This window comes from Macrotis lagotis, chromosome 8 (assembly GCF_037893015.1).
Source record: "Macrotis lagotis isolate mMagLag1 chromosome 8, bilby.v1.9.chrom.fasta, whole genome shotgun sequence".
In the NCBI taxonomy this organism is placed as follows: Eukaryota; Metazoa; Chordata; class Mammalia; order Peramelemorphia; family Peramelidae; genus Macrotis; species Macrotis lagotis.
The window spans coordinates 52130322-52685061 of NC_133665.1; the positions used below are offsets into that span (position 1 = coordinate 52130322).

Genomic DNA, 554740 nt, shown 5'->3' on the forward strand with positions numbered 1-554740 from the left:
GATCTTCAAATACAGGACTCAGGTGAAGCATAGAGATTGGAGGAGAAGGGGAAAATATGAGGGACTTAATGATGATGAACTGCATATATTCCTGTATAGAAAAATGACACTGATAATACTCATATGCACCTTCTCAATTAACAGAGCAGGTAGAAGGAGCTTTTATAGATGAACCACAGGAGAAAGCTGAATTTAAAGATAAAATATGGTGTAAAAATGGAGTCAATAGAAAAAAGGGAAATGTAATGGGAGAAAGAAAAAGGAGAGGGGTGATAGGCCAAGATATTTCATGTAATAAGATTTTTCTTTATTACAATGAGCTATTGCAATGATATGGAAGGGGAGAAGGCAAGGGGAAATGAGGGAATCTTCACTCTCATCAGAGGTGGCTAGGAGAGGAAGTAGCATATATACTCAATGGGGTATAAACATCTAGAGTAAGAAGGATGGGGGGGACAGGGGGAAGGGGTGGGGATGTGGATGATGGAGGAGAGGATGGACCATGGTGGGAGAGTGGTCAGATATAACACATTTTCCTTTTTACTTCTTGAAAGGGGCTGGGATTGGATGGCCTGTCCAGGACCATAGGGCCAGGTGGATGCTGGGCCTAAGAGGTGGTGGGGAGGCTCAGGGCTTCTTGGCCCCAGGACCAGGGATCTGTCTGCTGCACCACTTAGCTACCCTACAGCAGAGTCAGAGTGAAAGGAGAGAGAAAATATAGTAAATGGTAGTGGAGAAATACGAATGGAGGGAGTTGCGATCCGCTTTGGCAATGGAAAAATATGGAAGTAACTTTTGTGATGGACTTATCATAAAGAATGTGATTCACCTGGGACAGAGTTGGTGGTGTTGGAACACAGACTGAAGCACATTTTTTATTATTATTGTTTTTTTGGGGGGGTGCAGGGCAAATGGGGCTGGGTGGCCTGCCTGGGGCCGCATAGCAGGGTGATCGTTGGGTGTCTGAGGCTGGATTTGGACCCAGGTACTCCTGGCTCAAGGGCCAGTGCTCTGTCCACCACCTGGCCGCCCCTACTATTATTACTATTTTATTTTATTTTGTGTCTTCTTTTTTCTTTTTTTTGTTTTTCGCAGGGCAGTGGGGTTGGGGTGACTTGCATGTCACACAGCTGGGTGATTGTTGGGTATATGGAGCCGGATATGGGCTTGGGTGCTCCTGGCTCCAGGGCTGGTGCTTCATCCACCAAGCCACCTGGCATACTTACAATTATTACTATTATTTTTTAATTTTAATTTTAATTTTTTTCTCTCCCCTTTACTTTATCGCTCAAGCGAGTCTATATTTCTTGGGGGAGGGGTATTTTGTTTACTCTTAAACAAGAATATTTTATTGATGATTAAAAAAATTATTTGTACAAAATGAGAATAAATATCAAATAAAAAAATACAACTTCCTTTAAAAAAGGAACCCATTAATGCATAAAAAAGGAATGTTTTGCACACCTCTTTTTTCTAAACTCTATTTTTTATTTATGGCTAGGTTCAGACTTTTAGAGTGAGTCACTTTGGGCTGCATTTTATCTTTGTTCTTCAGAATATACTATTCTTTTTTTTTTTAATTGAATCTATTTCTCCTGACCATTTAGAGAATTTATTTTTCAGTGGAACAATTAAATTTAACCACTTTCTGTTTTGAAATTTGTGGCCTATTATTTTGCTTTGTTTTTTCTGAAGGTGATCCATGGATTCTTTCAATTTTTACTTTCTATGTTCAAAACTTTTGGGCACTTTTCTTGCTTACATTATAATGTTAAGATTTTTTTTAAATCTATCATGATCTTCTGGAAGAATTATATCATAAATTATCTCTATCCTGTCTTTGACATCAGTATGTTCTGCGTATGTGGATATCATGCTTTCTTTTAATTTTAGTGGTTTTTGTTTCTCTTCTTACAGGTTATCCTTCTGTTTATTATATTTCCAAACAGTTATTCTCTCTTTTGTTTCTTTGATTAAACTTGCCATCATGGATTCAAAAAAAAATTAAACTCCATCCCTGTAATTTTCATTGCATGTGGAGGAGGGGGCAAGATGGAGTGAATGAAGACATGTGAACTGGCAAGGCCAGGCTTGTAGTTCTATAATTTGCTCTTATTGGATTTATTTTATGGTGGTTATTTCTTTTGAAAGTTTGAAAACTATATTAATAATCAAAATCTTAAGACAATTTTTTGGTTTAGTTTTGATCCAGCTAGGAGAAAGGCCGGCACTTTTAAGCTGGGATTCAAATCTTTTTTATTTCTTTATCTCTATACACCAAAACCACTCTTCCTCTCCATTCCAGTCTCTCTGGTCAAATAAAAAAAGACAGCTTGAAAGCAATTAGGATTAATCCTTTATGGCAAATGACCCACTTTGACACTAATTAAAACAATAAGGAAGCAGTTTTAAACATTAAAGAACAGGGTTTAAGCATTCATTCTTTCAGAAGGAAATGGAGAAGGAAGGGAAAAAATTCACCACTGAAGAATTATTCCCCCTGATCTGATCTCAGTTGTGCTGATGGCCTTAATATATGATTTCATTGGAGTTCTTATCATCTATCTCCTCTACATACAATCATTAACTTTTTAGGCTACTACTCATTCAAAACTCGCTGCCTACTCTCTAAGCACCAATCCCACAAAGATCCTGGAGTCTCTTCCAGAATAAGATCAAAATATGTGTCTCCTTGAAACTCTATATCCCAATGAAAGCTTCTCCCTGACTAGGAGATTTGTCTCAAAGCCTACTACACTTCTAGTTTGTATCTTTTTAAAAGAATCTTGAAAACTTAAAAAAAAAAGAATGTCTATTTTTCCCTTTTTTTAAAGATTTTTTTTGCATGGGAAAATACACACATATATGTTATTGTTTATATTTTACTCTTTAAAACATTTGATATTTTCATAGCAATGATACTGGAGTGGTTTGTTATTTTCTGTTCTAGTTCATTTATGGTTGAGGAAACTGAGGCAAACAGAGTTAAGTGACTTGCCCAAGGTCATTCAGTCATTATGAAGTCAGAATGAACTTAGGTTTGATGAGTCTTCCTGACTTTAGGTCCAGTACTCTATCCACTATGCCATCTAACTGCCCACATGTATATGTATGTGCATTTGTGTATGTATATGTGAGTTTATACACACACACACACATATATAAATATATATTATATACACACACACATATAGGAGGATTTGAACCTTAATATTTATGAAAATTGGTAGATTAGCTGTTTTTTTTTGGCAAAGGCAATTGAGGTTAAGTGACTTGCCCAAGGTTACACAGCTAGGTAATTATTAAGTGTCTGCATTTGAAGAGACTGCATTTGAATTCAGGTCCTCCTGACTCCAGGGCCAATGCTCCATCCACTGTGCCACCTAGTTGCCCCTAGATAAGTTTTAATAGCTCTTTTTCCAATGTAATGTTTCCTTATTCAACCTATACCTTTCCTAATTAGAGATCCTTACTATTTCAAAACATTATTTCCCGAGAAAGGAAAACTAATAAAATAAAATTACTTTAGTCTTTGACTAAGAGTAAATGTTTTAAAATCCCTTTTTATGTCCTAATCAACTAATAGGGACAAGAGCCTTCAGTTTTGCAAATAAATATTTTAAAACAGAAATATTTTTAAAGTTATAGCTCATGACCATAAAGGCCAACCCTTTCTAATATTATTCTTCAAGTCATAATCACATAAACAATTACATAAAAAACATGATCTTAATCTAGCCTACGTTTCAAGGAGTGGTAGGTTATACAAGATCAGTGTTACTAAAGTTGATGGCTCATAGAGGCAGCCAAAGTTTTCTCTCTAGCAGAAAGGGAAATCATGATCTATCCTCCCCTCAGGGACATTGCTGAAAAGAAAATACTTTTGCCATGGAGAGAGGACTAATGAACATAGGGAGTGAAGAGATGAACCAGAGATTTCTATGGATATAACATGAGAGAGAGAGAGATAGAGACAGAGACTGAGAGACAGAGACAGAAACAGAAATAGAGAAACAAAAGACAAAGAGAGGGTAGAGAGACAGAGATGGAGAAAAGGGGGAAAGACAGAGGGGGAGGAGGGAGTGAGAAAGAGGGGAGAGAGACAGAGACAGAGAGAGACAGAGACAGAGAGAGACAGAGATGGGAAAAAGGGGGGAGTGGGGGGTTAAGGAAGGTGGGGAGAGGGAAAGAGAGGGAGTAGGGAGGAGAGGAAGGGAGGGGAGGAGAGAAACAGGCTAATCTTGAATCCCAACTACCTTGAAACTAAAAAAATCTCTTTATACATTCAAGAATATGGCTAATGCCAATTTCATTTCTTTATTTATTTATATTTGAATTAAATGTTTATTGTTGCATTCTTAGTCTTTGAGTAAAATTTGGGCTGGAGTTACTTTCAGAATTTCCAATTATGCTTTTTTCCCCCTGGAGAAAACCTAGTCATTTCTTGGGGAAAACTTAGGTGAGTTAATTTCAGAAATTCCCAATTTTTAGACATGGAGTGATCAATAAGCAAAGTTAGATATGGATGACCAAGGCAAATGAAGTTTTCTTGGAGTTCCAAGCAGAGCTTAGAGAAGAGTTAACATGGATAAGGGACAGACCTGTGATTTCATTGGCAGAAGGAACTTCATTTACCAAGGCACCTCAGAGATTTCTCTGAAACTAGAGAATAGTTTTAAAGTACTAAGGGATAAAATGACTTGCCCAGGATCACACAGCCAGGATGTGTCAGAGGTGGTCTTCCTGTCTTTTAAGAGAACTCTACCCTGCTACTTCATGGGATCAAGGTAGCTAGGTGGTACAATGGATAGATTGCCTGGTGGGAAGTCAGGAAGATGCATCTTCCCGAGTTCAAATCCAGCCCCAGATGCTTACCAATTGTGTACTGGTGACCAACTTGGTTACCTCATTTTCCTCATCTTTAAAATTCAATTGGAGAAGGAAATGGCAGACTACATCAATATCTTTGCCAAGAAAAGCCAAAAGGGATCATGAAAAGTCAGACATGACTGAAAAACCACTAATGAACAACAAAAAAATACCTGTACAGATCTTAAAAGAAAGTCTAAAGTTGATTCATTACATCTCTTTTTTATTTATTTTTTATTCTCATTTTGTACAAATTTTTTTTACATTAATAAAATATACTTGTTTACAAGTAAACAAATTACCCCTCCCCCCATGAATATAGATAGACTTGCTTGGGTGAAAAAAGTAAAGGGGAGAGAAAAAAAATTAAAATTAAAAAAAATAATAGTAATAATTGTAGGTATGGCCAGGTGGCACAATGGACGAAGCACCAGCCCTGGAGCTATGAGCATCCGAGTCCATATGCAGCCTCATAAACCCAATAATCACCCAGCCATGTGACATGCAAGCTACCCGATCCCCACTGCCCTGCAAAAAGCAAAAAGAAGAAAAACAAAACAAAACCAAAAAAAGACCCAAAATAAAATAAAATAGTAATAATAGAAGGGGTGACTGGGTGGCAGACAGAGCATTGGCCCTTGAGCCAGGAGCACCTGGGTTCGAATCTGGCCCCAGACACCCAAAGATCACCTTGCTATGTGGCCCTAGGCAAGCCACCCAACCCCACTTGCCCTGCACCCTCCCCCAAATAATAATAACAAAAGATGTGCTTCAGTCTTTGTTCCAACACCATCAACTCTGTCGTGAGTGGATCACATTCTTTATGATAAGTCCATCACAAAAGTTACTTCCATATTTTTCCAAAGTTGCCATTGTTGATCACAACTCCCTCCTTTCTTATTTCTCCACTACCATGTACTATATTTTCTCTCTCCTTTCACTCTGACTCTGCTGTAGGCTTGCTGAGTGGCGCAGCAGACAGATCCCTGGTCCTGGGGCCAAGAAGCTCTGAGCCCCCATACCACCCCTTAGGCCCAGAATCCACCTGGCCCTATGGTCCTGGGCAGGCCATCCAATCCCAGCCCCTTGCAAGAAGTAAAAAAGAAAATGTGTTATATCTGACCACTGTCCCCACATGGTCCATTCTCTTCTCCTTTATTCACATCCCCTCCCCTTCCCCCTGCTCCCCTCTCCTTCTTAATCCAGTTATCTATACCCCATTAAATATATTTGCTGTTTCCTCTCCTAGCCATCTCTGATGAAAGCAAAGGTTCCCTCATTCCCCCTTGCCTCCCCCCTTCCATATCATTGCAATAGCTCATTGTAATAAAAAAAAATCTTATTATGTGAAATATCTTGGACTATTCCCTCTCTCCTTTTTCTTTCTCCCATTCCATTTCCCTTTTTTTCCTATTGACTCCATTTTTACACCATATTTTATCTTCAAATTCAGCTTTCTCCTGTGCTTCAACTATAAAAGGTCCCTCTACCTGCTCTATTAACTGAGATGGTTCATATAAATATTATCATTATCATTTTTCTATACATGCAGTTCATCCTCATTAAGTCCCTCATATTTCCCCCCTCTCCTCCAATCTCCATGCTTCACCTGAGTCCTGTATCTGAAGATCAAACCTTCTGTTCAGCTCTGGCCATTCCAAAAGGAACCTTTGAAATTCCCCTGGTTCATTGAAAGTACATCTTTTTCCCTGGAAGAGGACATTCAGCCTTGCTGGGTAGTACATTCTTGGCTGCATTCTAAGCTCTTTTGCCTTCCGGTATATTGTATTCCAAGCCCTAAGAGCTTCCAATGTAGTTGCTGCTAAATCCTGTGTGATCCTGACTGCAGCTCCATGATATTTGAACTGTGTCCTTCTGGCTGCTTGTAATATTTTCTCTTTGACTTGGGAGTTCTGGAACTTGGCTATAATATTCCTAGGGGTTGGTTTTTTGGGATCTCTTTCTCAGGGGGATCAGTGGATTCTCTCCATTTCTATTTTGCCCTCTGCTTCTAGAATATCAGGGCAATTTTCCTGTAGTAATTCTTTGAAAATGATGTCAAGGCTCTTTTCCTGATCATGACTTTCAGGTATTCCAATAATTTTCAAATTATCTTTCCTAAGTCTGTTTTCCATATCAGTTGTTTTTTCAATGAGATATTTCACATTTTCTTCTAATTTTTCATTTTTTTGGTTTTGAACTATTGATTCCTGATTTCTGGTAAATTCATCAATCTCCCTGAATTCTATTCTTTGTCTGAAGGATTTGTTTTCCTCAAAGAGCATTCTTATCTCTTTTTCCATCTGGCCAATTTTGCTTTTTAAAGCATTCTTCTCCTCAATAACTTTTTGAACTGTTTTATCCATTTGACCTAAGCTGGTTTTTAGCATGCTAATTTCTTCAGCATTTTTTTGGATTTCCTTGACTAAGCTGCTGACTTCATTTTCATGTTTTTCCTGCATCTCTCTCCTTTCTTTTCCCAGTTTTTCTTCCAACTCCTTCATTTGATTTTCAAAGTCTTTTTTGAGCTCTATCATAGCCTGAGCCCAATTTCTGTTTTTTTTGGAGTCTTTAGATGCAGGAGCTTGTGCTTCCTCATCTTCAGACTGAGTATTTTGATCCTTCTTGGGCTCATTTGCAAAATATTTCTCAATGGTCTTCCTCTTGTTTCTTTGCTTGTTCATTTTCCCAGCCTAAGCCTGTTTTTTAGGGTGCTTCCTGAGCTTTTGGGACACTCCCACAAGGGTCTCAGTGTGTGAGGTTCTCTCCTCCCTCCTGGTCTGTGAATGACCATAAGCACCCCCCCTCTACCACAGGGCCGAGGTGGGGGGGCCCTGTTGTTCTATGGGGGGGCCTAGACTGCAATTAGAATCTGAATGTGGTCAGAGTCCCAGAGTCCTGTTCCAGGGGCAGAGGACAGAGCTCTGCAGTCTCTCTTCACTCCCCTCCCTCAGCTCAATGGGCTCATGCCCTGGGGGCTCCTGCTTACCGGCTCCACCTGCTTCTGTTTCTGGCTCTGGGCTGCAGAAAGACCAAGCTGCTCCCTGTGTGCCCTGAGGGATGGGCTCCACGTGCTTGCTCTGGCAGAGGTCCCCTGCTGTTACCCCACTTTGTGCTGGTGCTCCCCAGGGTGCAGCTCAGGAGACTCCCCCGCTGCTGTGAGCCACGCTCCCAGAGCCCTGGGGGCTGCCTCCAGGAGGCTGAAGTTCTTTGGCTCTGGCAGGCCACCCCTCTGGCGGGCCACCCCTCTGACCCCGGGGAGCAGAGCCTTTCTGCTCTTTTCCAGGTTACCTTGAGTAGGAGAACTGCCTCACTGGGTCCCTTTGCGGGTTCTGTCTCTCGAAAGTTTAGTTAGTGTCCTTAGTTTATGAGTTTTTATCAGAGAGCTCTTAAGACTTGATCCCTTCATGTTGCCATCTTGGCTCCGCCCCCCCATTCCATCTCTTAATGTAGATGTGTTTCTATTTGTGGTGATTTTTGTGTGTGCGTCCTTGTTCTACTAAATGAATAAACATTTCCTCATGAAAAAAAAAAGAAAAGCAGGGGTGTTAATTTTATTTTTTTAATTTTTTATTTTTTAAAAAATTTTATTTATTTTGAATTTTACAGTTGTTTCCCCTACTTCCCTCCCCCACCCCCCACAGAAGGCAATTTGCCAGTCTTTACATTGTTTCCATGGTATACAATGATCCAAATTGAGTGTGATGAGAGAGAAATCATATCCTTAAGGAAGAAACTAAAGTAAAAGAACCCCATGTTGCTGTTAGGGTGTACAATGTTTTTCTGGTTCTGCTCACCTCACTCAGCATCAATTCGTGCAAATTCCTCCAGGAGGGGTGTTAATTTTAAACTTAATTGTCTTTTTATCCTTGACTTAGCACCTTTTCTAATGAGGGCATCTCTGTAACTTACAGTCATTTGTTAAGTTCTTACATGAAACTTCCAGAACCTCCCAGTACTTAGAGATCTTTAAGATTCTTAACAGTTAATTAGATAAGAGTTTGACTCAACCTGTGCTTCCCTTTTTTTTTGAATTACAAAGATTTTATTTATTTATTTTGAGTTTTATGATTTTTTCCCCTAATCTTACTTCCCTCCTCCCACCCCTCACAGAAGGTGATTCTCTAGTCTTTACATTGTTTCCATGGTATACATTGATCCAAATTGACTGTGATGAGAGAGAGAAATTATATCCTTAAGGAAGAAACATAAGATAACAAGATCAAACAATAAGATATCAGGGGTTTTTTTTTCTAAATTTAAGGTAATAGTCCTTGGTTTTTGTTCAAACTCCACAATTTTTTTTCTGGATACAGATGGTATTCTCCATCACAGACAGTCCCAAATTGTCCCTGACTGTTGCACTGAATGAGCAAGTCCATCAAGTTGATCATAGCCCCCATGTTGCTGTTAGGGTGTACAGTGTTTTTCTGGTTCTGCTTATCTCACTCAGCATCAGTTCATGCAAATCCCTCCAGGCTTCCCTAAATTCCCACCCCTCCTGGTTTCTAATAGAACAATAGTGTTCCATGACATACATATACCACAGTTTGCTAAGCCATTCCCCAACTGAAGGACATTTACTTGATTTCCAATTCTTTGCCATCACAGACAGGGCTGCTATGAATATTTTTATACAAGTGATATTTTTACCCTTTTTCATGATCTCTTTAGGATATAGCACCAGTAGAGGTATTGCTGGATCAAAGGGTATGCACATTTTTGTTGGCCTTTGGGCATAGTTCCAGACTGCTCTCCAGAAAGACTGGATGAGTTCACAGCTCCACTATAAATGTATTAGTGTCCCAGATTTCCCACAACCCTTCCAGCAATGATCATTGTCCTTTCTGATCATTGGCCAATCTGAGAGTTGTGAGGGGGTACCTCAAAGAAGCTTTAATTTGCATTTCTCTAATGAGTAATTATTTGGAGCAATTTTTCATATGGTTATGGATTGCTTTGATCTCCTCATCTGTAAATTGCCTTTGCATATCCTTTGACCATTTGTCAATTGGGGAATGCTTTTTTTTAAAAATGTGACTCAGTTCTCTGTATATTTTAGAAATGAGTTTTTTATCAGAAACACTAGTTGTAAAGATTGTTTTCCAGTTTACTACATTTCTTTTGATCTTGGTTGCAGTGGTTTTGTCTCTGCAAAAGCTTTTTAATTTAACGTAATTGAAATTATCTAGTTTGCTTTTAGTGATGTTCTCTATCTCTTCCTTAGTCATAAACTGCTTCCCTTTCCATAGATCTGACATGTAAACTACTCCTTGATCTTCTAGTTTGCTTATAATTTTGTTTTTTATGTCTAAATCCTGTATCCATTTTAATATTATCTTGGTATAGGGTTTGAGGTGTTGGTGTAATCTAAGTTTCTTCCATACTAAATTCCAATTTTCCCAGTAGTTTTTATCAAAGAGAGAGTTTTTTATCCCAATAGCTGGATTTTTGGGTTTGTCAAACAGCACATTACTATAATCATTTCCTGCTATATTGCACCTAATCTATTCCACTGTTCCACCACTCTATTTCTTAGCCAATACCAGATAGTTTTGATGACTGATGCTTTATAATATAATTTTAGTTCAGGTAGGGCTAAGCTACCTTCTTTTGCACTTTTTTTTTCATTGAATCCCTGGAAATTCTTGACTTTTTATTTCTTCATATGAATTTACTTACAACTTTTTCTAACTCATTAAAGTGATTTCTTTGAAATTTTGATTGGTAGGGCACTAAACAGGTAGTTTAGTTTTGGTATAATTATTATTTATATTATTATATTAGCTTGACCTATTTTAATCTGATTTTATTTGTTTGAGAAGTGTTTTGTAGTTGTTTTCAAAAAGTTTCTGAGTCTGCCTTGGCAAATAGACTCCCAGGTATTTTATGTTGTCTGAGGTTACTTTGAATGGGATTTCCCTTTCTAGCTCTTCCTGCTGTATCTTGCTAGTCACATATAGAAAAAGTTGAGGATGTATGAGGGTTTATATCTTGCAACTTTGCTAAAGTTGCTAATTGTTTCCAATAGCTTTTTGGATGATTTCTTGGAATTCTCTAGGTATACCACCATGTCATCTTCAAAGAATGAGAGTTTGTTTCTTCCTTCCCAATTCTACTTCCTTCAATTTCTTTTTCTTCTCTTATTGCCAAAGCTAACATTTCTAATAAGATATTGAACAGTAGTGATAATGGGCATCCTTTTTTCACCCCTGATCTTATTGGGAATGTCTCTAGCCTCTCCCCATTGAATATAATGCTTGTTGATGGATTCAGATAGATGTTGCTTATTATTCTATGGAATAGTCCATTTATTCCTACACTATCTAGTGTTTTTAATAGGAATGGGTGTTTTATTTTATCAAAAAGCTTTTTCAGCATCTATTGATATAATCATATAATTTATGATAGGTTTGTTGTTGATATAATTAATTATACTAAAAGTTTTCCTAATATTGAACCAACCCTGCATTCCTGGGATAAATCCTACTTGGTCATAATGTATTAGCCTAGTGATAATTTGTAATTGTTTTGCTAAGATTTTATTTGAGATTTTTGCAGCTATATTCATCAGGGAGATAGGTCTATAATTTTCTTTCTCTGTTTTAACTCTTCCCAGTTTAGGAATCAGCACCATATTGGTGTCACAGAAAGAGTTAGGCAGAGTTCCCTCTTCCCCTATTTTTCCAAAAAGTTTATAGAGATTTTGGAATGAATTGTTCCTTAAATGTTTGGTAAAATTCACTTGTGATTCCATCAGGCCCTGGAGATTTTAATCTGTGCTTCACTTAACAATGTGTTAAGTACCCTGGATGGGGAAGTGGAGGGGAGGTAAAGTGTGAAAGAAAATAGGCTTCTGGGGAGGGGCACAAATAGTTCAAGAAATGATAAGGCTTTGGATGATACTTTGGCTCCTGAGGAAGATTGTGTCTACTTGAAAGATACTTGAAAAGGCGGTAAGGTAAAAAAATGATTATAATTATAAATTAATGCAATTTAAGTCAATACTTCTTATCAATCAAGTAAACAATCTATGATGATATCTTAATAACAATAGGAGCTTATCAAGCAATCAAATAATCAAACTGTATTTGATGATATCTGATTAATAATATTGTAGCAATAACACCAAGGGAAGAGGCACAAAGATTTATGATTTTAGAAGGAAAGGAGGGAGAATGTGAATGCTGAGCAAATTCTATTCAATAGATTTAGCCGAGTGAGGGAATGAGATACATTCCCACTTGGGTTTAAAAATCTAAATCTACAGGGAATGGGGGGACTGGGAAAGGGAAAGATAAGGGAAGAAGGGACTGATAAAAGGGAAGGTATCAGTGAAAATAAACTGAAAGTTAAATTTTTTAAAAGAAAAGTCAAAGGAGAAAGGTTGTGAAATTTTGGTGTGGAGGTATAAGAGAAAAGGAAAGAGATAACTATAAACGGTGAAATTTAGCACAGAGGGAAATACGGAATTAATAATCTTAACTGTATATGTGAATGGGATGAACTGTCCCATAAAATGGAAGCAGATAACAGAATGGATTAAAAACTGGAATCCTACAATATGTTGTTTACAAGAAACACATTTGAAGTAGACAGATACACACAGGGTAAAGAGAAAAGGTTGGAGCAAAATATGTTATGCCTCACCTGAAGTAAAAAAATCTGGGGCAGCGATCCCAATCTCAAACAAAGTAAAAGCAAAAATCAATCTCATTAAAAGGCACCATTGGTAATGAAGCTATATCATTACTAAATACATATGCACCTAGTGGTATAGCATCCAGATTCCTAGAGGAAAAGCTGAGCAAATTACAAGGAGACAGAGACAGCAAAACTTTAACAATGGGAGACCTCAATCTCCCTCTCTCTCAACTAGATGAATCTAACAAGAAAATAAACAAGAAGGAAGTTAAGGAAGTGAATGAAATCTTAGAAAATTTAGAGATGACCTCTGGAGAAAACTTAGAAAATTTAGAGATGACCTCTGGAGAAAACTTAATGGGGATAGAAAAGAATATACCTTTCCCTCAGGAGTACATGGCATTTTCACCAAAACTGACCATGTTCTAGGGCACAAAAACCTTATAATCAAATGCAGAAAGGCAAAAATAATAAATACACACTTCTCAGACTGTGATGCAATAAAAATTACATGTAATAAAGGATCAGGGAAAGATAAACCAAGAACTAATTGGAAATTAAATAACTTTATCTTAAATAATGGGTGGATCAAACAGCAAATAATAGAAATAATCAATAATTATATTCAAGAAAATGATAATAATGAGACATCATACCCAAATTTATGGGATACAGCCAAGGCAGTTTTGAGGGGGAACTTTATATCTCTAAATGTCTATGAGAATAAAATAGAGAAAGAGAAGATCAATGAATCGGGTATGGAACTAAAAAAGGCTAGAAAAAGAACAAATTAAACATTGGCAATTAAATACCAAATTAGAAATTCTGAAAATCAAGGGAGAGATTAATGAAATGGAAAGCAAGAAAACCATTAATCTCACAAATAAAACTAAGAGTTGGTTTTATGAAAAAAACCAATAAGATAGACAAACTTCTGGTTAATCTGATTAAAAAAAAAGAAAGAAGGTAACCAAATTACCAGTATCAAAAATGAAAAGGGTGATCTAACCACCAATGAGGAGGAAATTAAAGAGATTATTCACAGCAACTTTGCTGAACTGTATGCCAATAAATTGGATAACTTGAGTGAAATGGATGAATATTTACAAAAATACAAACTGCCCAGATTAACTAACAGAAGAAGAAATAAATTATTTAAATAATCCCATTTCAGAAAAAGAAATTGAAGAAAAATCAATAAACTCCCTTAGAAAAAGTCTCCAGGACCAGATGGAACCATTTCTAAACATTTAAGGAACAATTAATTCCTATTCTACATAAACTATTTGAAAAAATAGGAGAGGAAGAAGTTTTGCCAAACTCCTTTTATGACACCAACATGGTGCTGAAACTTAAACCAGGGAGAAACAAAACAGACAAAAAAAATTATAGACCAATTCCATAATGAATATTGATCCAAAAATCTTAAATAAAATTTTATCAATGAGACTACAGCAAGTTATTACCAGGATAATACACCGTGAAGGCAGTCAGAGAGGATTCAACATTAGGAAAACACTCAACATAATTAAACATATCAACAGCAAAACCAATAGAAATCACATGATTATCTCAACAGATTCTGAAAAAGCCTTTGATAAAATACAACATGCATTCCTATTAAAAATGACTAGAAAGTTTAGGATTAAATGGAATTTTCCTTAAAATAAAAAATAATATCTATCAAAAACCATCAACAAATATATTTTATGGGAATAAACTTGGATCATTTCCAGTAAAAGCAGGGGTGAAACAAGGATGCCCATTATTGCCATTACAATTCAATTTAGTGTTAGAAATGCTAGCAGTAGCAATAAGAAAAGAAAAAAGAAATTGAAGGATTCAGAATTGGCAATAAGGAAGCAAAACTTTAATTCTTTGCAGATGATAGAACTGTTTTATCCATTTGACCTAAGCTGGTTTTTAGCATGCTATTTTCTTCAACATTTTTTTGGATTTCCTTGACTAAGTTGCTGACTTCATTTTCATGTTTTTTCCTGCATCTCTCTCATTTCTTTTCCCAATTTTTCTTCTAACTCCCTCATTTGATTTTCAAAGTCTCTTTTGAGCTCTGTCATAGCCTGAGCCCAATTTCTGTTTTTTCTTGGAGTCTTTAGATGCAGGAGTTTGTGCTTCCTCATCTTCAGACTGAGTGTTTTGATCCTTTTTGGACTCACAGGCAAAATATTTCTCAATGGTGTTCCTGTTTTTTTATTGCTTGCTCATCTTCCCAGCCTTAGCCTGTTTTGGGGATGCTTCCTGAGCTTTTGTGACACTCCCACAAGGATCTCAGTGTGTGAGGCTCTATCCTCCCTCCTGGTCTGTGAATGACCATATGCACCCCCCCACCCCCCTCCATGGGGCTGAGGTGGGGGGGGGGGACCCTGCCGTTCTATCAGGGGCCTAGACTGCGATCAGGATCTGAATGTGGTCAGAACCCCAGATTCCTGTTCCAGGGGCAGAGCTCAACAGTCTCTCTCTCTCTTCACTCCCCTCCTTAGATTCAATGGGCTCATGCCCTGGGAGCTCCTGCTTACAGGCTCTGCCTCTGTTCCTGGATCTGGACTGCTTTGGCCACACTGCTCACTGTGTTCCCTGATGTCTGGGCTTCATGTGCTCACTCTGGCAGAGGTCCTCCCCCCCACCCCCACTGTTCCCCCATTTTGTGCCTGGTGCTCCCCAGGGTGTAGCTCAGGAACCTCCTCTGCTGCTGTGATTTTTGGCTCCCAGCGCCCTGGGGCTGCCTCCGGGAGGCTGAAGTTCTTTCCCTCTGGTGGGCCACCCCTCTGGCGGGCCGCCCCTCCAAACCCAGCTAGCAGAGCATTTCTTCTCTTTTCCAGGTTACCTTGATTAGGAGAACTGCCTCATTGGGTACCTCTGTGGGTTCTGTCTCTTGAAAGTTTAGTTAAAGTTCTTAGTTTCTAAGTTTTATGAGAGAGTGCCTAAGAGAGGATCCTCTCGTCACCATCTTGGCTCCCCCTGCCCCATTACACTATTTCTTAACCAGTACCAGGCAGTTTTGATGATTGATGCTTTGTAGTATAGTTTTAGATCTAGTAGAGCTCAGCCACCTTCCTTTATACATTCTTTTCATCAGTTCCCTTGCTATTCTTGATCTTTTGTTCCTCCAGATGAAGTTTGTTATTATATTTTTGAGCTTCATAAAATAGTTATTTGATTGGTATGGCACTGAATAAGTAATTTAATTTGGGTAGAATTGTCATTTCTATTAAATTAGCTTGACATAACCATGAGCATTTAACATTTTCCAATTATTTAGATTTGACTTTCTTTGGGTGAGGAGTGCTTTATAATTGTGTTCATGCAGTTTCTGGGTTTGTCTTGGGAGGTAGATTCCCAAGTATTTAATGTTGTCTACAGTTATTTTAAATGGAATTTCTCTTTCTGTCTCTTCCTCTTGGGCTTTCTTGTTCATATGTAGAAATGCTGATGATTTATGTGTTTATTTTATATCCTGCTACTTTGCTGAATTTGTTAATTGTTTCAAGGAGTTTTTTAAATGACTTCTTTGGGTTCTCCTGACTCCAGGGCCGGTGCTTTATCCACTACGGCTCCTAGCTGCCCCAAACTCAAGTTTTTTTTTAAGAAAGATTTTATTTTCAATTTTACAATTTTTGCCCTAATCCTGCTTCCCTCCCTCCACTCCTCATAGAAAGCAATCTGTTAGTCTTTACATTGTTTCCTTGGTGTACATTGATCTAAGTTGAATGTGATGAGACAGAAATTGTATCCATAAGGAAGAACAATAAAGTATAAGAGATAGCAAAATTATATAATAAGATAACAATTTTTTATAATTAAAGTTAATAGTCTTTGTTCTTGAGTCAAACTCCACAATTCTTTCTCTGAATACAGATGGTATTCTCCATTGCAGATACCCCAAAATTGTGACTGATTGTTGCACTGATGGAATGAGCAAATCCATTGAGGTTAATCATCACCCCCATGTTGCTATTAGGGTGTAGTCTTCTTCTGGTTCTGCTCATCTTGTTCAGTATCAGTTCAGGCAAATCCTTCCCTGAATTCCCATCCCTCCTGGTTTCCAATAGCACAATAGTGTTCCATCACATATATACACCACAGTTTGCTAAGCCTTTGTCCAATAGAAGGACATTCACATAATTTCCAATTCTTTGCCACCACAAACAGGGCTGCTATGAATATTTCTGTACAAGTGATGTTTTTACCCTTTTTCATAATCTCTTCAGGGTATAGACCCAGCAGTGGTATTGCTGCATCAAAGGGTATGAGGTGAAATGTAGGTCTAGGCCTAGTTTTTGCCATACTATTTTCTAGTTTTTCCAACAATTTTTGTCAAATAGTGAGTTCTTATCCCAGAAGCTAATGTCTTCAAATTTGTCAAACAGATTACTGTAGTCATTTACTATTGCTTATTTTGAACTTATCCTCATCCACTGATCGATTACTGCTGCTTTATAGTATGGTTTTAGATCTGATAGAGCTAGGCCACTTTCTCTTACATTTTTTTTCATCAGTTCCCTTGCTGTTCTTGACCATTTGTTGCTCTAGATGAATTTTGTTACTATTTTTTCTGGCTTGGTAAAATAGTTATTTGGGAGTTTGATTGGCATGGCACTGAATAAGTAATTTAATTTGTGTAGAATTGTAATTTTTATTATATTAGCTCCACCTAACCAAGAGCAAGTGACATTTTTCTAGTTATTTAGAGCTGACTTTATTAGGGTAAGAAGTGCTTTATAATTGTATTCATACAGTTTCTGGGTTTCTCTTGGTAAGTAGATTCCAAGGTATTTAATGTTGTCTATAGTGACTTTAAATGGAATTTCTCTTTCTATTTCTTGCTCTTGGGCTTTGTTGTTCATATATAGTAAATGCTGATGATTAGATGATTAGAGCAGCAATAGCAGATTCTAATGAAGAATCTTCAGCCACTAGAAGATGGCAGAGGCCTCAACCTTCCTCATCTCAACAGGAGGCCTGGAGCCCAGAATCCATTCCACTCCTTCTGGAGGGATGGGCCTCCCTAGACATCCAGGTGCTGAGGGAAGCCAGGAAGAGATTCTGAATCATCTATCGAGTTATAGCCATCTGTCAACACAGGACAGGTGTGCAGTGAAACTGGATAGAGTGTGGGGAAATGATGCTGTCCTTGGAAAAGTTGTACTGGTCTATCCAGTACAATGAGAAAAGGCAGGCTGAGCCCATCCTCTGTCTATTTCATGAGGGCTTAGAAAATGTCCTGCTCTTCACACATGGGAGTTATGAAGACATGGAGCATGAAGCCCCTAAATTTGATCTCTCCTGTCTATCTAGCTTCAGGAACATGCTGTTGGAACCTTTTACCAGCTTGGACTCCTCCTTGGCAAGGTTATGTTCTACCTGTGTTGATTCCTTGGAATGGAATAACCCCCAAGAGCCACTTTAGGCAACCCCATGGACCCCTAACCCTTTTATATATGTCCCAAGGCAAATGACTAATGAGAACATCCTCCACAGTACACCACAACTGATCCCATGTACCCCAAGGCCTCTTGTCAGTATATCAAATTGCTTCCCCCCAAGGAATTTAATCAGCCAGTTAATTAAAGAGCCATAGTAACTTGGAAAAGGGATAGTCTGAATTCTGGAAAACCATGGCCAATCCCCAGAGAACCCTGCGGGGGGGACAGGGGGACGGGACTTGTCACCTTTAAGGGAGCAGGGACTTCTGAACCACTGCAGGGAGGATTTCTGAAAACTCTTGTAATATTAAGATTCACTGAACTTCTGATATGTATGGTACAACATATCCATTGGAACATATGTGTAGAGCTTATATAAATAACTTTTTTCTTTGTGTTTATATATTATAGTTGCTTCATTGTGGCATAGAGCACAAATTTTCTAAAAATGTTTATTTTTCCATGTTTAAATAATTAGTGATAGTATCTGACTACCCTGCTACCCTACAGCAGAGTCAGAGTGAAAGGAGAGAGAAAATATAGCACATGGTAGTAGAGAAATACAAAAGGAGGGAGTTGCAATCAGCAATGGCAATGGTGGAAAAATATGGAAGTAATTTTTGTGATGGACTCATAATAAAGAATGTGATCCACCCACAACAGAGTTCATGGTGTTGGAACACAGACTGAAGCACTTTTTTTATTATTATTATTTTTGGGTGGCGGTGCAGGGCAAATGGGGCTGGGTGGCCTGCCTGGGGCTGCATAGTAGGGTGATCGTTGGTTGTCTGAGGCCGGATTTGGACCTGGGTGCTCCTGGCTCATGGGTCAGTGCTCTGTTTGCCACCCAGCCACCCCTAGTGTTATTACTATTTTATTTTATTTTGGGTCTTTTTTTTTCTTTGGTTTATGCAGGGCAGTGGGGTTGAGGTGGCTTGTGTGTCACACATCTGGGTGATTGTTGGGTGTACAGGGCTGGATATGGGCTTAGGCGCTCCTGGCTCCAGGGCTGGTACTCCATCCACTGCGCCACCTGGCCATACCTACAATTATTACTATTATTTTTTTATTTTAATTTTAATTTTTTTCTCTTTCCTTTATCGCTCATGTGAGTCTATATTTTGGGGGAGGGCCTATTTTGTTTACTCTTAAACAAGAATATTTTATTAATGTATAAAAAAATTGTACAAAATGAGAATAAATATTAAATAAAAAAAGAAATAGAGTAATGGATCAATGGATTAGGATAGGTTCAAAAGAAACTGCAGTAAATGACCCCCAGCAATCTACTATTTGACAAACCCAAAGACATCAGCCTCATGGATAAGAACTCACTGTTTGACCAAAATTGTTGGGAAAACTGGGAAATAGTATGGCAAAAACTAGGCCCACACTCTATAGCAAAATAAGTCAAAAATGGGTACAGAATTTAGACATAAAGAGAAATATCATAGATAAATTAATAAACCAAAAAATACTCTATCTGATCTATGGAAAAGGGATAAATTTATGACCAAAAAAGAATTAGAGTAGATTCTGCAAAATGAATGATTTTGACTATATTAAATTAAAAAGGGTTTGCACTAATAAAATGAAGGCTGCCAAAATTAGAAGGAAAGTAGAAAGCTGAGAAACAATGTTCACAGCTAGGGGGTTCCGTTAAAGGTCTCATTTCTGAAATATTTAGAGAATTGCATCAAATTTATAAGATCACAAGTCATTCACCAATTGATAAATAGTCAAAGAATATGAACAGTTTTCAAATGAAGAAATTAAAGCTATATATAAGAAAAAATACTCCAAATCATTGTTGATTATAGAAATGCAAATTAAAACAACAATGAGGTATCATCTCACACTTATTAGATTGGCTAAGATGAAAAAAAGGGAAAAATGATCAATGTTGGAGAGGTTGTGGGAGGATTGGGACATTGATGCATTGCTGGTGGAGTTGTGAATTGATCTAACCTTTCTGGAAAGCAATATGGAACTTTGCCCAAAGAGTAAAAAAAAAGTGTCCATATGCTTTGATTCCAATTCCAATTCTAGGTCTAGATCCAGAAGAAATTATAAAAAATGAGAAAATTCATGCATATTCCAAAATATTCATAGCAGCTCTTTTTGTAGTGGCAAAGAATTAGAAATTGAGGAGATGCCCATCAATTGGGGAATGATTAAACAAGTTATGGCACATGAATACTATGGAATACTATTGTTCTATAAGAAACCATAAAGGGTCAGACTGTAGAGAAGCATGGAATGACTTATGGAATCTGATGCTGAATGAAGGGAGTAGAACCAACAGAACAGTGCACACATCAACAACATTGTGAGATGAACAACTTTAATGTAAGCAGCTCCTCTAGGCAGTCCAGAGAGCTAGGACAACTGTATTAGACTGGTTATGGACTACATTATCCCCAACCAGAGGAAGAAAAAACAAAACAAAACACAGAAAACAAAACAACCCTTCTGAATCTGATGAACACTTTATAAAAATTATCTCTTATTTATCTCTTTCCCTTAATCCTAATTCCTCATGCCAAAAATTACTAATTTGTAAACATGTTTAACAAAATATGTATGTAAAATGCTAACCTGAGTGTTCCCTGTTGAGGGGAGGGGGGGTGGGAAGGGAGGGCGGAGGGAAATTTTTTACTTAGAAATATGCATGTCCATATGGATGAACATAGATAAATTTAAAGAAAAAATATAGCATATCTATATCTATATACTGGTTTGCTTGCTGTCTCCTCTATTAAGTGTGAACTCCATGAGGGTAGACACTGGATTTTTTGTTACCTTATGTATTCTTTTGTCTCTTTTTTGTATTGCCAGCACTTAGTATATATAGTAAGACTTTAGTTAGTATTTATTGACTGACATTTATGAGAGATGTTATGAAGGCAAAATCATAGGCTATGGCAATCTGTGGCAACAGGTTGGATATGAGGAGTGAACACAGTGTGATGAGTCAAGGAAGACACCTAGGTTTTGACCCAAGTGACCTGGAGGATGGGAGTACTCTTGATAGCAATAGAGAAGTTAGAGAGGGGAAGGGTTTGGGGGAATAATATAATGTTGTATTGTATCTATTGATTTTAAGATGTTTATAGGAGTTGGACATGCTAAAACTGAAGATTCAGAGACGTTAGAAGTGCATAAGTAGAGAAATGATAATTTAATCCATGGGCACTGATGATGAGATCACCAAATACAATAGTAAAGAAGAAAAGAGGGCCCAGGACAGAACTTGGAGGACACCCATGGTTATAAGCTCAGTCTGTAGGAAGATTAAGCAAGAATGCCTGAAAAGGTGCAATGAGATAAGTAGGAGAACCAGGAGAGAAGAGAGTATCAAGGCTGCGGAGATAATAATAGCTAGCATTTTTTATTTATTTGTCTTCCCGCTAGGTGGTGCCATATTGCATGGAGTGCCTGGCCAAGAGGCTGGAAGAGTTGAGTTCAAATCCAATTTCACTTTGTAGTTCTGTGATTCTTTGTCAATCATTTAACCCCTGTCTGCCTCAATTTCCTAAATTGTAAAATGAAGGATAATAGCACCTACCTCACAGGGTTATGGTGAGGGTCAAATGAAATAGCAAATATAAAACAATTGGCACCGTGTTAATTAGCCTAGTTATTTTAATATTTGTTTCCTTCCTTTTCTCTTTGATCTTCACATCAACCCTACAATGTAGTTATTATTTCCCCATTTTACAGATGTTGAAAAGGAGGTGCATAAAGATTAAACTATATGCCTCAGGTCTTACTTGAAGGATTCTACTCAGGTCCAAATATGGCACTCTAGTTCCTGTGTCACTTAGGTGCCTCTGACAGCAGTCTAAAAAAGAGGAAGATTGAGGAAGGTCCCTGAGTTTGGTAAGTAAGAGACTGTTGGTAGCAGTTTAGACTGAATAATGAGTTAAGAAGCCAGACTGCAGAGAGTTGAGGGAGTGAGGTTATTGGTAGCCCAGGGTCAATTAACTGGTGATCAATAAATGTTTTTTAAGCTCTTACTAGGTTCCAGGATTTGTGCCAGATGCTGAGGATGCAAAGAAAAAGTATAATTTCCCTCAAGGGGCTTACATTTTAAGAAAGAGATAAAACATGTTAAACACAAATGTATATGTATAATATGCACTAGTCTGACTAGACTCCCCACTGCTGAGGGGAGGGTGGAAGAAAATTATATAAACTTATAAATATGCAAATGGATGAATGTTGAATAACTTTCATAACATGTAATTGGAAAAATAAATTATCAATTAAAAAAAAGAAAAGAAATGAGCTAGATGCCTTAAGAAAAACCTAGAAACCTGGAAAAAATAGCAATTCATAGTAATATAATGATCCAAAACAATTCTGAAAGACTTATGATGAAAAACTATCTGTGTCAGAGAAAGAACTGATGGAATCTGAGTACAGAATGAATCAGCATTTTAAAATTTATTTTTCTTACTTTTTTTGCAAAATGGTTAATATGAAAATTTTTTTCATGACATGAACCAAAAAAAGAGAATCATTATTTGGATAGACCTCTTCAAGAGAATAGCCTTCTACAAAAGGCAGTATTTGAGCTGAATCTTGAGGTTAAACCAAAGGCTCCCTATTAGCTTCAGGATCTAATATAGAATCTTCTGGTTGACATTTAAAGTCCTTCCAAATCTGGCCCCCATTCTGCCTTTCCAGACTTCTTACCCCTTGAACTCCATGAATTCTGGGATCCAAAGACATTGTCCTCCTTGCTGCTTCTCCCAGAAGATCAACCAACTCTTCACTCTTGTGGGTCCACTGTGCTTGAAATGATCCCCCTCTTATCTCTCTCACCATGTTTCACTGGCTTCCTTCAAGTCTCCACTATTATCAGAATCTCTTCTTTTTTTTTTGGAAAGATTTTATTTATTTTGCATTTTACAATTTTCCCCCCAATCTTGCTTCCCTCCACCCCCCCCCCAGAAGGCATTCTGTTAGTCTTTACATTGTTTCCATGGTATGCATTGCTCCAAGTTGAATGTGATGAGGGAGAAATCATATTTTTTAAATTAAAAGTAATAGTCTTTGGGCTTTGTTCAAATGCCACAATTCTTTCTCTGGATACAGATGGTATTCTCCATTGCAGATACCCCAAAATTGTGCCTGATTGTTGTACTGATGGAATGAGCAAGTCCATTAGGGTTGACCATCACCCCTGTATTACTGTTAGGGTACACAATGTTCTTCTGGTTCTGCTCATCTCACTCAGCATCAGTTCATCCCTCCAGGTTTCCCTGAATTCCCATCCCTCCTGGTTTCCAATAGAACAACAGTGTTCCATCATATACACATACCACAGTTTGCAATGCCATTCCCCAATTGAAGGACATATACTTGATTTCCAATTCTTTGCCCCCACAAACAGAGTTGCTATGAATATTTTTGTACAAATGATATTTTTACCCTTTTTCATGATCTCTTCAGGGTATAGCCCCAGTAGTGGTATTGCTGGATCAAAGGGTATGCACATTTTTGTTGCCTTTTGGACATAATTCCAAATTGCTCTCCATCCAGAAGGGTTCAGATTCTCTTCTAAAAGTCTTTCATAGACTTCCTCAATCTCAGGGCTTTCCTTCAAGATTAACTCCAATTTATCCTGCCTCTGTTTATAATTTGCATATTGTCTCCCCTAATACACTATGAGCTCCTTATCAGCTAGAATTGCTTTTGCCATTCTTTTGTATCTCCAGTTTTTACTCAGTTCACTAACTGGAATAAAAAATACTTAATTTATTTTAATAAGTTAAGAAAAGTAAGCTAGAATTATATAGCATTTTTCAAATATGTTATTACATTTACATGCAAATATATTTGTAAAAATGTAAAGTCTGTTACATGTAAAAATTTTTTACTTTTTTCAAAATTTTGAGTTCCAAATTCTTTCCTTTCCTCATTCCCCTCCACCTTATTGAGAAAGCAAGCAATTTGATATGGGTTATAGATGTGCTGTGATATAAAACATATTTTCATACTATTCATGTTGTAAAAGAAGATAAAAACTCCAAGAAAAAATAAAGAAAAATTTTAAAATCTTTGCTTCAGTCTTCATTCAGACTCCATCAGTTCTTCCTCTGGAAATGGATAGCATTTCTCATCAGGAGTCCTTTGGAACTGTATTAGGTCATTGTCTGCAGAGAATAACCAAATCATTCACAGTTAATAGTAAAGCGTTTCTTTAACTCTGGACAATGTTCTCCTGGTTCTTCTGACTTGACTTTGTATCAGTATGTCTTTTCAGGTTTTTCTGAAAACATCCCGTTTGTCATTTCTTAAAGCATAATAGTATTCCATCACAATCATATACCTCAACATGTTCAGTCATGATCTAATTGATGGGTATCTCTTCACTTTCTAATTCATTCACATAGTATTTTTTTTAAAAATAAATTTATTTATTTCCTACTGCATGCAAAGAAAGCTTTCAGCTTTCACTTTTTTGGTAGGGTTTCAAGTTCCACAATTTTCTCCTTCCCTCCCTCCCTTCTCTCCCCCACTGCCCTTGACATTGAGTAATCTAATATAGATTATATATCACACTTTATTTGTTGACTTTACTTGACACAGCTAGTAGGAATCTCAGGAAAGATTTGAACTGAAATTATTCCTTCCTATCTCCCAAGTCAATCTCTAGCCATTAAACAAGCTGCAAATGTTCTTTAAACATCAGATTTGGATTCATCATATCACTTTCGTGTTTTCTCATTAATTCAATTTGCTCACCTTCAGTCTCTTCCCTTTGGTATAAAAGGAAGGAAGAAGCATCCTCCATTGCTGTTGCTAGCCTTTATAAGTTGAATTCTTATTCACCACTAGGGGAAAGACCTAACTCCAGTAATTAGGCATCTTCTATCTCTTCTTTGTGTACAAGCTCTTTTTTCCTCACCTACAACATTCTCAGTTTCCTTTAGCCTTAAAAAAACCTCTCCCTTTTTCCTCCCATCTTTCCCCAGAGCCTATCTTCCAATCAGTCTCCAATTCTTCACTTCCAAATTCCTAGAAAAGATAGGCCACACACTTAGCTTTCCCTTCCTCAGCACCTACTCCCTCCTCAACCCCTTATAGTCTGACTTCTATCCTTCCTATTCTTCTAGAACAATTCCCTCCAAGGATACTAATAATCTCCTTATTCCCAAGCCAGTAGCCTTTTCCCACCTCATCCTTCTTGATTTTAACATATTTGATACAGTGGACCATATCCTTTTATATTTTCTTCCCTCAATTAACTTTGTTGACATTGGTCATTTGTGCCTCTTTACCTATCTGACTCTTTCTCTGTCTATTTTTCTTTCTTTTTTTTTACAAGGCAAATGGGGTTAAGTGGTTTGCCCAAGGCCACATAACTAGGTAATTATTAAGTGTGTCTCAGGTTGGATTTGAACTCAGGTACTCCTGACTCCAGGGCTGGTGCTCTATCCACTATGCCACCTAGCCAGCCTCCTCTGTCCTTTTTGCTACCTTTTCATTTTTATCTTGCCCTTTAAATATAGAATTTTAAGTGATCTATCCTAAATCCTCTGCTAATCTGTCTCTACTCTTTTGATAATTTTATCTACTAGTGTGCCAAGTTTTAACAGCCTGTTGAATACCTCCACTAGAATGTCTGCTAGCACTTCAAACTTAAAATGTCTAAAACTGAACTTATTATCTTTATCCCAAATCCTCCTAATGCTCATAATAGCAACACCACCAATTTCTAATATTGGTTTCATAACCCTGGAATCATCTTTAGTTTTTCCTTATTTCTCACCCCAAATACACCCCTTATTTCTCCCCCCACATAATCAAGTGAAAATTTCTAACAGCATTATCAACAGTGATATTAGGTGAATCATTTCATTTATCTAGGCTTTAGCTTTACCACCTATAAAATGGGAATAATAATGCTTTCTACCTCATAGAATTTACTAGTATGAAGCACTATATAAGCCAGAACATACTAAATAAATGTTATTACTATTTGTTTTAGTAATGGCCTGTCATTTCTATCTTCAATTCTATTCTCATTTAAACTATTTAAAAACCTCATCACTAGTCTCCCTGCCCTCCAAATACAATAGAACCTCAGTTTATGAATTTAAATCATTCTGAGATTCTGTTCCTCATTTGATTTGCTCATATTGCAAAGCAAATTTTCCCATAGAAATAATATAAAGTTGAATGTTCAGTACCACATTCCCAAAATTATTCAAATAAAATAATTATTTATAATTTTAAGTTTGTTTTTGTCCCTAATACACCTGAAATCCAAAATATGGTTAGTACATAATATAAACCAAAAATAAAATAAATTATGTAACCTGCACTTTACCTTTGAGAAGAGTCGTGAGGGAGATGAGAGGAAGGAGGAGGAAGGGTTATTGCTTGGAAAGAAAATCTCCTTCCATGATAACATCAGGGATTTCAACATCAGGAGTGTTCTCTCTTATGCTACTTTCATTAAAAGCATGACTAACACCACTGCCTTCACTTATTTTTCATGTTTTAAGAATCACTTTCATGTTTTGACTCAGTGATTTTTTTCTTCACATTCTCCTCTGACTAGAAATCTATCTAATACTTGATTTTGACATTTTTTCAGAATGTCATAGAAATGTGACATTGCATTATCTTTAAAAATATTCATAACTCATATTGCTACAGCCTTATTTGAGTGTTTTTCTACAAAATTTTGCACTTTTCCCACATGGATAAACCTTCCTTAATCTTACTTGATGTAAAGAATTCCTCCTATCTCTCAACCTCATCCTAAAATGAGATATCCTCTGCAGCCTCTCCCGGTCACTCCTCATACAGATCCATTAGTTCATCTATCATCAGCTCCTGGCTATATTCCTCCACCATTTCTTACTACTGTACACTTTTACACTAAGTCCTACCATACTTACACAAAGGCATGTGAATATATTTGTAATGATACAGTTAAGAGGAAGATGCTGCCTTCACGAAGAGTCAATGCCAAATGAGGCCAATTAGGCTCAGTGGATAGAGCACTGGCCTTGGAGTCAGGAGGATGGGAGTTCAAATCTGGCTTCAGACACTTGCCACTTATTAGCTGTGTGACCTTGACCAAGTCACTTAACCCTGATTGCCTTGAATCCAGGGCCATCTCCAGTCCTCTTGATTCATATCTGGCCATTGGACTCAGTTGGCTCTGGAGGAGAAATGAGGTTGGTGAATTAGCACAGCCTCCCCCCCAGCCCCCCACTCAAATTCAATTCATGTGCTTGTCATGGTGTCACCTCCCTGATGTCATGACCTTCTTCAAAAATGAAGGACAAACAACAACATAGTGACCTGAGATTCCTTTGTTTGACATATGAAAGCAAAAAAATACCTTGCCTCTTTAAGCATCATCCCTTTGTTAGCTGTTCAAGTCCAAACATGATGTTTGTACTGCAAATTTTTTTTCACCCTACAAGACAAATTTTGTGAAAAATTTTTTCTCATCCAGTGAAGCATATATAAACCAGATTACTTGTAAACTGAGGTTTTACTGTAGTTCATATTGCTCTCTATTATACATTCAAAATTATAGACAAACTAGACTATCTGTTATTTCCCTCACTCTGTTTATTCCTTCTCCAGTACATTCTTCACACAACTTGCCAAAATAGTCTTCCTAAATTAGCATAAGTCTGTCCATGTAATTTCCTTGCTCAAGAATCCTTATTGGGGGCAGCTAGGTGGCATAGTGGATAGAGCTTTGGCCCTGGAGTCGGGAGGACCTGCGTTCAAATCCTGCTTCAGATACTTAATAATTACCTTGCTATGTGACCTTGGTGAAATCACTTAACCCTATTGCCTTGCCAAAAGAAACTTACTTGCCTAATTGGGTAACCTTGGTTAAGTCACTTAACCCCATTGCCTTAAATAAAAGCTAATGAGAATCCTTAGTGTCTCCCTATTAAGATATAATACAAACTGAGCTTACTATTTAAAGTACTGCTTCTGAAATACCTTTCAAGACTTAGAAGTTTTGGTCAGCATATTCTATTTGCTTATTCCTTCCAATATTATGCTTTGTATATTCTTAGACACCATTTTCTTAATCAAATAATTATTTCCTGAATCAATTTCTCTCTTCTGTGTCCTTTGCCTTCAATAGACAATAACAAATCAAACAACCTGTACCCCCTATGGTCTGTGTTCTTCAATGTCTTGCTCAGAACTTGATAATCTTTGTCAATATCATTACTGATGCTATCATTTATACCCATAAATGTATCTCCCCAAATGAGTAGTAGCCATTCATTTTAAAAAGTCTTATAAAGTTATGTTTTCTGTCTTATAGGCAGTTTCTGATACATATAGAGTAGAACTCAGGAGAAAGAACAGAGTTGTATATACAAATTTGGGAGTCATTTGCAAAGAAATCACAATTGAACTCAAAGGATCATTGCAATCACTAATATAAACCACAATTAGCTCTAAATTACTTCACATGTTAAATATAAAAAGTTCTATTGCAGGCAAACTAAAATATGAAAGGAAGTACCTTTCATAATCAAACAAGGATTAAAGCAATTTAAAAATGACAAAATTAGTTAATCTCAATTATGTAAAATCAAAAAGCTTTTGTACTACCAGACTGAATCCAACTATCAACTAAGAAGATTCCTTACCTCAAACATCTCTGATTAAAAAAATGATATCTAATATTTATAGGGAACTGATATAAATACAAGATGAAGAATGATTTTTCTTTCTTTCTTTTCTTGCAAGGCAATGGGGTTAAGTGACTTGCCCAAGATCACACAGCTAGGTAATTATTAAGTGTCTGAAGTAAAATTTGAACTCAGGTCCTCCTGACTCCTGGGTCCTCTGTCCACTGTGCCACCTAGCTGCCCCAACTATTTTTCATTAGATTAATGGGCAAAGGACAAGAAAAGTTTTCAAAATAAGAAATGGAAACTATCCAAAACATGAAAAGACATCTAAATCACCAAAGCAAAGAGAAGTATAAGGTTTTACCTAAGACTTCAAAGAAGTAGAGGTGATAAAAGATTGCTGAAGAGACAATTGGAATTTAGGGATACTAATGTACTGTTGTTGAAGCCACACAGATCATTGGTTCATCCATTATAGAAATCGATTTGCAATTATGTGAGAAACATTGCTAAACTCTTCTTATGGTTGGAGCTAATCACCCCATTGCTGGTCAAATATCCCAAAAAGGCTCTAGATGAATAGATATGTAAATTGACATTTATCTATAGATAGATACATAGATTTATCTATAAATAGATAAATGGATAAGTGTGAACCGTAAAAATTTAGGGTTAAAATAAAATGAAAGAAAATAAAGGTTAGTCAGGTAGTTTTATTCTCTAGGATTTACCGAGAAACCTATAGTTGAAGGCCATCTAGTCAAGGTGACCAGAACAATGAGAGAGAGAGAGAGAGAGAGAGAGAGAGAGAGAGAGAGGAGTATTTAAGAACAAGAGATCATTAGAGCTTCTGGTGAATAGAGAATCAGATTACACATTTGCTCACATATGTCATCTTACATTGCATAGAGAAGATGGCTTTCTATTTCAAACTTGATTTAACAAATACCAGAAACCAGGGCGGCTAGGTGGCATAGTGGATAAAGCACCAGCCTTGGAGTCAGGGGTACCTGGGTTCAAATCCAGTCTCAGACATTTAATAATTACCTAGTTGTGTGGCCTTGGGCAAGGCACTTAACCCTATTTGCCTTGAAAAAAAAAAAAGAAATACCAGGAACCTATGTGATTCTCATAAAGATAACTAACCAGGTCTCCTAATTTCAAATAATCTGCCTTCCTGTGATTGTTAGAACAATTAACAATAAAAAAGATAAAAATTCCAAACATATAATCCTTAGTTATAGATTGAGAATATAGACTTTGACCAGTAACATAGGCTATAAAAATTAACTCTGATGATAGATCAAAATCCTCATAGTCACTGTTTCTCTCCTTGAAGTAGCAAACAACTAGTGTCTAAGACTGAATTTGAACTCAGATCTTCCTGAATCCAGGTCCAGTGCTCTGTCCATTGTGACATCTAACTGTCCCACAATCATAATGAAACCAATGGCAAAAGACATCTAGACTTTGTCAATCCTTTATAATATTGCTATGAATTGTGTGGCCAGTATAGGTCTGAGGGACATGGGAAATATTTAATAGTCTCACAGAATGTATTTATATTTGGGGAGAAGTTAATTATTCTAATGGGCTTTGCATTTTTTATCTGTTCCTGAAGGCCTATTAGAATATGTATCATATTCATGCTATATGTTGGGTGAAATAAAAAACTTTCACATTTGATACCCATATTGTACATTGAATACCTTTGTTGGAGAGGACCCTATTACCCACATTTTGGGGAAACCTCGGCACAAGCTATGCTTAATTAAGCTTTGTTTAAAGACTTGGAATTTTATCAGGGGTGGTGCATAGTTTAATAAACCAAAGAAATGATTGTTTTTAGGGTTAGTTATACTGTGATTTCCACAATTCATTTCAAAGTATGGTCTGGGTTTCTATGACCTTTCTTTTCATGTGTTTATTACTACTGTGGAATTTTGTTACTGGAAACACCATCCTTCCTCTAGAGAATGAAAATGAAATGATAGCACTGCTTATTGTAGAGTATTTACATGCATATACATATTTATATGTAGCTACATTCATAACAAAGGTCTTTTTCATTCTGTTACAATTTTTTTGTATTGGAAATTTATTTCTCCCTCCCCTGAAAAATCTAAGTTAGCATTCTTATATAGCTTTCCAAGAGAAAAAAACTCTAAGTATCTATATAAGTGGACCTTTAATTCTTACTTGAGAAGACTGAACAATCCTTCTGCACTTTTCTGTACTCTCTGGGAAGACACATAAATGTATTATCCTATAAATATATATAGTTTTTTAAAAATACATTTTTTAAACAAGCCATTCCCCAATTGACAAATGGTCAAAGGATATGCAAAGGCAATTCACAGATGAGAAAATCCAAGTGATTCATAGTCATATGAAAAATTGCTCTAAATTGCTACTTATTAGAGAAATGCAAATCAAAGCATTTCTGAGGTACCACCTCATACCTGTCAGACTGGCCAATATGACCAGAAAGGACAATGATCAATGTTGGAAGAGATGTGGGAAATATGGGACTCTAATGCATTGTTGGTGGAGCTGTGAACTCATCCAACCTTTTTGGAGAGCAATTTGGAATTACGCCCAAAGGGCAACAAAAATGTGCATACCCTTTGATACAGCAATACCACTACTGGGTCTATACCCTGAAGAGATTATGAAAAAAAAGGGTAAAAACATCACTTGTACAGAAATATTCATAGCAGCCCTGTTTGTGGTGGCAAAGAATTGGAAATTATGTGAATGTCCTTCTATTGGACAAAGGCTTAGCAAACTGTGGCATATATATGTGATGGAACACTATTGTGCTATTAGAAACGAGGAGAGATGGGAATTCAGGGAAGCATGGAAGGATTTGCATGAATTGATGCTGAGCGAGATGAGTAGAACCAGAACACTGTACACCCTAACAGCAACATGGGGGTGATGATCAACCTTGATGGACTTGCTCATTCCATCAGTGCAACAATCAGGCACAATTTTGGACCATCTGTGGTGAAGAATGCCATTTGTATCCAGAGAAAGAATTGTGGAGTTTGAACAAATACCAAAGACTATTAACTTCAATTTAGAAAAAAACAAATCATTATTTTATTATGTAATTTTGCTATCCCTTTTACTTATGTTTCTTCATCAAGGATATGATTTCTCTCTCATCACATTCAACTTAGATCAATGTATACCATGGAAACAATGTAAAGACTAACTGACTGCCTTCTGTAGGGAGTGGGGGGAGGGAAGCAAGAATAGGGGAAAATTTGTAAAACTCAAAATAAAATCTTTAAAAAAATACATTTTTTCCTATCTTGTATTTTTACATTACCAAACATTTACCACCCCAATGTATGCCCCCCTAAACCCCTCTCAAAAAGCAGTACTTTATAATAATTTTTAAGAGAGGAAGAAAAAAATCCTTGGTTTGGTATACTTCACTTGGTACATGTTAAAGGTCTTCTCATGCTTTTCTGTAATTATGATATATGAGTTCTTATATTATTTCTTTTTATCATAGTTGTTTGCTACTATAAAAAGTGCTGCTATAAGTATTTTGATGTATGTGGAACCTTGTTTTTATCATTGACCTTCTTGAGCTTACTGTATATGCCTAGCAGTGGAATCTTTATGTCAAAAGGTGTGAGCATTTTAGTGACTTTCCTCACATTATTAAATTGATTTCCAGAAAAAGTTAAATCAATTTACAACTCCTCCAAAAATATGTACTCATCTTTCTATAACTCTTCCAACATTGACTATTCCCATCTTTGGTTTTCTTTACCAGTTTATTATGTATAAAGTAAAACCTCAAAGTTGTTTTGATTCACATTTCTCTTATCATTAGTAACTTATTATTTTAGTTGGTTGTTAATAGTTTGTAATTTTTTCTTTTGAGACCTATTTTCATGATTTTTGATCATTTCTCTATTATAGAATAGCATTTACTATACTAGCATTCTATACACTGGAGAAACACTAGAACCTTTTCCTATTTGACACAGTTCAATAAATGCTAGCAATCAGTATCAGTTAAACAAGAATCAAAAGAAATAATTGATGCAGGGAAATGATGTAGAGAATTGTAAATGTGGCAGAATCAAAATCTGTTGATTGGGTGGAGGTTCCCACTCTTGTGATCCTTGCACACAGTTGCTTGTATCTAGTCTCCCCTTGACTCTTTTATTTTCCTCTTGACTTAACCTTGGCCTAGACACTGGCAGACAGGAAATGATGTGTTAAAAGTGGACATCAAGTACCTTGAGACATGAAGGACCAATATGTAGATTGCCATTGGAGGTTACCTGGCTCCAAGGTGAAAGATCATACTCCAAGCACCACCTACATCCCCCTATAATGGAAGGATATTTAACAGTGCTGCTCACTCTGGTCTCTTGCTTCTACTTCCCATCCAGAAAGACGGGCCTTCCTCTGGCTATTTTCTTTTTTGCTATCTAATTTAATATTTATTTATTCTCATTTTGTACAAATAATGTTTTTTATACATTAATAAAATATTCTTCTTTAAGTGTAAACAAAATACCCCTTCTCCCAAAAAAATACAGACTTGATTGAGTGATAAAGTAAAGGGGAGAGAAAAAAATTAAAATTAAAATAAAATAATAGTAATAATTGTAGGTATGGCCAGGTGGCTATTCTTTAAACCATGTGGAGCTCTATGGTGGAGCCTCACCATGTGGCCTGGTTAATCCAAGCCTCATGGCTGCCTGTTCTTCTCTCTCTCTCTCTCTCTCTCTCTCTCTCTCTCTCTCTGTCTCTGTCTCTCTGTCTGTGTCTCTGTCTCTCTCTCCCTTTCCAAACCTCAGCTGAGCCTGCCAGCTGACCTGCCAAACCCAGATAGCTTTTCTTTAAACTCTTAACTTTTCTATCACTTTCTTGTTGTAACTTCTTTTAATAAATTTTTATTTTATCTCCACCCTTGCTTTCCTGAGTCTGAGTAACGATTCTTCACAGACAGAACCACTCAAGTAGCCAGCAACTACATAATGATTGGTAAAGAGGAAACAAAATTACTGCTGTTTGCAGATGACGTTTTCCTTAGAAAATCCCAGGAACTCAGCAATGAAATTTACTAGACAGTAGTTGCAGTCCGGTGACAGTGTGAGCCCCCAAAAGTTCACACCCCAAAAGTGTGAACATTTTAGTAACTGTCTTCACGTTATTGAATTGCTTTCCAGAATTAGACCAATTTGCAAGTTTATCAATAATGTATTAGAGGTATAAGTCTGCCTTTCAGTTTGCCCAGCAGTTTTTAATCAAATAAGGAGCTCTTTCTTAACTAAGTTATGCTTTATGTATATATGCCTGTGGCAATGTTGGGGAAAATTACAGGCAGGTATGGAAATACATGGTGAGCATTTTGAGAATTCAAATTTTATTCTCTTTCCCTGAAACTGGGCCTCTAAGCCTTTTTATTTTTTTTTTATTTACTATGGCAATGTGCTTAAGATTCACCCAATTATTTAGTGTCTGAAGCTGGATTTGAATTCAAGTCCTCCTGACTCTAGGGCCGGTGCTCCCTCCTCTGCTTCACCTAACTATCCTCTGAGATTTTTTAAGGAAGCCGCCAGGGTCAGTCCTGTTCCAATCAAGCACAATGGGATCTGAACCAACTCAGGTGGAGGACATACCTATCTGCAGCACCATCAAAAGGTCAGCCTCAAATTTATCCAATAATCTCAAGGATAGAGAGGCCAGGTTAATTCTAAGATCTCCTGGAAAGCCTCTTGACCAGGAAAAATTTAAATTAGAATGGCATTCAGACTTTAGACCCTCCTCTTGAGTTTAATCTTAGAAAACCTATAAAAGGCCTTTCTTATTTTTGCCTCTCCTCCCTGACTTTCCATCTTGTACAGCAGATATTAAATAATAATTCATTTGTTGTGCCCTTTGAAATGACTAAATGCAATAAATCATCTAAGTGACTTACTCATGGTCTAATAGCTAGCAAGTATCAGAGCAGAGATTCAAATCCAAGTATGCTGACTCTAAGCAGAATAACGTTTTTATTACACTATACTGCCTCCCAGTCTGAAGTTTGGAAAACAGCCTTTGTCCTTAGGATGGAGTTGAGTTTCTGTAGAACTCTCTCCACCACCCCCCCTTCTCCCACATCTCTTTCTGCTTTCTTTCTCTTTCTCTTTCTGTCTCTTATCTGTCTGTCACACACACACACACACACACACACACACACACACACACACACACACACACACACAAAAACACAAGCCCACTAGAAGACTACAAGAGTGGTAAGAAAAATCCTTTTCTAGTCTGTTAAGGAACATTTTATAATTTAATTTATTCAAGTACATGGTGTTTTGTTAGATCAATCACCAGATATTTTGTGCAATGGATTTTATTATTATGTAGAAATACAATTTATTTTTGAAGGTTTACTTCATAATCTACATTTTGCTGAGGCTATCCAATTTCTCAATTAGTATCTTTGCTAATTTTCTAGAATTTTCTAAGTTAACTAACATGTCCTCAAAAAATAGGGTTAATGGGGTGGCTAGGTGGCACAGTGGATAAAGCACCAGCCCTGTAGTCAGGAGTACCTGAGTTCAAATCTGACCTCAGACACTTAATAATTACCTAGCTGTGTGGCCTTGGGCAAGCCACTTAACCCCACTGCCTAGCAAAAAAAGAAAATAGGGTTAGTTTTATCTCTTTTTTTATTCATCTTTATACCCCCTAAATTTCTTTCTCATTACTATTGCTAGCATTTCTAAAATTCTGTCAAATAATAGTGGGGAGAGAAGAATCCTCGCTTTATTTCTGTATTTACAGGGAAAGCTCTTAGTGTACCTAATTATATATAATTTTTGATTTTAGGTAGGTAAAAAGTAGAAAAAGTCCCTCTATGCATTCACTTTGGAGGGGTTTATATTTTTTGCTATTGCTTTTAACATAAATGGATGTTTTAACCAGATTGACTAAAGGTTTATCAGTTTTATTGGTTTTTTCAGAAAATAAGTTTTTCATTTTATTTATCAGTTCCTTAAGGTTTTTTTCCTGTGATAAGATTGTGAGTCCAAACAATATTAAAAATGAATACACATGCATACATTTATATGTAAATGTATTCATGTATATATTCACAAAAGAGCAAAGTCATTCCAAATAGATAAGGGTAAAAGGATATAAACAGGTAGTACTAAAAAAAACATGACAATGCTGCTAGATCCTGGTTAGTATGAACAATGAATTCCCTGAAATAGCTTCCTATTAGCACAATTCTAAGTAAGTTATGGTAATTAATTCAAACCTAATAGAACTATGCAGTGCAAATTAAAATAATGCAAGTATTATTCACATTTGGATCTAGTAGTGAATCATTAATAATAAAAGAAATACAAATCAAAACAGCTCTAAAGTTTTACCTCACATCCTGCAAATTGGCAAAGAGGTCAGAATATGGAAACTAAAAATTTTTGAAAGGATTGTGAGGACATATGCACACTGCTGCATTGTTTGTGGAACTATGAATCTGTCCAATCATTTTGGAAAACAATTTATAATTACGCAAATAAAGTGACTATAATTACTATAATACCCCAAGGAGGCCATTGATAATATAGCCCCCATATTTAAAACAGTACTTTTTGTGAGATAAATGCCCAGTAACTGGGAAATGGCTGAACAAACTGGGGTTTTGAACATGATGAATATAATGAAATATAGTATTATTGTTCTATAAGAAATAATGAATATGATAATAATAATCTTTGTCCTTCATTCTCAAAGAAGACCATGACATCAGGGAGGTGACAAGCACATGAATTGGATTTGAATGAGAGGGTGCTGTGCTAAGACACGGGCCTCACTTTCTTCTCCAGAGCCATCAGGGTCCAGTGGTCAGATATGGATCAGGACGACTGGAGATGACCCTGGATGCAAGACAATCAGGGTTTAAGTAACTTCCCCAAGGTTACATAGCTAATCAGTGTCAGAGGCTGGATTCCAACTCCCCTTCCTCCTGATTCCAGGGCCAGTGCACTATCCACTACAACATTTAGCTGTCCATCCAGGGCCATCCCCAGTCATCCTGATCCATATCTGGCCACTGGACCCAGATGACTCTGGAGGAGAAAGTGAAGCTGTGACTTAGCACAGCCCCCCCTCACTCAAATCCAATTCACGTGCTTGTCAAGGCATTACCGCCCTGATATTGTGGTCTTCTTCAAAAATGAAGGACAAACATTATGATCATCACAGAGAAGCATAGAAAGATATTAATGGAAGTAAGCAGAACCAAGGAAATAACATACAAAATGGCTACAACAATGTAAATGTAAAGAACATCCAGAAAAAAATCAAGTGAATGCTGCAAAGTGGGAGGTACAGTAGTGTATATAGTGATTTCAAAATAATATCAATAAAATTTATTCCACACTTCTGTGGTGGGATCAAGATAACAGTGTGAAGATACCATGCTTTCAGAGCTTTTCCCTACATAAATGAAGACTGTACACAGACATTAAAGCTACAATTCCTATCAAAAAAAAATTGAAACTAGTTTTCTTTTTCTAAAAGTTTAATCTATTTAACGCAATGGGGTTAAGAGCAACTTGCCCAAGGTCACACAGCTAAGCAAATATTAAGTGTCTGAGTCAAATTTGAATTCAGGTCCTCCAAAATATCAGGGAGGTAATGCCATGACAAGCACGTGAATTGGATTTGAGTGAGGGGGGCTGTGCTAAGTCACCAGCTTCACTTTCTCCTCCAGAGTCATCTGGGTCCAGTGACCAGGGCTGTAACAAAACTGGTTTTCAATTGTAGACATCATGGAGGATCTTCTGTGAAGGTCTGTCTCTCTTGGTGGGGTGCAAAGGGACAAGGGAGGAGAGGAGAGGGAGGGAAGAAGTGGCGGGGAGGGGGGGGGAAGGGAGGAAAGGAAATACAGTTCCCTTAGCTGGAAGAGTGGGAAAAGCCAGCCTGAGGCTTTTAGCCACAGTGCAGTCCAAGTCCCAGCAGGTAGACCATAGCATGGGTCCAGGAAGTTAAATAGTAAGTCTGAACTCTGGGAATACTGGGGTAAAAGACAGGATTGGGGGGCAGTTAGGTGGCACAGTGAGGCCCTGGAGTCAGGAGGACCTGAGTTCAAATTCAGCTTCAGATACTTTCTAATTACCTAGCTGTGTGACTTTATGCAAGTCACTTAACCCTATTGCCTTGCAAACACACACACACACACACACACACACACAGACAGGATTGGGTTGGGAACAAATCACTGCATAGGCAGAGCCTATGGACATAAAGGGGGAAACACAAAAGTCAAGACTATATTCCCTATACTCCAGAAGCAGAGCTCAACAAGCAAAATAAGCAAAAAAACTGAAAGACCATAGAAAGCTACTATACAAATACAGATGATAAAAATGGTATCTCAGAAGAAGAAAGCAGTAACAAATTTCCTTCATGGGAAGTCTCAAGGAAGACTGGATTAAAATTCAAAACTTCAAAGATGAGCTAAAAAAAAGAATTTTAAAACCAAAGAAGAGAAGAAAAAGAAAAATAGAAAAAAGAAATGAGAGCCATGCAGAAAAATTATTTAAAAATTGACCAAAGAAACCAACTCCTTTAAAAGTAAAAATAAAGGGGCTGCTAGGTGCGCAGCTGATAGAGTGCAACTGGCCCTGGAGTCAGGAGGACCTGAGCTCAAATCCAGCCTCAGACACTTAATAATTACCTAGCTGTGTGACCTTGGACAAGTCACTTAACCCCACTTCCTTGCAAAAAAAAGCCCCAAAAGTAAAAATAACCAACTGGAAAAAGAATGTAATGCTTCAAAAAATAAAATCGAAAAATAAAATAAAATAAAATTGATCAACTGGAAAAGGAATGAAACTCATCTAAAACTCAAATCAACCAACTGGAAAGGGAATGAAACTCAGCAAACAGTAAAATTAACCAAATGGAAAAGAAAACACAAAAAACTGAAGAAAATAAAACCCTAAAAAAATTACAATTGGACAAATAGAAACAAATGAGTCTAGGAGAAATTAAGATTCCATGAAACAAAACCAAAAGGCTGAAAAAAATGAAGAAAATGTAAAGTAATTTTAGGAAAAAGAAATGACTAGGAAAACAGATCCAAAAGAAATAATTTACAAATTATTGGTGTACCCAGAAATCCTAGATAAAAAAAAAGTGCCTGGAAAATAGCTTTCAGAAAATTATCAGAGAAAACTGACCCAATATACTAGATCAAGAAGACAAAATAGTCCTTGAAAGAATAAACAGAACACCTCCAGAAAGAGACCTAGGATAAAAACTTCAAGAACTATCATAGTCAAATTCCAGAATTTTATTTAAAGGAAAAAATACTGTGAGTAGCCAAAAAGAAGCAATTTAAATACAAAGAAAACACAATCTCAGAATTAAACAGGACTTATCTATTTCAACATTAAAGGATCAGAGCCTGGAGTATGGTATTTTGAAGGGCAAAAGACCTTGGATTACTACCAAGAATTTACTAACCTGTAAAATTCATCATATTCTGTCAGGGGAAAAAGATGGATGCTCAATGAAATAGAGGACTTCCAAAATTTCCTGATAAAAAGACCAGAACTGAATAGAGAATTCGATCTTCAAATACAAGACTCAAGACATGCACAAAAAGATAAATGGAAAGGGGGAAAACAAAGATTGTACAAGTTTTAATATTCTTGACTAACACTTGTAACTCTTGAGAGTTGTATTTCTCTTAGGGAGGAATAGTTCAATATTAGGAAAACACTCAACATAATTGAACATATCAATAACAAAACCAACAGAAATCATACAATTATCTCAAGAGATACTGAAAAAGCTTTTGACAAAATATGACACCCATTCCTATTAAAAATACTAGAGAGTATAGGAATAAATGAAATTTTCCTTAAAATAATGAGCTGTATCTATCTAAAAGCATCAACAAACATTATATGTAATGGGGATAAATAATAATATCCTTGTGAAACAAGGATGCCTTTGTCATCATTACTATTCAATATAGTATTAGAAATGTTAGCTTTAGCAATAAGAAAAGAAAAAGAAATTGAAGGAATTAGAATTGGCAATGAGAACTTTCACGCTTTGTAGATGATATGATGGTATACTTAGAGAATTGGAGAAAATCATCTTAAAAAACTACTTGAAACAATTAACAAATTCAGCAAAGTAGCAGGATATAAAATAAACCCATATCATCAGCATTTCCATATATTGTTTTTAAACAATTGGCAAAATGTCAATCACTCATAGGTCGAACTAATATAATGAAAATGGCAATTCTCAAATCAAATTATTTATTTAGTGCCAGGCTACCAAATAACTATTTTACTGAGCTAGAAAAATAACAAATTCATCTGGAGGCACAAAAGGTCAAGAATAGCAAAGGAAATGATGAAAAAAATGTAAGGGCAGATGGCCTTGCTCTACCAGTTTTAAAATTATACTTCTAAGTGGCAATCATCAAAAATATCTGGTACTCATTAAGAAGTAATGGAACAGTGGATTAGGAAAGGTACAAAAGAAATAGTAGTAAATGACTATAGTAATCTATTGTTTAACAATCCCAATCTATTGTTTGACTTATCCCCTTCTGGGATAAGAACTCACTATTTGACAAAAATTGTTGGGAAAACTGGAAAATAGTATGGCAATAACTAGATATACAACCACATCTCCCACCCTATACCAAAATGAGGTTAAAATGGCTACACGGACAAATTAACAGATCAAGAAATACTCTTTCTGGGGCGGCTAGGTGGCATAGTGGATAAAGCACCGGCCTTGGAGTCAGGAGTACCTGGGTTCAAATCTGGTCTCAGACACTTAATAATTACCTAGCTGTGTGGCCCTGGGCAAGCCACTTAACCCCATTTACCTTGCAAAAACCTAAAAAAAAATACTTTTTCTGATCTATGGAAAGGGGAGAAATTTATGACCAAACAAGAAATGAGTACATTTGCAAAATGGATGATTTTGATTATATTAAATTAAAAAAGTTTTTGCACTAATAAAATCAATACTACCAAGACTATAAGGAAAACAGAAAGCTGGGAAAAAATTTTCACAGCTAGGGGGGTTCTGTTAAAGGACTCATTTCTAAAATATAGAGAGAATTGCATCAAATTTATAAGGCTATAAATTATCACCAATTGATAAAAGGTCAAAGGATATGAATAGGCAGTTTTCAAATGAAGAAATTAAGGCTATATAAAATCATATGAAAAAATGCTCCAAATCATTGTTTATTAGAGAAATGCAAATTAAAACAACTATGAGGTACTACCTCATAAATGTGATTGACTAAGATGACATAAAAGGAAAATGATCTATGCTGGAGAAGTTGTGGAAGGATTAGGACATTAATGCATTGTTGGTGGAGTTGTGAACTAATCCAACCATTCTGGAGCGTAATATGGAACTATGCCCAAAGAGCAATAAAACTGATCATTATGCTTTGACCCAACAATACCAATACTAGGCCTATATTCAGAAGAAATCATAAAAAATGGGAAAATATTCCAAAATATTTATAGCAGCTCTTTTTTGTAATGGCAAATAATTGGAAATTGAGGGGATGACCATCAATTGAGGAATAGATGAACAAGTTATGCTATATGAATGTTATGGAATACTATTTTTCTATAAGAAACCATGAATGGTAGGACTCTAGAGGAGGAGCATGGAAAGAATTACAGGATCTAATGTTGAGCAAAGGGAGAAGAACCAAGAGAACACTGTATACATTAACAACAACGATGATCAACTTTTATGGATGTAGCTCTCCTCACCAGTTCAGAGAGCTTAGATGAATCTGGGAGAACTATTGTGGACAACACTATCCATATCCAGATGAAGAAAAAACAAAACAAAACAAAAAACCCTACAGAATTTGAATGAACACTGTTCAATTTTTAAAAATTTCCCTTACGTTTTTCCTTCGTATCCCATGGTTTTCTTTCTTTTCCCTTAGTCCTAATTCCCCATGCAGAAAATGACTAATATGTAAACATGTTAAACACAAATGTACTTGTACAATGTTCAGTAGATTTCTACTAAGGGGAAGGGTTGGGAAGGGAAAGTGGAAGAAAGTTGTGTAACTTGTAAATATGGATGTGGACGAATGTTAAAAAATTTTTATAACATGTAATTAGAAAAATAAAATATCAATTAAAAAATAAAACTTATTGGGGGGGGGCAGCTAGGTAGTGCAGTGGATAGAGCACTGACCCTGGAGACAGGATGAACTGAGTTCAAATCTACCTCAGACAATAATTATTTAGCTGTGTGAACTTGGGCAAGTCACTTAACCCCACTTAAATAAATAAAATTTTAAAAAGAAAACTTATTTTAAAAAGAAAAAAGAAGGAATAAAGTTTCAGAAGCACTTTCAGCTTTCAAACTATTTTATAAAGAAATACCATATTTTCCCATATATATGATACCTTTTTTTGAAAAATTTGGAGTCTAAAAACTAGGAACATCTTATACAGTTATTGTAGATTATTTTACTTGCATTTCTCACTTTTTTGCACTTGTCTTTGTGCTCATTGTTTCACATTTGTTACTGGTATATAAGGTGTCGTTTTACCATATTCTGCCCAGAAATGGCTCAGAAAAGATTTTCCTACAGTGCTGAATTCAAGTTCAAAATGATCCAGTTTGCAAAAGTGAATGGAAATTGTGCTGCTGAAGGTCAGTTTGGTCCTCCTCCAAATGAGAAAACAATCTAAGATTGGCTATGGGAAGAAGAAACCCTATTGAAAACTCCATGACAGAAGGTCATTTAGATTTAGGGAGGGAATTGAAGAAATGGATTGAAGAGCAAAGGGAAACTAGAATTCCTGTATCCACAAAGATAGGTCAGCATGAGGCAAGAATTGTTGATGAAAAAGAAGTTACTGATTTTGAAGGAGGGCACAATGGGTGTTTCAGATTCATGAAGTGGAATGGACTAAGTGGGTGTACCCACATCAGACTTGCCCAGGAAGTGCTTGTGGTCAGTCAGAGACCAGAGCACAGGCAGGAGAGCAGTCAGAATCTCTCCTGAGAGACTCATCAAATACAAATGAGGTCAAGGTAATGGATGGGAGTTTTCATAGTGATGAGAAGTTGTATGAATTTTATGATGATTAAAACTTGAGTTCAGTAACTTTATATATTTTTTTCAAATTTCAGGTCCCAAAATTAAGGTTCATTTTATACATGGAAACATTTTGTACACGGGGAAATATGGTAATCTTTGAACTACTTAGTACTAATTTAAAAATGGGAAAGTAGATCAATAAAACCCTAGACAAGGAAGAATCAGAAATATATTTGATAAAAACCCAACAGAAATGTCTTAGAAAAATTTTATTTGACAAAAATTGCTGGGAAAACTGAAGATTAATTAATGTAGGTTAAATGATTCTTTGTCGTTGACCCTAAAAATCAATCTCTTTTTGGGGAAACAAATATAACTTCACGGATAAATGCCCATCTGGTCCCAACCTCCACCACAGCATTTGGGATTATAAAAATAATCCTCCACATCTCATTTGTAACTAACCTCAAATAGATTGAGAAACATATCTAATAAACTCAAAGCATAGATCTAGAAGCAGAAGTAATAGATAGTATCTTGGTGCCCCTACCAACTACCACCCTGGACATCTAAGAAAGAGCATCCCAAACGACTCAAAGATGGAACTTTTGTTGTACAAGAAGGGAAAACTGGGAAGAAATTTTAAAGAAAGATGATACCTCCTCACCCCCACCTCTGGATTTGAAGGAATGGATCATCTCAAAAGAACATTCTCCAACTCAAAGTTTTAAGAACAAATGCTAAAAATTGTTTTTACAGGGGGCAGCACCAGTCCTGGAGTCAGGAGGATCTGAGTTCAAATCTAGCCTCAGACATTTAATTGCCTAGCTATGTGACCTTGGAAAAGTCACTTAACCCCATTGCCTTAATTTTTTTAAAAATTGTTTTTACATGTAACAGGGGAAAATAAAATTCTAAATAAATTTAAGAAAAACCACAACAAACCATTCTCCAATAAATGACCTAGGGACATGAAGTTTTATATATGAGGTTCCTCCCTTTCTCTATCCAAATGCAAACATTGAGTTACTATATAATCTCTCATTTGGTAAAGTCTGTTGCTGTTAAGGTATAAAAGCCCATATAAAACAATATTCCAGTAAGTGTGATTTACTTACCCAGTACCCAGGGTTGAACCTGGTCTTGAGGGTGGGGGCCCCTTCACACATCACAGAAGGAATGCTGGCCACAACCCTATCACCTTTGGGCAGAATTGGTTTTGCAGAAGAGAAATTGACCAAAATAAACCTTTGGCGCAGTTGGAAGTTGAGGAACAAGTTTAGTTATATGGGTATTCTGGAGAATCTTTTCTTGGTTTAGATATTTCTGGATAGTGAAGTAGGAGGCAGTAGAATTGCCAAACGATTTATTTCTTATCTTCTTTTTTTTCTTTTTGCAAGGCAATGGGGTTAAGTGACTTGCCCAAAGTCACAGTTAAGTAATTGTTAAGTTTCTGAGGCTAGATTTGAACTCAAGTCATCCTGACTCCAGGGCTGGTGCTCTATTCACTGTGCCACCTAGCTGCCCCCAAATGATTTATTTCTTCACCTTTCTTTCCTAAAACCCAAAGGTTTTGAATTGTTGTTCTTGATATCTTTGGCATAAGAGTGATTTAATTCTGAGTAAAAAAGTATAACTAAAACATAGTATATTCTTTTACAATCTAGTATGCCTTCTATCAATACAATGCACTTCATCTGCCAGTCCATCATAAGGGTGTATGTTTGAGAGCTAGACATGTTACAAAAAAGCAGAACATAATTCTTAGGTAAATTATCTTGGTGTTTATGTGTAGGATAGATTAGAATGGGAAGAAAAAAGCTAGTTTTAGAGGACTACTTCACTAATCTTAGAGTAGGTAGGTAAGTAGCACAGCTGATAGAGTACTAGGTAAGGAGTTGGAAAGATCATGTTCCTGAGTGCATTTGTGACTCTGGGTTAAGTCTCTAAACTGTCTGCCTCAGTTCCTTCATCTGTAAAATGAGCTGTAAAGTATCTATGCCAAGAAAACCCCAAATGGAATCTGACAAAAAGTCAGATATGAGAATAAAGAACATAGGATTAGATGAAAATGTTTTGGAGAACAACCTCAACAATAATTTTCAAATTTCTCCTTGTTTTAGCTTTAGATAGCTTCCAAATCAAGGGAGATTTTTTTTAAAAAATGACCTTGTTTTTCCATTTGTGAAGCACCAGAACAGAATTATAATCAAGAGAGCAGGGTTAGAGGAGACTTCAGAGGTCATCTAGTTCAAATCCTTGACAGTGGAATAGTGAATAGGACTAGGTCTGGAAGGAAGACCCACCGAATTTGGAATTAAACAGGTGCTCTGCCCGTCTAATCGAGGGCTATTTTACAAAATAAATGAGAATCAATGAATGAAAGGACATTGCAATTTACAAAAATTTCGCATTCCCCCCAGAGAAGGGGCAGGGAGAGCTCCAGAATCCAGGTGCCGGAGAGACTGCAGCCCGCGGACACCAACGTGGGGGCTGCAGCAGTCTCCCTCTCCTGGGCCAAGACCGCGAACTGCTCCGGAGGGATACTTTGTATCCCGATACTCTCTGAGCTGGACCTGGGACCTGGGATCATCACTTCGCGGCATCCCCCCTTCTTGGGCAGCGTAGGCCAGGTGGATCCGGAGCGGGAGTGACGAGGCCGGTGACAGCGGGGGCTCCCCACGACCCCCGGCTTCGTGGGTTTGCCGCCGTCGCGGGCGCGCTTCCCGGCCGGGCGTCCTCCCCGGCCCCTCCCGCGGCCCCGCCGTGGCTTCCACCTGTCCGAGCCCGGGACGGCAGAGAGGGCGTGGGGGCCCGCCCCTGATTGGGCCAGGGCCGAGCCACGCCCACAGCAGCGCCCCGAGAGCGAGGTCCGAAGGGGCGCGGGCTGCGCGGCGGAGCCGTTGCTAAGCGGCGCGGGGGGGGGCCGGGCGCGCGTGGGGCCCTTCTTTTTTTGCTGAAGGGCGGGGCCCGGGGCGGAAGTGACGCGTCCGGGCGGGGCCGGGGCGGGGCCTGCACCGGCTCGGGGCTGGTCGGCGCTGGGTGGCGGACTGGAGCTGGCTGAGTACAGGTGAGCCGGCGACCCCCTCTGGTCCCTCCCCGCCCCCGCCCGGGCTCTCCTTTCCCCCTCCAGCCCTCTCCCGGCTGGCCCGCGGCCCCGCTCGTCCCCCGCGCCCCTGAAGCTCCGCTCTCAGCGTTGGGGTCCCCGCGCCCCCAATGCGCCTCCGGTCCCCCCAGACCGGCTCTTTAACTTTCCGGCTCCTCCTCACCTCCCCAATTTTGGGGGGCGGGGGAGAGGGAATGGGGTGGCGAAGGAGAAAGTGAGGGTGGCGGGCTCCCCACTCCCTGCGCCCCCCTCCGCCTGCACCCTTCCAGGGCGGACCCGACCCCTTAGCCTCCCTGAACTCCGCAAGGGACTTGCCCTCATACTTTCCTGGGGCTGGGGGTCATTGTTTTTTTTTAAGTATTTCCCTGCCTTTTGCATTCTAGGTTCGTTAGAGTTCTCTGTATCTTTGCCCACTTGTGTTCTTTCCCTAAATTGGAGATAACTTCCGTAGGAAATGTTTATTCTCCTAGCCCAGCGGATTAATGGCTATTATTATAACTATTTGGCTAACGCAAAACTAGATCAACTGGTTTATATGGCATTGATTATAAGATTGATTTTAAGGTTTTGCTATTTTGGGGATTTTTGATCATGTGCCCTTTCCGAGCGTTACCTTCCCCATGGAACTGTAAGTATTTTGCTAATTTTTTAAGGCTTTTTTTATACGAGATATTTATGGGGGTTTTTAATTAAAGATTTTATTTATTTTGAGTTTCACACTTTTTCCTCCCCCCTACAGAAAGCAATTTGTCAGTCTTTACATTGTTTCCATGCTGTACATTGATCCAAATTGAATGTGATGATAGAGAAAAATCATGAGATATTTATGTTAAAAGTTTAAAAAAACTTGTAGTGAATTAAATATCTATCAACTCATCTTCTGAGAATATAGTAGAATTGGAAGTTAAAAGTATTTTGCTGATTTTGAGATGCTTATAGAGAGCAGTTTCTTCATTCTCTACTAGAATACATAAGTTTTTTAAGAATCTTCTCTTCACCTCCATGCCCTTTTCCTAATCATCAAGACAGTAATGGAGAACTTTGATTTAAAACAAGTAGGTGAAGAAGGAATTGTAGGAAAAATATGTCCTTGGGGGCGATGATCAACCTTGATGGACTGGAGCATTCCAAAAGTGCTACAATCAGGGACAATTTGGGGCTGTCTGCAATGGAGAATACCATCTGTATCCAGAGAAACAAATGTGGAGCTTGAACGAACTTTATTTTCTTCCATAAGGATATGATTTCTCTCTCATCACACATTCAATTTGGATCAATGTATACCACGGAAACAATATAAAGACTGGCAAATGGACTTCTGTGGGGAGAGGGAAGTAAGATTGGGGGAAAATTGTAAAACTCAAAATAAATAAAATCTTAAAAAATAATAATGTCCTAAAAATTGGAATAGAAGGTTTAATCCAAGCTGCTTTCTAAGTAAAGCAAGTAAACTTATTCTATGTAAAAGGGTCTCCCCTGAAACATCTTTCTTTACTACTTCCTATAGACATCTGTGACTTTTCTTTTGGGGGGTTGGGTTTTTTTGTGTGACTTTTTAATTTTACTTTAATTTTTATTTATTATTATTATTTAAATTTAATTTTAAGAAAAGGGATGAAAGTGTATACCATGTAAAAATAGTTTCAGATAGTTAAAATGGTGACTCAAAAATAAGTGATATAAGATCTTTACATATATTAAGATAACAGCACATTAAACTGAGATTATTCTATGTAATAGTCTATCATATTATTTAAGGCTTTAAACCATAAGCCTGAAATGGAGGGGAAACCCTCAGAAGTTGAAAGATGGATTTGCTCTTAATCCCTGTAGTAAAAACAATTGAAGAAGAGAAGCAATTTATTTTAAGGTGTAAAGAAAACTGAACTGAGATTCAGGAAACATGTCACAGAATTAACATAATGTATATAATCTAAAGACTTGAAGGAAAATATTAATATCATTCTTTGCATTTTAGGTACAAGTCTAGGCGTAAACTTTTAAAAATTATTTTAACATTAAATTCAAGCACTTGAACTTTAGAGAATAATGTCCAAGTTGACAAATTCGCACATTCAGACATCTCTTTCCCAAGAAAATTTGAAATTTTGAAAATCTCCAACAAGGAAGCAAACTCATGATAAAACATGAATTTGGAATCAACATTCCAGAACAAGTTACTTAAGCTTCAATTGCTACTCCCTCCTTCCCCTTACACTTGCTGTCCTCCAGGATAAAGAGAACTTCCTTGTGATCAATCTCTTAATCCTTTATGAGTTGTGAAAAGGGTATTTCCCTTAAATGGGCCTTTATACCCTATTGGGGACAAAGAAAGCCACAATCTTAATTAGACTAGAGCTACCTTTTTTTCAAAGAAAGATTTTATTTATTTTGAGTTTTACAATTTTTCCCCTAATCTTATTCCACCCCCACTCCCCACAGAAGGTAATTTGCCAGTCTTTACATTGTTTCCATGGTATACATTGGTCCAAATTGAATGTGGTGAGAGAGAAATCATATCCTTGATGAAGAAACATAAAGTAAAAGAGATAGCAAGATCAGACAATAAGATATCAGTTTTTTTTTTCTAAATTAAAGGTAATAGACTAGAGCTACTTTTTATCCTAAATTTATTTTCTTCCATAATCCAATTCCTGGAACCTTGAAGCCTCTACCTAGTCTAGAGTCTAGAAAAGATTTTAGACAAAAGAAAATATACTTTAATAGTATTTTCAGTTGAACTAAAGAAGAAGGTTTTTTAATTTGTTTTCATTATGTCTGACTATTAATGTCCCAACCTACCTGTTTTGTTGGGGGTTTTTTTTGCTATTTCATAGTTTGGTTTTGTTAAGTTATCATTATGGTGATCAGTTTAATAAACATAGGCAGAAGGTTGGGTTGAAGAGAGAAAAAGTGATTTAGGGTGTTGGTAATGGGGAAGGAAATTTGTCAGGAATAAAAAGGAGGAAAAACTTATTTTTCCTGTTTTTTGTCACATTAACTATTCACAAGACTCATAAGCTTTCCTGAATTAATACACCTCTGACATTTATTAGCTATGGCACCACTTAATGAGTCTTCGACTCAGTTTACTCATTTGTAAAATGGAATAATAGCACCTACTTCCCAGGGTTGTTTTGAAAATCAAATGAGATCATAATTGTAAAGCGCTTAGCATACTGTGTGTTGTTATCATTACTTTTAATATTAACAGCTCTTTTGCCGGTTAAAGCACCTCATAACATCCTTGTGGGGAAAAAGCAGAACAAGGAAGGAACTGAAGAGACAAGTTCATCCAGTATAGGGGTCCGAGGGCCAGAGCTGGAGACAGAAGGTAGAACTTAAACTCCCTTGGGCAAGACCTTTTCCATTTTTTTGTATTTGGACTCCCAGTGCCCAGCCCAGTGTCTTAGACTGAGGAGATGGTTAATAAATATTCGTTGAATTGAATTTACTTATTGAAATGATCATCGTAAGCAGATCAAAGAGTGGAATGGCTAGATTAAGACATTTGTACAGAAGACAATCAGCTTTAGAACCTGCTATTTTATGAGATTATTCTGTGTGTCATATTATTTAGGGCTTTAACTATAAGCCTGAAATGGAGGGGAAACCATCAGACAGTTAACCTGTACATCTCCCTTGCCTTAGGACTGGCTCCATAAAATTCTTTCAGAAAGGTATGTATTCTCAAACAGTTTCTTTGTTCTGTTCCTGTCGTTTTTTGTTCTCGAAAGTCATAGTCTTTACTCCCATTTCTCACTGTTTCACCCTGCTGGAAGTAATTGTGTGCCTTTTCTTAGAAGAGTAATCCAACTAACAGTGACATTTGGCAGGGTAAGACTTAGTAGCTGATTGAAATCTAATATCCAAGATGATGTCAAGACCTTACTTAAGCCCTACTTAGATAATTAATAATTACTTTTAAAGTCAGCCTATTTGGAGCCATAACTGCTAGGTGACCTTTTTATCCATTAACAAAGTGCTTTTGCTAACTAGGAAACAAGATATTATTGTTAATCTGTAACCATAGGATTTCCCTGAAGACTTTCTCCATTAAAAAGACCATTGCACTTCCTCCAAACAGCTGTCACCTGTTTTTTATTTCTGTATTGGCACTTCTTTTCTTCTTTGCGTAAGTGAGGCTTGATTTGAAAAGACACTTGATGTTTCTTTTGAGAGAAAGTGAAAAAATGGGTAGATGCTTTGCTCACTGGCAGGTTCCATGTAGAAAGAGTGCTAGCGGGGGCAGCTAGGTGACGTAGTAGAAAAGCACCGGCCTTGGAGTCAGGAGTACCTGGGTTCAAATCTGGTCTCAGACACTTAATAATTATCTAGCTGTGTGGCCTTGGGCAAGCCACTTAACCCCATTTGCCTTGCAAAAACCTAAAAAAAAAAAAGAAAGAGTGCTAGCCTTCAAGTCAAAGGGCCACAACTCTGAATACTACACCATCTTGTGACCTTGAGCAAGTCACTAAACTCCCCTGGGTCTGTTTCCTCGTCTGTAAAATGAGAGTTGAACTGCAAGAATGGTCCCTGAGGGTCCTTACATGTCTAGAATTGCTGACCCTATGAAAGGGGTGACAGCCCCATAAATAGCAAGTCATCAAACTTATTAAAAAAAAAAAGCTAAAAAATGCAAAGAAATGAGAAGCAAAGGATTTTAGACTTGGGTTTGGGAACTTCTTACATTGGTTTCCTACCTCAAATATTTACTTAGGTGATTTAGAAAGTCAGTCAGTCCCTTGGAGATTTGGTTTCTATATCTGCAAACTTTATGAGACAAGTAGTACTTTCTTAATACTGTTACTGTGAGAATCAAAAGAGATAATATAAAGTGTTTTTTGAACCTCTTAAAACAAACTCCTTAGAAGAGCTAATATACTCTCTGGATTTTCATAATATTGCTCTATCTCTCTTGGATCTCCTATAATGGATCCTCATTCATGTTAAAACCCCCAAGGTTCTGTCCTGGATTTTTTTTCTCTCTAGATTCTTTCATTTGGTGACCTTATTAGTTCCCATGGACTTAATTAGCAACTCTGTGCAAATAACTCCTAGATTTATTTATCAAATTATAGTCTCCTAAATTCCAATCACAAATGAGCCTATTGGACAATGCCAACTAAATGTCCCAGAGTATCTCACAATTTACATATCCAAAGCATACCTCATCTTTCTTTTCAAACCTATCTTTTTTTCTGAACTTATTTCTGACAAATGTATCATTATCCCTCTAGTCACCAAGGTTTAGGATCTGTTTATTTTTGACTTCTCATTCTCTCCCAATATATACATCCAAATATCAAATTTTTGCTAATTTGACTTTGCCTTCAGAAACATCACATCTTTCTCCTTTTCTCCTTACATGGCTGCCATCCCTAGTTATATTTTATTTCAATAGCCTTCTACTTGACCCTATCCCCACCTTCAAGATACCTTAGTTTCAGTTATTTTATGTGACCTTTTCTATTATCACTTGACTCAAGTTCCTGTTGCCTGCCTTCTTCCTTCTTCTCCTTTCGCCCCCTTGTATTTAGTATAGCTTATATGTGTACATGTTGTCTTCCCTAAAAAATGTAAGATACTTGAGGGCAGGGACTATTTCATCTTTGTATTCCCAGAATCTATCACAGTGTTGCTTAATCATAGCAGTTGCTTAATAAATGACAGCTGTTGTTTATTTTAAGAGGACATCTTTAGGGCTCAATCATCTCATCACAGATCTTTTTTCTTTCTTTTTATTTTTTAACTCAGGCTGTTGTTTTTAATTTAAGAGAGGAAAAATATGAATAGTAATAACGGACTTTTGTAATAAGCCAGAACATAGCTTTAGTTCATTTTAGGAAATTCAGGGGCATCTAGGTGGTGCAGTGAGTAGAGCACTGGCCATGGAGTCAGGAGGACCTGAGTTCAAATCCAACCTTAGACACTTAATAATTAGCTAGCTGTGTGACCTTGGGCTAGTCACTTATCCCCATTGCCTTGCAAAAAAATTTAAAAAATAAATTCATTATTTCTCTTCCCTCTGTATTCATACTCCTCACCTAGCAAAGAAAAGGGGACAGAACTCAATGAATTTCAACTTGATTGGTTTATTGATGGCTGAAAAACAACTAAAAATTGGCATAAAGTGTACTGTTGTCATGAAACTGTCTTTAAAGAATGCTTTAACAAATTTATAATTAAGGAATTATTTTAGAATGATTTGACAGAACAAGTCTATAAATATAATTTTATCTAAATTGTTTTTAGAACAGTTTTACAGTTTTTAAAACCAGAAATGGCTATACTCCTTTTTTTAAAAAATCTTAATACTTGATGCCCTGGTAAAGGAGCTATCTTAAGAGTTATTTCAACCAACTTTGAGTGAACTCTCATTATGAAAACCATAATTCCCATCATTAAGAGACCTCAGTATGATCCTAAAGATAAAGTATTTCTTTATATTGGGAGTCTTCCATAATTGGTCTTTCTGTAGCTTTCCAGCCTTATTGCTTACACTAGACAAACTGGAGGTTTTCATTGTTCTATTCATGAATCCCTAGATTTCTGCCAAATCTTGAGGATTTGGACTAGATGAGCTAAAAGATTCCTTCTCAATATGAACTTTTCTTCTGTGATTGCTTTTAATCCCTAACAGTCATGCCTAAGAATATTATAAAGTTCTGAATCTGGAATCAAAGAATTTGAGTTAAAATTCTCACCCTGCCTCAGTTCACCCTGTAAAACTGATAAAAGAAATCTAGTAGTCATTTGAATAGCAATGATGATTAAATCCATGGGAGCTAATGACTTTACCAAGTGAATCTAAAGAAAGAAGATCTAGGACAGAGACTTTGGGTACACCTACAATTAGATGGTGTACTATGGATGATGATCAATCAAAGAAAAACTAAGAGCAGTAGTATGAAAACCCAGAGAGGAGAAGTTATTCCAGTGGATTCACAAATCCTTTATCTTATCCCATCAGCTCCCCACAACAACCTTATGAGGAATACACCAAGTCTCAGGATAAGTGACCTTTTGTGACCTTGAACAAATCATTCTAACATTCTGTATCTGTAAAATGAAAGGATTGCTTTAGAGAATCTCATTATTAGATATTCTCTAAGTATTTTTCCAACCCTAAATCTGATTCTGTGAAAGTGTCAACTCCTCTGACTGTATCCCATGCTTAGCAGTCACTCTCTTCACTTCAGTTTTTTAGGATTCCTTGTTTCCTCTTATGTTCTAGTTCAGTTCAAGTGCCACCTTCTTAACAGGAAACCTTTCCTAATCCTCTCTCCAGCTTCTAGAACCCTTCTCTTAACCCCTAAACTTTCATATATTATATATGTGTCAGTTTTTTAAATGGCTGTTATTTGCCAGAACTGTGCTAAATGCAAAGAAAATAGAGAAAAGCTAATCAAACATAGGTCCTGCCTACAAGGAGCTTACATTCTAATGATGGAGACTATACGCAGAATAAATGGAAGGTAAGTTTACTAATGCCTGGGGAACCAGGAAAGGCTTGTTATAGAAGGTGACTTTTGAACTGTCTTGAAAGGAAACCTAGATGTTTACATATTTTTTCTCCTCTAGAATGTTAGATCCATGAGGACAGGAAGTATTTCATTTTGGTTTTCTATTTCCAGCAACCAATGTTTCTTGGCACATAATGGTACACGCAAACTTGATTGACTTGTATGGGTATTTCTATCCCCTACTCTACTGTAAGGTCCTTGAGAGCAGGGACTATGTCATTTCTTTTTCATCTCTGTATTTTCCTAGCCCACAATAGAATGTTATGCACAAAGTAAACAGTATTTCTTTCATTAGATGGACTTTGGCTTACATTTAGCTTCTCTTTGCTTTTTAGCTATTCATAAACTTAATTTCTTTCCATTCTTTTCTTTTCCCACTCCCATCTTCCCAAATTCCTTTAAATATGTATAGTAGCCCTCCAACTTTTCTTTTTATTCTTAGTATTTTGGTAATCATTATTAATTATGCAATTAATTATAAACCAAAAGCAATTACAAGTTTTATCTCTCAATTTCACTCTGCTGTACATATTTGCCTGCCATAAAAAGAAAAGAAAAGGGAGTATTTAGAGTAAAAAAACAGGCTAAATGGGTTCTGAATCCATGTCATGTCCTATGTGGCATTATTGGGTTTTGCAGGTTGGTTACCTTGTAATGTCCTTTGAAATGTTAATCTTCTCTGAGGACTGCTAAAATATTAATAGAGTTTCTTGTTAGAAGTAGAAATTGAATTTAGTATGGGAGTAGTAGTTCCTGGGAGTAGGGAGAATAAAAAGAAAACATCAAATTTTTAAATAACTAAGAATAACTGAAAGTTGTTATTACCTTTTTAGAGGGGAAAAATTCCCCAAATATTTGTGTCTTCATAGCTGCATATCAACTATAAGCATAGCATTGTACTGGGGTCCTGGGAAGATACAAAGTTAAACCAGAAATAAAATACAATTCTTCCACTCAAGAGCTTTAATGTTAGGGGGGGCGCAGAAATGCCTGGGGAAATCAATCAGCCCTTTTTAGGCATTTGCTTTTATGTGTCTGGCATTGTGTTTGGTGATGGAGATAGACAAAAATGAAACAGTTTGGTTTTTTCTCTAGAGAATGTTAAAAAGTTAAACTTATCAACTTACTGGTTTTAAAAATGAAGAACCAGTGCATGTGACCACTGAGGCAGTGTTATACCATTTTTTAGCTTTTTTGGGCTACATACAGATTTCAGTACCCATTAATGAACAGAATGCACCCCACCAAAAGCATAACAACAAATAGTAGCCCCCACTCCGCCCTTGAAGGGGTTCCAGGGCCACTGCGGCCTGCAGGTTGCTCCACTTTAGGAATAAGGACTACAACTTATGCTTTTCTTGAGAGAACTCCCATCAGGAAGCTACTCCTGCCAGTGTAAGCAGCCTACACCTTCTTTGCCCTCTGGGTAGTTAGAGTGTGGATCGGTAAGTGAACAAAACAAGTAATCTGTGTCTGAGATAGTACTTGAGGCCAGGCCAGCACCCTTATTCATTTTAAAGCATTACTTATAAAATTAAATTTCTGTATCAGTGAAGGCGACTGTGAGAGCAAAGGGAAAAAAGGGAGATGTTGATCACATGGGAAGGGAGGCAAAAGAAGAAAGGCTAGAAATCTAACACATTGTTAGGAGGGGGAAGTGTCTACATGATCTGAAGTTTTAGTAAATTTTTTTATCCTTTTTGGGTTACAAACAAGTATACACCCAAATTTTCCTTTAAATAAGTTTAACCACCATTGAGTTTAACTGCTATTTTGCAGCTCTTCAGGTGTGCTTTATCCTTAGTTCCATGTAGTGCCCTAAATGGAATGACTGTAGTAAGCCATTTATAAAGGATAGTCTCTGCTTTGCTCAAGAATCACTAACTTGTCTAGGATACTTTCTCAGGCCTGATCAAAGTTGAAATCTCCCTGTTAGGTAGAGCTATTAGTATTCCTGTCCAAATAAGAAATGATTTGAGGAAAGAGCCAAAATCCAAAGGATTCTTTGTAAAGTGTAAAGGTATTTCAGGCAAAAAAATGTTTTAAGAATGACAGTTGTGGGAGGTGACAGTGACCATTCAAAAAATTTGGATAAAGTAATTCTATAAAAAGAGATGGCTTATATCCCCAGAGTGCCCTGGAGTTGGGGGGCATGGTGGCATGTCACTTTGAAGGGAACTAGGATTTATGAACCACTGCAGGGAAGAATTATGACCCCTTTGAAAGAAAAAGTGTTTAGGGGCAGCTAGGTGGTACAGTGGATAAAGCACCAGCCCTGGATTCAGGAGTACCTGGGTTCAAATCCGGTCTCAGACACTTAATAATTACCTAGCTGTGTGGCCTTGGGCAATCCACTTTAACCATGTTTGCCTTGCAAAAACCTAAAACAAAAAACAAAAAAAAACTAGGTAGAACATGTAAAATTCCATCTGATAAGATTTTTCCCTTAGTACATGTTTCTTTAATAAATTTAATAAAAACCTTCATTTGAATTTTTTTCCCCAAAAATTAGAACTTCATTGGGAATATTCGGAAAATGTTAAGCTTGTATAGTACAGAGAACTAGAAACCATGTTTTGTAACTGGTTGATCTTGATTGACTTGATATTTACCAAAATTAATGACCGTTATAGCTTCATTTTTTTAAAAAAATATTTTTTTCCGCAATTACATGCAAAAACATGCTACAGCATTCACTTTTAAGCCTTGAGTTCCAAATTCTCTCCCTTCCACTCCCCCTCATTGAGAATGGTTATTTGATATAGGTCAAAAATGTGTAGTCCTGAAAAATTTTGCCACACTAGTTATGTAGTAAAAATAAACCATCACCCCCAAAACAGCAACCTCAAGAAAAATAACATTTTTAAGAAGTTTTTTTTAACAAAATAAAGTAGATATAAAAATGACTAAAAGCACCCTACTGTCTGTCACCTGTAGATAGACTTGGAAAGAAATAATGTTAGGGATCTATTTACACTAAAAACAGTAAGTGAACCATCGAGAGTTCATGATAAATATAAGAGAAAATATCCAAATAATTAGATAATAAAACTCTGAATTTAGAGCTGATGTATTGAGCACCATAGTTTGATCATAGCAGGCTCTTAATATTTATGCCTCCTATAACAATATAGGTAAATGGTCAATTCCTCATCACTAGAAGAGTTTAAATATAGTGTATTTCCCCCATATATACGATGCTTTTAGAAAAAAAAATGTATTACATAAAGTTATTGAACTCAAGTTTTTTTTAAGAAAGATTTTATTTATTTTGAATTTTACAATTTTTGCCCCAATCCTGCTTCCCTCCCTCCACTCCTCACGGAAAGCAACCTGTTAGTCTTTACATTGTTTCCTTGGTGTACATTGATCTAAGTTGAATGTGATGAGAGAGAAATCATATCCATAAGTAAGAAAAATAAAGTATAAGAGATAGCAAAATTACATAAAAAGATAACAATTTTTTAAAATTAAAGGTAATAGTGTTTGGTCTTTAATCAAACTCTACAATTCTTTCTCTGGATACAGATGCTATTCTCCATCTCAGATACCCCAAAATTGTGCCTGATTGTTGCACTGATGGAATGAGCAAGTCCATTGAGGTTAATCATCACCGCCATGTTGCTGTTAGGGTGTACAGTGTTCTTCTGGTTCTACTCATCTCGTTCAGTATCAGTTCATGCAAATCCTTTCCTGAATTCCCATCCCTCCTGGTTACCAATAGCACAATAGTGTTCCATCACATACATATGCCACAGTTTATTAAGCCATTTCTCCAACTGATGGACATTGACTTAATTTCCAATTCTTTGCCATCACAAACAGGGCCACTATGAATATTTTTGTACAAGTGATGTTTTTATCCTTTTTCATAATCTCTTCAGGGTATAGTCCCAGCAGTGGTATTGCTGGATCAAAGGGTATGTGTTGAAATGTAGGTCTATGCCTAGTTTTTGCCATACTATTTTCTAGTTTTTCCAACAATTTTGTCAAATAGTGAGTTTTTATCCCAGAAGCTAATGTCTTCAGATTTGTCAAACACATGACTGTAGTTCATTTACTACTGTTTATTTTGAACTTATCCTCATCCACTGATCGATTACTGCGGCTTTATACTATGGTTTTAGATCTGATAGAGTTAGGCCACTTTCTTTTACATTTTTTTCATCAGTTTCCTTGCTGTTCTTGACCATTTGTTGCTCTAGATAAATTTTGTTACTATTTTTTCTGGCTTGGTAAAATAGTTATTTGGGAGTTTAAATGGCATAGCACTGAATAAGTAATTTAATTTGTGTAGAATTGTAATTTTTATTATATTAGTTCCACCTAACGAAGAGCAAGTGACATTTTTCTAGTTATTTAGAGCTGACTTTATTAGGGTGAGAAGTGCTTTATAATTGTATTCATACAGTTTCTGGATTTGTCTTGGTAAGTAGATTCCCAGGTATTTAATGTTGTCTATAGTGACTTTAAATGGAATTTCTCTTGCTCTTGGGCTTTGTTGTTCATATATAGCAAATGCTGATGATTAGAGCAGCAATAGTAGATTCTAATGAATAATCTTCAGCCACTAGAAGATGGCAGAGGCCTCAATCTTCCTCATCCCAACAGGAGGCCTGGAGCCCAGAATCCATTCCACTCCTACTGGAGGGATGGGCCTCCCTAGACATCCAGGTGCTGAGGGAAGCCAGGAAGAGATTCTGAATCATCTACCGAGTTATAGCCATCTGTCTACACAGGACAGGTATGCAGTGAAACTGGATAGAGTGTGGGGAAATGATGCTGTCCTTGGAAAACTTGTACTGGTCTATCCAGCACAATGAGAAAAGGCAGGCTGAGCCCATCCTCTGTCTATTTCATGAGGGCTTAGAAAATGTCCTGCTCTTCACACATGGGAGGTATGAAGACATGGAGCATGAAGCCCCTAAATTTGATCCCTCCAGTCTATCTAGCTTCAGGGACATGCTGTTGGAACCTTTTACCAGCTTGGACTCCTCCTTGGCAAGGTTACGTTCTACCTGTGTTGATTCCTTGGAATGGAATAACGCCCAAGAGCCACTTCAGGCAATCCCATGGACCCCTAACCCTTTTATATATGTCCCAAGGCAAATGACTAATAAGAACATCCTCCACAGTACACCACAAGTGATCCCATGTACTGCAAGGCCTCTTGTCAGTTTATCAAATTGCCTCCCCCCCCCCAGGAATTTAATCAGCCAGTTAATTAAAGAGCTATAGTAACTTGGAAAAGGGATAATCTGAATTCTGGAAAACCATGGCCAATCCCCAGAGAACCCTGGGGGGGTGGGACTTGTCACCTTAAGGGAGCAGGGACTTCTCAACCACTGCAGGGAGGATTTCTGAAAGCTCTTGTAATATTAAGATTCACTGAACTTCTGACATTTATGGTACAAAATATCCATTAGAACATATGTGTAGAGCTTATATAAATAACTTTTTTCTTTGTTTATATGTTACAGTTGTTCAATTGTGGCATAGAAAGCACAAATTTTCTAAAAATGTTTATTTTTCCATGTTTAAATAATTAGTGATAGTATCTGACTTTTTCAGAGACACAGATTTAGAAGTATTCTCTCTTAAGAAGATAAAGAAGGGGGTGGAGCCAAGATGAGGACAAGAGAGGATCCTCTCTTAGGTACTTTCTCCTAAAACTTACAAAATAAGGACTCTAACTACATTTTTGAGAGACAGAACACAGAGAGGGACCCAGTGAGGCAGTTCTCCTACTTAAGGTAGCCTGGAAAAGATCAGAAAGGCTCTGCTCCCCGGGATCGGAGCAGCAGCCCGCCAGAGGGGTGGCCCACCAGAGCGAAAGAACTTCAGCCTCCTGGAGGCAGCCCCAGGGCACTGGGAGCCACAGGTCACAGCAGCAGGGGAGTCTCCTGACTTATGCCCCAGGGAGCACCAGGCACAACTTGGAGGAACAGCGGGGGACCTCTGCCAGAGAGAGCACGTGAAGCCCAGCCCTCAGGGCACACAGCAAGCAGCCCAGATCCAGAAACAGGAAGCAGAATCTGGTAAGCAGGAGCCCCCAGGGCATGAACATGCTGAGCCTAGAGAGGGAGCAGAGAGAGACTGCTGATCTCTGTCCTCTGTCCCTGGAACAGGACTCTGGGGTTCTGACCACATTCAGATCCTGATCGCAGTCTAGCCCCCCCCCCCATAGAACAGCAGGGCCCCCCCCCCCACCTCAGCCCCATGGCAGAGTGGGGCGTTTATGGTCATCCACAGACCAGTAGGGAAGATAGAGCCTCACACACTGAGATCCTTGTGGGAGTGTCCCAAAAGCTCAGGAAGCACCCCAAAACCAGGCTCAGCCTGGGAAAATGAGTAAGCAGAGAAAAAAGAGGAACACCATTGAGAAATATTTTGCCTGTGAGCCCAAGAATGATCAAAACACTCAGTCTGAAGATGAGGAAGCACAAACTCCTACATCTAAAGACTCCAAGGAAAAAAGAGAAATTGGGCTCAGGCTATGACAGAGCTCAAAAAAGACTGAAAATCAAATGTGGGTGTGGCTAGGTGGCATAGTACAGTAGTACTTAAATCACCATAGTACATAAAGCACAGGCCCTGGAGTTAGGAGTACCTGGGTTCAAATCCTGTCTTAGACACTTAATAATTACCTAGCTGTGTGGCCTTGGGCAAGCCACTTAACCCCGTTTGCCTTGCAAAAGAAAAGAAAGAAAGAAAAAAGAAAATCAAATGAGGGAGTTAGAAGAAAAACTGGGAAAAGAAATGAAAGAGATGCAGGAAAAACATGAAAATGAAGTCAGCAGCTTAGTCAAGGAAATCCAAAAAAAATGCTGAAGAAAATAGCATGCTAAAAACCAGCTTAGGTGAAATGGATAAAACAATTCAAAAAGTTTTTGAGGAGAATTCTTTAAAAAGCAGAATTGGCCACATGGAAAAAGAGATAAGAAAGCTCTCTGAGAAAAACAAATCCTTCAGACAAAGAATAGAACTCAGGGAAATTGCTGAATTTAAAAGAAATCAGGACTCAATACTTCAAAACCAAAAGAATGAAAAATTAGAAGAAAATGTGAAACATCTCATTGAAAAAAACAACTGATATGGAAAACAAATTTAGGAAAGATAATTTAAAAATTATTGGAATACCTGAAAGTCATGATCAGGAAAAGAGCCTTGACATCATTTTCAAAGAATTACTACAGGAAAATTGCCCTGATATTCTAGAAGCAGAGGGCAAAATAGAAATGGAGAGAATCCACTGATCCCCCTGAGAAAGAGATCCCAAAAAACCAACCCCTAGGAATATTATAGCCAAGTTCCGGAACTCCCAAGTCAGAGAAAATATTACAAGCAGCCAGAAGGTCACAGTTCAAATATCGTGGAGCTGCAGTCAGGATCACACAGGACTTAGCAGCAACTACATTGGAAGCTTGTAGGGCTTGAAATATAATATACCAGAAGGCAAAAGAGTTTGAAATACAACCGAGAATCAGCTACCCAGCAAGGCTGAATGTCCTCTTCCAGGGAAAAAGATGGACTTTCAATGAACCAGGGGAATTTCATATGTTCCTATTGGAATGGCCAGAGCTGAACAGAAGGTTTAATCTTCAAATACAGGACTCAGGTGAAGCATAGAGATTGGAGGAGAAGGGGAAAATATGAGGGACTTAATAATGATGAACTACATGTATTCCTGTATAGAAAAATGACACTGATAATACTCATATGAACCTTCTCAGTTAATAGAGGAGGTAGAAGGAGCTTTTATATTTGAAGCACAGGAGAAAGCTGAATTTGAAGATAAAATATGGTATAAAAATGGAGTCAATAAAAACAAGGGAAATGTAATGGGAGAAAGAAAGAGAAGAGGGGGGGAATAGGCCAATTATATATAATAAGATTTTTCTTTATTACAATGAGCTATTGCAATGATATGGAAGGGGGGAAGACAAGGGGGAATGAGGGAATCTTCTCTCTCATCAGAGGTGGTTAGGAGAGGAAACAACATATATACTCAATGGGGTATAGGCATCTGGAGTAATAAAGAGGGGGACAGGGGGAAGGGTGGGGTGTGAGTGATGGAGGAGAGGATGGACCATGGGGGAAGAGTGGTCAGATATAACGCATTTTCTTTTTTACTTCTTGCAAGGGGCTGGGATTGGATGGCCTGTCCAGGACCGTAGGGGCAGGTGGATGCTGTGCCTAAGGGGTGGTAGGGGGCCTTGGGGCCTCTTGGCCCCAGGACCAGGGATCTGTCTGCTGTGCCACTCAGCTACCCTACAGCAGAGTCAGAGTGAAAGGAGAGAGAAAATATAGTACATGGTAGTGGAGAAATATGAAAGGAGGGAGTTGTGATCAGCAGTGGCAATGGTGGAAAAATATGGAAGTAACTTTTGCGATTGACTTACCATAAAGAATGTGATCAGAATGCAACAGAGTTTGAGGTGTTGGAACAAAGACTGAGCTATGTGTTTTATTATTATTATTTGGGGGGGGTGCAGGGCAAATGGGGCTGGGTGGCCTACCTGGGGCCACATAGCAGGGTGATTGTTGGGTGTCCGAGGCCAGATTTGGACCCGCGTGCTCCTGGCTCAAGGGCCAATGCTCTGTCAGCCACCCAGCCACCCCTACTATTATTTTTATTTTATTTTATTTTGGGTCTTTCTTTTTCTTTTTTTTTTTGGTTTTTTGCAGGGTAGTGGGGTTGGGGTGGCTTGCATGTCACGCACCTGGCTGATTGTTGGGTGTATGGGACCAGATGTGGGCTGGGATGCTCCTGGCTCCAGGGCTGGTGCTTGGTCCATTGCACCACCTGGCCATACCTACAATTATTACTATTATTTTTTTAATTTTAATTTTTTTCTCTTCCCTTTATTGCTCTAGCAAGTCTATATTTTTTGGTGGGAGGGGGTATTTTGTTTACTCTTAAACAAGAATATTTTATTAATGTATTAAAAAATTATTTGTACAAAATGAGAATAAATATTAAAAAAAAGGTAAAGAAGCCACACAAAAGTGTACTGAATGGATGTTTGTGAGGAAATTACATTTTTTATTTAGTTAAGTATTTCTAAATTATACATAATTGAGAGTATAATTAGTGATATTATCTGATAGTATCCAATACATTTTTTAACATTAATTTTTTTTTAAATTTTGAGTTCCAAATTTCCTTCTTCTGCTCCTCCCCCACCCCTTGAGAATGCCAGTAATATACATATAAAGTCATATAAAATATATTTCCATATTAGCCGTGTTACAAAAGAAAATACACAAAAAAGTTTAAAAACAAGGATACTTTAGCTTGCACTCAGAGGTCATTGGTTCTTTCTCTGGAGGTGCAATAGCACTTTTCATTGTAGGTCCTTTGGAATTATCCTGTATCATTGCCTTGATAAGATAACTATGTCACAGTTGATCATCCTTATAGTATTGCTATTATTGAGTACAGTGTTCTGGTTCTGTTTACTTTTTATCAGTTCATATAAGTTTTTCCAGACTTTTCTGAAATCATCTTATGCCATTTCTTATAACACAAGAGCAGTTCGTTATTGTTCAATTACTATGTGACTTATTCATATACTATATCAACTTGTTCTCCAATTGATGGGGATCCCCTCAATTTCCAATTCTTTGCCCCACAAAAAAAAACTGCTATAAATATTTTTGTACATGTAGGTCATTTCCCATTTTCTTTCATCTCTTTGGGATAGAAAACTAATAGTCTGAACCACTTTTTGAACTGATAAGCTATGTTATCGATAATAATACCCTAGAAGAGTATATATTTTTGGTCAGGCATAATATCATCATTTGTTGAATGCCTGTAATACTTTGTGTTTTCCAGAGTATAAATGTTGGCGCAGTGCTCAGTATATAACCTAGATAAAACAAAGAGGAAAAAATGGAGGTGATGACATAAGACAGTGATACCTTGAGTTGATCAGTGTTACCTTCATTTATTAAACCGGATTCTTTTTCTTTCTACTCTTTGCATTCCCTCCCTTTATTTTCCAGAGAGATGACTTTGCAAGAAAAAGAAATTGGTAAACAGATCATTTCTCCTTAATGGGAATAGAATCCATTAATTTTAAGTTCCCTAACCTAAGAGAATGTTACCATTATCTTGTTCAAATGGAACCCCGGGTAATCATTTTTTGGAAAAGTAGGGGAAAATTTGGAGTTATGCTAAAAAATTGACTAAAAATGACTCAGAGATTCCTTTGCTACATTTATACTCCAAGAAGATCAAAGACATTCTCTCTCTCTCTCTCTCTCTCTCTCTCTCTCTCTCTCTCTCTCTCTCTCTCTCACACACACACACACACACACACACACACACACACACACACACACACAAAAACACAAACTATCTATACCAGTATTTTTGGTAACAACTTTGCTAGGTTGAGGAATGGTTAAACAAATTTTGGTAGGTGAATACAATGGAATAGTACTGTACCATAAGAAACTATTAATTGACAAATATGGGAAAACTATTGCTTAAAGCTAGGAGGGACCTCAGAGACCTGGTCCACCCGAGGATCAAGGAAATCAGTCAAGTATAATAACTAACATTTATATAGTATTCTAAAGTTTGCAAAATACATATATTATCTCCTTGGGGTATTAGCTACAGAAAAGAAGGAAATGTGTCAGGTTTGGTCAAGAATCAGCAAGCTTTTTTCTTCTGATTTTGTTCCTTGAACATGAAGATGCTTTTGCTTTGATTTTTACCATTCAACTTAATCTTTATTGATAATTAGTAATCTTATAAATACAGATATCAAGAGATTCCTTATGAAAAATCAAACTAAACTTTAAGGAGGAATTTCTGATGGATATTTTTAAAATAGCACAACCAATATAATTTGATAATTCTTTGTAAACATTTGAAATGAAAAGCCTTAAAGTATTATGTATTAATTTGTGAAGAGTGCCTTGTATGTTCAGCCTTAAAAGTTTTCATGTCAGCGTGACCTCATCAGGTAAAATCAAATCTTTATTGAAAATTAACTTTTGATATTTTCTACAAATATTTTCACGTAGCTTTATAAGTGATGCCACTGTGGAATACCTACATCTCTCCAAAAATGACAAAAGGGAAGTGACTACCATAGGTGGTTTCAAAAACCAACTATTTTTGAAATAGTGAAGGCCACATATCAAGTGGCTTTTAGCTATTATTTCAATTGATTTTCAAGTTATATAGGGCATGATACCTTCTTTGCTGAGTATCTGAAAAACTGATTTCTAACTGAGCAACTTTGGATTATCTCCTCCTCTATTCCCAGTACCTTGAAAATCTCTCTCATGCTTATTATTTGTAGGTTTTGTGACTGTATGGGTCAGACCTCTGCAATCTCTTCAACCTTCTCAATTCAGTAAACTAGAAATCCCCCTCATAACTGTGTATAGTAAGAACTTTTTTTATATAAATAGTTGTTGATGATTGTTCATTTATAACCTATATCAGATTATTTGATATCATGGGTAGGGGGAAAGGCAGGGTGGGAGGTAGAAAAATGTGAAACTCAAAAGCTTACAAAAAGATGAATGTTGAAAACTATTTGCAAGTAATTGGAAAAAATAAAATAACATCCAATAAATGAATGAATGGTTCTTAAATTAATGGCAGCTTTTGACTGAGTGCTAAACAGGACCTTTGTGTGTTATACAATTAGTCAAGTATTTATTAAGTACCTACTATTTTATAAGTTACATATCTAGTTTTATTTGTTATTGGGGTTTTTTAGGACATCTTTGGACACAACTTCACTAGTAGTCTATTTCTGTTTAATGTTCCATTAGTGTCTATATGGTATGCTCATAGTATTCTCCATTTGTTTATCAAATGTCTTATCAAATGTTTCTGAGACTGAAATTTTCCTATTTAAGGCTTTTAGTAACTTATCAAACAGTGATTTATTTTTTAAAAGCATTGGTTTTGGGGGAGCGGCTAGGTGGCACAGTGGATAAAGCACCGGTCCTGGAGTCAGGAGTACCTGGGTTCAAATCTGGTCTCAGACACTTACCTAGCTGTGTGGCCTTGGGCAAGCCATTTAACCCCACTGCCTAGCAAAAAAAAAAAAAAAAAAAAAAAACCTAAAAAAAACCCACTGGTTTTTCTTTTGGCAGTTAATCTCCAGTTCTTTCATCATTAGGTTAATATTATTCAGATGAAACACTTTTACATCATTATCTTTTTAATATTTTTATTACTTAATTTCACTCACATAGTTAAGGTAAAAACCTTCAACCTTTATTCTTTATTGCTTCACTCAGAGTAGGTCATTTGATTTTTACCAGTGAATCTTCAGACTGGTTGTCAGTTTAGGCAATTTTTTTTCTTTTTAGTTTTTGCAAGGCAATAGGGTTAAGTGGCTTGCCCAAGGGCACACAGCTAGGTAATTATTAAGTGCCTGAGGTCAGATTTGAACTCAAGTTACTCCTGACTCCAGGGCCGGTGCTCTATCCACTGTGCCACCTAGCTGCCCCCAACTTAGGCAGTCTTTAAGGAAAAGTCAAGCATTCTTCATTTGTATTGGTGTTGGATATGGAAACATGGATGATACTTAGGGGCTTAATCATCTTTCTTCTGCAGAGAACATAAAGCTTTGGAGAGTCAACACTTATGGAATAAGTGACCAACTTAATCACTCCTGTTTTCTGTTAGTCAGTTGTTTTAATCTAATCAAACTGGGACAAAAGACTTGGATTTCCTAGTAATGTCTGAAATTAAAAAAAAAACCAACTTTTTTTTGGTAAGGCAATAGGGTTAAGTGATTTGACCAAGGTCACATAGCAAGATAGTTATTAAGTGTCTGAATCAGGATTTGAACTCAGGTCCTCCTAACTCCAGGGCCAGTGTTCTGTCCACTGTGCCACCAAGCTGCCCTTCTTATAAAATTTCCTACAGAATTTCTGCAGCCCTCATTGTCCTTATTAATTCTTTAATCCATGGTGGTGTTTACCAGTTTTCAGCAGTGTGGCATATGTGGGAAGGAGAGTGCCAGAGGGCCAATCACAGCTTCTGGTAATGGTAGCTTCAGTATCACGTGACCTGGATTTCCATTTCCTTGCTCTAAAATTAGAGATTTGGATTAGTGATCTGCAGGGTCTCCCTAATATCATCTGTTCCAATCCTAATATATGACTAGCTTTAGATTCTTTATGATTTCTCTTAGAAAACTATTAAGTTCCTTAAGGTTAAGGGAGGTGGGGTCGGCTAGGTGGCGTAGTGGATAGAGCACCGGCCCTGGAGTCAGGAGTACCTGGGTTCAAATCCCGTCTCAGACACTTAATAATTACCTAGCTGTGTGGCTTTGGGCAAGCCACTTAAACCCATTTGCCTTGCAAAAAACCTTAAAAAAAAAAGGTTAAGGGAGGTGTCTTATGCATCTTTGGCAAATTTTTATTTTCCACTTAATACTGAGCATACAGACTATACAGAGGATACCTAATACTAAATTAGAAATTCTTTGGGCCTATTTTTATAGTATAGAGTGTGCTGGGGTTGAACTCGGGAGTGACTGAATTTGAACATTGAGACACTAGTTATGAGATCTCTCAGGACCTCAGGCTCCTCATCTATAAAATGTTGGAATTTGACTTAGGGCCCCCTGGCTCTCTTCTAGTGCTAAATCCATGATCCTTTGAACCTGGATGATCCTTTAATATAAAAGTGAATTGTGGTTAAAAAAAATATGAATGCAGATGATTTCACTGCTTTAACTCTATATATTATGACTAGGACTGAACACAGACAGAATTGTGACTAAGGTAGAGCTATTTTAGAACCTATTCTTTTCAAATCCCTTATCCACTTCTCCCAAAAGGCAACAAAAATGTGCATACCCTTTGATCCAGCAGTACCACTACTAGGTCTATACCCTGAAGAGATGATGAAAAAAGGTAAAAATATCACTTGTACAAAAATATTCATAGCAGCCCTATTTGTGGTGGCAAAGAATTGAAAATCAAGTAAATGTCCTTCAATTGGGGAATGGCTTAGCAAACTGTGGTATATGTATGTGATGGAACACTATTGTTCTATTAGAAACCAGGAGGGATGGGAATTCAGGGAAGCCTGGAAGGATTTGCATGAACTGATGCTGAGCAAGATGAGCAGAACCAGAAAAACACTATATACCCTAACAGCAACATGGGGGTGATGATCAACCTTGATTGACTCACTCATTCCTTCATGGCAACAATCAGTGACAATTTTGCAGCATCTGCAGTGGAGAAAACCATCTGTATCCAGAGAAACAATTGTGGAGTTTGAACAAAAACCAAAGACTATTACTTTTAATTTAGGGAAAAAACCTTGTCTTATTATGTAATTCTGCTATCTCTTATACTTTGTTTCTTCCTTAAGGATATGATTTCTCTCTTATCACATTCAACTTAGATCATTGTATATCATGGAAACAATGTAAAGACTAAGACTGTCTTTTTGGGGAGGAAAGGAAGATTAGGGGAAAAATTGTAAAACTCAAAATAAATAAAATCTTTAAAAAAATTCCTTATCCTCAAGTTGTTTAGTTGTTTCTGACTCTTCATGATCCCTTTGGGGATTTTCTTGGCAAAGATACTGGAGTGGTTTGCAATTTCCTTCATTTGACAGGTAAGGAAACTGAGGAAAACAGGCTTAAGTGACTTCCTCAGGGTCATACAGCTAGTAAGTGATTATCTGAGGCCACATTTGAGCTCAGGTCTTCCTGACTTTTTTTATTTTTTTAATTTTTTTTAAATTTTTAATTAAGGCAATAGGGTTAAGTGACTTCCCCAAGGTCACACAGCTAGGCAATTATTAAGTGTCTGAGGTCAAATCTAACCTCAGGTCCTCCTGACTCCAGGGTAGGTGCTCTATCCACTGTGCCACCTAGCTGCCCCTCCTCCTGACTTCTAACCCTGTACCTACTACTCCTAACTACCCCTCCTCAAGTCCCTAATACTATTAAGATGCCCTGGTCTTCTGTCAGTGAGAAAATATGGTAAGTTCACTCATTGGGCCCTTGATGTAGCCTTGCTCAACTGAGTCTTGACACTTGACATTAAATCTTTCTCTAGACAACCAGCTAAATGGTCTTGAACAAGTTACTTAACCTCTTAGAATTTGTCTCATTTGAAAAATAGGAATAGTGATACTTGCACTATAGACTTCACAAAGTGGTTTGTGTCAAATGTGGTAAACAAAGTGATAAATAAAAATGAGTGGTTGTGTGATCTTGGACAAGTCATTCAACTTCTTGAGGCTCCATTTTCTTCATTTATAAAAGGAGGGGACTGGACCAGTTAGTTGATCTCTGTAGTGGGTGGTTTTCACTGTTGAATATGATGTTGTTTTAATACCTTTCTCTAGAATATTTATAAAAAGCATGAATTGTGCAGAAAGACCAATGCTTTTTTCAAAAAAAAATCAATACTAAGGAGGCAATTTTAAATAGCGATAGTAGGGCAGCTAGATAGAGCACCAACCCTGAAGTCAGAAGGACCTGAGGTTAGATTTGACCTCAGACACTTAATAATTACCTAGTTGTGTGACCTTGGGCAAGTCACTTAACCCCATTGCCTTGCAAAAACCAATAAATAAATAAGATGGATATTTTTGGCTTAGGTGTTTATGTATATTAGCAGCAAAATTGACTTTTGACTTTATATTCTATCTGTGTCTCAGTCAAATATGATTCTGTGAGCATAGACTTTGCCCAGCTTGAGGGTAATTTATAGTAGTTTGCAGTTTGTATACTAGGCTAGAGTTCAGAAGTGTGACCTGTGGGTGAATGTGCATAAATTCTCAGGAAGCATCAATTCCAAATTATTAACAATTCGGATAGAGGCTTGTACACATGCTTCTTCTCTTCAGTGCATAGAAAATAGCTGCAGAACGGTTCATTTATACCTTACAGTGCTGGTTACAAGCGAATCAAACATAACCTTGCCATGGACTGGTGGGAGAAAAAGGACTGGAAAAAGTGTCCAAAGAATTTGCTGTAAACTATTTTTAGAAAACCTAACCTGATACTTCAACGTAGATAGACACTTGATGGGAATTCTACTGTATAAGTAGTTCTCTGAAAGGTATTAACAAATGGTTATTCAGGTCTTACTGGCTCTGTGTGCAGAGCATATAAAACTAGATACTTGGATAGCAACACTATTCAAATAAAAATGCAAATATCCTGCCTCTTTGAACTTGCATTATAGCATAACAGAATGTGAGAAGAGAAGGGGATCTAAGAGATTGAATCAAAAAAAAAGGAAAGAGACTCAAAGCTGGATTTGCTAAAAATCTGACCTAGATTTGATCTACATCAGTTAAGATATGTTAAGTAGTCTTGTTTATAAATGTATTGGGTAAAATTTTATTAATTTATTATATAAATTTTTTTATCTTTGTTAAGTAATTGAGTTTGCTTTAAGGAGAATTGTGTACTTTTGAGCTAATTGTCTTGATTTTGACCAGCATTCCAGAATTTTAGATAGAACAAACATATAGTATAAAGGAAAGAGGCATTCATCTTCTGCTTGGTCTACCTTCATCTAGCTAACTATATCCTAAATGTCTTTTTTCCCTTTAGTATTCTTCAGGTAAGTCTCCTACTAAGGTTCTTCTATTACAGAAAATATTGAGGAACTTTGTAAAGAGGTGTGCTTTTTCTGGGTGAAATTTAGGAATTTGGCATTTTAAATATGACTTGAACTTCTTGAATTTGAAGTGACTTTGCTATGTTAAGAGCCAAGGATCACAGTTCTTAATAATCACAAATAAGACCATGTGTATAAAACAGCCTACGAGCTTTAAAGTTCCATGTAAATGTCAGTTATCTAAATTCTTGTTTTTTTTTTTGGTAAATATTTATACAAAATATTTTTCTATATTTTTTTCTTTTAATTCTGTAGGCTTTAATTTTCATTATACCTAAGAACTAAAGAACTCAAAATCATTTAAAATCTGTGTTCAGATTCCATCTTCATATCTGTTTGTGTGACCCTGGGCAAGTCACCTATCAGTGTTTAAGACCTATGATGTCAAACTTAAAGGGATCTCTGTAGGCCTCATATTGCCTTAGAAAACTATAAATCAACATTGTCTTTTTTGCACTGTATTTTTATTTATCTTGTTAAACGTTTCCCCACTACGTTTTAATCTGATTGGGGTTGCAGCCAGGGAGTTTGGGAGGGGGGGCACAAGCTTGACCCTTCTGCTCTAGATAGTTTCCTGATCCAGTACAGTAAAGAGTCTTCTTGGGGCAGCTAGGTGGTACAGTGGATAGAGCACTGGCCCTGGAGTCAGGAGTACCTGAGTTCAAATTCAGCTTCAGACACTTAATAACTACCTAGCTGTGTGGCCTTGGGCAAGCCACTCAACCCCATTTGCCTTGCAAAAACCTAAAAAAAAAAAAAAAAAAAAGAGTCTTCTCCCCTGAGTTCCCTGTAGCAGTGGAATCACAAGTCCAATTCCTGTCCCTGTAATTAAATCCTTTTTTGGGGGGGTCTTTTTCCATTTGTTTAACAAAAATGTTCCACTTGGTAAGGATAAGATCCTGCCTTCCAAACTGACTTTGATCTTTAAATCATTTCACTTCTCAGAGTCTTAACCTACTCATCTGTAAAATGAACATTAAAAACCCCCTATCATATCTACCTCACAGATTACTGTGAGACTCAACTGAAGCATTCAAATGCCACTTGTTATTTTTTTATTTTTATTTTGGCAGGGCAATAGGGTTAAGTGACTTGCCCAAGGTCACACAGCTAGATAATTATTAAGTGTCTGAGGCAGGATTTGAACTCGGATCTCCCTGATTCCAGGGTCAGTGGTCTATCCACTGTGCCACCTCGCTGCCCTATTACCTGTTATTGATTGGAGAGTATTTACAGCTTTAGAACTTTCTTCAATGGTTTTATCAGAAAAGATATACTTTTAAAAATCTTTCATTTGTTAACCTGAACTTAGTAAAAAGAAAACCAGTCTAAACAAAGTACTCTGTAAAATTAGTATATCTGTTGTCATTGAGTCATTTTCAATCATGCCTGACTCTTCACATCCCCATTTCCAGTTTTCTTGGAAGAGATACCAGAGTGATTTGCCATTTCCTTCTCCAGCTCATTTTATAGATGAGGAACTTGAGGCAAACAGGGTTAAGTGACTTGCCCAGGATCACAGTTATTAAGTGTGTGATTTGAACTCAGGAAGTGGTCCTCCTGACTTTAGGCCTGTGCTCTAGCTGCCACTGCATCATCTAGCTACTCTAATAAAATTGTAGATTTTAAAAAATCTAATCTTCCCCTTTACCAAAGACAAAAACCTCATTTTGGAGATTATCCTACTCCCCTCATCTAGCTTTTCTCCTTTCCTTTTCCCTACCCTTCCTCACTGGTTCACTCTTCTGAAACATTTAGTAATTTCACCAACATAATTCTTTGAGTCTTCACATTATTGGCAGCTGTGATTTGACTTGATTTTAGAATTATAATTTTTTTGGCTAGCAAGGTCTCTCAGGTTTTATTATTGTGCATAATTTGCAGATTTTTTCAAAAAATCTTTTGAAATGCCTGCTTTTGATAGAAAATCAGCATACTTTGCCTAGGTATTGAGTTAATGGGTTCATGTGTTTAATTTTGTATATCTTGTATTTCAATTTCTCTTATTCCTTGAAGTCCACTGTGATTCTAAGTGAGTAATTTCTGACTTTACTCTGGAAGTCTATATTGTGTCTCTGTGTTTGGAATTTATAATGACTCTTAAGAGTATAAAATCTTGGCTTTTTCCTTGTCTGAGTCCTTTGGATACTCCCTCTTTTTATATCCTAACTTGTTTCTTCTAATTCTGTAAAATTTTCTTTGAAAATTTTCAGAAATAGTGGTTCAGACTATTTTGTTTTTCTAAATTTTCTGAGATTGTGACATTTTGACTTTTTCTATCTTACCAGTTAGGACCAATTAGTTGATGAATGCGTGTTTAGGTAATTTGCATTTTGGGGGGAGTCTATAATCCCTATAATTGGTGGTCTTTACTTTTACTTGTTTTCTGCAGTAATCACCTTTATTATTGATTGATTCTGTTCTTGCAGTTTTTACATTACATTTCTGTATTGGTTCTTTTCCATATTTCCTCCCAATTTTTAAAAAGCATCCATTAATGTTAGCTTTTTTTTTTTACTTCAAGCTTTTGTTGGATTTTACTGGTATTAAAATGGCACATTCAGTAAACATCTCATGGCCTTGTTTCTTTTTTCATCTGCATTACTTCTGGTATTTTATTTAATTCTGTTTCTTTTTTGTTATTGTTTTTTAAAAAACAAATGGAGTTAAATGACTTGCTCAAGGTCACACAGTTAATATCAAGTGGCTGAGGTCACATTTGAATTCCGGTCTGAATCCAGGACCAGTGTTCTATCCACTACACCACCTAGCTGCCCCTAATTCTGTTTCTTGATAGTATTATTTAATTGTATCTTTACTCTTCTTTTACTTTTAAGTTCCTGTCTTATTTTTATTTTCCTTTGAGCTTTTTTTTCCCTTTGATATTTTCCTTTGATGTTTTTTGAGGTTATAAAGAAGGAGCATGATTCTCTTCAAACCTTTCTACTATGTAACATCTGAACTGACCAGCTTCCTAACTCTTGGGATTACAGGTCCAAGGCAGAGAGAAGATCTCCAACCCTATAATTTTATAGACAAGAAAATTAAAACCCTAGAGAGTTTCCCAAGGTCATGAATAGGTAGGTATTCATTTCAGAAGTGAAATTTGAGCCTAAATTTTCTAACTCTATATAAACAGTGTTAAAAACAGCACGGAGGCCAATTGGACTATTTTACAGAATGCAAGAAAGAGATAATGTTGTTACTAAGGTTGGAAAGAGCTGGAAGGAGCCAGAATGTGAAGAACTTTAGAAGTTAAATATAGCTGGCTTATCTTTGATATTACAGATGCCATAGCAAACTTTGAAATTTATTGAGTAGAGAAGTGAAGGTGTCAGATTTGTATTGTAGGAAAATCATTTTTACATCTAGTTAAGAGACTACTGCAGAAATGGGGAAGAACAAGTATGCCACAAAAGCAATGAAAAGACATTTCCACTTGCATAGAGAGGATGTTGCATATTTCATGTCTCAGACTTTTTCAGAGTTTTGATCAGTTAGACTGATTTTCTTCCCTCTTTTTCTTTAAAATACTATTTGTTATATGGGATGACTCTCTGGGAGGGGAAGAGAGATAATATAAAAAGTAATAAATACATCATAAAACTTGGGGTTTTTTTTTGTTTTTGTTTTGGTTTTTTTAGGTTTTTTAGGTTTTTGCAAGGCAAATGGGGTTAAGTGGCTTGCCCAAGACCACACAGCTAGGTAATGATTAAGTGTCTTGAGACCGAATTTGAACCCAGGTACTCCTGACTCCAGGGCTGGTGCTTCATCCACTACACCACCTAACCGCCCCCACTGCGCCACCTATCTGCCCCAAAACTTGTTTTTTTAAAAAAAGCAAAATGAAAAAATCTGTTGTACTCAATAAATAGTCTAGGTTAAAGGTGATAAGGGGCTACAGTGTTATGGCTGTGAAAACAGATTAATGTAAGATATTTTGATGTCTAGGAAAGGGGTTATGAGAGTGGTAAAGATTTGAGATACATAGGGGTCTTGTTCTTCCACTGCTGTAATTTTAATTATGAATTCCATTTATAAACTTAAAATTAATTTGACATCAAACTCTGTTTACACTCTGGTAAGGTCTTTTAATGTCAAGTTAAAAGTTTTTATATAGCTGTAATTAGTAGGTGTATCTACTATTGTGTTTTGAGTTTTTTCTCCAAACATAATATCAGAGAGTTATTTTTATGTATAGATATAGTCCACAAATTTCATTACTAGCCCTGCAATATTCCATCATCTTAAGATAATTTATAATTTTTTAAAAAAGATACTGTGCAGCAATCAGGGACAGTTTTGGGCTGTCTGCAATGGAGAATACCATCTGTATCCAGAGAAAGAATTGTGAAGTTTGAACAAAGACCAAAGACTATTAACTTCAATTTAGAAAAAAAAAATTATGTAATTTTGCTATCTCTTATATTTTATTTTTCTTCCTTAATGTTATAATTTCTTTCTCATCACATTCATCTTAGATCAATGTATACCATGGAAACAATGCAAAGACTAACAGACTGCCTTCTGTGGGGGGGGGGGGGGGTAAGGGAAGCAAGAATAGGGGAAAAATTGCAAAATTCAAAATAAATAAAATCTGTCTTAAAAAAAAGGAAAAAATACCAACAAAGAAAAAAAATACTGTCACCTTTCCATACTACCCAGAAGAGGGTCCCATACAACATTGTTCATGGTTTCCAGTCGTAACTTTAAAGGGAAACTTTTACAATGTCCAGAGCCCTAGATGTTTTGCAAATGAAGGAGGAGGATGTCCTCAAATTCCTTGCTGCAGGGGACCCATTTGTGTGACACCAATTTGGACATACAGATGGAACAGTATATCTATAAAAGGAAAAGTGACGGTATCTATATCATTAATTTGAAGAGAACTTGGGAAAAGCTTCTGCTGGCAGCTTATGCCATTTTGCCATTGAAAATCCAGCTGATGTTAGTGTCATCTCATCCAGGAACACTGGCCAGAGAGCTGTTCTGAAATTTGCTGCTGCCACTGGCACTACACCTATTGCTGGACGCTTCACCCTGGGCACCTTCACTAACCAGATCCAGGCAGCTTTCAGGGAGCCTCGCCTCTTAGTGGTCACTGATCCTCGTGCAGATCATCAGCTTTTGACTGAAGCATCATATGTTAACCTTCCAACCATTGCACTGTGAAACACAGACTCCCCACTTCGCTCTGTGGACATTGCCATTCCATGTAACAACAAGGGAGCTCACTCAGTGGGTCTGATGCTGGCCCGAGAAGTCCTGCAGATGCGTGGTACCATCTCCCATGAGCACCCATGGGAGGTCATGCCCGATCTTTACTTCTACAGAGATCCAGAGGATATCGAAAAGGAAGAGCAGGCCACAGCTGAGAAGGCAGTGACAAAGGAGGAATTTCAGGGTGAATGGACTGCACCTGCCCCAGAATTCACTGCTGCTCAGCCAGAGGTGGCTGATTGGTGTGAGGGCATCCAGGTGCCATCTGTGCCCATTCAGCAGTTCCCTACTGAAGATTGGAGTGCTCAGCCGGCTACTGAGGACTGGTCTGCACCTCCTACTGCTCAGGCCACTGAATGGGTAGGAACTACCACAGAGTGGTCCTAAGTTTTATCCAGATGCTCTACTAGTGTTGGAAAATGTTGATGGAAAATAAACATTGGTTTCTTAACAACAACAACAACAACAACAACAAAAAAGATAGTGTGGTTTGCTTTTGCTATTAAGTTAATATAGACATTTTGAGTTTTTTGCAATTTGTAATACTATAAATAGCAGTGAATTTTTGTTGTTCAGCTTCAGTTGTGTCCAAATATTCATGACCCAATTTGGAGTTTTCTTGGCAAAGATACTAGAATGGTTTGTCATTTCTTTCTCCAATTGATTTTACAGATAAGGAACTGAGGCATACAGGGCTAAGTGACATGCCCTGGGGATCACACAGCTAGTAAGTATCTGAGACCAGATTTGATCTTAGGAAAATGAGTCTTCCTGACCTTAGACCTGGAATTCTATCCAGTGTGCTAAAGCTAACTTGTTTGACTTCATAATAAAAATCCACAGCTATAGCTAATATAACCAAATAGAGCCTATTCAATTTGTCATGCTTTGAAGGGCAGAAATTTTGTCCCATTTCTTAATAATGTCTCTTGCCTTAAATTTGAATAAACTGATCTTTTTAAAACTTTTCATTCTGTTGCTTGTGACAGTAGGATAACAATAATACATATTTATTTCTTCCTTAAATGATTTTTTAAAAATGCTTTCTTCTCAGCAATCTTGTAGGGTAGACTGTATAGCCAAACATTATCACTTTACAGATGAGGAAATTGAGGCTTAGCATGCTATGACTTCTCCACAGTCATGTGATTGGTTAGAAGAGAAACCAGTACTTAATCCCAGATGTTTTAATTACAAAACCAGAGCTCTAGTCATTTCCCTAAAGAAGCAGTTTCCCATATATACTATATATCTTACTGATCTGAAATAATCTTAAACATTCTCTATGAGGGGCAGCTAGGTGGGTCAGTAGATAGAGCACTGGCCCTAGAGTCAGGAGGACCTGAGTTCAAATGTGGCCTCAGACACTTAATAATTTCCTAGTTTTGTGACCTTAGGCAAGTCATAGCCTTACAGGAAAAAAAAAATTCTTTGGGGACACATGCACATTGATGGAGGTAGGAGGTAGTCTCAATAATCTATCAGATGGGAGCAGCTAGGAGGTACAGTGGATAGAACACCAACCCTGGAGTCAGGAGGATCTGAGTTCAAGCCCAGTCTCAGACATTTAATTGCCTAGCTGTGACCTTGGGTAAGTCACTTAACCCTAATGCCTTAAATAATTTAAAAAAATCTATCAAATGTCTTTATTCCTCTTTTCAGAATAGAACTAGATTGTTTATAAGAGGCAGACTTAGCTAACTTTCTAGCTGTTTCCTCATTAGCATTTAAAAGTTCTTCATTCCTGAACTGAAATCAGGCTACAAAATTGGACATAAGAGGTGACATTTGTGATTTTCTTCAATGGTGTTTTAAAGACCAAATCATTTAATCTATTACTAGCTGATGTATATATATGAGGCAAAGCAGTGGGGTTAAGTGACTTGCCCAAGGTCATATAACTAAGTATTTTTTTTAAATCTCTTTGGGATACAGTGTATGCACAGTTTGATAGCCCATTGAGGATAGTTCCAAATTGCTCTCCAGAATGGTTGGATCAGTTCACAACTTACCAAAAGTGCATCATTGTCCCAATTCCCCTACATCCTCTCCAACATTTGACATTTCCCTTTTCTGTCATTTTAGTCTATCTAATGACTATGGGTTGGTATCTCAGAGTTGTTTTAATTTACATTTCTCCAATCAATAGGGATTTAGAAGTAGCAGATATAATTTAAGACAAGATGTTAGACATAAAAAACAATACTATAAGCAAATTAGAAGATCAAGGACTAGTCTACCTGTCAGATGTATGGAAAGGGGAACAGTTTATGACTAAGGAAAAGTTGGAGAACATCACCAAAAACCAATTAGATGATTTCGATTACATTAAATTAAAAAGCTTTTGCACAGATAAAACCAATGTAACCAAGATCAAAAGAAATGTAGTAAATTGGGAAACAATCTTTACAACTAATGATTCTGACAAAGGACTCATTTCTAAAATATACAGAGAACTGAGTCATATTTTTAAAACAAAGTGCCATTCCCCAATTGACAAATGGCCAAAGGATATGCAAAGGCAATTTACAGATGAGATCAAAGTAACCCATAGCCATATGAAAAAATGCTCTAAATCATTAATTATTAGAGAAATGCACATTAAAGCTTCCCTGAGGTACCACCTCACACCTCTCAGATTGGCCAGTATGACCAGGAAGGATAATGATCATTGTTGGAAGGGATGTGGGAAATCTGGGACACTATTACACTGTTGGTGGAGCTGTGAACTCATCCAACCCTTCTGGAGAGCTATTTGGTACTATGCCCAAAGGGCAACAAAAATGTGCATACCCTTTGACCCAGCAATACCACTACTGGGTCTATACCCTGAAGAGATGAGGAAAAAGGGTAAAAACATTACTTGTACAAAAATATTTATAGCAATCCTGTTTGTGGTGGCAAAGAATTGGAAATCCAGTAAATGTCCTTCAATTGTGGAATGGCTTAGCAAACTGTGGTATATGTATGTCATGGAACACTATTGTTCTATTAGAAACCAGGAGGGACAGGATTTCAGGGAAACCTGGAGGGATTTGCATGAACTGATGCTGAGTGAGATGAGCAGAACCAGAAAAACACTGTACACCCTAACAGCAACATGGGAGTGATGTTCAACCTTGAAGGACTTGCTCATTCCATCAGTGCAACAATCGGGAACAATATTGGGCTGTCTGCAAAGGAGAGTACCATCTGTATCCAGATAAAGAGCTGTGGAGTTTAAACAAAGTACAAGGACTATTCCCTTTAATTTAGAAAAAAAAAACAGATAGCTTATTGTCTGATCTTGTTACCTTTTAGACTTCTCTTTAAGGATATGATTTCTCTTTCATCACACCCAATTTGGATCAAGGTACAACATGGAAACAAAGTAAAGACTGACAGAGTGCATTCTGTGGAGGGGGAAGCAAGATTGGGGGGAAAAATGTAAAACTCAAATAATATCTTTAATAAAAAATAAATTTAAATTTAAAAAAAGACTAGATGTTATAGTTAAAGTATTTTTTTAGTGTTCTGACAAGATTTATGATGTGGCATCTTTTATGAAATGTCACCCTGAAAATAAGATTATACTTATCTTTGCAGTCTTCTCATGTATTCTTCACTCCAAGTGAGCTGGTGTCCTTGCTATTCTTTATAACCAACTCTCCATTTCCTCATCTTTGCACTGGCAGCTGTCCCTCCAACCAGGCATGTACTTCTTCCTCATGGCTGACTTTTTTCATTTAAAACTTAACTCAAGTACCATCTTCTGCAAGAAGCCTTTCCTGGTTCTTCCAGCTGCTGGTGTCTTTCCCTTTGAGGTTACTTTATATGTATCTCTCAGATATAGATAGATAGATAGATAGATAGATAGATAGATAGATAGATAGATAGATATGTGCAAATGTTTTCTCTTTTAGATTATAAACCTCTTGAGGACAAGGAACCATTTGTATCTTGACCTGATATAGAAGAACTTTTGGAAACACTTAATTGCAGGGTTCAAAATGAGTATTTTCAGATCAGCACAAGTTGGTGGGTCAGTATTATTTGCTTCTCTCCCTTAGTCCCCAGATAGTCATCAGTCCTCAATTTGTTCTCTGAATGTAGAGAGTCTTTCGTTCTTATTTTTCTATTTCTGTCTCCCTCTAATGGATGCATCTGGACTACATTATTCAGATTACCTCAGGACTATTGGAAAGATTCCCCATAAGCAAGGCCAAGGGCGAAAGGATATTTGCATACCTGCTACATCTTCCTTCTCCATTGGCTTCCATGTTCTCTCCCTGGTTCAGCACCTGTCTGACCTCTATTTAGTTTCATTTGTCATTGCTTCATCTTCCTGCTGACCACCAGATGTGAGAATCCCCTGAAGTTTTGTATTGTTCTACAGGAATTCTCTTGATCTTATCCACTTCTGTCTCTTTAGTAAAAATCTATATATCCAACTCATGTCCTCCCTTGAATGCCATATGACCCTTGGCACCTTAAATTCAACATATCTAAACTGAAATTCGCCACGATTTCCAAAACCTACCCCTTTCTTACCCTCTCTATTTCTGATGGCACCAGTCTTCATAATCATTTTAGAGCCATAGGATCCTAGTTAGAGCAGGAAGAGATCCTCGATCTATTGCAACCCACTCATTATAGATGAGGAGAAAGTATCTTAGAGCTACACTGACTGTGTGATACAAGGAAATAAAGATGGAAACTCTGGAATTCGAATTCAAGTTTTAGGATTCCAAATAAAACTCTCTTTCCTTTGTGTACCACAATGCCTCTTAATCGTTTTCCTTCACCATCAAAATTTAGTAAGCTATCAAGTCCTTTACAAATTCTCTCTTGCTGGTATAAGTGTCTTCCTGACCTGTCAGATTATCAGAATTCAGGTCTGATCTTCTAAGCCAGTGTAATAATCTCCTATCTGGTCACTCTATCTCCAGTCTCTCCCCTCTCTAATTTTTTTTTTTAGGTTTTTGCAAGGCAAATGAGGTTAAGTGGCTTGCCCAAGGCCACACAGCTAGGTAATTATTAAGTGTCTGAGACCAGATTTGAACCCAGGTACTCCTGACTCCAGGCCCGGTGCTTTATCCACTATGCCACCTAGCTGCCCTTCCATGCTTTATATTTCTTGCACACAAATATAGATGCCAATAATTGTTCAGTTAAATTGAATTGTTCATTTGCTACAGGAAGGGTATGTCTGGACATTCCTTAAGGATAACACATAAAATGTGCATTTCTCTACATTTTGAAAAAACTTTCCCTCTTCCAAAAATTTTCTTTTTTTCCCAATTTAGATATTCCCCAAGTGCTTTTTGAAAGCACTGTAGTTAACAAGGCCTCTGTATCTGTCTGATTTTCTTCTCATTCATTTCATTCACTTCCGTGTAGTCAGAAGTATTTCATAGAATCTTAGAGTTGGAAGGGACTTCAAAGGCCCCTTTGATCAAGTTGTATTTAATAGGAATCAACTCCACAATCTACTTGCTGTATAATCATGTGGCCATTAGCTTGAAGATCTCTAGGGCAGGGAAACACTCTCTCTCATAGCAGAACGTTCTACTTGTGGATTGCACTAATTGTCAAATTTTAACTTACATGTATCAAACCTATATTTGCCTCCTTGCATCTTCCTTCCACTGTTTCTAGTTCTGGTTCACTAAGGCCTATCAAGATATTTTTTTAATCCTATCTGTTCTTCCGTGTCAACTGAAAATTTTATAAGCATGCCATCTCTTCCTCTATTCAAAAAAACTGATAAAAATGTCAAAGAGCACAGGGCCAACTCCCCAAGAAAAGATACTTTGGACATTCCACTGAAGACCTCCTTTTAAGTTGATATCGTGGGGATTAGGACAGCAAGTGGTTAATTATGGGAATTGAGGGAACCACATTGACTCCATCTTGTAATTCAAATCTGGAGCCAGCTTAGTTTCTGTTCAGTTGTGGGGTCCAGTTCAATTTCTGTCTTGAGAAAAAGCTTTATTGCATTGTTTGAACCTAGTTCTGGGGTTGCTGGAAAATTGAACCACCCCTACCAGCTGTATAATCAAGGACCCTAGGTTATGCTTTCCAGAAAGACAGATCCAAAGATTGATGCGAATTTTCTCACAATTGTACATCTCAAGCAACCCACATTTTTTATTTGAAAACTGGTCCTGTGCTGATCAGTCAGTTATTGTTTCCATAATCATTTGATTGTTTGCATACACTGGGTGCTTAATTCAAGGAATTGTACATATTTAGTCTACTTCCAACTTTAAAAGCCCCTAATATTTCCTCCAGTTAGTATTGTTTTCTTTTAACTAATTTGCAATGTTTGATCAGTTATTCTTAATGTATAAAAAGTCTATCTCCCCCAGTATTATAAGTCCAGGCCTAAGCTGAAGAGGTGTGGTTCTGATTTATTAAGCAATTAGCATGCATTGCTTAATCCATTGAAATTCTCAGAAGAACTTTTATTTTCCTCAATCATTTCATCTTTCATCTGCTGCATCATCAAAGATTAAGTACTATACTTGGGTCTGGCCATTGAAAAAGTTCCATCTCTACCTAATTGTACGTAATATTGTCTAGTTCACATTATTTCCCCCTTTTCTGTGCAAATAGGATGAAAAATTTCTCAAATGTTTTATCAAAATATAAACTACATTTATAGTGTAGTCCTTTGATCTAGGGGAATCTGTTTAAAGGGAATTTAGTAATATTGTCACAAAAAAGAAATAGTATTAATCTAGGATGGTCTGTTCTTGATGAAACTGCTGGCTTATGATTACTTCCTATTTCAGATATTCACTAACCATCACCCTCCCTTTTGTAACATGCTGCAGAATTTTGCCAATAATCAAATTCAGTTTCTCTGGCCTATAGTTAGGAAATTCCTCTCTTTTTCTCCCTAGAATTCTGTAGCTCATATTTTAGCAGAAGAGAATATATGATTCACTTCAACAAGTATTCAGTAGGTAAGAGGTATAGGGCAGTCAAAGATGAAAATGAAAAGTTGCCTCCATCTAGGAGTTTACATTCTAATTAGTATTGGAGCTTGATCTGTGAAAGGGGAGGAGGTAAGGATTCCAAAATAGAGAGGTAGAAGAGAAGTATTGGATGTATTGAGAATGGTCAGTAAGCCAGTTTAACTCAAAATACTTTAAGCTATTAGTCTTGATTCCAATTCTCTTTGGATCTGCTTCACCAAAAGACTTACCTGGTTCCATCATACTAATATGTCTCTGCCTCTTCTACTCTATTTCCTGTTCCATAAACTAACATATTTCTATGAAAACTTGATACCAGAGAATAAAGGAGAAATGACAAACTTGTTTTTATTCTTGATTTCTCACTTTATACATATAATACAGAATTCCCAGTTAATCCTCTAAAAAAGTGCAATCTTGGGAAACTATTAGGCAAAACAGTATATGGGAGTAATTGTTGCTGATAGAACTTTTCTCTTTAATGGTTTACCATTTCTTAATGTATACACATTCCCTTCGGCTTTAATAGCTTGGTGCCAATATAATCCATTTTTATAGACTATAAATTCAGAAGTGGAGGAAACTTTAGATGCCACCCTACCTCCTCATTTTCAGGAAACCGAGGCACTTAGAGGTTGTGATGTTGCTCAGGGTCATCCAACTATTAAGTGTCTGGGATGGAATTTGAGCACAGATCTTTCTTGATTCCCCAAGTCTAGAGCTCTATCTGCTACCCTCTACCTCTTTAATCCTCAGTTTTTTGCTATGTAAAAGTGTCTTAATTTTTTTAGCTGTTGACATTGTGTGTATTCTTTTGGATATGCTTTTTTCCATATCATTGCAAACAAATGTTTTTATCATTTAAGTTCATAATAGTCTTTATAATATATTACATTATATTTAGATTCCACATTTTAGCCATTTCTCTATCTTTGGGCACTAACACTTTATTTCCAACTTTTTTGCTTATGTATATGCTATACATACATACATATATATATATTTATATTTTTTTCTTCTTTTAAATAGCCTTTCATTGATGTTGTTTGTCTTTATATCATAGTAATTTCTAGGGAGGAAGAAGTCCCTTCCTTGTGACAAAGAAAAATAATTCAGCAAAAATATTCATTATGGTGACCTTATCTGACTATGTATGTAACATTATACCCTAGTATTATTCTCCCTTCTCCTTTTATCCCCCAGCACTTCATTGTAAGAAGGGAAGTATATTGCATTTTCTATTCTGAGATCTTGCTATGAATGTTTTGTATGGATGAGGCTTTTAATTTATTTCAATGATCTTCTTAGGATGTAAACCTAGGGGCGGCTAGGTGGCGCAGTGGATAAAGCACCGGCCCTGGAGTCAGGAGTACCTGGGCTCAAATCCAGTCTCAGCCACTTAATAATGACGGAGCTGTGTGGCCTTGGGCAAGCCACTTAACCCCATTTGCCTTGCAAAAAAACCTAAAAAAACAAACAAACAAAAAAATATATATATATGTATGTATTTATGTATGTATAAAGGATGTAAACCTAGTAACTGGATCACTAGATCAAAGTTACAACTTTGTAATTTTTTTTTACATATTGCTAAATTGCTTTTCAGAATAATTCATAGCTCCCACCATCACTGAATCATCATGAAAGACCAAACCTTACTTTTTACTGCTTGGATTCGTTATATTCAAGGAGACACACTACCTGGTCATTTTTCCAACATGGTCATTTTTCCAAAATTTGACTTGTTTTAAATTGGTGAATCTAATTATTAAAGAATTTCTTCCTAGGTTTTTTGTCAGTAATGGTAATCTAGTAGGTAGAGCATTGTGCTTTGAATGAAACACCCATGTTGAAGGAGTTGTGATTGCCATTTACTAGTATGATCTTAAAAAATAGCTTCACTGAGTTTGGTTTCCTTCTCTATAAAAGTAGGGTATTTGCAGTCTACTCCCCTTGTCCTAAAAATCACAACATAAGAGATTATCTTAAGTTTTGGGGCACCTAATAGAGAAAAGAGAGATACTCACTAAATGTAGTTAGCTGTATCTTCTTTTCACTCAGTTGTAGAAATATGACACAAGAAAGGGAAATGAGGAACATTTAGTGAAGCCAATTTTTTACTTAACATTAAGAAAAACTTTCAAATAGTCATCCAAAAGTTTTAGAATAAACTGCCTCATCAATTTTGGGGTCCTGTTAATTAGAAACTAGACAAAATCTGGGTGGAAGTTTGTCAGGGGATTTCTGTCTGGGCACAATTTGGACTGTGAATTACCTTTCAATTTTTGAAGTCCTCTGAAATAAGATAATGTATATATAAAATGCTTTATAACTCTTTAAGTTGTTTTTGTTGTTCCTTAGTCATTACAGTTGTGTTAAACTTTTTGTGACCTGATTTGAGGTTTTCTTGACAGAGATAATGGAGGAGTTTGCCATTTCTTCCCCAGATCATTTTACAGATCAGGAAACTGATACAAACAGGGTTAAGTGATTTGCCCAAGTTAAATTGCTAATAAGTGTCTGAGGCCAAATTTGAATTCAGATCTTCCTGACTCCTGGTCCTGTGCTCTTGCCACCTCACTAGTCTTACACTGTAAAGGTCTTATCTAAATGTGAACCACTAGTGTGTCTCTTCCTTTGACTCCTTTGTACACTCCCATTCCCTGCATCTTAAGTTTGAAAATTTCTGGTTCTCTCAAGCATCAGATGAACTTTATTTCATTTCCTTTCCTATACTCTTAATTTTGGGTAGATGGACCTAGGGGTTTTTGGATAATCCCTTCCCTCACATTCCCTTTCTTCTACGCAAGGGGTGATTTCATAATGATAACAGAGGGGTTTGTTTTAAAAGCATCTGATTCAGCTCCAGTCTTTGCATCATTTGAGATCAAAATTAAAACCTTCTAGATGGAGTCTTTTAGGAATAATGCCCTTTCAACTCATATCTTTAAGCTCCGGGATCTAAGAAAGGGGCTTTGTCCCTAAGTAGGCCCAAATCTTAGTAACTCAAAAGGTTGTATGTATGCTAAACCCTTTGCTGGTTGATAATACAGCTAATTCTGATTTATTAATGGTGATGACTAGGAGTGGAACTGTGGGATGCCCACATGATGGACAAAGAATTAGAAGCTGAGATCCACCCTTTGAAGCAGGATGATGCAGCACCTCAGGAATTGTCAGAAACCCAAACGGAAAAGGATGGATCCTTTAAGAAAGCACCTCATCATTCCTGGTGTATTCAGTGCCGCACAATCATCTTTTTCTTTTTGTTATTTACCTGTCTCTTTGTGGTATTCATCATCTCATTCATCATCCCATGTGTAGAGCAACCTGTATCACAAAAAATGTGGAATATAAATTATGATGCTGCAGGTAAGTTAGCTGTATGTATATTCATTTGTGCCTTCCACTGAACTTTACTATGAAAAGACAAAATGCCCTTATATTATGTATAGGTTGGTGGAATTATTCTTTTTTCTGTGTAGGAATGTCTCAGAACATGAGTACTGAGCTGTTTCTATTTCTTCCTTGTAGTTGCAAGAAGCTGTAAAAAAAAAATAACCTTTTGCAAGGAAAAAATGAGAAATAATCAGCTGCCCCTCCCCTCCATTTACTGAACTTCTTTCCTTTTTGTAAATAGCCAGGTGTTAAAATGGATACAGTTGACCTCTTTTACTTACTAACAAATGGCCTAGTAGACATGAAGTGCCTGCCTTAAAAAACATGAATGATTGGAGGAAAGCAAGAATGGGGGAAAAATTGTAAAACTCAAAATAAATAAAATCTTTCTTTAAAAAAAAAAACCCATGAATGATTTATAGTAAATTTTGTTTTACAGGGGTGGCTAGGTGGCACAGTGGATAGAGCACGGGCCCTGGAGTTAGGAGTACCTGAGTTCAAATCTGACCTCAGACACTTAATTACCTAGCTTTGTGGTCTTGGGCAAATCACTTAACCCCATTTGCCTTGTAAAAACCTAAAAAAAAAATTGTTTTATATGTTATTTGACCAAAATACCTCCAATAAGCCCTTAAATCTGCAAAATATCAGATTTATTATTATTTATTATCAAATAAATGAAACTGTCCTCCTTCATCTGAAACTGGAAGCTTCCAACTTTCTTATATTGACTATTGAATACAGTGACTGAGTCAGCCTTTTCCAGGACATTCCAGTTGTTTTATAATGCTCAGGAAAACAGGAACATGTGATACTATTTGAGTGGATATGAATTTGAATAATTTTGAGAATGCTTCTTTGTGCTCAGTCTTGAGAAGGCCCCTTGATAATGCATATGAAGAGCATTGTAAGCTATTATATGCTGTATAAATGTGAATTGTTTTCCTGAATTCTAGAAGATCATCATTCATGGTCAGAAATGGAGCCAAGCAATGTCAGAAATAAACTACTGGAGTTTGGGGGTTAGGTACTTCACCACTAGAACTGGCTTTGTTGACCTCTAAAAATCATTCCATTGTCTTCTGTTAAAGAGAAGGGAAAGGAAGTAGTTTACTGTTTTTTTCCCTAAGGGTTAGGTAACATGTCCTCTACTCATCTAGGGGAAGTGCTAAATATGGATCAGAAAAGTTATGGAACTGGTTAATTATTCCATCTTTACTCATCTGTCCTCCTTCATTCAATTAGCACAGAGATTTTCCTCCTTATCCTTTGTTCCATGTTCCAAAGTGACAGGAAATGAAATAAATAGAAAGAGGACATGGCAGAAAGAAGAAAAGTCTTTGCTGTAGTAATGAGATATTCCTTATTTACCAAAAGTTCTTTATGTTTCTATTCAAACTGTTCTTGCCTTGACTAATTACTACATGTGTCTAAAGCCATATCTACAGTTGGAAGTTGAATACAGACAGAAAAGACCCATATAGATTGAAACAAAGTCTATCATCTGGGGAATGAATTATGATATATGAATTACTAGAATATTATTATAATAACTGATGAAAAGGAGCTTAAGTGGATTCCCCTGTTTCCAACTATAAAATAGAGAGGGAATGAAGCCAGTGGTCACTGAAGTCCTTGCCAGACCTCTGCTTCCCTAAGGGTGGCTTGTGATTCTTATTTGTTACTCTTTTTCAGTAACCTATGACTTCATGCCGATTAGAGATATAAACAACAACACAATTCAAGATATTACTTTTCTTTATAAAGACTACAACAGCAGCAGTTTGAGTGTATCCTGTGCAGAAAAAGGTAATTTTGCTTGTTGGTAGGAAGAAGAAAGAAAACTTACAATGACTTCTCACACTATTCTAAATCATCAAAAACAAAACTTTCTTTCCTTTTTCTGGCAAAAATATATATTAGTAAAGAGAGTAAGTCTTTGACATCAAGTATATAGGTCAGCTAAATTTGTAGGTACTGGTTTTAGAACAATGTTTCACCTGATGAGTTGAAGATACATAAACCTGTAAACTGAGACATACATATTATGTTCATTTGACATTTAAATGTCTAAGGTGTGTAGATCAGTGGTATCAAATTCAGAAAGAGTGCTGTACTACTTACTGACTTAAAAAATCACAAATTAACATTTATCTGTGTTGTATAATATTTTTATTTATAAAAATGTATCTGTGGGTATAATTTTTATTTGTTAATACTACCCAGTTATATGTTAATCTAGTTGGGAGTTTCACAGGTCATGAGTTATATACCTCTAGTGTATTTCAGTATACTCAGTACTGTGACTGGGGACATAAGAATAATTGAGAGATTTTCTGACCTCAAGAATTCTTTTTTTTTTCTTTTTTTTTAGGTTTTTGCAAGGCAATGAGGTTAAGTGGCTTGCCCAAGACCACACAGCTAGGTAATCATTAAGTGTCTGAGGCCAGATTTGAACTCAGGTACTCCTGACTCCAGGGCTGGTGCTCTATTCACTGCACCACCTAGCTACCCCTGACCTCAAGAATTCTTAACCTGGGATCTATAGACTTTAAAAAATATTTTGATGATTTTATATTTCAATATAATTGGTTTCTTTTCTTATGCATTTTACTTTGTATTTTCAAAAGCATTCCAAGAAGGGGGACCAGGGGCTTTATCTGGCTGTCAAAGGGGTCCATGCCACACAAAAAAAGTTAAGAACTCCACAGAGGGGCAGCTAAGTGGCACAGTGGATAGAGCACTGGACCTGGATTCAGGAGTCCCTCAGTTCAAATGTGGCTTCAAACACTTAATAATTACCTAGCTGTGTGACCTTGGGCAAGTCACTTTAACCCCATTGCCTTGCAAAAAACAAACAAAAAAAAAGAACTCCACAGGTCAGTTTTAGATGGGAATTAAAATTTAGACTGGAATGATCCTTAGGAAATCTTATTTTAGAGGACTGGGTGAAGGATATCACATTGAAGAACTATACCTTTAGTAGAAAAATCATAAAAATGTGAGAAATTATATTGTTGGAGCAATTTTATATAAAGTAGCCTGAAGCAAAGGATATATGGGAGATCAAGAAAAATGCAATCATGTTCAAAATCCTAGACCCATGTAAGTATAATGGGATTTTAATTTGAGCATGATTTATGATAGAGAAGCATTGAATGTTTTTCAGTAAAAGAGAGACAATTTAAAAATAAAATTTTGAAATGGTAGTATGACTTGGAGAAGGAAGACTGGACGTATTTATGATAGCTCACGTTGGAAGCAGCAAAGCTCTGAACCAGAGTGGTGAACATAAGAATGGAAATGATGAGGCAGGTGAAAGACAGAAAGGAAAGGTGAAATCTACTCAGAGATAGGACTGGGGTTGCACTCATGATTTCATTGTTATAGGAAGTAGAACATGAGTCATTCTTACTCAGAGGCCAGTGTTCTATCACTTGACCATGCTGCCTCTATAGAATCTGATGGACCTAGTGAAGATCTGTGCCAAGGAAAACGAAAAGCAAGATGCCTGGGATTTCTACCCTCACACATAGCTGTATGACCCTGGGGAAGTCGCTTCAATTCTATTTGTCTCAGTATCATCATCTATAAAAAATGAGAAGAATGCTAGCACCTACCTTCCAGGGTTGTTGTAAGCATCTAATGAGATAACAATTGTAAAAGCACTTTTTTTCTTTCATTCTTTTTCTTTTATTTGAATCTTCTTGTACAGAATGACTGATATGAAAATGTTTCACATGATTGCACATGTATAGCTTATTTCTGATTGCTTGCCATCTTAGGGAGTGGGGAAGAAAGGCTAGAATTTGGAACTCAAAACTTTAAACTTAAATTTTAAAAAAAGATATTTAAACGTAAAAAGATATTGTTTTACCATGTAACTGAAGGGAATTTTACCATTTATATGTGTGTGTGCATTTCATCATATATTTGTAAAGCACAGTCCAGGCCTGACACAAAATAAGCCCTTATATACATCATAGCTACTATTCTTATTGTTAGCCTAGGTGACTTCCATCATCAGAAATAGGTAAGTGTGAAGAAAATGAAGATGTCAGAACCTCAAAATCATAACAGCTAAGTGGAGATACATATGGTTGGAAATTTGTGACAAGTGTTCAAGAAAGAATATAGGTCCAGAACTACAGGTTTGGTGGTAATTTGCCTGGCAGTGGTCGTAGAAGTCATGTGTCACATAGACAAAAGGAATTTGAATCCTGGCTTGGGTATATATCTTCAAAGTGACTTGTGCTGGTCATGTAATGTCTTTGAACCTCGATTCCTCCTATAAAATTAGAGAACCAAAATAGATTCATTCCTAAAGCTCTTTCTAATTCTATATCCTCTACATGAAACCATCAAGGGTCAGAGTTCAGAGAGCGAAAAGGTCAGAATTTTGGGAAATGTTGCCAATGAATGAAGGCTTAAGAGGGGGGGAAATGAGTTTAATGTGGCAACAGTTTAAATCCTGAGCTAAAGACTCTATTTGAAAAAGGAAAATCAGAAGTAGTTGGGGGAGGGGGGTAGAGTGAGGGATGAAGAGGTGATTACAGTGTTCCTTCTAACAAATAGACCAAGTAACAAACAGCATGGATGTAAACAGTGACTTTGGATTTCCTCTCCCAGGCTTTTCCGCCCCATGTACCTTTCTTGTTGCTGTGTCAAGCTCGGATGGCAGCCTGCTCTGGGAAAGACCTGTTGCTCAGGATGTTGCCTACATGGAGTGCCCTGACCCCCAGGGGAAGGAGTCACCCTTAAGCTGCTTCATTGTGGAGAAAGATAATTCTTTGCTTTCAGTGGATTCTTCCATAGGTAGGAGAAACAGGTGGAAGCATATTTATATTTTCTCCTAAATTTTCATGTTTTTTTAGGGAAGGAGGGAGATGGCATAAGAAGATTACATACAGTAAAGTCAAAATCTGATAGTTCAATTAAAAGTTTATTAAGGGGCACAGTGGATAGAGCACCGGCCCTGGAATCAGGAGTACTTGAGTTCAAATCTGGCCTCAGACTCTTAATAATTACCTAGCCCAGTGGCCTTGGGCAAACTACTTAACCCCATTGCCTTGAAAAATCTAAAACAAACAAACAAAAAGTTTATTAAGCTTCTACTATTATTGGGCATCTTTATAGACATGAGAAGAAATAAAAAGATACCATTTTTATCTTCTGGGGGTTTTTAATAATGTAGATTTTTTAATTAAATCTCTAAAAAGGAATCAGCATTCTCTTAAAAGAATTTTGCTACAACTTCATTTATTCAACTTAATTTAAAATGTGTGCCAAGAGTACATTTTCCCCTAAAATCTAAACCCAGTTGCAAAGGAGTTATGGTGCTCCTTGGGTAGGTTGCTCTTGGTTTGTGAAGTCCCAGCTGAAATCCCAGCTTCTTCGAGAAGCCCTTTCTCAAACCTTCCATGCCACACACCCCCACCTTAGTCCTGGGAGGCCTTCCCTCTGTATCTAGCCTTTTTGTAAATAGTAGTTTCCTGTGTTATTTCCCCCAAATGACTGGTAAGGCCTTGAGGGCAAGAACTGTCTTTTGCTTTCCTTCATATCCTCAGCACCAGTACCTGGCTCAGAATAGATGCATTAAGAAATGATTGCCTGGGGTGGCTAGGTGGCACAGTGGATAGAGTACCGGCCCTGGAGTCAGGAGTACCTGAGTTCAAATCCTAGCTGTGTGGCCTTGAGCAAGACACTTAGCCCCATTGCCTTGTAAAAACCTAAAAAAATAAAATAAAAGTAAAAAGAAATGGTTGCCTAGCTATTGTGAGTTTCAGATGAGAATTAATGTCTCTGAAAACCCTTTTGAAAAGTATTAAGTATTTTATAAATATAATAAGGTATCATTTGTTACTGAAATTAGAATCAGTCCTGAAATAAAGTTCAATTTCCCTGAGCATTTTCTAAGTGTCTGCTATAAGTCCAGGCACTTGAAATCTTAGAGACTCTTAGAATATTGATTTTTGAAGTAAAGGTTGATTTTTAAAACTATTGCTTACCTTTAATACATTTTTTTTTTTCTCTCAAGGGGAAATACTGTGGAACAAGACTTGGGTCTTTGGACATAAGGCCACAATACTGAGTCCCTTTCTGAGTATACCTGATGTGACTGGCGATGAGGTTAAAAATTTGTTTCTCTTCACCCAAATGGGAAACGAGGTACAAACTTTTCCTTCATACTTTGTGATAGAAGAGAAGGAATCTTTTTCCAAGCAATGAGATACATTTTCTCTGTTGGAAAGCATTATTCCCCAGTCCTGTCTTGATTGATTTCCTTACCAGATCTCATTTTTCTTACTATTTTAAAAGTCAACTAAATCCTGTGGCACCCACAGGCCTACAACTCTAGAAGAAGTTTTATGTTACAATAATAATATAGCTGTCATTTATATAGTGCTTGGTATGTGCCAGACACTCTGTGCTAAGCGCTTTACAAATATTTCTATAGTTTCTATGACCCTTAGTCAAAATCAACTGGAAATTCCTGGTTTCTTTTTATTCCTCCTCATACACCCTCCTTTATTTTCTCCTATGTGTTTTTCTTCCAGTTTCTTTTGTTTTCCTTTAGTTACAGATTCCTGAGTTAAGGCTCAGTGCCTTACTCATGCACAGCAGGGGGAGGGGGAGATTGTTGAACTCTTTCAAATTTTTCTAAGTAACTGCCTCTGAAATGTGTTCCTTCCTTTGCCAAAGCATTTACACAGCTATCAAGATGGCCAATTTCAAGGATTTTGGTTTTTTTGAATAATTCCATTTCTATTTCATACCTTTGAAAGATATTTTTATAAGGTGGAACTTTTAAATAAGAAAGGTTTTCCAAATGTGATTTTTTTTTCTGCAGTGCTAAATGCTGAGGTTGAATTTGAATTCAGGTCTTTCTGACTCCAGACCCAACACTCTATCCACTGCTTCACCTAGCTTTTCAGTGGCGCTTGAATGATTTAAATATCCTGATTTCCTTTGGGGGGGTGGGGTTCTTTTGTTTTCCAGATTACAACTTACATCTTTTCAAGCAGTACTGGTGACCAAGTTGGTTCCCTGAGCAATATAAACCTAGAAGGAAAAGTTGGTTACATAATGCATATCACAAACACCGGAGCCTACTACATTATTTTTCATTCTGGTATATTTTATCCATATATACATATATATAATTGTTTTTTGCTTTATGCTGGTCCTTTCTCTTAAAATTTTTTGTTTTAATTAACAAGCATTTATGTTCTCTCCTTTTCTCCCTCACTGAGCAAAAAAAAGAAGAAATCTCTGATAGGAAATATACATAGTTGAACAAAACATCAGCTATGTTAAAATGAATGTTTTATTCAGCAAATTAAGTTTAACACCTCTTGGTCAGGAGCATAGTAGGATGTTTCATCCTGAATCCTCTGGTTGGTGGTTGCATTCATCAGTTTCCTTCTTCTCCTTTATAAAGAAGAAGATGGTAATGGAAAAAGCATGTTCTCAGCACCAGAGGTCTATGCTTTTGCATCCCAGTCCCCTCTTCTCTTTCCCCTTTTCAGAGTTCAGTCACAGGTTTTTTCCTCTTTCCTTTTAAAACCATCTCTTCTGCTTTTGGAAATCCACTTCATTGTGTTAAAGTTTGTTTGTTTAGTTAAAGTTTATTGGAAATCCACTTAATTAAATTAAAGATTGTTTAGAGCTAATCCCTCCCTTAATCTGTTCTCCTTCCCTCCCTCTCCCTTCTTCCTTTCCTTTCTGTTCCATGTTGATCTCTATTTCTGCAGCCATTTCTACAGAATTCATTATGTGTATTCTCTTCCCTCTTCTGACCAATTTAGATGAAAATGAGGCTTGAGTGTCACTGGCTTCCCTCACCCTTTCCTCCTCATTTGTAGTCTTTTACTTGTACACTTAAACTGTACCACTTAATTTTCCTCACCCTTCTCCCATTTTCTTCTCATTAAGTGTATTCCTTTTCCTTTTAAGATCTTCAAACCATTAAAAAAAACCATTCCCAGGCACCCTTCTTGTTAAACTTTCTCAGTAATCCCTGATGACAATAAGGTTCTAAGGAAAACCATTTTTCTCTTCTCTTATTAGAATGTAATCAGTTCAACTTGCTTAGTCCTTCATTGTCTCTTCATGTTTGCTTTTTTATGCTTCTCTTGACTCTTGAATGTGTTTCAATGTTTCTACAGTTTTGAGCTTTTCATCAGGAAATTTCATTAATGATCTAAATTTTCCTCTATAGGATTATACTCAGTTTTGTTGAGTAAATTATTCTTAGTTATAAGCATAGATTCTTTGTTTTCTAGAATATGCTAATTTCTACTACTTCATGCAGTCACTGACTGCTAAATATATATGATCCTGACTGTTGATTCCTTGGTGCACTACTTGGATTCTTTCTTTCTGGTTGTTTCCAATATTTTTTCTTTGACCAGGAAATTCTAGATTTTAACAGTGAGGTTCCTGAGAGTTTTCATTTTTGTGTTTTTCTGAGGAAATTAATATTAATTTTCTCTGGTTCTAAGAGATTTTCTTCTGTGATTTTTTTGAAATATAATATCTAGTCTTTTTTTGGTCATAGCTTTTCAGCAGTCTAATGATTCTTAAATTTTCTCTCCTTTTTCTGTTTTCCAGGTAAGTTTTTGATATGAGAATACCTTATGCTTCCATGTTTCAGTCTTTTGGCTTTGTTTTAATATTTCTTGCTGCTTTATGGAATCATTTACTTCTTTTTGCTCCATTTCTAATTTTCAAGAAGTTTTTTGCTTTGGATAAGGGTTTTGAGTAAGGTACTAAGAATCTACCAATTCTTTCTTCCATAACTTTTATTCCTTTTCCAGTTTTTTCTTGCTATCACTTTTATTTATTTTCCAGTTGTTTTCTCTAATATATACTCATTTTATTTATAACATTTTTATTAGGTCTTTTTCAAACTCTTGTTTCATCTCTTCTAGTTGAACTTGTAGTCAAACTATGTTTTCCTTTTAGGCTTGCTTATAGATGTTTTGGTGTCACTCTCTTCTGGATTTGTGTCTTGAGTGTCCCTATGACCATGATAGTTCTTTTTGGTGAGATTCCTTGTTTGTTTGTTTATATTCCAATCTGACTTTGGACTTTGCCTTAAGCTAGGTTCTTTTTGTTTCTGAAGGAAGTGGATCCTGTTTTCTGTCCATTTGGTCCTACAGCTTCTTAAATTAAATGAGAATTATGTTATTCCAGCATTTCAGGAATAGCTTAGTCAGGGGAACATTTAACCTGAGTGCCCCTAAAATGGTCTGATCCTAGAGTAAAGTCTGAATACTCAGCTTCTTTGGTTAAGTTCTGCAAGTACTTTTCATTCACTTGGGTATGACCCTTTAACTGGCCTTTTCTTGGTTGGAGTCCCCTGCTGGACTTCGACATTAGCCATCTGAAAAACTCTTTCAGGTTCAGACAGACCTGTAAACTCCCCTTTGGTTTGGGTCATTATCCTCATTATGTCACTGCAGGCTTTAGACTGGACTGAGGGTTGGATCTAAGACCCTGAGCTCCTACTTGCTTTCTCCATACACAGCCTAGGTCCTGCAGCTCCTTATCCTAGAATGACACCTGTGGGTATGGGTTCTCTCCTCAATCTGCCCTAGATCCTAGTTCCGGTTCTTCTTGCCCTAATGCATAGTCCTATGCAGACCTTCCTCTAGGATCTAGACTATAAGGTTCCTCAACCATTCCTGTCTGCTCCACATCCCAAAGTCTGCAGATTTCTCTGCCTGTTTCCTGATAACAACTTGGGCTGGAAGAATGACTCAAATTATTTTTGTTTTTAAGTTTTTTTCCCCTGGATTTCCCATTCAGTAGTTGTGGGAGAGAGCTCAGCTGTACTGCTTCTTCCTACTTTCCATTTTTGCTGGTCTGGTCATTTCTCAAAAAAAGAATTGCAAATTATGTAAAAATTGTTTACATATTCTTGGAGAATAATAATAATAATAGTTCCTATTAATAAAAAAAACTTTTCTTACAATAGCCCATCAAAATGGGTTACTGTCCCCATTTTATGGAGGAAGAAATTAACTTGAAGCAAAAATGAATTGCTCATAATCACACAGTAAGTATAAAAGCCCTAACTCCACCCCAAGCCCTCTGACTCCTAAGTCCAGAGTACTTTTCACTATGCTGTGTTGCCTGGAACAGATGTGCTTCCCACCCCAGAGACTCTTAAGATTTAGTACTTGAGCTTTGGTGGAAAGTTGGCATTAGCTTAGCCCCAGATACAGTGAGCCACTACTTACACCCAAACTTTTGATTCACTTTTGTCTTGTGCAGCATCTTCCCTCTATGGATACTCTCTGAAGGAACTTTATGAGAAAATAACTGGAAGAAAAAATGTATTTGAGGAAGATCCTCACTGGAAGGAAATGATTGACAGTGTTACCCACAGACTGCCTCCTTCTCTCAGGTTTATTTTGTACACAATCCTATTTTCTTTTACTTCTATAGTATGATTGATATTCCTCTGTAGGAACTCCCTGCTGAAGAAAGTAATTGTCTCATTCAAATTTTTTTGTTTTGGGTTTTTTTTTTGTCAAGGCAATGGGGGAGGGGGAGTGTTATTGACTTGCCCAAGGTCACATAGCTAAGTAACTAGGCTCAGCACAAAAGGCACATCAGGAAGAAAATAAAGAATGAGAAGTAACATAGTGTGGATGGGAAGGATGGAGCCCAAGAGTTGGAGTTGGTGGAAAGAGCCTCCAAAACCAGCATTCAGAGCTTGTATACAGAGTAAATACCATATAATAATGGAGTCATGTGATTAGATCCTAGAACAGGTCTGGCATGTAGTAGGTTCTTAATAAATGCTTGTTATTGAAAATAGTAGTTGAAGGGGCAGCTAGGTGGTGAAGTGGATAGAGCACTGGCCCTGGAGTCAGGAGGACCTGAGTTCAAATCTGCCCTCAGACACTAAATAATTACCTAGCTGTTTGGCCTTGAGCAACTTAAACCCACTGTCTTGCAAAAAAACTTTAAAAAAAAAAAAAGAAAAGAAAATAGTAGTAGAAGAGGGAAAGAGTTTTTTTTTTGGTTTTTTTTTTAGGTTTTTGCAAGGCAAATGGAGTTAAGTGGCTTGCCCAAGGCCACACAGCTAGGTAATTAATTATTAAGTGTCTGAGACTGGATTTGAACCCAGGTACTCCTGACTCCAAGGCCCGGTGCTTTATCCACTGCACCACCTAGCTGCCCCCCCCCCCAATTCAGTTTTGTTGGTATTGGAAACATTATGATTTAGTTATAGAACTAATATATTATTCCTCCCAAGAAACCTTCCTCTGTTGTCTTGTCTCTCCTACTTTTTTACTTAGTTCGGGAGCCATTCGCTACCTAATGAATGTACCTGGGAACACAGGAAATGACATCCTCCTTGTGAAATCAGATGCCTGTGAGCTACTAAATGGGCAAGAGTTTATTTCAAAGTGGACCCTCAGCGCATCCGAAGTCATGAGGTATTCTTTGTTGGCTTCTGAAGCAAGGGACTGGTGTTCTATCTAGGAGATTGTTAAAAAAAAAAACCACCAACAGAAGCCCCTTTTTATTTTGGGGCAGGAGGCAAGACCCAAGTTCAGAAGTAGCCTCAGGTGCTTACTGGTTGGTCAGCCCTGGGCAGCCGCCTCTGTTTCCTCAGGTGTCAATTGGGGATGATGATGATGCCTTAGAGGGAGGAAGCTGGTTTTTTCTTTCTTAGAGGGGGCAACTCAAATTATGAAGGGGAGGGAACATTATATAGGAACAGCATCATCTTTTGTTTGTTCAGCACTTCTATTTACAACCATGTTTAGGTAGATTATCCAAACAGTCCTGTTGTAAGACTGTCTTTGTTAAACAAGAGGTCACAGGTCCCTCAACTAGGAAGTGTCAGACCTGGGATTGGAACCTGGAGCTTCTAAACCACCACTCTTTCAATTAGACTATGCTGCTCACAGTGTGGAAGAAGGAACACCATCCATTCAACCTGCTGCTGCCACCTAAAGGCCTGTCTCATCTTGTGCTGCCTTTTTCGGCTCCTCTTAACTGAGGGAAAAGATTCAGCTGTTACAGGGATACTGTTTGTTTAGGACTGAAGAGTTTTATATTTTCTCCCAAACAACTGCCTCTTCAGGGAAAGTTCTGACATTCATTGAATTTGTTATCAATTGTCATCCAGCTACAGGTGCAGTCCAGCCATGAGAATTGGCTGCTATGCTTGTTTCTGGAATGCTAGTTACTCTAGTGACTTTCTTTAAGAATCCCTACTCTAGGGGTGGCTAGGTGGCATAATGGATAAAGCACCGGGCCCTGGAGTCAGGAGTACCTGGATTCAAATCCGGTCTCAGACACTTAATAATTACCTAGCTGTGTGGCATTGGGCAAGCCACTTAACCCTGTTTGCCTTGCAAAAACCTAAAAAAATAAAATAAAAATAAAACAAAGAATCCCTACTCTTATTGCCCCCCCTCTTATCTTTCCAGAAAACCAGTCCTTGGCTACTACAAACCAGATGCACTTACTGTAGTCCTTGAAAATGGAAGTGGTGTCCAAAGAAAGGTATGATTGTCCTTTGCTCAGTCCTATCTTTCTCCAAAGCTTGAGACAGATAAATCTGGGCAGCCAGAATATGCTGAGACCCAGTACATTCCCTGGAAAAGGAAGGAGAGCCTGGGATAAGAAGGGCCTGGGTGATATAGGGAGGTGACTGCCAGGTAGAAAGATTGTGACTCAAGGTTAGGAATCCTGACTGACCAGATTTATGGTGCTTGCCTCCTGTGATGAGCATAAAGATGGGCAGAGAGAAAGCCACTTCTGTTAGAGGTATTTTCCTGTGGCTGCTGGTGCTGCCAAGTCAGCATTGGCACAGCCACAAAGGGCAGGTGTTGTAGGGGATCTTCTGTCTTTCATGCTACCAAATGACAGAAATGTCCTTGGACAGCAGTGCCATATAGTCTCTCATTAACAAATGTAAGTAATAAAAGTATTTATTTGCAAGATGTATCCATTTTAATGAGGGAAATAAAAATAAGTGCATGCTTGCTAACTTGCTAACTTACCTAGGGTAAGTCATTTAATCCTGTTTGCCTCAAGTTTCCTCATCTGTAAAATAAGCTAGAGAAGGAAATGGCAAACCATGCCAGTGAAGTTAGACATGACTGAAAATAGCTAAACAACAATAGAAATGGAAGTGTAGTAATCTATGAACTAGAACTGTGTTCTTCTTGGTATTGGATGTCCTCTACTATTGCAGTTGGTAGGACTTCACTGGCTTAGAGAGGTGCCCAAAGAAGTGAGAGATTAAGCAGTTTTCCCAGGATCACCCAACTGTCATGTATCAAAGGTGGGCCTTGGCTCAAATCAACTCCAAAGTATATTCCTGGCTTTATAGTTGGTACTTTATCCATTACAGCACACTGCCTCTCTCTCTCTCTCTCTCTCTCTCTCCCCCAATATGTATATGTGATTATTTATGGAATAAATACTAAGTCATTAAACACAAGGTTGTTTGGAAGGGAGGTCACTCACTAGAAGCTTGAGAGAATTTGGGAAAGGCTTCATTTAGTTTTTCAGATCCATCATGAAGGAAGAAGATCATGATTCTCTGAGGTGATGGTGGGCATGGAGTGAGCCAGAGCAAAATTTAGTGAAATAGGAGAGATCTATGGCACAGGAGGAACCAAGAGAAGGGATATTCTGGCTGTATCCCAGAGTATCAGAGGGGGAATGATGTCCAATGGGCTTAAACTAGATAGTGAAAGGCCTTTCAAACTAAACAGAGAACTTTGGGTCTGCTTCCAGAAGCAGTAGGAAGTCCCTGGAATTGACTTGGGTTATATGTCATCTTGGTAGCAGCATATAAAATAGCCTGGGGTAGAGACTTGGATTGGGAAGACCAGCTCAGAAACTGTTATAATCATTTAGGTAAGAGACATTCAAAGAAGGTGGTGTTGTGTAACTAGAAGGGAGGGGTGGTGTGGAGATAATAAGACTAGACAACTGATTAGCTATTGTTGAATGCCTGAGAGTGAGGAGGCATGGGTAACTTAACACCAAGATTATAAAGGTGGAATTGTGGTCCCTACCAGAGAAATGGGGAAGGAGGTGGGATTTTAGCTGAAACTTCCGGAAAGACAGGAGATGGAGAAAAGGAAGGAAAATATTTCAGGGATGGGAGACATCTGTTGACATGCCCAGAGTGGGAGAAGAGTTACAGCAAAGTAACTGGTGTCATTAATCACAGAGTAAGTGTGTGGGGGGTGGGGGTGGGGGTGGGGGGTGGAAGAAGACTGGAAAGTAGAAAGGAACAGGTATATGAAGGGCTTTAAAAGCCAAAAATTTTATATTTGATCCTGGAGGAAATAGGGAGCCACTACAGTTTTTTGATTGGCAAAGTGACTAATAATAAATTGCATTTATATTGTACTTTAAGATTTATAAAAGCAAGGGGCAGCTAGGTAGTGCAATGGATAGAGCACCAGCCCTGGAGTAAGGAGGAACTGAGTTCAAATCCTGCTTCAAGACACTTAATAATTGTCTAGATGTGTGATCTTGGGCAAGTCACTTAACCTCATTACTTTAAATAAATAATTTTTTAAATGGAGATAATAATAAAAGCACCAAATTCCCAGGGCTGTTGAATAAAATGGAAATAATAATAGCACTTCCAAGAGTTCTCATCATCTTTATCCAAACCTTTTATCTTCTTCCACAAGACTCTATATTTAGTAGGCACTTAATAAGCAGAAGGAAATGCAGTCTCTACCATGTAGGAGTTCATTATTATAAGCAGCTCCATATGGGCAGTCAGACCAGGTCAAGAAAATCCCCAAGTGGAAGTCAGCTGGCAACTCCATGTCCAATCTTACGAGTGGCCTCCCACTTTCTGGTGTAAGCCTCTTTCCCCAATATGTCTCCCTTTTCCCTCAGATCTTGATTGTGGATGTCACTTCAGGAGCTGTCCTTTGGAACCACACTCTGACTGCATTCGAAGGGACTCCTAAATCTGTCACCATTCGGACAGCAGACCAACATTCTGCCTTCTTCTTCTGGGGCAGTAGTAACCAGACGGTATGAGAAGAGATCATGCTAAGCCTAGGTTTCATAGTTAGGGGACTTGGGTTCAAGTCCCAACTCTACCGCTTTCCTCTTCTGCAAAATCAAAGGGTGGTTGATCTCCAATTTATCCAATCTCCAAAATATCCAATTTCTTCAGGGAGGGGGCAGGGTGGTGGGCCACAGGAGGGTGCCCAGGAGTCCTGGGTGTACTGGCCCCAAGCCCATTAACTACCCATGCTTTTTGCTTTTTGTTCTCCGTAAGGAAACTGTTGACTCCCAGAAAAACCTGTATATGTTCCACCCCACTTTTCCTGATATCCTTTTGGAACTTACCAACATCACCAAAAACATTGTGGCCTTTAATGGTAAGTGGAAACCCTTATTGGAAGGACCTGGATAGTTTTAATTGGTGGCAGCCTGGAATTGGAGGGCTTTCCAGGGTGAAAAATAGGTTTCTTGGTGCAGGGTTGGTGGGAGGGCTAGTATTCTAGGGACCCCAGAGAGACCCCTTTACCCCTGTGTCTCCCCCACCATAGTGTTGTTGGAGCAGAACCAGCATGCCTCTTATGTGCTACTGACTGGGCCCACAAGTGAAGACACACCTGGCCTGATGTCTTTATCAAAGCAAAAGGTGAAAGAGAACATCCTAAATGCTCGGGTGGTTTGGCTGGGACAGGCAAGGCCTGAGAGTGACCAAACCATTAAGAACTGGTTTTATGAGCTGAGATACAAGAGGGAAGATTGAACTCCTCAGCAGTCAGACAGTATCTGTTTTTTTTTCCCCATCAATTTTTCTTCCTTCTCACTGAGGAACCAACTAAAAAAGATTTAAAAATCCAAGAAAACTCTACTTTTCACTTGTTCTCCAAACTACTATATCATGTGGATAGGCCAAAAGTACAGTTTCCTCTTGGGAAGAAATTTTTCTCCAGGTGCCTTACTCCAAGACTCAAAAGTTTAGGTGACATTTTATAAGGAATGATTAGGAAAGGTAACTCCGGGGAAGCTGAACTCATTACACATTTGATAGCATTTAATCCTACTTTCTTGGTGTGTCTTCACCCCTTTGGTGGGATGGCGCTTGGGGGTGATTCCCCGCCCCCCCTCTGCCTTGTGATTCTAAGGCTTAGTACAAGGAATCTGAGTTCTACAAACAGGTTCTTCCTCTGCCCTCTCTCCTGTTCACAATCATGGTCAACGTTTCTATTTCCAAGGAGCAGCTCCATCTAGCCAAGCTAGCAGGAGCCCCCCACCCCACCCCCCACAAGGGTCCTGAGAAAGGAAAGAGAAGGTAAACCATGGGGTGACTGAGATGCTGATGTCTTCAAGAAATTTTGAAGCAGATGATAATCTGAGATCCCAGCATGTCCTTCATCCAGTTTTACCAAACTTGCTGATCCTTGTCAGCATCTCTTTAAGATCCCTACATCCCGCTCCAGTAAGTGGGTCTCCACAGAGACCCCACTGATCTGCCTACCCCTTCCGCTGGCAGCTGTTTAGACTCTTCTCATCTCCAGGGTGGCACTGGACTCTGGGGATGTCCTGGTGGCTGCTGCTTTGGCTTCTCTGCCTCAGAACCTCATCTTGCCCCCAAATCCTAATTCAGGAAACTTTCCTTAGCTTGGTCAGTCAAGATTTTGATTACAGGAGTGATTGGGTCCTTGGGGGACTGGGCTTCGGAGACTCCCTAGCTATTATAGTTTGGGAGAGCTTCCTGGTGAGCAGGAAGTGATGAGTCGCCCCCCCACCCCAATACCGTACATCTCTGCCCACCCTTGAGCTTGCAAATGATGTTGAGGAAAAGATCTTTGACTTCTGACACTCCCCTTTCCCGGAGGGAGGTGGCTCTGCATTGGTGTGAGGCCAGATGTCACAAAATTTGGTGGTTGTAATGCTCTGTACATTGGTTACTTGTTGCCATAAACTCCAAAACATCCTAAGCAGAGATAACATACACTCGGGAAAATTCTTTACACCAGCATCAATGGGAAACAATGGGTTCTTGGATGTTTTACTTATGGAATCAAAATCAGCTCCTGCTAAAGTCAGACACATGCAGTCAAACCCTCCCTGCTGCACTACTGATGGTCTGTCTGCCCAGCCCCTCTCCGCCCCTTGGCCATCCTTCTGCTGGGAGACTTGGGGAGAGAGCTTCTCCCTCATGCTCAGTGGCTCATAGAGGGAAGGACTAGCTTTGGGGCCTTGTTGATCTAAAGCCCCTCTTGGGGCAGGGTGGCTTAGGACCTGCCTTTGATCACACAGTTTGACTTATAACATCATCATCATCATCATCATAATAAATGATTTGAATTCTATAGTCTCTACTGGTCTTTTTTTTTTAAGGTTTTTGCAAGGCAAATGGAGTTAAGTGGCTTGCCCAAGGCCACAGAGCTAGGTAATTATTAAGTGTCTGAGGCTGGATTTGCACTCAGGTACTCCTGACTCTAGGGCCTGTGCTCTATCCACTGTGTCACTTAGCCCTCCCTCTTTTTTTTTTTAAAGAAAGATTTTATTTATTTTGGGTTTTACAATTTTCCTCCCATTCTTGCTTCCCTCCCCCACCCCCCCACAGAGAGCATTCTGTTATCCACTGGTCTTTTTCAGTAAATGTTTCTGCGTCATATGTAAATGCCACCAGTATGTGGCATGGGCTGCAAGGGCAATGGGGTCCACTAGGCGAGGCCTCCCTGGTGTGTTTTGCAGTGGGACAGATGTAAAAGATACACTCAGTTCCCAGAGGGCAGGACAGTCAGTGGATCTGAAATCTTAACAGGATCTGTGGGGGCTTCTACTTCATGTTTTAGCCCTTGAAAATGAATGAAAGTAAATCCAATTTACAGTCCCCTGTGTGGAGAGGCCCAGCACTTGTCAGTCCTGTCTTATCAGCCCCCCAAATCTTCCACTTAAGAGTTGATGAGCTTTGTTAAGCCAGCACAGTTCTGCCCCCCTGCTCTGGCCTGTCCAGAAGGATCTCACCGTACTCCCTTAGAATAATGAAGAGGGAGTGTGAAGGCACAGGCTCAAAATCCTGTGTGGGAGAAGTGTCACACCATAGAAGTGAACCCCTTAGAACAAAGATGTTGGAATGAATCAAGAGACGAGTCAGGCAAGCTAAGAGACTGAGGGGAAGTTGGGACCCTCCCTCCCCACTTGGCCTCAGACACTCCCCAGTGAAATGGAGATAAGAGGTAATCTTGCTCAGAAAAACAGGAAGAGGCTGTGCCTGCAAAACTTTTTCAAAATAATGCCAAAGGACAGACATGGGAAAAATAGGGTCTAAATTTTGATTACTAGTCCATAATTCTTTAAACTATTAATGGGAATTCTGAGCTTGATTAGTTTTGATTTGCACAAATTAAACTTATGGTAAGTATCTTGCAATGTCTTGAGTTACATTGGGTAAGGAAAATGTAGACCTATAGAGTACCTATTAATCTCAGCCATAGAATTTGCAAGAGATGCTTTTAATAAAAGCCCCAAATATCCACAAGCATCAGTTTTAGCAGAAATCTCATATTGCTCCTCTGCTTCAAAAACCTTCAATGATTTGCCATTAAAGATCTCCAGCATATCTTTCTTGCTCTAACACAGTTCTTTTACATATTCAGACCCACTCTCAGCCTCCCCTCACCCGTTGCTGTCCAGGCCTCAAGCCTGGATGAGTTTTGAGAAGTTACCTCCTGAAAATATTCTCAGGTCCATGTTCCTCATACTTGCTTCCATTCTCAAACTATTATAATCCTTTGCAAGGTCCAACTTGGTTACTGTGATGCTCCCATCTAAAGATGATCTCCCTTAAGTATCTCAGACCACTGATCTATTGTACCCCTAACATCATCTATCAAAGTATAGTTTATTGGTGTGCAACTCTTATTCCCACCTAGAAGATGGAAACCTCTCTGAATCCCAGAGTTCGTGACATTTCCAAGACTTTTTTTATTACCTGTATCTCCTGCAAAATTATTTGTGTTCAGCAGTGAAATTAATCCACCTTCTATAGTTTATTCACCCAAAGAAGCAAGAATTCCTGAAGGGAATTCCTCAGGAGTGTTCTAGCCCCATCACCCATCTCAGGCACTAGGAATTCCCCTGTTACTGCCTGAAGTCTGGTATCAGTAGGTATTAAAGGACCTTGTGCAGTTGTCCAGCTGGTTCTGGCTGTGTTGCTGAAAACACTGCTTTGTACCCTCTAGCCAAGGATAAAGAGGCCCATCTGGGTTCCTGACCTCCCAGCTGTCCTCCTTCACCTGCCATATCTGTGAATACTTTTTTCCTTCTCAGGAGTTACTTTGGCCTCCCTACTGAGCTCTATGTCCTTTACATCCACTAATATGTCCAGTACTAGAAGCACAGCCTTAAGCCTTGCCATTCTGCTTTTTCCTTGAGGTGGATTTGGCTCTTCCTATCACTATGGATAAGGACTTGGAGCAGCAGAGTCCATCTATACAACTGAGGAATGGACCAAAGTCAGACTGGCTCAAAGTGCCGGGGATATATATATATAGGGGTGTGTGTGTGTATTTATGAGACTAAGGCTTCCCACAGAGGCTTCCCTCAGCTATGAACTGCTAAGTTTTACTCCTGTTAGTCAACTGATATGGTTGATGATCACTAGGAGCCCACGGAAAAATGTGTAGATTATACTAGCTAACATTGCTATATAGTGCTTACTGTGTGGAATCACAACAATCCTGGGAGGTCCGTTACTATTATTTGCATTTTGCAGATGAAAATACTGAGAAAAACAGGTTAAGTGACTTTCCCAGGGTCACACAGTATCTGAGATCTGATTTAAACTCAGGTCTTCCGGATCTTAAGCCCAATTCTGACCCCACCCACCTACCCAAATGAGGCATTACTATTAATGAAAGTAAGCAGTGCCAAGGAGAATGAGATATAGTAAGAAAGGCTCAGTACTAATCTTATTTTCAGCCAAGATGGAGGGGAATAGTAGGGATGGCTGTTGGATTGCAATCACTTTAGGAAACTCCAGATAAGACAACCTACAGCACCTTCACCAAAACTTATGGCTTATGTAAGAGCACTGATACTTTCAAGTTTTTGCATAGCGTCAACTAGATTTTCCTGATTCAATGTTTGATTTATTAAGCCTTGCTATTATCATAGATAGGGAGAATTTAGGTAATGGGTGATGTTGGGCCACCAAGGTTAACACAGGCTGGTTACATTCTCTGAATGTCAGCCTTCTCATCTGGAAAACAGGGACAATAAAGCCTTGAGGTTGTTTGAGATTCATTTTTCTGTGCTGATGCTTTTTAAACATCTGTGTAAATATGAGTTATGTGAATCTCTTATAGAATAGTTGTCCTGTGTGGCTTCAATCAAATACTATCCATGCTCAAAGGGCAAGCTGGTCTCCCTTCTAGAAGAATAGATCATGAATGAAGTTATCAAGAAAAATGAAATATTCCTTTTTTTTAAAAAAAGCAACAAGCTCCAAAATTATAAGGACAGAGAAAATCCTGATCCATATCATAAATTTGGCAAGTAGAAGAAGGAGATAAAAAAGAGGAAGTGAAAAAGAAGAGTGAAGTTAGCAGCAGCAAGCAATTATCTTAGGAATCTTGAGATGGCTTTTACCAAACCAATGAATGACAGGATAGTTGATAATGGCTACCATTGGTACTAGAGAAATCTGCTTTTTTCTAAGGCCACTTTTGTCTAAAACATATAGTACCTCTCCAAAGTTGTCAGACCCAAGGACTGTGCAACCCATTTCTTTTGATTTACATGGGTACAAACAATACCAACAGAATTCATTGCTAAGAGCTACTGAGTCATGACCCAGAAAGTGAAGACTTGAGGGATACATATGTCATTTTTCATGGATCTGCAAATAGAAGTCAGAAATCCTTCAGTAGAAAAAGGTATGTTTAGAAAGTGAGCAGCTGGCAACCCAAATGGATTTGAAATTTCTGGGTTACAACATAGGCATGATAGACTCTTGCCAGGGATGGAATTGTCCTAATTAGACTAGTAAAAACATATTACCTGGAGTCTTGCAAATCTGATCAACAGAGATTGGGACTATGGACACTGAGAAAGGTTAAGTAAATTACTCAGAATAACACAGCTAGAATACCAAGAGACTCGAACCTAGGTCTTGCTCTTTCTATGGCCTGCTTTATCCACTACACCAATGATGTCCAATAGAAACAGGACCCATGGGCTTGATGTTGACTTAGGAAAACACATAATTGATGTTACCAGTGTTCTGTTGTATTTTTAGTTTGTTAAACATTTCCCATTACATTTTAATATGGCATGGAAGAGTGTTGAGCTTTAGGTCTCTGTTTCTGATACTGTGTTCAATTTCATGCTGCCTCTCTCCAAAGAGACTTAAAGAAAAAAAGAAGGTGAAAACTCCCCAATTACCAATAACAGCAAGAGATACCAACAATTTACTAGAGGCAAAATCCAAAAAAAGGAATATAGCAATAAAAATTCACGGGTTCAGATACCTGTGCTGTTGTACTCCAGATACTTTTTGGGCAAAGTTAGTGATTGTTTAGTGGTAGCTATAAAAGGAAGCAAAATCTGAGCATAAGTCATTACTGAAATTTGGTGGGATAAGACTCATATCTGCCTTTGGAAAGATACAAGATGAACAGGGAGGGTAAAAGGAGAAAGCAGAGGGTGGGATTGGGAGCAGGACTATAAATTATGACATTCTATTTGTGAAAATCTAAGAATTTGAGAGGGAGTAGGACTATGCATTATGACATCCTATTTTTTAAAATCCAGGAATTTGAAGAAGAAAACATGGTGGAGAACATTCACATAAAGCTCAATGAAACGGGAATAGAATTGATATTGTCATTACATTTCTTCTGAACAGAAAGGAAATGAGAAATTTCAGAAACCTTACAAGCCTGGCAGAGAGCATGGTACAATAGTGACAGAGGACTCCAGTTATATAGACGTGCTGGTGTGCTCCCTGCCAAAAAGCAGAGTAGCCAACACTATCTTGGTTTTTTTCCAAAAAAGCTAATGAGATAGCTAACATGTTGGATGATAATATCAGTATCCAAAAAGGTTCTGACATCTTAGATTATTGAGCCAAATCTAATTGGGTAAAATTTAGTATGGATAGATGTAAATTCTCATTTTTGGATGCAGAAAACTAACTTTATAAGTGCAAAATAGAGATGGTGTGGCTATACAGAAGTCCATCCCAAAAAGATCTAGGGGTTCTAGAGGACTGAGTTCAAAAAGTCAAGAATAGGATATGGCAACCAAAAGATGTAATCCTGATCCTAGGCTATACTGAGAGAAGGATAGTATTGAGTATGAAGAAAGTTATAATAATATAATATACACTATCCTGGTCAGATTACAATTTCAGTATCAAGTTCAATTCTGAATGCCACATTTTAGGGAGTACAGTGATAAATATCCAATATCCAAAAGAAGGCAGTTTTGATGATTGTTGTTCAGCTGTTTTTCAGTCATGTCTCACTCTATGTGACCCCCCGTTTGAAGTTTTTTTTTTTTTTTACAAAGATACTGGAGTGGTTTGCCATTTCCTTCTCTAGTTTATTTTACAGATGAGGAAACTTTGACAAACAGGGTTAAGTGTCTTGTACAGAGTCACATAGCCATTAACTGGCTGAGATCGGGAAGATGAGTCTTTTTGACTCCAAGACCAGCACTGTATCCCCTGCACCCCCTAGCTGCCCCACTCTGATGGTAAAGGGTCCCAAAATCATGGCATGCATGGACAAATTGAAAGAAATAGAAATATTTACCTTGGAGAAGGGGTTTGATGATAATTGTTTTCAAGTAATTGGAAGTGTCTCCTAAAGATTAGAGATATCCAAGAAACAAAGATCTCTTCCTTCTCTAACAAAATTCAACCAACAGGTGGATAACTAGTTGGACAGGTAGAGCAGAATCTTGTTCACATATGGGCTAAACAAGATGACTTGTAAATTCTCTCCCAAAATTCAAGATTCTATTTGGAGTTGTTTTCCTTTGGAGCAAACTGGAAATCAGTGGCTTCAATCTTTTCTGATATTGGGAAGGCAGGAAGTTTTGCCCTATTTTTCCCCTCCCAACAAGTTCAGGGTTCTTGCCCCACCCTGAAGGGTCTAGATCTATTCTTCTTGCCACCTTTTGGAAATATGAGAGCCTGCCACGCGAAGGAAGAGGAGCTGTTGAAATGTGCTCACATGTAATATGAAGGGTACCTGAAGACCTTCAGGTGAATAATAACTGCTCCTTGATAAGTTGATGCTAAAGAACCTGAAAAATAACCACTCACCTACAGAGACAGGAAGGTTCTAGTGGAGACTGTGAAAAAGCCAGTTTCAAAAGTCATCAAGTCAGGGTTGACTGAACAGGGGATTGAATGATTCAATTTTAGAGAAACCTGAGGGAGCACTTCATCCAAGCTCTTGTATCATCTAAGTAACTTGTACAGAAAGGAAATTGAGGCCCAGCGTGACTTACCCAATGGTAGACTGCAAGATAGCAACAAAACTAAGACCACAACCCTGTTCCCTTATTCCTAAGTCCCTTACTCTTTCCACCACTCTATGATTCCCTCTCCCAAAGACTGGGGTGGGTGAGATCTTGACCTGAGAACTGATTTAGGATAAGGGCTAAGGAGTTGGTGGGGAATAGTTATAACCTCTGCTTGAAGGACACTGGAGATGACAGAGACAAGGAAGGAGAAAAGGGGAGCCCTCACAACCATCTCAGTTCACGAAATGCTTTTTTCTCTGTCCCCTTCCCCAACCCAGGCACCATCAACCCCTTCTCTCTCCAATGACAGCCCCCAGGTTGTCAGAGGAGTGGGAGAAGCAGCAACAGAGAAGGGAGGATTTCCTTGCCTAGCCTTCCCTTTCCCCGGATGAACTTCCAGAAGCCAGGGTCTTGCCCCTGTCCTCTCCCTTGGGCTCCTGTTCTCCTGAGGGCAAGAGGAGGGCCGGGCTAGGGCTGGAGTGACGCTGCTTCCTCATGAATGGGAACACTCTAGAGAGAAAGAGAGAGGAAGGAAAGATGAAGCAGAGGCCTAACACAGGGTATAGATTATCTAAAGCCTTTAGCTCTGCTTCTTCCTCTTTCTTGTTATTTGCTATTTCTCTTCCCTAAATGGGATAGAGCAGAGGGAGAAAGGAAGTGGCAATTTGTACATATTGATTCCTGTTAACTTCTGTTAAAAAAACATATGGAGGATGGGTGGAGAGATGGAAGCTCTTGGCTCTTCTCCAGTTTTGTTCACATTCTCTCAATAAAAAGACCTTTGTCCCAAGATGACCCATTCCATGGAATGGGATAGGATGAGGTTGACTTTCAGGGTAATTCCCAATTCCAGCTCTCTCGTGTGTAACCAGAGTGGTTACTTCTGGTACAAGGCTAAGGGAAAGACTGCATCATCCCTTGTGTCCCCCCACTCCAAACCTGAATTTCAGGTGAAGCTCACCGTTTCTTAGTCTCGGGTGGAATCACAGCCTCTGCCAGGAGTGTCTTATACATTTCAGACTTTAAGAACCTGGGATAGGAATCCTGAAAGACAGACAGGAGGACCACCTTATTTTAAGCATTACTTAAACAATTTTGAAATTTGTTTTCATTTATTTCCCAGGACCACAAAAATTGCCGAAGAGAAGGAACTTATTAAAGTAGTTCAGTATGTAATTACAGATTGAGAGATCTAATCTAATCCCTTCATTTTTACAGATTAGGAAACTGAGACACAGAGAAATTTAGTTTACCCAAAATTACTGGAAGGATGTAGCAGAAAGATTTTACCCTAGGCCCTCTGACTCCAAACTCAGCTACCTTTTCAGTGAGTATTTAGCCCCTTATTTAAAGATAGATGCCTCCAGAAAACATCCTAGGTCATAGCTTCCTCTTCAGTTTGATAATCCCTGTTATTCACCCCCTCACAAGGCTCTAAGGACAAACTGTGAGGAAAGTCCATTAATGACCCCATTATTCTGCGCTTACCATGTTCTTATAATTATGTATAGGACAAGTGTCAGATCTAACTTACCTCAGAAGGGAAGCTAGGTGGTGCAGCGGGGTAAGAGTATCAGGCCTGGAGTCACAAAGACCTGAGTTCAAATTTGACTCAGACACTTACTAGCTGTATTAACCTTGGCAAGTTATTTAACCCAGTTTCCCTCAGTTTCCTTATCTATGAAATGAGCTGAAGAAGAAAGTGGTCAAACCACTCTAATATCTCTGCCAAGAAAACCCCAAATGGGGTGAGGAAGAGTCAGACATGATTGAAATGACTGAAGAGCAATGCAACAACAATCATTTCAGATAGGCATCAGGCGATGGCTACTCCTTATAACTGATCTTGGTTTGTTTTCAATTTGGGTTTTGCTTTCTATTTGACATTTGTGTTTTCGCTTAGTAAGTAGTCTTCAGCTCAAAACCTTCTTAGAAGCCAGTGGGGAATAAAACATGAGTGAACAAATGAGTGAATGTATATGTTCCAAGGCCCAGGCATTTAGGTCTCTACCAGTGGGCTACTTGATCTATGGAGAATAACAAGGGTGGGGATCCCCAGAGAATTCCTTTTGTATTAAGACAGATGCATGGCCTTCTAGCTTCAGACCCAACCCTCTTTCAATATCCTAACAGAGTGTTGATGCTTAAAGAAATGCACCCTTTTGTTTTCCCAACTCCACTGAACCCATTGCCTGGCACCTTTTTCATAAGCATGTAGATATGCATCTGGGCATCATCCATGACGTAGCGATGGGGTCTGCGGATCCCTTCAAGGGTCTTCTCCATAGTCTTGCTGTCAATATTGACCCAGCGTGTGGCCCCAGGGGCAAGAAACTGTCTGAACCCCAACAGGTGAAAGGAGAAAGATGGAAAAATCAGCGGAAGGTCTTGCAACCTGTGCCCTGACTTTAAGATACTGTTGCCCATCAAAACACTAGAAAGAAGCTAAAATATTGGCTTTGGTCTTCTTCCACTCTCCTGAGCAGATCTTAGAATCTATTATGTAGCTCATTTTGGTTCTCACCTGGTAGTTAATCTAATTCTCCCATAGTTTTAGGTGAGATACTACCAGAACATTGATACTTTTCAAAAGATAGAGAGGTATACACCCTATGCCCATTGATTTTGCTAGCTAGGAACCTGATATCCCCACAACCCCTCATTCAGCAAGCTCAGCTGGACTATCCACCTCAGAGTATCCAGTGGCCCCTGTCTGGCTAATTCTACTCCCCTTCATCAGAGTGAAAATTGGGTGTACTCAAAAGGAAGCATAAAGTAGTTTAGTCTCAATTAGAGAGTGGAGTGGGAGCAACTTGGGGCTCAAGTGCTCCCTCAGATGTAATGTCAAAATCTCTCATCTACCCTCACTTCAGTAATACATAGATAGCAGAAGAATGGACTAAATGACCTGTGAAGAAAACTTCTGACAAAAGATTCTCTGCCCAGACACCACTGACCCTTTCTAGTCTCTGCTCTACCCACCAGGAGTGAAGGAACCCAAGAGAAGCCAGGACCTAGAGTTGGGATCTGGGGACAGAGGGAAGAGGTGAGGCTCACTGGTAGACAAAGTCGACACTCTCAGCAATCTTGGACTGTTCCCCATATCGCAAATCCTCACATGCTTCCCAGAAGCTTAGGTTCTCAGCTGGGTGAGAGGGAAGAAGTAGTGACCAGAGATGAGAGGAAAGAAGAAATGCCAGGAGAGAAGCTCCTAAAGCCCCTAGCATAGTGAGCTGGGGGTCCCCTGCCATCGTCCTGAATATCTTTTAATTCCCACCCTACCCCCATCGACATCCTTGCTCACAATGTTCTTGGGAAGAGTCAAGGCTCTGGGAACTAGGAAAGCTGGAGAATTGGGAAAGAAAAGGCTGAGCCTGGAGCTGAAGGACTGTACTATCATCATGTCAGGCATGCTAGCATCTAGGTGACTTGGTAAAGTAAATGAACTTGGAGTCAGAAAGAACCGAGTTCAAATCCTACCTCAAATTCATAACCTGTCTCTATCTTGGTCCCCTAGGCATGCTAACTGTTATCAAACAGCATTCTCCTAGGTCCCTTAATAGGAGCACAGCCAGGGGTGGAACTGGTGTATCTGTCTTACCACTGAACTCTTTCTTGAGGAATTCCATGAACTGTATATGGCCCAGAGGATCCCCCAGGAGCTCTCTGAAGTTAAAGCCCCAACGCTCAACCCGAAGTTTAGTAGGTGTTGTCACCCTAGGCAATAAATGTATATGTGGTTGGGGTGTATGTCCCCCATCCCAAGGAGGAAAAAACATATCAAGTATCTCTCCATAACTCATGCTCTCAGAATTAGAGAAACTTATTCAGAGCTTATTAGGGCAGTTATCATTCAATTCTCCTTAATATATAGCTCTTTGTACTTGCCTAGTCCCAGCCCTGCATACTTGCCTCCCTAAATGGGAGGAACTCAGTTAATCCTGGAGTCAAACTCCCATAATCTCCACCAAGAATCAGCAGTATGTGTGGGATGGTTATCCTCCTGGAAGCTAGGATCACCCAGGTCTCTTCACCTACCCAGAGCAGATGAGAATACTCACGTGGGTGCATTCATTGACCAGTAGTCAGTATCATCAGTGATCCAAGGGTTACTGGGCAGGCAGCCAGACATGATGGGGTCATGAGGCATGTACTGGTCATTGAACTTGAGGTATCTGGAAGGAGAGAGCCCACCCAGAATATGAATGTAGAGCTGGAAGTAAACTTGGAGGTCAATTGGTTCAAACCTCTCCTCCTACAGAGGAGAAAACTGAAGCTCAAACCAGATAAATTAATGCCCAAGCTCACAAAGGTATGAAGTGGTGGTGCCAGAGAGTGAAGATGATTTCGGGGAACCATCACCACTCAAGACAGCATTGGAGCAAAGAGAGGGTTGCGAGAAGTAAGCCCAAAAGATCCCAGCTGGTGGTTAAGGGAGCCAGGGGAGGGTAGGTAGGGACAAAGAAAGCATCTGGAAGAGATGTGAGATTTACCACTTCCACCCTCCCACCTGTCGCACTTACGCTTCCAGGCAGATAGAAGACTTCACCCTGGTCCTTCCCATAGCCTTCTTACAGTACTCAATCTAGGCAGAGGCACAAGATAAAAGGGCTGAGGGAGGGATCAGCTCTAGCCAGCTTCGAGGCCCTCAGACTAATCAACCAGGGACAATCAAGCCTTTCTTGCCTTTAATCTTTGTCCAAATTTATCCAATTAACAATTTTTAGTGTCCTCATAGTCCAGAGGTAACAGAGTCCACCATTTCCCTACCATCCTATCTCTCCCAGCAATCCTTAATCTAAAAGATTCCAGGGCCCCACAATGTGTTCCCCTCCATAGAACCCAAGGACAGTCTAAGGGCTTACCTCTCGCTTATAAAAATCCATATTTTTAGTCTGGAAAAAATTAAGACAAGTAAGGTGAGGGAAAGGCAGAGCAGTCTTGTGAATGAGAGGGCCATGAGAGACCCAAAAAGGGAATAACTTCTTATCCCTTTCCACCCACCCACAATCTGAGTCAAGGGAAAGGATGTAGGTATAATCAGTGAACAAATTACCAATGTGTTGCAGTGGATAGAGGGATAGGTAGGCTTGGACTCAGGAAGACCTGGATTCAAATCCAGCTTTAGACTAGCTTCAAAACCTTGAGTAAATAACTGTACCTCTATCTTCCTCATTTGCAAAATGTGGATAAGAATAGCTCCCATATCATCAGGTAGTCATGAGATTAAAATAAATGCTAGCTATTTTTACCTCACAGTGCCCTTTGGATAGAACTTCTCCCCACAAATGCTGATAAAGGCAAGCTTACAGTCTCTTCCCCAGTCCCAAACCCTGGCTCGACTGCTCGCACATCCCAGTGTCACAAGATGACCAGGAGAGAGTGTGGCTAGTACAGTGGTGTCTACCCCCTGAGGCCACATCTGAGGTCCTAACCTTAGCTGGATTTCAGGTAGATATAGAAATGCCTATAATTTCAGAACTTTAGAGAACTCTGTTGTTGTTGCGGTTGTTCAGTCATTTCTGTCATTCTGACTCTTCATGACCCATTTGGGGTTTTCTTGGCAGAGATACTGGAGAGATTTGCTACACCCTTCTTCAGTTCATTTTACAGATGAGGAAACTGAGTCAAGTGACTTGCCCAGGATCTCAGTTAGTAAGTGCCTGAGGTCACATTTGAATTCAGGTCTTCCTGACTCCCATGATGCTATGGCATCATCTAGCTGCCCACAGAGAACCTTAAAGGACCTCTAGTCCAAATCCCTTATTTATAGACAAGGAACTTGCCCAGGGTAACCTAGAAGGTTGAAAACCAGGCTTGGATTAGACCTACTTAGTTCCATCCACAGGGCTGGGATCTGAGTCATATCAAGGATGTCGAATGCTAACAGGAATCTTTGGCCACATCTCAACTTTCCCATCCTGGTGAAGTTCTGGGGGCCCTTGCATGGTCCAGTACTTGGCTATAGCTGAAGACTCTAGTTATGGATGTATTTCTAGTCTCAGGGCTCAACAGTAACCATACCAAGCCCCCAACTCAGTGCAAAAGAATGCACTGGACTTGACTGGAAGGGGAGAGGCTTTTGGAACTCTCTTTTTAAGGCTCTAGAATCCAAGCATGGGGGAGGGGGAAAAGAGAGAAGTTTCTACTTTCCAGGCTCGTGCCAATAAAATCACAGGTCTGGTTCAAAATATAAAAAAAAAAAAATAGACAAGGAGTTCAGCCTAGTCCTAGTCTGTCTGAAGCATTACCAGCCACAAGACAATCTCCTGTTGTCTAACCTCTCCCTAAACCTCCTGTTCCCATATGGGGCTTCAGAGCTCCTGGCCAGTGGGGTGTACAGCACTACCTCTCAAATCAGGGGACCCGCATTCTGTTTCTTACATGTACTAGTTGTGTGACCTTGGCCAAATCACTTGACCTGTGTCTCAGCATCCCCAACTATAAATGAAGGGTTTGGGCTCAATGACGTTTCAAGTTTCTTCCAGCTCTAAAGTGTACAATATTAGGGATCTTTGTACTTGAAAATGTTTTTCATTCCCTCAATCATTCTTCACATTGTGGCTTCAGTCAGTTCCTCCTTTGTGTTTGGTCAGGGAGGGAGTTGCAGGAGGGATGAAAACTAGAGACTCTCTAGGTCTTGATCCAAAACCAGAACTGGTACCCCATTAAAGAGGGAAGAAGGAAAATGGGAAGCAGAGGGGGGAAAGATGCATAAATCTTGCTAGAGTTGTCTTTTCTCACAATTTCTTTATTAGGCAGAGGGTAGGGGTTATTATTTCCTACAATTGGGGGGAGGGGGTGGAAGCCAGGGGAAAAAAGGGTCACTCACCATCTGTACCCTGGTGGTATAGCAATTACCCCTCTCAGGTCCCTGCTCCATCACATTCAGGGCTCCTGGCTGACAAAGAAATGGGGGTGAAGGGAAATGGAGGAATCAACTCTCAACTACCACATCACCCAAACCTTCTGTTCCCAGTCGGGCTTCATAGTTCCTAGCCACTGAGGTAGTGGAATGAACGTTGCCACTGAAGTCAGAAGACCCATAAACTATTTCTGATATGATGCTATCTGTGTGGCCTTGATCAAGTCACTTGACTTTGAGATCTCAGTTTCCCCAATTGTAAAATAAAGGAGTTGGATTAAGTTCCTTTTAACTCTCTATAATACTTTTGCCTGAAAATGCTCATCATTGTTATCACCTTAATCATCCTTCACATTATGACTCAGGCACAATGGAGCCAAGTGAGCAAGAGTTTAGGTTCTACTGCCTACTCTCCTTAGGATAGGATCTCTCTCCATAGCCCCCTACCTCCTGGTGGAGGGTGGGAATGAAGGCAACTTCAAGCCAAGAAATCCTGTCCTCACTTCACAAAGAGGGAAAGAGAGATAAGTTCCTAACTGACCTGGTTTGGAATGGGGAAGGGTGGGCAGAGCCAACAGCTTAAAACCTAAAGGTTCCCTAGGGTCCTAGATCCCCCAGATCTTACCAGGGTGACTCCCAGAGACTGTGGTTACTTTCAGGTACAGTAGAGGGAGACAGAGAGTAGAACTGACCCCCAGGCCAGTATGAGGAATGAAGTAAATGATGACCCTAAGTCCATCCATCTAACTCTCCACATTTTCCCTCCTTGCCAGCCCCCTGCCCCTACTCAATTGGATTCAGAAACATTTGTCTTCTTTTCCTTTTCACCTAAATCTCCTTCCCCACTGGTCATTTCCAATGACCAATTCCCACCGTCTGCCAGGCCTTTCTCCTTTCCTTTTGTCCCCTCTAGTACAGATCTATTATTGTAAAGGGAAGAGATTCTGCAGTCCAGGGTGGTCAAATGATTGTTCAGTATCAAAAAGCTCCCTGGTCTGAGGGGGCCTTAGGGAGGGTCTCTCACCGGGGGCCGATTCACAAGCCAGTAAGTCTGCTCCTGATACTCAATGACAATCCTGTCCCCTTTCCGGCGTTGCTTGGCAGCTCTAAAGGGAAGGAAAGATGCTCTGTCAGAGATCAGGCCAGGGAGGAGGGGAGATGCTGGGGCAGACAGAGATCAGGGCGGGGATGAGCTGATCTCAGGGGAGATCAGAAATCCAATCCCTGCTCTCAGAGAAGATGAAGCAGAGTGGGGATAGTAGGGTGGAACCCAGGAGCTTTTGGATTAGCCCACACTCTCCCCTAACATGTGGAAAGCCTGCGGACCAACATCTGGCCATCCCCATTTTCTCTTATCTCCTTTCCTAGCTGAGTGGCTTAACTCTGTATCCCTCCAGAGAGCAATCCCTCTCCAACTCCCAGCCCCCTTCCCCCCCGCCAGGCAGAGCTAGGAGATAAGCTAGGAGGGGAGGAGAGAAAGCAAGGCATGGGAGCATTTGACACAGACCCTGGCCCAGACCAAATTCAGGGGCCATGGCCAATGTGGCCATAACCTAAGACAAAGGGCAGGCTTTGTATAAGGGGAAGAAAGGCAGAGAGATGCTTACCTCAATTGCTCCCGAGCCTGCATCACCACAAAGTCCCATGTGTGATTGATCTTCTTATGCAGCTGGTTATAGTAATCCTGTAAGAGAGAGAGGAAGAGAGGGGCACCAGTCAGGGGATCCATTATACAAGCCTGCCCTGGCCCATTCACATCCCTTTTATGAGAGAGGCAGAAGATGAAGGCAATTCTGAGTGGCCCTAACCAAAGGGAAGGAGCTGGGTGGTCTGTGTGCCACCTGAGTTGAAAATATAAGGCAGCTCATATACCCCATAGTATCCTCATCAATAGGAAGGTAGATTTGAATATATTGGATAAGGGCAGTGGAGCTGGGGTTGAGGCCACCCTACCTTTTCATGATCAATCAGGTCCCCTTGTTTCCGGATATTCTTCTTGGCCAAATAGATAGCTAGAAAGGCAAACTTGGTGTACACAAACACCCTTTCCAACACACACACACACACACACACACACACACACACATGCATTTGTACCATAGACAGAGGCTAAACAGGTGGCTAAACAGTAGCATCCTCCTAGAAAGTCCCACCCTGTTCCTGGAGTTCTGACCATATGGTCATTTTGCCTATTAGGGACTTTCCAAGGGTTTAGGAAGAATTAAGGGAAAAGAGCCAAGATAAATGGGATAGGAGCCCTTGGGTGAATAGATGTGGTACCTTGGGCAAGTCCTTCACCCACTCAGAGTCTTGATTCCCTTAACTATAGAAAGAGGAAAATGAATTGCAAGACCTCCCAGGCCCCTTGGAGATCTGACGTTTCTGTGAGTCCGATAGTCTCTGGATATCCCCCTCCACCACTATCAAATCATTCCAAATCTGTTAGCCCTGCCTCTGGCCCTGACCCACTTACCATAATCCAGTTCAGCAGCTGGCCACTTAGTGCTCATCCAGAAGTAGGGTGTCTGGGGGGAGGGGGAGAGCAGGACATCAGGGCTGGAAATAGCAGAATGGGCTCCCCCATCCCCTCTCCCCTTCCAGGAGGAATCCAGTCCTCACTCCAAACTCATTATCAACAAGTCGATAAGCTCTATTTTGTAAGCTAAGGACTGGGCCCCCAAAGAAAATCAAAAGTCACCATCCCTGCCCTCGGAGAGTTTATATTCTGGATGTGAAGACAATATGCAAATAACCTTGTGCCTCCGAGTTATTTACAGGATCCCTTGGAAGCAATTTCCCAGCACTGAAGGACAACAGGAAAAACCCTTTCAAAGGAGGCAAGAACTGATTCGTGCAGTTGTACAGATTGGTTCAGAGCAGGCTGCTGTTGGACAGATAGGATTAGTGAAAAATGCAATCTTGGGCAAAAGCCAGATGTTCTTTCAGAAGAATGAAGAAGCAGAGGGATGCTGTTTCCTGAGGCCATCATCCCTATTTCTTCATGAACAAGCATGAAAGGTCTATCCCACTCACCTGGATTCTTAATTGTGGCATTTGAGACCCTCTATCACCCAAGTCAAGGTCCCTAACTACCCTCAATCCTCTCTGTTCTCTGAATTGGATTTTCTGATTCTACCTGTCTTTGCTTATGTTCTTTTCCTCAAGTAAAAATGACAAAGGGAAGAACTCTAGTTTCAGAATGAGAAACCCTAAACTCTGGCCATTAATCCTAAACTCTGCCATTAATTCATTGTGTAATCTTGGACAAATTACTTTTTTTATAGTTTTTTTTAGTTTAGTTTTTTTTTTTTGCAAGGCAATGGGGTTAAGTGGCTTGTCCAAGGCCACACAGCTAGGTAATTATTAAGTGTCTGAGGCTGGATTTGAACTCAGGGACTCCTAACTCCAGGGCCAGTGCTCTATCCACTGTGCCACCTAGCTGCCCCCCCAATTACTTTTCCTCTCTGGGTCTCAGTTTCCTTATCTGTCTAATGGGAACAAAAATGTCTGCCCAGCTGGCTCCACAGAATTGTTGTAGTGATCAAACAATATTGTGCTTTGTAAACTATAAAGCCCTATTTTTTTAAAATTTAATTTATTCAGTGTATTTCCTGATTGAAACTGTGGGGTTTTTTTAGGTTGGTTTTTTTTGCCAGGCAATGGGGTTAAGTGACTTGCCCAAGGCCACACAGGTAATTATTAAATGTCTGAGGCCAATTTGAACTCAGGTACTCCTGACTCCAGGGCCAATGCTCTATCCACTGTGCTACCTAGCCACCCCTATAAAGTCCTATTGAGGGGCTGTTATTTGAATCCAGAAGAGATCATAGAAGTCCATCAGTCCACTTCTAGGAATGCAGCACCAGAAAGGGAGAGAGCTAGCCCAAAGTCACCCACTGCAGAAGGATTGGGAATGAGTGCTGAATCTGAAGTTTGAAGTTCTAGGTTGGAATCTCTCAGTTCTGCCCTTTATTTCCCTAAGAAGGCATTTCAATTTAGCTAAGTCTCAGTCTTCCCATCTCTAAAATGAACCATTTTTAACTAGAAGATCCCCAAGGGACCCTTCCAATTCTGAATCCCTATGACCCAACTCTCAGTCTCGGCCTACTTCATCATTTCCTTTAAGGGAGGTCTCCTTTAGGGTGGCACAAAGCTGATTATGGCACTAAAACAATCCAGTTCCTTATCTCTTTCCCAAACTCACATACCCTGACTACCACTCCCTTCCCCAGAGGAAGAGGGCAGGATATACCTCAGGTGCCCACCCTCCTCACTGTGTGCCTTCTCAAACAACCTTAGGGGGACTCCGTCTCTAGGTACAATGAACTTGATTGAAAATGGTCTCCCCAATCAGAATTAAAGATGCCTCAGCTGTTCTCCCTGGCTAAGTAAGACCCCTGCCCCTCACCCCAACACAGGTGCTGAAAGGTATGGGAATAGGGAAGAAGAGGATGTAGTAGTAGTAATAATAATAATAATAATAATAATAATAATATTAATAGGGTCATAGGGGCACACAATTATAGTTGGAGGGAATTTCATTTAACAAATAGGGAAAATGAGGCCCAGAAAAAGTGAACTATCTTCTTCAAGAAGAAAAGCTGGGATTTGAACCCAGAATTGCAGATTCCAATTCCTTCTCACTTCTCCCTGGCATGCTAAGGTACACCAAAGCTCTTTGCTTCATAACAATCCTCTAACAATATTAACCCCATCATACAAAGAAAGAAACTGAGATTCAAAGAGTTTTCGTGAACTGCCCATGGTCATACATTATTAGGATAGGAGTCGTAGCACCAAGACCTGAACTCCAGGCTTCCACAGCAAGTAGAGTGCTGGCCCATCACCACCTCATTCCCTCTCATTTGTCATTTTGATGAAGCAAAAATAATATGTGAAAAATGCAAATCAGATCTTTTGATTTAAGTAAAGAACTGGGAGAAGAGCCAGCTACAATCCAGGAGGCCTGAAGTGGGGAGAGAAGAACTGAACTATACCTATCTATAGTGTTAGCCCCAGTTCCCTACCACACTAATCCTAGAGAGCCCTTCCTAACTCAGGAACCTGAGCCTTTGCCAGGTTGGCTGGTTGATCAGAAGGTACTCCCCCTTGAGATTTGAACATCTCTCCATTTCCAGCACCTCCACCATTATCACCCTCTCCAGAACCACCATCACCATAAAAACCATCATCACCATCACCAGAGCACTCAAAATTCAGCTGTGTGACCTTGGGAAAGTTTCTCACCTTCTCTGGTCTAGATTTCCCTTAATTATAGAAAAATGAGGTCAGCCTCACCTGGAACCTGTAAGGGGAATCATCTGCTCGGAGTACGAGGCATCGAGGGTCCTTCAGGGGATAGATGTAGCCATGTTTCACAATGAGGTTCCCCAGGTGTAGAGACTCTGCAGAGAGAGATTTGAGCTGAGATCACTTCTGGAAAATAATTATCTAGTTCTGGGGACTGCCTTTTTTTTTTAAATGTTGATTCTTTTGATTTTTACATAATCTTCACTTCCAAATTTGTCCCTCTCTTCAATTTTTTTAATGCTTTATTTTATTTTTAATTTATGGAATAAAACAAGTATTTCCATAACAGTCTGATGAAAAGAGATTTATAATGTACAATTTGCTATTCATATAAACTTCTTTTTTTCCTTTTCCCCATCCTCCATCCCCACCCTAGAGATGACCAACATTAGACATAAATATATCTATCGCTATCTAGATATACATATATATGTAAAGTTCTATAACACTTTTTAGCAGTTGTTTCTCAACCCTCCAGTCTAACAATGTAGTTTTAATTTTAATCCACACCTAAAGTTTCCCCATTTCTAAAGTAAACCATAATACAGGGTGTCCCAAAAGTTTTAGTTGACTTTAAACCTTAATAGCTCCCTGCCCTGATTAAAACATAGCTCTAGTCAAAAACAAAGTGTATGTAGTAGGCACTATGACTTACAGAGACAATAATATCATGTGGCATTTATATAGGACATTAAAGGTTTGCAAAACATTTGACCCATTATCTAATCATAAAAATTTGTTGTCATTCATTCGATTCTTTGTGAGCCCATTTGGGTTTCCTTGGCAAAGCTATTGGAGAGCTTTGTCATTTCCTTCTCCAGCTCATTTTACAGATGAAGAAACAGAGAAAAACAGGGATAAATGACTTGCCCACATAACTCGTGTCAGAATAATATATAATAAAAACTATGATATTATAATATATATTATCTATATTATATATAGTGACATGCCCATAGTCATACATTGTGAGAATGGGAGTGCCCCAAGCTTCCAATAGCAAGGAGAGCGCTGCTGACATTTATACAGATTATACTATTACAGATGCTGCTAAACACTTTCCATTTATTTTCTTATTTAATCCTCACCACAATGGGTGAGATAGCTGCTATTAATACCTCCATTTTATAGATGAGGAAACTGAGGTTGTGAGAGATTAGATAATGAGCCTAGAATATTATATCTAGGAGGAGACCAAGTCAGGATTTGAACTCAGGTCTTTCTGACACCTTTCTGACTCCAAGACCCCACTATCGACTTAACTAGCTAACTGTCTAATTTCTGTCCTTAAGGAGCTAACATTATTTTGAGGGGAAACATACACATCAAAGCAATAAAAATACATACAGGTTTCACATTATTGCATACGTGAAACCTATATCAGATTGCTTGCTGTCTTGGGGAGGGGAGAGAAAGGAAAATTTGAGATTCAAAAATCTTTCTAAAAAATAAATGTTGAATATTGACTTTACATGGAATTGGAAAATTAGAATTAGAATGTTAAAAAACACATAGAAAGTGTGGGGAGGCATTAGATACCAGGGCAAATCAGGAAAGGTCTTATGTAGGTGCCAGAGTGAGCTGAGATTAGAAGAAAGAAGGGATTCTAAAAGAGATTTTCTCATCTTTCAGATGAAGCATTTGGTGTATTCCTGAATCCCATGATCCTGTAAGCCCTGAGTGAGGAGAAAGAGAAGGGGGGGAAATGTAGAGGAAGAGGAAATGGAGAGGGAGAGGGAGGAGGACAAGAGGAGAGGAAGAGAGAAGGAAGGAAAAAGGGAAAAGAAGGGAAGAGGGAGAGGAGGACTGAGGAAAAGGGGAAAGAGGGGCAGAAGAGCAGGAGGAGAGGGGAGGGGAAAGGGGAGAAGGACAAAAGGAGGAGGAGGAGGGAAGGGAAGGAAAATAAAGGGGAGAAGGAGGAAGAGAAGAGGAGGAAGAAGAACAAGAAGGGATGAGGGAGAGGAGAAAGTAGAGAGAAGGAGTGAGAGGAGGGAAAAGGGGAGCAGGAGAGGAGGAGGAGGAGAGAAAGAAAGAGGAGAAGGAAGGGGGAAGAGGGATAAGGAGGAAAGGGAAGAAGAGAAGGAGGAGGGAAGGGGAGAAGGGGGAAAATGGTAAGAGAGGAAGCAGAAGAGGAAAAAGGGAGGGAAGAGGCAAGAGGGAGAGGAGGAGTGGAGGGGAAAGAGGAGCAGGGGAGGAGGGGGAATGAAAGGGAGAAGGAGGAGGAAGAGAGGAGAGAGTAACAAGGGAGAGAAGAGGGAGGAAGAGAAGGGAAGAAGGAGAAGAGGAGGAGGAGGAAGGTAGTCAGTGTATGAGCCAGACCAGGGTGATCAAAAACTTCTAGGGAACCAGGGAGAGATTGAGTGTGAGCCCAAGACAGCCTCCAGCAGCTGTTGCCCAGACCCCAAGTTATTCTTAGTTCTTGCTTCTGCCCAAGTGCCCTCCTGCTTATTCTGGGGGTATTTGCTGTCCGTCTGTTTTCTTGGCAGTGGGTATAAAGCAAATGAATTTAATCCTGGTCCCCAGTGAGGATAAGGTAAAAGCCTGGCTCTCCTGGCCATTAAAGACTGCTGGAGGGAGGGGAATCAAGCCTCCAGCACAAGGGGCAGGATCAGGAACCTGAGCTCTACAGGAAAATGGCCCCTTTGCCCTCATGGAGGTTCCATTCCCTATCCTTTCTCTTCAACCCCTTCAGGGAGGTCCCATCTCCTTACTAACCATGAGCTCCCACCCCCATCCTTTTTTTTATTTTAGTCAATGGGATTAAGTGACTTGCCCAGGGTCACACAGCTATTATGTATCTGAGAGACTGGATTTGAACTCAGGTCCTCCTAATCCAGGGACAGTGCTTTGTCCACTGCTCCACCTCTTAACAGAATCTCAGACTTCATAAGGCATCTACCTCACCCTACTTAATTAACCAGAGGTCATCCAGTTTTGCTTAAATACCTCAGGTGTTGGGGAGCTCAGTATCTTTGCAATTAGCTCAGTGTACTTAGAAATTATACTTCCTTATAAGGAAATGAATTAGTAAACAATAATCATCTCAAAGACTGGACTGAGTCCTCAGACTCCTCAGGAGGAAAGAAAGGGAAGGGTGGAAGAAAGACCAACGTGGGAGTGGGAGACTGCAGTTGGGAACCTGCTGGGGTTTCTGCTCTATGAGAACTTGGAGGACAGGGGCAATGTTTAGTCAGCCCTTCCGGCCTGAGAAGCAGGAAACAGTCCCTCCCAACTTTGATACCCTCTTACCTTCCTCTGAGATAGAGAATTTCTGGATGAGCCACTCCACAATGTCACTGCCTTTTGAGAGACAGAAAGAGAAGAAAATGAGACACAGAGACAACAACCTAGGAGGGAGGACACTGATCTCAACTCCCTTTCTGCCTCCCCTCCCCGTCTTTCTCCTTTCCAAGAGTGAAAATTTGGCAGAGCTGATAAGACTGGTGAATAGGCAAGGGGAGGGGCAGAAGCAGGGGAAGGGATGTCCTGGGCAAAGACGATGCCAGAGCAGGAAGCTCCTTCCCCCAGACCAGAAGGTAGGGTCACTCTTCCAGCTCTTTCCCACCCCTGCCCAAGATCACAGTCAGATATTGGGAGACTCTCCTCATTTCTAGGGTCCCAAGGGAGGAACACTTCCTGCCTTCCTCTGTTAGCTGGGCCAAAAAACTAGGGGCTCCAAACACAAAAATGGAGATGAGATGGGGGGAAGCACTGCTCTGCAGAAAGAAGGTGGAGCCTTGGACCCCAAGCTCTTCTGGCTCATTCCCTATCCCCACCCTGATGCATAATTGATAACCAAGTGCATTAATGGGAGAGAAGCTTTGGGGGAAGGGTAGAGCAGCTCTCCTTTCAGAACTCGGGGCTGGTGGGTGAGGCCTCATGTCCTAGCCTTATACATATTTCGGGGGCTTCACCGAGCTTGGGGATCCCCAAATCCGGGTCAACTTCAGTATGCAACAGATCTACCTTTGCAGTCTCTCCCAGAAACCCTTGCAAAGTAATTCTCCTCCTCCCCTCACCTCTTCCCCGGGCACCCTAGAGGCTTTCTCCTCTCCAATCTCCTAAGGACTGCTGGACTCACCTGTCATGGCGTGGGGAATGACTGTGATGAGCAGGCGCTGATTTCGCATCTTCACCCCCATGTCTGGATCCTGCATGCCCACAATCACCCGCTCCATCTGCAGGATACAAGGATGAGAGGCCTCCTCAGAAGGCTACAATGAGTCTGGACCCCGTTGGGGTCATCACTTTGTTGGTTTGGGGAAGGACTTAGGTCAAATCTGCCTGCCTTCAGTCTCTGGCCCCTCACCCTTGCACCCTCTTCCAATCTCAGTGACCCCTCACTTGCACTTCAGGGACCCAGTGTTCTCTCAGTTTTTCCATGATCAAAGTCTGCTCCCAGGAGTATTTGTCTATTAACTAGGGATCAAGTCAAATGAATGAATCTTGAAGGGTGGAATTTCAGGTACCAGGTCCTAGGAAGGAGAGGTTTCTTTAGGATTTCAGTCTCTGAAATCACCCTAGACCCCCCTCTCAAGCAGCTGCATCTTTTGCTTCATATAAAATGGCTCCTCCTCTCTAGGGGACACCCCTGCTGTTCTCCTGGGGGGTTGGAAAGGAGGAGGGAGGGCCTAGGACTGGGCAGGAAGCCAGGGGTAGAGGAAACACCAACCTCCTTTTTTTAACATTTTGTTCCTGGGGCTGAGAACTCTTGGGAGGGCTCCTGTTTCTCCTTCCCTCCCCACTGCCCCCCCAAGAGTGAGAGCAGGGCCCCCCTCCCCCAGCCTTCCCTCCTGGGGACCAGGGCAGCAGTCTAGTCTAGAACCAAGCAGGCTGCTTTTATTTTTAGCATTTGACTCAATGTCTTCCCAGCTCAGAGTTTGGCTCTTTCCAGGGCCAAGGGAAGGATGGCGCCTCTCGGCCCATGGCTCTGCTATCGAGCTGTTTATTCCTTCCCAGAGATCCACAGACAGGCCTCCCTGAAAAGCCAATGGAATGAGAGTTCTGGGGACAGAAAGGCTCTGGGAAAGTGTCCTGAGCCGACTTTGAGGAAGCCCAGACCAGCCTGTTAGCTGAGACGAAAGTTCTGGGAATTCTGAGGGGATCAGGGAGATAGAAAGGGGAACAGAGAAACTTGGAGAGCTAGGCCATGAAGCCTCAGATGTTTAAGGCGTTGTGTAGGAAAAATAGCCAATTAAAAATGGGGTTTGGGGACTTTCTACTGACTGAGCCTTGATTTCATCACAGGCAAAAAGTAGGGGTCAGACTAATGGTATCTAAGATCTTTTTGTTATCTATCAGCTAACATTTCCTGCCCTAAGAACTCCTCTAGCTCTGATATTCTATGTTCTAAGGACCCTTTCACCTGACATTCTGTGTATGTTCCAAAGGCCCCCTCAGACCCCTTCACCTTTGACATTCTATGTTCTAAGGACCCCTCCAGCTCTGACATTCTATGTTCTAAGGATCCTCCCACCTGACATTCTATGTTCTGTGTTCTAAGGACCCTTTCACCTCTAACCTTCTGTGTTCTATATTCTAAGGACCCTTCCACCTCTGACATTCTGGGTTTTTTTTTAATTTTTTTTGCAAGGCAATGGGGTTAAGTGGCTTGCCCAAGGCCACACAGCTAGGTAATCATTAAGTGTCTGAGGTCACATTTGAACTCAGGTCCTCCTGACTCCAGGGCCAGCGCTCTATCCACTGCTCCACCCAGCTGCCCCTGACATCCTATATTCTAAAAATCCTTCCACTGGAGGAAGCTAGGTGGGGCAGTGGATAGAGCACTGGCCCTGGAGGGGAGGAGACCTGAGTTCAAATCCGACCTCAGGCACTTAATGATTACCTAGCTGTGTGGCCTTGGGCAAGCCACTTAACCCCATTGCCTAGCAAAAAAACCAAACCAAAACAAAACAAAAACAACCCTTCCACTTCTGATAGTATAAGTTCTATGATGCCTTCTAGTTCTTTGCTCTAAGGTTGCTTCCAGCTTTGACATTCCATAGTTTATATTTTGAAGTTGTTTTCCATGCTCACACTGTGTTTGATGAAAACTAACCCAATCTAGTCAAGGTATATAAAGGCATAAGAATAGTTCCAGGATCTGGAAAGAGTTCAGCAGGGACCATTTGCTTCTGGAGAGGAAACAGGGACCAAGTGGGGCCTTTGTCAAGGATGTCGGGGACTACAGCAGCCTCAGGTCAGAGCCCCTAATCTAACCACAGTCAGGACTGAGGGGGATAACAGTGCCACTCCCAGAAAGGTGCGGCAGCAACCACCCTATTCATACACACACACCTCAACCAGTTCAAGAGGAAACCAGAGCCAAGAGGCTATCAAAGAAAGAAGGGGCACGCAGGAACAGGGGAGAAGGGGTCTGAATCTGGAGGTAAGAGGTAGGGAGCGCAGCAAAGACTCTTCTGCTCCCCCCATGAGGAGGCAACTTAAGACCACTCAGGACCAATCAGTCAGTTGCCACTAGAAGAATCTTGCTGATCTTGTGACCAGAAAGCTTAGTGTCTCCAAGCTGTGACTCTTTACTTAGGCAGAAAGGACAGCAAGGCAAGGTATCCCCAAGACCCTCTTAGGGAAAAGATTTTTCCCAGGTTCCTCTCACATCACAAGGCCACTGCTAAGCTGCCCCTCTTCTGGGTTCTCCAGGATCACAGAGAACCCACCCCTTTCCAGATTCATTGCAAGTCATTGCTAAGGTGTTTAAAGGTCCGGGGATACTCCCCATCAAGTGTCCTTCCAAGTTATAGTGTCCCTGCTAGGCTGTCTTGAGGGACAGAATCCCTTCTCCCCTATCCCTCTCCAAGTTCTTCCAAGTCACAGGACCCTCCCTGGGTTCCTTCCCCAGGACAAAGGACAAACCCATGATCTCTTCTTCCCAACAAAGAAAGTGTGGCTGCCCCCCCTGCCCCCGCCCTCTCTTGAAACCCCTTCTTCTATCAGTTGGCTAAGGAATCAGTAGACAAGAGAGAAGAGCTCATTCCACCCCCCCATACCAGGGGAGGATCCTGGGATCACCAGGCACTGGGGGACTGAACGTAGGCTCCCTATCCCCCTTACCTTGCTCAGGCATGGCATTTGGACTTTGTAGCTACCCCCCTGGTGGAGGGTGTTGATGGTCATGGCCCCTGCAGGGCCAGGCAGGGCTGGGCCGGGCAGATCGGGTGGAGAGGCAGGAGGAGGAGGAAGAAGAGAAGGAGGAGAGGCGGAGAGAAAGAAGCCTACCCAAGCTACTGCAAGCTCTGGGATGCTGAGCACTAAGCTGGAAGCCCCGGGGGGCATCCCGCCCACTGCCCCACCCGCCCACTGGCCTCTTCGGTTTTGCTGCCACCTGCTGGACTTTTGAGGATGGGTCAATTGGGGTGGTTAGAGAGAGGGGATCTGGTTTGCCATGGTGATTCAGTCATTTCCAGTCAAGTCCAACTCTTCATAACCTCATTTGGGGTTTTCTTGGCAAAGACTCTAGAAGGGTTTGCCTTTCCTCCTCCGGCTTATTTTGCAGATGACAAAACTGGGACAAACAGGGTTAAGTGACTTGTCCACGATCATGCAGCTAGTTAGTGTCTGAAGTTTGATTTGAACTCAGGTCTTCCTAACTCTAGGCTTAGGCTCTAACTATTGTCCCACTTAGCTGCCTGGACACAGTTTAAGGAAGATTAATTATCCCTCCCCACCTCCTCTAGGGTCTGAGGATAAAGAATTGAAGAGGTCAGCACAACCTGTCCCACGACTTCCTAAAATAATCCATTCCATGGAAGACTTTCTGTTCTTCTGGCTATTGTAATTCACATTTTATGGATGAAAAAAATCAAGACCCAGAAAAGATAACTGCCACTTAGTGAATCAGTGACAAATTGGAAACTGAAACCCAGGATCCCACAAGGGAGGACTATTCAATGTTCTTTTCCCATTCTGTCACACAGGGGCAACTAAGTGGTACAGTGGATAGAGCACCAGACCTGGAGTCAGGAGGACCAGAATTTAAATTAGATCTCAGACACTTAATAATTACCTAACTATGTGACCTTGGGCAAGTCACTTAACCCCATTGCTTGCAAAAACAAAAACCATTCCACTCCATTGTGTCACACAGATCTAATAGCAAGGGCAAAAGGACTCCATAGGATCTAGGTTCGAGTTCTGATTTTTTTATGCACCCCCTCTCAACTTCTGTTGAGAAGAAATGAGAATACATTCAGAGAGAAGCAACAGTGTATAGAAGCGGGGGAAAGGAAAGAACTGAAGGTCAGGTCTGCCTGTGATACTTCCTGGCTGCATGACCTGGGAAAGTCATTCAATCTTTCTTTGGTGTCAGGCAACTAACTCTCAAAGACCACAGAAATCCAAGGAGGTGCCCACTGACATTGAGAGAGGGAGTTTCCTCACCAGGTAATCCCTTGATCAGTGAAAACACAGTTCTATCCTAAACAAATGAAGAAACAGACAGAATGACAAACAGACAGATAGAGAAACAGATGAGAGAGAGAGAGAGAGAGAGAGAGAGAGAGAGAGAGACAAAAGATAGACAAAGATAGGTAAACAGACAGAGCTAGATGGACAGACATATAGACAGGTAGGTAGACAGAGATAGAGACAGATAGCCAGATAGATAGATAGATAGATAGATGAGACAGCTAGAGATAAAAATAACTAGATAGAATTAAATGGACAGACAGAGGTAGAGGTAGACAGACAGATATAGAGATAGGTAGACAGATAAAGACACGTAGACAGAAAAGACAGAGATAAGAAGATATAGAAGGACAGACAAGTAGATAGATAGTTAAATAAGGGAATAAATGCTGGCACTATTGACCTTACAAGATTGTTGTGACAAAAGTACTTGGCCAATCTTAGAGGACTATAAGAAGCTTGAATTAATGTTGTGAGAATCCTTACACTTACATCATCAAAGACCAAACATGGAAGATTCAAACCTTTATTGAATTATCTACTGTGGGCCCAGCCCAGCACTGGCACTGTATTCAAGGTGGGAAGATAGGCAAAGACCAAGTTTCCCCCTCAAATAGGATGCAATCTCCCTTGGGGTATGGGTGAGGGAAATGGAATAGACTCAATCCTGGGAAACAAGAAGAGACCTCTATTGAATAGCGGGTAACTGAGGATGGGGGCAGGCATAAAGAAGGGAACTTCTGGGAGGATACATAAGCTTTTCTAATTCCAGACACTTCTTTCCCCAAAATAAACCCAGGGAGCCTAGACTCAGAATGTCCCACACCTCAAAGCAAAGCCCAGCTCCAGGGGACAAATCATTTTATTTACTCACCTTGGGAATATTCTATTCCTCTAATAGGATTTAAGCTCTTTGAGATGAGGATTATTTCACTTTGGTCTCTGTATCTCCAGTATCTCATGCAGAGCCAGGTATACTGTAAGTCCTTAATCAATGTTTGTTGATTGATTGCCTAAAGGAGCAGAACACAGGAACTCCTATGCCCCATAGAGCCAGAGAGTATGATTTTGTTGCCCTCTTAGTCCACCTCCAGTGCCACTGAGAATTCTCACTCTAACATCTTGCCTTTTCCTTCCATAACAGCCTGCTTCTGGTTTTCTGGGAATTATGGACATCAGACCTTAAATTTAGAAAAGAGGGCTATTTCTACCTGATCTAAAATTATATTATAAAGCATCAGTCATCAAAACTATTTGGTATTGGCTAAGAAATAGAGTGGTGGACCAGTGGAATAGACTAGGTACAAAAACAGGAAACAATTATAGTAATCTGCTGTTTGATAAACCCAAAGAGTACAGCTACTGGGATAAAAACTCTCTCTTTGATAAAAACTGCTGGGATAATTGGAAGTTAGTATGGAAGAAACTTAGATTAGACCAACACCTCACACCCTTTACCAAGATAAGATCCAAATGGTTACAGGACATAGACATAAAAAACAATACTATAAGCAAATTAGAATATCAAGGACTAGTTTACCTGTCAGATCTATGGAAAGGAGCAGTTTATGACTAAGGAAGAGTTGGAGAACATCACTAAAAACCAACTAGATGATTTCAATTACATTAAATTAAAAAGCTTTTGCACAGATAAAACCAATGTAACCAAGATCAAAAGAAATGTAGTAAATTGGGAAACAGTCTTTACAACTAATGATTCTGACAAAGGACTCATTTCTAAAATACAAAGAGAACTGAGTCATATTTTTAAAACAAAAAGCCATTCCCCAATTGACAAATGGCCAAAGGATATGCAAAGGCAATTTACAGATGAGGAGATCAAAGCAATCCATAGCCATATGAAAAATTCCTCTAAATCATTCATTATTAGAGAAATGCAAATTAAAGCTTCTCTGAGGTACCACCTCACACCTCTCAGACTGGCCAATATGACCAGAAAGGATAATGATCATTGTTGGAAGGGTTGTGGGAAATCTGGGACACTATTACACTGTTGGTGGAGCTGTGAACTCATCCAACCTTTCTGGAGAGAAATTTGGAACTATACCCAAAGGGCAACAAAAATGAGCATACCCTTTGACACAGCAACACCACTACTGGGTCTATACCCTGAAGAGATCATGAAAAAGGGTAAAAACATCACTTGTACAAAAATATTTATAGCAGCCCTGTTTGTGGTGGCAAAGAATTGGAAATCAAGTAAATGTCCTTCAATTGGGGAATGGCTTAGCAAACTGTGGTATATGTATGTGATGGAACACTATTGTTCTATTAGAAACCAGGAGGGACAGGATTTCAGGGAAGCCTGGAGGGATTTGCATGAACTGATGCTGAGTGAGATGAACAGAACCAGAAAAACACTGTACACCCTAACAGCAACATGGGGGTGATGTTCAACCTTGATGGACTCACTCATTCCATCAGTGCAACAATCGGGAACAATTTTTGGGCTGTCTGCAGAGGAGAGTGCCATCTGTATCCAGATAAAGAGCCATGGAGTTTGAACAAAGTTCAAGGATAATTCCTTTTTATTTAGAAAAAAAAACAGATATCTTATTGTCTGAACTTGTTATCTCTTAGACTTTTTTTTTTTTTGCAAAGCAATGGGGTTAAGTGGCTTGCCCAAGGCCACACAGCTAGGTAATTATTAATTATTAAATGTCTGAGGCCAGATTTGAACTCAGGTACTCCTGACTCCAGGGCTGGTGCTTTATCCACTGTGCCACCTAGCCACCCTATCTGTTAGACCTTTTTGTCTCTTCCTTAAGGATATGATTTCTCTCTCATCACATTCAATTTGGATCAATGTACAACATGGAAACAAAGTAAAGACTGACAGATTGCTTTCAGTGGGGGTGGGGAGGAGGGAAGTAAGATTGGGAGGGGAATTGTAAAACTCAAATAATATCTTTTTTTTTTAGGTTTTTGCAAGGCAAATGGGGTTAAAGTGACTTGCCCAAGGCCACACAGCTAGGTAATTATTAAGTGTCTGAGACTGGATTTGAACCCAGGTACTCCTGACTCCAAGGCTGGTGCTTTATCCACTACACCACCTAGCCACCCCCTCAAATAATATGTTTAATAAAAATAAATAAATAAAACAATTAAAAACACTGATTAAAATGGAAAACTGAGTTCCAGACTCCTTCCCAACTTTCCCAAGGTTATACAAGAAGCCCTCTAAAGATTCATTGCTCTTAAATGATCTACTGTCAGTAACACAGTTGAGATTTCTGTTTAATTATGACTGGGGTCAGTTGACTTCTGAGATCAATCAGTCAGTAGATAAGTTTTTATTAGACACCTACTATATTCTGGTCATGTATTAAGTGCTGGAAATACAAAGAAAATCTAAAGTTATTCTCTGAAAAAAAAAAGAGGACTATTTGAGGTAGACTAATGCAACTTCATGTTATTCATGAGGAAACATGAAGAGAAGCGACCTTCCCAAGGTCACACAGACTTAAGTATCAGATCCTGGATTGAAACCTATGTTCTTGACTTCAAATCCAAAGTCTTGCCACTAATAATAATAATAACTAGAATGTATAAAGCATGTCTTCTTAATGTCATCTCCTTTGGTCCTCCCAAACTTGGGAGGGAGATGCTATTATTAGCCTCATTTTATAATTGAGGAATTTGAGGCAAACAAAAGTTAAATGATGTAGGTAGTAAGTTTTGAGCTTGGATTTGAACTCAGGGCTTCCCGACTCCATTGTGCCACCTAGCTTCCCTATATGTACATTATACAGTCTCTAGCTATGTCTCTTGTACCACTTCACCATAAGATTGTTGTTTGGGACCAACATAGGACAATTCTCAGGGTTTTCAGTGCTTATAGGGGAGATCAGAATGGGAAGAAGCAAAAAGAGTATTGTCCATTCATATATCAATCCATTCATTCAATAATCCCTTTGGAGTATAGATGATAGAAGGGAGTTTAGAAATCTGCTAGACCAACATGCTGATTTTACAGAGACATCCCTAGAGGTGAAGTGATCTGCTTATGATCACAGAGAGTAAGCAATAAGAGGTAGGATCTGAACCCAGATCCTCTAAGTCCAAAATCACTACATGAGTGCCAATGTTTTTACACCCATTTTACAGATGAAGAATCTAAGTTTTGGAAAGCTGATGATTTGCCCATGAGCATACTAGCTGGAGCTAGTACTCAAATTCATTCATTTTGACTCCAGACCCAGTATTCTTTTCATTGTACCACAATATCATTTCTGCCTAGTCAGGGGATCAAAGAATGCTTCAAGGAAGAAGGGGGCATCTGAGATAGATTCAAATAGGTTAGGATTTCTTCAGACAGGAATAGGGAAGCAGGGACTAGAAACAAAGAGTTCTTTGGAGGGTTTTATGGATGATGTTTTCTAGTTTGGCTGAAATATTAAAGAGGTAGTAAGAAAGAAGACTGGGAAAATAAGGAGTCATCAGAGTTCAGAAAGCCTTGAATGCCAGGATAAGGAATTTGTAATCTACCCTGTAGATGAAAGGGATTTTGAATATAGCAGTGACATGATCAGAAAAATATACTGGCTTTCCCCAATTTATCAATGGTCAAATAATAATTTGACAGGCAGGCAGTTTTCAGATGAAGAAATTAAAGTTATCTACAGATATATGAAAAAAATACTCTAAGTGACTATTAATGTAAATCAAAACAACTCTGAGGTACTATCTCATATCTATCAGACTGGTTAGTATGACAGAAAAGGGAAATGATAAATGTTAGAGGAGATGTGAGAAAACTGGGATACTAATGTACTATTGGTGGAATTGTGAACTGATCCAAACATTCTGGAGAGCAATTTGGAATTATGTCCAAAGGGCAATGAAACTGAGCATATTCTTTGACCCATCACTACTAGGTCTGTATCCCAAAGAGATCACAAAAAAGAAGAAAAGACTCACATGTACAAGAATATTCATAGCAGCTCTTTTTGTTTTTTTCAACAGTTGAACAAATTGTGGCATATGGAAATAATGGAATATTATTACCCTATAAGAAATAATGAGCAAGCAGATTTAAGAAAAACCTGGAACAACTTACATAAACTGATGCTAAGTGAAGTAAGCAGAGCCTGGAGAACATTTGTACACCCTAACAAAAAACATTGTGCTATGATCAACTATGATGGAGTTAGCTTTTCTCAGCAATACAGCAAAGACAATTCTAAAAGACCTGTGATGGAAAATGCCATCCACACTCAGACAAAGAATTCAATGCAGATAAATTCAAACTATCTTTACCCTTTTAATAAGTTTTTTTGTTTTTCCCTTCTCATAGTTTTTCTCTTTTTTTCTGATACTTCTTTTACAACCTGATCAATATGGAAATATTATAAGTTATATCAGGGTAGGGTGCGGGAAGAGCAGAAATTGAATGAATGTTGAAAATTATATCTTCACATAATTATATAAGTAAGTAAATTTTAAAAAGAAAAGAAAATGTACTGGAATATTACACAGGCAGCAAATATGTGCAAGATGAATTGGATGGAGTATGAGGCAGGAGAGAAAGGGAATGGCACAGGACAAACAAATTACCACCAAGGTGGTTTCCTTGGACTATGACTTTGGGGGTGTAGGCTGGAAGTAGGACTAGTGATCTGGGTTGGGGGGAGCAGGGGATGGGGTATAGCTGCAATTCCTAGGGTTCTTTGACTTACCTGCCTGTCAGAGGTAACTGCTCAGTGGGTGGTAATGGTGTCAGAATATTGGGGAGAGGAGAATGCAGTTGGATACACCATGGGGGGAATGTTCTAGAGAATGGGGTGCCTCCCAGTTCCAGTTCATTTGCTGGTCAGATTCTCAGAATTGATGCTATCTTCCTTCCTACTCCCTCAAAACTTGCAGAGACCTTGAGGAGTTTGGCTCCCACTCTAAGAGGAATATTCTAAACACTTCCTAGCCTGGAAAAGGGGGGGGCAGGGATCTGTCAATGGTCCCCTTAGAGATCTGGATTAGAGGGTTCATCCATTATTAGGCCTCCTCTTTCCTTTTATCCACCCCCCTCCCTACTAGGGATGCCATGCCTGCTACAATTCAGCAAGCAGACCAAGGTTGCCCTCTTGTGACAGTTGAAGAAACAGCATGAGTGTCCCCAATCTATTTTCAGAAAATTCTAAATTTCTAGTCCCCGCCTCCAAACAGGAAGAGACTTCTGGGGAACATCAATCAGTGCATGCACATCAACTCTGTGTCCCCTGATGAAGCTCTAGATGTGGGCTTGACTCCAGGTTTGAATAGATTCATGGGTGGACTATAGGAATTACATAGGGAGACCTCCCAGTTGGAAATTTCCCAGAGGTCAGTCAGATAGGGCTTTGCAGAAGGTGTATCTTGAACTAGGGACAAAGACTGATTCAATAGATGAATAAGAGCTCAGTCAAGAAGGTAGGGGTTCAATAAAAGGGATGGATTTTTCTTGGTGACATGAACAAAGGAAGGGAAGTCCCTGGAAATGAAAGTTCAATGAGGGGATGGGGGCTTGGTGAGAACAGATTCTCTATGAGGAAAAGGCATGGAAGTTCAGTGATTATGACAGGTGCTTGCATTCTTCACAAGAGAATACAAGCTTCATAAAGAGTCAAGGATTTAGAGATGGAAATAATATAGCATCTGCAGGGAATGAGAGTTGGTGCAGTGGAAAATGCCTGCATCTTGGAGTCATAAAGACTTCTTCCTGAGTTCAGACTTAGACACTTAATAGCTGGGTGATCCTGGGCAAGTCACTTAACTCTATATGCCTCAGTTTCCTCATTTGTAAAGTGAGCTGGAGAAGGAAATGACAAACTACTCCAGCATCTTTGCCAAAAAAAAAAAAACCCAAATGGGGTCAAGAGGAATGGGTTGCTGAAACGCTTCAACAAGGGACTGTAACTGAATGAGGACTGAATGACTGGGGGGGGGGGGCAGGGGAGATCATTTAACTGTTTACCTGTAAAGTCAGCTGGAGAAGGAAGTGGCAAACTGCTCCAGCATCTTTGCCAAGAAAACCCCCAAATGGGGTCAAGAAGAGTCGTCTGAGGGGTGGCTAGGTGGCACACTGGATAGAGCACCAGCCTTGGAGTCTGGAGTCAAGAGGACCTGAGTTCAAATTCGACCTCAGACACTTAATAATTACCTAGCTGTGTGGCCTTGGGCAAGTCACTTTGCCTTGCAAAAACCTTAAAAAAAGAAAGAGTGGCCTGGGACAGAAACCATTCAATGAGGATTTCAGTTGGTTAAGGAAAAGGGACCATAACTGAATGAGGACTGAATGACTGGGTGGCAAGGAAAGTCACTTAACCCTGTTTACCTCAGTTTCCTGGTCTGTAAATAAAGTGAGCTGGAAAAGGAAGTGGCAAGCTACTCCAGCATCTTCGCCAAGAAAACCCCCAAATGGGATCAAGAAAAGTCGACTGAGATAGAAACGCCTCACTAAGTATTTTGGAAGCTAATGGAAAGGACAGGCTGAATGACTGGGTGGTGGGGAGGCAGGGGGATCAGTCAAATTTAGGGGCTTAGTGAAGGGGATGAGGGTTCAGTCAGGAGGGCTGGGGGCACCGTGTTAAGGAAGGAGGCTCAATGAGGGGCTAGGCCCTTAGCTGGGGTCAATAGAGGCTTGGTGAAGGAGACAGAGGGGCTCAAGCGAAGGGAACTGGGGTTTGGTGGAAGGGTGAAGAATCCGAGGCCAGCCCTGGATAGCCCAGGCCGGGACTGGAGGCTTATTGGCTGGAGAAGGAGAAACTCCCTGCTTCCTGGCCCGTGGGTTCCGCCCGCCCCTGGGTCCCGCGCAGCCCCGGGGCCACCGCCCTACACTGCGAGACTGGGGCCACGGCGGCTGCGGACCGGGGCAGAGCGGACCCTGCGGTGAGGACCCCGAGGGCGGGGGACAGGAGGGGGGCCCCGGGAGAGGGAGCCGGAGCCGGCCCAACTGAGCGGGCAACTTTGGACTCCTCCAGTGGGAGGGCCAGCCAGCCCGGGTGCGAGAGAGCCTGCCAGACGGTGTGAGGGATGCTTGGAGTGGGGATCCTTGGGGAGCACGGCTGGGACTGGGGGGAGATCGGGGGGCCGAGGCTCTCTGGGCCGGGGCCGGGTGACTTTTTGTCCCTCTAGGCGATAGAGTGGTGGGGACTGGCGGCAGGAGACGGGGTGCAACACAGTGGCTGTGTGTGTGTGTGTGTGTGTGTGTGTGTGTGTGTGTGTGTGTGTGTGTGTGTGTGTGTGTCTGGCTGGCGGCCCTCGCGCGCATGGGACGGTGTGTGAGCAAGCTGCCTTTCCCTAGATGGGGGGATGCAGCCACAGAGCCCCCTTTGTACTGACTTGAAGTAGAAGAGAAGGGAGGAGGGAAACTGGCTGGAAGGTCAACGTCTGCTTTCTGGGGGAGGACTTTGTCCAGATTCCTCCTGGGGAGGGGTGTAGGTGGAGCCACCGGAATTGACCTACTTTTCCCCAATTCTCCATCTCATAGGAGTAGGAGGGGTGAGACAACTCTGCCCCCCCCAACCACTTCTACACTCACACACACCCAATTCCTGTACCTTTTCCAAGTCATTCAGAAGAAGCAGCCTGACCTGCTCCCCCCTCCTCCCAAAGTATTCCTGAGACTGGAGGTACTCTGGTCTTGGACACGTGGGGGGAGCTCGTGTTTTGTTTTTCTGTATCGACCTCCCCTTCTCCCCCTGGGACCCCCTATCTTCCCTTTATCTCTTGGCACCTGTCCTCCTTCCCCACCCCAGCCCATTGAATTTGAGAGATCATTGGCCCTTTCCCAGTGAACCTCCTCCTCAGTTTCCTCCCCAGCTTTCTCTTTTCTCTTCCTGCTTGCTAGCTGTGTGGGACATTTGGCAAGTAACTTCATCTCTCTCAGCCTCAGCTTCCTTATCTGTAAAATGAGGCTAATAAAACTTTTAGCCTGTCACTGGCTTATTGGGTGGATGAAGCAACCGACAAATAGTCAATTATTAAAGAAATGTCAGTTAATATTATGCCTAGACCTCTCTCCCACCCTACATCTCTTCTGTCTGGTTTATTCAGGCCGCCAATTCTGGCAGTCAGATTCTTACTTCCCCATCTCTACAACTCCTCCTCCTTTCTCCTGCCTTGCCTCTTTCAGGAAACTTGGGGCACTTTAGATTTGGAGAAGAAAAATGAGCCCAAAGGACTCCAGATAGGGAATGGTCTAAGTAGGTTTGCTGAAGACTAGACCACTGGAGGCCAGAAGAGTCAGAAATAAATCATCCTTCCCCCTCCCACCCCTAGGAATCCCTGGACTCAACCCTCTCCTAATCCAGGCCCAGCCCTAGGTTCCATGCAGGAATGGGGCTAGGCTAAAGAGGACCCCTGGGCCTTCTTAGACCCTGCTTTGCCTGACTTGGAAGCCTAGAATGTTAGGGGTGAAAGAGGCAATGGGCAGGAAGGAAGGGGCCTAGACTGGAAGTCAGAGACCTAAGTCTTGGACCCTTCTCTGCTGGCCTTTAGCTATTCTTTCCAGATTGATGTCTTGATTCTTATGAGAGATAGTGCCTCAAAATTCTTCCCCTCCCCATCTCCAATCTCATGACTTCACTGGAACTCTGTCTCCTGGGAAGCTGTTGTTCCCATTTGTCCAAGAGGCATAGTAGCATTCATTCAATTGTCTGGACTGGGCAGGGGGAGGTGGGGAGGGAGGCTTACTGGAACAAGGGGGTGAATTCTGATTCTTTGGGGTGCCTAGAGTATTCCTCCTTTTTCAGTCATAAGCTCATACTTCAAATCTGGAAGCTCATTTAAACCTCCCTCATTTTACAAGGGAGGAAATAGAGAGGAGAGGAGAGGAGAGGGAGAGAGAGAGAGAGAGAGAGAGACTGAGATTGATTGACTTGCCTATGATCATATGTTGAGTTAACTGAAGAAGTCTTCTGCCTTCTAGTTCTGTGCTTTAGTCAACACATCAAATAGCCTTAATCTAAAGTCCTTGCTTTGCTCATGTAGGAAAACCTGCTTACCTACTTAGAGCAGGCAAGTGGTCCTGGGAACATCTATCAGCTTTTCTTCTCAGTTAAGTCATGACTGAGATGCCCTTTGAGTACTCCGTTGCTGGAGATAAAAAAAGAACATAAGATGCTAAGAACTAGAAGTGATCTTAGGATATAGAACATAGAACCAAGAGGGGAAACAATATACTTCTTTCCTACAATTACTGTCGCTGAACCTTGCCTATAGTTTTCTGCTGGTCCATACCAGGTAACCATTCCTGGGTGCTATGGTATCCCTTGCTCTTCTAATTTCCATAAGTATAGGGACCAGCACCCCTCTCTCCTTCCTAGAATAATCCCATGAACCCCTCCCTCCCTCCCCCCATGGTTGAATTGTCCTCTATATGGGCAATATCCCAACCATTAACTCTTCCTAGTGATGACTCTGTATAGAACAAAGAATGTTAGAATTCCAAGGAACCTTAGAATACAGAATGCAAATTATAAGGATTACAAAAGTCATGTCAGAGCCAGGAGGACCATCCAATCCTACTCCCTCTGCTTTCCCCACATGAAGAGACTGAAAGCCACAGTGGTGACAGTATCCATCACTGGAACTGCAAACTAAAGGAGTAGGGGGAGAAGATAAGCAAAATGAGCAGTTTTTAAATACCTACTGTGTGTCTGACACTTTACAAATATTATCTTATTTGCTCTTTATAATAATCCTGAGAAGTAGTTGCAGTTATTATCCATTTTACAGTTAAGTAAACAGAGGTCAACAGAGAGTAAATTACTTGCCCAGGGTCACACAACTAGTAAGTATCTGAGGCTAGATTCGAACTAAGATCTTCCTCTCTCTAGGCTCTATCAATTAGACCAGTTAATTAAAAAATTTAAAAAATAGGAAAGATATAGATGAAATTACACATTTATGCCTGTGTATCTGTGCATGTCTGAGCAGATCTATACATCTTGCACTTGTGCATCCATTTGCTTGCAGGTGCTCCAAGGTCCCTCCAAATGGGGATGAAGTACACAGGCATGTGGTTCCTTCTTACTGTAGATATCTGAACATATCTGCCAGAGGCAATTCTAAAGACTAAACGTATTCTAATATGTTATAGTAGAAAAGTACACCCCAGGACTCAGACACCTTCCATTCAAATCCCTGAGGTTTTTGGTTTACCACTACATCTATGACCTTGGGCCAGTTATTTAACCTCTCTGAACTCAGTTTCTTCATCCATGAGTGGGGATAAAAACATTTGTCTTTCCCATCTCCTAGGACTTTATACTACCAAATTCACAGCAGGTGGGTTGTTCTCATATTATTAGAATCAGTTGAAATGGGTAAACAATGGTGGGTCTTTCTTTTTCATATTAACCCCAGGCTCCCCTCCTCCCCAGGCTGGGTTCCATCATTCATGAATAGTGTTGGGTTATAATTAGATCTGCCTGAGTTTATCTGATGTGCAGAGACTAAATTTATTCAGGTACAATTAAAGCTTCTTTAGCATGTCCCAATGTGTGCAGTATTTATAGGCATTCTGTGACACCAGAAAGGACTCAGGTGGCCAGCTCACCTTCATGATGCAGCCTTTAGGTCTCCAAAAGCTTCATGGCAGTTTCTGAGTGATACGGAGCCTATAGTTATTGTACTGCCTTCTCTTGATCTTCTCTGTTTGGGATCCATTTCTGGAGGAAAACCAGATTTGGGGCCTGATTTCTTGTGAACAGTTCTCTCTGGTGAAAAACTGAGAAATTGTAAATTGAAATACTTCTTTCCTATTATCTTGTGGATTATCCATCCACCCTAAAGTGAGGTGGTGACTTAGCACAGTTGTCCCCCCATTCCCCCAGGAAGCATAGTAACTCAGACACAGCTCTCTGGGCGCACTCCTCTTAGTAGCTGATTACTGGAACCACTGGAATTACCCACCCGCAAGAGCATGAAAGAAACTAGACTGAATCCTGAGGAAAATCAGGCATCAGATCTTAAAGATGCTGAATGCACCCTCTCCCTCTTAGTTGTATTTGTCTAGAGACTAGTGGCTTCTTTTTAGGCCTAAATTAAGATTTTTTTTTCTCCTCAACATTTTCTTCCTCCTTCTCTTCCCACTCTTCCTCTACTCAATTTACCTCTTTCACCTTGCCTCATCCCATATCCCACCCCCATGAACACCCATCCTGAGTTGCTGATCTGGTTGGTTCAAGGTTGGGGACTGGGAGGGGCCTGGAGGGATCTCACTGTCTTCCTAGTCTCTGGCTTTCAGTCCAGGTCTCAGGTCACTGGCTAGAAGTATGAGACACCTCCCTCCCCCACCACTTCCAAGTCTGGTCCCTCCTCACACATTCCAAAGCTTCTGAGTCATTGGGAGGGGCCGTGTCATACAGGAAACGAGGACCTAAAGACTCTCCTGGGCTTGGATTCCCTTGTTGCTACCCCAGGGCCCTGTTCCCTGCCCTGAGCTCCCTGCCCCCACACCCCAAGCCTCAAGGCCTCCAGTTCAAGTTCTTATATTTAGTTCTGTTTTTTCCTCACCCCACACTGTGGGACATAGCTAGTGTCAATATTATCACTCCTGTTTTACAGATGAGAAAATTGAGGTTTAGAGGTGAAGCTCCTTGCCTAAATTCATAGTTATTCAGTACTGGAGCCAGAACTGGAACTCAGGTCTGCAACCTCTAAGGCCAATGATCTTTGGAAACTGCCTCTCTATAGTAAGGAAAGGAAGAGAGACTCCAGTCTGTGCCAGTGATAAAAGGGATGGGGATGGGGGAAAGGGGAGTAAGAGTAGATCTGTATGGGAGTTGCCCTGTGAAAGAGGCTATAAAACTGGGTATCTCAGACCCAGAGCCTGAAGCTACCCTTGCCCTGACTCCAAGGATGCGCTCTGGAGACTATGTCTCCCCTCAACCCTTATGGACAGTCTTAAGTAGGGTATGCCTAGGGGCTTTGACATGGGTTTCTGGAATTTAGGAGGGGCTGCCAACCCATGCTGAAAGAAAAACAGCACAGCATCTTGTGAGCAGGAATAATCAGTTAAAATAGAAATCGACTCGTTGGCACCCAGGGTGAGAACCTCTCTCATTCTTATTCCATCTCTTTTTCCTGAGTCTCAGGGTCAAGCTGGTGTCCCCCACTATGAAGTGGTCTGCTTTCTGAGCATGGTTTCTTGCCATGGGTGAAAAAAATCCTAGTAATAACTTTGCATTTGCCAAATCATTGTCTATTATAGTCTAGGCATTGTAGTTAGCACTAGAGATGCAAAGAAAGGCAAAAGACAGTCCCTACCCTCAGGGAGTGCTCAAGCTAGGAGCGGGATAAAGTGGAGGCAATCTCAGAGGGAAGGCACCAAGATTAAAGAGAAAGAAAAAAAGGCTTCTTGCAGAGGGTAGAATTTAAATTGAGACATTGAAGGAAGCCAACAGGCAGAGATGAAATGAAAGGAGCACCAATGAAAATTCCTAGTGCCTGGTGACTGAGTGTCCAGAAAGCCAATGTTATAAGATAACCCTCCATAATGTGTAAGAAGACTGGAGAAAGGGTAGGGAGGAAGCTATGAAGAATTTTAAAAGCCAACAGTGGATATTCTATTTGTGGGTTTTTTTTGGCTTTTGCAAGGCAATGGGGTTAAGTGACTTGCCCAAGGTCACACAACTAGGTAATTATTAAATCTCTGAGGTTAGATTTGAACTCAGGTCCTTCTGACTCTAGGGCTGGTACTCTATCCACTGCACCACTTAGCTGCCCCTGGATATTTTATTTTAAATAGAAAGGTATTAGGTAATGGGCAGATAATAGGGAGAAGGTAATAGAGAGAAAGAAGTGTGTAAGGACCAGGGACCCTTTCTAACTCCTACTGTAGATCTGGGATCTTATGTCAGGCCTGAAAAGGAATAAACAGTAGGCGAACTGACCAATGAGGAAGTTGTTTAACCAGATATCTATTATAGGATAGGCCAGAGGTACTAAGGATCTGAAGTAGGGAAGTAGTGAAGATGAGGTAGTGGAAACTAGAGATTTGGGGAAGATACAATAGGACTTTGGCTGATATAGAGAGCAAGTCTTGGATGACTAGGAGGTTGGATGGTGCCATCAAGAAGGGTAGGGAAAAGTGAGAAAGAAGGGAAGGCTTGAGGGGAAAAGAATAATGACTTTGGCATTGCTGAGTTTAAAAGGCCACTGTCCAGCAGTACATAATTCAGTCTGAGATGTGGTTCTGTATTTCAGGAATGGAATCATTTAGGCTGGAAATAGAGATCTGAGAAAAAGCTGCATAGCGGTTCTTAGCTTTGGGTGCCCTCAGAGGACCCTTCAGGAGATGGAATTTGTTTTTATGATCTTTTGAATGGGCGTATTGACACTGGATGAAATCTTTGTCCCTCTCTATCTCAGATGTGAGGAGATTAGGCATGTGAAGGATTCTGATTTCATTGGATGTTACAACTAGAAAGGACAACCTCTCTCCCCACCCAATTTTTATTGATGTGGAAATTGAAGCCTTGAAAAAGGGAGTTATTTGACACAAGTCACACTGGTGGGGCTGGGACTGGATCTCAGATGTGTTGATGCCACGGCTAATACTCTTTTATGTCATTCTACATTCCCCTCAGACTGGAAGCCTTCCCTTCTCCTTCCTCCCCAGGGATGAGGTTTTGGAACCCGGGAGTTAATTCATAGCTGACTCTTTTAGGGAGCCTTGAATCTAAGGCATGATCCCAAACCCATTGGAGGGAGGGGCAGGAATGAGAACCGGGAGGGAAGAGTGATAGAGCTAAGGTTAGAAGGGGAAGAGAAATGGGAGAGAACAAAGAAAGGAATGAAAAGGGTGGGGCAGAGGGGAGAGGAGCCTGCTGAGACCGAGGTTAGGGAAAGTAGTCTGTTAGAGAGGAAAAGAAGGAGGTGGGGAAACACCAGAGGGATATGGAGAGGAGGGGAAAGCAGGAGGCAGGGAGGGCTGCAGAGAAGAGAAAGCAGGTGTTTAGCAAATAGGTGCTGATTTGCATTGTTGAAGGAGAGAAAAAGAAGGATCAAAAAGGCAAGAACAAGATAACTATGGGAATTTAGAGAAGAAAGAGGCGCTAGGAGATACAGTGCAAGCTCCTTAAGGATAGGAACTGTTCCATTTTTGTTACTGTATTCCCAGAACCTCTCACAGTGTCTGGCACTTAGTAGGTGCTTCCTACTAAAGCGTTGTACTTGAAGTCAGAAAGCCCTGGATTGATTTGTTATGCCCTTAAAAGTCACTTAACTTCAGCGTGCCTCAGTTTCCTCATCTGTAAAAGGGCAATAATAATACCTGCTTCACAGGTCATTATGTAAAGACTTTTCAAACCTTAAACTGTCATGTAAAAGTTAGAGATTATTTTTCTCCTTTAGTCTTAAAGTGAGAAAGAGGAAAGCATGACTTCCTGAATTAGGCTGTCTGGAACCCCATCCCTGGAGATCTCACCCCGACTTTTTAAAGGTTTCTGGGCTTGGACAGCCAAGGCTGGAGGGGACCCGACTCCCCAAGCAAAGAAGGAGGCGGGGAACCTCTCAGAAAAGCCCAGCCTTTCAGTGTGTCCTCCCCTCAGACAATGGGTTCAGGCCCCTGAGACAGTGGGGGGGGGGGCGGGGGGAAGGGGGAGTGGGACCCAGGTGTGGGGCCCCAGCTGCGGAGGCCGTCTCCAAGGAGGCCCTGGGGAAGGGCGCAGACGTCCAGGAGGCTGCGGGAGCCTCGCACCTGTGTCCCCCAGCCCTCCCAGGGGCCAGGGCCCCGTGGCTCTTTACCTTCCCCTCCAGTTCTCGCCGCCCCCACCTACGTACCCCCAGCTCCGGGTCTTTATTTCTGCACGGCAGGCCCCTCCATGCACCGACACCCCCCGCACAGACAGACACCCAGACAGCGGGGCGGCCAGCCAGGAGCCGGGGACACACCCAGGGCGCCTCGCGGCGGCCCCGGGGTCCTAAGGAGCCACTGTGACACAGATTCCCCGGGGGTCCCCGGCTGCGCCCCGCCCCGAGTGTGCGCGCGCGTGTCTGTGCCTGTGCGAGTGTGTGTGTGTGAGTGTGCGTGGCTGCGCCAGGCCCGCTGTGGTTGGTATGCGGGGGGCGCTGCGATGAGCTCACTGCAGTCTGGCCCGTAGCGAGGGCCGGGGCTGGGCCGGGGCGGGGGAGGCGGGGAGCGGCGGCGGCGGCGGCGGCGGCGGCCCGAGCTCAGAGCCCGCAGCGCGGCGCAGCCTCAGCCTCGGGCTCGGCGCCGGCCGGCCGCGCGGACCCGGGCTCGGGCCGTGGGCCTCCGCCGCTGCTGCCGCTGCCGCTGCCCGGGAGGAGCCGGCGGAGAGGGAGCGGCGGGGGGCCGGGGCCGGCGGGCCGGGGCCGGCACCATGCTGGCCTGGGACGTGTGCGAGCTGGGGGCCCAAGTGCTGGAACTCCTGTGGCTGACGCTGTGCGCCAGAGGTGAGCGCCCGGGGCCCGGCCCGGGGGTCCTGGCAGAGCCGCCCCCGCCGGGCTGGGGGGGGCGCGGGGAGACTCCCAGGGCCGGGCACTCGGAAGGGGGGAGACCCCGGGAGGCGCCCAAGAGCGCAGAGAGGGGGCACCCATGCTGGAGGCATAGAGAAGGGTCCACACCGGGGGACACCCATGCCGGGGACATGGAGAAGGGTCCACACCGGGGGGCACCCATGCCGGGGACATGGGAAGGGGTTCACATTAAGAGGCACCCGTGGTGGGCACATGGAAGGAAGGTTCACATGGGGAGGTACCCATGCCAGGGACATGGAAAGAGGGTTCACACTGGGAGGCACCCATGCCGGGGGACTTGGGGTGGGAACGCTGGGATACTCTATCCATGCCAGGGCACTTGGAAGGTGGTATTTCGACAGATGCCGTGGCTAGGGTGAGGAACACTGGGGGACACCTGTGCTGGGGAACACTGAAGAGGAGAATCTGGGGAGGGGAACTAGGGAGATATCAAAGGAAGATTCTAGGAAGGTGAGGTGGCAACAGAGTCTAGTGCCTGTCCAGCCCCTCCCCATGGTAACTTTGGAGAGGTGCCCACCGGAATCAGCAGCAGCCCGACCTCCAGTATCTTCCAGGTACCTGGATGGTCTTCCTGGGGCGGAGGCTGTTGTGTAAAACTGGATTGGGGTGAGGTGGGGATTGCCTTGTGGCAATGGATGGGAGTGTGGAGAGAAGAGTGCAGAGGGTCCCATCTTTTCCATCCCTCTTGAAATACCCATGGGGGAGCTGGGAGCAGCAGGTGAGGCTTTCACCAGCCCCTCCAGCTTGGGAGATATCTGCATTCATTCCCTTGGGTGCAAGAGGGAGCAGGGAACTGCTTGAGAGAATCCCTCCTCCCCGAGCCTTCTGGCTCCAGACAAGCAAGGCTATCTACAGATGGGGGGGGGGGTTTGGAAAGGAAGTGTGGGGGAGAAGACAAGAGTGGGGCCTGGTTAGGATAGAAGGGCTTGAGGGAAAGGGCAAAGCAGGGGGGGAGATTTGTGGAGGAACAAGGTGATGGTGACAGGAAAGGAAATTCCTTCAAAAGAGAGGAGGATCTGTTTAGGGAAGGGGACATTCTATTTCCATATCGGTAGTTCCTTATTTTTGTGTAAAAAAGGGATTTCTATTGGGGTTGGGTCTGCTTCCAGAAACTGGCTCTCCTGTATTAGAGAGGGAGAAGGAAGGCTGTTAGTATTTCTGTATGTAGAAGGAAAACAGAAGGATTGGCAAGCTGTTATAATCTCCTTCCTAGGGACCCACCCAGAGACCACCATCCATAGTCTCTAAGAGCAGAGCAAAGACAGAGTTGTCTCCCTAGGACTCCATGGTCAGTGGGGATGGAACTGGGGAATGAGAGAGAGAGAATGGATTAAACCAGCCTGGAGATAACTCAACCAAGATCCTTGAGCATTGGAGGAACAGGACTGAAAAGAACCTGGGTCTTTAGGTCACTATGAGAAGGGGCCACAGAGCACCATGAGAATTCCATTCAGCACAGTAACCTCATTTTATGTTAAGCACTGGGGAGACCAAAATAAACATATTCCTGGCTTTCAAGGAGTTTGGGGGAGGGGGGATTGTAGTATGTATATAAAGTTATATATGAAGTAATTTTAGGAGGGAAAGAATAATTTAGTTGCTCAGGGATCCAGAAAGCCTTATATAGGAAGTGATACTTGGAGTGAGTCTTGAAGGAGGTCAGTTAGGAGGGGAAAAATTCCAGACCAAGGCTTCCAGGCTAGCTGTGCAAAGACTGAGCATGGAGTAAAACATAGGGGAAACAGATTTTGAAAGGGTGGTGTGAAGTCAGTCTGGAAAGGAAAGTAGGAAAGTCAAAGTTGAAAATATATACCTTATCCTAGAGGTAATGGGGAGCCACTGAAGATTCTAGGGTAGGGGAGTGACATGGTTGTAATGACATGGTTTGTAGTAATATCAATTTGACAACCTTTTGGAAGATGAAAGAGGTGGAAGCAGGAAGATCATTTTGGAGACTTTTGAAATGGTTTAGACATGAGTTAATGATGATCTGAACTAGGTTAGAGCCTCTTAGGACAAAGTCTGGTAGAAAGAAGGAAACAGATTCAGGAGATGTTGTGGAGGTGGAATTAACAAGTCTTGGCAACAACTAGATATGAGGGTAGGGGAAAAGTTAAATCCAGGCTAACTCTAAGGTTATGAACCTTCGTGGCAGGAAAAATGTCGAAGGTGGCCCTCACAGAAATAGAGAAATTTGGAAGAGTTTAAGGGGGGAAGATAATAAATGAAGGGGTTTCCCCCCCCTCATTTAATATGAGTTCAATTGTTAACATAATTAGTTGGAAATACCAAGGGAATATCTAGGTGGAGATGCCCAGCCGAAAGTTGGTGATTTGGGACTGGAGCTCAGGAGAGAGATTAAGGCTTGGCTGTAAATAGAGATTTGGGAGTCATCTACAAAGAGGCCATAATTGAACTCCTGGGAGCTGATGACTTCAAGAGACAGAGACAGACAAGGGCAGATAGAGAAGGGAGGGAGACAAGCAGACAGATAGGTAGAAGTGGGGGGGGGGAAAGAGGGAAATGGAGAGAGAGAAAAAGAGAGAGAAGAGAGTGACAGAGAGGAAGAAAAGAATGGAGGGAGGGGGAAAGACAAAGAAGGAGACATAAACAGACAAGACACAGAGAGGACCCAGGACAGAACAGTTTCTTCTGTGCTTTGCCCCAGAACTCTAGGAAGTGAGTTCACACTCCCAAAAGCACAGTGGGAAAGAATTCAATTCAATTTAAGTCATTTATTAAGTCACTGCTAGGTGAAAGGTACTGGAGACACAAACATAATCCAAGTGTCTGCCCTCAAAGAGGTTATATTACCCCAAGGAGAAGTGAGAGTTGGTGTGAGGGTGAGCTTCTGTAATGGTGAAATGATGGATGAAAAGGAAAGATAACTAAACTATTTGGGGAGGGAGAGAGAGAGAGAGAGAGAGAGAGAGAGAGAGAGAGAGAGAGAGAGAGAGAGAGAGAGAGAGAGAGAGAGAGAGAGAGAGAGAGAGCATTAACTGGGAAGAGGAGAGAAAAATCTACAGCTTCTGAGAGGCAGAAGGAAAGAGGTGAGGTACCAGGAATAGGACATCTGGAGTGCCTGTATCAGGCCTGAGGTGAGAGGCTTGCCCTAGGATGATGTGGGAAAATAGTCCAATTGTGATTGTGAAAAGATTGATTGGGAGTGAGGGGGGAAGAGTTTACACTATGAAATGTTTCCTCCCCAAATAGAGAAATCTGGAATAATGGACAGGACAGGAGGGTGCAGATGAGAATCTGGCTGCCCAAACTCCAAGGCTTCAGAATCACCTGGTCTGAATATCCACCTTAGGTTCTGGGAGAGATAGGGGAGATAGACTCCCATTTCAGTTCTCCTAGAGTATATAGAATGAGCCCCAAGCCTACTGATCAACAAGCATTTTTTACGAACCTATTGTATGTCTAGTAATAATTTAAGGTCCAAAGATACAAGATCAAAAAGGTCATTATATACAAGATACTTTTGAACTGGGGGTGTGTGTGGGGAGGTTATGGCCACCAGCAGTTAACTCTGTGGATCAAAAAAAGTTTCATGTGGAAGGTGATTCCTTAGCTTTTCTGGGGGATGTATTGTTCACAAAATTGAAATAGTTTGCAGGCACATTATTGGATCCATACCCTTTGTATCTGACCATGTCACTCTTCAGTTAAAGAAGTTTCTGTGGTACCTAGTTTTCTATGGTATAAAATAATATTTTATATTTGTATACAGCCCCTCTCACCTCAGGTCTGATACAGGCACTCCTCACCTCATTCCTGAACTAAGTAGCAGCCTTGTGGTTGGTCTGTTCAAGTCTCCCCCCCCCACACACTCCCCCTCATCTTCCATTCAGCTGACAAACAAATCTCCCTTAAATCAGGTCTGATCATGTCACTTCATTTCAGTAAATTCCAGTGACTTCCTCACACCTCTAGAATCAAATATAAAAACCTTTGGAGTTCAAAGTCTTGTATAACTTGGCCCTTCTTACCTTTCCATCTTACATCTTACTCCCCACTGTGTACTCTGATCCAGTGAAACTGGCCACCTTGTGTTATTCCCAGACCCTTTTCACTGTCTGCCATGCCTTTTATGTTCTTTCTCTTCATCTCTGTGTCCTGGCTTCCCTGGCTCCCCTCCTTCTCATCTTCTGCCTGAAACCTGCCCCAGTCCCTCTGAATTCTAGTATCTTCTTTCTGTGAATTATTTCCAGTTTTCCTGCTTAAAACTTATTTGTTTAAAACTTAGCTGTTGGTAGCTAGTTGGTACAGTGGGTAGAGCATTGACCCTGATGTCAGGAGGATCTGAGTTCAAATCCAACCTCAGAACCTTACTAACTGCATGACCTTGGGCAAGTCACTTAACACTGCTTGCCTCACATCCAGGGCCATCCCCAGTAGTATTGATTCATAACTGGCCACAGGACCCAGATGGCTCTGGAAGATAAACTGAAGCTAGTGACTTTACACAGTACCGCCCTCACTCAAATACAATTCATGTGCTTGCATAGCATCACCTCCCTGATGTCAAAGTCTTCTTTGAGAAGGGAGGAGAATGAAGAAACATCATCATCAGCATCAGCTCTTTGCAGGTTGTCCTCCCCCATTAAACTCTAAGATCCTTGGGGACTGGAACTATCTTTTGCCTTTCTTTTTACATATTTTAAACATTTTATATGTTTACTTAAAACAATGTCTGGTACATAGTAGATACCTCATAAATGCTGCTGACTCTATGAATTTAAAGTTTTTCATAATCTGGTTCCAAACTCTCTTTGCAAACATTTCACATCATTCCCCTACAATCCAGTCAAACTGGTCTATTAACAGCAGCCCCTGGATGACACTCACCTTTCATCTCCATGCCTCCTCATTCACCTTCCTCTTCTTGCCTATAGGAATTCCTACCTATTTTTTTTTTAGATTTTTTTTTCCACCAAGGCAGTGGGGTTAAGTGGCTTGCCAAAGGCCACACAACTAGGTAATTATTAAGTGTTTGAGGCATGATTTGAACTCAGGTACTCCTGACTGAAAGGCCTGTGCTCTATCCACTGCGCGACCTAGCCACCCCCCACTGTGCCACCTAGCTGCCCCATATTTTCAAGAATTTTCCAATCCTTCCCATTCCCTCAGTCCTACTAATGATGCTTCTCTGATACTTTGTATTTATTTGAATTGTGTGTGTGTGTGTGTGTGTGTGTGTGTGTGTGTGTGTGTGTGTGTGTGTGTATATATATATAGTTTGTATTTATTTGATATACTGTGTATTTATTTGATACTTTGTATTTATTTAAATTATGTATATATAGCTTTCCCCAATAGAATTTAAGCTTCTTAAAAGCAGATACTGTTTTTGGTTTTTCCTTTGATTCTGTTCTCATAATTCTTGGTGTATAGTTAAAAAATTTAATAAAGTTTCTGAAGTTAAATGGGAGAAATTGATAAAACACTATAATAGTGGAGAGAATCATCTCTCTTCCCCTCCCCTTAGAAACTTCTCCCTAAAATGCTGCTGTGGTTGGGTCTGGTGCTGACTAGCCCCAAGAAGAGGGGAACAGGCTTCCCCTCAACAATTTCTTCCTTCTAAAACATATCTCATTGGAATCTGGGAAGCCCCTTAATGCCATATCCCAGAAAGTAGCATTTTATGAAAAGAGGCTGGAATTGAGGCTTGGGTTTTCTCTGGATCTATATCTAAGCTCAATTTCCCCAATTTTTGAGGTCACGTATTAAGAGTCATACTGTGATTTTGCAGCAGTCAGAACTGGAACTGAGGTCTCTTGACTCCCAGTCTTTCTACCATACTTCTTCCTTTTAAAAGGAGGCTGAGAAAAACATATCAGATTACAGATCTACAGCTAGAGGAGAAGCCATCGGGCCTAATCGCCTTACTTATAAAAATTTCTATGTATTTTTTGAAGTCATGAAATGTTCTAACCATTTTGGAACTAAACTCAAGGGGCTATGAAATCATGCATACCTGTTGACCTGGCAGTATCACCACTAGGTCTGTATCCCAAAGAGGTTGAAGAAAAAGAATAAGGACCTAAATGTACAAAACTATTTATAGTAGCTCTTTTTGTAGTGGCTAAGAATTGACAATTAGGGGGTTGCCCATTAGGTGGGAAATGGATGAACCAGTTATAGTATGTGATAGGGATGAAATAGTATTGTACTATAAGACGTGATGAGCAAGATGCTTTCAGAAAAACCTGAAAAGACTTATATGAACTGATATAAAGTGAAATAAGTATAACCTTATTGATTGTGTATAGTAACAGTGATATTGTAAGATGAAAAACTGTGAATGATTTAGTTATTCTCAGCAATGTAACGATCCAAGATAATTCTGAGGGACTTAGAAAATGCTATTCGGTTCTAGAGAAAGAAATGAGAAAAGTCTGAATTTAGATTGAAGCATACATTTACTTATTTATTTTTCTTGAGTTGTTTTTTTTTTTGGCAGCTTTCTTTCACAACATGACTAAAATGGAAATTTTTATTTATTTAATATGGAAATTTTTATAAAAACTATATACATATATAGTATTCAATTAAAGATTTATTTTCTCTCTCATTGGACTATGGATCACATCAACACACTGCTTACTAAGGGTCACTATTCCCTGGATGTTTGGGAAAAAAAAATAATGAACCCTTCTAGCTGATATCCATAGTCAAGCAAAACAAATTTTTGCATTGTCTGTAACCCAAAATGTACATCTCATTCTGTATCTTGAGTGTCTGTCAGGAGGTTCATAGTATTTTTCCTCACTGTGGGTAGTCATTTCACTGATCAGAATTCTTTAAGTCTTTCAAAGTTGTTTACAATATTTTTATTACATACATTGTTCTCTTGCGTCTGCTCACTCTATTTTGTATCAATTCATATCAATTCATATAGGTCTCCCCAGGCTTTTCTGAAATCATCCCCTTCATCCTTTCTTACAGCACAATAGTATTGTTATATTCATATCCCATAATTTGTTCAATCATCCTCCAATTAATAGGCACCCTTTTATGTTCCACTTCTTTGTCACTACAAAAGAAAAAGGTTGCTGATTTTGTTTTTGTACATTTTCCTCTTTCTTTGCACTCTTTGGAGGGGCAGAAGCCTGGTAGTGGCATTATTGGGTCAGAGGATATGCAGAATTTAATGACTTTTTGGGCATTGTTCCAAATTGATTTCTGTCATTGACTGGACCAGATCACAGTTCCACTAACAGTGCATTGATGCAATCACCTTATTTTAGGGATGAGGAACATTAAGTCTAAGGAGGTTGCAGGACTTAGACAAGGTCACTCAGAGAGTAATTGTCAGTGATGTAATATGAACCTATGTCTTTTTTTTTAGGTGTTTTTTTTTTGCAAGGCAATGGGGTTAAGTGGCTTGTCCAAGGCCACACAGCTAGGTAATTATTAAGTGTCTGAGGCTGGATTTGAATTCAGGTATTCCTGACTCCAGGGCTGTTGCTCTATCCTGTGCCACTTAGCTGCTTAAATCTATGTCTTTTAACTTTAGAACCAGTTCTCTTATTGTGCTATCCTGCTTTCCTGGGGGTGTCTTGTGTACTGAAGAAGAGTTAAGGGGCCTTTTGTCCAAGGAGCCCTACCTCCATTTCTGAGGCTCAAGAATCTGGCCCAGATGCCATGCTAGGCTGAGGCTAGGAGTTATTGGGGAAAGAATATATGGAATTGAGGCTGAAGAAAAGGTGACTGGAGAGTCCCCACCATTAGGAATACTTCCTCCCAAACCAGCAAAATAATCACTTGCTCTTTTTTCAGGATTGAGGTTAAGGCTTGTATATTATCTCATTTGATCCTCATCCCAGTGAAGTAGGGGCTGTTACATCCCCCTTTTGCAAGCAAGTCAACAAGTATTTTTTAAACTCCTAGATAATTTGGAGTTAATCTCAGAGGAGACTGAAGTTGACTGAGGCTAAGTGGTTTATCTAGGATTACACAATTAGTATCTGAGGCAGCATTTGACTTTGCAAGTACAGCATTCTATTCACCCAGCTCACTAATGAATCTTTTTCTTAATTTAACAGCTCTCTGGATTGCCTAGTCCTTGCCCTTATTGTATTTATCATAATCCCATGATCATTGTCTTCCCATTCCTGGTCCAACGGAAATGGCAGTGGTTTTTGAGTCAAAGGGTCTGGGTTCAAATCCAAGTTCTGACAATTATAATGGCATATCTGACATTTAACCTCCTTCAGACTCTGTTTCTTCATCTGTAAAGTGACCATTGGGTTAGATGATCTCTGAACTTCCTTCCAGGATTAGATTTTTGAATTTCTGAAAGACATTTTGATGGATGATATCATGGGAGACTAGATCTTGATAGTCTCCCCTCCCTCCACTAGATCAGCGGCATCTCTGGGATGGTGAGGATGATTCTCTTGGAGGATCTGCAGTATGACCAGCCCAGGGCTCCAGGGATTCAGGGCAAATAGAAGCTTGGTAAATAAATACTGGCTGAATGAATGGGTAGAGTCACATATAAGATGGAATGTCACAACTCAGATGTGCTTTAGAACAAAGAATAATGGAGCCAGTCCTCAATCCCTTCTCTGCAAATTATCATGCATGACCAGGCATGTGGTATATGTTTGTTATCCCAGCTCCCAGGAAGGATCTCTTGAGTTCAGGAGTTCTGAGCTCGAGATGTCTATACTGATCTTTAGAGCATACTAAGTCCATTAATATGATGCAGCTCCTAGGAAGAGGAGTGGCACACTGGGTTGCCCAAGGAGAGTTGAACTAATCCCGGTCACAAATGGAGCAAGTCACCATTCTTGCACCAGTAACAGGATTGAAGTCATATCCCTGCATGATGAGGAGACCCAGACTTAAAAGTGTGGGGTGTGTGTGTGTGTGCGCGCGCGTGCCTATACTTTCTACATGTATCTACCACCACCCCCAGGAAAATTAAGCTCCTTGAAGGCAGGCATTGTTTTTCCTTTTGTCTTCATGGTTTTTTACCTAGCACGGGGATCTATCTGTACATAGATGACAAGTAAAAAATATTTGTTAGATTGGATTACATTGGACCTTTAAAGGAAGAATGTTAGAACTGGGAGAGACCTTTGATATGATTTTATCCAATCTCCTCATTTATTTAGTTAAGCATCCTGAGACTCATAGGAAAATGAGTTAACTAAATCACCCAGCCAGGCCTCCTGACTTCCTAGCCCAGGCTCTTTCCATACAGCAGTGTCCCTGAGTCACAGTTCATTTGAGAAAAGAACTTGTTGTTCAGTTGTTTTCAGTGTGTCTGACTCTTCATGACCCCATTTGGGCTTTTCTTGGCAAAGATACTGGAGTGGCTTTCCATTTCCTTCTCCAGCTCATTTTATAGATGAGGAACTTGAGGAAAACAAGTTTAAGTGACTCACCCAGGATCATACAGCCAGCAAGTGTTTGAGGTTAAATTTGAATTCAGGGAGATGAGTCTTCCAGACTCTAAGACCAGTACTCTATCCCCTGCACCCCCTAGTTGCTCAGGAGAACTTTCCAGAAGAATTAAAAAGAATTATAATATATATTATACTAAAAATTAAAAAGAATTAAACTCTCTTTATAGGAGTTTAGAGAAAAAGAGACTTTCTGAAAGAGATAAAGGGTGGAGGGAAGGAGAATGGGGGGGCAAAAAAATTCAGGGAATGTTAAGGTGGCATCAGGACAGAGAGGAGGATGACTGTAAGAGTACAGTGGAACATCCGATTGGGTTCCTCTCTCCCCTTGCCCTTTCTCTCCACCACCCTTGGTTCAGGTCCTCATTAACTCTTTTTTTTTTCTTTTTACAAGGCAGTGGGGTTAAGTGACTTTCCCAAGGTCACACAGCTAGATAATTATTAAATGGCCGGGGTCAAATTTGAACTCAGGTCCTCCTGACTTGGAGGCCCATGCTCTATCCACTGCGCCACCTAGTTGTTCCTCCTCATTAACTCTTACTGGGATTCAGTTTAGTATCACCTTCTACAAGACAACTTTCTGTCCTAGTCCCTGCCTCCCAGATGTTAGTGTGTCTTTCTCCAGATTATCTTGTATTATTTTGTGTGCATGCATATGTGAATATATGCACACACAGAGATATATTCATGTTTGCACATATATACAGGCAATGCATAGAGTGTTAGACATTGGAGACAGAAAGTTCTGAGTTCAAATGCTGCCTCAGATATTTACTTATCTCTGACACAGAACAAGTCACTTAACCTCTCAACCTCAATTTCCTCCTCCTCTGTAGCACTTATCTTACAGGATTTTAAGGATCAAAGGAGATAACATGTAAAGCATTTTGCAACCTTTGAATGCTAGCTATTATCATATACCTACATATGTGGACTAGTATGAATATAAATTCCTTTAGTACAAAACTGTTTCAGTTTTGGTTTTGTGTTCTCTACAGACATACACTCCTATTATAGCACCTGGTATACAGCAGGTGCTTAATAAATGTTTGTGGTTGATTGGTTAGTTAGGAGAGGCTGAGGTTGCAGAAATCCTTGAATGCCATGATCTGATGGTCTAGTAGCCATCCCAGGGTCTCCTCTCCTCTCTACCTGATAATCTTTTCCCTCTCAAATAGATTTCATGGCGGACAAGGAAGGCATCCGGGCTGTCCATGAAGAAGACCTGGATGAGGTCGACTTGGACTACAAAGCCCCAGAGAAGAAGACTCTGCAGGAGATCCAACAGCTGGACCAAGACGATGAGAGTCTAACCAAGTACAAGCAGGCCCTGTTGGGGCCCATTCCTGAGGCTGTGGGTAGGAGGCTGGAGCTGGGGTGGGCACACTAGCTTGAGGGACCAGAGGATTAGGCGCACTAGGGCTGGGGTGGGCACACTAACCTGAGGGAAGAGAGGGTTAGTGGCACTGGAGCTGGGGCAGGCACACTAATCTGAGGGAGCAGTGGCTCAGGGGCACCAGACATGGGAGGGCAGAGGATGAGAACCAAGAGGTCAAGAACACAAGATGTCATACTGACAAACTATACAATAGACTGAGAGTGAGAAAAACACACTTCTTGGTCTCTTCATTCCTCTCCCCTTCCTCCTTCTCTGACAGTACTCAGTTTATAAAGAAGGACTTTTCCTAGACCCATCTCTGCTCCCCCATTCTTCAACACACATATAGAACCCTAAGATTAGAGGTCAGAAGGACCTTGAATATCAGACTTAATACTTTCATTTTATAAACAAGGAAACAGAAGCACAGAGAATGATTTTTTTTTTTGTGGAAGTAGAGTCAAATTCAAATTCTTCTGACTCCTAAACCAGCGTTTCATTTACTACATAAACAAATACCTAAAAGAAATAGACACCTGGTCCTGTAATGCATTAGTGGGTGGCCAAGTCCAGGTCAGAAATGATTCAAGTCAGAGTCAGAAATAATGATACTGGATATTGGAATCTGGTGGCTCCTTGACTCATCTGGTGGTAGGGAAAGTAGGGGAGGGGGTGTGAGGTATTATTTAGTCTAGAGAAGAGGTGGCTTATGGGGAGGAGTTAGAGGAAGCTAGGGGCCACAGGGTTGGGCCTGGAATCAGGAAGACCTGAGTCCAAATCCAGCTTCAGACACTAATAGCTGGGTGACTTCCAGCAAATTACTTAACTTCTAGTCTATCTTAATTTCCTCCACTGTAAAATGGTGGTGATAATAATACCTACCTTGTTGTGAGGTTGTTTTGAGGATCAAAGATTTATAAATATTCAACCTTAAAGCACTTTATAAATGCTAGATTTTGTTATTAATTCATATAGAAGAGAGATCAGGTTTGTTCTACTTAGCTCTGGAAGACAGAACTGGGGGCAGTGGGTAGAAACTACAGAAAGGCAAGATTTCAACTCTATATGAGGAAAACAACTTCCAACTATTAAAATTATTCAAAAATGGAATAAGGTACCTGGCAAAGAAATGAGCTCCCCATCAGTAGAGGGCTTCAAGCAAAGGCTGAATGGTCACTTGGTGGGGTTGATGTTGAGGGGATTCCTACTCAAGTCCAGAGTGTCTCTGGGTCTCAGTGTTCACATTCAGTGACCTCTTACAGCTTCTTTCCTGGCCTCCTGAGCTCCATCCTGGCTCCCTGAACCACCTCTCCTGTGGAGGGCTCTGCTCCCCCATCCAAATCCATATATAATTCCTTATGAAGGGCCTGTCTTCCTGGGGAAGAGGGAACTTTATTTTTTTATTTTTATTTTTTTTAATTTTAGAAAGGTTTTATTTTGAGTTTTACAATTTTCCCCCAATCTTGCTTTCCTCCCTATCCCCCACAGAAGGCAGTCTGTTAGTCGTTACATTGTTTCCATAGTATATATTGATCTAAGTTGAATGTGATGAGAGAGAAATCATATCCTTAAGGAAGAAACATATAGTATGTGATATAGCAGAATTACATAATAAGATAACATATTTTTTTTTAATTTAAAGGTAATAGGGGCAGCTAGGTGGTACAGTATATAGAACACCAGCCCTGGAGTCAGGAGGACCTGAGTTCAAATTCGTACTCAGACACTTCATAATTACCTGGTTGTGTGACTTTCGGCAAGTCACTTAACCCCATTGCTTTGCAAAAAAAAAAAAAAAATTAAAGGTAATAGTCTTTGGTCTTTGTACAAACTCCACAATTCTTTCTCAGGATACAGATGGTATTCTCCTTTGCAGATATCCCAAAATTGTCTCTGATTGTTGCCCTGTTGGTATGAGAAAGTCCATTAATGTTGATCATCGCTCCCATGTTGCTGTTAGGATGTACAGTGTTTTTCTGGTTCTGCTCATCTCACTCAGCATCAATTCATGCAAATCCTTCCAGGCTTCCCTGAATTCCCATCCCTCCTGGTTTCTAATAGAATAATAGTGTTCCATGACATATACCACAGTTTGTTAAGCCATTCCCCACTTGATGGACATTCCCTCAGTTTCCATTTCTTTGCCACCACAAAGGAAGAGGGAACTTTAGAAAGGAAGAATGGTACAGAATGATAGGACTCAGGGAAGGAGAAGAAGCTATCTCTCTAAGGGTCTGGGGTCTGGATGTGGCCAAAAAGACAAAGAGAAGAGCCCCCCCCCCTCTGGAGAAGCATTAGATTGTGAGCTTCAAGAGGGTAGTGACTGTTTTCTGCTTTTTTATATTCTCAGAGCTTAGTACAGAGCCTAGCTCCAATTAGGCACTTAATGTTTGTTGACTGACTAACTGGCAGGATATAACAGAGGTCCAGGATGAATTCAGTCCACTAGACCAGCAAGCATTGGTTGAACCATCCAGGGTGTACTATCCTTAGTCCTCCCTGACTTGTGTGGATTTCTTGGGCTCTGGAACCAGTCCAGATTCCTTGCGCATAGTAGGGCTTATGAAATATTTGTTGTGCTGAATTGACCTTTGTGCTCAGAACCAGGACTTTCACTTGCTAAACTTCCCTGACCACTGACCTATAATCCTAGACCGGTTCCCTTTCCTCCTGAACCTCTTAAGTTGGTTGTAACCATTACTATTCAAACCTTAATGACCTAAGGAACTCCCCTGCAATTGGATCATCATTTTTAGTTGTCTGTTTCTAGTATCCCCTTTTCCCTTCTTGTTTCAGGACATTTTTCTGACCTTCCAGACATTTTATTAGGCTTCCTTTTTTAGGTTTCAGGTTAGAAGCATTGTAGTATAGTGAATAAAGGACTAGCCTTGGAGTCAGGAAGGCATGGATTCAGATCCTAACTCTGATAGATATAGATATAGATATAGATATAACTATGAGTGAGTAACCTAATCCCTAATCACCTAAAGGGACTTACTGCCCCTTATTATTACCTTAAAAATCAAAATAAAAAATCACCTAAAGTAGCAGAAGAGAGAATCTATTTGGGTCCAGGATTAAGAACTGAGTTTAAATGAAGCCTGGGAAATGGACTAGGTATATGACCCTGGATAAGTTACTTAATTGCTATATGTCTCAGTCTCCTCAATTGTTAAATGAAGTTTAAAAAAGCACCTCCCTCTAAGGATTGTGGGAACGATCAATTGAGATATTTGTAGGATGCCTGGAATTTGATAAATATTTGTTTTCCATACTTCTCAAGACTTTAGGAAATTGTCTAAGACCAAAGTTCTTAAATTAGGGTCCATGGATCCCCCTGAGGGAGTGGTAGATAGATTTCAGGAGAGCCACAAATATATTTTTTTTCTTTAAAGTGAGCACTTTTATTTGAACTGGTCTTAAAGTCAGTGTACAGGTAAAGCTCCACCCCTCCCCCAAGTACTGGCACCAATCTTATCTTCATTCACATCTATGTTGGGGGCAGGGAGGGATTTTAGGGGGCCATCCATGATGGTTGACAATTAAAAAAAAAAGTAACAAGTATTAAGGTGGAAGATACAAAAAGTTTTTTTTTAAGGATCACATTAATTTACATGAAAAGCAATACTAGTACCTTCCCCCTGAATTTTCTTTTAATGGCTTTGTTTTTTGCTACTCTTCGGAATTGTCTTTTTTTTAAATTTATTTTTATTAAAGATATTTGAGTTTTACAATTTTCCCCCAATCTTGCTTCCCTCCCCCCCACCCCCCACAGAAAGCACTCTGTCAGTCTTTACTTTGTTTCCATGTTGTACCTTGCTTCAAATTGGGTGTGATGAGAGAGAAATCATATCCTTAAAGAGAAGAGAAGTCTAAGAGGTAACAAGATCAGACAATAAGATATCTGGTTTTTTTCCTAAATTAAAGGGAATAGTCCTTGCACTTTGTTCAAACTCCACAGCTCCTTATCTGGATACAGATGACACTCTCCTTTACAGAGAGCCCCAAATTGTTTCTGATTGTTGCACTGATGGAATGAGCAAGTCCAAGGTTGAACATCACTCCCATGTTGCTGTTAAGGTGTACAGTGTTTTTCTGGTTCTGCTCATCTCAGTATCAGTTCATGCAAATCCCTTCAGGTTTCCCTGAAATCCCGTCCCTCCTGGTTTCTAATAGAACACTAGTGTTCCAGAGCCACAAATTTAGATGAGAAAAAAAGTATATCTTTATTTCAATAGAATTGATTTTCTTTGTAATTCTATTTATTTTATTTCATACATTTAAAATTATGATTCTGAGAAAGGGTCTCTAAGCTTCACCAGATTTCCAAGGGGGTTCAGGTTATTTAAAAAAAAAGGTGAAGGGGTGGCTAGGTGGCGTAGTGAATAGAGCACCGGCCCTGGAGTCAGAAGTACCTGAGTTCAAATCCCGGCTTAGACACTTAATAATTACCTAGCTGTGTGGCCTTGGGCAAGCCACTTAATCCCACTGTCTTGCAAAAAAAAGAAAAAAGAAAATAAATCTAAAAAAAAAAAACCGTGAAGAATCCCTCTTCTAAAACTGTTAAGTTGTAGCTCCTCCTCACTTTAGTGGAAACAGTTCATATTTTAAATGCTACTTGTAAAAAGGGGATCCCCAAACCATACATAAGGATCCTCTCTGCACTTGATTTAGAAGACCACATATTAACATTATCCATGTTTTATTTTTTTAACTATTTCCCAATTACATTTTAATATAGTCAAGGACTTGTATTGCTGCCATGTGAGAGGGCTTGACCTCTTGTCTAGTCCAAAAAAATTTACAAAGAAAAGAAAGTATATAAATTCTGAAATGATACATCTAAGGAATACAAATTCTGGTAAAATATAAGCTCCTTAAAGGTAGAAATTGGTTCATTTTTATCTTCTTTCCTCCCCTCATCACATTTAATACCTTTTTTTTCCTTTTGGTTCTTGCAAGGCAGTGGAGTTAAGTGACTTGCCCAAGGTCATACAGTTAGGTAATCTTTAAGTATCTGAGGTCACATTTGAACTCAGGTCCTCCTGACTCCTCCTGACTCCAGGGCTGGTGCTCTTTCCACCTAGCTGCACCTAGTTGACATTGAATAAATACTTGTTGATTTGAATTTAAATGAGTTGAAAGAAGGTAGGAATAGAAGGACATGTAAATAGCAGAAATCTCCCTTGTGCCTAACTTCCCTTTATATTATATCTGGCTTAATTTTTCTAGGCCCAGCTATGATGATCTGGGGTTTGACCCATCTAGTTGCCTCATGGTCCCCAGTGAGAACAGTAACCTCCCTTGAAAAGCCAGTTTTGGAATTCACCTACTTACGCTTTACTGCATCTAAACAATTGGTCCATTTTTTCATTCCCAGAATCCTCTTGATGACATAGCTGGGGGTGGTACTCTGCCCTTTGTATTATGATACCATCCCTTTGCTAATTAGGTAGCTAGCTCCCTTCTGCCATCCAGGGAAAATTAAAAGCATAGTTTGTTCAGGCAGGATTTTTCCTCACCTTAAAAATAAAATTCAAGCCATTTGATTCACCCTTCTCCCTCAAGTTCACAACAGACATCTCCTTCCTTTTGTATTGGAGGCAGTAGGAGACAACCCATGTCTTTCACGGAGCTCCTATTATGGGGGACCAGAGACTCATAGAGAAAGATAATCAGAGTACAGAACAGTGGGGGCTGAGGGGGATCCAGAGGCAGGAGAGTGAGTGGTTTTGGAAAACCAAGGAAGGTTTCCTGGAACAGGGGACCTCAATTGGTCCTGAAGGTTGTGAACAACCAGAGGAGGAGGAGGAGGGGATAAGGATATTTTGGATTAAAGTAACAGTTTAGGAGTAGCAAAGACTAGTGACAGGAAGGGGTCATTAAGGGACCTCTAAAAACCTAAAGGTTTTTCTTTTCTGTTCCTCTGAACCTCTGTTCCCAACCACCCTGCTCTTTATGTATCCCAGATCCCAGCCTCCCCAATGTGCAGGTGACACGGCTGACGCTGGTGTGTGAACAGGCCCCTGGACCCATCACCATGGACCTGACAGGTGATCTTTTTCTCCCACTTTGTCTTGGGTGTTAGAAGGAAGAGAGAGAGAGAGGAGGAAAAGAGACCCATGTCTTGCCTTCTAGGAAGCTTCCAGTGTGTCTAAGAAATAGAGATCCACAGAGGACCCCATTCCCTCTTATCCCACCTATAGCTCCTGGCCAGTGAGGGCTTCTCACCCCAATCTTGTCACTATGAAAACCCCCATCATGTCACCTAAGGCCCAGGAAATGGTGGCTTGCCTCCCAGACCTATTTCTTTCGCCTACACAGGGGACCTGGAATCTCTCAAGAACCAGGTGTTTGTGCTGAAGGAAGGCGTGGATTACAAAGTGAAGATTTCCTTTAAGGCAAGACCCAACTCAGATTCCCGTCCCACCCCTAGATATCATTCGCAATGGGTGTTTCTCCTAGAATACAATATTCCAGAAGTGATCGAATGATTAATCCTTTTCTGAGTCTTTTCCCCTAAAGCCCAATCTTGTGGGGATCCTTGGTTAGCGTGGGGAATACCCAGATATCCACCCCCTTCCATTTCAGATTCCCTAAGTGGCTTGGGCTGGACTCGTGTTTGTTGTCCTCGTGGGAAATTTTAACCCTAGTTCATTTCCAGCTGCACATTCATGGGGTAAAGGCCCCTTTTCTTTGACTTGGACCACACTCTCACTTGCTGCAGGTCAACAAGGAGATTGTCTGTGGCTTGAAGTATCTGCATCACACCTACCGCAAAGGGATACGAGGTGAGATCAGCCACAGGCACTAGAATAGGGGCTGGGGGTCTCAGGATTCTGGCATCCATTACCACTATCCTTATTTTCCTTAGAATTTGCTAGGGGGGCAGAGGGGGAAAGGGGGACAGTATGGTCCCTGACCTCAGGATCCCACCAGTCCAAGGAGAGAGCCCCTATCCTTGGGGAGCACTTGTACTTAATGGGGAGGATGGTTCCTGCCTTCTGGGAGCCCTGAGACTGAGAGGGGCAGGCAGACAGTCTCCATGGAGAGCTTCTGACTTTATCTTACCCACAGTTGACAAGGCCATGTACATGGTGGGGAGTTATGGGCCAAGGACAGAGGAGTATGAGTTTCTAACGCCCATGGAGGAAGCCCCCAAGGGTCTACTCGTTCGAGGCACCTACCACATCAAGTCCTTCTTCACGGATGATGACAAAACAGACCATCTGTCCTGGGAGTGGGACCTCAACATAAAGAAAGACTGGAAGGACTGACCCCCACCCCCACCTGCCCTCTAACCCCTCTCCCACCTGCACCTGCCTCAGCCTCCACTGGGGGCTAAGGTCACCCTTGGGCCAGGCTGACAGGGACCTTGCTAAGGGCACTGAGAGCCCATAATTGGAGCACTAGGTGTGGGTCCCCTTTCCTTTATCCCTCCCATTTTTGGGGCCTTCTGGCCCCCAGCAACACTCAAAGCCCAAGAATGGGCTGCCTCCAACTTCCTCCCGTCCAGCTCCCACAGATGCCTAATCCCTTCCTTCTCCGATGTCTCCCTCCTGGGGACCTAGCACAATCCCCCTCCCCCAATAGGGATTCCAAAGCACCTAACCTGATCCCCTTCCTCCATTACATAACTCTCCTAGCCATCCAAGCTCAGTAGGAAGGGGCAGTTCCACAACTCTTTCCCTCAAACCCCATCAAAAGACCCTTTTGTGTCTGCACCAGGTTATACAAACCCTGTCTCCTGTCATCCCCTTACCCTGGTCCTCCCCACTTAGGGGCCAACAGCCATATTCCTGGAGGAGACTTCCAGGGACAGATGGGAATAGAGTGGGGTGGAACGGGTGGGGAGCAGTCAAAGCCTTCAACCACCCGTCCCCACCTGCCGGGGGCTTGTGTCTGTAACCAAAGCTCATCAGAATTGCCTTGTGTCCCTTGCCCCTCACCTCTCCCCAGTCATATTTCTGTGGTGGTCCCAGCTTTGCTGGGGCAGGGCCGCCTGAGAAGGAGGGGCTGTGTTCCTGCCTGTCTCCATCCCCCAGGCTGTGGGCTTCCCATCCTTTCCCCCAGTTCCCTGCTACCTGTGTTCTCAACTGTTCCCATTAAACTTCAGTGATTTCTGTCTCTTGGCTCAGGTGTATCTGTTGAAGAGCTCCCACCCTCAGCCCCTCCCTGGACTCTGGGCCATCAGTACTTAGCTCCCTAGCTGGAAAAGACCTTAGAGGTTGTCCGGTTGCTTCTTTGTATGAGGGTGGGGGCTGGGCCCCAAAGACCCTGGATGGGTCCTAGAAGAAGGAGGGAGAGTCACTCCCCCTTGAGGTAAGTCATCCTGCCTCTTTGTTAAAGGCAGAGGCTATTTAGAGCCTCTCAGACAAGGTGTGACCAGACTTCTTAGCTGCCCCCTGCCCAGTCCCACAGTCCCAGAGCCTGGCCCCAGCCCCAACCAGTTTTCCTATGGCTGTACCTTATCTTTCTGGTCTGCACCTGCTACTGAGGCCCAGGAACTGCCACGTGGCAGCAGGTCCTTGGGCTCCCCACCTGTTATCTGCCCCCACCCCCTTCTCAGGGCACAGACACCAGCCGTTTGCTCCTAACAATGAGACTTCACTCACTCTTTCTGCTCTTTCTGCTTACTGTATGGGCCTGGGCCCTGGATGGGGAGGAGGGGGGGGAAGAGGAAGCCAAGGCTCCTGAAGAAGCCACCCCAGGACCCCCCTCTGATGAACTTCTGGAGGAGGACAACATCTTGGTCCTCACCCAACACAACTTTGACCGGGCTCTGCGAGAACACCGCTATCTGCTGGTGGAGTTCTGTGAGTGCAGGGAATGGGGGATGCAGGGCTGCCCCCAGGAGACCCCCACTCCCACCCCCTTCTCTCCAACACACTCTAAAATGGGGGGAATGAGAAGTGGAGGTTCAGGAAGAGAGGGCGGATCCAAGGAGTCTTTGGGCAGGCCTTGAGCAAGGTGGGGCTTTAGGCAGCATGGCAGGGTGGTGGTGGGGTCTCATGCAGTGCCGGGGGTTGAGAAGAATTGATCCAGAGAGACTTTCTACTCTGGTATGGTTTGCCCCAGACCTTTGTCTGTCTGACAGCATTATGCTGGAAGTTTTAAGCTCTAAATTCAAGTCCTCACCCTGCCCCTGAATTCCTGAGGAACCTTGTATTGAATTCCCCCTGCATCCTTCCATCTTCTGGGCTTCTCTCCTCTGGAATATGATATCCAAGGTGTCATCTAGCTCAGATATCCATTCTAGGGTTCTTTGACCTCTCTGACCCTATCCAGTTCTTGCCCTGTCTGGTTCCTGCTCTGGGGAATAGCTGGAAGCCGAGGAAGAGGCCAGAGTCCCTGGGCCAGCATCCCTGGGCCAGCTGGACCTTTTCACATTGCAGAGTTAACCATTGAAATGCTGGAAGGCAGCACCATCTTTTCCCTCCTAGTCCACACCCAACACCAAAGGACAGCCCTCCACCTCCCCAACCCAATGAGTTTTGTCGAGGGTAGGAGAGGAAAGGCCAGCCTGCTCTGTCTCAAGGCTCAAGTCAAAGGGCTCTCTGGCTATGTCCTTTGCATCCCATGTAGATCAGGTTGAGAGAACTAGAAACCAAGAACAAAGTTAATGGGGAAGCATTGAATCGGTATTTAGCAAAGATATATGAACTCCTGGAGGCTCATATAGATGGAGTCCCTGACATACAAATACACAGACAAATGAGCAAGGACACACAGCACAAGCTAAATGTACACATAGACACCTCAGCAGGATTCAATAACACTGAGCTGACTGGACACTGATCTTGGGCCTTAGTTGTCCAAGACCAAGAAACACAGTGTCCTAGCTCCTGGTGAATCATCAAGAAATGCTTTCCCACAAATGGGGCTGGTATGGGAGAGGGAGCCCAGGGGACATTCCCAGAGCAAAAGGAATACTCTCCAGGAAGCTTTTGGGGATCTATTAGGTACTGGAAGAGAAGGAAGGTGAAGGTCCATCCCCCTCCCCTAATTTGCCTCCCTTCCTCACACCCTTCAGTTTGTGGAAGAGATGGCCAAGGATCTTCAAAAGGATCCGGGTTCAAGACCTGGAACAGCTTCTGAGTTGCCTGTGTTATCTCATACAAGGGACTCCTCTATTATTGGGCTTGTTTTCTCATCTGTATAACGCCTGCATTGGACCATAGTTTCACTGACATTCCTTTTGACTCTATTTCCTACTATCTGATGAGTCAGATTACAATGAGACATTTCAGTCAAATTGACAAAGGATGATGGCCCGCCCCTGAGAATGACAGGAGACCCAGGCAGGCTCCCAAGAAAGGCTTGTTGGCCATAAATGGACAATTCAGGAGCTGACCTGCCCAGCAGCGTTTGGTGGCTGGGTAGAATAACCGTTTAAAGACAAAGGAGTCAGTGAATGTTCTGAGTGGGACAAAATAAAAATAGGGGTGAAGGAAGGCTGGGGAGTGGGAAGTTGGGTCCTACTCACTGAGCTCTCACTCCTACCCAGATGCCCCTTGGTGTGGGCACTGCAGGGCTCTGGCCCCTGAGTATGCCAAGGCAGCATCCCTGTTGAAGAATGAATCCTCAGAGCTGAAGCTGGCCAAGGTGGACGGCCCTGCAGAAAAGGAGCTGGTGGAAGAGTTTGGGGTGACTGGGTACCCTGACCTCAAGTTCTTCCGAGACGGGAACAGATCCCAGCCTGTGCTGTTTACAGGTGGGGAAGGGGCCTGGGGTGGCAGGGTACAACCTTTGGGGGGGGTACAAGAGAAGTTTCTCAAATGGGAATGTCAATAGGGAAGAGTGAACAATTTAAGATCCAGATAACATGGGAAAATAAGAGGAACCCCCGAGAGAGAGAGAGCCAGAGGGGGTCTATCCCTGACATCATCACAAAGTTATTGTATGGCCTTGGACCAATCACTCTCTCCTTTTCCTACCTATGTGATGAGGGAATTGGACTAAAATCTCAGAGGGGGCCTCTGAACTTGCTTACAAAAATGTTTTAATAACAGCATTTCACTATAATTCTGTTCCTTTATAATCTCATGTATTTTATTTTATATATTTAAAATAGTATTTTGAAGAGGGAGCCATGGGCTTAACAGATTGATCTAAGGGGCTGTAACACAAAAATGGTTTAAAATCCATGAACTAGATGACCTCTCTGAGCCCTTTTGAAGGTGCTATCATTCTCCTGCACTTTTTAAAAAAGAGATTATTTTTTATTTATTTAAGGCAATGGGGTTAAGTGATTTGCCCAAGGTCACACAGCTAAGCAATTATTAAATGTCTGAGGTCACATTTGAACTCAGGTCCTCCAGATTTCCAGGGCTGGTGCTCTTTCCATTGTACCACCTATCTGCCTCTAAGGTGCTATCATTCTGGGATTTGTCCCAAACCATCGCTTCAAAAAAGTCCATATGGAAGCCTGAAAAACCAGAAGTCCTGACTCATTCTGACCCTGTTGATTCTTGCCTGGTAACCTTGAACCATTCCCAGAAGCAAGACCCAGGTGGCAGTGGGGGAGGAGGGGGAAGGGAGGGAACTCAAGGTTATTTCTCATTCAGCTATCCCTGCTTTAATTCAAGTGTTGAGGGCAAGCTGGAACCCTGACCCTAAAGGGAGAAGGTAGGATTTGATCAAGTCTTTTTGGAAGGAGGTCTCTGGTGGAGTGCCCCTGGAATCTCTCTTTGGACTTATTTAAATTAATTAAATTAAATATTTGGATCTATTTATTTTTTAACCAATGGTGTTAATTAAGGCACAGATGATAAAAACAAAAGACATCGATAAAATATACACACAAAAATAAAGCTGTATATGACATAATTAAATTTTCAGAAAACATAAAGCTGAGACATAAAGCAAGGTAGCCCTTTGTTAGACTAAAATATTGGTTCAAATCTAAAAAGATGAAGTCTAATAGGGATAAATGCTTGGGTTCCAAAAAACCCAACTTCATGAGAATAAGGTGAGGGAGAAGGGAAATTTGGATGGATAACAGTTTATCTGAAAAATTTCCGGGATTTTGGTGGACTGCAAGCTCTGAGACAACAGCTGAATGTAGACTGAGTTTTGGAACAACATCCAACCCTAAAGGGGTGATGTACTGCTGTCCTCTGCCTGGGCAGACCACATCTGGGGAATTTTAGTCTTGGGAATATTTCAGGAAGGACATGGGAAACCTGGAGGGAGAGTTGAGGAAGGTGATCAGGTTGAGGAAGTAAGGGCCTTGAGATTATGCCATATGAGAATCAGCTGAAGAAAAATGGAATGTTTAGTCTGGAGAAGAAAAGACTACTTGCAAGGAATGGGGAGAAATGATAAGATAAATGTCTTAAGTATTTAGAGGAAGCCTATGTGGAAGTCTGCAGGACAGAAGTAGGAGAAATTGAGTGGAAATTATAAAAAAAAAATTATACTGTTTGTTGGGAAAACTTTCCTAAGAATTAGAGATATCCAAAATGGAAAGTCTATTTGGGGAGGTGATGTATTCCCGTCATTTGAGGTATTCAAACAAAATTTGGAGGATGACTTACCAGTTATATTGTACAGGATCTTCAAACTCAGGAATGGGTTGAATTACATAGCCATAAGGTGTCTTCTAAGAGTTGGTAATTTGGGGGTACATTGCAGGCCCCCGCGAGGCTGAGGGCATCGTTCGTTGGTTAAAGCGACGTTTAGGTCCCAGTGCCACTCGTCTAGAGACTGAGGCTGAAGCTGCACAATTCATTGATTCCCAGGACATTGTTGTCATTGGGTTCTTCAAGGTGAGCTTGGAGATTGAGTATGAGTCTCATGATAACATTCTTCTCCATCCCTGGGACTTGATTTTCTGATCTGTAAAATGAAGGGATTCCAACCAAATGATTTCCAAGGGCCCTACCAATTCTGACATTTATAATGTATGGTTCCTTCCAGTTCTGACATTCTAAAGTCTATGAACTACACAAGAACTGAGGTGAATGGGAGGTATCAGGGAGAGGGCTGGGTTGCCTCTGGATTCACATCTAAGCATGAACACAGGACCTCCAGGATGAAGATGTAGCTGAGTTTTTGGCCATTGCAGAGGATGCTATTGATCTGACCTTTGGCCTCACTGACCAACTAGAGCTCTTTCAGAAATATGACCTGAGCAAGGACACAGTGGTTATCTTCAAGAAGGTAAATAAGGAAGAAGAGAGGATGGGTTTGGGAGTGGTCTTGAAATGTCAGTGGGAGGTAGAGGTTGAATCTCACCCTCTGGTTCTGGTCTTTGACTCTTCCCTTTCTGACCCTGACCTGACTGCTCCAGTTTGATGAGGGGCGTGCAGATTTTCCAGTGGATGAGGAACTAGGAGTGGACCAAGCAGATCTCTCCCGTTTCATTGCCATACATAGCATGCACCTGGTCACAGAATTCAACAGCCAGGTAATGCTCCAGGTCCTGTTCCCAAATCCTCTTCTCAAAAGAACTGGGGGGGAGGGGGCAGAAGTGATTTTTGTTGACACAATCCCTCACACCCAATTTATTTGGATAAAAAAGGGGTATATTCATCTCTCCATCTATCCTTTCTTTTGTTTATAACACTTACTCATTCAACAAGCATATATTATGTGCCTTGGTTTAGACTGGGAATTTGTATTACAAAGACAAAACCAAAATAATCCCTGATCACAAGGAGTTTAAATTATACTGAGGGTTGGGTAGGGGGGTGGAAGGTCAAAACCAGAATGTACATAAATAAATAAACTTTGTGTGGGAGACGGTTAAGGAGATAGACTTGAAGGATTTATTGAAGGGTAAGCTGTGGGTGAGGTAGATGAGGAGAGATACAGGGAGAGGAAACAGAGAGAGAAACAGAAGATGGCATCAGGGCGGGGTGTGGGCGGGAACCCTTGGCCCTCAATCCTTCTTTCCTCTCCTAAAGACATCCTCCAAGATCTTTGGGGCCAGGATCCTCAACCACCTTCTACTCTTCATCAACCAGACGCTTGCCCAACACAAGGAGCTTCTGACAGGTTTCCAGGAGGCGGCCCCTCCTTTCAGGGGAGAAGTATGTAGGGGAGAAAGGGATGAGGGAGAATGGGGCTGACAGGACTGGCCAGTTCTCAGTGAATGCTGGTCTGGCTTGGTCTGTCCTCCAGGTCTTATTTGTGGTAGTGGATGTGGCTGGAGAGAATGACCACGTGCTGCAATACTTCGGCATGAACGCCACAGATGCTCCAACTCTGCGTTTTATCAATGTTGAGACCACTAAGAAATATGTGCCCAACATTGGGGAGGAGATTACTGCTGCCTCTGTTACCACCTTCTGCCAAGACATCCTTAGTGGCAAAATCAAGGTTAGCCCCCCAGGAATCTCACAAAGTCAGGTTTTTTCATTGTCCCTCCTAGGATTTCTGAGAAAGCTATGTAGGAGAAGGACCCTGAGGACCCTGTTGAAAGTCTCTGGTTAGTTGAGTTCCTGTTTCAGAACTGGGAATGTCCCAGGTCCCAGATTCCCATTCCCTGTGACTGTTTCTGTCCTCCAGAGGGTAGAGAGAGGACCAGTCCAGGTACATTTTCTGTCCCCCGGTACACAGAGGCAGTTGCTTTTTTGTCCCTTCCCAACAGCCCCATCTCCGGAGTCAAGAGATTCCAGCAGATTGGGATCAGAAACCCGTCAAAGTTCTTGTAGGGAAGAACTTCGAACAAGTGGCCTTTGATGAGTCGAAGAACGTGTTTGTGAAGTTCTGTGAGTATCCCTGAGGGAAGAGTAAGCCAGCAACTCCATTCTCTAGCCTTTGAGGCTCCCCTAGGACACCTCAAGAGTGTGACTGCTCTCTGGGGCTCTGGGTGCTGCTGCTAGGGTCCTCCAGTGGGGACATCAGTCTTGTGGGGGGGTGGGGATAATGTCTCTTTTCTTGGTTCTCTTCCTGTCTCAGATGCCCCATGGTGTACACACTGTAAGGAGATGGCCCAGACCTGGGAGGACCTCGCAGAGAAATACAAGGACCGCGAGGATATCATCATTGCTGAGCTTGACTCCACAGCCAATGAGCTGGAGGCCTTTGCTATCCGGGGCTTCCCGACCCTTAAATATTTCCCAGCTGGGCCAGACCGTAAGGTGAGGCTCCGGGAGGCTTGGAGCCTGCATCCTGCTGATTCCTCTTTTGGGTTGATTAAACTGAGGGATGACTCTCGATCGACTTAGGTCTCCTCAGACCTCCAACTCATTCTCCTCTTTGACAGGTGATCGAATATAAAAGTGCCAGGGACTTAGAAACCTTCTCAAAATTCTTAGACAATGGTGGTGTCCTGCCGGAGCCAGAGGAACCTGAAGTCCCCCTCCCGGTGGGTGTTCCTTCCCAATATCCCCTTTCCTTTCCTCCTTTTTTCCTTTTCCCAAGATACCTGGGGTCTGCTTCTCTTGGGGTCAGGGGAAAGAACTTTAGTCAATGACCTTAATCAAGTCATTTCCTCTATGAATAATAAGAAGGTTGAACTAGATGATCTTTAAGGTTCTTAGACATTCTATATTGTGGAGGTGGGGTGTCACAGAAAAGGGGTAAAACCTTTAGCAACAGGACCTTGGAGACTGTGCCCTAATGAAAAGAACAATGATTCTGGGTCAGAATGTTTGGGTATAAATCCCAATTCTGCAATTTACTACCTATGTGACTTTGGGTAAATCTTTTCCCTTTTTTGGCCCTCAATTTCCTTATCTATAGGATGGGGAAGGGGAGTAGGAATGAATCAGATGATCTCTAATGACCCTTCTAGTCTCATCTAAATTCCCATATTCTGCAAGGAGCCTTTAATCTCAGCCTTCCCTCCAAGATTGCCTCCTATATATACCATATGATTCTTTATTTTTATGCTATTTATGTTCTTTATCTTGTTCTTTATAGTGATTTTATCTACCTTATGTATTTATATCATATTTATTTTATATTCTTTATATATTCTATATTTATCTTGTATATCATTCTATATATTTACCTTAAAAATAATTCTATATACATATCTATCTTATTTTATATTCTATTCTTTATGTAAATTCTATAACTCATTTATATATCTTCATTTTATTCTATATTCTATTTTTATATTTTATATCCACCTTATATAGATTACATTATATATAGATTATATGCATCTTTATTTTATTCTCTATTATAGTCTTGTTATATTATTCTTTCTATATAGTCCATTTACTTTATATATTATTATATATTTATACCATATATATCTTATTTGTACATAGCTGATTGAATGATGTTTCATTCATTAGACTGTGAGCTCCTTGAGAGCAGGGGCTGGGTTTTTGGTTTTGTTAGTTTTTGTTGTTTAATTCTCAAAGTTTAGCACTGATTTTATATACTAGGTGATATTAAAGTAATAAATGCTAGTTGACTGACTGATACTTTTTTCTTCCCAGGAGGTTGGAACCAATGACAGTAAACAGCACAAAGATGAATTATAGTTGGTCCCTTCCCTCTCCTCAGTCATTCATCCCAGAGGTCCAGAAGAATTTGGAATTTTTAAGTTAAATCACCTTGGCCTTTGACTTCATTTTGCTCTTCACTTTCCTTACTCTAAGGCACCTAATATCTCTTCATTCATCCTACTCCCTTCCCCACTTTTTGGCATTTTGGGTAGGATTCTTGTGGGAGGAGCAGGCAGAGGTGTGAGTATTGGGGGAGGTGTCTGACCTGGTTGGAGGACAGATATCACCAAGATAAATTTGAAGCCATAGCCATAATAAAGGTTTTTGGGCCCAAAATTGTCCCTGATATCTGGAGTGTGATGGGGAGAGGGGGAAGGGGAGTGGTTTATCCATGAAGGTTGGTTGGAGTGCTACCTGGACACTGTGAACCAGTTCTCTCAGACGTATTTTTTTCTGTTTTTGATCCCTCTGCCAAGGGACAGACCTTCACCCATGGAAGCTGGAGGCCTGGAGAGAGAATTTAGATATTAGCTCCATTTCTGATCTACACAGACACTATCTTTAGTTGGGAGAATTTTGTGCAGTTGAGTTCTATCAGAACTATAAAGAATCTTTTCCCATGAGACAGAGAGAGGACATTCCTATTGGTTTATTCTTGGGAAGTGATGTGTGTAAAAGATGGAGCCTTGGACCTCAGGCATCCCTGAACTGTAACAACTTTGTGGGAACTAGATCCTCCATTTTGAATTAATATGAGGGCTTTCAGCTTCATGGATTTAACTTCTAAAATAACTTCAGATCCTTTCCCTTTGTAATCAGATTCCCTAGTCTGGCATTTACTTCTCATCTCCACACTTTAAATATTTCCTAGGCCTTTACAAAGGAAAAGAGAATATCCCAATCAGTAAAGCTCTAAGGAAATTAAGGCTGTACTTAATTCCTAAGTTATTTCTGAGCTAATGGGCCCAGGAGCAAGACTGGTCATTTCTGATTCCCTCTAGGACAGAATTCTGCTTAAATGTTCAGTCCCAGATCACCCTTGCTCTTATATATTCATACACAAATATGACTATCAAGAAGTTTTGGGAGAGGAAACAAGATGGTGTAGGGAACAGCAAAAGCTTTATGTTGAGGTGGTATTTGAACAGAATTTTGAAGGAAACTAAGAATTATAAGGGGTGGAGGTGAGGAAGTAGAGCTTTTGAGGGAAAGAAGACAGCTAATACAAAGGCATGCAGATAGAAAATGGTATGGAACTAGAAAGCAAGATGTTCTAGCCAGAGGATTATTTAAATGCCATAGAAGGAAAACCTTATAAAATTAGAAATGTCAGACTTTTGGTGCACAACTAAATACAATACTTCAAAGATTTTAGTGTAGGTAATCTTGTGTCTATCCTTAGTAAGGTAACCTAGCTAGGTAGGTAATTTCCATCTCTGTCTCTGATAATAACTTTGAACAAGTCACTTTCCCTTATGATCAGGAATTCTATAACTCATATCCTAAAGCATAGGATTGCAAACAACTCTGCCTTCCCAACTGATATCCTCATAGAACTTTGTCATATATTGATGACTCCCTCTGACTGTAATCCCTTTGTGTCAAAAAGGATGACTGTGGTCAAAAAAATAATCACCAACCCTGTAATGAGTTTTTCCAAAATTGTTATTAAACCTTTGTCCTCAAAGAAGACCATGACATCAGAGTGGTCATACCATGACATGCAATTAAATTGGTTTTAAGTGAGATGTTGCTATGCAAAGTCATGTCATACTTTTTCTTCTGGAGACACCAGGGTCCAAGGCCAGATATGGATGAAGACCACTGGAGGTGTGGCCCTTGTTGCTTTGGGAGACCATGGCCTTTTTTGAGCTAAGGTCTTTAACATGTCTCATTTGGCAATTAAGGTTAGATGTGAAAGATGAAGCAAGTAGACAAAGTATGACCACTTTTACCTAGTTAAAAAAAAATTAAACTGGATGGGCAAGATCCTCAGGGTTTCCCAGTGATCAAGGCAATTAAGAAAGAAATGAAGCAAAGAAGAGCCTCTTTTTGCATAGTAAAAAAAAAAAATCAATTATGGTTTCTGACCAGAACAGAAACAATTGAGGCAAGTGAAAATGGAAAATATCAATCTGGGACTCCAAATTTAACTAGGCTGGTAGGAACACAGTTTACAGCTAAGCCTGTGCTTAACAGCTTTTCCATAGAGGTAGTCAGTTTATATTTATTTCATCAGCATTGCCTTTCAAGAACCTAAGATTATTTCCACCTTGTTATCAGGAGTTTCCTCCCTTGGACTAAAGTGAGAGTGAGTAAAGAAATCAAAATTATCCCCAACACTGCAAAAAAATCACAACTGTTCAGGTCTCTGAAAGTTTTATTAGGACAGGATGGTGGATTTCTGTCTATATTGGAGGGAAGCAGGAGCATTAGCTGAAGTTCTGATGGATCATTTATACCATTTTCTTCCTTTTGTTATACAGGTTAGGAGACTTGATAAGTCTCTTCCTCTGAAATCATCTATTTCTTGTAGAAGACATTCTAGCTTTTGTGGCTGTTTCATGAGTTAGGTAGGGGCAAATCTGTTTGGTATCCCCATACTCAACTCTTCCTTTCAATAAAAAACTTTGAAGACCTAGGGCTCCAATTCTTTTGACTAATACTTCTATGACAAATACATTCTATCTCCATTTGTGTGGTGATATTTGATGGTATTTGGAGACAGTTATGATGATATGAAGTAGCCAGGTTAGGCCTGGTGATGGTGGGATAGGATGGCTGTGAATGGAGGGCTCAGGGGTGAGGAGCAGCATGTTGGATCTTCTACCAGCAGTCTGGTTACTGTTTCTATTTTCAAAAGCATTCAAGTTTTTAAGAGGTTGTTGTAGTCTCTGGCATCTGTGAAAGGCTGTGCTGGAAAATACCAAGCTATGTCTGAATCAGGTAGGGTTTCTTCACCTGATGTCCTTAGGCCAGTTGTCATAGCTAGGATTGTGAGCCAGTCTAACAAGAAGGGTGTGGAATGCTTGGGAGAACTCTAAAATAAACAAACAAAACCTGGAGTGTCTGGAAGCAGGGGGAGAGACAAGATAACCTTATTAGAGAAAATAAACCTCTCCTGCCCCTTGTGCTATTGTGCTATTTCAGCCTCTTTCTTTAGGTTCCATCCAAACCAGAGAGTAGCAGACACCTGTGTTTTTTAGAATTTTATTTAATTTCATTATTATCCAAGTACCTTTTAAAAGATAATTGTACAAGTCAGAGCATGAAAAATGGTCTGGGGCAGCTAAGCTGGCCTTAGAAAATGTACATATTTACAATGAGACCCTTTAGAAACAGGGAAAAGAAAAAGAGCAATGATTGGGCCACAAGAAAATATCTCACTGGACAGAGGGTACAAATTAGAACTTTAAAAAGATTGAAGAGTCATATGCAGTTAGTTCCCTGGATGAAGAAGACAAGTTCTCATTTGCTAGGGTTCACACAGTGGCAGGCAAATGACAAGACTGCGTTTCAAGGCACTCGGTGACATATACAGTAATAGAGGCCCCTGCCCTCCTTCCCGAGGCTTTGCTGTGCCCACGGGTGGGGGTCCCAGTTAGTGAGATGTGGGCATGAGTGGGGCCATGCTGAAGGGAGAGCAGCAGGGGAGCCACAGGTGAGGAGGGGCCCAGTCACTCTGGACGTTGCTGGAGAGGGGGCTGGTCCCTTGCCTTTCCAGTGGGCCCAGGCTAAGTGACCCACTGACATCCTGTTCTGATCTGAGATGGAAGTTCAGGGACCAAGAGTTTCCTCAGACAGATCAGGGAGGGACAGTGAGAAAACCACAGCGGACTTCCTATGTAGTTAGCAGCAGTGAGGGCAAGTTCCCCTCTGAGGTCAGGCCTTAAGTTACAGAGAGGGGGGTGGGAGTGGTGGAGAGAGAGGCCTGATCTCTCTTAGTGCCGAGATCAATTCAGTGAGGCTCTGGGCAGTGGTATCCAACTCAAATACAACCAGGGGCCGCTAATCTGTACACGGGATCCCTGGGGGCTACCTACTGACTTAGTTGTAAAATGTAATCTTTATCTACATTTTATTGTATTTTAATTTATTTTGCTGAATATTTTTCAATGATATCTTAATCTGGTTCAGGTTGCACCGAGGGGGGCCGGGGGCGGGGTCATGTTTTGGACCACATGTTCTAAACTTCTGCTATTGGGAATGCTGTTTGACAGCAAGTCAGCCTTCAAAGTATCCCACTCTATCTCTAATCTCTTTGATCTGGCCAAGATTCCTCTGGGGGGGGGGTGTCAAATTATGTCAGAGAGAATTATTAAATAGTAAATGATGGATGGCTTGTTCCTCCAGGAGGAGGCAAGGCTTCCTTGGCTAGACTCCCAAGAAGACTATGTGTAGGTAGAGGGTCTCAAAGGATATTGACTGCTCTGGGAGCTGAATTCAAGGTGGAATTTTTTTTCCTCTTCAGCATATGCACTGACGGCTTTCAAAGGCTGACCCTCCCCCTGCCTAGAAGCATACACAAAGATAATGTGAGAGACTGATAAAAGAGATGAGTCGGGGTTTGCGGATGGGACAGATCTAGCGGCTGTACACATTTGGCGATTTCCAAAGTACCTCTATGTCTGACATTTACATAAGAGCACTGTGACACTGGAAAGATCTTCCTTTATTACAATATATCAAAAATAGGAGCTTTAGTAAACAAGGTCATATACTTTCTAGTACAACTGTACAGCACGACATTACACCAAATAGTTTGCATGTAGGCAAGTTCTCAAAGGGGAATCCTCAGCCCTTGTGGACAGTGTCGCCTGGGGAGGGTCCACAGGAGGTTACAACCCTATGGGGCCTGTATGATGCCCTTTGGGGTAGAGAGCTGAGCGGGATGCTGCCAAACCTGGCACTGCTCTCTGCTTCTCAACTCCTTGGTAGTAGTGCCCAACCTGGAAGAGTGTAGGAGATACGAAGTCTAGGGGATTAATCAACTTTCTCCACCTTCCCAATGATCTTCTCTTCAAAAATGGGCAAGGTGGCTTCATCTTCTCGAACTTCCTCAAATACTACCCCACAGTCAAATTCATCACTCACTTTCTTGAAGTAATATCTGCAAAACAGAAGGAAACTGGGTGAGGGAGAGTTGACAAGAAGGGGAACTGAATAACACTAGAAGTCACAATTAGACCTTTATTTTGATTTCCCTGATCAATGACACTTTCCTTATATTATCTCAACTGAAGTAAGTGCTGAGGTTCAGCACTTAAGTGATCTATCAATATTACAAAGCTAGGAAGTTTTTGAGGTAGTACACAAAGCCATCTCTTCCTAGATTTCAAGTCAAGGGCTCTATCCTCTATAATCATAATGCCTCCTAAGCAATGTAGAATCTCTGTATCAATTGATTCTTCCCTAGAGTTAATATGTACCCCAAAGAATGTGGGATACAACTAGTGAGGGAGAGATCAGTAAGGAAACAGGGTGGAACCACCAGTATGTACAGTCATTTAAATCTATACCCACATAATGACTGAAGGGACCCATGCCCAACTCTAAGCCTCTTCAATCCTATCCCATAAAGTCTCTGCTCCAGTTTTTTCAATGTCTTTAGAACCCAAGCTTCTCTTTGATTCCTGTCTCTTTTCAACCCTCTCCTCATTACCTGAAATATTTTCCCATTTCCTTTATGTTAATCTACATCTATTATTTCCTTGGCTCAAAATTCATCTGTTCTAAGAAGCCCCTTCTAAACCTATCACCCTCACTCTAAATTCTCCTCTGCCTCATTACCCCTGCAATAGATATTGCCTCTCATCTCATGGCCTTGTGACAATTATCAGGTATCTCAGGTTAGAGCCCCTGTACCCAGGAGATGCTCAATAACTGTCTTCTGAATGAAGATGTAGACAAGGGATGTTTTGAGGGCAACTGAGGGTCCTAAGATCCCTAATGTCAATAATAAACACTCATGTGGATCCTGATTGGGCTTTAATTCCCAGCTCCTTTCTTCATATCAATGTCTATGTCAGTTTTTAATGGTTCAACTCAATTACAGAAGTACTTAAATGAGCACTTGTTATATGCTAACTGGGCACTGTTTTATGAGTTTCCTTCCTAGTAGGAGGTTGAGAACTGGATGTGAAAACCACTCCTCCCTCCAACTTTGCTGATACAAACCCCCTTATTGTAGGCATAGAAAGCCCCTGATCCTGGCTGATTGCCCATGGAGGACAACTTAGCCAGGAAGGCTAGGCTGTACTGTACAGACATGACTGGCAAGACAGCAAACTTTTCCTCTATTTTAGTATAATTCCTAAGATGAACCACTTTGGTAACAATGAATCACTGGTTGTAACCTTTCCTGGGAGACCCTCCAGAGCTGGTTCCCGCCCTGTGGGCTGGTTGCATGTTGAAGCCCATGGGCTGGAAATAACTTGAGCATGTTTATAAATGGGAAAACAACACTGCTCTGCTTACCCTCCACCGTAAGTCCCCAAACAATACTTGTAGACTTAGACTCCAGGCTATGGCCAAGAGAGAGACTATAAGTGGGGAAATAGTGTTTCTATGTGTGTGTGTGTGTGTGTGGGGGGGAGTTGGGGTAAGGGGGAAATGGTGTAGAAAGGAAAGCACTGGATGGGTCTCTTGTAGAGCTGTTGATTTTCCCCAAAGGTCACACCCTTAAAATGAGCTCACAGGGGAAGATTTTCCTGGACCTTTTATTAACATGTTTCCATGATAAAATTGCTCAAGAAGCTGGGATGAGGCAAGGGAAGTGTTTCCAGTAGAAGTCCTGTAAGAATTCTTTTTTTAAAAAAATGTTTATTTATTTAAGGCAATGGGGTTAAGAGTGACTTGCCCAAGGCCACACAGCTAGGTAATTATTAAGTGTCTGAGTCTATATTTGAACTCTGGTTTTCCTGACTCCAGGGCCAGTGCTCTATCATTGAGCTGCACCCCCCCCACCCCCACCCCCACCCTGTGAGAGTTCTAAATGGAAATACCTGGAATAGGATTTCTGGGTGGGCCAAGGGGTTAGAATTGCCTATTCTGAAAGCAGGTCATTAGTGACCCTTCACCTCCAAGAAGACACACACTCAGCTTCTGTGCTAAGTTAAGTTGCTACACTTGAAGCTCTGCTGCCATTGCCTTGGGCCTCAAGGTTCATGGCTCATCCCAGCCCTGAGAATCATGTCATAATCATTTGAAAAGCACTGAGGGACTTCAATGAGGAGGAGCAAACCACAGACTGTCCTTTCTTAGCACTGTGGCATACTTGTTTTCCCAGAAGCACCACAAGGGGAAAAGGGAACCTCCTGTCAGAGTACTGTAGACTATCTGTTTCCCTTCTCCTTTGACCCATGTTTCCACTATTTCTGAGCTGTGCTGGGCATAATAGGGAGGAAGGTTATGTTGTTTATCAACTGGAAAGGAGGGATGTGCTTCCATAAGTTTCACATTCAAAGACTGGAAAAAATGTTGTGTGAATACAGTCTGGCTTTGTGGGAAAGGGAATGAAAAATGACTGAGTATTAGGGTGCAGGAATCACTGACTCCAACACTCTAATTTGAGTGAATTTAAAAGGTCAAGAGAGGCTAAGGTGATTTGTCCAAAGTCACAGGCCTGGCCAGTAGAGTAAACCAGAAGCTGAATCCAGGCTCCTGCCTCTTTCCTAATACCACTTCGAGAAGAAACAACCAAACCTTTCTTGGTTGTAGTGTGAATGTTTATCTAGTAAAGTCTTGCACTTTAAGAAGGCATTCTTCTCATAGTTCATTTCTGTTCCCCAAATACAATGAAAAGTTTAAAGTGGAAGGGACTTGATGCCAGTAGAAAAAAAATGCATAGGATTTCTAAGGAATGAAGTATAGATAACTGATTAAGTAAAAGAAAAAAACCTACTTTCATCATTATGTTTTTCTACAAAAAAAAAAAAGTGGAAGTAACTATGCCTGAAGGTGACCCACTTGATCTAGAACCTCTCAAGGGCAAACCATGGACAACTGGAAAGTAACTGGGCTATTTCTTTAAAAATTTACATTGAAAATACAGATCTTCAAAGCTTACTATCTGATTGGTTGGACCTCTTTTCCCCAAAGTATAAGGGGGAAGAGAAGCTGAAAGAAACCACAATCATTTAGTGGTTAAGTGTTTCTGGCTACTTCACCATCCATGAGATAACCTGAAAAGAACAGAGAAGGAAATCTAGACATGTTGGACAAACTTGGTATGCTGGTAGTCCAACAGTTATAAACACATTTTGGAAGCAGGGAAAAACCACTTCCCTCAAATTTTTAGACAAGAAAGTTATGAGAACAAGGGGCAGAGAAATCACAATGAAGAACCCTGTTCCTGTGGGTGATTCTCTAGGTCCCTGGGTTATATATTTCCTAAGTGAGGGATGACCAGAAAGGGATATTTCTGCTCTTACCTGTAGTTGCCTTTCTTGGTCAGGAGCTCTTTGAATTGACCCAGGGTGACCACACGCCCCTTGACCAAGGTCCTGTAAGGGATTGGCTCTCCACAGAAGTAGTAAGCTACTACAATGGTATCGCAAGGGGGGGCACTGCTATTCCCCAGTTTCTTCTGTAGTTTTGCCCTGGGATTCAAAAGTGAAACAAGAGTTGGTTACTTTTTTGTAGAAGGGTGACAGTAAAGCATTTTCTAACATGGTTCCACAAAAGGTTTGTATCCAGTGGAACAGGTATATACCTGTGCACAGGCTCCCATTTGGGCACACCCTGGTGCTTTATTCTGAACCTCACTGCCAACCTTCCATCCCCCTTTTCCAGACAATGTTGAAAGCTGACTTACAGTGGAGCTCAACATGGCCAGCATCTTCTCCTGCTCTGAGCTCTCAATCTGCTTGCCCTCCTCTATTCACCAAATAATCTCCAGTCCTAAGGTCTCAGTTCATCTCAGAGGTATTGTCTCTTAAATGACCCAAAGACAAATGCTAATACCAAGATGTGTAAAAGCAGAAATTTTGTATTCTACCCCCCCATCTCCTTTCTCCTTAGTCACCTTCACCTGAATTTGTGTAGTTCACAAGTTGGGGGTATGTACTGCCTGAGACTGGCCTTGATTTAGAAAGACCTTCATTCTAATTTTACCTCAAGATTATTTACTATTTGGGCAAGATGATGACTACTCCTCAGCCTCAGAAGCCCTCTCTTAGAAGAGTGGTTGTGATACTACAATACGGTTGTGATACTACAATACGTTAAGTGCTATGGAAATGCTGGCCATCATTGCTGCCAGGCTCCCAGTGCCCTTGAGAGACCTTGGAAAACTCTTTAAACAAGGCTGCTTAAGAACTAGGAGGGCATGCCCTGTGACTATAGTTACTTGGTCTTTTTATCAGCTGAATGTTATGACTAAGCTAGGGTTTCTTTCTTTCTTTCTTTCTTTCTTTTATTTTTGGCTTTTGTAAGGCAATGGGGTTAACGTGATTGCCCAAGGACTGATGCTCTTCCACTGTGTCACCTAGCTGCCCCCAAGTTTGTTGTGCATATCTGTACTCAGTTTTACAGCTTACATGCTACAAAATCAAATTTTAAAACTCTTTTTTGGAGGTGGGGTGGGAGGGTAGCAAGAAGTGGTCAATTATATTGTTCAAAGTTATAGGTAAATTAAATTACTTATCTTAACTGAATCTACTTTTGGGACACACCCTATCAGGGTTCTAACCTATTATAAAGTAAAAGTAGCAGGTTGCACTGATTTTAAATGTTCAATAAATTAACTCTTTTCCTCTCCCCTCCCTGCAAATAGGACAAAGTAGCAAAAACAAAAATGGCATAGGGCATAGGTGGCGTAGTGGATAAAGCACCGGCCCTGGAATCAGGAGTACCTGGGTTCAAATCTGGTCTCAGACACTTAATAATTACCTAGCTGTGTGGCCTTGAGCAAGCCACTTAACCCCATTTGCCTTGCAAAAAACTAAAAAAAAAAAGGCATAAAAAAAGCATCAAGGCAATGCTGTGCCTGGGTCTGGTGGGGATCAGACAGGTTTTCAGGGAGTCAAATGAACAAGGCACCATCTGAGGCCCAGTGTCACTAACTCCTTTAAGCTGCTCTGACATGACATCCACCTTGAGTTATACAGCCCTGAGCTTCAAATGAAAACCTCTGGTCTTTTACAAGACCCACAGACTTCTCCAGAAGCCACAACAGCTCACTATATGTGGGAAACTGTGAGTGAGGCCAAGCACACCAGCAGCAATGTCAGTTAGTCTACCGTACCACAACTCATGGGCAGAATACAGAGGCTTTGATACAAGATGCTCCCATACCCCAGGGACCTGATACCTAGGAGCAAGGAGTTCATGTTATCATAAAGTTCCTTCTAGGGAAACTTTAACCTAATATACAGAAAAGAGGGGTCCCATTCAGAGGCTCAGTGTCTCCATCCCACTCAATATATGAACTGCAGAATCTTAAAGATTTGGAAAGATCCCCTGTGAAGTTCTCTACTTTAATTTCCAAGTCCTTATGTACCTCTCTGCCTTTTCACAGAGCTTCAGGTGGGATTATGATCAGCAAGTGGAAGCAGTGTCCTTGCTGCCAACATAGGAGGCTTGTCTGGTCAGATCATTGTCTCTTTTCTCTAATCTACCTTCCTGGACATGGGACTCCTTTGTTGCTAAGGCTCCACAAAATGGAAGAGAATTCAATTTATTCATCAGCTGGGGTATGGACTACTTTTGGTCAGTGCCTTCTGGTAATAGCAGGAAAGGGGAACAGAAAACAATTCCTCAGTCATTTTTTCCATAAGTTTTTTTCAGTCTCTGGTTGACCAGTTTTTAGACCTAACAACTGAAAAGCTGGCAAAGGGCTTTTAAGATGACAGTGTCCAAGGTCTGCAGCTTTAGCACCAATTCATTCTTTACCCCCCCCCACACACACACACAATTTATGGGCAACACACTGGTTCTGATATTTATTTGATTAACAGAGTACTTTAATACATATATTTTGTTTATAACCATATTCTGATTCTTTTGTATCACCTACTTCATAAAGATTTTGGTCAGAAGGTGTAGAGGGTTAATTTCTGATTTTTAGGTTCTTGAAAAAGTAGTCCTTTAAATACATTTTTTCTATAGTTATCATTTCATGTAAAAATATCAACACATCACATTATGTAAGAATAAACATACAGAGTCACAGTTAAACAGACTGATACTACATTCATCAGAGATAATTTAAATTTGTAATTTTCATTAACTTTAAGAGTTTTTCAAGAGACCTGTCTTTTTTGATTAGGTTATACATGAGCCACTGCTGGAAAAGCAAATGCCAAAGTTCAGCTGGGATGCTTCAAAAGTAGGAGGGGGGGCGACAAAAAGGGTACAGATGTTGAGTTGCTATAAAACACAGATAGTTCCAAGGTCCTTTTAGAAAAATGTGGCAAAAGCCTTCCAATCTTTAATTGTTCATAAACTCAAAATATATGTATGCGCTACCTCTCTACAACCTGAATGCTTTCCTTAGCTTTACCAGATCATGGGCAGAAGATTGGATGCTGTCTGCTCTGGCTCTATTAGCAACTTCTAAGGCTCATCTATTTCAGGGGCATGCTGGTCTGTAGTATGAGGGAATCCCTCACTGTGGGGTGAGATACAGAAGGAAATAAAGAGTTAGCGATTTTTGTGATCCATAACAGCAGATCTCTGGGACCCTGGTTCCTAGATGTATAGAGAACACATGAAGCATAGTGGCACCTACTCAGACTCGGAGAGGTCCATGTCGGAGACAGCTGGTACCACATTCAGCATTGGCATACAAGCTGGCCTGACAGAAGAGCGACCCCGCTGGATAACCTCTTGCACATACCTAAAGAATAATCTTTATATATTAGATGTGGCAAGTTTACCCCCATTTCTATGATCCCACATCAGTATAAAGCTAACCTTTCAAGGAATAAAACCTTAAAATCCTTTGTCTACTTTGCCCCATTATCTACAAGCTTCTTAGAAGATAGTAAAATGTAGAAAATACCATGTACTCTTATAACCCAAGATAAATTAATCAAGCTTCCCAAAGCCTAACAGATCACTTTAGACAATGGCTTGTATATAAAAAGATGGGAGTTTGTCAGTTTATCCATAATGGCACTATTTTGCCTCTGCACTATAAGCTATGAATAATTCTAAAGTCAAACTACTCTTTAGCACCAAGAGACTAAACATTCCTGTTTTTCTCTATGTAATATGGTTACTGGTAAATTGTCCTTTCATCAGTTCTTCAGATGACAGATACTTTTAAAAAATCTGAAAAGATTTAGAAAGAAGCCTTTGAGAATACATTTCCACATATTACACTTAACAACAACAACAACACCTTTCTTTGGGAAAGCTCAAATAGCAAAATTCTCATTAAGCAATTTATATTAATCTGCTTTTCTTCCCAGATTAGTTATATATGATACCCTTTTCCCATATTAATAAAATGTGTATTATTTCTGGGTATAATTCTGTACAACTCGCGTAACACATTTTCATTAATGATAAATGACATATGCTCCCTGCTAATGAGGAAGCCAAAAACTTCAAGAATGGTAAAAATGGATCACTGTAAACAATAACTCCATATTTCAGAACCAATATGTACAAAAAATATTTATAGCAACCTCTTTTGTGGTGGCAAAGAACTGGAAATTGAAGGGATGCCTATTAATTGGGAAATGAATGAACAAATTATGGTATTTAAATGTAATAGATTAACTGCTATGCTCTAAGAAATGAAGGAATGAATGTTTCAGAAAAACCTGGGAGGATTTGTATGAACCAATACAAAGTGAATGAAGTAAGAAGAACCAGGAGAACAATTTATACAATAATCAACTTTAAAAGACTAAAGTAACTGATCAACACAATGACTAACCACAATGCCGACAGACTCAAGATGAAACGTTTTTATCCACTTCCAGAAAGAGAACTAATGGACTCAAATAGTATAGATCGAAGCATTTTCTTTTCTCTCCCTTTTTGGGGTGGTGGGTGGGAGTGGGGGGAGAAGAGGAACATGGCTAACGTGGAAATTTGTTTTGCATGACCACTCATATTTGGAATGAGTTTTGTTTTTCTTGTCTTCTTAATGGGTTGGAGAGGGAGATATTTCCAAATGGAAGATATAATAAAACTGAATTTTAAAAAATTCAAAATCTCTCCCCTTCCCAATTCTTCATCCCATGGATCTTTCATTACAAGATCAGCAATTGCTTATAAAACCAAACTGGACCAACAAAATTACTCCCAGAACAAAAAACTTAAGCCAATAGCTTTTCTTCCTAAAGAGTTATCTCTAAAAGCTTAACTTGTTCTGGGAAACCTGACAGCAAGGAAGCAGGATGCAAAGGGGCATGGAGAAAATGACTTTAATATTTATTTTATCAATTTCTGTCACCACTTGATGCAGAATAACTGGTCCCAGACTGCCCAAACAACTCTAAAAAATACACTCTACCTTTGAGGAGATTCCAAATCAAAATGCAGATAAGACACTAAAATTTTGGGGAGGTAAAAATCCTCAAACAATTGCAGTAATAGCTAAATATGGGAAGAATACAAGAAAACAGGGACTTATTGACACAGACATCTCTTGGCAAAGATAATAAACTAGTTCCTTAATATCAACATTGACTTTCCAGGTACAAACTGGTCTTCCAACTTGAATAACTTGCGAACTGGTCTTCCAAGAGGGAATATAGATAGATGCTATTTATTATTATTATTATTATTTTTTTTTTTTTTTAGGTTTTTGCAAGGCAAATGGGATTGATTAAGTGGCTTGCCCAAGGCCACACAGCTAGGTAATTATTAAATGTCTGAGACTGGATTTGAACCCAGGTACTCCTGACTCCGCAAAGTCGGTGCTTTATCCACTACACCACCTAGCTGCCCCTGGGAATATAGATGGAGAAATCCATCTAGATGCCTACTTCTGATAAGATGGGAAAGGTTAGTTAGAAGAGAAAAAACTTGATGACCTTTTCAGGTCATGGGATTTGAGAATTAGCTGAAAGAACAGCTAGTCTTTGGGCTTCTAAATAATTGTCATTTTTATGTCTTGTTTGGGGTGTTTTTTGGTTTTGTTTTTTTGTAAGGCAATGGGGTTAAGTGACTTGCCCAAAGTCACATGGCTAGGTAATTATTAAGTATTGAGGCTACATCTTAACTCAAGTCCTCCTGACTCCAGGGTCAGTCCTCTATTCACTGCGCCACCTAATTCAGAACATACTTACCACTTTACATGTATATAATAAAATATTTTATTAGGTAGGACAACAGTTTTACTATTTATACAAAAGGCAAATTATAATTTTAGCTGTCATTACTTTTCTTCTGTGTGTATATATATATATATATATATATATATATATATATATATATATATGTGAATGTGGTCAGTAGTTTCTAGTTATAAAGAGTTAAGAACATGAGGACAATTGGAAAATAAAGAAGAGTGGTTTGCTTTTGTCTAAGATTTCAGCAAAGTTGAAGATAGGCAAACTCTGCTTTAGGTGGACAAAGTATTTTAGCTGTTTCAAGAGAGGAAACGATTCTACCACAATTTTCAATTGCCTGATCCTTAAAAATTCTTGTTGCCATTATGCTGTCATATATTTTTTTTTAGATTTTTTTTTGTGGGGGGCAAAGCAATGGGGTTAAGTGGCTTGCTCAAGGCCACACAGCTAGGTAATTATTAAGTGTCTGAGGTCGGATTTGAACCCAGGTACTCCTGACTCCAGAGCCAGTGCTCTATTCACTGCGCCACCTAGCTGCCCCCAATTTTTTTTTTTTAGTTTTTCTTTTTTCTTTTCCCAAGGCAAACGGGGTTAAGTGGCTTGCCCAAGGCCACACAGCTAGGTAATTATTAAGTGTCTGAGACTGGATTTGAACCCAGGTACTCCTGACTCCAGGGCAGGTGCTTTATCCACTACACCACCTAGCTGCCCCCTGTCATATATTTTTGTATTCAATATTGTGCATGTCTATGCATCTGAACAACTTCAGGGATATTAACTAATCAGTGATTCTATTTCTTCATGAATGCTTTAAAAAAAAACAGTTGTATAGTTTTATCTATCAAGTTATAAGATGGTCAACCTAAAGAAGATTCATTTGAATAGAATCAGTTTTATAAAGTGGAAGGCACCTTAAAAGATCATTTTATCCAAGTCCTTTATTTGTCAGGTGAAGGAACTGAGACTCTGAGAAGGCCAAGTGATTTTCATCACGCATTCAATTTAAACTGCTGCAGTCTAATGCTATCATAAGAATCCTCAACACATTTTATAGTACTCACAGTCTGTGGAAGAACTGTCAGTGAGAAAACTAAGTCTCCTTAGATAACAACACTTCATGCACCTCATCCTGGGATCAAGTTGTCCTTGTAGGTAAAAGTCAAAGGTGCTAAGCTCCCATTTTATCAAAATTAAAGAGAATGTGTAGCTTGAGGGAAAAGTTCCTTTGCTAGGGAAAATAATCATAGGTTCCCAAAGTATTCTTCTTCCATCTTTTATCTTCTTAATTTATTATCTTAGGTCCTCAGTGGACATGTGTAATACAAGGGGGAGAGATTCAATGACAACCAAGTTTCCTATTATGACAGAGATGCTGATAAGATGACTCTGCAAGGCTTTATCGACTGGTTCTTTGCATACCCCTTGAGCCCTAGAATGAAAGATATAGCCAGAAGCAGGTAAAATTCTTATGACTGTACTTTATGTGGTTATATTAAACCAGTGTGCACTGGTTTACAGTTATGAGGGTTTAAAGAAATCTATTAATCAGAAAAACTGAATTTGCAGGCCTTCAGCATGATAGGATCATGTGAACATCATTCATATTGAATCTACTGGTTTAGTCACATGTACATATATGGTAGTGAGGTTACTTTTTTTAAAAAACAAAAAGCAAAATAAGATGTAATATTTTATATTAACATTACAATAAAGATGCAACTTAAAATGCAATTTAGTTAGTAAGTGGAATTACTGAACTATACAATTTTAGTATTCTCATAACACAGAAGCATAATCCTGCAATACTATTTAAATTTTCCTGGAATTCTTGCATACTAATTTATGAAAATTATGAGTTAGATGTCTATAAGGTAGAGAAGTCTGATGTTAGAGATTTTGCAGATTATTTTTACACCTATGACATACACAGGGTTGAACAGATTTTGAGTTTTAAGTTTATTTTCTTAAAGTCGTTGTAAATGTAGCCTTTTAAAACTCTCACTGAAAAGTCTTCATTTTGATACTTAAGCCTACATGAAAAACTTACTTTGCCTGAAACTACTTTTTTATAGTATTCTGAATCATAATGAGAAAGCACATTTTCTCTCATGCTAAAAGACAAAAAGATAGGTCTTTCAAAACCTTTTTTAAAACTGACCAATGCCACTTTTAGTGATCTAGAACACTGATTAGGCACTGCATGGATAAATGTATTTAATTTCCTTTCAGGATGACCCAGGATCATCAGCACTCTGCAGTTTAATTAAGCACCTTCAATTTCTGATGCCCCTTTATCAGAGAACTCAGGGATATGGGCTTACTGTGTTATCTGTTTCTTCTAATCGAAGAGGCTGGTCTAACTACACATAGAAGTGGTCCAGCCTCTTACCTTAATCTGTAGAGGTACCAATAAATATAGTTTAATTAAAATGGGCTGTCATGATCAAAAGGCTCTCTCTCTGTTGTGAATCTCAGCAAAATGTTTTTAAAGAATTCACCAAGATAAAGTGGATGCTGCTTAATGTAATTAGCTTGGGTAAGGAGAAACTGAAATACAAGCAGATGGCATCACCTGGAAGTAAAAATCAAAGGTCTCTATACTTATGTCACTTTCCTTGAATAGGTTATTTCAAAACACATAGCTCACCAAATTCACTTACTTTGGAATTCCAGGAAGCTGAGATATCATAATAATCAATGCTTACCTCATTGTTCTTATAACATTAATTTTCTCTGAAATGCCAATCAATTGAAACCAGCCCCTACCTCTGCTTGGTAGGTAGTTTTCCAGCTCTTTTCTCTTCTTCTTCCAGGCGCCTTCGGGCTTCCTCCAGCTGAGTCAGGGGATTTGGGGCTGGGTTAGGTGGCATTGTGGGGTCTTGGATGAAAAGGTGAGAAGGTTGGACAACATTCCGGAGCTGAGCGCTCACCCAAGGATGGACAGCACCAGGACGCTCAATGGAAAAGGGTCTGGAACTATCATGGCCCAGCTGCTTCTTAGTCCCTGAAGACCTGTTATAAAATAAAATGAAGGTAAGACTCAGTGAACACAGAACTTTTTTCTCCCCTTCAATATTTTTTTATTCTCAACTACATGTGAAAACAATTTTAACATTCTTTTTTCAAATTCTAAGTTCCAAATTTTCCTCCTCTCTTTCCCCCCTCCCATTGAGAAGATAAATATGAATCTTTGAGGAAGCAAACAAATTCAGTCATCAGCTGAATGGAGCCATGACTCTCTTCTCTCCCAACTCTGTGTAGCAACAATAGTTCAGATTTTCATAGCTTAGGGAGACATATATAAGCAGGTCCTTAAGTTTATATCATACCCCCAAAACCAACAGGCCACATTGTATATACAAGTTTGTCCAAAATAATTTATTTAGCTTCTTTATTTTCAGTTACCTATTTTAAACTCATCCTAGATACAGAAGCATTATAACTTAAAAAAAAATCAAAATTTGTTCACCAAGTAATCTTACAAAGCTAATTACTAGTAAAAGATGCATAGCACAATAATTTTGTTCTATGTGACGGCACTATAAAGTGGGTCAACTTTGACTCCTGGTGACTTGGTTTGGCTATTTCTTCTATGTCTAATTCAATTTTTAAATCCCCAAAATGCATCTGTGCAGAATCTGTTGCCAATTTTCTGAAGTTAATGCAAAGAATATTCTTGGGTGAAAAACTATATGATAATTTTGTACAAAATTTCAGAAAAACTATCAGCATACTTTTTCATAAAATTCAGAAAGAAAAGGAGGAAGGAGAGAAAGGAGGGAATTGTTAAAGGTCCTACTATGATCCAGGCACTATATTTTCCATTTCACAAAGATCTTGTCTGATCCTCAAATCAACTGTCAGTGCTAATTATTATCTCCATTTTACAGCTGAGGAAATTGAGTTAGGTAGAGGCAATGGGAATCTACAGTCATACAACTAGCAGGAGCCTGAAGTTGAATTTGAACCCAGGTCTTCCTGATCTAATTGGGAGAGAAGTGGTAACATTTCCTGAAGTAAAGTAAACAATACAAATTTGAGAACCCTAAATTTTATTTGACCGGCTTCAAAAAAGGTTGCTTTAATGCAAAGCTTGTCTGACAGATATTTACAATTGCCAGTTGACAGATCTGTAAAAGAAAGTCATGATATACTGTGTACAACAGAGAATCATGTAGATTGCACTCTCTATAATAAAATTAGCTTCTTAAACTACCCTACAAATGTCTTTTTTTGAACACTTCTCCTGAATAACTGATATTTTAATACTTTTACACTGGACCCTGTAGATAAGCTCAGACAACGGTCAGTAATTCTAGTTCTTTAAACACAGTGCAAAGATCATTTACATTTGAGAGATTAAGAAACTGAAGCTCAAAGAGAAAACATGACTGACCTAAGATCTTTTAGGCCTGACCTCTGATTCCTAGTCTCCAAGGCCCAGGATGTGTTCCTGCCTGGCTCAAGGTAACAATAGTTAAGAAAGAAAAATTACACTATTGTCATTGCTGTTGTTTGTAATGTCCCATCAGGAGGAAACTATGAGCTTTTTATGGCTTCGTGCTTTAACCCTACTTGCAAATCACTTAAGAAAATTACCATGTCATGCTGAGTCCTCCCTTGTGCTGCAGTTGGGTTTTAGAAAAACAACATGCACTTTTTACTTCCTTGGGCAGAGGGACATATGTACACACCATACAGTAATTCATTACAATAAGAAAAGCAAAGTGACCAAAAGGGGACTATAGGGAGGCAATGTTGTCCAAATGGGAATCTTGTTGAACCCCTGATGTGGTCTCTGGTCTATAAGCATTTCATTCAAAAGACAGTATGAATAAAAAAGAGTAATTCTGTTCTGAGGTTTCCTATGGACATTGCTCTTATCTTAAGGAATAAACCAATCCTAATCCAACTTATAGGATGTTTCTTTCTAGTTTCTGACACATCTAAAAAGTACTAAACCTTTAAAAAAAAGTCTCTGCTGACCCTTTCCTATGAAAGGGAGACCAAAGACAAAAAATATTCTTAGTTGCCTGTTCCATCTGAGAAAAGCATAAAAAGTTGCTGCTTTGGTTTAAGGTTCTGAAGAGTAGTTGCTTAGTCTGCCCTTTGCCTTTATCTTTTGTCTGGAGTGGGCAAAGCTAAGAAAACTCTAGGTAATCTATAACTTCATTCCTCCAGAGAATATGGCAGAGAGGAAAGAGCTGGCAAGGCAGAATATTAATCTATGAGTAAGGCTCAGAATCAGCACCAAGGTTCGATTTGTGGAGGTAGAAGAGAAGGTGGAGGGAAAAGTAAGTACATAGATTTGGGAACCACCTAAGTTATAAGGAGTTAGCTTCAGAATATTTGTCTTTTTATTAAGTGTGAATGTTTATGTAATATATATTAAGTGTGAATGTTTATAGTACTTTTTTTTTAAGGTTTTTGCAAGGCAAATGGGGTTAAGTGGCTTGCCCAAGGCCACACAGCTAGGTAATTATTAAGTGTCTGAGACCGGATTTGAACCCAGGTACTCCTGACTCCAAGGCCGGTGCTCTTTATCCACTACGCCACCTAGCTGCCCCATGTTTACAGTATTTTTAAAAAACTTATACATATTTATCATATTCTAATCAGTATTTAATTTACAGTTATATTGTCTTATTTCACTTTATTCAGACTAAATTCCTTGAGGTGAGGAACAATGTTATTTTCCCCCTTTTTTAAATTTCTCCTAATTCCTAGAATAGTGCCTTGTGCATGAAACTTAATGTTTACTGAATTAATTCCTTACCTAACAATATGACTAAGCTAAATGGATTCCAAGGGATTCTAAGAGAAACATATACATATTAGGAATTTCTGGAGTTTAACTGCCTGGCAATAATATATAAAATAACCTCTTCAAGATTAATACTCTTGTTTGAATGCTTTTTAATAATACTATGTGAAGTTGGGCATTCTAGCTTTGTAACAGGACAAGAGAAAGGGACATCATGATGAAGCAGGAAAGGGGAGCTCAGCAGAAGAAGGATTAATAGAAAGAAGAATTAGATTTGGTCCAAATTGGGAGGGTGGGGAGGATTTAGAAAGGATTTCTTCTAAACATGACCTAGAGAAAGTGGAAGAAAGAAATGACTGCACAGTGAAAAAGACTTGAGCAGTAGAAACCCTAACACATGTGCCAAAGACAGCAGAAGGTCAATTTTCTTTGGCATGGGGGCTGATTCAGTTTTGACATTGCTAATGTGACTCATGAGAATTCTTGGTCAGAGAATGATACTACTTGTCACACCTTAGATTTTGAGTCAACACTAGTATTCATCTCAGCTCTTCTCCTGACAATAAATCTGATACTCTCCCACTCTCCTCCCTGTAACCAGAATATATTCAACATATCACTAGCATTCTTTAACTTTCCCATAGCCCCTAATAAATTAGAACCATTCCTTTTTCCACTAAGAGGAAAGGCTCAGCACTCTTCTGGGAAAATAGAAAACTGACTTCTTGTTCCAATGTGTTCGGATTTTCATGAACCCATGGACCATAATGTCCCTGAGGTATTCTTGTCACAGATACTAGATTGGTTGACCGTTTTCTTCTCCAGGGAACTAAAGCAAAAAGAGGTTAAGTGACTTTCCCAAGATCACAAATCTGGTAAGTGTTTGAAGTAAGATCTGAATTCAGGTCTTCCTCACTCCAGTATTCAGAGCTCTATCCACTGAGCCACCTAGTTGTCTCTAGATAATTGACTTAGGTTATAGCCTTTCATGGAGAAGATCATTTTAACCTGGATCTTGGAATGGAGTTAGAGATAGCAATAAAGAATTGTGCACTTCCAAAAATTGGGAATAATTATTAGCTGGACAACCTCTGAGGCTGTGTAGGAAGGAAATGTAAAAATAAACTGTATTGCCACAAGTTGGACCAAATAACCAAATTGTGTATGTGTAATATATCTACTCATACACATTTTACTGGGAGATTTCAACACACTCTATAACAGCATGATGATTTACTACAGGAGAGGATTAAGAGAACTGAAGGGAACTAGGTTACAGCTACTGTCAAAAGAATGTTAAAATTAGGAGGGACTTTAAAGTTCATTCTACCTAAGATGTATATTTTATAGACCAAAAAAAATGAAGCCCAGAGGTTAAACAGTGAGTTTCAAGGTTATGCAAATTAAAGGGAACATTCCCAAATCCTTTGAGTAGTGGCGGTGGAAATGACTAGATGCTATAATAGGGTATCTAGGGTGTTTCTGTCAGTCTGATTCACTTTTGTCTTTTAAGTGACAATCAGGCGGTAAACTCCTAAAATACTTAGATCATTCTCAGATGAAGTCATTACCACCCCCAGAAATAAATATGTGAGAGCAGTACCAAAGTGCTTGCTAGAAAATATAAATTACCTAACAGGTCTTTTCCATCATTAATGTTTTATATTCTTTCCAGGTTTGCTGTTCTATGAGTTTTTCTGATATGGAGACAAAGAGAAAATCTGAACTGAGGACACAATATTATGTGAATATTACCTTAAAGGTAAGATACCTACCATCATTCTGGTAGGTATTTGGCAGATATTTATATTTATTTGAGGCTAATTACCACTGTGCTCTTAAAAAAAGTGTTCAGTACAGCTTATTTTCCACTATACTACCTTAAAAATCCTTAACTTAGGTCAATGGCAATCACAAAGATGAGGTTTAATAGGTGGCAGCATGATGCAGTAGAAAGAGTCCTAGGTGATGGAATAGACTTGGGTCTTAACTTTGGCTGGTACCCTTACTAAGCCTGGTTAAGTCAATTGTAACTTTTAGAGATCTAGAATTATAGAGGAAAGAATTTTGCAAACTGTAACTAAAAGAGGAGAGTCAGTGAGGCCCAGCATCCTGAAGTCAGCAGGAGCAGGGTTCAAGTTTCTTAAATTCTCACTCCCTAGACAAATAAGAACTGTTAAGTAGCAGAAAAGGTAGCAAATTCATAGTTTTCTCATCTAGGAGTTACAAATGAATCACAAGATTAGTCCCTATTCCTAAATAAAGCATTACTGAAATGTGAAGATATTACTACATAGGATGCTAAAGAACAAGAATACCCTTCATAATGAAGCTGTCTTACCATCTACATTAGAGCCTTAAACTGAGTCACATAAGTTTTTGTTAATTGTGGCAATTACGTCAAACAGAAGGCCTGAACTGATACAAGGTATTTGAATGACTATGGCAACAGAGTGATCCTATTTTCAAAGAGATAGTATTTACTGGTAAACTAACTTCAATACTTTCTTCTAGATCCCATCTGCAATTTTATTTGTCTGAATACTTCTTCCACTGATATTGGTCATAACTTCTCCATAACTACATCACACATTGTGATCAAATTGGAAAGCAATCAAAAAGCATGTCTGGAGAAAGGAAGGAACCAGAAGTGCAGTACCTCCTTCTCTATAGCAGATCATCTCCACTTTACTACAATGCCTTTTTGTAAATGTCCCCCCTCTGTGGTTTATTTCTACCACAAAGGCTAAATTACTTTTGTTCCAGTTAAACAAATATTCTTAGACTCTCTACCCGTAGTTCCTTACCCATGATTTGTTTTTTTATGCCTGCTAATTTCCTTTTCTCCTTCTATTATCCACTGCATGATTTTCTGGTTCTTCTCTACATCTTCTGGAGAGCCAGGCATTTCATAGTTGGAACCAGCACTTTTCCCTGAATCAGCCTTCTTTGAATTTCTTTTTGAGAGCATACCGGTTTTACCACTGAAAGAACAAGACTTTAAAAGTTAGTTTTTCCTTCACAAAAACATACAACTTGGAAAGTCCAGAAAATAGGATACCAGAATAGTAACAATTCTTCATGTGAAGATGTCTATGGTTAGGGTAGCCACTGCTTCCTGAGACTGACTATTCCATTTCTTTACAATTTCTATTTTTAAAAGGTTTTCCTAATGTGCCAAAATCTAATGCTGTAATGACCTCTCCTGCTCTTGGTTTTGTTCTCTCAGGTAAGGTAAAACAAATCCGATTCTTCTTTCATGTGACTAGGGACATGGTTTCTTCAACTAAAATGTAGCCAGTGGCTTTCTACCATAATCTCTACATGACCTCTTACTTGGTAATGCTCAGTAAACATTTACACAGAAAACAGAAGGCAAGAAAAATGTTTCTCTGATAAATGGAAAAACAACAGCAACAACAACATAGCAAAAAACCCTGTTTTCTTGCCTTTTTTTTTAAAGTTAAATTGGGATGTTTTTGCTACCCTGACTTCCAACTTTTGCATGATTGATTAGAGGGATCATGTAATCTTGTTGTTTGTTTGCTTCATTATCCTCAGAGAAAAAAAAAAGGTAGGGGGAAATCAACTCCTCAAAAGGATAACCTAAAGAAAGGTTTAGAAATAGCTTCATTATACTGTGGTTGAAGATGACTGTTAAACTAGGTTTGATAATGGTACCCTCCTGGAGACAGTAAGAAAGACAAACTTCTATCTTTATTCCAACTGATCTTGCTTTACTCTTAGGCTAGGGTATTTTTAACCAGGGGTCAGTGAATTAAAAAAAATTTTTTTTAACAATTTATATTTCAATAATTGTTGTTGCTTTTGTAATTTGTGAATTTTTATTTTATGTTTTAAAAAATTTCTGAAAAGTGGTCCAAAGACTTCAGACTGCTAACATGAAACAAAAAGTTTATGAACTCCGTGTGTCAGGAAAGCAATGATATGCTACTTGGGAAAGCTTCATGGCCAATCACACCCACCCTTCTTCAATGGAACTGTGGTCTTTCAAGATATGTAAAAGAAATACAGGAACCCAACTATCAGTTTTTACGAGACGTGAAAGCTACAATGTGCTTTAATGTCCAACTATAAATATCATCATGATTTTTTATAAATATAAGCAGTGAAGGTTAAGTGACCTATGAAGAAATAACCAGTTCTCTAGATAATGAAGAGTTGGGTCCTCATTGATTTTCTGGCTTTAGATTTCATTTTTACATGTTTGAGCAATTTTCCAATTTCTGTTCCATTCTGTATGCCTCTGAACTTTTTTACTCCATCCTCCCCACTTAAAGGCTGAACTCATACTGAGACAGGAAGAGGGAACATAGATGTTTAATGTGAAGGCCATTCTGGCAATAATTTTTCAGTTACAGTTGGAGAGGGAGATAAACTCTAAGAGTACTGTGAAATTTTTCTTAGAAGGAATTTAGGTTCTTTAGTTTTACAGTTGGATCCACTTCCCCTGGGTACTGTGAACTCAGTGGTTCTCAGCAGAGATTCTTTCATTCTTTTTTTTCTTAAAATAATTATTCAGAAAAATATTCAAGATTCATTCCCTTTGTTAGAGTGATTGTTCGTTGTAGGTTAAATATTCTTAAAATGCAAGTTTCAATTTAGAAATACTTTCAAAATCCACAGATGACAATTTCATATAATGTGACTCATTCTTCTATAACGAAGACAAGTTTTATACCTCTTTTAAATTCTTTCTTCCTGATTTTCCCTAAAGCAGGCACAGTTACAGAGATGAAGGACAACAATAAATATAATTAACACAAGGAGGGTTCTAGTTTCAAACCTGCCAACTCAAGCCAAGAACTCAGTTTTTCATTGTCCAATCATTTTCTAGGACACTTACCTATAGCCCATTCCATCCATTGGATTTGAAGCTAGCCCCATGCTTTCACTGTAGTTTCGAGATTTGGTTGCATAGTTGTGTGACTCTGCATTCCAAGCAAAGCTGTTCTGAACTCTCTGAGTGGCTTCAGCCTCAATCTGCTCTTTTGGTTTCATCACACTGTGGTGATGAATATGGTGGTAGACATGTTTATGATGGTATAAATTAGCTGCATCTAGTTTCATTCCTGATTTTGTACTATGTTTGCCATGCCCAGGAGGTCCTGTACCCAGTGTCCCTGGAATCTTAGCTGCATGACCATTGTCTGGGGAGCGTGGCTTTGGGGAATGGTGGCCAGGTCCTGGAGACTGGCAGCCCGGTGTTTTCATGACCCTCTGTACATGTTCATCAAGGATGCTCTCAGGATTTTCCTCGTGGACATCTCGGATCCCAGTGCAGCCCATTTCTGCATAACGGGGAGAGAAATGGTGCAAGGTCTGCGCAGAAGGCAGCTTGTGACTAACTACTGAAGGACCAGAAGAGACATTTGCATCCTCTCCTTCTTCTTCCTATTAGGAAGAAGAAAATAGTGCAACTTATGCAATTCATTTTCAGTTGAGGTTTCTTTCATTAGAACATCAAATCAAATGAAAAATAGGAAGGGAAGTGCTTGCTTAACAGATTGCTTAATTTCTCTTGAAGGTATTCCTACAAAAACCAGAAAAAGTTTCCATCATGTTTTCTGAAATGTTAATGCTGGGGCTGCCTGCTGTAGTTGTTACAGCATGAGGAGAGAAGAGCAAACATTTCAAAGATAGTGCCTCACTACCAAGAAAATTAGCATTTGCTCAAGGTGCAAAGTTAATCATCTTTGGATATGTCTCTCCTCTATTAACTGACTGTTTAGTATCTGAGGAAGTTCAGATTGACCAACGAGTCCTAAGAGTGTTGGAGGACACATATGCCCAGGGACCAGGGTTCTGGGACTACTAAGAATATCAAGGAAAAGGAAGAAGGAAGGAAAGATATATATATGCAACTTTAATGCTAACAAAGTAAATTGTGCAGGCCTCAGATTGTCTAAATCATATTGGCAAAGGTATCTGTATTTTTAAAAAAATAGCTACTTATAATTTCCCTAATATTACTTTGTAAGAAGTATTTTTCATAAATTACTGTATTTCAACAAAAATGATGACAATTATTCAGGACGTCCCACAAGTCTTAGTGAAATTTTAAGCAATTCAATAATCTGATCATAAATTCTGAGCTGCAAGATACTTATGAGATTATCAAGGGCAGCTGGGTGGCACAATGAATAGAGTACTGATCTGGGAGTTAGGAGGTCAAGAGTTCAAATCCCATCTCAGGAACTTGACCCTTCCTAGTTGTATGACCTGGGGCATCCAGGGCCATCTCCAGTTGTCCTGATTCATATCTGGCCATTGGACCCAGATGGCTCTGGAGGAGAAAGTAAGGCCGATGACTTAGTACAGCATCCCCTCACTCAAATCCAATTCATGTGCTTGTCATGGCATCACCTCCCTGACATAGTGGTCTTCTTTGAGAACAAAAGACAAAATCATCATCATGAGATTATCAAGGTCAATCACTTCATTCAAACTATTCAAACTTAAAACTCCACTAAGATTTCTGGGATAAACAGTATAGTACAAAGCTCTAAATTCTTTAAATAAAAGTAGATTCTCATACAGTGTGGGCAGAAAGCACATCTATTTTATATTCTATACTTTCACAGAGTCTGGTAGTTTAGTAATCACGGATTAAATATTTAATGTGTTAATGGATATACAAAGGAAAATAAGACAAATTCAGCACAGGAAGTGAAATAGAAAAAAGATAGTTTAAAAAAAGAAAAAAGAGTTTCAACACATAATAGAACATAACTACATAAGAGAAGTAACAAAGTACTATGAGTGGGGGTGACAGTAGAATCAAAGAAGGTCTTTATTAAAGGAAGCTATCATTTAAAATAGGATTTTTAAGGCTAGACAAAATATTTCAGATAGTGTGGTGTGAGGAGAGTAATAATAACTTTCATTTATATAGCATTTAAATATATTATTCATTTTAGCTATATAACAACCCTATGAGAAGGCACACTTAAGGTATTATTATCCACATTTTACAAACAAGAAAACTGAGGCTCAGAGAGGTTAAGTGTCCTACCTATAGTCACACAGCTAGTAGGTATTAGAAAGATGACTTGAATCCAGATCTTTATCCCTCCAAGTTCGGAACTCTACCCACAATGGCACATTGATGTTCAAAGAAAAATCTACCTAACATATTGTAGAGGAATCAATATGAACAAAGACATGAAATTCTGTGGGGTGGGAAACTGAAGGAATATAGTAAGAACTATTTATTCCTGTGAATAGGCATATATAATATTTAAGAAGGGACTAGGAAGGAAGGGGAGAATAAAACACCATCTAGTGGTCATAGTGAAAGGGAGCACCATATAATTAAAAAAAAACTGAATGAATCTGTGGTTCTGACAAGGTATAGCAATCATATTTCTGCTTCCCCAAATTTCTTTTCTCTCCTATTTTTTCAATTTTGTAAATATTTATACTTATGTGCCAAACCTGATAATACTAAGTAAACATAATACTACAAATGTACAAAGATCTATGTTTCTTTTGCTCATAAATTCAGAGTTGAGAGATATCTGAGTTAGTCAAGTATTATGTATAAGATGAATTCAAACCTAGTTTGACTCCAAGGCCAAGACTATATCATATCACCTGTCTCTTATTATCATGGCTACTCCACCTACCAATATAGATGGTAACTCCTACATATCCTTCTTGTATGATGGAAATGAGAATTTCATTTCATTTTAATCTTTTTTTTTATTTTTTGCAAGGCAATGGGGTTAAGTGGCTTGCCCAAGGCCATATGGCCAGGTAATTATTAAGTGTCTGAGGCCAGATTTGAACTCAGGTACTCCTGACTCCAATGCCAGTGCTCTATCCATTACACCACCTAGCCGCTCCATTTTAATCTTGCATGTGAAACTTGGACTAAGTCAGATTTACCCAAGAGTTCAGCAGATGGTTTTCAAAAATAGTAATTAGGGTTAACAAAATAATTATTTTGTGGCTAACTGGGGTTGAGATTCTGATCAGTTCTTGAACAACAAGAGTTTATGACTGAAAACATTATTGTAGGGGCTACTTGAGTCTAAGTGTATCCAACCCACAGCCTCATGCAGTCCTCCAAGCCCATTTATGTGGCCTGTTGTCACATAGATACACTAGCTTATTAACCCTTAACACAACTCCACTTTTTGTTTTTCTTAATAAAAAATATGCATTTAGGAATTAGGATCTTTAATTTAATTTTTTAAAAGTTTTTGCAAGGCAATGGGGTTAAGTGGCTTGCCCAAGGCCAAACAATTATTAAGTTATTAATTATTAAGTGTCTGAGGCCACATTTGAACTCAGGGCCAATGTTCTATCCACTGCACCACAGGATCTTTAATTTTAAAAGTCATATGACTCATCGCAATTGCAACAGACAACTTTATAGTATGCAGCATTGCTATTTTTTCACAGGATTTTGAAAACAAATTTCAAGATTTTAGAAAGCACCAGTTGTATTTCAGTATATTTGCTACTTCATTCTCAATTCACATCAACACGTTACTTGAAAACTTGCAAACAGAATGGAGTTGCTATCAGATATGCAACCTAAAGAAAAATTTATTAAAGTGTCTTTATTGAACTTTTTTTTTTAGGTTTTTGCAAGGCAAATGGGGTTAAGTGGCTTGCCCAAGGCCACACGGCTAGGTAATTAAGTGTCTGAGACTGGATTTGAACCCAGGTACTCCTGACTCCAGGGCCAGTGCTTTATCTACTGCGCCACCTAGCTGCCCCTATTGAACTTTTCTAAATTGTAGTATCTGTCTAAAGAAAAGTATCTGGCACTTCACAAATATGTCCTGTTTATGACATCTATTTTAGGGAGTATGTATATATGTGAGCAACTTTTTTCCTATATGAATCAAACAAAAAAGTAAAGATATCAGGCAGCTAAGTGGCGCAGTGGATAACGCACTGGCCCTGGAGTCAGGAGTACCTGGGTTCAAATCCAGTCTCAGACACTTAATAATTACCTAGCCGTGTGGCCTTGGGCAAGCCACTTAACCCCATTTGCCTTGCAAAAAAACTAAAAAAAAAGTAAAGATATCATATGAGTATCTTGAAAATATTCTTCACATTGTTACAATCTCTATCAAACCAGATACAGATACACTGGTACTGAAAAGGCAGGCTCAGTGTTCTCATTAAAAATGAGGGGTGGCTTATGTTTTGTTTAAAAAAATGTTTTATTATTATACTCTTAATTTTTACTATATCACCTTATTATATTTTATTATTGTTATTATACCAGTTGGTAATATGGTAACATTGTAGTCATAAATAAATATTAACTTCTATATGGAACCCTTGACAAGTTTTTGTTTGGTGATGCAGCTCAGAAGAGCTAAGAGGCTGAACTCCCATGGGCTTTGGAGCAATTGGAGCAATCTACTTGGGGCTTTAGGATGCAGTAAATTATGGAGGGACTATGCACTTTTAGTTAAGACCCTTTCCTGATCACTAAAAGCAATTCAAAAGAGTAACAAAGTGGCTCATAAGGATAAATTATGCAACTTTGTAGTCCTGTAAGTGGATATTCAAACACACAGAATCTTTAGATTGAGTCCTTTTTAGTCAATTTTCTTATTAAAAATTTTATTTGAGTTTTTGAGTTTTACATTTTTTCCCCCAATCTTACTTCCCTCCCCCCACACCCCCACGGAATGCAATCTATCAGTCTTTACTTTGTTTCCATGTTGTACATTGATCCAAACTGAGTGTGATGAGAGAGAAATCATATCCTTAAGGAAGAGACAAAAAGTCTTAGAGATAACAAGATCAGACAATAAGATATGTTTTTTTTTTTCTAAATCAAAGGGAATAGGGGCAGCTAGGTGGCGCAGTGGATAGAGCACTAGCCTTGGAGTCAGGAGTACCTGAGTTCAAATCCGGCCTCAGACACTTAATAGTTACCTAGCCGTGTGGCCTTGGGCAAGTCACTTAACCATTGCCTTGAAAAATCTAAAAAAAAAATAAATAGAAGGGAATAGTCCTTGAACTTTTTTCAAACTCCACGGCTCTTTATCTGGATACTGATGATATTCTCCATCACAGATAGCCCAGAACTGTCCCTGAATGTTGCACTGATGGAATAAGCAAGTCCATCAAGGTTGATCATTGCCCCCATGTTGCTGTTAGGGTGTGCAATGTTTTTCTGGTTCTACTCATGTCATTCAGCATCAGTTCATGCAAATCCCCCCAGGCTTCCCTGAATTCCCGTCCCTCCTGGTTTCTAATACAATAGTGCTCCATGACATACATATACCACAGTTTGTTAAGCCATTCCCCAACTGAAGGACATTTCCTTGATTTTCAATTCTTTGCCACCACAAACAGGGCTGCTATGAATATTTTTGTACAAGTGAGGTTTTTACCCTTTTTCTATCATCTCTCATCAGGGTATAGACGCAGTAGTGGTATTGCTGGGTCAAAGGGTATGCTCATTTTTGTTGCCCTTTGGGTGTATTTCCAAATTTCTCTCCAGAAAGGTTGGATGAGTTCACAGCTCCACCAACAGTGTAGTAGTCTCCCAGATTTCCCACAACCCTTCCAACAATGATCATTATCCTTTCTGGTCATATTGGCCAGTCTGAGAGGCATGAAGTGGTACCTTAGAGAAGCTTTAATTTGCATTTCTCTAATAATTAATGATTTAGAGGAATTTTTCATATAGCTATGGATTGCCAATTTTCTTTCATGACAGTTTTTCTTCATGGTTCATCACAAAAATTTTGACTCACAGAATTTAAAAGATTTGAGAAGGTTCCTTTATTTTTCCAGACAACTCTATTTGATGCATGTAGCTCAGGAGCTGGGAACATTCAGTTGGTAGACTGTATAAGGCATGTGAAACCATTTGGTCTAGTGCTGCCAAGGCAACCTGCAGGCAAGACTTGAAATTCAATAAATCTAGCTTTTTAGAGATGAATTAAATATTTGACCAATTATAACAGGATAAATTTTAAGTTTTGACCCTTGGCAGGAAAAAAACCCTCATGCCCAATCTAGTCCTTTGCTAAAGCACAGAAGAGGCTATTATATCTCTGAATATTATTTGCTTCTTTTGCAAAGAATTTTCAAGAAAACCTTTATCATCACAGTGCTACAATCAGACATGGTAGTGTTCATTTTTATATTAAGTTTTGAGGAGCGGCTAGGTGGCGCAGTCAGGAGTCATCCCTGGAGTCAGGAGTACCTGAGTTCAAATCCAGCCTCAGACACTTAATAATTACCTAGCTGTGTGGTCTTGGCCAAGCCACTTAACCCCATTATCTTGACAAAAAAAAAAAAACCAAACAAAAACAAAACTAAAGTTTTGAGGAAGATTACTGAATTGAAAAATTCATGAGAGAATTTTAATTTGGAAAATAAATCAAGCTTCTACTGTGTCAAAAACAAATTTTTGGGCTCCACAATTAAGCTCCTGTATTTTCTTTCTGAAAGAGAAAAATATGCTCAATCATTTATCAAACGAAAAATGTACTAAAATTGGAGACAGAACCTCTCACAGAGACTTGAACACTGACCACTAGGTGGGGCATAATTATCACATTATTAAAGTTCTTATTTTGAGAATACAGAATTTTGGATTTTATTTTTTAGAATTGTTCATTCAACAAGCATGTTAAATATGAGCAAAGTGTTCTGAGCACTATGAGAGATTTTTAAAAAAGATTAAAGTTTTTAATCTTCTTTAGTTTCATATTACATATACATATAAATATATGAATGATATTGGTTCTTGTCCTTTGTCATTGAAGACCAAAATGATATCACTATGTTTGAGACAAATGGCAGTATGTACAACTGTGGCTGATCAGACCAGTAACAGCTCAGAATGCTCTACCACAGGGTGGGTACAAATGGTCCATGTGAACACCTGGGGTGCTTACTCTAAACTTACGTATATCGTGTTTCCTTTGAACTGCTTCAATTCTGCCCTTCTTATAGAGTGTAGCACCCTCACTGATGAGGGCACGCTATGCTGGGTGGTCCTGTGACAGTGTCTCCCAAGCTGTACAGTCAATTCCAAAATTCTTGAGAGAGACCTTCAGGGTGTCTCAGTATCACTTCTTCTGACCCTCTTGTGAAGGTTTGCCCTTTGTGAGTTCTCCAGATAAACAAGTGTTCATCTGGCATACTAACGTGTCCATCCCATCTTCTTTGCACTCTATGGTAATGCTGGAATGCTCACCAGTTTAACTCGAGAAAGGACTTCAGTGCCTGGTATCTTCTCCTACCAGGTGATCTCCAGAATATTTCTAAGACAATTTAAATGGAAGTTATTCACTTCCCTGATGACGCTGGTACTGTCCAGGTTTCACAGGCATATAGAAATGAGGTCAGCACAACAGCTCTGTAGACCTTCAGTTTGGTAGTCAGTCTAACAATTTTTTTTAGGTTGTTTTTTTTTTTTGCTAGGCAATGGGGTTAAGTGGCTTGCCCAAGGCCACACAGCTAGGTAATTATTAAGTGTCTGAGGCTGGATTTGAACTCAGGTACTCCTGACTCCAGGGCTGGTTCTCTATCCACTGCACCACCTAGCTGCCCCTAATACCTACTTTCTTTCAGAGCATCCCAAATACTAAGCTAGCTCTGGAAATGCGAGTCAATGTGTACCTCCTTGGAAAGGATACTGCCAAGGTAAGTGAGTTTATCCATATTATTCAAAACTTCTCCATTTGCTGTAATCAATGGTTCCATATATGAATGGTGTGGTGCTGGCTGGTAGAACACCTGTGTTTTCTTGGGGAGTAGGATGCGCTCAAGGAAGGCTAGTACCTTTGGGAGGAGGGTTGCTTTCCACCTTTGATGTCCACCTGAGCCACCTAACTCTCACTAGTAGTTTCAAGGAGCTGTAATAAGCACAGCAGCCACACCCTGGTAAATCATTTTGGCAGGCGGGCTAAACCCTTCCAAACATGTGAAGTCTTCTACTGGTGGAATGGGCTGATGAGAACACTTCGTTCCATTGGCCATGAAGCCAGCTGAAGAAGATGCTGCTGTGGAGTGCTTAGAGCTTGGTTGGATATCAAAGATGCCAAGGTCATCCAATGCATCTAGAGTCTTGACTCTGTCCTGCCATGCTGGATCAAGATGATTTTGGAAGAGTGAGGCTTATGACTTCATGCAACTCTACCTCACTTAAATTCAATTTACATATATGAAACATTTATAATATATATTATATATAATTCCTCAAAAATTGTTGAGAAATCATGAAAAAATACAGTCCTTTTTTTGTACATAATTGGTGTTATATCTTGACTTGGTTTTTTACTATTCATTTAATTATCATTATAACTTATACCAGAATCATGAAATAAAAGGTATTCTGTCATATAATATCTTAGCTTAGAACTAAGATATAGAATAGACTGTCTATTTCATTTATCATATGTGAAAACTTCTGTCCTTTTATACAAGCCACATTTAACAATATTTAGAATAAACTCCTGGTTCAAAAAAAATGCTGCTACCATTCTAATTTTGAAAAAAAAAATATAGGTAGTAAGAAGTGGTGACAGTTTTGTGAAAAAAAAAGAAAGAAAATAAGGTATGAAGCATTTATAAAATAAATGAAAGAGAAAGAAATTTTGGGAGAAAAGGACAGGTTTGAAAGCAGTATTTTGAGACAATTATATACCTATTTATGTAAACTACAATTCTATTAACTGTCTAAATTTCATTATATTTTTAACCCAAATAGGTTGGGTTTTTTTTGATATTAATATAATACTTGCAGTAAACAGACTATCTCTGATAAACACTGGTGATATGAAAGAACAGAAAGCACATTTATGACTCCAAAAACTTTGTAATTTAAACGTAAAAGAAAAACACTCTAGAGAATATAAGCAAGTTAAAGAGTAATGAAACTAATCAGAACTGCTTCTTGGAAGAAGTCAGTGACTGTATCAGGAATAAGGGACAATGGTTAGCTACTTCAAGCCATATGGGGAGCAGTGCCAGCAAGGTTCTAAATCCAGATAGTTATAAAGCTAAAGAAGGGATTCATGCTTAAGATAAGAACTGTAAATAGCCCTTAGGGTCCTTTCTGCATCTAGGATTCTATGGGGGAAAAGGAAGAAAATTAGGTGTAGTAAAGGGATCTTTCTTTTGGATTTTACAGAGAAAAATGACCAAATATTTAAGTGGCAAATTTTGTCATAAAATGTCTAAACAGAATGATGGATGGTTGACTTCTGAATGGTAACAAGATGAAACCTGAAAATCATGAAAGGGAAAACAGGGAAACCATGTACCCAAGAAAAAATAAAGGAAATTCTGAGCTGAAAGGGGTAAAATAACTCCAAAAATTGATAACAAATAGAAGAGGTTTTCTGTTATAATGAACAACCTTTAGCATCTCATTATCTCAACCTTAAGTATGAATGTGGATTTCCCTTATATTAAGGGAAAATCATTTGACAATTAATCTAAATCATATGATATGCTCACCTGTGCAAGTTTGGTATCTGAAACAGAGGCAAGAATGAAAAGGGAAATCCTTTAGAAAAACGAGTCAAAATAGTTAACTGATTGATACAAAGCTGAGTTACTGAAAAGGCTCAAAATCACAGAGCAGATGGTAAGACATCAAGGTAGGCATAGTGCAAAAAGTGCTGGAATTGCAGTAAGGAAAACTGAGTTCAAAACCTGTATGTGATTCAGTTTTCTCATCTTTAAAATAGGGATAATAAGTATATAAATGAAGCAGAACCAAGAGGTGGAACAGAGTCAGCAACCCAGCTGACCTCTTCAAACATGCCTCTACAAATATAGTAAAATAACTATTCCAACTGAATTCTGGAGTGGCAGACAAGAAAATTTAGGAGATTAGAAGGAGAGGTCACACAGTGTTGGCTTTGGAGGTGGCACTAGCCACAATAGCAGCTTCAGGAGCCTCTTGGCCATGATAAGGGGATCAGACAATTGGTTGGAAAGACTCCACAGAAGAACTAATGCTTGACTGGCCCTGGGTGTAGAACCAGGTGCTCTCTGGCAACTCTATTGTTCATGCACAGTTCTAGAGTAGAGAGGAGTACTTCTGGCTGCAAGAGAGTAGGGGACTGGGGCAGCTAGGTGGTGCAGAGGATAGAATACCTGCCTTGAAGTCAGGAGTACCTGGGTTCAAATCTTAATAATTTAATAATTACCTAGCTGTGTGGCCTTGGGCAAGCCACTTAACCCCATTTGCCTTGCCAAAAAAAAAAGAGAGAGAGAGAGTAGGGGACTTTCCTGGGTAAAGACCAAAGTACATACCACACCTCTCCTTGGATCATACCTTCCCAGAAAGGTTGAAAACTTACAGAATCCCAAAATTAACTGTGAAAACAGTAGAGTGAAAAAGCCTAGTTTGCCCCCCATCCCCCACCTGAGTAAGAAGAATCCAACTTTAACATATAGTTCAATGTAAAGAAACAGATCGAAAAAATGAGCAAACAGGAAAGAGCCTGACCACAAAAAAGTTACTATAGAGACAGGGAAGATTAAGTCAAAATCTAAAGAAAACCTCAACATGAAAACAACTTGGAAGAAAAGCCTTAAAAAATGCAAATTAGACACTAGAGTTCAACAAGAATTCTTATAAGAACTAAAGAAATTGAAAAAAGATAAATAAATCAAATGAAAGTAGAAGAAAAGAAACAGGAAAAGAAATGAGAGCTATGCAAGAAAATTAGAAAAATTAAAATTATGAGAAAGAAAATTAATGAATTGGGAAAAAGCAGTATCAAAAACAGTGAAGAAAATCACACCCTAAAAAAACAGAATTGCCCAAATAGCAAAAGAAATCTAAAATTCAAATGAATAATTCCCTAAAAATTAAAACTGGGCAAGTGGAAGCTAATGATGCTAAGAAACAGCAAGAAACAAAGTCAAAGAATGAAAAAATAGAAGCAATGTGAAATATCTCATTGGAAAATAACTGACTTGGAACTAGACTGAGGAAAAATAATTTAACAATTATTGAACAACCTGAAAACCACCATCAATTAGACAGCCTAGACATCTTTCAAGAAATTTATAAAGGAAAACTGCCTTGATATTTTATCTTAGAACCAGAAGGTAAAATAGAAATCAGAGGAATCCAACTTCCTGACAGAGATCCCAAAATGAAAACTACTAGGAATATTATAGAAAAATTATAGAGCTCCTCTCCCAATCAAGGCGAAAATACGGTAAGCAGACAGTCAGGAACACACAAGATTTTGTGACTTCTATATTAAGGAAACACAAAAAAAAGGCAAATATGAAAGAGAAATCTTAAGAGTCTTCTTAATAAGGTAAAACTTCTTATGTTTCTATATGGTAAGATAATATATTTAAATTCCTAAGAATTTTGTCATAATTAAGGCAGTTATAAGGAATTTTGCCAAATTTCTTCTATGACACAAATATAATTTTGACCTGTAAACCAGAGAGAGTAAAGAGAATGAAAACCATAGATCAATTTTCCCTAATGAAAATTTTAAGTAAAATCCAGCAAGGAGATTACAGCAATATATGACAAAGATCATATGCTATGATCAGGTGGAATTTGTACTAGGAATGTAGGACTGGTTCAATATTAGCAAAACACTAAGCATAATTGACCATATCAGTAACAAAAACACTAAAAATCATAGTCATACTGACAGATACAGAAAAAGCTTTTTGACAAAATACAATTTCCATTCCTATTAAAAAATACTAAAAAGCACTGGAATAAATGAGCCTTTTTTAAAATGATAACTAGGATGGGTCTATACCCTGAAGAGATCATGAAAAAGGGTAAAAACATCACTTGTACAAAAATATTCAAAGCAGCCCTGTTAGTGGTAGCAAAGAATTGGAAATCGAGTGAATATCCATCAATTGGGGAAATGGCTGAACAAAGTGTGGTATATATATGTTATGGAACACTATTATTCTATGAGAAACCAGGAGGGATGGGATTTCAGAGAAGCCTGGAAAGACTTGCATGAACTGATGTTGGGCAAGATGAACAGAACCAGAAGAACACTGTATACCCTAACAACAACATGGGGTGATGATCAACCTTGATGGACTTGCTCATTACATCAATGCATCATCAGGGACCATTTTAGAGCACCTGCAATGGAGAATACAATCTGTACTCAGAGAAAGAACTGTGGAGTTTAAAAAAAGACCAAAGTCTATTACCTTCAATTTTTTAAAAAGTCTTTATGTACTATATAACTCTATCTCTAATATTTTATTTTCTCCTCAAGGATATATTTTTTTCTCCCAACACATTCAATTTCAATCAATGTATAGCATGGAAACAATGTAAAGATTATCAGATTGCCTTCTGTGGAGGATGGGGAGAAGGAAAGGGAGGGTGGGGGAAAAATTGTAAAATTCAAAACCTTACAGAAAATTATAGGTATAAATTACTATTGTATATAATTGGAAAACAAATCAAATATTAATGAAAAAAGAAAAAATAGAAACTCATTTCCTGAATTAATACCAAGTTGAAGCTTTTGACATTCAAATTTCTTTTTTATTTGGTTTTCTCAAATGTCATTTCCAGATTTGACATAAAATTATGAGGTCAAAATGAATTTTTTGTAATACATTCTGAATTTTCATTTATAGTTCAGATTTGACATTCTTTGTTCAAAAAACCACTACTGAAAGAAAAATCTTAATTGTGAACTCAATTTCTGAAATATAATTTTAAGTTCTTATTTAAAAAATGATAAGTAGGAGCTATCTAAAACCAAAAGAAAGATGATTTGTAAGGGCCTTCCCAATAAGGTCAACAAGGATCCATTATCACCACCATTTACTCAAATCTGTACCAGAAATGATAGCTAAAGCAACAAAACAGGCAAATGATGATGGAAGAAATAAAAACAGGCAATAAGGGGAAAGATACCACTTTTTGCAAATATACATGGTAAACCATAGATAACTAACTAAAATACTAGCTTAAACAATTAACAACTTTATTGAAGTTGTAGGATATAAAATAACACACATAAATTATCAATATTTCTATATATTACTAACAAAACATAGAAGGAAGAAATAGAAAGAGAAATTTCATAACTGCAAACAATATAAAATACTTGAGCATCTAAACCATGACAAACCCAGGAATTATCTGAACACAATTACAAAACACTTTTCACACAAATAGACATCTAAAAACTAGAGAAATATTAATTGCTAGTGGGAGGGCTGAGTTAACATAATAAAAACAACAATTAGATCTAAATTAATTTATTTAGTGCCTTACCAAACAGACCATTGAAGAATTATTTTACAGCTCTTGAAAAAGTAACAAAATGTATTTGGAAGTACAGAAGAACAAGAATATCAAGGAAATCACTGAAAATAATGTGAAGGAAAGTGGCCTAGCAGCACAAAGCAAAGCAACAATCATCAAAATTCTTGGCTGAGAAACAGAGTGGTGGATCAGTGGAATAGATTAGGTGCCCAAAATACAGGAGTAAATGACTATAGTCATCTAATACTTGCTGAAACCAAAGATCCAAACTTTTGGTATAAAAACTCATTATATGACAAAAATTGCTGGGAAAACTAAAAAAGCAGTTTGGCAGAAACTAGGCATAGAACAACATTCACTTTATATACCACATTAAGATTGAAATAGGTGGGCAGCTAGGTGGCATAGTGGATAAAGCACCAGCCCTGGAGTCAGGAGTACCTGGGTTCAAATCTGGTCTCAGACACTTAATAATTACCTAGCTGTGTGGCCTTGGCCAAGCCACTTAACCCCATTTGCCTTGCAAAAAAAAAAAAAACCCTAAAAAAAAGATCGAAATAGGTAAAAAACAAGAGATAAAGTGTGAAATCATAAGCAAATTAGGGGAGCATGAACAATTTTACCTGTCAGATTTATGGATAAGTGAAGAGTTCTTGACTAAAAAAGAAGTAGAGGATCATAATGAATAATTTTGATTACAGTGAATTAAAAAGGATTTGCACAAACAAAACTAATGTGGCCAAAGAAAGTAGGAAACTGAGGGGGAAAAAAAATCAAAGCAAAATTTTTTTTTTGATAAAGGTCTTATTTCTCAATTATATAGGGAACGGAATCAAATGTATAGAAATTAAAACCATTCCCCAAATGATAAATGGTCAAAATATATGAACAAGTAACTTTCAGAAGAAGAAATTATACACACACACACACACACACACACACACGGAAAAATCATATAAATCACTACAGATCAGAGAAATGTGAGTGATTTAAAACAACTCTGAGGTACCATCTCATACCTATAAGATTGGGTACCCTGATAGAAAAAGGAAAATATTAAATGCTGGAGGGAATGTGGTAAAATAGGGACATTAAAGCACTATTGGCGTAGCTATGAGCTGACCCAACCATTCTGGAAAACAATTTGGAACTAAGTGCAAAGGGTTATAAAACTGCATACTCACTGATGCAATTCTACTACCAAGTCTGTATCACAAAGAGATCAAAGGAAAAGGAACTAGGCAGACAAAAATAGCAGCTCTTTTTGTGGTGGCAAAAAATTGGAAATTGAGGGTATGCCCACTAGTTGGGGAATGGCTAATGAAGTCATGGCTATAAGAAGTGAAGGGAGTGGTTTCAGAAAAATCTAGAAACTTATATGAACTGATCCAAAGTGAAGTGAGCAGAACCAGAATACTATACACAGTAATAGCAATTCTATAATGACCAACTGTGAAAGACTTAAGTTATCCTGATCAATATAATAATTGTATTACTGTTCACACCTCCAGAGAGAGAACTGATGAATTGAGTAAACTGAAGAAAACATTTTTCAATTTGTTTTTCTGGGCAACATGGTTAATTTGGAAATGTTTTGTATTAACTTTATAGTTAATGTTATGGCTGGAGGAAGGGAGAGAACTGGAAAAAGGAGATATGATAAAAGATGTTGGGTGAAATAATTCAGAGTAAGAATTAAAAAAAAATTACTATTATGCTATGGGGGGGGGGGGGCTACAAAAGATAGTATTTTCTATCTAGAACCAAAAAGCTGAATCTGATGTCCAGTAAGAAAAGGCAACGGCAACAGCAAATAATTATTGTTTCTCTTCTTCACATTCTTATAATAGTTAACATTTATATAGCACCTTATATCTTACAAAGTACTTTACTTATTATCTCATTTGATTCTCACAACATCTCTGAGAAGTAAGTGCTATTTTTATTCTCATTTTACAGAGGAGGACTCTGAGGCACAGAGGTCACACAGGGTCACACAGGATTTGAACTCAGTTCTTTCTGACTCTTAACTCTATACACTGTGCCACTCAGCTGCCCATAGATCATGATTTCTTACCCTGAGGTGGGAGTGAACTGTGAACTTATGTTTTTATTTTTAATATTTTGAATTCTAAATATTTCATTTTATGCATTTAATGCATTTTATGCATTTAAAAACATTATTTGGACTTCTCTATAGGCTTCACCAGACTATCAAAGGGTTCCAAGACAAAAACAAAGTTAAGATCCTCTGATATATAGGATTCAAGTTCACAAATTTTTTTTACTCACAACCACCATGAAGAGTAGATAGTGAAGAATAAGGAAACTTAGGCATAGAGAATTTATAATACCACTGGACCAATTCCCAAACTTGACCATGTTTTCTGAGATAATGGACTAAATTGGTTGGCTCAGAGCATGATCTGGGACAGAATCATTAAGAATCAGAATAACATATTTAGTTATATTGAGCTAATTTAAGCATTAGGACTTTGTATCTATGACATGTTTATCTTTAGCACTCCAGACAACTGAAAACTGTCTACACCTGAACCAAATGCCTGAGCTTATGTTGTGCTTAGAAATCACAATGCAGGAGTTCACGCAGGGATTTCTGGTGGTAGATGATCATTAGCAGAACAGAAAAGTTTTACAACTTGTCGGTTGGTTAATGTAGTAGCACATTCATTGAGATATGCCAGCCTACTCACTGCTCGGACACGTTTTAGACGCTCCTCTAACTTTTCTTCTGCTTCCCGCGTCCGCTGGACAGCCTCCAAGCGATTGATAAGCTCTGCTGCAAACTTTTGTGGTTCAACACGGATTTCCTTTGGCATTCGGTAAGTGCGCTGGAAAGTTAAAAAGATAAAACTTTAAAATAAGCTATCCTATTTATTGATTGACCATCCCTCCATTTCACACGCTCTCCTCCTTTCACTTATTAAATGTTTTTTTCTCCTCATTTATAAAGTTAATCAAGTTAAGCAAGATGGTCTCAGAAGCCCTTTCCACCTCAGAGTGATGTAACTCCTAGCTTCTCTTCATAAAGTCCCTCTTTGATTTCTGTCATAAATAGTAAATTGCGCTGGTTATAGAAACCAAATGGATTGCTTAGAAAAGATATCTGGTGGTTTGAAGGAGAAGCAACAATAGGAATATTAATGTCACATTAGAACAACAGTGGATGGAGTATAAATTAACTGCTGTTGCATTATTCACTGGAGCAGAGACCGGCCAGCTGCACAAGACCTGTGAAATCATTTGGTCTAGTGCTGCAAGACAACCACAGATGGGACTCAAAATTCAATAAATCTAGAAGCTTTTTAAGGGCAAATTAAATCCATATTTGACCAAAAATAGCAGGTAAATGAAGTAATAAAAATTCAAATCTCCAGCCTTGCTCTATCAAATAAGGCATCCTGGGACATTAGCATGTAAACATGACATATAAATGAATGAATCTTATGATTACAATTGGCAAACAAAGCAAAAGAAAGATTCTGAACTAAAACTTCACATGGAATATGAAACACAATGGAGTATGAGAGAGATACAGGAAAAGCAAGATGTCTTGGTTTTAGGTCAAAGATAGTAAAGTTTTTGTTCCTAATTCTTGTTTTCAGCAATTTTGCAAAGGACTCTTGCCTTATTGCTTGGCTAGTGGTATAAGTCAGGCTGAAGACGCTTATAACAAGTATTTCTTTGAAAAAAAAAAAAACCAAACAGAGGCAGCTAGGTGGCGCAGTGGATAGAGCACTGGCCCTGGAGTCAGGAGTACCTGAGTTCAAATCTGACCTCAGACACTTAATAATTACCCTGCTGTGTGGCCTTGGGCAAGCCACTTAACCCCATTGCTTTGCAAAAAAAAAAAGAAGCAAATAAAAAAAAAAACAGACCAGACTAGAAGGGACCTTAGAGGTCCCTTTCACCTTTATAATTTTCATGACAAAAAGGGAGTAATTTGCTTCTGAATCAAGTAAAATGTTTTCTGGTAATTTGGCCTAGGATATTAGTCATTGCTCAGTTTATTGTATTCCTGTCTCTTTCAGAGACACAGTTTGTATTGCCTCCAGAGAAAATTCCTTTAAGTTGCTTACCAGTATTTCTCAAGGAAAAAGCAAAAGGATCTGATCCAAGGCAGTAAAAGAATATTTTGTAACCAGAAGAAACTTGCAGAGATGGCAATTCTCCTATGGGAGTGTTTCTAGATCTTCCACTCTGTTACTTGTCTTGAAGTTCCTTTCACTGTTTTTGAGTCAAACAATTTTGATTCTAAATTTCTCATGACATCTTACAGGGAAAATCTAATACAGCCTGAGTCCAGTGAGGATTATGCATCCTACTTTTCCCCCTTTTGATCCCCTGCTTGCTAGCAAAACACCAAGTTGAGCACAGAATGCCAAACAACAGCAACACTTACTTATTCACTTACAGAATCAAATGAAATAATATTTGTAAAGCACTCAGCACAAATGCCCAACACAAAGCAGGACTTAAAAAATGTTTATTATCTTTTCCCTTTCTATGTATACCCATTCTCTACACTTTAATAAATTCAATTTGAGCTGCACATTTCCTGTCTATTTCAAAAGAAGAGGAAGACCATTGCAGCAGTTAGCTTCCCAGAACTCAATTCCACCTTAACTGGTTCCAAATAATGTGATAACTGCTCAGGACACTGCTCTTCCCCTACCTATCTGAAGATACCTTCTAGGTCTCCTTTGCTGGCTAATCAACTTCATCACATTCCCTCCAACTGTCTCAAATTTGACTCTTTCCTTTCTATTCATACAGTCAGGCCTTGGTTCAGAGTCTTCATCGAGGTCAGTGAGGTGGCACAATGAGTAGAGCACAGGCTTTGGAGTCATGAGGACTTGAGTTCCAGACTCAGACATCTGACACTAGCTGTGTGACCTTAAGCCAGTCATTTAACCCTGACTACCTCATATCCAGGGCCATCTCCAGTCATCCTGATTCATATCTAGCCAATGGATTCAGATGGCTCTAGAGGAGAAAGTGAGGCTGTGACTTAGCACAGCACCCCTCAAATCCAATTCGTGTGCTTATCATGGCATCACATGATGCCATGGTCTTCTGTAAGAGTGAAGGACAGGGTGGGCAGCTAGGTGGCGTAGTGGATAAAGCACCGGCCCTGGAGTGAGGAGTACCTGGGTTCAAATCCGGTCTCAGACACTTAATAATTACCTAGCTGTGTGGCCTTGGGCAAACCACTTAACCCCGTTTGTGTCCATTCTAAATAATTCCCAATGTGATTTTCTTTCAGTACAGAATTGATTAGGTTATTCCCCCTATTTAATAAACTACCATGACTTCCCAGTGACTCTAGGATCACGTATGATAAACTTGTCTGTTTAGCTTTTAAAGAATTTCACAATCTAGCAACTTCTCTTTTTCAGTTTCATTATACATTCTCCTATCCCTCTGATCCAACTGAACCAGCCTCCTCTCTGTTCCCCACAAACAGCAATCTCTTCTCTATACTTTTTCATTCTTGATTCACCAGGCCTAGTGTGTTCTCTATCTTTACTTGACTGCATAGAATACCTTTTTTCTTTCAGTATGTAGCCATACAATAATCTTCTATATGAAATCTTACCTGATCAACCCAATTGCTAGTGTCCTTCCCAATTTACCTTGTAGTACTAATTCTCTCTGTGTATACTTAAACATTATATCCAGAATATTTGAATTTTTTTCTAGTTAGCAAAGAAGTACAAAACATTGATCAGCAAAGATTGCTTATTTCCCCCAAGCTGTACAAAATAAGAATCTTTTACAACTCAAACAAGGCAGAATAAGTTCAAGATCAGAAAGATAAAATTTATAATTCAAGAGGAAGTAAGGGGAAAAATAAACCCTGGGCAACTCTTGATTACTGAAATCTATTTTTCTGGGGGGGGGTGGTTATGGGGGAAGGGTAAATAGCAGTAATTGTTTCACAGTTCTAGTTGATTTGAAACTAATAGGGATGTTTTTGTTTTTATTTTTGTGGGGCAATGGGATTAAGAAACTTAACCAGGATCACACAGCTAATAAGTATCAAGTATCTGAGGTCACATCTGAGGTCCTCCTGACTCCAGGGTTGGTGCTCTATCCACTGCAACACCTAGCTGCCCCCTGCTAATAAAGTTATTAGACCTGCCTATGGTCACAAAGTTAAGTAACAGTTATTCTGACTCCAAATCTATTGTTCTTTGTCCAATACTACTCTATCATCCTGCAATTTATAATTCTTTAGAATCAGATGCCATGTTGTTGACTAAATGTTCAAAAGAAGGTTATTGGGACAAGATTTCTGCCTTTAAAAAATTTCCTCTAAATGAATGTATTATGTCATTTCATCTTTCGACAACCTTTGGACAAGAAGGATTTCCATCACACAGATGAAAACACTAAGGCTTATAGAGGTAGAATCGCACATCTCTTTGTTATCACATGGGGCATGAAGCCAAGAGCTTTCTGATTCCTGGTCCTAAGATTTTTCTGCTCTCTTTTTTCCTTGTTTGATGACTGGATTGAACAGCAAGGTGAGGCACATTAGGAGAAGAAATACTGTTCACCAGACTCTCTTATTTCTCTGTGGTATGATATTCATTTGCATTTATTTGCCATTTATAGAGTTTCTACTCTTAAATCTGGAATATATTTTCCTAAGAGACTTGTCAAACAAATTTTAACTTCTCTATGCAGCTGCTTATACTTAGAATACAGCACGTTTTGATAAATTTAGCCAAATTCCTTAATTACTTCCCTAAGATTTTTCATCATGTCATGTACCGCTTTTATGAAAAGCATGCAAGCACTGATTTTTTTAAAAATAAAGTCAACCTTATTTTCCATGAGGCTGCCCTTTAACCACTTTGTTTTTCAGTTGGATTTTAACAGCTTTTTCTTCCCTGTCCCTGTTTAGATCTAGCATGTATTTAGCAAACAGCTGCTGCTCTCATACTAAAAGAGCAGAGCCGATAAACAGACCTCTCTCTTTGTGAGGGGAGAGCTGCTGTGTATCCATAGGTCAGACAAAAATATCAAGAAAAAGAGATATTATGCAGAAAAGTCTTTGGTATCTGTAAGATGAAAAGTTATACAAGTAAAAAAAAGTCTTAAGTAGTGCAACAGTATAAAAATGAATTGCGAAGAGATTTAAAATATTTACAAGGAAAAACTATCTTCAGATCTTTTCAGACATAAGCTTATTAACATAAAAGATATGGGAAAATGTTCACCACTGAATTTATCCATGAGAATTATCAAGGCAGGTTAGTCTCATGGAGATATTTCAAAAGCAGATCCATTTCCATCAATTACCCTGATAAAATTCTCTGGGATACAGTCACAAACTGAAGTATCTCTACTATAATTTTAAAAGTTTTTTTTTTTGCAAGGCAGTGGAGTTAAATGGCTTGCCCAAGGCCACACAGCTAGGTAATTATTAAGTGTCTGAGGCTGGATCCGAACTCAGGTACTCCTGAATCCAGGGCCAGTGCTTTATCCACTGTGCCACCTAGCCACCCCCTATAATTTTAGAAAAATGAACAAAATATTTACTTTCTGCTAATTAAATACAAGTCTACATAGCTGGATTGATATGAAGTGTCAAGATATACAGGATTAGTCTAGTCTCAGGAGATGAACAAATTTATTTTTAACATAAAAATGTAATTGTTTTCTAGAAATTAAAGTGAGGAAAGAAAGAAATCTAAGAAATTCTTTTGAAACAAGTGTGTTAAAACTAAGAGAAATTTCCAATTTACTGGTGTAGATGATGTTTTGGTACTCTACGTATATTCTTGTAATGGTGGTAATAACTGTAGTGAAATCAAGCCTACTCACGACTCCTTCCTGATGATACCCTGAATCCCTTCCATTTCAAAGTTACACTATAACACAATGGGAAACTAATTCTTTCACAAGTATTCACTGTAAGACTGGTTTGATTCAACTCAATAGAATAAATTATCTGTAGATGGAAAATGGCTAAAAAGTATGCACTATACATACTTTATGCTGCAATTTCAGAGTTTTTAACTTATAGTTCAGTGTAGACCTGTCAGTTTCATGATCAATAGAAAACTACTATTATTTTTATCTAAAAGGTGAAGTTGCTAACAGCCTTTGAAGTCACAGAATATTTATGTGATAGGTCCCACCGTTCAGCAACAAAAAGAGGTCAATCCTTCAAATTTCTTCTCTAACAAAGCAATGATTATAGTAAAAATGGTACTGTGAGAAATAAAAAGGTACCCAGCCAGCCTTTTCTATAGCAATCACAAAGTGAAAGCAACTGGAAAAGGCTGAGCAACCAGGGTTAGCAAGTTTACAAAACCAGAACTTTATACACACAATTGGATAATCAAAGCATATAGACCTCATTGAATCTCAAGAAAATTAATCTAATTTTACAGGCCAAAAAAAAAAAGAGGCATATTTTTTAAAATCTTAAAAAAAAATAAGGGTGATTTTGCTTATACCTTATTTCTAAATGGAGGAAAAAAGAAAAAGCTGAAATAGCCTTTTCTTTGGAGAGAGAGCAAATAAAAATTCTTAATTGACTGCTAGAATGCAACTATCCAAAGGAAAAAAATCTTCCTTATTGAAGCCTTAAATGTCACCTGTAGTACTTTTCATTCCAGGATTCAGAAATGAGAAATTTAACATGATTAACAACACAGATATTACTATTACATCATAAGCTTAAACTGAAACAGTGATTTTTTTTTTTACTAGAGATAGGCAGAATTTATTGGAATCCTAGGGAAATATCTCTCTATTAAAGAAAAACTAAATGACTAAAGTCAACATTGTCTGCCTAGAATAAAGGTGAGTGATGTGGGGTAAAGGGTGTCAAAGAAAACAATTCACTACATGAAGGATTAATGATTTGAAAATCATTAGGGAAGGCTGCAAGAAAGAATTTGAACTGTGATAGTATCATTTGAGCTGGATTATAAATTTAAGAGCTAGCAACATCTTTAGAGATCAGCTATAGTTCAATTCCTTATCTTATAAATAAAGAAACTCAAGGTCAGAGAGGTTTAAGACTTGTCTAAGGTCACAGAGGTAATAAAACCGGTAGAGCTAAAATCTGAACCCAGGTTCTCTGGCTTCAATTCTCTTTTTTTTTTGGGGGGGGGGGGCAAGGCAATGGGGTTAAGTGGCTTGTCCAAGGCCACACAGCTAGGTAATTATTATTAAGTGTCTGAGGCCACATTTGAACTCAGGTACTCCTGACTCCAGGGCCGGTGCTTTATCCACTGCGCCACCTAGCTGCCCCTCTGGCTCCCATTCTAAAATTTTTCTCACTATATGACATTTCACAAAAAGTTCTGCTACTTACAGGAATGTGAGGTAGTGGTACCCGTCCATTGGCTTTGACACTTTCCTGCATTTCCCTCCGATGTTGCTTTCGGGTTCTGTAAGGTGGTACTCCATCTCTATTGGGAGAAGATAGCATAAATTCATTAACTCAAATGGCAAATGAAATCAAATGATATTTACTGGATTTGATGCTTAGATACTGATCCGTGTTCAACCAACACAGACATATGATATTTAAATCTCTCCAGCAATGATTCCACTGAAATCATTTTGTCTTTTATATTAAATGAACATATAAAAAATAAGTGATGGGATAAGGCCTAGATTTGTGAATGTCATTGGTATAGGGAACTTAAAGATGGGGAAATTCCCTCTACTAAATGAGACTGGCACTAATTATGCATCTTATAGTCTTGGATAACTGCTGAGAACATTAAGAGGTTAAATGACTTTACTAGGGACATAGCCAATATTTCAAAAGCAGGTGAAAAACACAAAATGCTATATTTCATTGTTAGGGTAAAGTAAACATATAAAATCACAAATCTCATATTTGAAAAGAACCTCAGAGGTGCTTTCCTGTACCCAAAACAAGAATTTTCTTTCTAATCTATCTGCCAAAGTAGTTATCCTACTTTTTATTGAAGACCTCTGTAATAACCCAGTCACTTATTCTGAGACAAAACATTCTACTTTTGGATAGCTGTAATCATTAGCAATTTTTTTTTCCTTTGGGTCAACCTAAAAGCTGCTTCTCTGAACCTTATATCCATCATTTCTGGTTCTGCTTTCATGGGTAAAAGAAAACAAATTTAATCCTTTTTAACACATACAAGCCCTTCAAATACTTGCCTCTCCCAAGTCTCTGAATATTCTTTGCTCCTTTTACCTACACAGCAAAATCTTGAAGTTTTTTCACCATTTGGATCACCCTTCTTTAGATATTCTTCAGCTTATTAATATCTTTCCTAAATTGTGGTATTCAGTACTGAACAAAATATTCCAGATGTGGGTTTGGTGCCATACTATGGTCCAGGAAGATTAACACATTTGACATCTTAACTCTCTTAATACAGCATAAGATAGGTGCTCTTTTCACTGCACCTAAACCAGTTTTTTAAATAACATATTTCAGAATTTTGCTAGAAATTCATGATAAATTCATCAATGTACTTTGCTCTATTCTCTATGGGTGATGACATCTTGCACACTAAACTTTGCTCTTTTGAAAATCAGGACATATGCTTGTTTCCAGTCCTGTGGTACTTTCCCTGGTACTGCTGAACTTTTCTTTAATATTTTTTTTAAAAATCTTATTTGTATTGATAGTTTTTCTTTATTTGACAATCATTTCTGAAAATATTCTTCCTACCCTTACTGAGTCATTTCCTGTAACAAAAATTTAAAAAAGAAAAAAAAACAGTTTGATAAAATTAATCATTGTGCCTAAACTTCTTTGAATAGTTTTATATCTTTTCGGGTTTTTTTTTACATTAGTAGAATTTTTCCCAGTATTCTTCACTCTCCCTAAAAGTGATTCCATATTAAAAAATATAGGATGCAACAAAAGTCTTACTGTACTTTTAAGCTCTGTTTTAAAAAGCACCAACTTTAATACCTTAAAATTGTACTAAAACTTTTGAGACATACTATTTTCTAAAAGGAAAAAATCAGTAAAACTAGCTAACGTATAGAAAAAATATGAAAAATCTATGTAACATTCCACATTCATGAGTTTCTTAGAATTGCAAAAGTCTGGGATGAGACCATCTTCTTGGGGCCATATTTGTCTTTTTATAATTCTGGTATCATTCACTTTTGATTATTTTGTGGTAGTTCTTTCTATTAACACTGTATATACAGGTTGAGCTATCTTTACCATCTCTGTTTTCTTCAGTACCTTTCCACATCCTTTATGTACATTTGGAACTATGATGTTCTCCGTTCAAACCTTCAGGGCTCTGTTCCTTTGCCAATGTTCTCCTTAAATATTCATAGGATCACTTTCTTCTCTAAAAGTTGCCCACTCCTTTTAAAAATGTTTATTTTTGAATTTTACCATTTTTCCCCTAATCTTGCTTCCCTCTCCACCCCCACCCCCCCCACAGAAGGCAGTCTGTTAGTCTTTACATTGTTTCCATGCTATAGTGATCTAAGTTGAATGTGTTGAGAGAGAAATCATATCCTTAAGGAAAAAAAATAAAATATAAAAGATAGCAAAATGACATAAAAAGACAAGTTTTTTTTTTTAAATTAAAGGTAATAGTATGGTTTTTGTTCAAATTCCACAATTCTTTCTCTGGATATAGATGGTATTCTCCATTGCAGATACCACCAAAATCGTTCCTGATTGTTGCACTGATGGAATGAGCAAGTCCATTAAGATTGATCATCACCCCTATGCTGTTAGGGTGTACAGTGTTCTTCTGGTTCTGCTCATCTCGCTCAGCATCTGTTCATGCAAATCCTTCCAGGCTTCTCTGAATTCCCTTCCCTACTGGTTTCTAACAGAACAATAGTGTTCCATAAAGAACATGTACCACAATTGTTCAGCCAATCCCCAACTGATGGACATTCACTCAATTTACAATTCTTTGCCCCCCACAAACCAATCTGCTCCACTAGAAAACTGTATGTTGGCTCAACTTTCCCTCCAAGTTAGAAAAAAATGTCCCCACTCAGAGAAGCATTCTAATCTGGCATTAATTCTTCTAGCAGTCATTTTGCCTTGGGGTCATCAATTCCATTGAATGTTAATATCAAGCTAGGAGAGATGAGTGTGTGATCAGTCCAGCACTCTGCATCACACATTGCCTTTATCACTCACATTCTGTCTCTTCTCCTTATAATCACATAGTTTATTAGATTCCAATGTTTGCTACAAGGGTGCATGCAGTAAGTATTATGTAAATGAAAGGTTGTGTTTGTACTGAGATCATGAGATGCACTAGTCTTCAGTAATAAATGACCATTGCTGTTGCTGTTTCCAACTCTTTTTCCCTACAAGAACTCCCTGTCATGTCTGGTAGGCTGAGTCTACTCTAGCATTAAAGTCACTCAGACTTATAAGCTTGCCTTCTTTTGGCATATTGATGATAAGGGTCTCCAAGTCTTCATAAAACTTTTCTTTGATTTCATCAGGGTTCATCATGGTGGGAGTATAGACACTGACTATGGTAGCATGGCATTTTCTACAAGTAGCAATCACTTTGGAAGGCATACAAACTTAATGACTTAGATTAGTTTTTTTTGTTTTGTTTTTTAGGTTTTTGCAAGGCAATGGGATTAAGTGGCTTGCCCAAGGCCACACACAGCTAGGTAATTATTAAGTGTCTGAGGCTGGATTTGAACTTTCAGGCCCGGTGCTCTATACACTGCGCCACCTAGCCACAGTTCCAACTTCAGTAAACTGGCTTTCATTTGTCAGTCTTGTTTTACTCAGGGCTGCAATTCAGTTGAAACCTGCTGAGTTCTCTTGCAACAAGAGCTGTTGTTTATAAGTGTACACACATTCCATGTTCCAATGGTGAGTGGAATCTTCTTTGAAGTAGTTTTTGTAAATGTTTTAGTGTTTCGATTGTAGGGTGGAATACCTGCCTGCCCTGGAAATCAGGCCAGGGTTGAGTAAGCAAGCAAATTTTAGGGCACCTTTTCTAGCCTATTCCTTACATTATGAGGTGAGGAGAGATCTTTAAAAGACTACTCAGCTATCCAGAAAGCTGCTGAATTTCACTGCTGCTTCCAATGTGGAGAGGACTCTATAGCTGAATTGTCTGTGAGGAGGGTAGTGACTACAGCTCCCAATGCATCCACAGCCTGCTGATTTGTCACTTGCCTGACACCACAGAACTCTTGAGATCAGAATGGTAAAATGGTATGAGTGAGTTGTGTGAAAATTGGATTTAAGTGAGTCAGAGTTGTCGATATCACTCTCTTTTCCAAAGTCATCATAGTCCAGTGAAAAGATGGGGTCAATACAACTGGTGATGACTCTAGATGCAGTGGATGAACTTGGTGACTTCAACGTCTGAACAAGTTCTAAGTGCTCTACAGCACCCGTTTCAGCTGTCCTCATGTCCATTGGAATGGATTGTTTTCATATGCCTATTCCATCAGTGGAACACTTCATATATTTGGGGTAGACACCCCCTAATTCAAGATTTGAGACCTCAGTTACCCTCAACCTGGTTGTGCCTATCTGATAAAAGTTAACTAGGTTGTGGCCACTGTGCATGCTACAGCTTCTTGGAGTCACAGCTTAGAGTTAGGAGGCTCAGGTGGTCCTTAAAGGTGGAAAGCAGACTTGAAAAGGGCTCAGCAGCCCTCACACCAGAGATATTAGTCTTCCTTGAACACACCCTTTATTACGTTTCTTATCAAGTTTTCTTTAAGTGGTTATTTCTCTGACTTTAGTTTTATGAAGTGACATTGTTCATAATCTTCCACCTCCCTTTGCATAAGGTTTTTACAACTGAATTTGTATTCAAAACCAGTGTTGCTATTGGCAGCTATATCTCTCTGCTTGGCAAAGTCAAATGTTTGCTGTCCAAAGTGGTTTTTTGACTTAAAAAATGGCATATTAGCTAAACTTCTTTCTGAAATTATTAGTACTCTATCCTTTTCTCACTGTTTGAAGAAAATACTTCAGTAAACACAAGTTTTCCTAATTTAATACCATCTCCTTATCCCTTTTATTATTTCAGCTTTGTATTAATTTTGATTTTTGCTCTCATAAATCAGTGATTTCACTAAACAAGCTCAATAATAATGCCTCTAGAAAAATTTTTTTAAAAATTAATAAATGTACAGAACTCAATGCATGGAGGCTCAATATATATAGATATTCAAGAAATAATAAAACTAGGTGAAAGTTATAAAATACTTAACAGTTTATCCCAAAACCATTTTGAAAAACTATATGGGCAGTGAAACCTGCCTTGCTGAGATTATTAGAAGGGAAGTTGCTTTTTGTCAAGAGATATTCCATAGTTAGATGAACAGTTGATATAAAGAAGAATCTTACTATTCACTGCTTGATGACTGTCAAAAAAAGAAAAATATGTTTGATTTAGTAGCATATAGCCTGCCAGCTATATTGATCTGGTTTTCTCAAGGCAAACACAGGTGGGACTCGGAATTCAATAAATCTTAAAGAGTTTTATAAGAGTGAATTAACTAAATATTTGACTAAATATAGCCTCAAATGATGTTATAAATATCCAAATGGCCCTTGGCTATCAAAGACAAAAAAAGGTTCCCCACCCCTGCCTTAAAGGTTCTCCTTCCAGAAAAGATCTACTCCTAGGAGCTCTCATTCAAAATCATAAGATGCTTTGTTTTGATATCATTAATATCAGGTGAGGCATAAAAACAAGAAAGATATGTATGCTTGCCAAAGGCATTCACTACTGTTATGAAGATTCTCTATAGGTGACAATATCCTGAAGAAGCTCCTGTTTCAGATGACATTGTGCTCACTGAATCAAATAAGCTTATAAAACACTACCCATTCTCATGAATGAAGATCCATAATCATGCTAAGGAGTTTCGCCTAATTCTCCACATAGGAAAGAACAAGTGAAAAGAATACCTGTCCATATGGTATACATATGGATAGAAAAACTATAGAGCTCGTTTAATAAATCTACTTATCTTATTCAAATCTGTACCTGGAAAATGAATTGGGCTAGAAATTAATATCAGAAAGATAGTGCGGGCTATTGGGAAAGGCTATAGCCTTTGGGAAATGATACAGTTTTAAAAATGATTCCAACATTGTCCTTGAAAGGACGGCCTTAATTTTTAATCCAAATAACCTAGGAATACTGGATGGATGCAAGTCACTGAACAATAGTGTCTCCAAAGCAATAAAATTCAAACTTTCCCAAAAAACTATTAATTGGTCTGGAAAGCAATTAGGAATTATGCTAAAAAAAAAGTGACTAGAATGTCCTTACCTTCGATCCAGAAATAGTACTGTTAAGAATATGTCATAAGGACACTGGAGATAAAAAGAATGGTCGCACATAAACTAAAATATTTATAATAGCAGGTTTTTAAAGTAATAAAAAGGGGAAACAAAGCATTTGCTGATTGAATTGGGAATGGTTAAACAAATTGTGGCACATAATTCTAACAGTAAAGAATAAGAAATACGCAAAATGAATATGAGACATGGTTAGGTTTGTATGAAATGATGCAAAATGTTAGAGAGAATCAGGTAAACAATGAACTGAATTTAAGTGAGAGGCAGACGGTGCAAAGTCACCAGTTTCACTTTCTCCTGTGAAATCATCTAGGTCCTGTACATCAGATGACTGGAGATGGCCCTGGATGAAGTGGGAGACCTTGACTTTTTTAAACAAAAGTCTTTATCATGTCTCAGTCTGACTGAGGCAATGTTCATTCAGTGATTAAGGCTAAGTAAAAAAAGAAACGAAGCAAGAATGAACTCTTTGACCTAGTCAAAAAATTAAAATCAATCCAGGAAGGGAAGCCCCTCAAAGTTTCTGGTCAAAATAGAAACATTTGCTATTTATATTCATTCTGAGCCAATCAGGGTCCAAATAATGACCAAGTAAGATTTGGCCTGGGACCTTGGTTAATCAATGACAGCTTTGGGTTTAAGGCAAGGTCCTTAAGAAATCCAAACCAGCATCAAAGCTTATTTCCCCAGCAGAAGCCACAACCGGTAATTTCTCAAGGACCTTTTTAAACCAAGGCTTTGGGACTAAGATGCTTTCACTGGGTACAACCTGGATTTTGTAATTCTTTTTCAGACTTGACAAGGTCTGTTTTAGAAATTAGACTGAGGAGTTCGAATGTAACTTGGTAGGATGCCAGCAAGGTTATATGGGGCCTATCCAACTGTGCCAATCTGACATTTGCTACCAAGAAAGCCAAAGGCAAAAGTAAAGGATATCTCCAGCCCAGAATAACATTAATGCATCCGTGGTGGAGGACATAATCCATCTGGAAGAGGTAGATGTGGAAATGAAGTTTGTAGTATTAGTCATTAAGGGTAAATTCAACAAAAATCTCAATATAAGGATCTTTCCGGGATCTCTGGATCACATAACAGTGACAACTAGTGATAGGAAGTTTGTTTTAAATCAGATTGGCCAAAACTCCCTGAAATCACTTCAGCTGATATTAATAAACATGCCCAGTTTCCCAGTGTGTTTAGCTGCAGTTATCAAGGCTATAAGTGAAAATGGAATGAATCTGAACCCAGAAGTTGATGGGACAGTAATTTGGGTGCCAATTTCCAAATTACAAGGGAACACAGAGAGACACTGGTCAAGCTTGCAAAACAAACACAAAGCTAAGGATGTTTTGAGAAAAGTGCAGACCAATGCAATGAATAAACTGAAGAAATCCAAGGACACAGTGGCTAAAGATGCAATTAAACTAACAGAGAAACAGACAGGACAAATAGCAGATGATACAGATGAGATGGGCAAGCACTTGGCACTGAAGACTAAGGAACTCCTGGGATAAGAAAAACTTCTGATGAGGCCATCTATGGGAAGTCTACAGAAGCAACAGTGCCCTAGACTGTGGTTTAGGGCCAAAGTTTTGAAGCACTGCAGCTGATTGCATTCTTTTCTCCTGCACTTTTTATATTACTCTTGGGGGGTATTCTCTTGTTTCCTGTCTCCTACCACAGCATCAATTTAAGTAGGACTGGACTACCATAACTTTTTTTTTTTTTGCAAGGCAATGGGGTTAAGTGGCTTGCCCAAGGCCACACACCTAGGTAATTATTAAGTGTCTGAGGCCACATTTGAACTCAGGTACTCCTGACTCCAGGGCTTGTGCTCTATCCACTGTGCCACCTAGCCACCCTGACAATCATAGTTCTTAACTGACTTTAATAAGAACTGGTTTCATTCTGGATCTATCAAGAGGGACAGCCTCCACTAAGTAAATATCCATAGTTGTGAAATATTCCCCTGACAGGATCGGTTTCCTTCACTTGATGTTTCTGAGGAAGGAGGAAGATTAGTTAATTATGACCATCCCTCAATCTTCTGTTAAGCATTACCTCAAGAAATATTTAGTATCTTTTTCTTTCTTTCTTTTTTTAAAGGCTTTTGCAAGGCAATGGGGTTAAGTGGCTTGCCCAAGGCCACACAACTAGGTCATTATTAAGTGTCTGAGGCTGGATTTGAACTCTGGTACTCCTGACTCCAAGGCTGGTGCTCTATCCACAGCACCACCTAGCCGCCCCTAGTATCTTTTTCATATTACTACTCATTCCTGAGTTGAATTTGCTGTTGGGGAACTTTATCTGTAATTCATATTCGGAAGCCAGGCCTCTAAATGTCTCTTTATTTTGTCTGTAGTGAGTTTTCATTGATGAATTAGGTCTAAATAAATGAAATGAATAAAAACAAAAACAAAATAAAACAGAAAAAAAAGAGAAAGAAATCCAGCCTGTAAGATATTTTGCCAGTTTCAGAGATCAAAACTGACATTCTTTTGGGTAGAGGACAGGCAGAATAAGGTTGCTTCAGAATTCAGTTCTTGTTCAAAAGGAGAAGAGACAGAGAGAAAGGAAAAAGGAAGAAGGAAGAGAAAAAGGGAGAAAGATCCCAAAAGATAAGATTTGACCAAGATATGACTCTACTGGTATGGGTTCCCCACTTTTAGTCCAGTTGAGCTGGGATTCCAACTCTGCTATCGTTAGCTATGTAGCTTTATGGTCTTCTAAAGTCTTAGAAATTAGATCCAAGGAGACAATTTTGTAACATTGTATCACCTGGCATGGAAGCCTTTACCATAATCCTCTAAGGGACATGGACAAGGGCCTCCATTACAGCCTCTGTCCCTGGAAAAGCATCCTAGCAAGTATTTCAAGGTAGAAGCAGGTGAGGTCACTCTTTCTCTGAGTAAAATATACAAATAGTTTTTGTTGGTCACCAACAAGATTTTGTCTTCTTTCCTCCTTTCCCCTGCAATGCCTCTCTGGGGAAATCTGAGTTGTTACCATGTTCAAAACTATTTAAAGAACAAAAGAACACTCTATTTGGAATGCTGTTTACGTCAGTTACTAAATCATCATCATCACCATACAATGCTTAGAGTGTCATTCAGGTGAATTTTGTCTTTCCAGTGAAATTCTTCCAGTACATATTTTTAGTTGTGCTATCTCTCTCTCTCTCTCTCTCTCTCTCTCTCTCTCTCTCTCTCTCTCTCTGTGTGTGTGTGACAGAGAGAGAGAGAGAGAGAGAGAGAGAGAGAGAGAGAGAGAGAGTTCTATCTCCAGACTGAATCTCAAATGAATAGAACTTTTAAATTAGTAAATGTCAGGTCATCCCTTACCCTTAATTTTTCTATCATTTCTGTAGCTGGATCTATTATCTCCTCAATGGTCAGAATCAGTTCTAAGAGCAAAAATATATTTCTAGGAAAAGATAGGATTAATAACAAGAAATTAATATTGCAGGAATAGCTACTTAATAAAACGTTTTAAAGATTTTGAATAATAATAACAATAATAATGTCATTTATATGGTTCCTTAAGATCTGAAAGCTATTTTCTTCAATTGGTAGAATGTAAGTAAAATAAAAAAGTGTAGTAAAAGGTGGAAAAGAGAGGCAGAAATAGTAGTGAAGATAACCTGAGCTTGGATATTGCCTTCAGGTATTTACTAGTCCTTATGACTGATTCCAGGGTACTTATAACCCTGAGACTCATGTTTTTAATCTGTAAATTAGGATAAAACACAGATTTGCAGATTCATAGGATGTAAAGAAAGAACTTTGCAAAACATAAACTTTGAGCTGTTACTAAAGCGTCATTAACATAACAGAAAAATCGAAGGCTTTGGGGGCAACTAGGTGGAACAGTGCCAGGTCTGGAGTAAGAAAGACTGGAATTCAAATCTATCCTCAGACCAGATTTGTGGGACCCTGGGCAAGTCACTTTACCCTGTCTGCCTTACCTTCCTCATCTGTAAATGAGCAATCCATTCCAATATTTTTATTCAGAAAAATCCCAAATGGGGTGACGAAGAGTAGAATATGACTGAAAAAGACTGAACTAAGGACAACTTTGGCTATCAAGGAGACATTACTCCTTACCATATGCTATTTTTTAAAGAAAAAAAAATAATGCAACAAAATCAAAATAATAATTCATTACTGAATGCATGACAATAGCTAACAAAATGGAATTTTTTTAATGAAATTTTTACAACATTCACAAAAGAAATGTTTCATTTATTCAACCAAATAATGGACTGCAAATGAACCAAAGGGGGCAATTTGTATGTTTGGGTCAATTGTAAATTCACTGGAAAAGTAGCTTTTGTTCATAGATAGAATGCTGCTAAGTTTTTCTTTCTTTCTTGTCTAAAATAATAAATTCTCTGTATCTTTAGTCTGGTGGCAAGAGCAGAATTTTGTTCAGAGCACAGTAGTGAAAAACTGATAATGGCCTCTAATCTATCTAGCTTCAAAACACATGTTCAGCCCCGCTGAGCTCTCTTTGATGTGACTTTAACTAGATTCCCTAGTGCCACCTCTGAACTTGGAACATTCCTTCATTCAAAGCTCAATGCCAACTCAACCAGAGGAAGCAAACTCAAAGATAAGCACTTTAATTTTATCTCCACGAAACTGCACTGAAAAGAAAGTTGGGGCAGGAAAGAATAAATGAAACTAATAGAACACAAAGATCTTCTAACTTTTCAGGTAACTTTTTCTTAGTTATGTTTAATAGCAAGAAGTCTGAAAAAGCTGGAAATGTGTTCACTGAAAACTCTCCATTGAATAATTTTATGATGTTCTTCAAATACTGTCTTTTAGCTTTCTGTCTTTTGTTGTACCTCTAAGTTCTTAAACAAAAAAAAATTAAGATCTATCCTCTGGGGAGTAGCTAATACTAATAACTATTTTTCTATAATACTTCACAGCTTATAAAATATTTTCCTCACAACCCTATGAAGTATGTAGTGTGTTATTTAAACCAGAGGTATTACAATTTTATCCACAGGCTCACAACTAATAAACAGTATGGCTAGGACATGAAACCAAGGACTTGAACTCCACATAATTTTTTTTAACAAGACACAATTCTCAATAATAATGTATTTTTATTCTGAATATAGATGGCAATCCTAAATTATGTGTATATGTATTGTGAATACACTGAAAAGTAGCTATTCACTTCTACTCTATTTTGGAAACTGAGTCTATTCAAACTCAAAAATTTAACAAACTTAAAGGTTGATAAAGAAGTTAATGCGGATGGTTAACTCTACCTTGGTCCCTGTCCCAGTACCCTATCTTCACTTTCAATCTATTCCTAGAATGGCTTATCTAGTTTGGATATCAAGCTTGGAAAAACAACTACTCCAAGGTATGTATCCAATACCATGACTATTTTTCAGTTCTGTAACATTCAAAAATGAATTCCCACAGAACCCAAATCTGCAATAGCAAACAGAAGTTCTGGCATCTATTTCTATCTATAACTTGGGAAGCAGATCTCAAACCAAGAAAAAAAAGTATATATTCTTACTGGTGGTAAAATGAATCCAATGATCTCTTACTACTACTTAACCCAGGAGTTTTCACTGGGATGAAAGTCATTCTTGCATTAAAACTTTCCAGTAGGATTTATGAGACTGGAGTAAGAATGTAAGACAGCAATCTGAAGTGTATCAAGCCAGGAGGACATTTGGCTGAGATTCTTCTAGAGTGTGCATGTATGTGTATGTAGCAGGTACTGAGAAAAATGTTGCTATTGCTTCTGTTGTTCAAACAGTGAGGTTTTTAATATAATAATTACTGTCCATGCTCAGATTTCATGTGATGCAAATTGGATTGGGGGAAGTGTTATCATACATTTGGGCAAATATGGTAGCTAATTTATGAGATCCACATTAACAATCTGATGAAGCAAATAAACATGTCACAACTATATAAATATAAATTTAGAGTGGCATAACCAAAACGCTATACAGTTTACTAAGTGTTAGAACCAGAACTTGAACTCCAATCCCTTGGCTTCAAATCAAGTGCTCTTTCTACTATTACTATAACACACTGATATGGATGAAATGAGGAGGGCAAAAAAGGTGTTTACTCCTAAATGACCTTTGGTGTTTGCAATAAATAAAATTTTTTTCTTACAGGGTGTCTCACTTTGACTCTAAATCATCTTCTGGATATAGAGGCTAAAAAGAATTACTAATATACATATCTGTATCTACTCCAACAAAAAATATGAAAGCTACTAATACTAAAATGTACATGGATTATTTATTTGAACCCTCAGATTCTGAGTGATTCTTTGTACCATTTAAGAAAAAGTAATCCTGAAAGGCTGAGAGTAAAATGAAATAGCAAAGGAGACCAAAAAGAGCTAGAATTCTTTAAATTTGTGTGAAAGAGAAGTCAGAAAAGAATTAGACTAATTAGACTGGGTTCTAACTTCTCTTCTATCTACTCTATAATGTTACTGGGATTCAACAGATTAGATGTTATTTTATAGCACTCAATCTGTTGAATCCCAATAAAAAAAATCCCAAAAAAGAAAAGAAAAAAAGAAAATTATTAATACCACCTCCTAATTAGTACATAAAGAGATAAAGTTATTTATGACACAGTCACTAAGTATCTACCACTTGCAGATAGATGTCCATATTATTCATACACTTCTTGTAGAGGTCCAGAAAATGAAGAGATTCTAGATGGAACTAAAATTGTTTCTTAGGACTCAACATGTAATTTCCTGAGAAATGGGATAAACTTGTTTCTATTACTTCAGTGCAAATAGGATTAAAGTCACAATGAGGATGATGATAGTAATTGCTAGCATCTGTGTGGTGCCTATAGTGTTCCAGGCATAATACAGAAAATTTTACAATTATTACCTCTCTGTATCCTCAAGACAACCCTAGAAGGTAGGTACTATCATTATCCCTCTTTTACAATTGAAGAGGCTTCTCTTAGGTCACATAGTTGCTCAGTGTCTGAGGTTGGTTTTAACTCAAATTTTCCAGATGCAGTGCTATATCTACTGCAGTGCCTCAAGGCCTGTAAGTCTATCATTTTTGTATGAGAGGTGAATTAGAAGATGATGAAAAGGACTTACTGAAAAACCTTCCTTTAACACATGATCCAATGAATAAAAAGCTAATTGATAAACGACATGAACCCTTTTACTATCTTTTATGGATTCATGCACTCCTTCCAATAATTCAGGTTAAAATTCTTCCAGACCTTTACATCTAGTGAAATTATTGTTCATGTTTCCCCACAATACTACATGAAAGATATGCCCTGTGTAGGGTAAGGTTGGGTTGGAAAGGAAAAGGAAAAAGCAAGAAAAGGCAGGAAGAAAGGCAGGCAGGAGTTGGGATAATTATTATGTTCATTTTACAGAAAAAGAATGTAGACAGAGTTTAAGAGACTTGCCCAAAGTCACATAGCTGGGGCGTGCAGGAATCTGTTTCAATCTAGGTCTTTCTGACTCCAATTTTAGGGCTCAATCCACATGCCTGCTAACTCCTTGGAATTTCTAGGCCTACATGCAAGCTTTGCTCTTGGAAGAAATCTAACTGTTAATGGAAGGAATCTGGAAATGTAAAATTTCAGGGAAAGATTTTAACTTTTTTGAATGCTACAATTTAGGAAAATGTTTCCGATATAGTGTTAAGAGACTCATTGGGAATACTTTCATTACCAAGTAAGTGACCTTCAAAAAGGGGATTTAAGGATATGGGATAACTTGGTAAAGCAATTTGGTTGGTAGAAGAAGGAAGACTAATTTTAAATAACTCAGGTGGATATGTACTGCTACAGTTAGAAGTTTGGGACAATTTCCTTTAGGTTTATGTTCTGAAATATTTCTAATATTATGTAATGACCTACCCTTAGGAAAGGCTTTGGAAACTTCATAATGAACAAATGTTGAAAATATACTATGGTATACTTATTAAATCTAAGTGCATCTAATAAGGTTGAAACAATGGGAACAATCAACTACATGACCTAAGAATTTAAATCTTACTCTCCTTTAATCAAACAGAATATGTTCAAAAATTTACATATACTATCAATAAAAATATGGTAACAGAACAACTGAGTAAACAAATTGAGTTATGTAAAAGGAAGGCATGCTGAAATTTTAATGAGGACTTTGATTTTGTTTCACTTTCAAAAGAAATTAAAAAGACTTACACACTGCTATCTGTGAGGGACATTGTGTCGGCATCACTGGACATACTCTGCTGTTCACTGTCATTAGCACTGGTGGCTGGTGCAAGGGCATAACCGGAATTGACATAGTAAGGGTTGACAGGTTCCCTCCATGAACTAGGCCTGTAGGAAAAAAATGAGAAATTTGGTCATCCTACTTTGAGAACTTCACGAAAATCAATCCTTCCAGTAATAATTAAGCAAAATAGAGAAACATTTCATATAAATATTGGTAGTTTAACAATAGAGCAAGAGAGAAATCTATAGGGACATCAAAGGTACAAAGAATGGTGCCACATACAAAAATATCTTATTGATATCTTTTGTCCCCCACCTAACATTTGGGACTCGAAATTTCAATAAAACTACTAGCTTTTTAAGAGGAATTAATGTTTGATCAAATTTATATATAAATTATGTTATAAATACCCAAATGACCCTTGGCAGAAATAAGTTTCCTCCCTCTGAATAATATAAATAATATTTTTAAGACAAAGAAAAAGAATAGAAAAAAAAAGCAGAAAATGATTGAAAGACTCTGAAAATATATGCAATATTCTATTTTCAGGTATTACCATCTCTGTCAAGGAGTGGGGTAAGAGTATCTTTTCATATCTTTTCTTTGGGGTTATGCCTTATTCTTTGTAATTTTGCAATATTCACTTTTGATTTTTTTTGTGTTCTTTTTATTTATAGTGCTAAAGTAATTGTGTGTATTACTGTCCTGGCTCTGTATCATGTTTTGTAAATTTTTTCATGTTTATTTGTATTTATCATAGCAATCATTTATTATAATACAGTAATATCCATTATATTAATGTAATGCAATTAGTTTAGCCATTTGCCATCTGATAGGAATCTACACTGTTTCTAATTCACAAAAGAGGTACCATAAATATTTTCTTATGGAAGAGATTTTCTTTTTATTAATGACTTCTTTAAGGTATAAACTTAGTAGTAGAATTTCTGGGTAAAAGAATTTGGACATTTTCATCACTTTATTTACATAATTTCAAACTGCTTTCCAAAATGTACCAATTCACAACTCTATTAATAATGTGCTAGCATGCCAATTTTCAGGGTGATATAAAACCTCAGGGCTGTTTTTATTTGTTCTTCTCTTATTAGTGACCTGGAATATTCTTTCATATGGGTACTAACAGTTTATAATTCTTTTGAGAACTGTTTGCTTATATCCTCTTATCACTTATCGATTAAGGAAAGGTCATTAGTTATATATTTGGTTTTTTTAGGGTGTTTTTTTTTGCAAGGCAAATGGGGTTAAGTGGCTTGCCCAAGGCCACACAGCTAGGTAATTATTAAGTGTCTGAGACTGGATTTGAACCCAGGTACTTCTGACTCCAAGGCACTTTATCCACTACGCCACCTAGCCGCCCTTATATATTTGTTAATTGTCTTAGAGATTAAATTTTCAACAGAGAAATTTAATACAAAATTATTTTTATGATTCAAACACTTTCCTCCTTATTCTAGATGAATTGGTTTTATTTCTACAGAAGCTTTTCAGTTTCATGCAAAGTTTTTTTTAAGATTTTATTTATTTTGAATTTTACAATTTCCCCCCCATTCTTGCTTCTATCCTCCCCCCTCCCAGAAGGCATTCTGTTAGTCTTTACATTGTTTCCATGGTATACATTGATCTTAGTTGAATGTAATGAGAAAGAAATCATATCCTTAAGGAAGAAAAATATAGTATGAGATAATAAAATTTCATAATAAGATAACTTTTTTTTTTTCTAATTTGAAGGCAAGTCTTTGGTCTTTGTTCAAAGTCCATAATTCTTTCTCTGGATACAGGTGGTATTATCCATTGCAGATAGCCCAAAAATTGTCTCTGGTTGTTGCACTGATGGAAAGAGCAAGTCCATCAAGGTTGATCATCACCCCCATGTTGCTATTAGGGTATACAAATGTTTTTCTGGTTCTTTTCATCTCACTCAGCATCAGTTCATGCAAATCCTTCCAGGCTTCCCTGAATTCCCATCCCTCCTGGTTTCTAATAGAACAATAGTATTCCATGACGTACATATGCCACAATTTGTTAAGCCATTCCCCAACTGAAGGTCATTCACTTAATTTCTAATTCCTTGCCACCACAAACAGGGCTGCTATAAATATTTTTGTACAAGTGATGTTTTTATCCTTTTTCATAATCTCTTCAGGGTATAGACCTAGTAGTGGTATTGCTAGATCAAAGGGTATGCACATTTTTGTAGCCCTTTGGACATAATTCCCAAATTGCTCTCCAGAAAGGTTGGATGAGTTCACAGCTCCACCAACAATGTATTAGTGACCTAGATTTCTCACATCCCTTCCAACATTGACCATCCTTTCTGGTCATATTGGTCAGTCTGAGAGGTGTGAGGTGGTATCTCAGAGATGCTTTAATTACATTTCTCTAATAAGTAATGATTTGGAGCAATTTTTCATATGACTATGGATAGCTTTGATTTCCTCAGTTGTAAATTGCCTTTGCATATCCTTTGACCATTTATCAATTGGGGAATGGTTTGATTTTTTTTTTTTGAAAATTTGACTCAGCTCTCAGTATATTTTAGAAATGAGTCCTTTGTCAGAAATACTAGTTTATGTAATCAAAGTTAATTAAACTGTCTTACCCTGTGTAATAAATCACCTCTATCCCTTGTTTGGTTAAGAATTCATTTCTTAATTTCACCTGTAAAAGGCATACAATCTGTTCCTTTGGTACAATCTTTACAATATATATATTTAACACTAATTTTTGCCATAATGTTTCCCAGTTTTCATTTAATTAAATAGGGAATTGTTCCTGCATAATTTGTATTTTAGAATTTTATCAGATTTGGGGTTGAATCTCATTTCTAACTCTCCCTTTTATATTCTGTTCCACTAATCTAATTTTCTATTTTTTTAACTAATGCCAAATACTTTTTTGACTTTTGCTTTGTAATTAAGTTTGAGATCTGGTGCTGCCCCTTTATCTCTCTCTCTCTCTCTCTCTCTCTTATTATTTCTCTTGATAATTCAGGTCTTTTTCTCCCAGCTAATTTTGTTATTATTTTGTCAAGTTTTATAAAGTAGTCCTTTGAGAGCCTGATTGAAATAGCATTAAACTATAAATTACCCTTGGTAGTACTGTTTTTATATTGACATTATTCTTTCAGCTGCTTGAGTTGTTATTTCTTTAAAATGCACTTTGTAATTGAATCTATAGACAATTTGTATGCTTTGGCAGATTTTTTTTTTATATTTTAGGCATTATATAGTTATTTTATTAAGATTTTCCTTTTAATGATTGGTTTTTAGACTTTGTTATCCTGTAAGAAATGTTTTTGAGGCTTTATTTTGAAGCCTGCCACGTTGTCAGCACTATAAATTATCTCATTTTATCTTCTGCTGATGTCCTAGGATTTTTAAAGCAAACCATGAAATAATTTTAATCTCCTTTTTATCTGCTTTTATGTTTTAATTCCATAATCATGTGCCTTAATGCCAAAGCCAGCATTTCTAGAACAAGAGAGAGGAAACAGGCATCTTTACTTTTTTTTTTAACTCTTGTATTTACTGGGAAAGTTTCTAGTATATCCCCTACTGCATGATGATTGCTTTATTTATTGATTTTATTTTTTTGCAAGGTAAGTTAAGTGGCTTGCCCAAGGTCACACAGCTAAGTAATTATTAAGTGTCTGAGGCTGGATTTAAACTCAGGTCCTCCTGACTCCAGGGTCAGTGCCCTATCCACTGTACCACCTAGCTGCCTCAGATGATTACTTTTGTTTTTTAAAAAGTTTTATTATACTCAAGAAGGCACTGAAAACTGACAGTGATATAGACAATAAATAAAAATACTGTATAGTTAAGATAACTTTTTAAAATGTCTCAGTTATGGAATATTACTGTGCTGTAGGAAACAATGAATATAAGAGATACAGAAAAGTAAAGGAAATCTCAAATGAACTGATGCAAAGTACAAAGAATTAAGAAAATATATATAACTATTACAATTATGTACTTGGAAAGAACAGTAATAAAGTGAGTGAAACTGCAAGAATCATATCTGTCAAGCTTAGTTCAAAAGAAGAGATATGAGAAAATGCTTCACCCACATTTTTACAGAGGGGAGTAAAGGCATAGCACAATGTATATAATATCAGACTTTTTTGAAGTGTTGGTTTTTCTTTCCCTTTTATTCTTTGATATTGGATAGCTCTCTGGAAGAGAGAGTAAAGTATAAAGTGAAATTTTGGCAATCTAAAGGCAAAAGTTATCAATAAAAACCTATTTTTTAAAATGCTTCAGTTATTTATATTTGGACTCAGTTTATAATACACACTATTTCTATAAATTTAGTTTAAGACAGAATGCAATAAGCAGAATCTACACCATCAGCCCTGTATCTGTTACTACTAATTAGCTCTCTTATCTGGACAAATCATTGAATTTCTCTAGGTCTGCAGTTTCCTCTTCTACAAAATGATAAGGTTAGTCTAGGTAACTGTTAAGATCATCTTTCCACTACAGTATTCTTTAATTCTGAACATTAAATTCTATTCAATACATATTTGTTCTGAGCTAACTATGTGAAGGTATTGTCCTAGGCATACAAAGATGAAAGAAATGATTGCTGGGGGCAGCTAGATGGTGCAGTGGATAGAGCAGTGGCTCTGAAGTCAGGAGGACCTGAGTTCAAATTTGACCTACCTAGCTGTAGGATGTTGGGCAAGTCAATTAACCCCATTGTCTTGCAAAAAAAAAAAAAAACCCAAACTAAAACGAACAAAAAAGAAAGATATGATTGTTACCAACAAGAATTTTACAATTACCCACATAGATGGTAAAGATGTAAATACTCTCAAAAAGCATATTAGAAGGTAATAATGAGACAATTTTGAAATAATTATTCTATTATCATTTCTGATAACAAATCATAAAAGTTTTAAATAATAGCTTCATGATTATTTTATTTTACCTATAGGTTATTTAACACTGCTTTACTCTCAAGTCACACTGAGGAAAAAGCAGCTGTGTATTCTCAAAGGCAAAGTTCAAGTTCTTGGCAGGTTCTATTAAGCTGAGGGGAAAACGCTCTTATATGGATCTAGCAACAGATCATCTAAAGGATTTCTAAACTTCTGTCTTCTCACTATGCTTCTCCCTATGTGTCCTCTCCGGCTATCAAACTACTCACCAGACCCTTTGATTTTATCCTTACTGTGACAATGTAAGCTTTCTGCTTATTGTGCCCAGAATTAGATATAATTCTGGGGTGTTTCCCACCATCTCCATTCCATGTAGTATCCCTACCTCCCGTTTCTAACTCCCCTTTAGGCAATATGTTCCATGCTTAGACAACAAACTCCTTGAGAGCAGAGACTGTCTTGATATATTTTACTTTAAAACCCTCTTACTCAGCATAATGCCTAGCATACTGGCAGTTTTATATCTATTTTTTGAATCATTTTTTAAAAAAGTTACAATAATTCATGAATTACCTTGGAGAGACAGCAATGTGCACTGAAAAAGGTAATTTCCACACTGATGAAACCAAAGGATTTTAAAAATAAGTTCATAGTAAGTAATCCTGTAATTATTTTTAGCCAAAACATCAGGGAATAATACTGAAGTGTCATTGTTGGTTTGAAAGGACTGTTGAATTAACAAGCTTGGGAAGCAATTACTATGGGTCCACAAAAATTAGCTGAGACATCTACCTAGTAACAGAGAGCTTGGGCAGGGTAGAATTAAAGCAGGACATGGGCACAGGACATTTCTGTGTTTCTGGTCTAAGAGAATGTAAATTTAAAGTGACATTTACTCAAAATAGAAATTTTGGTCTCCTGGACCATATACTTGGCTCCTTCTTTCCATTTTGTATAATAACTGTTAACTAGGCTGATTAGAAAACTACTGACTTGCAGTTTCAAAAACACCGCTTTATTTACCAAATACTGGTATTTATTTTAATACATATATATGTAAATAAACACACACACCCAATTTATACCTATGAAATTAAAAAAATAAAGCCAAAGTTACATTGTCACAACTGAAATTACCAATTTAACATCATAACTATTCCCATTTCTGCAGTCTACCACTGCAGGTTACCTAGAATTTATTCTGGCCCTCTCTCTTTCTTACCCCACCACCCATCTCTGACTTAAAATACAACCTGTCCTTCAAATCTTCTCTGAAGTCTATAAGTACTTGGTTATCCATAAGTCAAAAATGATTTTCTCTGGACCTCAAGCAACAATCTCAAGGTCTTATTGGAGACTCATTCAATTTTCCATATTCATTTTTGTTTATTTGTTATAATACTATTACACAGTATAGATTTCACAGATCTCAAAATTGGAAGAGTTCTCAGAAGCCATCTTGCCTATATCTGAGTAATGAAACAATTTGGTGAACTGTTCACCAAACTTTGAAATTTTCTTTATGAAATCATAAAAGTAGTTCATTTTATGTTTGGATAGCTATTATCCAATTATCAGAAAGTCTTTTTTCTTACATTAAGCTGAAATCTTCTTCTCTGCAATTTTCACATATTCTTCTGTTCTTTATACCTTGTGCACATAACAGCTTTCCAAATAACTGAAAAGAGAGCTATCAAGATGTACACAGGTCATTTTTCTCTACTCCCACTGCTACGCTAACCAAACTGTGAGTACTGTGAAATCAGGAATCATGTGCTAATTGTTTCTACTATCTCTTACTACCTAGCTATTGTTCTGTAAAGTAGGTAATTAATAAATGTTGTTGAATGAATAAATCTACCCCTAAAATTTTAAGATGGTCATTTCATATGCTAAAAGAAAGTTGAATTTAAAAAGAAATATAAAACTAAAAAAAAGTAAATTATTGTCCAAAACAATCCACTGAACAGAAACTCTATCATTTTGTTCATTTCTTCAGGCTAACCATTTCATCATTACATCCCCTACCCCCAAGTAACAAAAGTCATACAAAGTGGAGCTGAATTAATGGTGCTATACAAATCTTTAATTTTTGTATTTGACTATTTGTATTCTTAATTTTTTTATTCCCCTTACAGAATTTCTGCATTTCTACATGTTGTACCTCAGAGGTGATCAGTGGTAGGAAAAATGAGGTTCCAATCTACAACAAAATCCAATATGAAAAGAATTCTAATCTTTGTGCTACTTCATTTTGTAATGGTAAGAAATTGCAGAATATATGATGGAGGAAAGAGAATAATGAAAAATAAAATAGGTATAGCTGATAACAAGCTATCTATTAAAATGATTTCTCTAAAATCCTTTTAATTTTTCTTAAACTGAATGGTAGGACATATTGTTTGAGAGATCAAAAATCTTAATGTCTTATAACCTGGAACAGTACATTTTTTATAGCAACTGTAAATAGTACCTGCATTCTTAGGGATAATTTCAATTAGACTTCTTCAAATTCATCAGTAACTCTCAGAAAGCTTTAAATTGAAATGATTTGGAGTTATAGCAAATAACTTATCAAAATAATAATTAAGAGTTCTACAGTACTTCCTAACTTATAAAATACTTTCCTCACAAATGATTGGATGTGCAAGTATCATGTGGCCTTTTATTTCTTACTTTAAAGAGGCAAAAACTGAGTTTTTGTTAAGTGAATTGCAAAGAGTATATGATAGATTTAACTTTAAAACTAGATCTAAAAAAAAAAAAAACCAAACCAGATATCTTATTGTCTGATCTTGTTATCTCTTAGACTTTGTGTCTCTTCCTTAAGGATTTCCTTAAGGATATGATTTCTCTCTCATCACACTCAATTTGGATCAATGTACAACATGGAAACAAAGTAAAGACTGACAAATTGCTTTCCGTGGGGGGGGGGGGGTAAGACTGGGGTGAAAATTGTAAAACTCAAATAATATCTTTAATTAAAAAAAACTAGAACTAAATGAGAGGTCTTCCAAACTGTAAATCTAGTACATCACCCTTGTCTCTTCTAAACTTGCAAACTAAACATTCCTTTCAGCGATTTTGCCAATTCATCTTTATTCATATTCTACTTACAGACAATCTCAAACAGGAGCACTTTACATGTGAAGTCCTTTCCAATAAAATGGTAAAATCATGACCCAAGTTCTAATGCACCTGTTGTTAGACATAAAATGGTTCATTCCCAATATTGCCACTCTATCAGTGAAGGCATCTTTTCCCCTTCCAAGACAGCTGCTATGCTCATCCACTGACCATGATAGAATTTTGCATGCAAGCCCTCTTTATATACCATCTCTATTTTTTGAAAGGCTGTTGATGAATACCTACTTTCATTCTGAAATACTGCACTATAACTGGGGGGGGGAGTAAAGTAGAAAATGGGGGTGCAAAGTTTTCATAAGAATTCATTGCCAATTTCAGAAAGTCTTATTTCAATGTCAGTCTTCCTTGTAGATTAGAGTTTGTAAATAATTCCATTAAAACGCTGGTTTCTAAATGAAACCTTCTGCAATTTCTTTTTATTTTCAAACACAGTTCTGGGACGATGAATTTAATGAAGAGTAAATACAATGATGAATCTGCACAACATATATAAGAATATATTCATAGGTAGAAAACAAAATACTTTTTAAATTTATCTTCACTTATAAAAAACCACTTAGGGAGAAAAACCCAAGGTTTCTAAATGATAATGCTATTGTAAATTCTTTGGGGCAGACTGTATCTATACCCTATGGAAAGTGCGGAAGATGACAATATGGAACAATAGCAAGAGAACTTTATTGAATTACCAAGGCTTAAATTCACCCCTTGAGGGGCTTTGCTGGTTTCAAGAGCTGTATGTGCTCAGGTAAAACTTATTTTACCTCTGTGTCTCAGCTTTCTGACCTTCTAAATGAAGGGAGCTGGATAAAATCACCAATAAGGTAACTTCCAGTTAAGATATCCATGGACTGTGCTATCTAATTGATACAGAGTTGTTATTTTATGTTGTCAAGCTCCATGGTATTAAATGATGCAAAATAAAAAGAACTGACTCATAAATTTAAAGCCTAGTGGAAAAACAGCCATATATGGGGACTGAATTATCTAAGAAGCACTATATTGAACATGACACCAAACTATACTGAATATGACAACATAATAATTTCTAAACATGACATTTATCAAAGCTGAAAACAATATGTTTTTCTCATGATGAATGGCTAAGAATATCACTTTAAAAAGTGTCATCTGTTAAAATTCTGTCTAACTACTTCCCTACTTAATGTATGGAAGGCTCTTCCATGGAATCTTCTCTATTCACATTTTTCTAGTTATTATTTAGCCCAGCTACCAGGAATTAATGACTATTTATTTTAGCAACATTCAGCTTGTATATAAAAGTTAAAGCCCAAATTTGAGATAATTTTAACATTATCTAGGAATGTCGACTTAATATTAAATCTGGAAGTACCAATTTGTAGTATTATACTCACTAAACTACCATAGTACCTAGTGGACATATGTAAGTTCCAATTTTCTGGAATAAACCTATTTGGGGATACTATAGCAACTGACTATTAGGATAAATTGATTCATGACAGAAAGTACAAAGATACATGTCTATAGTTCATACTTTTTTTTTAGGTTTTTGCAAGGCAAATGGGGTTAAGTGGCTTGCCCAAGGCCACATGGCTAGGTAATGATTAAGTGTCTGAGACCAGACTCCAGGGCCGGTGCTTTATCCACTGCGCCACCTAGCCGTCCCTTTCTTTTGTTTTAAGCTTGCCTTCCACCCCAGACCCTATTTGATGTAAGCATACTGGACAAAGTCAAGTTACCTGACACCACTCCTTACAAGTTAAAGACCTAAAAAATAGATTCTTTTTAGAATGAAAATGTATTTTATTTTCCCTGGAAAAGACATAACTCCTAAAATAGTAGATAAAACCCAGAGAGGAGAGGTTATCTATATAGGTCAACAGTATCAAATGCTGCACAGAAGTTGAAAAGGAAGTTGGAGCTGGCAAGTGCAAGATAACATACTTTTGAAGGGAAAAATTTAAACTTATGACATCATGTTCTCAACTGAAAGAGAAGTGAGGCAAAGAAGAGGAGCCAACAAATGTGGGTAGTTTTTTCTACAGGACTGGCTTTCAAAGGGAAATGGATGTAACTTGAATGAGGCCAATTAAGGAGTTTTTAAAGATGAGGTTAAGATGAGCATGCTTATAAGTAAGGAAGAACTCCTCAACCAATTAATTACTAGCACAGAACATGAGACCTTATAGGACCTTAATGAATGTTCTGTTGAATCAAATTGTTTTACGATGTGGAATGTGTGTCCTTGGCACCAGGCTATAAGAGAAAACAAAATAGATTTTGAAAATCTTTATCTTTTAAAAACTGGGTTCATATGATGCCCCTTCATTAGAGGTCCTATCTTGATTCCTCTCATTCTCTTTTCCTCTTAATAATATCTTGTATTTACAGTGTATTTGTCTTCAGTAGAGCCAGAGCAGTTTGTTTACTTTTTGTACTCACAACCTCAGTCAAACACAGCACTTTGCACAAAGTAGGCAATTTAATTCAATTCATCAAGGCATTTATTAAATTCCTACTGGATATCAAGTACTATGAGAAGCACAGTGGATACAAAGATTTTTTTTAAAGGCTTAACTGTCAAAAAACTTAAGATATATTCTATTTGAAGGAAACAAATACAGATAACCAAATATAGAACAATATAAAGTCACAGAATGAAGGGCAAATAGGGGAGAGTAAAAAATTAGAGAAGGAAAGAAAGACCTTTGCTAGGAGAAGGTATTTCAGCAATATCATGAAGGATTCCAAGAGATGAGGAGGGAAAAGCTTCCAAATCTGGCAAACAACTTGTGAAAAATTACAGAGGTGGGAGATAATTGAAATATAGACCTAGGGATGGAAAGGACTCTCAGAGATCAACTAATCCAAACCCCCTGATTATAAAGATAAGAAAGTTAAGTAAGGCTCAGAGAGGTTTAGTGACTTGCCCAAGGTGACCAGCATATTAAATGAAAGAATTAGGAAGCAATATTATTCTGATTTGAAATCCAGGGCTCTTTCCATTGCAATTTTAAATGCCTGTGGAACAGATATTCATCTCTGGTAATATCATCTATCAACAGTTTCAAACTTATCCCTCTTTCAATCCAGATATCCACTGCTTCATCAAAGCCTCCTAACTGGTCTCTCAGGCTCACAAATAAATTCTCCACTCAGCTTCCAAAATGATAATCTCAGTGCCTGTGTCACTGACCTTTGATTAATAAACTTCAATAGAATAAAATAAAAACTTCTCTTTCTGGCATTTAAAGACCTACCTAGGGGCAGTAGGTGGTGCAGTGGATAGAGCACCGACCATGGAGTCAGGAGTACCTGATTTCAAATCTGCCCTCAGACACTTAATAATCACCTAGCTGTGCGGCCTTGGGCAAGCCACTTAACCCCACTTGCCTTGCAAAAACAAAAACAAAAAATTAAATTAAATTAAAATTTAAAGACCTACCTAACTTGGCTCCAACTTACCATTCTAAGCTCACTATACATTATTTCCATTTTTGTCTGTGATTTAGCCAGTAGTAGACAAAATAGTAGAGAGTAGATAAAAACCCGGAGAGGAGAGGTTATCTATATAGGTCAACAGTATCATACTTTCGAAGGGAAAAAAATCCTTAATGGAGTCAGGAGGACAGGAATTAGAATCCAGCCTCAGATACTTGACTCTTACTAACTGTGTGGCCTTGTGCAAGTCATTTAACCCTGACTGCTTCAAATCCAAGATCATCTCATATCTGGCCACTGGACCCAGATGGCTCTGAAAGAGGAAAATGAGGCTGATGACTTACCACAGCCCCTGTCCCTGATGTCGTGGTCTTCTTATATACAAGACCATATCTCCTTTCTCCAATACCCTTTCTTTGCATCAGACCATGATTAGTGGAAAGCAGTACATTCTCACCTCTATTCAGAATCCTCAGCTAAAAGGATGATCTTAACCTGGTACTTCAAGCAAGTTACTTTTTATTTATTTTGTATACATTCAGTGCTGTAATGCTATTCTTCATATACATATACATATATACATATATACATACATATACATATACATATATATATATAATTTAAGCTCTGAAAAACTTTGATTAAGTCATTTGTCTCTTTGTATTCTCAGTGCCTACCATAGAGTCTTATGACTCTTTGGGAAGTCACTTAAGTTCACATTTAAGTACTCAGTTTCCACATTTAAGAAATGGGAATAATAGTAGCTATAAGACCTATTCCATAGGACTGTATCAAACAGCTAATTGTGTGACCCCTGGGCAAGATATGGAAATGTGAAAGCACTTTATAAATATAGGTTTCAAAAATAGGGAATATTATCCTTATCTTCATGAAACAATAATTATGTCTTGCCTATTCAAAAGTTTTGTTAAGTAGATACTAATAGTACCTCTTTCTGTGCACTGCCATAAAAAAAAAACCCTTTTATAATGCAGAGCACAGTGTTAAGTATTCTCCAATATGACAAGAGAAAATCAAGGGCATGAGAGTTAGTCAAAACTAAGTGAGTTGTGCCAAATCCTCGCATGAAAGCCACTCAAGGAAAAGGTGATTAAATCAAGAGATGAACTGGATCTTTGGTCAAAGAAAGAGAAAAAAAAATTCCAAATCAGATAGATTCCAGAGACTTGGTTATATATGTAACTAACTTTATAACCTTAGTCAACTCACTTTCTCACCTTGATAATGACTTCCAATGTGAAATTCGGTAACTTAAGATACCAGGAGAATGACAAAAGGCAAATGTGTGACTTCTGTAAAGATGTGAGGTTATCACTGTAAGAGATATTTTAAATAAAAAATCTATAAAATGATATGAATGGAATATAATCAGTTAAAAAATAATGGAAAACTGAGAGCCTGAGATACTAATTGTTAGTGTGAAAGAACTCCAGGAGTAAAATAAGACAAGAATCTATTTTGGCTCACCTATCTGCTTTTAGTAATTTTTCCTATTTTCAATTAGGAAAATGCTGTGAAGTTGAAATTAATAAGGCTGGACTCCAACTAAATAATCCACTCTACTGGATATTTCTTAATAGATATTCTATGTGAAATTTTCCTGTTTCCCCGCCACAATTCATAATTTCCTTATCTTAGCTGAACTAATCATAGCTTGTGCAAAAGCATTTCAATCCTACACAATCAAAATGACTATATTTTTATCTTTTGTGAATGCAGTTATCCCCGATTTGGTTGAGAATTTTCCCTTAGTAACAGCTGTGATCTTTACATAATGACTAGAACAATTCAAAAGGAAAGAAAAAAGGGGCAGCTAGGTGGCGTAGTGGATAAAGCACGGGCCCTGGAGTCAGGAGTACCTGGGTTCAAATCCGGTCTCAGATACTTAATAATTACCTAGCTGTGTGGCCTTGGGCAAGCCACTTAACCCCGTTTGCCTTACAAAAAAAAACTTAAAAAAAAGGAAAGAAAAATTTAACTGAATACTGTGTAATTACAATGATCAAGCTTGGACCCCAGGAAGAGATAAGAAAATAAACTTCCCTTCTTTCTTTGAAGAGGTCAGGGAATACAGGCATGGAGCAATGCAATGCTGTCAGACTTGATGTGACAAGTTATGAATACCACCCCCCTTTTTCAATTCTTTGTTGTAAGAAAATCTCCTTTAAAGAGTGAAGAGGATGAAGGATTATATATGAAAATGAACACTATTATAAAAACCAAATTTGTTGATACAAATTTAAAACAGGAAAATATTTTTTAAAAACACTTTATATAGGGGTGGCTAGGTGGCATAGTGGATAAAGCACCGGCCCTGGAGTCAGGAGTACCTGGGTTCAAATCTGATCTCAGACACTTACCTAGTTGTGTGACCTTGGACAATCCACTTAACCCCATTTACCTAGCAAAAACTTTAAAAAAAAAACACTTTAGATTTACTAACTTAACTGATTTCTGGATAAGATTCCAGGAGGGGCTGTCAATTATGTGACTCAAGTCAACCAGTATCTTTCTTTTTTTTTTTTTTTATTAATTTTTATTAAAAATATTATTTGAGTTTTACAATTTTCCCCCCAATCTTACTTCCCTCCACCCACTCCCCCACGGAAAGCAATGTGTCAGTCTTTACTTTGTTTCCATGTTGTACCTTCATCCAAATTGGGTGTTATGAGAGAGAAATCATATCCTTAGAGACAAGAATTCTAAGAGGTAACAAGATCAGACAATAAGATATCTGTTTTTTTCTAAATTAAAGGGAATAGTCCTTGAACTTTGTTCAAACTCCACAGCTCCTTATCTGGATACAGATGGTACTCTCCTTTGCAGAAATCCCCAAATTGTTCCCGACTGCTGCACTGATGGAATGAGCAAGTACTTCAGGGTTGAACACCATTCCCATGTTGCTGTTAGGGTGTACAGTGTTTTTCTGGTTCTGCTCATCTCACTCAGCATCAGTTCATGCAAATCCCCCCAGGCTTCCCTGAAATCCTGTCCCTCCTGGTTTCTAATAGAACAATAGTGTTCCATGAACCAGTTTGCTAAGCCATTCCCCAATTGAAGGACATTTACTTGATTTCCAATTCTTTGCCAGCACAAACAGGGCTGCTATAAATATTTTTGTACAAGTAATGTTTTTACCCTCTTTCTTCATCTCTTCAGGATATATACCCAGTAGTGGTATTGCTGGGTCAAAGGGTATGCACATTTTTGTTGCCCTTTGGGCGTATCAACCAGTATCTTTCACAGAGATTCTGTGATCTACTACTACTCTGTCTAGATTCATCACCTTTGGCATGTTGCTATTGCTAGTCTGGATCCAGCCCAAGATCAAAGTCTTACCACTTGCATTCAATAAAAGAACAGATACTAACATGGACAACAGAAAGATGAGTCCTTTGAGAATCATAAATTTTGGTAGCTGTAAAATACTGCAGTTCTCAAAGAAAAATAATTTTTAAATTTCTTACAAAATCATCACCACTACACTCAGTTTCCCTCTCTGTAAAATGAGGGGTTGGACTAAATAATCACTAAATTCCCTTTCAGCTCTCTAAGATCCTATTTTGCCTTCTAACATTCCTATTACTATTAAACAGTTCATAACACCATCCTCCTTAATTTAGAATCTTAACAGATGTCTTGCTTACATGAACTGATGGAAAGTGAAAGAGCAGAACCAGGAGAACATCACACAGCAACACTGTGTGATGAATGACTTAGTTCTTTTCAGCTATACAATCCAAGACAATTCTAAAGGATTCTTGATGGAAAATTGTATCCATATCCAGAGAAAGAACTGATGTACACTGAATGCAAATCAAAGTATACTATTTTCACTTTATTTTTTTCATGTTTTTTTTCCATTTGGTCTATTCTTTCACACCATAACTAATATGGAAATATGTCTAACATAATTATATATATATATGTAACTTATATCAAATTGCTAATTGATTTAGGAAGAAAGGCAGGGAAAAAGGAAGAAAAGATAATTTGGAATTCAAATTCAAAAAATGTTAAAATTGTCTTTACATATAAATAGAAAAACTAAAATAATTTTAAAAGGAAAAATAAACTGACAGTATGAGCATCCATATTACTGAAATCTGCAAACACTACCAAAGTTTCATTTATTGTTTTGTGGATTATCTAGAAAATGATGGGAAAAATGTTAATAAGATTAAATTTAGAAATGTATAAAAAATTTGTCTGTTTCTTCTGCTTCTCACTTCATATTTCCAATTAGTTATTAAGTCTAGGCATTATCATCTCCAATATATTTAATGTACCTAATTCTCTTTCTCTATTCTCACTTAATTCTTTTTGAAGAACCTTCTCTTAGACTATATTATTTTCCTCTAACTAATCTTCCTGAATTCAATCTATTTCCTCTCCAATCCATCTTCTATACTGATGCCCAAGTAATCTTCCCAATATGACACTATGATCACTTTTTATTCAAAAATTTCTATTGATTTCTCAGTGATTATCAAAAAAATATAACTGCCTAAGTGAGGCATTCATGGTGCCTTTGCAGCTTTATCTCAAATCATTCAAGTTCCAGACAGCCTAGTTTATTCCTTATTCCCTTTTCTTGTCCTGGTCTCTTATCTCCATGTCTATGCTTACCCTTTCATCTATGCCTAGAACTGAACCTTTCCTACCACCATTCCCAAAATCTCACCTTGCTCCCCCATCCCCCCAACCTACTGAAGGTCCTTCCTTCTTTAAAAGTTCATAGCCTCTGGGGCAGCTAGGTGGCCCAGTGGATAGAGCACTGGTCCTGGTGTCAGGAAGACCTGAGTTCAAAATCAGCCTACTAAAAAAAAAAATCAGCCTACTAGAAAAAGTTTTTTGTTTTCTTTGGCAAAAATGATGCTTAAATTTTTCACAACATTTTGCATCTCTTCCTCTTCCATGAGTCATCGATCTCTTTCCTCCCATTAGTTCCTTAAGTCCTTGAGGGCAGGGCCTCTCTCCTATTTATAGCATTCTACTGTCTCTATCATTTTGTCTTGAGCATGGTAGGTTCTATTTAATATATGTTTGATGATGTAATTTGAATTGAAAAACACAGCTCACAATATAAAATTGTACTGCTTCTCAAGAAGCTTAAAATCTAGTAGAATAAAGTAGAAGTATCAAACTCCCTAGTGCAGTTGTAATTAATATAAGTGGGAAATATTTAACAAAATAAAGTACAATAGGCTTGCGATGATATTAATATGTAGTTTTCTAAGTCAATGTGGCCCTTATGAAGGGTTTAGAGGTTCTTTTTTTAAAAAAAATTTAACACCACTATACGGGTCATCTTCCTTGCTTTTTTTTTAATTGACTCAAAATACAGATCTTAAGTATTAAGTTCAAAAGTTCCATTAATTTTTTTAACTTAAAAGACAGGACAAACTTAATAGAAAATACAAAATCAAAGAAAAACAGTATCATCTACTAGAGACAGGGGAGGACCTGAATTTGGACAAACTTCACAGAATCATTACTTTTAGGTACATAAAAAGTTTATGTTGGTGAAAAAATACTGAGCATGGGTACCTTTAGAATTGGAATTAGAATTATCAGTAATTTCTTGAACAATATTGCCTCAACCACACAAGTTTACAGGTATATAAAACTTATAGTCTGTTCGCTGATTTTAAGATGTACAGAATATTCCTAATAGTTAACAATAGTTGTTTCAAGTAAGTAGAAGTATAAAGTGGAAGATAAACAAATCACCTGATAACAATTCCACTGTATTGTGATTAATTATTATTACTCAAATGTGATATTTAAAGTCTGGTTATACAAAGACTAAACACTGGTACTTATAACATATGACTAAATTAAGTTGAAATTAGTCACTTCCTTTTAACAAAAGGCCTAAAGGTAGGATGACATAAAGGTTTAAGCATTCACATTAACTATAGAGGGTATATAAAGTTTCAGATCAGAGTTTAAAAAGCCTTCTTAACTCCTTTAAAAATTCACAAACAGATTTTCCTTTTGACTACCTTGGAATCATAAAATATCAGGAAACTAAAGAATTGGAAGAAACCTTGGTGATCATTTAATCTAAGAAACAGAGCCTAGAGATGTTAAAACAACCCAGGGGAGATACAATGAAAGAAAAGCCAAAGACAGGAACTTTGATTTTCATCTGCTTTATCCAGGGCTCTTTCAAATACACCACATAAACTAAAAGGGTATTTCGTGCTCTTTTCCCCTGAACCCTCTCAAACTTCCTGATTGAAACATAAGTCTCCACATTAGCAAATGTGAAGTTCTGAGTCTTGAGGATGCAAGATCTCTAATCTTAGACTGAGATCTTTAAGACAATGCCTTAGAGTTCAACACCTTCCAGTCACTTTTCTACATATGGCAATAAGGTTTTTGACTTCACCAATACATGAAATTGCTTTCTGCAAGATTAATAACAATCTTTTAACTGTTAAATGTGATAGCCTTTTTCTCAGTTCTTATCAACTGCTTGTGTTTTAACAGTGCTGACAACTTCCTGAATAGTGTCCTCTCATATTTAGCTTCTGTGTCATTTCTGATTAACTTTCCTCTGATCTGACTAGCCCTCTTTGGACTCTTTTCCTGGATCATCTCCTACCCTCCAATCATGAATGGTTCTCAAGGTTATTATGAGCTGCCTTCTCTCTCCATGTTCTCCTCTCTCTTGGCAATTTCATGAGTTAACCTGGGTGCAAATAATCATTTCCTTACAGATTATACCCCAAATCTATGAACTTTCCAATAATGTCTCTCTTTTATTTCAATCCCACATCTCCAGGTGGCTATTCTAAAAGCATCACAAATTCAAAGTATGAAAAACAGAATTCACTTCTCCAAAAGTCTACTATTCCTGTAAACTTCCCTAGTTCTGTCAAGGGCACAACCTTCCATTCTTCTGTTCTTAGTGGTAAACTCAAATTTTACCATCCTGGAATTATCCTTTATAACTTCTTTTCCCCTAATCTAGCACCAGTCCTTTTTATAGGGCCATTTCACCAGTTCTCACCTACAGTATGGCAAAAGTCTTACTGGTTTCCCTGATTCTACTCTTCAAGTTATCCCCCATCCCCCAGCAACCAAATTAATGTTCCTAAACAAAAGTACATCATTTTCTTGCTCAAAAATCTTAAGTAGCTTTCTATTACCACTAAAATAAATTCAATAAAAAGGCATTTAAATCCTCCACAATATGACTCCAATTTATCTTTACAGATTTAGTTCATATTAGTCCCTCTGAAACATTCTTCATTCCAACCAAAATAGCCTACTAATTCTTCCTCAAACTTGGCATCCCATTTCCCAGGTCTGGGCACAAAGATGCCTAATACTCTCTCTCACAATCTCTGCCTCTTTGATTCTCCTACTTTCAAGGTTCAAGTGCTACCTCTTCCATGAAGACTTTCCTTATTCTTCCCCATTAGTTAGCATTCTTTCCTTCCATAAATTACCTTTTATTTATTTATATGTATATACAGCTTTACCTTCCCAAACACTCAAAGTAAAAAGCTTGAGATCAGGGACTGTTTTTTTTTTTTTATCTTTATGCTTCCAATACTAGCAAAATAAGTTGCACATAGTAGGCATTCAACGTTTGTTGAAAGTCAGAGCTGGATGGTCTTTCTATACTGTGAGGAATGTAAGGTGTTTGGTTTCCACAAAATTTAAGAGATTGTTAGTTTAAATATGCATCAACATTAGGAAGACTGGGGTCTTCCTGTGGTTGTGCCTTCCTGCAGCTATGTGAAGGTAAGACAAAAGAATTTATCCCAATCTGATCAGACCTGAGATTAGATCAGTGCTGCTCCATCTAGTTGACCTAGAGTCCTAGTCCTTTACAAGTGAGTTTTACTGTGCACTCCCCCAGGGCTCATTAGTATAATGACCAGGGCGGGGAAAACACATTATTAGAGAATGGTATTGATTAGACTGTAACCTTGACCAATTGGCATAAAGGAGAGGAACAAGTCTTTCAAACTGCATATAAGACCGGACACTGTTGTAACTTGCTGCCTTTCTCAGTAGGAGAAATGGCCCTCCTTCAGATAAGTTTATTAATAAAAGCTATTTTAATCAGACTGGACTAAATATTTAAAATTATAAGCTATTTATAACATATTCCAAATTCTGTTTAATTCATACCCTAATCAATCCTATCTGCTCTCAAGTCTTTAGTGTGAATCTTTTTCTTTTCTGCTTTGATATTATTGCTGTTCCTTACTGAGAAGTAAATAAAAAAAGGCAGACTCTGCCTCAGTCAATTGAGGCTACTCTTTTAATATTTTTTTCCTCATTAGAAAAACTAAAGACAAAGGCATCTAGTTTGATACTTACAACAGAGTACATGAAAAACAGAATTTCATCTGTAAAATTAGAGGAAGACATAGTTCATGCAGAAAGCAATGATTTTCCTCCCTCTTCTTTATAATTATTCCAATTCCATCTATATGTACATACATATCCAGCTCAGGTCCCACCCTCTCTATGTGGCCACCCAATAAATAAGGTCCATATCACTCATTTGGTATAAACATGCATGAAGTATTAGGGTTTTTTAGGTGCATCTTGTATCCCCAGAAATACTGCTAATACCTAAAGTAGACACACTGTAAAATATTTATACTTTCCCATATATTTCCCAATACACTGATACAGACAAAGACAGACACAGACAGAGAAACAAATACAAAGAACTAACAGGCTATAAAAGTACGACATACAAGTAAAGCAGGAGAACTCTTTAAGTACAGAAAAATGTTGCAACCCATTTGTACTGGAAACAAATCTTGTAATTTTTGTACTGTTAAAGTGTTCTGTTTTCTGTATTGGCTTTTGTAAACTCCATTTAGGAGTAAGCCCACTACCTTACCCCAGTTGTTGATTAAGCCCCATCCTGGAGCATGCACAGTAGACTCCACTCTTATCCCAGGTATTAACCACTCCTTAAATGCTGCCCTGATCCTCCTACCACAGGAGTATATGTAAAAAGGGTCTGGTCATTTAGCCCTCCTCTTTTTCCTGTGACTCAAGCTGGCAGCAGGCTGCCTGGGTTTCTTTCCCTTTCCTTTCTCCATGCTGGATCTATGTGATCCCAGCTCCATTCGGCTAGATACTGGTTGACCCAACCCAGTCAGTCTTGTGACTGTTTCCCCTTTTCCCTTCAACTGTCTCATTTTTCTTACCCTTACAATTTTCTTAGAAATTCACCTTCTTTACCTCATTAAAGTAACAAAGTATGTTTCACATGGGGCTACTCTCTCATTAGGGATCAGAGGTTTCCTGCCTTCACTTTAGCCCTTCTTTCCCCCAGCTTCTGCTAATCATAGCCTGCCCTTTAGTCTCTTTCCCTTTAGCTCAAAGCAATACTGAAACTATCTTGCTGCTTTTCTAAAGAACCTAACTTGTGAACTTTTTCTAGTAACCTGAGCAACCTGACAATTAAAGTCCATGGCTTTTCTTTTTATCCTGAGTTGGTCTGGTGATTTTGACAACCAGAATGAACCACAGCTGTCTCTCAGATTTCCCTGCCCCAGCAGCACAAGCAAGAGCATTGGATCTGGAGACTTGAATTCTAATCATTTGTTGTGGTTCTGTCATTTTTCAGTCATATCTGACTGACCCATTTAGGCTTTTCTTGGCAAAGATTCTAGAGTGGTTCATCATTTCCTTAAAATTCTTTTTACAAAGAGGAAATTGAGGTAAATAGGTTTGAATGACTTGCCCAAGATTCACATAGCTAGTATCTAAAGTTCAATTAGAATTCAGGAAAATGAGTCTTCCTGACTACAAGACTAGCTCAAGTACTCAGTCATATTTAAAATACTAATCAGTCATAGGGCAGTGGGAAAGCCCTGGGAATATTAGTTCCTTTCAGACCATTAGACTTGCTTCTAACTCTGGCACACACATCATCCAGGGGCAACAATCTTTTGGGAAAGGGGCCTCTCCTCACGTCTTCCACCTCAAAATAAATGAATGAATGAATGAATGAATGAACAAATGAATAAAACCCTACTACATACAGGGCAGTTAAGCCAATCTAACAAAAGCAACTAGGCATATTGAGGGAGATACTGGCATGGACCAGGCAGGTTAAACTGCTGCCACCAATTCACCTTGGACCTAAGTAAGGACTACCAGAGACCCCAAATTCCAAGAATAACTCTATCTCTCAGTTCAGCAATCTTGCTTCTTGTTTGACACATAAAATCATGACTGCTACCTCAACAGTAACTATCAGCAAACTGTCACTGATAGGAAGGTAAACCTAAAATGATAAGGAACAACAGTTCCTTCCCCTCCATCCCAATACATTCTAGTACCATTCTGGTCCCAACACTCAAAATCCAGGAGTGTAACTTTAGTGTAAATTGTATTAAGTCAATTGATTGCCTCTGTAATTGCTACAGTCCCTACAGAAGATACAACTCCTAAGTTTCCAGGGGAAAAAAAGCTCTCATCTTAATCTCTTTGTATTTTCAAATGATTCAATATTAGAAAAAGAAATTATTTTTAATCAATGGATAACATTAAAAAGATTCATTACCATCTATTTTGCCACTGTCTATCTTTTCTATATGCTGCCTTCTGCTATCAGAATATGAGCTCCTTTTCTTAATTACAGCTAATTCTACAAGAATTAGGCAGTTACTCCCTCTTTGATAAAAATTGCTGGGATAATTGGAAGTTAATATGGAAGAAATTTAGATTAGACCAACACCTCACACCCTTTTACCAAGATAAGATCCAAATGGTTATAGGACACAGATATAAAAAACAATACTATAAGCAAATTAGAAGATCAAGGACTAGTCTACCTGTCCGATCTATGGAAAGGGGAGCAGTTTATGACTAAGGAAGAGTTGGAAAATATCACCAAAAACCAATTAGATGATTTTGATTACATTAAATCAAAAAGCTTTTGCACAGATAAAACCAATGTAACCAAGATCAAAAGAAATGTAGTAAATTGGGAAACGATCTTTACAACTAATGATTCTGACAAAGGACTCATTTCTAAAATATACAGAGAACTGAGTCATATTTTTAAAACAAAGAGCCATTCCCCAATTGACAAATGGCCAAAGGATATGCAAAGGCAATTTACAGATGAGGAGATCAAAGTAACCCATAGCCATATGAAAAAACGCTCTAAATCATTAATTATTAGAGAAATGCAAATTAAAGCTTCCCTGAGGTACCACCTCACACCTCTCAGATTGGCCAGTATGACCAGAAAGGATAATGATCATTGTTGGAAGGGTTGTGGGAAATCTGGGACACTATTACACTGTTGGTGGAGCTGTGAACTCATCCAACCCTTCTGGAGAGCTATTTGGAACTATGGCCAAAGGGCAACAAAAATGTGCATACCCTTTGACCCAGCAATACCACTACTGGGTCTATACCCTGAAGAGATGAGGAAAAAGGGTAAAAACATCACTTGTACAAAAATATTTATAGCAGCCCTGTTTGTGGTGGCAAAGAATTAGAAATCAAGTAAATGTCTTTCAATTGGGGAATGGCTTAGCAAACTGTGGTATATGTATGTCATGGAACACTAGTGTTCTATTAGAAACCAGGAGGGACAGGATTTCAGGGAAACCTGGAGGGATTTGCATGAACTGATGCTGAGTGAGATGAGCAGAACCAGAAAAACACTGTACACCCTAACAGCAACATGGGAATGGTGTTCAACCCTGAAGTACTTGCTCATTCCATCAGTGCAACAATCGGGAACAATTTGGGGATTTCTGCAAAGGAGAGTGCTATCTGTATCCAGATAAGGAGCTGTGGAGTTTGAACAAAGTTCAAGGACTATTCCCTTTAATTTAGAAAAAAAAAACCAGATAATCTTATTGCCTGATCTTGTTAGCTCTTAGAATTCTTGTCTCTTCTCTAAGGATATGATTTCTCTCTCATCACACCCAATTTGGATCAAGGCACAACATGGAAACAAAGTAAAGACTGACAGAGTGCTTTGGGGGGGGGAAGCAAGATTGGGGGGAAATTTGTAAAACTCAAATAATATCTTTAATAAAAATAAATAAAAAAAAAAGAATTAGGCAGTTATGTGTAAGCGCCAGTGCTAGAATAGCTTGTGTTCACATATCACTTTAAGGCTACGAGATGCACTGATATACATCTTAGGCTCAACTCTTTTATTTCTATATCCTGTCTGGACAAATTTCCCTTAGTAACTACTCCCTGTTTAGGTCTATGTATATACACATACATACATATATATCCTGTGTATGCTTTACATGCATACTTTGGTTAGCAAATATTTTCTTTTCTCTCTTCATCTTTTTTGTTTCCTTAACTTTATCTCTCAATGTCACTCAATACTCAATTAAAACTTTAGTAGGTCTAAAACCAATCCAATTTAAGTTACCTAGACTGCTTTCTATGCCACACAAGTTTATAGATAAGTAATCTCAGATGACTAATAGTCAAGAGTTTTCTTTTCTTTCTCTTCAAAAATTATTTAATTATTTATTTAAGGCAGTGGGATTAGGTGACTTGCCTATGGTCAAACAGTTAAGCAATTAAGTGTCTGAGGCTGGATCTGAACTCACCCTCTGACTCCACGACTGGTGCTCTATCACTGCACCACCCAGCTGCCCCAAGGGTTTTCCTCACAAAGATATTAATTTTTACTGGTTTCTCTAGTGATTCAATGGGTTTTTAGGGTTGGTATGCGAAAATGGCCTGGCTCAATTTTTAAAAAGCAAAAATGTTCATATTAAGGATTACAATAATAGTTTCAGTTTTTAACTGTTTGAAGGTTTTTAATCTTATGCTGAAATTATTATTCCCCACTAAAGCAGACAAAAATAGAAAGACATTACTTTTATAAAATGTTTGCTCTGTACACCATTGGTAACATCTTTTCCCATGGAATTCTATATTATATAAAAATATACATAAAGCCTTCAAGAATCTAGGAAGATGCAAAAACCTAGTTATCACAAATACTTTTTCATCCTTGTAAGAAATAAATATAAGGGAAGTTTTATAAGTATCAGTATAGTTGAGTGAATAAAAAAATTGAAATAGTAGTAATACTAGTTTCTTATTTCCTCTCCACTTTTATTCTCAAAACATGATTTTGTTTGGTTTCCATACTTATTGGTATGGAAAAATTAACACCCAACACAACAGAGATTTTTTGAGTATTAATGATGATCCCAATAGAGTAATTAGAGCTTTGTGAACAAGAACTTTTATGAATAGCAAAATTAGATGAGGGTGTCTATGAACTTGGATGAGAAAAAAATTACATCATCTTCACTACCTATAACTGAAATTTAGCACTTGCACCAAAGTAATTAATCAGAACAAAACAAAATATCCGGAAGTGGTTCAAAGACTTCTCCAGCCAGATAAGCACAAAGATCCAACACACACACACACACACACACACACACACACACAAACAGACAATTCTTGAAGTAAATATGTTTAACACGATTGTGTGTACTATAACCTATATCAGATTGCTTGCTGTCTTGGGGAGGAAGAAATTTTTTTTTTTACAAAAATTAAGCTATCTCTACATGTAACTGGTGGAAAAAATAACTCTTGTGATACAAAAAAATAGTATCTGATGTAGAAGTATATGTAGAACATGTGAAGTCTGGGTCTAACATGTATTATTTATGAAATCATGAGCAAGCTAGTTAATTTCTCTGGGAATTAGATGTCTAATACATAAAATGAAGGAACTAGATAGACCTGGAGTTTTTTTTTTTGTGTCATGAACCCATTGAGAAGTCTGGTGAAGTCTATAGATGCCCTTTTTTGAAGGATGTTTTCAAATGGATATATATATATATAAAACAAAGAAAACTAATTATATTGAAATTATTAAGATTTTTTTTAAAAGCAAGTTTACAGACCCCAGCTTAAGAACTCCTAGAAGAAATGATTCATAAGGTTGTAGGTTTTAGACTTTGAGTTACTTTACTTCACTCACCTCAGTTTCCTCATCTGTAAATTGAGATAGCTAAACTATTGAAGATATGCTTCAACTCCAAATCAAAAAAAAATAGGCCACAGCCCCAACAAATAGTCCTGGCAGTAGGAGTTCAATAAACATTTCTTAAAGGTCTGGGGGGGGGGGGGGGGGGGGGGGACAGCTAGGTGGTACAAAGGATAGAGCACTGGCCCTGAAGCCAGGAGGACCTGAGTTCAAATGTCACCTCAGACACTTAATAATTACCTAGCTGTCATCCAACCTTTCTGGAGAGCAATTTGGAATTACGCCCAAAGGCTAACAAAAAATGTGCATACCCTTTGATCCAGCAATACCACTACTGGGGTTATACCCTGAAGAGATTATGAAAAAGGGTTAAAAACATCACAGACATGGGGGCAGCTAGGTGGCGCAGTGGATAAAGCACTGGCCTTGGAGTCAGGAGTACCTGGGTTCAAATCTGACCTCAGACACTTAATAATTACCTAGCCGTGTGGCCTTGAGCAAGCCATTTAACCCCTTTGCCTTGCAAAAAAAAACCCCAAAAACAAAAAAAAATCACGTACAAAAATATTCATAACAGCCCTATTTGTGGTGACAAAGAATTAGAAATTAAGTGAATGTCCTTCAATTGGGGAATGGCTTAACAAACTGAGGTGTATGTATGTGACAGAACACTATTGTTCTATTAGAAACCAGGAGGGATGGGAATTCGGGGAAGCCTGGAGGGATCTGCATGAACTGATGCTGAGTGAGATGACCAGAACCAGAAGAACATTGTACACACTAACAGTAACATGGGAGTGATGTTCAACCTTGATGGACTTGTTCATTCCATCAGTGCAACTACTGGGGACGATTTTGGGCTATCTGCAATAGAGAATATCATCTGTATCCAGAGAAAGAATTGTGGAGTTTGAAAAAAGTCCAAAGGCTATTACCCTTCAATTTAGGGGAAAAAACCCACATTATCTCATTATGTAATTTTACTATCTCTTATGCTATATTTTTCTTCCTTAAGGATGATCTCTCTCTCATCTCATTCAACTTGGATCAATGTATACCATGGAAACAATGTAAAGACTAACAGACTGCCTTCTGTGGGGGTGGGGAGCAAGAATAGGGGGACAATTGTAAAATTCAAAATAAATAAAATCTTTCTTTAAAAAAAAAAATTACTGGGGCGGCTAGGTAGCGCAGTAGATAAAGCACCAGCCCAGGAGTCAGGAGTAACTGGGTTCAAATCCAGTCTCAAGACACTTAATAATTACCTAGCTGTGTGGCCTTGGGCAAGCCACTTAACCCCATTTGCCTTGCAAAAACCTAAAAAAAAAATTTCCTGTGTGACCTTGGGCAAGTCACTTAACCCCATTGCGGTCTAGGGGCCAGTGCTCTACTAAGTGCTGGGGACACAAAGAAAGTTAAAAGACTACATGAAAACAATTCTGCACAAACAAACTACAGATATCCTGGGTAAATCAGAAATAATCAATAGAAAGAAAACACTAGAAAGAAGAGGGACAGAGGCAGAGATGAGGAGGACAGCACTACACATAAGGGCATAGCCAGTGAAAATGCTTACAATCAGGAGATGGAGACCAGTGTTAATAGAAGAGTAAGAGTAATCTATAATAAGACTGGGAAAAGTCTTAATGGGCCAGGGTGTGTAGGTGGGGGGTAAATATGAAAATGCCAAGCAGCTAACTTTGTATTTTGAGCCTGGAGAAAACAGGGAGGTACTGATGTTTATTGAGTGAGGAGTGACAGATATAAGCTTTAGGAAAATCATACTAACAGTTTAGTAAAAGATGGAATGGAATGACAGCAACTTGTGCCACTGCACTTAACAAGGAAAAGGTGATGAAGGGCTGCACCATATGGTGGTAGCATTAAAGGAAGAGAAGCAAGTGTATTCCAGAAAATAAATTCATTATAAATTTGAAGTATAAAGGTAAATTTGACACTGGATACAGGTGAGGGTGAGAGTGACTGAGGAATTGCATTTGACACTGCTGGGTTTCAAACCTTAGGATTCTTGATGAAAGGTGTGCCCTCCACAATAAAAAAGAAGTTTAGATGGGGGAAAAGATGTGAGAGGAAAAATAAACAATATGGTTTTGGTAATGCTGACATATAGTTCAAGATGTATAACAGGATGTTGGAGATATGAGCCTGAAGGTCAGCAAAAAGAGTAAGAGAAGTAAATTTGAGAATAATTAGTAAAGAGATAATTGAATCCATGGGCTAATGAAACCACTAAGCTAATAGGATAGAAGAGGACCCAAAATAGAGCACAATGGGACACCCTTGATCGAGAGGTCATGACTTAGATGAAGTAAGAGCTAACAAAACTAAAAAGAATGGTGTAATACATGGGGGAGAATCAGGATAGAGTCTGTCATGAAGAGAGAATCAAGGAGATATGATGCTGTCAAAGGCTACATAAAAGTCTTTAAATTTGAATTTATAATTTGGATTTGGCAATTAAGATCTTGATCATCATTGAACTCTGGACAGAGCAATCTTAGTTGAATAATGAAGTTGGATGCCAGCTTGCAGAGAAATAAGTTTTTGGGAGGTTTAAGGAGGGATGAAAGAAACCACTGTGAAAAAGCCACAATGGTTAAATGAAATAATAGGGAGATGTGTAAGGACTGCCTTGTTGCAGCAAGGGCCCAGCTGGGATTATATAACAAAAACTCTTAGTTGACCTCACTCAGTTAAGTATGACTTCATAATTTTCCCAGCTCCACTAAAGCAGCAAGGGCATAGCAGCAAAAACAATAGATGATGGGCATGAACCAAGGCTGAGGCTTGGCAAGAAAAGATCGTGAAGATGAAGAGGAGGAGGAGAAGAGTCAAGAGCTAAGGCAGTTCACTAAGGGACCAAGATAAGGGAGGATAAAATAGCTAGTATTGGAGAGATTGCCTGGGAGAGAACAGGGGTGGCGGGACTGAAGATCAATGTGTGAAGAAAAGTGCTTGGGGTAGGAAGGGAGAGGGAAAGGAGGAATGCCAATCAACTATAATCAGATATTGTAATTTCAGAGTTCATGAAGAGGGAAGTGGGGAGAAAGAGTGCAGTCAGGGGAAGATAAGTAGCCAGTGCTGGAAATGGCTACCAGGGAGGCTCTATCATCAGGAGAGAGCCAGGTCTTGGTGAGACCAGGAATAGGAAAGAAAGGATTAAAATGAAAGCAAATCTATCATCTATAGAACATGAATTCCAGAGACCAAAGTCTATGTGGGAAAAGATGGGAACTGTGGAGAGGAGGGGATTGAGGGGAACAGGAATAAGAGATAGGAAGGGAGACAAGGGGGAAAGTGGGTCTTAGATGATGACTTATGGGGTTCAGAATCATTAGGATGAGGAAAGTTTATTAATAACTGAAAGAAGATTTCAGGTAATTTGTTAACATTCAGAGGGTTTTTAGTCTCAGGGTGGAGTCTTTTCAGAATTTTAGACAACTCAGGACAGGCAGAAAACCAAGCAGAAGATTGTGAAGGAATCATGCTTTCTTCCAGCAAGAGACTGGTGTGATGGAATAGATAAATTCTTCTGCCATACTTATGTGTCATTTGGGATTGGAGGAAGAGCCATTGTAGATTAAACACAAAGATGGAAGCAGTTTCTTGCTGTCAGGACTTAGCAAAGGGAAATAGCTAGGCTCCTTGCGCCAACTTGTGGCATGGAGTACTAAAAGGAAGGAAGGGGTGGGAGAAAAGAGGAGGGTAAGAGTCTGTTTTCCTCCAAATGAATTAATTTTGTATGTTAGTTGCTCATGCCTAGTACAGTGGTAGGCAGTGGAAGAGCAGATCTCTACCTGGTTAACTTTCACTCCAAAGAAAGAAAGTATTTTGCTTACAAATACCAGTACCAGGGAGCTATAAAATTAAGCCCAGAATTTCAACAGCTTTTCCTGATTACTGTTAGCTTCAACCAAGCCACAGATTCATTTAATGACTAAACCAGGCAGGCAAGCACTTTGTTTTCCAGACAGAGAGGAACCTTCTTAACAGAATCCAGGTTTTTCAGATATGTAAATAAGTTACCTAATGTCCCATGGATAATAGCATCCTTTTCCTAGAGGAGTGCCATATTTTAACTCCTGAACTGACTCTGATAGATTTACATCTTAAGAGCACAAGTTCAATCTTTTTTGACATAGATAATTCTAAAACCTTATCAATCTTTAAGGTTTGAAGAGAATTTTATATGGTATTAAAATGTTTCTGAAGGCTTTAAAAATAGTTGTTAAAATGTAATAATCAACCATGATTGCCACCAATATTTAAACATACTATCAACCTCATGAAAGAGAGATGATGGACTCAGGATGAAGGTTTTGAAGATGACCATGACAGCAGGGAGGTGATGCCTTGACAAGCACAGGAATTGGATTTGAGTGAGGGGGTGCTGTGCCAAGTCACCAATCTCACTTTCTCCTCCAGAGCCATCTGGGTCTAGGGGCCAGAAATGGTTCAGGATGACTAGAGACTCTGGATTTGAAGGAATCAGAGTTGAGTGACTCACCCAAGGTCACACAGCTAGGTAATTATTAAGTATCTGAGGTCAAATTTGAACTCAGGTCCTCCTGATTCCAGGGCCAGTGCTCTATCCACTGTGCCACCTAGCTGCCTCGATGTATAGGGTGGAATATTGAATATAAAGTCGGGTTTTTTTATGTATTAGTGAAGTTGAATTTTCAAGAAAGATGGGGGAAGACAGAGGGAAATGTGAGTCATAAAAAATTTTAAATCACTAATTTTTGAAAATCTTTTTTTTAGGTTTTCTTTCTTTTTTTTTTTTTGGCAAGGCAAATGGGGGTTAAGTGGCTCTTGCCCAAGGCCACACAGATAGGTAATTATTAAGTGTCTGAGGTCGCATTTGAACTCAGGTCCTCCTGACTCCAGTGCCGGTGGTCTATCCACTGTGCCACCTAGCCACCCCTGAAAATCTTTTTTTAAAAGTCTTCAAGATTTTTTTAAAGTCTAATTTTTCAGACCCCTTAGTTATATAGCATACAATACTTCTATATTTTTAACAACCAATTTTAGGAGAAATAATGAAAGAAAGAAAATAAAAAGCTATAAACTAGAGGTCAAATTATATACTTAAATTCAATGAGTGTCTCTGGAATTAGTGTGTCTGGGTACAATTCTCAGCTCTGCTATTTACTCTATATATAACTGGGCAAATCACTTAACCGTTTTAGGTTTTGGATGTCTCATCAGTAAAAAGACTTCAGATTTGGACTGAGATCCCTTTCAGAAAAATATACTCCAAATAATTTTTCTAAAAGCAAGGAGTCAGATTTAGAAACCATAACATAAAAAGGTGACTTTGGTATATGGGTAGTATGAGTAGGACAAAGTGATGGCAATTTGAATGGTTAGAAAGATATATATGATTGTGGGAAAGAACCAAGTAAACTTGCAAATATCATCTTGGGGCAGTATAGAATGCAGGACTTAGGGTAACTGTTTTCAAATACTGGGTCTGATGTTTAATAGTGATTAAATCACTGAATGATTAAACAACTGACAAACTCTTTGAACTTTCAATTTTCTTTTATCTAAAATAATAAGTATCTGTACTACTTAAACTTGTTATTAAGAAACTTAAAGCACAACAGAAAAGTAAGTTGTTACAGAAAGAAAACTTTTAAGAATTCTGCTCTAAATATGAGTTCCCAGTGCAAGGCACACAGGGAAGTAATTTGTGATGTTGCTTTCTCTTAAAAGCCAATCAGCTCTTCAACTCTTTAGTACTGAATTGTCACTGAAGGAGGAAAAAGGTAATTGAAAGCCTATTTACTTACATGGCAAAAGGAAAAAAACACAGATTTAATTTTCCACTTAGTATTTTTCCCTTCTAATACTCCCCTCAGGCAATAAAGGAGTTTATTTTCAAATTGGAAGAATGTATTACACATAATGGAAAGCAAATAAGTTAAATCTATTTTAAGAAATATACTGGACTTTAAAGATGTCCCCTTTAATATATTAAATATGCAGAAAGAAGGATCAGTATTTCCAGATGTTTGAGTCATAATGAAGACATTTCTATATTAGCAAAGAAGTTTTCTTCAAGGAATTTTGACTTGATTTTGTTGGAGGAAAGAATCACTTAAGAAAAAAATAAGACTTTTCCCCCCTAAATCTTCACCTCTATCTTCTTTAAGACTAACACCTTTTTCCTTAACACTCCATCTATCCTGAAGGGCCTAAAAATGAGTCCCACTAGCCTGAAAATGTCTGAGTAGTTAAAAAAAAAAAATATATATATATATATATATATACACACACACACAAAGAGCATGTGTGCAATTTTTCTAAAGCCTTCATAGCTATCAAATTTATTGGAATATCTAATTTAATAGGTAAACCATGTAAAACTAAAAAAAAAAACCCAAAAAAACTTATGTATCAGTGTCCTGGATAGAGCCGGTCTGCCTAAACTGAATAATTAAAAAGGTCAATGTTCAAAGGTTGATTCAGAAGTTTTAAGGAGAATCGCTGCGCAGTCTTTCAGCTAGGATCAAGTGCAGAAATTTTTAGAAGGTTACAAAATTGGGCTGTAAAATTTAAGAAATGAAGAATACCTTCCTTGTAGTTCCCTTGCATAGAGAAATTTGAAATAATTGTTTTCTCACTTAACTCAAATTTCACCTATATTCATACACCAATACCTCACTGCAGTTTAGAAGAGGCTCTAGGTTCTTAAAGGCATTGCTGATGGAATGTAAGCTATATAGCAGGTGCAGCATAGCTAGTTGTTTGAAAAAATGGTCTGAGGAAGAACTTAGTTAAGTTTGGAAATGTCCATAACCAGAAAGTTGACATCAAAGGAAGGATTATTTTGGGTTCAAGATTCTTATTATTTTTAAAAAATGGTGTGCAACTAAAATAAGACAGTAAGGATTTAGTAATTACTTATGTGCTAGACACATTTAAATCTAATCTGACCTATTTAAATTTGGCAATGATGTGAAAGTGAGAAATAGATGGAGAACTGGATGTCAAGACAAAAAAACTCTAAAACAGAAATTTATTGATATTCTGATACAAAACAATAGTTATAAGGTTGATTGATACCAAATTACCTTGGTCAGCAAATAATCTCCTTGTGGAATATAGAGCTATGGTAACACCAAAGACAATGCTGATTTAAAACATTATTTTTGTTTGCAAAAATATTACAGAAGGAAGAAGATTATGAGCAATATCTCTTTATACTGTAGCAAGAATCAGAGAAGAGAAAAATAAGTTTAAAGAAAGCTTGGTCAACAAAAATCACTTTTATCTCAACAAATGCAGAAAAAGCTTTTGACAAAATACAAAATTCATTGTTATTAAAAATACTAGAAAACACAGGAATAAATGTAAGTTTTCATCAACATAATAAGTTATATCTTCTAAATAAGTTGTATCTTCTAAAACCATAAGCAAGCATTATCTATAATAGGGATAAGCCAGAAGCCTTCCCAAAAAGATCGGGGTGAAGCAAGGATGCTCACTATCACCACTATTATTTATTACAGTACTAGAAATATGCTAACTACAGCAATAAGAGAAGAAAAAGAAATTAATTAGAATAGGTAATGAAGAAACAAAACTCATTCTTTGCAGATGATGAGGGTATACTTAGAGAATCGACTCAAAATCTAGTGAAATAATTAACAACTTCAACAAAGTTGCAGAATATAAAATAAAACCAAATAAATCATAAACATTTTTATATATTACCAACAATGCACAACAGGAAGAGATAAAAGAGAAATTCCATTTAAAATAACTGCAGGCTATAAAAGACACTTAGAAAGCTACCTGCCAAAACAAACCCAGGAACTAGATGAACACAATTACAAAACACTTTTCACATAAATATAGTCACATCTAATTAACTGGAGAAATATTAATTTTTCAAAGTTAGGCCAATCTAATATAATAAAAATGACAATCCTACCTAAATTAATTTACTTGTTTAGTGCCATACCAATCAAACTACCAAAAAGAATTTTTATAGAGCTAGAAAAAATAACTTAAAAATTCATCTGGAAGAAAAAAAGATCAAGCATATCAAGGAAATCAATTTTTAAAATGTCAAGGAAAGTAGCCTAGCAACAACATTAGATCTCAAACTACATTACAAAGCATAATCTGGTACTGGTTATGAAAAAATAGTGGCGGATCAGTGGAACAGATTAAGTATATAACACACAGTAGTAAGTGACCTGGTAATCTAATATTTGATAAATAAGATCCAAGCTTTTGGTACAATAACTCACTATTTGACAAAAATTGTTGGGAAAACTAGAAAACAGTTTGACAAAAAATTAAGTATACACCATCCTCTCAAACTGTATACAAAGATAAGGTTAAAATAACTACCCACTTAGACATAAAGGATGAAATAATGAGATGGGAGGTAAAATTTTCCATGCTCTCCTAATTCTTCCCTAAGAGAATTTTTGACAAAACAAGATATAGATAACATTATGGCATGTAAAATTTATAATTTTGATTACATTAAATTAAAAAGGGTTTGCACAAACAAAATCAATGCTGCAAATATTAGAAGGAAAGCAGGAAATGGAAAATTTTTTACTACAAATTTTTCCAATAAAGACCTTATCTCATATATATACACACACACACACACACACACACACACACACACACACACGTTTATATATTTATATATAACTGAGACTAATTTATGAGACAAGTCACACCCCAAATGATAAATGGTCAAAGGATATGAACAGGCAGTTTTCAGAAGAAGAAATCAAAGTTATCTATGGTTAGTTACATGCAAAAAAATGCTCTACATCACTACTGATTTGATAAATGCAAATTAAAATAACTCTGAGATTATATTGGCTAATATGATAAAAAAAGAAAAATGACAAATGTTGCAGGGAATGTGGAAAAATTGGGACAATAAAGTACCACTGATGAAATTGTAAACTGATTCAAGCATTCTAGAGAGTAACAGCAATTTGGAACTCTGTCCAAAGGGTTATAGAATTACAGAATACCCTTTGAACCAACAATTTGCCAAAAAAAAAAAGAAGGAAAAGGACCTATATTCACAGAAATATTCACAGCAGCTCTTTTCGTGATGGCAAAAAAATAGAAATTGATGGGATGCCCATCACCTGGAGCCTGGATGAACAAGTTATGGTATATGATTGTGATAGAATTCAGCTGTGCCAGGACATGGTGAGCAGATAGCTTTCAGAAAAATCTAGGAAGACTTACATGAATGAATACAAACTGAAGTAACCAGACCAAGAAAACTACACAGCTATACAATACTATCTGACTATCAACTTTGAATTCTCAGCTATTCTGAGACAATTTGGAAGGACTTATAATGGAAAAATGCTTTCCACCTCCAGAGAAAGAACTGATGGATTCTGAATACAGTTCAAAGCATACTTTTTTAAAGCTTTCTTTAGTATTTTTTTTGGGGGGGGGTGGCCGTGATGGTGGTGGTAGTGGTAGTATTGACATCTGCTTTCCTTGCCAACATAATTAATATGAAAACACATTTTGCATGACTGCACATGTATAATCTATAGTAAATTACTGGCCTTCTAAAAGGAGGGGGGAGGGGAAGGAGGCAAGGAGAGAATTTGAAATTCAAAATTTTCAAATATTTGTACACGTATTTGACAAAAATAAGAGAAAAAATAAATTAAAGTAAATTAAAGTTTAGTGAGAGACTCAATTAAAGTTTAGTGAGAGATCCAACCAAAGTTTTTCCAAAGTATTTAAGATTTGTGTCAAGTGAAATCTGAAATAACTGAGGAAACAAAGGCTCAAGCTTCCAGGCATATTGATTAATTGAGCATTGTATGACAACTGAGATCAGGTCTCCTCAGTTTGGCACTGGACCCTAAATACAGGTGAGAGATATTTTTATGCATTAAAATAAAACAAGAAGATATGAACTGCGATATAAGATTAGGTAATCTGATTTCCAATTGTAGGAAAGATTTTCTGACTTGGGAGAGGGGTAAGTGAGTTTCAAGAGTAGGGAGGAGGGAAGAGTGAGCAAGTGGTCTTTTCCAGATGTGAAAAAAATGATGTCACTCAATTCTCACTATTAGTATTCAGATGTCATTTACAGTAAAATTAAACTTGGGTCTCAAAATGAAATCAGTTTGGTTTGCACCAGCACCCACTCTCCTCATAGATCACTGATTTATAAGCCAAATTTATGAGACTTAATGTGTTTATGCTCACTTCAATGTTATATAACAAGAAAAGTCCACTGAGAAACACTAACACAGTGTGAAGAACAATAATGATACACAACAAAAACTTTGTTAGACTCCATAAATAAACTATGTCAGGCTACTAATTAAACTCCTTACAAGGTCTTACAATGGACTAATTTTGAGAGGGGAGATTTACATGTCACTAAGAACAATTGGAAAATATAAACACAATGAAACAAAAGGCAAAAGCCATATAATGATGATCAACAATATTAAATAAATAACATCAAGTCTCTTTGTGACCTAGCAGCCTTCTCCCAATGTCCATTTAATCATCAAATTTTGTCTTGAGTTCCAGATTTCTCATGTAGTCATTGGATCGCTGAAAATATTTTCTTTTTTTTAAATTAAAGATTTTATTTATTTTGAGTTTTACAATTGATCCCCTAATCTTACTTCCCCCCAACCCCCCCCAGAAGACAATTTGTCAGTCTTTACATTGTTTCCATGGTATACATTGATCCAAATTGAGTGTGATGAAAGAGAAATCATATCCTTAAGGAAGAAACATAAAGTATAAGAGATAGCAAGATCAGACAACAAGATACCTTAAAATATTTTCTCTTGAACATTCTATCACTTCATTCTTATTTCACACATAATACACACACATCTGAGACAAGTTTCTCATTCCAATTGTCCTCACTCAAAACCATCATCAACCCCATACCTATTACTTTTTGAATATCTTCAGAAACCTACTTCATTATGAGCAAATTTTGCTTTATTCTAAATCCATTTCTCATCTCTTCAACTTCTTAACCAAGAAGATCACACTTTCCCTATCATTATGTGCTTCCTCCCTCCCTCTTCACTCCTCAAGACATGGCAATAGGCCTGTCTCCTTGTTACCCAAGTCACCTGAACTCAACTCTTCTTGCTTTTCATCATTTGAAAACCATCCCAACCTTTCAACATCCTCTTCAAATTACTGTCACTTGTTTGCTGACAAACAAAAATTACTTCTAACTTCACAGAAGATTTCTCATTCATTCTTTACTGTTTATCCTTTCTATTATCCTTGCTGGCTTCCCTATACTGATAAGTTATTTGAATCAATTTTTTGTTCTTCTAGCTTCTACCTTTAAGATAACCCTAATTATATACCAGTAGATACATAAGGGACAACTTCAGCTTCCAGTTAAGCTTAGGCCCCAGACACAGTTTTCTCACCTAATTTTACATTTTCTTCTTGACACTTCCTTTATGACAACACTGGAATTTGTCATTATTCAACTCTTCCTACTTCATTCAATCTTTTACCACCTGCTATAGCAGATTCTCTATCTAACCTCAATGCCAGAACCTCTATTCACTTGAATTATTCAAAGACCACCAACTCTAGACTTTCAAAATTACTCTCAATTTTGGAGGAAACTCTTCTGTTCTCAAAAGATAGCAGAATTCAGAGACAGCACCAAGAAGATAAGAACCACTACAGATTCAGACACTTAATAATTACCTAGCTGTGTGGCCTGGGGCAAGCCACTTTAAACCCATTTAACCCATTTGCCTTGCAAAAACCTAAAAAAAAAAACACCTTAAAAAAAAAGAACCACTACAAATTTGTTCTGTTCAAAATGAACTATAACCTTCACAAAGTTACAAAGGGATTCCATGGTGAATACATTGGAAATTCCTTGCCTCAACCATAATTCCCTTTAAAGTCAGCAAATTCAAAGAAATGTGAGCAGTGATTCTCATTTGCCCCCACCTTTGTTTCTATACTTATCTCTTCACTGTTCCTTTTAATATCTAACAAAGTCTCTTTTCAATAGAAGGAATCTAGTGCTTATGTGTTAGCTGTTAGTAATCTAGTTGGGGAGACATGGCACCTGCACTATACATAATGACAGGTTATGTGTGAGGTCAGAGTAAGAAACAATGACTTCTAGTTAAGAGAATAAGACTTTTTATCATGGAGGTAGCATATGGGCTAGATGAGAGAGCACTGGGTGATAAAGATGGTGCTAGGAGGGGAAAGGTATTCCAGGTATATATGAAAATAATAAGATAGGAAGTAGTAGGATGGCAAGTAGTCTAGTTCATAATGGAATGAGGTATAAAGGAAGGAAATAATATAAAATAAAAAAGGTAGAATTTCAATGGAACTGGAGGTAGTTAATTTGGGTTTTCTGCACTAAATAATTCTAAAAAGATAGTATTAAAAGTCCCAAAAGGCTTATCTGACCTGATAACTATGACTTTTTTTTTTAAGTGAGCATGATAGTCTTCAGAATAAATCAGATTTAGAGCAAATTTAAAGTTTCAGTGTAAGTCAAACACTGGACTCCAGTCTCTAATTTATTTTCTAAAATATATATAATTTCCAGCTATTAATTTCAATTCAACAGGAATTTATTAAGTGACTATGTGTTTGGGCCAACATAGGAGCCTGGATGAGAGGCAGACCACCCAACTCAAGCCTACTCTATAGATATCTTAATGTTTGTACTATACTAAATAATAATCATCAAGAAAATTTTTTCCATCCTAGAACTGCAGAGGTCATCCACAAACCCAGGGTCAACAGGACTAGCAAATGAAGCAGCAAAAATGAGCAGAATCCTTCAAAGGAAAATGGACATTTAATGAAACAGAAATCCCAAGCATTCTAATTAAAAGAGGCCAGCTTCAAAAAAGAATATTTGATTTTCAAATATTGTTATTTTTGGTTTGATGTTATGGTCTTCTTTGAGAATGAAAAACAGAGAGGTGATGCCATAATAAGCAAGTGAATTAGATTTGAGTGAGGGGGACATCAGTGTCACTTTTTCCTCCGGGCCCTCTGGGTCCAATGGCCAGAGATGAATCAGGATGACTGGAGATGGCCCTGGATGTGTGGCAATAAGGGGTAAGTGACTTGCTCAAGGTCACATACAGCTAGTAAGTATCAAATGTCTGAGACTGATTTGAACTCAGGTCCTTCTGCCTTCAGAGCCAATACTCTAAACCACTGTATCACCTACCTACCCCAAAAGTCAAGAAAAACATAAAAGAAAAAAAAAAGGAAAGTAAAGCATAAAAGGTAAACAGCAAAGAGAAATCATAAGGAAATGAATAAGGTTAAAATATTTAAATTCTTCAGGGAAGGTGAAACTTCTAACTCCTAAGAATTTTGTCATTATTAGGGCAGTTAGAAATAGTATACATAAACAGAGGGTTGAGGTGTGAATTGATTATGAGGAGATAGCTAAAAAAATAAAATTGGGGTAAGAAAAAGGAATTCAGTAGGAGAAGGGGGAAGGGAAAAGATAAACTATTTCAAATAAAAGAGGCACAAAAGAGCTTTTGCAGTAGAAGGGAAGGATAGTAGTGGGCAATGCTTAAACCTTACTCTCACTGGAATTGGCTCAAAGATGGAATAACAACATACATACTCAGCTAGTTATAGAAATCTCTCTTACCGCATGGAGAAGTAGGAGAAGAAGGGAATGAGAAGAAAATAGGATTGGGGGAAAGGACATTTGAGGGATTAGGGAAAGCAACAGTCCAAAGCAACACAGACTTTGAGAAGAGTCAAGATAAAAAGAAAGAGGAAAATGAAATGGAAGGAAATGCACAGTGAGTGATCATAATTGTGAATGTGAAAGGGATAAGCTAATCTTTAGAATGGAAGCAGATAGCAGAATGTAGTAGAAACCAGAATCCAATAAAATGTTGCATACAAGAGAACACTTAAAACAAATACACACACAGAATTTAATTGAAGGTCTGGAGTTAAGTGTATTATGCTTCAGCTGAAGTGAAGAGGTCAGGGGTGTCAATCATGATTTCAGACTAGGCAAAAGAAAAATTAGATCTCATTAAAAAAAGATAATTAAAGAAATTACATTTAGTTAAAAAGTACCATGAGAGGGCAGCTAGGTGGCTCAGTGTAGCACTGGCCCTGGAGTCAGGAGGACCTGAGTTCAAATCCGATCTCAGACACTTAATAATTACCTAGCTGTGTGGCCTTGGGCAAGCCACTTAACCACATTGCCTTGCAAAAAACCAAAACAAAACAAAACAAAAAAAAAACTAAAAGGTACCATGAACAATGAAATAATACCAAAAAATTTTACAGCAAGTTTCTCTGATAAAGACCTCATTTCTCAAATATATAGAGAATTAAAAGCCATTCCCCAATGAATAAATAATCAAAGATTATAAACAAGCAGTTTTCAGAAGAAGATATCAAAGCAAGTCCATGTAAAAATGCTATAAATCATTACTGGTTAGAGAAAAGAAAATTAAAATTACTCAGGTACTATCTCACACCTATCAGAAATGAAATATGGTGAAGAGGATGAGGGAAAATAGATAGACAAGGGGCGGCTAGGTGGCACAGTGGATAGAGCACTGGCCCTGGAATCAGGAGTATCTGAGTTCAAATCTGGCCTCAGACACTTAATAATTACCTAGCTGTGTGACCTTGGGTAAGCCACTTAACCCCACTGCCTTGCAAAAACTAAAAAAAAAAAACAAACTGAAAAAAAAATAGGTAGACTACTGAACTGCTGGTGGAGTAATGAAGTGGTCCAACAATTCTGGAGAACAATCTGGGACTATGCCCAAAAGACTATAAAACTGTGGGTACCTTTTGGTCCTACAATACCACTAGCAGATCTGTACCCCAAAGAAATAAAAGGAAAAGGAAAAGAAAAAAGGACCTATAGGTACAAAAAATATTTATATTAGTGGCTCTTTTATTTGTGGTGATAAAGAACTGGAAATTGAAGGGATGCTCCTCAACTGGGTAATGGCTAAACAAGTTTTGACTTATGATTGTGCTATAAGAAATAATGAAGGGTATGTAACTTAAAAATAACAAAAAATAAATGTCATAAGAATAAAATTTTTTAAAATGATTATGGGAATAGTTTCAGAAAAATACACAGCAAGACCTTTATGAACTGATGCAAAGTCAAGTGAAAAGAAATGGGAGACCAGTATGCACAATAATAGTAAGATTGTAATGACAATCAACTGTGAAAGACTTATCTATTCTGATCAATACCGCGACAGTTCCAAAGGATCTATGATGAAAAATATTATCTACCTCCAGAAAGAGAAAACTGATGGATTCAAAGTGTAAATTGAAATATAATTTTCTTACCTTTTTTTTGCTTTTTTTTGTGATATGGCTAATATGGAAATAAGTTTTGCATTATTTCACATATATAATTGATATCATACTGTTTGCCTTCTCAGTGGGTAGAAGAGACCTGAGAGGGAGGGGGGGAAATCTGAAACTCAAAATTTAAAAAGAAATTTTTTTTAAATTTGAAAAGAGAAAAACAATTTAAATAAATCCAAAAACAATTTCAATTTAATTAATAGGTAGTCAATATCTACTATTTATGAGCAAGGGAAAAGAAATAATCAATCTTAAAAAGTCAAATTTCTTGAACTTAAAGAGTTTTCAATTAAGAATCATGGTAAGATATATACAGAAATGACTGTAATGCAAGTTTTGTTCATGTCATTTTACATATATTAACCATATACTCACCAAGGTTTAATTACTCCAAATAACTCAGCATGGAGTAATAAAAAGGATTTGAAATCAAAAGAACTAGGGTTGCAATCCTGATTCTACTTACCATCTATGCATCTTGGATTGATTCAAAGCCTCCTCTGGGCCTCAATTTTTCTTCATTAATAAAATGAGGGAACTGGACTAGAGAAATTCTAAGGTCCCTTTCCATCTCTCAAACAATGTTTCTAAGATTCTAACAAAATTCCAGAAGAGGAAGGTCTAGGGAATGAATCAAGCAATTCATCAATGAGCACCTAATAAGTGTTTATGTGCCAACAACTTGGAACATAAAGACAAATACTTAAACATTTCTTCCTCTCCAGGACTTTGCCTTCTGTTGGGATTAAACAAGGTACATATACAGGGTGTTCCAAAAGTCTTAGTGCAGTTTTAAACTCTCAGAGTTTTAAGGAGATAGAGACTAAACAACACTAAGACTTTTGGAACATTTTATTTAAATTTAAAATTTTGTTTGTTTGTTTGTTTTTTAAAAAGGAGAAGGGACTTGTGGAGGAAGGTTCAGAAAAGCTTCATGTGCTTTGAGGGAAGCTAAGATACCTAAAAGATGGGTGAAAGAGGTATGTGTCAGGGCAGCTAGGTGGTGCAGTGGATAGAGTGCATTGGCCCTGGAGTTAGGAGGACATGAGTTCAAATTCAACCTGACATGTAATAATTACCAGCTCTGTGATCTTGGGCATGTCATTTAACCCCAATGCCTTGCCAAAAAAAAAGGGGGGGGGAGATGTCAATCATTCGATGGATATACATTTATTCAGTACCTATACTATGGGCCAGGAACTATGTGCTAACTACTGGGGGATACCAAAAAAAAGGCAAAATAAGTTGGAAATAGTCACAATTAGATATTTTGAACTAACATGGAATAAAAAAGCCAGTTAGGTTGGAATATAAAGTATGAAAATGAAAAAAGTATAACATGGAAAGGTAAGCAGGACCTAGATGGTGAAGGGTTTTAAATGTTAAAAAGAAATGAATTTGTATTACAGGAAAAGTTTCCTGGAGAAAGTAGCACTTAAATTAAGCTGCAGATGAAGAGAAGAATTTCAAGAGCATTCTCTCTAATAGCTAAACTCCACGGGTTTATCTCCACAGAAAAAATCAATAGAAATGTAATTTCAAAAAAGAGTTCCTAGAATATAATTTCCCCATGATCACAGCTATAGATTCTATCCCTCACAGAAAATTAAAAGTAAATGACAAAGCATGGAGTAATGGACAAAGAAATACTGAGAGTTCCATCTGACACACTGATAATATCATGACCTGCAGAGAGTACAGAACTACATCAGTGGAAACAGTTTCCTGACTAGGAATTACCTATGCTGATGAAGTTACCTGTCCAACTAAAATAATAACACAATATTATGAGCTCCAACCATTACTCAATGCATATGATAGCATCAAGGCTTAAAAACTAAAATCCTTTCCATTTTAAAATTTGTGCTGATACACATAAACAAACCAAGGTAAAATTTTCCCCCCACTCTTGAACCATTGTCCTACATAGACTTAAGGCTTCATCATTTTACATTATAATTTAAATATGCCAGAGATCAAACCATCTTATTAAAAGCAACAATGACTAAATCCATTCAGCACTGGTTAAAAATTAAATAGATTAGATTCTGAAAATCAGAAATAATGCAACTCATTAACCCAGTATTTGATAAACCCTAAAACATAAATTGCTCAGTAACAAATTCCCTGTTTGATAAGAAATGCTAGGAAAACTGGAGTTTGCAAGAAATTAGACTTAAGACTAACTTCTTGCACATGTTCCAAAATAAATTAAAAACGAACATAACACCTGAATATTAGAAGCCCACATCCTAAAAAAGTATAAGAAAAGCAAACCATAGGGGCGGCTAGGTGGTGCAGTGGATAAAGCACCAGCCTTGGAGTCAGGAGTTACCTGGGTTCAAATCCGGTCTCAGACACTTAATAATTACCTAGCTGTGTGGCCTTGGGCAAGCCACTTAACCCCATTTGCCTTGCAAAAAAAAAAACAAAACAAAAAACCTAAAAAAAAAGCAAACCATATAACTACAACTATGGTAGGGAGATGAATTCTTTTTTTCTTTTTACTTAAAGGTTTTGTTTATTTTGAGTTTTACTTTCCTCCCCCCACCCCCCACAGAAGGCAATTTTCCAGTCTTTACCTTGTTTCCATGGTATACATTGATCCAAACTGAATGTGATGAGAGAGAAATCATATCCTTAAGGAAGAAACAAAGTATAAGAGATAGCAAGATCAGACAATAAGACATCAGCTTTTTCCCCCCCTAAATTAAAGTCCTTGGTCTTTGTTCAAACTCTATAGTTCTTTCTCTGGATACAGATGGTATTCTCCATTGGAGACAGTCCCAAATTGTCCCTGACTGTCACACTGATGGAATGAGCGAGTTCATCAAGGTTGATCATCATCCCCATGTTGCTGTTAGGGTGTACAGTGTTCTTCTGGTTCCGCTCAAGGGAGATGAATTCTTAACAAAAATGGGGGGGATTACAAAAGATAAATATAATAATTTTGATTAAATAAAACTGAAAACCTTTTGCACAAATAAAACCAATGCATATAGGTTAAAAAGGGACACAGTTGACAGGGGGGGGGGGGGGGGGGGGGGGGGGGAATGTACATCAAGTATTTCTGGTATGAGTTTTGCTATCCAAGGTATAGAGGCAATTAACAGAACTACATCAAGACCAAGAACCATTCTTCAAAAGGAAGTCCTGATGAAGTTGTGAATTAGTACAACTATTCTGGAAAACAATCTGGAACTGGATAAAGTGGCTAAAAAGTTCAAACTATGACTCAGAGATTTCATTGCACTCCCCCACCCCTTAATGGAGGTGATAAAAAAAAGGTTTCATATACACATACATATTTCCCAACAATTCTAAATAGAGAGTTTGTTCCTAGGTAAAATTTATTTAGTAAACCATATATATGTATATATAATACCACATTTAGTAGTAGCAAAGAACAGGGAAAAAAGACTATCATTTGGGCTATGGCTGATAAGATTATAATATATGAAGGTAAGGTAATACTACTATGCTACAAGAAATGATGAAATAAAATGAAGTAAGCAGAGCAAAAAATAATATATCCAAATATAGCAATGTAAATGGAAAGAACTGCAAAATAATTGAAATGAATGTTACAAAATTATTAAGTAATCAAGATTTAAGCCAGACATCATCCATAAATCCTGGGAAGTGGGGCACCTTGAATATTAGATATTTTTCAATGTATTTATTGGTTATACTTAATTTTTTCCTTTTCTTTTTATTTAAAAAAACTTTATTGTAAGGATACAGTTCTCTGAGATGAAGCAGGGCTATAAGAGAAATCTGGGTAATGTAAAAAATATATTAATAAAAATTATTTTAATGAAAAATTAAATATGAAAGCTACTGATCTATTTAAAAATATGAAATAAAAGTATTAAAAAATGGCTCAACAGATGTTTCTATTAGTCAATGGAGAACATATAACATAACAATGCTACTAGGTTCTATTGAAATTAGAGGTTCTCACACATTTTTGGCCGCAAGATCTCTTTATACTCTTAAAAATTACTGAAGACCCAAAAGAGCTTTTGTTTATATGATTATTTCAACCTACATTTACTGTATTAGAAATTAAAACATGCATTTTAAAAAATCTACCAATTCATTTAAAAACATTCATAACTGTTAACATATTTTTATGAATATTTTCCAAAGCAAAACAAAAATTAATGAGAAGAGTGGCATTGTATTACATATTTTTGGAAATATCTTTAATGTCTGGCTTAATAGGAAACAGCTGGAATTTCATTATCTGCTTCTACATTCAATCTGTTTATAATATATTGCTTTATTTTAAGAATATGAATAAAAATCTGTTCTTAAACAGATATGTAATTTGGAAAAGGGAATATTTAATGGGCAACTATTATTATGAAAATAACTTTGACTCTGCAGACTCCTTGAAAGATATTTGAGGATCCCTTGGGAACTATGGTCCACACTTCTGAGAACTGCCAGTTTAGTCACTAAAAAAAAAAGAATAAAAGTTCCTTTCACAATCTTCAGTTAAGTCACCAAATTAATAAAGAACCATCAAGGGGGTGGCTAGATGGTGCAGTGGATAGAGCACTGGCCTTGGAGTCAGGAGTACCTGAGTTCAAATCCGACCTCAGACACTTAATAATTACCTAGCCGTGTGGCCTTGGGCAAGCCACTATAACCCCATTGCCTTGCAAAAACTAAAAAAAATAAATAAAATAAATAACCATCAGTCCTAGGGGAAGACACTTAAAGAACTCAGACTAGAGTTTGCTAAACCAAAGTCAAAACCAACATTCTTTTCTCATCTCTCTTCAGTTTCCATCATTCCTCCAAGAAACGGCAGGCTCTCTTGAAATTTTCTTGCTTCCAAGCTTTATTTTGAGTTTTTTTTACTTTTTTTTATCGGAGTTTCTGCCCTTACATATTACACCAGTCAGATGTGTGTCTGCTTTAAAAAATTCTATAAAGTCATTTCATCTGGAATACATTACTGCGGGTGAAAATATAAATAACAATATCTATATGCTGCATTAAAGAATAGATCTGAGTCATATATTCCGCTCTCAAAGACTGTTCTATGATTAAAAGAATATTTTGGATGGTTCTGTTTAAAGTCATACAGGGAAATGTCTCTTTACTTAGTTTAAATAATTACAGTTTTGTGGTAGGCAAGCTCCTTTCTTTCTTTTTTTCCCTTTTTGGAAAAGTAGTGACTATGCCAGGAAAACCAATGAATTCAAAGAAAAATGTTACTTGATAAAGTTTTTTGTGTGACTGTTGTCACCAATACAGATTCATTGGATGATGAGGCAGGGAATAAAGATGTTACTACACAGCAATTTCAAGGCACAAAAGTAGAGTGTAGAAGTCAAAATATATTATAGCTCTACAAGCTCAAAGATGAACAGAAACATTTTGAGTCCCACAAAGTCCCTCCCTTCTTTAAGAATATAATTAAGGCAACATGAACACATAACGTGAAATGATCTATGTATTTTTGTGGTGCCTAGCACCATACTTAGGAACTCAGACAAGCATTGAGAAAAATAAGATGTTGGAAAAGAAAAATGAGAATTCTCACTCTTACTGAGAAACAAATCTGTATGTCAATTTAAAAACTGGGACTCTGGAATTTAGGTCATTTCCCTACAGTTTCTGGTTTTAAGTAAAGTCAATGGTCAAGATACCATTATTATGACTATTCTTTAAACCAAAATCAAATGACAATGATAAATCCCCTATCCATATATTTTATTTTATTTATTTATTTATTTTTTGCAGGGCAAATGGGGTTAAGTGGCTTGCCCAAGGCCACACGGCTAGGTAATTATTAAGTGTCTGAGACGGGATTTGAACCTAGGTACTCCTGACTCCAGGGCTGGTGTTTTATCCACTATGCCACCTAGCTGCCCCCATATATTTTAAGGAAAATGATCATGACTATTACCTAATTACTTGCTATATAACACACAAGGTGAGTTATGTGCACTTCTAACCACAGTTGGTAGGTCAGAGACATACATTCATAGGATATCATATCACATATTGAAGAGATCACAATAGTCACCTAGTTCAATCACTTCATATTAAAGCTCAGAAAGGAAAGTGAAGCCCAGCAAGGTAACTGCCTCAAGTTCCACAGTTATTAAAATTCTGTGATTAAAAATCCGGCTTTCCTTATATACTCCACCAGGTTGCCTGCTTGGTGTAGACAAGTAACTTATTTCTTAAGATGCTGAGTAGTACTCCTATTCTAAAAGGATGTCAATGTCTAGGAGCTGAGCTAAAAACTCAAGAGATTCAGTAAAGAAAGGTCTACTAAAGCAAAAGTTTTCTAAAAACCAACAAAACATGGATGATCAGCTGCAAACTATTAATCACTAAAATGAAATGAAATAGTATGGAATGAATGGAATAAATGAAATGAAAAAATACTTCAACGTATCTCTTTTAAAAAGAGAGTTGTTACATACACTATATAATTTAAATGGTTAAAGAATTCTAAGGATAACTGGGACAGTGACAGTTTTCAACTGGTTGTTTCAGTTTGTTGAACAATGTGATTTTTCTCATCTTAAATTAAGGCATGGTTTCTTAGGAATCTAAAGGCTAAATATTTGTCCAGTTCTTTCAGGATGATTTCCAACATGTTAGAGAAGTTCTGCCAAAAAGATTCTGGATCTAGATCAGTCTGAACCAAACACCCACACACTTTAATGTGTTACTGATGTGCCTTTTTTCCTGGAAGAGAGGAAAGTGAATAATAGTTATTCTCTAATGGTTAGTTGTTTGAAGGGTTTCTGTGAATTATTTGGAGATATCACTTCAATATTCATATAGGAGAGATATACATATGGCAATGACAATAATCTCATGTAAGAGAATTATCTATTTTCTCTTTTATAATAACATTTATCCCTTGCTTTTGTTAAAAATTCACTCTCTAACCATTTCTGTGTGAAAGGGTCTGCTTCTCTTCTGCAATATTCATGTTATGCTCCTAAGGAGCATATTCAGGTCAAAGTAACTATATTTGAATTTACTGTGATATATAGTGTAATCTGTTAGTCTAAACCTAATTTCTGTCAAATTGTTCTCAGTTTTCCCAGAAATCCTACTAATATAGAGAATTCTTAACTAGACAATTTCTGCTTTGGAGTTTATCAAACTCTGAGTTGAGTTCCATTATTTCTGATTTTCCCTAATCCATTCTGTTAAATTAGTCTACATTTTTTTAAAGTCAAAACCAAATAACTTTAATGATCACAACTCTATATTTTGAGGTCTGGAAGAACCTTTCCTAAATTCCTACTTTTTTTCATTATTACCCATAATAATCTTGACTATTTGTTCCTCCAAAGGAATTCTATTATTTGTCTACTTCTAGATAGTATCCCTTTGGTAGTTCAACTGGTATAGTTTTAAGTCTGCTAATTAACTTTGATGGCTTTTTTTATTGACAGAGTAGCCATGAACACAGAATACTACTCCAATTACTTAAGCTGTTCTTTATTTCTTTAAGAAATGTTTTCTATTACTAGGAGAGAAGCCTGGAAAGACTTGCATTAACTGATGCTGAGTGAGATGAACAGAACCAAAAGAACAAGTATACCATAACAGCAACATGGGGGTGATGATCAACCTTAATGAACTTGCTCATTTCATCAGTGCAACAATCAGGAACAATTTTAGGGTATCTGTGCTGGAGAATATCACCTGTATCCAAAGAAATAACTGTGGAGTTTAAACAAAGACCAAAGATTATTACCTTTAATTTTTAAAAAAGTTATCTTATTATATAATTTTGCTATCTCTTATATTTTATTTTTTCCTTAAGATATGATTTCTCTCTGAACACATTCAATTTTGAACAATGTATAGCATCAGGGTTTTGTTATTGTTATATAAAAATGCTGTTGGTTTTGAGGGATTATTTTGTAGCATGCAACTTTAGTAAAGCTACTGTTTCAATTAATTGTATTTCTTTTTCTAATTTCCTGGCATTTTCTAAGTAAAACATCATATAATAAGCAAAAAATCTGTCTTTCTATTTTTATGTCTTTAATTTCATTCTCTTGTCATATTATTACTAGCATTTTAGAACTATGTCAAATACTTACTTTACTCCTATATTTAGCTTTTGATGATTTTCCATCATGTGTAAAGCTAGCTATCAGTTTCTGTTAGACAATTTTTGTCATACTAAAAAAAAAAAAGATCCCTTATACCTATATTTTAGCATTTATAAATGACTTGTATTCTGCCAAAAGTTTTTTCTATATCTACTGTTATACTCATTTGTTCAGGGTCTTAATGTAATTGTGTTGCTTTAATACTGCTGAACCATCTTTACACTCCTTTAATAGATATAAATACAAAAACTAAAAACATAATTTTGATTACAAAAAAATAGAAAATTGTAATGCACTAGGATAAGGGAAGCAGTTACTTTGTATCAAATATCTCTGAAACAAGTCTGGTAAAAAAGGTAATATAGACAATAGTAATAGGTTAAGATCAAAAGTTATTTCCCAATGGATAAAAAAGTCAGCTCTCAAAATCAGATTACAATCTATTAATAAGCAAAAGAAAATTATAATTTACTAATAAGAAAAATGCAAATTAAAATGATCTCAGATCCAGCAAACAAGAAAGATACATAGACAGAATATATATATACATACATAATAACAAAGGTAGGTATGTAGAATATATGCATACAAACAAGCATATAAATAAAAGTATATCAAGAATATATACATACACACATATAAATACATATATATATAAAAGAAGAGATAGATCCATGTTAAATCCTGTATTAGGATGATGGATACAAGATGTTCTGGAGATTAAATCACTAAGATTTGGCAACTAATTGGATATAGGAGGTAAGGGAGAAGGAAGAGTGAGTGATTATTACCTTAACCTAGAAGGGAGATAGTTATCTCAGTAAAAAGGAGGATATTTGGGAGGGGAGAGTATCAGAGAAAGGTTAAGAGTTCACAATTCTACAGAATATCCATATACATAATAAATATATACAAACACACATGTAAAAATATAAACAGAATAAATGCACACAAATACTTGATGTTCAAACAGATTTATAATCTCATTATTTAGAGAGTCCCTTCCAACAACACAGATCACAAACCATTCAGGCCTGCCCAATCTGTATAACTCTCATTCATGTGCTCCCAAAATGCCGAAGACTTTCCTTAATTTCTGCCCACATCATGAGGGTAAACATGGAGCACTCTGGACATCTTACCTTTCATCTCTTACTACTGTTACATAACCAGTTACCTTTTGTGTTATTCAAGTCTCTGGCAACATCTTTTATACCTACAGGGCTTAGGCAATAGTATATGTACCCAGGACAGACAATACAGAAGAACAATAAGCTGTGACAGCATTGTAGAAAAGTAAGAAGAAAGAAGACTGGATTGCCTTTAGAAAATTGCAAAGAACAATTGTACCAACCTAAGCTTTTCCATTATAGCAAAGACCCATTCTTCCAACAAAAACATTCTATTAGAATTGCTAAATGGCATCTAGACCTGGCAAACTTCTGAAGAATTAAACATGAGTATCATAAACTTGATTATTTTGCATAATTTTTTGGTTTTGTTTTTGCAAGGTAATGGGGTTAAAGTGACTTACCCCAAGGTCACACCATTAGGTAATAAGTATCTGAGGCCACGTTTGAACTCAGGTCCTCCTGACTCCAAAGCAGAATTCTAGATCTCTATCCTGTTTTTGTTTAGGACTAGACTCTGTATATCTCTGTTGAAATTAAAGTAACTCCTAGAACAGAAGATGGCTACCAAAATGTCATTCTGACTCCAGAAGTAGGATACCAATTAAAACAAGGCCACTACAACACTACTAGTGTTTTGTGCCGGGGGGGGGGGGGGGGGGGGGGGGGGGGGGGTAAGCTAGGTGGATGGAACACAGGCCCTGGAGTCAGGAGGACCTGAGTTCAAATCCGGTCTCAGACACTTAATAATTATTTACCTATGTGACCTTGGGCAAGTCACTTAACCCCATTGTCCTGCAAAAAAAAAAAGGAAGAATTGTTTTATGCCTAGCCCTAACATAAAGTGCCACTTTAAGAAGACTGGAAGAATGAATAACCTAAAAAAGATAAGGTGGTATTATAACACTCAAGATGGCTAAGACACAAACTTAGAAGAAAAATATCAAACATCTATAAGCAAAGCCTCAAAGAAACACATAGTTTACCCACAAGATTAACTATTAGAATAAAAAGTGTTTTTTAAAAAACTAAAAATTATAAATGAAATGAAAATGCAAGAGGAAAGAATAAGAAAAGAGTTACAGATGAGAAACTTGGAAAATGAATTAACAGCTTAGCATAAGAAGTACAAAATTTTAACTAAGCAACAGACTCCTTGAAAATTAGAATGGACTGGCAGAGTCAAGATAGTAGCATTAAGCTATCATGCTCCCAGAGCTTTTCTCTAAATAACATTAAATGTCCGGAGTTAAATGTCTACACAGACTTTACTGCTACAAATCTCATGGAAAAAAAAAGAGCAAAACAAGTTCTCAATTGTAAAGACATCGTGGAGGATCTTCAGTGAAAGTCTGTCTTTCCCAGAGAAAAAGGAAAACAGAGTCCAACTGGGTGAGATGGCAAGACAGCAGGGAAGTCAATGGAAGGCTTCACCAGGTTCTGGCAATTAGATAGCAGCCCAGATCCCAGCTCAGCTAGATAACAGGTCAACAGGGAGGGTCCCAAGCCCAGATAAAAGTCTGAGTCCTGGGAAGACTAGGGCAAACAGACAGGCGTGGGATGGGAACAAACCACTGCATAAGAAGAGTCTGAACATAAAGGAGGACCAGACCCCAGCCCCAGCCAAAAAGCTCATGTCTATAATCCCTATACCCTGGTAGCAGAGCTGAAACACCAAAATGAGCCAAAAACCAAAAGAATCACTAACCAGAGAAAGTTGCTATTCAGATAGAGATGATAAAAATGCCATCTCAGAAGAAAGTGACAAATTACCTACATGGGAAGCCTCAAAGGAGTTTATGGATTGAACTCAAATCCAAACCCTTATGGAAGAGTTTAAAAAAGATTTTAAAAATCAAAGAGAGAAAGAAGAAAACTGGAAAAACAAATGATAGCCAAGCAGGAAAATTATGAAAAACTGACCAAAGAAACCAACTCCTTTAAAAGTAAAAATAACCAACTGGAGAAAGAATGAAACTCATCAAAAAATAAAACTTACCAGCAGGAAAAGGAATACAACTCATCTAAAAGTCAAATCAACCAACTAGAAAACAAAATAAAATACATCTAAAAGTAAAATAAACCAACTGGAAAAGGAAAACAACTCACTGAAAAGTAAAATTAACCCAACTTGAAAAAGGAAAAATAAAAACTAAATGAAGAAAATAAAACCCTAAAATTTAAAATTGGACAAACAGCAACTAATAATTCTATGAGAAACCTAGATTCCAGCAAACAAAATGAAAAAGTTGAAAAAACAAATCAAAGAAAACAAAAGGTCCCTTTTAAGGAAAAACATGCAACTTGGAAAATAGATCCAGGAGAGATAATTTACAAATTACTGTCTTCACATTGTATCCTCTAACAGCAACATGAGGATAATGATAAATCTTACTGAACTTGCTCATTCCATCAATGCAGTAATCAGGGACAATTTTAGAGCACCTGCAATAGAGAATATCATCTGTACCCAGAGAAAGAACTATGGAGTTTAAACAAAGACCAAAGTCTATTACCTTCCATTTTTTAAATAAAAAAGTGTCTTATGTACTACATAATTTTGCTATCTCTAATATTTATTTTCTCCTCAAGGATTTGATTTCTCTCCCAACATATTCAATTTCAATCAATGTAAAGATTACCAGACTACCTTCTGTGGTGGGATGGGGGAGGGAAGGGAAAGATTGTAAAATTCAAAACCTTACAGAAAATGATGGGTAGAAACTACTATTGTATATAATTGGAAAACAAAATATTAATTAAAAAAAATTATTGCCTTCCCAAAAGCTAGATCAAAAAAAAGAGCCTGGAAAATATCTTTCAGGAAATTATCTCAGAAAAACTGTCTTAATATATTAGATCAAGAAGACAAAATAGTCCTTGAAAGAATACACCTCTAGAAAGAGACTCCAAAATAAAAATTTCAAGGACTATCATAGTCAAATTCCAGAATTTTCAAATAAAGAATACTGCGAACAGTCAAAAAGAAGCAATTTAAATACAAAGGAAGAACAATCAGAATTACACTAGACTTAATCAGCTTTAATATTAAAAAATTGGAGGGCCTGGAATACAATATTTCAGAGGGCAAAGAACCATGGATTACCACCAAGAATTAACTACCCTGTAAAATTCAGTCAGGGAAAAAGATGGACTTTTTTTTTTTAGATTTTTCAAGGCAATGGGGTTAAGTGGCTTGTACAAGGCCACACAGTTAGGTAATTATTAAGTGTCTGAAGTTGGATTTGAACCCAGGTACTCCTGACTCCAAGGCCAGTGCTCAATTCACTGAGCCACCTAGCCGCCCCAAAAGATGGACTTTCAATGAAATAGAGGACTTCCAAAATTTTCTGATAAAAAGGCCAGAATTGAACAAAATATTCTGTCAGTGAAAAAGATGGACTTTTTTTTTTTTAGATTTTTCAAGGCAATGGGGTTAAGTGGCTTGTCCAAGGCCACACAGTTAGGTAATTATTAAGTGTCTGAAGTTGGATTTGAACCCAGGTACTCCTGACTCCAAGGCCAGTGCTCAATTCACTGAGCCACCTAGCCGCCCCAAAAGATGGACTTTCAATGAAATAGAGGACTTCCAAAATTTTCTGATAAAAAGGCCAGAATTGAACAGAAAATTAAATCTTCAAATATAAGCCTAAAAAGAAGCACAAAAAGGTAAACAGAAAGGGCAAAAAAATACTAATCAAGAACTTAAATTGTATATATTCCTACAAAGGTAAATAACAATTTTAACTCTTGTGCATTGTATTTCTCTTAGGATAGTTAAAGGGTTGAATATAGATGAAAGGATTGCACTCAAAGGATATGGGATTAAAGAGTCAAGAAGCAATGTTGATTATGAGGGTTGTATTTCCTATAAAGGCAGAGGGAGGGAGAGGCTCTATACAGAATTAAATCATGAAGGGAATTTACTTTACTAGATACTTGAGTTAAGGAGTTTGTAGTACCATAAGAGACAGAGGAAGGGAGGGAACATAGAAGGGTCAGACATAAATAGATCAGGAAGTAATCTTGCCTTAGGGTAAGTACTGTGGATGGAGTAAGTACTAAAGAGATAGAGGGAGAGAGTACTTGGAGGGACTGAATATGAAAGAGAAAAGATCATGAAGATTTTGCTTTGCTTGATGCTTAGGTTAAAATTGGAGGGAGTGTTCTGGGGGGGAGTGGTTTAAACAGTTCATGAAATGATTTGGCTATAAAAGATGGTTTGGTTCATGAGGCTCATGTGTCCATGGAAGGTACATGAAAAAAAGGGGACAGAATAAATCAATTATAATTTGATATGAAAAAATAAATTAGAACAGACTATGCAAGAGATGACTACACAAAATATTAATACAAAGTCAAGAGAATGAAAATTTTAAAAAATATAAGAAATATAAGATATCATTTTTTTTAAATTGACCCAAAGGATATACAAAGGCAATTCACAGATGAGGAAATCAAAACGATTCATAGTCACATGAAAAATGGCTCTAAATCACTACTTATTAGAGAAATGCAAACTAAAGTACCTCTGAGGTACCACCTCCCACCTCTCAGACTGGCCAATATGACCATAAAGGACAATGATCAATGTTGGAAGTGGGAAATCTGGGACATTAATGTATTGTTGATGGAGCTGTGAACTCATCCAACCTTTCTGGAGTGCAATTTGGAACTACACTCAAAGGGCAACAAAAATGTGCATACCCTTTGATTCAGCAATACCACTACTGGGTCTATACCCTGAAGAGATTATAAAAAGGGTAAAAAACATCACTTGTACAAAAATATTCATAGCAGCCCTGTTTGTGGTGGCAAGGAATTGGAAATTAAGTGAATGACCTTCAATTGGGGAATGGCTTAGCAAACTGGTATATATATATATGTCTTGGAACACTATTGTTCTATTTGAAACCAGGAGGGATGGGAATTCAGGGAAGCCTGGAAGGATTTATATGAACTAATGCTGTGTGAGATGAGTAAAACCAGAAGAACACCGTACACCCTAACAGTAACATGGGGGTGATGATCAACCTTGATGGACTTGCTCATTCTATCAGTGCAACAATCAGGGACAATTTGGGACTGTCTGGGATGGAGAATACCATCTGTATACAGAGAAAGAATTGTGGGGTTTGAACAAAGACCAAAGACTATTACCTTCGATTTAGGGAGGAAAAAACTGTTATCTTATTATGTAATTTTGCTATCTCTTATACTTTATTTTTCTTCCTCAAGGATATGATTTCTCTCCCATCACATTCAACTTAGATCAATGTATACCATGGAAACAATGTAAAGACTAACAGACTACCTTCTGTGGGGAGTGAAACAAGAATAGGGGAAAATTTGTAAAGCTCAAAATAAATAAGATCTTTCTTAAAAACAAAAAAGAAAACTGACCTAGAAAACATGTAAAGAGTTAATATAAATGTCAGTGGATTAAAAAGAACCTATATATAATATTTCAAGAAATCATGAGAGAAAATCACCCAGACATATTAGAAAACAAGAGGGAAAAGTGAAAAGAGAATCAACTATACTTTTCCTGAAAGAATTCCCCAAATGGAAACTCTCAAGGATATCACAGTCAAAATATAAAGATTACAATATCAGAAAGAAAATGTTCAAGCATCAAAGAATCACAGTAAGGAACATACAAGATTTAGTAGTTACCACATAAAAGAATGGAGAACATGGCATATGGGCATTCCAAAAGACCAAAAACAGAAGTGCTAGCAAAAATAATATAATCCTATAAGTGAAAAAATGATTCTCCAATATAATACAATACAACATAATAGAGATTTTCTAAGTACTCCGAGGGAAAAAGCCAGAACTAAATAGAAAGAAAGGAGGAAGGAAGGGTTGAAAAGCATTTAAATTTCACTTACTATGGGCCAGATACTATGTCAAGTGCTTTTTGACAAAATGTTATCTCATTTAAGGAACTGACTAGAAACCATTAAATACTAATATGGAAATCAAGAGAAACAGAAAAAAGTAATATAAGAGAACAATAAAAAGAACTTTACAAGGATGGACTATTTACATTATAATAGAGAATTGGCAAATGTATCCCTTCAAAACTTCAATGTCATCAAGGGTTATATAGAGTCAAATAAAAGACTGGGAGAGGAACTAGTTTTCTTATAAGCACTGATGAGCTTACATGAAGAAAGGAAAAATAAGGGAAAGAGAAAAAGGGCAGGAAACTTATCAAGTGGACATACCATATACAAAAAAACAAATAAACTTTGGCTATTAAAATACTTCTGAATAACCAAAACTTAAAAATAAGAAAAATAGGTAATAATATGAATAATGTAACATAAAAATTTGACACCTATAATATTTAAGAAGCTGTTAAAAAGTCAGTGATTTAGTTCATAATGGGGAAAATAGCCAAAAGATATAAACAATCTTTAAATGAGGAAATAGAGAATTTTAACTGTTTGGAAAAATGTTCAATTTCATTGATCAAAGAAATACAAAAGAAAATAATTTCAAGATACAGTTTCCCACCATCAAATTTGCCAAAAATAAACACATAGCAATGGAATTCAATGATGGTGAGTTTATAAAGAAACATACAATAATTCATTGCTATTAAAGTGAAAAACCTACACAATCTTTTTGGAGAATAATTTGGCAGTATGTGGGAAAAGTTACCAAATTTTTAAAAAATCATTTTCTTTGACCTAATAATTACATTACTGGGAAAATATTATGACAGTAATGTAAAACAAATAAAAAGCTATATTTTTGAGATTTTTCATATCAGCACTGTATATACTTGTAAAAAATGAACAGGGAAATGATTAAATAAATTATACTACATTAATGTAATGAATACTATACTACAGATAAAATGGATAAATCCGAAGAATGCAAAAAAATAAGTGATGAGCTCATGAGACAGTGCAAAGCAAAAATAAAGTACACTTAACTAATACATTAAGGACTCTTCTATTACTAAATCTATAATCCTGCAACTGTTAGAGACAAGTTACACTGGAGTCAGAAGACTCAATTATATTCCTGCCCAGGAATTCTTCCATGAGTATACTACATTACTACCTCTTTGAAGTTCAATTTCCTCATCTGCAAAATAGGAATAACATTTGTATTCTTTGCTTCACAAACCTGTTGAAAGGAAAACTACTATAAGAATGGGACTTATTTTTGTATTCTAAGCTCTGAATCAATATGTTCCAAGGTTCAACCCAACTCTGATATCATCTATTCCATCTTCTGAAGGCTATTCTGGCTCTGACACCTAAGGTCTAGGTGCAAGTAAGATCTCTAAGCAAATGATTCCTGTATATATCTATATATGTAGATATATACACACACACATAGATAGGGAGGGAGGGAGGGGGAGAGAGAGAGAGAGAGAGAGAGAGAGAGAGAGAGAGAGAGAGAGAGAGAGAGAGAGTTGAGTCCTAATTTTTCTTCTAGTCTCCAGTTTCTCATTGTCATGTGCCTGTTCAACATTTGTCCCATCTCCTGAATGTCTTGCTGGCATCTCAAAAGTCATTATATATAAAATAGATCTCATTTCCTCATTTATAACCAGTTATAAAATGGTGTCTCTTCTACCACCAATCACATTTGCTTTCTTATTTCCTCTACAGATATCCTTTCAGACCTTTATCAACTCCTGTCTGGACTAGTAATTGCCAGCATCAGCAAGAGATTAGTTGGTGTAACAAATATTTCCCCTCCAATCCACTCTCCACATAGTGAACAAAATGATATTCCCAAAATAAGAGATGATTGTGTCACTTCTCTGCTCAACAAACTCTAGACTTGCCCAATATTATAACATAGAACCACTAGAATTCTAGTTCCCAGACTCCCAAGATAGCATGCTCAGATAAAAAAATAACAGATAACAGATAAAAACCCGACATCTATAATATGTAAGAAGCTTTTAAAAAGTAGAAAGTTAATAATAGATAAAATGGTCAAAAGATATAAACAATCTTTAAAAGAGGAAATAGAAAATTTTAATTATTTGGGAAAATGTTCAATCTCATTGATCAAAGAATTGCAAAAGAAAACAATTTTGAGATAAAATTTCTTACCATCAAATTTGCCAAAAATAAATAAACAGCAGGGGAATTCAATGCTGGGGGTTAACATTTTAATTGTATTTGATGAATGAAATGCAAAATGTAGATACAACATACCAATATCTACTGATTGCTTGTTGATATTCAGCTTAATTATTTACGAATGAAGGACAAATTCCATTTTGGATTAAAACCCCTTCACATCCTGGCTCAAAAATATCTTTCCAGATATTTCCCTTCATACAAAATGTGAGCCATTCAAATTAAAATTAGCCCTTTACCTGTTTTTCACACAAGGCACTACATTTCCCATCGTCACACTTTTTCACTTGTTCCCCATGTCTAGAATTCACACCTTCCTCTCCCTACATACTATCTCTTAAAATTCCTAATTACCTTCAAAGTTTGATTCAAGTAACAACATTATATATAAAATCATTCCCTCCACTTATTGTCTTCCCCCCATTCACCTCAAAAAAGTACTTTGCTGTGTCACCTTGGGCAAGTCACTTAACCTCATTGCCTTATAATTAAAAAAAGGACTTTGAACTAATTTTCATATGCTTTTTATATGTGTATATGTCTTCTCTATTAAATAATTTAAGTTCCATGAGGGCAGAAGATATTTAATTTTTCTCTAGGTATCTTCAGAACCTAATTCAGAATTTAGCATTAGTAAATGTTGAGTGAAGACTACCTATTTCTACAGACCATGTTAGACAGATGAGAAATCAAATGAACCAAATTATTACTACATGTATTATGGACAGGCAATGCCAACTAGACAGTAAGTTGGGTTCAGAATTTAATAGAAGATGAGCTAAATTACATTTGATGAAATATGCAGTACTTCCAAATTCATGAGATTTAAAAGGCATATTTTATATATTTATTTTACATAATATATTATATATAGATATAATTATATTAGTTCAGGATAAAAATATTGAGGGTATTCCCCTAATAGTAGCAGTCCTAAGAAAAAGGAACTGAAAGACACAAGAATATTATGACGTTAGAATCAAAAGGGTTGGCAACAGATTGGGAGGGAAGGAATGTAGGGAAGTAAGACTAGAGAGAGAAGAGAGACAAAAATGACCAGTTTTAAACCTAAATGAGGGAAAGAATGATGTTTCTGGAAAAGGATCTTCAATTTTGCATACCTTATCTTTCCACTAATGCCCTTACAATTTTATAATTCTTTGTAACTCTCTCCCTAGACCCAAATATTCTGGATCAGAGCAAAATTTAAGAGGATCACCTCATCTCACTCCCTCATTACACAGACCAAACACTGAGGCCTAGGCTTACTTAAATGATTTGCCCAACACTACAATACAGAACCACTAAAAGTCAACTTCCCAGAATCTACATTTAGCAGGCTCACAGTCTTTGGGGTTTAACATTTTAATAAATATTTGCAAGAATAAAATCCCAAATACAAAAACACAATATATCAATACCTCTTGAATACTTGTTGATATATAGGTTTAAAATGAAAAATTCTAGTTAAACCTTTTTAATTTTTTAATTTGCTGAGTGCTAGTAAATGTAACCCAGATTTAGACAATCATTTGCCAAGTACTAAACAAAAAACATCTGAAGCTGAAATGCTCTAATTTTGCAAGCAGTTAAAATATTTCACCATTTTTTTCAATCTCCTTAAATTCCAAAGATGTCAGTATAATGTGAGAGCAAATGATACTTCTGTAAAGGGTTATCTTAACCAATTCAATAGTCTCTAACTTGCCTTCTAGTATTTTACTGGGAAACTAAAGTCAAGTTCTACCTTACAATTAAATTTTTTCCTTTATTCATCTTAGTAAGATATATTTCTTTATGTAATAACTGCATAACTACTTAAAATATTTCTATGAATCAAAATAAAGGTTAGCATTTGATCATCTGTAAAAGTAGGGAGGGGGGTAGGATCTTTAGGTTCATTTCCAGTTCTAATGTTACAAGTCTTTGAGAAAACCTGAGCACACATTCTGAACTAGGCCTATGCCACTAAATGTTGCCAAATTAAGCTAATTTTCATAATTCAGGACATAATCAACTAGATTTCTTTATCCCCCCTCTTCTCTTTTCAGCTGGCAACCTTTAGATCATTTTTTCACTATCCTACTTTAGATTATATAATACTAAATTAATATTTCATATATACTAAGTGTTATTTGCTAGAGGAACTCTGCAATGAAACTATTGCAAAATGAATTATTTTACTATAACTTACAAGGTTTTTAATAACTTCACAAGCAATCACAACAGCTTCATAATAAAGAATGCTTCCAAAATAGCTGCCTACTAAAGAGGGTAACTTAAAGCTCAAATAACAAATTAACCTAGTAGGCATTTAAAATAACAACCACATTTCGCTCAAATGATTCCTCAATTGAAGAGATCCTGAAGCTTTGATCAAGGAGTAACAGAAATTTGGTCGCAGTAATGCTTAGGAGTTTAAAATGCCTCAAGTACCTTCAGGAGGCTTTAAATTCAATTAGGAGAGGGTCAGAAAATGCAAGAAATGGCACAACCCTCCCCAAATCTTCTTGGGAGTACATTTCAAGACACAGTTATCAAGACCTGGGTCCTCCAAAATGAAGTGATACCACAGGTGATGAATGATATTGAGCTACAGAGTACAACCAGTGTCTAACAGAACATCCTTTGTTGTTGATTTATTATTCAAGTTCAGCTCCTCAATTTAAAAAAGAAAAGAAATAATCACAATGGGCATTTAAATAGTATTAAAATTAGATAAACATTTGGTTGGTTGGTTGGGACAACAGTATGGAAGCACTCTACCATAACAGAGCTGAGTCAGAAAATGAGGAACATAGAAAGCTAGGACAGCACATGTATAAGGTTGTATGACACTTCACTAAGCATGAGGAGGGAAAGAGATCAACATCCATTAGGGGCCAGTTCTGCTTCAAGAATTCACTTGAGAAAGAACTTGAGACCCAAGAAATATGAATTGCTCAGAAACATGAAGTCCCTGCAAAGAAACTAGGATAGTTAGTAAGTCCAGTCTTCAGGAAAATCATGATGAAAATTTAAGTTAGAAAGTTAGCAATAAGGGGATATAAGGAAAACATACAAAAAGTACAAAACTCTCAGGAAAAATAGATAAACCAATGGGAAAGATATTGAAAGAAGGGAATAAAGTCTCCAAATCAACTAAAAGAGTACAGACATCTATGAATAAACAGTATAAGACAAAGGGAAATGAAATAATACTTCATAAGGTCAGGAGAACAGGGAATATTCCTGAGTGGCAGAAAAGACAAAAAAAAAAAAAAAAGAATTTTGAAAGCAGAATTTATGGCCCGCACAGCACAAATACTTGACAGAATAGAAAAACTTAAATTCATAGAGGCAAGTTCCATCAAAGTAATAAAAAACACTAACTGATTAGAATTGCAAATACACAAAAGTGAAGGACAATCTGGAAGAGGAGCAAAAAACAATAGTAAAAGAAATCATGACTTTCATATGATCCAAACATATTGTGATAATTTCTTACCAGTTCTACTCTGGACCAGCTAGACTCCACCATGGTCATGCCACAAAGAATCCTCATCACCAAGAAACTCATCAACCTTTGAGGTTAATTACCTAAGATTTTATATTCTCAACCTTATCAGTACTCTAATTTTTACCTAAAGTATTTCAAATGAAATGCTATCTATCTATCTATCTTATCTATCTATCTATCTATCATTGAAGATTCCAAGATCATCCACTTTCTCCCAGGCTACCATCAGTAATCTTAACTTTTTGTCTAGCCCCTGAACTTCTTTTTTTTTAGTTTTTGCAAGGCAATGGGATTAAGATCACACAGCTAGGTAATTATTAAGTGTCTGAGACCGGATTTGAACTCAGGTCCTCCTGACTCCAGGACCGGTGCCCTATCCACTGCTCCACCTAGCTGCCCCTAGTTCCTGAACTTTGATGATGACTCTGGAAGAAAAGTGAGGCTGACCACTGCAAAATTCTGCCTCAGTTAAATTTAATTTATTCACAAGTCAAGATATCGCCTATGATGTCACTGATCATCTTCAAAAACTAAGGATAAACAAACAACAAATTCTTACAGCACTCTCTGAATCCCTATGATAGGAACTGCGATTCTCATTAACTGGGTAAGGAGACCTATTTTTAAGTGAATAAGGGAGAGATAGAAGATAAAAGAGCTAACTTTTATTATAGGAAACTGAAAAGTTTCTGCAAAAATAAAAATAACACCACAGTCAAATGTGAAATTGTATCAACTATTTTTATAAGGATTTAAATTATACACAGGAATATATGTCTGTGTGTAGATACATATACACACATAACCCAAGTTATACCCCAATAAATAAGCACGCATAACATATGAACAAAGAGTTCTCAAAAAAAGACTTGTAACAACAAACAGCCACATGATAGAACATTCCATATCACTGATACTGAGATAAATGCAAATAAAAACAATTCAAGTCTTATTTCATGTGTTGTGCAGACAGGGATTACAAAAGATAGGAATAATCAATGTTGGTGGAACTGAAGGGAAAATAAGCACACTAGTGCCTTACCGGAAGAACTGTGAATAGGTATACCATTTTGAAAAAGTATGGGGAATTTTGCAAATAAAGTGACTAAAATATCCATACCATTCATCAAAGAGATCCCATTACTAAGCTTATATTGCAAAAGAGGTCATCAATAAAAAGAAACTCCTCATATACATGAAAATACTTAAAATACTACTTTTTGTGATAGCAAAGATTTAGAATAAATTAGATATCTAAGGACTGGGGAACAACTAAACAAACTGTGGTACATGAACATAGAGAAATTATTGTACTATAAGAAATAATTAATGAATACAGAGATACAGAGAAGCATGGAAAGATCTACATAAACCAATACCAGCTGAAGTTAAAGTTAGCAGAGCCAAGAAAACAATATACACAATAAAAATGATGTCAATAGAATGAACAAAAACAAAAAAACATCAAAAAACAACTTATTTTCAAAAGACAAGTATAGCAGGATTCAAACCAATTCCTTCCTGACTTCAAGTGTAACATTTAAGAATGAAAAAACTTAAGGGTGGCTAGATGGCGCAGTGGATAGAGCACCAGCCCTAGAGTCAGGAGTACTTGAGTTCAAATCCCACCTCAGACATATAATAATTATCTAGCTGTGTGGCCTTGGGCAAGCCACTCAACCCCGTTGCCTTGCAAAAACTAAAAAAAAAAAAAAAAAAAAAAAAAAAGAGAGAGAGAGAGAGAGAGAAAATGAAAAAACTAGGGACAGTTAGGTGGCACAGTGGATTAAGCACCAGCCCTGGAGACAGAAGGACCTGAGTACAAATTTGACCTCAGACACTTAATAACTGCCTAGATGTATGACCTTGGGCAAGTCAACTTAACCCAATTGCCTTAAATAAAATTTTAAAAAAGAATGAAAAAAAAATACCATTTTATTATGACTTGGAGCTCCAGTGAAAGAGTCTATGTGAAAGACATTAAAATGAGGTTTCTGAATTATGGTAGGCATACTTAGTATAAAATAAATACTAGTTAAATACTTCCTCTACCACAGCAGAACCATAGCTCACTGGGTATGCTAATTTATTTCAACTAATCTCAACTGGGCCCACACTTCAGCAAGGCAATTCTTTTACTCTTCCTTAGCTGATTTCCAAACTAACTCTCCACACATAAGGGTTTAGAATACCAAACCTTTTCTTTTACATAAGCTAATTAGCCCTGAATATTTTGTCTTTTCAGAACCTACAAGATCAATGAAATTTTATTCTCACATCCTTAATACCTTACCAAGGAAGAAGTCAAAAGGGAATAAATTATTCAGGCCCAAATTTCTTACTAATTTTCTTGTTTTGTTTATATTTGGCTATATTTTAACTTTTACCAGGCCACAGAATCGTAGGTTCATAGGTGTAGAATTCATATAATCCAAATCCTTCATTGTACAGATGAGTAAAATGGCTCTCAGAGAGATGAAAAACTTGCCCAAAGCTGCTGAGTGGGGCACATTCAAACACCAAGTACTATGATTCTAAAATCAGTATTCTTTCCTCTATACCACACAATCTTCTTACTTTAAGTCTAGATGCCAAGCTGAGAATGGGCAGCCAAGGTAAGGGGCTAAACGGTGAATGTTGGCTGGTTTTGATATTCTTTTATTTACAAGGGCAAAGAGCCCTAAGCTCACAGCAGAGATAGACTGCTTAGAGAACACAGTTTTGGCCACCAGAGTAAACCTAAACAAAACTATTCTGTGAACCAGCTGTAATGCCATCAAATTGTAAACATCCCACCCACTAAGCTCAAAGGCAGAACTTTACTGGGTGGCCACTGAACAAGAATCCAGATAGAAAGTTATTTGGTTTCTACCTAATCATTTGTCTTGTTTGGAAGGTACAACTTTACTATTATCTTAATATATGTTTTGGTATTTCATGTCAAATTAGGAGAAATGAATCAAATGCACAGCAAAGTAATATTATTTGACCAGTCAATTAAAAGAATAAATTTTGTCACTAGTAAGAAAGCATTTCTTGCCAATTCTTTGTGAAGGCATTAAATACAATGCCACTTTAAGATATAAATTAAACAATGAAAAGAAAAGACTCTTATCTTCACTCCTGACTGTTTAAATTCAATGAGAAACTTTCACAATTCAGTCTGGAGAAGATAGTAAATGGCAAGAGCTAATGGGTACTAGGGTTTTTAGTTCAAAGTCTGTTAAAATTTTTAACATAGAGCACTTCAGAAGGTAAATGCATGTTGGTTTGTCAATGGGTAGCAAGCAGTTTAGAGAAAACTGACACTGAGCAGATAATTTGCTCTTATACATCTAGCAAGAAAAGCAAAACAGAGCTTAAAAATTAAAGAAAAAATGTCACAAAGAGAAGTAATGTGATATAGTAGACAGAGTACTGGTCTCTAAGTTAGGAAGACCTCAGGGACTGGGGCTCATTTTCTAAGGTTTTCTGATGCCTCAGTGAATACTGACAATGTGGCCCAGGCAACTTTTTAAAATTATAAATTGAAGAAAAACAAGGAGTTTTCTCAGAAGGACCTCCCTAAATGCCACAAATATGGAACACACATAGACACTCACTCTCTCTCTCTCTCTCTCTCTCTCTCTCTCTCTCTCTCTCTCTCTCTCACACACACACACACACACACACACACACACACACAAAAACAAACAAAACTCTCTTTTTCCCCCAAAGACTTTTAGTCACTTCATTTTGACTCATTTGCCATTCTTCAATAAATTAAGGCAAACAGAGGTCCACTGACTTGCCCAGGGGCCACACACTCAACAATCAAAGCCAACAACTGGTGAGCCCACATTTGAATTCAAGTCTTCCAGATTCCCCAGTGCTTTATCCTCTTTTAAAGCAGCCCTGAAAAAGTTTTCTAACTTAAAGATTAGCCTCTGGTTGGGTCTGAAAACCAGCACTTGGACAAGTAGGTTTTGTAGGGAAGCAAACACATATGCTTCTTAAAAACTAAAGCTATCCAACAAGGGGGCAGTTAGGTGGCATAGTGACTAGACTGCTTTTCCTGAGTTCAAATCTGGCCTCAGACACTTAATTAGCTTCTATGACCTTGGAAAAGTCACTTAACTCTCTTTTGTTTGCCTCAGTACCTCAGCTGTAAAATGAGTTGAAGAAGAAAATGGCAAACCACTCCAGTATCTTTACCAATAAAATCCCAAAGGGGGGGGGTGTCACAAAGAGTTGCATAAGTCTGAGTAACAGCATGTAACAATGGAATGAACTGCCTTGGGAAGTATGAAATTCTCCATCTGTTTAAGCTGAGACTCAATGATTCCCTAACCTGATCACTTCCATTTCTAGAAATGGTGGAGAAACTGATTATATATAAAGTTTTTCCATAAATTATGTCAAAATTTATCTCTCTACCACCCACTGATCCTGGTTTTACCCTTTTGTTCTACCAGAGTACAGAAATCTAATCTTTTTTTTAATGAAAAATTTCAAGTACTTGATTATAATCACAAATCTCATTGCCTTAACCTTTTTCTGGTCCATGGTAAACATGCCCAATTCTAGTAGCCTTCTACCTATAGAAAATAAACTTGACTAAAGTAACTTAGAATGTAAGGACAGCCCAAGAACTACTTTGGTATCCATGGAAAAGAAACAAATTAAGTTTTCAACAAGTTGGGCAGCTTCTTCATGGAAGACTTATATAAAGGCATGGACAAGAATTGAATAGGATGACAAGATTTGAATGGAGAACAATTTGTATCCAGGGAAAGAGAATTCTCATTTCTTTTTTTTTCTTTTTTTTTTTTAGGTTTTTGCAAGGCAAATGGGGTTAAGTGGCTTGCCCAAGGCCACACAGCTAGGTAATTATTAGGTGTCTGAGACCAGATTTGAACCCAGGTACTCCTGACTCCAGGGCGGGTGCTTTATCCACTATGCCACCTAGCCGCCCCAAGAATTCTCATTTCTTTAAAAAGGTTATTAGATTTCTGTGAAAACTCACAATTCACTGTATGAGGCATACTAACATTAATGTATCTTTCCAAATAGCAATTTGTGTAAAGCAAGTCACAACTATGCAGGAAATATTACAGTATACCAAAGAGCTGTCCAAAAGTGGAAAAGGCTTGCCTCAAGGTGGTGCTTCCCTCCATTATGAAGTGCAAGATGAACAACCACTTGCTAGGTATATTATTTATTATTAGTAATTCCTTCTTTTTATTAATCGTATTCCTGGTATTTAACACAGTACCTGGTATATATAATAGGCATTTAATTAAGTGTTGATTGAAGTGGATTGGTTGGAGTAGGTAACACTGATGTCCCTTCCAACTCTCAAATTCTATGATTCTAAGAAAAGAAATAATATAAATTAGTCTGATAAAACTCAAGTGATTATACAATAAGGGCAAACCAAGCAAACTAACACCTGATACTTTTCTGAAATCCAAACATAGTTACCCTTTTTAAAGGTTAATCTTTCTGACAGCCCAAGCCTTTGAGTTTACTGGGAACTGATGAGCCATCTGTTCCTAAAAGCCCAAAGCATTTCCAGGGAGAAAGCAAGGGAAAAAAAATAAGTCAATAGAATAGCTAAACCCTGTTTCAGAAAAACTCTGCAAATTTCTGAGAGAGAAAAATACCTTAGAGTCAACAGCAAAATCAGCTTTATTTTAAATTTATCTTATAGACTTTATACTTAATAAAATGCAAATTACTATGCCAAAGATATAACATAAATATTTTTAAACCAATATTCCTACTTTGAGTTGTTATTGTGGCAATTGTTTATATGTTCTTCCCATAGATGCCACTGCATGTGAAGAAAAAACAAAAAAGGTGTCCCAAAAATCTTTCTGCCATTTTAAAGTCTTAATATTATTAAATTAATATTACATTATTGATATTGCTGATATTACTAAAGCCAAATTGTCCTAGGACTTTTGAGATACCCTGGTTTCTCATTTTCTACCCAAAGTTTATAAAGCTGAAGTCTCATTTTCAGAAGGCTAGAAACCCCAGAATCTTTTCTCTCTCAAGTCAAACATTTACTTTACCCTAATTATAAGCAACAAACACCACACTGTTTAATAGTTCTAATCAAATGTTTGTGAGCACTGAGTAGTGATTATGGTAAAGCTTACCTCATAAGAGGAATGAATTTCAAAACCCCAACCCCCATCTTACAAATCTATTATGAGTTCTATTTATAACACAAACATTTGGTATAGGATTCAGGAGTAGCAGTAACAGGTGATGTAATATGCTGAACAAACAACATTCTATTCATACGGTGGGAAAATAAAACATATTCATAGCTTCTTTGATCACACTCTAAACAATCAGATTAGAAGTCAGAGATAAACTCAGTGGGTTAGGAGATGAAAGGCTTAAGGAGAAATAAATTACCAGTTAGGTATTAAGCAAGATTTTTTTTGCTCCCAATCAAGTTATCTGCCACAAAGAAGATTGACCAAGTGGTTTCAAACTACTGCCAGGCATGTTCTTTATTTTTATAATACCCTGTAGCACCCCACCCACCCACTCTGAGTGAACTTTGAATTGCACAACACATCAAAGACACTTTATGACCAAAATTAAACAATAAGATAAGAGTGACTGTGTGTTCTACAGTATACTGGCTTGTCTCCTGGGTGTAGCAACGGCTACCAGATAATGAGATCTAAGGTAGAGCCACGGATTTCAGCAGTTAACTTTTACTAATACATACAGGGAAGCACAACAAAGAGAAGGAAAGATTTAATTTAGTAGTCCATTGGTTCAAAATTAAGTCATGTAATCTTAACTATAGAAAACACAACAGAAATTGGAGGAATCTGAGACCCTTGATTAAAATTATATCTCTGATGCTACTTGTTGTGACTTCACTTTGTTGGGCCTCAGTTTCCTTATGTGTTTTAATAAGAGCACTACTCTAGATACCTTCTAAAACAAAAGAATTAATGAACAAAATAATGAATGGACAAAATAAAGGTTTAAATTTAATTTGGAACTATACTCTAAAAAAAAAATCACAAAAATGTAAATAGCCTTTGACTCACTGATAGTACTACTAAAGCATACATGCAAAAGATATTCATGGAAGAGGGTGTGTTTCCAAGGGCTCTCTATTTCTTGCAAAGACACTGCATCTCCAAAACTCGAAGCATTTTTACTGATTTTTTCCCCCTTGCTATGAATTCTCTCCTTCCTCATCTCTACCTCCCAGACTCCTTCATGTTCAAGTAAAAAAATCTCACTTTCTACAATAAATTTTTCAAGGGTTTTGGGGGGGGGGAACTAAGATGGCAGAGTAAGCAGTAAATAGCCATATATTCACCTCCAAACAACCATAATATACCACCCAAAAAATGCTGGAACAGCAGAATAACAAAAAAGACAGGATGAAACAATCTTTTAGTCCAAGAAACTGGAAGACTGGCAAGAAGAGGCCATCTCACTTAGGTAAAAGGGGAAGGCAACCCAGGATAGGGTTGCATAGGCTAGCAAATCAGCAGCAAGTTGCACATTAGCAAACCAACAGTAGATTTGAAACCCTTGTGACATGGAGCAGGCAAATGCCCACACCAGGACTCCGAAATGCCCTGAGGATAGCCAGGGGAATAGGTCAATTCCAATTCCAAGAACTGCTGAGAGCTTCAGCATAGTCCTGGGTAAACAGACAGCCACTAGTGGCAGACTCCACCACTAGGACCCCAGGTCAGCTCTAGGTAAGCTGCCAGACTTCTACGGCCTCCATCAGCCTCTCAGCACAGTACCAGAGCACCCTGTGGACTTCAAGGCCACAAAAGTGAAGCACCAGGCAAACAGCCAAGGAGCACAAAAAAATCTGAGACAGTGTACCTTCCACCCTGGAAACAGAGATCAAAATTAAAAAAAAAAAAGGAAAAAATCCAAAAGGATGAGCAAAAAAAAAATAAATAAATAAATCTGACCATACGTTATTGTGGTGACAGAAGATCAAGAAACAAATTCAAAGACTATAATCTTTTCTTCACTGTTCAAAAACTCTCTCAGAGCTAACTTATCTCCTTAAACTACAATAGAGAAGAATTGAATAAGGTAGGATTTTAAGAAATACCCTCAAAATGAACATGTAGTCTTGTCAGCCATGAGATCTGCAATAAGTAATTTGCAAATAGTTGGACCAGAGAATACATTATCTAGAGTAAAGGATACTGACCCCAGTTTCAAATCTCATTCACTGCTATACATATAGGTCCTATAGACACAGGACCATCTTCACTTCACTCCTTTGGGTCTCAGTTTCCTCATCTAGAAAATAAAGGCTGGGGCGGCTAGGTGGCGCAGTGGATAAAGCACCGGCCCTGGAGTCATAAGTACTTGGGTTCAAATCTGGTCTCAAGACACTTAATAATTACCTAGCTGTGTGGCCTTGGGCAAGCCACTTAAACCCCATCTGCCTTGCAAAAAACCCCCTAAAAACTAAAAACCAAAAAAAGAAAATAAAGGAATTGCTCTAAATGTTCTTCAAAGTCCTTCTAATTCTACATTATAATTCTAGTTGAAATCACTGTGCACAAGCATCTTGTAAAGTCCAGACTTCCACTGTAATTCCCTTTCTCCAAAGACAGTTCCAGAAGACAAAGTACTATTTGTTCAGATAATTAACCAATCTTTACAGAAGATTACAATTAAGAGATGGACAATTACATTTTACAAGCTCAAGATAATCAAGTGCTTCCTCAAATATTCACTGTTGCACTATTTAGAAATGGCAACTCCCAACAAATTGCAGGTAATTTAGAGTCACTTACACAGATGACATTTTTTCCATTTCTACTCATGCCTCTGTTGCATAAGAATAGGAATATTTCCTTCTGGATTTCAAAATGATGTTTTATTTAGTCAGACAATCTCTTTATTATACAATCATTATACAGAAGTGGAATTCATTCATTTTATATTCAAGATCAAGACAAAAATTCACCTCAAGCAGGCAGGACACAAGAAATGAACATCAGGGTTTACAAGACTATGAAGTGATTTTCTTCCAGAATATAATTAACATTAGCCAAGATAAAAAACATTTAACTGTAGTTGTCAAGAGGGAGTATGGTATATGAAAAAGAACCCTCATTTGATGTCAAACTAGCCAAGTTGAGACACTCTTCCACTTTAGTAAGAGTAACACTTATAAACTGAGTTCAGATTTGCAAAGCACTTTAAATCTATTATCTCACTTAATTAAGGCAACTGTCAAGATACATCTTTTTTAAACTTCAGTTTTTCCTTGGGTGTCAAATGGGAATGCTACTTGTCCTTGCCAGAACTGTTTTAAAGAAAGGGCTTCAAAAGCCTTCTGGTACTACAGAAACCTCAGATTATTATTTGCTCTTTAGAAGCAGTACATATATGTTGTACTACAGTCTGTGTCTCTAAAATAAAGCATCTTTTTTTCTTTAAGAAAATTTTATTTATTTTGAATTTTATAATTTCCCCCCTATTCTTGCTTTCCTCCCCCCACCTCCCATTCCCCACAGAAGGTATTCTGCTAGTCTTTACATTGTTTCCATGTTGTACATTGATCCAAGTTGAATGTGATGAGCAAGAAATCATAACCTTAAGGAAGAAAAATAAAGTATAAGAGACAGCAAAAGTATATAATAAGATAACGTGGATTTTTTAAATTATAGGTAATAGTCTTTGGTCTTTGTTCAAATTCCATAATTCTTTCTCTGGATACAGATGGTATTCTCCATTCAGACAGCCCAAAATTGTCCCTGTTTTTTGCATTGAAGGAATGAGCAAGTCCATCATGGTTGATCATCACCCCCATATTGCTGTTAGAGTGTACAATGTTCTTCTGGTTCTGCTCATCTCGCTCAGCATCAGTTCATGCAAATCCTTCCAGGCTTCCCTGAATTCCCATCCCTCCTGGTTTCTAATAGAACAATATTGTTCCATGACATACATATACCACAATTTATTAAGCCATTCCCTAATTGAAGGACATTAATTTAATTTCCAATTCTTTGCTACCACAAACAGGGCTGCTATGAATATTTTTGCACAAGTGATGTTTTTACCCTTTTTCCTCATCTCTTCAGGGTATAGACCCAGTAGTGATATTGCTGGATCAAAGGGTATACACATAAAATAAATTATCTTTAAAAGAAAAAAGTAAATGGACACAGAAATAATTCTAAGCACTCAAAATGACAAGTGTAGCAGCAAAGAACTGAAAATGACAAGTGTTTCCCATCACTTGGGGAATAGCAGATCCAATTAAGGTAAATAAGTATGATGGAATATTACTGTGCCTTAAGATAGGATAAAAGGGCATATATATGTAGAAAACTAAAAAAATTTCTATGAACTGACCCAGAGCAAAGTAAATAGGATCAAGCCAATAATTTATACAGCAGAAAAACAGTAAAGATAAATCCTGCCAAAAAACACAAGTCTTCCCATCAAAGCAGTTATCCACATCTTCAGAAGACTAATGATTAAGCAAACTAGGTGATGTACATTTTTGGGTCCTCCCAACAAGGGAATTTGTCTTGTTTGGCTATACAAATATGTAACAAGGATTTTGTACCCCACTTCTCTCCCACACCTCTAGTGAAGAGAGGAAGGTGAAGCAGGAAGAGAAAATAAATGCTTATTGACTTAAAAAGGAAGAAAAAAATTGAAAGGGTCTGTTTCAAGGCAGAGATACAACTGAGGCTTCAGGATATTATGCTCTATTAGCTTCTTTACATGATTGATTTAAGAGCTTGAGAGGTTAAAACTCACTTAGTATTAAATCAAGTGTTTAAAGACTTATATGAAGATTAAATCAGAGCTTATGGATTTCAAAATTAAAAGATGATTTCATGAATTTCTCTCATAAAAGAAAGATGCATCATTGAGGCTGATTTGAGCCATTAAAAATTGAAAGTGAAAACTTCAGCAGGAGAGTAGATAACAGCAACAGTTAAGCAGGTAATAGCAAAACATTTAAAGATTTATCAACAGTACTAGATGACAGGAAGGTTTCAGCTGTTTTTACATGGAAAGCTGCTTATTTGAAGAGAAATACTACTTTGGGATTGACTAAAGAAAAGATTGGGAGCCTGCTTAGTGGAGGATATACTCTAATATACTCTAATTCAACTACTAGCCTTCAAGGCCATCTTTAGCTTGAGAAATGAAATCCCTCAGAAGTTACTGGTTGTTCTTTATTGCACATTTTTTAATAGTATTTTTTTTCCAATTACATGTAAAGATAGTTTTCAACATTTATTTTTTTCTAAAGATTTAGAGTTCTAAATGTTCCTCCCTCCTCCACAAAATGGCAAGCAATCTGACAAAAGTTAAACATGTGCAATCATGTTAAACATTTCCACATTAGTCATGTCCTGAATGAAGAAACAGCAAAAGGTGGGGGGAAAAAGCCATGAAAAACAAAAACATAAAAAGTGAAAAGCTTCAATCTGCATTCAGATTCTATAGATCTTTCCCTGGATTCACAAAGCATTTTCCATCACAAGTTATTTTGGAATTATCTTGGATCATTATATCATTGAGAAGAGCTAAGTCTATCCACTGTTGATCATCACACAGTGCTTCTGTTATCATGTACAATGTTCTCCTGGCACTGCTCACATCACTCATTTTTTTGTAGCACAATAGTATTCCATTACCTTATATTTTATAACTTGTTTAGCCATTTTCCAAATGATGGACAGCTCCTCAATTTCTATTTGTCATCCCAAAAAGAACTGCTGGAAATATTTTTAGCACATGGGGATCCGTTTCCCTTTTTATGACCTCTCTGGGATACAGACCTGGTGGTGGGATTGCTGAATCAAAGATTATGCACAGTTTTATAGTCCTTTGGGCATAGTTCCAAATTGCTTTCTAGAATCAGTTCACAACTCCTCCAACAATACATTAGTATCTTTTCCCACATCTCCAACTTTTATCATTTTTCTTTTGTCTTATTAGTCAATCTGATAGGTATAAAGTGATACCTCAAAGTGGTTTTAATTTCTCTAATCACTAACAATATGGAACATCCCTTGAAACACCTTTAGAGAGCTTTGATTTCTTCATCTGAAAACTGCCTTCATATCTTCTGATCAATTATCAACTGGGGAATGAATTGTATTCTTATTTCTCTCAGTTCTCTATATATTTGGGAAACGAGACCTTTTTCAGAAACACTTGCTGTAAAAATTGTTTTCCAGCTTTTTGCTTTCCTTCTAATCTCAGTTGCAATGGTTTTGTTTGTATTGCACACACTTTTTTTTAAATTTAATTTATTTTTTTTGGCAAGGCAATGGGTTTAAGTGGCTTGATCAAGACTACGTAGCTAGGTAATTAAGTGTCTGAAGCCAAATTTGAACTCAGGTTCACCTGACTCCAGGGTCAGTGCTCTATCCACTGCACCACCTAGCTGCCACTGTATTGGACACTCTTAAAGGATTTAAGGGGAAAAACAGATTTGCAGCTTCTTTGCTATGAACATGATTCAACAAAGCAGCAACCTGTTGAGTGAAGAAGTTGTTGTTTACACTGCCCAGAGTGACAACTTAGGGAGAATGCAGGGAGTTCTGGTCTGTTCTAACAAGATGCTGATAGCTGAACGGACAACACATAATTAAGGAACCTGGATGCACCTGTTTGAATTACTCAAAGAGCCAATATAATAAACTTTGAAGGTCTCTAGCATAATGGAACTGGCTGTCAAAAAAAAAATTGTGTTATATTTCCTCAGCCCCCTTTTAAGTCTAATTGTGAGTTTAAACAGTTTGGCATGGTTTCATCATTTTCAAAGTAGAAAAGGACAAAATTGGTTCAACAGGAAAATGATAAGGACAAGAGGGGTAGTAACTAACAGAGCATCAGCTTTGTGGTTATGAGTTGTCCTAACTACATAGTCACTAATGCTAGGTTTGTGTAACTGTGTAGAGTGTAGTATATTATATCATTATCCTTATATTGAGTAACTGTGAAGTCATAATTACTATTTATTTTGCCTTATCCTTCTTGTTTTATATGTAAGAGCTAATGATATAATTGTGATTGATTTTGTGTATTTGAGAAGTACATCTATATAGGCTCATGAATTATACTGGTCAAACACACACACACACACACACACACACACACACACACACACACACACTAGACCTGCTAATGTGAGATATACTAGTAAGAGGGTAGGTGGTATAAGTGATGTTGATGATGATGTTTGTCCTTCATTCTCAAAGAAGACCATGACATCAGGATAGGTGATGCCATGACAAGTATATGAACTAGATCTAAGTGAGGGGGAGCTGTCCTAAGTCAACAGCCTCACTTTCTCCTTCAGAGTCATTTGAGTCTAGTGACCAGAAATGAATCAGGACAACTGAAGAGGCCCTGGAGGAGAGGCAGAGTTAAGTGACTTGCCCAAGGACACACAGCTAATGAGTATCAAATGTCTGAGGCTGGAACTCCCATCCTCCTGACTCCAAGACCAGTGCTCTATCTATTGCATCCCTTTACAGTCTCTGTGGTACAAGTAAAATAGTCTAGAGAGCTTTAGTCAAGACTATAAAAATATGTATACATGTTATTATCCTGATTAAAATGTAAGATACTTTAAAAAGCAAATGTTTCATTTATGTTTTTGTACTCTCAGAGCCTAACATAATTGATAAATATTTGTTTACTGATTTGCTAAAGAAAAAAGTATGCCTTCTGGGAAGCTATAGAATAACTAAGAGAAAAGTTAGAGGGGGATTCTAAGGAGAGGGGCTCCAAGGTCTCATTAGCAATCATTCAAATGACAAATTTTTGTAGAAAATTAAAATACAGAAACAATGTAAAGATTGGCAAATTGCCTTCTGTGGGGGGGGCAGAAGTAAGATTAAGGGAAAAATTGTAAAACTCAAAATAAATAAAATCTTACAAAGTGGGAAAAAAAGTAGCTTACATTATCCTAGGAGGAAATTAGATATATAAAAATAAATACAAAATATAAACAAAAAAAATTAATTAATTAAAATACAAATTATACATAAACCCTAGAAAGCTAAAGACAGAACCCAATTATGAACCTCACTCATGTTTTTGGTATATGCCAGGACCTGGAGGGGCTTGGAGGTTAGGGAATGATAAGGTTACATTTCAAAAGTCACAATTTATTAGTCTAAGTTCCCCTTCTTAGTTTCTTCCAATATAAATATATGGATAAGGGTTTCAGCAGTATGAGGATTGGGGGAAGAAGGGGAATAACACCATGGATAAATGTTGAGGAAGGAATAAATAGCCCATTATCAAAGAGAAATAGAATGATAGATGTGATAAGCTCACAGAGACTGAGTTAATTGTTATTCAAGGAAAAAGAGTAATAAAAGGCCTTGTAATCAATAAAATGGTCTATTTTATCCTGAGAACAGAACAAAAATAAGAGCGGATCAGTGACAATGGGGAGAAATTCTGAGGAATAAACAGACTTGGGATCACAAATTTAAGAGCTGAAAGGTGCCTTAGAACTTACCTACATTTTACATATGATATACTGAGGACCATAATACTTTAAGGACTTGTTCACTGACACAGGATTAGAACTGGTTCTTTTTCAACTATGCTGTGTTACCTTTATTAAGAGCTAGATATTCTTGATAAAATACAAGATAAGGTCTTTTACTGAGAAAAGGTACAAGTCACAATGTCATGTTAAGAATTGGAAATTTAGGCTACCCAACACTATCTCCTCATTTTACAAAAGATAAATTTAGGCCAAGAGAGGGTTATTTGTCTAGGTCACAGAGCTAATTAATTGGTGTCTGAGGCAAGAGCTGAACCCAGGTCTTCCTGACTACTCTACTATATTATGTTTATGGGAACCTGAGGAGAGGGAAGGCTTTAGGAAGTTGTTACAGGAAAAGAATGAATAAGGATTGTTATGTGTCAGGTGAAGGACCAGAAGCTGGATAACATGAAATTTGAAACTTTCAGTTACATGACTTCCTCCAGCAACATTCAGCAGCTTGGGAATAGAAGTAGAAAAGGTAGCATAGTAGATGGTGAAGGTGCTTTGGGGTAAGGACTGGCAGGGCAGAAATGATGGGGATACAAGTTTGCAATAGATTCAAGAAAAAACAATGATGACTTGAAAAACTAGTTAACTACAGGGTTAACGTTAAGCCAAACACAATGTAATCTGACAGTCATCCTAAAAAGAGATAATCCATACTTTGGAAATGATTTGGATCTAAATCCTCAACAATTCCAAACTGCTGAGGCAGTCTTTTCATCAGGTGTATAAATATTGCAGGCATTAAATGTCAGTGTTTTATGAAATTTTCTCTACAGTGTTAAATAAATCAACATTTTAAAATTTAAATATTTAAAATAATTACACATGAAGAAGCATTTTTGAAATTCCATATTTCAGCTTTAATACATGTCAAACACTGACATATCATTCAAAGGTTACTAAATCACCATCTAAGTTCCAAGTACTCTAAGCAGAAGCCACACTACACAGTCTTCACTACACTACACCACACTACACACAGGCTTCAAAGCACAACACTTCACCTCTACCACAAAAGCCCTTACATAAAACAAGTTCCATATTTCCAACTCAAATCGCTGAATGACAGAACTTTCCAAGTCCCAGACTGAAGCCCACCAACTTTATACAATAAAGAATAAAATCACTTTCAAAATACAAACTAACAAAGGCAGCTAGGGGGTGCAATGGATAGAGGACAGGACCTGGAGTCAGGAGGATATGAGTTCAAATCAGACCTCAGCACTTAATAATTACCTGGCTGTGTGACCTTGGGCAATTCACAACCCCTTTATCTTAAATAAAAAAAAAAATACAAGCTACACTTACAATTCTTTGAAAAAGAGCTGACTTTTACAACAAATCCTAGTCCCGCCTCTAGGTAAAAGAACCATAACCTTTTTTTATGTCAAGAATCACCTTTCACAATCTAGTGAGGCCTATGGACCCCTTCTCTGAATAATGTTTCTAAAAGCACAAAGTGTGTATGATTACAAAGAAAACTAATTATATTGAAATACAATTACCAGCTAGGTGGTGCAGTGGATAGAGCACCCGCCCTGGAGTCAAGAATACCTGAGTTCAAATCCGACCTCACTCAGTCATTGACACCTAGCTGTGTAACCTTAGGCAAGTCATTTAACCCCATTGCCTTAAATAATTAAAAAATAAAATAAAATAAAAAAGAAAGGCAATTATCAAAATAGAAACAAGTTCATGTGCCCCAGGTTAAGAATCCCCCAACTCTAGTTGATCTGTTCAGGTTGATGCTGGAACATAGGCTGAGAGCAAAGAGTGGTTGTCAAAACTTGTACTGTCATTGACAGAGTCCTAAATGAGTGATCAAAGCACCACATTCCCTGGCATGGCTATAAAGTGCTTATATAAACAAGATTTTGGCTGCCAGAAATCATGTAGAAAGTATAAGAGGCAAAACAGGAAAAAGGAAAATAATTTAAAAGAACAGTTCCCAAGTGAACTGTGGGAAAAAGGACTAAAGCTAAGGACAAAAGGACCTACCTTACAGAAAATAAATTTGACATTGAGATACTATACAAAACAAACTTGAAATTCTTAGATCTAGAAGTAGTTTGCTAACTTTGACTACTTCAGAAGTTTATATAAGAAAAAATAAATTGTTATTAAAAAGCAAAAGGGTCTCACAAAAGTAAAAATGAATTTATTTCAATTGTACCTCTAGAAAGCAAAAATTGTTTCAATATTAGCTGAGGGAGAAATGTAAATTATATTATTCAATGGAAAAGAACAAAATAATATTATACTTAATTTTAATTTTCTATCTCTGAACAACAATTTTTATCTAAGACTTTCAAGATTCTATTACTTGTCAATTATTTTGACAGACTAAGAAAGTTTTCCTGGCTTTCCTGCTGCTTCTCTTTAGAAAAACTCTTGGATCAAAGAGTAAGGGGGGGGGGGGCGGCGGCTAGGTGGCAGCTAGGTGGCGTAGTGGATAAAGCACTGGCCTTGGAGTCAGGAGTACCTGGGTTCAAAACCTGGTCTCAGACCTAGCTGTGTGGCCTTGAGCAAGCCACTTAACCCCAATTGCCTTGCAAAAACCTAAAAAAAATTTTAAAAAAAGAGTAAGTAGGTGTTTTTCTCTTTGAATTTGTGTCTCTCAATAAGATGATCTAGTTCCATTATTAAAAACTCACTTTAAAGTAGGTTCCCAAAACCATTTCTATATTTTCAACTGCCTATTTAAGGTGTTCCTTCAATAGCAATCTATTCAAAAACAAACAAATCATTCCCCTACTCTTAATTTCCCTGTTTCTGTACATGGAACCACTATTCTCCAGGCTTCAAAATATGATTTTTTAAAAATTCTTCATTTTTGCTTCTTTGGCTCTCTCACTTTCTATTTCTAATCAGAATCAAATCCTGTCAATTCTATCTCTGAAATCTTTCATATTAATTCTCTCCTTTTCTACTCCCAACACTTAAAGAAATATAGGATTAATATTACAATTTACCTTCTAATTTCTCTCCCTATCTCCAATCCATCCCCCTACATTGCAACACGGCTAAGGTTTCTACTACACACAGCTTTGATTATGACACTTCTTAAAAACTATCAATGGTTTTCCTGTGCCTTCCAAATTACAATATCTTAGCCCCACATTCAAGGTCTTCTACAATCTGGTTCTAACTAATCTTTCCTAACTTTCCCAGTCTTATTTCATATTATTTTTCTTCATGTACTCTTAACTATTAATTTAATGATCCTTCCCAACTAAAGTACTTATTCTTTTGTTTCTCTACTTAACTCTTTCCTCCCCTTATTCCTGGAATTCATAAGGTCAACTTTCAACCCAATCTCTACCTGCTAAAATCTAACACACATCTTTCAAGATCCAACTGCAGTGAAGCACTCTTTTACAGCTAAAAGTAAATCTCTTTCCTCAGTTCTTTTATAGTACTTTATACTTCTGGGCAGCTTGGTGGCACAGTGATTAGAGCACTGGCCTTGGAGTCAGGAGGGCAGGAGGACAGGAGTTCGAATGCAACCTCAGACACTTGATACTTACTAGCTGTGTGACCTTGGGCAAGTCACTTAACCCTGAAAGCCTCACATCCAGAGCTATCTCCAGTCATCCTGAGTCATCTCTGACCACTGGACCCAGATGGCTCTGGAGGAAAAAAGTTAAGACTGGCAACTTAACAAAGCATCCCCTCACTTAAATTTAATTCATGTGCTTGTCATGGCATCAGCTCCCTGATGTCATGATCTTCTTCGAAAATAAAGAACAAAACATTAGAAAACTTCTATGCACCTATCAAATGCTGCTTTTTATTATAGTATGGGTTCATATTTTATTCCATTTAATAAATTCCCTGAAACTAGGAATCATGTCTCATTCATATTTATATATAACCAGTATATAATAATATTCTTATTACCAAACCATATTTATTCCTTCATAAAATTCCAAGTATCTTGAAGAAGCATGGCCACATGAAACTGCTCTTCAAGGCTAAGCGCCATCACAGGATGATTCCTCACTTCTTTTCTTGTCAATATTATGCTTTATAAGAAAAAGTAAGAATGATATCTATTAAAAAAAGAAAGATACTCATTTATGATTCACAGAATCCTACTGAATCTGACCATATGCTCAGTATATATGCAAAGGGCAATAACTGCTGTCAGCAGTAACTTAAACTTCTTAAAACTCAAATGTCATTAGAAATAATCTGAATTTGAAAAGATCCACATGTACAAAAATATTTATAGGAGATCTTTTTGTAGTGGCAAAAAATTGGAAATTGAGGGTATTCCTGTCAATTGGGGAATGGCTGAACAAGTCATGGTCTATGAATGTTTTGGAATATTATTATTCTATAAGAAATCATGACTTTAAAAAAACATGGAAAGACCTGATACTGAGTAAAGTGAGCAAAACCAGAATGTTGTACACATTAATGGCAAGGTTGTGAACAGATCAATTATGGTGGACACCTCAAGCTCCTCTCAACAGTTCAGTGATGAAAGACAATCCTGAGAGATCTGTTATGGAAAATGACATCCACATCCAGGAAAAAAAAAAAACAAAAAAACAATGAAGTCTGAATGTAGAGCAAAGCATACTACTGATGTGGAAGACATTGGTGGTACTGCCATAAAGATGAGAGTTCTTAAAGTGAAAAACTCACAGAGTAATCCTGGAGGTGGAAAACCTCAGGATTTTTATTTAACAAGCCTGCAAAGTTTACAGATTAAAACTTTTTCTTGGTGAGATAATAAACCACTTGAGGACACCTGAATTACAAAGTTCTACAAGAGTGCCTGAAGGAAAGAGAGAAAGGAAAGCAGTAATAAGAAACTGGCTGGGCTTAGAGTCCCATCACATGAAGCAGAGGTCATAGTTCTCTAGGGACAAAGGCCAGCAGCACGTGCTTCTAGCTTAGAAAGAAAGTGGCCATCCTGCAAAGAAGAAAAAAAAAGAAAAGAGGTTCTCTTCTGATAGACCTTGCTTAAATGCATTTCCAGAGTGGGTTGGACAAGGGCAGTACTTGGGGAATGTTTTAGCACCTGACTCCAGGTATTCTCCAATATGTATGCCACAGGGGCAGCCCTCCAGGAGTGGCTAAGATATCACTCATTGGGCATGGGTGGCATTGTAAGCACTATGTCCCAAAGGGCGTGATCTTCAAGTCCAACATAGTCATGTCCTGTGCCCTGCTTCACTAATGTTCACTTTTTAAATTTTCTTTTACATTTTTCCTTCTTTTACATGTATTTTCCCCCTTTAGTTCTAATTCCTCTTTCTTAACATGACTGATATGGATATATATTAATCACATTTGTATATGTATAACTTATACCACATTGTTCACTGCCATTGGGAAGGGTGGTAGAAAAATGTCAGACTCATAATCTTGCAAATGGATGAATGCTGAAAATCATCTTTGCGTGTAATTGAAAAAAAAAAAGGAAATTCCTTCTTCCCTTCACAAGATATATAGCTGAGATTGGCTTCATATAGTAATATCCATAGAGTAACTACAAGAACAAGAGGTCTTCAATATAAATTAGCTAAAGAATCTTATATGCCTGGTAATTTATAGGCAGTGTGATTTAAAAAAAAAATGAATGCTAGGCTAGGAGTACAAATAAAAGAAAATCTACATTCAAATCTTCCTTCTGACACTCTCAGCTATGTGACCTGGGGCAATTTACTTACCTCCTGAGTAGGCAACTTCCCAGTTTACAATACAACCTTTTACACTCTGTCTTCTCTCTAATCCAACACAATCCCTAGCATATAGGAGATGTTTAACAAATGTTTACTGATTGATTCAAGCATTTCCTGGAACTTAACAGAGACATCAAATACTTTCAACATTAAAAACTCAACAATTTTGTGCCTCCAGAAGACTTTGGTCTTGCCAAAACACCAACAACTAGCTCCTATTACTGAGGCTCCCCTATAAATTCAGAGCACTATTCCCCACCCTCTGCCATCTCTTCAAAGAGTTGGAAGATTTGCAGAAGGAACAATGACCATTTTGGGACTGCTTAATGAAATGATCAGTCACGGAAATAAAATAACACTATTCTCCAGGGTTAAAAAAAAACCCACAGTGTCCTTGGGAAAGTCCCAGGTATAGGGGCAGCTAGGTGGTGCAATGAATAGAGCACTGGCCCTGAAGTCAGGAGGACATGGTTCAAATTTGACCTCAGACACTAAAAAAAAAAATTGCCTAGCTGTGTGACCTTGGGCAAGTCACAACCCCATTGTCTTAAATAAAAACAAAAAAAATTAGAAATTTAAAAAAAAGTTCCAGATGGTAACTCTTCCCACAGTGACACTCTCCCCCCCTAAGCCTCCTTTTCCTAATCTGAAAAAGTAAAAGCAAAGGCAGGTTAGGGTCCCTTCATCTCTAAATCTTCATATAATTAAAATAGAGATAGTCAATCAACAAGCATTTATTAAAGTGCTTACTATGTTCTAGGCACTATGCTAAGGGCGAGAGATTTAAAAAAAGGCAAAATTCACCCCTGTTCTCCAGTAGTTCACATCCTAATGGGGGAAACAAAAATGAAAATAACTAGGTACAAAAAGGATCTGTACAACAGAGTCTCAGAAGGAAGGTCACTAGTACCAGGGGAGACTGGGGCACAGATTCATGAAATTATACAAAGAAAAACATAAGGACAATGAACCATGTATACAGGAATACATATGTTCTGGAATGTGTGTTGTCCCCTCCCCTCCAAGCTGAACCCTGCTTGAATAGCTCAATATGATCAGATCTGGTATCTCAAGGACAGAAGTATTCCTAATAGATTCAGGTTAGAACTCATCCACCCCTTTCATGTCTTCTCATCCATCCTGCATAATTATCACTCAAGGAACAGGGGGTCTTCCTCTAGGTCTTTTAACATTACAGGTGTGCCAGAGTGGCACATGAGCTACATTCTTGGCTCACCTTCCTTTCCACTAAAACATCATTTTGATGACATCTTTTATACCATTTCTGGCATATAAGGTAGTGGTAATATACAAACATCCATCTTTCCTTTGTACTCTGAGTTATCCACTGTTTTTTTTTTTTTAATTGTGATATGAACACATAATTTATAGCAATATAGTATTAAGAGAAGTGGTATTTTAAAAAAAAATCTTTGTTTCAATGAAAACTTGATATTGTTGAAAGTGCTTGGTTATTTCCAAAATATAATCTAGTTCACCTTTTTCATTCTATTCAATTCTAGGATCTATAGTACTAGAGAAAGAGATAGATAAGAACCTCTATAAGTTTTCTGCCAAATGTATATCACAGACTTAGCCATAAGCATTCTTTGATCATGTGGTTTTAGGTTCAGATTGTTAGGTTAAACTCTTTTGAGTTATTACAAATCTCTTTTTAGGAGCTCCTGTAGTATTCTACGAATTTGAACAATTAAAAAAAAAAACTCTAGATAGGAGTACCTGAAGGACCTTGCCAACCAAAGGTAATCCTCCTTCCAGTTGAACATGACACTAATAAACATATTTGATAGGCATTTATGTTCCTGCTTTTGTGCCTCATTTGTCATTAATAATTAGAGGATTGAAGAAAAGCTATTAGTTTATTTCATCTTACCTCAACAAAAATACAGTAGAAACTTGTTGGGGATAAGGTCTTTTAAAGTGACATTTTACCTAAGTAAATTTTTTTTAATCAACTCTCTTACTGTCAACAAACAGCATAGTGCTAGCCTGAAGTAGTTCCTTAAATATTTACTGACAGTTATAGGACTTGGTAATAACACAATAACAAAAATTCATTTGGGAAAAACTAAAGGAAAAGGGAAATGATAAGAAGCAGAGATGAAGGGGAAATAGTACTCCCAGACATCAAGCTATATTATAAAACATCAGGTATCAAAACCATCTGGCATTAATTAAAAAAAATAGAAATAGAGATAGATCAATGGAAAGACTGGACAAAGGACAATCAAATAAAAGAACTCATGGAAAGCTCTATATATTCTTATGTAGCATTAAGTAATCAGTCAAGCCTAATCCTCTGTGTGTGCACATATAACACAAAATGTAAACTGGACTCTATCTTCAATATCAAACTAAAGCCATCCTCACTTTCAAGATAAGGACTATAGGTCCTTTCATAAAGAAGAGATATTGGGGGAAGGGGGAGTAGAAGAGGTTCCCATGTACATTTTATGACCATAAAGCAATGAAGCTGGTTACATAAATCACACATGAAAACCAGTAACATAGTCACACCTAGAATTCAAATAGTGAGGCCAGATGAACCCTGTCCAAGTACACTGTCAAAATTATCACAGCACCCTCAAAAGTCTAAGTTCTACAATTACCGTTTAATGAATAGATTGTTTCAACTGTTTGTAGAAAACTTGATAGTTATGGTCAAACTTTTTAAACTGGAAAGGGGTGGCTGATGCCCAATAATCATAACAATAGTAACAGATGACTTTAAGAATTACAAAAATATTTTTACAAACTCTCAATTGATCTTCACAGAAATCCATGAGTAAGTTATTATCCCCATTTTACAAAGGAAGAAATTAAGACTTAGATAGGCTATGTGACTAAAACCTGATCATATAACTAGTGTCAGAAGCAGAGTCCAACTCATATTTCTGAGTCTCTTTCCAGAGTTTTACTAGGATTAATGCCATTTTCGTTTTTGGGTATGTGTCCCTTTACCACCCACCATTTTCCTTCTCGGTTTAAGGTACACTATGATTACAAAATATTTTCACAGCACAGAAAAAGATTAACTTTCTTTTTAAAAGATGAACAAACTGTTCTCAAAAAGAATGAAAAGAAAAGAAAAAGAAAAAATGAAAAGAAAGAAAATCATAAGACTGTGCATGAGAGAAAAATGTCTTGCATTTTAGTTATGAGTTCAGTATTTCAACTAACCCATAGTACAAGAATATTAATTTATACAGTTGAGGCAAACCCCAATTACCACTGCCTCAACAAAAGTTGATATTAAAAAATTATAACAAAACTCATCTTAACATTAGAAAACCCACTATAATTTCATCTGATCAAATACCAGAGATGTAAATAAGACTATCAGTATCAAGTCAAGATAGAAATTTATAGTCAGTGATACTAACTCCACTGAGTCAACTTTTTATATAATTTATAATGTATTTTCAATGGAATTAATTATTCTCTAATATTATTCTGCCAGGCCTCCTACTTTTATGAAACCAGGTGGGATATGCCTTCAAATGTATTCCTGATGTAAACTTGATTCTTGTAAATGAAATAATTTTAAATGGACTAGTGCAGCTTACTGTTTACAAGACAACTGAAATTTTTGTATGGTGTATAAACATGAATGATCACTCCCAAAGTTTTATTTTATAAGTTGCCTTCCAAGACCAAACTTCTCCATGATACTGCTCATAACTATTTAGAGCAGCTGTTTCTTATTCTGAATTCATATAACATAAGTCTGTTTTATGAAATCACATTTTTGTTATCTTTTTTATTTAAAAGAAAATAATTTCACCATCTAATTAATATTCATCACATGTATATATCATTCATCTTTATATTCATCAATACAGAAAGTAAGGATACTGCTTCTTTTCCATCTTCGTACATGCAAACATAATATTCTATGGGTGGTCACTATATCACAATGACTTTTATCGAAGTCCTAGAAAATTAAATAACAAAATGTGCTTCCAAAACTCTACCTGGATCATTTGGAAGAGAAATGGAGTTGAAAAGCTTGGAGGATGTTTTAAAACCCTTTGAAAACTATTTAAAATCTTTAGGTGTTCAGTTTGTTTTAACACAAAGAACAAGCTTGACCCTAAAGAAGAGATGTTAAAACATTGTCCTTTCACCCTTCCCCTGAACACCACCACCACCACCACCCCCACCACCCCCACCGCAGATAATGGAAGCAAAGAACACTGAATATATTGTCAGAAGTTTTTTGGACATGTTGACTAATTTTGGTTTTTCTCTTTATTATCTTTTTCAAAAATTTGCTGGGGACAGGGATATAGAGGGAATTTTAGGCAATGTAAAAATAAAAGGTATCAATTTTTTTAAAGCAAGCTAAAAGTAATAGAGTTATAGAGTTCTTATATAACTATGAGATCTTATATAATCTTTTCTTATATAATTTTCTTCTGTCCCACTTTGTATATGGAAGTGTTCTCATTTTGGTGACTGTAAAGTTTAGAATTTTTAAAAAAATTAAAGGGGAAAAAACCCCAAGAATTCATCATCAGAACATCCTAACAAACCCATAAAAGTAAAAATAGAGTGTTATTATTATTAGTAATATTAGATATAGACTATACCTTTTCCCCAAAATCTAACACATATAAAAATCTGATCAGAGAATAAGGATATCTTTAACAACCAAAGTGACAAAGATGACAAGAGCAAAGATAAAAATAAAAGTCTTTTGCATATATTTGAATACATTTGGTAAATCTTGTATGCTTTTAATATATAATTTAAACTTTTTTCTTTTAAAATAAATGTCATTTTAGGGAGTCAATATTTAGCCTCTCATAATATTATTTTCATGTTACATATATGAAAGAAGACCAGAAACCTTACCTTAAATGACTCAAAGTCACAAAGAAAGTTATTCAATAGCGGAGTAGGAACAAGAATGCTAGTTACTAGACTTTTCTAGTCTATATACCAATATACCATTTGGGTAAATTCCATTTTCTTTTACACACTTAAAATATTTTGTTTTATTCAGGTATGTTTTATCTCCTCTAATAACCTGTTACCTTCAAAAGATGGTATCTTATTTACATTCCTATCTCTTTTCAATGCCTAAAGGTACTTTTCACTCAATGGGGAGGGAGAATGTTGGTGGGGGGGAAGGGAGGAAGAAAAGATCCAAGAATTAAGACTGGTGATTTCATTAGTTTAAGGAATGATTTGAAAATTCTCTTCCCACCCTCCCCTGCCACCCTCCCCCAGTCCAAATCAATAATTTGCCTATAACTTATGTGACTCGAGAGTTGCCTGGGCACTGGGAAGTTAAAATTTGAGCACATGGTTCCACAGTCAGAATGTACCAGAGGTGAAACTTGATCTACTGCTTTCTAGATGGCTTACCTTGCAGACACTTAATGAAATGTTTGTAGAATAAAGTCAGTCAACAAACATTTATCAAGCTCCTATATAGCCAGACAATGTGTTAAAAAGCCTAAGTAACAAATGGTGAAAGAGACAATCTTTTCAAAAGCAAATTGAAAAGTTCCATATCTAAAGAAAAGTGTTAAATGACTACACAACAGTGTGCTACTGTATTTGATTTTTAAAATGACACAATAGAAGCTCCAGCCTCAGAAGGCAATATAAAGAAGCAATATCGGAAGTGATAGAGAGAACCCAAAATTGGGGAAAACCAGATTGAAACCCTACCTAAAACACCTACTAGTTGTGACTCTGAAAAAATTACTTAATTTCTCATTGTCAAAGTAGCTCCTTAAGAAATCACACAATAGAAGTTGATTTGCATTAGTAGAGGGTTGGCAAAACAGAAGTTTCCAACATTAATGAAAATCAGTGTTAAGACCTAAATAAATAAAAAAAAATCTAAAGGCAGGAGGTGGCAAGGAACAGTGCTTATATAATAGACTACATTTGTGGATTGCTTCAATTTTCTGAAGTTTGAAAAAGTAAAATTATATACAGTTAATGTTATTACTGTTCTTGGATTACTTCTTATGTTAGCTTTAATTCCTCAAAGAAGCTATAGCTCCCCAAAGACATTCATTACTTTTGTATTCCCCACAAGATAATACACAACATAAGACACTATTTAATAAAGGTGTATTTATTATATTCAATAAAGGTCGGGGCAGAAAAGGCAAAAAAGTAAAAGAGTCACTTAGTAAGCAATGGAAAAAACAACACTTCTCTAAGACAGAATGGGAACACTACATAGGTCAGTTTTGTCTCCCCTCCCACCCAGCCAAATGCCACAAAACCTTTTTTAAAAACTATACCTGAGTGCGTGGCATATTGGAAAGAGTACTGGAATGGGTTCAATATACTCAATTTTTAACTCAACTCTGCAACTCTACTATCTATTATCTTGAACAAGTCATCTTACCTACTTAGGTGAGACAGTTCCAGAGTGCACAGAACCCTAGACCAGGAGTCAGGAAGACCTGAGCTCAAATCCAGCCTCAGATATGTGCCAGCTATGTGACTCTGGCCAACTATAAAATGAGGATAACAGTCCCAATTCTGCAGGACTGTTGTAAGGATCAAGTAAATCAATCAATAAATTTTTATTAAATACTTAATATGTACCAGACACTGTATAAAAGCTTATTCTCTTCCCTTCTTTTCCTCTTCCTTAGTACAGTTCCCCCATCTATAAAATGGCAGGTTAGGTTGGACTGGATCTCTATGCTCTTTTCCCAATGAGTGCAAATGTACAAATGGTATCTGCCAAGACTTCTCTTGAACTAGGCCTTTGTTGGGTTAGAGCAGCTGTATCACAAAGGCAGCTTATTATATGAAAAGCTGGAGTAGGTCATAGAGCTGGGATGACAAACAATAGCTGTGTCTGCCTTGCTGCCGCAGGACAACAAAAAAGCTGACTAAGGCTGAAACCTCAATAAGAAAAGAGTCATTCTAGAAGAAATGAGGTGTCCATGATCATCAATTCAGGTGCATCTATACTTGTACTGTGATGGGCAATGACATGCTAATATGAATATGATAGGTTCAGATTTAATAAAGCATGCTTCCTCAAAGTAGCATATACATTGTTTTCACTAGGTTAGGAGAAATTTTCTAAACTACACGTGGAATTTTTTTAAACTTTTAACCTTAGAATTTCATTTACAACTGAGATTATTATTTCTCCCCAAATTTAGGAAATATTTTTCACAAGGAGATAATAAATTGGATAACCTGAAATCTTACATTTATCAAAAGAGCTCCCCCAAAATATAGAAATTGGTTAAGCAGAAAAGTATTTTTCTTCCATTCACCTAATGCAAGAGTAATGGAAAAGATTTGTCTTAGACTTCTCCAAACAAATATTCATTTCTGGGTTGAGATCAAATATGAAAAATTTCCACCCAAAGGGAAAACATCTGAGAAAGTTATGAAGAAGTGAGAAAAGAAGCATAGAATGGAAATAGGTTTTCATCTTACACAGTAATCACTACTATAAACACTCTGGGCCAGGAAACACTACCTCATAATCAGTATTCTCCAAGAACTTTTGGATGAGAACATACTTCATAGAATAGACCTGAGGTAAGTTCAAATGTAATTTAATGAGCAAGATGACTGAAAACAAAGATTTAATTATCTTCTCCAGAATCCCACAGCCCTAAACACTAAGGCTGTTACCTAAAAATTTTGCCAATATTCATTCAGCATGGTATAGTGAAATGAGCACGGGATCTAAGTTACAATTCTGCTTATTAGTTGTGGGCAAAATATGGGTAAGATAACAATCTCTGAGCCTCAATTTCTTCATAAGGGTTTTAAGTTTGGAGAATACTAGGGGTTCTCTAGAGTTTTATATGATTACGAATAAGGAAAAAAACATGAAATTATTCACTGTAATGTTTAGCTGCCCCAGTTTCTAGGTGGCGCAGTGGATAAAGCACCAGCCCTGGAGTCAGGAGTACCTGGGTTCAAATCCGATCTCAGACACTTAATAATTACCTATCTGTGTGGCCTTGGGCAAGCCACTTAACCCCATTTGCCTTGCAAAAAAAAACCCCACCTAAAAAATAAAAATAAAAAAACGAGAAACTAAATTTATCTAACAGTCAGGGAATGAATGAACAATAGTATAAGAATAATAGTATAGGAATGAAATATAAACTGCCATATGCAATGACAAATATGAGAAACATAAGGCTTATATGAAGAAAGCAAACCTAAATATCGAAAATTACTATAACATAAATGCAAGACAAAAAAATTCAATAAAAAATCAAGTCAAATTTTTTAAAATGGTAATATTTTATCAAGTTTAGTACACATTCTTTTTGCTATTCTCTGAACTATAGGACAGGTAAGTGATAGGTATTATCAATAGCAATCACACTTTTAGGAAGTTTTTAAATAAATACTTTGGAGGTTGTAATGGTTTGAGTATTTCTTGTATCAAAACAAAACATCTCAATAAAAACAAGCAAATAAATCATAAAATTAAATGTGGCATCTCTGCAATAAAAAGAATGAAGCTTTGAAAAATTACATTGAAAAAGATTGCTGCTTACTCTGCCAGGCACTCACTACACCAATTGGTTTTGCTTAATTTTTTGTTTCAAGCTAGGTCCTTGAGAAGAAAAAGTATAGCTAGCAAAGACTTATATAAAACTAAAAGGCATCAATAAAACGCCTTAAAAAAAAAGAACCGAGGGTCACCTCCACACTAAGATAAAATACTGGGGCAAAACTTTATTGAAGGCCATTTATTTAAACTATTAAACTATAATGACAGTCCCAAAAAAGGGAACTTAACCCCTTCTCCCACAACCTGTATGATAAAACTTGGATTGGTGCTCTGTCTTGCCTTGAAATTCTTAAGTGATAGGAAACATGTTTGTCCATGTTCTATTCATGCTACAGATACAAAAGTTAAACTCCCTTTTCCAAGAATAGTTCAATTAGTCAAATAATAAGCAATGATGTACTAAATACTGTGCTAGGATCTACAAAATACTAGGAGCAGTACTAAAATGTAAGCCATTATTCCTTTTCTCAAAGATCTAAAAATCTAATTGAAGAGATAAGACTAAAATACCTGATTCAATCCAATAATAATGAGAAAAATAATAAGATGTATAATACAAACTATAAGTTTTGTAGTTTTAAACTGACAAAAATGAATGAGGTAATGCTTCAAGAAAGTCAATTATTGTTTCAAAAAAATTGAAAACATTATTACCCATTAAAAATAATCATTTACAATATGCCACTATACTTTTAAGGAACTAGCTGCAGTTTATTATTATATTTTATTATTTTTTATAGAAAACAAAAGCATCTTAACACTGAATTATTGCTTTTATTTTTTCTTTTAATCCATAATTCATTGTCTATTATTTTCTTCTTTCATCTTTTTAAATTTTCTTCTGAACCTATTTTTAAAACTCCAAGTAAAAGCCAGCTAGTCAATTTCAGTAGAAGTAAATTATGCTTATTTTGAAAGCCTACCTGCATCAAAATTGTTCAGATCATGAAGCAATAGTTATATTTTTAACTAATCTCAACACACCTCTCTTTACCATCATCTCATACAAAGAAATGCTTGACTCTCCAATAGATATTCACTTGAAATACTAGGCAGGATGTCAGAAATTCAGTCATTTCTAATAAATGGATCTCATCTTTGAGACCTCATAATAATAAGAACTATTTTGATAAGTTCATATGCTACAAAATTCTTAGTCCACTGGAGTTATCTTAGAACTGAAAATGATCTTAATCACACAATACAATTCAAATTCCTTTTTTAAGATGAACAAATTAAGGCACAGAAAAGCTAAATGATTTAAATGTTATCACAGTGGGAGAGCCCAAAGGGGGGAAACAAACTCAAAACTACAATATATTTAAGTTGCAAGGTTAATGGTCAATGGTTAGACTAGAATCTTTGCAAGAAAAGACTATCTTGGGGAGGCTAGGTGGCGTAGTGGATAAAGCACCGGCCTTGGGAGTCAGGAGTACCTGGGTTCAAAATCTGTCTCAGACACTTAATAATTACCTAGCTGTATGGCCTTGGGCAAGCCTTAAACTTAACCCCATTTGCCTTGCTTAAAAAAAAAAAAGGAAATTGCTGATATTCTGTTCAACATCATTATACTTAGTAATGAGGGTCATCTCTTTTATAGGAATATGCCTATGGGGGGGGGACTTCCTCCACCAATGCAACTCACAATCTTTTAATGTTTTCTCATTCTGTGCAGTTCTTATAACTTTTATTAATTACTCTATATAGAAATGTGCCCAAAGAAATCACCTTCTGGTTCTTTTATTATTTTGGGAAAACCAGAGTCACTCAGATTTGTCCATCTGTTCTTGTTCATTGTTATATAAGTATGCTGTACCAGGGGCGGCTAGGTGGCTCAGTGAATAAAGCAACTGCCCTGGAGTCAGGAGTACCTGGGTTCAAATCCAGTCTCAGACACTTAATAATTACCTAGCTGTGAGGCCTTGGGCAAGCCACTTAACCCCATTTGCCTTGCAAAAAAACCTAAAAAAAAAAATAATAAGGATGCTGTACCTCCTTATACCCAACATATATCTGTCTTACTATTCTCAGGGTGATCTACAATTCTGATTTTATTGAGAAAGTGAAGATCCATAATTCTCATACAACTAGCATTACCAAGAAAATATACAACATTTAAAAGATCAGCTTCTGAAGTACCAATCTAGGATTACAAAATCCTCAAGCTGTATTTTAAAATACCCAAATATATAAGATTATTCATTGCAACCCACTTCAGTTTCTAAAAACATCATCATTGCCATTATCATTATAATCATCAGTAAAAGAATTACTGATTTTAAATCTATCAATCAATACACAGACTGACTTTCAGAGTTTACCTCCTTTGGGTCAAATAAAGTAATGTTTCATATATACTAATACATTCACAACATCATTTTACTTGGTGGCAAAAACTGAAAACAAAATAAGTTTCTAACAATTGGGAAATGACTGGGGGGAATGCAGTATATAAATATAACAGAATATCATTGTGCCCCAAGAAACAACAAATATGAACAATTTGTAGTAAAATGAAAATATCTGTTGATCTGAAATAGGGCAAAAAAAGCAGAGCCCTAAATAATAATGACTACAGCAACGCAATGAAAACTATAAGAGGCATCTGAACTAGGACCAAATTCCATGACCAATCTTGGTTCCAGGGAACAGGTGAAGAAAGGTATTACACTCCTTTTGACTTTATGGGTGTGGAATATTGCATAATCAGATAATTGCTGTTTTCAGTGATTTTACTCAACCATTTTTCTTTGTTGCATCTGAGGATTCCATGGAGGAGTGGGAGGGGGAAGTAAAAATGGAAAGAAATTAATGACAAATGCATAAATAAAACTTTTTTCAACCAACCAAATGATATTTGTGGCAGCACATATAATTATCAAGGTCACATTCCTACATATAAAATTGAACACTGTGGCTTAAACTTTCTTTGAAACTTTTTTTACAGGACATTTGTTCAAAGACTCCATTAAATCTATTCCATGAATGCTCATCAACTAAATATAAGATTTTAGATTCTTTGAAACCATAAAGATATAAACATATTATCAAATTATGACCAAAGGAGGAAAAAAAGTAGTTCAGAAATTAATTTCTGGGTTATCTTACTCAGCTTATTACCAGAATAAGTTTAGGGTAGATTGTCTTTTAGTATCTTCAAGAGGCACAGGCCTTTCCTTTTCCAAGACTTAACAGAGAAAGCATGCACTTAGAAGGTATTCAAATGTTTTCTAAATTTTAATTACTTGGGGGGGGGGGATGGCAGAGGGGAAGATTAAGTAACAGGGTCACACAACTAGTGCCCGAGACGGATTTTGAACTCAGATCCTCCTGACTCCAGGGCAGCATATTCTATATTAACCGTCACTTACTTTTGAAATATTATGAGATTCTCTATAAAGAATATAAATTTTAGTCTAGTTTCTCAGGGTAGTGTGATATTAGACAAGTCACATCCTATCCCTAAATTCTACTTTTTTTTTAAAGTAAAATGGAGATGCTGGACCTGATCATCTGTAAATTTTGTTCCAATTCTAAGCTTCTATGTTTCTAAGGAGAAAAAGAATTATGATTAATTTGACAACAAAACTATCTGTCACAACTAGTTTAAACCTAACTTGGAGAAGCAAAATTAATTCACAACTAAGAATTTAAAGATATACCAAATATGAGGGATCATGAATCACAAAACATTAAAACTAAAAGCCAGAGAGAATAACCAATGGTTTGTCCTGAATTGAGTGCTGCATGCTTAATCATTTTTTCTTGTCAAAGTTTTCTGTTCAACTCTGTAAGTTTTCAAGGTTTTCAAATTAGTAAAAATTTTAAAGCATGACAATTTCAACCTTGAAGGCTATTTTTCTTTTTTTACGTTTTTGCAAGGCAAATGGGGTTAAGTGGTGTGCCCAAGGCCACATGGCTAGGTAATTATTAAGTGTCTGAGACCAGATTTGAACCCAGGTACTCCTGACTCCAAGGCAGGTGCTTTATCCACTACGCCACCTAGCCGCCCCTTTGAAGGCTATTTTTCTGGGAATTCTGCATCCTACTAAATAAATAGCCTTTTGTTATAAGAACCAAAACTATATTTCAAACAACTATTCTACAAGTATCTTAAGTAAGTGTTTAAACGTTTTGATGCAGCTAATCCTGTACATATTAATAAGTAGTCAATTTAACTATACTCCAAGAACCGATCAAGGTTTTTCATTAACTACTCAAGAAAAGTCAGAAGACTTGGGAATTTGTTTTTCATACTTCTGATTGAACCAGAAGGGTTTCATAGGAATTTCCATCTTTCAAAGTTTCATACACAAGTCTTTCCTTATAATCTATAGGAAAATAAGTGGGAAAATGCAAGTACTCCAATATATTCAATAGACCATTTTCCATAAACAGAAATAAGTTTTCACTCCAGAGATTAAGTAAAAGGACAAAATCAGAAATGCTTCCAAAGTAACACCAACCTGAACATCAAACATTCAGTTTTACCTACTGGCACAACTTGCCCTGGGGAGATTTTTAAATCATGGTTTCAAAATAAAAAAAAAAACAGCTTAATCAAAATTTAAACATGTTAATATTAGACTGTCAATAGTGCTTAGCCAACATCATTTAGCCAACATCTTGATGGTAACAAAATGAATTCTCTGCCTCCAAATCTTGCAACAGAAGCCATAGAAAACTTGCAAAATGCTTTTTTGTGACAGAAAGTTCTCCAAAGTGCTGTAATGTTTTTTTAACTGAACGTTACCATATTTATGTAGCATCCACTCATCACATAGGAACCTCAGAACTATTCTTTTTCCAAGAAAAGGAATCTTGATATATCAAAACATAGAGTAAGTAAAATCCAAATTCCAGAATCAACACCAGAATTAACAATGAAATGTTATCAGGAAATATTACCTGGAAAATTCATTCTCACTTGCCCTAAGATAGAATGGCTATTTTAACCGTAAAAATTTACTGTCTTCTATAAAAATGAGTACTGATTTATTAATGGCAGTGTCAGTGTGTCACTAAAATGACTGTCAGCATGAAAATTCTTTGTCATCAGTAAGTATACATTTTAGCTCAACTCTTAAATACAAACAAGAGATTTAACATTTCAACAGCAGTTGAGGCAGAAGTGAAAACAATATTCAATATAAGGATAAAAAAATACAAAGTACTACAGTTCACTTAGAGCTGAAATTCACCAAGAGTTCCCAATCAACCCAAAGAGCTTTTCCTAGCTTGTTTCTTAGATTTCAGAAATCAGCACAGAACATGAAAATCACAGTTGTAGCTTACCTGAATTCTCTGCTTTCATTGTATCTCCTATTTGATGAGGCCCGCTGGGGTGCTGTTTCCATTAGTAACTTCTGAGTTAGCCTGCTAGATGGAGCTGTATCTCTGCCATTATCCTCTTCAGTGTCTTGCTCACATTTCCATTCCTCATCTTCATTTAAAGTGGGCAAATATCCAGGTATACCTTTCCCTGTCCCTGACCCAGGGCTCTGATCACTAAAGATTTTAGGGCTTTCCAAACCCGTCCTCGTGTATTCCAAATAAATATCTGATTTAAGGAACAAGGGGTAGGTGTTATCCTCCATCATGGATTGGACCTCAGTTTGGGCCTGGTCAAACATGGCAGGATCAATATGTTGCTTCATGATGCAATCTTTTATGAAGCTCTTTGTAGCTGGTTTAGTCTGACGAGATACAATTCCGTTATTATCAAGAATATATTTTCTGTAAATAGCTTTTGCCAACTTAAGCCTCTTTTCTTCATTGGAGTCGCAGGGCTCCAATTTCCTAAAGCCACTGCAGGCAAACCAGAAGTCTAGCAAATCTGCAGAATCTTCTTGCTTCAAGAAAGTCCTAAATAGATTTATTCCATCTTGATCATCCAGCAAAGAATGCAAAGATTCAGCCCATTTCAAATATGGGGGTGTAGGTGAAGCACTTCCTTCAGGCTCATACCCCAAATCCAGATCTGATCGTCTCGGGGTGGCTGTGGAAGTTTCACTTTTAATCCCATCGCCTTTCCCAAAATAAAAGCTGTGGCTGACTGGCCTGGGATCTGTGGAAACCAGTTCACCTTCCTCACCAGGAACTGGGGGCCTGGGAGCATCTTCAGTGAAGCTCCCCCCAAGGTCCAAGGGGAAACCCTGTTCTTGGACATTCATTTTGGGGCTCTGTGTTCGTCAAGGGATAATGATTGCAGCACCCTAATCTCAGTACACCAGTACTTATAGTTCCAAAGTGAATCAATCTGTCCTGTTGAAACCATTAAGAGGACAAGGATTAGGAAAAGTAGTCCTGTAGAAATGCAGCTACTTAGGTTTTGTTTTGTTTTTTTACAAGACAAGACTACAGTACCCTGCCCTCCCACCACATGGACTGAAAATAAAGTGTATCTCAGATTTTCAGCAAAATATTTATATTTTAGTTTGTTCATTTTTTGCTCCACTCTTTATATCAATGAACATACAATGCTTTAACTCAATTAAATGAACTAATTAGCTACTTAACTATAAAATTATTCTTGTAACTAAATTTCATAGACATTTGTGTGTGTGTATATATATGTATATATATGCACATATATATTTCTATATCTGTACAAAATTATGTGTGTGTGTGTGTGTGTGTGTGTGTGTGTGTGTGTGTGTCTTGAAATTTGGACTAAGGAAGGGATATGCTTGATAGTCTTAAGATTAGAGAAATGTCTCTCTTCATAAGGAAAAAGCCTTCAACTACAAAAAATTTGACCCTAGCCCCATCAAAACCCATCTTCCCCAGTCCATCTCTGCTAAATACTATTTTACATAGCACTTGCTTTTTTATAAACTTTTTTAATATATAAATTAGAATATTTACTTTATTTTTTAAAAGAAAAAGCTTAATATTCTTTGCCAGTAACATCCAAATACATACCATGTATTTCCTACGTATCATAGAAATTTTGCTTAGAATTACTTACAAAACTTGTAAATTACAAATTTCATTAAGCTCAAAAAAAAAAAAAACAGAATAAAATAGAAATGTGGTAACTGCTACTGGTAGAAAACAGAACTGCAGTCACTTTTTAATATCCTTCTTACCAGAAAAATAATTATTGTCAGTAACTGAGGGCTCCCTAAGCAACCTGAAGAATTCCAACAGGGGGGAAAATCATTAATAAAACAAAATTAAGATATGGCTACTGGCTAAGGAAGTGTCTCATCATTAATTAAGTAAAATTAAGGTTTAGCTAGTAGCTAAAGGAAGTGTCTCTCATGACCCAATTCCGTATTTTGATAACCAAATTATCATATACTAGATTATAACAAGCTGTTACTAAATATCTGATTAGCTTTTATAGACCAAGATGCTAAAAAAAGACTCCCTCTCTAGCTGTAGCTATTTGCAAATGGATAACAAATTCTTTAGGATTCTTTAGCACTTTCCTGATCTACACGAGACATCTAGTGAAGACCAAGTTCACCAGTGCCACCTATTCTGGTGCTAAGCCAAATACTAGGTTGATGACTTGTAAAATTCCCATGTGGTTTGACCACATATTTTTTGAACATTTTAAAGTGGGTCAAGTGCTAAAAGAGAGATCATTGCTTTACAAAGCAGATCTCAAGTAAATGAACCATGGCCACAGTCTTTAAAAATCATGGTTGGTCCAAAAGAAAATTAGGTAGCCAGGACAAAATTTTAACACTTTACATTATATAAATCACTTTCCTCACAACAACCCTGTGAGGTAGGAAATACAAGAATGAATTCCCATTAAATTGATGAAAAAACTGACACTCGAGAGATACCGAAATTTGTCTAAAGTTAAAAAGCTAGAAAGAGCCAAGATTATACAACCAAGTCCAATACTCTTTCTCTTTCTCCAGTACTATGTTGTTTCTTCTGCTCCTTTCATTCATTTGTATGGCTCTCCATGGGAATCTATATTTATGAGGGTATCATTCTGTTTGCCTGAGATAGAGAACAGGACTTACAGATGGCTAGGAGTGAGTGCCACTGATAAATGTGTGTGAGGTCACAATTATATGACCCAAATGGCATTTCTGTTACTAATGATTTCTAAAAAAATGATTGGCTTTGCTATAATCTCCATCTCAGCAGGAACAGTCAATTTCTTAAGGTCAAATCTCTCTATGTTTTGGTATCCAGCTGCTCAGAGACCACTTCAATTGAAAATTAATTTTTTCAACCAGTTCACATTTACTGAGCACCTGTGTGCAAAAGATTTCTCGGGGTCTACCAATATGTAATGCACTATTGTCCACAATGCTTTCAGGGCCAAGGCAATTAGCCACAATGAATTAGAATACAGTAGACATACTGCAATCTCAAGAAATGTCTGAACAAAATTAATTTTGAAAGTGAAATTGCTAAATTACTCTCTAAAATGTTTGACAACTGTATGTTGCCTCACAATACCTTTTTCAATATATTATTACTGACAATTAATTTAAAATAGGATTTTATGATTATGTGTTTTATATTTATTTTATTATTTGGTTGTCTCAACAACCATGTGAGGGAGGCAGTGACAGGATTATTATCTCCACCTTACAAATTGGGAAACTGAGGATCAAAAAAAAGTGAAGTGACTTGCCCAACATGAAACCAACATGTCACAAACTTTTAGCAAAAGAGCTTAGAATCTTAGCTTCTCAACTTCTAATCCAGTTTTTCCTACCATATCACCCTGATTTTCTATATCATTTTCTAAAATTTGTATTGCAATTTGTGTATATCTTATTTTGTATTTGTTTTCTACTTGTGCCCCATAAACTGTGAATTTAAGAGGTCCTCAATAATCTTACTTTTTTTACAATATATCAGTGCTTTGCACATAGTTGATAATCAACAAAATATTTTTTAGCTCAATGAAATTTCTGAAATATTTAACTTTAGGTATTCCTTTGTATTAAAGATCTTTTAGAGGGCGGTGAGGTGGCTCAGTGGATAGAGCACCAGCCCTGGAGTCAGGAGTACCTGGGTTCAAATCTGGTCTCAGACACTTAATAATTACCTAGCTGTGTGGCCTTGGGCAAGCCACTTAACTCCATTTGCATTGCAAAGACCTTAAAAAAAAAAAGATCTTCTAACTTTTTTGGACCATATTATGGTAACAAAATTAGTATCAAATGTTCCATTATGAAGCTGAAGCTGTTTAAAAATCAATACACTAATTAAATGTCTTTATAAAATACATCAAAACAAGAATGGGATAATGAAACGAACAACAGGTGAGGAATCATAAGACCTAAATTGTAGGTGGTTTGGCCACTAATGAACTGCATGATCTTGGGCAAAGCACTTAATTACTGGGGTCTTCAGTTTCCTCATCTTTCAAAAGAGGGAGTTGGACTTCCTCTTCTTTTTCTGCTCTAACAATTGTGCTAAACTTATCTTTCTCCACACAAATGAAATATTTCGGATTCTTTCCACCTACAAGGGTTTGACGATTAACACAAGTCAGGAGACCCTTGTTATTTCTTACATGTAGCAAAAGGGAATCCACCAAATCATGTAAACTGGTAGAACAGTCTATTCTTTGATTCTCATGTCTCCCACATAGAAGTAAACCAATATAAAGTCCACTCACTCAATAAATAAATAAATAAAATACAGTTAAATTAATTCATGCTAGAATAAAGTGACCACAGATATGCAACCTGGCCCTGAGCCTGTAACCTCCAACAACAAAGTTCTTCCTTGAAAGGAATGTGCTTTTAAAAGTCTGATATGCCTTGATAATTTAAGGATTGCATAAGCTCCCTTTCCTGAGTAACATGTGTCTGGACTCTTTAAAAAATGATGTGATCACTAACTTGATTCTCTCCCACAGAAAAAGTTCAAGAAATATATTTCCAACCAGACTGAGGAAGAACAATTCAAAAGCTACTGAAAATCAAAGAGAAACATATTTTTTTAAGTGACATCCTAACCTTTTCCCCCAGCTGAATTTCTTAGAATTGAAACTGAGCTATTCTTACACATTGTTTCAGGTCAGGTATAGTTTCCCACCCAACCAGACTATATGTGAACTCCAGTAGAAGGGCCTGTGGATCCAAGTAAACTTGAGACACTTCCTGCAGGGAGATGCATAGAACCTTATTGTGCAGTAAAAAAAAAAAACAAAAAAACCCAACTAATCTCCACAATAAATACCCTTTGTTAAAATATTTTAGAGTTGGGCTGGATGAAACTACCAAAGTATTGATGTATTTACTCTTTTGTCTTCTGAAGTTAAAGTTTTACCTATTCCCTCTAACAGTGGCTTTGAAGACTGCACATTTTCAATGCTTCCTTGGTTGGGGGTAACTTCTAAAGAAAAAAAAAACACCACTAGGCAAGGCTTGCTCTTCATCCACAAAGATGAGTTTTGTTACCTATCATCTTGGAAGGTTATGGAAGCAAGGGGCAACTCCTGAATTCTGAAGTCTAACCACATCTATTACAACACACTGTAAAGAAAAAACATCATTTCTCTTCCAATGGGGGGGGGGGTCTTTCTTAATCTCTTAATATTTTTCCTTTAAGGCTAATTCTGAGAGTCTAAAAATCAATTCTGCAAATCTCCATCTTGTCTCAAATGAAGTGCCCTCTTCTCAGTAGCCTGCTTCAGTCCCTTTCTCCCAGCCCTCCCCCAGTAGTACAGTGTGAGGCCTGATTTAAGCCCCCCCATCCTCAGGTCCCCCAATTTGAACCCTCTCCGCTTCACGTTTCCATACACTGAAATGCAGATCCGTTCACCCGCCTCTCCCTTCACCACTACGCGGATTTGGGGGGCAGAGGACCAGAGGGGGCTAGCTGGTCCCCTTCTGCTCAAACTGCCCTCCACAAATACATTTCTCTGCCCTAGCCCACACTCCCGACGCTGGCTCCACTTACTTCGCAACTTCTTTGGCCTCTGCCACATTTTCTTCCCGGGGCCCCCGCGGCCTCTCCCTCTCTAGCGGGCCCGGGGCCCCCCAAGCACCCCCGGGTGCCCTCCTCGGGCATCCTCAGGCGCTCTCTGCAGACCTGCCCCTCTGCAGCACCCCCAGTCCCCCTCGCTCACAGCCCTTCTCCCTCCGCTCCTCTCCGGCACCCCAATGCCCCCTCCCCTCCCTCCTCCCCGGCACCCCCGCCCCCGCCGCCCCTCCCCCCCACCCCGCTCCGCCCGGGGCTCGCACTGGCTCCGGCCGGGCCCGGGCCTAGCGCGGGGCCCCGACCCTGGCCGCCGCGGCCGCGCGCGCTCCAGTGGGCCGGGCTGCTGGGCCTGCCCCGGCCCGGCCCGGCCTCCCCCCTCAGGAATGCGCGGCCCCGGCCCGGCCCGGCCCGGCCCGGCTCCCCACTCACCCGCGCGGCGGGTCCCGGTCCCGGTCCCGGGGCGGGCGGCCCGGCCCATGCGGCTCAGAGGAGGCCCGGCGGGCGGGACGGGGCGGGGGCGCGGCCCCGGGCGCTCCCCATGGCGGCGGGGAGGCCCGCGGAGCGAGGGCAGCGGGCGGGGGCGCGGGGCCGGAGACGAGCCCGAGCGGAGCCCGGCCCGGCCCGCTCCTGCCCCGCCCGCGCTCTGGCCGCGGCCTCCGCCGCCTCCGCTCCGCGGCCCGGGCCCCTGCGCTGGGCCCTGCTCCGGCGCTGCGGCTGCGGCCCCGGCCCCGCGGAGGCGGCCCCTGCCCGCTCCGGCTGCTCCTGCCGCGGTTCCTGCCGCCCGAGCCGGGAGCCCGAGCCCCCGAGCCCAGCGAGCCTCGGCTCGAGCCCAGAGCGCCCCCCTCGGCGCCGCCGAGAACTGCGGGGGAGGCCCCGAGCGGGGGAGGGGGACGCTGCGGGGGCGGGCGGGGCGGGGCCCGGCGAGGCGGGGGCGGGCGGGGCGGGGCCCGGCGGGCGGGGGCGGGGCCCGGCGGGGCGGGGCGGGGCGGGAAAGCCGGAGGCGGGAGGGGCGCGACGTGCGCGGCCCCAGCCTCCTCCCGGGCCCCCGCGGCCTCAGGAGAGCCCCGGGAGGCCGCGCAGGGCGCTCCTCCACTGGGAGGGAAAGAGGAGGAGAGCAAAGAGAAGGGATGGATGGGGCGGGCGGGAGGAAGGAGAGGCAGGAGGGGAAGCAGGGAGGATGGCACTGGGATGTCAAGAGGACCCAAGACTCACAGGACGGGAGCTGCAAAAACCTCCTGCTTAAAAAATAACGGTGATCCATCATAAGCTTCCTCTTCTCTACTCCATAATCTCAAAATCCCTTTTCCCCCCTTTATTCCCCCATTATTTTTCCCGTGTTCCAGGCCCCAGATAATGCTACACCTTGTATTCTTGGCCACATCCCTCCTATCTCTTCCAGAAGTGATCATGTCCTTTTTCACCTTCAATATCTCCTTATCCGGGGGCTATTCCTACAAAAATATCAAGGTTTTCACCCATCCTTTAAAACACACACACACACACATGCACACACACACACACATGCACACAAACACACAAAACCTTCATTTGATAACTCCTTTCCCTCAAGCTATTGATCTCTATCTCTCAAGCTATAGACCCATGAGTCTTCTCCTGGAAGATAAACTCCCCACATCTATCTCCTCCCCCTCCACTCAATTCTCAGCGCCTTGCATTTCTATTTCTGACCCCAGAACTCTATTGAAACTGCTTTCTAAGATATCAGCTAGAACCAGCGACCTTTTCTCAGTCCTCATTCCACTTGACCTCTCTGAAACTTTTGACTCATCAATCCCTTTCTTCCCACCTCCTTCTTTCCTCCCTTGAATTAGAGCTCTAAGGGAACTCAGCTAGTCCAACTTCATTTTAGAGAATGGCCACATAGAACAGATAAATGACTTGCCCAGCAGGTTTAGAATCCAAGTCTTTCTGATACCAGGTCCATTCTGCAGCTGGCTCCACTTTTAATTCTCCTTCTAGAATGCTAAATGTTCCCTTTCAAACTCTTTTGTTAGATTGTCATCACATTCCTTGCCCACTAAATGCTGGCATCCTTGGCCCTATTCTTTCTCCCTTAAAGTCCTGATCAGCTCCCTAGGGGTTCAGTTACCATCATGTCACAGTCTCTCAAGTCTACACATCTATCCTTGATCTCTCTCCTAGATTCCAGTGTCTGCTGGATATCTTTATGTGAATATTCCATAAGCAGGTCAAACTCAATATAAAGCAGGACACTCATTTTTCCATAAAATACATCCCTCCAAACTTCCCTAACATTTCCATCATCCCAGACTATCAACACTGAAATGATCCTTGAGTCTTTACACTCCCTCAATCCCCATATCTTATCAGTTGTTAATACTGCCTTTACAACATCACTTTCATCAGTACTGTTCTCACATTTCACACAACACCCTAATTTAGATCCTCATTACCTTTCACCTGAACTATGGCAATAGCCTAATTGGTCTCACAGCCTCCAAACTCTCCCCCCATTAAATCCATCCTCCACACTTGCCAAAGTGATATGCCTAAAATAAAGACTATGGTGCACACATGTCTCCTCAAGAAATCTTCCATAATTGTGTTGCTTCTAAGAGAAACAAACTTTCTTAGCATGGGATCATAAGCCAGCCACAGATTTAACAGTGCCAAGATGGTGGAGTGAGGAACTATCTGAATCCCTTCTAAATCTCCCACCTAACCACTAGAAAACTGCCCCCAAAATTAACTAGAAACAGGGAAGCAGCTCACCAGCCCAGAAAGAGCAGTAGTCATAGTCTCACAGCATGCAGCAAGACTCCAAGTTTGGAGCAATTCACCAGAAAGACCCAATCCTCTTGCAAATCAGAAAACCCCTAGTCAAGTAATCAGTCTGTGCAACCCAGCACGTCCTCACCTCAGTCAGCCTCCTCCAGTCAAGCTTAGACCCCATTGTTGACCATTAATGAAGTCCTGCCCCAAGGTTGGCCACAGCAAGGTCTACCAGCAGAAAGACCCTGCTTGTTTAGAGGTTCAGCAGCAGCCCCACTCCTGGGGCAGAATAGCAGCAAGATCTCCAGAATAAGACACCAGCAACCAAGGAGCAAGACCCCACCCATGGGGCCAGCCGCTAAACCCCACACCTAAGGGAGGCCAAGTACAAGCCAAAAGAGAAGCCAACCTTCCAGAGAAAGCAAGCAGCTAAGCCATGAAACCAAGAGAAAGTCAGCAGTAAGACTCAGAACCCAGCACAAAAAACTGACAGTGCCAGGCCAGAGCCCAACTCTCACATTAAAAAACCAAGTCGCAAAAAAAAAGGCAAAAAAAAAAAGACCTTTGGCTGGAAAGTTAATATGATGATAGGGAGAAACAAGGCATACCCTTAGAAGAAGACAAAATATCAAAATGGTTACATGTGAAGCCTCAAAAGAAAAATGTAATTTGGTCTCAGGCCCAAAAAGAATTCCTGGAAGAACCTAGAAAGGATTTTAAAAGTAAATTAGACAAGTAGAAGAACAATTGGGAAAAGAAATGAGACTAATGCAGGAGAATCATGACAAAAGAGTTAATAGCATGGGAAAAGAGACAGAAAAATTTACTGAGGAAAATTACTCCCTAAAAAATAGAATTGAAAACAGAATTTTTAAAACAGAAATGGAAGTACAAAAATTCACTGAAGAAAATAATTCCGGGGCAGCTAGGTGGCATAGTGGATAAAGCTCCGGCCTTGGAGTCAGGAGTACCTGAGTTCAAATCCAGTCTCAGACACTTAATAATTACCTAGCTGTGTGGCCTTGGGCAAGCCACTTAACCCCATTTGCCTTGCAAAAACCTGAAAAAAAAAGAAAATAATTCCTAAAAATTGGAATTGAACAAGTAAAAAGTAATGGCACTAGAACACATCAAGATATAATTAAACAAAAAACATTTTTAAAATAGAAGAAAATGTGAAGTTTCTCATTGGAAAAACAATTGACTCATGAAAAAGAAGTAGAAGAGATGATTGGATAGAAGAGATGGTTGGATTACCTGAAAGTCATGATTAAAAAAAAAACTAAAAAAAGACAACATCTTTCAAGAAATTATCAATGAAAATTGCCCTGATATATTAGAACCAGAAGACAAAATAGAAATTGAAAAAAATCTACCAATCATCACCTGAAAGAGATCCCGAAATGAAAACTCCAAGGAATATTATAGCCACATTCTAGAGCTCAAAGATCAAGGAGAAAGTATTTCATGTCACCAAAAATTAACAAGTCAAATATGGAGTTATAGTCAAAATTACAAAGATTTGGCAACTTCCTGATTAAAGAACCAGAAGACTTAGAATATGATATACTAGAAAGCAACAGAGTTAGAATAACAACCAAGAATCACCTATCCAGCAAAACTGAATATAATCTTTAAGGGGGAAAAAAAATGATCACTTAGCAAAATAGGGGTCTTTCAAGCATTTCTAATTAAAAGATGAGAATTGAAAAAAAAATCACCTCCAAATATAAATTCAAAGGAAACATAAAAAGAGAAAAAAAGAAACAAGAGAAAACATAAGAAATTCAATAAGACTAAACTGTTTGTATTTCTGTGTAGCAAGTTAATATTTGTGAATCTTTTAACTTTATTACTATAAAAAAAATTAGGAGCAATATAGAGAATGTGGCTATAAGGTGACTTTGATGGGATGATACCCACAAAAAATCATATTGGGGGTTGGTAAAGATAGCAGGCAAAGCTTAAACCTTACACTAATCAAACTTGGCTTAAAGAAGGAAAAACATATACACTCAATTGGATATAGAAATCTATCTCACCTTAAGTGAAGTGAAAAGGAATAGGGATAATAAAGAGGAGAAGGAATTAATAAAAGGGAGGATTTATTGGGGAAGAGAATGATCAGAAGTAAAATACTTGTGCTTAATGAAAGGGTGGGGGATAAACAAAAGAAAAATAGCATGGAGGGAAATACACAATTATCATAACTATAATTGTGGATGAAATGAATTCTCCCATAAAATGGCAATGGTTAGTGACTTGACTTGACTTGTTTGTCCTTCATTTTCAAGGAAGACCACAACATCAGGGGGACAATGCCATGACAAGGATGTGAATTGGATTTGAGTAAGGGACTGCTGTGCTAAGTCACCAGCCTCGCTTTTTCCGCCAGAGTCATCTAGGTACAGTGGATGATATGAATCAGGATGACTGCAGATAACCCTGGATGTAAAGCAATTAGAGTTAAGTGACATGAAAAGTCAAGTGTCTGAGTCCAGATTTGAACTCCTGTCGTTTTGACTCCAAGGGCTTTGCTCTATCCACTGCACCACCTAGCTGCCCCTAGATAGATAGATAGATAGATAGATAGATAGATAGATAGATAGATAGATAGACAGACAAACAGATAGATGATAGTAAAATGAATTAAATAACTGAATCCTACAATATGTTGCTTACAAGAAACATATGAAGCACAGAAATACACATGGAATAAAGATAAGGGACTGGAGCAACATATATTATGCTAAAACAAAGAAAGCAGTGTTAGCAATCATGATCTCAAAGCAAAATCAAAAAATAGATCTAATCAAAAGAAAGAGGAGCAGCTAGGTGGTGCAGTGGATAGAGCACCGGCCCTGGAGTCAGGAGTACCTGAGTTCAAATCTGACCTCAGACACTTAATAATTACCTAGCTGTGTGGCCTTAGGCAAGCCACTTAACTCCATTTGCCTTGCAAAAACCTAAAAAAAAACCCAACTATATAATGATGAAAGGCAATAGACAATGAAGTAATTTCAATATTAAACATATATGTGCCAAATGATACAGGATCTAAATTTTTGAAGATGATGAATGAGTTATAGGAGGAAATAGATAATAAAACTATATTATAAGGGGATCTCAAATGTCCCCTCTTGGAACTCATAAAATCTAATTCCCCCCAAAAAAAATAAACAAGAGAGAAATTAAGGAGACAAATAAAATTCTGGGAAAGTTAGATATGCTAGATCTCTGGAGAAAATTGAATAAGAATAAAAAGAAATATACCTTTTTCTCAACAGAACGCAGCACCTACACAAAAACTGACCATGTATTAGGACATTAAAAAACCTCACAACCAAATGCAGAAAAGTAGAAATAGTAAACACATTCTTTTCAGACAATGCAATAAAAATTACATTCCATCATGGACAATAGAAAGAGAGATTAAAAATTAATTGGAAATTAAATAATCTAATCCTAAAAAAGTGGGTTATAGAACAAGCCATAGAAACAATTGATAATTTAATTAAAGAAAATGACAGTGAGAAAACCTACAAAAATTTATGGGATGCAATCAAAGTAGTATTTAGGGGAAATTTTATACCTCTAACTGCTTAGATCAATATAACAGTGAAAAAGCAGATCAGTGAATTGGGAATGCAACTTAGAAAAAGAACAAATCAGAAATCCTCAATTAAACACAAGTTAGAAATTCTGAAAGCCAAAGGAGAGATTAATAAAACCAGAAGTAAGAAAACCAATGAACCAATAAATAAAAGTAGAAGCTGATTTTTTAATTAAAAAAGCCAATAAAATAGATCAGCTGATTTGATTATAAACAGGAAAAAAGAAAACTAAAGAAATTGAAGGGTGAATTCACCAACAATAAAGAGAAAATTAAGGCAATTGTTAGGAGCTCTTTTGCCAATTAAATGTCAACAGATTTAATAATCTAAAAGAAATGCATAAATACCTACAAAATATATTTAATCCAGATAAGAAGAAGAAGAAGATAAATAAATACTTAACCAAATCTTAGGAAAAAAATTGAACAATCCATCACTGAACTTTCTAAGAAAAATTCCCCAGGACCAGATGGACAAGACAATTCTACCAAACATGTAAAGAACAATTAATCCCCAAATTGTATAAACTATTTTGAAAAATATACAAAGAAGGAGTCCTATCAAATTGCTTTTCCTACACAAATATGGTTCTGATACTCAAACAGGGAAGAGATAAAACAGAGAAAGAAAATGACAGACTGATTTTACTAATAATGCATAGTGATGCAAAAATTTTAAATAAAATTACTAGCAAAGAGATCACAGCAATATATCACAATATCATATACTATGACCAGATGAGATTTATACCAGGAATGCAGGGCTGGTTCAATATTAGGAAAACCATCGGTATAAACGATCACAACAATAACAAAGCCAACAGAAATTATATTATTATTTCAATAGGTTCAGAAAAAACCTTTGACAAAATATAAAACTCATTCCTATTTTAAAAAATAAAACCAAAATACTAAAGAGCATAAAAATAGAGCTTACCTTAAAATAATAAGTAATATTTATCTAAAACCATCCACAAGCATTATCTGTAATGGGGATAAGTTAGAAACCTTCCACAGACAATCGGGGAGGAGCAAAGTTGTCCTTTACACCTCTATTATTAAATATTGTACTAGAAATGTTAGCTATAGCAATAAAAGAAGATAAGGAAATGAAAGGAGTTAGAATAAGCATTGAGGAAACAAAACTATCACTTTGCAGCTAAATATGATGTTAATCTTAGTAAATCCTAGATAATCAACTAAAATTCTACTTGAAATTATTAACAATTTCAGCAAAGTTAAAAGATACAAAATAAACCCACATAAACACACCCACATCATCATTTCTATATATTACTAATAAAATTCAACAGTAAGATATAGAAAGACAAATTCCTTTTAAAATAACAATAAACAATTTAAATACTTTGGAGTCTACTTGCCAGGACAAACCCAGAAACATACAAACCATATGTACCTAACTATAAAATAAATAATTTAAATAAAGTCAGATCTTAACAACTGGAAAAATATTAATTGCTCTTGGTTAGATCAAGCCAATATAATAAAAATGACAATTCTGCCTAAATTAATTTATTCAGTACCATATTGATCAAACTATCAAAAATTATTCTTTAGACCTAGAATTCATCTGGGAGAACAAAAGCTCAAGAATATCAAGGAAATCGATGAAAAATTATAAAAGAAGTACTGTGGTCATATCAGATCTTAAACCGTACATACATACACACACACACACACACACACACACACACACACACACACAGATACACACATATGTATATGTGTATAAAAGTGGCAATTATCAAAACAATCTGGTACTGGCTAAGAAATAGAGTGGTGTATCCATAGAATAGATTAGGTACAAATTACATTATCATAAATGACCATAATAATCTAATGTATGATAAATCCAAAGATCTAATAAAAACTCATTATATAACAAAAACTGCTAGGAGAACTAAGTATGGCACAAACTAAGTTAAGACAAATATTTAACACCATATACCAAGATAAGGTCAAAATAGGTAAATCATTTACACATGCAGATTGATGCCATAAGCAAATTAAGAAAGCATAGATTAATTTATCTTTAAGATTTATGGTTGACGTTATCTTATTATGTAATTTTGCTATCTCTTGTACTCTATTTTTCTTCCCTAAGGATATGATTTCTCTCCGATCATATTCAACTTAGATCAATGTATACCATGAAAACAATATAAAAACTAACAGACTGCCTTCTGTGGGGGGTGGGGGGAGGGAAGTAAGATTAGGGGGGAAAATTGTAAAATTCAAAATAAATAAAATCTTTATTTTTATTTAAAAAATTATGGTTAACCAAAGAATTTGGGACCAAAGAAGGTATAGGGAGTATTATAAAATGTAAAGTAGATCATTTTTGATTATATAAATTTAAAAAGATTTTGCAAAAGCAAAGCCAATGCAACTAAAATTGTAAGGGAAAAAGAAAAGTAGGAAAATTGTTTTACTAAAAATATCTCCGATAAAGGCCTCATTTTTCAAATAAATAAAAAACTGATTCAAATTTATAAAAATACAAGTCACTTCACAACCGCTAAATGTTCAAAGGATATAACAGGCAGTTTTCAGACAAAGAAATTAAAACTTCCTATAGTCATATAAAAATGCTCTAAATCACTATTGACCAAGAGAAATGCAAATTAAAACAACTCTGAGGTATACTTCACACTTATCAGAGTAACTAATATGACAAAAAAGGAAAATGTTGGATGTTTGAAGAAATGTGGGAAAACTGGGACACTCAATGAGGTGTGAACTGATTCAACCATTCTGGAAAGCAATTTGGAACTATGGCCAAAGGGTTGTAAAACTTTGTATATACCCTTTGATCCAGCAATACCACTTATATTAGGCTTATATCTCAAAGACATCCAAAAAATGGTGAAATGACTTATTTGTACAAAAATGTTTGTAATGCCTCTTTTTTGTGGTGGCTAAGAACTAGAAATCAAAGAAATGCCCACCAATTGGAAAATGGCTAAACAAGATATGGTATATGATGGTAATGAAATATTACTGCGCTATAAGAAATGACAAGCAGGATGATTTCAGAAAAACCTCAAGTGAACTGATGAATAGTAAAGTGAACATGAACCAGAAGAATATTGTACACAGTAAAAACAATATTGTTCGATGAATAATTTAGTTATTCTAAGCAACACAATGATCCAAGATAATCCCAAAATACTAATGATGAAGCATACTATCATCTGCTTTTAGAAAAAGAAGTGAAATTAATTGAATACATGCTGAAGCATGTACTCCAAATACCAATGAGATCATGGATTCAGTCCCTAAAATAAAATAAAAATAAAAAATCCATGCTAAAGGATAAGACTGAAAAATCAGAGCAGGGGCAGCTAGGTGGAGCAGTGGACAGAGCACTGATCCTGGAATCAGGAGGACCTGAGTTAAAATCCAGCTTCAGACACTTAATAATTACCTAGTTGTATGACCTTGGACAAGTCACTTAACCCCACTGCCTTGTGAAAATGGGAAAAAAAAGAGAGAAAAATACAAAGGGCAGTTTGTATTTGAGAAAGTGAAGAGACACCAGTTCTGGGTCTCCTCACCAAAAACAAAACAAAAAACTGACACACAAGCCATAATATATATTGGTTCTCTATTCCCGTTGTGGAAGATCCACTTACACCCAAATTTCTGGGATGAGGATTCTAGGGGTAGGCAATGTGAACTCCACATCAGGCATTTTTAAATATTAATTTACTTTTCACTTTCCTATCTTCTTCAGTGCCTATAATTAGACAATTTCCCAAAAGATGATCAGTTGTCAACAACCTCTGGGAAACCTTACAAAAGGTTTGAAAAATATAAATCCCCATACTCATTTTAATGCTATGGTTATGCACTGCAACTTTCCCTTAAATTTAGTAGGATGATAAGTAGAATAGTAATTCCTGTAATTCTGGGTATATACATTTCATTCATGTTGCATTTTTCTTAAAGTGCTAGGGGAGTGGAAGGTGGGAATGGAATGGGATCCCAGAAAGAGTAGATGCCCCAACCTATCTTTCCCAGTAAAATGTAAAGTGAAATGTTCTAGGACATCAGAGACCTGCCATTTTCCATATGATCACAGGCAAGCTATTAATCTCTTGGTGTCCCAGTTTCCTCACCCATTTTACTTTTGGATGGCTTTTAATTTTTAGAGAATTTATTTTTCCTTAAATAGAATGAAAGAATCTACCCTTTTGTAACTTTTTCCTCATTGCTCCTAGTTCTCCCCTCTTGAACCAAGCAAACCAAGCCAAATCCCTCCTTCAAATACTTGAAAACACCCGCCTTTACACAATGCCTAGATACAACAGGCACTTCACAAATACTAGTTGATCAATTGTTTGATTAAAAATATACCAGTGGGGGAAAAAATACACATGTATTTTTAATGTAATTTGAATAATTTGTAAATGTAATTTGAAAAATAAAATAAAAAGTCAATTATACAAATAAAAACAAACCAGTGCCAGGAAACCAACTCAAATGTGTTTGAATATTGGTTATAGCATACTGAATACTGGTTGTGAAAGGGTCTGGTTATGACCCTATTACCAGAGACTTTTTTCCTCTGGACTTCAGTTTCCTCATCTGTAAAATAAAGGGGAGGAGGCTTGACTTGGACTAATTAATCTCAAAGCTGACTAGCAGCTATAAATCTATTCCTTTTTTTAATTCCTAGGGCTCTCTCTTTCTCTCCTCTCTCCTCTCTCTCTCTCTCTCTCTCTCTCTCTCTCTCTCTCTCTCTCTCTCTCTCTGGCTCAACTCTTCTCAAATTGAATGACTGGGTAAGTCATTGAACCTCTTCAAATATGTTTCTGCATATGTAAAACAGAAATAATATTTGTCCTATTTAACTTCATTAGAGGGCCATCTAGGTCTGGAGTCAGGAGGACATGAGTCCAAATCCAGTATCAGACACTTGTCACTTACTAGCTATGACAATCCTGGCCAAGTCACTTAACTCCAAATGCCTCCCCAAAATAACTTTATTAGGGATTATGAGGAAAACATTTTCAGCACTTTATAAAAGTGTACCCTTATTATTGTCATGGCTCACAGTACTCTCCACCTTGCCCTCCATATCACCTGGCTTCCATTCTCTCTTTCCCCAGAGTCCAACTCTTTATTTCCTTTCTCACAATCTCATTTTATTGCTTCTTTTGGTGAGTGGTGTATATGGGAACTTTTGGTTAGGGAGTTAGGAAGGAGCTCTGAAATTTAACCAAGAAATTGAGAGCCACTATCTTAAGGCACAGAATTCTGAAATTATTGGAAGGAATAGAAATGTTGAATTATATAATCTCAGAGTTAGACGGGACCTCAGTCAGACACCATCTACTCTACCCTTTCCTTGCTGGAGTAGAAATCTACTTTTCAACATTGCAGAGAAATAATCAGTTACTCTCTCTTTGGGATGAGGAGCTCACCACTCTTTAAAGGAGACTTTTTTCACTTTAGCAGAGATTTGCACCTTCTACCCTTTGTTTCTGCTGTTCAAATACTTGAGAATACTTGTGTTATCCCTTCCAAAATTTCTCTTTTGGGGCTAAGCTCCCCCAGTCTCAATAAATCAGTCTTTGCATAGAACTTGACCTCTAGTCATCTTCCCTATCCTGGTCATTCTCCTATACTAAATGCCACATCAGGAATTGATCACAAGACCCCAAATGTGATCCATGTTCCATATTCATTGATTAATGCCTACTTTATGCAGACTACTGTGATAGGCATTATGAAAGAGATACAAAATTAAAGACAAGAAAGATCTCTGTCCTTATCAAGCTTACAGTCTGCTATGAGATTAATAAGATCTGAGAGAAAAGAAAAGGTAGGAGTTAGAGAAGACAAAAGAGAAGATTTCTAACATCTGTGACCTACCCCTACCCCACCAAATAGAGAACAGCACTTATCTTTAAGAAGCTTGACCTCACCAAAGAGGCAGTGAGTATTCCTATTCCCCCTATTAATGTCATCCTCTTCTAAGGTTATTTGCCTCCCTCCCTCTTAATATCCCCCTAAATCAGGGATTTTAATCTCTTGTCTCTGAATTTTTTCCTAATATTTTGATAACCCTGTTTCAATATTATCTGCTTCCTGTGTAATCGTATGTATTTTGTTTAATACATTTAAAAATATTTTTCAAAGAAGGAATTCAAAGGCTTCACCGGACAGCCAAAGGAGTACATGACACTAAAAAGGAGACAAACCCCTACTTAAACGGAGCTCTAGCCAGGTACAGGAACTTGAGCCAGAGTGAGAGAATCTAATTCCCCTACCAATTTATCAACATTTTCTCTGGACCAGATGTGATGCTAGGTGCTAGGGAAACAAAGACCAGATGGATGGAAGGATAGATGGATGGATGGATGGATGGACAGAGAGAGAGAGAGACGGAGAGAGACAAGAGAGAGACAGAGAATTCTTTCCTTTCTCTCTAGGGAACTGGTGCTAAATGAGGGAACTGATATATATTTGGATAATAAAGACAACATATATACAAAGTATAAAGTTACCCAATTAGTTGAATAAATTGTGGCCACTCACTGAAACAATGTGAATGAAAGCTTTTTCTGTTAGTTCAGTTTTAAAATGAGACAAACAATCATCCACTTAACTATTTTAGTTCCCATAGGCTGCATCAAAGGTCTCCAAATCAGGGTCTGTACAGGATGGGGAGTGAAAAGGAATCCCCTTCCCACACAATACACAAGACCTATCAATTTGAATCAGATTAAAGGATATTCTTTACAGCTGGCTTGAAATGAGAGCAATGTAGCAGTTCAAATCAGCATGCAGATTTGCACTATAGTTGCTTTTCCTTTTCAGATGATATAGTCAAAATCCTATCTCTATCCTTGTCAGTCAGAGTTGGTCTACTTTCCAGGGAGTTCCAAGGTGGTGATTTGTAGGGAGGCAAGGTGCTATCTGTTTAGGTACATTTCTATGATTTTGAATCTCTAAGTGCTGAAATTGATTGAGGGGAAGAATGATAAACATGATGAGAATTCCCCTTTCCTCTGTTTTTGTGAAAGCTGCTAACAAAAAGGATGCAAATATTTTCTTTTAAAAATGCTAAGGGTCATTTGGATCCAAATAGACAAAACAACATTAACAATAAACGTCTATATATCACTTTAAAGCTTACAAAGTGCTTTCAAATATTATTTCGTTTGATCCTCACAACTACCTTAGGAGGTAGGTGCTATTATAAAATTTTTGCACATGAGGAAACTGAGATAGACAGAGATTAAGTAACTTGCCTACATAGCTAATAAGTGCCCAAGATGAGATTTGATCTGACTCCTAGTTCAACCAACACTGTCCAAATACCTACCACCTCACTACCTTATCTATGAATGAAATTATCATTGTGGAAACAGGAGAAATTTTCAGCTGCTTTTAGGGTTGTAAGTGAAAAATATTGAGAAGCAACTACAACTATAATATATTATGCAAGATACTAAACATTAATATTTAAGTCATGATCATAGGTTTTAGAATAGAGGTATCCTGAGTCCAGTCCCTTGATTTTACAAATGAGAAACTGAAGAACAAAGAAATACTGAAATGATCTCCTCAAGGTCATAACAGTTGTCTGGGTGGAATCCAAACCTAGATCATCTGGGCCTCTATCCAGGCCCAGGACAGTTCCTGACTCATATTCCCTTACCACCTGATAATCTATTATAGGAGGTGGCTAGGCAAAGAGAACTAGGGAATTCTATTTCTAAACTGCTAGACCACTACCACAGGTTGCTTCTTCAAAGGAGAGTTTGAAAGGTCTTTGATAGAAATGCTGGAGGCTTTTGCTTTGGGATCCTACATATGAATGCTAGCTTGGATTCCTTTGAGAAGGGGAATGAGAATAAACTTCCTAAATTCAAGCATCCCTAAAATGGTGGGGAAAGGTTTCAATTATTTGCATAGTTACTCAAAAGCAGGTTTATACATGTACATATTCTCAAGAAGCAGTTATCATTTATATTCCCAGAAGGAAGACATGGGCAGTTAGAAAAATTCCAAAAAGAAACCATATCGTTATATACTTCATGAGAATGATCACATAACCACAAACCTCTAATTCTGAAATGAATCATAGTAGCTGATAATGTTTGTCCTTCATTCTCTAAGACCATGACATCAGAGAGGTGATACATGACAAGCACATGAATTGGATTTGAGTGAGGAGGTGCTGTGCTAAGTCACCAGCCTCACTTTCTCCTCTAGAGCCATCTGGGTCCAGTGATCATATACGGATCAGAAGGCCTGGAGATGGCCCTGGATGTGAGGCAAACAAGGTTAAGGGGCTTGTCCAAATCATACTACCAGTAAAGTTCAAGTATCTGAGGCTAGACTTAAACCCAGATCCTCCTGACCCAGGACTGGTGATCTATCTTTAAAGTTTAACAGACCCTACAACAATAGGTCAGACAACTTTCCCATATATGTTACTCTAAAGTATGTCCATTTCCTCAGATAGAATCAATCAATATTTATCAAGTACCCACTATGTTCCAAGCCCTATGTTAAGTGTTTTGGGGGGTTACCAAAAAAAGAGGCAAAAAAGCCACCCTTGACCTCTAGGAACTCCCAATCTAAAGCAGAATTCCTATGAATTTCAGCAGACTTAGAGAAAAGATCTAGACCAAAAGCCCAGAGGCCACTAGGCCCTATGGGCAAAATTTCCTGAGCAGTAATGTCAGTGACTCCCTTAACTAAAGTATCAATGTCACCCCAGCAGACCAACTTTTTGTCTTTGAAAATGTTTGGGGTGGTTAGGGGAGGATAATGTGGCTGGCAATATATGTCCATGTCCCTGGATACCCTGAATCTCAGACTGACCTATAGTTGCTTGGTGACCTATCGGTGTTGTATCCTCTCCCTGGGTCTAGCAGTCAAAAACATTTACAAAAAGGATGACTACTGTTAAGACTTTATTTTTGGAAATTAATAGCAGTATTATTTTGCATCATGATTTAAAAGATGATTTTAGACTGAAATCAGGTCGAAAAAATTAAAACAAAGGATGGGAGGCAGGGCAGGATGAGTAGCCTAAAATGACTGAATTGTTTTCAATAGTCTGCTCCTAATCTACCTCTGGAGATTCAGCTTTTCATCCTAGGAACATCTGGAGATGTTACTCTTCACTTTAGCCAAACTGGACAACTTATCATTTCAGTGCTTTCAGTCTATATATTCATTAACATTATTTCTGCCTGTCAGTAAAGAAAGTAAAACCAAAATAATAATTATAACAACAATGTGCAAAGTTTTGGGGTTTTGTTTTATTTTGTTTTCTGGCCAATAGACAGCATGGAAACCAGAATTTTTTTTTAATTTTAATTTTTTCAACTGACATATATACATAATAAAGGCAGGAATGTGGGCCCTAGGAATGGAAGACTTGATCTTTCTCCATTTGACTTTTGTCCTGTTCATTTTCATGCTAAGCAGAATACTTGATGTGAAGTTGACTTTGTAGACCAATTTCCATATCACTTTTTGTGATGTTTCTATGACAAACTCCCTTGAATTGAGATCTGGAAGCACAGAACACTCATAAGAGTCATAAGCAATTCTTAATCATAAGTCAGAGAATTGTCTGGAACTGCAATTCAGCCCTAGATACTGGAAGTTAAAAGAAAATTATTTTATCCAAAGGACAGTCAATCTGGTTTTATTTGGCTCCCTCTTAGCCAGGTTGGGGGGGGGGTCATAGCTTAACTATGGCTAAAGGGTTGACAGCCTGTCCTTATCAAAGAGAGGCTTTCTAGTAATTGTATGTTAGCAGATGATACTCAAGACATACATAGTAGATGGTAGCCAATATAGTCATCAAATGGCCCCCAAAGAGATAATTCTTAGAAGTTGATTGTAGGGAGAAATTTGAGGACCAAGAGACCACCAGAAAAAGCCAATAGAGAAAATACTATGTGTTAAGTCCCTTTCTGGACTCCCTTATCCTTTCCCCAGGCAAACACTGATGAGACAGGAGACAAGAGAGACAAGTTCTTCCTGTACACCAAGATCTCCTAGATCTCCAAGTACTCCATTTACTTACCAAAATACAAGTGCTTAAATATCCTACCCAATCTCTGGTCCACTCCCACTCCCGTGGCACTTGGTAAAATAATGTTCTAGTGCTCAAGGACACTAGGTGTTGATAGTTTACAGTACTCCCACACACAACAGTCTCTAACAACTACACACTATGAAGAGAATTAACAGTGGCAGCAGAGAACAGCATTACCAGAAGATATCATTTTTGCCTCACAGACATTGGAGATATGAGTTTCTCTGGCTACACCTATTCCTATATATGTTTTCTATTTATGTACATGGTCACATGGTTTCCACATGGCTATTTCATAATATAAATCCACTGGTCTATATGTGACCACACATCCCATAGATACTTTCACTCATGGTGTAATAATCTTGGGAGAGTACACATGGGTAAAGGGAGAAATAATTTCTTACTTCTTTTTTGTTGTTATACTATTGATTACCTTTTGTTTGAATGGTATCTTCTAATTGGCTAGGAAAAAATGTACATTGGTAGGGGACTCAGGAACAATAGTTTTGCATGAGTTCCATGAAATGGGAGCAGTTATTCCCATATTTGAAAGGGAATGATGAGGGTACAAATATATATGAAATTAGAGTATTAACAGACAATGGAATTCAGTTCAAATGTAATGGATAATATTGGCAACAAATTATGAAAGTTAAAGCACAAGCAGAATGGGACAAGTACTATAAAGTTGCAACTGCTTCTGTATGAGTTTTTGCTTAACTATTTCCAGGGCATGAACTTTCTGTTTTTATTGGGCTATGGTTGCTATATTAAAACAAAAGTATCAATAAAATTTCAAAAAGAAAATAAAATCCTACAAATCTTTCAAAGCTTAGTTCAAATGTTACCTTTCCCATGAAGCCTGCCTTCTAAACAAAAGATAGCTTTCCCTCTGAACTTGCATAGCATTCTGCTCTTAGCTTCTTTATTCACTTATTACTCTGTATTATTTACCCCACACTTACAACTACCACCACCAAATAAAGTTCCTGAAGAGTAGGAACTTAGTTTAATTCATCTCTGTATACCTTAAATTTGATGAAATGAATGAATGATCTCTACCTAATAATCTTTTCCCCTTTCAATTAAGCACCTTTTTGAATTTTTTTTAATTCCCACTCTTCTTTCCTCCATGCTCCTAAGAAAGCACCTCCTGCCTCCCAGATTAAGAAGTGCCTGAATTCCTTCTCTAGTCCTCATATTGTCTGGAATCCAACTCCAAATAATGAATATGTCTCATACTGAATCTCTCTTCAAAAGACAGTTATTGAACTAGAAAGAGAGTCATAGAGTTGTAAAGAACCTTGGAAGTCATAGGACTTTAGGATTAGAACTGGAAGAACATTCCTTTTAGAGGCAAAGAAACTGATACCTAGCAGAGCTTGGAGGTGGATAACCAGGCTGATCTTTTTTTACTATACTATACTAGTCTTGTGGGAAAAAATTTCCTAGCTCACTTACTTTGAAGGGTTGATCTTCTTTGAGAATGAAGAACCACCACTACCAGCAACCCTGAGGGATGGACACTATGACTGGTCTAGCTATGTTCTGAGGTGTTAAGCAGAGACTTGGAATAATTGTGATCAAAACACAGGAAAAATGCTATCTGATGTTGAGGGGGGAGAGAGTGAATATTTTTTCAAAGACATGATTTATCTAGAGATTACTACATCACTATAGAATATAGAGCCCTGTTGTATCCAAGCAGTGCCAAGCACAATCTTTTATTTAATTAAGTTTGATGCAGACTTATTAAATGCCTACTATATTAAAAGCAATGAATGAGGCACTGGAGATACAAAGATGAATGTGACACAGACCTTTATTCAGGGGTTTAATTTCCAAATAGAGATGATAACTTGAGAAAAAGACTTAAGTAGGAAGTAAAATAAGTATACATATAATGGCATACCAGGAAGAATGTGGTAATTGTAAGGAGATCTGAATACAAATATGAGCACAAATTTTGGAAAGATCATTTTCAGTTCAGAGGATGAGGGAAGGCTTTATGGAGGAAGTAGCCCCTAAGTTGTGCCCTGAAGGGAGAAAATGTAACTAGTAATGATGGATATGGACAGGGAAATATGTTACAGATTTGGGGGTGGGATATGAGTGAAGTGAAGAAAGACCTTGCCCCTTAGGATTTGTCTTGGAGCTGCCTGAATTAGAGGATGAATTCATCTTAGGGATGTGTTGGATATTTAACAACCAGATCTCAGGCAAAAAAATTGTTCCTATGACACATTTTTACATTTAACCTGCATTATAAACATTTTCTCTAGCAATTTCTCAAATCTAGACAATTAACAAAAAATATGTATCAGGTCCTGATGTATAGTATTTATCTATTCTCAAGGTGTAAATATACAGAAAATTTAACAATTTGTTATGATAAGCCTGGGTAGGCAGGTGGTGTGATGGACTGAGCACTGCTTTAGAAATGGGAAAATTCATCTTCATGAATTCAAATCTGACTGCAATCATTGATTTTTTTCTCCCTTTCACTGTATCATATCCAATGTGTTGCTGATTCCATCCATTTTATCCATATAATGCCTTTAGCATTAATCTTCTCCATAGTCACTCTGTAATTACCTAGAATCCAGTTGCTTATTACCTCTCATTTTAAAAAATTTAAATATTTTGTTTTTCCAAATTTTTTATATGCAATAGTGGTTTTTACAATTCATGCTTTTGCAAAGTTTTGAGTTTTACATTTTTCTCCCTCCCTCCCTCCCTTTCCTCTTCCCATACCCTGAAATAAAGCAATGCAATATATATATATATAAATATATATATATATTACCTCTCACTTTGAATGATTTTAATAATCTCTGAACTGGACTTTGTTTCTGTTTTTGCCAGTTCAATCTTTATATCATTGTCTTAATTGCCCCATGAAGCATTACTCAAATCTTTCAATGGATTCCCATAGCCTTCAAAATAAAGTATAAACTCCTTACCCTCAAAGTCAAGCCTATACAATCTAGCTCCAAATTTCTTTTGCAGCCTTATAAGCCCCATTATATTCTCTATACTTAAGCAATTTGCCTTTTTTTCTTCATTCTGTCCTCATCTACTTGTCTTTTAATTTAATCAGTCATTAAACATTTCTCTTAATTTGGGAGGGGTAGATGTTCTATATTCTATGGCATCTCCCTGCAGAAGAGGAAGTAGGCACTTGGGTGGTACTAGGAGAGGAAATTCACTTGAAGACTTTGCCTTGATTCAAAGGTTAGCCCTCATGCTGGAAGACCCTCTCCCAGAAGAATTACTCAAAGATCATTGTCTGGGCCTCCTCACTACCAGGCTGCAACAAGCATTTATTTCTTAAGTGCCTTGCTGTTGTTCAGTCACACAGCTGTGTCTGAGTCTTCATGATTGTGGATCATGCTGTCCATGGGAATTTCTTGGCAAAGAAACTAGAGTGTCTTGTCATTTCCTTCTGTAGTTCATTTTACAGATGAAGAACTGAGACTCAGGGTCACATAAGCCAGTAGATATTAGAAGCAGGAGTGGAACCCAAGTTTTCCTGATCTCAGGTCCTAACTCCTTCCACTCTACCATGCTACTTCTCTATAGAACTGGTCATTAAACTTTTGAAAGTTTTTGACATGGCTACAACCAGTCTATAGGACTGAACATTACACACATTAGGTGATAGGTGCCGCTTTAAGGCCCCTCTTTGGGTTAGAGGGGAACAAAAGAAGAAAAGATGGCTAAAAGAGCAATGAGTTAGGTGCCACAGAACCTAGGTTCAAATCCCAACTATGCTTCTTACTATCTTGTGATCTTGGGCAGGCTATTTGACCTCTCTAGTCTTCTGTTTCTTTATCAAAATTTTGAAGAGGTCATCCTTGTTGACTTCCACAATCCTTTCCAGGTCCTATGACTGTAGGATCCAAGGCCCAACCATATGGCCCAAGAAGAGTTTGTTAGTCAAAGGGTTGATTCCATATGTATATCACCCCCATCTAAATAGATTCATACACGCATATATATATATGTATATATAAATGTATATATTCATATAAATATATACATATATATACACATTCTTTGCCAACCTTAGAAGTAATATAGAAAGTGTGTTATTATTGATATTATATTTCACTCTATCTCCTGTGACATTTCAAGTCAATCTAATGAAACTCAAAATAAGTCATTCCATCATTGGAGGAAATTGCCGTTTAGTCTAAAGGGAAAATGTAATCATTGTCTTCATGCATCTGAAAGACTATAATGTTGAAGAAAAATCTAGATTTGCTCTGAGAAGCACAAGTTGATCCAGATTCAAAATATGAGGGGGGTGGTTAAGGCATTTATTAAAAAGAACTATTTACCAGGCACTGTTTGCCAAAAAAGGCAAACCCCCCAAAACAACCAGTCTACTCACAAGGAGCTTATCTAACTTCTAACATACTATAATAATAATAATAATATTTGTCCTTTATATTTGAAGAACCATGACATCAGGGAGTAGATGTCATGACAAGCAGGTGAATTGGATTTGAATGAGGGGGTGCTACGCTAAGTCACCAGCCTCACTTTCTCCTCCAGACCATCTGAGTCCAGTGGCCAGATATAAATCAGTATGACTGAAGGTGACCCTGATATGAAGCAATCAGGGTTAAGTGACTTGCCCAAGGTCATACAGTCCGAGGCTGGTTTTGAACTCAGATCCTCCTGACTTCAAAGCCAGCACTGTACCCACTAAGCCATCTAGCTGTAGGAATTTGGGTAAAAGATTTCTGAGGTTTCTTCCAGGACTGGAATTCTATGATTCTGTGTTTCCATTTGTACCCATCTCCTTCTCTATGTCCAATTTGAATCAATAGGTTTTCTGATAGCTATCAAACTATATTGCTGATTGTGTGCCCTCTTGAGGTCACTGACACTTGAACTATCCTGTAAATTTCCAAAAGACAAGAACTAGGTCACAGATCCTACAGTTATAGACTTAGATCTGGAAAGGACTTTGGAGGCTATTGGGGATGACCTCTTCAGTTTTTAGATAAGGAAACAGAAGCCCAGAGAGGTCAAACAACTTGTCCAAGGTCACAAGTAAGAAGCTTAGCTGGGATTTGAACTAGGTTCTCTAACTACTAACTCATTGCTTTTTTTAGCCATCTTTTCTTCTTCTGTTCCCTCTATCCCCAAAAGGGCCCTCAAACAGGTACCTATTTCCTAATCTGTGTAATGGTCAGAACTATGACAGATTGTGGCAACGTCATAAGCAGTACCTGAAATGGTAAGGGTCAATGAGAGAGACAGATGAATTTCAAGTCTTTCCTTCACCAGTCCTGGAGGAAAGTCAAGTCTTGACTAGGATTTGTGTGTGTGTGTGTGTGTATGCTCTTGGGCCAAATCACTGAAAGAACTTAAGACAGGTTTACCAATGGCCTGAGATGACAAAGGACAGGCAGAGGGGCATTATGGATCTTAGAGGTCATCTGGTTCAGTTCTCTCATTTTACAAAGGGGGAAACTGATGCTCATAGAGGTTAGGTGACTTTCTTAAGGTCATGTAGGCACAGACATGAAGTGGCTGGGTCCCATAATTCCAAATTCAGGTTCTACATTTCACCACCATGTTGTCACCCTTGGTTCTCCTCACTTGTCTCAGCGCCAATCCATATCCATACCCTTCACAATCAGAGCAAACTGACACTAGTTGTGTGGCTCTAGGCAAGTGTCTTAACCCCAATTGCCTCACTAAAAACCAAATTAAATAAATAAGGAAAAAACAGAGTGAATTAGGGTTGTCCTTCCACACCTTATCTCTCTCATATCTACACACACACACACACACACACACACACAATATGGGAACCTGGAAAGACATGAGATGTTTCCTGTTTTAGAATCAGAGAACATTAGAGCTGGAAGGAGCCTAGGAACATAGAACACAAAGTGCCATAGTTGTAAGGAATCTTAAGAGGTCTAGTCCTAGAGATGGGAAGTGACTTGACGAGGTCATACTAAAACCAAGTAGAATCAAGTCTAGAATTTTTAACCTCTGATTCACTCTTTTCACTGTCTCACACTTCTTTCCAACTGGTCTATGGGATAATGAGACTGACCTTGACCCACTTTACTTCCAACTCTAACCCAGTTCCCTACTGACTATAGCCTGTGTATGGACAAGGAAAGGCAAGATGGCATTGATTGAAAATTAGCTGAATCAGTATAAAATTTTGCCCCAATTTCTCCATTTTGCTACTCCTCACCTAGTGAACTTAACTTTGAAGAAACTAAAGTTTCCTACTCCATCAGTGATTTCCCATTTCCTTTTTTGGGAATGGTTTTAGTTCTTCTATTGTCCTCAGCTGAAGGCAGGGTGAGGCCTGAGATAAAGGAGAAGCTAGCATAGTCTCCAGGCAGAGTATCTCATTTCTGTCTAGTAGGGTATTGCCAACTGAGTGCATCCCCTTCTAGAGGGCGCAGGAATCCAGTAATGGAGCCCACTGGGGTTTCATTGCCCTCTAGTGGCAGCTATTAATACTGACCCTTACCTGGTCAGGAAATAATAAGGACTGGGAGAGATTTTGGAAGATCAGAGAATACATATAATGGATTGTGAACTGCGAGTCTTAAGAAATTATGCTTTTCCTTTAAATTCCTTTCCCAGTCATCTACTCTTCTCCTTTTCCACTGGTGATCTCATCCATGGCTTCAAATTTCATTTCTACAGAAACAATTTATACAAGGTTGTGCTGGTAAATGTTTAACATTCATCTCTCTCTCTCTCTCTCTCTCTCTCTCTCTCTCTCTCTCTCTCTCTCCCCTTCCTTTTCTTTGTTTTTTTCTCTCCTTCTCTCTTCATATATACATATGTACACTAATATATGTTTATTAGATTACATGCACACATACATACATATGCCCACCACACACTTTTTAGCTTAATCTGCATTATTAAAATTTTCCCCATTACTTTAAGTCTAGGCAACCAATAAAACAATCAATCAACCCTCTGATATTTTTTCTTTGTAGTGTAATACTCATAATGATAAATTTAACAATTGGCACACTAGAACTGTGAAGAATCTGGTTCCAGCATACCCCCTGAATTTATCTATAAAATAAAAGGGTTGGACTAAGATGATTTTAGAATTCCTTCCTGACCATGGAGTCAGGAGAAACTGAGTTCCAATTCAGTCCCAAATAATTGACACTTACTAGTTGTGTGACCTTGGGCAAGTCCCTTTACTCTGATTACCTCACATTCAGTCATCTCCAGTCATTTCTGGCCTTTAGATCCAGATGGCTCTGGGGGGGGAAAAGTGAGGCTGGTGACTTAGCACAGCCCCCCTCACTCAAATCCAATTTATGTGCTTGGCATGATATCACCTCCCTGATGTCAAGGTCTTTGAGAACAAAGGACAAAACATTTAACTTTGATGTCTTTCTCAAATTCTAGAATATAATTTTAGTTTTTTGAAAGACGGTTCTAACTAAAAGTCCTACTGTCTAGAAATGAACTAATCATCTTTCCCTAATACCTGTCCCCTTCCAACTTTTCTGTGGAGACAATAAGAAAGAAGACTTCATCTCAACATGGAGATTCTAACTCCTTCCTGGAAACCTCATTTCTGGAAATCCACAAGCAGAGGTTGGATGATCACCTGACTGATATACTTTAGAGAGAATTTTTGCATGCAGCTTGAACCAGATGATTGGGTTCAAACTTCAATGATGCCACTTATCTGGGTGACCTTGGATCACCCCTCTAGACCTCATTTTCCTCATTTGTAACATGAAGTCAAGGAAGATGAAAACAGAACAAACATGCAATATATATGAAAATATTCATAACAGCATCCTTGGTGGTAGTAAGAAACCAAAAACAACGTGGGTTCCCACTGACTATGGAAGGACAGAAAAGAAAACCTAAGATACCCAAATGTATCAGAATATTATAATTAAGAAGAAATGAAGAATATAAGGAATTCAGAGAAATTAGGGGACTTTTCACTGTGAGTACCTTCCTACTCCTTTCATAACCTCTTGACCTTCTCTCTTTTTTTTCCTCCAGTCTGATGAAGATATGGCCTTTCTTCTTACCACAGAGAAAATGTATCCTGATTCCATCCTCTCCAGTCTTCTCAAACAATTGTCCCCTAACAATCCTCTCCTCTTTTCATTTTCTCTCCTTTTCTATTGCTTCTTTCCCTATTGCTTTCCAAACATCCAAGTCTTCCTCATTCTTAAAAATCCCTAGATACTTTCATTCCTTTGAGCTTATTATTCCATGTATCTCCTCCTTTTCACAGTCAAATTCTTATGGTAGAACAAAAACAAAAACAAATCCCTTGTCTATATTATGTACCTCACTTCCTCTCTTCTCATTCCCTTCTCTGTTTTTTACAAACTTTTGGTTCCACCCCTTGACTGAAACTGCTCTCTCCAAAATTAGCATTTATTACTTAATGACCAAAACTGATGGTCTTTCTAGATGACTCTGCAGCACCTGATGCTGTTTGCCTCAGTTCTTCATCTGTAAAATGAGCTGTAGAAAGAAATGGTAAATCCCTTTAGTATACATATGCACACTTCAGAGAAACAAAACTCACCTTCATTTTCTAAATACTATACCTTTTTGGTTCTCCTCTTACCTATTTGACCACTCCTCGGTTGCCTTCAGTGCTCCATCATCTACTCATACTCCCTAATCCAGAGTTTACCTCATATTTCTGCCATGGAACCTCAGACAGTCAATCCATTATCATACACAAAGGCCTAGAGTCAAGAAGACTTGAATTCAAATTTGGCCTCCAATACTTACTAGCTATGTGATGTTGGGCAAGTCACTTAACCCTGTTGCCTAAATTTCCTCATCTGTAAAAATGAGACAAAGAAAAAAATGGCAAACCATTCCAGTATCTTTGCCAAGAAAACCTCAAATAGGGTCACGGAGAATAAGGATTCAACAACAACAACAACAACCACAAACTGTGTTAAGCACTATGTATGTATATCCTTGCTTCCAGCCTCTCCTCACTTTAATCTGTTCTCCCCAGAGCAGCCAAAATGATTTTCCTAAAGCACAGGTCCAACCATATCAGTTCTCTACTCAATAAAATTCAGTGATCACCTACTGTTTCTAGAATTCTAGTATTAAATGAGTTCTACTTTATAACTTTCACACTTCTCAAGTCTCCTTACAGCATTAATCTCTTCCATGCATATCCATATGTATCTTCTAGTTTGCAAATATAAGCATATATACATATGCTTATGTATGCATGTATGTATGCATGCATGTACATACACACCCCATCTCGGATGCCTCTGTTCTTGTTTTCCCCCCATGCCTGAAATATACTATGTCTCACCTCTTAAGAGTCTTTTGTTCCCCACAAAATTCAGCTTAATTGCTACCTTTTCTATATAGAACCTTTCCTGATCTCCCATTGCAAAAACTTCCTTGTCTTTAATCTATAAACATCTCCTGTATAGAAAATTCAGCCCAATGGAGTGGAGAGTCAGGAAGACCTGGGCTCCAGCTTTGCCTTTGACGTATCTACCTCTGGGATCCTACTCAAGGCAAATGAAAACAAAGGTTCAGTATAAGCTAAAATATTCTTAAATGACTGTGTTAAAAAGTAATTGGAAATAGAGTAAGTTTCCAGAACTCTGATATATGAAGGCAACAGAATGTTTTGGTGCTCTTAGACCATTCTAAGCAACTCTTTATGTCTTTAGAAGGCAGAGAAAGTTCTGACATGCATTAGTTCAAGTTTTCTTAGCTGGGAGTTCTCTAAACCGATGAAATTACATCTCCAATCCCTATCCTTTATATTTCATATTTGCTTTCATATATACTTATATATGCACATGTTGTCTTGCCCCACCCCATCATAGGATAGAATATAAGTTCTTTGTCTTTGTATTACTGTGTCTAGAATAAGTTGCTTTTTAGTCATGTTCCACTTTCCAAGATTCTATTTGATGTTTTCCGGGCAAAGATACTGAGGTGGTTTGCCATTTATTTCTTCAGCTCATTTATACAGATAAGGAAATGGAGGCAAAGAGAGTTAAATGGCTTACCCAGGATCACACAGCTAGTAAATACCTGAGGTCAGATTTAAACTCACAAAAATGAGTCTTTCTGACTTCAGAACCTGCACTCTATCTACTGTGCCACCTAGCTGACCACCTAGAATAGAGTAGATATTTAATATATGCTTGTTGATTGATTGATAATTTGACTTACGATGGACTTTTTGTTTTTATTTAATCACTTTCAGTCATGTTCAATTCTTTATGATCTCATGTTGGGATTTTTTTTTTTTTGGCAAGATACTAAAGGGGTTTAACATTTCCTTCTACAGCTCATTTTACAGATGAAGAACTGAGGGCAGAGTTAAGTGACTTGCCCAGCATCACAAAGCTGGTGTCTGAAGTCATATTTGAACTCAGGTCTTCCTGACTCCAGATCCAGCACTCTAATCCACTGTACCACCTAGCTGCTCTGTGAAGACACAATGTCGTATTGGGAGCTTTTGCTTTGATGTTTTTCTATATCGCAGGAGAGGTTCACTCTTGAGGGCAAAGCAGTTGTAGGGGAGGGCATCTTTTCTCCAGAAATAACCAATATAGGGTAATAAAATATATTCTTAAAAATAAAACTAATTTGAGGGTAGTCTATTAAACTATCTCTAAGATCACTTCTAGCTTTATTCCATCATACTAGCTATATGACTCCAAACAAATCATTTATACTCTCTGAATATTAATTCTCTCATCAATAAAATAAGAAAAATAATATTTGTATCATCTATGCCTCTGTAAGTGTGACCTTTGACAAGTGTGACTCCCTGGTTCTTCTTTTTCCTCTTGTCAAATGAAAAGGTTGGTTCAGAAAGACTCTGAGATCCTTTCTTTTTCTACCTTTACTCCTTTGCAGCAGATAAGGTAAAGATGGGGAGAAAGAAGGGAAAGATGATATATAACACCAGATTTTTTATGGTGGTCATAAACTTTTTTTCCTTAAAATTTTTTGTTGTTGTTATAAGGAATGCATTGCTCTCTAGGTGAGGGGAAAGGGAGGGATCTGGGAGGAAATCTAGGTGATGGAAAACAAAAGATATTAATAAAATATGTCATTTTAAAAATCTATATTATATACATAAAATGCTTTATAATCAATAAGTGCCATATAATTATGAACTGTGATGATAATAATTGATAATGGTAATGATTAACAATGATGATGATGATGATGATTGTGATGGTAGTGGTGGTGATGATGGTTGGTGGTATGATAATGGTGATAATATTAATGATGATGATGGTGGTGGTGATGATGTCACTATTTATTTATTTATTTTTAGGTTTTTGCAAGGCAAACGGGGCTAAGTGGCTTGCCCAAGGCCACACAGCTAGGTAATTATTAAGTGTCTGAGACTGGATTTGAACCCAGGTACTCCTGACTCCAGGGCCAGTATGCCACCTAGCCACCCTTTGATGTCACTATTTAAAGGAGGAATTAGTTCTCACCACAACCTAGTACCAAAGGGCAAATGAACAGGGTGACTTTCAAAGCCAATTAAAGACAGAGAGATCCTGTCTCTTTGCTTGGCATACAGCACAAAGGCAGAGGAGAGATCCAGGAGAAATCTGAGGAAAGAGAGGACACTTTTAGAGAAGGTGTAGGTGTAGGGGCTCAGCAAGGGAGGAATTGCTTGAGATTCAAGTCCCCTACATTTGCCCTTGTGAATAATAGCTAACATTTATAAAGCTCCTTAAGGTTTGCAAGGCATTTTCCTATATATTATTTGATTCCCCTTTTAGAGATGAGGAAAGAGGGGTTAGAAGAAGTTGATTGACTTGCCTAGGTCACATGCATGGAAGCATCTGAGGCAGGATTCAGCCCCAAGTCTTCTTTATTTCAAGTCCAGTACTCTATCTCTTTTGCCACTTAGCTGCACCTGTCTAGAGGGTCATAGCCTTAGGAGGACAGGAAATTCATCTGTGATATACAGGAAAGAGCAGAAAGTCAGTGGGATGCTTCCAAAGAGCCACTTGCCCAAGTGGAACTAATTTGTCTTGGGTCAGGTGTCAGAGGATAAGAAGGAAGGTGGGTGATTTTACTGTCTACAACCTTTGATGATGTGTCCCACCAAAGTCCATGTTGCTCAACTGCTTTGCATGACTTGGACATCTTATATCATTTCTAGGACTTCCCTCCACAAACTAGCATGATTTCAGTTCATGCTATGCCAGAGTGTTCCAATTAAGGTGGCCAATGTAGGTTGTTGTTCTGGTTCTTGAAACTATTTGTTCTTCCCAAGGGACATGAAGCTGGTTGAGTTGGACAGGAAATAATTGGTGCTCAATGTACATAAGTTTATGTGTTACAAAATTCTGACTTGTACATATGTGAGAAACAGGAAGATAAGATAACCTGTTGCTAGCTACAGAGAATGAGGTCAAAATAGAGGTTGAGAAAGGGAATTCAGGACCAGCACACCCTTCAAGTCCAAGTCCCTGATGCTTCTTTCTTTACTGCTCAGGTGAGTTTAGAGTAAGAGGGAGGGCTCCATAATAGGGAATGGAATATGGGGACAGGCAAAGAAGCATATACTCCTGAGTCAATGAAGGGGATCTGTTTCCTCAACTATTAAATGCAGAGATGAGACTAGATGATTAGATGTCATCAAAGACCTCTTTCACCTCTAATGAGATTCTATGGCCTCAGAGGTCATCCAAGGCAAATCAGCCTTAATGAGAACCTTTTCTGCATTACCTTGCAACAACTTAGCATCCAGTCAGAATACTGCTCAGGATGGGGAACTCACTAGCTATGGAGGCAGTCAATGACTCTTGAATAATTCTCATCTTCAGGAAGCCTTTCTTTATATTGAGGTACAGTTTGCCTATTAACTTTGGCCCTGGTTTCCCTGACACTGCTCTATTCTATGTGTTCTCCTATTATCTGTCTGACCAATCTTCAGTCTCCATTGCTGGTTCTTCTATCTAGGTTACATCTACTCTGTCCTTTACCTCCCTTCTTTACTCCTCGATACTGTTTCCCTGGACAATCTCAGCATCTTCCATGAATTTAATTATCATCCCTATGCTAATGATTCTCAGATCTACTTTCAGGGATATGATGATTATATGTTTAAAAAGAAACTGTTCAGAATAGGGTAAAGTGTGGGGGCATCTAGGTGGCACAGTGGATATAGCACTGACCTTGGAGTCAGGAGAACCTGAGTTCAAACCCAGCCTCAGACACTTAATAATCACCTAGCTGTATGACCTTCGGCAAGCCACTTAACCCCAATGCTTTGCAAAAACCTAGGAAAAAACCAACAAAACAAAAACAGAATGGGGTAAAGTGTGTGCAAGACTTTTTTTTTTTTGAGACAAATAGGGTTAAGTAACTTGCCCAGGTTCACACAGCAAACAGCACATTTTTAAGCTTATTTTGCATTTAATAACATTTTATCCATTACTCTTAAGACCAGTCAACCAACAAAATAGTAAATCAAGTCTCAATTTGCAATTTTGGCCAATGGCCTCTTTGCCTCATCTCTCTCTTACCTGGCCTTAATCACTGAATCGATATTACCTCTGTCAAACTGTGACCTGGGAAATACCTAGCATTAAAAGGTGTCTAGATGATGGCACTCATAGCCGTTTGGTTGGTCTCTCCACCACAATCTCGCCACATCTCAGTCTACCCTTTACTAAGTTGTTCAATTACTAAGCTTCCCTTAGGTCCAGGCTCTATTCAATAAACTTGAATGGCTACCTATTGCTTTCAGGATCTAGTATAAAAACCTCTATTTAGTATTCAAAGTCCTTCATAAACTGGCTCCTTTCTGCCTTTCTAGTTTTTTTTATACCTTATTAATTCCCATAAACTCGGCAATCCAGTTAACACTGGCCTCCTTCTCTTCCATTTCTCCACTTTGAACATTTTTCACTATCAACATGCCTGGAAATTCTCTCCTTATTTATTCTGTCTTCTGGCTTCCTTGGCTTTCTTTAAGTCTCAGATAAAAATTCTATTTTCTACAAGAAGCCTTTCCTCAAGCACCTTGATCCTAAAGTCATTCCTATGCTGATTATCTCCTATTTATCCTCTCTGCATCTTGTTTGTGCATAGTTATTTTTAATGCTGTCTCTCTCCCTTGGGAGAAGACTGACTTTTGACCTTTTTCTTTGGATCCCCAGCCTAATATCAGACATGATTTAATAGAACAAGTTTGCTTCCTTTGCTATATGCCAGACCCTCAGAATAAATGTGTCTAGAGGTCTCTTGTGGACCATGGCCCTGGTGTCTGAAAAAGGGTGAGTGTTCTAGATCTATGTTTATGTCCTGAGGCCCAGATGTTCAGTGATTGCCATCAAATCTGTATGATCCCTGTAACAGTCTTGATGAGAGCCCTCAAAAGTTCCAAAGGAAGAGTCTTTGGAGAATTGGGGGGGGGGGGATGGAAGGGAGTCAATTATCTAGCCAAGCTGCCCAGATGAGGAAACTGAGGCTAAGAATGGTGATTTAGCAAAGTTCACAAAGGAAATCAGCAGCAGAGACAGAATCTGAATGTGACTCTGATGTCTCCCAATCCTCTCAAAACCACTGGTGTTTTTACAGTCAAATAAGAGAGTTGGAGAATCAACTACAGTCTTTCTACATAATGTGCATATTAATCTATTGTATTTGATTTTCCAGACTTCTTGAGATGTCAATTGAAGTTCCTTTGCTGAACAATGTTGGTGAATGGATTGCAGGTAGTTTGGAAATCCTACCAGTCCTGACCTTCTGTACCATAATGGGACTACTTCTATCCTACCATCTACCACCAGAGAAGAGCGGAGTGAAGAAGAGGGGAAAAGAAAAGTGAAGGGAGAAAAGGAGAAGAGAACAGGGAGAGGAAGGGGAGGAACAGAGTTAAAAGGGAAGGGAGAGTAGGAGGAAGAAGGGGAGAGAAAGGGACCAGAAGAGGATGGTAGAATTCTCTAGGAAATCTTCAAGTACCTATTTCAGAATGTACCTTTTTTTTTTTAGGTTTTTGCAAGGCAAATAGGGTTAAGTGGCTTTCCCAAGGCCACACAGCTTTATTATTATTAAGTGTCTGAGACTGGATTTGAACCCAGGTACTCCTGACTCCAGGGCCGGTGCTTTATCCACTGTGCCACCTAGTCGCCCCTGAATGTACATCATACATCTAGTTGCTAGGTTGGATAATGAGAAAGGTCCTGGTCTGACCAAGTCTAAATTTCTTGTTTCTCTCAGGATTCTGTGGATGGAGATGGATGTTTTTAGTTGATGAAACTTTGGACTCTTAGAGGCAATACAATGTAACACTGGGCCCTGAAAACACAGTATAATGGAACTCTGGTAAATGGCAATGTAATGAAATAAAATTCAGAATCCTGGTGATGGAAGCTTGCTACCCTTCTCAAGATCTTAAAGAATTAATTCACAATGCCTTCTAAGACTGAAACAAGTTGATCTTGTCTGGAGCTATCTTACTGTCCCAAATAATGAAATTATGAGTCACTTCCTAAATGAGTGCCATTAGTTCTTCCTGACTCTAATAATGAAATTCGTGACTGGGGAGTGGAAGATGACATATAAAGAACATCTATGGCTGTTCTGATCAGAGGATTTTCCTAATAGAGAAAGAATTTAATTTGAAGTACTAGAGCACAGAATTTTTCTAGTGGCTGTCCCCTCCCCTGCCTCAAAGGTATAGAGAATGGACTTCAGCTGATTGTGAACTGGACTCTCTCCTCAACAAAGGGTGTCATCCTCCTCCCCCACATCATATCCCTCCCCCATATCCGAGAAAGCAGAGTCTTCATGGACTTTCTTGCCTTTCACCTGTAGAGGTCGTGCCATCCACAGTACTGCTTGACCAGGGTCTTGAAGTGGCTCTGGCAGACAGCCAGTCTGTGTCCATCTTCCTCCTGCTCCATTGAATGGGATTTCCCCCAGCTTTCAGGCTGGAGAAGAGCCCACGGAACTTTGGTTCCTTGAGACTCCCACCCTGTAGAGAGAGATATAAGAAAGATCAAGGCTGTCATCTCATATATCTTCTGAAAGACGTCAAACAACTCCTGCTTATCTGTAGATCTTTCTTCTTTGGGGAACAGAAGAGACGTTTTTTCATCAAGTCAGGAGATCATAAGATCACAGGAATTAGAACTAGAAAGGATCTTGTAGATATTGTACCATTAAAAAAAGATTTTATTAGTTCTTTTTTTTTAAGGTTTTTTTCAAGGCAATGGGGTTAAGTGGCTTGCCCAAGGCCACACAGCTAGGTAATTATTAAGTGTCTGAGGCTGAATTTGAACTCAGGTACTCCTGACTCCAGGGCTGGTGCTTTATCCACTACTCCACCTAGCCGTCCCAAAGGTACGGATTTTTAAAACCATTTACTTCATCTAATTCTTAATCTGGGGTTCATGTTACTTATGACCTTGGATAGGAAAAAAACTGTAACTTTTTCATATGAATTTATTCCATATGAATGATTTCCTATGCATTTTATTTAATGCTTTTAAAAAGCTTAATTCTATAATTACCTAGTTGTGTGGCCTTGGGCAAGCCACTTAACCCCATTGCCTTGCAAAATCTAAAAAAAAAAAAAAAAAAAAAGTTTAATTCTGAGAAGGGTTCTTACACAGGTTTCTACCATGTTGCCAAAGGATCCATGACCAAAAAAAAAATGTTAAGAACTCCTAATCTAATTTTATCCTGTAAAGTAGATGAGAAAACTGGGGTGAAGGGAAGGGAGGTGCCTTGTCCATGATTATATTAAAAATAAATAGCAGGGGACAGCTAGGTGGAGCAGTGTATAGAGCACCAGTCCTGGAGTCAGGAGGACCTCAGTTCAAATCCGACCTCAGACACTTAATAATTACCTAGCTGTGTGACCCTGGGCAAGTCACTTAACTCCACTGACTTTCAAAAAGAAAAAGAAAAAGAAAGAAAAGAAAAGAAATAGCAGCACTGAAATGTAAGCCCAGATCTTTTGATTCCAAATCCAGTGGAGTTTTTTCCCCTTTGTGGTCTTTTATCAATTTGGACAGACAAGACTACATTAAATAAAAATGAATAATAGTTAGGAAGCTCTTCATACTGAGCTTATTCCTACTTTCCTTTAAATTCCTACCATTGGCCTTGTTCTGTCATTTCAGATCAAGCAGATGGTGCTGCCTCTTCCCCATGATAACCTTTGAGATACCTGAAGACAATTACCACATTCTCCTTTAGCCTTCTCATCTGAGACAGAAAAGAATCAATTCTTTAAATCAGTTCTTATTTGGAATGACTTCCATTCTTCTTATCATCTTGGTTACTCCCTTTGTACATACCCTAGTTTGTCATTGTCTTTTCTAAAACATGTAAACAAAAAGCCCCAAAATAAACAATAGATGGAGTCATTACTGGGAGTAATATCTCCACAATAAGACAGGCATGCTGATGCCTGTGGATCTGTGGTGGATCTGTGAATTGGTCCAAACCTCTGCAAAAAATTTAGAACTATACAAAAATATCAAAACTTTTAACTCAGAAATCTCAGTACTAGGGATTTATCCCAAGGAGACTAAAAAACTGAAATTAAAGTTCTATAAATGCCAAAATATTCACAGCAGCACCTTTCTTTTTTGAATTAACTAATTTATTTTATTGAAGTAAAAGGGTATCTCCAGCATTTGACATTATATAGCAATAGGAGATCCATAAAACACTTTTAAGATTTCAAATTGCTTTACCAATAACATCTTACTTGATAATGAATCTAAAAATCTCATTTGAAAAATGAATCAAATTCCTCTTTGACATATCATTGTCAAAATGAATTTTCATCACTTTTGTTTTTTAAAGTCATCTTCATTCTGTCAACATGTCATTTACACTCTGTCCTTCATGCTCCCTTCCAGAGAGTCATCATTTAAAGGAAAGAATTCTTAAAAGGAAAAAATAGTTCTCCAAAACTAAAAACTCATCAAAAAATTTTTATGTCATCTCTAACATTCTGTATACATAGCCCTCATCTCTTTAAAGAAATGGAGAGAAATATATCTTCTATCTCTTCTTTTAAGCCAAATTTCAGATATACTTTATTTTTGGTAGCAAAGAACAAGTAATTGCATATTCATTGAGCAATGGCAAAACCAAATGCGCTACATGAATGTAATTAAATATAAGAAAAGATGACTATAAGTAATTCAGAGAGAGATGATGAAGAAAGAAGGATTAGCCAGAAAAAACATTTTGCACAATTACTAGAATAATGTAAACAGAAAAACCAATCAAATGAAACTGAACATTGTGTGATTCTAATGACCAAGTTTGACTCTGGAGATGAGAAAATTTAAGAATCTTCTCTCTTTGAAGAAGTATGGATATGAAATGTTGTAAATGTTGTCTGACACAGTCTATGTGTTGGTTAGTTTTGTTAAACTGTTAAAAAAAATTTTTTTTGGCAAGAAAATGGGGTTAAGTGACTTGCCCAAGGACACAGGGCTAGGCAATTTTTAAGTGTCCAAGGTAGGATTTGAACTCAGGTCCTCCTGACTCCAGGGCCAGTACTCTATCCACTGTGCAACCTAGCTGCCCCCATAATTTTTTTTTAATTACAAGGGAAGGCTCACTCATTGATGAAGAGTATATTCATAATTAAAATGATATAAAGGCATCAGTAAAACTTAAAATTAAAATCAAGGTGCCCAGAACAAAACAAATGACACTACCTCATGAAATATTAAGCTCCAAATCACTGAAAGTATTCAAGTAGAGTCTGAGGGACCATTTGTTAAGGCTGTTGTAAAGGGTTAGACCACATGACCTTTGAAATCTTTTCCAATTCTGAGATTCTGAGAATCTAGGCTTCAAAGACCATATCGTCTTTAATAGCTACATGGTAAAGAACAGATTAGACTAGGTTGAATGATATAGATCAGAAAAGCTAGTAGAATTTAAAGAAAGATGAAACCAATGGGAAAGGAATCTTTATGGAAGGCTCCAATGAGGAGGCAAACTTTGAATTGGGCCTTGAAGGATGGGTAGGAATTAGAGAGACCCAGACACTGGGGAAGGATTTTTTAAAAGTGGTGAAAGAAGAAAAAAAATTAAAAAGTTAAAATTTAAAAAAAATTTAAAAATTTAAATTTTAAAATTTTAAAAAAATTTAAAAAAATGATGAAAGACATAGAGGCAAAAATGAGCCCAGTGTGTTGGAGGGATTGTTAGGAGCAGCCTGAATGAAGCAGAGGCTATGCTCTAGAAAAGGAAAAATAAGGTTGAATTCCAAGCTAAGGAATTACATCTTATTTGGTAGACAATGAGGACCCACAGAGGATTTTTGAGCATGGGAATGATCATTGTGGTCAGACTTAGGCATTAGTAAGATTACATTGACAGTGTATAGCTCATATTGGAAGTGGGGTGGGGGGGAGGCTTTTAAAATAGTCCAGGTGAGAAGTAATGAAGTCCTGAAATGGAGTGGTAGGCATGAGAATAGAACAAGATGGACAACAAAGCTATTTCTAAAGTGTAATGGAGAAGATTGGGTAACTGCTTAGTTATGTGCATGAAGGCTATCTCCAAGAATTTGATTCTAGAACATTACAAAAGTAATAGCAGCAATACTTCTGATAATCTCTGAGAATGAAAGTCAACAGAGTCATAACTAGTCATTATTGTAGCCGGGATAATTACAACATCCTGGACAAATGACACAAAGTACTCCAAGTTGGAGATACTAAAAATCAGATATATTGGGACTCTATGCTTCTGTCGCTGTAGAAGATGCTCCTGAGGAAGGAAGTATACTGTTTGCTAATTACAGAAAAATTTAAGGTCCAAGAGGATTTTTGCTAGATATTTTAGGATAAAGGCAGGAATTCAGATCATGTGGATAAAGGATAAAGACCTTACCTAATTTGATTAGCTTTTGTTCTGATCTAAATTAATTTGCATTAATTTGCTAGAGATGTTTGGAAATTCTAACTCAAATAGTTAAGTCAAATAAATGTCTAGGACAATGGTTTGTGTTTCCATTCCAGAAACTTTAAGTTCAAAAGACAAATTTAATCTTTGGGGTACTCTGCCTGACTTTTGATCCTTAGATGAAAATGGTGTTTCACATCCTAGATTATAACCAAACAACCATCAGCTAGTCTTTACCAGGGAGAATTTTTATCAACATTGCATATCAAAAAAAGGATGGGTATGGGGCAGTTAGGTGGCACAGTGGAGAGAGCATTGGTTCAGGAGGACCTGAATTCAAATCCAGCCTTAGACATTTAATAATTACCTAGCTGTATGACCTTGGGCAAGCCACTTAACCCCATTGCCTTGTTAAAAAAAAAGAAAAAGAAAAAGAAAGGATGGGCAGGACTAAAACTTTCAAAGAGGTACCCTAAAGCCTAGATGATGTTAACAACAAACATGGAATCATAAAAATATTTAACATCAATTGAGGTCAGCAAGAAATCAGGAGCGGCATTGTAGTGTCAGAAGTATACATCATTTCTCTGCTATGATTGCTTACTCTTTCATAAATAATGAAAAGTATTTTTTTGGGAGAGTGTGTACAAAACTTATGGGGAAAATATTCTTTTTCTAAATTTTAATATTCTTTTATCAATTACATGTAAAAATAAATTTAACCTTGTATTTTTTTTTCAATTTTGACTTCCAAATTCTCTTCCACTCTCCCTCCTCTACCCCTCAATAAAAAGATATGTAATTTGATAAAGGCTATATATGTGCAGTCATGCCAAACTATTTCCATATTAGTCATGTTGTGAAAGAAAATAAAGACCAAAAAATTCAAGAACAATAAAATAAAATAACAAAGTAGTTTGTTTCAATCTACATTCAGATTACTTGAATTTTTTTCCTCTGGAATTGGATATGTCCCTCAGAATAGTCATGGATCTTAATATTGATGGGAATAGCTGACATTCACAGTTGATCATTGCACAAGATTGCTGTTACTGTGTACAATTCTCTTGGTTCTGCTTATTTCATTTTGCATCAGTTCATGTAAGTCTTTCTAGGTTTTTCTGAAGACATGCCACTCATAATTTTTTTTTTAGATATTTGCAAGGCAATGGGGTTAAGTGGCTTGCCCAAGGCCACACAGCTAGGTAATTATTAAGTGTCTGAGGCCGGATTTGAACTCAGATACTCCTGACTCCAGGGTCAGTGCTCTATCCACTGCACCACCTAGCCACCCCCACTCATCATTTCTTACAGCACAAATGTTCAGTGGCAATCATATATCACAACTTGTTCAGTCATTCCCTAATTAATGGGCATCCCTTCAGTTTCTAGTTTTTTGCCACCACAAAAAGAGTTGCTCTAAGTATTTTTATACATTATAGATTCTTTTCCTTTTTTAAAAAAAATCTCTTTGAAATAAAGACCTAATAGTGGTATTGCTGGGTCAAAGGGTATGCACAGTTTCTTTGTCCTTTGGCCATAGTTTCAAATTGATCTTCAGAATGGTTAAATCAGTTCACAACTCCACCAATAGTACACTGTTATCATGGGGGAAATACTCAATTGCTACATTTCTTAATATGTAGTTGTATTAAAAACCTTTAATTCAAAGTAATTATATCTTGTGGCTGAGTAGTAAAAGTTAATACACTGGTGGGACCTCCTGAACTTTGATTTTTGAATGAATTTGGAACCTAGGGGATCTTTTATGAGAGATTGCTCCCATTATTTTCCCTGCTAATTAGCAAGTCAGTCAAACTGAGTCATAAAGTCAACTCTAAAGGTCCCTAAACCTTGAACTGGTTCAAGACTTTTCAGGCTTAAGGTGACTTCCCCCAACCCAGGTTTGAGATTTTTATCTATCATCCTATAATAAGATCAACTGCTCACATTTCTGTAATGCATTAAAGTTTGAAAGGTTATCTTCTCTATGAAGAAATTAGAGGAAAATTTCTGTGGTACCTTCAAAAACAAACTTTGAACCAGGGAAGTGAATTACATACCTCCCTTTAGTCCCTCATTTCAATATCTGAACAATAGCCTCTCTCATACAACTTAAATGTGTTTTCTTTTAAGTCAGTTCTCAATAGAAACAAGCTCTGTAGGTCATCTGACAGAAACCAGGCACCCAGGCTTTCTGGTCTCATGAGAGAAAAATACAGCCAAACTTCTTACTTTTTCCTAACTGTGCCAGCTGTAGGATTTGACTCAGTTTGCCTATCTGCCTACCTGCCTCCCTATTTCTCTGTCAGTCAATTACTTTCCTGTCTGAAAAATCATCTGTTTGCCTATCTTCTTATATGACTATTTATCTTCTAGCCTGCTGCCTGACCAATAACTAACATATGTCTATATTTATATTTATATTTATATGTGCACACACATATATGTATACACACACACACACACACACACATATATATATATGTGCAATGCTTTAAGGTTTGCAAAGCACCTTGTATACATTCTCTCATCTGACCTTTATAACTACTCTGTGAGGTAGTTTTTACAGGAACCATTCCTGTTTTACAGATGAGAAAACTAAATTTCTGATAAATACAAGGTAATCCAACTATTAAATGTCAGAGCTGGAGTCAGGAGAATTCTGAATCTGAATTCCAGTAATCTTCCCATTCTATCAGGTAGTTTGATCGTTGAGTGGATAGAGTACTGGGCTGGACCTGGAATTAGGAAGACTTGAGTTCAAATCCAGTTCTCAGATGCTTACTAACTGTATGACTCTGGGCAAGTCACTTAGCCTCTGCCTCAGTTTCCTCAATTGTAAAATGAAGATATTTACAGCTTCCAACTCAAAGGATTGTTGTAAGGTTCAAATGAAACATTTGTAAATATATTTATTTCCTTCCTTAAACTATCAGTTTGCCTGACTCACAATAAGGTTACCTTGCCTTTAAAACTTTATTTTTAAAAAAAGTACAATCTGCTTTTTCTGTCTACTACCTTTCTTCAGGACATTCTATTTGCCAGTATGACAATTCTCTGCCCATCTTACTGTCTGACCAGCTCTCTGGTTGTACAATTGTCCATCTGATGAAGTTCATCTGCCTATTTGGATGCCAGTCTGCCAGTCTATATGATTATTATCTTACTTGGTTTGTCTATTACCTACCTGCTGCCTAAATAAATATCAATTCATTTATATGACAATCTGCCAATCTGTGTCTGCCTGTATAGTGTTTTCTGTGTCTGCTTACTTGTCTATGTGATTGTCTCTTTAACTAGCAGCAGTCTGTCCACTTGTATGACTTTCTGTTTTACTTTATTCCTATTGAGATTTATCTATCTGTCTTGAGAGCATGAGTCCTGAGAATTGTCCCTCCCTTCTATGGATGTCCCAGAAGACACTTGGGACTCCTCTTAGGTCTTGACTGGGATCTTCCTAGGTCCCTGGATTATTTGGCAGATCCTTGGTTGTTCCTGATAATTTCTAATATTTCATCCCAAGAAAGCTGTCCCAAGTTAGCTAACTCAGTCTATTGGCACTGGAATATGGTCATATGTGGAGGATCAGCCTCAAAGTTCCAACTAGGAATAAAAGATACCCTGGTCTTCCTGAAGGAAAACTATAACTATTACACTCTAAGAAGCAGGAAGTGTTGACTTTGTCTGCATTCTCCACCCTTTGGATCTGTAATTAAAAGCCTTCCTGTCCCATGAGAATTCAGGGGAGTTAAGCATCTCCAGGAACCACAAGATAAAAAGGAGTCGGGCCTATTAAACTGTAGTGTCTCACTCTGACCACCAGGGGATCTTCTCTACTGAGTGTCATTTCCCCCCACCCCATTTCCAAATGGTGCCTCAACCTTAATTAAGCAAGGCTAATGGCACAAGAAATGTTCATCAAAGACTCGTTGATCGCTTTATTGCTAGAGAAAGAAACACAAAGTTCATAGGGCTGTCTAAGTTTTCCATGTGAAGCGGTTTGATAAACAGCTACTTTAGAAAACTACACAAAGGAGGTATGGAGAGAATTAATACTATGACTGCTCCTGGGGTCATTGGTGGTGAATTCTGTAAGGCCTTGGCTTCTGGAATTGGATTACAATTAAAGAATTGGTGCCTGGTCATCTCATGGTACCAGTCCCTTGATAAAGTCTCAAATTCAAAAATTCTGGAAATATCAGAAACAGATGGAAGAAGTCTTCTGTTCTGGTCTAAACACTGTCTCTGGCTTTTTCCAAGATGTACTCGAATAATTAACCTTTTCTCTGTTGGTCTTACTAGACTAGATTTCTCCACCTCTTTCACCTCAATTTATTCCTCGTGCAATAAAATCAAACCTGGGGAAGACTTCTAAGAACAGTTACGCTCAGAAACAAAAGCTTCCCGTAGCAATAGGAGATGAAAGTTCAGACTCTTCATTCAGTCATTTCAGGCCTTCAACAATGTAACCCCAACCTAATTAACCATATCTCTCATTCTTCCCTTCCATGTACTCTATACTGGAACCAATCTGGATTGCTCATGAAGTCATCAAACATACCTTGTGCTTTTCTTTCACTATTCCTTTGTTCATCTTGGCAATAAAGTGAAGATTCTTGCTGGGACAAAGTACATCCCTTCCCTGACTCAGTCCTTTATTCCTCTTACACCAAGATTTCCTGGGGCTCTATCATATTCATGCCCCACCCTCCCTTGGAATGACTTGTCCCAGCCTTCCCCCTCCATGATCTGTTGGCTTTATTTGACCAGGATCCTCTGGAGAAACTTAGAGCCTAAGGCTTTGGAAGTCCATGCCAGTGACCCCAACCCAGCTCAATTCTTCTTTTGCTTCCTGCCGCCCTATGATGTGTCTCTTTTTGCTGCCTAGAAACCTGGCCCTGGCTAAGTTACAAATACACGATTATGTATGCTGATGTCTGTCCCCAGCAGTCCTTTGTTGCTATTGAATATGTCGTGGCCAACAAAAGTGCACTGGATTAGCCACAGTGGATTAAAAGATTTGCCTCTCAGAGTTTACCTAATAATGTAACAATTGACATAGAAGGAGGCTTTGAAACCTACATGACTCTCTTATTTCACCATCTGTGCATTCTCTTTCCATTGCTGTGAAAATATGACTGAGAGTTTTCAGGGAGTGATTACACATGGCCCCTGGCTCCTGCTCTCTCTTTCCCCCCTGATTCCCTATCCCCAAACACAAGTCACCACTGGACTAACCAAAGTCATTCTTACCTTCCTTTCAGTCATGTCCTGCTTGGCTTCCTCTCCAAGGCTATTGGGTGGTCTAACAAGAGAAAGGTGACTAGAAATTCTAGGGTAGTGTGTCATTTCCACCCCCAGAGACAGAGGCTATTCTGAAACTAGGTGATGGAATGCCCACTGGGTCCGGTAGGCACCCCAGCCAGAACTCATCTTGGAATGAGCTCTTGGATCAAATGCCAGCCCTGGGTGTCTTTGTTCCTGCGGGGGGGGGGCCTGCCGGATGGAGTTTACCTCCCTTCTAGCAGGGACCATCAGATTTATTGTCGGCCTCCTTCCCTGCCCAGAGCAGGTCCGCAAGATGCACGCACATCAGTAATGACATGGGGAAACATGGAGGGCATCAGTGGGAAGGCGGATGCCCAGCTCCCCCTTCCGTCAGGCTGAAGAGATACAGTCCTCTCTTTGGATCATAACAGCACACACACATCCACACATGCACACAAATGTGTCCTCGCTTTGATCTCCAAAAGAGACTCCATTTACAAGCCCTTAATAGCTAGCAGTCTTTGGAAGGACGGGTTCTTCAGAAGTCCCGAGTAATGAGATTTGGGCATCTGGGGGCCGCTATCCCCCTGTTTTAGGTGGGAATTTTTTTTTCCTTCTTTCTTTCCGTGAACCCGCTTTTTAAGCCCAAAAGACTTGACAATGAAATGTCACATCGTCCAAGAAGTGGTAACCGGGGAGAAGGGGGGGGTGAGTGGGTGGCGGGGAAGATGGAAGGACCCGGGAGAGCCCAGCCCAGCCGGGGGTCTTTGATGTGGCCCCGATGCGAAATCTGATGTGAAAGGCCGATGAGAACGATTTTAGGGGCACCATCGTGCAGGGGGATTTCTTTTGACCACCAATTGACCCCCCACCCCGCTCCCCCATATGGATTTCTTTGTTTCTCCTCCAAAAGCCCATTTTTCGGGTTATTTTTGGGGAGAGCCTTGGGTGCATGTGTGTGTGTGTATGCCCGCAAATACTGAGGGGCGGAGGGTGGGGTGAGGCCAGAGGGCCAGCTGGGAATCAGGGGAGGAAAAGGGGACACCCAAGGGGGGCTGGGGGACAGTGTGGTGGCAAGGAGAACAATGAGCGAGAAGAGGAGGGAGATGGGGACCCGGCCTGGCCTCACCTGCCTCACTCGTGGTGCTTCCTCTTGCCCGGCTCTCCCGCTGTCCGCCATGATGGGCCTGGCCCGCCGTCCAGAGCACTTTCAGCCACTCTAGGAAGCAAGTCCCTTTTCTTGGTAACTGTGTGGCTGGAAGATGAGAATCCTTACTTTATATTGCTGCTTGGGCTCCCCCACCCGATTGGCTGAGGCGGGGACCAGATGATGGGCCTTAGAATCCTATCGTAACTATGGCAACCAGCCCCTTTAGACACCCTGCCACGGAGTCACTTCTAATTGCTGGGTAAACAGGCTAGTAGTACTGACTACTCCAGTCCAAGGTGGGGGGTGCGTGTGGCTGGGTGTTCTGACTCTCTTGGAGGGGTCAGACAAGAACGTCGGAGCTGAAATCTCTCATTGGACAATAGCTGTTGAGTGTGCTTGGTGAGGTGGATATCTGTATGATTAGGAATGGGTATGCTTGTATTTGTATATTCATGCTTATGTGTATGTATGTATAGATGAGTGCCCACCCATACATATACCCTCACACATACATGCATCCTATGAAGGGGCATTTCCCCCGAGCATCTGCCAGTATTTCCTTTGAGGAGGCTGATTTCTAGGCAGTTCCATCCAGCCTCATCCCAAGCTGAGGCAAACCTCAGCCATGGCCATGTGGCCCTAAGCAGATAATAGCCCTGCTGTATGTAATCTGCTGGGAAAGGGGTGGGGGGAGTTAGTGAAGAGAGAGAGCAAAAGATAGAGAGAGAGAGAGAGAGAAAGCAAGCAGAGAGAAAGAACCAGAAAATGGAAGGAAAGACAGAACTGGAGTAGAAAGACAGGCAGGTGGTTCTCAGCAGAACCCTGTTCATGGAGATTTCACACTGGCTCATCCAAGGCTGACTGAGGTCAGGGCTGGCCTGTGGCCAGTGACATTAGCAATTCAGAAGGGGCTCCTTCTGGTTAGGCCATGTTCTCTCCCTCCCTTTTCTCACCCTCTATCATTGCCCATCAAAAAATCTGCATGTGCATGCCCAAAATATAAATATTTATACTCAACACAGATGTCTGTATTCATAACCTCATGCTGTGAATTCTTCATCCCATTCCTGTGCCAGAACTGTGACCTTGGACAAGTCACTATTTCCCCCCAGGGGCTGCAGTTTCCCAATCTTAAAAGGAAGGGGTTTGTTCAAGATGATCCAGCTTTAATAGTCTTTTTATTTTGTGAAATCTAGAGTCCCTTAAGTGTCTGAAGGGACTAAAGAGGAATTGCGATTTATAACACTGATGACAGTTATTTGGTCTCTAGTTATTTGATTATTTGGTCTGTGGAGGTTGGCTCTTTGCGGTGGATGCCCAATGGGCTTTAAATTTGGGAGGATCTGTCTAGGTCCCTCTGGGAGTTGGCTGCTTACTTGACTTCTTGACAACAGGAAGGAGAAAGGGATAAGAGGTAGGAAAGGCCATCTATATAGAAAATTGCCTCCAAAGCAGGGGGGTAAATATTTAACAACTGGTCCTTGGGGTAGGTGTGGGTAGGGGGGAATGGACTCAAGAGTACTTTTAAGTTTACTTTAAACTATGAACATTTCTTCCATCACTTTCTTAGGTCTAGGCAACCAAAAGTCCAATAAATCAAGCCCAGATTGGAGGGTGAGCCAATTTCTGAGGAGCCAAATTGTCACATTGAAAATTTAACAATTTAGCTTGCTGGCATGAGCTAGTTCCTGCATACCCCTGCTCTAAAGGCCCCAGAATGGAAGGGAATAATTTCACAAAATGCTGTCTTTATAGCCCTGCTCTCTTTCTCTCTATAGCAGAATGGAAAACACAGAAAGACCTGGTTTTGAATCTTAGGTCTGCTGCCAAGATCACTCCTGTGGGTTTCAGTTTACTTATATGTAAGATGAAGAGGTTGGATTATATCAAGGTTCTTAAATTTCTTTGTATATAGATGTCTTTGGGAATCTAGTAAAGCCTTTGGAACCTTTCTCAGAAAAATGTTCCTAAATGCATTAAACGAAATATATAGGAGTACAAAGGAAACCAACTACACTGAAATGCATCTATTATCAAAAAACTTTTTTTAAAAAAGCTCACAATTCCCAGCTCTCTAAGATCTCTTCTAATCATGAAATTCTACTTAATTTCACTGTTTTTCAGATTCTTGGTTCTCTCCCTACAGTAGCTAGGATTTATCTCTTTTGATCCTCACAAACCCCCCAGAAGTAGCTATTAGCATCCTCAGGTTACAGAAGAGGAAACTAAGGAAGACAAGATTAAATGACTTGTCCAAGCTCACACAGCTAGTGTCTGAGGTCACATTTGAATTCAGGTCTTCCTGACTCCAAACCGAAGTGCACCTGCCTTCTCCATTGCAGTCTATGTGATTGCTAACTCCATAAATAAATTTGTCAGCAATTCTTGAATGTGTACCATTTACGGGTTGTTGTTATTTGCCCTTCATTCTCAAAGAGGACCATGATATTAGGGAGGTAATGCTCTGACATACAGGTGAACTGAATTTAAGTGAGGGGGGTGCTGTGCAAAGTCACCAGCTTCACTTTCTCCTCCAGAGTCATCTGAGTCCAGTGGCCAGATATGGATCTGGAGGACTGGAGATAGTCCTGGATGCAGTGGGAGTCCTTGGTATTTTTTTAAGCTAATCAGTTTGACCTAGGCAACATCCATTCAATGATAAGAAATAACTAGATAAGAAAAAAGTGAGTCAAGAATGATTTCTTGAAGGAACTGTGGAATTTAAATGAAGACTAAAGCTTACTATCTTCAATTTTTTAAAGTTGCCTTGTGTATTATGTCACTTTTTCTCTCTGTTTTTTCTTTCATTTAGATCTAATTTTCTTTTCACATGTTCAATATTAATCTTGTTTAGCATGGTAATACATGTAGAGCCTATATTACTTTCTGTCAGGAAAAGGGGGAGGGAAGGGAGGGAGGGAGAAAAATGTAAAACTCAAAACTTTGCAAAAAAAAAGATGGATGAAAACTATCATTGCATGTATTTAGAAAAACAAAATATTTAAACTGTTTGTTTTTGGTTTTTTTGCATGGCATTGGGTTTAAGTGACTTGCCCAAGGCCACATAACTAGTAATTATTAAGTGTCTGAGGCTAGATTTGAACTCAGATTCTTCTGACTCCAGGGCCAGTGCTCTATCCATTGTGCAAACTAGCTGCCCCTAAAATATTTAAATTAAAAAAAAAAAGAATGACCTCTTTTACCTAGTCAAAAAAAACCCCAAACAAACAAACCAAGGTCCTAGAGATTTTTGGCCAAAACAGAAGCAATTGTTATTTACATTCACTCTGAACCAATCAGGGCTCAATGACCTAGTGAGACTTGGCCTGGTACCCATTATTGACCAATCAATGACAGTCAAAGTGATTTGGGTTTAAGGCATGGTTCTTAAGAAAGAAATCTAAACTGTAAACCCCAAGATATCTTATCAGGCTTCAGAGATCAAAATTTACGACCCTTTAGGCAGAGGACAGGCAGGTAAGGATGCTTCAAGACATTTCTTGTTCAAAGGGAGAGAAGGAGATGTAGCTGCTGGCTACTTAAGTTCCTTCTGCCTATGAGGAATCATTATTCGGGAAAGCAAGGAAGGAAATAAAACAAAAACTTATTAAAGAAGTTACAACACATAAGAAAATGGTAGGTAAAGAAAGAGATAAAAGAGCAATCAAGTTGGGCTTGACTGGGCCAGAAGTCAAAGACTGGAGGCTCTGAGCAGAGTCCAACCCAGGTTTTTATGTCTTGCCTCTCATTCAGAGGGCAAAAGGTGGACTCCCCTCCCATTCTAAGATCAGGCTACAAATTTTACATTAAATTACATTAAACAATGAATCAATAGTAGTCAATAGCAGCCTTTAAGATTACAAATTTTGTTTCTGTTACAATCATAATTCTCTACTTCTAGTCAATTTACATCTCAAGAGTAGGAAACCTTCACCCAATTTAATAAGATCTCCTAGTTCATAATTCTCTTCATCTTTCCCTGCATCATTCCCCCCCCAAAATTATTTGGGACTCAGATTCTTCTGGACCTTCTAGAGTCCATTTGGAGATGAATGCATCACAGTGAGAGAATGATTGCTGATACAGTGGGTTGGCATCCTGCAGAGGCTGGTCTTGGAGATATATAGCTAGAAAAATAAAACTCAAGGGAAAAAAATTGAGCAAGCAAAAACCAGAGAGATTGTAACAGAGAAGGCTATTTAACAGAGGTCTAATAATTAGGGGAAAAACTAGAAGGTGTATAAAGAGCAAGAATTATACTTTATGATCCTGTCAGTATCAAAATACCTTTTATAAGAACATGGGTTCCAATACAACACAGATTTGTTGATGGATGCCACATAAGTTGCAGCCAAAAGTTCAAAAATAGTATAAACAGATATACTGAAAAAGCATTTTAAAACTGCATGTAACCAAAAGGTAATTTGCAACAGAATTTTCTATTTTGCTTTGACCATATATTTAGAATGAACAAAAATTCTAGCTGAAGAATAGATTTCTCTTTTGGATCAGTTAAAAAATATATACTAATAAGGCATTATCCTGATGTAAACAGACATACTGATATTTCCTACTCTTGAGATGTAAATTGCCTGGAAGTAGAGAATTATGATTGTAACAGAAACAAAATTTGTAATCTTAAAGGCTGCTAATCTTGTCAAATCCGGTGGAAATCCCCATTCTTGAGATGTAAATCGACTACCATTGATTCATTGCTTAACTTAAAATTTGTATCCTGATCTCCTTAGGCTTCACCCTCTACCTAATTCTGGGTCCATTTGGGAAGGGAGCTCCCCTTTTGTCCACTGGATGAGAGGCAAGACATAAAAACCTAGGTTGGACTCCTCTCAGGTTTGCCAGTCTTCTTGACTTGCTGGCCCAGTCAAGTCCTCTTTTGTCTCAGTCTCTCTCTTTTCCTACCATTTTCTTATGTGGAAACTTCTTTAATAAATTTTTGTTTTATTTCCTTCCTTGCTTTCCGGAGTCTGAATAATGATTCCTCATAGGCAGAACTGAACTCGAGTAGCCAGTGTCTATAGAGACAGAGGGGAAGGAAAAAGGAAGAGGGAAGAGAAAAAGGCAAGAAGAGACCAAAAGATGAGATCTGACCAAGGGGCACCTCTATTAGTATAAGTTCCCCATTTTTCAGTTCAGTTGAACTGGGGCTCCAACTCTGGGCCAGCATTAGTTACAGTAGCTTTATGGTCTTTTACTGTCTCAGAATCAGACCCTAGGAGACAACTTTGCAATGTCATAACACCTATATCAGCTAAATTTCAGAGATATCTTGCAGTGAAGTCTTTGCCAGATCCTCAAAGGGAAATGGCCAATGGACAAAGGCCTCAGTCATAGTCTCTGTCCCTGGAAAAGCATCTTATCAAGTATTTCAAGTTGGAGTCGGGTGAGGTCACTTGTTCCCCTGAGAAAGGTACACAAATGGTTCTTGATTGTGCCCTCTTTCCTCCCCTCCTCTGCCCAATTATTAATGTCTCTCTGGGGAAATCTGGGTTGTTTCCATGTTCTAAACTATTTAAAGAATAAAATAACATCTTATTTGGAATGCTGATTACATCAGTTACTAAATCAGGTATGTCCAGATATGAAGAGACTTTTCTTTCCAGAGGTGTTGTTATTTTCCTCTACAAGTCAGAATATTTCTTGTGTTTAGCACAGTGTCTAGCAATAAGATTAACAAATTCTTATAATATTTCTTGTGTTTAGCACAGTGTCTAGCAATAAGATTAATAAATTCTTATAACTGATTTTTTTTGTTTGTTTTTGTGAGGCAACAGGGTTAAATGACTTGTCCATGCTTACACAACTAATAAGTTTCAAGTGTCTGAGGTCAAATTTGAACTCAGATCCTCCTGATTCAAAAGCTGGTACTCTATCCACTGCACCACCTAGCTGCACCGTTGTGCTTACAATGTTTCTTAAAAGCTCACAATGTTTCAGGTGCTATGCTAACCACAATAAATATATAGACAAAAAGTGAAATAGTTCCAACTCTCAAGGAAGTTATATTCTACCAGAGGACACAAATGTACAAAGATATATATATATTTAATACTTATCTCTCTAGTCTAGTTGCTTTTCTGCTATTTCTTTCTTGAAGTTAATAATATGTATACTTTTAACCAAATAAGTATCCCACTAGGTTTAAGGAAAAATGTTTTTTTTCTTCTCTCCTCCCCAGATCAGGAAAAGTAGGGGAAACTAGGCAGCCCAGAGACTAGAAAAAGTTGGTAATAGCTGTCCATAGTCCCAACAGATCTTGAGGAGAGGTTTACTAAACAATGAATAGAGTCTCATGGAGAAGTGTCTGGGCCTCTTTTCCCAGCTGGGAATTTTCTTTACAATCCCATTTAAGCAGACCTAGGTAAACCAAAACTACATCATACACTGTGGTCTGACTCTTCTCATTTCATCCCAGGGAGGCTTTTGGGTCAGAGACAAAGGTTCTTCTAGTTCTTGGGCTTTCTAAGCTCATTTAATCTTATTTTGAAGCTTCTACATAGTACTACGGTCTCCTTTCTCATATCTTCCCCTCTTAGGACATAAAATATTACATGGTAGAACTGGAAGGAGCATTTGGATTTAGCCTATCAGAACTGGAAGGGGCTATAGAACATAAGATGTGAGAGAAATGGATCACATAAAACATAGAGTCCATTTTACTAGCCTTTTCATTTTATAGGGGAGGAAACTGAGTCTAAGGAAGAGGGAATGATTTGTCAATGTTTCAAAGTCAATACCAGAGTTGACTCCTTCCATGGCAGAACCAAAACCTCCTGTCTTCCAGTTGGGTGCTCTTTTCATTGTATCATAACCCTTCAAAGTTTACTTTCTCCTTCTTGTTAAATCCCAGTTACAGGGTAGCTTATGACTCCCCAAAACATCAGAAGAGGGTAGCCAAGGACTGGCTATGTGGGATCTGCACATTTCAAGCCCAGGACTTATTGAATGAATTTGAATTGACTAAGATGGAAAATCTGAGAGTGAAATAAGAGTCACAATTTTAGAGTTATAAGAGATCTCAGAAGGAATCTGTCTAATCCCTTCACAAATAATGAACTGTGTCAACAACTTCTTTGTCAAGTAGTCATCTCACATACATCTGAAGGGTTTAAGAACCATCAGAGATTCAAGGCCTCTGGGAACCAAAAGGTCCTAGAGGTTTTCAAAGGAAATTCATATCCATCAGAAACTCCAAGCCTCAGAATGTTAAGGGAAAGAAACCTATGTTGATTGGAAACTAAGTACCTGATCCACATATAAGGAATTTATGGGTGTGTCTCATTTGGGGATAAGACAACAAAGATAGTTCAGAGTATAACTTCAATCCAGCCCTGGTGACTAAATCATCAGGTAGTTAACCCCAGATGCCAGTCCAGTAGCCAGGTCCACCTCCAGTTTATGGAAGTAGATACCAACCATGATGACATTGTGCTCAAATATCACAAGACAGAGGAGGGTGGAGGGCTCAAACAACTGGTTTTTCCTTCATCTTATGACTGGCAAACAACAAACTTCTTCCTCTTCCAATCCTGTTGATTCACAGATACTGACAAAAGAGACAAATATCCTTTCCCCCTCCTGTTACCTCTCCCTACATATTCCTTCCTATTAACCTTAGCACCAGCTGAGATACTGCTCATTCTCTACCCTTTCATTCCCTGGAATACTCATCCTTCAAGACTGTTCAAATGTCTCTATCTTCAGTATGTCTCTGTCTCTGTCTCTCTGTCTCTCTGTCTCTCTCTCTCTCTTTCTTTTCCCTGTTGCTCATGCCTTCCTTCCCAGATTACCTTACATTTCATGATGTACAACTCCTGGTGAGGTTTTGGCTGGATATGAAAACCTCTGGGATTTGTAGTTTTTCCAGTTTGGGAAGAGAGGAAACAAGATCAGCTCTCTGATATTGGAGGGTGGAGGCTTTCATCTCTGGAGCAGAAGATGGAGAAAAGAAGGAAGATGTTTATTTTAGGCAATCCTTTTATGGAGACTTGCCCAGCATTCAAATTTTATATTTCTCCTCATTAAGACAAAGAGAATAGACCCCTAGTTAAATGGACAAATGTGTTTTATTGCTAGTCCTGTGGCAAGATCTAAGAGAGAAACATGACCAAGGAGAGGAATAGGCAACCAACTCCTCCCCAGTCTTTTATTAGTTTTCTCAAAATTATTCTGTAAAAAAATACATTTGCTGGATTAATATTATTTCTCATAAACACCTGTGGTCAAATTGTCCTTATATTGCTATTAATTCATTAATAGTATCTACTTCACAAAGTTGTGAGCATCAATTGATATAATATTTGTAAAGTACATAGCACAATGACTGGCACATGGTAGGTGGTTATGGCATGAGACCATACAATGGGAACCACAAAGGAAAGAGAGACCTTTTCTAGGGTATGGCTCTACCTCAGCTCATTGTAAAAGGGTTTTGTTCTCTACTGGACAAAATGTAAGCCATATTATTAGTCTAAGAGCAGAATTACTATGAATTTGGACTCTATTTTTATAAATCAAGTTTATAGATAGAAGTTAAGGTAACAACAGTATATATCTTGCTATTTGCATGTTGTCACCCCAATCAAGCTTCCTGAAGATATGGATCATGTCTTTCCCTTTCTTTGTATTCTTGGCACTTGGTAGAATGACTGACATATGATAGGAACTTAATAAATATTTGTGGACTGAATGACACTTCTCTCCTTTGTTTGGGAACTCATCCTAAATCTCCTTATCTCACATTCATCTGATACTCACAGAGACCTAACTTTCTATAGAAAAATATTTCAACATCTGACCACTCTGTCCAATGCAGGCTCTCCAATCTTGTATTACTTTCTCTCTCTCTCTGAGCCAAGAATAGGATTAAACTCACTTTTTGCTCCCTTTGCCATGTCTAGACCTTTCTTTTGCTGCTATCACTTTGCAGCTTTCCTCTTAAAAGATTCACTCATCATTCAGATATTATCATAATCCATTAGAAGAATAGTTTTACTAATATATTTTGTTTTTACATCATCTACATTTCCTTCTATATATTTCCTCCAATTCCCTCCCAGAGAATAATCTTTTGTAACCAGTTCAATTTGGTTCAGTTGTTTTCAGTATGTCTGACTCTAAGGGATCCCACTTGGAGCTTTCTTGGCAAAGATAGTGAAGGGGTTTGCCATTTCCTTCTCCAGCTCATTTTACAATTGAGGAATTGAGGCAAACAGGGTTAAGCGCCTTGCCCAGGGTTACAGAGCTAATACAATCTGAGGGTAGATTTGAACTCATGAAGATGAGTCTTCCTGATTACATGTCATGTAGCTACCAAGAACTTTTAAAAAGGAAGAAGAGAAAAAATTTTGGCAAAACCAATAGATGCATTGCAATAGTTATATGTAACATTTCATATCAATGAATCACCAAAGAGCAGGGAAGAGAAAAAAATATGTCTTCTCTTATATGTCCTTTGGGATCAAGCCTGGATTTTTATAATTTCACAAAAATTCAGATTTTATGGTTATGAGGTAGTTCTTTTCAATTACATTGTTAAAATCATTATTCTTACTATTTTCTTAACTGCTTACTTTATATCATTTCATCCAAGTCTTTCCATGGTTTTCTGCATTCATTATTTTTATCATTGCACCCGTTCCTGTTGATGAGCATTGACTTCAATTCCATTTCTTTGGAAGGGTTACTAAAAATAAATTAAAAAAGGAATACTATAAATATTTTGGTATATATGGAGATGTTCTTTCTATTTTTTAATCATGAACCTTCTTAGTGCACATACCTAGCAGAAGGATTTTTGGATCAAAAGGTATGTATATTTTAGTTACCTTATTTGAACAATTCAAAATTGCTTTCTAGAATAGTTATCCCAAATCATAGCTCCAACAACAAAGCATCACTATGACTCATTACATATTTCCTCTGCATTAACTATTCTCTTTTCATCATTTTTATCAATTTTCTAGATTTTTTTTGAATAACATTTCTCTTATTATTCATTATTTGAATCATTCTTTTATGTGGTTGTCAATAGTTTGCAATTCTTTTGAGAATTGTTAGATAATATCCCTTGACTAGTTATCTATTGAGGAATAGATTTTGACCTTATACATTGGCTAGTTGTCTATCTTGCATACCAAACCCTTATCAAAGATAATTGATACAAAGATTTTTTCATGGCTGATCACTTCCCTTTTTATCCCAACATTAATTTTGTTCTTACAGAAGTCTTCCATATTCATGTAATTAAAATTATCTATTTTATTTTATAATTGCCTCTATCTTTTGTTTGATTAAGAATTCATTCCTGAGCCATAGCTGCTGGAATATGATTATACATTATCTGTTTTTCTTCTAGTTTTTTCCCCCTGGCAAGGCAATGGGCTAAATGACTTGCCCAAGGTCATGCATATTTTTTTTAATAGTATGACCTTTAATTTTCATTTGGATTTTATTGTAGCATATCACATAAAATTCTGGTTTCTAAATTTCTGCTACATCACTTTCCAGTTTTAGCTACGAATAGAGAATTCTTTCCTGGATCATTTATGTTACCATAATATATTAACCACCAGTTTATTCCTTTTTTTCTCAAGTAGGCAATTACCCAATTCAATTTTCTACTCCACCCTTACTCCTGTCATCATCACTAAAGGACAATATTATATATGTTGACATCCCTTTAAACATCCTGGTCTCCAAGTTCATCAGTTTTCTTAATTCTCATGACCTATGTGTTCAATCCAACTTAACAACCCATAGGAGAGGTTAGTAAGGAATGATCACTTAGTGATCATCATTTATAACTTGTATGATCTCTGTGTTGTCCAGCTGTCCTTTTTGATCACAATCTCTCCTTTTCTTTCTCTCTCTCTGCTGACTGAAAATTCTCTCTCCAAGGGAACCAATAATCATAGGATCATAGGTTTAGAACTGAAAGGGACTTCAGAAACTATTTGATTGGTTTCATTTTACAGATAAAGAAACTGAGCTCAAAGAAGATTTCAACCTTGCTTTAAATCCAGGACTTTTCTCCATTCTACTATACTGAATCTAACTGCTAAATTGAATTATCTTTTCTCAAATCTCATTCTTCTTGCCCTCTCTGAAGTTTCTGACACTTTTAACCTTACTCCCTCTTCTGGATACTCTCCTCCCTAGACTTCTGCTCTTTACTTGATTGACCACTTGGTCTTCTTTTCTGAATCACTGTCCATCTTCCATTCCTTAACTTTGCATGCCCCTCAAGCCTGGTCTTGGACCATCTTCTCTTCATTACATTTTCTCTCTTGGTGATTTCATCTACTTCTTTTGATACATTGATGTATCGATAGATATGTGATCTCACTGATACCACTGACTCCCTCCAGTGGCACAGATGGAAACCCATTGATACTTTCTAATCTTGTGCAATTCTTGTCTATTTCTTGGGGTAAATGTCCTACAAAAGATCAATCCAACATATAGTGGGAGAAGTTATCACTTGCTTTTACTACAAATCTGATCTATCACTCTTTTTATTCTATTTCTGATATATTTCACACTCCTTTTCCTGTGCAATTCTTCACTGTTAATATGTTGTGATCCGTTTTTACCTCCCTCTTGCTTTTCTGCTGTCTTTTTGTTCACCTCATTTTTTCATTGTTTGTAGTATTTCATCACTCACAGGTATGTAGCCACCCTGGGAGATTATAGATATTAAAAATATCTATCAGAGAAAAGTTTGGGGAACATTAAAAACACATATTTCTAAAAAGTTATCTAGGTTGCTCTTCTCTTTAATTATAACCCATTTTTACTTCTTCCTACAAGATATCAGGGCTGTGATGTTTAAAGACTAGAAGTGGTGACTTCCCCATAATTAATGGACCAAATAGTTTACAAATATTCAAAGATATTGTTCATTTTTCATCTCCTTGTTTTTCCATAACTAGATTAACCACTAAATGGGATGATTTGGCCTAGTTGGGTCTCTTGATAACCTTTCTGTAAATTTATTTTTCCCTCAACTGCTTCTTGTTCTTTTTTGTAGTAGAACTCTTCAAAATCTTCTACCAATCTCCTTTGTAAAGTATTACAAATCAGTCATGAATGATAACAAACCAGTGTTGCTCTTGACTGCCACAAACTACATTTGGCCAAGAGATCAAGTAATTACTCACTCTAGTGTTTCTATACTTCTTTAGTCTCCTTGATTGACATCAATTAAACTTCCTTAGGAAATGGTGATACTCTATTTTAATATTTGTTGCTTTAGTCATTTCCTGTTTTTTTCTGAATCAATAGCTTATTTAAATAGTCAAGTTGGAGATTTGCCAGTTATCCACCATATATTCTCCTCATTCTTCTTCTTCTTATAATTTGATGTTGATTTTGATCTTTGCTTGTGAACTGTCTACACAGGATTTGGAAGTGACTCCCATGTTATTGATTTGTGTGGGAGTTTTTTTGTATGCTTTTTTGTTCATCATGTCCAGCCCCAACTAGTTCTCTTCTTGAAGAATATAATCATACTATATAAGGGGGAAGATTCTATAAAGAATAAGGTATAGGAATTCTCCTCTCCTTAGGAACACCTGCCCTACTGGGGCACCACAGAGGAGTGGTCAGGAATAACTCATCAAGCTGTGTCTTCATGAGTCACCAGGTGGCGCTCTAAGCTTGATTCAGTTCACCGAGTCCCAGTCCTGATGAAAATAGCCTACCTATTTCCAGTTTATCAGTGCCTTTGATCTGGTCTCATTTTCTCTAAGGTGGAAATTCAAGGATTTTAAATAACTTATTTGGCCCAATTACCCTCATTCCCATGAACATTTTAATCTTCCCAATTACAGGTTCACAATTACAGATCATTGTAAACCATCAATAAATTTTAAATTAAAGATAAATTCCATTTACTGAACAATTTTAAAAAAGATACAATGGTAACATTCTCAAGCAGTATTCAGATGCTCTGGTAAGATTCTGTTCCTATTCCTAGAAACAAGAGTTACTTTCCTACTGATATCTGATTTTTAACCATATTTCTACCATGGAAACAAAGAAATCTAGAGGTTGTTTGCAAAAGACAATCACTGATACGCTCAAAGGGCAACAAAACTGTGCATACCCTTTGATCCAGCAATACCACTACTGGGTCTATATAACATGAAGAGATTATGAAAAAGGGTAAAAACATCACTTGTACAAAAATGTTCATAGCAGCCCTATTTGTGGTGGCAAAGAACTGGAAATTAAGTGAATGTCCTTCAATTGGGGAAAGGCTTAGCAAACTATGTGTATGTATGTATATATATATATATATATATGTCATGGAACACTATTGTTCTGTTAGAAACCAGGAGGGATGGGAATTCAGGGAAGCCTGAAAAGATTTGCATGAAATGATGCTGAATGAGATGAGCAGAACCAGAAAAACGTTGTATACCCTAACAGCAATATGGGGGTGATGATCAACCTTGATGGACTTGATCATTCCATCAGTGCAACAATCAGGGACAATTTTGGGCTATCTGCAATGGAGAATGCTATCTGTATTCAGAGAAAGAATTGTGGAGTTTGAACAAAGACCAAAGACCTTCAATTTAGAAAGAAAACCCATTATCTTATGATGTAATTTTGCTATCTCTTATACTTTATTTTTCTTCCTTAAGGATATGATTTCTCTCTCATCATTCAACTTAGATCAATGTATACCACGGAAACAATGTAAAGACTAACAAACTGCCTTCTATGGGGGGTGGGGGGAGGGAAGCAAGACTAGAGGAAAAATTGTAATACTCAAAATAAATAAAATCTTTCTCAAAAAAAGACAATCATTGACTATCTCATTCATCGAAGTAACAAAGAGGGGCAATGGAACAGTCTCACCATGTGTTGGAAGGTGATCTTCATTTCTACACTGGGGAAAACAGTAGCCATGTCCTGTATCCTTAAGTCCAGTGCTCAGGTTTTCATGGCTATCTCTAACATCACCCTAGCCTGTACCTGCAGACCAGGACCCCACAAATTCATTCTGCAAATTTGCTATCTATTTGGGTTCCTGGCATCCATTCCACATTTCCTCTGGGTTGTTTCTGTGTGATTCTGGTAAAGCATTTTGTTGAATTGAACATTAATGACCATAAGAAAAGTAAAGTTAGACCTTTTCCTTCCTGATTTTTCAACTGGCAGTGCCTCCCCACTCTTCTCTTATCCCAGAATTACTTTTTGTTTATTTTATATATACTTACATATGGACATAGACTCTTGCCATAGATTGTAAGCTCCTTGAGGGTAGAGACTATTTCATTTTAGTTTTTGAATCCCAGGCCCTGGCAAAATGATTGGTCACTTAATAAATACTAGTTGATTGGTAGGAATGAACACCTAATGAATAGATTACTGTTAGGACCTTGAATGAGAAAGTTAAAAGGTTACACATTTCATCTGTTTGGGAATACCAAATGTGCTCTAGTCATTCTGATCACAGAAAGAAATTACACCTTGAGACTATATCCTGTTATTGGCATCCTCAAATGCAACTCTACTTGGATCAACCTCAGATCTATTCATTATCAGTTACTTACTTTGATTGTATGCCCATCTTTCTCACTTTTTTTTTTATTTTTAATACTTCTAGTCTTTGATTTCTCAAGTTAGTGGTCTAATTGTACAAAGGCAACTGATTTAAGTGACAGCTCATATTAATAAAAAAATTGTTTCTCTTAGTTAAAATATAATTGATTTAATGGGACAAGTAAGTGGAACCATGAACAGAGCACTGGTCCTAGAGTCAGGAGGACTTCAGTCTCAGACACTAGCTTAGTGAACATGGACAAGTCACTTATGATACATATCTACATAGGTATGTATCATAAGTGACTTGTCCATACATAATATATATATATATGTATATATATTTTTTTGGTATTAGCTATATTCAGCACTAACAATTCTTTTCTTGAAGAAAGTATTCATGATGTTTAAGTGTGAGAATGTTGTGTAGACTACAAGTCTCATTCCTTCTTCCTGGTGGAAGAGAAAGACCAGGTCAAAAATACCTTTGTTCCTTTCCAGGCTGAACTGCTGACTTACTTCCATATCCCCTAACCAAATACCTTTCCCTTCTCACCTCCTTTTCAACTCCCATTTATGCATTGTCTTTCTCCTCCATTCTAATGTAAGCTCCTTGAAAGCAAGGACTGTCTGTTTATTTATATTTCCAGTGCTTAACTTAGTGATCCGCAAAAAGTGCTTAAGAAAGCTTGTTGACTACTGACAGATGCTTTTCCATCTGTATATATCCATGTGCAGTTTTTTTTAACTTTTTTTTAAAGGTAAGGCAATGGGGTTAAGTGACCTGCCCAAGGTCGCATAGCTAGGTAATTATTGTGTCCAAGGTTGGATTTGAACTTAGGTACTCCTGACTCCAGGGCCGGTGCTCTGTCCACTGCATCACCTAGCTGCCCCCATATGTGTTTTTATATGTATATATGAGTGCATTCTTAATCTGTATATACATATATAATACACATATATGTGTATGTATATATCTATATATATATATAATATCTATATCTCACCATTCTGTTTTTCCCCTTTGTATTTAAGTCAAAAAGAATGAGTAAAGTGTGCTGCTTTCATATGGAAGGTCTTATCAAGTCATAAATTCTTATCAAGAATTTCTTAGGGGCAGCTAGGTGGTGCAGTGGACAGAGCACCGGCCCTGGAGTCAGAAGTACCTGGGTTCAAATCCAGTCTCAGACACTTAATAAGGCTGTGTGGCCTTAGGCAAGCCACTTAGCCTCATTTGCCTTGCAAAAAAAAAACAAAGTAAAAAAAAATTTATTAACCTGTTCATTCTCTGAAAAAGATTGGTGCAAAAGTTGAAATCGTTTTCATGGTGTTCTTTTTGTAGCTATTTTCCACAAGTGTTGTAGTTCCAAGGAATAATGTTTGTTTCCTTTGGGCATAAAATAAAAACAACTTTGCCAACTCTTTTCTTTGCTTCTTCAAGAAGTATCCATGGGCAGTTCTACTGTTTAACTACACTTTCCATTTTTTTCTGCCTTCCCTTGCAGTGCAAATGTTCAGATTGACATGATTCAGTTCTTTTTAAAGGGCATTTCTTGTGGGTCCTTGGATAAGGATCTTATATTTCAAGTGCCAAAAAGTCAAAATGTATTTTTTTATTCGTATTTTTTTTGCAAGGCAATGGGGTTAAGTGGCTTGCCCAAGGTCACACAGCTAGATAATTATTAAGTGTCTGAGGCCAGATTTGAGCTCAGGTCCTCCTGACATCAGGGCTGGTGCTCTATCCACTGTGCTACCTAGCTGCCCCAAAGTCAAAGTTTATAGGTAGCCTGAAAATTTCATAATTGTTATTTCTCCCTCCCCTCCCTTTCACCATTCTGTCACCATGACTACAGAGTCAGAGAGGGTTCTCATAGTACTGAGGGATATTATATTTTCTCTTTTTGATGGGTTACCATGGGCAAAGAATTCAATATATTTCATTAGGCTGGTTCTATCTCATTCATCAAAGTAACAAAGAGGGGCAATGGAACAGTCTCACCATGTGCTGGAAGGTGATCTTCATTTCTACACTGGGGGAAACAGTAGCCATGTCCTGTATCCTTATGTCCAGTGCTCTGATCTGCATAGCTATCTCTAGCATCACCTTGGGATGTACCTGCAGTCTTAAAGCTTTTCTAGTATGGTGTATTCTGCCAGGACATTTGCTTGTCTGTTACGGTTTTTGAGAATTTAGGGTCACCTCTATAAACTGATGAGGCAGTAGAGTAGGAGTTTATGGAGGTCTCAGTAAAATGGTAATTATAATATATGTATTTTATCTGTAAATATTTGACTTATTTGTCAATAGGATAAAGATAGCTGCCAAAGGGGGGAAAAAAGGAGGTTAAGGTCTAAAATTATTTCTAAAATCTTATGAAGTAGGATAATGCATAATTATAAGCAGTATATTCTCATAAAGCAGAGAAAAGTATTCAAAGTAAGTATAAAGAAATCTTGGCAGATAATCAAAAAAGATTTAACCCAAGGGCATTTTAGGATGAAAATAGAAAAACTATAAACATAAGAAAAAAATAGAAAAGGTCTGAAAAATATGATAACTATTTTCTTCATCATGGATAGTGGAACCACCACCCTAGAACCTAACATGTGAGGTGCATATGAAGGAAATAGAAATGGTATAAAAGAATAAAGATGGGGAAAGCAGCCAGATTGGTTGAAACATATAGAGAGGTGATCTGTACTGGAGGTAATATAATTGTGAAGACATTGAAAGACCAATTTATAAGATATCTAACTAAGGGGAAGATAAGTGCATGGATAAAAGCATAGACTTTACTGATATATTTAAAAGGAATAACTGAGGGAAACTCAACCACTACCAATTTATATAGCTACTCTCCCATCTATAATCTTTAGGGATGTAATTTATCAATACACCAATTGAGAGTATCTTCAATGAGGGGCTTGGTTTGGACAAAAACGTCTTCAGAAAATGAAACATAACCATGGACTAAATCTTTTCCACCTCAATATTGACTGAAAGATACAGAGAATATAAGGTCTCTTTGTGTTTGCTGATTACAAAAAAATGCATTTGACTGGGAAGAACAAAACATAACATTATGGGCTCATTAACAGCAAAGTGTTTCTCATCAAAGTCATTCAGGTTTTCTCAGAAGGTGTAATAATACAAATAATCCTGTTCAGTGACTCTCTGATAATAAACATCAGGTAAGACCTAAAATAAAATACTATTTTTGTCAAAAGTATTCACTGTTGTAATGGAGATTCTGTTCAGTATATAGGTGAAAAAGGCCTTCCCAATAGATGGTTGGTGAGGACTTCCCTATGTTCTTGTTTTCTTAAGATATCTTGTTAATTGCATCAAATCCCAAAGAATTACAGAACTTCTCAGAATAGATCTGTAAACAAACACTCCAAGGAGTTTAGACTATCTATCCATACAGGAAAGACCAAATGGATGAAGAATGTCTATTGCTCAGATTTCAATATACATCTGAACAGACACCAAGTGATGTTAGGATAATAATATTGACTATTACGGTCTCCATTTTTCACAATTATATAACTGAAACAAATAAAATCAGATGAGCAATAGGCTGGGCCCACAGTTGAAAAGGAGGAAATTGGACTAGATTGCTTCCAGGAAATTGTAGGTACTTTTACAAATCTGCAAGTTTCTCTTAACAACAGATCTGCCACAAAACTGAACATCCTCTTCCAGGGGAAAAGATGGACTTTCAATGAACCAGGGGAATTTCAATTGTTCCTGTTGAAACGACCAGAACTAAACAGTAAGTTTGACCTTCAAATACAGGACTCAGGTGAAGCACAGAGAACAGAGGAGAAGGGTAAAATATGAGGGACTTAATGTTGATGAACTGCATGTATTCCTGTATAGAAAAATGATACTGATAATAGTCATATGAAACCTTTCATTTAATAGTGCAGATAGAAGGAACTTATATAGATGAAGCACAGCAGAGAGCTGAATTTGAAGATATAATATATTGTAAAAATGGAGTCAATGGCTGAAAGGGGAAAGTACTGGGAGTAAGAAAGTAAATCTTTTGTATAAAAGTTTTTTTTTATTGCAATGAATTATTGCAATAATAATGAAGGGGGAATGCGAGGGGAAATGAGAGAACCTTTACTCTCATCAGAGGTGGCTCAGAGAGGAAACAGCATATATACTCAATGGGGTGCAAACATCTACAGTAAAAAAAGGAGAGAAGGGAGGAAGGTGGAAGCAGGGAATGTGGGGGTGGATCATGGAAGAGAAGGGTCAGATATAATACATTTTCTTTTTTACTTCTTGCAAGGGGCTGGGATTGGGTGTCCTGTCCAGGACCACAGGGCCAGGTGGTTACTGGGTCTCAGGGGTGGTATGTGGGCTCAGGAACTCTTGGCCCCAGGGCCAGTGATCAGTCCCCTGAACCACTCAGCTACCCTACAGCACATTTTTAGAACAGGGAGAGTGAAAGGAGAGAGAAAATATAGCATATGGTGCTGGGGAGGTATGAATGGAGGTAATTGCAGTCAGCAATGGTGGAAAAATATGGAAGTAGCTTTTGTGATGGACTTATCATAAAGAATGTGATCCATCTGAGACAGAGTTGATGGTGTCGGGACACAGACTGAAGCACATTTTTTTCTCTTTCCTTTACTTTATTTCTCATGAGGGTCTATATTTTTTGGGAGGAGGGGTATTACGTTTAATCTTAAACAAGAATATTTTAGTAATGTATAAAAATCACTTGTACAAAAATAAAAAAATAATAAAAATAAATAAAAATTTAAATGTGAAAAAAGATTAGAAATAAAAGAGATAATTATGGGAATAAACTGTAAGAGAACAGATGAGATCAGATGAGATTAAGGATAAAATCAGGGGTGGCTAGGAAACATAGTGGATAAAGCACTGGCCCTGGAGTCAGGAGTACCTGGGTTCAAATCCTGTCTCAGACACTTAATAATTACCTAGCTGTGTGGCCTTGGGCAAGCCACTTAACCCCATTTGCCTTGCAAAAACTTAAAAAAAAAAGATAAAATCAAAGACGTTAGCCTTACCTAGGAAAGGATGGAAGATGATGTTAGGGAGTTCTAAGATGATGTTTGTCCTTCATTCTCAAAGACCACAAGCAGTGAATTGGATTTGAGTGAGGGGGTGCTATGCTAAATCACTAACCTCACTTTCTCCTCCAAAGTCATCTGGGTCCAATGACCAGATATGAATCAGGACAACTGGAGATAGCCCTGGATGCCGGGCAATCAGGGTTAAGTGACTTGCCTAAGGTCACACAGCTAGTAAGTAGTAAGTGTCTGAGGTTGAAATTAAACCCTATCCTCCTGACTCCAAGGCCAGTGCTCTATCCTTTCAGGAAGAGAACAGTGAGTTCACTTCCTCCATTTTCTCAGAAAAGGTTGAAGTTCTCAGCTCAGTGGGGTGAGGGGTAGTATAAAAGATTCAGAGAGAGAGAAAAGATTTGAAACAGCCTCTGTAGGGAACAACCTAGAGCAGAAGTTCTTAACCTTTCTTGTGAAATGGATCCCTTTAGCAGTCTGGTCGAGTCTATGAACCCCTTCTCAAAATAATGATTTAAATTAATGCTTGTCCTTCATTTCAAAGAAGACTGTGACTTCAGAGAGATGATGTCATGACAAGCACATGAATTGGATTTGAATGAGGGGGTGCCATGCTGAGTCAGCAGACTTACTTTCTCCTCCAGAGTCATCTGGGTCCAGTGGCAGATATGAATCAGGAAGACTGGGGATGGCCCTAGATGCAAGGCAATCAGAGTTAAGTGACTTGCCCAAGGTCACACAGCTAGTGTCTGACTTCACATTTGAACTCAGGTCCTCCTGACTTCAGGGTCAACATCTAACCCACTGTGCCATCTAGCTGCCCCAATGTTCTTAAACGTATTAATTAAAACATATAAGATGACAAAAACAAACAAATGATATTGATAGTTTTCAAAACATATTTTTTGAAGTTTCTCCCTTATTACCCTTTTCTCCCTCTCCAATCAAGAACTACTATTTTAGAGAACTAATTAGGTAAGAATAAAAGGTTTTCTGTATAACAATAAGTGGTATTAGAGAACAAACAGGGAAATAAACGAATCAGAGTGATTGCAAAACTCCTTCTAGGATGGCACAAAATTACATGAGAAACAGCAGAGGGTGAGGCCCACAGGAGGTCAATCAAGAATTGGGACTTGGTAAGACATTAACAGGACAAGTCAGGGGGTCAAGAATAAAGGACCTGGATAAAACAAAATATCTGTAGAAAAATATGTAAAAATATTCATAGCATCACTCTTTGTAAGTAGAAAAAAAAAGCAGATGCCTATTGATTAAGAAAGACTGAACAAAGTGGAATATATTGCATGCCTAAATAAGGACAAATTGGAAGAATTCAGAGAAACATGGGAAGAATCACAACAAATAATACGTCAAAAAAGCAGAACCAAAGGAAAAATATCTATGACTATTGCAACATAAGCAAAGCAATCAAAGCTCACAAACTATAATGAGTAATCTGTTTCCGTGGAAATGGATCATGAAAACATACTCTCCTGATTTCGCTGGAGTAGGGATGGGGGGCGGGGTGCAAAATGGGGGAAGGAACTATAGATATAGAATGCAGTGGATCCCTGTCAAGAGGTAGGAAGGTGTACTACTTGGCTTCGCTTGAATGCTTCTTTTTCTTTTCTTTTTCTGTTATGAGGAAAGGGGGTACTGAAGGGGAAATAACTATGATATAAATACAAAATGCAACAATAAAACTTTCTAAAAGTAAAAAAAAAAACAGCTGATCTGCCTTTTCAATGCAAACATATTTCTAGTATAGGGTAGATAGGTGCCACAGTGGATAGAGTACTGACCTTGGAGTCAGGAAGATGGGGAATTAGAATCTGGCCTCAACCAATTGACTCTCACTAGCTGTGTGACCCTGGGCAAGTCACTTAGCCCTGATTGCCTCACATATAGGGTCAGTTCCAGTTATCCTGATCCATGTCTGGCCACTGGGCCCAGATGGCTCTGGAGGAGAAAGTGAAGCTGGTGACTTAGCACAGTTCCGCCCCCCCACTCAAATCAAATTCATGTACTTATCATGACATCATCTCCCTGATGTTGTGGTCTTCTTTGAAAATGAAGGACATTTATTTCCAGTGTCGCAGTGAAACCTGGAATACTCCTGTGAACTAAAAATGAGCTTCACACAGAGGTTTATGAAACATGTAACCAATGAGGAATTCTAAAAAAGAGAAGAAATAAAGCATGTGAAAAAAAGAATTGCATGACAGAAAGAGAAGATGGGTTGGTTCTGTGAATATGAGTAAGGGAAGGCAGGTGAACCTCCAGAGTGTTTCACTCAATATCAGAAGAAAGTGAGAGAAGCCTTCAGCTCAAGGGTGAACTTGGATGAGAATTACCAGATGGGCAAGTGTAGATGGAGGGAGTTCCCAAATAGATTTCTAATTCTTCTGAGTACATGAATATTTGCTCTACCTCCTTTAAGGATGGTTACAAGACTTCCTCTACAAAGCAACTACCACAGCCTTCATTAAACTTTAGAATGCTTATGACCTTACATTTATATTGAAACAAGAATTATACTGACCTTTTCCTTTCCCCCATAGCATCTCCTTCACACGCAAAAGTATAATTCATATTTCCATAGATTTTAAGAGTTAAAAAACAGTTTCTTCATAACCTCAAATTTTCCTCCATCTACTTCTTTTCCTCCAGGCAGACAAAAAGATTTTTTTCTAGTACATACAAAACTGTATTAGAAGTAGCTGTAGCTGCTGTCCTGACCACAACTCCCCACCTCAATTCTTGGAGAAATTATGTCAGGGTAATGATATTGACCATTATGATTTCTATCTTTACAATAATCCCATGGAGTAGGTATTATCATCCCCATTTTACAGAAGAAGAAATTAAGGCTGAAAATGAGTAAAGGTGGTGCAGTGGATAGAGCACCAGCCCTGGAGTCAGGAGGATCTGAGTTCAAATTTGGTTTCAGATACTTGACACAAGCTCTGTGACTTTGGGCAAGTCATTTAACTCTGCCTCATATCCCAAGGTCATTTCCAGTCATCCTGATTCATATCTGAACCCACTGGACCCAGATGGCTCTGGAGGAGAAAGTGACACTGGTGTCTTAGAATAGGAATCTACTCAAATCCAATTCATTTGAATGTCATGGTATCACCTCCCTGAGATTATGGTTCTCTTTGAGAAAGAACAACAACAACAATAGCTCAGTGTCTCAGCAGGACTTGAACCTAATTTGGTTTTCCTGACTCTTAAGCCAACACTCTCCTCTGAGCCACCTAGTTGTCTCATTACATAACTGGATCCCTTTGCCCCCCAGAAAGACAGGAGAAAGCAAGACAAAAGGAGAATGATCCAAAAGAAAGTTAAGTGGGGGGTGCTAAGAAGACCCATAGGAAAGGGACAAGGTAAAGAAAGTTTCTATGAGCAACATGAGTGAAAAACAGAAACCCACTGGAGCATTCCAAGAAAGAACCATTCCAGAAGCCAACTGAGAGGACCCTTTGTGTAGAGGGTGGGGCCCCAGGCTAGTTTTTTTCTGTAGAAAATCTGAAAGTTATAAATAGGACTGAGTCAATCAATGCCCTAGGGAGGAGAGAGAGAGAGAGAGAGAGAGAGAGAGAGACAGACAGACAGACACCGACCCAGAGAAAGCAGAACACTATCAGCTAAGGCACCAGAGTGAGCCTTCCAAGGGCAGAGAGCTCTTGGAGATGACCAGCATGGTAACTAGTACAGTAACAGTGGAGAAGGACTAGTTAGTCATAGCCCAGAACCTGCCAGGACCAGAAGCAGCAAGCAGAGAGGAGAATAAAGGGGGAGGGAATCAGGTGGCAACAGAGTCTACCAGTCCCACACCCTTGTGTTTCTGACTAATAACTTAAATCAGTGGTATCATATTCAAATAGAAACAAAGGTCACTAAGCCATATACAAGGATCCTTATGGGTGGCATGTTGACTTAGAAAACATTATCTATGTTTGATTTTATTCTTATTTATTTTGTTAAATATTTTCCAATTACATTTTAATCTGGTTTGGCCTGTTTGCACTAGGGAGTGATCCAGGCAGCATTTTTGATACTTTTGTGCTAGGTAACTCTTCTTTCAAAAAATGTTGAGTAAGTTTCTCATGCCAATAAAATTACAGGTTTAGTCCTTGTCTCTGTGTGTAGGTACTGTGCATAGTCCTGGATTGTTGACAGTGAGATAGCATAAGAGATCAAGTGCTTGACTTGAAGGCAGGAAGACTTGATTCAAATCCAACCTTAGACATTTACTAGCTATATGACAGGCTAAGTTCCTTCACCCCTGTCTCAGGTTCCTCAACTGTAAAATGGGGATAATAAGAATATCTACCTTCCTAGATTATGAGGATCAAATGAGATAATATTTGTAAAGCACTCTGTAAACCTTAAAGTGCCATTGTACTTGTTACATCACTGTTTGATCTCCCTTCCTAACCCTGATTCCCCAACTTTAAATGAAGGCAGTAGGCCTAGAAAATCATGAAAATCCTTTCTAGCTCTGACATTGTTGATTTCAGAAGTGCAAACTAAGGCAGGAGATATCTGGGGAAAGAGAAAAAAGAGGATTAAAAAAAGATCAAAAATAAAAAAAATTCAACAATTCAATTCAACAAACATTAAGGGGCCAATTACATGCAAAGTTCAGTGTTACCTATTCTTGAGTTATAAATATTTATATTTATAACTATTATATTATTATTATATTGTATTATATTGTTAATGTTATATTATATTATGTTATGTTGTTGTGTATTATATTATATTATATTATATTACATTATATTATTATATTAAAACTATTTATACTCTGTAGGTTCAACCCAGAGCAGAGTTTGGCAGAGCTTCAGGTGAGCATTTGATATAGATTCAGAGCTCAGAAGGAAGATGAACTCAGGAAATTCTAGGCATAGGATCCAAAGAACAGAAAAAGACACCCAGATGTCCCATTCAGGCAGCAGAGTTGCTTCAATTTGACATTGGGTTTGTCTACCTAGAGTATAGGTAGAAATGATCTTCCTTTATACAAGGACTGGGAAAGAAAGAATTTGGTAAGCCTGGGGATGATGAGGCATGTGGACTTTGAAGATGTCTGCTTTACGGTAAAGCTGGACAAAGATGAGCTTTCTTTTTTCTTTTCAATTTTTTTTTTGTTTCTTTTATTGTTTCCATTCATACCTATGGAATTAAACAGATACCATTAAAACAATAAACAACCAAATAAATGGAATTAGTATCTCAAAAATCAAACCAGTCACAATAAAAGTTACACTTTAGGGGTAGCTAGGTGGTGCAGTGGATAGAGCACTGGCCCTGGAGTCAGAAGGATCTGAGTTCAAATGTGAATTCAGACATTTAAATTACTGCCTAGCTGTGTGACCTTGGGCAAGTCACTTAACTCCATGGCCTTAAGTAAAATTTAAAAAAATTTTTTAAAAAGTTGAGTTTTAACCAAACTATATTACAATGTTTTGCCCATCTATATACAGTTTGTGCCCTAAAAGCTACTGTAGGGGCGGCTAGGTGGCGCAGTGGATAAAGCACTGGCCCTGGAGTCAGGAGTACCTGGGTTCAAATCCTGTCTCAGACACTTAATAATTACCTAGCTGTGTGGCCTTGAGCAAGCCACTTAACCCCATTTGCCTTGCAAAAACCTAAAAAAAAAAAGCTACTGTAAACAGTGAAACAATTAATAAGGGGATGAAGTTGTGGCCTCAAAGTCACAGGCTTACCTCTAGCTCCTGGAGTAGTGGTGGTAGGATAAATCAGTAGGGAATACAGGGAGTTTCTGCTTCAGAATTTTCTTCATGGTTTTGTTAATCTCTTCACTAATGGTCCTGAAGGTAAGGATGATCTCAGAAATATCATATCTCTCTTCATGCCTCTCACAGGCTCCTGCTTCCTGATACTAGTGATGATGTTGATGTGAGAGGCTATAAAATTAATCACTGACATTTTCATAGCATTTTAAGTATTGACAAAGTACTTTATCTATTATCTAATTTGAGCTTTAACCTAAAATCATGTGAGTTTAGTATTGTCAAAAGGGAAAGTGAGAAGAGCCCTGTATTTAATGTAATGGAACTTTTATTCTAATTCCAGTCTTTTCCAGTGATCTTGGGCAAATTATTTAAACTCTTGGATCTCATATTCCTCATTTATAATATAAAATTTGGACTAGATCATTGCTAAAGTATCTGCAAACTCTAAATCCTATGATCTATTATAATTCCTAATTTACAGTTGAGAAAAAAGCATCAGAGAAGTGATTTGGATCATACAACTAGCTGGTAACCAGAGCTGGGTCTCCAGACTCAACATCTTTTTCCATACATTTTGCTACTCCAGGGTGTTTTGTGTGCTTATTATGACTTTGGAGACAAGGCAGGAGAACTGACTTGTTTGTGAATTAGAATTGGTCTCCTGTGGCTATCTCTAGATGATACCAATAAACCTTCAAGGAAAGTGAAAAAAAATTTCCAATCATTTACAACATCACTCCAAGCCTTCCTCAGCTGCTCCTTTCCCACTCAACAGAAATAACTGATTGTTTGGGTATTATAGAGACATGGTCTCTGTATTCAGAGACTTGGATTCAAGACAAGCTTGCAAGGAAGACTAAAACAAACAACTTGTCCCTTGTGGGCCTTTGTCTAAATAAGGTAAGGTTGGGGCCTTTTACCAAGGAAGGAAATCTATTTTCACTATCTTGATACCTGGGCCTCCTTCCAACAAGAAGGGGAGCATGATAATATCTTATTAGACTGTTCACTTGGCAAGGGGATGGTTTTTCAGAAGGTTTATATAAATTGAAAAGTATAGGCTAGTAGGGACAGCTAGATGGTCAGTAGATAGAACACTGGCCTTGGAGTAAGGAGGATGTGAGTCCAAATCTGACCTCAGACATCTAGTTGTGTGACCCTGGGCAAGTCACTTAACCCCAATTGCTTCCAAAAAACCCCAGAAAATGTGGAGTAGTAGAAAGAAAGCTGGCTTTAGTCAGGAAACCTTGGGTCTTGCCTCTACTATTTATATGCTCTATATAACTTACCTAGATAACCATGGATAAATCATTTAACTTTTCACTATTCCAAACTACCCTGTGAGAAGCTAAGTTGAAGATGGTGGTGGTATTGATCACTTTTGTAAAACTGAAAGGAATCTCCATATAAGTAATTCCTTATGCCAAAAAAAGTCATAGTTCAAGAGCAAAAACATGAAAATGTAGGTTTAGTGAGACTGCAACATATTAGGCCCTAGGCTAGCTTATTAAAACAAAACAAAAAAACCAACCCACTGAATTGAGACCACAATGCCACTGGACCATATGTCAAAAGACCTGGGCTTAAGTTCTAAAACTAACATTGACTTGCTGTGTAATAGGTAGGTAAGTTAATTCAACTTTCTAGGCTCCAGAAAGATTTCTCATCCATTAAATGGAGATGGTGATGGCTGTTCTGCCCACTTCCCAGGGATGGTGTGAAGCTAAGATGTGAGAAAGACCTTTTTTCCAGGTTTTTTTGGCAAGGCAAATGGGGTTAAGTGATTTGCCCAAAGCCACACAGCTAGGTAATTAGGTGTCTGAGGTTGCATTTGAACTCAGGTCCTCCTGACTTCAGGGCTGGTGCTCTATTCACTGCGCCACCTAGCTGGCCCTGGGAAAGAATTTTTTTTTTAAGTTTTTGCAAGGCAAATGGGGTTAAGTGACTTGCCCAAGGCCATACAACTAGGTAATTATTAAGTGTCTGAGACCAGATTTGAACCCAGGTACTCCTGACTCCAGGGCCGGTGCTTTATCCTCTGTGCCACCTAGCCGCCCCTGGAAAGAATTTTTTAAAAAAAATTGTCATTTTTTTTCAACTACTTGCAGAGATAGCCTTGAACACATACCTCTCTGTAAACCCTTGAAATCCCCATTTTTCTACCATCCTCCCTTCCCTCCCCCTTCCCCACAGCAGCAAGTATTCTGATATAGGTTGTATATGTACAACTGTGTTTAACTTTACACATTAGTCATGCTGTAAAAGAAGAATCAGATGACCATGGACCTATGTTCAGCATGGTTATACATGTAGAGCCTATATTAGGCTGCTTTCTGTCAGGGAGAAGGGGAGGGAAGGGAGAGAGGGAAAAAAATGTAAAACTCAAAACCTTGCCAAAAAATGATTGTTGAAAACTATCACTGCATGTAGTTGTAAAAATATTATTATTAAATTATTTTTTAAAAAGAATCAGAAAAAATTGAGAAAGAAAAAACATAAAACAAGTTTTAAAAAGTGAACATAGCATACATACTATGCTCTGAATTCAGACTCCCTAGTTTTTCCTCTGGGTGTGGATGGTATTTTCCATAACAAGTCTTTAAGGATTGTCCTTGATCAACTGAACTGCTGAGAGGACCTGAGTCCATCACAATTGATCATCTCATAATATCGTTAATTTTGCTGGTGTTTTTAGGCTTTTCTGAAATCGGCCTGCTTATGATTTCTTACAGAACTACAGTACTATGTGAAAAGTTTTAGAAAAAAGTGCTATAAAATTGTAAGGTAGTTAGTTAGCCAAGATAACTCAAGACCTTGTAGCTTCATGTATTAGGTCTTAAGGAGATCTTAGGTCTCCCTAAGCCCCAGAGGCAGTAGGTGAGACACTCCAGTCCCAACCTTGGATATAATGGGCATTCTCTTTGGCTTCTCTCTGAGATGAATTTCAAGTACATCTCAGTTCCTTACAGGTAAGAAAATAGATAGTCTTGTGTATCTGCCTGCATGTATGCATATGTGTGTATGTGTATGTGTGATACACCATTCTATCAAGCTGTCATTTTTACTTTGAAGTTGGCTTGTTCCAAGTAATTTTCTGTTGTCATAGAAACAACATCAGGATTGTAGTGGGGAGGGGATGGTCCACAGCCCATGTTCACAGTCTGAGATGAATCCTCACAGCAGGTGGTAAAGACAGTCCAGAAAGGAGTCAGGGAATCAGGGATAAGGGTGGGGAGTTATGAACATAGAGAAATGAAAAAGGGTTTGTGTCATTGGAAGGCTGTATTGAGATAATCATCTCTCTATCCCTCTATACTTTCAAAAGGCTTTGGGTTTAGCCTTCTATTAGCCTGGCCTGGCTTCTTTACAGAGAGAATTACTCTACAGTGTCTGGAAGCTTCTAGTCAGGCCTCACTTGAAGAGAAAATCCATTACAGTAGACAGGATTCTATAGAACCTTGAATGAAGTTTTGAGTATTTCTATTCTCCAGAGAGAAGTAAAGAGGTCAGGGAGTTTAAAGTCAGATAAAAGGGCTATGGAGAATACAGAACGATCTGATTATGAAAAGCCCCAAATGACATAAAAAAACTCATTTCAGTGAGACTCTGTACCCAAAAGTTGATCCTTCAAATGCAGAAACAGTCCTTGCCAACTTTAAGGATCCTATCTTCTATTATAAATCTCTTTATTTCATTCTCTACCAAACTAGCCTTTTCACAGGCATGCAGATTAGATGGTATAAGGCTCCTTTTCTCTCTGCTAGCTAGGTTCTAAGAAAAGAATTCTCAAGATCAGGGAGAAAAATGCTGAGGATAACTCAGACTGGATCCTAAATACTTGAAATTGAAGTGAACTGGCATTTTGCTCACCATTTAACCAGGAGAGTTCCAACACAACTGTGTGGGTTGTATCCCCCTTAAATAAATTTTGGACATTTCTCAAGGTATGAAGAGAAAAAGTCTTTATTCAATTCTTGAGAAGCAGACCTCTACTCAACCATAGTCATGGGAGAATAAGGTAACAAGACATGAACTGTAGGAGCAATATATCCTAAGACCATCCCCCCACTGACACATCTTCATTAGTTAAGAATGTGGTCTTTGCAATCTAGGTACATGGGGCAGCTAGGCGGCAAAGTGGATAGAGCACTGGCTCTGGAGTCAGGAGGACCTGAGTTCAAATCCAGCTTCAGACACTTAATAACTACCTAGCTGTGTGGCCTTGGGCAAGTCACTTAACCCTATTTGCCTTGCAAAAACCTAAAAAAAAAGTCATTCACAATCTAAACGCATAAGCTAATTTAAAGAAAAGCATATAATCCAGAGACATATATCTCCTCCAGCCCTGAAGAATGTATCTGGACTCAGTAGATAAAAGGAGCAAGGTCAGGTTGCTCTTTACATTCTGGTCATGATAATATTCATAGACATCCCAGAAGTTGTTTGTCAGGGAAGGAGGGGCAGAAGAGATATAACCCATAGCTCAGCTTATTCTAATCTATAATATTCTCCTGAAGAAATATCAGACTTTATCCCATTCACTGTTCACCCACATTTGTGATTTGTTGAGTGAAAACAAGCTTGGGGTCTTGGATGATTCCTGAAACAATTGTTTATAAGAAACTGGAATGTGGGAACCCTAATTCTCCCTCAGGTTCCCTATGGAAGTCAGAGAGGTCTCTTAACCAAGGAGTTTGAGGTGGTGCTAACTTGTAATCAAGAGATGTTTAGGAATGTTATTTAGAGAAGTCTGCATTATCCCTCTCCTGGAATCAGCAGGAAAGGAGTCTATAGGGATGAGAAAAGGTCTAAGATTACAATATGGTTCTTAGGGACGTGAAGAGATCATCTGGTTCATATCCTTGCTTCTGTTTTAACCTATAAAGTTAAACATGAGACAACAGCAAGGTTAAGTGGTTTACATGCCCAGAGTTACAGGGTGGAGTCCTAGCTCAAATCTCATCAGTTAGCTCAGAACCCTTGCCTACTACACAAGTGCCTTTTCAAGAAGCTATGATCCAAGACTGATTGTGCATGGCAAAGGAGAGAGAGGGGAGAGCTACATGCCAATTATGTACTTGAGATCTTGGTACCCATAAGGAGAATAGGGCAGGATTAGATTACTTATTTTTCCCCCTTACCACAGCATCTCTGAAGCTCTAGATTATACCCAGGAAAAGGGAGGAATTGGAGGAAAATACCATCTTATCTGAATGCCTGTGAAAAGGCTATTTTGGTAGAGAATGAAATAATGATATATAATAGAGGGTAGGATCCTTAAGGTTGGCAAACTATTCTCCATCAGTCTTGGGGTCAGCCCTCCTCCATTTTGACTCTCCTTCTAAAGTGAAATTGTCAGTAGTAGGATGCTTCTACCTTGTTTTCTTGTTGTCTGTCTCTCACAGGAGCCAAGTTAATTTTACCCAGGCTTTTGTGCAATTCAGGACTAAGACTGTTCTTCAGAGGGAATCTTCCATAAACAAGTAGAGAAGAAAGAAGGCAACTCAGTTTCTAATTAAAGTGTATCTAATCTAACCCAGAAAAGGCAGATTTAAATAGTGAGCAAAAAACACTGAGATTTCAAGAAAGGGGAAAAGGAATAAAGGAAATAAAGCCTGAAAGAAAAAATGGAGATGTTGCGGGACCAGAGAATGTGGCCAATCAACACTCACCATCTCAGGGTCTGGGATCAGAGGGAAACCTACAATATATACTTCCAAACTAGATCTCTCTGAGAACCTAGAGTAAGAAGGTACATGTAATATTAATGCTGAAAGGGAACATAGAAATCATTGGATCCAATTCCCCCATTTTACATGGGAAAAACTGAGATCCAGGGAGGAAACTTCAGACTTGGCCAAGTTCATTTCAGTCCCAATTTCAGTTCTGGGGAACTGCAAGCTGTATGTAACCTTGGGAGATTATTTTCTCTCTAATCTAGCTGGTCAGATCAAAGAGAGGGCTATTCTGGACAGGAGTCAGGTCAGGTCAAGTCAGCAATGATCAGTGAGAGAGCTGTGGTTTTGAATGCTGAAGATGATGACACAACAGTGTTCTCAGGAAACGCCTCCATAGGTAAGGGAGTCTCATTGCCTTAAGACCACAGCCAGCTTCTACAGAGAACATCATTAGCTTACTGTGAGGCCAAGGGTCAGTCAGGGAGCTTTCAAGCCCTACAGCTCAAGACATCTGTTACTATGCAATGGTGAGAGTGCACACAAGGTACAACACGAAAACAGCCAGTAGCTGCCTGGCTGCTGTACACAGTACATTTCTTAAGCTAAGAGATGAGTGGCTAATCAGGGGCCCCTCTTTCTATTGCCATTAGGTAAAAGTTAATGAAGCTATCTGAAGAGAAACAGACCCAGACTCCCAGGAAAGGATCAAAGTACTTTCAACAAGCTAACTGTTGGAAACAATAAGAAAGCATGAAAATAATAGTTCATCTTTTTGTGATGCTGTAGAGAACTTTCTTCACAATATATAGTAGTGAGGGGCGGCTAGGTAGCGTAGTGGATAAAGCAACTGCCCTGGAGTCAGGAGTACCTGGGTTCAAATCTGGCCTCAGACACTTAATAATTACCTAGCTGTGTGGCCTTGGGCAAGTCACTTAACCCCGTTTGCCTTGCAAAAACCTAATAAAAAAAAAAGACGGTTCACAATATATAGTAGTGGTTGAAGTATTCCTATCCCCATTTTAGAGATGAGGAAACTGAGGCTGAATTTAGCATGTCCAAAGTAGTAGTAGTTCAATAAGTTTAGTGCCCTTTCCACCAACACATTGCCTCTCTTAGATCTCTTTCCCAGCTTTGGGCCATTTCCAAATTAGGTTAAGCTGCCTTTTATGTCTGTACTAATAAAATGTTTTAGAAGACAAGGTCAAGGACAGAGATTGCACTGAATATAAACACTTTGCCAACCATTTCCCTGGTCCTAGTTAATTAATCCTGGGGCAGAAGTGCTTTAATAGAAAAGGCACTAAGTAAATATGAGTTGGTATTATCATTAGTTGTAGTTTTCCAAATCAGCTCAAAAGCAACGACTAAAGTTAAACACCAAAGTCAAACAAAATCCTATGGCATTAATCTCAATATCAGAGTTTTGAATAATGATACTACTGCACAGTAAACTGGGGAGATTGAAGCTGCTGTTTTTAATTTAATTTGTCACTGGTGTTTTGTGTGATTTCTGACATCACCTGCTATGTAATACAGGTCTCTGCTCACTAGCCCCTCACGTACAATGGAAACAAGGGCAAGAATCCTCAGAACACCCACAGATCTGTGAGAGTAAACTTGGTAATGCCTTCAAGTAGTTTATTTTGTGGATCAAAAAAAGATGTCAGCATGAACTAGGATTCTTCCCAATATCAGATATAGATCGTAGAATTCACAGCACTGCCCTAAACATAACAAGATATTGACACAGACTATATGAAAAGCAATATTACCCTGAGACAATGGAAAACCAGGGGTGAAGATTCATAGGATGCTAGTCCATAGAATCACACATTTCATCCACACCTCCTCATCCTTTACATGAGGAACTGAAACTCAGAAGCTACACAAAGATAATAAGTAGCAGAACTAAATTTCAAAACCAGGACCTTTGAAAAATTTAGATTTAAAGAGCATTATAAAATTAAAAAGTTTGCATAGTGAAACCAAAATTATGAAGAAGGCAGAAAAATAGGAAATATTTTTTTTGCAACAAGTAGGTGATAAAGGTTTCAACTATACAGACAACTAAGTCAAATTTAGAATACAAATCTTTCCCCAAATGATAAATGGTCAAAAGATATTAGGGGCAGCCAGGTGGTGCAGTGGATAGAGCACCAGCCCTGGAGTCAGGAGTCCCTGAGTACAAATCCAGACTCAGACACTTAATTATTACCTAGTTGTGTAGCCTTGGGTAAGCCACTAAACCCCATTTGCCTTTCAAAAACCTAAAAAAAAAAAAAGAAAAAAAAAGATATTAATAGGGAGTGTTCAGATGAAATCAAAACTATCTAGTCATATGAAACAAATGTTCTAAATCACTACTAATCAAATAAATGCAAATTAAAACAATTCTGAGGTGCCACCTCATATCACAAGAGTAATCATGACATGGGGGCGGCTAGGTGGCGTAGTGGATAAAGCACACCGGCCCTGGAGTCAGGAGTACCTGGGTTCAAATCCGGTCTCAGACAATAATAACCTAGCTGTGTGGCCTTGGGCAAGCCACTTAACCCCATTTGCCTTGCAAAAACCTAAAAAAAAAAAAAAAAAGTAGTCATGACAAAAAGAAAAATGTTGGCTGTTAAAGGGGATACAAGAAAACTGGGACACTAATGCATTGTTGGAATTATGAATTGATCCCACCATTCGAGAGACCAATTTGGAACTATGCCCAAAGGGCTATAAAACTATGCTGTTCCACTGCTAGGTCTATATCCCAAAGACATTCAAAAAAAAGGGAAAAGGACCCATTTGTGCAAAAATATTTATAGCTGTTCTATTTTGTGGTGGCTAAGAATCGGAAATCAAAGGATATCTACCAACTGGAAAATGTCTAAACAAGTTGTAACCTATTATTGTAAAGAAATATTATGTACTGTAAGAAATGACAAGCAGGCAGATTTCAAAAGAACCCAGCCTTACATGAACTGATGCATATTGAAGTGAGAACATTGTACACAGTAACAGCAGTAATTGAATTGTGAATGACTTAGCTATTCTCAGAAATATGATCCAAGACAATCCTAAAGGACTAATGATGAAGCAATCTACTGCCTCCAGAACAAGGATTGATATTGATTTAATACAGATTGAAGCATACTGTTTTTCACTTTCATTCAAGTCTTACTATACAAAATGACTAGAAATGTTTGATATAATTGCACATGTATAATCTATAAAACCAGATCCTTAGATTCAAATTCCAGTTCTCTTTTCACTGTTTGTGCTTTTGTCAAATAGAAGATTCTATAGTTCTTTGAATTATAGAAATTTTAGAACAAAAACGAATATTAGAAGTCAACAAATAACCACTTTATGTAAAGAGCTTCGAAGACCTAGAAAAATTTCTAAGATAGTCCATGCTATCAGTCTGACATCAAGAGAATAAAGGGTATATGACAAGCTCTAGACCCAGGTTCAATTGCACAAGGAACTCTAACTTCTAATCACTGGCAAAACCCAGGCGTGTGTGGGTGGCTAAAGGGATACATCGGGACAGTAACTAGATCACTGGATGGCTATTTATTATTCCTTTGAATAACTATATCTCAGAAAAATAAGTTTAAAGCGCCAGCAGGAGCTCAGGGAGCACTGTGAGTCAGAGCTGGTCTGTCAGTCTGGCTACCACCAGAGGCAGGCCAGGAGCTCTGCTGGGTGACCAACAGAGGGGGACACAGGAAGTCTTCAAATGCTCTGCTTCCCAATTCACTGTGACATAAACAGCAGTGGGTTTGGACTGGATGCAATGGGAAGGAAGAGGAAGGGACTTCCTAATCAAACAGTCTGGTCTCTAGGAAGCTCCAGCCCATTAAGCTTTCCTTTGCACCACAGCTGGCTGTGAGAGGGCCTCGTCTTGAAGCTGCTGAATGAGTTCCTCCACGTATACTTTGAACAGAGGGACAGGGTCCTGAGAAGTAGAAAAACAGTGGGTGAGAGTTCTGCAGAGCAGTTAGCACAAGGGTAAAACAAGAATAGTTGAAGCTAGTCCAAGGGGTCAGAAACATCCAAGTGGATGGTGCCTCTCTCCTCCAGCTTCAGTTGCCTTAATCCTTCCTGCTGAGAATGAGACTGTCACCCTCACCAAAACTCATCAGCCGCTATGTTCCTCAAAAGTTGACACTTCCTTTTGATGCCAGTTTACTCTATGAAAACTCAAGTCATGTTAGGAGGATATTGAGCAGCAATATGCTTCTCTAGAATGACTTCTAGAATCTGGAATCCTGTAAAGACCTTGGTGGTTTGAGATGGCTATGCTCAACAATTGGGGCGCAAATCTGCCCAGGTGGACTAGTTTAATTTATTTATTTTTTATTTTTTTATTTAGTCGATTGCAGTAGTGAGAGGGGAGGGAAAGAGAGAACAAGGAGATCTATCTGTAACTGACTGCGAACAATCAATTGAGATAACTCACTACCTTCGGACCAGCCTGGACTAGTTTAATTTAAATAAATCAAGCAAGAGTTGGAAAACTCAGTTGCTATCCTGCTATCAGCTTTTTCTCTGGAACTGAATTCAACACCTCTCCAGATCTGTGGGGCAAAGATGGAAATCCAGTCTCCATCTGCAAACATCCCACCCATCCTCCAAGGTCCTTCTCCTCCCTGATCCCCTAATCTAGAAGTGATCTCACCATCATCTCATCTCCTAAATACCTGGTCCTCCTCTGAGGTACCAATCTATGCTACATTTGCATGTTACATTTTTTACATTCCATAAATATTTGTTTAGCGCTTGTCATGAGCCAGGCTCTATGGCAAGAATTGAGGATTCAGAAACAATAACAAAACAATTTCTAACTTCAAGAAGTTTCCATTCCATAAGGAGAGCTTACATGAACAGTCAAGTAACTACAAAACACAAAATTAGGGGCAGCTGAGTGGAGCAGTGGATTGAGCACCAGCCCTGGAGTCATGAGGACCTGGGTTCAAATCTGACCTCAGATACTTAATACTTATGGAGCTGTGTGACCTTGGGTAAGACACTTAATCCAATTGCCTTGCAAAGAACTAAAAATATATACAAAGCTAACTCTGGGGTAGGGATGAGGTCTGGCCTCCTGTAGGAGGAGGTAAGGAAGAAGTACAGTTCAAGCCTGGGGGCGGGGGCCCACAAGCAGAGATGAAATTTTGCAGGTGACCATGTTCTGTAAGAAACCTGGTTTGAGGGGCAGCTAGGTAGCATAGTGGATAAAGCACTGGCCTTGGAGTCAGGAGTACCTGGGTTCAAATCTGGTCTCAGACACTTAATAATTACCTAGCTGTGTGGCCTTGGGCAAGCCACTTTTGCCTTGAAAAAAACCTAAAAAAAAAAGAAACCTGGTTTGGTCAGAAAGTCTGTATTTTATCCCAGAACAAACAAGAAATTACTGGAGCTTTCAGGGTGGAGAAACAACAAGGACAGAATGTTTTGGGTCTATTATTTGGTGGCTCCATGGAGGACAGTCTGGAAGGGGGCATGAAAGGAAGGTTTATTCAAACACATGGTAGAAGATAAAGATAAAGATAAGCTATCTCAGCTACCAAACTGGCCTTGACTCTCTGTGCTTTTCTTTTCATGCTCCTCCTTGGTCATTCTTTCAATGACTATTAAGCACCTCCTATTTATGAGGTCTTGGAAATAATACAGAGGGAAATAAAATATGTCATACTCTCAAAGGGCATACAGTTTCATTGGAATAAAATCGATAGACTGAGCTCTGGGCCTGCATCACCAATTGCCTCTGGGATATTTCCAGCTGTATGTCCAACAGACATATTAAAAACAAAAGGTCCAAAACAGGGAAGAAGACCCAAAATCTAACACTTCACTGTATGACTGAACATATCTCTAAGGAACATTTCACTCTGCCTCAGTTTCGTCATCCATAAAACTACTCCTTACCTCAACCAGGAAAGTAATTGCAATGTGTTACATGAGTTGAAATTATGTAATCCTCCTCTTTCAAAAGCTAGCTTGAGTGTTGGCCACTCAACACTTATTCAAATTCGTTATTAAATGTCTATTATGAGGGGTGGCTAGGTGGTGCAGTGGATATAGCACCGGCCTGGAGTCAGGAATACCCAAGTTCAAATCCAGCCTCAGACACTTAATAATTACCTAGCTGTGTAGCCTTGGTCAAGCCACTTAACCCCATTGACTTGCAAAAAAAAAACAACCTAAAAAAAATGCCTATTATGGACAAACCACTATACTAATTATTTCAAGAAACCTTCCTTGACCCCTCCGGCTTGGGAGTAATCCATTCTTCTTTGAATTTCCTAGGCCACTCAGACCTCTCCAATATATTTAATCATTTTTTAACTTCCACAATTTGTGCACATCCAATGCCTCTTCCCTAACTATAAATTCCTTGAGAAGGAACCTTTCGAAAGCTTAGTATTTTCTCCAGAACCTAGCACATAGCAATATAGACAGGCAATCTTTTAAGTGTTTTAATGTTCAAATTAAACATGGTTAAGGGTCTTAGGATGGGATCTTTGCTGTGTACTTAGTATTTCTGTAACCCAATCTAGTCTGTAAATATTTAGACTTTTTTTGACCACTGTTTAAGTAAACAAGCTAAACTGATATCTGCGTGGACTGAGTGGTAAGAAGGCTGGCCACAATACAGGGAGGAAAGGTTGAAGAGTTCAGCAAAACCATTCCTCAAGAACTCACAAAAGCAACAGAAAAAGCAGAAAGGTTCCAAACAGGAATCAGGACTTGGGTTTGTTCCTGTTCCTTGCCCAGAACTGGCAGTTTCTTCATAGTTTCACCTCTTGCCCATCACTCCCTTGAGCTTGAGATGATGATTTCTATGCTTCTTTGATATTAAACAGCCCTTGACCTCTCACAAGTCAACTCTCTTGAGTCAAATGTAAACAGCTTGAAACACCAGTTTAGACATCAGACTATAAGCTAGCTTGGGTGCTGACTCATTCAACATTCATTCAAATTCATTATTAAATGCTTATTATATGCAAACCACTATACTAGATTATTCCATGACTCCTCCAGCTGGGAGTACTCCATTCCTCTTTGAATCTCCTAGGCCACTCAGACCTCTCCAGAGCTCACTTTGTCCTTGAAAGACCCTGTTCTTGATACTTACTTTTTCTTCCAGGAGTCTCTGTTTTTCTACTGCTTCCTCTAATGTCAGTCCAACCCATTCAGCCTCTTCTTCTGGGATCACAAACTCCTACGGCATAAGAAAAAAATGGGGATCCTGTGAGGTAGAGTGGTAACAATAATAATGATAGTTAACATTTAAACAGCACTTTAAGGTTTGTAAAGTGCTTTACAAACATAGTTGAAAGAACACTGGGTTAGGAGTTAGGAGACCTAAGTTTGAATCTCAGTTCTGTCACTAACTAGCTGGATTTACATTAAGACATTTCCTTTTGGAAGCAGTTGGAAGGAAGAGATGGAGAACATCATTAAAAACAAACTGGATAATTTTGATTAAAAAGCTTCTGCACACAGAAAACCACTGTAACCAAGATCAAAAGAAATGTAGTAAACTGGGAAACAATTTTTACAACTAATGTTTCTGACAAAGGACTCATTTCTAAAATATATGGAGAACAAAGTCAAATTTATAAAAAACAAGCCATTCTCCAGTTGACAAATGGTCAAAGGATATGCAAAGGCAATTTGCAGATGAGGAAATCAAAGCTATCCATAGTCATACGAAAAACTGCTCTAAATCATTATTGATTAGAGAAATGCAAATTAAAGTTTCTCTGAGGTACTACCTCACACCTCTCAGACTGGCCAATATGACCAGAAAGGATAATGATCAATGTTGGAAGGGATGAAGGAAATCTGGGACACTAATACATTGTTGGTAGAGTTGTGAACTCATCCAACCTTTCTGGAGAATAATTTGGGATTATGCCCAAAGGGCAATAAAAATGTGTATACCCTTTGATCCAGCAATACCACTACTGGGTCTATACCCTGAAAAGATTATGAAAAAGGGTAAAAACTTCACTTGTACAAAAATACTCATAGCAGCCCTGTTTGTGATGGCAAAGAATTGAAAACTGAGTGAATGTCCATCAATTGGAGAATGGCTAAACAAATCGTGGTATATGTATATTATGGAACATTATTGTTCTATTAGAAAACAGGGGGGCGGGGCAGCTAGGTGGCACAGTGGATAGAGCACTGGCCCTGGAGTCAGGGGGACCTGAGTTCAAATGTGACCTCAGGCACTTAATAATTGCCTGACTATATGACCTTAGGCAAAGCACTTAACTACATTGCATAAAATAAGAAAGACGGACAGGAAGGAAGGAAGGAAGGGAGGGAGGGAGAGGGAGAGAGAGAGAGGGAGAGAGAGGGAGAGAGAGAGAGAGAGAGAGAGAGAGAGAGAGAGAGAGAGAGAGAGAGAGAGAAACCAAGAGGGAGATTTCAGAGAAGCCTGGAAAGACTTGCATGAACTGATACTGAGTGAGATGAGCAGAACCAGAAGAACATTAAACCCCCTAACAGCAACATGGGGGTGATAATTAACCTTAATGGACTTGCACATTCCAACAGTGCAATAATCAGGGACAATTTTAGGGTATTTGCAATGGAAAATACCAACTGTATCCAGAAAAAGAACTGGAATTTAAATGAAGACCAAAGATTATTACTTTCAGTTTTTTTAAAAAAGTTGGCTTTTGCTACCTTTAATATTTTATCTTTTCCTCAAGGATATGTTTTTTTCTCTCAATACATTCAATTTCCATCAATGTATAACATGGAAACAATGTAAAGATTATCAGATTGCTTTCTGTGGGGAGGGAAGGGAGGTTGGGAGAAAAAGTGTAAAATTCAAAAACTTACCAAAGAAATGATAGATAGAAACTACTATGGTATATAATTGGAAACCAAATAAAATATTTATATAATTAAAAAAATAAAAAAAAGACTTCCTTTAGCTAGTTTAGTTTTTTTAATTTGTAAAATAGAATTAAAAAGTCATACTACCTACCTCATATCCTATCATGAGATAGGCATTTTATATAAATATACTAAAATATAAACTATAAATTGCCTGACACAAAGAAGGTATTTAATAAATTATATTTGTTAAACTAAATATAATTTTCATTATTCTATATTACATATGAATATAATTATTAAACCTCCTGAAGTAGTTGTGCCAGAGGTTCAGAGGGAAAACTCATCTGAAAAGGAGTAAAGGAGTTTCAAGCATATAAGCCAAGACCTGAGGTTAGATAATCCATGGATGAGTTAACTCAAATGGATGTGCAGAATTTAGCAGAAAAAGCAATTTGGCTGCTCCACCTTGTACTTGTTATAAATAGCTTCTCTCTTTTCTGGATCATCTGGGTGGAGGTGAGGATCTCTGCGGGCAAGACGCAATAGCATTCCTCGTTTCAAATCCATCCCAAACTTGGAGCAAAGATCCTCCTTTGGAGTCTGGAAGTAAAATCATACAACATAACTCAAGCACTGATCATGTAATTGCATTTGATTTTTCAATAACTTTCAGGAATGCAAATGAAACTCCATCATCATCATCACCATCATGTTTTTAATAGGTATCTATTTCTGTAGGTAAGAGTTAGTCATGGGGCAGCTAGGTGGCACAGTGCATAAAGCACCAACCCTGGAGTCAGGTGTACCTGGGTTCAAATCCGGTCTCACAATTACCTGGCTGTGTGGCCTTGGGCAAGTCACTTAACCCCATTTGCCTTGCAAAAAAAAAAGTTAGTCAGGCCACATCCAGACCTGGTTCAGCCCTCCCACTCTCTAATATGGATGTTCAGAGTATCTTATAACTAGATGTGGACCCACTTTACTTTTCTATGGGAGGAAAACTAGGTTAAAATAACCTTAGGCCCTGAAGACTAAAGGGATTGGACAAATAGTTGATGCTCTAGTCTAGGGTTTCTCAAAACTTTTAGGTTAAGCAAAAGGCTTTTCAGAATACCTCTTCATATCCCCCTCTTCCATATACAAAGACACACATAAATAATGTTTGCCTTTGTTAAACAGTTTTTTATTATATTTAAATGTGTAAATTTTTGTGTTTTTTCGAGTGTAAATTTACATCAGTAATGGAAAATATCTTTTTTAAAATTTTTAAATATTTATTTTTCCAATTACACATAAAGATAATTTTTAACATTTTTGAAAAAAATTTTTAATTCCAAAGTCTCCCCTTCCTCCTCTACCCCCCTGATGGGAAGGCAAGCAATTTGATAAAGGTTAAACACGAGTAGTCATGCAAAACATAGGAAAAGATCTTTAAATAAACATTCTTTGAAATGACTTTCATCTTAGACTAATTGATGGACCACTCAATGAGTTCTGGATCACATTCAGAAAATAACAGAATTTCAGTGTTCCCATGATAGATGTGTAGTTCACCTGTACCTACTATTATATCCTGGGCTCTGTACACATTGTTATCTGCAGTCAATTTGAAGCTCTCTAATAATAGAAAAATCATTACCCAAGGCAGGCTCAGCCTATTCTTTTCTTTTGGATTATATGGACTGTCTGGAAATTCTTCCTTCAATCAGGCTACAATCTGACTCTCTGCAACAATATCTTAATCCTACCCTATGAAACCAAGCTAAAGAAGTTTAATCAGAATTCTTTTTTGGTCTAAACCTGGAATTTCATTTGTGTAGACAGTTCCCCATAAGAAAACCCTCTATCATTGAATATCAGAATCCATCCTGCAATTTAGAGTCTTAAAAAGTTGTCAGGGGCAGTGACAAGTTACAAATATTTGCCAATAGTCACTCAGAAGTCAGACCTGAACCCAATTTCTCCTGAATCCAATTATCATCCTGCCAAGGGAGATAATGATAGAAACCATTTTGCACATAACTGCCCAGAGGATTAGAGGTTCTTAAGACACAGAGTTCAAATATCATAAGAGAATTATCATGTGTCATTTTTTCCACCATATGTCATTGTTTCCATCCTCCCTAACATCTCTTTTCCAAGCTAAACATAGTTCTGTCAATTGGCTCTCACATTACATAGCTTCCAGGTTCCCCATCATCGAAGATATGGTCCAATATGTCAACATTCTTCCTAAAATGTAACCTGAACATTGTAATATTGGGTGGATACTAACATTCCCATTCCCTACACAATGAACACTGAATCTTAAATCTCTAGTTTAGCTGTAGCCACCAATCTAACTTCAGAGTAAACCCAGGCAGAATGAAGTTTTTCTGTTCCTAGTTTTGATCCTGCCCCCAAAACAAAAACTTGGCATCTCTTTTCTTTTTCCCTCTCCGTGTTCCCAGGGCTTCACCTTGAGGATATAGAAATCAAATCCATAAGCTTCATCAATTAGATCCAGAGTTCTCATAGTAACCATTATTTTGAATTTCTTGTCCAAGATCTCACTGTAAAGCTCTCGTTCATATAGATGGGGCTTCCAAGTCTTTCTCAGACGGGTTGAGAGCTAAAGACAGAAAAAAGTTTATAAGCATGAGCAAGCTGTTCCCATATAATCACCAATGCTCTTCTTAAAAGACAAGCAATATCGCCCTCCACCAACATACGTAGATGTGGTAATTCTTCCTTTCTTTTTTCAGTTTTGGCATACCTCCTGTTCTTTTAGTTCAAAGGAAAAGCCTTACTAGGTCACCAAGAACAAAAGCTCTATAGGTTTCATCAAAAGCCAGGATCCTGGGATCTAAGAACCTGGTTCAAAAGAAGTTATGGATATCTAGTTTAATTATTCAGGAAATGTAGAGGGCCAATTTAAAAGTTACCTTGTGGGGTGGCTAGGTGGCACAGTGGATAGAGCATGGCCCTGGAGTCAGGAGTACCTGAATTCAAATCCAGCCTCAGACACTTAATAATTACCTAGCTGTGTGGCCTTGGGCAAGCCACTTAACCCCACTGCCTTGCAAAAAACCCTTAAAAAGTTACCTTGCAAGTTAAACTATATTAAATGGGATCTGTTTTAATCTGTTTTTATTTTTACATATTTTTTACATATACGACATATCTATATTGTCAGCCCCTGGCATTCCCCTATATGGTTCAACTCCTCAGTCTACTGGCTCAACTCTTGCCATTTTCATCCTCCTGTATACCTTAAACTTCTAGCTAGCTAGCTTAATCTCACAGTTAGTTTCACTTTGACTTCTTCTGGTGTTAATATTTTTCTCCTAACACTAATGACCTTCAAAAAGTTCCATGATACTATAGACACATTAAACCTGGCATCATGGTTCGCTGGTATTCACATTACAAATAATTAAGAATGTGCAAAGACTGGGAGACTAAAGTCCATGTGATGTTAAAGGGCTAAGTTAATGCAAAAAATGGCCAAAGGCAAGGAAAGACAGAGGCAGTTTGGGGGTGGCCAGTGGGAAGTGAACAGAGGGAACATGCCTCTATATCATGTTATTCTTGGCTCAGCAACAGCTAAAAGTGAGGAGAGCTGCTTGGCAGAACAGGCTTACTCTTCTCTGTCAGTCCCTTCCAATATCCAAGAACCTGATATAACCAAAGGGAGAGAGAGAAAGGCCTTTCACTTTCCCACCACAGGGGAAACTATAATGCCATGGAAAGAATAACTGCAGAATCAGAAAACCAGAGACCAAGTTCTTTCCACCCATGAATTAATGTTTGTCCTTTGTTTTTGAAGAAGACCATGACATCAGGGAGGTGATGCCGTGACAAGCACACAAACTGGATTTGAGTGGGGGGGGGCTGTGCTATGTCACCAATCTCACTTTCTCCTCCAGAGCAATCTGACCAGATCTGAATCAGGACAACTGGTGATAGTCCTGGATGTGAAGCAAAGCCCAGGGTCACACAACTAGTAAGGGTCTGAGATCACATTTGAACTCAGGTCCTTCTGACTTCGGGGTCAGTGTTGTACCCACTAAACCATCTAGCTGTCCTTTCCACCAATGATCCAATATTAACAAAGGAAGTTATTTTCTGTCTTAGAATGTGTTGTCTTGTCATAAAATGAGGACGACAATCATATTTAATTCACCAACCTCCAAACCAATTCAACAAGCACTTAATTAAATTTCTACTCTGTACAAGGCATCATATCAGTTGTTGGGATATAAACCCAAAAATGAAAAACCTCACAGCATCATAGTTAGGGAAATGCTTTGTGGATCTCCAGATAAATATGAACTGTTATTAACAACAATGTTCTTTTCAAAAATTAAAAATTCGATTTAGAAGAATTAAGATTATCATCAGGGGTGGGCTAGGTGGATAGAGCACTGGCCCTGGAGTTAGGAGGACCTGAGTTCAAATCCAGCCTCAGACACTTAATAATTACCTAGCTATGTGACCCTAGGCAAGTCACTTAACCTCACTGCCTTGCCAAAAAAAACCCCATCAAAACAGCTATACTTTTTTTCTGTTACAGTCACATTCTGTTAGCAGAAAATTACATCTCTAAAAATGATTGGATCTGTGACAAGTCACTTTATGACCTTGAGAAAAGCAGACCAGTCCCTGCTCTCTCCTGGGTCTACCTTAGCCACCCTCACTAGCCATACCTCCTTCTCCCAATACAGACATACAAACAAACACACACTCAAACAAATGTACCTTGTCATTGTTGGCATATCTAAAACCACTGATCCAGCCCTCACCACCCCAGAGTCCCTTCTGGGACTCAGGGGGAAAGTACAGAGGGATGGGAACATCCTGGACAAGCTCACGTTGTCCATTCTTTGGATTTATCTTGTACTTGACCCCATGAGGTTTATAATGGACTGCTGTGGGTGTCCCTTCATTCTGCAGTGACTTGAGGTAGTGTTCAGGCAGGCGAGAGTAAATCCCCTGCCTTAACTTCAGGGTTTGCCAGAGTTTAACAGGATACTTGTGTAGCGGCATTAGTTATACTGTGAAGGAAAAATATCCAAATTATTTCTAGTACAACCACTCACATCACTAGTTTCAACATTAAAAGATAGAGCTTTAATAACTGCAGAGATCATCTAGTCCAAGTGTTCTCAATCTAAGATTTATAATTTCCCCAAGAGGTCTGGGGACAAAGTTCAAGGGGACTACGATGTGGGGAAAAAAAATGGATGTGAAAAAAATGACTTTTCATTAATATCTAACTAAAATGCAGTATGTCTTTTGATTATGAATTTCTTTAAAAAAACCCATTATCCTGAGAAGGGATTCATGGCACCAAAAAAAAAGATTTAAGAATCTTTGATCAAATACATCTTCTTTCCACCTGCAGAAAGTGAGGTAGAGATAATAAAGTGACTTTCCCAGAGTCACATAGATAACAAGAGGTCAGGCTGGGATTTGAACCCAGGTCCTTCTTACTTAAAATCCAGTACTCTTTTCAGAACATAAATCTACTTCACTTTTTTTAATCAGGTAGAAAAAAAACACTAGTTAGCAATGAATCCTCCTCCTCCTCCCAAGTTTAGATAATATCCCTCTCCTACTAAAAGATTTCCAAATACTCTTTATCACCCTAAGAATAAAGACTGAACTTTTTAGTTTGGTCCTTAAGGCCTTCTATAGTCTGGTCCCTATAGATCTAACTATAAATTTGGGTAAATCCTTATTCCATTTCTCAACCTATTGCTTTTCCCTTGCAAAAGTGGAGGTGGGGTTAGAGGAGTTAAAGCAGTGACTTCTAGAGTCCTTTCCAATGCTGGCTTCTATAATTTTACATTTTAAGATCCTTTTCCGGCTCCCTCATTTTATAATCTTTCTAAATTTACTGCATATAACTAGCTGACAATAACACTGTTCTAAACCAGATTATTCTCTGTTCTTTAAAGAGACTTTAAAGTTTAAGCTTTGTTTAACAGGTGACATTCTACTTTATCAATGGAAGACAAACATGCAATCACAGATGGTCATATTACCATTCAGTTTTCTCATAAAAGATGGGAACTGTAACCATTATCTCCTATCACTATGCTATACAAGACAACATACATTAGTTTAAAAAATATAAAAGAGCACTATACTATTGATGGGGGGGAGAGGGCTGACTGTTATTTATTTTTATTATAGATTGGGATAAGCAAGATACTAGTTGGGGAAATAAGAGCATGATCCCGTACCACCAAAGTCATGGTACCAAAGTGTGGAGCTAAAAGGGTCCTAGGGATCATTTCATTTTATAGATACCGAAAGTAGTGAACTAGAACTAGAAAGAACTTTTGAGTGCTTAGCTGGTAGAGCAAAGAATCGTCAGATTTGTGTCTGTAGGAAATCTGGGACTTCTTAGTTTAATTCTTGAAGAGAGTACGGATTTTGGCCAAGAGAAGACTAGAGGGGATGTGATAACTGTTTTAGCAGCTTTCAGAAGAAAGAGGGATTTGACTTGTTCTATGTGTCACTAGAGGTAGAATGTAGGTGCTTGGGTAGAAAGGATAGAACTTCAGGTACAGGTGCAGATTTTGACCCAACACCTGACCAGGTCTCTTAGACCATGTTTGTTCTTCATTCTTGAAGAAGACCCTGACATCAGGAAGGTGTTCCATGACAAGCATGAAAATTGGATTTGAGTGGGGGGATGCTGTGCTAAGTCACCAGCCTCACTTGCTCTTCCAGAGCCATCTAGGTCCACGGCCTAGTGGATAGGGCACTGGCTTTAGAATAAGGAGAATGGGAGTTTAAATCCGACCTCTGATGCTTCTTAGATGAACCCTGACCTCCTCACATCCAGGTCCATCTCCAGTCCTAATTCACATCTGACCACTGGACTCAGATGGCTATGAAGGAGAAAGTACTCAAATCCAATTCGTGTACTTGCCAGGGCATCACCTCTCTGACGTCATGGTTTTTGAGAATGAAGGACAAACACTGACTCAACAACAGAAAGAACGGCTAATAATGTAAATTTTGTGCATCCTTCTAGGCTGGTCTTCACATTAGGAATATGTGAATTTGTTTTTCAGTTTCAGTATTCCTGGGCAGGGTGACCCTGACAAAATTCCAACTTCTTTGGGCCTGAGTTTCCTTCTCTGTAAAACGAAGAATCGGCGTATGGTCCTCACGTGGGTCGGTGCGGAAGCCCAGCGCTCACCGACTTCTGGGAGGCAGAAGTCCAGAGGCTGCTGGCGAGGTTTGAGGCCTGGATGAGAAGGCCTGCATCATTTACCTCAATCAGGTCACTTCCTCGCCTGCTACGGAGGGATGCCGAGGGGTGCTGGATAATCTCTTCCCGCGCCCCCGGGCCCCTGATAAATGGGTCCCCCCCCCCACGTGTGCAGGCTTCTGGGGCCGGAGACTCACTACCTACCGAGGCGGGGCGACAGCAGGACTCCCCTCCCCCCACTGCCTCCGCCAACCGGGACCACCCGGCTCCTTCAGTCCGGGTCGGTCCTCGCCTCGCTTCAGAGACGAGAAATCGGCCCCGAGGACACGAGCGCGGGACCCAGGCGACACCCCCCGCGACGTCCCCGAACTCACACGCACCGGAGTCCCGACGGAAGCGGAAACCGAAGATGGTGTCCCCACCCTCCTCGCTCTGACAGGCTGAGGGACCTGCCCATCTCCCTCGAAGCCCCGCCTCTAGTCCCCGCTGGGAATCATGGGAAATGCTGACGTATACGAGGACTGCGCTGGAGGGGCGGGGCGGCTAACATCCTGAGGGAGTGCAGGTGGATGCCACCCGCTGCCCCTCAGCCCATCCCTCCCCCACAGGCTCGGCTCGGCTTCGGTGCCCAGGGGAGATGGATGGAGGCGCCACGAGCTCTCACCACTCTCCTCCAGTGGGACCCAGCGGGTCCCAGTCACAGACCCGACCAGGCCCAGCCACCTGGGAGCATCCAATTGTGTTTCTGAAGTCATAAGCATCCTCCTTATGCCCAAATCCAATGACTTTTCAATCCTCTATTTTTTTTTTAGGTTTTTGCAAGGCAAATGGTGTTAAGTGACTTACCCAAGGCCACACAGCTAGGTGATTATTAAGTGTCTGACACCAGATTTGAACCCATGTCTTCCTGACTACAGGGCCAGTTCTCTATCCACTGCACCACCTAGCCGCCCCCCCCCAATTTTACTTTTTAAATCTCAATCCAAACTGACTTATAGTCATCATTTGACAATGCTGACTATCCCCAGCCCACTTCCCAGGGACCCTCTTTCACTGGGTTTCACATACCCCATATTCTACTATTTCTGCCCAAACGTCTAATCCCCTTTGTAATTTTCTTACCACCACCTAAACACGGGCAGGATGGATAACTTTGGGTGAGATCAACAATAGAAGTGGACAAGCTCTGTCTGAATATTCTGCTTGGAACTGCAAAGTCCAGCTTTGTTGGATGTCTCCATTTGGATATGCCATCCTTTCCAAAAGGATAACCTATGAGCACCTGTATTTCCTGTATGCTATTTTCTTGCTGGGAAAGGAAAATTGCCCCTGTTGAAATCTTGAGCCTTCCCTAAAGGCATCCTGGGACAATTGTCAGATAAGACTTATGCCTGGAATCAAAAGAGGTAAGGGAGTTTTCCTCATCATAGGAGAACTATGTCCCCTTTCCCTCTATAAGATTTCTGTAGTCAATGTTTTGTGAATCTACATAACTGAAAAATAAAAATAAAAAATCATTGGTCTATAAGGGGCTCTGCCCTTATTGATCAAAAGGAGGGAATGTCAAGTTATTTTATATTGATTAATATAGTTAAGTTCCTAGAGATCCTTTTCACACAGGCAGGCTCCTCTAGGAAAACAGTGGGAAAGTAACAGAAGTCATCTGTCTTAATACTTTTCTGGGGGGGCAAGGCAAATGGGGTTAAGTGGCTTGCCCAAGGCCACACAGCTAGGTAATCATTAAGTGTCTGAGGTCAGATTTGAACCCAGGTACTCTTGACTCCAAGGCCAGTGCTTTATCTACTACCTAGCTGCCCCACAGCAATGTTTTAATACTTTTTTTTTTTTGGCAAAGAAGTCATCTGTCACTTAAGAGTCCTGCCCTGGGGTGGCTAGGGTGGCGAGGTGGATAGAGAACAGGCCCTGGAGTCAGGAATACTTGAGTTCAAATCAGGCCTCAGGCATTTAATAATTACCTAAATGTGGCCTTGGGCAAGCCACTTAACCCCATTGCCTAGCAAAAACTAAGAGTCCTGCCCTTAATTGTGTTTGCCTGTGTTAAATGAAGTAAAGCAGCTAGGTAGTGAAGTGTTTAGAGCACTGACCTTGGAGTCAGGAGGTAGGGAGTTTGAATCCAGTCTCAGACACTTGCCACTTACTAGCCAGCCTGGCCCACTTACTAGCTGGGCAAGTCACTAAACCTTAATTGCTTCGCATCCAAGGCCATCTCCAGTAGTCCTGATTCACATCTTGCCACTGGACTCAGATGGCTCTGGAGAAGGTGTGGTTGGTGACATTGCACAGCATCCCCCTCACTCAAATCCAATTCATTTGCTTGTCATGGCATCCCCTCCCTGATATCATGGCCTTCTTTGAGAATGAAGAATATAAAAAAAAATCAGTTTAACTTGTACTGTACTATAATCCCAAAATTACACAATCAACCTAATTGATCCCACAGGACTCCTATGGATGGTCCCAAGTTTTGTTGTATGATGTCCTGCAAGGCAGTCTTGTCCTAGGGAAGATCATTCAAGTCCCAGTCAACTCTGAATAGATCTGAGAGAACTGACCAGAAGTTAATGTATGTGACCTATGGGGGTGGGGGCAGCAAAGGGTCTATCCCACTGAAAGGTTTAAGATCTCTCTTCCACAAAGTACTTGAAGCTCATAACTGGGTAGGGCATAGAATTAAAGTCAAGATCATTGATTCAGTCCAGTACCTAAGACAGAGTCTTTCACATAATAGGAGAGCAATAATTACACATTGCACGAACAAATACGTATTTCTCTGTGGGCAAGTTCATTGTTTCTGGATTCAAGCCCAGACAGCCCTGAACTCAGCTTGCACTCTATTCCAGGACACAGATCAATTCCTTACAGACATGGATAAAAGTAGGGAGAGTTAGGATTAGAGACTAGACACATGATTTCATCATATAGGAAACTTTTAGTAGCACCTTCTCTAGCCAGAGAGCTGGCTAGAATGCTAAGATATAGGGCGATTTGTTCAGGGTCACAGGCAGTATCAGGCAGAGAACTTGATTCTGATATTCCTTCTAGATGTGAAGCTTGACTCCCTATCCATTACACAAAATAGCCTCTCCCACAAGGCAGGATGACAGTAGTTAAGTAAATTCATTCCCCAGGGGAATGCTGACTATATAGCTCTGAGCTTTGGTCTTGATCCCAGGCTGAGAAGAGACCTTTCTAGATATCTTCTCAATGGCTCCATTCACCTACCCTAGTTAGCCTTTACCTAAAGTGGAGGTAGAAGTGAGGAGGACACAAGGAAATAACTAGAAAAAAAAATTAAAGGAAAAAAAATCACCAACACAATCCAATCCAAGGTGCTGGTTCCCTCAGTCTCAGAGGTAGATTAAGGAGGGCATGAGATGGGGTAAGGAGGTGAACATGCAGCCCTGGGGCTTGGCTGTGTAGCTGGAGGCCAGGACCATCCCTGCAGAGTGGAGAACATGTGTGTCCTAGTTCTGCTTCTCATAAAAGTCAGGAAAAGACATAAAAGTAGTTCTGATTCTTCATCTTTCTCTATCCCCTGGTTTATCCTCGTTCTATCTGAACCTGCCCCCAAACCTCCAAATACCTGAAATTTTGAGCTATGTTCTACCATTTAGGAAGCTAAAGGTCTCTATGGGGCTTCTTTGAATCTCCCAAACCAAAAGTTTATACTTCAACCAGTCAGAAGGACCAGAAGCTCTGACCCTAAGCTGATGGTCATGTAGCTGTCATGATGGCAGATACCCAAGTCTACTTTTCCTAGGTTCCTCAAGCAGAGAATTGGGATTCAGGAACAGAACTGGGATTCAGAAACCGATTTGGGAGTGGGGGGAGAAAATTTCTTCCCTGGGCAGAAACAGAAAAACTGTGCTCAAAACAATTTTATTCAGACAGAAATCAAATAGGAATCATATCCCCTTTATTCTTGAAGAGGGAAAATAGGAGTGTGGGGCAATTTGGAAGGCAGGAGGAGTCAGCCTATAATTGACAGTCCCTGCTGCAGAAGAACAGCTGGGCCACTGGCCAGGTAACTTCATGTCACTGCATAGAGTTCCTCCTGGGTGTTTTTACAGAGCTGGTAGCGGCAGATGAGTTTCTGTGACCAGGCCCAGGGTTCTGTGTTCTTGTCACGAGGGGGTAGAAGGAAAGCCACACTACTGGCCATTAGCACATGCCATATGCTATGTGTATAGAAGTAGTTGTCATTGGTCCCCATGAAGGTGTAGATGGCAATGGCCACAAACGCCAGAGAGATTCCAGGGAGGAGGTAGAAGGCCCATCTCTTCCATGATGTGGGATAACAATGTCGTCGATGAATACATCTGTACACCTAAGCCATAGAAGAAGAGACACACATGTCCATCTATTGATGATCAAAGAGAGACAATCATTTTGTTTTTTTGGAGAAAGATCTGGATCCTAGTGACTAAGCTTTGTAAAGTATGATGTAGAGAAAAGAGGGAGAGAAGGATGGGGCTAGGATATGGTAGACTGAGAACTTGAATTAATTACAAGTCCAATGTTATTTTCACTCTACCCCACTTGTCCACATCCTGGAGCTGGTACTTCAAACTCAGGTGATCACAAGACTATACTCCTGCAGACCTGTCTTTTTTTAGGCAGTTACTACTACCTGGCTGTCTCAATGCCTCACCCTTAGCCCAGAGCTGATCAATGCAGTGAATCAAAGGAACACCAGGCAGTAGGCCCACACTAGAGGAAAGAAAGGCACATTAGCAGCCTTTGCCTAGGCTCCAAGGACATCCTGTCCCCCAAATATCCTACATTCTTGACCCTCATCAGTTTTCATGTGAGTTGAATAATGTTCTTTCCAGCCAGTCATTCACCTGGTCATCACACAATATGTATTGTTGGCAAATACTGGGCTAGGCTAAGGAAGGTATACTTTGAAAGAGATTTCTTAAGTCAGCTTTGAAATTGGGGAATTCTGACCTGGAAAATAAGCTTCCATGAAAGGCAACTCATTTAAGGCTTCTCAACATTTAGAAATAGGATCTAATTAAGTTAAATGGTTGTGGCAAAGACAAAAACAGAGATATACTTATGGTCAGGATTCTCTATGACGTAACCTGGGGCTGTGACCCTTACTGTTCTTATGGCTCCTTAGAGGAAAACTGAACTAAAAATAAATGAACTGGAAGAAATGATGATAAACATTGTGTCCCTGATACCTAACAGGTCCTTAATAAACCATAGGCCTATATTGACCTGAAGACTACAAAAAAAAGCCAGGGCCTGTGCTACCAGTATGATGCAGTGGAAACAGTGAAAGGGAGGCCTCGTCCAAGCCTCTCAACTTTTGGGGACAGGCCTTCAATAAAGGTAAACCTACTCCCTGGAGGTATCTGTTTTCTCATCTGTAAAATGGAATAGTATTACCTGTACTACCTACTGAGTAGGGTTGCTGTAAGTAAAGTACTTTGGAAACCCAAGAGACAGCAAGTGAACCAGCTCTCTGTCTATGTCTCTTTCCATTTATGAGCTAATACACATGATGACATATCTGTTTTTAATGGTCAGTCTGAGTTAGGAACCAGAGTGAGAAGTCTAATTTTAGCCTCTTTTGCTTTTCATACATTCATAAAATTCATTTCCAAAAGCAACTAAATATCTGTGTATTTCATCAACATAGACTTAATAGAACAAACAACAATCATCGCTATCATCTATATACTCTGGGCCAGACCCTCTGCCCAGCACTTTTCAATGATCTCATTTAAGTCTCATAACAACCCTGGAAAGCAGGTGCTGTTATTATTCCCATTTTATAGATGAGGATATTGAGACAAAAAGAGGCTAAGTGACTTGCCCAGGGTTATATAGTTAGTACATAGTTTTGGCTAAATTTGAACTCAGGTTTCCTGATTCCAGGTCCAGTGCTCTACTAACAGCACCTTCAAATTGCTGACTTCACTTATGGCTTGAGTTTGAGCAGGATGACGACAGATTCAGGGTAACAATGGATACTTTTAGAGTGAGATTGATGAGTCACTAGTTGGTGAGATCCATAGAAGCAAAGAATAAAGAATGTAGCTAGACTGAGTAGCTCAAAAAGAATATGGAATTCCAAAGACCTGGTTCCATTATAGGGTCCCACCCTAGCCCCCAACTCACCCCACAGGATCCTTACCCACATGCTGATCATGATAATGAGGGCACAGAGGCAGGGGCCCATCATGTTCCAGATGCCCCTTCGGTCCAGTTGCAGGGACATTGCAATGCTTAGGGTCCCCAGGATAAAGAGCACCTACAGAGGGAACACCAAAAACCATTAGGCATCAATTCTTGCCTCTGGAGCAGCTTCCTCAGGTGCAAATATCCCCAGCACTCAGGTTTTACAATATTACACAGATATGGCTTCCCTCTCATTCTATCTCCTCATTGCTAAAATGGGGTGGTTGGATTAAAGTATCTTCGAAGGTTGTTTCCATATTCTGTTTCTGCTCTACATAAGGAAAAATCTCACAACAGATAGATAACAAGTGGATAAAGTGACTTTACCAGAATCATTAATAACAAGTGGTCAAGCTGGGATTTGAACACAGGTCGTTCTAACTTAAAATCAGCACTTTTTCCATGACATCAATCTGTTTTTGCCAGGTTAAAAAACTAAAGTTAGCAATGACTACCCCCCTCCCCTTCCCCCAAGCTTAGGTAATATCCTTTTCCAATTACAAGATTTCCAATTATTCTTTACCACTTCTAAGAATAAAGTCAGAATTCTTTAGTTTGACCCTTGAGACCTTCTACCATTTGGTCCCTATAAATTTCACTGTATAAATTTGGGCAAACTCTGGTCCCATTTCTCAACCTATTGCTTTTCCCCTTGTATTGTAAAGTCTGGGATAAAGTCTAGGGTTATTAAAGCAAATGACTTCTAAGGGACTTCTCAGAGGATAGTGAAGTCCACCACTTGTTCAGGGAAGGGATTCCTATTTAGAAGTAGCTGGGTTCCTTCCACTTTGAAAACCTATATTCTAAGGTCTCAACCAGCTTTAAAATCCATTGGAGAGGGCAACTAGGTAGCACTGGCCCTGGAACTGGGAGGATCTGAGTTCAAATCTGTCTCAAATACTTAACAATCACCCAGCTATGTGACCTTGGACAAATCAGTTAGCCCCATTGCCTTAAAAAAAAGCAAAAGCAAAAAAAAAATCAATTGGGGAAATCATCTCTTAAAGCTGAGGTCAGGGAACTTGTCCATGATAAAGAAAAATTAAATCTTGTAGGGATATACTAATCACCAAAATAAGGTTGTAGAAGATGGCTGCAGATGGGGGAAGCCAGAACAAAGTTGTTCTGCCATCGGATGATCATACCCATTTGACTGTAGAAAGCAAGGTGGATGTATTTATGTCCTTTGTCAAGATATGACTAAGCCCAAGATACACCCTATCCATTGAATTTTCCTGATTAATCAGTCTGCTCTAAATCTTCTAGGTACTTTTACCTCTGAAGATTTGGCATTCAGTGGGTTATCTGGTTGGTGCTATGTATGATCACATTCAAGGAATAAACGAGGAGCTCTGTGAAAGTTAGGCTTGACATAACTGTTTATGAAAAACTTGATGAGTGGGTATCTAATTCTTGGGTTTGGGTACTATCTTCCTAAAATGATTGGACTCAGACTGTCAAGTTGACTCAACTCAAAATAGCCAAGGAGCTTCTGGGCAGCCATAACAAGAGGTTAAGCCAAACTTCAAAGTGACAATCCTCTCTCATAGCTTAGCAAATCACACTAAGGACCTAGGCTCACTGACAAATCTCATGCAAATGTAAGCCCTTCTTATAACCTTCCCCTTCGCAGATGAGCAAAGCCTAGAGCAAGGTGTGTCCAGATACTGGGGGACACCTTAGGCATGGAGCTGATAGTCTTCCCCTTTCTTCTATCATTGACCCTGCTCCTTCATGAGAATTGCACCTATGCTTAATGTTCCTAATCCAAGCTAAAAGATTTAGCATTACCTATATAATTTGGGCACTTTGATGAGAAGTGCAGAAGGGGTTATTTTTATTTTATTTCTGTTATTTCTGGTTGTCTCACAAGATTATTCTTTTTCTGGTCTTTTCTAGTTTTTAGGGATTTTTTACTTGAGTAAAGTTTATCACTTTCTCTTCTAAGCTATTCATTCCAAGTCCTTCCTCCAGAGCTTTTTTTTTTTCATTTTATATCTTCTTCCATTTCTTCGAGGTATTCAGGTAGTCCTTGTAGAAAATGCATTCTTTGGGCTGCTAGGTGGTGCAGTAGATAGAGCACTGGCCTTGGAGTCAGGAGGACCTGAGTTGAAATCTGACGTCAGACACTTAATAATTACCTAGTTGTGTGACTTTGGACAAGTCATGTAACACTACTTCCTTGCCAAAAAAAAAAAACAAAACAAAACCCCAGGGGTGGTTAGGTGGCACAGTGGATAAAGCACCGGCCCTGGAGTCAGGAGTACTTGGGTTCAAATCTGGTCTCAGACACTTAATAATTACCTAGCTGTGTGGCCTTGGGCAAGCCACTTAACCCCATTTGCCTTGCAAAAAAGAAAAATCTAAAAAAAAGCCCCAAACCAAAAAAAAAAAAGACAATGCATTTTTTTTACTTTGAATCTAATTCTGCAGTTGTTACAGTTATTCTTTTTTTTTTTCTTTTAGGGGTTCTCTAGATCTACAATAATTGTTGGGATCTCCAGGTTTAGTTCCTGAATTAGGGCTTTGTACCAGGCTGGGTTTGCCTCCTGCTTGGGTCCCTTGAGTTCCTGCATCAACTTATACTTTCCAGAATTAGTTTTCCCCTTCCTTTGAAGTTCAGAGCACTGTCTCCTCAGAGCCCTCTGTGGCACCACAGAGGTCCTGTGCCAAGGTGGTCTCCCCTCAGATCAGTGCTGTGCTGAAAAGGTTGATCCTGAATGGTCTGGTTTCTAAGCTCCCCACCCCAGGGGGAACTGCTCTTTCTCATCTCTGACTACTGGCTTGCTTGCTGGTACTGGTGCTAGTAGCTCTCTCTATATGTTTTCTATGAATTTGTTATTTTGAGTAATTCTGGCATAGAGGAAGTCACTGTAGTTTCTCCCTGGACTTCTATTCATTATTCTGGTGTAAATTTTATGGTTTTGTTGGAATAGGTCCTAGAGAAAGGAGCTAGTCATTCATTTCCCATCTGTCAGTTGGCCAAGTGGTTCAGGACTCCAGACACATTATTTTACTCAATTTTCTCAAAAGTTCAGTGAGTGGGGAGGGCGAAGTAAGTATCCCTGAGTACTAAGGAGGCAAAACTTGAATCTGGATCTCTGATCTCAAATAGCAAGTTCTTTCCATTATATTAAGCAAAAAGTGATTTGTAGCCTTGCTTCCAACATAGTTTGTATCATGCTAGTTCAAGAAACGCTGGTGGCCTTTAGGCACCTCCCTTGGCCCCAGGCCTTTGCCAGGGCATTGTACTAGAGAGGCAAATACAAGAAATGTTCCTCTCTTCTGGGAGCTCTTTGGGGACCAGAGAGAGTGGTAGTCATATACATGGGAAACTTCAGGACAAGAGAGGGAGTTTCTTCTCAACCTCTCTTCCTCTCTCTCCTCACTGTTTGTTTTGACTAGTTGGGTTTCTCAATCTTGTCTAAGGCAACTTCACAGAAAGTTGAACCAGGAAGCTGAGGGGCAGGGCAGGCAGAGTCTGGATTAGTAGAAAAAACTCAGGGAAAGAAGGTGCTCTTAATCACATTCCAACCCCGTTCAACAAATCCTATTTTTCTCCCAACAGGAAATGAGTTAAATATCACCAGAATGACTATTCTTCCCCTTGTTCTCGCAACAACATTGACCCCAGTTTCATTGTCCCTTGAAACTTGCCTGTGCATGTTTGCCATGTCTCATGTGAGCATGATTTCTCAGGACAGGGTCTACATATTCATTTTCTACCCAACCCTTCCCAGGGAACAGTGTAGAACATATTCTCTGGGTATTGTCTCCTGTTCTTCCTACTCTCCCAAACTGCCCTGAGGAATTCCTAGAAGGAGCTGAAAGGTTCTTGACTCAATAACACTTACATATTTCACTAAAATATTTAGTCGAGCCATGCAGAGGATTGTAACCCAGATTGACACCACAGAGCCCAGAAAGTCACAGTACTGGAGTGTGTCATAGTCCATGATGCAGAGCACTGCCACCCCAGGCTGGTCACATGCATGATAGAACTGCAGGGAAAAGAGAGGTCAGGAATCAGATTCCAACCACCCACCTCCAGATAATCTGCCCCTTTGCTCAGGAAGCCTCAGGATCATTTCTGAATCAGCCTTTCTCATATCAGTCATTAAATTCATTGATTTCTTCTTTCTTTTGTACTCCCACTGCAACCACCTAGTCCAGGCCCTCAATATTTCTTACCAGTTTTGTAAGTAGTTTCCCTCCCTCTAGTCTTTCTCCATTACATTTTCTTATTGACTATGGGATAAAATACAAAGTCCTTAGCCCAGCACTTGAGGCTCTCCATAATCTGATACCACAATGAGGCAGTATGGTACAATGGAGTGATCACTGAATTTGCAGAAAGAGTAGAGACCTGGTTTCACATCTTACCTTTGACACAAGCGTGACTCTGGGCAAGTCACTTGGCCTCTTTGGGCCTCAATGTCCTCATCTGTAAAATGAGGGGGATTAGATCTACTAGAAAACCTCATAGGTCCCTTTTAACCCTGAATCTATTTTCTCTGGTTCGAGTTTTATCTCAAAAGACTTCCCTGTGCACCACTCTAAAATCCAGTCAAACTAGACTCTTTTCTAAATTCCTCCTGTACTGTTTGGTCCCTGTACCTTTATCCAGGAACCACCTATTGAATTTTTCCTTCAAGTACCACCACCAGCATGTATGAAATCTCTTCATGTCTCAGGACCTCCAGGGCACTTTCCCTTCCTGCCTCTATGTGTTAACTCTACTTTTCTTTGCAGGATCTCTTCTGGACACTCAGGGATGTGTAAGTTCTAGGAAGGCCAAGTTCATATTCATTCTCAGAGGGCTAGCCAAGTATTTTGTACCTACCATATTTAGTGAATACAACTGCATGGATTAATGATTTATTACTGCTAACCTCTGGGAAGGTCCCTTGTCCTGAGATACCCTTCTGGTATGAGGGGAAGGGCCTTCATAGAGAGATGCTCAAACTGACAAGCTTCCTTTAGAAGCACTCCCAGGCAAGCCCCTTCCAGGAAGTGGGAAAGAAAAACATATGATGAACACAGTAAAACAGAATGGGAAATGAAAGGAGGTACCGTAGAGAAAAACATGGTATAGGTGTAGACAGATGCTTCCACCAGGTAATGGCGGTAGACAGCGATGGTGATGGGGAGCAAGAACATGAGGTTGCTGAGTGTCAGCAGCAGGGTGGCCAGGTTCTGCTGCACCACCGTTTGGGCCTTGGTATCATCAGTACAGCTCCAGCCCTGCCAGCCTGCAGGAATAGAAGGGAAGACTTATTCAGTAACTGCTGGAATTTAGGATGGGAGTGGGAAGGACTAGAGATATTCCAAAAAAGAAGGGAAGTACCCAGGCTAAATTCTACTCTAGCTTTCCTCACCAATCTATTAAGTAGTAAGCCCCTTTAATAGCTGAATACTTTATACTGTTTGGAATTGTGAGCTTTATACTGTTTGCAAATTGTGCAGATTGTGAAATTCATCAAAAAAGGGACCCATTCCCTAGTGCTGTTAATTCCTTCTCTGCTCTGTAATAATAATAATAATAATAATGATAACAGCTAATTTTTTATTGTGCTTTAAAGTTTGCAAAGTGCTTCAGCTACAGGCTGTCATTTGATCCTCATGACAGCCCCTTGAGATAAGTTGACAGGTCCCAGTCCTTGCCTGACTTCCAGCAAACTGCTAGCCAGGCCCAGTTTTTCCTTTTTTCCCTTTAGTTCACTTTAGTCAGAGGTCGGGCTTTTTTTTTTAAGCCTTTTTCTAGTAATTAAAGGGGAAAAAAACCAAAATCAAACAACTCAATTGACAAGTTACAGAGTAGAAGGATTTCCCCAGCATTTAACAAATCTGATCAAGAGGACTGAAAAGGGGAGGAGGAAATTGCTTTTATAGATCTCCCAAGTCAGATATCATAGAGTTGTAAGCTCAGTACAGAAAAAAATATCAAATTAGAAGTTCATTAATACACAGGAAACAATATTCAAGAAGAAATATAGCAATAAATGTGCAAAGTACAAATAAAAAACAAGGTGAGTGAAAAATCCTAACACCAGTAGAAAAATCAACTTCATAGTAGTAATGCTGAGATTTGATAGGATGGGATTCTCAACTTAAAAGGAACACAAGAGATTAAAGGGTAAAACAGCATGTTATAAAATTACACTTGCATGAGAAAAACAAAGAATCAGAGGGGGAAACCAGCAGTTGGGTGAAGATCAATAAAGGAAGAAGAGTGGGAGTATGTAATGATGACCTAAAGAGAAGGAAAACAGAAGGGGGAATTCAGGAAAGGGATCACAAACTTGCCCCAGAGGCATAGCATACTGATGGTGGGGGAACTTAATTCTGGACATTTGCTGGAGTTCTCTGTCAAGCATCTGAATTTTGGTTGGGGGCAGCTAGGTGGCACAGTGGATAGAGCACCAGCCCTGGAGTCAGCAGTACAGGCCTCAGACACTTATTAATTACCTAGTTGTGTGGCCTTGGGCAAGCCACTTAACTCCATTGCCTTGCAAAAAAAAAAAACCTAAAAAAATATTGATTTTTTTTCTTTTTAGAGATAAATGGAAAATTTATATAAACTTATGAACGAGTAAAATAAATAGAACCAATAAAACAACAGACACAAAGACTACAAGGTAAAGGGTAAGGTCAAAAACCTTAACTGAACATGCATCTTCATGTTTGTATGTATTATCACTACACAGTATATTATTACTGACAGGAGAATAATCCTGATCAATGTATTAGTTTAGTTAAACTTTTTTCCTTTTTTTAAATCTTTGCTACAAGAAAAGGCTTGCTAAATAGGAAAAGGAGGGACATATTTGAAAATAAAGGTAAAAGATAAAACAAAGTTGAAGGAAAAAATGAAAAGGAAAACTGATATTCTGGCCCTGATTGTGACCATCAAGGAACTAAAATACTTATGAAGAAATGATGGGAACCTTAAAGAAGAATCCTAGCATATATGAAAGAACAAGGAATCTAAGGATTGTCTGATGTTCACTTTAGCATGTAAAAGTGAGGCGCCTAAAGACCATGAGGATTGGTTAAAGGAATTAGAGATATTAAACTTAAAGAAAGAACTACTTAACAACAGATGATAATGATGTTTGACCATTGTTCTCAAAGAACTGGATTTGAATGGTGGGTGGAGGCTATGCTAAAGTCACTAGCTTCACTTTCTTCTCCAGAGGGGCCAATTGGGTTCCAGTGGCCAGATATAAATCAAAGTGACTGAAGATAGCCTTGGATGCTAGGCAACAGTGAGATGCCCAAGATCACACAGTTACAAGTGTCAAAGGTCATATCTGAACTCAGGTCCTCTTGACTTCAAAGCCATTATCCATTCACTGCACCATAGGAATATACAAAAATATGGAAGGATGTCATGTGGGGGGGGGGGGGGGAATTAGTCTCATTTTACGTTGACTATAGAGGGCAGAACCAGATGCATGCATTGAAGTGGCAGAGGCAGATTTCAGTTTAGTTTAAACACTTCCTGACAACTATAGCTGTTCTAAAATGGAATGGACAGTCTAGGAGAGAACAAATACTCTTTTACATGGAAGCTGAATGATCACTGGTCAGAGATACTATAGGTAAGAATCCCATTTAGATATAGGGTGCATTGAATGACCTTTGAAGTCATTCTGTGGCAGAAACCAATATAGCTCCTAGCCTAACCAGTTCCCATTCCTATTAAGTACTTGGGTCTGGCTTTCTCTGGAAAGGCACATTCCAGAATTATCCCTTTCCTACTTTCCTCTCATCCAGTTTTGGAGTCAGAATACCTCCAGGCCCCAAGAGATCTAATTAAATATTAACCAACTGTGCCAGTCCAGCTGCTAACTTCCAAAATTGAAAACTGAATTGTTACATGCCCCACTAGGGAAGATCCTACTTAAGGTCAAATAAAAGATTTGATAAAGTTGTAAATGGAGTTAATAAAGAGAGCATTATCAGACCTTTAATCATAAAAGGACTAGAACACAGCATAGAAGGCAAAGGTCAAGTCAGGCAATTCTCATCTGAGGACCCCTCAAAGCAATATCCCAAATTTCTCCCAAGTTAACAGTTTTACTATCTGTAATCCAAGCATAGAGATCAATTGTGAGGCAGCTTCTTTGTTCTACCCTAGAATAAGGATCTTCCAAAATGGTTTTTTTTTTGGAAATCCTGAATTAAGGGAATACTTAATTCAATCCATGGCTAGGCCTCTGTCCTGAATCACCAGAAAAGCACAGGGGTCTGAGCTGGTCAAGTCCCTTTTCACTTCTCCAGTTCCAACTGGCCAGAATGACTCAGCAGCCTTGGGACTGGAGTCGGATGTGATACAGGTCAGCATTTTCCCAGATGCTGCTTGTTCTCTAGAGACCTCAGTTTCATCTCAGGGAAAAGGATCTGACAGAATTCACCACTGTTCTGAATTCACCACTGGAAAGGGAGCATATTCCATTGCCCAGCATCATACACTCTCAAGGCTTGCAGGGTAGGAGTAGAGGGGACACAGGAAATGTCTTTCACAGTATCATTCTCTCCCAACCCCTTCTAAGGAATGTTGGAGTCAGGCCTGCAGGAGGAATGTCAGATAGTGGGTCAGTTTGCCTGGAAAAGGCTGTGATATGAAATATTTTTTTAGGAAAAATAGGTGAGAGTCATATTGTGAAGGAAGTTATATGCCAGACTGAGGACTTCATTTTTTATCCTAAAGGCAACTACCACTGAAGTCAGGAAGCAATGTGGTGAAGTTTAATGGTTCAGAAATAATAGGTTGAATCAGGGAAAGACTGGGAGAAGGGAGATAAAGTAGGAGGTTACTACAATGGTCTTGGGGAGAGGTGGTGAGCTAGAGCAGACCCTATGTAAAGGGCACAAAAGATAATGTAGTAAGAGGATTTGGCAAATGGAAAAACATAATAGTCAAAACAATGGATATGGCTGTCAATACTGGTCTTAGGTCCCAGGGTCCTTTCTAAGAGGGCATTAGACAATTTCAATCCAGAATTTCCCCTCCCAGTAGAGTGTTAAGTACTACTCACCAGCTTTGCAAGTACAGCTGGCATAAAGGTATCCATGTCTTCGGAGCAGTCTACACTGACCATAGGAGCCGCAGTCATTGAAGCAGGGGGACAAGGACAGAAAAGTCTCCACATTGGCTTGAACCTGCTGACATTCACTAGCAAAGGGCAGAGGGACACACAAATAAGCATACAACATTAGAAGATATCTGCTAGTTAGCAAACTGATCCAATGCCCTCTCTAATCTGTGCCTTTCTTTGGATCAATCTCGCCTTCCATATCTTCCCCCTTTTTGTGTTCTAGTCATTGAGGCTGCCCTTCCCCATATTACCCTCCTTGGGGCCCTAATTGTTAAGATGGAGTGTAATGCAATAAAATGAGCACTGGAATGGGAGTCAATTGCTCTGAATTTGAGTACTGGCTCTGATACTTACTAGCTGTTTGACCCTAAACAAGTCACTGAATCTTTTTGAGCCTCAGTTTCCTGATCTGTAAAATGGGGATAATATTTATAACACTTATCTCACTGGGTTGTAAAAAAGAAAATGCTTTGTTGAGTGTAAAGACCTAGAGAAATGTAAACTGCTGACACATTATTATCATACTCTAAGTGATGTCTCTTCTGGTGACTAAAAGAAGTAAAAAAAAAAAAAAGGCCAAGCTGGGGGGAAACTCTCAGCCTAAAGAGCAAGCCCAGGATCCAAAATTTGTCTCTTTGGAAAGCACAGGGAGGATCCAATTTGTCCTGTTCATGGGACTATCCATTGGACCCTGGGCCCCCGATCACATCCCCTGAACACTCACCTCAGATTCTTGGGGCAGATGAGTTGTAAGGAGAGGTACCAACTGCCAGTCTCTGGATAGGGGACAGAAAGCGTGGCCTCACGAGAAGAGTCAGATAGGTACAAAGAGTATCCTTCAAAAAAGGCTAAGGGGACAAGGGAAAGATGTATTACTATTGATTAATGAAATAGGAAGAACTGGAAAGCCAAAGATGGAAAACTTCCTTCCCCAATGTAGTGTTTCCCCTGCTTTTTAAGCTGAGTTGAGTATGCCCTCCCACAGGATAGATTTTCCAGGGAAGGATCTTCCCTTAGGAATGCTTCTTCTCTCTCCCCACCCAGAAAAAGGAGCACCTACTTCATTCCTGTACCTGTAGTGCAGTTTTGAGAGCTACTGAGGCTGAGGACAGGCGAGGTGGCACTCAAACAACCAATCACTGAAATGTTGTTACTGCCCAGAGTCTGCAAGGGACATATTCCAATGGTCAGTCTGAGGCTTCTATGGCTATCCCTAGCCTAGACCCAGGGCTCAGATCTTCCTCACTAAGAACCTAGCTCTGAGGTTAGAGAAATGGGTCTAACTCCACCTTTGCCTCCCTTCTTCTTACTCCTGAAATGACAGGCTTGAGCCTAGTCTGATTGCTGAAGGCCCTGCCTTCTCCAAGGGAATTCTGTCCTTCTAATGCACACTTCTGCATCCTTTCTCCATGAACTTTCCTTGACCATCCCAAACGGATTTCTGAACTCCTTAAAAACTGTTTTGGTAGTTTTTGATAGATAATATAAGAGATACATTTGTGTGGCCTATCATATTATTTTCTAATTATTTCATATGTTAACTTTGTTTTCCCATTTTGTTTTTCTAAAGAAACAGGCCTAAAACTCAGTTGTAAAGGACTAGTCAGTCTCTTAACCTCCAGTTTTTTTCCCTATAATCCATTCTGAATACATAGCCAGATGAATCTCTCTGATGCAATGGTTATATCACATCATTTCCTGGCTCTAAAACCTTGAATGGTATCCCATTTCCTGAAGAATACAGTTCAAGCCTCTCTACAGTTAGGTACCACATTATCTTATCTCTTCATCCAATCTCATACTTCGCCCCATGATTTGTTCTATTTTTCCAGTCAAAATGATTTCCTATATTTCTTTACCAATATACCTAGTGATACCTCCGAGGTACCTCATTGTGACTGAGTTCACTTATCTTTCTCCCAAAGACTTTCTCAAATCTTTGTTTTTGTGCTTAGGTAGCTGCTCTTCCTGGAATCCTAAATCTGCCCCACAATGTCATAGCCCCTTTGGCTGTCTATCGAAATTTTATCTATTCATCCTTCAAAGGTCCTGCTCAAATCCTTTCTGTGAAATTCCTTTCCCCTCAGTACTCAAAACATTTTGGTTCTGATACCTCTACACTTAAAAGGCTCTTCCTTGAATTGTATTTTTCTATAATTTGTCTTCTCTGCTACCCCACCTAGGTGGTGAATTCCTAGGTAACTGGACCAAGGCATGCTCATCTCTTTTATTTCCTTCATTGCTTGCTCAGCATAAGGTCCTACACATAGCAAGTACTTTGAAACAAAAATCTCTCAAAGAGAAAATGAATGTACTAGAGGGTCTGAGGACTAAGGTAAAGTTGTTGAGGGAGTCATCGGATCTAAGCTTAGCAGACCAGCAGTGGGCACATTGCCCCTGGTGATCCGGAATATCTTTGAAAGCTTTTTCATGTCCATATTTCAAAGGAAAAATTTCTTCCCACCCTCTACCCTCCAATCCCAACCCTAGGCAGGCACCGTATTGAGCTTCAGGTTGACGATGAAGGTGCTGCCACTATCCATGCCTGTGTTGAGATTGATCGGGAGCAGGGTGGGCAGAGTGGACCATACAAGAATTCCAGAACCATTCAGGGGCCAGAAGCGCACGGAAACCACATCTAGCTCCTCCCGAATAACCGGGTAGTTGAGAAGGCAGAAACCACTCAGAGATGAGGCATTTCGGAAGTCCCCAACAGGGGAAAAGGGGCTGCTGCCCACACCCATCCTCTTGTCAAGGTGCCAAGGGCTTCGCCCCTTGGACAGAGAGGCTGCTGATGCGTTGAGACTCTGGTTCAGGTTGATGTAGGAGATGACCAAGGGTCCCAGACTCCCTGGCTGGCACACTGCCCAGAGAACAAAGGGAATGAAAGTCAGGGAGGGAAGAAGAGGTCTTGAGAAAGAAGAGGTCTTGACGGGGAATACAATAAGGGAAGGGGAGAAACCTTCAGCAGCCTTAGAAAGGAAAGCAGATCATTCAGTCCAATAGGGCATCACTTGGGCCAAGTAGGAAAGGAGAAAAGAAAGGCTCATGGTTTCCATAAGTCTAGAAGGAAATGGGAAAATAAGGAGCTCCAGGAACATTAGTCAAATCATCTTAAAGAGTTAGGGGAAGAGAACAGGCTATTTCAAGGAGCAGGAGAGATGGGTCTATATGGGTAGGTAGTGCTTCAGTCTGAGATTCCATGTGATTTGGTTAATAGTGGCAGCTGAATAGTTATTGTAAGAAGGATTTAGAAATAACTGGGTACCACTCTAGTCCCCTATGCCCAAGGCAACAGAAAGAGAGGGAATGGTTTGAAGAGGCAACATCTCCTTCCCAAGTCTCAGAAAATTATTTTTTGTCAGAATTGTGAGGATGATAAGCCAGGGGTTGGCCGACCTGTGAAGGAGGCAACAGCATCGAAGGCCACACTGACGTTGGGTTCGGCCCTGCCCTCAGCTGTCAGCTGTAGCCAAGTGTCCCAGGGGGGTGCAGGGAGGAGCAGGCGGCAGGGCTCCTGCTGATCTGGACAGCTGAAGACCTTCTGAAAGGATTGGGGCAGAGTGTTGGGCCCAACAAGGAGGCGCACGGGGCAGACCTGGCTCCCATTAGACACACAGCTCCTCAGCTCTAGTTGGAGGTCTGAGGTGTACTTGGGGATGAAGACCCTGTAAGCCAAAGGGACTGTTTGGTGATAGCCTCCCACTCGGTTGTTGGGAAAGCTGTAAGCCTAAGCCTTCACCAGGCTTCATGGTTCCCTCCACTCCCCACTCCACTATATTCTCCCACTTTTCCAATATTCCCTTCCCATCCCTTTTGCCTGTTACAGTTTAAGTCTAGGATAAAGAATCCCGGTTCTAGTTCTGATGAATCATTTACCACTTACAGGCTTCCCCTTAGGCTTTAATTTCACTGCCCCAATTTTTTGGGAACTTTTCCAAGCTTGTTTCCTATTATTCTCTTTCACATATTCTTTATTCTAATCAAAATGACCTGCCAAGATATCCAAGATATTCACCTCCTGTCTCCAGACATGAATGCCCTCCCTCCTTACCTGTACTTCTCAAAGTCTCTGTTTTTTTTTCAAAGTACAATTTGGGGGCCACCTCCCACAGAAGACTTTTTCTGTGCCTTCCAACCCCTCCTTTCTTCCTAGGTTGTTAGTGTTCTTTCTACTGGAAACTGTTTTATATCTAAACTTTGATATATTTTGTATCACCTTATCTGTAAACGTGTGTAAGACCCCCCCCAGTAGAATATAAGCTCACAGAGGGCAGTGACTTTTTGACTTTGTATCCTTAGCATATATCTCAGTGCTATGTACATGAAGGGTATTTATTAAATGGTTTTTAATTGAACTGGATTTTGTTCAATGTATTTGGTGGAATTGAGGAAGGGGCCCTTGAAGAGAGATGCTGAACTGTGACAGACAACAGAAATGCCTTTAAAAGTCTATGATTCAACCAGATCCAATGTCCATCCTTGTATCTGAGGACCTCTGGCCCCCAACTCACTTGAAATGCCTCAACTGGGAGCCAGAAAGGGTCTGCGAGAGAGGCCTGTCAGGTTGTAGAATGGTAACATCAGTCAGTCGGAGCAACAGCATATCTGGTTGGAAGATGTAGGTACAGGGGGTGGCTATGCCCTAGAGAGATGAGAGAGGGAGAATGGATAATATTAGATTTGTATTTTAGACATAGCATGGTGGGGATCTTCATGGGAAGTAAGGACCTGAGATGAAGGGGGAAGTTTTTTTAAAAATTTTATCATTTTCTCTCTCTCTCTCTCTCTCCCTCCCTTCCCTCCCCCGCCCCAACAGAAAGCAATCTAATACAGACTCTACATGAATAGTTATGCTGAACTTAGATCCATATTAATCATGTTGTGAAAGAAGAATCCGATCCAAACAGAAGAAAATTAGAGAGAAAAGAACGATATAATACATAAGAAAACTTTCAAAAATTGAAGCTAGTAAGCTCTAGTCTGTGTGTAAACTCCAGTTCCCTCTCTGGATATGAATGGCACTTTCCATCACAAGTGTTTTAGAATACTGTTAAAAAGAACAAGTCCATCATAGGTGGTCATCACCCCATGTTGTTGTTAATATTCTTCTGGTTCTGCTCATTTCATAGAAGTCTTTCCAGGCTATTCTGAAGTCCCATCCCTCATGATTTCTTAAAAAACAATAATGTTCCATCACATACATATACCACAATTTGTTCAGCCATTCCCCAATTGATGGGTATCCCTTTAATTTCCAATTCTTTGTCATATGAAATGAGTTGCTAGGAATATTTTTGTACATGTGCATTTTTTACCCTTTTTCATGATCTCTTCAGGATACAGATCTAGTAGTGGTATTGATGGATTAAAGGGTATGCATATTTTTATTGACCTTTGGGCATAATTCCAAACCACCCTCCAGAAAGGCTAAATCAGTTCACAACTCCACCTAACAATGCATTAGTGTCTCAGTTTCCCCACATCCCTTCCAAAATCGATCATTTTCCTTTTTAGTCATATTGGCCAATCTAATGGGTAGGAGTGGTACTTCAGAGTTGCTTTAATTTTTATTTCCTTAATCAATAATGATTTAGAACAATTTTTCATATGGCTACAGATGTCTTTATAATAATGTTCTCTATCTCTTCTTTGTTCATAAACTGTTCCCCTTTTCATAGACCTGACAGATAAACTTTTTTGTCTAACACTTTTCATGTCTAAATCCTATATGAAGGGGGAACTCAAGAGAGAGGAAAGATCACTGTACTCTATGTGTGGGATCTTCAAGGGAAAAATAAGGCAACATCACAGAGAGGCTGTCACGACAGAGGGGCCTGAGAAAGGACCTCCTCATTCTTACCTTCACTTCTATTTTCTGGGGCGAACGAGGCAAGTGGGCTGCAATGAACCAGTCACCAGATGCAGGGTTAGAGACATTGATGATAGTGTTGTTGTGTATTAGCTTTATAGAAAATGAGGGTCGGACTGTGGTGTTGTCTGGGAACTTGGTTTCCAAAGGGTTGATGACTGGAGGAGCACCATAACGGAAGTGGCTAGAGGCAGAAAGAACAGGGAGGCATCAAGACTGGGCCCCCACCCAGCAGCCAGCCCCAGAAGGAAGTGCATTCAGGAACAGATAGTTGGAGGTCAAGGTCAGGTAGGCCATGCCAAGGCTGTATGAAGGAGCCAGCAAAAATGCAGTAAGTCAAGAGGAGTGGAAAGTGTGGCAGTGAGGGGCAAAGTTGTCTGAAAAGCAAAAGGGAAGTAAAAGGGATGTGAGGTAAGTCATGGGGGCAGATGTAGAAGGGTCACTGGAGTCAGGCTGTCACCTACACAGTGATCTCCACATCTGTGCACTCGGAACCTGGGCCTTTGAATGCCTGTAGCAGCCAACGGAGCAGCACTGTGTCAGAAGGCACCTGGAAGTGGTAGAGCTTGGCACTGCCATACCAGCTGTAGAAGGCCAACTTCTGGGGGCTCTGGATAAAGTACTCATATGAATATTGCAGGTCTAGGAAAAAAGGAAGCAATGGACATTTAGAGCAGGGTAGTCTGTTGAGGACTGTTCCTTTCCTGAGGCAAGAAACAATTTGCTTCACATTAACACTCCCCCATCCTCCCCCTTCAAGTTGATGCCCCCTACCCCACTCCTTCCACCCCCACACCCTCCATATATCCACAGACATAGAGCATCAGCCCAGGTCCTCGGCTGAGAAGAATGGATAGAGGTCTTCAACATCTACCCTGAGAATAACTGGCATGAGTCACTGATGCTGTCCCTACACATAGGAGGTATATTCCTGTGTGTGGACTTTGATTATAAGAAGGCAATGTCCAAAGGCCACTAAGCGGTCTCCAGAGAGGAATCCACTGAACTGGAATCCCAGTTAAACCATTAATACTATGATCTTGATGAATCAATTGACCAATCCAGGCTCCAGTTTTCTTCCTTTGTAAAATAGGCATAATCGTTCTTTCCCTATTCATCTCATAGGGTTGTTATAATAGGCTAGTGGACTTGGAATAAAGAGAAACCTGGGTTCAGATTCTGCTTCTGATATGCACTAGTTGTATGGCCCTGGTCAAATCATTTAATCTCTTTGAGTCTTAGTTTCTTTATTTGAAAAATGGAAATAATGCACTATTTATTTCATAAGGTTGCTCTCGGGATCAAAAATATCCCTAAAGTACTTTGCAAATATTAAAGTGCTCTACAAATGTCAGCTATTGAAATTATTATTATAAAACTAGAAAGTCCCATATAAATTAAGGTGCTACTTAAGCAGGGAAAATGTTAAGTGAAATATGTCCTATAATAACAATGACATCCGCCTCCCCCACAACCCATGATCCAAGCTAAGAGGTGAGATCAATAAACTTTTAGTGAAGTATCTTGTCCTTCCCAGGCAAGAGCTACAGGTAAATCCCTATCCCCCAGGCTCAAAAGTCCCAAATCAAGAAAACCAAGGTTTCTTGCCAAGGCCTGAAAAGACTATGTCTTTGAGCTGCTGGCCCTCATCTACATATTTCTTATTACCTCATCTCAGCTCTCTGAGCTACCAAGCTCCCAGCTACATCTCCCTTAGTCCTTAAAGAAGCTCAGCTCACTCAATTGAGTTGCTTATCCTCCTATGGAGGAGCTTGCTCTGGGAAAGTGACAACCCCCAAACTCTCCTGCTCCTATTCTGCTAATACCCTACTACTCCTCAGCCTTGGGAGGATAGCCCACTTTGGGGGAAAGAGATTACCCCCATTTTTCTGTTGTCTACTACTTATCCCCTGGCTGCTTGTTCCCCTTGAAGTTCTCACCAGTCCAGCTTGTGACTTCTTCTTCTCCACTACTACTGAAACTATCTTGCTGCTTCTTCAAAAAACAACCTGTGAACTTTTGTAGTAACCTGCGAATTAAAATTTTAAGCTTTTTCTTACCCTCCTGGGTCAGAGAGTTGGTAATTTCTTTGCCCAAAATGAACCACATAGATCCTTAAGCCCCATTCTCCCAAAGCTCATTTTCCCACCTTCTCTACTATTATCCCCAATAGTAACTTATAGAAGAAGCATTTCTAAAGTGCTTACTTCATATCAGACAGTGTTAAACACTTTATTTTATTATTTTTTTTAAGACAATGGGGTTATGTGACTTGCCCAAGGTCAATACAGCTCGGTAATTATTAAGTGTCTGAGGCCACATTTGAACTCAGGTACTCCTGACTTCAGGACTAGTGCTCTACCCACTATGCTACCTAGCCACCCTAAACACTTTCTACAAATATCATATTTCATGCTCTTTATACAACCCTGGTACTATTTTACAATTGAGAAACTGAGGCTGACAGGTCTGATGGTCAGGGTTACAGAGCTAGAACTAAACTCAGGTCTGCCTAATCCTAGGCCCAGTATTTTACACCCAGCACTACCTAGCTGCCAGAAACACTATCAAATAGGGTCAATACCTAATTAAATTGCTCTATACAATCTGGCTCCACTATTTTGTTCTGGCCACATCTTTTTATTATTCTCCTTCACATACTCTCCATTCCACCCAAACTGAATTATCACCCACCTCCCATTCTTATCTTGCTTTTGTTTTCATGTTTTTGCTGAAAAAATTTCCCCAGAACCTAGACGAAACTTCCCACCCAGATAAATCTGTTGAAAAAAATCTCTTTTCCTTCCAAGTCAAATAAAGGTGTCATGTCTTCTGTGAAGCCTTCCTTGACTTTCTAAGACTTCCCATCTCAACTGAAAATGGTCTCTTTTTCCCTCACATTTCTCCTAGCATTTTGCCTTGAATTATTCCAACAAAATTAACCCCACATGTAACAATTTTTTTTTGCCATACTTATTTGGATACATCTCATTTCCACCTCCTTCCTCCCATAAAAGTTTGCTGGTTCTTTAAAGGGTCTGGGTCATGGCTAACTCCAGCATCCAGCACCATGCCTTTAACAAATGTTTAAGAAATGCTTGTTGAAACTGTTTAACTGAATAGGGCAGAGTTATTCTCACTTTACTTTGAGGAAACTGAGGCCCAGAGAGAAAATTTTCTCAGGGTCACACACCGGAAGTCAAGGCTCTTGACTCCTCAATAGGACAAAGTCTACCACACAATGGTGTCATGCCAGGTCAGCCTGGCCAGAGTAAACTCAAGCAGGAAGTCTCAGAGGAAACTATGGGGTGGATCCTAGGCTCCAGCTTGTCAGTGCTTAGGGGAGCAGAAGCAGCTGTTCCCCAGCTTGCTGGAGCTCAAGAGTATTCTCACCACAATAATCACCATGGAGCTGAGGGAAGAGGGTGGGCAGTTAAATAGCCAGCTCTTAAATATAGGAGATAATACCAGGAAGGTTTAGGTTGCCCTCTTCCCGGGCAAAGAAGGACAGAGAGATATAGACCTGCCCTTAATTAGAAGAACATGATAATTAACTTTTCCCATCTACCTTAACAATGAAGTCAACCTATGGCAGAGGTATGGCACCCCTCTGACCCCTCTTCTCTAGTCAGAATGGCAAGAAGCAAAGAATGATCTTGCTTAGCATCAGTTTAGCTCAGATAGGCTTCTCTCCAGTCAGAGACTCCAATACCAAAGTTATGAGTGTCCAGGATAGAAGACTTAGAAGCTGGAGAATTTCAAATTCCTTTAGTGGAAGACCACAAGGGACAAGGGGATGGTGATAGCCTTAAAGTCCTCTGATCCATCTCTACTCCAGTTTCCCTAGTCCAGCTGTCCTGGCAGAGGCTGTTCAGGAGATAGATGAAGTGACTGGATTTCTGAGAAAAATGCTGCCATAACTCAACCAGCATCAAGGAGATATTGCTTTTCTTGAGTCTATGCCTTCAAGATAGACAGCAAAAACAGGATTGGCAGGAAGCAGATAGAGGACTGGGGCCAAAGATAAAAGGGGCTCACAAGTGAAGAGAAGTGAGAGGTAAACTTTTTATGGGACAACAATTACTAGATGATTCCCACTTTAGTGACCTTAGAGTCAAGAAAGCTGACAAAGCAGTTGTTTCAGAGATGATGCTGGGACAAAGCAGATTTGAGAAAAACAGAAAAACATTCCTATCTTACAACTAGGGAAAGGAATATACAAAGAGTAGGGTCATAAAATAGACAATGACAAAGCTAAATTCAGGTCTTCGGATCCTAGGAGGTATCTACTTAGCTTTGAATCTCTAGAGACAATTAGCTGGAGAAGAGGAGACAGGCACATGATGATCATTTTTTTTTGGCAAGGCAATTAGATAGGGAATTATTAAGTGTCTGAGGCTAGATTTGAACTCTGGTCCTCTTGACTCCAGGGCTGGTGCTCTATCCGCACTTTACCACCTAGCTGCCCAAAGATTTGTCAAACTTTTTTTTTATTGGGCAATAGGGTTAAGTAACTTGTCCAAGGTCACCCAGCTAGTACATATCAAGTGTCTGAATCCAAATTTGAACTCAGATCCTCCTGAGTCCAGGGGCGGTGCTCTATCTGCTTCACCACCTAGGTGTCCACAGGATGATCATCTTAAAATATCTTTTGGATCTTTTATTATTTCCTGATTCAGCTAACATCATTAGTTTTGTCTAAAAGCATGTAAAGTGATTCCATGTGGGGTTCACTTATTCTGCTTGGTCCAAATGACAAACCTTGGACAAAGGTGGACACAGATGTCACTTCAATATAATCATAAAACCAAAACCTTGCTACGGAGTATTTACTTTTTCACTGTCGATTTTTGAGCAGACATTATTAAACTACTTGTGAATATTAAAGACTAGAGACTTTTCACTTCAGGTAGAGGAGAGCCTGGATGACTTCTGAACATGCTTCCAGTTCTATGATTTCAGGTAGAGGTATTGACCTGATAAGGTTGTCAGTGACTCATACCAACCTCACCCTGAGGACTGCCTGGCCCCAAAGGGGTCCCTCAAGTTCATAAGCCATGAAGCCTATTTGATTTGTTTTATTGAATCAAGAGAGGATATGGGACCCACTGATCTATTCCAGGAACCAGAAAGGAACACTGAGAGTTGTGCTCAGAAATTCAAGCATAACAGTTGATCCCCCAACAAAGTGAGAACTAGGTGTCAGGATGTCCCGGAGTAGTTGACATAACCTAAATAGATCACATAGACCATGTGAGGCCCAGGGCCAACTCAGCTCCAGAGGGATTATTCTAAGCAAGGGACTCATTCCCAGAGAACCCTTTAAACACTGTGATAAACATGTATATCCTGTGGACAAGACAGGGAAAGCAAACCTTCTCCTCTGAACCCTTATTATGGATGTTCTCTTCCATGAAAGGAACTGTTCCTCTGAGTTCAGTTAGTGGTGTGATACCAAGGCAGCTGAAATAGGATTTGGGCAATGTAGGTCCAAATCCCAAATTCTGTCTTACTCCCTACATAATCTTCAGAAGATCCATTTCACTCTCAGTTTACTCATCTCCATGTTAGAGATAAAGATATTGGGGAGGTTCTAAGTAACCCAGACTGGGCCTGTCTCCCTCCATGGGCTTGAAGGTCCATTACCCCCATGCCTTGGATTATCCACTGCAGCAGGGGTTCTTGTCAAATTTCTCAATCAAGGCCAGGCCCCTCCAATTATGATTCATATATTGATCATATATTCCCAGTTTCTTGGGACAAAGCAATCAGATCCAATCTGGGTAAAATCTAACCTTGCCTCCTGCTTCATCTCTCTTCGGTTTTCTAATCAAAGTTAGCCCCTTCCTCTTCAAATTCCCTTCCCTCCCAAACCTCAGGAAGTTAATATGAGAAGTCATTTGAATTTTTTTTTTAGGTTTTTGCAAGGCAAATGGGGTTTAAGTGACTTACCCAAGGCCACACAGCTAAGGTAATTATTAACTGTCTGAGGCTGGATTTGAACTCAGGTACTCCTGACTCCAGGGCCACTGAGCCACCCCAAGTCATTTGAATTTAAAAACTATTTACTGACAGCTATTTTGTGTATGGCTCTGTGGTAGGCTCTAAGATGAAGTCAAAAGGGGAATTAGACATGTCCCTGCCCTCAAAACGCTCACAGTGGTTCAGGAGAGAAAAAAAACACATATAAATATTATGGTAATATGCTCCCATAAATTTCCCTCCAGTGATAAAAACTCACTCATCATGTCCACCTAAACAAACTAAGACACTGTGGTTTATCTCCTTATCTCTTCCTGGCACTGCAGCTAGGCCACTGGCAGATACCAGCTGCCTATCATTATCCCTCACTCTATCCAATAGCCAAGTCATCTCTTTTTTCCCATGTCTCTCATAATATCCTTTACATGACCTTTTCTGGATTAACCCATATATATATATATACACACACACACACACACACACACACGCACACACAAGCACACAGGTTATCTGCTCACATCCCCCTCCTGCTTCTTCATTACTCTCTGGGTGATCCCCAGCTTCAATTCTTTAGAGATCATGTTATAGTAACCCATAATATAAACAATGTGATAATTATATAAGAGTTAATAGAAAGCTAGGGATCTTCATTTCTGGTGAGAGGAGGGAAGGAATCAAGAAAGGCTTCATGGAGGATGTATCATTTGAATAGACTCTGAGAGGTGGGACAGACTGTCAATAAACAGACTGAGAACACAATGCAGTCAGGGTGGAAGGAGCAAAGAGAACAAAGACCAGAAGGTGGAAAAGTACAGAAAATGTTGTATTAGGAAAGTAAATAGTGCAGATTAGAGGGAGATACAGAGAAGAAATGAAAGTCTGAGGAGGATTGTGTTTTGTTGAAGGGAGGCTGGAGGTATCACCCAGGAGTAGGGAGTTCTCCCAATGAACTTCTATTCCCTCCATCCACAAAATAAAGAAATGAAAAAAGAGTCAAGATTGAGAACACAGAGTTTTAGGGGGATGGGAACAGCTTTTGAACAATAGCATCTGGTCACATCTCTAATACTCAGCACTGTTCCTCACACAGGACAGCACTTAAATAAAAGCTTATTGTGGAATGAATTGGTCTGGGTAATGTTATACAGAATATGCCTGTATTTCAATTCAATCCATTGAGATAATTAACATGTTATAACCCAATTCATTGTAATGTTGTAAAATCTTGTAGTTAGGGCCTTGGGCTATCTCAAATAAAAACAGATTATTCAATTATCCAGATTGATCTGAAATAACTAACCCTTTTCCATTATACCTCAATTCTTCCTCTTAGCATTAAAGATATTAGGCAGGGTTTGAAGAAAAAAATTAGGGTCATCAGTATATGCCTGTCTACCTATACTTTGAATGGGGTCAGAGGTAAGGAATGAAGTAACAGATACTCTAAAACTAAGAGCAGAAACTCCAGACTAACCCTGGAACCCCAGCACAGCCTCTTTTGATAGATGGCCCCTACAATACCAAAAATCATAGAAAATGGTAAGCAAACACAAAATGGTGGCATTGGCTAATCAGGGTTTCCTGTAGCCCCTAAAAAAAATGACCACATTTCAATCAAGTTATATTGACTTAAGAAATTAATGATGTTTGTCCATTCTTGAAGATCATGACATCAGAAGATTCATGACAAGCACAGAATTGGATTTGAGTGAGGGGCTGCTGTGCTAAGTCACCAGTCTCACTTTCTCTTCCAGAACCATCTGGGTCCAGTGGCCAGATATGAATTGAGATGGTCCTGGATGAGAAATTAAATTAAGAAATTAAAGCAAGAGACACAGGAGCTGTCTCAGAAACTACATTCCTGGAAAAACAGCTGGCAGAGGGAAAGGATCCCTTGAGGATGGTGACTTAGAAAACAGATAAGAAAATCCCAAAAATAAAAAAATCTTCTAGTCCTGAAGAGGACAGATTTGACACTCCCATCTCATTCATACATATTGCCCCAAAAGGATCAACTTAGTAGACTTTCCTTTGGAGAGTGTGTGTATATATATTCCAATACTTAAAAACACAGATATTCCAATCACATCCACCCTATACTCCCTTGGGATTTCAGAAGAAAAAGGGGTCTTAACTAAAAGGCTTGGTGACATAGGTCAGGCTTATAAAAATCAGACTCTTGACAGTTCAAATTAGATGCAATTAAAATTTGGCTGACCTCTTTACCCTAAGAAAACTACAAGAGCAAAATGTCAAATAGTCTGAAGAACAGGGTATAGTGGATTAAGGTAGGCAGAAAGATGATAGCTTGGACACCTAGTGGCAAAGAGTTCAGGAGTGTGGGGTACTGTGTGAACATGAAAGTATTTGTAAGCTGATCCACAACTAAATCACTATTTCATACCAAGGACCTCACTCTTTCAAACACACTTGAGACTCCCCTTTCCACCACAAATTCATAGCAGCTCTTTTTTTTTAAGGTTTTTTTTGCAAGGCAAATGGGGTTAAGTGGCTTGCCCAAGGCCACACAGCTAGGTAATTATTAAGTGTTTGAGGCCAGATTTGAACTCAGGTACTCCTGACTCCAGGGCCAGTGCTCTATCCACTGTGCCACCTAGTCGCCCCTTCCACCACAAATTCAACAAAAATTTAAGAGTTTATTGCAGTCAAGCAAGAAAAAGGGACACAGAATTGGAGACAAGTTCAGTGACTCCTTCAAACATACCCTTCATAGTAGGGAGTAAGATTTGGGTCCAGGTACCACCACATCAAGTATACAACCCTACCATTCCTCTGGTTCTCTAGCCAGATTTGAATGTGCAAGAAGCCCAGTGCTCACGGATACTTCAGCCACTGAATAACATTTAGGCCACGACTCACAAACACCAGGGAAAGATAAAGAAGCCAGAGAAAACCCTGCCTCATAATCACGGAGCCCCCCCCCCAACTGTGCCTGCCTCTTCAAGTATTCCCTCATGAGTCTGAGCAGGGAGGGAGGTGAGCAGAGGCCAAAAGTTCTGGTCTGGAAACCTTCCCTGCCATTCAATACATCAATCTTGGGGAAACCTCTGGCCTGTTCCTGCACCCTGGCCTATTAGGCTCTAGTCGAATGGAAAGAACTAAGGCTAAGGAAAATAAGAATCTCTCTAGGCTTACAGCCCAACCTGCAGACCCATGTAGAATCAATCCATGGGGACTCTGTGGTTCTCCTGAGGCTGGCCAAGCCTTGCTCTAAGAGCAGTTCTGGAATATGGTTTGGAGATGAGGGGGCAGGGGAAGGTAAGACAAAGGATAAGCAATGGTAAGACAAAGAATAAACTGGAGGGGTGACTCTTGGACAGACAAAATAGTCCAAGTACCCAGATTTTAATCCTACAGGTAAGAAGGTAAAAAGGAGGAATGAGGAAACTGGTGCTGAATCAATTAAATCAGAAATTCAATACTCAGAGAATTAAAACAGACCTTTATTCCAAACAATGCAAACCTAGAAGGCACTCCTGGAAGGAACAGGAGCCAAAGAGAAATATTCAGAGAAGTTAAGAGGATAGTAGAAAATAAATTACTCTGAAACACTCTGGTAGGGATATCAAAACTCAACCTTTTTCTTTGTCTGATTTTTCTTCCTCCTTTCATTCTTTTTTCTTTTTAAACTCTCTTCTTTGACCTCTGTATTTCTGAGATTATCTCTAAACAGCCATCAACAGCCTCCTAATTTGCTCTATTTGCTTCCAGGGCTGTTTCTCCCTCCTCCTTCCCTGCCCCCCCCCAAAGAAGTAGCTGCCAAAATAATTCTAAAGCACAGCTCTTTCCCACCAAAAAACTTTCCTATGTCTGCTTAGCCTATGATTTAAAACACGCTACAATCTGGTTTCAGCATGTACCTTTCTATACCTGTTTCACATTATTCCCTTTCATGGATTCCAATCAACAATTCTGCATGTAACTTAAACTCAGCATTCCATCTCCTACCTTTGCACACCTTGGCTCACAGGCACCTTGAGGGAGAGACAGAAGGCAGCATGTGCCAGGTAAGCCAAACTATCACTACCGAGGCTGTTGCCTTGACCATCATCACCTCTCAACTCCTGGCAAGGGAACAGCCTATATCCAAAAACCTTGAAAATAGCAGTGACCCCTACTAGCAAGTCCCCAGACCCTATAGATAACATGGAGGGGATAAATTATTGAGAAGGGGGCCTAACTTGTTCATAACTAGAAGTCAGGTGCTGACCAAATGCAGGAGGTGAAGCACAGGAGTTCTGGGGATGGCAGCATCCCTTCCCCCCTCATTGGGAAAATGGATCATTTGGAGAAGGAACCAACCATTCCAATAACCACCATGTCAGGAAAGTCAAACCACCACTACCTCCACTTCCCTTCAGACTTTGGGGAAGACGGCTTGGGACTCAAGGTCCCAGTACTTCCTAAACATCTAGGTTATTATCCTGGGATGCAGTCCATGCCCGGATGCAGCCTAGCAGCTGTTCTGTGAATGTTCCAGTCCCAGCTACTCAAGACCCAGAAAAGAAAGTTCCTGTCATGAAACCTTTCCACCTGATTTGTGGTGGAAATCTTTCATTGTCATCTTGCCCATTAGAATGTGAGATCTTGAGAGGTGGAGCTGCCTTGCTATTCTATTTGCATTTCCAGTATTTATCACAGTGTTTAAGAATTTAATAAATGCTTGATGCATTCATTCATACTTATAATACCCTTCCTACCTCTTTACTTCATCCTCTTGCCTTGCCTAATCTCCCTGTTAGTTGTCTCTTCTTCCTCAATTTTGTGTTTACTTATCATACATAGGTATGTTGGATCTCTCACAGCAACAGTTAATTTTTTTTATCTTTGAAGATTGTGACTCTTGAATAAATATAGGGCAGGATTTAATAAAACTCTGAATTACCAAGTCAACAAACCTCCCACTGGCCCATCTTATTATTTTGTCTGATTTGAAAGCTAAATAAGATTCCATTCCCCCCCAAAAAAAGTTGCCACTTAATTTTGTCATGCGGATTCTCCCCCCCATCTCTTGAAGCAATACTCTACAAGAAAAGGGGAAACAGCTAAAGGGTTGGACTTTAAGAAATAACCTCAAAGTTTCCCTGGATGCTGAGGTCCCAGGAAATTCTAGAGGGTGGTGAAAGGAAAAAGAGAGCATTTCTCCAGGTGTGGTTACCAAGAGTGACCCATAAATAGGGTTTTGTCAAGTCTCAAAGGTCACAGCCCCACCCCAACTCACAATTATTTTATCTCCACATCCTGGGCACGAGGAAGTGAGGCCGGCACCTAATCTCTGGAATTCTCCTCCAGAATCCAGCCCTCCACTCCTTCGGTCAAGAAATCATTAACCAATTAAATGAGGCACGCAGGAGGCAGCGACTCGTTGCAAGGAGCCCCAGAACTGGGTCTGCGGTCTCTCATGAAACAAAGCCGCTCCCTGCCAACTCCAGCGCGCCGGGGGCACTTACCTCCGCATCCACAGCTGGCATCCCTCCACCAGCGCCTCCCGGGGGAGGGCTCCGGGGCAGGAGGGCGCAGCCCCTGCCCCGGGCGCGAGCCCCCACTGCTCTGGCCCTGCTCCGGGGGGCCCTCGGGGCTGGGCTGGCACACACAGCGGGTGCTTAATACAAGCTCGGGTCCCTGGGTCCTGTCCCTCTCAAAGTCTGCCAGATCCCTGGGCAGAGAGGGAGGCTGGCGGCGGAGGGGGAGCTCTGCCCCCTTGGCGTGGGCTTCCAAGGACGCTCCCCACCCCAGACACCCAGACAGCCCGGGGGTCTTTTCTAAAGACGAGGAGGAGGATGCTCCGCACACCCAATTCTAGTGCCTTCCGCTCCTCCGGGGGAACTTTTCAGGTGAAATAATAGTTATATAATAATAATAATGACTAATTTTACAGAAGGGGAAACTGAGGCCAAGGTCAGGCGAGTCCCGAGCCCCCCGCCCGGCGCGCGCCCCGACTCACCGGGGCCGCCGCTGGCGTTGCCCGCCGGGAGCGCGCTGCCCCCCGCGGCCGCCCCGCGGCTCAGGCTGAGGAGCAGCAGCCACGCCAACGGCCCCGCCGCCGCCGCGGCCCGGCCCATGGCTCGGCCGCGCTGGGCCCCGCTCTATCCGGCCTGCGGCCCCGGCCCCCGGCCGCCCGCGCCCCGGCCGCCCGCGCCGCCTCCGCCGCCGCCGCCGCCGCTTCTGCCCGGGGCGCCCATCGCCGCGGCCGCTCCGAGCCGCCGCCGCTCCGGCGCCCGGGGCCACTTCCGCCGGCAGGCCCCGCCCCCGCGGCCGGCCCCGCCCCCGCCGCCCCCCCGCACTCACCTGTCCCGCCGCCCCCCGCGGCCGGCCCCGCCCCCGCCGCCCCCCCCCCCGCACTCACCTGTCCCGCCGCCCCCCGCGGCCCTCCCTTGCTCCGAGACACGCGGATAACGGGGATGGAAAATCCTCCGCTGTTCAGACTCGGTGCGGCCCCGCAGTCGGGAGGGCCAGAGTTCAAGTGCGACCTCCCGCGGGCTACACGCCGCACCCCTTTTTGCCCCAATTTCCCCATACTTCCAAGGGTTGTACCGAGGATCGAACTGTAAAAGCAGAACAGCTCTCTAAATGTTCACTACCATCATTATTACTTCTACACTAAGACTTATTGGACTATTTTATTTCTCTTTTTTTATTACTAATAAAATAATATCTGTCCTTCATTCTCTTTTTTTTAAGATTTTATTTATTTTGAGTTTTACCATTTTTCCCCAATCTTACTTCCCTCCCCCCCCCCCCCCCCCCGCAGAAGGCAATTTGTCAATTTTTTTTTTTTAGGTTTTTGCAAGGCTTGCCCAAGGCTAGGTCATCTTTAAGTGTCCAGGTACTCCTGACCCCAGGGCCACCTAGCCGCCCCAATTTGCCAGTCTTGACATTGCTTCCATTGGTCTTCATTCTCAAAGAAGACCATGACATCATGAAGGTGATGCTATGACTGGCGCATGAATTGGGTTTCAGTGAGGGGGTGCCCTCTGAGTCACCAGCCCCACTTCTCCTCCAGAGCCACCTGGTCCAGGGGTCAGGTATGAATCAGAACTCCTGGATGCTGGGCCATCAGACTCAAGTAACTTGCCCAAGGCCACACAGTAAGCCTCAGAGGCTGCATTCTCCTGACTAAAAGACCAGTGCTCTATACATTAGGCCATCTAGCTGACCTGAATTCTTGGCTACTAGTAGAAATGATAGGGAAAGGGACGAAACTTATTCAGAAACAAAAGTAAAAAATATACAATTTAAGATTAAAAATGATGTAAAAGTGAAAGGTATCAATAAACTTTTTTTGAGTCAAGTAGTGAGGTTAAACTGAGTTCTTAAAAATGCCATCTCAATACCAAGTCTGCCTATATGAAATGAGGGATTTAGACCAAATTACTGATCTCTCAATGTTTCAGGAACAGAAAGTTTGCAAAAAACTTTAGATATAATATATGTATCATAAAGCTTTGTTGGTGTGTTCTTTTTATAGGTAGAAGGGGGAAGGAGGTGAATGGAAAGGGCTAAACCTGAGAATGAGGTTAGGATAGACCAGAGTCTGGTCTCGGAGAAGGTTTAGGAACTGGGAGGAAATGTTAGGGATGATTCTTCAGGGTGGGGACTGGTTCTTTTTTTATTTTTCTTTGTATCCCCAACTCTTGGCATAGTACCTGGCAGATTGTAAGCAAAGTCAAGGTCAGGACTCAAACAAGGAGAAGTTGGAATAGAATCACAGGTTCTCACTATTGAAGGGTCCCTAGAGTCTAACCTGACCTGAGATGAGTCCCTTCTACCATAACAAAACAATCCCTCATCCTTTGCTGGAAACCTTAGTGAGGTCCAAGGCAGTGCATTTGAATAATTCTAATTGTTAGGAAATTTTTCTTTTCATTAAACCTCTTTCTCTCTGCCTTCTGCCCACAGTTCTCAATTCTGCTTTCTATGGCCATGGAGAACAAGTTTCTATATGACAGTCTTTATCCTAGTAGTTTAGGTCCAACATTTTTTTTAAAGATTTTATTTATTTTGTTTTACAATTTTTCCCCTAATCTTCATCCTTACATTCCTCCCCCAACCCCCCACAGAAGGCAATTTGCCAGTCTTTACATTGTTTCCATGGTATACACTTATCCAAATTGAATGGGATGAGAGAGAAATCACATCCTCAAGGAAGAAACATAAAGTATAAGAGAGAGCAAGATCAGACAATAAGATATTAGGGTTTTTTCCCCTAAATTTGAGGTAATAGTCCTTGGTCTTTGTTCAAACTCCACAGTTGTTTCTCGGGATACAGATGGTATTCTCCATTGCAGACAGCCCCAAATTGTCCCTGATAGTTGTACTGATGGAATGAGCAAGTGTTTAGGTCCAATATTGAAATGAACAGAAGCAGCTAAGTGGTGTTAGTCCTGGGGTCAGAAAGACTCATCTTCCTGTGTTCAGATTTGGCCTCAAACACTTAGTAACTGTGTGACCCTGGGCAAGTCACTTAACCCTGTTTGCTTCAGTTCCTCATCTGTAAAGTAAGTTGGAAAAGGAAATGACAATCCTCTCCAGTATCTTGGCCAAGAAAATCCCAAGTAGAATCTAAAAGAATGACCATAACTGAAAGCTATGAACATCAAAAATTGCAATGAAATATGACAGTCATGAAGGCATTCATCAGTTAACAAAAGGTATATTAATATCCCATAGAATAGAAAGATTCACTCAATATGGATATATCAGTCCATACCAGCTCAGGTAGAGTTGCTATTCTGGATTCTATATGGAAACATGTCTGCAAAGTAGAGCAAGAAGTGTTGACTTGCATGGCCTTGTGTTATTCTCCAAGTCTGAAGAATATATGAATGGTTTTTTTTGATGTCCTTTTATGAACTAGAACTTTCATCAGTTTGACCTTAGTCCACTGGGAGGCTAGGTCACTGGCTAATTTGGCTTGAGACTTAGTGCTTTAGGGCCTTAATCAAGGCTTGGGGATAGTTTCCTTGGCTTGGAAAAATAATAGAATTAGCATAGAACTAGAATAGAACTAAAAGAGAGAAACCTTGACCTATCTCACCCAATCTAGCAGATAGAAACTGGTAGGGAAATCAATGCCCTTAGAGGAAATAGCTCAGCCTAATAGAAGAGCAACTTGTCCATGCCCTACCCTTGTGAGCTTCAGGAGGATTCTCTGAAAAAAAAAAGAAAGGATATGAAGACCTTTCTGTTCCAGACTTGTGAGTTTGCTTGGGGCGGTGTGTTCTACACACTTGTACCTCATTACCTTTGTACTTTTTAATTCTTGCCTACTCTGCCTCACATGGACTTTGTGAGATTTATAAAGCAGTGTGCCCCAGGTTTTTATAAGAAATTATTCATAATCACAGTTCTTGCTATAAAGCAGTGGAAATATTGGAAAGAAAAAATATGTTTTAATCTGTACACCTTGCATTTACCCCACCCCCACCCCTTTGTCCAAGCTAAGAGAAAGGTCAATGAACTTTTAGTTAAATTCCTTTCCCTTCCCTAGCAAAGACTCCCAGTAAATCCCTACCCCCCGGCTATGAGAAAAGGTCAATGAATTTTTAGTAAAGTATATTGCCCCTCCTAGGTAAAAAGCTAGGTCTAATCAATAAAACATAGATCCCTACTTTAGCCTGAAGGGATTAAGTCTTTTGAGCTACTTCCCCTTATCTGCATATCCCTCATTACCTCATCTCTGCTTTTTGAGTTGATGGCCTCAATTAACATATCTCCCCACACCCAGGTACTCCTTAAAAGCTCTGCCCACTCAGTTGATCTGTTCTTTTGCCCTTGGAGGACAATCCATTCTGGGGGAGCATCATCTGCCAAACTCTTCTGCCCCCATGCCCTTCTCTACTACTTGTCTGCTATTTATACTGCTTCTTTTACAGTGAAACTAGCCCACCTCTGGGGAGTATGATTTCCATAAACTCTTTCACCTTCTTCTTACTTCCATTGAAACTCATTATTTTGCTGCTTCTCCAAAGAACTTGACCTTTGAATTTTTTGTAGTCACTTATGAACTTTTTATAATAACCTGTGAACTTTTGCAGTAACCTATGAATTAAAGTCTAGACTTTTCTTACATTCCTGAGTCATGGACTGGTGAATTCTTCACTCCCAAATGATCTTTAAGTCCCTTTTTCCAAGCCTATTTCCTTCCAGACAACCTCTTCTAAAAAGCTAATTAAATCTACTGTTTGATTGTTAAGGGAAAACACATTGGTAAGGGTTTATGAGTTGTAGCATTAAGAGGTTGCTGCTGAACTTTTGGGTATCAATCTATCAATCCCAGTTTAAAGTTTAGGAGTAAATCCAGAAGTGATGCCTCACAAGTGAAAAGTAATATAGGAGGTCCAAAGAAAGAGAAATTATTGTTTCTTTGTAATGAGAGAAATAGAATCAGAAATGGCTTTGGAAAGGTGGTAATAATATAGACCTAGATTTTATAGGTTGACTAAGAATTCAGATGAGATGGGCCATTCTAGACACTGGCAAGTTTGAGCAGGAAAGCTCAAGGCACATTCAGAGGTCATCAAATAGTCCAGATGATATAGAAAATTATGAATGTAGCAGAAACAAAATCTGTAATTTTTTAATGCTGTTAAAATCTGGGGATCTTGTTAAGGGTGTGGAAAGGCTCTTGAGATGTAAGACATCTCTATTGTTTCATTGTTTAAAGTAAAATTTGTATCCTTTCTCTTAATTTCCAACCCTCAGTCTTCAAGCTTCTACCTGGTTCCTCTACCTGGTTGCCCATAGTGTCCAGATAAGAGGCAAACCTGAGCTGCACATGGGCTCACTGGCTCTTTTTATCTGGCCCAATCAGCTCTCTGTGACTGTCTTTCCTTATCTCCCTCTCCCAGTGTTTGTCTCAGTCTCTATCTATCAAGCCACCACCCCTAGCCTTTTGTTATTGATTCTGGCTTAAATGCTTGTTGACCCTTTGAGAAGAAATGTTTCTTTAACTTGTTTACTTTGCTATATTTCCTAATAAAATCCTGAGCAGTTTTAACATCCCAGAGAGAGAGAGAGAGAGAGAGAGAGAAAGAGAGAGAGAGAGAGAGAGCATGAAAATTCCACCGTCTTTCAGTGGCCCCTAAATTCCTATGCTTATCTGGTTATCCCTAAAATCCCATTGGCTACACAGATAAAATGAAACAAATTTTTCTTATCAGGATTTTTTTTGCCAAAGCAAAGTTCTCTGTTTCTAAAATCCCATTGTCAGAGAGTTTAAAGATTCCTTGATGGTTATTATAGGGTTAGAAGGGTCTTTAAGTCAACTGGCATCCTCTAGCATATATATCCTTAACTCCTGTCACTCAGGCTCCTCAGTCCTTACCACTTAAGAAACCAGCCCATTCATTTTTTAAAATTAAATTTTATTTTCACCAAGATCTAACAACTCTCCCTCCCTTTTCTCTCCCCACTCCCCTCACACATTGAAAAACCAAGAAAAACAAAACTCATTGACTGTGTCTTTAAAAATGTCTTAGTCTGCACTCTTGAGTTCATCAGCTTTGTACCAGGAAATGGGTAGCATGTTTCATCAAGAGACCTCTGAATTGTTATTGGTCATTGATTTATCAGAGTTCCTAAGTCTTTGAAAATTGTGGCTTTTTTAACTTATTGTTATTGCCTAAATTGTTCTCTTGGTTCTGCTCACTTCACTTTTGTATCAGTTCATACCAGACTTCCTAAATTTCTCTGAAACCATCCTCTTCATCATTTCTCACAGCACAACAATCTTCATTATATTCATATGCCATAATTTGTTGAGTCATTTCCCAATCGATGGGCAGTTTCCAATTCTTTGATACCACAGAAAAAAATACATAATTATTTTTGTTCATATGGATCATTTTACTCTTTCTTATCTCTTTGAAGGTATTGAACTAGTAGCAGTATCACTGGACCAAAGGACATACACAGTTTAATAGTTTTTTTGAGGCATAGTCTCAAAATTGCTTCCTGGAATGACTAGAATACTCTGTAGTTCCACCAACAGTGTACTAATGTACTTATTCTCCCTTAGCTCCTCTAGCATTTGTTTGGTCACCTTTTTCAATCTGATACAATCCCTTCATTTTACAGCTAAGGAATCTGGGGCCAAGTCAATTAAGTGCTGCTAATATATGATAAAATTAGAACTGAAAACCAAGTCTTTTTGCTCCAAATCCAGTATTCTTTCTCCTACACTACATTAACTAGAAATCTGGCCTTTTGCCATCTCTGGGCAATAATAGCTCACATTGTCAGAGCACTTGTCAGTTTACAAAGCATATTTCTCAGAACAGCTGTTCCAAATCCTTTTCTTCTGCAGCCCCCAAATCCATTTCCTTTCCCCTCACTCTCAGCAGATGACTCAACTCCTGATATTACCCAAAAGATTGAGGCTATCTCTATCTCCCTTCCATGATTCCCCACTCTACCCCCCCCCAACCCCTCTTCCTATTTCAATGTCTTCCATTATCTTCTCTTCCAAGCTCAAAAGAGGTAGTATTAGTGTAGAGGTCATCATATCCAAGTTAACTAAGTGCTGTACCTTTTGGAGTTATTGCCTATTGATAATTCTATTCAACAAACATATACACAAATGTCATATATAAACCGTAATCCTTTCCGTATTGTGATTTTTTTCCATCGAAGTTTCAATATATTGCAGGTTGACATAAAAAAATTAAACAGGAATTGGGGGGTATTTTGCAGAAGGGGCAGATGACACAGAGCCTATGACCAAATACTTAACCCAGATTTTACAATAAGGTACTGTAAACACCCCATAAAAGAAAAAGAAAAAATTTAGTCTTCTCTGGTACAAAAGGAGAACCCCAAAATCCTGCACTGTGGAATGACAACTATATTTATTTAGACTCAAATACATAGAGTATAATATACATCTGCCTCCAAAGCTGTGTTAAACCCTAAACTATATAAGTGGAAGGAATTCTGTTCCCTACTTGCAAAGAATTTACAGACTAGCTAGGAATAAGATGAAAGATAATTCACAGTACAAGGCAAAATATACTGACAGCATTCAGAGATCCACCTGAGGCTATGTGGAGCAGGAAAAGTTTCTTAGCAAATTCTTGGCAAATTTTTGAAAAACTATTAAACTGTGTATGTCCTTTGGCCCAGTGAAACTGCTACTAGTTCAGTACCTCCAAAGAGCTAATGAACAGAGATGAGGCTGATCCTGCCTAGGCTATAGGGACTCAGAAATCAATGACTGGGTGGGCATAGACCCTATTTCTACCCTCAGAAATGATTTTATTTTGGCTTATAACGTTCTGTTTAGTCAGTCCTGCTTCTCCTGACACTCAGAAATCTTCTTAAACAGTCCTTTCTTGAAGACAAGTGATTAGAGGACTAAGAAAGATGGGAGAAAATTACTTTAAACAACACAAACACTGAAAGGAGGGAAGTTCTCTCCATTCTTTTATTCATCTTCCTGTGCTTGAAGTGAGGAGTTGGTCCCCAAGAATCTGTTCTTTTTCTATGCACTCTCCTTTGCCAATCTCATGATCTCCCATGGCTTCAGTTATCAGCTCTGTGCAGATGATTCTGAAATCTATTACATACACCATCCCCCTCCCAACTCCACCATTATCCACTGAGCAACAATGCCATATCTACTACTAATTATTAATTTTTCTTCTGTTTTCTCTGCCATGGAGATTATCTTTAGTCTGGAAGGGACAGAACAATACTGTAAATTAACAGGGAACCGAAACCAATAAAAAGTACTGATATGAATATTTCATTATGTGTAGGATTTATCATTTAATCTTTCTTTTATCTCCTAGGATTATATGCCAAAGCTGCAAAGTCTCTGGGTCAAATATCTGTGTCAAAGGATACAAACATTTGAGTCATTTTTCTCAAATAATTCCAATTTGTCTTCCAGCATGTTTTCCCAGAGTAAATTTTTCTTCATCTGTAAAATGGGAATAATAATAATAATAGTTCCCAGGGTTATTGTGAGGATCAAGTGAGGTAGTAAGTGTAAAGTACTTAGCACAGTCTGATACATTACAAATATTCTATGAATATTAGCTATTATTGTGGTTATTATTATTATTGTTATTCTGAGCAACTCATTTAATTTCTATCTGCCTCAGTTTCCACAATTGTAAAATGGGAATAATAATAACATTTACTTCCCAGGTAAATGTTGTGAAGGGGCAGCTAGGTGGTGCAGTAGACAGCACTTTGGAGTCAGAAGGACAGGAGGTCAATGCCAAGCATCTAAGGCAGGATTTGACCTTGGGAAAGTCACTTAACTCTGACGGCCTCTCATCCAGGGCCATCTGTAGTCCTCCTGATTCACATATGGCCACTGGACCCAGATTGTTCTGGCAAAGAAAGTGAGACTGGTAACTTAGCATAACCCCCTTCATTCAAACCTAGTTCGTCGCTTGATGTGGCATCACCTAATGTCGTGAAGATCAAATGAGATAAATATTTGTAAATGTGACTGGCACATAGCAGACTCTATATAAATGCTTATTCCCTTTCCTGGCTAGGTCACTTAACCTTTGTGTGCCTCAGTTTCCTCATCCACAAAATGGGGATAGATAAGCATCTATCATCTTCCAGGGATGTTAAAGAGGACACAATGAAATTATATTTGTAAAGAATTTCACAAACCTGGAAGGACTAAATAAATGTGAGCTATCATCATCATCATTATTATTATTCTCTATTCAAGCAGAGTAAGTAACACAAACGTCACAGGTTTGTGACTGCAGATTCTTGTGCTTCTTCTCAAGTCTACTCCCTTGGGGAGATGGAGAGGAAAAAGTGAAAGGAGAAAGCAGCAACATGTAAGAATTTTTAGGGCAGTTTGTTTAGGTGATTAGAGTGCTGAGAAAAAAAAATCAAATATAATTTTGTTTTGGCAATGTGGAGAACAAGTTCATGTGGAGAACATGATTGTCCTCATCTCCCCCTATCTTACTCCACTGGTCAAGATTTCAAAGTATGTTTTAAAATAAATATTCTGTTAAAGATTGTATCCAGTTGGCTATTCTTATTTCTCATAAATACCTCTAATTTACTCACCTGTGTGCATTTCTTTGTGTCTCTTTGTATGTTCCTGTGTATGTGATATGATGCAGAAATGACCTTTCCTAACACAGGGCTGGGTTTCTCAACTCCCAGGTCCATCATTAGAGAGTTTTCTCCCTTTAATTGAGGGGATAATCACCAGCTACTCATATGTTTTACAATTATCTTCCCAAAGGCAGAATAATTATAAACCTGAGATATTCAGGTAGCTCTATCTGACTTCAAGTCTAACCTGTTCCTAGTGTTGCGTGACCCAGGTGCCCCATTCCTCAGCTGCATGGCGACACCTACTGCTATACCTACCATGGCTTTCCCTCCACATCTGGGTCTGTTGAAATCCTATTTATCCTTCAAGGTCCAGCACAGGCATCTTTAAACTTCCTCTAATCTCTTCTACCACTCTTTTGGACCTCTCCTTTATGTTTTCAGTGGCTCCTAAATTCCTATGCTTAAATAGTTACTTGTTTTAATTCCTCTTGCTGGATTGTAAACTCTTTGGAGTCAAGGTTTATGACAATTTTCATCTTTGTATCGCAGGGCCTTATACATGGTATGTCTCAGTAGAACTTTATTGAATTGAACAAACATTTGTCAAATATTGTATAGATCTTCAAATGTAAAAGGTGAAAGAGAACTTACAAATGAGCTTCTCCAATCCTTTCATTTTACACATGAGGAAGCTGATGCACAGAGGTAAGGTGATTAGATCATGATCACTCAACAAGCAATTGTCCAATGTTTGGTGCTGGTAGGTGTACAGACTGAGTAGGGAAATTGGGAACAATCCAGATAGACTGGAGTATAGAACTCATACTTGAACATTAATAATGAGAGGAGTAGAAGGAAGAAAAGGGAGTTCTTAGAGGGAGGATAATAATCCTCCCTATTTATATCCTTTGGAAAGACTTTATCCATAATCTCCTCTGATCTACCCTAGAGAATTATTTAGGGCAGGTATTATTATTATTATTCCCGCCATATTGTTATAGATGAGGAAACTAAGAAACAGAGAGCTTGAAAGGTAGAGATTCTTTGTCTTAAGGTCAGAAGATCCACTGAGCCACAGATAATGGGTCTAGAGCTAGAAGGAACATCAGAGGTCATTCAATCCATACTCTTCAGGTTACAGTTGATACTGAAACCCAGGAAGGTGAACCAACTTCTCAAAGTCTCATAATAAGTGTCAGAATCAGATTTTAAGCTCAGGTGCTTTAACCCTAAATCTGATCACTTTTCTTGGTATCCTACTAGAAAATAAGAGGAAATGGAGGACTGAAGAGAACAGCTTTTTTGGAAAGAACTAGGGCTGAGTTTGTTATGGGGGCTTTAGGAAGGGACTGAGTTATGATCAGAGTGTGCATGTCCCTTTTGTTGACTAATGATTTTCCAATAGATCCCATGCCTGGGGACCTGGGGCAGGGATTAGGCCAGGTCTACAATCTGGTGCTAAGTATGGAGCCCCAGGGAGGAGTTTTATCTTCTACTTGAAACACTCTAAACTTACCTACTTTACAGGGTTATGAAGAAAATCCTTTATCAACTTTAATATCATGCTAAATATATAGGAGCTATTATGAATATGATTATGATTCAAGACTACCCAGGTATGAATCTACTTAGATGGTCTCTAAGGCAAAAGAAGGTATTATTATCATTCTTCCCATATACACATGAGAAAACCAAGGCCTGAAGAGGTTCACAAATTTGCCATGAATAAGAAGACTAATAAGTTGAAAAATTGTGGGTGAGAACCTAGCTCTCCTTAAACAGTCCTGTATGCAGTCAAATCACTGTATGATAATATCTAGGTTGTGTCCTTTAGAATTTGAAAGGAAGACTTGCCCTACCCTCAATTCTGGAAAGTTCTCCTTTAGACTTGGAAAGAAGTATTTGCCTTGCCAGCCTGGTATCTAAACTCATAAAAAATGTTATCTTCCCTAAGGCAAGGTAATATTGTAGAAGAATGGTTCTTTTGATATCAAATAATAGAATGGTCTCCAGGGAAGTTAGGTTTTTTCTACTCTTGTTATGTATATTCTGTTCCCTTACCCTTGCTACTGAATAAGTTTCTGATTTCCCCAGTTTGGGGTGATCATTACAAGAATGGCCTCTACCTTTGGGTTAATGGTAAATTTCAGAGAATATATAACCTATATTTTCTGTTGTTTTATTTTAAGTCTATATTTTTAAGATTTTGTTTTTAAAGTTAACGATTTTGGTATCCATGGACTCGGATGGATAAAAAATTGTGAGGAAGGACAGGCCTCTGTCTGGACTCAGACATGCTCCTTGGAAGGAAAGAGGTCTATGTATAAAACACACCATCAGTCTGTGGTCAGATGTGTTTTTTTGAAGGAAAGAGGTCTGTAACTTTTCAAATCTCAGCTCTATTCCAAATTAGTGTTTTAGTCTGTGGGTTTAGACATTTTTGACTTAATTTTTAACAGTGCTGGATATAGGGTGTGGGTTGGGGGGGGGGAGTTGAAACTGCCTTGTAATAAGGTGAGGCTACCATTTTTTTAACTCAACCCACCATGGAAAATGCTTTCCACATCCAGAGAGGGAATTGATGGAGTCTAACTGCAAATCTCACATACTATTTTAACATTTTTTGATTTTGTAGTTTTTTCTTTTGCTCTATTTCCTTTTTCACAACATAACTAATATGGAAATGTTGTTACGATTGCAAATGTATAACCCATATCAGATTGCTTGTGGTCTTGAGGAGGCGGAAAGAGAATGGAGGAGGGAGAAAAATTTGGAACTCAAAATCTTTCAAAAAATGGATGTTGGGGGAGGCTAGGTAGTGCAGTGGACAGAGGACCAACCCTGGAGTTGGGAGTACCTGAGTCCAAATCCGGCCTCAGACACTTAATTACCTGGCTGTGTGGCCTTGGGCAAGCCAACTAACCCTATTGGCTTGCAAAAACTAAAAAAAAAAAAAAAAAAAAAAAAATTGATGTTGAAAACTGTATGTGTAATTGGAAAAAATAAAGCACTATTAAATTAAAAAAGTGAAAGTCATTTGTATTAATATCATTAGCTCCTTCCAATCTATGGTACAGGTCCTCCAAAGATGACTAGCCAAGGTTTCAGGTTCTCTGTGGATTCCATTAAAACTAGACCCAAATGTCTACTGATATAGTGATCTTTAATAGTTGGAGATAGGACATAATGGAGTCAAAGTATGGTAAGAAAAATAGCAATAAAACAGTCCCTATGTAAACCTGAAAAATCATCTCCCACAAATATACTTTAATAGGAAGAATGTAAACATAAGGAGAACAATGCAAGGAGAATATATATAGGGAATAGATGTGGTCAAGGTTTATGTGGGAAGTGGCATATATATATATATATATATATATATATATAGTGAGTATATGTAGTCAAAACTCATTCATGGAGAAGCAATTTATCTCTGGACCCCCAATGACTGAAATCTTCTGAGGATATCATTTTATTATTGACCTATTCCCCAAGGGTTTCTGCTGAACATGGCTCTAAGGATGCTATTCCATATTGTCTTTGCCAGGCACTATTGATATGCCCCAATGAATAGGATCTTTATTTCCAGTTTCTGACTTTGGCCTCCCTTTCTCTACTTCTACTATAATTGTATTATGTTTTTTTTTTTTATTAGAAGAGTGTAGTCTGTCAGGCTCTTTCTAGCTCCAAAGTCAGTGACATTTTCATAGCTTTTCTCTCTCTCTCTCTCTCTCTCTCTCTCTTTTATTTTGGGGGGTGGGGTGGGGTGGGGTTTGCAAAGCAATGGAGTTAAGTGGCACACAGCTAGGTAATTATTAAGTGTCTGGGGTCATATTTGAACTCAGGTCCTCCTGACTCCATTGTGCCACCTCGCTTCTCCTTTATAGATTTTTTGAGGAAATCAGTTACTCTTAACTATAGGATCAGGATTTGCATTATGAAAAAAATTAACTTTTTGGCTATTTTTATCCCTATGGATGAATTATCTTGTTCCCTTCATTATAAGCTCTCTCATCTCTAATAGGAAATTCCTGTAGTCCTCAGGCACCAAGATCTTGAGCACAAAGAGCATATAAACTCTTAATTAAGTCTTTAGACCAATGTTCTTATTGATAAAGTCCTTTTTCTCTTTGTACTTAACTTTCTGGTCTCTGGTCTTGAAGTCTGTTGATAACTTAATTCTAGTTTGTGCTGAGCATTCTATATACCTTCTGATTTTAATCTCTGAATGCTATGGTAACTTATCCAGGTGAGGATCATTTACCTAATAATTATGGAATCATATTCTCTGATTTTTTTTTGTTTTTTAGTTTTTTTGCAAGGCCAACAGGGTTAAGTGGCTTGCCCAAGGCCACACAGCTAAGTGTTAAGTGTCTGAGGCTGGATTTGAATTCAGGTACTCCTGACTCCAGGACCAGTGCTCTATCCACTGTATCACCTAGCTGCCCCCTTCCCCAGTTTTTAAAAAATATTTTTTGTCCTAATTCTTCCATATGGATAAATCTTAAGTGAGTGGGAGGCACAGAGACAAAGATAAACCACACAAAATGAGATTATAGTCTTGTTTACCTAATTAACTACATTCCTGTTCATGTGTAAATGCCACCAGGAAAAACAGAAAAGTTGTGGGGCTCACCTCTACATAGAGTTCATCATCATCATCATTATCACTATTATCATCAACATCACCACAAATGGGAGGGAAGGAAACTGAGTAACACATTTGTATATCACCACTACTGTTATTCCCTTCACTAGAGCAGACTGAAACCCACCTGGAGCTTCTTATTGTGTGTAATTCTTCACAAAGGATTTACCCAACAGGATACACTTCTTCCTTGAGGCATTTTCTTTTATGACTTGCCCAAGATCACACAGCTAGGCAATTAAGTGTCTGAAGGCAAATTTGAACTCAGGTCCTCCTGACTCTAGGGCCTGTGCTCTATCTATTGCATCACCTAGTTGCCCCCTACCTCAAGGCATTTTTACATTGTATGGGAATCAGTAAAGCACTTGGATCATCCATGATTACTTACCTTCTTTTACATTCATATATTTCCTGAAAGATCTTAAGCTGCTCCTTGTATAAAGATCATCATTGGAAATCAGCTCAGTCCACTTACATTCACCATGAATCTATCACTGCCTTTGGGGCCTCTGGCCATTTTAATTGAAGAAGTACCATGATGTAGTACAGAGGTATCAAACTCATAGCCCATAGGTTGTTTGGGTTTTTAAGCCATTATTTCCTCCCCAAAGATCCATTTCTATTTGAGTTTAACATTACAAGTGTAATGTATAAGGTAATAAACTTGGGGTTGGGAACACACTAGTGTTTAAATTTAACCTCAGATACTCACTACCTGTGTCAGTGAGTCACTTAACCTTTCTCAGTCTCAGTTTTCTCATCTGTATAATTGGCACAATAATAGGATTTAAGGCTAGTCAGGAAGATCAAATGAGATAACATTTGCAAAGGGTTTTGCAAACCTTGGATTATTTATTGATTGGATTATGCAACTGGATTAATTTTTTTTTTTTAGGATTTTGCAAGGCAATGGGGTTAAGTGGCTTGCCCAAGGCACACAACTAGGTAATTAATTATTAAGTGTCTGAGGCCAGATTTGAACTGCTCTACTGACTGCCCCACCTAGCGGCCCCAATGTGATTGGATTATTGAACAAAATTTTCTTTGTACTTATCAAGCAATCTGACATGATTTTAACAGATTCACAGAATCAGCATGGATGAAGATTTTATGGTTATAAGATACTCTCCTGAGTTAACTACCTTTTTGTAAGACAAACAACAATTACATTAGGACCATACATTCTCCACATTGTTTAGACACATTGCATGACTGTAGAGTTGTGGTGTGCTATAGAAAATTGTTTATGAAAGTCTGCCTGTTCCCTTCTCATATCTTCAAAAAACATTTCTTCTACATATCTGTAGATCATTCTCATAAATATTTTATAGAGACAGTATGCCATGTTCGAAAGTGTTGGACTTGAAGTTTGGAAAATGGGTTCAAATTCTCTTCAGACATTTGCTTGTTGTGAGATCCTGGACAAGTCACCTGACCTCTCTGAGGCTCAATTTCTTTTTAGTAAAATGGGAGATTGGCAAATTTCTCTAAAGTTACTTACAGTAGGCTTAGTAACAATAACTAGAATTTATACCGATTGCACTTTAAGGTTTAAGAAACTAGACATCTATTATTTCACTGATAAGGAAACTAGGGCAGGAAGCAGTTTAAATGATTTGCCCAGAGTCACATTCTGAGGACATCTAAGATTGTCTTTGAACTCAGGTCTTCCTAACTCCATGTCTGATCTCTATTTACTGTACCATCTAGCTAGCTGCCTCTAAATCAATTATCTGTATTTTTGGCATTCTAACAACATGGCAAGTTCATCATAGTTGTCCTCTCTGTAGTAAAGTTTGAATACTTGGCATCAATCATGAAAACAGATTATAAACATGTTAAAATTTCTTTTATTCTATTTATTCATTCTTTTATTTTCAATTCCAAGTTCTCTTCCTCACTCCATCAACTCCCCCATCTGTTGAGAGACAAGAAATAATTAATATACATATATACATATCATGATATTTTAGAAATCATGCATATCATAGTTTCTTTTCCCATTGTATTCACCCCCTCTCCCTCAAAACAAGGAAAATAAAGATCTGTACTCTGAGATCATCAGAGGTAAATAGCATTTTAAATTATTAATCCTTTTAGTCGTGGACACTGTACTGAATGGATTTAACAAATCCTTCACAGTTGCTTTATGCTATAGCTCTTACTAGGAAGATTATTTTCTTGGTTCTATTCACTTCATTTTATAGAAATCTCTTCAAGTTTTTCTGAAACCATCCCTGTCATAATTTCTTCTTCTTCTTCTTCTTCTTCTTCTTCTTTCTTCTTCTTTTTTTATCTTTTGCAAGACAATGGGGTTAAGTGATTTGCCCAAGATCACACAGCTAGGTAATTATTAGGTGTCTGAGGTCACATTTGGACTGAGATCCTCCTGACTCCAGGGCCAGTGCTCTAGCCACTATACCACTAGCTGCCCCTAAAAATATATTGTATTACTTTGAGGTCTTTTTAGTTTTTGAAGGTATAATAGTGATCATAGTATTTCCAGTGTCCTAAATGTTATAATATTAAGAAATACTGATAAATGTAAGAGCTGAGATTATTAAAGGACAGATTTTCTCATAAAAAAAATTGGGATTTTAAAATTGTGTTACGACTTTATTGGGTTTTCTCTGACCAGTTTTAATTGGCTTGATCTGATAGGAATTTAAAATAGTTTCTACAGTAGCACAGACCACTGCATGCCTCCTAGTGACTTTTGTAGTTACTGCAAATGGGGGTTTGAGAGACCTGGAATTCTTTGAAAGGAAAATCCACCTGGGTTTAAAAAAAATTGGGATTTAGCAAAAGAATTTGACTTAAAATGGTTTGTCTAAGTATGAAAATTGTGAATTTCTTCATTTGAGTCATTGGGGCATGTAGTAGATGAAACATTTTGGGCAGGGAAATATGTTTTATATTAAATTGAACCCTCTGCACTGACCATGTATCTTACAGTGCTCAAAACAATATATGCCTTTACCCTCATTCCATTTTTCAAGTTCTCAAGAAGAGGTCAATAATCTTTTAGTAAAGTACCTTGCCCCTTCTCAGCAAGAACTTCCTCTGCCATAAGGCAAACATGTTTAACAAAACAATGGATCCCTGGGTTAGCTTGAAAAGATTTAATCTATGAACTACTGCCCTTCATCTCCATTTCCTTAATTATCTCATCTGTGAGTATTTGGTGTTTCTTTGAGCATTTTACATGAGGAATATAATAGAAAATCTAACCCTGTTGCAAGAGGATCTGTATTGTAAATTCTGGCAAAATCCTTGCACAAAATGGGGTGTAATTATGTAATTATAATTGTCAAAGTTGCCTCATCTTTATATATATAAATTAAGGTGGAAGATATACAGCAAATCAGCCAGGGTTTATACAAATGAACCATTGCTGTGGGATTATTTATGATAAAAGTTCATGAAAATTCCTTTCTGTAAAATTTTTTCCCTGTAAAGTAATTCACTGTAATGTTAATCTATTGTTGATGATAACTTTGATTAATAAAATGAGGGACAGCGAACCCTGTTTATTTTCATTATTTTTCTGTTTTGATGCAGATTTTTGCTTTGACTCAGCTGAAATAAATTGTTAATACTTCTGTTCTCAGAGAACATGACTCAAAACAACTTGAAATTCCTTTTTGATCCAGATTGCTGTCATGAAGTGAATCTTGAATGTTTCTGTTGTAGTTTTCTTGTCCAGCTGCTTATAGTTCTTGTCTACCTGCTTATAGTTCTCATAAAACAGTTTCTATTTTTCAAGTTAATTAAAAATGGAAGTTTATTATTAAATGAAACATTTTGTCATTGATAGAAGCATTTAAAATTACTGTAATAATAGCAAGAAGAAAGACTTATGACTGTTTTGAAATTAGTAACACCTGTTGAAATTTTTGAAATAACTTAGGATGTTCTGATTATTTCATTCTATATTTGAAGAAATTACTTTCTACAGATAGCTTTTTTATCTCCTTTTCCATCTGGTCAATTTTGCTCTTTAAGTCATACTTCTCATTGAATTTTTGGACTGTTTTTTTCCATTTGACCCAAACTTTTTAAAGATGTTATTAAAATTATTAAGATAATTTTTTTTGTATCTCCTTCACCAAAAGACTGACTTGGTTTTCATGATTTTCCTGCTTTGCTCTCATTTCTCTTCCTAATTTTTTCTCTACTTTCCTTACTTGCTTTTCAAAGTCTTTTTTGAGCTCTTCCATAGCCTGAGACCAATTCATATTTTTCTTAGAGGCTTTGGATACAGAAGCTTTGACTTTGTCATCTTCTGAGTTTGCGTTTTGATCTTCCATGGGACTGAAGTGATTCTTTTTCTTCTGTTGTTTGTTCATTTCTCTAGCCTATGACCTGATTTTTAACTCTTTTTTTAAAGTGAATCTTTGCTTCCAGGGTGGAGGGCACATTTCCTCAAACCTGTGAGGGTTTTTGCAACTGTTTTCAGGGACACCACTTAAGGGACTTCAATTCCTTCAATGTGTTGAGAGAGGTTCTGACTACTCTCCTGCCCTGTGCTCTGGATTGTGGGAGACCAGAATGACTCCCCTCTGCCCTAAAGCTGTGAGGAGGTCCCTTGCTCTGCTCATATCCAGATATCATACTCATATCCAGATCACACTCTGTCCTGAGATTGGGCCCCTAGACTGTGATCTGGATATGAGTATGGGCAATGCAACAGAGTCCTGCCCCAGGGATAGTGGAGAGACCTCAGTATTCTCCCCTAAGTCCCTTACCATCTGTGGGCTGAGCATTCTGGAAGTAGCTGCTGGATGACTCCAAAGGTCTGTGTCTGCTTCCCCAGACCAGGGTTGCTCTGGGGACCTGGAGCCTGGGCTCTGAGCTCATTCTGGTGTGACAGAGTTTTCCTGTTAAGTTTCCAAGTTGTCCTTGGCAATCCCTGGACTGAAAGGTCTAGAAACTGACCCTGCTGATATGGACCCAGGTGCCCAATGGGATGCTCCTGGATGGCTTAGAGCCAGTTTGCTCTGGAGGTGGCACAGCCCAGGTTGCACTGTGGCTCTTTCCAGCTCTGGTGGAACAGACCCTTTCTTGCAGATCTTCCAAGTTGTCTTGGTCTGGGAAATGGTTTCATTCAGTCTTTCTGTGGGTTCTACCACTCTAGAATTTGGTTACAGTCATAATTTAAAGGCATTTGGAGTGGTCTGGGAGAGAGCTGATGATTTCCTGCCTTCACTCTACCATCTTGACTCTGCTCCCAGATGTTCAAATTGTCTAAAAGTATTCTGGAGGCAAGGATTTGTATTTATGTCTATTTTTATTGTGGTTTAAACATTCTACTATAGAAACATTTTTAATAAATCCTATTTCAAGAGGCAATTTGGATTATGAATATTTTTTATTCCAGGATTATATTTCATTTTTAAGCACAATCCTTATATAGAGCAATGGAATGAGTTGTGAGGTTTTTCTGTGATATTATTGTTGCCACTGTAAGATTATAGACACCATGGGGCATATTTTGATGTTTTAATTTAAAGCTGAATCTCTGTCTGACTGTAGGAAATTGTTATTAAAGATTTCATGAGACTGTAAAATTGACCTATCTTGAGTCCGAAACCCAGGTATCAAGGAAATTTAAATTGGACCAATGCCTACAGGACCAGTAACCCTATGGGATTCATAGATATTTGTGGGGGACAGGTTAATTGAGAAAACCTGCCAATTGGGAAAGCAATTTTCAAAAGCTCTGAGATTATACTTTCCTAATTCTGCTTCTCAAATATTTGGAGACATTTGGAAATGTCTCACCTGGTAGATTCAAAATCTGGCTCTAGGAAATTTGTCATCCACATAGCCTTACCTGGAAACTGACAACTAAATGAAAAAGGATAGTTTTCCTTTCCTCTGTCCTTTGTTCTTGTGGCAAATTTCTGTAATCATGTCAGTGATCAGCTATCTTATTCTAAGAGCCACCTAGGCTATTAGATCCAAAAGTATCTACTGGTCCAAAAGTGATTATCAAATGTGTATGTTCTTAATTGTTATGAAAGTTATTTTGTTGGTGGAACAGCATCTTCTAAATGGAGGAAATAATGCCAAGTATTTTGAAATGAGTCTTTTAAAACTGAATTATAAAACTGTTTTGGTTCTCAAATTTTCTATTTGTAAGACAACTGGCAAATCAAAGAAGTTTCAGAATATGAGTTTTGACCTGTTTAAAATTTGTGTTGAAACATTTCTTTTACCAGAAAGGAAGATTTCTGCAAATAAGCTGGATGTATTTGGAAAAGCCTGGTCATTGACAGGCTGCAGAGATAAAAAAGGACATCAGATGTCTCCAGAAGAAAAAAGAAATGGACCAGAAGTTTATGTTACTTACTTTCTACCTCTTGGTCTGTCTTGATTGTAAGGGTTATTCAATCAAAGAGGACTGCTCAGGGGGCAGAGCCAAGATGGCAACAGGAGAGGACCATCTCTTAGGTGCTCATGAACAAAATTTATAAGCTAAGGACTCTAACTACATTTTCGAGAGACAGAACCCACAGAGGGATCCAGTGAGGCAGTTCTCCAACCCAAGGTAACTTGGAAAAGAGCAGAAAGGCTCGGCTCCTCATGGGTCAGAGGGGTGGCTCACCATAGGGGCAGCCTGTCAGAGCTAAAGATCTTCAGCCTCCTGGAGGCAGCCCCAGGGCGCTGGGAGCCATGGCTCACAGCAGTGAGAGCAGTGTCCTGATCTACACCTCAGGGAGCACCAAGCACAACTTGGGGGATCAGCAGGGGACCTCTGCCAGAGTGAGCAGGTGAAGCCCAGCCCTCAGGGCACACAGCAAGCAGCTTGGTCAGGCAGCCCAGATCCAGGAAACAGAAGCAGGCGGAGCCAGTAAGCAGGAGCCCCCAGGGCATGAGTGCTGAGCCTAGGGAGGGGAGTGGAGAGAGACTGCCAAGCTCTGTCCTCTGTCCCTGGAACAGGACTCTGGGATTCTGACCATATTCAGATCCTGATCACAGTCTAGGACCCCCATAGAATAGCAGGGCCTCCCCATCTCAGCCCCGTGGCAGAGGGATGTGTTTGTGGTCATTCACAGACCAGGAAGGAAGACAGAACCTCACACATGGAGATCTTTGTGGGGGGTGTGTCCCAATAATACTCAAAAGCTCAGGAAGCACCCCAAAACTAGGCACAGGCTGGAGAGATAAGTAAGCAGAGAAAAAAGAGGAATACCATTGAGAAATACTTTGCCTATGATCCCAAGAAGGATCAAAACACTCAATCTGAAGATGAGGAAGCACAAGCTTCTGCATCTAAAGACTCCAAGAAAAATAGAAATTGGGTTCAGGCTATGATAGAGCTCAAAAAAGACTTTGAAAATCAAGTGAGGGAGATAGAAGAAAAACTGAGAAAAGAATTGAGAGAGATTCAGGAAAAACATGAAAAAGAAGTCAGCAGTTTAGTCAAGGAGATCCAAAAAAAAATGCTGAAGAAGATAACATGTTAAAAACCAGCATAGGTCAAATGGATAAAGCAGTTCAAAAAATTATTGAGGAAAAGAATGCTTCAAAAATCAGAATTGGCCAGATGGAAAAAGAGATAAGAAAGCTCTTTGAGGAAAACAAATCCTTCAGACAAAGAATAGAACTCAGGGAGATTGCTGATTTTACAAGAAATCAGGACTCAATATTTCAAAACCAAAAGAATGAAAAATTAGAAGAAAATGTGAAGGAGCGGCTAGGTGGCACAATGGAAAGAGCACTGGCCTTGGAGTCAGGAGTACTTGAGTTCAAATCTGGCCTCAGACACTTAATAATTACCTAGCCATGTGGCCTTGAGCAAACCACTTAACCCCATTGCCTTGCAAAAACTAAAAAAAAAAATGTGAAACATCTCATTGAATAAGCAGCCAATATCGAAAACAGATTTAGGAAAGATAATTTAAAAATTATTGGAATACCTGAAAGTCATGACCAGGAAAAGAGCCTTGACATCATTTTCAAAGAATTATTACAGGAAAATTGTCCTGATATTCTAGAAGAAGAGGGAAAAATAGAAATGGAGAGAATCCACCGATCTCCCCGAGAAAGAGACCCTCAAAAAAACCAACCCCCAGGAATATTATAGCCAAGTTCCAGAATTCCCAAGTCAAAGAAAAATTATTACAAGCAGCAAGAAGGACACAATTCAAATATTGTGGAGCTGCAGTCAGGATCACATAGGACTTAGCAGCAATTACATTAAAAGCTTGTAGGGCTTGGAATATAAAATACTGGAAGGCAAAAGAGCTTAGAATGCAGCCAAGAATGTCCTCTTCCAGGGGTAAAGATGGACTTTCAGTGAATCAGGGGAATTTCAAATGTTCTTGTTGGAATGCTCAGAGCTGAACAGAAGGTTTGATCTTACAGGACTCAGGTAAAGCATAGAGAGTGGAGGAGAAGGGGAAAATATGAGGGACTTAATGATGATAAACTACATGCATTCCTGTATAGAAAAATGATACTGAGAATACTCATATGAACCTTCTCATTTAATAGAGCAGGTAGAAAGAGCTTTTATAGATGAAACACAGGAGAAAACTGAAGTTGAAGATGTATTGTGATATAAAAATGGAGTCAATAGATAAAAGGGAAATGTAATGGGAGAAAGAAAAAAGGAGGAATAGGCTAAGATATTTCATATAATAAGATTTTCTTTATTACAATGAGCTATTGCAATGATATGGAAGGGGGGAAGGCAAGGGGGAATGAGGGAATCTTTGCTCTTATCAGAGGTGGCTAGGAGAGGAAATAGCATATATACTCAATGAGGTATAGGCATCTGGAGTAAAAAGGAGAGGAAGGGGGACAGAGGGAAGGGGGGGAATATGAGTGATGGAGGAGAGGATGGACCATGGGGGGAGAGTGGTCAGATATAACACATTTTTTTATTTACTTCTTGAAAGGGGCTGGTAGTGGATGGCCTGTCCAGGACCATAGGGCTGGGTGGATGCTGGGACAAAGGGGTGGTATGTGAGCTTGGGGCCTCTTGGCCCCAGGGCCAGGGATCTGTCTGCTGCACCACTCAGCTACCCTACAGCAGAGACAGAGTGAAAGGAGAGAGAAAATATAGTTCATGGTAGTACAGAAGTATGAATGGAGGAAGTTGTGATCAGCCATTACAACAGTGGAAAAATATGGAAGTAACTTTTGTGATGGACTTATAAAGAATGTGATCCACCGGCAACAGAGCTGGTGGTGTTGGAACACAGACTGAAGCACATTTTTTTTTATTTTTTGGTGGGGTTTGCAGGGCAAATGGGGCTGAGTGGCCTGCCTGGAGCCACACAGCTGGGTGATTGTTGGGTTTTGGGGCTGAATTTGGGCTCTGGTGCTCCATTCACTGCGCCACTTTGGCCATACCCACAATTATTATTATTGTTGTTGTTGTTGTTATTATTATTATTATTATTTTAATTTTTTTCTCTCCCCTTTACTTTATCACTCATGCAGGTCTATATTTTTTTGGGGGAGGGGGTATTATGTTTACTCTTAAACAAGAATTTTAATAATGTATAAAAAACATTATTTGTACAAAATAAGAATAAATAAATAAATGAACAAATAAAAAAATAAAGAAAGAAAGAAAGAAAGAAAGAAAGAGGGCTGCTCCCTTTTGATCTTTGTAATTTGCCCTTGACTCTGTAAATCTGTGTAAGTCATTATGCCTCCCATCCCCAGACAGACTTTATGTTTGTTCCCTGCCCATTCTTCAGCAAACCTAGGTGTCCTAGAGTTGCTATCTTTCCCTTTAATATGCTCCTCATGTTATATATATTCTTTCTCCCTCCTCTTTCTGCTGTATAAATTTCTGATCTCCTTCAGCTTGGAATGGTCATTACTAGAATGGTCTCCAACTCTAGGTTAATGGCAAATCCCAGAAATTATATAACCTATATTTTCTGTCATTTTATTTTAACCCTATATTTTTAAGATTTTGTTTTTAAGGTTAACAAGTTACATTCATTCCTAGAGCAAAGGAGTCTTGTTACCCTCTGGTGGGAATGGGATAGAAGGAAGCAAAGAGAATCCTCAGAGAGCCAGGATAATAATCCTCCCTATTTATATACTTTGCAAAGACTTTCCTATTCATAATCTCCTCTGATCTACCCATGGGAGTTATTTAGGGCAGGTATTATTTTTAGGACAGGTATATATTCCCATCTGACAGATGGGGAAGCTAAGATGCAGAGGTTTGGTGACAGACAAGGTCATGCAATGGCTCAGTAGTAAAATCAAGTTTTCCTCAAAGCCAGCTATCTTTATACCATAGGAGACTGCTTCAGTTCTTCCTTGAATTTCTCCATGATTCCTATGACCTAAGCAAGCTTCTTCTAAAACTTCAGTTTGAGGTATATGGCTATGGGGAGTAGACTGACATGAATTTTGATCCTACTCCCCCACTGGCTGCTTAAAAGTCACATCTACTTCCTGAGGGATGGGAGAAGGAGGCTGGTGATAGCTAAGGTCTCTTACATTCCATATCTGACAATCTCCCTACCTGCTGATTGCATAGGCTTCAAATCATCTCTTGTGCAATCACCTAACAAATGAAATTTCATCCTCAGCAGCTATTTTTCTCTTTCCTTTCCAAGAAAGGAGGAAGCAGGTGTTTTTACCTAGTCACCTACCTGGTCTTAGAAAGAACCTTTTCACCTTTCAGAACCCAGATTCCTCTCCTCTCCTGGAGGCCCAATTCTGGTTCAGCCCTTGTCCATCATGCCCAGGCCAAATGGGGCTCCCACCCCTCCCTCTGTCCATCTTCCTAACCACATCTTCTGAGGCCTGTTAAACCTGTTGAAATATTTCCCTTCCTTCAGCACCCAGCTCAAATGTTATCCCTTCCTCCACGCCTTACAAGGTTCTTTGAATCTCTCAAAGCATGTTATCTGGCCCTCTCCTTTGACTTAATCACATTCTAATTTTCATTATATATTTCTCATTCCTCAGACTGTGTTAAAGGACAGAGATTTTTATCTTAAGTTATCTGTATATATACACAGCCCTTATAAATGGTTATTGTGCATACTGAGGACATGTTCTTTAGAGTGCTTGACTGTTTATAAAGTTCTTTCCTCACCATAATCCTGAATGGTTGGTGCTAGGTAAATTACAGAAGAGGAAAATATAGCTCAGAAAAGTATAGTTACTTGCTTAAAGTTAAAGCAAGAGACCGGATTCAAACGCAAATCTCCTGACCTCAAGTTCAGAGATCTTTCCAATATGATGTAGGATGTATTTCTTAAACTGAATTTGTTTGCTTGTTCTGACTCTTTCAATTCATAGATCAACCCTGAATATCTTCTGAGAATATGAGCTGTTTTCAGTCCTTCTGGGAAATGCCATGAGTAAGCTATGCCTTTATCCTGAGGCTTAGTTCCTCCTTCAGAGGCCCAGACTCAGCTTTCATAGGCATAACTTAGACCCAAGTACAAGACTGAAAACTGAGTCTATAACTTATTCCAAGGAGATCCAGACATGTAGGATTTAAACTTCATCCCTAGAGAATACATGTCTTGGCATTTGCCTCAATCCCAGGGGCTTTCCAGAAGCAAACTTTACATGAAAATAAGGTACAACCACAATTTCTTTGAAAAGCAATCCTGCTTAGTAAGGCTGTGTGACTTTTGGTTCAGTACCCCTTTCAAGGCTTCAAATTCTTGTTCAGTAATATGGAATAATAATAATACTTGCCCATCTACCTCATAGAGTTGTGAGAATAATGCGCTATGAATGTAAGGTACCATTAAAAGTGGAAGCCATTCCCATTTCAGAAAAACAAGAAAGACTTACAAGAAATGGTGCTGAGTGAAGTGACCAGAGATAGGAAAACATTGGACACAGAAAAAGCAATATTGTGCAATGATCAGCTGTGAATGACCTAGCTCTTTTCAGCAATGCAGTGATCCAAGACAATTCCAAAGGACTCTTAGATCTGAATGCAGATCTCAGCATACTATATGAACTTTTTTTGTTTTTGTAGGCTTTTCCTTTTGTTCTATTTCTTTGTTCACAACATGACTAATGTGGAAATGTTTTTACATGATTGAATATATATAACCTATATCAGATTGCTTATTCTCTTGCGGAGGGGGAGGGAGAAGGAAGGAGGAAAAAATTTAGCAACTCAAAATATTTCTTTTTTAAAAGATTTTATTTATTTTGAGTTTTACAGTTTTTCCCCTAATCTTACTTCCCCCCTCACCCCCCACAGAAGGCAATTTGTCAGTCTTTACATTGTTTCCATGGTATACATTGATAAATTGAATGTGATGAGAGAGAAATCATATCCTTAAGGAAGAAACATAAAGTAAAAGTGATAGTAAGATCAGACAATAAGATATCAGGTTTTTTTTCCTAAATTGAAAGTAATAGTTCTTGGTCTTTGTTCAAATTCCACAGTTCTTTCTCTGGAGACAGATGGTATTCTCCATTGTAGACAGCCCCAAATTGTCCCTGATTGTTGCACTGATGGAATGAGCGAGTCCATCAAGGTTGATCATTGCCCCCATGTTGCTGTTAGGATGTACAGTGTTTTCCTGGTTCTGCTCATCTCACTCAGCATCAGTTCATGCAAATCCCTCCAGGCTTTCCTGAAATCCCGTCCCTCCTGGTTTCTAATAGAATAATAGTGTTGTTCCATGACATATATATATATATATATATATATATATATATATATATATATATATATATACCACAGTTTGCTAAGCCATTCCCCAATTGAAGGACATTTACTTGATTTCCAATTCTTTGCCACCACAAACAGGGCTGCTATGAATATTTTTGTACAAGTGATGTTTTGACCCTTTTTCATCATCTCTTCAGGGTATAGACCCAGTAGTGGTATTGCTGGATCAAAGGGTAGACACATTTTTGTTGCCCTTTGGGTGTAGTTTCAAATTTCTCTCCAGAAAGGTTGGATGAGAAACTCAAAATATTTTAAAAAATGAATGTTGAAAATTGTTATTGGAAAAAATAAAACACTATTAAATAAAAAAGTGGAAATCATTACTATCATCATCATTAGCACCTTCTAATCCATGGGGCAGGTTCCCCAGAGATGACTAGCCAAGGTTTCAGGTTCTCTTGGGTTTCACATCCATTAAACATTTGTGATGACAAATGTCCACTGATATGCTGACCTTTAATAGTTGGAGATAGGATATAATGGAGTCAAAGGGTGGTAAGAAAAGTAGCAATAAAACAGTTCCTATATAAACCTAAGAAACCATCTCCCACAAATATATATATATATATATATATATATATATATATATATATATATATATATATATGCTTTTTTAGATTTTTCAAGGCAATGGGGTTAAGTGGCTTGTCCAAGGCCACATGGCTAGGTAATTATTAAGTGTCTGAGGTCGGATTTGAACTCAGGTACTTCTGACTCCAAGGCCAGTGCTCTATTCACTGAGCCACCTAGCCACTCCTCCAACAAATATATTTTAATGGGAAGAATGTAAACATATGGAGAACTTGAAAGGAGAACACATATAGGGAATAGATGTGGTCAAGGTTTATGTGGGAAGTGGCATAGATATATATATAGTGAGTATATGTAGTCAAGACTCATTCATGGGGAAGCAATTTATCCTTGATTCCCCAGAGTCATTGAAATCTGGGGATTATCATTGTACTATTAACCAATTTCCCATGGGTTTCTACTGAATATGACTCCAAGGATGTTGCTCCATAGTGTCTTTGTCAGGCACTACTGGCCCAATGGGCACATGTTTATTGAACAGGTTCCACTTTGCCTTCAGTTTCTGACTTTGGCCTCATTTTCTCTACTTCTACCATAACTCCATTATGTTTTCTCATGAGATGAGTGTAGTCTGCCAGGCTCTTTTTAGCTCCAAAGCCAAAGGCTTTTTCATAACTCTTTTAGGAAAGCAGTCACTCTTAATTATAGAACCAGGATTTGCATTATGAAAAAAAATAAACCTTTTGACTATTTTTATCCTTATGGATAGTATTTTGTTCCCTTCAGAGTCTTCATTATAAACTCTCTCATCTCTAATAGGATATTCCTGCAGTCCCTAGGCACCAAGATCTTGAGCACAAAGAGTGTATATAATCTTACTTAAGCCCTTAGTCCAGTGTTCTTATGATAAGGTCTTTTTTCTTTTTGGATTTAACTTTCTGGATCTCTGTCTTAAAGTCTCAGTCCATTGGCGACTAAACTCTAGTTTGTGCTGAGCATTCTGTGTACCTTCTGATTTTAATCTCTAAGGCATGGTAAATTATCCAGGTAAGGATATTTGCCTAATAACTACTAAAACTCTGGGTTCAGATTCTGCAGTTTCGTTTTTTTTAATATTTTGAGTCCTAGAGGAATTTTGAGTGAGTGGGAGGCATAGAGACAAAGCTAAGCCCCACAAAATTAGATTATTGTCTTGTTTGCCTAATTAGTTATTTTCCTGTTCATGAGTAGATGCCACCAGGAAAGTCAGAAAAGTTATGGAAATCAGTTCTACATAGAGTTCTTTATCATCATCATCATCATTCATCATCACCACCACCACCCCAAATCTTGGAAGGGGGAAAAATTAAGTAACAAATTTATATATCACCACTATTGTGATCCCCTCCATCAGAACAAATTGAAACCCACTTGGAGCTTCTTATTCTATGTAACTCTTCACAAAGGATTTACCCAATATTACAGACTTCTTCCTCTCGGCATTTTTACAATGTATGGGGATTAGTAGCACTTGGATCATCCATGATTAACCTACCTTCTTTTATAATCATATGTTTCTTGAAAGATCTCCTTATAATGCTCCTTATATGTAGGTCATCATTAGCCAGCTACATCTGTTTATACATGAATGTATAAGTAGAATCTCTCACTGCCCTTTGGCTCTTTGGCCACTTTAATTGAAGAAGAACTATGATGTAGTGCGGAGGTATGAAACTTACAGCCCACAGGTTGTTTGATTTTTCTAAATCAATATTCCCCACTCACCTAGGAATCCATTTTTATTTGAAGTTATCTTCAGTGTGAGGGTAGGGAATAAACTTTGAGTTGGGAACACAAGGATTCAAATTTGGCTCAGAAACTTATTAGCTGTATGACCTTAGTTAAGTCACTTAACCTTTCTCCTTCTCACTTTTCTCATTTGTAAAACTGGGACAAAAATAGGACTTATTAATAGACTTGTCATGAAGATCAAATGAAATAATATTTGTAAAGCAACCTTAGATTATTGAACAACATTCTCTTTGTATTTATCAAGCAGTCTAACATGATTTTAACAGTTTCACAGAATCAACATGGATGAGGATTTTTAGGGTTATTAAGTCACTCTCCTGAGTTAAGTGCCTTTCTGTAAGACAAACAACAAATATAGTAGGACCTTGCATTCTCCAGATCTTTTAGACAAATTGTATGACTGTAGAGTTGTGATGTGTTCTAGAAAACTGTTTATGAAGGTCTGCCTGTTCCTTTTTCATATCTTCTACAAGCATTTCTTTTACATATATAAAGATTATTCTCATAAATATTTTATAGAGGCAGCATACCATGTTGTAAAGAGTGTTGAACTTGAAGTCAGGAAAGTGGGTTCAAATTCTCTTCAGACACTTGCCTGTTGTAAGATCCTGGGCAAGTCACCTAACCTCTCTGAGGCTCAGTTTCTTTCTTTTTCTTTTCTCTTCTCTTCTTTTCTTTTCTTTTTTTCTTTTTGCAAGGCAATGGGGTTAAGTGACTTGCCCAAAGGCACACAGGTAGGTAATTATTAAGTCTTGTGCTCGGATTTGAACTCAGGTCCTCCTGACTTCATATCTGATCTTTTTCTACTGTACCACCTAGCTAGCTGCCTTTAAGTCTATTATATATATTTTTGTTGTTTAGTTGTTTCAGTTGTATTTGACTCTTTGTGACTTCATTATGAATTTTCCTGGCAAATATACTGGAATGACTTGCTATTCTTTCTCCAATCATTTTACAGATGAGGAAACCAAGGCAAACTGGATTGAGTGACTTGCCCAGGATCACACAGCTAGTAAGTGGTGCTCCTGATTTCATTCCAGTGCTCTCATACCATCTAGATTTCTATACATTTACAAACATATACATATGTACAAATATATATATATGTTTTCAAGATTGTGTTATTCCTGCATGGTTTTCTTCTATGTGTACAGTCTCTTTTCCCAAATTAATCTTAATGGCCATTTTAACTTTATCATTTTATAGATCATCTGGGATTAACAGAAAAATTCATTCACAGTGATGGTTCTACAGTCACTGATAAAGATTGGTTCTTGTCCTTTGTTAAGGAAGAAGATCAAAATGGCATCACTCTGATAGAGACAAATTATAGTGTGTCCTACTGTGGCTGATCAGATCAGTATGAGCTTCGAATGCTCTACCTCAGGTCAGGGACAAATTGTCCATGTGAACATCTGGGATGGTTACTCTAAACTTATGTATCTCAAGTTTCCTTTGAGCAGTTTCAATTCTGCCTTGCTCATAGATGGGGACATACTATGTTGGGTGGTCTTTTGCCAGTGTCTCCCATGCTGCAAAATCAGTTCTAAAATTCTTACAAGAGATCTTCAGGGTATCCCTGTATTGTTTCTTCTGACCCCCTTGTGAGGCCTTGCCATCTGTGAGTTCTCCATAAAATAGTCATTTTGGCAAGTTTATATTTGGCATTCTAACAATGTGTTAGATACACTCCATTGTAGAAGCACAATGCTTGTCATTGACAATGAAATCAGATTATAGACAAGTTAATTTTTTCTATTAATTTAATTCTTTATTTTCAGTTCCAAGTTCTCTCACTCACTCCATCTACTCCATCTGATCCTTATTATACATATTATAGATTATAGATACATATTCATATCATGCAGTTCATAGTTTCTCTTCACATTGTGTTTCTTTTCTTTTCTTTTCTTTTCTTTTCTTTTCTTTTCTTTTCTTTTCTTTTCTTTTCTTTTCTTTTCTTTTCTTTTCTTTTCTTTTCTTTTCTTTTCTTTTCTTTTCTTTTCTTTTCTTTTCTTTTTAGGTTTTTACAAGGCAATGGGGTTAAGTGGCTTGCCCAAAGCCACACAGCTAGGTAATTATTAAGTGTCTGAGGCTGAATTTGAACTCAGGTCCTCCTGACTCCAGGGCTGGTGCTCTATCCACTGCACCACCTAGTTGTCCCCCCAATTGTGAGTCCAAAAAAGCAAGGAAAATAAAGAAGGGAAGAAAAACATGATTTCATCAGCACTCTGAGACTATTGAAATCATTAGTCCATTGTAGCTGCTGTGGATCACTGTATTGAATGGATTTAACAAATCTTTCACAGTTGCTTATCTCTACACTATTGCTCTTACTGTTTAGACTATTCTCTTGGTTCTATTCACTTCACTCTGGAGCATAGTAATCTCCAGAAGTTTTTCTGAAACTATCCCTGTTGACCTTATAGCACAATAGAATTCTGTCACAATCATCTACCATAACTTGACCAGTTTTTCTCCAGTTGGCTGGCATCCTCTCAGTTTCTAATCCTTTGCCCCCATAAAACAAGTCACTATCAATATTTTTGTGCATGTGGGTCCTATTCTTTTTTCTTTGATTTGAGGATATATATAAATGTGGTATATTATTATTGGGTCAAAGAGTAAGCAGTTTAAAAACCCTTTGGGCATAGTTTCAAATTGTTCTCCAGAATGGTTGAATCAGTTCATAACTCTACCAACATTCTGGTAAATCTATTTTCCCATATGCCCTTCAGCATTTGCCACTTTCTTTTTCTATCATCTTATTCAATCTGCTGGGTGTGAAATTGCTTTAATTTGCATTTCTCTAATTATTAAATTAAATTTAGAGTGAAATATTGAAAACTTTGATGTAGTTTATTTCTATTACTTATTCCCTCTTGCCAATTTCCTTTAGGAGTACTCTTGAGACAATATGACTGGGTTGGCTCTCACATCAAACATTATGCAGAATTATTCTTACCTTCATTGCATTCTACTGTTTTGGGAGTCAATATCTGTTCTTAGTCTTCCCCATCTTCCTTTGCAAATGGATTTATATATATTCTAAACCTGTGTTACCCTGGGCAACTATATCTTTCTGCTTGGCAAGAGGAGTAAACTTATTCCTATCTATTGGCCTCAGTGATTGCTTTACATTAATTACATTTCTGGAAGAAATGGCAAGATTTAAGATCAGTATCTTTGCTCTTTTCCATTTCTGTATTTTTTTTAAAAAGCATATTTGACACAATCCCCAGCTATAGAGACACACCAAGGAATCAGAAATTTCTTCATCTACTTAGTAAAGGGTAACACCTGACCTTTGGGAAGAGATCAATATGCATGTCCATTCCCAGGGAGTTTGATCAAATTACCTAGCTGGATGGATTACCTCAGTTACATCTGTTTGGCTGAATAGATCAAAATGCTGTTGATTTTGTTGATTTTGACCTTTGTCCTAATTAACTAGTATTCTGACTACTATAGGCAATAAATTTGGATGTTACCTAGCTGCCATTAACTGATCACTTCCTGATAAGATATTTAATTTATTGTGATATTGGTGCTTGCCATGCTCAGAATCTTCCTGTTTGTCTCATGAAGAAAAGATGCCATCATTGTTGTATGAGAGGAGTTGATGAAAGTCTGTAGCAGTCGTGGTTCGTGGTATATACTATTTCAGTAAAGAATAATTTAGAATTGGAAAAGTAAGTAATGAGAAAAGTTATGGTCTGTCCCAATCTGATGCTGGGAATCATAATATCTTGAAAGGTATTGAGAAATACTAGTGATGCAGGAGGTTAGTCAGGAAAGGGAAAGGGTCTTGGCATCATTTTTATCCTCTAGTGGAAGGGGAAGAGGATAAGCAGGTGGTATAGTGGAAAGATGGAAGTCCTTGCATTCAGGAACTCTGAATTATGCAATTTGTTAGCAATTTGTTAGTCAATTACCTTTCTGAGAATGTTTACTCATTTATATAATGGGAATAATATCATTTGCATAACTAGTCCTAGAAACATTTGACAATTTGGGGAATTGTAAGGGAAGACTTTTGAAAAATTTAAAACATTAAAGACATAGCAGTTGCTGCTTTTCTTTTTTGCGAGGCGATGGGGTAAAGTGACTTGTCCAAGATTACACAGCTAGGTAATTATTAAGTGTCTGAAGCTAGATTTGAACTCAGATCCTCTTGACTCCAGAGCAGGTACTCTAACTACTGCACCACCTTGCTGCCCCCTCATCATAATTGTTAAGGTGGGAAGTGTGTATGGGTTAGGGGCAGAGCAGAAGGAGTTGTGGATTTTCCAGTTTAATATTGCTCCTTCCTAGAGACAATCTCATGTCTGACCTCTGCAGGGCAGTGTAGCCCATGGAATTATTACCCTCTTGGAAGCTGGAATCCGACTTCAGGCCTGATATTCGAGGGGTAAAAGCTCTCCAAGTTGAAACTAATGGACTGATCATAAAATGGGGTTAGTGGGAGGCAGAACCAAGTTGGTGGAGAAAAACTAGGAAGTTGCCTGAGCTCTCCTCAGTTTCTCTCAGAAACAATATTAAACAAAGTCTCTAAACAAATTCTGGAGTGACAGAACCCACTAGAAGTTAGAGTGAAACAATTTTTCAACCCACAATGATTTAGAAGGACTTCAAGAAAGGTTCACCTCACTTGATTAAAAGAGGAGAGCAACCCATTAGAGTTGGTGTTTGGACAAGCCAGATGGAGGCTCTTAACCACAGCATAGATCAGCAACTGAGGTCCTGCCCGCAATCCTGGCTCAATAGGACAGTGGCACAGCAGGTCAGCTGGGAGGCCTCAGCCCCAGTGTCAGCCCTGGAACCATGGACAGGATAGGAGTGATTAGACTGGGTCACCCTAATGTAAGCGGGCAAGTCACCTGTCCAGGAGACCTCAGCACAGAAGGCCAGAGACCAGGGCCCTGGCTCCTGGTGCAAGAAGCTTGGGACAGCCTCCTGAACTCCAGGAACAGAGCTCAGTTTTATAAGTTATAAAATAGGTTAGGAAATAAGCAAAAAATAAAAAATCATAGAAAGCTATTTTGGTGACAGAGAAGATCAAAACACAAACTCAGAAGAGGACAACAATCTCAAAATGCCTATAAAGTGAAGTCTCAAAGAGGATTATGAATTGATTTCAAGTCTTCTTGAAAGAACTCAAAAAGGGATTTATGAAAATTTCTAATTTTTTTATTTTACAAAATTAAAAAAACATTGTCAGGTGCAGGTGCACAGCAAAATATGAGAGCAGTCAAAATATAAAATAATAAATTTTGATTTCAAGAAAACCTTTAGAGTAAATATTACACATGGTGTTCAAAATTGTTCCTCTTTTGGGGGTGGCTAGGTGGTGCAGTGGATAAAGCACCGGCCCAGGAATCATGAGTATCTGGGTTCAAATCTGGCCTTACCTAGCTTTATTTTCTTGGGCAAACCACTTAACCCCATTGCCTAGCAAAAACCTAAAAAAAAAAAAAAAAAATTGTTCCTCTTTTCTTTGTTTCCTTGTAGGTTTTTTCTGTTCTCTGCTCTGCATTGTTTACTTTTTTCCCCTCCCCCACTCAGGACAACCATTAAGCATATATGTATATATGTGTATATATATATATATATATATATATATATATATGTATATGCATATATACATGCACACACATATACACTTATATATATACTCATAGACACATACACACCCATATATGTATAGTTTGTGTCTCTCATTTTTATATTTCCTAAAATCTTCTACTCAATACTTTGCCCTTCTATTCCTTAATCAACTATCAATTGCCATTTAAAGAATTCCTTTCTGGGGCAGCTAGGTGGTGTAGTGGATAAAGCACCAGCTTTGGAGTCAGGAGTACCTGGGTTCAAATCTGGTCTCAGACACTTAATAATTACCTAGCTGTGTGGCCTTGAGCAAGCCACTTAACCCCATTTGCCTTGCAAAAAACCTAAAAAAAAAAAAATTCCTCTCATACACACCCTTTTAATCCTTCTGCCCCATTGATCTACATAACCTTCTATACCCCCTATTAATCTACACATCATTCTATCTACCTTCTTATCCTATTCCCTCATTAGCCTCCCTATCCCCTACTATTTCTTTCTGAATTTGGAAGCCTTTTAAAACTATAGATAAATAGGTAGATAGTTAGATAAAAAGATATGTATATATGTATGTATGTTTCCCTCTTCAACCCATTCTGAATGAGAGGTTTCCGGAACTATCAGTTCTTCTTCCCTATCTAATTTCTCTGTATCAATTCTTCTCACAACTCATTTGTATAAGATGGTAACTCTTTTAAAATATCTTTTCTCAGACAATCTAATTTTTTAGAATTCCATCCTACTAGTTCTACCCTATCTTTCTTTCTATCCAATTACTAATAACAATCTTGAACGTATGGTTTTTATTTCAATGTACAGAGAGAAAACAGTTTATACTTATTGAATCTCTTGTAATTAGTTTTTGATATTTATCTTATAATTCTTTTGATTCCTGTATGTAAAATCTTTTGTCTTTTTGCATCAAACTCTTGAAAGTCTGGCATCAAAAAGGAATTTTAAAAATCAAACAAGAGAAGTAGAAGAAAAATTGGGAAAAGAAACAAGAGATACAAAAGAATCATGAAAAAAGAGTCAACAGCTTGGAAAAAGAAGCACAAAAATTGACTAAAGAAAACAACTTAATGGAAAAGAAGGTACAAAAACTAACTGAAGAAAATAATTCCTTAAAAATTAGAATTGGAGGGGATAGCTAGGTGGCACAGTGGATAGAGCACTGGCCTTGGAGTGAGGAGGACCTGAGTTCAAATCTGACCTCATATAGGTAGTAATTACCTAGCTGAGTGACTTTGGGCATATCACTTAATCCTTCTTACAAAAACCAAAAATGAAAAAAAGAAAAAGAAATTGAACAAGCTGTCAATGAACTCCCTAAGAGAAAAAAAGTCTCCAGGTTCAGATAGATTTACAAGTAAATTCTACCAAATGGTTAAGGAATAGTTAACTCCAATTAATTCTAATATTATATAAAATATTTAGAAAAATAGATGAAAAAATTTTTACCAAATTCCTTTTATGAAACAAATATAGTGATAATGTCTAAACAAGAAAGAGTCAAAATAATGAAAAATGGTGTGGCTAGATGGCACAGTGGATAGAGCACTGGAATCAGGAATACCTGAGTTCAAATCCGGCCTTAGACACTTAATAATTATCTAGCTGTGTGGCCTTGGGCAAGCTTGACCCCATTTGCCTTGAAAAGAAAAACTAAAAAAAATAATGAAAGAAAATTATAAGCCAATTGCTTTAATAAATATTGATACAAAAATTTTAAATAAAATATTAGGTAGGAGATTATAGCAGAAATAATACACTATGACTAGATGGTATTTATATCAGGAAAGTGGGTTGTTTCAATATTAGGACAAATATCAACATAATTGATCATATCAATAAAAAAACTAACAGAAATCATATAATTATCTCAATAGATGCAGAAAAAGCTTTTTGATAAAATACAGCACCCAATCCTATTAAAAATACTAGAGAGCATAGGAATAAATGGAGCTTTCCTTAAAATGGTAAGCAGCAGCTTTCTAAATATGAGTAAGCATTATCTTGTAATGGGGATTGTTTAGAAGCCTTCCCAATAATATGAGAATTCCTATTATCACCACTATTATACATGGTTGTACTAGAAATGCTAGCTTTAGCAATAAGAAAAGAAAAAGAAATGGAAGGAATTAGAATAGATGAGGAAACAAAACCATTATTCTTTGCAGATGATATGATGGAATACTTTAGAGAATCCTAAAGAATCAATTGAAAACTACTTGAAATAATCCATAACTTTAGCAAAGTTGCCAGATATAAAATAGATCTACACAAATCATTATCATTTATATATATTGCCAACAAGGATCAACAGAAAGGAATAGAAAGAGAAATTCTGTTTAAAAAACTATAGATAATATAAAACATTCGGAGCTAGGACAACTGTATTAGACTGGCTATGGAATATGTTATCCCCATCCAGAGGAAGAAAAATAAAATAAAACAAAGCATACACATAAACCAAAAAACCCAACCCTTCAGTATTTGATGAACTACTTTATAAAAATTATCTCATATGTATCTCTTTCCCTTAATCCTAATTCCTCTCACTGCAAATTATTAATCTGTAAACATGTTTATTAAAATACGTATATACATTGATAACCTGACTGTTTGCCACTGAAGGGAAGGGTAGAAGGAAATTTTGTAACTTAAAAATACACATGTGCATATCTATGAAAAAAATGAATAAAATAAAATAAAATATTTGGGAGTCTACCTGCCAAGACAAACCCAGGAATAATATGAACACAATTACAAAACACTTTTCAAATAAATTTTAAATCAGATCTAAACAAATAGAATAATATTAATTGTTCCTTGAGTAGGCCAAGCTAACATGATAAAAATGACAATTCTACATAAATTAATTCACTTATTCAGTATCATACCAAACTACCAAAATTAATTTATAGAACTAGAAAAATAATAACAAAATTCATCTAGAAGAATAAATGGGCAAGAATATCAAGGGATTTAATGAAAAATTGCAAAGGAAGGTGGCTTGGCTGTACCAGATCAAAAATTATTTTATAAAGTGGCAATCATAAAAAATATTTGGTGCTGATTTAGAATAGAGTAGTGGATCAGTGAAATTGACTAGATACAGAAGACACAATAGTAAGTGACTGTAGTAATCTATTTTTTGGTAAACCCAAAGACTCCAGTTTCTGAATAAGAACTCTTTTTAATAGTATGGCAGAAACTAGGCATAGACCAACATCTCACTTCATATACCTTACCTTGTTAAGGTCAAAATGGATACATTACTCAGATATAAAGGGTGATACCATAAGCCAATCAGGAGACCAAAGAATAGTTTACCCGTCAGATCTATGGAGAAGAGAATTCATGACCAAACAAAAGATAAAGAACGTTATGAAATACAAAACAGATAATTTTGATTAAATTAAAATTTTCACAAACAAAACCAATGCAGTCAAGATTTGAAGGAGAGCAGAAAGCTAGGAAATAATTTTTACAGTAAGAATTTCTGGTAAAAGTCTCACTTCTAAAATATATGGAGAACTGAGTCAAATTTGTAAGAATAGAAGTCATTCCCCAAATGATAAATGAACTGAATGAACAGGCAGTTTTCAGATAAAGAAATTACAAATTAAATCAGCTATGAGATACTATCTCACACCTATTATGTTGGCTAATATGACAAAAAAGGAAAATGATAAATGTTGGAGGGGATGTGAGAAAATTAGGAGAATAAAACATTGTAAGTAGAGTTGTGAACTGATCCAAACATTTTGAAGAACAGTTTGGAACTATGCCCAAAGGGCAATCAAACTTTTGTATAACTTTGATCTATCAATACCACTAGTAGGTCTGTATCCCAAAGAGATTATAAAAAAAGGAATAGGGCCTACATATAAAAAACATTTACAGTATCTCTTTTTATGGTAGCAAAGAATTAGAAACTGAGGGGATGCCCATCAATCAAGAATGGCTGAGCAAGTTGTGGTATGTGAATGTAATGATATCTTATTGTGTTACAAGAAGTATAATATAAGGAGATAAATTTCAGAGAAACCTTGAAAGTCTTAAATAAACTGATACTGAGTAAAGTGAACAGAAACAGGGGAACATTGTACACAGTAACAGCAGTAGGATGTTCAACCATGATTGACTTAACTCTTCTCAGCAAATAATGATTCAAAACAGTTCCAAAAGCTTCGTGATAGAAAATGCTATTGACATCCAGAGACAGAGTCTGAATGGATATCGAAACATATTTTCATTTTCATTTTTTTGTTTTTTGTGGTTTTTCATTTTATTTTATTTCTTTTTTTCACAACATGACTAATATGGAATTATGTTTAACATATACAGCCTATATCAGATTGCTTTCCTCCATGGAGGGGGGAAGGAAGGAGGGAGAAAAATTTGGAATTCAAAATCTTAGATGTATATATATTGAGGGGCAGCTAGGTGGCGCAGTGGCACCAGGCCTGGAGTAAGGAAGACCCGAGTTCAAATGCCACCTCAGACACTTAATATTTACCTAGCTGTGTGACTTTGGGCAAGTCACTTAACCCCATTGCCTTGAATAAAATTAAATAAATAAATAAATAATGTATATTGAAAACTATCTTTGCATGTAACAAGAAAAAATAATATACTATTAACAAAAATAAATTTAATGGAATCAGTGATAAATTTAGGAAAAAAAGTATACTGGCTCAAATAACAGCTGAGAATAGGCTATGATAGAATTTTATTCTAGTCTAGTGAGCTAAATATTCCAGCAAGGTGGCACAATGGATAGATACTTGGAGACAGGAAGATCAAATCATATGATCAAATCTGGGCACAGATACTTAGTAGCTGTGTGATCCTGGGTACATCACTTAATGCTGTTTATCTCAGTTTCCTCATCTGTAAAATGAATTAGGGAAAGAAATGGCAAACTGCTCTGGAAAATCACTTTGGAAAAGCCCAAGAAACCCCAAATGGGGTCACAAAGAGTCAGAAACAGTTGAACAGCAAGTTCTTTGACATTCAACTTCACCAACAGAAGTTTGAAAAGTGTCCTGGCAGTGGATGAAGAGAAAAATTTTGGAAGAATTGTGTTTATACCTTGCTTCTCACACTGGCTGTGTGATCCTAGGCAAATAGCTTAGCTTTTTAGTGTCCTAGGAAACTTTCTAAGATTGCAGAGTGCAGAGTAATTTGCCTATCTACAAGGTTAGAAGAATCTTCACCTTAAGTTATCTCCACCAGTGAAGTCAAAGTTTGGTCCAAATCAAACCAAACCAAAACCAAAAGTCTAGTGACTTAGGGTCCCAAAGGAGGAAGGTTATTGCCTGCCTGTCCTCTGACTTGGTTAGACCATATTTGGAATTCATTTATATGTAGTGGGCAAAGGTAGTAGATTTGGAATCAGAAGTCCTAGAATTGAATCCCTAAACTTACTGTTTTATTTTGGACAAGTCACTTAACTCCTATGAGCCTGTTTTTCAGTTATTATATGGGAATGGTAATGCTTGTATAACCTTTTTTGAAGAAAGTTGTTTGATATATCTAAAGTTCTATAGAATTGAAAAGTACTATAGAAATATTGACTCTGGTTGGGAGCCCTATAATTGAAAAGAGACATTGAAAAATTGGATCAATGTTGGATATGATGAAATTCATTTGTATCTCCAGACTGAGACTGACAGGTTCCAAAGTTCTGAGCTATAGTTAAACTAAAGTCTCAGGTATCCACACTATTTTGTACCAATATGACAAGTTTACCCTAAGGACCTCAGGCCAGCCACCAGGATGCTTGAGGAGACATTAATGGACTCAGGTCCAAAAAATGGAGCAGGTTAAAGCTTCTAAAAATCAGGCTTGGTCACCTTACTTCTAGTTTGAGTGAAATAGGGATACCCAGACTTAAAAAAAAAAGAATGGAAAGAAGGAAGAAAAATAAAATGACAAGAAAGAAAAAGGAGAAACAGAATTTAAAAAGACAGGAATAAAAAGAACAAAAGAAAAGATGGAATAAGTTTTAGAGAAAAGCAATCAGATTGACATCACTAACAAAAAGAATATTGAATTTAGATTTGTATGCTGGCTTTTTACCTAACTTTTCTGAGATTCTGCTTCTTACATTTGTATATTGGGGATAACAAAACTTGTGCTACTACTTTCCATGATTAAATGAGATGTTACTATTGAATGTTTTTAGTCATGTCTGACCCTCCCAACTCTTCATGATCCCATTTGGAGTTTTCTTGGCAGAGATACTTGAGTGGTTTCTCATCTGCTTTTCCAGTTCATTATATAGATGGGAAAGTTGAGACAAACAGGGTTAAGTGACTTGCCCTGGCTCACACAGTTAGTGCCTGAAGTCACATTGAATTTAGATCTTCCTGACTCCAGGTCTAGCACTCTATTGTGCCACCTAGCTGCTCCTAAGAGGTTTATAGCCATAGAATGAGAGAGATATAAACAGCTTTTACTTAGAGTTGCCACTTACTAATCACATAACCCTTGGACAAGTTAGATTCCTTTAGTGAGTCAGTTTTTTTCCTTTTTAAAAATATATCATAATGATGCTTTTTTTCTTTTTTAAATATCAATGTTATTTCCTAATGTCTCTCTCTTTCCTCAACAGGACTATCCATTGTAATGAATAAGTACAGACAAATAAAGAAAATAACACTTTGGTCATTTCTGAAAAGGCAAGCATCATTTCATACCTATAATTCACTGCTAGGAATCAGAAAGATTTCTTTGCTGTCAGTTTTCCAGATCTCTGTTGAGTAATTTCATTTTCTCATCTGCTGAGATTCAGCCAAAACAGTTCATAGAGGAAAAATAATATCCTTAAAAATAAATATTAACAAAAATAGAAAGAGGAGGTTTAGTTAATTGTGCATTAAAAAAAAACAGAAAGCCATTAAATAAAAATTAAGGACAAAATAAGAAATCTTAAAATTTAGAGAATAAACCAGAAACTAAAAAACCTCACAACTATAGAATTAATAATGTTCTTTGAAAAGAACAACAAAATTGACAAACCTTTCATCAATCTGATGAAAAAGAAAACTGTGGAAAACAAATAAAATAAATGAAGAAAAAAATTTCTTAAATGAAAGAATCTTTTATTTTGTATTTAAAGATTTTATTTGAGTTTTACAATTTTTCACCTAATCTTACTTCTCTCCCCCCCACTTCCCACAGAAGGCAATTTGCCAGTCTTTACATTGTTTCCATGGTACACATTGATCCAAATTGAATGGGATGAGAGAGAAATCATATCCTTAAGGAAGAAACATAAAGTATAAGAGATAGCAAGATCAGACAATAAGATATTAGTTTTTTCCTAAATTAAAGTTAATAGTCCTTGGAATGACAAAATCTTTTAGGTACAGTTATAAACCTATGACATTGAGAATTAAAAAAATATAGAGAATTACCTACAAAAATACAAAGTATCATCATCCTTAAAATGACAGCTATAGTAGGTACTTAAGCTGAGGTTTAAACTAGATCAGGAACTGGGAACATTATTTGGTCTGGCTATACCATGGCAACCACAATTTGGATTCAAAATTCAATAAATGTAGAGGTGAATTAATTAAAAATTTGGTGAAATATAGCAGGCTAATTTTCAAGTTGATAATTTTTTTGGCCCTTGAATGTTGATATAAATATTCAAATGACTCTTGATAGAAAAAAGTTCATCCACTTCTGAGCTAGATGGTCTCTAAAGACCTTTCTAGTGTGATTTCCAAGATCTTTGATGTTAAGATGGGACCAGTGATCTAACTGGCAATACAACACCTACTAGAGATTACCACCTTTTCTCATCCTGTGCCCTTCTTGTTTCAGTCCTTAAATTCTCCATAAAGGAGAGGGAGGTCCTTACCTTGGTGTCTGTGAACTAGTTTTTAAAAATATTATTATTTTGATAACTATGTTTTGATATAATTGGTTTCCTTTGTAATCCTATATATTTTATTTTAAACATTTAAAAATAAGGTTCTGAGAAAGGGTGCATGGGCTTCATCAGTCTGCCAAAATGATTCAGGACATAAAAAGTTTTAGTGCTCCTGTCATAGAGGATCTATTTAATACACTGGAATTCTTCTTCTGGTTCTTTCTTATGATAGTTCATGGGTAACAGAGAGCACCTGGGCTGTCCATCTGTTATCCCTCTCTCTCCTTAACAACTAGTTCATCTTTTCTAGACATAGTTGACCTTGATACTGTCTCTAAGGACATTTTTTATGCATACAGCATCTTTTTTGAAATGCAGTAACATTAAACTATTTTATGCATCTTTCTATTGCCCTCTGGGTCATTCCAAAGTCTCATCATTTGCAGAAGTTAGAGACAGAATTACATATTTAAAACAAGAAAAGACTTACCACACATGGAATATTATGATTTACAAGCATGTCCAAAGGAAGATAATCAGGATAATAATCAGTATGGTGGAACATTTTCTATGAAGATCAGTTTTGGGAATTAAATATGTTTATTTTTGAGAAGAGAGGTCCATGTTTGCTGTCTTTAATACTTGAAATGTTCAAGTATCACAGAATTTTAGATGAAAGTCATATATATATGAATGAGTCTCTTCCATAAAAGTGCCCAAGAAGTAAAAAAAAAAAAAAAAGAGGAGACAGATTTCAATAATAGAGTCAGACTTAAATACATCTGGCCTTTACTTGAAGACTTCTGGTGACGTGGAAATCCATTATCTTTGGGGCAAGACTTTCCTCCCTTGGCAAAGTGCTTGATGGGGTTATCAATTTTAGAATTATCATTCTCCTCACCTACATAGTACCTTGGACAGCCACAACCAATTACCCTTCCTTTGTGTTGATGACCTCTTCTCTTGAATGTTTCTCCCTTAATTCAATGCCTCCTTCAGTTCTGATCCTTTTCTTTCAACTTCTCACTTCTCCCAAGGCCTCCCACTGCATTTAGGGCCATCTTCAGTTATGCTGAGCTGTATTTTGCCACTGGACTTAATAGTTCCCAAAGAAAAAGTGAGACTAGTGACTTGGCACAGCCCTTCCTCACTTAAATTCAATTCATTTTCAAGTCATAGAATCACCTTCCTGATGTTATGGTTCTTTTTGAGAAGGAGCCTTCTCCTACTACTTCTATCAACATTAGATTGTGAGTTCCTTGAATCTAGGTACTGTCCTTTTTCTTTTTCAGTTATAACCAATGCTCAGCACATTGTCTCACACAATGGTGTGATTAATAGGTGATTAATAAGTGCTTTTTGATTGACTGATTGAATTAGTCCTTGCATGGACAGTCTAAGGCATTGTTTTTCTGACCTCAATGGGTAGAACTGGGGTGAAGAGAAATATTTCAGCTTTTTGTAAGGAAGAACTTGCCAGCCAAGAGGAACTGCCTTATAAATCGATAAGCATTCAGAGACTGAATAACCAACTGTAAAACATGTAGTAGAAAATATTTCTGTGCTAGTTAGAAGACTGGATGAGATATCTCTAAAGTCCTTTCCAGAAGGAAGTCTAGAATTCCAAGTTAGACATCAGAACACTGGGGAAAACTGACTTACCTTTTCATTGAATAGGTTCTCTCCTCAAAAAGGGTCAAAGTGCCCTTCTTCAGTTGTCATCTATTCCAGAGGAAGCAAAGGTAAGATACAGGGAAATAGTAGGGGACATAAATAAGGCAGGCAGAAATGACTGGTACTCTCCCAAGGTCTGTTAGAGTGATCTAATTTTAATATGCTTTTTTTAGGGTTTTTTTGCAAGGCAAATGGGGTTAAGTGGCTTGCCCAAGGGTACACAGCTAGGTAATTATTAAGTGTCTGAGACCGGATTTGAACCCAGGTACTCCTGACTCCAAGGCCGGTGCTTTATCCACTACGACACCTAGCCGCCCCCGAGTGATCTAATTTTAGAAGAAAAAGGTAAGATTCAGGGAAATGGTAGGAGACACAATAAGGCAGTCAGCAACTGGCTAGTCACTCTCCAAGACCTAATTCTTTCCTTGGTGCAGAGCTAAAGCTCATCTGTCTTCCTCTAGTTGGCAGAATGCAAAGAAACAATCCTCAGGCAGATATTAGTTACTGGGCAATTTCCTGTGAAAGAAGCAGGGTGTGTGGGGTGGATGGTGGGGTGGGGGTGGGGTGGTGGGAGGATGGACTTCCTTGGTCCCTATTTCTGAGGCTAAGAGAAGGAAGTTTCTAAAATTCCAATTCAATTAGCCCAGCTCAATCAGATACTAAGGCATGGGAAAAGTAGAAAAGATGCTTACCCACCCTTCTCTCTCCATCCCATGTCCCCCAACATAACACAAATCAAATATTACACCCAAATCTTTTGACAGAAAACTTTTGTTAATCTTCCAGCGTTGGGAGACCTCTGTCTGAACCTTAGATATAGATCTTTTTGGATATTGTGGTGGGAGTGGGAAGAGCTCTTCTGTTGTAGACAAGCTGATTTCACTTTTCTGAGCCTTAGGGCTCTCATCTGATAATTATAGGTAATATTTGCATAATTTAAAGATTAGGATTATTGTTAATAAAGAGGGGTGTGAAAGCCTTGCCCCCATCCCTGCTCAAAGACCAGTTATTTGATCGGGATACAGAAAAGGCTTTCAAGATCTAATCTCTCACTACTTTAAGTTCTACACTACCCTCCCCTCCCAGTCTCTCTCAGGTACCCAGGTTACAGACAGGAGGGTGGGTTTTTTCCCCTGCGCGCCCCGCCCCCCTCGACCCCCAATCCCCCCTATCCAGGATAATACAAAAGAGAGTGAGAGAACCAGCTCTAAATCGGAGTCGCAGTGGGGGAGGAGTTGGGAATTGGGGAGTGAGGGGTACTTTGGTGGATGTGCCAACAGCCTGAGGGAAGGAAAGGAAAAAAAAGCTGTTATTTGAAAGGGGTGGGTCTGAAACTTGAAACTCGGCCTGAGTTCCCACCCCTACCCCATCTACTCCCCGCCCCACCCCCACCGCTTGGGATAGGGGCGGGAGGTTGGTGTGGGACCTGGCCCGCCCCGGTCCCTGTCCATCCCTTCTTCCTCCCCTCCCATTACTTGGGGACCGGCCGGGCTGAGAGCTAGCAGCCCAGCCGCCCAGTCTTAGGGCCGGGGTGGGGGGATATGGGCTTCTTCCCACGCTGCGAGCTGCGGACCCTCCTGGGCCGTGGCTGCGCCCAGAGCTCTAGCCCGACCCTGGCTACGAGGCAGCTGCTCCTGTCCCTGCCCCACGGAGGAGTGCCCAGTTCAATTCTGCTCCGGTACAACTCTGGTGAGTGGGAAAGGGAGGCCGCGATCCCTCAGGAGAACGTGAAGGAGCAGCAGGGGTGGGGATGGACCAGCAGGGCCCCAGCTGGCCATGGTAGGAAGCCCCTGCACTCGGGAAAAGCGAGTCCGGTCCGGGACTCCCTTCTGCCCAGATGTGAGAGCTCGACCTACCCGACCTTCCCTTCACCAACCACCTCCCCTCTCCCTAGTCGCTCTGTCGCCCTGCATTCTGGAGAACTGGAAAGAGCTGCGGACCCGAACTCAGGCCAGTGCTTCCCTAGGCCCACCCAGTCTTCTGGGATGATTACAAAAACAGCCAATGGTCTAACCAGCCAGCATCCTTCCTTGTGGCCTGCTTCACTTTCTTAACCCAGTTTATGTCTCCGGGAGAAGTCTTTGCTGGGTTCTTTGTTCCCTAGTCTGCACAGGCGCCCACGTGGACAGGGTCTCACTACCAGCAGTTGTGAAGGGTTGAAATCAAGGAAGAAAATTAGTTCCTTCTCTCCAGACCCTTACTCTATGGTTTTTTGCAGCCTTTCAGTTCTATGTCTCATAGCTTTTTTTTTTCAGACCAGCTGTTTGTTCTTTGCTTCGGTGATGACTCTCCCTCTAGGACTGTGCCCCTGTTTTCTTGCTAGAAGTCTGCAAACCTAGTTAAAGTGGTTGAGAGCAGGGTAATAAGGTAGTAAGTGAGCAATAGGGGGGAGGTCCAGGTGACTTGGGGACTGTCCCTAGAATTACAGTAGCTCAGAAGTTGGAGAGAATCTGGAAGGACATCTGTATCCAAATAAGAATTTTTTTTAACAGTATAATCAATAAATTTCTTAAAGTCCTCTAGAGAGGAAAAATCCACTACTACTTGAGGAGGCCCAATCAGCTTTTGGATAGCTTTAATTGTTAGGAATTATCCTTGTCCTCATATTAAGCCTAAATATGCTTCTCTGAAAGTTTCATTCATCATTCTTTGTGCCCTTTGGCACTAAGCAGAACAAATTGAATTCCCTTCCCACACCAATAAAAATAATTATGTTGTTGTTCAGTTTCAGTTGGGTCTGACTCTTTATGACCCCATTGGGGGTTTTCTTGGCAAAGAGGCTGGTTTGTCATTTTCTTCTCCAAGAAATAATATGAAGAGTTAACTTTTAGATAGCACTTTAAGGACTACAAAGCACTTTACATCAGTTATTTCATTTGATTTTCACAACAAACCTGAGGCAGATACTGTTACCATGCTCATTTTGCATTTGAGGAAACTGAAGCTGGAAGACATTAAATGACTTGTCCAGGATTACAGAACTGAGACAATTGTGGCTGGATGTGAAGTCAGGTATTCCTAAAGCCTAGTCCATCACTCTTATCTACTATGTCAGTTAGTTGCCTTTTGAAGATATTTTTACTCTTTATCTTTTCTCTACACTATCCAATTTCAGTTCTTTTAACAGAGCATATGGCATGATCTCAAGATCCTTCATTATCTTTGTCATCTCACCCTCTTCTGAATGATTTCCAATTTATCAACATCCTTCTTAAAATTTGGCATCCAAAAGTCACCTGAGTGTTCCAGATATGGTATTACCAGGTCATTATCACCTTGAATCATCTTGATATTATGCATCTAAGTGAAGACTAAAGATCACATTTGGTTTGGGTTTTTTTGTTTTTTTGCTTTTTTTTGGCTACCACATTGATCATTTGGAGTTTGTCTATTAGAGCTCTCAGATCTTCAAAGCAAGTGATTTCTTGCCATGCCTCTCTCACCTTGCATTTGTCAGGTTGCCAAATGTAAAGTATAAGACTTATTTCTTTTAACTTCTTAATTTCTTCTTAATTTACTTCAACTTGCCATTCTAGGTAGTTGAGATCACTGTGAATCTAAATTGTCATTCAACTTGTTAACCAGTGTTCATTCTGTCTCTGTTTTTTTTGTCTCTGTTTCTCTTAAGATACAAATGTTTTATTGATACTTTTTAAAATCACTGTCACATTCCAATGACTCCTTCTCCCCCCCCCCACCACCACCACAGGCACTCTCTTTAATGATAAAAAAAAAAAAAAGGAAAGCAAAACAAATGTACACATTTGTCCTGTCAGACAACACATGCTTCATCTGCTTCTGTAGTCCACCACTTCTGTTCCTGGAAGCATGAGGAATTCTTTCTTGTCAGTTCTCTGAAGTCACAGCTTGTTCTTGTAGTGATCTGAATTCTTATATTTATTTATTGATTGGCTGGTATTTTTCCATGTTGTTTTCCTTTATGTTAATTGTGAAATTGTTCTTTTGTCTACTAACTTATTTTTTTAAGATGGCCAAGTTGTGGTTGATATTTTTAAATTAAAAGATGGGGAGATCTAGAATTATATTAGAAAATAGAAAAAAGAGCTGGTAGAGAAAGAGAAAAAAAATACAGAATGCTTCACAAATTTGATTAAAACTGAAGAGCCTCTAAATTGCTAACCTTGGCTTAACTTTTTTTATAGTTTTTTTATTTTATATTATTACAATAATCATCTTGTGAAAGTAAATGTAAACCCCCCTCCCCCAAAAAAGATAGAGAAACCTCAAGAGAAGTGAGAAAGAAAAAAAAGTGTACTTAAGTCTGTGTTCAGATTACATTGGCTCTGTCTCTGAGATGAATTGACTTCTTTAACATAAGTCCACTAGAGAAGTTGCTTCAACATGTTTTCCCACAGTTGCCTTTACTAGCTGTATCTCCTTCCATTCTATTCTTTCCCACTCTTATTTATTTTTTCTCTCTCTCCTTTCACCCTATCCATGCTCAGTAGTGTGTTGTATCTGATTACCCTCTTCCACAATCTTCCCTCTCTTCTAACACCTACCCCCCCTCCCCTCTCTGCCCCCCTTACCCCATTCCTTTCCTTTCATTTTCTCTAGGGTAAGATAGATTTCTATACCCTATTAAGTGTGTGTGTTATTTCTTCACTGAGCCATTTCTGATGAGAATGAAGGCTCACTCATTCCCCCTTGCCTTCTCCCCTTTCTCTCCATTGCAAAAGCTTTTTCCTTGACTCTTTTATGTGAAATATCTTAGTCCATTCAACCTCTCCTTTCCCTTCCTCCCAGTATTTTCCTTTATCTCCCATTGACTCCATCTTTATACTATATTATAGCATTATATCCATTTCCTTCCTGTGCCATATATATTCTCCTTCTAACTGCTCTTATAAATGAGAAGATTCATATGAGTCATCAGTGTCTTCTTCCCATACAGAAATATATACAGTTCAACATCATTAAGTTCCTCATAATTAGCCCTTCTCATCTACCCTCTCTTAGTTTCACTTGAGTCCTGTATTTGGAGATCAAACTTTCTGTTCAGCTCTGGTTGTTTCAACAGGAAAGTTTGAAAGTTCATGTTTCATTGAAAGTCCATCTTTTCCCTTGAAATAGGATGTTCAGTTTTGCTGGGTATTTAATTCTTGGGTGTAAACCAAACTCTTTTGCCTTCTGGGATATCAGATTCTAAGCTCTGTGAACCCTTAATGTTGATGTTGCTAAATCCTATGTAATCCTGACTGAAGAGCCATGGTAGTTGAATTGTTTGTTTCTGGCTGCTTGTAGTATTTTCTCTTTGACTTGGGAGCTTTGGAATTTCACTATAATATTCCTGGGAATTTTTCTTTTGGGATCTCTTTCAGGAGGTGATCAGTGGATTCCCTCAATTTCTATTTTAACCTTCTACTCTAGAATCTCAGGGCAATTTTGCTGCATTATTTCTTGAAAAATGAAACCTAGGCTCTTTTCCTGGTTGAGACTTTCAGGTAGCCCAATAATTTTTAAATTATCTCTTTTGGATCTGTTTTCAAGGTCAGTTGTTTTTCCAATGAGATATTTCACATTTTCTTCTAATTTTGAAGTTTTTTTGGAATAGTTTTATTTCTTCCTGATTTCTCTCGAAGTTATCAGTTTCCTTTAGCTCCATTCTACATTTGAAGGAGTTATTTTCTTCAGGGAGCCTTTTTATCTCCTGTTCCAGCTCACATTTTAAGGCATTCTTCTTCTCATTTGTCTTTTAGGTTGCTTTTTCCATTTGGCCTAAACTGATTTTTAACATGTTATTTTCTTCAGTATTTTTTTTGTATTTTTTTTCACTAAGTTGCTGACTTGGTTTTCATGCTTTACCTGCATCACTCTCATTTCTCTTCCCAATTTTTCTTCTACCTCCCTTAGTTGTTTTTCAAAGTCTTTTATGAGCTCTTCTATTGCCAGATTCCATTTCTTGTTTCTCTTCAGAAGCTTTGACTTTGTCATCTTCTGAGAGCATATTTTGATCATCCATGGGACCAAAGTAATTTTCTATGGTCAGGTTCTTCTTTTTCTGTTGTTGGCTCATTTCCTCAGTATTTGACTGATTACTGAATTTCCAAAGCTTTGGGGGGGGAGGTTGGGATACCCTGCTTGGATCCAAGGTCTTCTGAGAGACTCTGACTCCTCTCTTGCTTGTGTTCTGGTCTGTAGATGACCACAGGCCCTCCTCTCTGCCCTGGAGTCATGAGGAGGCTTCCTGCTCTGCCATGGTAGTATGGGGGCCCAGACTGACCAGGATCTGAATGTAGGCAAAAAGCAGAATCCTACCCCAGGGATGGCAGAGAGACCTCTGCAGTCTTTCCTCACCCCCTTACCATCTGTGGGCTGGGCACTCTGGAGGTGCTGAATAGCTCTGTAGGTTCCCACTGCAGGTTCCCACAGCAAGGCTGCTCTGTGCTCATTCTCATGGGGAAGAGTTCTATCACCTCCCCTTCAAGTTATCCTTGTTGATCCCTGGGCAAGAGGTCTGGAAACTGCCCCCTCTGCCATAGACTCAGGGGCCCCCAGGGACCCAAGTGCCTTGTGGGCTGTTCCTGGAAGGCTGAAGCAGGTTTGCTCTGGTCCATCTGTGCTTGGGTATGGCTGTGCTGCTACTCTTTCCAACCCCAGTCTGGTAAAACAGACTTTCCCTATGGATCTTCTAAGTTGTCTTGGACTGGGAAATTGTTATCACTCAGTCTTTCTGTGGATTCTGCCCCTCTAAATTTTGACTAGAGTCATAATTTGATGGCTTTTGGAGTTTTTTGGGGGGACAAGTTTCCAGGAATTCCTGCCCTCAGGCCGCCATCTTGGCTCCACCTTGTCTCCTTACTTAAATTTGTATCAGTTCATAGAAGTTTTCATAAGTTTCTTTAAGCCTTTCATAATCATAATTTCTTGTGGCACAGTAATAATAATAATGGTTATCATATTACATTAAAAAACACAATTTGTTTAGCCAATAAAGGGGCATTTATTGAGCTCCAACAAAGGGGCATTAATTTTTTAGTTTTTTCTTTAAACATTTTTCCATTTGCCCATTTGATAAGCATTCTATCTATGCCTTTATCCAAGTCATTGATAAAAATTTTTAAATAGCACAGGACCAGGGATCAATTCCTGGGACACTCAGTTTATCCCAAGAATAACTTTGGAAATAGATGCTATAAATTATCATTTTACCAGAAAGGAAACTGAGGCAGACCTAGGTGAAGTGGCTTGCCCAGGGTTGCCTAACTAGAAAATTCTAGACAGTATTTGAAACCAGGTTTTCCTGATTTCAGGTCTGGCTTTCATCCACTGTGTCTCCTACTATCCTCTCTATATAATCTAAGAATAATAAAGGGAAGTCATCTTAGTTCTACTCCTTTATTTGAACAGATGCAGAACATAAAGAGAAGAGAGATGACTTGTCTAAATTCAAATGGAAAGTAAATAATAGAACTGGAAATTAAATGCAGATTCTCTGGTCCTAAGTCTAATATTCCTTCTGCTTTGGCATCTGCAGAGAATACTATCTACATTATCCTGCAGGTGGGGTCAATCAGATATATATATATATATATATATATATATATATATCTCCCTACCTCCCCCATCTATAAAATAAAGACTCTATAATTTGCTAATAAACTGAGCTGCAGAAGGGCTACATTATCAAGGCCATCACTTTGAGGATTACCATGTGCTATTCTGCTTTGTATCAACAGAGGTAGATGTCTCTGTAACATGACAGATGACTTACTTATTTGGGGTTTTCAAATGTGCTAGCTTCTCACCTTTACTTACCTTCCTTGAATTGAATTGAATTCAATGTCTCCAATTTCCTTTTCCATGGACCTTGCCTCAAAAAAAGGCTTTGACCTTGAGATCCAGGGAATGCTGACCTGAAATCACTGATGTCTATCCTGGTCTAAGAAAAAACAGATTGAAGCTGGACATATTAGGGGAATAGAAAACTGTCATTGTGAGAGGGCTGAATTTTATCACCTTCTTTGTATGTCCTGTCCCCTTATATAAACTCAGCTGCCTCTTCAAGACCAAGAGATGGGATCACAGAATCATAAAGTTAAGAACAGAAGGAATCTCAAATGGCATCTAGACCAGACATCATTTTTTAGATGAGGAAACAAGTCCAGAGAGGTTAATTGTTATGCATAAGGATACAGAATTGGAACTCTTGTCTTCTGACACTACTTTTTCTACATGTTGCTTTTTACTTCTGGGACTTTAGGGAATTTGGAAATTAAGGCATTTTGCTTTCATACAAATCATAGTTTAGCACTTCAAGAGATCCTGGCAATTATGTGATACAACTTTTTATATAAATGAGGCAATTGAGGTTCTGAGAGAGGAAGTGATTCGTCTAGGGTCACACATAGAGGTTAGTTGTAGTGCCAGGACAAGAACACAAGACTGCAGATTTATAGTACTGCTCATCTAAAGCTTAGGAACGTGGATTTCAATACCAGCTCAGTCATTATGAAGCTATAATCTTTGAAAAATTTCTTGACCTTTATACCTCAGTTTTCTCTTCTCTAAACTAAGGGAGGTATAAAGATCCCAGCTCTGCCTCTTCCTCAATGTTATTGTTGTGAGGATCAAAAGAGATAATGGATGAAACATTTCCTTGAAAAGCTAAAAATTATATATAAATACAAAGATATTATTTCCCAAAACCATAAGCAAAAACTGGGTCAAACCCCACAAATTCTGACGTGATGCCCAGCTTCCAGTTGTACCACATACAGAAAGCTTTGCTCTCTCATGCTTGCCCTTGACTATTTCTAGTTTTGGATTGGGGACATTGTTAGGGGTTGTTTGAAAAGCTGTTTGGACCTTTATGCAGAATGGGACATTGTTCCTTTAGAATGGATCTTAGCTTTTTTTTTTCCTTAATTGAATACTTAAATGGATCCCTTCAATTCACATATTCTCTCCAAGCTTGTCTATTTCAACTCACCCGTGTCTGCCCTTTTTATGCAGACATGCATTTCATCGACTCCTGTAAATCCAGGTACAATCTCTTCTTACTTTTCTTGCCATCTTTATAAGTATCTCAAGATCTCTGAGATCAGCCCATAGAGTTCTTTGATGATAGCTTTCACTCCAGTGTGGTGACATCTTTCATAATTTCTTATTTACTGGGAAATAATAATTTTCACTCAAGTCTATGCAGTCTTATTTTAAAGAATAAAGTTTTTGTTTCTGGGAGAAGCTCAGAGTCATTAAAAGATCTTTGCAGGGGGCGGCTAGGTGGTGCACTGGATAGAACACCAGCCCTGGAGTCAGGAGTACCTGAGTTCAAATCTGGCCTCAGACACTTAATAATTACGTGTGTGGCCTTGGGCAAGCCACTTAACCCCATTGCCTTGTAAAAACCTTAAAAAAAAAAGATCTTTGCAGTTTCCTAAAGACAACCCAGTCCATTTCTCTCTTCCCTACATCCCCTTTCAATTCTGGGTCTTTTCCTTCTTGCTTTTTTTTAAAAATTGTTTTCAAACCTCTTATCTCCTCAGGCTGCTTGCTGACAATAATCCTCATAGGGTGGGACTTTAGGAGAATGTTGTATGATTAGATCCTGTCTGCCCCTTTTCATTCCAGTTCATTTTATCTCTAAGTCCCTGGTGTGGGGGGGCCTAGGGTGGTGACTGGGTCTGAGAGCCTGTTGTAAATTTCCTCTCAGTATTTCTTTGTGGTTTTGCAGATAAAATTCTTTTTTTTTCCTCTTGCAAGGAAGTGGGATTAAGTGACTTGCCCAAGGTCACACAACCAGATAATTATTATGTGTCTGAAACTGGATTTGAATTTAGGTCCTCCTGACTCCAGGGTTAGTCAGTGTTCTATCCACTGCACTACCTAGCTGCCCTCGGATAAATTATTAAATCCCAGATGCTGAGAGCTACTTTTTGGTTTCCAATCATTGCTATATCTCACATTGACCAATTTAGCTTGGTTTAACAGAAAGAACTATAACTTTTAAGTCAAGAGACCTAGCTCCATCACTTACTAGTTTTGTGATTTTGGGCAAATCACTTCAACCTCATCAATTTCCTCATATAAAATGGAAATAAATGCTACTTGACCTTAGATGGATATTGTAAAGCTCAGCTGAAAGAGTGAATGCTTACATGTATATATAGGTAGGTAGTCTGTAAGTATTATTATCCTTATTTTATAAATGAGGAAACTGAGGCTTAGAGCAGTAAAATTTTTTTTAGGTTCTTTTTTTTTTGCAAGGCAATGGGGTTAAGTGGCTTGTGCAAGGCCACACAGCTAGGTAATTATTAAGTGTCTGAGGTCACATTTGAACTCAGGTGTTCCTAACTCCAGGGCCACCCAGCTGCCCCTTAAAGAGGTCTTAAAGAAGACAGTCACTGATTTTCTTTTCTTTTGATTGAGGCAATCAAGGTTAAGTGACTTGCTCAGGGTCACATAGCTAGTGTCTTAACACCAACTGACTCCAAATTTGAACTCATATCTTCCTGACTCCAGTGTCAATGCTCTATCCATTATGCTACCTAGCTGCCCCTCTGTTTTTAGATACAATAAAAAGCTCTAGTTGATAAACTAGTTTCTAGAGCAAAAAGTTTATGAAAATGGGGGATGAGGATGATGAGCTACGTTAGGCTGGCCTTATATAGTCTTAATTGCCTTCACCTGAACTTGAACCCAGGCAGACAAGACAGGCATAGTAAATGAAGAAACATCTCCTTAAAGAAAATATTCTTTGTTCCTACTTTAGAAGCTATAACACTTACAAAATTTGCCTTAATTAAGGAACTATAATTGACATTAAAATAAGTAAGGTTATAGAAAAAAAGATTTGCTCTAAGGTTTGACATAATATTGGTGAATAAAAGAAAAGGTGTTGGTCAAAATGAGAGTACTTAGACTGAGTCACTCAATATTCACCATGGTAGTCTTGTCTCTTGGGGAATAAAGAGTTAAGACCAAAGAAGAAATCCCATGTTTGTGTGGTGCCCCCATACTGACATCCTCCAATCTATCACTATTTTGAGAATAGATATCAGGACCAGATGGCACAGAGTACTGCCTTTGGAATCAGGAAGACTCATGTTCATGAGTTCAAATCCAGCCATTGACAGTTACTAACTTTTTGACACAGGGGCAAATCATTTAATCCTAATTGCCTCAGTTTCCCTATCTGTAAATTAAACTGGAGAAGGAAATGGCTAACTACTCTAGTATTGATGACATGAAAACCCCAAAATGGGATCATGGAGAGTTGCACATGATTGAAAGGACTCACAAACAAAAGAAATTAGGACTCAGGCTCTTTTAGGTGGATTCTGGATGTTTTCCTTGGTGTCTAGAATAACATCTGGTTTAAATCATGCTACTGACAAGGACCTAAGAAGTTACCAACTCCTGTAGTTTAGGCTGGGATAGGTTGTAGGAAATGATGAACAGGATTTAGAGATAGAAAAGATCTGAGCCACCAGGCCAAAAAGTATCATACAGCAAAAAAGTGAAATGGTCTTAGAGTTGGGTTTGAATGCCAGCTCTCCCTTATTTATTTAAAGCTGTGGGTGAGTCATTTAATTTCTCTCAGCCTTGATGTTCTCTTTTGTAAAGTAGAGATAATATTTGCCCCACCTTTGTGACGACATTATTAATGGAGTAGATGTTTCCAAGATACTGTATATCTTTTCCTCCATTGCTACCCAGAAAGTCATTATTCATAATAAAATATTTTTAAAAAAAAGAAAAAAAAGCAACTTAGCAAAAGTCATCCAAACATCTATGGAGGTTCTTCTCCAGTTTCCTACCTCTGCCAAGGATAAGGAAAGAGGGGCATATTTTTCATTCCTTCTTCAGGGTCAAGCTTGATCAGTCAACAAGCATTTCTTAGGCAACTACTATGAGCAAGGCACTGTGCTAAATACTGAGAATACAAAGAAAGGCTAATAATTATCCTTGTTGTCAAGGAACTCAGTCTAATGTGGGAGACAACTATGTACAAACAAGCTTTAGACAGGATAAATTGGAGTTTTTCTCAGAAGGAAGACATTGAGGTGAAGGAGGATTGAGAAAGACTGCTAGCAGATATGGTTTTACCTGAGATTTGAAGGAACAGAGGGATACCAGGAGGGAAGATGAGGAGGGAGGAAGTTACAGGTGCTGGGGATGGCAAATGCTGAGTCAGGGAACACTAATACACTATTGGTGGAGTTGTGAACTGATCCAACCATTCTGGAGAGCAATTTAGAACTATACCCAAGGGGCAATAAAACAGTACATACCCTTTGATCTAGCAATACTACTATTACTATTACTACTACTACTACTACTAGGTCTGTATCCCATGGAGATCACAAAAAAAAGGGGACAAGACCCACATGTACAAGAATAATTATAGCAGCTCTTTTTGTAGTAGCAAAGAACTGAAGACTGGGGAGATGCCCATCAATTATGGAATGGCTGAACAAGTAGTGGTATAGGTATATGAATATAATGGAATAATATTGCTCTATTAGAATTGGTGAGCAGACAGATTTCAGAAATACCTGGAAAGATTTACATGAACTGATACTGAGTGAAGTGAACAGAATCAGGAGAACATTGTACCCTTTAACAGCAACATTGTTCAATCATCAACCATAATAGACTTCTCTCTTCTCAGTTATACAGTGATAAGAAAATTCTAAAAGACCTGCAATAGTAAATGCCATCCAAATCCAGAGAAAGAACCATGGAATCTAAATGCAGATCAAAGCATATATTTTTGCTTTTGTAAATTTGTCTTTTGCTTTTTCCTTCTTCTGGTTTTCCCTTTTTGTTCTTTCTTTCACAACATGACTAATTTGAAAATGTGTGGAACACGATTGTACATGTATCACCTAGATCAGATTATTTTCTGTCCTTGGGTGGGGGAGGGAAGAGGGGAGTGAAAAAACTTTACAAAAATGAATGTTGAAAATTACCTTTGCAACTAATTGGAAAAACATTTTTTTAAAATGCTGAGTCAAAAGATGGAGTGTTCTGCATAAGAAGAGTACAAAGAGTGTGGAGGAGCAAGTTATGAAAAGTTTTAAAAGTCAAACAAAAGATTTTGTATTTGATTCCCAGCAATAATAGGAAGCTCTGGAATTAATTAAATGGAGGTAGTATGGGGTGACATCATCTGACCCATATAGGCTTAAGGAGGCTCAATTTAACAACTTAGTGGCCGATGAATTAGAATGGAGAGAGATTTGAGGCAGGGAGACCAACCAAGTGAGTCTCAGCATGAGGTGATGAAGGATTGCATCAGAGTGATGGTATGTTAGAGAAGGGAAGGGACTTTATAGAGGAAGTATTATAAAGACAGAAACAATAGAATTTGGCAACTGATTGACTATGGGAATGGGGTTAGAGGGAATGAAAAGTCAAAGATGACACCAAGGTTGTATCTTGTGTGAATGGGAGAATACTTTTTTTTTGCAAGGCAAATGGGGTTAAGTGACTCCAGGGCTGGTGCTTTATCCACTGCGCCACCTAACCACCCTGGGAGAATACTTTTGACAGTAATAGTCAGGAAAGTAGGAAAAGAGGAAGATGGGGGGGGAGATGAGTCCAGTTTTGGACACTTAATATGTTCATCTCCAAATTGAGCTGTCCAATAGACAGTTGGAGATAAGAGACTGGAGGTCCAGAGAGAGGTTAGGACTGGACAAATAGATCTGGGGATCATCTGCAAAGAGATGATAATTGAATTCACAGGAGATGGTGAGATCATCAAGTGAAATTGCATAGAAGAGGAAAAGAAGAGGACCCAAGACAAAAGCTTTGTGGGATATGCAAGGTTAGTGGGCATGACCTGAGCAAAGAAGGAGCAGACAGACAGGAGGAGAACCAGGAGAAAAGCAGTGTCACACCAATCTAGAGAGGAGAGTATCAGTGAGAAGAGAGTGATCAAGAGTGTCAAAGGCTACAGAGAGTTCAAAAAGGATAAGTATTGAGAAAAGGCCATTAGAAATTAAGGTCAATTAAGAAATCAGGGGGCAGCTAGGTGGCGAAGTAGATAGCGCACCAGCCCTGGAGTCAGGAGTACCTGAGTTCAAATCTGACCTCAGACACTTGAATAATTACCTTGCTGTGTGGTCTTGGGTAAGCCACTTAACCCTATTGCCTTGCAAAAAAAAAAAAGAAATCAATGGGAACTGGTAAAGGAGGTTCAGTTGAACAATGAGGATGGAACTCAGATTGTAGAGAGTTAAGAAAAGTGAAGCAAAGAAGAAATGTTTATTTTAGGTCTTTTTAAGGAGTTTACAGAAAAGATGGAGAGATTTAGAAAAATAACTACTGGGGAAAGATGGATCAACTAAGAGTTTTTTGAGGATGGAGAGACATGGGCACGTTTACAGGCATTTTTTCATTTCTTCAGGGCTGATCTTGATCATTTTATTAATACAATGTTCAAAATTTTTTACTTCTTATTGTAATTTACATTGTAATAGATACCATGTAAACTATTTTCCTCATTCTACTTTATTTAATTTTTCATCATTTCATATAACTCTCATGTTTCACAAAATTTGTTATATTTCTTATTTTTTTATAATTTGATAACTTTTCATTACATTCATGACTCTTGATTTGTTTAGACAATTTTCAAGCAATGGCTATCTATTTGTTTTTAGTTCTATAAAAAAGTGTTTCTATAAATATTTTGATATGGGTTCTTTCAATCTTTGACCTCCCAGTGTATATGCCTAGTTGTGGGATCTCTGGGTCAAAGAGTATGGATATGGAAATACCACAATATTGTTACGGGTTCCCAGCATTTGCTTCCTTGCTTGTTACAATCAGAATTTCCTGATCTATGATTGTTTTTCAGAGAGTAAATACATACAGAAAAGATGTATTTAAAATATTCCATTCTTCCTTGAGTACTTTCTCTCATTCTCTTTCTCTCTCCTTCTCCTTTCTCCCTCTCTCTTTCTTCCTATTTCCTTCTTTCTCTCTTCCTCCTTTCCTCCCTTCTTCTCTCCATCTGTTCCCTTTTCCTTGTGCCTTGTTGCCTGGTTTTGAGATGAACCACATTTTAGTGATAACCTAGTTGTCTTTTCCTAACCCCCAACCAGATCTTTGCTGTTTCTTAATTTCAGAAATACTGATTCATGAAACAAAGTGATGAGTAATCTGAAGGATAACCCTTTGCTTTCTTCAGTGTGTTGGGAGATGGTACCTTTCCCCAGTCTTGGGATACAGGACAAATAAAATGAGAAGAAGCAGAATCCTTACTTTTTCCCCACTCTGGGGAGCTGTTCTATCTCTGCCTAGACCTCCCCATGGATGTGTTCCTAATTAGTCTCTCTCTCTCCTTCCCAGAAAGACTGGGCAGACTGCGTCATCAAATGGTATTTTTAGGACTGCTAAGTTGTTCTGGAAAAACTGTTGTTTTGGTGGCTGTGCTTTTTGCCCAGCTGAGAGCCCTAGGTTAACAGATAATCAATTAATTAATCAATAAACATTTATTAACCACTTACTATATACCAGATGTTATGTTAAACAGGCATATTGATGCCACAACTGGAAGGACCTGAACTCTAGGCACTCTTCCTCAAGTATACAGGACAATTCTAGATTGGCATTTCCTCAAAAGGGCAGGGAGGGGGCAGCTAGGTGGCACAGTGGACAAAGCACCGGCCCTGGAGACAGGAGTACCTGGGTTCAAAGACAGTCTCAGACACTTAATAATTACCTAGCTGTGTGGCCTTGGGCAAGCCACTTAACCCCATTCCCCATTTTCCTGGCAAAAACCTAAAAAAAAAAAGGCAGTGAGACGAGAAAGATCCTAAAGTAGACTTCAGGTATTATTTTTTTCTCCCTTGAAATGCACCTTTCTAGGGTGATGTATTCCATGAACACTGAATAGGTTTCCTAAGATAAGGTAAAAGAAAATTCCTTTGTCAGAAAAACAGACCAAATGTAACTCAGCATATTGTTCTCCTTCACTCTGACCCAAGGCTAGTGGGAGAGATAAAGAGACCAGTTCATAGTGTCCTATAATCTCAGAGAGGTGTATGGGCTGTTCAGGAAGCCTAGCACTTCCAAAAAAAAGGAGGTGAAGGCTTCTCATTCATCTTTGGTCTCCCCCTAATTCACTCAATTCTCACTTGTGGCTCCAAGTAACTGTAGCATGTGCAGTGACCACACCCTAGTAAAGTCTTGGCAGACAGCTAAACCAAGTTGGGGGCAACTCACAGGCCTCAAACTTGTGAGTGGGTTAAAGGGGATGAACCCCTAGCATGTGATGAGTTTTTCCAGATGAATTTTTAGAGTTTGTTCTGACATTTAAGATGCCATGGTCATCTACTATATCCCAGGCCATTGCCACTCATCTGTCTTCTTTCTTTTTTCTTTGTTTCTTTCTCTCCTTTCACTCTCTCTCCTTTCTTTCTTTCTTTCTTTCTTTCTTTCTTTCTTTCTTTCTTTCTTTCTTTCTTTCTTTCTTTCCTTCCTTCCTTCCTTCCTTCTTTCTTTCTTTCTTTCTTTCTTTCTTTCTTTCTTTCTTTCTTTCGTTCTTTCTTTCTTCCTTTTTCTTCATCTTGACTTTTGCCCTGCCATTGGACTTTGATGACCCTGGAAAAGACAGTAAGGCTGATGATTGTTTTTGCAAGGCAAATGGGGTTAAGTGGCTTGCCCAAGACCACACAGCTAGGTAATTAAGTGTCTGAGACCGGATTTGAACCCAGGTACTCCTGACTCCAGGGCCGGTGCTCTATCCACCGTGCCACCTAGCCACCCCTATGACTTTTTTTTTGAGGCAATGAGATTGAGTGACTTGTCCAGGGTGGCACAGTTAGTAGGTGTCTGAGTTAAGACTCAGGTTGTCTTGACTCCAGGGCCTGTGCTCTATCCATCCTACTACCTATGTGGCTGATTTTGTGTAACTCTGCCTCACTTAAATCTAATTCACATACAAATCAAGATATACTCTGTGATGTTATTGGTTCTCTTTGAAATGAAGGTCAGGGGTGGCTAGGTGGCACGGTGGATAGAGCACCGGCCCTGGAGTCAGGAGTACCTGAGTTCAAATCCGGCCTCAGACACTTAATAATTACCTAGCTGTGTGGCCTTGGGCAAGCCACTTAACCCCATTGCCTTGCAAAAAACCTAAAAAAAGAAAGAAAATGAATATCAAGCAGTACAATCTCTGAGTGGATAGAAAACAGATTCTATCTCATCCGACCCATATATAAATACTTGAATAAAGATTTCCTTTAAAAGGACCCCAATATGTTGTTTGTTCTCTTGAAAACCTTCTGACAGTATCCCTTTTCTCTTTTGAACAGCTCTTACTATTAGGGAGACTTTTTTTTTTTAGGTTTTTGCAAGGCAAATGGGGTTAAGTGGCTTGCCCAAGGCCACACAGCTAGGTAATTATTAAGTGTCTGAGACCGGATTTGAACCCAGGTACTCCTGACTCCAGGGCCAGTGTTTTATCCACTACGCCACCTAGCCACCCCTGGGGAGACCTTCTTTATGGTCATTTAACATTAGCTTCTCTGCAACTTCAACATGGTATCTTCCCTCTGAGGTCAAGTCAAGAGTATCTAATCTCATTTCCATATGATGCTCCAAATACTTCAAAGAAAGTGATCATATCCCGCTGTCTTCCACCACTCCCTTCTCATATCTTCTGTAGAGCAAACATCCCTACTTGCTTCAAGGATTTTCATATTATATGGTTTCAGTTTTCAAACTATCCTCATCATTCTCTTTTGGGAGCACTCCAACATGTTAGAGGGTCTTTAGAATTAAACACTTTAGATGTAAAGAACAGTACAGTGGGATTATTTGATGCTGTGCTTCTATCAATGCAAACTAAGGTGGCATTTGCTCTTAGTTTTGTAAAGTTTACTAAAGTAAACTTTTACTAAAGTATAACATGTTTCTCCCATAGTGACTTGTATTTTGATTTTGTTGAAACCAAATATAGTGCTTTGCATTTCTGTTCATTGAATTTGATCTTATTAGTTTTTAGCAGGTCCAAGAGACCAATCCTGGGTGAAAACTTCTATTTCCCTTTCCTATAGGAGGACTTACTAGAACCCAAGAACGGACACTGATTGCAGTAAAGCCAGATGGTGTTCAACGGAGGCTGGTTGGAGATGTCATCAGGCGCTTTGAGAGACGAGGGTTCAAACTAGTGGGCATGAAACTATTACAGGTAACAGTGCCTAATATGAATGGACCTGAGAATCTCCCTTGCTATCTTCAGAGACTCTAACCAGTATTTCAGCACTCCATTCTCATTGGTTCCATGGAGGCCCCTCATTTCTGGTCTAAGCAGTCAGGGCTGTGTTTTATGTGTGTAAGAAATATCATGTAGGCTTTCTAACTTGATCCCTTTGCTTCTTTTGTATATGCCCACAAGTACCAAAGATATTTAGTTTTCCAACAGTGGTCATGTTTTGTATTTATAGTTCCTGTTTCCATCATTGGCAGAACTGATGTGCTCTGGGAAAGTGTAATGCTCTGGGGTTGAAAAGAGATGGGTTGCTGGTATAGAAATCATCTGACTTTTTGGTACTAGGAGGTACCACTCCTCAGTAATTCAAGCAAATTAGTATCCACTGAGGGCTTGCTACATGTAGCAGGTTCTGAGTAGATTAACCTCCTACAAATTCTCCTGTTGCTATCAGCTCCAGATCTCTTCCCAACTCTCTCCCCATTGCCTTCCAGGCCTCAGAGAAAGTCCTTGCTGAGCATTACCATGACCTAAAGAAGAAGCCCTTCTATCCAAACTTGATCAACTATATGAGTTCTGGTCCTGTGGTCGCTATGGTGAGATTAGCCTGGACCTAGGTGCTGCTAAGAGGGAAAGTGGGAAGGGGTGGGGCTTCCTGTGGGGTGTTGGACAAATTGCTACCAATGCTCCCTTATTAGCGCCTGGTGATGACAAAGGGGACTCAACTACTAAGCTCTTCTCAGTTCTAGGCTCTTCTTTCTCTGTCTGATGAGCAGGTGCACTATCAGTCAAGATGTCAAAAACATGGTAAGTTAAGTGCTTACCATGTGGATCAGGCATTGTGCTAAGTTCTAAGGATGCAAAGAAAAGCAAATAGATACATGGTTGCTTACAACATGCAAAGCACTATCTTTAAACAAGATACTGAAACTTTATACAAGATCTGGAAAGCATTCTAAGGCTCTAGGTATTAGTGGGAAAGGAAGACGATGGATGTTTTTGTGTGTGTGTTTGTGTGTGTGTGTGTAGGGGGGCGGTTAGAAAAGTCTGAAGATGACAAGTCTTAAAGAAAACCAAGGGAGCCAGGAAGTGAAGGTGAGGAGGGAAAACATTCCAGGCAGTGTTGTGCTGGTGTTTACTGGCTCTCTGAAGGGAAAATGTACGCCTAGGACATACTTTTAAGTTGAATTTGCATCATTAATATTTCCTCTATCACTTTCTTAAATCTAGACAATCTACAAAAGAATAAACCAAGCCCTGATTTGTAGCATTTGCTAAGTTTTGCCTTGTGAATGTTCACGCTGAAAATTCAACAACCAGATCTTGAGAGGTGTTCACCAAGCAGATTCCATAACATTCCTGATTTTAGGCATGGCAGATAATCAGTAAAAGACACAGGGTTGGGAGATGGAGTGTCAAGTGTGAGGAACAGCGAATGGGTCATTGTAACTGCATCAAAGAGTTCATGGAAAGGAGTAAAGTGTAAGACACCTGGGAAGGAAGGAAGGGGCCAGATTGTGAAGAGCTTCAAATTCCAAAGAGGATTTTGTATTTGATTTTAGAGACCTCTTGGATACCAGAATAATTATTTCATTCACCAAACATTAATTAAGCATTCACTATATGCAAAGCATTGTTCTTGGAGATGAGCAAAAGGCAAGGTTCAGAAAAAGCAAGGACCTTATCATAAAGAAAATTGTGGTCTAGTCAGGAGGGATGAAAGACAAACTCAGGTAGCTCTAACATACATAATTACATAGTTTGTATATTAGAGAGGCATAAAATAAAGTTCCTTCCCAAGACCAATTCTTGTCTTTCTGTCTTCCCCTTTTGGGAGGGTAGAGATTTGATGGCAGGGTCAACTACTCCATGAAGATGTGTACAATTTAGCTCTCATTTAATAAGTGCTAGGTATAGAAATCTTAGATTTACAGGCTAGATTTCTTTTTTTTTTTTTTTAGGTTTTTGCAAGGCAAATGGGGTTAAGTGGCTTGCCCAAGGCCACACAGCTAGATAATTATTAAGTGTCTGAGACCGGATTTGAACCCAGGTACTCCTGACTCCAGGGCCAGTGCTTTATCCACTATGCCACCTAGCCGTCCCTACAGACTAGATTTCTTTCCTAGGGACCTTGCCTCAAATCACTTTGGTTCTCATTGATTGACAACAAAAGGTCCCTGGTCAAGCCCCATTTGGTCATTATTTGGGCCCTAATTGACCCACAATGAAGATAAATCCATTTTGGTCTTAAATCCTAAGTACCTTCCCTACCCAGATTGATTTTTTCCTTTTTTCATTTTTTGACTAGGTTTTTAGTGGCCATTTTCTGCATCATTTCTTACTTAACTTTAATTACTATATAAACACCACCTAAGTTAAACTGAGACCTGTTAAAGACTTTATCTTAAAAGGCCAAGGTCTCCTATTGCATCCAGTCATCCTGATCTGTATCTAGTCATCAGACACAAGTGACTTCAGAGGAGAAAGTGAGACTGGTAATTTTGCACAGGCTTCTGTCACTTAAATCCATTTCACTTGCATATCATGACATCACTTCCCTGATTTTGTGGTCTTTTTTGAGAATAAAGGACAAACAACAAGAAAGATGAAAAATAGCAGAATCTCAGTGCTTGTTTAGCATTGACCCTAGTATATTGTATGTGCTTAAGTAGTATGTGCTGATTCATCGATTGCCTCAGAGGTAGGATGGGACATATATACACATATATATGCACCCAGGTCCAGTATGATATAAAGAGTGATAGAGCAGAAAGAGGAGGGCTGGACAAAGTATTGTAAGAGACTATTTGTTGTTTATGAAATGTAGGAAATGGCCTGTACAAACCCATGGAAATAAGAGTCATACTGGGGACTAACTACTTGTCCATTTGCTTTTTGTCATCAGGAATAGACAGGGTCTTTTTTTGTGTTGCAGGTGTGGGAAGGTTACAATGTGGTCCATACCTCTAGGGCCATGGTAGGAGACACTGACTCTGCAGAAGCTGCTCCAGGGACAATTCGGGGAGACTTCAGTGTTCATATCAGCAGGTATTGGCAGGGAGGGTCTAGCAGGTTGGGCAGTCTGAAAGGGGGAGACTGAGAAGAAGATGTAGGAAGAAAGCCAGAAGAAAGCAATATTACAAAAAACCTTGAAGATACATTCAGGAGAAGATAGGTGGTTTAGTGAATTGAGCATTGGTCTAGAGTTAAAAGAACCTGAGTTCAGATCCAGCCTTAACCACTTTCCTTTCTAGTAGTATGACAAATACCTCTTTCTAATTACTTGGGCATCAACATAGAAGTTTGAGAGTGGGGTAGGCTTAGAAGTATGGGGAAATAACACTAGTGACCAACTACATAGAGTCTCCCTAACTTTCATGTTTCATTTTTCTCCGGTACAGGAACGTTATCCATGCCAGTGATTCAGTGGAAGTGGCCCAGAGAGAGATCAACCTGTGGTTTCACAGCAGTGAGCTGGTGTATTGGGACTGCTGTAGTCACAGCAATGTGTACCATGTGTGAGGGAGAGTCTCAGCGCACCTCCTTCCCATACTGAGAATGGACCGAGGAGCAACTACCTCTGCCAATGAAAATGCTATGTTCTTCCCTTCCTTCCTGTCCAAGTTACCTGCCATCCCCCATCCTAATCTCCTCCCTACCCACAGAGACCTTTCTGATGCCAAATCATGTGCCTTTTCACTCCATGCTCCAAGCCATTGAAGGATTCATTCTAATCCTTCCCTCAACCACCCTGCCAGTGAACCTTGGGGGTACTTGCTTGTAACTAGAGATAATGTTGACTATTAAAGAAGACACATTAAAATTCAATCTATAATTTGGTAACCATTCATCCTTTCTTGTTTCTATATGTGGGGATCAAGTTTTTTCATTAAATTTTAAGGTGGGAAGAAAGGGAAAGGGAAGGAACATTTATTACGAGTCTACCATAGGGGGAGGCTAGGTGGTGCAGTGGATAAAGCACAGGCCCTGGAGTCAGGAGTACCTGGGTTCAAATCCGTTCTCAAACACTTAATAATTACCTAGCCATGTGGCCTTGGGCAAGCCAATTAACCCCATTTGCCTTGTAAAAACTTTAAAAAAAAGAGTCTACCACAGGCTAGGTGCTTTACAACTATTATCTCATTTGACCCTCACAACAACCCTTTGAGGCAGGTGCTATTATTATTATTATTATTATTATTATTATTATTATTATTATCCCCAATTACAAATGAAGAAAGTGAGGCAGATGGCAGTTAAGTAATTTGCCCAGAGTCACATAGGTCTTCCTAACACTGGGTCCACTGCTCTATCCTTCATAACACCTAGATGCCAGAAGACCCTAGACTTAGTTAGAACTCTTTATATCCCCCAAGAGAACCTAACATGGTATTCCCTGAGTGGAAAACACACACAAGGTTTATTGCCTGAATGAAACTCAAGCACCAAATATCCCCCTTTCTATTGACTGACAGATATAAGAACCATTGCAGTGCTGCAGATACTAAGAAAAATAGCAAATTCAAGTGACATCTGAACTCTCTAGAAGTTTGCAAGCATTATTTCATTTAATTTGCAACAGACCTTTTAGGAAAATAGTGGAACTACTGTTTCCATTTTGTAAGTGTGGGGAGAGAATCAGGAGGATAAAATGTTTTACCCAAGAATGCAGCTAATATGTGGCAAGACCATTATTAGAACCCACATCCTCTGACTTCCAAGTTTGAGTCATCTTGTGATTTTACTCATAGACAAGAGGTATCAACTCTATCAATGGATAGAGTACTAAGTCCAAAGTCAAGAAGACAGTTCAAATTTGGTCTCATTCATTTCCTATCTGGGTAACCCTGGGAAAGCTGCTTACCTTCTTTCTGTCTCTGTTTTCTCACTATAAAATATGGATAATAGCTCCTATCTCCCAGGGATAGGACACTACAAGAAAAGTGAAAAGTACTTTGCAAATCTTTTAGTTCTACGTAAAGGCTAGGTATATATCATGCTATCCACTGAATTAGAGCTATGACCTATTGTTTAGGAAAAGAATTTTGTTGGAATGGGTGTAATAAACTAACTTCAACTGTGGCCTAAATGCAATAATATACTATCTAGACAGGATAATATTTTTCTTCCTAAACACATGGCCACCTGAGAGAATTGAAACACCTGAAAGAGTCGAAGGGCATCTTCCCTTCCCCCCTTCATAAACCGCCAACCTGGATTATTGTTGGGAGAGACTTCAAAGGGCATCTAATAAAGCTATAAAATGACTCCCTTTTACAGAGCAGGAAGCTGAAGTTGGGAGGAGTTAGGTGACTTTTTGTTCCTTATTTATTTACATGTTGCTAAAATAGTCTTGTTGTGTGAGTAAACATAATCCCCACCCCCACAAAAATAGAAAAATGTCATGACAAATAAAGTGAGAGAAAAAGAAAAAGAATTATACTTCAGTCTGTGTTAGGATTCCATCAGTTCTGTCTCTGGGATGGATTTTTTTTTATATAAGTTTATTAGAGAAGTTGCTTTTTTATTTTTTTCCCACCGTTGCTATTGCTAATTGCATTTCCTTCCATCTATTCCTCCCCACTCCCATTTATTTTTTTCTTTCTCTCCCTTCACTTTGTCCCTTCTTAAAAGTGTGTTATGGGGAAACCAAGTGGCACAGAAGACAGAGTACCAGCCCCGGGGTTCAGAAGGACCCAAACCCAAGTCCTGCCCCAACCCCCAAAAACCACCCAGCCATATGGTCCTGGGCAGACCACCCAATGCCTCCATCTTGCAAAAAAACAATAAGTGTGTTATATCTGACTACCCTCTCCCATGATCTTCCCTCTCCTCTTTCACCTATATTCCCCCTCCCATCCCCTTCCTTTCCTTTTTCCTCAAGAGTAAGATAGATTGGGGTGGCTAGGTGGTGCAGTAAATAGAGCACTGGCCTTGGAGTCAGGAGTACCTGGGTTCAAATCTAACCTCAGACATTTAATAATTACCTAGCCATGTGGCCTTGGGCAAGCCACTTAACCCCATTGCCTTGAAAAATCTAAAAAAAAAAAAAGAGTAAGATAGATTTCTCTACCCTATTAAGTGTTTATGTTATTTCCTCTCTGAGTCACTTCCAATGAGAATGAAGGTTCATTCATTCCCTTCTTCTCCTTTTCTTCTGCTCCATTGAAAAAATTTTTTCTTGGCTCTTTTGCATAAAATATCTTCACCCATTCTACCTCTCCTTTCCCTTTCTCCTAGTACATTCCTTTTTCACCTGTTGACTCCATCTTTATTATATATTATACCTTCATATTCAGCCCTCTCCTGAGCCTTGTCTAAATATACTTCTTTTAACTGTTCTATTAATTGAGATGGTTCATATGAGTTATCACTATCATCTTCCCATGAAGCAGTAAAAGCAATTCAACATCATTACATCCTTCATAATTTGCCCTTCCTGTCCATCCTCTCCATGCTTTCCCTGAGTCCTGTACTTGGAGATCAAACTTTTTCTTGAGTTCTGGTCATTTTAATAGGAAATATTGAAAGTCTCTTGTTTCATTGAATATCCATCTTTTTCCCTGGAAGAAGATGTTCAGTTTTGCTGGGTAGTTAATTCTCAATTATAATCCAAGCTCTTTTGCCTTCCAAGCCCTATGAGTCCTTAATATAGTCACTGCTAAACCCTGAGTAATCCTGACTGTAGCCTATGATATTTGAATTGTTTTTTTTCTTGCTCCTTGTAGTATTTTCACTTTGACTTGGGAGTTTGGGAATTTGTCCATAATATTCCCAGGAGTTATTTTTTGGGGGGGACCTTGGTAGGAGATTGGTGGATTCCCTCAATTTCTATTTTACCCTCTGCTTCTAGAATATCAGGGCAATTTTTCCTGTAGAAATTCTTTAAAAATGAAGTCAAGGATCTTTTCCTGATCATGACTTTCAGGTAAACCAATAATTAAATTTTTATTTATTTATTTAAGGCAATGGGGTTAAGAGTAACTTGCCCAAGGTCACACAGCTAGGCAATTATTACTGAGTGTCTGAGGCCGGATTTGAACTCAGGTCCTCCTGACTCTAGGACTGATTGCTCTATCCACTGTGCCATCTAGCTACCCCCCAAACCAATAATTTTTAAATTGTCTTTCCTGGATCTGTTTTCTAGGTTAATTGTTTTTCCAATGAGATATTTCATTCTTTTAGTTTTTCATTCTTTTAGTTTTATTTTATTGTTTCTTTTTTTTTAGATTTTTTTTTTGCAAGGCAATGGAGTTAAGTGGCTTGCCCAAGGCCACATGGCTAGGTAATTATTAAGTGTCTGAGGTCTAATTTGAACCCAGGTACTCCTGACTCCAAGGCCGGTGCTCTGTTCACTGTGCCACCTAGCCGTCCTATTGTTTCTTAATTCCTCACAGTCATCAGCTTCCCTCAGCTCCATTCTATATTTGAAAGAATTGTTTTCTTCAGAGAGCTTTCTTATCTTCTTTTCTATCTGACCAATCCTGCTTTTTAGGGTATTCTTCTCTTCATTAACTTTTTGGACTGCTTTTTCCATTTGACCTAAACTGGTTTTTAATATGATATTTTCTTTGTTATCTTTTGTAGCTCTTTGACAAAACTTCTGACTTGGTATTCATGGTTTTCCTGCATTACTCTCATTTCTCTTCCCAAATTTTCCTCTACTTCCCTTACTTGATTTTCAAAATCTTTTTTGATTTCTTCCATAGCCTGAGCCCAATTTTCTATTTTTCTTGGAAGCTTTGGATACAGAAGCTTGGACTTTGTCATGTTTTGAATGTGTGCTTTAATTCTCCATTGGAACAAAGTGATTATCTATGGCCAGGTTCTTTTTCTTCCCTCACTCATTTCCCCAGCCTGTGCCCTGGTTTTGAGGTGCTTCCTAAACTTTTGAGTGTTATTGGGTCACCCCCACATGAACCTCAGCTCCTTCAGTGTCTTATGATAGGCTGTAACTGCTCTCCTACCTGTGGTCTGGTCTGTGGCACTCCCCTCTGCCCTGGAACTGTGAGAAGAGTCCCTACTCTGTGGCAATGGGGAGGCCCAGATGATGACCAGGGTCTGAATGTGGACAAAGCACAAGAGTCCTGTCCAGAGATAGGGGAGAGATCTGGACAGTCTCCCTCCCCCAACCCTCTTTTCTTTGTGGACTGAGCATTCTGGAAGCAGCTGTGGGTAACTCCCTGCTAGGTAGCCCTGCAGGCCTGCTTCCTTTCCAGGTTGGGCTGGGCCAGGGGTTACTGCTAAGCTGAGGGACACATTGGCTTGGGCTCCATGCTCACTCTGGCAGAGGCTTCCCACTGATCTTCTAAGTTGTACTTGGTGATCCTGGGTTGGGAGGTCTGGATACCACCTTAACTTGCCACAAGCCCAGGAGCTCCATGGACTGTTCCTGGAAAATGAGCTTGTTTGCTCCAGTATGGCATGACTCTGACTACTCTGGCACCCCCTCCCACCCAGAACAGAGCTTTCCAATGGATCTTCCAAGTTACCTTGGACGGGGGAATTGCCTCACTGGGTCTTTCTGTGGGTTCTGCCTCTCCAAAATTTAGTTAGAGAGTCATAATTTTAAGGCCTTTGGAGTTTCTTGGAAGCAAGTCTCTGGGAAATCTTGCCTTCACACCACCATCTTGACTCCACCCCTGATCAAAATGTTAGGTGACTTTCTGAGGCTCATACAATTTAGGAAGAGTTGGAAGTGGGATTTTGAACTCATATTTTAATGACTATTAGTCTAGCACTCTATCTCCTGCACCTCCTTGCTCCATATGGTCTGTATAGGAATCATTTCTTCAACATCTCCAAAGCATGTCCAAATGAACAAGTAGTTATCCACTGTGTTACTGAAGACCCAGTTAGTGGAAACCTAACACCTTTGGAAGAAATCCATGCTACTCATTATCAGAAACTGTTTCCTTACATTAAGTAAAAGTGTGCCTCTGTACAACTTCCATTCCCCCATTGCAATTTCTGCCTTCTTAGACCAAGCAGAAAAGTCTTAATTCTCCATCAGTTTCTCAGTCTTTCAGATACTTGAAGACAATTGAACCACCTAGTTGACCCAGTCTCCTTATTTTAACTTAGTGTGTGCCTTTCTGTTTCAAGGGTATCTCTTAATAAATAGAATATTGTTGGATTCTGGTTTTTAATCAGTTCTGCTATCTGCTTTCATTTTATGAGTGAGCTTATCCCATCCATATTCACAACTATGATTACTAATTGTGAATTTCCCTTCATTCTATTTTTTGTTTATCCTTTTCTCTTTTATTTTATTCCTTCTCAAAATTCTGTTTTGCTTCTATTTTTTCCCTTAATCTGCACTCCTCTTTATCATTCCTCCTCCCTTTGATCAACTTCCTTTCCTATTTATTTCCCTAGATTTCCATATCTGAGTGTATATATATGTGTGTGTGTATATATGTGTATATATATATATATATATACACACATATATATATTATATATATATATATCTTTCCTCTTTGAACCAATTCTAGTGAGAGTGAGTTTCAAGGAATGCCTCCCACCCCACCACTTCCCCTTCCACTGTAAAAACTCTTCCTTGTGTATCTTTTTTTATGGAGATAATTTTCCTAATCTATTCTCCCTTCTTCCTTCTTCAAGTGCATCCTTCTTCCTCACCCCTTCATTTTTTCTTAGATAATCTCCCTAAATTGACTTACATCTCTCTATGTAGACTGCTATTCTGTAGATTTTTATGTTTATGTAGATTATTTCTTTGTATGTGTCTAAATTTTGGTTAGAGTCATAATTTGATGACTTTTGGAGTTTTTTGGGGACAAGATTCTGTGAATTCGTACCCTCATACTGCCATCTTGGCTCTGTTCCCCTTGGATGCCTATAGACTATTTCTACTGCCCTATTAATGATTGAGATCTTTTTATTTTAAGGGTTTTTTTCACAAGGCAATGTGACTTGCTCAAGGTCACACAGCTAAGTAATTATTAAGTGTCTGAAGCTGGATTTGAACTCAGGTTCTCCTGACTCCAGGGCCAGTGCTCTATCCACTGGCTGTCCCTAATGATTGAGATCTTAGAAATTACATATATCACCTTCCCATATAGGAACGTAAGTAATTTAACTTTATTGAGTCTTTTTAACTTTTAACTTTATTGAGTTCTTTTTCATGTTTACCTTTTTTAATGCTTCTTATGAGTCTTGTATTTATTTTTTAATATATTTATTTATTGTCACTGATATGTAGATGCATATTTCCAAGTTGCAAAATTTCCCTCCACCCTTCCTTCCCACCTCCCCCTCCCCTCAGCAGGGAACAGTCAGGTTAGCATTTTACATATATATCTTGTTAAACATGTTTACAAATTAGTACTTTCAGGCATGAGGAGTTAGGATTAAGGGAAAGAGATACTAAGAGATAATTTTTATAAAGTGTTCATCAGATTCAGAGAGCATTGTTTTCTGTGTGTTTCATTAAATTTTGTTTTGTTTTTCTTCCACTGGTTGGGGATATTATAGTCCATAACCAGTCAAATGCAGTTGTCCAAGCTCTCTGGACTATCAAGAGGAGCTGCTTACATCAAGGTTGTTCATCTCATAATGTTGTTGTAAATGTGTAGTGTTCTCTTGGGTCTGCTCCCTTCATTCAGCATCAGATCCTGTAACTATTCCATGCTTCTATAGAGTCCAACCATCTATGGTTTCTTTTTTTTTTTCATTTATGGTTTCTTATAGAACAATAGTATTCCATAGTGTTCATGTACCATAACTTGTTTAACCATTCCCCAATTGATGGGCATCTACAAAAAAAGCTGCAATGAATAATTTTGGAACATGTAGGGGTTTTTTAATTTTTTTATAATTTCTTCTGGATATAGACCCAGAATTGGAATTACTTTATGAACAGTTTTATTGTTTTTTGGCATAGTTCCATATTGCTCTCCAGAATGGTTGGATCCATTCACGACTCCATCACCAATCCTCCCACAACCTCTCCAACATTGATCTTCTTCCCTTCTTCTCATGTTGGCTAATCTAATAGGTGTGAGATGATACCTCATTGTTTTAATTTGCATTTATCTAATCATTAGTGATTTGGAGAGCATTTTGTCAGTCTTTACATTGTTTCCATGGTACACATTGATCCAAATTGAATGTGATGAGAGAGAAATCATATCCTTAAGGAAGAAACATAAAGTATAGGAGATAGCAAGATCAGACAAATAAGATATCAGTTTTTTTTCTAAATTAAAGTTAATAGTTGATGAGCAGTTTTCAAATGAAGAAGTTAAAGCTATATATAATCGTATGAAAAATTAAACATAATAATTTGTGGGGGGTAGGGAGAGGTAAGTAAGATTTGATACAATTCTCTATTTTAGAAATGAGACTTTTATCAGAACACCTAGTTGTAAAGATTGTTTCACAACTTTTTGCTTTCCTTCTAATTTTGGCAGCATAGATTTTATTAGTGCAAAAACTTCTTATTTTAATATAGTCAAAATCATTCATTTTGCTATTTATAATCTGCTCTAAATATTGTTTGGTCATAAATTTATCCCTTTTCCATAGATTAGATAGATAGAATATTTTTTGGTCTGTTAATTTATCTATGGCATCGCTCTTTATGTCTAAAATTCTATACCCATTTTGACCTTATTTTGGTATAGGGTGTGAGATGTGGATCTATGCCTAGTTTTTGCCATACTGTTTTCCAGTTTTCCCAACAATTTTTGTCAAATAGTGAATTCTTATCTCACAGGCTGATGTCTTTGGGTTTGTCAAATAGTAGATTGCTGTTGTCATTTACTGCAATTTCTTTTGAACCTATCCCAATCCACTGATCCATTACTCTATTTCTTAACTAGCACCAGGCAGTTTTGATGACTTCTGCTTTATAGCATAGTTTTAGATCTGGTAGAGCTAGACCACCTTCCTTTACATTTTTTTTTATCAGTTCCCTTGCTATTCTTGCCCTTTTGTTGCTCCAGATGAATTTTGTTACTATTTTTTCTAGATCAGTAGTTATTTGGTAATTTGGTATGGCATTAAATAAGTAATTTAATTTGGGTAGCATTGTCATTTTTATTATATTAGCTCGACCTAATGATGAGGAATTGACATTTTCCCAATTATTTAGATCTGACTTTATTTGGGTTAAGAGTGCTTTATAATTGTGTTCATACAGTTTATGGGTTTGTCTTGGGAGGTAGATTTCCAAGTATTTAATGTTGTTTACAGTTATTTTAAATGGAATTTTTCTTTCTATCTCTTGCTCTTGGGCTTGTTGTTCATACATAGAAATGCTGATGATTTATGTGAGTTTATTTTATATCCAACTACTTTGCTGAATTTGTTAATTGTTTCAAGGAGTTTTTTAGATGATTTTCTAGGGTTGTCTAGGTGTACCATCATATCATCTGCAAAGAGTGAAAGTTTTGCTTCCTCATTGCCAATTCTGATTCCTTCAATTTCTTTTTCTTCTCTTATTGCTATTGCTAGCATTTCTAATACTATATTGAATAGTAATAGTGATAATGGGCATCCTTGTTTCACCCTGATTTCATTGGAAATGTTCCAAGTTTATTCCCATTAAATATAATATTTGTTGATTTTTTAGAGAGATACTATTTGCTATTTTAAGGAAAACTTCATTTATTCCTAAACTTTCTAGTGTTTTTAAAAAGAATGGATGTTGTATTTTATCAAAGACCTTTTCGGCATCTATTGAGATAATCATATGATTTCTGTTGGTTTTGCTGTTATTATGTTTAATTATGTTGAGTGTTTTCCTAATGTTGAATCATCCCTGCCTGCCTGGTATAAATCCAACCTGATGATGATGCATTATCCTGGTAATAATTTGCTGTAGTCTCATTGCTGAAATTTTATTTAAGGTTTTTGCATCAATATTCATTAAGGAGGGGCAGCTAGGTGGCACAGGGGAATGAGCACCAGCCCTGGGGTCAGTATGACCTGAGTTCAAATGCAGCCTCAGACACTTAATAATTACCTAACTATGTGGCCTTGGGCACGTCGCTTAACCCCATTGCCTTGCAAAAAAAAATTAGGGAGATTGGTCCATAATTTTTTTTGTGTGTTTTGGTTCTTCCTGATTTAGGTAGCAGCACCATGTTGGTGTCATAAAAGGAATTTGGCAAAACTCCTTCCTCTCCTATTTTAAAAAGTAATTTATGTAGAATAGGAATTAATTATTCATTAAATGTTTGGTAGAATTCACATATAAATCCATCTGGATCTGGAGATTTTTCTTAGGGAGTTTATTGATGGTTTCTTCAATTTTATTTTCTGAAATGGTATTAAGTAATTTATTTCCTCTTTTGTTAATCTGGGCAGTTTGTATTTTTATAACTATTCATCCATTTCAATCAAGTTATACAATTTATTGGCCTACAGTTCGGCAAAGTATTTCCAAACTATCTCTTTAATTTCTTCCTCATTGATGGTTAGTTCACCCTTTTCATTTTTGATACTGGTAATTTGGTTATTTTCTTTCTTTCTTATTAAATCAGATTAACCAAAGGGTTGTCTATTTTATTGACTTTTTCATAAAACCAATTCTTAGTTTTATTTATAGCAATGGTTTTCTTGCTTTCCAGTTTATTAATTTCTCCCTTGATTTTCAGCATTTCTAATTTGGTATTTAATTGGGGATGTTTAATTTTTTCTTTTTCTAGATTTTTTAGTTGCATACTCAATTCAATGATCTCCTCTTTCTCTATTTTGGCATTTAGAGATATAAAGTTTCCTCTTTAAACTGCCTTGGCTGCATCCCATAAATTTTGGTATGATGTCTAGTTATTATCATTTTCTTGGATATAATTATTGATTATTTCTATTATTTGCTGTTTGATCCACCCATTATTTAAGATAAAATTATTAAATTTTCTTTTAGTTCTTGGTTTATCTTTTTAAAATTTTTTTCCCTTTTTTAGTCTATAGTTACTTTATTTTTTAAAATTTAATTAATTAATTTATTTTGAATTTTAAAATTTTCTCCCTAATCTCACTTCCCTCCCCCCACTCCCTCACAGAAGGCAGTCTGTTAGTCTTTACATTGTTTCCATGGTATACATTTATCTAAGTTGAATGTGATGAAAGAGATATCATATCCTTAAGGAAAAGAAATAAAGTACAAGAGGTAGCAAAATTACATAATAAGATTTTTTTAAAAATTAAAAGTAGGAGTGTCGAGGTAGCACAGTGGATAGAGCACCAGCCCTGGAGTCAGGAGTACCTGAGTTCAGATCTGGACTCAGACACTTAATAATTACCTATCTATGTGGCCTTGGGCAAACCACTTAGCCCCCATTTGCCTTGCAAAAAAAAAAACACCTAAAAAAAATTAAAAGTAATAGTCTTTGGTCTTTATTCAAACTCCACAGTTCTTTCTCTGGATACAGATGGTATTCTCCATTGCAGATACTCCAAAACTCTTCTTGGTTGTTGCACTGATGGAATGAGCAAGTCCATTAAGGTTGATCATCACCGCCATACTGCTGTTAGGATGTACAGTGTTCTGCTGGTTCTGCTCATCTTGCTCAGCATCAGTTTATGTAAATCTTTCCAGGCTTCCCTGAATTCCCATCCCTCCTGGTTTCTAATAGAACATTGGTGTTCCATAACATATACCACAATTTGTTTAGCCATACCCTGATTGATGGACATTCACTCAGTTTCCCATTCTTTGCCACCACAAATAGGGCTGCTATGAATATTTTTGTACAAGTGATGTTTTTACCCTTTTTCATGATATCTTCAGGGATCTTCAGCAATACCACCAGTAGTGGTATTACTGGATCAAAGAGTATGCACATTTTTATTGCCCTTTAGGTGTAATTCAAAATTGCTCTCCTGAAAAACTGGATAAGTTCACAGCTCCACCAACAATGTATTAGTGTCCCAGATTTCCCACATCCATCCCAACATTGATCATTGTACTTTCTGGTCATATTAGCCAGTCTAAGAGATGTGAAGTGGTAGTTGGTTTATCTTTTCTCTGACCCTTTATTATATGTAATTTTTATTGTATCTTGATCTGAAAAGTGTGTATTTATTATTTATGCCTTTCTGCATTTGATTATAAGGTTTTTGTGCCCTAAGACATGGTAATTTTGGTGACAGTGCCAACTGCCGAGTAAAAGATATATTCTTTTCTATCCCCATTAAATTTTCTCCAGAGGTCTATCATGTCTAAGTTTTCTAAGATTTCATTCACCTTCTTAACTTCCTTTTTGTTCATTTTGTTGTTAGATTTATTTAGTTCTGAGAGAGGGAGATTGAGATCTCCCATTATTAAAGTTTTGCTGTCTATGTCTCCTTGTAATTCACTCATCTTTTCCTCTAGGAGTCTGGATGCTATACTATTAGGTGCATGCACGTTTAGTAATGATATAGCTTCTGTGAACTCATCCAACCTTTCTGGAGAGAAATTTGGAGCTACACCCAAAGGACAACAAAAATGTGCATACCCTTTGATCCAGCAATACCACTACTGGGTCTATACCCTGAAGAGATGATGAAAAAGGGTCAAAACACCACTTGTACAAAAGTGTCTATAGGAGCTCTGTTTGTGATGGCAAAGAATTGGAAATCAGGTAAATGTCCTTCAGTTGGGGCATGGTTTAGCAAACTGCGGTATATCTATGTCATGGAACACTATTGTTCTATTAGAAACCAGGAGGGATTGGAATTCAGGGAAGCCTGGAGGGATTTGCATGAACTGATGCTGAGTGAGATGAGCAGAACCAGAAAAACACTCTACACCCTAACAGCAACACGGGGGGGGGGGGGGGGGGGGGGGGGGGTGTGTGTGATCAACCTTGATGGACCTTTCTCATTCCATCAGTTCAACAATTAGGGACAATTTTGCACTGCCTGCAATGGAGAATACCATCTGTATCCAGATAAAGAACCATGGAGTTTGAATAAGTTCAAGGATAATTCCCTTTAATTTAGAAAAAAATAGATATCTTATTGTCTGATCTTGTTATCTTTTATACTTTTTGTTTCTTCCTTAAGGATATCATTTCTCTCTCATCACACTGAATTTGGATCAATGTAGAACATGGAAACAATGTAAAGAATGACAAATTGTTCTCTGTGGGGGCAGGGAAGTAAGATTGGGGGAAAAATTGTAAAACTCAAAATAAATAAAATCTTTCATACAAAAGTAATGATATAGCTTCATTACCAATGTTGCCTTTTAAGAAGATGCAGTTTCCTTCCTTATACCTCATAAGGAGATTGAGTTTTGCTTTTACTTTATCTGAGATAAGGATCACTACCCCAGATTTTTTTACTTCAGCTGAGGCATAATAAATTTTGCTCTAACCTTTTACCTTTACCTTGTGTGTGTATCTCTCTGGTTCAGATGTGTTTCTTCTAAACAACATGTTGTACGATTCTGATTTTTAATCCATTCTGCTATCCATTTCCGTTTTATGGGACAGTTCATCTCATTCACATTTATAGTTAAGATTACCAATTCTGTATTTCCCTCCATGCTGTCTTTCTCCCCTTATATTTATCTCTTTCATTTTTTCTTATTTCTCCTCACCAAAATTTTACTACTTTTCCCCTTAACTTTTCTTTTAAAAATTTAACTTTCAGTTTATTTTCACTTATATCTTCCATTCCCTTTTATCAGTCCCTTCTTTCCTTATCTTTCCCTTTCCCAGTCTCCCCCTTCCTTGTAGATTAAGTTAGATTTTTGAACCCAAGTGGGAATGTATCTTATTTCCTCACTGTGCTAATAGAATTTACTCAGCATTCTCATTCTCCCTTCTTTCCCTCTAAAATTATAATCTTTGTGCCTCTTCCCTTGGTGTTATTACTCTAATGATTATTTGATTGCTTGAAAAGCTCCTATTGTTAACCATATCATCACAGATTGTTTACTTGATTGTTTGATGAGCAGCATTGACTCAAATTGCATCAGATTGTAATTATAATCATTTTTTACCTTATCCCCCTTTCTAGTATACACAATACTCCTCATGAGTCAAAATATCATCCAAAGCTATATCATTTCTTGAAGTATTTGTACCCCTCCCCCAGACCTCTTTTCTTTCACACTTTACCTCCTCCCTCTTCCCCACCCATGGTATTTAACACCTTGTTAAGTGAAGCAAGGCCTATTCTCTGTCCCATTTTACCCCCCCCCCCCCAGAGTAATTAATCCTTTGTTAAGTGAAGCACAAAGTCAAACCTTGATCTAATTAATTTTAAGAGTCTTAAAGATCTCTAAATACTGGGAGGCTGGGGAGGTCTCACCTGAGAACATTACAAATGATTGTAAGTTACAAAGACACTGATTCACAGACCTTGCAGTTTATGATGCCCTCATTAGACAAGGTGCTAAAAACTGTGGGGATTACAGTGAGTCAAAATATAATGAGATACTTAAAGTTAACACCCATGCTTTTCTTCAGGGCCTTTTGTCTCAAACATAGTGATGTGATCTTAGACCTCTGCAATGGAGACATAAGATCCAATTAAACCCATATCCTTTAGGTTCATTTTCTTCAGTTATATTCTATCCTCTAATTATTCTTAGAGAAGTAAAGTTCTAAAGATTTAGAAGTGTTATATCTTCCTGTTTAGTGTTGTATACAATTTGATAGTCTTGACAAACATTTGCTTTGCTTTGTTTTGTTTTTCCTTCCCTTTTCATTTACCTGTTTTTGTTTTATTTTGTTTTATTCATTCATTCATTCATTCATTTATTTATTTATTCCATTCCATTTATTTATTTATTTTTGATTTTTGCAAGGCAATGAGGTTAAGTGATTTGCCCAAAATCATACAACTAGGTAATTATTAAAGTGTCTGAGGCCTGATTTGAACTCAGGTACTACTGACTCCAGTGTTGGTACTCTATTCACTACACCACCTAGCTGCCCCCATTTACCTTTTTTTTTATGTAGCTCTTCAGTCATGTATTTGGCAATTGAATTCTATATTCAGTTCTAGTCTTTGTGTCAGGAAATTCTAGAAGTTCTGTATTTTGTTGAGCATCCATCTTTTTCTCTCTGGCAGTATATGCTGAATTTTGCAGGGTAGTACATTCTAGGTTGTGATCCCAGGTCCTTTGCTCTCTGAAATAAACTATTCCAGTTCTTTTGATCCTTCAGTGTTAAGCCCGATAGGTCCTGTGTGAGTCTGATTGTGATTCCTTTATATTTGAATTTTTTCTTTTTGCTGCTTGCAATAGTCTCTCCTTTATTCGAGAATTCTGGAATTTGGCTATTACAGCCCTTGGAGTTTTTATCCTGGGGTTTCTTTCTGGAGAGGTTCTGTGGATTCTTTCCACGGTTATATTATTACCTTGTTCTAGCAGATTTGTACAAAACTGTCCAAATAATTATTATTTTTTAAATTTAATATTTATTCTCATTTTATACAAATGTTTTTTTACATTAGTAAAATATTCTTGTTTAAGAGTAAATGAAATACCCCTCCCCCATAAATATGGACTTGCTTGAGCGATAAAGTAAAGGGGAGAGAAAAAAATTAAAATAAAAAAAAATAGTAATAATTGTAGGTATGGCCAGGTGGCGCAATGGACAGAGCACCAGCTCTGGAGCCATGAGCGCCCGAGCCCACATCTGGCCCCATGCACCCAACAATCACCCAGCTGTATGACATGCAAGCCACCCAAACCCCACTGTCCTGCAAAAAAGAAAAAAGAAAAAAAAGACCAAAAATAAAATAAAATAGTAATTATAGTAGGGGTGGCTGGGTGGTGGACAGAGCATTGGCCCTTGAGCCAGGAGCACCTGGGTCCAAATCCGGCCTCAGACACCCAAGGATCACCCTGCTATGTGGCCCCAGGCAGGCCACCCAGCCCCATTTGCCCTGCACCCCCCCAAAACAATAATAATAATAATAATAATAATAATAATAACAAATGTGCTTGAGTCTTTGTTCCAACACCAACAACTCTGTCATGGGTGGATCACATTCTTTATGATAAGTCCATGGCAAAAGTTACTTCCATATTTTTCCACCGCTGCCATTGCTGATCACAACTCCCTCCTTTCATATTTCTCCACTACCAGGTACTATATTTTCTTTCTCCTTTTGCTGACTCTGCTGTAGGGTAGCTGAGTGGTGCAGCAGACAGATCCCTGGCCCTGGGGCTAAGAGGCCCCGAGCTCACATACCACCCCTTTGTCCCAGCATCCACCCAGCCCTATGGTCCTGGACAGGCCATCCACTACCAGCCCCTTTCAAGAAGTAAATAAAAAAATGTGTTATATCTGACCACTCTCCCCCCCATGGTCCATCCTCTCCTCCATCACTCACATACATCCCTCCCTCCCCCCTGTCCCCCCCTCTCTCCTTTTTACTCCAGATGCTTATACTCCATTGAGTATATATATGCTATTTCCTCTCCTAGCCACCTCTGATAAGAGCAAAGATTCCCTCATTCCCCCTTGCCTTCCCCCCTTCCATATCATTGCAATAGCTCATTGTAATAAAGAAAAATCTTATATGAAATATCTTAGCCTATTCCTCCTTTTTTCTTTCTCCCATTACATTTCCCTTTTATCTATTGACTCCATTTTTACATCACAATACATCTTCAACTTCAGTTTTCTCCTGTGTTTCATCTATAAAAGCTCCTTCTACCTGCTCTATTAAATGAGAAGGTTCATATGAGTATTCTCAGTATCATTTTTCTATACAGGAATACATGTAGTTTATCATCATTAAGTCCCTCATATTTTCCCCTTCTCCTCCACTCTCTATGCTTTACCTGAGTCCTGTATTTGAAGATCAAACCTTCTGTTCAGCTCTGAGCATTCCAACAGGAACATTTGAAATTCCCCTGATTCACTGAAAGTCCATCTTTGCCCCTGAAAGAGGATGTTCAGTTTTGCTGGGAAGTTGATTCTCGGTTGCATTCTAAGCTCTTTTGCCTTCCAGTATATTATATTCCAAGCCCTACAAGCTTTTAATGTAGTTGCTGCTAAGTCTTATGTAATCCTGACTGCAGCTCCACAATATTTGAATTGTATCCTTCTGGCTGCTTGTAATATTTTCTCTTTGACTTGGGAATTCTGGAACTTGGCTATAATATTCCTGGGGATTGGTTTTTTTGAGGGTCTCTTTCTCAGGGAGATCGGTAGATTCTCTCCATTTCTATTTTGCCCTCTGCTTCTAGAATATCAGCGCAATTTTCCTGTAGTAATTCATTGAAAATGATGTCAAGGCTCTTTTCCTGATCATGACTTTCAGGTATTCCAATAATTTTAAAATTATCTTTCCTAAGTCTGTTTTCCATATCAGTTGTTTTTTCAATGAGACATTTCACATTTTCTTCTAATTTTTCATTTTTTTGGTTTTGAAGTATTGATTCCTGATTTCTGGCAAATTCAACAATCTCCCTGAATTCTATTCTTTGTCTAAAGGATTTGTTTTCTTATCTTTTTCCATCTCCAATTTTGCTTTTTAAAGCATTCTTCTTCTCAATAACTTTTTGAACTGTTTTATTCATTTGACCTAAGCTGGTTTTTAGCATGCTATTTTCTTCAGCATTTTTTTGGATTTCCTTGACTAGGCTTCTGACTTCATTTTCATGTTTTTCCTGCATCTCTCTCATTTCTTTTCCCAGTTTTTCTTCTTACTCCCTCATTTGATTTTCAAAGTCTTTTTTGAGCTCTGTCATAGCCTGAGCCCAATTTCTGTTTTTCTTGGAGTCTTTAGATGCAGGAGCTTGTGCTTCCCCATCTTCAGACTGAGTATTTTGATCCTTCTTTGGCTCATTTGCAAAATATTTCTCAATAGTGTTCCTCTTTTTTCTCTGCTTGTTCATTTTCCCAGCCTTAGCCTGTTTTGGGGGTGCTTCCTTGCCGGGTTTTTATTTACAACGCCGGCTTCTTTATGCTAGTCCGTCCTCTTACTCACCAGTCCAACGCGTGATGAGTCTTCGGGGTACCTCCGGCCCCCACTCTTTGATGGGGGAAGAACCAGACAGAGCGCCTGAGGTGGATAATGAGTCTTTATTCTTCTGTGATCACATCCCGCTCCCTCCCCACCTCTCAGCAGACACTTTTATCCCCTCTGTCCTCCCTCCCATGAACTCTTACTCAATGAGGGGCCGAGTTCTGTAACATTCCCTTATAAGGTGATTATGTTTCCCCCGCTAAGCGACCGCCAAGCCTCTTCCCCCGCCCCCAACATCTCCCCCTTTCTGTTTTACAAGGTTATCACTTGGTGTGACCTTAAGCAGTGCTGAGGTTAGCCTTAAGCGGTGTCATTTCTACTGGCCTCTGATAGCCGGGGGCGAGGAACCCTGTCTTAGGTCATCTCCTTCAACCCAGGACCTTGCCCGTCCTAGGCTCCCGACACCCTCAGGGCCTGTCTTAGGTGGCTGGGTTAGTAGAGGTTGCCCGTCTTGGGGTTTACCTCGTCTTACCCCTAGGTGTCACATGTCATGCATGGCGGCTAGCCAGACTTGGGGATCCTCCCCCGTCTCCATGGCCATGAAGGCTTTCTGAGTAAGAAGCATATAGCCCCTCTGTCGCCTAGCTAGGCGGCAGAAACAGACAACAAGTAGGGTGATTCCCAGAATCAGTGTCCTTGTTCACCCTCAAGGGGGTATCCTCCCGCCATCTGGCAATCCCTCCATGGTATGGGATCCTCGATGTCTTCCCCTGTGGCCACACATGAGGGGCCCCACCGAGGAATCGTGAAGTCCCGTTGAGTTTGATTCACCAGGGGTCGCCAACCCAGAAGGCCTCGGAGCTGGGTCCCCTTTTTTGTCCCTGCTGGGCTGACAGTCGTCTGCGGGAAAAGGCCGACGCAGGGGTCAGTCGGGGCAGTGCTATAGTTAAAATCGTTCTGCCCTGTGGAGTTGAAGTTCCAGGACCGATTTTCTTCCCCGATGTCGAAACATAGGGAGTTGTTCAGGTCTCAGCAGAAGGAGTTCTGGACCGGTGCTTCAGCGTGGTCCATATATGCAGAAGGGAGCCCCATCGATGTATTGGTCACTAGCAGGCGAGGGTAGATAGGGGAGTTCTGTGCTACCGGAAGGGGAGAGGGAATAACTCGGAGTATTCCCCATGTCGGATTTCCTTCAGATGGAGCACCTCCAAGGATCCCTACGACGATCAGAAGGCCTGAAAAAGGAAGAAATTCCTCTCACCCCATAGGGTTGGGCATTAATCAAGGTCTCTTATCTTGTAAACAGGGAGCCATCTTTCTGGCTCTTCTATCTTATCCTCGGGATGAAATGACAGGTGGCCCTGTCTTCTGTTCTTTACCGTTACAGGGCCATGCCAACCTCCCTCTTCATCTCTCCACATGACTTTAGAGCCTGGTAGGGCCTTGGTGGGAGAGGGCAGGAGCGTTGGTTCTTTCTTAGCATGTCCTTTTGGGGAGAAAAATCTCTGGGCGGCTGTAGTGCCGTCATCCCTGACTTGTAGGAAATTCATGGTAAATAGTACCTGAGACAGGTCTGAATGGGTCAGTGACCTGCCAACTCCCCCTTTCTGTTTAAAGAGCGTAGTTTTGAGTGTGCGATTTGCTCTTTCTACCAAAGCTTGGCCAGTGGGATTGTAAGGGATCCCGGTGGAATGGGAAATGGAAAATTCTTTGCAAAAGGAAGCAAAGGCTCTCGAGGTGTAGGCGGGCCCATTATCGGTTTTGATAGCCGAGGGGACGCCTAAGACAGCCATCTGGGCATATAGATGTGAGAGAACGTGTTTAACCGCTTCTCCTGGCTGTAGAGAGGCGAAGGTGAAGGAGGAGAAGGTGTCCACCGAGACATGGATGTACTTACGACCCAGGTGAGTAATGTCCATCTGCCAAAGAGCATTGGGGCCGTCCCCACGTGGGTTAGACCCCTCCGCGGGGAGGGCTTGTCTAAAGGGAGCACAAGAAGTGCAGGAGCGCACAATTTGGCGAGCCTCCTTCCGGGGAATGCTGTATAGGCGCCGGAGCGACCTGGATGACAAGTGATACTTACCATGTGCCAGCTGGGCAGGTGTGGACAGGTTTAACAAGAGAGCCCTATCTGCCTCCGCATTGCCCTGGAATATGGGGCCGGTGGAAGAAACGTGAGAGCGCACGTGAAGAACAAACAGGGGGTGGTTTCTATCACGGAGGGAGGATTGTAGCTGTATAAGGAGTGGGCTAATGGAAGAAGTCGAGGAAATGAAGGCATCTTCTAAACGAGGGATTAGCATGGCACAATACATACTGTCAGTAATAAGATTAAAAGGGGTGTCTCTGTAGAGACGGAAAGCCTGAAGTATAGCATATAGTTCATTCTTCTGAGTGGAGTCAAAGGGGGTATCAAAAATCCAGGTGGCGGGTCTAGCAGGGTCATGGACCACAGCACGGCCCAACCTGGTAGCGTCAGTGAAGACATTAGGGCCGGTCACTGGTTCTGGGGACACTAGAGGGCGCGGGCGGGAAAGGTGCAGTTCAGCGAACACTCTAACCACGGGAGGTGGCGTGAGTCTGGTCTGAGAGAGGGTAGTCAGGACAGTGGCCCAAGCGATAGATCTATCAACTAGCGAGTGGGTCAACTCCTCTGGGAGGGTAAAGTTGAGGACAGGCAAGAGGCCAAAGAGACGCTGGCATCGCTCTGAGGCCTGAAGGCAAAATAAGGCCAGGGCCTCCCACCGGTCCCGGATGATGCTCTTAGTGGTCCGGGGGTATAGCCATTCAAGGCATCCATGTCTCTGGAATAAACATCCCCAGCCCAGGGAACTGTCCCCCAGTGTGTGGAAGAGGACAGGCGACTCCGGGTCGTATTGAACCAAGAAGGAAGAGGTTCTGCGGAAAATTTCCGAGAGCGCCTGTCTTGCCTGGGGGGTCCAACTTCTAGGGGATGACAGATGGGAGTCGCCTTTAAGGACATCATATAGAGGTTGCATTAAGGAGGATGGGAGGGGCATAGCGACTCAGCCACTGTATGGCGCCAACAAGCCTCTGAAAATCATTAAGAGTAGTGTATCCCTCGACGTTGATCGGAGGAAGTGCCCTACTAATCTTTCCCGGAAAAATCCTATGCCCCAAGTAATCATAGGGGAAATCCATCTGTACCTTTTCCGGGGCTATGTGAAGCCCCTTCTTGTGGAGGACATGGGTGGTGTGCTGCAATCAAGATATCATCCATGTAATGTATGAGCATGCAATTCGGGAATTCTTTTCTGATAGGATGTAGCAGAGTATCCATGTAAAGCTGGCACAGGGTGGGGCTATTGGCCATTCCCTGCGGTAGGACGGTGAACTGATAACGTTTACTGGGGGCTTGGAAATTGATCGCGGGGAGGGAAAAGGCAAATTTTTCTTTGTCCTCCGGGTGGAGGGGAATGCTATAGAAGCAGTCTTTAACATCAATCACTATAATAGTCCACCCTTGCGGGACTGCAGTGGGCATAGGGAGACCAGGTTGGAGGGTCCCCATGGGTACCATGTTGGCATTTACTGCCCGAAGATCAATCAACATTCTCCAACTCCCCCCTTTCTTTTTTATGACAAAGACGGGGGAGTTATACGGGCTAAGGGATGGTTCCACTTTGTTCTCGCGCAGGAGGGTCATTACTATGTCTGTGAGGGCGATGAGCTTTTCTTTTGTCAGGGGCCACTGCTCAACCCAAATAGGTTTCTTATTAATCCATGTTATTCTGGGGGAAAAGCTCATCTCTAGAGTGGCCCCAATTAATTTCCCCGCAGGCTATCAGGGGTGGCAAGTGTCAGGTTAAGCTGGCTCAAGATGTCTCTACCCCATAATGCATAAGGGAGGTCGGGTAGGCACAGTGGGGTGAAGAGTCCAGATTCTTCCAAAGCTTGACCACCGTAAGGCGTGTGCTGCTTTCATGGCAGATCTATTGCCCCCCACCCCCGTCACTGCTTGAGGGCTCTGTAGGAGTGGCCACTCGCGCCTCCACTGTCCCCTATTTATGACAGAGCAATCGGCTCCAGTGTCAATTATCCCTTCGAGCTTCTGATTTTCCACCGTGACGGTTAACAGTGGTCGCCCAGAGCTGACCGGGTGGACCCAGTTCACATGAGTGGGAGGGGCCCGCAAGGGCAGCACCTTTCCCACCTCTTGGCCCTGTTTTACCAAGGTGGGAAAGGGGTGGGGGTTTGTGACCCTTACGGATGTGGGACTTCCGGGACCAAAAATGACCTGGGTATGGGTGACTAAGTCCACACATCTCTCAGCCCCTGTGATGAGCGCTGGGAAAGTATTTAGCTCGATGGGAATCATCGAGGTTTCCCAAGGCCCGATCTCTCTCTGCTGTGTCCCTTCTCTATAGTCAACCCTCACGGGGATAGTCACAGTAATGGGGCCGCTGTCTTCGAGCACGGGGCGGGGGGGGCCCCGCGGCCGGGCCCCTCCCTTTCCCTTTTCCCGACTTCCCTTTGGATCGGCAGAACCTGGCTATGTGACCTGGCTTTCCACAGGAATAACAGGTCGGAACTGAAGTGGAGGGGGGCCGCTGCCTGCACTGTGCTTTGAGGTGCCCTGGCTTTCCGCACCCAAAACAGGTGGGTCTCACCTGCATACCGCGAAGGGCGGTCAGGAGGCTATCCTCCCGGTTCTCCATGGCAGTCACTAAGGCTTGAATTGAATCCTCGCTGGGCATGTCCAGCAATTTGTCAACAATTTCTTCTAATGAAGCGTCGGGGGGAAGGCTGCTAATGGCTGCGATCCCTTTGGGGCGAAGACCCTCTTTAATCAATTGTCTCATAAGTAGATCAGATCCCGGGGTGTCTCCCATTATACGAGTCACTGTCTCTTTAACCTCGTTCACAAATGAGAGGGGTGTCTGATCTGCTCTCTGCTTCAGCCCAACCAACTTCTGTGTGGCTCTCCCCCCTTTCATGGCTCCAATCTTATCCCAAGCTGCAACATGTGTTTCTTTAACAGTCTCTAGCTCAAACTGGCCATACCGGGCCTGAACAGCAGGGTCAGTATAGGCTCCAGTTCCACACAGGAGGTCAATGGCTAAATCCAGGGGAGTATAACCCCCGGGATTTTGCCAGCTTAGAGGCCTCTCTGCGGGCCTGAGCCTTAAAAGCTAAATATGAGGAGGCATCCAGGCACGCGGCTGCAATTTCGTCAAAGTCAGCAGGGGTCCAAGGGTGCGTAGCAAAGAGGTTTTGCATCAGTCTTTTTACATAAGGGGAGCTTGGGCCGTATTTAGTCACGGCCTCCTTAAGTTCCTTAAGCATCTTAAAAGGGACAGGGCGGTAGTCTCGGGCTCTGGTAAGGGGGTCCGTAAATACCGGGTAGAGGCCCCAGTCATCCCAGTCCACCTCCTCCCCTTTCTCTATTGCTATGGAGGCACTGGTGGCAAGTAGGCCAGATGGGCGGAGCCCTTGAGGGGATCTCTGAAGGGCGGACAAGGAACACGGGGGATTTTTTGCCTCTGTTTCCTGGCTGGGCCGCCAAGTCTGGGGCGCGGCAGCTGTCTAATCAGCGCGGACTTCTCCCTCCTCGTCAGCAGCCTCCCGGTCCCACCTACTCACGCTCCTCTTCCTGCCACCCCTGAGGACTGTTTGCACCCCTCCCTTCCCGCGCTCGGAAACTTCCGGCCCTGAATCTCTAAGTGTGCCACATTCATCTCCCTCCCCCTTTTCATTCTGTCTCGGTAAGGAGGGGCATGCGGCATTTTCTTCTCCCTGGGGGCCCCTTGTTCCCCCATTGTTTCTTCTAAGTTCCTCCCATGGATAAAGGGGAGGGGGTGGCCTTCCCTCTTCCTCTGAGCTCTCTGAATCCGATCCCGCCAACGAGCTACCCACCTGAGTGCTGATTGGTCGTGCCAAAGTCACCTTCTGGGGATGCAGGGCTGCATCCACTATCTTATACACTGTAACTTATACACTGTAACCCTCAGGGGTCAGTTTTCCCGGGCAGGTGTCATCATAGGAGGCCATCTGCTGCCCTACCACCTTCCATTTATCTGGTTGGATCCCACTATGTTGCACCCAAGGGCAGATGTTCCAGATATTCTCAACAAAAGCACGGCACGTCTTGATAGGTAATTTACAGCCATGCTTAGCGCAGAGTTTATAAAGCTGCGCTGCAACGACCCCTTTTTCCTCCGGCTGAAAGGCGGGAATACTATTCCGGCCCCCCATGCTGTCTACTAGCCGAGGCTGCAATCCTAACAGGTGGCAGAACTGGAAAGTTCCCGTTCGGCAAAAGAGAAGGAGGCAGCAGGGCACAATCAGACAGGCCAGCACGGCAAGGAGCGTGATTAGAGCAGAAGGAGAAAGGGAAGAGAAAGGAAGCATAGTCAACACAATAGGGATATGTCCTTCAGGCAATATCTGAGAGTAAACGCCCTCTCCTTCCTCCCGGTTGGAAACGACCGAGGCTGTCTGGAGAATCCGACCAGCGGATTCAGACGTTCCCTAGCAAAATCAGGTCCCTGTTCCGGGTGCCACTTGCCGGGTTTTTATTTACAACGCCGGCTTCTTTATGCTAGTCCGTCCTCTTACTCACCAGTCCAACGGATGATGAGTCTTCGGGGTACCTCCGGCCCCCACTCTTTGATGGGGGAAGAACCAGACAGAGCGCCTGAGGTGGATAATGAGTCTTTATTCTTCTGTGATCACATCCCGCTCCCTCCCAACCTCTCAGCAGACACTTTTATCCCCTCTGTCCTCCCTCCCATGAACTCTTACTCAATGAGGGGCCGAATTCTGTAACATTCCCTTATAAGGTGATTATGTTTCCCCCGCTAAGCGACCGCCAAGCCTCTTCCCCCCGCCCCCAACACTTCCTGAGCTTTTGGGACACTTCTACAAGGGTCTCAGTGTGTGTGAGGCTCTGTCCTCCCTCCTAGTCTGTGAATGAGCATATATGCTTCCCTCTGCCAGGGGGCTGAGGTGGAGGGGGCCCCTGCTGTTCTATGGGGGGGGGGGCCTAGACTGTGATCAGGATCTGAATGTGGTCAGAGCCCCAGAGTCCTGTTCCGGGGCAGACCTCTGCAGTCTCTCTCTCTCTCTTCACTCCCCTCCCTAGGTTCAATGGGCTTATGCTCTGAGGGCTCCTGCTTATTGGCTCCACCTGCTTCTGTTCTCTTTGCTGTGTGCCCAGAGGCCTGGGCTCCACATTCTCGCTCTGGCAGAGGTTCCCCTGCTGTTCCCCCATTTTGTGCCCAGTGCTCCCCAGGGTGTAGCTCAGGAAACTCACCTGCTGCTGTGAGCCGTGGCTCCCAGTGCTCTGGGGTTGCCTTGGGGAGACTGAAGTTCTTTTGCTCTGGCGGGCTGCCCCTTTGGCAGCCCACCCCTCCAACCCTGGGGAGCAGAGCCTTTCTGCTCTTTTCCAGGTTACCTTGAGTAGGAGAATTGCCTCACTGGGTCCCTCTCTGGGTTCTGTCTCTCAAAAATTTAGTTAGAGTTTTATGAGTTTTATGAGTTTTATGAGAGAGCGCCTAAGACAAGATCCTTTCTTGTTGCCATCTTGGCTCTGCCCCCAAATAATTATTATAATTATAATTATAATTTCATGAATGATTTTGTTTTGTTGGTGCTGGTAGTCCAATGAGTCATAGATTATCTCTCTCCTGGATCTATTTTCCAGGTCATTCATTTTCCCTAAAAAGTGCTTTCCATTTTTTCAATTTTTTTTCAGCCATTTTCTTTTGTTTCATGGAATCTTGTAGTCTTGTAGATTCATTGGTTTCTATTTGTTCAATTCTAATTTTTAGGGTTTTATTTTCTTCAATTAGCTTCAGTGTTTCCTTTTCCAGTTGGTTATTTTAATGGAGTTGCTTACTTTGGTCAATTTTTAATAATTTTCCTGAATGATTTTCATTCCCCCCCCATTTTTCTTCTGGCTCTCTTCTTTGGCTTTTAAATTCTTTTTAAGCTCTTCAATGAACTTTTGTATTTGAGTCCAGTTTATAGACTGTTTTGATACCTACCCTGTGAGTGATTTTTTTTTCACTGCATTCTTCTTCAGACATGGCATTGCTATCATCTTTGTCTCTAAAGTAGTTTTCTTACTTTTTTTAGTTTATTTATTTTATATTATTATTACAATAATCTTGTGAGAGTAAACATAAAGCCCTTTCCCTCCCAAAAAAGATGAGAAACCTCAAGAATAATGAGAGAGGAAAAAAAATTTATTTCAGTCTGTGTTCAGATTCCAATGGCTTTGTCTCTGGTATGAGTTGTCTTCTTTATCATAAGTTCACCGAAGAAGTTGCTTTAATATTTTTCCCACAGTTGCTACTACTAGCTGTACATCCACTCTATTTCTCTCCACTCTCATTTATTCTATTCTCTCTTTCCTATTTTCCTGCCACTGTTCAGAAGTGTGATGTATCTGAGTACCTTCTTCCATAATCTTCCCTCTCTTCTATCCCCCATTCCCCCTTCCCTCCCCTCATTCCCCCATATCCCATTCTTTTCTCCCATTTTTTCTCTAGGATAAGATAGATTTCTAAACCCTATTGTGTGTATGTTATTTCCTCTCCGGGCCATTTCTTATGAGAATGAAGGCTCACTCATTCCCCCTCATCTTCCCCCATTCCACTCCATTTAAAAAACTTTTTCTTGACTCTTATGTGAAATATATTAGCCCCTTCTTCCTCTCCTTTCTCTTCCTCCCAGTAATTTCCTTTATCACCCATTTACTCCATCTTTTTACTATATTATACCATTATATTCGGCTCCTTCCTATACCTTGTTTATATATGTTCCTTCTAACTACTCTGATAAATGAGAAAGTTCATGAGTTATCAGCATCTTCTCCCCATGTAGGAATAAAAACAGTTCAACAACATTAAGTTTCTCATAGTTAGTCCTTCTCATCCACCCCCTCTATGCTTCACCTGAGTCCTCTACTTGGAGATCAAACTTTCTGTTTAGCTCTGGTTGTTTCAATTGCAAAGTTTAAAAGTACCCTGTTTCGTTGAAAGTCCATCTTTCCCCCTGAAAGAGTATGTTCTGTTTTGCTGGGTAGTTGATTCTTGGTTGTAAACCAAGATATTTTACCTTCTGGAATATCATATTCCAAGCCCTATAAACCCTTAATGTAGATGCTTCCAGATACTGTGTAATCCTGACTTTAGAGCCACAGTAGTTGAATTGTTTGTTTCTAGCAGCTTTTAGTATTTTCTCTTTTATTTGGGAACTTTGGAATTTGACTATAATATTCCTGGGAGTTTTTCTTTTGAGGTCTCTTTCAGGAGGTGATAAATAAATTCTCTCAATTTCTATTTTACCTTCTGCTTCTAGGATCTCAGGGCAATTTTACAGTATTATTTCTTGTAAAACCAAGTCTAGACTCTTTTCTTGGTTGTGACATTCATGTAGCCTAATAATTTTTAAATTATCTCTCCTGGATCTGTTTTCTAGGTCAGTTGTTTTTCCAATGAGATATTTCACATTTTCTTCTAGTTTTGGAGCTTTTTTTGGAATAGTTTTATTTCTTCCTGATTTCTTAAGTCATCAGCTTTCTTTAGGTCCATTCTGCATTTGAAGGAGCTATTTTCTTTTTTTTCCCCCTTTTTTTATTACTTTAAAGATTTTATTTATTTTGAGTTTTACAATTCCCCCCTGATCTTACTTCTCTTCCCCCACAGAAGGCAATTTGTCAGTTTTTACAATGTTTCCATGGTATACACTGATCCAAATTGAATGTGATGAGAGAGAAATCATATCCTTAAGGAAGAAATATAAAGTATAAGAGATATAAGACCAGACAATAAGATATCAGTTTTTTTTTTTTTCTAAATTAAAGGTAATAGTCCTTGATCTTTGTTCAAACCCCACAGTTCTTTTTCTGGATACAGATGGCATTCTCCATTGAAGAGAGACCCAAATTGTCCCTGATTGTTGCACTGATGGAATGAGTGAGTCCATCAAGGTTGATCATCACCCCCCCCCCCCATGTTGCTGTTAGGGAGTAGAATATTTTTCTGGTTCTGCTCATCTCACTCAGCATCAGTTCATGCAAATCCCTCCAGGGTTCCCTGAATTCCCATCCCTCCTGGTTTCTAATAGAACAATAGTGTTCCATGACATACATATACCACAGTTTGCTAAGCCATGCCCCAGTTGAAGGACATTTACTTGATTTCGAATTTTTTGCCACCACAAACAGGGCTGCTATGAATATTTGGGGGACTGCTATGAATATTTGGGTACAAGTGATGTTTGTCCCTTTTTTATCATCTCTTCAGGGTATAGACTCAGTAGTGGTATTGCTGGATCAAAGGGTATGCACATTTTTGTTGCCCTTTGGGTGTAGTTCCAAATTTCTCTCCAGAAATGTTGGATGAGTTCACAGTTCCACCAACAATGTAATAGTGTCTCAAATTTCCCACATCAAAGGAGCTATTTTCTTCAGAGAGCTTTTTTATCTCCTTTTCCAGCTGTCCAGTTCTGCTTTTTAAGGCATTCTTCTCCTCCTTTGACTTTTGTGCTGCTTTCTCCATTTGGCCTAAACTGGTTTTTAACATATTTTTTTCTTTAGTATTTTCTTGTATTTCTTTCACCAAGTTGCTGATTTGGTTTTCATGATTTATCTGCATCACTCTCATTTCTCCTCCCAATTTTTCCTCTACCTCCCTTAATTGAATCTTCCATGGGATCAAAGTAATTTTCTATGGTCAGATTCTTCTTTTTCTTTTGTTTACTCATTTCCTCATGACTGATTTTCTGCATTTCCAAGGCTTTAGGGGTTTTGGGGGGACACCCACAAGGTGGAGTCCTATGAGAGATTCTGACTATTCTCTTGTCTGTGCTTTGGTATGTGGATGATCACAGGCTCTCGACTCTGCCCTGGAGCTGTGAGGAGAGCCCCTGCTTGGCTATAGTAGTATGGGAGCCTGAACTTCAACAAGGATTTGGGTGTGGGCAAACAGCTGAGCCCTGCCACAGGAGAGTAGAGAGACCTCTGCAGTCTCCCCAAATGCCCTTACTGTGGGCTGCACTCTGAAGGTGCAGGCTAGCTTCCCTGATTCCCACTGCAGGTTCTCACCACAGAGCTTCTCTGAGGCTGACGCTCACCCCACATTCACTCTGGTGTGGCAGAATTCTCTCACCACCACTTCAAGCTGTTCCCAGTGATCCCTGAGTCATGAAGTATGGGAGCCGCCCCCTTCTGTCATGGATCCACGTGCCTCCAGGGATCTAGGCACTCAGCCCAGATACGCTGCACTGTACTGCACTGCAGCTACAGCTGCGGCTTCAGTTGCAGCTGTGACTGTGCTTGCAGCAGCTTTTTCAAACCCCTGGTCCAGTGAAACAGATCTTTCCTGTAGCACTTCTAAGTTGTCTTAGCCTGGGAAATTGCACCATTCAGTCTTTTTGTGGGTTCTGCTACTCTTTATTTTGGCTACAATCATAATTTGATGGCTTTTGAAGTTTTTTGGGGAGCAAATTTCTGGGAATTCCTGTCTTCATGCTGCCATCTTGGCTCCACCCTGTAAAGTAGTTTTCTATAGTGGGTATTCTTTTAGCTTTTTTGTTCATCTTTGTTATTTTAGTTTGGCTATAGGGAGTATAGATCCAAATTTTTATTTTACTGGGGCTCAGGTATGATCCCTTGCTTGTTGTTGGCCAAGATCTTGACTATGCAGTCCAGGCATTGCTTTTGCAGAGTTTTTTTCCCTCCTTTATGTCCAGGTTCTTGTTTGAGGCTGGAGTCCTCCCTGCTGGCTTGCTATCTAGCTTCTGGGACCTCTGCTATTGTTATGCTGTCAGGACCTGGATTGCACTGTGGCTAAAAGTCTCCTACTGGCTTTCCCCATTTTCTTGCCTCCTGGATTTAACTTCCCCTTTTCC

At 38.7% G+C, this 554740-nt stretch overlaps 8 protein-coding genes, 1 long non-coding RNA gene and 2 pseudogenes across 29 annotated transcripts; 7 read left to right on the forward strand and 4 right to left on the reverse strand.

Annotated features, from left to right (window-relative positions):
- Positions 1-45704: 45704 nt before the first annotated feature.
- Positions 45705-101456, forward strand: FAM234A (family with sequence similarity 234 member A). 9 transcript variants are annotated; one of them, XM_074197021.1, is made up of 15 exons: positions 49066-49153; positions 49400-49499; positions 72986-73072; positions 75885-75939; positions 85259-85546; positions 87269-87382; positions 90203-90388; positions 91611-91741; positions 92573-92705; positions 95855-95987; positions 96889-97029; positions 98032-98107; positions 100478-100618; positions 100869-100971; positions 101143-101456. In XM_074197021.1, exons 5-15 carry the CDS (start codon positions 85282-85284, stop codon positions 101349-101351), a joined length of 1632 nt encoding a protein of 543 aa, XP_074053122.1. In that variant the 5' UTR covers positions 49066-49153; positions 49400-49499; positions 72986-73072; positions 75885-75939; positions 85259-85281; the 3' UTR covers positions 101352-101456. The 9 variants fall into 9 exon arrangements, with proteins under 9 accessions (XP_074053124.1, XP_074053128.1, XP_074053123.1 ...); XM_074197020.1 differs by lacking the exon at positions 75885-75939; XM_074197027.1 differs by lacking the exons at positions 49400-49499; positions 72986-73072; positions 75885-75939 and adding an exon at positions 45707-45783 and having other exon boundaries at positions 49034-49153.
- LOC141495558 (small ribosomal subunit protein uS2 pseudogene) lies at positions 73079-75599 on the forward strand (annotated as a pseudogene).
- A 1720-nt stretch (positions 101457-103176) lies between the features above and the next one.
- Positions 103177-145573, reverse strand: RGS11 (regulator of G protein signaling 11). Of its 6 annotated transcripts, XM_074197034.1 has the most exons (19): positions 145479-145552; positions 141250-141420; positions 139694-139784; positions 125350-125446; positions 124518-124568; positions 121257-121363; positions 118432-118483; positions 117912-117970; positions 117566-117642; positions 116983-117064; positions 115926-115994; positions 113959-113988; positions 113617-113678; positions 113155-113268; positions 112695-112810; positions 112151-112238; positions 111293-111431; positions 110055-110137; positions 103177-109603 (listed from the first exon to the last, which is right to left on the reverse strand). In XM_074197034.1, the coding sequence occupies exons 4-19, from the start codon at positions 125444-125446 to the stop codon at positions 109462-109464; spliced, it is 1368 nt and encodes a 455-aa protein (XP_074053135.1). In that variant the 5' UTR covers positions 139694-139784; positions 141250-141420; positions 145479-145552; the 3' UTR covers positions 103177-109461. The 6 variants fall into 6 exon arrangements, with proteins under 6 accessions (XP_074053135.1, XP_074053133.1, XP_074053132.1 ...); XM_074197032.1 differs by lacking the exon at positions 139694-139784 and having other exon boundaries at positions 141250-141361; positions 145479-145573; XM_074197031.1 differs by lacking the exon at positions 139694-139784.
- Positions 137494-165126, forward strand: ARHGDIG (Rho GDP dissociation inhibitor gamma). 2 transcript variants are annotated; one of them, XM_074197041.1, is made up of 6 exons: positions 137494-137576; positions 156793-156972; positions 162962-163045; positions 163317-163393; positions 163720-163783; positions 164070-165120. In XM_074197041.1, exons 2-6 carry the CDS (start codon positions 156798-156800, stop codon positions 164267-164269), a joined length of 600 nt encoding a protein of 199 aa, XP_074053142.1. In that variant the 5' UTR covers positions 137494-137576; positions 156793-156797; the 3' UTR covers positions 164270-165120. The 2 variants fall into 2 exon arrangements, with proteins under 2 accessions (XP_074053142.1, XP_074053141.1); XM_074197040.1 differs by lacking the exon at positions 137494-137576 and adding an exon at positions 146008-146111 and having other exon boundaries at positions 164070-165126.
- A 143-nt stretch (positions 165127-165269) lies between these two features.
- Positions 165270-177012, forward strand: PDIA2 (protein disulfide isomerase family A member 2). The gene is made up of 11 exons (XM_074197029.1): positions 165270-165808; positions 167500-167706; positions 169629-169762; positions 170019-170156; positions 170287-170403; positions 170903-171028; positions 171120-171317; positions 171589-171709; positions 171900-172081; positions 172207-172308; positions 173396-177012. The coding sequence occupies exons 1-11, from the start codon at positions 165592-165594 to the stop codon at positions 173438-173440; spliced, it is 1587 nt and encodes a 528-aa protein (XP_074053130.1). The 5' UTR covers positions 165270-165591; the 3' UTR covers positions 173441-177012.
- A 1046-nt stretch (positions 177013-178058) lies between these two features.
- Positions 178059-389238, reverse strand: AXIN1 (axin 1). Of its 4 annotated transcripts, XM_074197015.1 has the most exons (14): positions 389137-389238; positions 387360-387490; positions 379526-379651; positions 369049-369214; positions 331118-332086; positions 235218-235358; positions 221041-221137; positions 214394-214531; positions 198288-198835; positions 196228-196404; positions 190423-190668; positions 185136-185243; positions 181837-182004; positions 178059-178514 (listed from the first exon to the last, which is right to left on the reverse strand). In XM_074197015.1, the coding sequence occupies exons 5-14, from the start codon at positions 331993-331995 to the stop codon at positions 178388-178390; spliced, it is 2628 nt and encodes an 875-aa protein (XP_074053116.1). In that variant the 5' UTR covers positions 331996-332086; positions 369049-369214; positions 379526-379651; positions 387360-387490; positions 389137-389238; the 3' UTR covers positions 178059-178387. The 4 variants fall into 4 exon arrangements, with proteins under 4 accessions (XP_074053116.1, XP_074053119.1, XP_074053117.1 ...); XM_074197018.1 differs by lacking the exons at positions 185136-185243; positions 387360-387490; positions 389137-389238 and having other exon boundaries at positions 379526-379725; XM_074197016.1 differs by lacking the exons at positions 369049-369214; positions 379526-379651; positions 387360-387490; positions 389137-389238 and adding an exon at positions 337169-337272.
- Positions 227944-228521, forward strand: LOC141495561 (ribosome-recycling factor, mitochondrial pseudogene; annotated as a pseudogene).
- On the forward strand, positions 362671-368869 carry LOC141495563 (uncharacterized). The gene is made up of 3 exons (XR_012470808.1): positions 362671-362769; positions 367894-367952; positions 368458-368869. It is a non-coding gene; the product is annotated as an uncharacterized LOC141495563 (long non-coding RNA).
- Positions 389239-406970: 17732 nt separating the features above from the next.
- MRPL28 (mitochondrial ribosomal protein L28) lies at positions 406971-427164 on the reverse strand. 3 transcript variants are annotated; one of them, XM_074197039.1, is made up of 6 exons: positions 427083-427164; positions 424233-424528; positions 421951-422103; positions 419958-420092; positions 417769-417855; positions 406971-414585 (listed from the first exon to the last, which is right to left on the reverse strand). In XM_074197039.1, exons 2-6 carry the CDS (start codon positions 424518-424520, stop codon positions 414487-414489), a joined length of 762 nt encoding a protein of 253 aa, XP_074053140.1. In that variant the 5' UTR covers positions 424521-424528; positions 427083-427164; the 3' UTR covers positions 406971-414486. The 3 variants fall into 3 exon arrangements, with proteins under 3 accessions (XP_074053140.1, XP_074053138.1, XP_074053137.1); XM_074197037.1 differs by having other exon boundaries at positions 427077-427139; XM_074197036.1 differs by lacking the exon at positions 427083-427164 and adding an exon at positions 426907-427059 and having other exon boundaries at positions 406972-414585.
- Positions 427165-430617: 3453 nt separating this feature from the next.
- Positions 430618-464638, reverse strand: PGAP6 (post-GPI attachment to proteins 6). Its single transcript, XM_074198992.1, has 16 exons — positions 464627-464638; positions 460241-460439; positions 459839-460103; positions 449832-449920; positions 448356-448533; positions 447883-448075; positions 446534-446664; positions 445419-445687; positions 444518-444882; positions 443093-443183; positions 442744-442867; positions 441960-442096; positions 437989-438167; positions 436770-436916; positions 432872-432988; positions 430618-431050 (listed from the first exon to the last, which is right to left on the reverse strand). The coding sequence occupies exons 1-16, from the start codon at positions 464636-464638 to the stop codon at positions 430754-430756; spliced, it is 2793 nt and encodes a 930-aa protein (XP_074055093.1). The 3' UTR covers positions 430618-430753.
- Positions 464639-505227: 40589 nt separating this feature from the next.
- On the forward strand, positions 505228-525836 carry NME4 (NME/NM23 nucleoside diphosphate kinase 4). Of its 2 annotated transcripts, XM_074197042.1 has the most exons (5): positions 505228-505464; positions 521814-521947; positions 522463-522564; positions 524904-525016; positions 525370-525836. In XM_074197042.1, the coding sequence occupies exons 1-5, from the start codon at positions 505317-505319 to the stop codon at positions 525488-525490; spliced, it is 618 nt and encodes a 205-aa protein (XP_074053143.1). In that variant the 5' UTR covers positions 505228-505316; the 3' UTR covers positions 525491-525836. The 2 variants fall into 2 exon arrangements, with proteins under 2 accessions (XP_074053143.1, XP_074053144.1); XM_074197043.1 differs by lacking the exon at positions 522463-522564.
- Positions 525837-554740: the final 28904 nt, after the last annotated feature.

Excerpts from the sequence above, each read along its gene's own strand:
- FAM234A (XM_074197023.1), top strand. The coding sequence starts at position 85,282 with ATGATGGACAAAGAATTAGAAGCTGAGATCCACCCTTTGAAGCAGGAT. Across the intron at positions 95,988-96,888 it reads AGACTGCCTCCTTCTCTCAG|TTCGGGAGCCATTCGCTACC; the intron begins GTTTATTTTGTA and ends TTTTTTACTTAG. Across the intron at positions 100,972-101,142 it reads AAACATTGTGGCCTTTAATG|TGTTGTTGGAGCAGAACCAG; the intron begins GTAAGTGGAAAC and ends CCCCCACCATAG.
- RGS11 (XM_074197030.1), bottom strand. The coding sequence starts at position 128,402 with ATGACCATCAACACCCTCCACCAGGGGGGTAGCTACAAAGTCCAAATG. Across the intron at positions 124,569-125,349 it reads CATTCCCCACGCCATGACAG|GCAGTGACATTGTGGAGTGG; the intron begins GTGAGTCCAGCA and ends GTCTCTCAAAAG. Across the intron at positions 117,065-117,565 it reads CAGGCTCGGGAGCAATTGAG|AGCTGCCAAGCAACGCCGGA; the intron begins GTAAGCATCTCT and ends CCTTCCCTTTAG.
- ARHGDIG (XM_074197040.1), top strand. The coding sequence starts at position 146,039 with ATGCTGGCCTGGGACGTGTGCGAGCTGGGGGCCCAAGTGCTGGAACTC. Across the intron at positions 163,046-163,316 it reads CATCACCATGGACCTGACAG|GGGACCTGGAATCTCTCAAG; the intron begins GTGATCTTTTTC and ends TCGCCTACACAG. Across the intron at positions 163,784-164,069 it reads CTACCGCAAAGGGATACGAG|TTGACAAGGCCATGTACATG; the intron begins GTGAGATCAGCC and ends TCTTACCCACAG.
- PDIA2 (XM_074197029.1), top strand. The coding sequence starts at position 165,592 with ATGAGACTTCACTCACTCTTTCTGCTCTTTCTGCTTACTGTATGGGCC. Across the intron at positions 167,707-169,628 it reads CCAGCCTGTGCTGTTTACAG|GCCCCCGCGAGGCTGAGGGC; the intron begins GTGGGGAAGGGG and ends GGTACATTGCAG. Across the intron at positions 170,157-170,286 it reads CAGTGGTTATCTTCAAGAAG|TTTGATGAGGGGCGTGCAGA; the intron begins GTAAATAAGGAA and ends TGACTGCTCCAG.
- AXIN1 (XM_074197015.1), bottom strand. The coding sequence starts at position 331,995 with ATGAATGTCCAAGAACAGGGTTTCCCCTTGGACCTTGGGGGGAGCTTC. Across the intron at positions 221,138-235,217 it reads TCCCTCACAGATAGCAGTGT|AGATGGAGTACCACCTTACA; the intron begins GTAAGTCTTTTT and ends TTCTCCCAATAG. Across the intron at positions 214,532-221,040 it reads TACCACTACCTCACATTCCT|CGCACTTACCGAATGCCAAA; the intron begins GTAAGTAGCAGA and ends TTAACTTTCCAG.
- MRPL28 (XM_074197039.1), bottom strand. The coding sequence starts at position 424,520 with ATGCCGCTACACAAGTATCCTGTTAAACTCTGGCAAACCCTGAAGTTA. Across the intron at positions 420,093-421,950 it reads TTGATTTCTATATCCTCAAG|ACTCCAAAGGAGGATCTTTG; the intron begins GTGAAGCCCTGG and ends TTTTACTTCCAG. Across the intron at positions 414,586-417,768 it reads AGAGACTCCTGGAAGAAAAA|GACCCTGTCCCTCTGTTCAA; the intron begins GTAAGTATCAAG and ends TCTACTTCTCAG.
- PGAP6 (XM_074198992.1), bottom strand. Across the intron at positions 448,076-448,355 it reads ACAGATGTGGAGATCACTGT|CCACTTCCGTTATGGTGCTC; the intron begins GTAGGTGACAGC and ends TTCTGCCTCTAG. Across the intron at positions 432,989-436,769 it reads TAAATATTTTAGTGAAATAT|GTGCTCTTTATCCTGGGGAC; the intron begins GTAAGTGTTATT and ends TTCCCTCTGTAG.
- NME4 (XM_074197042.1), top strand. The coding sequence starts at position 505,317 with ATGGGCTTCTTCCCACGCTGCGAGCTGCGGACCCTCCTGGGCCGTGGC. Across the intron at positions 522,565-524,903 it reads CTGGTCCTGTGGTCGCTATG|GTGTGGGAAGGTTACAATGT; the intron begins GTGAGATTAGCC and ends TTTGTGTTGCAG. Across the intron at positions 525,017-525,369 it reads TTCAGTGTTCATATCAGCAG|GAACGTTATCCATGCCAGTG; the intron begins GTATTGGCAGGG and ends TCTCCGGTACAG.